At 41.9% G+C, this 493,868-nt stretch overlaps 12 protein-coding genes, 3 non-coding genes and 4 pseudogenes across 34 annotated transcripts; 9 read left to right on the top strand and 10 right to left on the bottom strand.

The window, feature by feature from the left end:
* Positions 1-8,768: 8,768 nt before the first annotated feature.
* GSS (glutathione synthetase) lies at positions 8,769-46,084 on the top strand. 4 transcript variants are annotated; one of them, XM_043883298.1, is made up of 13 exons: positions 8,769-8,787; positions 24,337-24,471; positions 29,100-29,245; positions 32,278-32,353; positions 32,653-32,792; positions 33,491-33,607; positions 37,638-37,718; positions 37,813-37,890; positions 39,429-39,495; positions 42,131-42,325; positions 42,800-42,881; positions 44,339-44,528; positions 45,541-46,084. In XM_043883298.1, the coding sequence occupies exons 2-13, from the start codon at positions 24,343-24,345 to the stop codon at positions 45,662-45,664; spliced, it is 1,425 nt and encodes a 474-aa protein (XP_043739233.1). In that variant the 5' UTR covers positions 8,769-8,787; positions 24,337-24,342; the 3' UTR covers positions 45,665-46,084. The 4 variants fall into 4 exon arrangements, with proteins under 4 accessions (XP_043739233.1, XP_043739231.1, XP_043739232.1 ...); XM_043883296.1 differs by lacking the exon at positions 8,769-8,787 and adding an exon at positions 21,034-21,116; XM_043883297.1 differs by lacking the exon at positions 8,769-8,787 and adding an exon at positions 23,443-23,461.
* Positions 46,085-46,701: 617 nt separating this feature from the next.
* On the bottom strand, positions 46,702-91,298 carry ACSS2 (acyl-CoA synthetase short chain family member 2). Of its 2 annotated transcripts, XM_043883293.1 has the most exons (19): positions 91,042-91,298; positions 83,082-83,277; positions 60,777-60,868; positions 60,451-60,554; positions 60,184-60,256; positions 59,829-59,904; positions 59,553-59,667; positions 58,734-58,772; positions 54,763-54,900; positions 53,601-53,771; positions 53,162-53,295; positions 52,835-52,967; positions 52,697-52,753; positions 52,426-52,506; positions 50,673-50,781; positions 49,091-49,159; positions 48,616-48,792; positions 47,716-47,790; positions 46,702-47,574 (listed from the first exon to the last, which is right to left on the bottom strand). In XM_043883293.1, the coding sequence occupies exons 1-19, from the start codon at positions 91,217-91,219 to the stop codon at positions 47,447-47,449; spliced, it is 2,145 nt and encodes a 714-aa protein (XP_043739228.1). In that variant the 5' UTR covers positions 91,220-91,298; the 3' UTR covers positions 46,702-47,446. The 2 variants fall into 2 exon arrangements, with proteins under 2 accessions (XP_043739228.1, XP_043739229.1); XM_043883294.1 differs by lacking the exon at positions 58,734-58,772.
* A 4,290-nt stretch (positions 91,299-95,588) lies between these two features.
* On the top strand, positions 95,589-119,418 carry GGT7 (gamma-glutamyltransferase 7). 5 transcript variants are annotated; one of them, XM_043884703.1, is made up of 15 exons: positions 95,589-95,807; positions 101,016-101,251; positions 101,627-101,778; positions 103,216-103,333; positions 104,204-104,271; positions 104,396-104,559; positions 105,118-105,314; positions 107,210-107,297; positions 108,831-108,958; positions 109,129-109,217; positions 111,488-111,637; positions 111,757-111,874; positions 112,633-112,770; positions 114,773-114,872; positions 118,678-119,418. In XM_043884703.1, exons 1-15 carry the CDS (start codon positions 95,639-95,641, stop codon positions 118,839-118,841), a joined length of 2,079 nt encoding a protein of 692 aa, XP_043740638.1. In that variant the 5' UTR covers positions 95,589-95,638; the 3' UTR covers positions 118,842-119,418. The 5 variants fall into 5 exon arrangements, with proteins under 5 accessions (XP_043740638.1, XP_043740637.1, XP_043740641.1 ...); XM_043884702.1 differs by having other exon boundaries at positions 103,216-103,345; XM_043884706.1 differs by having other exon boundaries at positions 104,486-104,559; positions 114,773-114,865; positions 118,678-119,410.
* An 11,152-nt stretch (positions 119,419-130,570) lies between these two features.
* NCOA6 (nuclear receptor coactivator 6) lies at positions 130,571-222,435 on the top strand. Of its 7 annotated transcripts, XM_043884760.1 has the most exons (16): positions 130,573-130,777; positions 147,151-147,228; positions 162,114-162,219; positions 165,499-165,780; positions 169,811-169,966; positions 181,422-181,544; positions 188,420-188,548; positions 189,281-190,102; positions 192,150-192,296; positions 194,823-195,939; positions 198,460-198,581; positions 201,833-204,790; positions 207,771-207,839; positions 210,126-210,162; positions 213,293-213,441; positions 221,869-222,435. In XM_043884760.1, the coding sequence occupies exons 4-16, from the start codon at positions 165,546-165,548 to the stop codon at positions 221,910-221,912; spliced, it is 6,108 nt and encodes a 2,035-aa protein (XP_043740695.1). In that variant the 5' UTR covers positions 130,573-130,777; positions 147,151-147,228; positions 162,114-162,219; positions 165,499-165,545; the 3' UTR covers positions 221,913-222,435. The 7 variants fall into 7 exon arrangements, with proteins under 7 accessions (XP_043740700.1, XP_043740699.1, XP_043740698.1 ...); XM_043884764.1 differs by lacking the exon at positions 147,151-147,228 and having other exon boundaries at positions 130,572-130,777; positions 192,186-192,296; XM_043884763.1 differs by lacking the exon at positions 147,151-147,228 and having other exon boundaries at positions 130,572-130,777; positions 192,183-192,296.
* Positions 143,680-145,874, top strand: LOC122682062 (40S ribosomal protein S29-like). Its single transcript, XM_043884771.1, has one exon. It carries the CDS (start codon positions 145,600-145,602, stop codon positions 145,768-145,770), a length of 171 nt encoding a protein of 56 aa, XP_043740706.1. The 5' UTR covers positions 143,680-145,599; the 3' UTR covers positions 145,771-145,874.
* Positions 156,486-157,323, bottom strand: LOC122682060 (40S ribosomal protein S3a-like). Its single transcript, XM_043884766.1, has one exon. It carries the CDS (start codon positions 157,318-157,320, stop codon positions 156,529-156,531), a length of 792 nt encoding a protein of 263 aa, XP_043740701.1. The 5' UTR covers positions 157,321-157,323; the 3' UTR covers positions 156,486-156,528.
* LOC122682063 lies at positions 175,164-175,910 on the bottom strand (annotated as a pseudogene).
* A 1,127-nt stretch (positions 222,436-223,562) lies between the features above and the next one.
* TP53INP2 (tumor protein p53 inducible nuclear protein 2) lies at positions 223,563-233,042 on the bottom strand. 3 transcript variants are annotated; one of them, XM_043884769.1, is made up of 5 exons: positions 232,813-233,041; positions 231,672-231,781; positions 228,149-228,330; positions 227,497-227,794; positions 223,563-226,974 (listed from the first exon to the last, which is right to left on the bottom strand). In XM_043884769.1, exons 3-5 carry the CDS (start codon positions 228,273-228,275, stop codon positions 226,725-226,727), a joined length of 675 nt encoding a protein of 224 aa, XP_043740704.1. In that variant the 5' UTR covers positions 228,276-228,330; positions 231,672-231,781; positions 232,813-233,041; the 3' UTR covers positions 223,563-226,724. The 3 variants fall into 3 exon arrangements, with proteins under 3 accessions (XP_043740704.1, XP_043740705.1, XP_043740703.1); XM_043884770.1 differs by lacking the exon at positions 231,672-231,781 and having other exon boundaries at positions 227,497-227,674; positions 232,813-233,042; XM_043884768.1 differs by lacking the exon at positions 231,672-231,781 and having other exon boundaries at positions 232,813-233,040.
* Positions 233,043-239,332: 6,290 nt separating this feature from the next.
* LOC122681109 lies at positions 239,333-241,637 on the bottom strand (annotated as a pseudogene).
* A 5,707-nt stretch (positions 241,638-247,344) lies between these two features.
* LOC122681053 lies at positions 247,345-248,059 on the top strand (annotated as a pseudogene).
* An 11,739-nt stretch (positions 248,060-259,798) lies between these two features.
* PIGU (phosphatidylinositol glycan anchor biosynthesis class U) lies at positions 259,799-356,729 on the top strand. The gene is made up of 12 exons (XM_043883600.1): positions 259,799-260,124; positions 263,079-263,143; positions 272,803-272,862; positions 273,722-273,784; positions 280,481-280,590; positions 282,832-282,932; positions 306,532-306,629; positions 327,744-327,898; positions 330,559-330,702; positions 334,322-334,446; positions 341,570-341,712; positions 356,303-356,729. Exons 1-12 carry the CDS (start codon positions 259,995-259,997, stop codon positions 356,414-356,416), a joined length of 1,308 nt encoding a protein of 435 aa, XP_043739535.1. The 5' UTR covers positions 259,799-259,994; the 3' UTR covers positions 356,417-356,729.
* A 211-nt stretch (positions 356,730-356,940) lies between these two features.
* On the bottom strand, positions 356,941-358,716 carry MAP1LC3A (microtubule associated protein 1 light chain 3 alpha). Its single transcript, XM_043883601.1, has 5 exons — positions 358,414-358,716; positions 358,048-358,103; positions 357,857-357,963; positions 357,385-357,554; positions 356,941-357,106 (listed from the first exon to the last, which is right to left on the bottom strand). The coding sequence occupies exons 1-4, from the start codon at positions 358,451-358,453 to the stop codon at positions 357,392-357,394; spliced, it is 366 nt and encodes a 121-aa protein (XP_043739536.1). The 5' UTR covers positions 358,454-358,716; the 3' UTR covers positions 356,941-357,106; positions 357,385-357,391.
* A 1,044-nt stretch (positions 358,717-359,760) lies between these two features.
* On the bottom strand, positions 359,761-359,844 carry LOC122682354 (annotated as a pseudogene).
* An 11,738-nt stretch (positions 359,845-371,582) lies between these two features.
* On the bottom strand, positions 371,583-389,125 carry DYNLRB1 (dynein light chain roadblock-type 1). Its single transcript, XM_043884924.1, has 4 exons — positions 388,993-389,125; positions 380,512-380,587; positions 375,244-375,411; positions 371,583-371,940 (listed from the first exon to the last, which is right to left on the bottom strand). The coding sequence occupies exons 1-4, from the start codon at positions 388,993-388,995 to the stop codon at positions 371,897-371,899; spliced, it is 291 nt and encodes a 96-aa protein (XP_043740859.1). The 5' UTR covers positions 388,996-389,125; the 3' UTR covers positions 371,583-371,896.
* On the top strand, positions 378,571-378,643 carry TRNAG-UCC. Its single transcript has one exon. It is a non-coding gene; the product is annotated as a tRNA-Gly (tRNA).
* Positions 389,126-393,038: 3,913 nt separating the features above from the next.
* ITCH (itchy E3 ubiquitin protein ligase) lies at positions 393,039-490,176 on the bottom strand. 4 transcript variants are annotated; one of them, XM_043884921.1, is made up of 25 exons: positions 490,018-490,176; positions 485,985-486,062; positions 460,250-460,340; positions 452,032-452,173; positions 449,306-449,430; positions 448,156-448,293; positions 445,510-445,555; positions 439,361-439,518; positions 438,461-438,650; positions 437,188-437,283; positions 434,449-434,623; positions 429,494-429,563; positions 421,807-421,891; positions 418,085-418,213; positions 415,541-415,613; positions 414,628-414,699; positions 411,673-411,761; positions 409,769-409,928; positions 409,369-409,502; positions 408,475-408,615; positions 404,196-404,316; positions 403,659-403,763; positions 401,501-401,597; positions 397,969-398,041; positions 393,039-395,658 (listed from the first exon to the last, which is right to left on the bottom strand). In XM_043884921.1, exons 3-25 carry the CDS (start codon positions 460,317-460,319, stop codon positions 395,559-395,561), a joined length of 2,589 nt encoding a protein of 862 aa, XP_043740856.1. In that variant the 5' UTR covers positions 460,320-460,340; positions 485,985-486,062; positions 490,018-490,176; the 3' UTR covers positions 393,039-395,558. The 4 variants fall into 4 exon arrangements, with proteins under 4 accessions (XP_043740856.1, XP_043740855.1, XP_043740858.1 ...); XM_043884920.1 differs by having other exon boundaries at positions 489,939-490,175; XM_043884922.1 differs by lacking the exons at positions 393,039-395,658; positions 397,969-398,041; positions 401,501-401,597 and adding an exon at positions 402,613-402,623 and having other exon boundaries at positions 403,655-403,763.
* LOC122682319 lies at positions 431,094-431,224 on the top strand. The gene has a single exon (XR_006337335.1). It is a non-coding gene; the product is annotated as a small nucleolar RNA SNORA18 (small nucleolar RNA).
* On the top strand, positions 442,958-443,064 carry LOC122682364. The gene has a single exon (XR_006337367.1). It is a non-coding gene; the product is annotated as a U6 spliceosomal RNA (small nuclear RNA).
* On the bottom strand, positions 486,069-491,765 carry LOC122681108 (uncharacterized protein C11orf96-like). The gene is made up of 3 exons (XM_043882824.1): positions 491,680-491,765; positions 488,184-489,877; positions 486,069-486,469 (listed from the first exon to the last, which is right to left on the bottom strand). Exons 1-2 carry the CDS (start codon positions 491,763-491,765, stop codon positions 489,268-489,270), a joined length of 696 nt encoding a protein of 231 aa, XP_043738759.1. The 3' UTR covers positions 486,069-486,469; positions 488,184-489,267.
* Positions 491,766-493,868: the final 2,103 nt, after the last annotated feature.

Below are 493,868 nucleotides of genomic sequence, written 5' to 3'. Positions count from 1 at the left end.
TGCACTCTGGGACTATTTGGTCCAACCTTCTCTGTACATCCAGAAAACTGAGGCCCAGGGAAAGGAAAGCACTCGTCAAGTCTCACCAAAAAGCAGTGGCCGAGACCAAGTCAAAAAGAGAAGCGGGAACTTCCCTGGGCGGGAGCGGAGGTCCAATGGTTAAGACTCCATGCTTTCAATGCAGGGGCCACGGGATTGATCCCTGGTTGGGAAACTAAGATCCCACATGTCACGCAGCATGGCCAAAAGATTAAAAAATATAAAGAAAGAAAAAAAGAGAAGCAGAGAGAGTGAGACATCCCTCTCCAAGCACCTGGATGTTGTCGTTTCCCCTTTCTGCTCCCCTCTATCCCCAGTTCTCCCAGGTCCCCTGGGGAAATCACACAAGAAGAAAAGCAGAACCACAGGTGAAAAGGAATAACCTAGCTGAAGAGGAAGAAAATAGAGGAAATGTAGACTAGTTAGGAGCCTCCTTCATCCTGGCATTGAAGATTCACAGGAAGCCAACTTCCCTCCTTAGCCCTCTCTTGCACCCTCTACTCTCATCAGGGGAGGAGGGTGCTGACACCCCAGCTGCCTTCAGCACTTTCGGGCTCTCCTTGTGTATCACCCCATTCAGGCCCTGGTGCTGCCACAGAATTTTAGAGTCAGAAAATCAAAGGATCCTGAAACCTCCGACACTGGACACAAAGAGGTCCAGAGCCAGGATTCTTGCCAGGTGTCTCGGGCTGAGCTCACAAAGAGAAATCTTCCATACCAACAAGCTACCAGCACCAAATATATAGACATATCTATAGTCTATAAAATACACAGAAATAATTTCAAAGATACTTTTTCAACTGTATATTGTTCAAAACAGGCAAAGCTAACTAATGATGATAAAAGTGAAAGAGTGGTCCTTTGAGGGAAAGTAAGGATGGGAGGAGGCACAGGAGAAGCTTCTGAAATGCAGGAAATGCTCTATAAACTGAGTTGGGCTGTGGCTACACAGGTGTGTTCTCTCTGAAACTAATCATGCTGTAAGCTTAAGATATATGCACTTTATGGTATGTGTGTTACACAAAAATTTAGTTTAAAATGCATTGCCAAGGACTCCCCTGGCAGCCCAGTGGTTAAGACTTTGCGGTTCCAAAGCAGAGAGTGTAGGTTGGATCCCTGGTTGGGGAACTGAGGTCCCACATGCCATACATGGCCAAAAAAAAAAAAAAAATGCATGGCCAACGTTGGCAATGTCTATCAAATTACAATCACCCAGACCCTGTTGGTAATTCATCCTGCAGATATTTCCCCATGTTACAAAATGATAAGGTGGACATTTAGATTGTTCTCTTTTTGCCATTACAGTCAGTGCTGTGGTGAATATTCTTGAACAGTCTGATGAATTTTCCCAAAATAAACACATCCTGTTCAAGAACCCAAAATTACCAGCACCCCCCCAAATTACCATCATCCCCCTCAAACCTCTTTCAGTTATCACTCCTTCACCTACTACTCTTCTAAATATCATAGATTGTTTTGAAATTTATATGTATTGCTTTCTTCTTTCTCTCCACATATTTGTGAGAATATCATCATTTTATTTTATTTTATTTTTGTAATTTGGCTGTATTTGGTCTTAGTTGCAGCACATGGGATCTTCAATCTTTGTTGAGGCACCTGTGATCTTTAGTGACATGCGAACTCTTGATTTTGGCATGTGGGATCTCATTCCCAGGCCAGGGTTCAAACCTGGAAACCCCTGCTTTGGAAGTGTGGAGTCTTAGCCACTGGACCACCAGGGAAGTCCCTTTTTCTTTTCTTTTTTGATAACCTGATATTTACTTAATTGGCAGAGTCACGTGGGATCTTAGTTCCCTGACCAGGGATCAGACCCGCGCCTCCTGCAGTGGAAGTCCGGAGTCTTAACAATTAGACTGCCAGAGAAGTTTGAGGACATCTTTCTGTTTTAATGCTCTTCAGAGAACTTAGACTGTTTCTTCCCTGCCTCTCTCTCCCACCCACACCCACACTCTAAAAAGCACAAGAGCTTGGTCTACATTTCCAGCACCTTGCAGAGTAGATGCACGTAATAGAAAGTCAATAAATACCAATGAAGTAAGCGAATGAAACAAGAATGAATGAACTTGATGAATAGTTTAGATTACAGAGTTGTAATTTCCATATGGGTCCAGAAGATAAGGAGCTGGGTTTGAGCAATTTATAAAAAGCCAAGAGGATAAGGAAAATGATGCTCCTGTTCAAAGATGCTCAGAAATCAGGGCCTTGTGCCTAAGGTCCAAACACTAGAATTGGTCCGGAGAACCAGAACCTCTAACAAGCCTCAGTTCAGTTCATTTCAGTTTAGTCGCTCAGTCATGTTCGACTCTTTACGACCCCATGAATCGCCAGGCCTCCCTGTCTATCACCAACTCCCGGAGTTTACTCAAACTCATGTCCTTCGAGTCAGTGATGCCATCCAGCCATCTCATCCTCTGTTGTCCCCTTCTCCTCCTGCCCCCAATCCCTCCCAGCATCAGGGTCTTTTCCAATGAGTCAACTCTTCACATGAGGTGGCCAAAGTACTGGAGTTTCAGCTTCAGCATCAGTCCTTCCAATGAACACCCAGGACTGATCTCCTTTAGGATGGACTGGTTGGATCTCCTTGCAGTCCAAGGAACTCTCAAGAGTCTTCTCCAACACCACAGTTCAAAAGCATCAATTTTTCGGCGCTCAGCTTTCTTCACAGTCCAGCTGTCACATCCATACATGACCACTGGAAAAACCGTAGCCTTGACTAGACGAACCTTTGTTGGCAAAGTAATGTCTCTGCTTTTTAATATTCTATCTAGGTTGGTCATAACTTTTCTTCCAAGGAGTAAGCGTCTTTTAATTTCATGGCTGCAGTCACCATCTGCAGTGATTTTGGAGCCAAAGAAATAAAGTCTGACACTGCTTCCACTGTTTCCCCATCTATTTCCCATGAAGTGATGGGACCAGATGCCATGATCTTAGTTTTCTGAATGTTGAACTTTAAGCCAACTTTTTCACTCTCCTCTTTCACAGCCTGTACCAAATATAACGTGGATCTGAATTCTAGAATTAACTGCTTGGTGTAGAAACCTGGGACTGAAAAATGAACCCAAAGAAATGGTTCTGGAACTGCCCTGTGTAAGTTCACTTCTACTATGCAGGGCACACCTTCCTGCTGAGATCAGCACACAGACAAATGTGACAAAGCAATGAGGAAACCTAAGATGCACCTGAAGTGAAGTGAAAGTCACTTAGTTGTGTCCAACTCTTTGTGACTCCATAAACTATACAGTCCATGGAATTCTCCAGGCCAGAATACTGGAGTGGGTGGCCTTTCCCTTCTCCAGGGGATCTTCCCAACCCAAGGATCAAACCCAGGTCTCCCGCACTGCAGACGGATTCTTTACCAGCTGAGCAACAAGGGAAGCCCAAGATGCTGAGAGATACAACAAATGCTACAATCTGCAAGGACTTAAGGTACCAACTTTAAACACCTGAGGAGTTGTCCTGGAGCAGAGGGAGTCTATGTGATTTGTGTGGAACAAATCAAGAGCAGAACAGGTTTCTCTGGTGGCTCAGATGGTAAAGAATCTGCCTGCAATGTGGGAGACCCAGGTTTGATCCCTGGGTCTAGAAGTTCCCCTGGAGAAGGAAATGGCAACCCACTCTAGTATTCTTACCTGGAGAATTTCATGGACAGAGGAGCCTGGTGGGCTACACCCCATGAGATCACAAAGAACTGGACACAACCGAGCAACTAACACTTTCATTCAGGAGCAGATCAATGGTGCAGTTACAAGGAAGCAGCGTTTGGAGACCACGCACGAAAGGACTTCCTCATGCTTGGAGCCAATCAGCAAAGAAAGAGGCTGCCTTAGAAGAAAGTGAGCCTGCCAAAAGCAAAGAAGAATCAAGCAGAGTTTGCACAGGGCTTGAGGCCTTGGACTGGACAACTTCTGAGGTTTGTTCCAATGTTAGGACTCTAGGGTTCCAGAATTTTAGACCCTCTGGAAGTTTTGTTTCTTAACAACCATCCTCTCATCCCAACTAACCCACCCACTGAGTAGCCAGCATAGACGACCTGAAGTTTTTTGTTCTGCCTCTCTTCCCAATGTTACAAGTACAGAGACAAGACATATATGCATCTTGGTTTAGAATCCTGGGGTGTTAGAACCCTGGGTCATTAGAACCCTGAAGTGCTAGAGTTCTGGGTCAAAAGACTTGAAGCAAATATGCCAAAATGTGCAATGGCTTGTTTTCTGTACTTTCCTGTATCTTTTCTGGGCTTCCTAGGTGGCACTAGGGGTAAAGAACCCACCCACCAGTGCAGGAGACATAAGAGACATGGCTTCAACCCATAGGTTGGGAAGATCCCTGGAGAAGGAAATGGCAACCCACTTCAGTATTCTTGGCTGGAGAATCCCCATGGATGGAGGAGCCTGGTGGGCTACAGTCTACGGAGACGCAAAGAGTCAGACACGACTGAAGCGACATACACAGCATGCACAAAGCTCCTAACAGCCCTGGGAAGGGCTGTCAGGGAGAGCTGGGCGTCAGGCTTTCTAGCCCATGTCCCTGGGCCCCCAGGCCCAGGTGGCCCTGGACAGGCCAGTCACTGCCCTCAAAAACTGATATGCTGCCTGCCTACCCCTATTTATGCCTAGGAACCTTGAACCTGGATAAGAGTGGGAGGGGAGAAGCAGGAGTCAGGAAAGAGAGTAAAGTGGCTGAAGGAAAGGTTGAAAGTCTTAGGTTGTAGGGGAGCTGGAGCTGAGCTGGGTCTAGGTGTCCCCAGTTCCTCTCCACCAAAGGCCTCAGATCAGCAATTGCCAAGAGTCCTGGGACCCACAGCTTAGTAGTGGCCAGACCTGGAGGCAAGACTATTTTGGGGAGAGTTTCATGAGAAATGAGCTGATGGAGCAAAGCCCAAAAAGGAAAGAAAAAAAAAAGTGCTGGCCTCTCCTCTTCTAGCCCAAAATACCAGTGGAATCTGAGTATTGAAGAAAGCAAGGGCAGGAAAGTAGGCAGAGAGGATGAATTTGGGACCCCATCCCAGCACCCAATAATATCTGCCACCAATGCCACCCAGTGCCTGGAAGCCCTTCTCTGGATAAAGACATTGAAGGACTCTGTTAAGGAGTGAGTTAGTTGCTCAGTTGTGTCTGACTCTTTGCAATCCCCATGGACTGTAGCCCACCAGGATCCTCTGTCCCTGATATTTCCCAGGCAAGAATACTGGAGTGGTTTGCCAATCCCTTCTCCAGGGGAACCTCCTGACCAGAGGTTGAACCCAGGTCTCCTGCACTAGCAGGCAGATTCTCTACTACTGAGCCACCTGGGAAGCCTTAAGGAAGGAGGTACACGTGAATTCAACTCAGTATGCATCTGACAGCTTCTCTTCTGTGTCCAGGAGGGGAACACAGCACTGGTTGTCCGGGAAAGGAGTGACACCGAAGAAGGAAGTCAGAATGGAGGAGTCTGAAGGATAAAAGATTGTAGCGCGTGCTGTGAAAGCACCACGCTGGGTAATGGTGGGGAGGGTAACGGGGGTGTAACTGTTCAGGTTGTTCAGGAAGGGCCTCTCTGAGGAGGTGACATGTAAGGCAAAACCTGAAGGATAAGAGGTGAGCCAGCCAGGCAAAGAGCCAGGAGACAAGATTCCAACCAGGAGGAACAGTAAATACAAAAGCCTCGAGGCAGAACATAGCTTGGTGTGTCTGAGGCCATCACAATGCTAGGGCCGCTGGGGAGGGAACTTGGAGAGCTTTATGAGGTGAGGTGAGACAGGTAGGCAGGGGTTGGATCACTGGGAGTCTTGGAGGACTTTATTCCAAGTGTGAAGGGACGGGGCAGGAGACTAAGTGTTGACGTTTAAACTATGATCACTCTGGCATATGGAGAAGGTATTGGAAAGGGGCGAGAGATGCCACGGGCAGGCCAGTGAGGAGGCTGTGGCCGCCCAGGGACAGAGGAGGGGCCTGGGCGGGGAGAGGTGCTGAAGACAGAGGACTAGGGATGGAGAGCATGAGCCCAGACTAAGGCCAGAGCAGCCACCCGGGCATAAAGGGAGCTGAGCCCGCACAGAGCAGTTGGGATTGGATCAGGAAGAGCTTCAGAAGCCAGCTTAGGATTCAGTGCTTTATCCCGCAGGAGTTGGGGAGTCATCAAAGGCATTTTTATTTTATATTTTTCATCAAAGAGCTCTGAGCAAGGGCATCTGACAGTGTGGCTAGATTTATGTGTTCACAAGATCCCCACGGCAGCTGGTGTGCAGGATTGGCTGCAGGGGCGAGACCAGGGCAGGAAGACTGACTTAGGAGGCGGCTGCCATAAGGGTCCAAATGTGAGGGGGTGAGGCCCAGAGAGGGGCCTCCACTCTGGCACCCCGGGGGTGGACGGTAGGGGGGGCCTGCTCGTCCAAGGCTTGTCCCCCCTCCTGGGGCCCTGGGCAGCTGCAGAGGGCCCGAGTGGGCTCTGGCTCTGATGCTTCAAGCAGAAAATAGGATGAGGGCAGCCAAAAGGCATCAAGGCTGTTTATCCGGTGGAGAGACGCCTCAGCATGGATTTATGGCCAAAAGGTTACTAGGGGGAGGGGCTGTGGGACCAGCTGTCCCCCATCCTCACAAAGGGCGAGCAAAGGAGGGGACCATGGCCTCCATGGCAGCAAGAGGGAGAGAGGTTAGACACATGAGGAAGACATCCGAACAGGCATCAGAGGCTGGAGGGGCCCTTCAGTGACCATGCAAACCCTCTCTCTCATTGGACAGCTCGGGAAATGGAGGCAAGGAGGAAGAAGCAAGTCCTTGGCCAAGGTCACAGAATGAGTGAAAAGTGAATGAAAGCTGCGGCTAGACCCAGAAGTACAACCTTTCCCTTTCAGTGGTTCCGACACTGGGTGGGAGTCTCCTGTATCCCTCAAGGGTCTTGGTCTTTCTGTGTTACCCTGTCTCTCTCGGCCCGCCGAGACTCTGTTTTTCTGTCTTGGCCTCTGACTCAGTCTCTGTGGAGCTGAACTAGGCTGCACCAACCTCCCACCCCCAGGGCCCCTCACTGGTAGAGTACCCCCCGGAGACAATGCTCGGGCCCAGTGCCCGGGCGGGAACAGGTGACAGCAGCTGTGGGTCTATCTATAGCTCCCTCGCCCTTCAATTGTTCCGACTTCAAACAATGGTTGGGCCCTGGATTAGAGACACCCCCCACCGGTCCTGCTGAAATGGATCCTGGGGGCAGGAGATGAGGCTCACAGGGGCCACTCTGATATCTTGTGTCTACTTCTGTCTGGCCTTCCATGTTCCTACCTATAGCTCTGAGCTCTCAGGCCTTGCCGCTCAGGGGCCGACTGAGTAAAGGGCCGGTGGACAAGGGCCAGGGTGTGTATGAACAGCAGACTGTAGATGGGCACGTGAGTGACACTTGACTTTCCCTCCTCCTACCTTGGTTGACAGATACTCATGGGCACGGGGATGCCAGTTCCATGAGGGCAGAGACCTAGGCTTTCTTGCTCTTCGCTGCAGCCCAGCCTGAGCCTGGCCATGGCAGTGCATCTTTGGCTTTGGCCCGTAGGAAGTGCAAGGGTGTGGTGCGTAGTGATGGGACGTAAGCATGAGCAGCAGTTTGGAGCAGTGATGAGGAATACCTTGTCTGACGTCAGACTGCCTGGGATTGAATCCTGGCTCTGATCAATTACCAGCAATGAAGTCTTGGAAAAATACTTGACCTCTTAATAATGGAGATTCAAAGTACCTACCACGTAGGATTCTGATGAGCACTATATGGGTCAGAACATCTGAAGTGTTTAGAACAGTGCCTGGCACATACTGGAGACTCACAATGTGGCATGTGGGTTTCCTCTCATAATATATTACTGTGATTTACATTACCGTTGCTATTTTCAGGATATTTTATTAAGTGAGAAAAGTGAGGAGCAGAGAGGACTAGGTGGCTAGAGGCCAGGAAAGGGAGAGGCTGGTACTTTCCCCTTGTGTATCCTTTAACACCTTTGAATTTTTTTTTATTGAAGTATAATTGCTTTGTAACATTGTGTTAGTTCCTGCAGTACAACAAAATCAATCCGCTACATGTATTCATCCATACACCCACTCTCTCCGACCTCCCTCCCACCTGCCCCCAACCCACCCCTCTAGGTCATCACAGAGCACCAAGCTGAGCCCCCTGTGCTATCCAGCAGCCTCCCACTAGATACCCATTTTACACATGGTGGTTGTACCTTTGAATTCTGAATCGTGTCTACCTGTTTCTTAGTGTTGGCTAAATGAATAAAGGTCACCTCCAAAATATCAGTCTTTGAAAAAGTGAGCCCCTACTCTGTGCCCACGGAAAGGGCCTGGGGGAAGGCTGGACCTCAGACTGTGGACTCAGTGTCCTCAGCCCTGGGTCTGGATCCCTGGGATGCCCCCTATCCTCCACCCAAAGGTGGACAAGGTGTATCCATGAGGAATCATCCCGGAGCACGTGGTAAGCCAGAAGGAAGGCTTCCCAGTTTCTAGGACAAGCAGCAGGGGTGGAGGGGGCAGTGGAAAAAGGCTCCTGCCCTCTTCCCTGGCCCCACCCCCCAACTCTTCAGCCCAGGCTATTCTTAGAACCCAGATAATGCCAGCAGTTGCTGTGGCTCATATCAGCTTCCAGAAACACCCGGCCCTGAGAGGCCCAGCACTGCCCCCCTCCCTGGCACGCTTGCCTCTCTGCCAGGTAGGGGCGTCCTGCTCGCTCTGTCTACCGCATCCTGCAGGCCACACAGATTCTGGCCATGGCCAATAGGTAAGAGGACTGGCTGGTGGGCCCCTCCAGGACTTTCCTTGCCAGGCACCTGGGTGGAAGTAGGAAGGGCTGAAGGACACTCTAGGGTGTCTTTCACACCCTGGAAGTCATCATCCACATAGTCTGATCCAACCCCAGCCTCCAAACTACGCTCAGTATATGAATGAGAGGGGTGGGGGCTCTGGACCTGGGTGAGCCTGGGGTAGGAGGAGAGAGGAAAGAGCAGCAAGAAGAAAGCCTGGGAGGGTCAGTGTATGGAGGAGGGGAGAAGGGAAAAAAAGAGGAACCATGGCAGAAACTGGTCTGATAGATATGGCTGCAGAGTCAGACTGTTTAGGACTTCCCTGGTGTCCCAGTGATTAAGACTCCACACTTCCAATGTAGGGGGTGTGGATTCAGTCCCTGGTCGGGGAACTAAGATTGCACATGCTGTGCAAAGTGGCCAAAAAAAAAAAAGTTCGCAGTCAGACTGTCCAGCTCTGCCACTTACTTGCTATGTGAGCTTAAGCAGGTAACTTTTTTTGCTGGAGCTTCAATTTCCATCATAAAACTAGCATAATCTTATTCCACTGGATTGTTATGCAGAGGCAAGGAAATAAGGTATGAAAAGGGCTTAGCCTGTGTCTGACATATACATACCCTTTGTAAATGTTTGAGGACAATATCACTGGCTCCATTCCAGCAGGCAATGATTCTTTTTCAGCTTTGCACCTGCGTGGACCAGGCTGAGCACGTGTTAGGACCACCTCTTCAAATCATTGCTCTACCATTCACAAGCTAAGTGACCCTGAGCTAGTAACTTAACCTCTCTGAGCCTCGGGGTCCTTCTCTGAAAAATGGATATACAAAGAGTACCTGCCTTATAATGTTGCTGAGAGATATAAATCAGTGGTCCCCGACCTTTTGGGCACCAGGGACTGGTTTCATGGAAGACAATTTTATTCCACAGACCTTGGAAGGTGGGGATGGTTTGGGGATGATTCTCACAAACAGCACGCAGCCTAGATCCCTCGGGTGCGCAGTTCACAGTTGAGTTCGCATTCCTGTGAGAGTCTAATGCCGCTGCTGATCTGACAAGGCAGAGCTCAGGAGGTAATGTGAGCAATGGGGAGTGACTGTAAATAGAGATGAAGCTTTGCTTGCTCACCCACCGCTCACCTCCTCCTGTGTAACTCAGTTTCTAACAGGCGATGGTCCCATATCGTGGGGTGCAGGGGGCTGGTGACCTCTGATACAAATGAACCAGAGTGCTTAGCCCATGGTAAGAGGTCAACAGTGTGAACACACCAGCCCTGCAGTGATGAGTATGTCAGGGTCATCTAGTGGGGAGGCCTTGGGTCTGCCACTCTTGGGATGGAATCTGAGATAGTGTCCAGGGCAATCAACATTCTAGAAGAGACATCCTTGAAGGCCTACCACAGAGGTCCCAGAATCTTGTAAGACCACAGCCACCCCAAAATCCTGTGCCACAGCCTAGACCCTCCCTGGGGTCTCAGGATCAGGCCAGGCTTGTCCCAGCCTATGTCAGCTTCCCATTTCCTTGAGTTCAACAAACAATCTCTGATGCCCCCCAAGTTGGGACTGGTTCTAGGCTTGCTCCTAAGGTCCAGGAGTCTGTTTTTGGAGTTGAGAATGAGGGAAATGTTATGCCCGATGTCTGAATCCCCGAGCGGGAAGAGAGAAGGCTTCCAAGACAATGCAACTCGCAAAAAAAGGGAAGTTTATTGCTGACTCGAGTCAGGGCTCACTGCCGCAACCAACGCAGTGGTGCAGGGTCAGAAAGCGCTGAGCCCGAGCTGTTACCCAGTTTATAAGGTGTGCATAAGCAGTTGGTAGCTGGCTTAAGTGGATTGGTTACATGTTTGCAAAGTAATCTTATTGGCTCAAACCTTCGCTGGCTTTTTTCAAACTTGCTCGTTCACAGGCTTTTCAGCTTTTCCCTGATAGGTTCCCTTTTCCTTACTGGGCACATATTGATTGGCTGGCTCCAGGTGGCCTGATAATCATGTTACCCTGGAAAACCAGGCCTACTCCTAATCTAGGCTGCCTGTCATGGCGCAGCCTCACAGGAAGAACTCTCAGAAGACCAATTAGAGATGGATGGACGGTGGGATGAGGTTGTGGTTATGCCTTTGTGATCATGGTCCATCAGCTTGGGGTCGTGGGGCGGGGGTGAAGGGCAGACAGAGGCTCAATGAGTTAGGCTTGGAAGCCAACCCGAACGGTCTACCCTGGGAATCGTGAGGTGTGCAGGGTGAACTCATGCTCTCTCACATCTCAGGGTATACTGCCCACCTCTCTGAGAATCTAGACTTTGCAAACTTAAGGTTGAGAGGTCCCCTTAGGGACAGCCTGCAGGGATTTTTTTTAGTAGGTTGAAAATGTTGTTATTAAAATGTCTTTATTTTCCTACCTAACACTTGGGGTCTTAAATTTCACTTTTCACCTGAAATTTTTGAGATAATTATATAGTCACAAGCATTTGTAAGAAATAATACAGGGACTTCCCTGGTGGTCCAGTGGCTAAGGGTCTGTGTTTCTAATGCAGGGGGCCCAGGTTCGATCCCTGGTCAGGGAACTAGATCCCTCATGCCGCAACTAAGAGTCACATGTCTCAAGTAAGACCCAGCACAGCCAAATAAGGAAATGGCAGCCCGCTCCAGTATTCTTGCCTAGAGAATCCTGTGGATGGAGGAGCCTGGTGGGCTGCTATTCATAGGGTCCCACAGAGTCAGACACGACTGAAACGACTTTGCATGCATGCATGCATTGGAGAAGGAAATGGCAACCCACTCCAGTGTTCTTGCCTGGAGAATTCCAGGGATGGAGGAGCCTGGTGGTCTGCCATCTATGGGGTTGCACAGAGTCAGAAGTGACTGAAGTGACTTAGCAGCAGCAGCAGCATGTTTCTCAAAACAAAAAAAATTTGAAAGAGTCAAAAAAGAGATAACAGAGAGAGAGAGATCGCCTGTATTGACACTGACACAATCCCCCAAGTTTATTCGGATTTTCCCTGTTTTACATCCTGTGTGTATGTGTGTGCATGTACATATATGTATTAAATTCTGTGCAACTCTCTCATCTGTGCAGATTCAAGGATCTACCACCACAGTCAAGATATTCAACAGTTCCGACAACACAAAGGTGCTCCCTTTTACAATCATATCTTCCTCCCTCCCATCCTTAACCCCTGGCAACCTCCTGTCACCCATTTCTAAAACAGTCAATTCAGAAATGTTATATAAATGAAATCATACAGTGGGTAATCTTTGATACTGGCTTTTTTCACTCCACATAATTCCCTGGAGCTTAACCCAAGCTGTTGCTTATATCAATGTGCATGCATGCTCACTTGCTTCAGTCATGTCTGACTCTGTGCAACTCAATGGACTGTAGCCCGCCAGGCTCCTCTGCCCATGGGATTCTCCAGGCAAGAATACTGGAGTGGGTTGCCTTCTGTTCTAAGGTAGATCTTTTATAAAAGTGAAGTGAAAATCTTTTACGGAGATATCCTTGGTTGTTCAGTGGCTAAGACTTCACACTCCCTATGCAGGGGGCCCAGGTTCGAACCCTGATCAGAGAACTAGATCCCACATGCTTCGACTAAGACCTGGTGCAGCCAAATAAATAAAAATATTTTTTTTAAAAGAAAGAAAGTTGTTTATGAAAGTCGAAGTAAATTCAACTTTCAAAAAGTGGGGGATACTTGTATTAGGTTTCAGTCACTCCCAGGTACATTAGACCCCCATCCTTAGAGACAAACGGGAATAGAGTGTCTAAGGAGTCCCTGCACCTCATTTAAACTTGCAGACTGTAAACTTGTTTGCTGCCCTTATCCTAGAGACCCTGCCAACTCCTCAGCTTCACCTCAGGCAGCCCCACCCTCCCACTCACTCCACTCCATACCCACCAGCTTCTGAGAGCTTATAAACAACACCAGTCTCCTTTCTGCCTCCTTGGGAATGTTGCCTCTGCCATTCCCTTATTCGGAACACTCCCACCCCAAACTAGGGCATGTCTGCCTCCTTGCTGTCCTTTAAGTCTCAGCTCAAATGTCACCTCCTCAAAGAGGCCTCCCTTGATTACACTAGGTCCCTTTTACAAATGTTATCTCTTCCCCCTTGGTATCATATATCTCAGTTTTTAAATTATGCTTACTGGTGCATGTGTGCTAAGTCACTGCAGTCATGTCCAATGTTTTGCAACCCCAGGGACTGTAGCCTGCCGGGCTCCTCTGTCCATGGGATTCTGTAGGCAAGAATACTGGAGTGGGTTGCCATTTCCACCACCAGGGGATCTTACCTACCCAGGGATTGAACCCACATCTCTTACATCTCCTGCATTGGCAGGCAGGTTCTTTACCACTAGCACCATCTGGGAAGCCCATATTTACATATACTGGTAGGTTGGCTTATTTACCACCAGTCTCTCCCACAAGAGTGGATCCCACTGTGCATCGCCAGCAGCCAGCAAAGAACTTGGCACGGAAGAGGTGCCCATGAGGACCTGCCCAATGGGTCATGTCCACTGGGTGGGAGGCATCTGCCTCTTAGGACCTATCTTCCCAGGGGCCTCTCGTTCTGGTCCCCACCGCCCTCTCCACTCCCAGCTGATACTGTGACTTGTGCTTCTCAACCACCCAAGCCTGGGCAAGCTTCTCCTTTCTTTGCTGTCCCAGGTTCAGCTGAGCCAGGCTAACAATACAGCACAATGTTTAGGAGTTCTGGAGTCAGACTGCATGAGTGTAAATCCTCAGTTACCCTATCCCTTTGATCCTCTGTTCCTCATCTATAAAGTAATAACAGTACTAACAGTACCTACTCCACAGGAGGGCTTCCCAGGTGGTGCAATGGTAAAGAATCCACCTGCCAAAGCAGAAGATGCAAGAGACATGGGTTCGATCCCTGGGTAGGAGGAGGAAATGGCAACCCACTCCAGTATTCTTGCCTGGAAAATTCCATGGACAGAAGAGCCTGGCGGGCTACAGTCCATGGGGTCTAAAAAAAGTCAGAAATGCCTGAGCACACAGCACACTCCACAGGAATTAAATGAGATATTATTTATAAAAAGAAAAAGGCACAATGCCCCACATATGTGTTCAATACACAATCCTTACTATTTTTCTTATTATCATTATCATCATTCCCAAACTTAGTGAATAAACAAGGAAAATACATACCACCTATACAGAGACCATGAGAAGGTCCTCAAGAAAGGGTCATTCCTAAGATCGTGGGACCCCACTGTCATCCTATACAATTCCCTTCAGGCTTCTCTCCACCTCCCTCCCTTCTTGGTGAGTTTGGGGAGATGGAAGGGCAGGACGATACCCTCTCTCTGATATAACAGTCCCATCACTGGTTTCAAGGTGACCACTGCCTTCCCCCACATATACAGAGTTGTCAGTCTCACTCAACGCTTCCTAGTTCCAGGGTCTCCCTACAAATAGTCAACAGTCTAGGCCCAGTCTAGGCCCACCACCCTCTAGCCACAGGCAGAGCCAAGGGTCACTTCCTCATCAAAGAGCTGAATTCACTCTACTTTCATGCTATCCACTCAATCGTGCAAATATTTACTGAAAAATAAATATTTTGCTATTAATCTGGGAAATCCTAGTAAGATACCATTTCACACCCACTTGGTGTTAGTGGTAAAGAACCTGCCTGCCAATGTAGGAGCCATAAGAGATGTGGGTTCGATCCTTGGGTTGGGAATGATCCCCTGGAGGAAGGCATGGCAACCCACTCCAATATTCTCGCCTGGAGAATCCCATAGACAGAGGAACCTGGTGGGCTACAGTCCATCGGGTCTCAAAGAGTCGGACATGACTGAAGCAACTTAGTATGCACACAGGCACACAGACTGACAAAATAAAAAAAGCCTGACAAGAGTGAGTCTTGGTGAGGATGCTGTATAAGGGCAATTCTAATACATCATTGGCAGGAATACATATTTGTAAAACCACTTAGGAGAGTAGTTTTGTATTATCTAGTAAAGCTGAATACGCCCATGACCTTCAACATACTGCACAAGGAGGCACATGTTAGACTTTTTACCATTTGTGATAGCAAATACCAGAGACAACTGGAAGGATCATTCATAGGACAAAAGGTAAATGAAATGTGGTATTTTTATGCAATGAAACCTGTAGAAGAGTGAAAACAAATGAACTGATTACTCTTACCAACATGGAAGACTCTCCCAACATAAGACTGAATGAGAAAAATCAAGTTGCATAAGAACACGTATGTTAAAGTCCAAAAAACAGGAAAAACAGATTAATTTATTTTTTACAAACACACACCTAGTAAAAGGACTAAAAATTCATAGGCCCAACCTCATACTATACACAAAAATTAACTAAAAATGAATCAAATGATTGAAGTATAAGAGCAAAAACTATAAATCTCACAGAAAAAGGCATAGGTGTAAAGTCTTCATGATTTTGTTATTAAACTTTTTAATAGTTTTATTTATTGATTTTTGGTTGTGCTGGGTCTTCATTGCTATGCGGGCTTTTCTGTAGTTGTGGAGAGCAGGTGCTACTCTCTAGTTGCAGTGTACAGGCTTCTCATTGCGGTAGCTTCTCTTGCTTCAGAAAACTGGCTCTGGGTCTTCATGATTTGAGATTAAGCAATGGTTTCACAGACATGACACCAAACATAAGCAACCAAAGAAGAAATAGATGAATTAGAGTTCATCAAAATTTAAAACATTTGTGCTCCAAAGGACACTATCAAGAAGCCAAAAAGGAAACTGTCAGAATGGGAGAAACTATTTACAAATCATATATCTGTTATAAGAGTATATATATATATACACACACACATATATAAGATATATTACATATATCATAAAAGAGTCTGGTATCCAGAATATATAAACAATTCTTAAAACAGCAATATTCTCTGCCCTTAAAATGGGTTAAAGGCTTTAACAGACATTTCTCCAAAGTAGATATACAAATGGCCAATAAGCACATGAAAACATGCTCAATACCCTTCTCCAGGGAATCTTCCTGACCCAGGGATTGAACCCAGGTTACCCACACTGCAGACAGAGTCTTTACCATCTGAGCCACCAGGGAAGCCCCAAGAATACTGGTGTGGGTAGCCATTCCCTTCTCCAGGGTATCTTCTCAGCCCAGGGGTTGAACCTGGATCTCCCACATTGCAGGCAGATTCTTTACTGTCTGAGCCACCAGGGAAACTGTTAGTTATTAGGGAAATATAAAGTGAAACCACAATGAGATACTACTTCATACCCATCAGGATTGTCATAATCGAACAGACAAGTGGTGGTGAGGATGTAAAAATTAAAACTCTCGTACATTGCTGGTGGGGATGTAAAATAGTGCAGCCACTTTAGAAACAGTTACCATGTGACCCAGCGAATCCACTTACATACCCAAGAGAACTGAAAATATACACAAAAACTGGTTCATAGCAGCACTATTTATAATAGCAAAAAGCAGAAACAACCCAAATTTCCACCAACTGGTGGATAATTCACCTGCCTGCTGCATTCACACAATGGAATACCATTCAGGCAAAAACAGAATGAAATGTTGATTCGTACTGCAACATGGATGAACCTTGAAAACATGATGATAAATGAAAGAAGCCATACACAAGGGGCCACGTACACGATTCCACTTACATCCAGTGTCCAGAATATGCAAATCCAAAGACAGAATGCAGACTAGTGATTGCCAAGGGCTGAAGAGAGGGAAGAATGGGGGCAGTCACTGATAATGAGTATAGGGTTCCTTTTAGGGGTGAACTTGTTCTGGAATTAGATAGTGATGATAGATGAAGTCTTATGAATACAATAAAAGTCACTAAACTGAAAAACTCAAAAAGGTTGAATTTTATGGTATATGAATTATATCTCAATAAAAAATGGCATAGAATAACAAACAACAAATCCAGGAGACTCTTAACTTTGCTGGGGGTGGGGTCGGGCAGTTTAAAGGGACACACAGGGGCCTTCAGCTACATTAGCAGTTTTTGAGTGGCAGGTATATGGGTGTCTGTTACACTAATCTTTACACTTTTCTCAATACTTTCAAAATAAACAAAATTTAAAAGCATTTACTGAGTGTCAACAATACCAGTTACCTGGCTGGTATTGTTGTTTAGTCACTAAGTCATGTCCGACTCTTTGTGACCCCATGGACTGTAGCCCGCCAGGCTCCTCTGTCAGTGGGATTCTCCAGGCAAGACTACTGGAGTGGGTTGCCATTTCTGTGGATCTTCCCAACCCAGGGATTGAACCCACGTCTCCTGCATTGCAGGCTGATTCTTTAACGCTGAGCCACCTGGGAAGCTCCCCTGGGTGGTATAATAATGGGTAAAATCGGATTTCACCCTGCCCTACAGAAAGTCCCATAAGGATAAGTAGTAACTGGAAAAAAGGGACTCTCAGAGAGTAAGTCATTGCTTCTTCCTGGGCTTCTGCTTCCTCTTGGATGAAATGAGAGCTGGACTAGAAGCTTGTGAGTAGAAAGTCTCTGAGGATCCTAGGTGCTGAGGAGTGTGTCTCCCCTTTATCAGCCTACAGCTTCAAGAATTCATCACACACCATGAGCACACGGGCCCTGGCATCAGTCCTGATGCCATTAATTATCACAAGTGGGCCTAAGGCAAAGCCCAGCTGAGTCTGTTTCTTCTCAGCAAAATGGGAACAGTGACTTCTCCCTCCTAGGATTCCTGGGGCGTGTAAATGAGATAACACATATAAAGTGTCTGGGATGGGCCTGGCACACAATAAATCCTCAACACGTGGAGGAGTTCTCCCTTTGATTCCCAAGGCATTTCCCGAGCAGCACTGAGGGGCCAGGCCTGTGCTAGGGGCTGGAAGACAGAGGAATTCTACTCTGAATGGCCAAGCAGTGGCCCCTAGCCAGGTAGGGAGACAGCCTCATAATTCCAGGTAAAGTGATGCCATTGCTAAAAAGAGACAGCAGCCACGTGCACAAATGCAGACCTTGGGACAACACAGATGTCCCAGCCAAGAGGCCCAGTCTAGGCTTGGCCAGAGGCCCTCATGGGGGAAAGGCAACATACAAATTCAAGAGATTGGCCGCCATTCACACAGCAGTGTAGCCATTCTTCTCTTTTTTTTAACCTCATTCAGACTCAATTGTTCCCACAAACCCTAAGAACAGAGTTTGCAATGGATTCAGAAGTCAGTTTTGCGAAGCCTGAGCTCATGGCACACCCCAAGGTGCATGTGTAGGGGCACAGTGGCGAAGAGTGTGAAGCTCCATGATCTTTGGCAAGTCAGGGCATCTCTTCAAGCCTCCAAGTCCCCAGCTATAAAACGGACATGATAACAGTACTCACCTCCAAGGGCTGTGGTGAAAGTGAGATAGCAACTGCAAAGCTAGCACCCAAGTACCCAGCCCTTTAACAAGCGGATCAAATAAAGATTAGCTACTATTAGGAAAAAAAAGATTCCATTTTGAAAGTGAAGGAAATGAGGGGATCCAGAGAGATGAAAAGCCTTGCCCATAGTCACACTGGTAATTTGTGAAGTCAGGATTTGAACTCGGGTAGGAGACATTGAAGGACTCAGGGCATCATCAACTCTGTCTGTTCCAAAATCTTCAGCAGGTTCCCTGTTGTCCACTAAAGGGAATCTATCCACGCCATGTGGTGAGAAACCAGCAAAGGCGTGAGGCCAGAAAGACCTCAGGCAAGTTCTCTAATCCTGTCTTCCTTTATCTGTGATACCTGAGTCAGCCCAGAGAGGTCTTTGAACTCCTCCCCATGGTCTGCAAAACGTTTACATCTAATGGAGGTTCTCAAAGGAGTCTATGGCCTCAAAAGTAACAAACCATAGACTCAACCTCACTTTGTGTGTTTCTTATCCATCTAAAGGAGATACAGTACCCACCTGGAAAGGCTGGGAGGGGATCAAATAAGACAGCTTATGAAAAGCACCTGAAACATCCCATGATTTCACCTAATGCTGGTTTCCCTCCCTCCCTCCCTCCCCAGTTTATTTCCATCTGTCGACAAATACTTAGTATCTACTATTCCAGGTGCTGAGGCTAAAGTGGTGAACAAGACAGATACTGCCTCTATTTTCATAGAGCTCACATTTGAGTGGAGGGAAACCCATAACACTAATAATTTCAGATACTAAGAAGTGCTATGCAGAAAATACACAGGAAAATGTGATACAAGCTGATCAGATGTGGATGTCACCTGAGGAGGAAACATCTGAACAAGAAGGAGCCGCTTATGCCAAGGTTTATGGGGAAAAGCAGAGGTTGGATAGCATCACTGACTCAACGGACATGAGTTGAGTCCCAGCCGGGAGCTGGTGATGGACAGGGAGGCCTGGCATGCTGCAGTCCATGGGGTCGCAAAGAGTCAGACACGACTTAACAACTGAACAGTAACAAGGGGAAAAAGCATCTGGGCAGAGGGAGCAAGAAAGGCAACACCTCGCTGAAAAGATCCATGGCCAAGAGCCCCTCACTCCCAGTCTCACCGCAAACTGGGGTTTCTTGAACAAGTCACATAACTTCTGAGGCTCAGATGCTACATCTACAAAATGGGAATGAAGATACTTTATCTGCTATAATGTGAAAGAACTCAACCAAAGAGGTGTTAAGGTCTGGGATAGTCCCCAAATCTCACCAATAGGCACCTGATACATATCATTCGGCACCCAACTTGAAAGAGGAGAACCTCTACTGAGAACGCTGGGTCACAATTTTTATTTTTAATTTCACGCTGCACTAGAAATAGATTCCTTTGTTCCTTGTTAACACAGGATTTTTCCTGGCACCTGGGTTTTATTATAGTAACTGCTGCTTCAGTCTCTCTCTTAGGTACAAAAGCAGGCAAAACAGTGAAATCACTGTTGTGACAACAAGCAGACCACCTCTCCCTTCCTTCCCACCAACAAAACTGGAAAGCTGTGTGTCCTGTAGATAGAGCATGTACATCCTTTATTTAAGGAGTTGGAACCATCCTGTCCCCTGGATTGGGCCACTGATTTATCATCAGTCATAGTTCTCTCTCCTAAATATCTCTTTCGTCTGTCCCCGTCTCTCCATCTTTTCAGGCCTGCCTCACTATCTCATACTTTAACTCCCTCTGAGCTCTCTCTCTGGCCTTGATCTCTGCACTTACAAACCATCAGCCATGGTGTTATCAGTATCTTATACACATCTCTCTCTTGCTTAGTATCTTTAGATAACTCATTGCACAAATGCTAAACTTCTTAACCTAGCATCCAAGGCTTCCTCTCCAAGAATGAGCTCCTAAGAGGATGCTCCAACCCCGCAGTGTCTACACCAGACTCCTCCTTGTCTCCAAAACAAAACTAGCCACATTCATTATTTGCCTTTGTTGTTTCTGCTCCAGCTACTTGGTACACTGTCCCCATTCCTGCCTCTCACCTCCACCCCTACTTCCTTCACTGCTTTCATATTCTTACCCATCCTTCAAGACCCTGGAAGGCTTCCCTCCTTTACCTATCTACCTTTAATAATTAGATGTAAAAAGAGGGGCTCTGTCTTTCTCATGGTTAATTCCCCAGAGCCTAGACAGATTAAATTCAGTTTAATTAAAATTCATATCAGGTGCTTCACATTGAGAAGAACCTATCACAACCCAGAAGGAAGGAAAAGTTAAAATAACTGGGGCGCTGCCAAAGGGTGAGGACGGATAGGGATCAAAAATCTGCATTAAAAAAACAAAACAAAACTGCAGAAGATTCTGGTGTAAGTGATATTGGACATTTTGTGAAGCACTGGATCACCTTCAAAGTTCCTAACTTTAAAACTGCAGGAAAAATGAGAAACTACTTTGCTTCTGCCATTAAGGCTTTTCCTGAAGCTGCCCCATGGCTGGAGAAATCGGGTGTTGTTTTCTGGAACCCAGTTAAGTAAAAAACAGAAGCCTGGGTTCCAACACTGGCTCAGCCTTCAATGTGCTGTGGGACCCTGCGGGGTCTCTGTCTCTCTCTGGCCTCTATGACCACACCTACCACCAACTGTGTGTCCCCAAGGTAGTGACTGGCCCATTTTGGCTACCGGGTTCCCCCATCTTGCACGAGAAATTGCCAGCTCTGACGCCCTATGTGCTCTACCCGCCCCTTTCCCAAAGTCCCGGCTGCCTGGGTCCAGCCACGGACTGCCCCCTCCCAGCCACCGTCCAACTCCGCGAGTACCGGCCTTCCCCGCCCTGCTCTTTAAGCCCCGCCGGGGAGGTCCGCGCAAGCGCATTGGGTCTCCTCGAGGCCCCGCCCCCTGAAGCTCGTTAAGGCGTCGGAGGCCAGAGTAAGGAGCGCGGCTGGACGACGGAAGAGTAGGTTGGGGCACAGTAACGGCGGCCCGCAAGGGTCACGTTTCTTCGGGAGGAAGGACACGAGGGAGGGGTCTGGTCAGCGATCGGAACCCCGGTGGCCGGGAGATGTTGCCGCTCACACACATGGCAGGGACCTGGAAACGGGTGTCCAGTGAGCGGGTGGGGCTGGTGCTTCTTGATTCCAGATTCCCCAGATCTGACTCCAGATCGGGCTGGTGTCGGGGACTCGATGCCGGTGAGGCTAGAGCCGGAGTTGTTGAGTTCTTTGTTTTTTTTTTTTTTTTTCTTTAAACACAACAACGAAGAAGGAAATGGCAACCCACTCCAGTGTTCTTGCTTGGAGAATCCCAGGGACTGGGGAGCCTGGTGGGCTGCCGTCTATGGGGTCGCACAGTGTCGGACACGACTGAAGTGACTTAGCAGACTTAGCAAACACAACAAAAGGAGAAACGATTAGAACCAAACTTTGCCCTGACTGAGAGCAAGCGGGCCCAGGAGATGGGGCAAGCCTGGGCAGGAGACCGTGTTGTTGGCCTCGGCCTCCCGCAAGAATTGACCTGGCCCTTGGCTTAAAGTCCGACCGGGTTTTCTTGTGGGCGTGTTAAGGCTTTTGGTGATCCGGCTCCAGATTGTCATTCATTCACCATTCATTCATTTAACATTCATCGAATTCAGTAGTAGGCGCTGGAGCTAGAGAAGTGATCAAGACCCCTATTCCTTACCGTACAGGGAAAATCAATGAGCTGCAGAAGGAAACCCGGGGCGGGGAATAGGGACAGCTTCTGAAACTTAAGTCGTGAACGCTGGTCGGGAGGGGTGGGGATTGTCCCAAAGAGACAAATGCCAAGGCCTGGAAGCTGGAAAGAAACTGGTGTGTCCTGAAGATACATTTCTCCGAACCTGTTCGGTGCTTAGCGGGTAGACGGCAGTAGTGGAAATTAGGCTGCTAACAGTGGAGGTGGAGAGAAATCAAGGAGTTCAGAGTACAAGATACTTCGAATCCACAGGATTTGGGCAGAAAGGGTGTAGGCAACAAGAATATACAAGGCTTGGGTGCCTGGGGAAAGGCTCCCCACTCCATTACTCTGGCCTGAGAATTCAGTCCGTGGGGTCCCAAAGAGTCAAATGTGACTGAGCGACTTTCACTTTGGGTGCCTGGGTGGGGTTCATCAAGAGCAGGAGCAGATTTATGGGCAGACAATACATTCTATTCTGGTTCTATGGAGACTGTCAGTAAGCAGTTGGATATTCTCCTTTGAAGGTCAGGAAAAGCACTATAGTAAAGTTACAGATTTGATGTCATCAGCAAAACAAAGTCACAAGAAGGGTTGAGACTGTAGAATGAGAAAGGGCCCAATCAGTACTTTTCAGAGTAATTATTTTTGTCTTATCTTTCTTTACATCCTCAGTCTGGGTCCTGCCATTAAATGCCAGTCAGTGTTTACCAGCTAAACAAGAGGCCAACAGCAGGCAGAGATGTTGGAATCCCAGAGCTCTGAAGAGATGGGGGCCACTGCAGGGTTCCATCCCAGAAGGCAATGGCACCCCACTCCAGTACTCTTTCCTGGAAAATCCCACGGACAGAGGAGCCTGGTAGACTGCAGTCCATGGGGTCACGAAGAGCCGGACATAACTGAGTGACTTCACTTTCACTTTTCACTTTCATGCGTTGGAGAAGGAAATGGCAACCCACTCCAGTGTTCTTGCCTGGAGAATTCCAGGGACAGCGGAGCCTGGTGGGCTGCCATCTATGGGGTCGCACAAGGTCAGACACGACTGAAGTGACTTGGCGGCAGCAGCAGCAGCATCAGGGTTCCATTGCTCTTAAAGTCAGAGTCACAGGTGCTAGTCTTGGCTTTGCCACTAGGCTGCTGCGTTACCTCTGACAAGTATTCTCACTGTAAAATGGGTACAGCCAGAAAAGAAGCTCCCGCATATAAAACTCTAAACACTGCTAAGGCTCTGCACACAAATTTTTTTTTCATTTAATCGACACAGTGTCCTTATTTATAAAAGAAGTAATTATTATGGCTTCAAACCCATCTGACTGACCCCAGAGTTTTGTTCTCTACTATGACTGCCCTTATCTGTGTCTCACCTGAGAAGACCCTTTTGAAATCTCATGCTCATTCTTTCAATACATTGTGCTGAGGCCCAGACTTTCATGATTGGTTTAGCACCATTTCTGTCATGGGGAGTGGGGGATGGAGCCGAATATGATGGAGGTCATTCTCCAGCTCTCTTCCTGTGACCACTGAGCTGAGCAGCCGTGTTCTGTCCATAATTTTTCTTCCAGATCTTCTTAAACCCCTGGGGCCTGCTGCAAAGTCAGAGAGTGTCAAAGTGTGAGTTGGTTCACCCGGTGTGTCTCTGGCAGCCAGTGGGACTCCTATTACACTGGGAACTTGGGTTTCAGTTATTCCTATCCTGCTAATTTGACTTCTCAGAAATGTTTTCTGTGTTTGGTTCTGCGATGATAGATGTCCATACAAGGAATGTCATCATTTCCTGCTAGTGGTTTTGCCTCTGGTTAGTATGAGGGAGGGCTTCACCTTATTTGTATTTAATAGTATTCCTCAGCGGGCTCCTTTCCCCTACTTTTGCATAATTTATTTGAAACCTGCCTACGTGGGTTGTTGGAGCTAGAAAGGGAATTAACAATATGTTGCAGTGGTTCCCATTCCAGGAATATTTATTTTAAAAAGAGAGCTTCAGCCCTTCCCTCTGCTCAGATCTCTTGAATCAGAATCTCTAGCAAGGCCTAGGATCTGTATTCTTTTCCTAACTCTGCAGAGTATTCAGCTGGTTTGGAAACCATGGTCTAGTTCAGACCCCTTATTTCACAGGTAGAGAACCTGCAGTTCTGGGAAGAGAAAGAACTTGTCCCAGTCATAGATGACATTAGCGCCTCTCTCTCCAATGAAAAGCATTGGGATGGGAGTTCAGAGACCTGGGTTCAAGTCCAGGTTTTGCTAGTCATTATCTTGGGCAAGTCACTTCACGTCTCTGACCCTCCACTTCCTTACTGGGAGAATAATGCCGTCATTGTATTAGGACTCAAAAGAGAGACTGTCAATGGAAATGCTTCGTCAGACTTTCCATTCTGTGCTCATGGAAGCTATTAAGAGCTGCCAGCCAGTGTTCTATTCCCTGTACCACACTCCAGTTGCTGGGCCCCAGGCCATCTGTCACTAAGCCCTCCTCTCTCCTTCTGTTGCAGGTTGGGATGGCCACCGGCTGGGGGAGCCTCTTGCAGGATGAACAGCAGCTGGAGGAGCTAGCAAGGCAGGCTGTGGACCGGGCCCTGGCTGAGGGTGTGTTGCTGAGGACCTCACAGGCACCCAGCTCCTCCGATGTAAGCCTCTGACCCCTCTTCTCAGCACTGACCACACAGCTTAGATCCTACAAGGCTTCTGCTAGGCTGGAGGCAGTTCCTTTGGACTTAAAGCCCACATGTCTTTTGCTTTATTTTTTTTCCAGTAGCTTAAATTTATCTCTATAAGAGATAAATTTATCTTATCTTAATTTATTTTAATTTTATCTCTTAAATTTATCTCTATAAAATTTATCTCTAAATTTATCTCTTAAATTTATCTCTGTAATATTGAAAAGCATCATGCTTTAAGTTGAGTAATCAACTTTAAGTCTAAAGAGCTTGAACTGTGACTTATGCAAGTTATTTAGCCTCTCTCAGCTCCAGTTTCTTCAAATATAAAAAAGAGATAATAATGGGGCCTACCTTATGGAGTTGGTAAGAGAAGTAGAAGATAATTCACATGAAGCACCTTGTCCAGTAAACTTACTTTTTAAGATCCCCTAATCATACTACCTTCCCTGTAATTGGTTTGTGGTATATCCTTCCAGGTTTTTCTCTGTGCATTTGTATACATATGTAAGTATATAAAGAAGGGCTTCCCAGGTGGCACTGGTGGTAAAGAACCCGCCTGCCAATGCAGGAGACACAGAAGATGCAGGTTCGATCCCTGGGTTGGGAAGATCCCCTGGAGGAGGGCATGGCAATCCCCTCTAGTATTCTTGCCTGGAGAATCCCATGGACAGTCAATAGTGTTGCAAAGAGTTGGACACAACTTAGGTGACTTAGCATGCACATGTATAAAGAAATATAGTTGACCATTAAACAACACAAGGATTAGGGTGTCAGCCCTCTGCACAGTTGAAGATCTATCTGCGTGTAACTTACAGTCGCCATTCCATATACGTGGTTCCTCTGTATCAGAGGTTCAGCATCCACAGATTCAACCAACCTTAGATCATATAGTATTGTAGTATTTACTGTGGAAAAAAATTATGTGTCAGTGGACTTGTGCAATTCAAACCCATTGTTGTTCACGGGTCGATTATATATAGTTTATAAGAAACTAGCTGGATCAAGTACATTATTCTATGACATATGTGTTTGTTTTTCATTTAACAATCTGCCTTAGAACTCTTTCCAACTCCATTCTGATGCATAGTATTCCAAGTGTGAATGGATCACAGTTTAACTTTATGGCTGCTGTTTTGGTGATTTCTCATGTTTTATGATTACATATAGCCCTACCGGAAACAATCACATGCATGCCTGTTTGGGCACCTGTATGAATGTTTCTCTAGGGTTGATACATAAAAGTGGAACTGCTTATTCTAAACCACATCTTAAAACAAACAAACAAAAAATCTCATCCCTTTAAAAAGAATTTTTTTTTGTGACCAGGTAAGACATTTTCATGGTTTGAAACTCAGAAGGTGCAAGAGTTTACAGTTCAGTCTTCCCTTCCACATTCCCTAACCACCCAGTTCTCCTGTTTTAAAGGCAACCTGTGTTTCAGCATTCTTGTTCATTCTTTGTTACCTTACTCTTAACAAGAAAATATGTATATATTCCTTTCTCCCATTTTTTTTTACACAAAGAAGTGTGTTAAGCTCTTCTATGACTTAACACATACCTTATGATTATCCCCATTAGTGTCTAAAAAGCTGCCACCATCTTTTTTTTTTTTTTTTTTTTTACCAAGCCACATCCCTTTTGTCTCTGTGTGCCCAGAACCTAGTTAAGGGCCTGGTGGAGAGTCCAAACTTAATAACTAGTTTGAGGCCCAAGTAAATGAGAATGACTGTCACCCAAGGCAGACTGATACTGTAAAAGTTCTACCTCTGGCTTTAGGATTATAATTCTCTTTGAATTAGTGTTTTCATTCCCATCAGATATATAGCCAGAAGTAGAATTGCTCGATCAAACAGTAGTTCTGTTTTTAGCTTTTTATACTTGGCTGAAACAATTTACATTCCCACCAACAGTGTTTGAGTGTTCCCTTTTCTCCACATCCTCTCCAAAATTTGTTATTTTCAGTCTTTGTGATGATAGCTATTTTGGCAGGTGTGAAGTGATATCTCATTGTAGTTTTGATTTGCATTTCTCTCATTAGCAATCTTGAGCATCTTTTCATGTACTTGTATGTCTTCTTTGGAGAAATGTCTATTCAGGTCTTCTGCCCATTTTTTGATTGGTTGTTTGGTTTTTGATAGTTAGCTGTATGAGCTGTTTGTAAATTTTAGATATTAACCCCTTGTCAGTCATATCATTTACAAATATTTTCTCCCTTTAGGTAGGTTGTCTTTTCATTTTGTCTTATGTCAAAAGTTTTCCACCTATGTTCCCTTCTAGGAGTTTTTTTGTCTTTTTTTAAAATAATTTTATTTATTTATGGCTGAGCTGGGTCTTCATTGGTACACAAGGGTTTTCTGTAGTTTCAGAGAGTATGGGCGACTCTTTGTTGCAGGCCCTAGAGCATGCAGATTTCAGTCGTTGTGGCACATGGGCTTAGTTGCTCAGCAGCATGTGGAATCTTCCTGGACCAGGGATCAAACCCATGTCTTCTGTGTTGGCAGGCAGATTCTTACCCACTGCACTACCTGAGAAGTTCTCTTCTAGGAGTTTTATGGTTTTAGGGCTTATCTTGAGGTCTTTAAACCATTTGAGTTTATTTTTGAATATAGTATGAGGGAATGTTCTAATCTCATTGTTTTACATTTGGCTATCCAGTTTTCCCAGTACCATTTATTGTAGACACCATCTTTACCCACTGTGTATTCCTCCTTCCTTTGTTGTAGATTAACTGATCATAGGTGCATGGGTTTATTTCTGGGCTCTCTATTTCTGTTCCATTGATCTATATGTCTGTTTGTGTGCCAGTACCACACTGTTTTAATTACTCTAGATTTGTAGTATAGTTTAAAGTCTGAGAGGATTATACCTCTAATTTTGTTCTTTTATTTTCAGGATTGCTTTGCAATTCAGGGTCTTTTATGGTTCCATATAAATTTTAAGATTATTAGTTCTAGTTCTGTGAAAACTATCATGGTTGTTTTGATAGGAATTACTTTAAATCTATAGGTTGGTTTGGATAGTATGGCCATTTTAATAATATTAATTCTTCCAATCTAAGAGGATGGGATATCTTTCCATTTCTTTGAATCATCTTCTGTTTCCTTCATTAATGTTTCTAGAATGTATATTCTGGGATGTTTCTTGAAGCATCTATTTGTAATGGAGGGGAAGAGAAGGAAACAACATTGATGTTCATACTAGAAGGCTAGCAATAAATTATGATATATGCAAAGAATTGAATACTATAGAACCACTGAAAATAATGAAAGTGTTCTATTGGAATGTATTTGGAAATGCCTCTGAAATATTTATAAAGCAAAGGACACAACAATGTACATATTATATGCTTTTGTGCATGTTAAAAAAAGAGAAAATATGTATGTATACACACACATTAGTCTAGAAGGATATGTGAGACACTGGTATATCATTTTTCATGGGGTGGCAAAGAATCGGACATGACTGAGCACACATGCATGATCATGAATGCATGATATATATACTCATGATTCCATGAGTATACCATGGGGAGGAGACCTGGGTCATTGGGAACAGGGTGAGAGTGAGACATACTTTTCACTATGTCTTTTTTAATTTATGTGTTTGTATTATCTATTCAAAATAATAATATTTTAAAAATAAATATATAAGTGCCAACTTCAAACACCATTAACTTATACTACCATAATGACAAACTGATATTAACTCAGAGGATAGACTCAGTGATGCTTCATAATATAATATAAGCACAAAGTCGTAATATAAGTCACAAAGTCATCTTCTCTTTCCCAAGTTCTAGTTCATTTATTGTTGGAAATCTCAGAATGTATTATCCCCTCCTAAAAATAGTATTCTAGGTGGTATTTGGGTTTCCTGACTCTGCCAAAGTCCAGAGAACTCAGAATGCAGCTGAATGAATCCCAGGCCTGGCAACCTGGGTCACCATCTCCAACACTGGGGGGAAACCACCCCTGGCTTCTCCTCTGGGGGCCAGAGTCCACTTCTTCTACAGCTGTACCTGTGGGACTCTCTCTCTTCCTCAACCAGAAGGCAAGGGCACTGGCTTGGATGTGAACCTGCTAGGAGAAGTGTGTGTATGTGTGTGTGTGGGTGGGTGGGTGCGGTGGTTGTTTAGAAACCATCGTGGTTCAAATCCCAGTTTCACTTAATAACCTTGCATAATTTCGGTCATGTTACTTAACCTCTCTGGGACTTAGTTCCCTTATCTGTTTAGTAGGTATAGATAATAAAAGTATCTTTCTCAAAACGTTAGATGATGAATCCATGTAAAGTATTTAAAACAGTACTGAGCATACAGTCAATGCTCCATAATTTTTTGGCTTATTTGTCTAGACTGTAATTTTTTACCTGTTTACATTTTTTAAAAATCAGAAGTAATTGGCCAAAAACAAGGTCTAGAAGTTCTCTTAATACCCACTCCTCATCCTGTTCTCCCTGCCTTCCCAGAGGTAACCAGTATTCTGCAGTTTGTGTGTTTTCAGTAATATGGGGCACACTTTCCATGGGGTTATGTTTGCAGGAAGACAACACACTCACAGGCGTTCTACCCATGCCCACTCTCTCTCCTTGATCAGGTGGTGAGCTATGCTCCTTTCACACTCTTCCCTTCCCGGGTCCCGAGTGCCCTGCTGGAGCAGGCCTATGCAGTGCAGGCGGACTTCAACCTGCTGGTGGATGCGGTCAGCCAGAACGCTGTCTTTCTGGAGCAGACTCTCTCCAGGTACGGGAGTGGTGGGGTGGGCAGGAGATGCTAGAGCTAAGGGACTGGAAGACTGGGACTCATGAGGTATTACCCGGGCAAGTGACTTTGTGGTGGGAGACAGGTACTCTCCAAGAGAAAGAAAAATTAATAGAATAGAGGTCAGAAGAGCTGGCTTCTAACCCTGGCTCTACCACTTACTTATATGGCCTCAAGCAAGTCCCCTTTCTTTCTCTGGGCCTCAATTTCTTCATCTGTAAAATGGGAAAGTGAAAGTTGCTTAGTCATTTCTGATTCTTTGTGACCCCATGGACTATATAGTCAATGGAATTCTCTGGGCCAGAACACTGGAGTGGATAGCCTATCCCTTCTCCAGCAGATCTTCCCGACCCAGGAATTGAACTGGGGTCTCCTGTGTTGCAGGCAGATTCTTTACCAACTGAGCTATAAGGGAGGTTGGCCTAAATCTAAGATCCATTCCAATGCTGACATTCTGTAATTCTCTGACCTGCGACCTGCCCCCTGCTCTGAAGACTGAAATTTCCATCTGGAATTAGAGGTCAGGGCTCCCCAGGTGGCGCTAGTGGTAAAGATCCTGCCTGCCAATGCAGGTAGACATAACAGACTCGTGTTTGATCCCTGGATTGGGAAGATCTCCTGGAGGAGGGCATGGCAACTCACTCCAGTATTTTTGCCTGGAGAGTCCCATGGACAGAGGAGCCTGGTGGGCTGCGGTCCATAGGGTCGCAGAGTCAGATGTAACTTAGCACGCACGCATGCAGCCTAGTTTTGGAGAAAACAGAGGGCAGGAGGGGTTATTGGGTTTAAAGTCAGATTTTTTACTCATCTTAAGTAGTGGCTCTTTCTTGTCACCTCAGGCCTCTCATTCTGGGTGAGATGGGGTGCATACTGGGCCACACCCAGTTCATGAGGATACAGAACCCCTGAAATGGCTCATTCCATCCACCCCTCTTTGTCTCTTCTCCCTTAACTTCTTTTTTCCCTTGAGGCCCTGGGGCAATGGACATTTCTTTATTTTAGAATGAAATTAGAATTAAATGTGTGTGTGTGTGTGTGTGTAGAGAGAGAGAATATACATATATACACGCACATAAATATAATTGCATGTCTGATTAATTTATCAAAAACATTTATTTTGTTAAACACAAATCTTTTTAAAATATGCAATTTGGTGTGACAGTGAATAGGAGAAGGGTTCATAATGGTAAGAAGTTTGGAAACCATTAAAGTGAAGTGAAATATAAGTTGCTCAGTCATGTCCAACTCCTTGCGACCACATGGGATAGTCCATGGAATTCTCCAGGCCAGAATACTGGAGAAGGTAGCCTTCCCCTTCTCCAAGGGATCTTTCCGACCCAGGGATTGAACCAAGGTCTCCTGCATTGCAGGCAGATTCTTTACCAGCTGAGCTTTACCAGGGAAGCCCCCGGAAACCATTGACTTGGGAGCTAAAAATCCACTGAATCATGAGTGTACAAACTTCTCCAGTACATTTTCCTCAGATCTTTCTTGGGATAGGCCCAGATTTTGTACCTGTGACTCTGGATTGTGGGGAAATATGAGCAGTCTGATTTATGACCGTTACCCTGAAGCTGCAGTTACATGTGAGACTTTCCCTGTAGCCCAACTCTGCAACCCCTGCCTTTGTTATTACCTTCTCCTCCGAAATACACACAAACCTCGGCTTATAAGGGAGAAAAGGCCAGGATCACAGCTGCAATAGCAGCCTAAGCCCTAAGGTCAAAGGGGAGCATCTCTTCAAAAAGGGGTAAACGTGTCTTAATTTTGCTAGAGGCAGAAGCCCAGCTGGTATCTCTCCTCCTTATGAGGGGCTGGGAGACCCCTGAGAGAGCCGATGGGGAGCAGAGGAACTTCAGGGCAGGCCTGAGCTCCATGGGCTCAGTGGGGACCCTGTAACAAGGTGAGCCTGAGAGTCAGGCTTGAGCAGATGCGCAGATTCTTGCCTGAATCTTGAGAGGCAACAAGTTACTTACCTGTGGGTGTCTCTTCCTAAGAAGAAAGAAAACCATACTGATGGGTTCTACCTCATGTCCCGTGTCACAGCAGCACACTTGTCCATGAGCATGAGCCAACACAGACATGTCAAACAGGAGAGAGGACACTAACCATCACACAAATAAAATGGAAAATTATAACTGTAGTCAGTGCTCTACAGGAAAGGTCCACAGTGCTGTGGGAGTGCATACCAGGGTATCTGACCCAGATACAGAAGGCTTCCTATGCGGACTCACTGAAGAAAAAAATGAGGATATTTAGCTAGAGTCAGAAAAATCTTTTGAGGCACCAGGCATAACCGCTGTCTTCTAATCTGAGGTTGCCAAGCAAGAGGTGGATAGGACTTGTCCTGGGAGATATCAGAATGTAGGGGAAGCTATAGAGAGTTAATGTTAGGTCACCTAGAAAGCTTACCAACTACAGAATGGTCATGGCATATGCTAGTTTTGAATTCTTGGGGCCAGGCTCTGTGTTCAGTTCTATACATGTAATATCTCATTTCCTCTTCACCACAACTCTTTGTTGAGCTTCCCGGGTAGCTCAGTGGTAAAGAATCCACCTGCCAATGCAGGAGATGTGAGTTCAATCCCTGGGGTGGAAGATTTCCTAGAGAAGGAAATGGCAACCCACTCCAGTATTCTTACCTAGAGAATCCCATGGACAGAGGACCCTGGGGGACTACAGTCCATGGGGACATAAAAGTTGGATATGACTCAGCGACTAAACAATAACTCCTCTATGTTGTAAATTTATATTTCTCTTCCTTTTTCAGATGACCAAACTGAAACATAGTGGTGAAGTGACTGTCTGAGGTTGCCTAGTAGTGAGTGGGAGAGCTGGGATTTGAACCCAGGTCATCTGGCTCTAGAGCGGGGTTCTAAACTACTGTTCTCTATGGGGTTGGTGTGGGTATTCAAGTTTGGGCCAGTAGACCTAGAGAGGATTCAGGAAACTGTGGAAATCCTTGGCCTTTAATGTCCCATGTAGCCTAGAAAATACGCTGCTTCCTCTTCCAGCACCATCAAAAGGGACAACTTTACTGCTCGTCTCTTTGACATCCACAAGCAAGTCCTAAAAGAAGGCATTGCCCAGGTAACCATTCTCCATTCCACCCTGGTCTGAGACCTGCCCTTCCCATTTCTTTCTCTTTTTACGAGAAAAATTTGGCCTAGTCACTGAGCTCATGGGAATCTGCTTCTCATTGGTCCCCATGGGGTTTATACATTAATGGCCAATCCTGGGATGACCAGAAGAATGATTCCACTGGGTTTGGGAGTGTTAGCTGGCCCCTGTAATCTCTGCATACAGTTCACGGTACCTGTCAGCTCTGTGGGTAGGCCCTCGGGGTCAGCCCCTGGGCAAATGTCCTAAGCCTTCAGTTTTTCCCCTAGACCGTGTTCCTGGGCTTGAATCGCTCAGACTACATGTTCCAGTGCAACCCAGACGGCTCCGCAGCCCTGAAACAGATTGAAATCAACACCATCTCTGCCAGCTTTGGGGGCCTAGCTTCCCGGACCCCAGCTGTGCATCGGTGAGTCCCTTGGGCAGTCCTGGGCATACGGGTGAGGTGTCAGCCTGATGAGCCTACAATCAAAGGTGGGGGCAGGGATCTCCGATGCTGACTGTACCCTCCTGGGCCTTGGGTCATGTGTTTCCACCTCATAACACAGTTTCCACTTGTAATTAGGTCTTGGTATGTCAGAGAGAGAAGGGACTTTGTGATTCATCTCATCCCGCCCCCTCTTTGTGTAAGTCACTGTTCCAGGCAGAAGGAACAGTGTTTGTGAGGGCCCTGAGGTAAGAAAGAGTCCTGAAAGGAGGTCAGAGGCCAAGGCAGAGAGGGAACAGGGGCTTCGCTTCTGAAGGCTGGCCCCTAGCAGCATCCATATCTAGCCAGTAGTAATGCTCTAGGTTTCTGAGATTGCACACAGTCTGTAGCAGGATTCCAGACAGCAGGTGGGGCTCAGGGAAAGGGGCTTCAGTTCACTGGGAGGCTGGTGTGGAGTGGAAACACAGGGTCTCAGGGCTCCTCTGGTGTGTACACCAGCCGCCAGGCTTCGGGCAGCCCAGCACATTCCAGCCTGAGGCGGATCCTCCGAGGGCATCGCGGTAGGATGTTTCTTAGTGCTCAGCTGATGCTCAAAGTGATCTTCCACTAAGTGTCTATGAGTCACAGGCTGAAGAGTCTTCAAGGCCCATCCAATTGCTAAGACATCTCTCTCTCAACAGACATGTTCTCAGTGTCCTGGGTAAGACCAAAGAAGCTGCCAAGATCCTCTCCAATAATCCCAGCAAGGGACTGGCCATGGGGATTGCCAAAGCCTGGGCGCTCTACGGCTCAGCCAAGTAAGGGAAAGAAAAAGTGGCAACAGAATCTTGCTTTAGATTCAGCATTCATGGATACAGTAACTTCTTTGCCTGACATCATTAGGAAATGAGGGAATTTTTCTTGAAATAGAAGCTTACACTTTGGCGTGTCAAAATTGTTTTAATGGAGTTTTACTGGAGTTTCTTCCTTCTTAAGTAAGAGGTGATATAATTTAATCTTTGATGATAATTTAGTCTTTTCTTGTTGGCTCCAGGTCATCATTATGACTGTCACTGATTGCATCTTGATGTAATGCAAAGATGCTGCTTAGAGCGAGCGGTGTGAGAGGCTGTTTGCCTGCGCTAATAACCCAGCTGTTAGGCTTTAAGCTCTTATTCATTCTCTTCATGGTTTTTCTGTCTGTCTCCCCACTAACAGCTCTTACTTCTTACTGCTGTCATTGGGCTTGAATTTTAGAATCCTCCACTCCCATTCCTATACCTCCTTTTTGATTTGTTATAGTTTGGGGAAGAAATTGATCTGTTATGTTTGAGGGCCTCTTTAATGAGTAAATGCATAAACTTTGATCTAGGAATTTTATAGTATCTGTTTTAACTGTTCAGAGGCATTTTTTGCTTCCTTCTTATTTCTCACCTGTGTTCCAGATGTGTAAAGATGCTAGGTAAGTGACTTCTGGATGAATGTGCAGGCACTGTACTGACAATTACTGCAGTGTTAACATAGCATTATCAGTTAACCCTTAATGAGCACCCACTAGTGCCACACTCTGTGCTAAGCACTTCATATACAGACAGGATCTCAGTGAATCCTCATTTCAAATACTCTGAGGTAGATACTGTTCATCTCCCCCACTTTAAAGATGAGGAAACTGAGGTTTAGAGACGTGAATAATGAATAATATGGAGAGAAAAGAATTGTGTGCTCAAAATTAGGCACTGGTAATTAGGAGGTGTGGGATCCCTGAGCCAAGAGTGGATTCCCTCATTTTGAGAGTCAAATAGGTACTTCTGCTGATCCAAATATGACCTTTGCTAAAGTCTGTTCTTTTCCTTGAACATCGGGTTCCTCACTTGTAAAGTGGAGGTAATAATAATAACACCTAAAAGGATGGTACTGAGAATGAAATGAAACCATAGATTTGGAAAATGCTTTAAAAACACTCATTGAGGGTCATTATGTAGTACTTTCAATAATATCAATAGTAATAATAACTACCATTTAAAGAGTTCTAGTTTTATTATACAGCAGAGCAAACTGAGGGCCCAGAGAGGCTGCAATGACTTACCCAGAGTCACCCAGCTAGGAAGTTTAGAATTCATATTTATCTGCCTCTAAAGCCTCAATAAGCTCAGATATGCAGATGACACCACCCTTATGGCGGAAAGTGAAAAAGAACTAAAGAGTCTCTTGATGAAAGTGAAAGAGGAGAATGAAAAAGTTGGCTTAAAGCTCAACATTCAGAAAACTAAGATCATGGCATCCAGTCCCATCACTTCATGGCAAATAGATGGGGAAACAGTGGAAACAGTGTCAGACTTTATTTTTTTGGGCTCCAAAATCACTGCAGATGGTGATTGCAGCCATGAAATTAAAAGACGCGTGCTCCTTGGAAGGAAAGTTATGACCAACCTAGACAGCATATTAAAAAGCAGAGACATTACTTTGCCAACAAAGGTCTGTCTAGTCAAGGCTATGGTTTTTCCAGTGGTCATGTATGGATGTGACAGCTGGACTATAAAGAAAGCTGAGCACCGAAGAATTGATGCTTTTGAACTGTGGTGTTGGAGAAGACTCTTGAGAGTCCCTTGGACTGCAAGGAGATCCAACCAGTCCATCCTAAAGGAGATCAGTCCTGGGTGTTCACTGGAGGGAGTGATGTTGAAGCTGAAACTCCAATACTTTGGTCACCTGATGCAGAGAGCTGACTCATTTGAAAAGACCCTGATGCTGGGAAAGACTGGGGGCAGGAGGAGAAGGGGACGACAGAGGATGAGATGGTTGGATGGCATCACCGACACAATGGACATGGGTTTGGGTGGACTCCGGGAGTTGGTGGTGGACAGGGAGGCCTGGCGTGCTGTAGTTCATGGGGTTGCAAAGAGTCGGACACAAATGAGTGACTGAACTGAACTGAACTGAACTGAAAGCCTGTGATCTCTCTGTTACAGTGTTCTTCTAAGAGGAATGGTCCCATAGGATAGACTGAAAAACTGAGGTGCAAGCATTTGTAGAGCAGATGAGTTTTTGTCAGTTATCTCATACTTTTTAAAAAGAATTGTAAAAAATTAAGCCTGAAAAATGAATTGTGATTTCAATTTATGCATTTATTCAAACACTTTCAAAATACAGTGTCTGTGGTTAGAATGAGTAGGGATAAGAAGAGATGATTCTTAATGTAAAGATTGGCAACTATGACCTAGTTATCTCTCTTACCTATAAATGGGGAAATCAGGGTCCAAGGAAAGAAACTGACTTACGCAAGGGTGTACCATAGGTCCCTGGCAGGACTGGGATTCAGGGTGCCCACTCCCAGTCAACAAGCTCCTGCCGCTTCACCTTCCTTAGCTGAACACTCTCCCAGTCCTGCTCCCAGCAGACTATCAGAACTAAAGGCAGGAAGAGGTAGAGTGTTTTCCGAGTCTGAGCCCAATTATTTGGCAGGGGGCAGGCTGACTTCATTAACCAGAGCATGCAGTTCCACTTTAACCTACAGCTTTCCTCCTCCGCCTCTTCTTGGAGGTGGGCCAGCCTGGGCTAAGTGCCACATTCCCACCCATGAGCAGAGCAGATCAGGCTACAAAGTTAAGAGCAAGGTCATTGGCTCTCAGGACTCTCTCCAGGCAAGATGGCTTCTGAAAGAACCTAGCTTGCCTCTCAGACACACAGCTCAAAGCCAAGACTCAGCTTAATATCAGGTCTGATGTCAAGAGATTTCAGGCTGACTAGGAGTGGGGTCATAGCAGGACCTGTATTTTAGCTAAGTGGAGAAGAGTTAGTCAAAGTGTAGCCCCAAGAGGTTTAGCTGAGGGAGAGAGAAGCAGAGACAGACAGACAAGAGGCCAAGTACAGTAGGTCAGAAATCCACACTTAGAATCCTAAGCCAAGTCTGCCCACTCTTTAAGAGTCTTAGCAAGAAGCCTTGGGCACAGTGCAGTATAGCTACAGCAAAAATGGAGTTTGGTACTGCTGAGCCTTGGCCCTAAGAGAGTCTGGCTGGGGACTGGACGTGTCTTTGACAACTGAAAATAGCTTGATTGGTAATCAAACAGACAGTTCTTTGGCAGTAGCATTTCCCTGAGTCCTTGAGCTCTTGCTCTTTCAAGAAACATGTGGATAAGCAGAAAGGAAGAGGCCAGGTAAGCCCCAGTGATCCTGTTAATACTGTGGGACCAAACATGGCCCCATGTGCCACACAGAAATGTTGGGAGGCCCCAGGAAATAAGGCCTTATTCATAATTTGCTCTTTAGAGTTTCTGTAGATTCTGCTGAGCTATTCTAGTGTTTTATTCAAGAACCACACATTGTTTTATTATATGTTTCACAATCTAGTAATAGGGTCTTGTTTTATTATATGTTTCATAATCTAATAATAGGGTCATTAAGCCCCAAACCCCATTATTCTTTTACAAAATACTCTTCTGAAGTTCCATGGACAAAGGAGCCTGGTGGGGTCACAAGAGAGTCAGACATGACTTAGCTACTAAACAACAACTCTCACCTCTTTACTCTTCCAGAAGATTTTAGAATCATTATGTTAAATTCTAAGAAAAAGTCCTCTTGGGTTTTTGAGATGCTTTTAAATCCAAATTTTAGTTTGCACAGAAAATTGACATTGTTACATCTGCCTACTCGAGAAGGAACAAAGAGATCTCCATTTTTTCACATTTTCTACTTTCAGGAAATAATGTGTTGTAGCCTCAGGTATCTGTGCCTGAGGCAGTCCTGAGATGAGAGAATGTCTGCTCTTTCAGGAAAGCTGTGTTCTCATTCTCAGTGCTGAAGGGGGTGGGATGGGGTCACCTGGGGCCACGTGTGTTCTTTCCCCAGTGCTCAGGTGCTACTGATTGCTCAAGAGAAGGAAAGGAACATATTTGACCAGCGTGCCATAGAGAATGAGCTACTGGCCAGGTAAGTAAAGGAGGGGAGACCTGCGTGTGTGGCCCCCGGAGAGCCAGTCAGAACAGAGCAGCCACTCTCTCTGACCCTTGCCCATCTTTCTCAGGAATATCCATGTAATCCGACGAAGGTTTGAAGATGTCTCTGAAAAGGGGTCTCTAGACCAAGACCGAAGACTATTTATGTAAGTGTCCAAGGAGCATTCCCAAGGATCCAGTAGAGGGCTGATTTGGGAAACTCATCCTGCCACCCTCTTCTCCTAAATGACCCTTTCTTCTGGGAGATGTGATGGCTTGCTTCCTTCTCTCTGAATTTTAGGGTGAACACTGAAAATATCCCACCTTCCCAGGCAGTTTTGGAGAAGCCAAGTTCTGTTTTTAGAGGGTTGTATCAGAGCTATTGACATTCTGGATAACCTTGGTTTCCATATGCCTCTGGGCTCCTCAAAGTTTTCTTGCCCTTTTTGGCTGGTCAAGTCAGACTTGGGCAATTGGGTTGGGCAGTCAAGGAGGAAGAGGAGTAGCCAGCTCATTCTTTGATTGGTTCTGGGAGTTGCTTCTCTGAGGTCTCAGGCAAGACTTCAAGGGGCCTGGATTTGTGCTCCAAGCCAGGCCCCATGCTTCGCTTTATGGGCCACCACCAGGTGACTTGACTTTATATTTTTAATTTTTTAAAGATTGACATTTATTTTATTGTTAGCTGAGCTGGGTCTTTTGTTGCTGCTCATAGGCTTTCTCTAGTTGCAGCAAGTGGGGGCTACCATTCATTGCTGTGCTCAGGCTTCTCACTGCAGTGGCTTCTCTTGGTGGAGCATGGGCTCCATGGTGTGTGTGTAAGATCTTCCCAGACCAGGGACTGAAGCCCTGTTCCCTGCATTGGCAGGCAGATTCTTAGACCACAAGAGAAGTCCACCAGGTGACTTTTGTATTAATATCACATATTTAGACCTGGAAATTTGTGATTCTTAAAATTAAGAACCTCTTGACATTTCACAATGCCACTATTTTCTTTTCTTTTTTCTTCTTCCTTTTTGGGGGGGCGGTGGGGGCGCATGCCATGCAGCTGGAGTGATTTTAGTTCCCTGACCAGGGATTGAACCCCAGGCCCTTGTCAGTGAGAATACCGAGTCCTAGCCACAGGGCTGCCAGAGAATTCACACTTAACTATTTTCAAAATGTGCTTTTATCTTAACAAAACAAAGTCATTAATTTACTTTCCAGATATATCGAACAATATCAAATAAAGAAAAGGGGAAGAAGTTCCAAAATACAGTCTATAGCTTAACTAGATTCATATTTGGCATCTGCCCACCTTCACCCCGCTACCATTTGAAAAAACCTCAGCCTGGTTTCAGCTACTTTAAGCAGTGTAAATACAAGTGTGTTTTGCTAGCATTATGATTCTGCTGCTTGGGAATTTTGAGCCCACTTTTTCAAAGTTTACCTAATTTGATTCCGGTCACCTTTTTTTTTTTCCTTGCGGCCTTCCTAGAATGACTCTAGATCTGGAAATATTGGCGAGCATTTCCCCTTCCAGTTTTTAGTGGAAGCACTGATGGTGTAGGTGTTTACTACATGCTTCCAATGAATCCCTGTTCAGGCTACCCCCATGGGCTGACTTTCAAAGAAGTCAAAGGTGTTTTGATGCACCCTGAAATAGACTGAACCACTGAACACATCAGTTTTAGTTTAACACAGCAGCTTTTTCCATCCTGTCTTCTAGGGACGGCCAGGAGATTGCTGTGGTTTACTTCCGGGATGGCTACATGCCAAGTCATTACAGTCTACAGGTTGGTGCTTTCCATTAGACCACTCTTTGCCTCCTGGGACCCACCATTGTTCCTCAGAGATTCAACACGTATCATAACAACCTGGGTTTTTCCCTGAGCCCTGGCTTCAGTTCTTCCTGAGGGAACTTCCTATCCTCCCACAAGCTTTTTGCTACCTCTCACTCCCTAAACACACACAAGGTCTGCTAGAATCTAAAGCCTCAGGAATCCACAATGCTTCAGCCATTCACCTTAGTTTCTAGGGTTATGCTGGTAAATGTGTAACCATAATCTCTCCGGGGAGGCACGCCCTTATTTATAGCATTTGCTGATTTCTATTATAACTACTCCCATCATGACCAATTTCAAAGCTACCCAACTTAACATCTCTGAACAGAATTGGGAAGAGATAGGCACAATCAGCTCTCATGAGTCAATACAAACCAGTTCCACTGCACCAGTGACCAGTTCCTTCTTGCCAGCTCTTTCTTCTCTTTTATCTGCATCCAAAAGGTTTTATCTGTTGTCCATTCATACTAACGACACTAATGATATCACCTTAGCTTGCTATCTTACCATGTAGTTTCAAAATTGCATTCCACATCTACTGTTTCATTTAATCCTTACACCGTATGAGGTGTATAATTATCCCCATTAAATAGATGGAGAAACTAAGGTTTGAGAGATGCCGGGGCTTATCTAAGGTCCCACAGGAAGCTCCTAGGCTTTCTGCCTCTCAGTCCAGTGTCATTCCTAACATATCATTCTCTTCCTCCTGCCCCTGATCCACAGCATGGAGAAGCTAATAGGAAGCCCTGCCTTCAGTTGGGAGAAGGTAAAGGAGAAAATAAGTTAGAAAATACCATGAGCAGTAGTCTGGGGGTCCTGAGGGTTTGACTCCACCTTTGGGTGACCGTGGGCAGGATCCTGCATCTTACTGGGCTCAGTTCCTGTAAACTGAGGGGACTATACCAGAAAACTGAGGGAGGTCCTTCTGGATCTATAATTCTTTGAGTGTAAGATCCTCTCTAAGGCCCATCCTGTACAGGGAGCAGCTCCACAGAGGTGGCAGCTCTTTAGAAGGTCCTTTCCTCTAGAAAGTGGTTAGAACTTGCTGACTAGAGAAGAGAGAAACTATCTATTGGGAAAAATGGATCCAGGTTCTAGGACAAGGGGCTTGAGGGAAAGGGCCAAAGAAAACTTTATTTAGATTTAACAGGAAGGAAATTAACGCACAAGGAGAACATTTTTAGGAACTGAGAAACTCAGGCCAGGTTTAGACATGGAGACAAATCCACTAGGCTTAGTGACTTGCTAGGAGACAGTGAGCAAGTTCCCTGCTCATCTCTGAGTTTTGCTTTCTCTCCTTTCCACAATGGGGTACTTTCTTGGGTTAATCTCTGACATGCAGGGTACCTTTAGCTCCACCCAGAACACTAGCTTAGTTGTTAGGTGTCTGCGGTTATTGATGAAGACCAGGCAGAGGTGCTGCAGGTAGGTGAACATCAGAGGAAGGACATCATGTGTGGGGGTGAGAGTGGGATGGGGTGGTGGTGTTGCTCCTTTGGCTTTGGCCCTGATCCTGCTGTGGGCAGTTTGTTGTGGTCTGGAGTCAAGGACAGACTGTCGCTCTGGTGCCCTAGAAGTGGGGCTAGAGTGGGGGAGTGGAGCATGGCCCTCTGCCATTTCCCTGCCTCTCACACCCTGAACTCCTGGCCCACCAGACTGTTCATCCTGCGATTATTCACCTGCAGACCTTTGCTCACATTACTTTGTTAACTTGAGTACCTCGTCCCTGTTGAGTCTCACCTGTCACTCTCCCTGTTTTCTCAGATTTCCCCTCATTAAACAACAATATATTTACTGAGCACCTGCAAAGCTTCAGGCATTGTGCTAAACACTGGGGATACAATAGGAAATGAGAGACAGACAAGAGTCCAGTTCTTATGGAGCTCACAGTGTGCTCAGGGGGATGGTCATCAGAAAGTAAACAAAAGTAGAAAAAGTTTTTTTTTTTTTTTCCTAGCTGGAGGAAACAACAGGGTGAAACAATAGAGAATTATGGAGAAATCACATTAAATATGGTGGTTTGAGAAGGTGACTTTGAGCCAAGACTTAAGGATGAAAAGGATTCAACCATCCATTAGAAAAGCCAAAATGACAAGAATCCCAGCAGAGGGAAATGCAGCAAATGCAGGTCCTGAGGTGGATATGACGTTTGTGTCTGAAAACTGACAGACCTGTGTGGCTGGAAAGTGGGAGTGGGGTGAAGGGACAGCCTGGAATGAAGTTGAAAAGGAGACAAGAAGTAGGTCCTTACAGGAGAAGAACAGCAGTTTGTATTTTATTTGTAGTACAATAGGAAGCTGAGCTCATAAACAAGTGTCTCCTCCCCTTTCAAACCTCCTCATCCACTGTTCACCCTTTCACCTTTTGTCATTTCCCCTTTTAGTTACAGTCATGTGTCATCGTGCTAGGCTGTGAGCTCCCCAAGGGCAAGAATCCTGCATGTTAGGAGGAGGCCACACCTGCCTCACAAGTGTGTTACACGGGCCCTGGGAGGTGATGCATGTGAGGATACCTGGCACCTGATGGATGCTCACTAAAGGTCAGCCAAAGTCAAAGTAGAATTCCATTTGGTGTCTTCACTCCGCAGAATTGGGAAGCACGCCTGCTCCTGGAGAGGTCATGTGCTGTCAAGTGCCCGGACATTGCCACCCAGCTGGCCGGGACCAAGAAGGTGCAGCAGGAGCTGAGCAGAGTGGGCGTGCTGGAGTCCTTGCTCCCCGGGCAGCCTGAGGCTGTGGCCCGCCTCCGTGCCACCTTTGCTGGCCTCTACTCACTAGACCTGGTGCGTGGACATCCCACTTCTCCCAGCTCAGGCCTCCTCAGTACTGGGGACCCGGAGCCCAGTGTGCCAGGCTGGAGCTGGCACTGGGCTGGACTTGAGTCAGTGATGCTCTGAGGTCCCCTGGAGCCCTGGGAAGTGGGGCTGGAATCCATTGTAAGCTCCCTCAGCAAAGGTGGAAATGGGGATGCTAACCAGGGAAGGGGGCTGAGGTAGACAGCAAGAACTGAGGAGTATCTATACCTGCTTTCGGGCCTCGGGCTACTCCTGAACTGTTGCCAGAGAAAGCTGGTACTCCCTGCTACAGAGGGGTTCACTGGGGTTGTCTCATCTAGCTAGTAGCATCCAGCCTAAGGGGCTTTATGGCCCTTCCTCTTCCTGCTCCTCCTCTGATGCCGCTCTGCACAACCAGCAGGACCTTGGCAGTGTGCTCTTTGGCCTAAGACTGCTACTGACTGCTCTCTTGCCTCCTACCAGGGTGAAGAAGGGGACCAGGCTATCACCAAGGCCATTGCTGCCCCTAGCAGCTTCGTGCTAAAGCCTCAGAGAGAGGGTGGAGGTAGGTGGTGCCCCCTTTGCAGGGCTGCTCAGTGAAGGGGATTGCAGGAGGTCACCAGTGCTGACCTGCACTTGCTGTGGCCACAGTTCCAGGCTCCAGGGGATACGGGAGGAACTGACACAGGTTCCCCACCTTGGACAGTGTCCCGGGAGATCCTGTGATCACGTGCTGTGGAGCACAGGAGAGTGTGAGGCAAACGTGGTGACCTCTACACTACAGAAACGCCCAAGTACCACGGGATGTGATTAACTAGCACTGGAGGGTGTGGGCAAGTGTAGTCTGAGGTGCCCGTGGGGGTGCAGGAGGGGGCATATCAGGAGGTTGGATACCTTCCTGCCTGGTTTGAACCCCTTGAGGGCAGGGGTCATATCTGACTCATGGATCCAGAGATGATTTTTTTTTTATCTTGGCCTTAAGGGTTGGGTAGGCATTTCACAGGTAGAAAAGGGGGAAGAGCATTCCATACAGAAGGAGCAACCTCAGGCTTAGGCTTCCACTGGTCCATGGAAGTGTGGCATGTTTGGAGGTTAACAAGTTAACTGCTGAGGCTGGAGTGCAGCGTGGGAGGTGGGAGAGGGAATGATTTGTTTTGGAAAAGATGGCTTGGGACCTGATTATAAAGGATGTTGAACATATGTAGGAAATTGAGCTTTATCCTATGGGTGGTGGGAAGCCATTAGCAAGTTTAAAGGAGGGGTTGGACACATGATGGATCCATGTTTCAGCCATGGTAGAGCATGTCCTGGAATGCGGGGATACATTGGTGGCCTAGAGACCATAGAGGAGGCTGGTATAGTTGTCCAGAAGAGCAATGCAGAAGGCTGGGCCAGAGCCTGTGACAGTGTGGAGTACAGACTGAAGAGACGTGTTCGAGTTAGTGAATGGAGAGGGAGGAGATCAGTGACTCGGGAACGCCTTTCACTTGACTGAGTGTAAGAGGGCCCAGGAGGAGCAGACCCAGGCAGAAGTAATGAGTTCTGTTCAGACATGCTGAGTTGGATTTGGTAGCCCCTGGGATATCTGTGATGTTTAGAGCAGGGAGCTTTAGCTAAAGATTTGGGAGTTAACAAGTTATAGACTATAGATGAAGCCTTGGAAGAGATCTCCCTGAAAAAGAGTGTGTACATGGAGGAGAGAACAAGGGTAGAGGAATGATTCCTTGGAAACCCCATCATTTAAGAGGGGCAGGAGCCAGTCAGGGAGGCTGAGAAGGAACAGCCATAGTCAGGTAAGAGGAGAACCAGGGCAGGATGATATGGTGGGAGGTGTGTTCACTTTTGTAAGAGCTCTCCTGTTGAAGGTGACATTTTTCTCCTTGGAGAACAAGTCTGCCCTGGGTTCACTGAGCTGGTGTCAGGAACTGATGCTCTTGACCTGCCCACATGGCCCTAGAAGTGGGAGTACAGTGTAGAGAAGGTGGGCAGAGGGTCCAGGATGACTGGTTAGTGAAATTGCAGGTAACAACCTATACGGGGAGGAGATGGTACAATCCCTGGAGCGGCTGAAGGACAGTGAGGAGAGAGCCTCCTACATCCTCATGGAGAAGATCGAACCCGAACCTTTTAAGAATTGTCTACTGCGACCCGGCAGCCCTGCCCGAGTGGTCCAGTGCATTTCAGAGCTGGGCATCTTCGGGGTCTATGTCAGGTGAGCCAAGCAACATGTTTCCTTATGTAGTAAATGAGGCCAAGGACCTAAGATCTGCCTACCTCACAAGGCTATCAAATGAAGTCCAGATGACAAGTGCTTTGCAACTATAAAGGAAATTCCAAGTGATATCAAGATGGCTAAAATATAACCCTGGATTAGGAGACCCCAGGGAAGAAAAGTTTAGGTCCAGTCCCAGGGCACCTGGGATGCTGGGGAAAGGTGGGATGGGCCAGCTAGAGGATAAACAGTGGCTTTGAAAAGCTGAGTGGTTCCTGGGCTTGGACTTGAGCACTAAAGAATCAGGAAGAAGACAACTGGGGAATTTGTAAGGAACGGTTTCTGGTCCCTAATGATCACTTCCTGCAAAATACTCCAAGATCAGAGCAAGGAAGGAATACCAGATCCTACCATGCTCCCCACCAGGGCCTGCCCTCTCTATAATCTTCCCCTACAACCATTCCACTTACAGCGTCCAGTGAAGTGAAGTCACTCAGTTGTGTCCAACTCTCTGCAACCCCATGGACTATAGCCTACCATGCTCCTCCATCCATGGGATTTTCCGGGCAAGAGTACTGGAGTGGGTTGCCATTTCCTTCTCCAACTTACAGCATCTCTGCCTGCCAATTCCTCTCCACCTCCTACCGCCATCTTGAGAGAGAGGTAGAGAAGGAAATATAGAGCTACAGAAGATGAAATGTGAGCCTGGCATCATGCTAAATGCTTTTATGGTTTTCTTTAATCCTTGTCACCATCTTACAAAGTGAGAGGTATTATCCCTGTTTTAAATTGAGGAAATTGATATTTAGAAAGGCTGAGTAACTTGCTTCAAAGACAGAGCTAATAATATCCACACTAGGATGCAATCCCAAATCTGATTCAGAAATCCTAGCACTTTCTCAAGTGTAGTCAGTCACCCATGTACTGTTCAGCTGAAACCAAGGAAGGTCTTGGGTTTGAGGGCTGAGTCCAGGTGATGGGAGTTGTGTGTCTCCTGCTCCCATTTCTGTAGGGAGGGAAAGACACTTGTGATGAACAAGCACGTGGGACATCTGCTTCGAACCAAAGCCATTGAGCATGCAGATGGTGGTGTGGCAGCTGGAGTGGCAGTCCTGGACAACCCATACCCTGTGTGAGAGCACAGCCAGGCCTGCCCGGACTTCACTCAAAAGACCTTCCATCCTTTGCACTGATTATTCCTCACCTGCCCTCCTGAGGGGCTGCCCTCCCCTTACCTTGGGAAGGCTGGTCTCTCAGGAAGGGCAAATGTTGGGTATCTTCCCCCCCCACCCCCTGCCCCCAGCTTTCCCTTCTGAGAACCAGAAAAGCTGTGTTTCCCCTAGATGCGATCTAGAGGGCCCTAAAACCTCAGGGTGTAGATACAGCTGAAAGGAAACTGATTTGAGGTCAGGGTCCATAACCTTGCCACTCTCCTGTTAGCCCCTTCTCAGCCTTTCCAGCAGGTTCTGGACTTGGGCTAGGACTGAGGGGTGGGAGGGAAAGGGTAGGGCCACAGCCTTTCCCCACCTCTGCCTTAAATAAAACTACTTTGCTGATTCTATGATTCCTTTGTTTGTACATTGAGGGGAGGAAGCTATAATCCTAATCAGCCCTCTTCAGATAGATTGGAGCAGGGGAAGGAACTCGGCTATAATCAGTCTCCCTAGCTCCAGATCCTATGGATAGGACCCTGAAATTTCAGTCCTTAGTCACTCACTAATGCTCCCACAGGATCACAGCGAAGAGAGATGGTCTCTAGCAGGGAGAGCAACCGTGGTCAAGCATTACAGTTATAATGTGGCTTTAGTTGCTTTCCTACTTAGCTCAGGAGCTTGTCAAAGGGCCTGGAAGCCCTGGTGAAAATGAAAATGTTAGTTGCTTAGTCATGTCTGACTCTTTGTGACCCCATGGACTGTCAGGCTCCTCTGTCCATGGGATTCTCCAGGCAAGAATACTGGAGTGGGTTGCCATTCCCTTCCCTAGGGGATCTTCCCGACCCAGGGATCAAACCTGGGTCTCTGGTATTGCCCTGCCTAGCACTGCCTAGACCCAAAATTCTGGAAGGAATATTGGGGTATTCCTGAGGAAAATCACTCCCCTTCCCATCCCCCACATAGAGCAGCCAGTAAGTATATACCGTGTAAGACACTGAGAAAGCAAGTTACCACCTTCATGAAGTCACAGACTTTATTCCTACAACCACAGGGCCTGAGTACAACTGGGGTAGGAAAAGAGAGCTTCATCTGAGAATGTCTCTCATGGGCAAGACTGTTCAGGGGAGGCTGGGAACAGAGGACAAGAAAAGCGAGCTCCCCCAGTCCTGGGAGCATAACACATGTACTCCTTCGAAGACACAAATGATCTGAAAGCTCTCTGGAAACTCAGCCTGCCTGCAGAGCCCCTGGAACAAATGGCAGACAGGCACTGCCATCTGGTACAAAAGGGAATTCAGACCCACAAGAGAAGCAACAAAGTGTTTTAAAAAATAATTATTTTTTCAGGACTCACAAACAGGCATTTCTCAGGGCAAGTGCACGCCCAAGATAAGTACTGGTGCTTCCTGAGAGAGATGACATAGGGTTAGAGTTGCTTCCCTGTTTCAGCCCATGCCCTCATTTGCCCACTGAACACTTAACTTGGGTTTGGGACATGACCTTCAGGTCCCTTCAGGGCTCCAAGGGTTCTTTGCAGTCTAGGGGCACAGCCTGAGGCTGACCTGGGCCCTCTGGCATCTGCCTGGTGGTTGCAGGAAGTTGCCGCCACCCTGAGGCAAAGATGGTCCTCAGTCCCAGACAGCTGGACAAGGGAAGTGCTGTGGGTCAGCACTGGCCCTCAGCACTCCCGGATGGGGGCAGGGAGGGGGCAAAACTTTGGAAAGCCAAGCAGGGGGTAATCCTGGGTTCCAGGCAGGGTCTTGTTCACTGGATGGTCATGCAGCGGTGGCTGAAGAGCTGGGTGATGATGGATGGGTCGACTACAGTGGACGTGTCCCCCAGGTCGTGGTCATTCTGAGCGATCTTCCGAAGCACCCGCCTCATGATTTTCCCTGGGGGTCCACACACTTCTGGTTACCTGGTGACAACACACTGACCCACTCTAGCCCTGCCAAAAGCTTCCATCCACGCATACTCACCACCAGTGGGCCTTGGCCCATCCAATCCCAATCCCTAGAGGCCTCTGAACATACCTGAGCGAGTTTTAGGCAATCCAGGTGCATTCTGGATGTAATCCGGTGTGGCAATGGGGCCAATCTTTTCTCTAACTGTAACCAACAAATCATTATGCATTTTTCCAGTACCCTTAGCCAGGCTGCCCAAAACCAAGGCAGAGATGGCTTTGTTCCCAACCTAATCATGCTCAGGCTCACTTTTTGTCTTTCTCTCTGTTTAACACATTGTCTCTTTACTCTCTCATTGTATATTAATTCACCTTCATGGAACTCAAGCTCTAGAATCAGCCTGCTAGAGTTGAAATTCACTTTACTTGCAGTGTGGCCTCAAACAAGTGATTTATTCCTAAATTCTCTGAGCCTCAATTTCTTCATCTTTAGAATGAGAGTAACAATAGGATCTGTTTCATGGAGGTGTGTGCACTCAGTTGTTCAGTTGTGTCAGGCTCTTTGTGACCCCATGGACTGTAGCCCGCCAGGCTCCTCTGTTCATGGAGTTGTCCAGGCAAGAATACTGGAGTGGGTTACCATTTCCTACTCCAGGGGGTCTTCCCGACCCAGGGATCAAACCCATGTCTTCTGCATCTCCTGCATTGGCAGGCAGATTCTTTACCACTGTGCCACCTGGGAAGCCTCATAGAGGTGACTAGAGATTAAATGTATTAATGCATTTAAAATGCTTAGTTCAAAAAAAATAAAATAAAAATAAAATGCTTAGTTCAGTGGCACAGAGAAAGAATTCTACAAATGTCAATCATTATTAACATGATGGAGACTGAGTGGGAAGAGGGCAGTCAGCCCCTGGGATCTGTTTGTGGTTTGAGAAACTAGCTCACTACATCCCCTCCCCAACAACTTGCTGTGGCGACTGGGCCATCAGGACAGACCTGGCGATCCCTGCCCAGGGAAGCTCCTTACTCTGCTTCTTGAGCTCTTCAGTGAGAGCTGGGCTGAAGATGTGGCCATCGCACAAAGTGACAAAACAGTAGAGGCATTCGCCCTTCACAGGATGAGGGTGGCCAACCACGGCTGCCTCTGCAACAGCCTTGTGTTCCACAAGTGCTGACTCCACCTCTGCCGTGCTCAGCAGGTGTCCTTGTCAAGGGAAAGGAAGTTGCCGTGAGAGAAGTCCCAGCCCCTGTTCCATCTGTCCCAGTAAGGCAGTCCCGGTCTGGTCAAATGGGGACGGCCTTTCATTCATTCCTCAAGGGACATCGTTGCCCCACCATCCTGGTTCCCCTCCTCCAGGTACTCTTCAGTGTTTATTACTCTTCAGCCCAGAACTGAACACTGCACTCCAGGTGTGGTCTGGTTCTCTTAGAAGGCTTTGGCTGGGAGTTGCTGGGTGAGCAGGGTTAATGATAAGGGAAGATGGTCCCTCCCTGGCCCTCACCAGATACATTCAGCATGTCATCAATCCTGCCGGTGATCCAGTAATAGCCATCCTCGTCCCGCCGGCAGCCTGGGAGGAGAAAATAAATACACCACAGTAGGATACTGCAGCGATCCGCATCACCAAACTGCTGTACCCACGGCAACAGCCTCCTAACAAGTCTTCCTGCTGTGCTAGCCAGGCTCCAAGACGGTCACACCCACCTCCATCTCCTGGTATTCACACCCCTGTGTATTCCTTTATCTCATTGTACTAGGGTTTGTCTAGTGAGCAATCGCATTTGGCAGAAATGATAGGATGTCATTTCTGAGATGAGATTATAGAAGACACTGTGGCGTCTATCTTGGTTGCATTCTCTCTGATTATTTGCTCTGGGGGCAGCCAGCTGCCACGTCATGAGCAGCCCTATGGAGAGGTCCATGTGGCAAGGAACTGAAGGTTCCTGCCAACAGCCACATAAGTGAGCTTAGAAGTGGGTCCTCCAAAGTAATTAGCCTCCAACTAATAAAAATAAATGGAAAAAAAAAAAAAAGAAGTGGGTCCTCCAGGCTCAGTCAGACCTTTAGATGACTACAGCCCCAACCACAGGTTGACTGCAACCCACAAGAAACTCTGAATGAGAACCACCAGCAAAGCCACTCACAGAATCCTGATCCTCAGAAACTATGAGATATTTGTTATTGTTTTTAGCTGCCAGGTTTGCAGTTAATTTGTTCCATGGCAATAGATAACTAATATACTGACCTAAAGTCTATTCTCCATAAAACAAGCAAAGTTATTTTCTAAATAATAAATAAATTCTAATCACTTCTCTGCTTAAAAAGCCTGATGGTCTCCCACCGTACACTGGACAAAATCCAAATTCCTCACCATGGCTCACAAGGCCCTGTCTCATCTCCCTGTCCAACATGATACAGCATTCTTGCTGCTGCTCACTACATTCCAGCTACACAAGCTTCAGTCTGTTCCTCAGACATTCCATGCTTAAGTCTCTCTGGTACAGAACATTTATTTTTACTCCAGATATTCCCATACCTGACTTCTCCTTTAGGTCTCTGGTGAAATATCACTTCAAAGAAACTTCTCATCACCCCATGTATGGTGGCCGTCCCTGCAGTATTTATTTGCTGAATTTACTGCCTGTCTCTCCTCACTAGAATGTAAACCCCATGAGAGCGGAGACCTTGCCCCCCTTATTCATGGTAACATCTCCTGTGCTTAGATAAGTAGTACGTGCTCAATTAATATTTATGGAAGAATGGATTGGTGGATGGACATATGGGCAAACATAGGCTCCAGACATGGGGACGCATGTGACATGGTAATACATACTGCCTTGTGCTGCCTCTCTTTCAGCCGAGCAGTGATGAAAACAAGAACATTTTCCCTCATACATCAAATCTCAGCACCATGCTGAGAGCCTTCCTGCAACACTCATTTCTGTTCTTATGGTCTTCTCTGTATCTCTGACTAGATATTACACATTGATACATAAGACACATCCCTAACCAACTCTTCTTGAAAATGAAAGGGGATGGTACATGTCAGTGGGAGGTGTGAGAAGGGGATAGCCAAGGCTCACCATCTCCTGTCACGTAGTACCCAGGGAACTTCTTAAAGTAGGTGGTCTCAAAGCGTTCATGGTTCCCATAGACCGTGCGCATGATCCCTGGCCAGGGCTGCTTGAACACCTGGAGGGTGAGGAAGTGGTAACCATCTGCTACAGTGTCTCACAGGAAGACAGTTATGTCTTTGCCAAACCTTAGGAGAAATAGCCTGAATGCTATTCCCAAGAAGTAGAACAAAGTATAGGCTTTGGAGACAGACAGTCCAGGCTTGGAATCCTAACTCTGCCACTTACTAACTGTGTGGCCTCAGGTAAGTAACTTTATGTCTCTGAGTTTCAGGATCCTATCTGTAAATCAGAGAAAATAATTTCTACCTCCCAAAGTTATTTTGAGGATTAAATTAATAGTATGTGGAAACTGCCTAGCAGATGCTCTGTTAGTAATAAGCATTTAATAAATTTGAGTCTCCTTTTTAAAAAAAAAATATTTTTATTTATTTGGCTCTGCTGGGTCTTAGTTGTGGCATGCGGGATGTAGCTCTCCAACTGGGGGTCGAACCCAGCCCCCTGCATTGGGAATGTGGAGTCTTAGCCACTGGACCACAGGGAAGTACCTTGAGTCTCCTTTTAGGTAATCCCTCAGGGATGCAGGTACAATTTGATGCAAATGAAAGCAGTTACATAAAAATGTCTGACCCACACATAAGTAAATAATTATTGCCCCAATCAGTAATGTCCTGTGGCAGCAGATTGGTGGGATGGACAGAACTCTATTCTAAGAGTCAGAGGACCTGGATTCAAGTCTTGCCCATGTTACTAACTTGCTCTTTTAAAAGTGTGTTAGTCACTCAGTTGTGTCCAATTCTTTGGGACCCCAAGAACTGTAGTCTGACAGGCTCCTCTGTCCATGGGATTCTCCAGGCAAGAACACTGAATTGGATAGTCATTCCCTTCTCCAGAGGATCTTCCCCACCCAGGGATCAAACCCAAGTCTCCTGCATTGCAGGCAGATTCTTCACCATCTGAGCCACCAGGGAAGCTTGCTCTTAGTAAAAACAAAGTGGGTTGGAGGGTGAGGGTGCTAATGATCTCCCTACAACTACTAAATGATCACAACAACAGCTTACATTTATCAAGCACCAACTCTTAGGTTCTGTGCTAAATAAACCCTTCACATGAATCATCTAATCAATCCAGCAACCATAGGAGACAAAGATACTGCTGCTATTGCTGTTTAGTTGCTAAGTTGTGTCCGACTCTTTTTTGTGATCCCAGGGACTACAGCCCACCAGGCTTCTCTGTCTATGGGATTTCCCAGGCAAGAGTACTGCAGTGAGTTGTCATTTCCTTCTCCAGACAAAGGTACTATTGTAACTCTTTTACAAATGAGAATATTTATGTTCAGAGGGGTTAGGTAACTTATCTAAAGTCACAGAAGAGGCAGAGCCAGGTTTGAACCCAGGCAGGTTGACTCGAGCCTATATGATTTTCCACTATGTCTTCCAGACCCAAAAAGGCACCATCAGGTATCTTTGAGCAGAGCCCTTAAGAGCTTTGTGGACCCAGAGGCCTAGAGGCAGGCAAAATATCCAGAAGGATTGCCCCGCTAGGGTCTCTCTGCAGAGAATACCCTCAACCATGGAGCTTTAGCCAAAAGCAGCTACCAGGAAAGATTAGGTTCTAAACTCTAAAGGAAAGCACACTGTGCCCTTTTGTGGACCATCCTCCCCTCTGCCTCATCAAAGACCCACAAGGGCCAGGATCTCACCAGATAGCCTTCAGCTTCACCTTCCAACTCTTCCCCAGACTCATTCAGGATTGCAGGAGCTACCCCGAAGAACGGGAAGGTCTAGAAGCAAAGAGGAGACAGGACCCACAGGGAGGAATGAGACAACTCTGACTCAACTCTCTACCTCTAGGGAGCCCCAGAGCCCCAAATTCCCCACACCTATCAGTCCAGTCCCCCACCCTCTACCTAGCCTGAATGCTCCAAGACTCTCCCCTGCCTAGCCCAGGACCAGCCAGAGAGCCTCACTCACAGCAGAACCAGGCTTCATGGGTATGGCACCAGGGAGGGGGGTCAGCATATGGCCACCCTGTGGAAGTCAGAGATCAGGGATCTGAGTCACTCTTCCCGCACTTTGCCTGAGCCCCAGCCTTCTGAACCCATTACTCACTGTCTCTGTCTGCCAGAAGGTGTCCACGATAGGGCAGCGCTGTGCACCTACCACCTGGTGGTACCACAGCCAGGCCTCGGGGTTGATAGGTTCGCCCACAGTTCCTAGCACCTGTAAGGACGCCCGGCTGTGCCTTGGGCAGGAGGAGAGTGGGGAGAAAGGGAGGCTCTGAGCACCACTAGGAACCAGGAAGACATGCACAGGCTCTTCTGCCTCCTCCCCTATTCCAAGCCAGGGTGTTAGAATAATGGGATGGAAAGGACTGTGCAAAGGCCAGCACCAGCTCTGAGGGACACTCAAGAGGCAGCAGCCAGAGAGGGGTCTCACTTGGTAACAGGCTCATCTCCAAACTTCATGAGCAGACGGATGGCTGTAGGTGCTGTGTAGAACTTGGTCACCTTGTACTTCTCCACGATATTCCATAGGCGGCTCACATCCGGGTATGTGGGAATCCCCTCAAACTGACCCCAATAATGGCTGGTCATTTTCAGTCCTTCTCAATAGTCCCTCCATTCCCCTACCATACCCTCAGGCTCAGTATTTTGCCTTTTCTGACAAATCCCTGTCTTCACACCCTTACCAGACAAGCCAAAAGATTTTCCCACTCAGCATATACAACCCTCTGAGAACTCTTTCTCAAGGAAACAGGTCATTGTATAAGTACCTCTGCCTTTAGGCAAGGTGGCTTTGGGAGGTCATCACCCAGGATCATCTTGTCCATCCCCTAAATAAACCAGGTAGCCATGGGTCCCAGCACCCTGCTTACCAAAACACTGGTGGCACCATTGGCCAGTGGCCCATAGGTGACATAGGAATGGCCAGTGATCCAGCCGATGTCTGCAGTGCACCAGAACACATCCTCCGCATGAAAGTCAAACACATACTTGAAGGTTGTAGCCACATAGAGCATGTAGCCCCCAACTGTGTGTACCACGCCCTGTGGAAAGAATAGGGCCTCAAGTTGGACTCACCCTCACTGACTACCAAATGTAGAGGAAAAGCCTCCCCAGGGATTCTGGCCCCGCCAGCACTGCTTTTACAGCATCCATCTTTCTTCCATCCTCCTTTCTCCACGTTCCCATCTCACACACCACATATACTTATATAGTCAGTCCATCATCCATACTCACACCTTAAGATGGTATTTCTGAACCACCCACATTACTTTCACACACATGAACCCTTTCGGTACACTCACATCTAATAGTGTCTCTGTTGTATGTTTGTGCACACACACTCAATTATACGTTGACAGAATGAGAGTGGGGGAAAAAGAATCTTCTTTGCTTGCTCCATTAATACCTCATCCCTACCAGGCTCCTCCATCCATGGGATTTTCCAGGCAAGAACACTGGAGTGGGTTGCCATTTCCTTCTCCAAGGAAAGACAGGCCCAAGTTGTGTCTCTAAATGTTCATTGAGGAATATGCCAAAGCATGTGGAGAGAATAATTTATGGATGCGGCAAGTGGAAGGTAGAGTGATATATCTTTTAAGTCAGAGTTCTAAGTGTTTCCAGTTCCCACACTGCTCTGGGAGGGATTAGATGTTGCCAGTGTGGCATGTGGAAGGGATTGAACTCTAAGAGCTGTAGTTAAGAAGGCCAAGAGGGATCCCTGTGCCCACTCTTGGCCTTGACTTTACAGGCAGCTCTTCTTCAACCAAACCACGTGGGTATGGGCAGGAAACAAAGATGTCAGCCACATGGACTTATCCTTTCCTCCTTTTCTGGGCACCCTGAGGCTCCCCACTTGAACTGTCTCACCCTGGGCTTCACCATCAGTGATTGAGGATTTATGTCAGTTTGATTTAGAAAAGGTAATGTGATATTTCTGAAACTCAGAGTTGTAAATTTCACGTTATTACATGCTTCCTCAGAAACTCACGTCTCACCCTTACACAGTGCATGTACGCACACACACACACTTGCCTTGGGTTTGCCTGTGGAGCCACTGGTGTACAGGATGAAGAGTGGGTCTTCAGCATCACACCATTCAGGCTCACACTCATCCCCTGCCTTCTGCATGAGTTCATGCCACCACAAGTCAACCCCCTCATTCCAGGAGATCTGCAGGGGGAAGAAAATAGGAATGGGCAAGGAGGAACTGTGAACAGCTCAGGTTGGGGGCAAAATTCATCCCTACCTAGCACCTGGAGGGGCCAGGGTGGGAGTGGCAGGTGGAGGTCCTGAGAGGGAGGAAGGGCCCAGTGAGGGTGAAATGGGGCAGGGAGAATAGAAACAGAACAAGAGGCTTCTTGGGTACTCCCAGCACCCTGCTCCAGAACTTCTCTCACCTAGCTTCATGCTGAGGCGAGCCCCCTCGGTTGGTCCCTTCTCGCTCTTCAATTCCTAGCTTAAATGTCACCTTCTTGGAAAGGCTTAACCTAAATAGCATCTGATAGGCTCCCAGACCCACCCTCACCCCTGCTACTATTCTTTTTTTTTTTTTTAATCAGCTTGTGAGATTAGTTTCCCAACCAGGAATTGAACATGGGCCCTTAGCAGTGAAAGTGCAGAGTCTTAACTCTGGATGGCCAAGGAATTCCCATCCCTGCTATAATTCTTGATCACACCACCTTATTTCTTTACCACATAGCACATATTTCCAGTTATTTTACTTAGCTGTTTTCTTGATTATCGTCTCCCCAGATAGTGACCTCTATGAGTACAGTGGCATGTCTTTCTTGCCCACACCTCTAAATCTCCAACACCTAGTAAAATGCCTAGCACTCAATAGGCACTCAGTAAAATTTTGTTGGATGAATGAATATGCATATACAGGCCTATATACACACATATGTACTTACACACATATGGGACTAGTGGCTCATCAGCAGTGATGCAGATACCACACAATTCAGAAATGCAGAATTAGTCAGAGCCTGCAGGTGAGGTGGGAACCTGACCCCAATAGTTAGTAGCAAAAGAAGACAACAGATGTTGGTCCAAGCATCTTTTTTCGCATGTCCGGACATCATCCACATCTGAAAGTTCCTACTCCAGCTCTGCCCCTGACCCTATACCAGTGGTACCAATGGGTTTCTCATAAAGACACTTCCTTGAGGTTCCATTCAGCAGGAAACTTTGCTTTAAGTTGGTGGAAAAGGATCAAGGTGGGTTTCTCCCAGTAGAAGGATGTCCCTCTAATACTGAAGTGCCTTTCAGATCTGTCATCCTGAAACTTTTCTAAACTCTCCTTGAAACTGTTTTACTTTCTGAATTATACCACCTGTTTGAAAAACCAGTTTTAAGTCTACTCTTTGCTGAGTGAAGTTGTATTCCCTGAGTTCATCCAAAGTTGCACTGGATTTCGATTCCTAGTTTTGCCACTTCCTAGATATATATGACCATGGGCAAGCCACTCTACCTCAAGTTACTCATTTTTAAAATAAGGATAGTCATTCTTGCCCTGATAGTCTCACAGGATTTTGGAAACATCAAAGGAAAACTATTACCTAGTAAACATCAAGCCTTGGATTGTCTGGGGGAGGAGCAGAGAAGACTGATGAATGTCAGGAAGGTGAAAAGTTAGTTCAGTTCCACTGAACTCCTCTGGGAGGTGAAATAAGAGTGAGATGATGGAAACTATTGTGGGTTTGATTTAACTGTCACAAAACTGTTTCATATTCATTACCTCCTTGTTCTATAGTCCCAGCTGGCAGGTAGACATGATAGTATAAGAGGAAACATCCTACTCCTCTCATTATATGGTTATATAGTAATTTATTGTGTGCATATTTGGTTTAAAAGCCCCAAAGTGTTAGGCACATACCTTGATAAATTATAAAATTACCATTCTCCTTTTTCTGAACTATCTGTCTCTTATTTGGAGAAATGGAAGTTTCTGGCACATAAGCATGACAAATCCAGGTCAAGAGAGACACCATTAAGAAGAAAAAGAACAGAGAGAAGGTCCCCACAAGCTAGAAAACACAAAAATACACACTTTTTTTAAATTGGAATAGCCATATGGGTTTACACATACATTGTCACATGAATAATTTTTTGCCCACCAGATGATCTACTTGAGATGAGGGCATTAATGTATTTAAGCAGAAGTGTGTCGATAGTGCTTTGAGCAAATGGAGCTAGTCTATGGTGATGGTGTGGATTGTCACAGAAAAGGCACTAGGTACATGTAAGGGCAAAGCACAGTTACATTGTGGCAATGAGGGGACTCTTGTGATCTTGTAAAACTGCTTCCTTTGTGGGTGTGGGTAAGGAGGGTGGGGTGGGTACTCCAGGTGTGGAGCTGATAACCAGCACCAGGAAGCAGGGTGAGAGCAATCAGTGGCACACATGTTGGTTGTGAATTAGGTGTATACCTATGAGGGCCCAGGGCTTGGAACCAGGAAAAGGTTTGAATTTTCTGAAATAAGAATCAAGGAGCTGGCCTTTGTTATTGGACCAGGAAAGCCTTAGGGAGGGCAGCTGCAAGGTGTGAGAGAGGAATATGAGGAAGCTTATAGGTAATATGGTTGAGGAAGGTCCCTGCCAACTGTAACAGGCCCTCCCTTGAGGACTGCTTAAAAATGAGAGGTTTGGAGCTCTGCCAAGATTTCCAGTTTTGACTACAGTTCTCAGGCCAACCAACCTGGGTTTTGTAAGCCGATTTTTATGGTCTTTGGGTTTTTGGTAACTGACTCTTTTTACCTCCAAGGAATAAAATTCCAGGAGCCTGTGGTCCAACAACCCCTGGTATTAAGAATTATAAGTGTTTATTTCTTTTCTAAACTCTCTTTTAGAAATGTCAGCCTGTCTGCTGTATTAGAAATAATAAAAGCTAACATTTATGGAGCAGTTACTATGTGTCAAACACCTTACCTATACTGACAAAACCCTGTCAGGTAGGTACAATTTTATCCTTATTTTAGAGACGGGGAAACTGAAGTAAAGGAGTTTAAGAAACTTGCACAAGTTCCCGTATAGCAGGTAACAGAGCCAAGATGTGAACCCAAGTGGTCTGACTCCAGAGCCTGTATTCTAACCACTAAGTTTGTTTCCTCTTTCAAGAGAAAAGTCTTAGGTCCCTGCCTGAGTTTTCAAATGAAAACGTTTTCCCCTGGGACTCAGATCTGTCTCCACCATGCTAATGAGAATAGAGAAAAGGTGTATTATATTTACCATTAGCCTAAGAGGTTGATCATAGCAGATTTAGAGTAAGACATCCTATGAGGATGGTAAAACTCAGAGGAATAGTGGTTTTTATGTTCTGTTTTAATAAGGAAAGAGGTTCCTTTAAAGCATTTACTATCATGTCTCCATTACTGATAAGGGAACTGAAGTCCAGAGAGAATGGGTGACTCATTTAAGGTTATATAGCTAAAAATTGGTCTCTGGACTCCAAACCCAGTCTCTCCCCTATACTAATCAGCTTTGAGTCCCCACTTAAGAATCTCTCTTCTTAGACTCACCTACAATATAACTTGTTCAATTTAGCACTTAATTATATCAGAGTTTATGTGTAGTTTGTAAATCCCAAAGTAGCTTATAAATATATTTAGGAAGCTTCTTCGCTGCCAACTTGATGGTGATTCCCAAGGTCAAAGTCTGCATCTCCTCTGCTTGTTCCTCCTCCTGTCTCTCCTGGTTCTGCCTCAGCTAAGTGCACAGTAAAAACTTTCTGACAGGTTGCTTGGTCCTCTCTCCCACAATGGTCCTGAGAAGCAGGAGTGAAATGGGATGTCTGTTGCTACCTCTCTGAGATCCATGCTCTATGCCAATTCAGAGCAATAAGCATTTGGTCTCATGACCCTTCAGAGTGACTTAGACTACCTACGGGCAGAGAGAAGGGGGTTGGGTCTGGCAGTCACTTCAATGGGGCGAACAGGCAAAGAGCAGTTGGATGAGCAAACAAGCATGCAGGAAAGCAGTGCCCAAGGCAACGCAGAGGTGGATACCTGGGGCCGGATGTGCTTGAGTTTCTCTTTCGGCTTACCCTGTTAAGAGCCCACGGAAAGGGTGATGAGCAGGGTCCAAGGATAGGGGAAGGGGAGGGAAGGGCCAGTGTGCCCCAAACCTCTGGCTGCTTCCTTTCCCTCTGGTTCCTCTCTCACTGGTCCTCCCAGCCTCCATTTTCCTGATCCTGTTCACAGCCTCTATACCTTCAGAACCCCAAATGCTGACAGGGGTCTCCAATGTTCCTAGACTAGACTGAAGTCTGTCTAGCTCTAAGACTACTGAAAGCCTCTCAAGTCACAGAATTTCAGAAACCCTCTGTCCTCTGGACCCTGGAGCTTTCATCCTTCATGCCCCTTACACCTGGAGGCCACCACTGGGCTTCTCCATCAGAAGCATGTATCCAAAGCTATCAAGGGCCACGTTTTGGGGGCAGATCCTGGTGTTTCCATGATGGGACCACACAAGTAGCCCACTCCAAACCAAAGCCCAGTATTTAAGATGACTACATATAGTCACCCAGGTCATCCCATTTCTAACCCAAGCCCAATCCCAAAAGGTCCCTTGTGCCCACCAGAATATTCCAACCAGCACAGGGGTCTTCCTCACAATCTCTTGTGCTAAGTTCCCAAAGCTCCCAACCTATATCCAAGGTCAAAGTCCCCTAGCTCCAGCCAGCCCTGCCAGGGAAGCCATTCCGAGGACTGCTCCTAGATCCTCAGCATTATGATAAGGAAACAAAGACGGACATCAGGAACTTCCTGGGGAGGAAGAGGGAGCCACTTGGAGCCCAGAGGAGGGCATAATGGTATCAGACTCACCTGCACATCCGGGCATGGCCTCTTAATTGGAGGAGACTGGCTGGGAGAGTCACCTGTGCCCAGCTCTGCCCGCCCCAGGTGCTTGACCACAATGCAGCATTTCACTGGGAAAGCCCTGGAGGAAAGAAAAGTCTGAAGTGGTGGGCCGGTTGGCTCAAAAGAGAATTTGGCGAGACCCACCCATGTCCTTCTAGGGTAGGAGGGACAAAGGAGACCTGGCACTGGGGAAATGCCCAGTCAACTCAGGGCAGTAGCCAGCAGACCACACACACTTACTTCTCCTGACACTTCTCCAGGGCCTCGTCAGCCAGCTCCTTCAGGTTCACAAGCTTTTCCCCCCTGTAGAAGGCATCTTTGGGGAGCAACAGATATTCCAAGCCTTAGGAAGGCACCACACTTCTACCCCTCTATCCCTAGCAGGTACAATGTTCCGTCCTTCCTGGGTAGGCCTCTTGTCTCTGGATCTTCCAGGTGATTTGAGCTAACAGAGGGTAGGCTGAGGTGGAACCGGGAGATAAAGAGTAGGCTGCCCCTACCCTTTACGCTGAGCAGTCTCAAATACCAACTAGTTAGTTGAAGACCAAGACTTTGAGTGTGGGGATTTTGGGGGAGGGGTGAGAGAATTAGTCACCTGTAGTGATGAGAAGGCTGCAATTGGCATCCAAGATCCGTTCACAAAGAGACTCTGAAGAGAACCCCGCAAACTAGAAAAGGGAAGAAAGACTGAGAAAGAGGGCAACCCAGGGATTGAGTGAACAAGAAAAGGAATAAGGAACCTATGACACAAACATTCTAAGTGCCTTAGTCTGGTTTTTAAGGTCCTCCATCATCCAGGCTCAACCTACTCCTCCTGAGCCCTAACCCCCACCAGGCCCCTTTCTCCAGCCCCAGTTCCTACCACAATCGAGTGGAGAGCCCCAAGGCGGGCACATGCCAGCATAGCCACCACGAGCTCTGGGATCATGGGCATGTAGATGGCCACTCGGTCACCCTTGCAAATGCCTGCAGGTAAAGGACACAGATCATGGACCATGGTGGATCCCACCTGCTGCTACATGTTCTTTCTCATCTAGTTATCTACCACCCGCCCACCTCCCCCGCCCCCAGGTGACCCTATCTGTTCCTCTGTTAGCAGACTCCTTCTGTTCCTTGTCAGTTTCCCCCAAGTCCTCAGATACCCCCTGGCTGGGCTCTCCAGTCCTCTCCCTACATCCCCACACTCACCCTGTTTTCGGAGAACATTGCTGAACCGACACACTTGGACCAGAAGCTCTCGGTATGTGATCTGGGTGGTTTCCTCTGGCTCATTGCCCTCCCTGAGATGTATCAGAAAGAGCCAGTCATTAGGGAGTATGACTTCTTCCCCCAAACAAACAAACAAACAAAAATAGGAACAGTCATAAAATCCATTCAGTAACACCAAGGCCTGGGAATATTCTGTGAGGGTGAGCCATCTGCCCCCACACCTTGAACTGACTGGTCAGAAACACTGGCCTCACAAGATAGACTTTATACACAAGCTGTGTGTCACTGGAAAAGGCACTGCCATTTCTGAACCTCATTTGATAAAATGGGATCATGGTCTTCTCTCTTCCATTCGAGGCATGTATTAAGGAGAAATGGTATCACGAATGTGATTCCCTGAAAGTGATGTCAACATTGCATTGGTGTTATTCAAAGTGGGATCTCTAGATTACCAGCACCCAAGTCACCTAGGAAACTTGTTAAAATGTAGATTCCTGAGCCCAAACTCAGAATCACAATCAAAAGGTCCAAGAATCTGCTTCTTTACTACAAGTTGGTATAAAGAATCAATAGGTAAATCTGATGCACCTTTAAAGTTGAGAATCACCACCCTCTATCAACTTCTTGCTGTCTACCTCCTCAGCCTTGCCTCCTTCTCCTTTCTAGGTTTCAGCCTGGTTTCCTTCAGTCATTTCTGCATCGATTCATTTGCTTATTCAACTACTATCTGCTATATATATGAATAGAAATAAGGCACAGAGACTAAGATAAGCAAGATCCCTGACAACATGAAGCTTATATTCCAATAATAGTACAGGAAATATACAAGTAAAAATATAACAGATAATTTCTGATTATGATAAGCATTATGAAAGATATAAAGAATGACATAATAATGACTGAGAAATTTTTAAAAAGACATCTTAAGGAACTTTCAGACTCTATACAAAGATTTAACAGTAACAATATTCCTTTCAGTATTATTTTTCAATTTTATGATTTTTAAATAAGTACTTCTACTGCACAATTGCACTCAGCTCACACACTAGCAAAGTAATGCTCAAAATTCTCCAAGCTAGGCTTCAACAGTACGTGGACCAAGAACTTCCAGATGTTCAGCTGGATTTACAAAAGGCAAAGGAACCAGAGATCAAATTGGAACATCTATTGGATCATAGAAAAAGCAAGAGAATTCCAGAAAAACATCTGTGGTTGTGTGGTTTAGTCGCTAAGTCATGTCCAACTGTTGTGACCCCAGGGACTATAGCCAGCCAGGCTTCTCTGTCCATGGGATTCTCCAGGCCAGAATACTGGAGTGGGTTGCCATTTCCTTCTCCAGGGGATCTTCCCGACCCAGGAATTGAATCCGGGTCTCCTGCATTGCAGGTAGATTCTTTACCTACTGAGATGAGGGAAGCTACTTCTGCTTTATTGACTATGCCAAAGCCTTTAACTGTGTAGATCACAACAAACTGCAAAAGATTCTTAAACAGATGGGAATACCAGACCAACTTACCTGCCTCCTGAAAAATCTGTATGCAGGTCAAGAAGCAACAGTTAGAACTGGACGTGGTACAATGGACTGGTTTCCAAATAAGGAAAGGAGTACATCAAGGCTGTTATATTGTCACCCTGCTTATTTAACTTATATGCAGAGTACATCATGCGAAATGCTAGACTGGATGAAACTCAAGCTGGAATCAATACTGCCGGGAGAAATATCAATAACTCCAGATACACAGATGACACCACCCTTAGGGCAGAAAGCGAAGAAGAATTAAAGAGCCACTTGAAGAAAGTGAAAGAGCAGAATGAAAAAGCTGGCTTAAAACTCAACATTCAGAAAACTAAGATCATGGCATCTGGTCCCATCACTTCATGGAAACTGATGGGGAAACAATGGAAACAGTGACAGATTTTATCTTTTGGGGCTCCAAAATCACTCCATATGGTGACTGCAGGCATGAAATTAAAAGACGCTTGCTCCTTGGAAGAAAAGCTATGACCCATCTAGACAGCATATTAAAAAGCAGAAACATTACTTTGCCGACAAAGGTCTATCTAGTCAAAGCTATTGCTTTTCCAGTAGTCATGTATGGATGTGAGAGTTGGACCATTAAGAAAGCTGACCACCAAAGAATTGATGCTTTTGAACTGTGGTGTTGGAGAAGACTCTTGAGAGTCCCTTGGACTGCAAGGAGACCAAACCAGTCAATCCTGAAGGAAATCAGTCCTGAATGTTCATTGGAAGGACTGATGCTGAAACTGAAACTCCAATATTTTGGCCACCTGATGTGAAAAACTGACTTATTAGAAAAGACCCTGATGCTGGGAAAGATCGAAGGAAGGAGGAGAAGGGGACAACAGAGGATGAGAAAGTTGGATGGCATCACTGACTCAATGGACATGAGTTTGAGCATACTCTGGGAGTTGGTGATGGACAGGGAAGCCTGGCATGCTACAGTCCATGGGGTCACAAAGAGTCAGACATAACTGAGCAACTGAACTGAACTGAACATAAAAAGACATGTAAATTTTTAAATGAACTTGAAAACTGAATTTTAATTCTGTTCAGAAGAGAAATAAATACTTTGCAGTCCCCAAACAAGCATAGAATGGGGAGGTGGGAAAGAACTGCTTTAAGCACAGGACAGGCCTGTTAGACAAACATATATACATGCTTCTATGTTTACATGCTCTCTCTTTTTTTCTATACAAATGGTGGCATACAATATAAATTTTTCTGTATCTTGTTTTTTATCGAATATAATATGCATTCAATAAACTGCACAAATCTTAAATATAGAGCTTGATCACCTTACTTAATTTTTAAATTTAATAATATATCTTGATATCATTTTCCATCAAGACTTAAAGTGCTATTTCATTTTCTTTGTCATATGCATAATGATCTTCCACTATTTGTGTGTGCCATAATTTATTTAACAAATAAATATTTCAATGAGTATCTTTATTAATATGTCATTTCTCACTTGAAAATATATCTGTAGGATGAATTACTAGAAGTGAAACTGTTGGGTCAAAAATATGGACATTTTAAATATTGGTAAATACTAGAGGATAAGTTCTTTAAGTAGGATGGTCAAGGAAGGCCTCTCTCTGGAGAGGTGATATTTGAGCTAATACCTGAGCAATGAGAGTAGGCAAATGTATGAGTTCTTGAGAAGAGTATCCTGGGCAAAGAGAACATCAAAAGTTGGAAAAATGATGAGGTAGTAAAGAGCTTGGCCTATTCAAAGAACAGAAGGGAAGCTAATATGGCTGGAGCAGAGTGAACAAGAAGGAGAGTAAGAATCAGAAGTAGGCAACAGCCAGATCACATAGGGCTTTGTAGGCATGGTAAGAAATTTGAATTTTATTCAAAGGAGATTCTTCCTGGCTTTGCTTATACACAAAGTGCCACTTCCACAATCTTAATCATGCCAATGCCCCTTCTCAGAATGCCTTCCCACCTCCTTTGGGCAGCACCACGTAGCCCTCCATAAAGATCACTGTGCTTCCTCTCCTTCCTTACCACCCAGAGAACTTATGAAGGAGGTAACTAAAACCCAGAGAGAGGTAGGAGCTTGATCAAGGTCACAATAATAAGCGGCAGAGCCAAGAATAGATCCTCTGGTCTTCTGACTTCAAGTCAGGACTGTTTCTCCTCATAGTGTGAAGGACAAGGACTAGCAGGGAAGCCAGGTCTTTGGCAATTTCACGGAAGATTATCAGCTTCTTTCCAGCTCCTGGCTCAATGAGTTAAGTCACTATCCTCTCATTGGCTTTGCCTTCCTAGGGCTAAGAGGAGAAAAGCACAGAGAGCTGTCTAAAGTGGGAAGGATCTGGGAGAGAGGAAGCTGGCAAATGGCCCTGAATGCCGGATGCAAAAAAAGTCACTTCCTTAATTGGCTCACTGACAAGTGGCCCACGGGGACATCTCTAGTTACAGCTAAATGCTGACGTACACCTCACACCCATGCACACGTGTCCCCATATGTATACTGACCTGTGTACCCCTGCATACGTAGAAACATGTATACTAATATAAAAAACACTGCAGACACAGAAACTGCTCATTTTCACACATAGAAACAAATAGCATTAATATATGGATATAGGACTCGAACATGGGCCCATCTGCAAGTATATGCACCACACACTTATGTATCTACCTATGTGCACCCTCCAGAAACTATCACGTTATTCTGTTTTATTTTCTTTTATTTGAAATTAGCTCATGTATTTTATTCACTTGTGTATTATCTATATCTTTCACTGGAATATAAACTCCACGATAACAATGACCTAGTCTGTCTTGTTCATTGCTACATCCCTAGCAATAAGATTTGATACCCAGAATAGAGCCTGGTACATAGAAGGTGCACAGGCACAGATAAGAACAAACCTATACAAGAATACAAGAACAGCTTACCTGAGCCCACTTCCAGTTACACACACACACACACACGAGTGTACATCTCTCTCCCTGGCTCTGTACTCAAGTTATACATTATTGATGTAGGCACCTTACTCCTTCCAGTGTCTTCTTTCTCTGACATACACAACTGGCTGGGGCCCCTGGCTTGTTGGGAGAGGGGAGGGAGCACACACGCACACACACACATGTGCATGGGGACACACACACCCAAAATGTAATATTACTCAGCCATAAGAAAAGAGTGATGGAGAAGGAAATGGCAACCCACTCCAGTATTCTTGCCTGGAAAAGTCCATGGACAGAGGAGTCTGGCGGGCTGCAGTCCATGGGGTTACATGACTGAGCATGTGTGCATGAGGGTGGAGGGAGGTGGGTTGGTAGCAATAAAGTGGTAGAACTAAAAAAAAAAGAAAAGAAAAGAGTGAAACCTTGCCATGTGTGATAATAGAGATGGACTTGAGGATATTATGTTAAATGAAGTAAATCAGAGAAAGACAGATACCCTATGATTTCACTTATATGTGGACTCTTAAAAACAAACATAATGAAACAGAAACAGATTCATAGATACAGAGAACAAACTGGTTGTTGCTGGGGGCAGAGGTGGGGTGGGGAATGGGTGAAACAGATGAAGGAGCTTAAGAGGTACAAAATTCCAGCTATAAAATAAATGTCTTGTGGATGTAATGTATAGCATAGAAAATATAGTAATAATACTACAACTTTGTATGGTGACAGATGGTAACTAGACTTATTTTGATGATCATTTTTGTAATGTATAAAAATATTGAATCATGAAGCTATACACCTAAAACCAATATTGTAAGCAAATTATACTTCAATTTAAAAAAGACTAGGTGAAATATCAGTATGTATTAAGTATATAAAATGAACAAGTGAGTGTCTATAATATAAATCTCTACATTTTATATATTCAGAATGTTTCATAATTTTTAAATTTGAATAATAAATAAATAAAATATTTTACTGTATCAAAAAAATAAAAAGAAAGACGCAAACAGCAGCATGTGCACAATGACACTTAGTTTTAGGGGGAAAAATAGGGAGGTGTGGGGACTGGAAAACTTGAGAATACATGCTCTGGAAAGAGGAGGCATCTAGCACTTAAACGTGATGCCTATTAACTTTTGCCCTCTGGGAATGAGGTCTCAATACTGCCCAATTTTCCAGTTTTTCAAGAGAGACTTGAAATCTGTTTCTGAATTTTAAGTGATGCAATTGACTTTAAACACTGTGGTCAAACAAAACTATTAATGAGAGATTTAGCTGTTGGGCTACAGATTGGGAACACTTGCAGCAGACCCAGCTTTTTTTTTTCCCCTTTTACCTGGAAGCCATACGGTATGGGACAGCTCAAAGTATATAATCTTTTTTTAAGGAAAACTTCTACAACTAGCTTATCCTTATACTCTCCATATTCACTATTATCCATTACTGATGCAAAATATATTCAGAATTAGACTACTTCCTTCACATCTACTACCATCATAGTCCAAAGTCACCATTTTAAGTATGTCAGATCATGTCATTCCTCTGATCAAAATGTTCAGATGTCATCCCATATCATTTTGAGTAAAAGTCCTCACACTGACCTACTACATGATGTATTCCCTCATTACATCTCTGTCCTCAAATACTCCCATTCTCTCTTCCTCTCCCCACCTCTCTGCTCCAGCCACATAGCCTCTTTACTGTTTGGCAACACCAATCACACTTAACCTCAGAACTTGTGCCTTCCACTTGAGTATTCTTCCCCCAGAGAGCTACATGACTTATTCCCTATCTTTTGAGTTATTGCTCAAATGTTGGCTTCTCAGTGAGGTCATCCTTGACCACGCCATATAAAAAAGCACTTGTCCACCCCCAGTTCCAGATACTCCAAGGTAACATCTTCCAGAAAGTCTTCTCTAATTCCTCTTTCTCCTCACCTACCTCAAAGCGGAAAATTCTTTCTTCCTTCCAAGCCCCTTTATCTCACTTTCCTTGTGGTCTATTGGTTCTACCTTGTATTACATTTATTGGGGCCTTACTGTCCTCATTATACCCTGGGCTCTTCAAGGGAAGGAACCGTGTCTTCTTCCTTTCTGTCTTCTCTAAGCACAGTTGGCACAGTAAATACTTAAGATTCATGGTCAAATCAGTGAAAAACGTATAGCTAACTAATGACAAGGGAAGACTGCAGCTCTTTCTCTTTGTATGAGGATAGTCATTGAACTGGAGATTTTAGTTTCCTAAACTAGCAGAAAAGTAAAGCACAAGATAGGAGGAAAGAGCTGAGCAAAAAAAAAAAAAAAACACACACACACACAAAAAACAGATGGGGAAAACTGGGTTCCTCACTAAAGCATCACAAGGCAGGATCTAATCTAGTGAGTTAGGTCTTCCAGAGGAGAAGTACCCAGATGAGAGGAGTCAAAACTGTTATAAAAGGAAGACTGGACTTATCTGTTTAGCCTGGAGGTGAGAATATAATGAGAAACCTGATAGTAAGTCTCAAATACCTGTATCTCTGTTGCTGCCACCCTAGTATGAGCCACCTTCATGTCTTGCCTGGATGACCACAGTGACCCCACACTGGCCTCCCACTACACTCCTGCCCCTTCCAATTTATACATAAACCAAAATGATATATTATAAACACAGACCAGGCTACAGTATCTTCTCCAACTCATTATGTGCCATTGTTCCATTCTGTTCACCAGACTCCAAACACATTAGCCTTCTGACTGAGAGAAAATGCCATGTTCTTTTACTATCTTTCCTGAACTCCTCGAATGGTTTGCTCTACCTCATGTTTCAGATCTCAGTTTAACTGTCACTTCCCTAGTGAAGCGTTCCATGACCAGCATCAGTCCTTCCTGATATTCTTCATCACAAAATTGTTCTTTTTTATAGCATTTTTCTCAAGTTGTAATTGTCTTATTTATTTACTGTTTTTTGGGGTTTTTTGCTAATTGTCTGTCTCACCTACTAGACTGTAAGCTTCCTGAAGGCAGAGACCAAGTTACTCTTGTTCACTACTGAATCCCCAACACCTTGCAAAGAACCTTGTATATAATAGGTGCTCAATAAATACTTTCTGAATGAATGAATGAACCTGAAGGATTATTATGGGAAAGAAACAAATTAGTATTTTGTAACTATAATTGGAAGAGCTAGGTCAATTGGGAGAGTGCAATATTCCTTTCCAAATGTCAGGCTTCCCTGGTGTCTCGGATGGCAAAGAATCTGTCTGCAATGAGGGAGACCCAGGTTCGATCCCTGAGTCAGGAAGATCTCCTGAGGAAGGGAATTGCTACCCACTCCATTCTTGCCTGGAGAATTCCATGGACAGAGTTGCCTGGCAGGCTATAGTCCATGGGGTTGCAAAGAGTCGAACACAATTGAGTGATTAACACTTTTTCTAAATGCCAGGGTTGTCCAGAAGCGTAGGATTGTGCAGGTTGGAACAGGGAAACCCTGTCATCTATTTGATCATTCTCGAGGGAGTGGGGTCCTTGGAATTTCATTTTATAAGCAACCCATGTGATTTGTGTTCAGTGAACTTTCAGATGACCTTTAAGACCCTTCCAGTTTTGAGATTCTTTGATTTGGGAAAATTAAGAAATAATGTGTTCTGTGATCCATGAAGCACTGCACAAATGTGAAGCACTTAGATATAAGTATACCCTCAATTCACTTTCCGATTCACCAAGGGAGCAGGGTGTGGGAGCAACATAGCTTGACCCATTAGCAGCTTAATGTTCCCTCTGGATACTCCTGGCTGAACAAGGAAAAGGGCTGGAGGAGGAGGTGGGAGGAGGCAAATACCAAAGACTGAATCATAAATCACTTAGAATGCCAGAGGAAGATAGGGCTTTTGATGTTCACCACTCTTATACACTGATGAGAGACCAAATGCACAGATGGGAAGTGATGGCCTGGAGGTTACCTAGCACTTAGCAGCACTATTGTTGTAAAGCAGAGCTATCCAATATGGTAGCCACAAGCCACATATAGCTACTGAACACTTAAAATGTTGTGGGGGAACTGAATTTTTAATTTAATCTATTTTAAATATTAACAGTCACCTGTGGCCAGCTCTAGAGTCTATATGCCTCAGGGCATTCTCCTGCTAAATGAACTGGCCTACAAAAGGGGAGTGATGCTTCCAAAACCCAGGATTAGCAGAAAGAAGAAAATCAAAGTGCAGGAGTCCTGAGAACTGTGGGGTTAAAGTCCACCAAGTGTGGATTTTAGTAAAACTATAATAACCCAAGAGAACTGAAAACATACACCCATACAAAAACTTGTACACAGAAATTCATAGCATTATCATTCATGATGTCAAAAAGTGAAAACAATCCAAGTATACATCAACTGAAGAATGGATAAATAAAATGTGGTATATCCATACAATGGAGTATTATTTTGTATAAAAAGGAATAAGGTACTGACACATGCTACAACATGGATGAACCTTGAAAAAGGTAAAAGGAACTAGACACAAAAGGTCACATATTGTATGATTTCATTCATATGAACTGTCCAGAAGAGCAAAATCATAGAGACAAAAAATAGATTAGTGATTGCCTAGGCCTGAGGCAAGGAAAGTTGGAAGAAAATGAAGAGTGATTGCTAATGAGTATGGGGTTTCTTTTTGGGGTGGTGAAAATGTTCTAAAATAGATTGTGATGATGTTTGTACAACTCTGAATATGCCAAAAATCACTGAGGTGTGCTTTAGATGGGCAAATTGTATGTTATGAATTATATCTCAAATTTAAAAAACTTATTGCAATTCTGACTGGAACTGCAAAAAGCACACAGAATAATTTGGAAGAAAGAGACATCTTTACAAATCTTTCTTTCCTGAAAGATTGTACCTTAGCACTATTCATTCATTCTTACTGTTTATTCATTCATACTGTCTGTATTTACCTAAAGACTTGGCATTCATTTATTTTATTTTTAGCATTATAGTCATAGTATACACCTGTTTCCCTCACTGGATTGTGAGCTTCTTAAAGGCAGACAGGATATCTTTTTATCTGTTTCCTCCTCAATGCCTAGCATAAAGTTTGACACATAGTAGGCACTTAATACATAACTGTGAAATGAGTGGATAAAAGAATGAATGAATAAACTTCTCTGCTTGCATGATCATCCAGATCTAGGCTGATCAGAGTGAGGAAACATAGAAGGAAAGAGGGGATTATAGAGGATACAAATGAAGACGACAGATGCTAAACAGGCAGGGGGAAATGGCAGACAGAGAGGAAAAGTTTAAAACTTGTGGAACGGGATTTGGAAACATATCTAGAAAAGTTTCTTGAGCCCCTACAATGGACTCAATCCTGGACTCTATGCCATGAAAGAGACTGGAAGAAACCCCTGAATATGAGGTTCAGGCTATGGGACACATGCTTTGCAATCTGAGCTATTAATACACCCTGTTCTCCTGCCAGCTATTTTTAGGCCATAAGCCAGAGACCTTGCGCCTGTTCCCCTTGGCCAAAGTGGCTTTGGTGCCAGTTGGTTTCTACACATCTTCTCTGTCAAGAAGGCAGGCCTGGGCTAGTATAGAAGGTAACCCGTCTCCCAACGCCTACATGCCTTCTTACAGGAGGAAAATCATACTCATCCCTATCATCCAGTTGTTCCTACCATGCTAGTCTCCCCTAAAATAAATGAATGAGGGAAGCCCTCTCAGCTCCTTTGTTACTACTGTATTTGGAATGCTGCCTTAGACAAGAATATGCCTAGATTAGAAAAAGCAAGTGGGAAGAACAGACAGGGACAACATACTACATGTACATCAAGTCTCTCAAGTATAACAGACACATGCAAAAATATTCATGTCAATAGTTCTTTGCTATTTAGGTAGATATCATAGCTTAAATCAGTAGTTTTTAAGGTATAGTACTCTATTCCTATGGGTACCTGTGCAGGAAAAGTTTTAAGAGAGTAAGTGTCCAGAGTTTCAACTTTTATATGTACTCTTTCCTAACAGAGATCTAAATTGGTTTTCCTTTCCCATGTTCTTTCTCCCACTTTACAAAAAAAATGCCACATCTCTCTTTTATCCCAAACTTTATTATGCCTATACAATGCTGAGATTTTAAAAAAAACCACAAAAAACAAAAACCTCTAGAGTGCCAAACAAAGGGACAATTTGAGAATGCATAAATTCAGAGGGAGAGCCCCAAGGAAGCAAATCAGAGAGCTTCTATAAGAAATCAATATTGAAAGGAGAAACATGTTGACAGAACTGTCTGTGCAAATTAGGTTATATGATGAACATTATCTATAAATTATATGAGCTAAATGTGCAGCTTCAAGATTTTGAAAAAGATATTTTATATATATATACAATAAAAACACATTGGAAATTAGATTCTTTGCAGTTAGTTAATCTTTTGATAAAATGTTTAAATCTGAACTTTAAAATGTATGAAGAGTTACATATCAAAATTCTTCTGGGTATTAGATCACTAACATAAATAATTACTTTTCAAAGATATCCTGCAACTGCCCACCACATCAAAAACATGTGAGGAAGTTTTAAAAATACAGTCAGAAGTCTTATCCTCTGAAAATTCTGATTCAATAGGCTGGGTGGAATCCAGGAATCTGGATTATTAACAATATCCTCAGGTAAATATTTGGGTCACCAGACATCGATTACTGTTTACCTCTAATTCAAATGTATGAATTTGCACAAAAGTACCCTTACTTCATACTTCATACAATTTTAAATTGGCAACTCTTTGGAAGTCCTTGCTGAAAAATTCATAACTTTTAAAAAAAACTCAATCATTGATACAAAATAAAAGATCAGCCAATTCAATTTAGACCCTTAAGCTGTATTTTGTAGCCTATAAGATTGAAATGATAGACTGTCAAGGCCATGAAAATCCAGAAAAGACTAAGGGACTATTCTAGATCGAAGGAGACTAAAAAGACACGACAACTACACGTCATGTGTGATTCTGAACTAGATCCTTCTGCCATTAAGGACATTATTAGGACAAGTGGCAAAACTTCCGTGGAGTCTGAAGATTAGATGATAATGGTGTATCAGTATTGATTTCCTGATGTTGATAGCTGTATTACAGTTATACAGGAGAAAGACTTTGTTGGAAATGCACACTATTCAAGGTCTGCATCTTACTCTCAAATGGTTCAAGCAGCCGGGCGCGGCGGCGCGCGCCTGTAGTCCCAGCTACTCTGGAGGCTGAGGCTGGAGGATCGCTTGAACTCAGGAGTTCTGGGCTGCAGTGCACTATGCCAATTGGGTGTCTGCACTAAGTTTGGCATCAATATGGTGACCTCCCAGGAGTGGGGTACCACCAGGTTGCCTAAGGAGGTATGAATCGGCCCAGGTTGGAAACGGAGCAGGTCAAAACTCCTGTGCTGATCAAATGGTTCAAGAAAAGAGCTATTTGTATTGTATGTGCAATTTTCCTTTTTTTCTTTAAGTGTTGATCCTGTTTTATTACCTGACTAGAAAATTAGACAATCCACCAGTCCAGGTGGCAATGGACGAGCTTAAACTTGCTCTTTATTGCCAGGTCCAGCCCCACCTTGGCCTTTCTCTTTCTTCCTCTTCACAGGGCCTCCTGATAAGGAAAACGGGAAAAAGACAAATGTCTTCCTGGGAGGCCTTGCAGACAATGAAGGATTCTATGTTCACTACCTGCTTACAGACTCTGATATGGTGCTGGCAGATCAGCACTCAGGCGAGGTGGATGGACTCAGCCAAGGCAAGCATGAAGACATCTCCAAAAAGCCCTTTACAGTCAGGCCCAGGTAATCCAGCTTTACCTTGCCCTTGAGCAAGCTCTGGATGCAGACTAGTCACTGCAGCAAGGTGTTGCTTTCAAATAGAGGTGTGCAGCAGCAGCTCTTAGCCAGAGGAAAGCTGACCCTCCAGGCTCCACGTGTGTTCAGAGGCCCAGATTTGCTGATTAGCTTCAGCTCTTGGTTGAAATGGGATCAACAGGGTCACATTTTGCTACAGACCCAGCACCAGGCCACTGGCCTGTCAGCTCCACATTCCTGCCTCTGCTCAAATACAGGCCCTGGTAACTGAGAAAGAGCTGTATTTGTAACTTTTCTATCAGTTTAAGAATGTTTCAAAACTTTAAAGATTAATAATACAGGCTAGAAACGGCTCATACATATATAGGGCCGCAAATGTTGAGTTCAAATTTTATTCTGTAGGTAAAGAAGAGTCAGAGAGTTTCTTAGACTAAAGGTTCTTTCCCAACTTCAAAACTTTTTACCTACTAAACTCCCAAGCCACAGAGGACTGGAAATGGATGATCTTCACCAGAGTGGCCACCCAACGATCAGCGCCTTCTGTTTGCCAAATTACGAAAGTAAGAGAGTAAGAGGCTATTCCTTACTTTCATATGCTTAAAATCTCTAATTAGAGAGATCTAAACCACCCACCATATCAGGCCAATATTGGGAAACAGCGACCAAGGGGAACAAGAAAATGCAGAAGTAGGAAATTAACAAAAAGGATGCAAAGAAATAACTTAAGCATGATTAATCATGAAACCCTTCCTAGAAATCGTGGATTCTGAGCCAAGTTTGAGAAAAGAGGCTACGCTCATCAGAGGAAAGAAGGATGTTTTGGAAAGGATAGAAAATTCATGTGTGGCTGCCAGTCCTGAATCCTTCTGCCTAATAATACCCTTAGACGTGTGTAATATGTGTGAATATGTATTAGCACCAATTCATAATAACACATCTTTTCAGTGTGTTTTCTTGTCTTTCATCTCAGATGATCCTTGTAGGAACTTTTTTAATCTGGCAGGACAAGATTTGCTATTCCCATTTGAAAGGTCAGGAAACTGAGGCTCAGAAGGGTTTCATCACTTGCCAAAGGTCATAAAGCAATGGTTAGCACCTCTGCCTGCAGATCCTTGAATAGGCTTTGGGGTGGGGGGTGGGGTTATTATTATTATTATTTTTTAAATATATACATGATCAAGAGAGTGATCTTTTCAAAGTGTAACTCTTGTTATGTCATATCTCTACTTAAAATTCTTTATTGGCTACCTAACACATGTCACAGCTGCAATTTTACAGCTGTGTATGAACACAAATTTCTGATCCTTCCTCAAAGCTTTTCCTCCTAGTTTCTTCTCCAACTCAACTAATGGAAATTATATTTTTTCAGTGCTCAGACAAAAAAAACAAAAAACCTTTATTTCTTGACTCCATTCTCTTATACCCCCACATCAAGTTCATCAGCAAATTCTATTGGTTCTCTCTGCCTTCAAAATATTGACAAATTCCAAAATCTGAGAAATTCCCTGATGCTTTCACTGTTGAGGGCCCGGGTTCAATCCCTGGTCTCAGGGAACTAAGATCCCATAAGCCTCACAGAATGGCAAAAAAAAAAAAACAAAAAAAAAACCCTTTCAAATTCTAACCACTTTTCACATCTTCTACTGTTATCTCCATTATCATATCTTATCTCAATTGCTGTCATGTCCCCTTACTGGTTCCCTTGCTATTGCCCTATGCTTCCCACCCACTCTTCTCAAGGTAGCATGCAGACTATGTGCCATGCTGTGCTAAGTCGATTCAGTTGTGTCCAACTCTTTGTGACCGTCTGGACTAGCCCACCAGGCTCCTCTGTCCGTGGGATTCTCCAGGCAAGAATACTGGAATGGGTTGCCATGCCCTCCTCCAAGGGATCTTCCCAACCCGGGAATCGAACCCACATCTTTTACAACTCCTGCATTGGCAGGTGGGTTCTTTACCACTAGCACCACCTGGGAAGCCCCATGCAGACTATAGATAGTAGATATTCAGTTTTAAAAAATTGTTTAGTGAATGGATGAATGAGCACATCTCAGCTAAGAAAAGGATTTTACTTCCTTGATGTTTGCCCTTTAATGTGTTTAGCCTTATAAATTATCATTATAAACTGTGGTCAACATTTCTTAAGCCAACCCTAAACCATCTAAGTAAACTGGCTAAATAAGTGACAGAGGGTCAAAAGAGCTAGATCTGTGAAAGAAGAAGCACAGAGTCTATAACAAAGAATATAAGTGTTCTCTCTAGAACAAGTTCGACTGCTATGTGATCTGGCCAAGTCACTTCCACTCCTGAGCCTTAAGTTCCTCATTTGTCAAGTGTTGCTGTGAACCATACCCAGGTTCAAAAAAACAAGGGAACAATTATACACATACAATGCAGACAAGACATAGTTTATTATTAGAATAAACAGAAAAGTCTTAGGCATTATGGGAGACTGAGTGGTAGAGTATGGCTGTCAATGGGTCTAATGTGATCTTAGCTATGCAAGGTCAGAGCAAAGAATGGTAATAATTCCCCGTCCAAGGCATACCATAGGTAGAGTACTTTATAAGTGATACTGGCCAACTAGAGAATGTATACAGGAAACCAACATGCACAATACAGTTGTTCCAGAAACTATACTATACAAGGAACTTGGGAATGTGGACTCAGGATTACCTCATCCATAAAACAAGGGCACTGACTAGATCAGGGGTTTCCAAACTGAGTTTTGCAAATCCCCAGAGGTTCCACACACATATCTCACAGGGACCACAATGACAAGGTAAAGAAGCCAACAGAATGTGGCTCTTGTCCTTCAATCTATGTTTCAACCTGATCAGCACTGCTCTTTCTTGTTTTAGGAATGAGGCTTTGGCATAATCATAAAAATAGCTAACATATTGTTTGCTAACCACTAAGCTCTTTATTTGCCAGGAGAAATATCAATAACCTCAGATATGCAGATGATACAACCTTTAAGGCAGAAAGCAAAGAGGAACTAAAGAGCCTCTTGATGAAAGAGAAAGAGGACAGTAAAAAAGCGGACTTAAAACTCAACAGTCAAAAAACTAAGATCATGGCATTTGGTCCCATCATTTCATGGCAAGTAGATGGGGAAACAATGGAAGGCATCTTCAAGGCATCTTTTAGATTTAGATTCCTACATTCAGCCTGGCAAAGGGATGTAATAACTGCCCTCAAATACCTGAAGAGATGTCTCATGGAAAAAAGAATGGGATTATTCTATGTGACCCCAGAACATAGGATTAAGACCATGGGAAGAGCATAAGTAGGGATAAAGTTATAGGGAGGGAATATATCTAAGAATTTTGTAACAGAGGTGCCTAACAATGTGATAGGTATTGTGTGAACTCTGTGGTCTTGGTAGTGTTCCAGAATCAGAATGATCACTTATGAGAACTGTTGGGAATGAAGATTCAGGGGCTACAACTCCTGTTTTGTACAGGAAGTGGACCTCAAAGGTCTGGGAGTCTCAAATTCTCATAATGGTTCAAAGTATTATTATCAAACACTAAGTATCATTACCAGTGACCCAACTCTTTCATACCAAATCCAGGAAAAGGCAGACAACTCTAAGCCTTCTGTATTTACTGTTGTAAATGTGAGGCTTCCCAAAGGCAAGAACCTGTGCCCTTACCTAACTACCAGCTCTCATCAAAGGCAAGAGACCAGTACTGGGTTCCTTCCCTTTCCCCAACTTTCCTCCTTGCTGCCTTGCCACTGCAGTTCCCTAGATTTGTGATAGAAATTCTGAAGACAAGTGACAGAAGTAACTTTAGCAAGTATCCTGTTTACCTTTGTTTATAGTGAGATTAAGAAGGCTCAGAAAAAGGGCACTATCTAAAGTCGTTCTCTTCATATCCTTAAATATTTACTCAATACACGTGTATAAGAAGTCAGCCCAGACACAAACACAGGTAGCTGATGTGGCTCAGGACACTGTGTCAGGCCTCAAGACAGTTTCCATTTATTACACACTTTTTGTTACATATGTTAGTTCATATAATATATTAATATATAACATATTCTATTTATTATTATTATACATGTTATTCAGATCCTACCTACTTCCAAAAAGTGACTAATGTCTTGGACAGCACAGCCTACTTGTTTCATTTTCACCACTTATTTCTCTTTAAGGCATCAACGGTCATAAAACTCAGGGAGAAGGAAGAGAAGAAAATTAACAATCCACCTTAAACATGAAATCCCCCTGCCCTCCTCCACAATCTGCCCATCTGATTCAAGTGGAGAAAGACTGTTCCAAGTAATAGTTATTTCTCCACATATCTCCCATTAGTTTAAAGTATTTGTGCTAAAGTGTTCATGTTACCAGGCAAGGGGAGTAGACACCTTTCTCAGCCTCTTCACCCCAAACCTTCTAAAATCCTCCTTTTCTTCACCATATCAACAGAAGACCAGCCTGCCTACTGAGTCACTGTAGAGCCACTACAGGTTGCAACAGAACTTCTAAGAACCACTTCCTCTTCATACAATCATAGAATCCTGAGACATCAGTGCAGGAAAGGACCTTGCAGATGATCAGTAATTCACCTCCCATCATTCCCACAAAGGAAAGGCCGAGAGACAGGAAGGGAATGGTCTGACGCCATCTTCCTTCTCAATGAGTGTTTTTCCTTAGCAAGTACAGTTGACCCTTGAACAACATAGGGGTTAATCTGCTTATAACTTACAGTTGCCTCTCCATATCCTTGATTCCTCCATATCTGCTGATTCAATCAACCACAGACCATGCAGTACTGTAGAATTTACTGTTGAAAAATATTTGCATTATAGGTGGACCCATGCAGTTCAAACTCACATTGTTCAAGGGTCAAATGGTATATTTTAATAAGTAAATACACTATTGTGAAACTAGTGAAGATATAGATAGAGGACAAAAAAGTCTTTCCATTCCAATATCACTGAAATGAACTCCAGGACATGGACCTAGATAATGAATAGAATCCTTGGACATTAATGCTAAGACAACACACTTTAGAGCTATGGTTTTCCATGTTACCTTGACAATCTTCTCCTTGTCAGACCATGGGCTCATCTCCACTTCCCAACCATCCCCATCTCCTCAAGTACACAAACTCACTCATACCCCACCAGGATCTGGAGAGCTCTAAATAGCATACTTTCGAATTCATATTCGGGAACATACAGGGATCCTGAAAGCAGAGCTTCTGCCCTGAGGTCACTCTTAAAGACACCTGCTTCTCAGAAGTTTCTAAGGAAGCATTGAAAAATAGCCAGAGCCTGTGGAAAGAGAATTCAGTTGAGACTGAGGGAGGAGATGGTTCAGAGATAATGATAGCCAGAGGCAATCCAAAGCAAAAAGTAGAAGGAATGGACTAAACAAAATTCTGGGGTCTTGAGAGATAGGGTTCCTCTCCTGGAATAACCTACAGACTGAGCAGCTTGTATAAATCACCAGAAAAACAACCACCAACCACTCTTTCTACCCTCTCCCCAGAAACCCTTTATTTAATCCTCCAATCTCCCACTGTTTGCCAGTATTCCTTTAACTAGCCAGGCCCCACTCCCAGAGCCACCTCTAATGTCCCTCACTGACTATCTCTCTGTGAATGACTATTCTAATAACTTTGTCACTGATTTCTTTCTCATACATATACACATAAATTCCCACTAACTCTCCTACCTGTCATGGTAGGGGGAAGAAAGTGCAAGAGGTTGAAATCATAGTCTTGTACAGAGGGTAAATTTAGCCTTTGGATCAGATGACTATGTGTCTTTGAAAGAGGTAAAGTGTTATAAAGACTGAGGGAACAATTGACTCTTCTCTCACTTTCTTTGCCTGTCTCTCCTGCATCTACACAACCAGTTACCTATATCGGTTTCTCTCCTCTAAATTACTGTAAAATTTTATTGTTCTATTTCATTCCCACAATCAATATCCCAGTTTAGGCATCTCTACCTTGAATAACAAAACTCTCAGCTCTCTGCCTTTATATTCTCACTTCCATATGAATCCAGATTAATCTTCTTAAGCCCAGCTGTGACATCACTCCCCTGCATAAAATCTTTTCATAGGTGTCCAAAAATAGTTAAGATGTCCCAGTCCTGGACCTCACCACTGTTGAATACAATCTTGATTCCCTTTTCTTTCACGCCTTACATCCAATTCAAGTCAGCAAATTCCACGGGCTCTTCACTCAAAATAGATGCAGATTTTGACCACTTCTAAGTACCTTTAATCACTATCATTGTTCACATGGATTTCTATAATAGCCTCATAAGTCTCCATGCTTCTAACCTTGCCCTTCGACAGTCTATTCTCAACATAAAGACAGGTTCTAAACATAAGTCAAATCACTGTCACTTCTATGCTCAAGATTGCCCAGTGGTTCCCCATTTCACTGTGAAAAAAAACCCAAATCTTTCAATCTATACAATCTAGTGTCCTGCTGACCTCATTCCCTATCACTCTGTTTTTCTAACTAATACTGCTTCAGCTACACTAACTTCCTAGCTAGTATTCAAATACACTAGGTAGCAGAACACTCCTGTCCCAGGGCCTCTACACTTACTCTTCCATGTACCTGGAATAGTTTCCTTTCCCAAACCAACTATATGCATGACACTCTGCATTTCCTTCATATTGCTGCTCAGATGTCTTCTTTATCAGAGAGTGCCACCGATATCAATCCCCATTTTTCACTGTTATTCCTTTTTCCTTAAACTGCTTTGTATTTTTCTACAGCACTTATCACTACCTGTCATATATTTATTGGTTTGTTTGTCTGTCTCCTTAAGCTGGAATATAACCTTCATGAGGGTAGAGAGTTTGTTTGTTCAGAATACTGCCTGGTACATAGTAAGTCCTTAATAAGTATTTAATGAGTAAATTGATCCCTGCATAAACTCTCTACATCTGTAAAGACAGTTGACTTAGATGGATTCTAATAAAACAATCACTTCAAATTCTAAAAATACTATTATTCCATGAATATTTACAATGTGTCAAGTCAAAAGTAAAAAGCCAAATTCTTCCTTAATACTGTTCTATTTTGGCTAATTGAAGTACTTTGTTTGTGGATTATTTCAGTATGTATATAAAATATGCCCTAAATGTGGTTTTCTAATGCCACTATGTTGCTGTTGTTCAGTTGCTAAGTTGTGTCCAACTCTTTGTGACCTCTTGGACTGCAGCACTCCAGATTTCCCTGTCCTTCACTGTTTCCAGGAGTATGCTCAGAAAAAAGAAAAGAAAGCCACTTTAGTTATCTAAATGTCTAGGCTGAAAAGAAAGTCATACTATGGCTCCATAAGAAGTGTATCAACTGGAGCAAATCACTGAAAAGATGTCACTTTAAAAACATTAATAAAAAGTACAGCAGAAAGAAGGTAGGCTCTAGGACCAAGGGGAAAAAGAGAACTTCATAGAATAAATTATATGATCATTTGAAAAATATTGACTATATGATAAAGGCAAATAGTATAAGAAAATTTTAGGCAATTTTTAACTTCTTTGAAAACAAAAATCTTTATATAAAAGGAAATACAATCATATATTACTCTAAAATAAGCATTGATTTTAAATTAACTAAAAAATAGAGGTATAATTATGTTGAGATTAAGAGAAAGAAGTTGAAGTAGTATATAAGAACTGAATTCTCATCTATCATAAAAGGAAGTCAATGATTTCTTTAAAAAAAAAAAGAAATTGCAGTGTAAGCATATTGTTTTAAAATATAGAGGTAAAAAAGGGAAGTAAACAAATATCTGGGATATTTGCACTTTACTTCCTTTTAACAAACGTGATTTATTTGTAGACTGAGACTTGAATAATAATGGCCCATGTGGTACCCATCTCCCACTCTTCTTACCCCTGCACCATAACACTCATAGGGCTGAGTACTCAATATCTTTAAAATTCTTATTGGTTGCCTGACCAATGTAAAAATGGAGTGAAAATGTCTTGTTACAGAGTTACAGAATTTTTCATGAGAAGTAAATGTAGAGATTATATATCGAGTGCTTCGTAAATCAGTGTTCCATGGAATACTGCTTCTTGTTATGTTAATCGCATGCTATAAAAAGTGTTTGGGGCTCAAATAAACTTTGGAAACCCCATGTTAAAATTAATCAGGTATCTTTACTGTAGGACTTCTTGGAGCCTTTACTGTATCAATAAACAATGGAAATCCCGGAAAGGTAATTTATCATACAGTGCTTCTCAGTCTTTTTTTTTTCATGAATCAAGAAGCTCCTGCTTGGGGGAAAAAAAAAAGTTCCTAATACGTCTAGTAATTAGTGGTTTCAAAAGCATTCTTGGGAAAACACTGATCTAATCTACTCCTTTCATTTTACTTATGTGGAATGACAGACTCTGTTCAAGTACAGATGGTAGGGGAACTAGAAAGAAGGGCCTCAGGATTCTGCAGCAATATCCATTGACTAAACAGTTCTGGCCTGTGCCTTTTCAGTCTTTCATCATGCACTTGATTTCAAACCAGGGAACAAATTCAGACAAAAGTATCTCCTATCCAGATCTTTAAAGGTTTTCTGATCTCTGAGGAACCTAAGAGGTGGGCCCAAGTGTCAGCTGGAGCTCAAGCATAAAGTATCATGGCAGGAGCTAAACAAAGTCTCAACAGGCATAATGGACCGTGAATTTCAGTGGCAAAGTGACCCCAACCTGAGCAATGGTAATGTGATAACAAACCACTCACATTTGTACAGTGTTTTCTAATGAATAAATAAATGCTTTCACAACATCATATTTGATTCTCCTAACAATCCAGTTATAAGGCAAGGGTGGAATTTAATATTGCCCCCATTTTATGGACAAGGAAATTGAGTCTCAGAGAGTTAAATGCCTTGCCTATGGTTACATAGCAAGTGGATGGCAGAGTTAGAGTGAGAAACTGAACTTCCTGTCTCTCAGGTTAGGGTTTTTCTTAATATATCACACAAACTGGGCAACGTTTTACTGACTACAAATTTAATTCATTCATGAAATATCAATATGCTCCTATTGGCTTATTTAAAAAAGAAACAGATTAATTCTCAAAGTGCTTATGGTTGGTAGCAGAAACACCCCAGTACCTGGAACTTCAAGGTCCTATTTCAGGTTCAGTTTAGTAACACGTCTAAGCTATGTTGCTAGGAAGAGGGGGTTTTAGTTTCAGTGGAGTCAGCATGGCTGAGTGTTAAAAACAAGGAATCAGACAGACTTGGGTTTGAACCCTGGCTCCACCAGTTACTCACTCTATGACCTTATTCACTATGAAGCAGAGATGCATGCTTCATTTCTTCAACTATAAAATTGGGCTAAGAATACCTAATTTGCAAAGCTGTTGAGAGGCTAGTATAAGAAATTAGAAGGATAGTATAATGTCATGGTTAAGAGTATAAACTCTGGAACTGTGCTACCAGGATGTGAATATCAGTCTTTCTTACTAGCTGTATAACCTCAAATAAGTCATCTATTTACATCTCAGAATTTCATTTTCACATATGTAAAATGAGGAAAATAAATAATATATTTTTAGTTGTTGTGAGCATCAAATAGGATAACATGTGTGAAGCACTTGAGCACAGTATCTGGCATATAGCTCAATCAAAGGTAATGACGATAACAGTGGTGGTGGCAGCAAAAAATCCAAAATCCACTTTTCTCCCAAAGCAAGAATAAGGAAGAAAACAACATAGTCCTTTTTGCTTCCATTTACCCCCTCACATTGTTCCTCTCCGACTACAAGTTGAAAACACTAGACTAGAAGTCAGGATACTTGATTTTGAATGTCAGTTCTGTCACATGCTAGTTACATGATTTTAGGGAAGTCATTTAACTTGAGGTATTTTTCTTCACCTGAGACATTAAGTTAATGACACTTTGCTTATTCTTCTGGGTTGTTGTAGGCATCAAATGCATGGATTTTTAAGGTACTTTGTGAACTATAAAATACTATATAAATGTCAGGGTGACTTTTTATCTGCCACAGGCTATAAGATAGGTGTTTTTACCAGTAAAAAGCAACTTTATCGCCAAGTTTTTTCTCATGGACAATTCGATCCAGTACGTTGTAGCAGATGTTGGTAGTTGCTCCTTTCATCCATTCAATGAAGATTTTCCCTTTAGTCACATCAAAGTTGTACTGAAGGAATGGACCAGGACATGGGGTCTTCCAGTAAAATTCCTTGGCAATGTCTCCCCAAAACTCTACAACAGAAAAGGAAACCCAGACATCATTTAGCTTCTGAGGCACATTTATCCTCAGATGGCTTACCATTCTATACATAGAGCCAAGTCACAATTTCTCTGCCCTGTACTCCAGGACCTATCACCTTCTACCTCTTCTACCTCTCAAATCTTAACACCCACCGCACTCTTAAACCATCTTTACTCCCATGGGCTGAATCTTGACTCAAGTTTCTTCCCTCCCATCTCAAAATATCCACTCCATTTTTCACCATCTATTCAAACTGTAACCAGTGCCTATCACAATGCCTAGTACATTGTAGTTAATCAGTAACTTTTCCAATGAATTAATTAGTGAAAGGAAGAAATCCTTTACCCACAGAGCCTTCCATGACAAGGAAAAATTTGTTCATTCACTCTCAGCAATTACTTAATGAGCATCTCTTTCTCCTACTATTTGCCTAAGTGTTACTTGCTAAGTACCAGATGTGGCTTTTAAACTCCTTAAATGCATTATCTCATTTAGTTCTTACTACAACCATAGGAGGTAGGGTTTTTCATTCTTATTTTATTGGTTTGAAAATCAAGGCTCAGAGAAACTAAATAATTTGCCCAAGGTGGGTCAGTGGGTAAAGAATCTGCGTGCAAAGCAGGAGACCCAAGTTCAATCCCTGAATCAGGAACATCCCCTGGCGGAGGGCATGGCAACCCACTCCTGTACTCTTGATTGGGGAATCCCATGGAGAGAGGAACCTGGCGGACTACAGGCCATGGTGTTGCAAAGAGTCAGACATGACTTAGTGATATCTACTTATACATTTACTAAGTCAAGATTTGAACTGCCCCGAGGAAGACATTGTTACTAAAGTCTGAAAGATGAATAGGAGTTTTTCTCCACTCTCCCACCAGGAAAAACAATACTATGGGACAGAAAAGAACCATGGGTATATGTTAAAAGGAACTCCCTCAGGCTGAAGCACTGAGAATAAGAGAAAGAGTAGCAGAAATTAAGGGATAAACTGGGCAGATAACATGCAATCCTTCTAAGCATACAGAATTTGAGCAATTTGAGCCTAAGAGCAATAGGCTTCCCTGATGGCTCAGATGGTGAAGAATCTGCCTGCAATGCAGGAGACCCAGGTTTGATCCCTGGGTCAGGAAGATCCCTTGGAGAAGGAAACAGCAACCCACTCCAGTATTCTTGCCTGGAAAATCCCATGCACAGAGGAGCCTGGCGGGCTACAGGTCATGGCATTGCAAAGAGTCAGACACGACTGAGCAACTAACAGTTTCAGTTTCTAAGAGCAATGGAAAGTCATTGTAGGATTTTAGCCAGAGAAGACTTACAATGTTGAAATATTTGCCTGGTTACTCTGGAGAAAAGGTACTCAACAGGTTAAACATGCTGTGGCAGAACACCTAGGATAATCTAAGTACTGGATCACAAGCTAGAGAAGAGAGAGAGAGACACTTAGAACCATAACAGTGGAAGGAACTTTAGAGGTTATCAGCCTCTCATTTTACTGATAAATCAAATTTATAGAGGTAAAGTGACTTGCTCAAGCTGGATGATTTAGTTTATACAATCTGATTAAAGAGATAATGATGCTGAGCAGGGCCCTGTGGGACTCCTGGGCACAGAGGCCTTTTTGTCCCCCATTTCTTATAGGCAAGAATCCAGCCTCCATGACCTTCTCTCAGTTCCAAATGGCATCACAGTTGCTAATCAAAGGAGGAACAGCAGTAAAACAGCAAGATTAAAGGACCAGAGAGGCTCATCAAGATTAGGACACTGGACCACCTAAGACCCTCCACACATCCAATCTTGTCAGGAACCCCACTCTTTTGAACTTTGCAGAAGAAAGAATACAAGACTGTTATTGCCTTGATCCTTATCACATACTCCTGCCTGACTATATAACCTTTCCCTTCTCACCAGGGAGGAGGCATAATTCTTGAGGCACTAGCCTATTGTGTTCCTCCCCCTCTGCCTGGCAAAGTAATAAAACTACTCTTTCCTTCTTCTCCATAACTCTGTCTCCATATTTCTGTTTGGCATTGGTGCACAGAGAGACAAGATTTTGGCAACAATAAGACTAATACGTAAAATATTTTTGAATATACAAGACAGAATATACTGAAAGCTAAATTATGGTATACAACTTGCCACCAGATTTCCTGGTGGCTCAGGCAGTAAAGAGTCTGCCTGTAATGCAGGAGACTGAGGTTCGATCCCTGGGTTGGGAAGATTCCCCTGGAAAAGGAAATGGCAACCCACTCCAGTATTCTAGCCTGGAAAATCCCATGGATGGAGGAGCCCAGCAGGCTGTAGTCCATTGAGTCACAAAGAGTTGGACACAATTGAGTGATTTCACTTTCTTTTCTTTCTATACAACTTGCAATGAATTAAAGAAATCCAAATCAAATCAACCCCAAGGTGCCATTATATGCCTCTAAGACCAGCAAAGACTAAGAAAATATTGAACTCAGTGCCCAAGTGACCCTAGAAAACCGATCTATTATATGATAACAACATTGTAAGAAATTAGCACAATGTTACTGAACAGCAGGGCAATGCATGACAAGAGTCATAAAATGTTTTACATTCTTTCAACTGCTAACTTTGGGGAAACACACCCTAAGAAAATAATACCAAAGGGGAAAAAGTGATTACTCAAGAGATGTTTATACTAACACCATTTATAACAGTAAGACTATAAATGGCCCTTAAGCTCAACAATGAAAAAACTGATGAAAACTGGCAGAGATGAAATCTAGCTAGCAGAGATGAAAGCTGAAGAGATGAAATCTCTTTAATCACTGGCAGTGACACAACAGAATATTAAATGGCCATTAATGAGAGAACAAATGGGAACTGGCATTTTAATGAATGCCATTAATGTCCAAGGATTGAGCTAATCTCATTCAATCTTTATATGGCCCTCTGATGATCTTGATTTTAACACATGAGAAAACTGAAGCTCAGGACACATAGGAAACTCTCCCAAGAATCACACAGCACTAACCCTAACCTGAATACAAAATAAGACCTAACTCTAAAGTCCATGTTGTTACAGCTACATTTAATATGTGTATACTCAAAAAAGTACATTTTAAGTGACAATAGTAGGCACAGACTATGTAAAACCATATATGAACCACATTTATGTCCATCAACAAGAAACGAAGAAATCTTTTTATAATTACTTAGTTTTGTTTTCTTTTCTGGCCCGCCAGGCCACAGGCAGCATGATTCCATGACCAGGGATTGAACTCGTGGCCCCTACAGTGGAAGCAAGGAGTCTTAACCACTGGAATGTCAGGGAATGCATAATCATTTAGTTCTTGCTTTTATTTTTTTATGGTGGAGCTATTGAATTCTGGATGGTTCTTTGGCACACATTCTAAGTACTGAAGTTTAGAAAAGATAAAAATGGACTGGCATGATCAGGGAATGCTCTGTGGAACTGGTGAGGTTTGACTAGGTAGAGAGGAACAGAAGGAAATGGGCAAAGCCACGGTGATGAGAAAGGGACTTTTGTGTATACAGTATATCAACAAGAATGGTCTGTTGTAGAATGAGGGGCATGCAGTAGGGAGTATCAGAAGATAAGAATAGAAAGGTGAGGTAGGCTAGTTATCCAGAGATTCTGAAAGAAAGGCAGAATTTTAACTTTAAACTGTAGGAAATAGGGAACTATTGAAAGTTTTTGAAGTGACATATGAAAGCATTATTTCCATATCACTCTAATAGTGTTTAGATAATTCTAAATCTACCAGAAATAATGGAGATGAGTGAGACTAGGGGAGAGAGAACCAGTTAGAAGGCTGCTCCCTTGAATTATAAGGGTCTATGGAAATGGAAGAAAAGGTAACCTAAGAGATATTTTGAAAGAGTATTTGACAAAATTTTGTAAAAGGCAGACTGTGGATCAGGGAAGAGGACTAGCATAGCTACTGGGAGTATAGATTCTGCAACCAAAACTATGTTGGTTCAAATCTCAGCTCCACCTGTGACATTGTTCAATTTAGTTAACCTCTCTAAGTGTCAGTTTCCTTCTCTGAAAACTGGGGATAATAGTCCCTACATCAAACAAACAGAATTTGTGCTCAGTAAGCAGTTAGCAACCTATAAATAAATAAGATATACAGATGGATAAGATTTGGGATAGTGCCACTGGCAGGGATTAGAACATTAGGGAGAAGAGCAGATTTGGAAGGGAAAATTGGTAAATCTGACTCACAGTAATGTTAAATATGGTATAACATCAAGGCATGTGAATAAAATACTCTACAGACCTATGAAATTTGAGACTAGAGCATAAGTGAGATCCTGGATACAAAGCTAAGTATACACAAAAAGAGTTACTGTGACAGTAATAGCTCATCATTGGGGAGAAGGTATTTGCAAATCATATATCAGATAAAGGGTTAGCATTCAAAATACATAAAGAACTCATACAACTGAACAACAAAATAACAAGCAGCCCAATTGAAAAGTGAGCAGAGGTGCTGAATAGACATTTTTCCAAAGACATACTGAGAGCAAACAAATACATGAAAAGATGTTCAATATTACTTGTTATTAGGAAAATGCAAATCAAAGCCACAATGGTATATCACCTCACACATGTCTGAATGGCTATTATCAAAAAGGCAAGAAACAAGTGTTGAAAAGGATGTGGAGAGATGGAGCCTTCATACATTGTTGGTGGGAATGCATACTGTTGCAGCCACTTTGGAGTATAGCAATTTCTCAAAAATTAAGAACAGAACTATTGTATGATCTGGCAATTCCACTTCTGAGTATTTTTCTCAAGAAAACAGAAACACTATTTTGAAAAGATATATGCACTCCTATGTTTATTATGTTTACAGTGAATAGCCAAGACATGGAAGTAACCTAAGTGTCCACTGATAAATGAATGATAAAGAAGATGTGATATATAGAGATATGTATTTATATATATGGATATACAAATATTAAAGTCAAAAAAGTGTCAGTTGCCAAGTGTCCAACTCTTTGTGACCCTATGGACTGTAGCCCACCAGACTCTTCTGTCCAAGAGATTCTCCAGGCAAGAATACTGGAGTGGGTTGCCATACCCTTCTCCAAAGGATCTTCCTGACTCAGATATTGAACCTGGGTCTCCTGCATTGCAGGCAGACTCTTTATTGTCTGAGCCATTAGGGAAGTAATATGAATATTACAGACAAGTAAAATGAATATTACTCAACCATAAAAAGAATGAAAACTTACCATTTCAGACAGAGTCAAAGACAAATACCATATGCTTTCACTCATATGTGCAATGTAAAAAACAAATGAACAACCAAATTAAACAAAACAAACACATAAAGAGAACAGATTACTGGTTATCTGAGGTGAAGTGGGGAGGGTAAAATGAGTAAAGAGGGTAACTGTATGGTGATGGGTGGAAACTAAATTTTTGGTGGTGATCACACCATAGTGTACACAGAAGTAGAAATACAATATTGTATACAGGGAGCTTAAACAATGTTACCTCAATTTAAAAAAATGAAAACATGGGAAACATGAACTCATGACAGGAAAAAATATAGAGAGGGAAGTGAAGTGAAAAGAGGCCTGAGGTAGGAGGGGAGGGATAAATTAGAAGTTTGGGATTAACACATACACACTACTGGGCTTCCCAGGTAGCTCTAGTGGTAAAGAACCCGCCTGCCAATACAGTAGATACAAGAGATGCAGGTTCAATCCCTGGGTCAGGAAGATCTCCTGCAGGAGGAAATGGCAACCCATTCCAGTATTCTTGCCTGAAGAACCCCATGGACAGAGGAATCTGGCAGGCTACAGTCAATAGGGTTGCAAAGAGTCAGACACAACTGAAGCAACTTAGCACGTGCACACACACACACACACACACACACTTATATATATATAATAGATAACCAACAAGAACCTACTGTATAGCACAGGGGACTATATTCTGTTCTGTAATAACCTATAAGGGAAAAGAGTCTGAATAAGGACATATATGTAAATAATTGAACTACTTTGAACTGTATACCTGAAACAAACACATTATAAATCAACTATCCTTCAATTTAAAAAAGAAAGAAAGAAAAAGAAACAAGCTGGGGTTATCTAATCTGAAAGTGAACTCTGATTAGGAAGTGAGTCTATAGATAAGATCACCTAAGAGCCAACTAGGAAGTCTCCATTGGAAAAATGAAGATATGATATTGCTTTAGAGCCAGTATATGAATTGGCCTTTATATTTTATTCCTAGAGAATCCCAACAAAAATACAGTGTTACCCCAAGAAGTCAGAATCCTGGTATAGTTGGTGGATACAGGTGTGTGCTGTAGGTGTGTTTTACGAAACTTCCATGTGATTGTGTTTTTATTTAAAGATATTGGCTCATCTCACTATTAAAGGAAGCCTACTATGAAATCTTTTGTAAAGAGTAGGAACTTGACAAGGAAAGAATTACCAACCACAAGAGTCAATTAAAAGATTAAGTGTAATATTTGTCTAAGGGGTGGTCTACGTAGACAAACTTAGTCAACAAACATCTATGCTGCTGCTGCTGCTAAGTTGCTTCAGTCGTGTCTGACTCTGTGCGACCCCATAGATGGCAGCCCACCAGGCTCCGCCATCCCTGGGAATCTCCAGGCAACAAATATCTATAAGAACACCTAAAAAAAAAAGAGGTCTGAGCACTCAAACTTGGACATTGCCTGCAGCAATCAACGGCTCTACACCTGATTTAATCTTATCTTGCTTACTCAATAGTTGCTTCATCCACATTGCTCTTATGGTTATCAAACCAACTGCTATTTAGTGAACGCTGCTGTGCACCAGGCACTCTGTAATGCACACTTCACTTACTACTCATATTAGCCCTCAAACAAATCTGCGAGGCAGGTATTATTACCTCTATTTTATAGATTAAAGAAAAGGAATTTCAGACAGGTTTTTAAATCTCAAGACCAAAGAGCAAATGAGTGGCAGAGCCAAGATCTAAATCCAGAGTGTTCATGCATGTCCCACTGCCAGCATCATGCCGCCTTCCAATTCAGCTACATCTGTGACCCCTTACCCAGCTTGAGGCTCAAAGACATGGCATTACCTGTCAGAATTTCGGAGTTATTACAATCCCGGCCCTATTTCTTTTTTAAAGACAATATATTAGTGACTTGTTCACCTTTATGCGGTAGTCTCCATCGGGGTTTCTGAAATACTAAAAGTAGATCTCCATTACTAAGTTGGGGATGCCAGGATGGGACTCGAGTGCCCCTCAGCAGTGGAGACTAACTCACAGGCGAAAGGTGTCAGGAGGCACGGGCTGAGCTGGGCTGAAAAGTGGTAAAGAAAGTTCTCTTCGTGGGCCGCCTCCCTTCAAGGCGCTCCTGGACCCTAAGAACCCGACTCTTCATATGAGGAACTCTCTTCTCGGGACATTTTCACTCTTTCAGACGTTCACAGAACCTGCGAAACCCCCAAGTCGCAAAGGAACACCCCAACTCCTAGGAGACGTTCATTTCCTACAGAACGACATTTTCTGCTTCACCTCAGAGAATCCCCTTCTCGCGGAACCCTTTTCCATCTCCTTAAAGAACCGCTATTCTTCCCTCACAGAACGTCTATCTCCTTACCGACTCCCCAATTTCCCAAGGGAACCTCCATCTCCTCACGGAACCTCCATTTCCCGACGGAACACCCTCGATTCCTCCCTCTCCTGTGAACCCCCACTTCTGTCCTAGCTGACGTCCCTCAGGGCCGCCCGGGCCCTGCCTCACCTCTCGGCTCCTCCAAGGAGCGCCGGTGCAACTCGCGGTAGCGCTGCAGCGAGGGGACGTGCGCCGAACGGCAGACCTCGGGCGGCGGAGACCAGCTCCGCACCCGACTCCGAGCTCCAGCCTCCTCCCGGGCCCGGCTCCCGCTGCCGCTCCGGCTCCGTTCTTCGGGAAGTCCCATCACCTCAAGTTCGAAACACAGTAGCCGCCTTGGCGGTAGCAGCCGGCGCCCAGGCGCGGAAAACAGGCCGACCGAGGGGCGGGGCCTTAAGAAGGGGCGGGGCCGGGTGGCGGGGCGGGGCTTAGGCAGGTGCAGGGGGAGAGGCCCAGTGGGGCGGAGCCGTGCCTGGTGGTGTTGGGACCAGGGCTAGCAAAGAAACCCATAGGCCAAAGTCGAGCATTGCTTGGGGCATGGGGCGGAGCTTACTTGCGGAAGGGGTGGAGCCGCAGCGGGAAAGCAGAAGGGGAGGGGCCAGGCGTGACAGGCGAGAGGGTGGGCCCATGGAGTGACCGCGAGTAGCGAGGCTGGATGTGACAGGAGAGGAGGCAGGACCGTGGAGTGACCAGGGTGGGGTGGGGTCTTGGAGTTACAGATGCAGAGTTGAATTAGGGCGGGGCATGATCGGGAAAGAGCTGGGCTAACGAACGAACGGAGTTTGGTCAGGCCCATTGAGGAGCCGCCCCGCGATCTGATTGCACAAGCCTGTCACCCCACCGCGTAGAAAAGCCAGGTGGAGTAGGGTCCTTTCCGGGTGACACACTTTCGCTCTGGGAACTAACCCCCACCCTGAGGAAACTCAGATTTTCTTCCACTCCTGAGGAGAGTTCTTTACTTTCCCTGCCTCCACAAATTTCCATCCAGACTTAAATGCAAAGATTCGTTAAGACTAGGAGGCACCTTAAGTCTTTGCTAATAAACCCATTTCATTGCATAAATTGTAGACTTAGGGAAAGGGAGGACTTTGTACAAGGTCCTAGAAAAAACAAAGACCATAACTTGGGCCAGACCTAGGTCTCCTGCCTCCATAAGTTTTTACCGCCTCATCTGGTTGAAGCTAAGCCTTGTGAAATAAAGTCTAGGCAAATAGAAGGAATCAGTCACACCCTTCTTTCCTTCCCAGTCTCTTATTTCATCAAGAGACACCTGGGCTCAAATACCTCCAGCTTCCCTCTATCCCTTCCACTCCAGAAAGGAGGGACCAGCCAGGACCCTCCATCTCTCTGCACTAACCACCAAGAAGGGCCCACTCCCACCCATCGGTTCACAGAACAGCCATCAAGTCAGGAAGGATCCTTAAGTATCTAACTCCAAGAGTGATTCTGAGGCCCGGAAGCAGGCAGCCCCCACTTCCTGAAGCCTACACAGAACCCCATCTGGCCCAGCCTCCCTTCCCACCTGCTCTCTTGTTCTTTGTCCAACTAATCTTAAACCCAGAACATCCTAAATTCAGTTCAGTTCAGTTCAGTCACTCAGTCGTGTCCAACTCTTTGTGACCCCATGGACTGCAGCATGCCAGACCTCCCTGTCCATCACCAACTCCTGGAGCTTGATCAAGCTCATGTTCATTGAGTCGGTAATGCCATCCAACCATCTCATCCTCTGTTGTCCCCTTCTCCTTCTGCCTTCAGTCTTTCCCAGCATCAGGGTCTTTTCCAAGTAGCAAGTTCTTTGCATCAGGTGGCCAAAGTATTGGAGTTTCAACTTCAGCATCAGTCCTTCCAATGAATATTCAGGACTGATTTCCTTTAGGATTGACTGGTTTGATCTCCTTGCAGTCCGAGGGACTCTCCAGAGTCTTCTCCAATACCACAGTTCAAAAGCATCAATTCTTCGGCGCTCAGTTTTCTTTATAGTCCAACTCTCCTAAACTGGGTTGGGGGGGAACCTCCCCATGGTCAGATCTTGATCCAGAGCCTACCTAAGCCTAAGGGAATGGTCTCAAGGCTCCCTGAAGGGGTAAAGAACACATAGAATAGACACAGAGCCCACTAAGAAGACAGACACTTCACCGAGGGGGTATTAACTGAGAGGACTCAGCATCATGAAGGGCCTGAGGAAATGCACATCACTGAGTGAACACACACTTCATTCAGTGAGGACAGACCCTACTCAGGGCATCAGACTTCACTGAAGCATAATAAGCCATTTAGACCTCACTGAGGAGATAGGACCACTCTGTGGAGAAAAAGGCACATGTGAGGGCACACGGTTCAGTTCAGTTCAGTCACTCAGTCATGTCCAACTCTTTGCAACCCTATGAACTGCAGCACACCAGGCTTCCTTGTCCATCACCAATTCCCAGAGCTTGCTCAAACTCATGTCCATTGAGTCGGTGATGCCATCTAACCACCTCATCTTCTGTCGACCCCTTCTCCTCCTGCCTTCAGTCTTTCCCAGCATCAGAGTCTTTTCCAATGAGTCAGTTCTTCCCATCAGGTGGCCAAAGTATTGGAACTTCAGCGTCAGCATCAGTCCTTCCAATGAATATTGAGGACTGATTTCCTTTAGGATGGGCTGGTTTGACCTCCTTGCAGTTCAAGGGACTCTCAAGAGTCTTCTCCAACTCCACAGTTCAAAAGCATCAATCCTTCGGTGTTCAGTTTTCTTTATGGTCCAACTCTCACATCCATACATGACTCCTGGAAAAATCATAGCTTTGACTAGATGGATCTTTGTCGGCAAAGTAATGTTTCTGCTTTTTAATATGCTGTCTTGGTCATAGCTTTTCTTCCAAGGAGCAAGCATCTTTTAATTTCATGGCTGTAGTCACCATCTGCAGTGATTTTGGAGCCCAAGAAAATAAAGTCTATCACTCTTTCCATTGTTTCCCCATCTATTTGCCATGAAGTGATGGCAAATAGTTCTAGTCCAAGGGCACATGGTGCTAGTATAAACAGTCCTCTTCCAGTCCCACACACAAAATTCTGGGCAGCCCTCTACCTCTTGCCCTTCGCAGCTCTTCTCTTAAGCTCCAGAGCGGTTTCCCAACACACTGCTGCCCTCTCCTGTCTACAGGTGGCATAGCAGATGCTGTACCCCAAACGGATTTCATGTGGTTAAAGTCATCTCTAAATCTGGAGCCTGGGGTTGGGGGAGGAGGGGATATGTGGCCAGGGCTTAACCAGCCCCCTCCCCCTGCCAGGGATTGTGGAAAAGAGAGACCAAGAAAAGAAGCTGATATTCCCTTCATGTCCAGGGAAGGGTAACAAGAATATGATTCTCATCTGTCTGTGAGTACTGGAAGACAGGCAGATAGACTGTTAAATGGAAATTTGGACAAGAGGCCTAATAACAGAGGGAACCAACATCCCATCCTTGGAGACAGGGTAGTAGAGCAAGCTCTGGTGTAGTTGGAATTTGTCAGAGTGGGAAGTGTTTGGGTCATGTTGGACAAGATGAGAATCCACGAGATTAAGGAAATGCTGATAAAGATTATGGCATTTACTGTACTAAGTAGGTGTCAAGCCATATTTTAAAAACTTTCCAAATGCGATTTAATCTTCACAAGCAAAGATGGCTACTATTATTCTCTCCATTTTACAGATGAAGAAACCCATACTGAATGAAATTGGGTATTTTGCCCAAGATTACACAGTTTGTAAGCAGTCACAGACAGAGTAGGAGAACGCATAGATCCATTCCCTACCCTCTCCCACCGCAGCCCATTCCTGCCATATCATCACCACCACCATTTTTTCTTTCTCTAAGTGTCCTTTCCAAAACCACATAAAAAACTCTTTAAATAATGGTAAACACTCAGGTTCCAGAGATCCCATTCCAGCCAACTAAATCATGATCGCTAGAATGCCATCCAGAGACCCGCTTTTAAAATCCTAACATAAGCTCAACACTTGTTAATAGGTCAGGGGTCCCAGAAGGGATTGTGATTAAAAGAGGAGTCGGCGAAATGTTGAGGCGGGGTGATCCAGGGAAGGATCCGACGACCCAGGAGAGACGTTCAAGGAGCGGTCTCAAAATGAAGCAGGTTGAGGATGAAGTAGGGGGCTGGGACTAGGGGCGGAGGTGGTGATGAAGGCGGAGTCTGAAGTCGAAAGAGGGCTCTGGGGTCGGAGGAAGTATGAGATAGGAGAATAAGGATCTTGGAGTCCAAGAAGGGGCCTGAGGTTCGAGGAGTTTGGCATTAGAGGCAGCATCTGGGGTCGACGAGAGGTTTGCGGTCAGTAAACTGGACAGCGAGCCGATGAGGGAGCCTGGAGTCTGAGGAGGTTTCTAGCTCAAACTGGAAGGAAGAAGGGGTTTGGTCCCTGGCCTGCGTGAGGTGCCCCGAGCCACTCAGGTCGCGCTTACTGCGTGCTCTTCCCCTCCTGACCCCCCACTGCGCGATCCGGTTCGTCCTCCAGGCTCTGCATCCACATCCTCAGCCCGACCTACGCGGCCGGTGCCGGCTGATAATGCTAAGCAGGAGGGGGTATGTCAAATCCCGACACCTCCAGGGTCAGGGTTTGAGGCGCCCCCTCCCGGCAGTCCAGGAGCTCAGGCCCCGCCCTCCTCCCCCCCCCCCGCCCGGTCCCCACCCCCGCCCGGCCCCCGCCTCAGCACTTCCGGCAGGCGCTGCGCTGCTGGGGGGCGCGGGCGAGGATGGCGGCGGAGAACGAGGCCAGTCAGGAGAGCGCCCTGGGCGCCTACTCGCCGGTGGACTACATGAGCATCACCAGCTTCCCGAGGCTGCCGGAGGATGAGCCGGCGCCCGCGGTCCCTCTGAGGGGCCGCAAGGACGAGGATGCCTTCCTGGGAGACCCGGATACCGGTGAGGCCCGCTGGCCCCATCCCTGCCCCCTGGGACGTCTCTGGTCCTCCTTCATCTGCGCGGAGCATCACCTCCAGCTCCAGCTCCCTAATTCATTCCCTTCTTCCTGGACCTCGCCCTTCTCCTCCCCAGTCTCTGTTAATTTTCTGGTGGGGTTGGGGATGCATCTCTCTGCCTTGGAGGCTTAGGATGCGACAAGGGAGAAGGATGCCGGGGACTGCAGTAGGAGGGGTTGGGGTTACCCCTTGGGAAGAACCAACTAATAAGGAAGGAATGTTGGAGGGCAGTTCCTAAGGAACAGTTGTGATCACCCAGCAGACTAGATTTTTCTCTAGTCACAGAAAACAGGATAGGATAAATCAAGTCAGAGACTGCAGCAGGATGGATAGAGGCTAGGTCTTGAGAAGAACTTCCCCACAGCCAGGGATTGTGGGAAGGAAAGACATGAGAAGAAACTGAGAATCTCTTTATGTCCAGGGAGAGGTAACGAGAATATAACTCTCAGCCGTCTGTGAATGATGAGTATTGGGAGACAGGGTGATGGACCATGTGACCTCTCAAAGTCCTTGGGGACCAGAGCACCTTCACTGCCCTGTGGATACCTCACCCTGCCCAGAGCAGTGGATCAGGCCAGAATGTTAGTAAGGTATCCTGCCCCCTAGCAAGCAGGCTCCAGAATTTTACTGTGTTATCTTCAGCACTCTACAGGAACTGCAAGAGGTGGGAATAGGGAGGGATGAGACAGGACCTAGGGGAGACCTGGAGCTGAAAGCTCTCTGAGCAGTTTTTCCCTAATGCTCTCTGTTCCTGTCCATGTGGCTCAGCTCTGTCCTCCCCTCCATTTTTCATCCTCCACCCCCCACCATCCCTCATTCCCTCAACGTCACTTCCTGGCATTAGAGCATCCTTCTGCTTCACTCTCTCTTCCTCTCAGTGCCTGTACTTGAGCCCTGTCCCTTACCAGCCTGGCAGATTCTGCTTCTCTGGCCCAGCCCTTTCTAGTCTGGCCCTTCAGTAGCTACTCCTAGGCTGACAACCGCCAATTCTTCCCCTCTCCACAACTCTCCAGTCACCTGGCTCTGACTTTCAGCCCCTGTCAACCTGACTCGATTATAGCCTACGTGAAGGGGATTTGAGGGGACCATGGAGAGGCTTATGGCCATCACATGTCAAAGCTGCAGATTAAAACTTCTTTTCTAGAGAGAGTAGCCCTGGAATCAGGAGGAAGTGAGAGAGAAGTGGGAGGATATGCCCTGGTGGATACCAGGACTGAAACCAGTTTCTTTATACAGGAGTCAAGAATACCACTTCTGGTCCCAACACTGCCCCGACTCACTGTGTGTCTATGGGCACACATACCCTGACCTGGGCCTTAGTTTCTTCTTCCAGCTCAAAACTGGGAATGCCTATCTCCCAATCTAGAGACTGGAAACCCCTGATATGTTTTATCCTTCTTTCCTATGAATGTCTTAGCATTTGTCAAAACTGGTGATTATTTATTTGGGTTACTTTTTATTACAAGCCCTATGAGGATGGGATCATGGCTGTCTTGTTCACCATCCTTTATGCACCATCCAGCACAGTGCTAATATCTCAGCAAAAATTGTTGAAGAAATAAATGAATGCAAAGAGAAGATCTCAAGATGAAAGAATGGCAGGGGAGGGAGTTCTCAAACTTCAGGGAGTTCCTTGAGGAGTTAATACAGGTTCTGCCCACAACCGTACAAAAGTCCCGCAAAGACCGTGGTCACTGGAGTTTCTGGGAACCTGCTCTTTAGGCCAAGTTGTGTGCTAAGGTTCTAAGGACCTTGCTATCCTACCTGTGTAGCCATGTCTCCCGTCACTATTTTCCAAGCCCCAAGGCTCCTCTAAATCAGCGGGACCACCCTACTGGTTAACATGTCCTCCTGTGTTCTGAATCTGCTGGTTCCACTGGCTGGCACTGCCCTATCCTCTTATGCAGGACTTTGGTTGTGCCTAGCTAGTCTCTAGCATACTGTTTCCCAGAACCAAGTGTCAGGTACCCCGCAGTAGGCTCTGTGGGTAACCAAGCTAGATGGTGACCACTCCAAGATTGGGGAGAACTTTCTTTGCTCTTTTCTGAGTTCCAGGCCCATGTGTTCTTCTCTTTCCCAGACATCTGCCTCTAGATGTCCTCCAAGTCCTTCACCTTCAGCATGTTCCATGCTGTTCTTGTCATCTCTTCCCCATACACCTCTTCTTCCCCCAATGTCACTCTCAATTAATGACACTGCCATTCATCCTGTCCCAAGGTAGAAGCCCTGGAGCCACCCATGGTTCTCTCCCTTCCTCTCATTTCTAGATGGTGACCAGATGCTTTCTGTCCCCCTCCTAAGTATCTTCCAAATTCCATCTCACCATCCCTGGCATCACCACTGTAGACTAAGCTGCCATCCTCTTTGATCTGTATTACCCATAGGCTTCTAGCTATTCTTCCTGCCTCATTCCCTCTTCCCCACCCCTCCCAACTCAATCCATCCACCACCCCCCATTTCTGATCATGTCACTGCCTATTTAAAAAATCTTTAGTGATTCTCCCCTCAAGGGAGTAAGCAAGCCAGGTATGATCCCAGTCTCCGCTAAGCTCTCTCTCCTGAGTTCTAGCAAATAAACTATTTAGGATTCATTTCTTATGTGCTGCACTGTGCTAAGTCACTTCAGTCATGTCCGACTCTTTGTGACCCATGGACTATAACTTGCCAGGCTCCTCTGTCCATGGGATTCTCCAGGCAAGAACACTGGAGTGGGTTGCCATTCCTTCCTCCAGAGGATCTTCCCAGCCCAGGGATTGCATCCCTTAGACCTTCTGCATTGGCAGGCGGGTTCTTTACCACCAGCGCCACCTGGGAAGCCCCTTGTCTCTCACAAACCCAGCTAAAACTGAGAATGTTACTGGGTAGCATAACTGAAAAGTTCAGGATATAGGGCTTCAGGCATAGTTGCAATGAAGTACTTGAAAAAGAATTGGCTTTTCTCCTTCTTTTGCTTTGCCTTCATTTCTGTGGGCTTCATCTTCAGAAAGCCTCTCATCTTGTGGGGGTAAGATGCCCCCAGCAGTAATAGGCTTACATCTTACCATCTTAGCAACCTAGACAGAAAGAAAGTCTTTGTCTTTCCCAGTATTCTAGCAAGCAACCAAAAAAAAAAAAAAAAAACCCAGAGTCTGAGTATCATTGGTGCCGTTGCTGGTCACATGCATCTGAATCAAGCATGTACTGAGGGCCCTGTTCTGATTGGCTAGACCTAGGTTATATTCTCACTCTGGTCAGGAGGAGGGAATGAGGAATGAGAGAGGGAAATTGGTGTTCTCTAAAAGAAAATTGAATGAGGAATGGTGTCAAAGCAAATAAAACTTAGATGCCTACTAAGCCAACTGCCTTTCAGATAACTCCTGCTGTTGACCCACAAATTCAGAATAGCCAAAAGTTAAACTCATTCTTCTTCTGAAAGACTTGTTTCTTCTGGTCCCAAAATAGCCTTTTCCTGGTGTCTTGCTGTTGTCCTTACACAACAGTAAAATCAATGGTATTTTCTCCCCACCACTTAACACAGTTAGCACCCAGTAAATATTTTTATTGAATAAATGGAAAATGATATTCACTTGTATATTTATATTATATATTCATATGTAATATACATTATATTACATATTTATATTATATATTCATATATTATATATTCATAATAAATAATAATGATAATGATTGATTTATGGTAAATAATTCATTTACCATAATAAATGATTGGTAGAATAAGAAGACTTGAATATATCTAATTATGATGGGGCCATAGCACCTTTATCTTCTGACTCCTCATATATGATTGGACAAACAGATTTAAGGACAAGTTCCTGGAAATATAAACCTGAATTAGCATATAAGGTTCATTTTTGAGGATAGCACTGGCTCCTGATGCCACGTGGAGCAATGGAAAAGAGGTTTTCAAGTTATGGAGACTCTTGATTCTGATATCTGTTTATTTTTTACTCTAAGCAGGCAGTATCACCTTCTTCAGCCCCAGTTTACTCTTCGGTATAATGGAGAGAGTGGACTGTCAAGAAGTTATGGGAGCGGAGGGAACGTATATAAAGTTCCTAGTATAATTAGCATCAATAAATATAAGTTCAAAACCCTTACCTTCATTTGAAACCTCTAGGAGACAAGGAGAGTTCTGGATCCACCGTGGGAATTTAACACGTCTGTTGAGTGAATTCCAGTTTTATTTACAGACTCTGGTGTTGGTGCTGAGGGTTGGAAGCAAACATAACCAACTGAGTTGTTGCTGTTGTTTAGTTGCCAAGTTGTGTCCGACTCTCTGTGACTCCATGGACTGTAGCCCATAAGGCTCCTCTGTCCTTGGTATTTTCCAGGCAAGAATACTGGAATGGGTTGCCATTTCCTCCTCCAGGAGATCTTCCGGACCTGGGAGGGACTAAACCCGAATCTCTTGCATCTCCTGCATTGGCAGGTGGATTCTTTACCACTGTGCCACCTGGGAAGCCTGCACACACACACACGCACACATTCTTTTCCATCATGGTTTATCACTGAATATTGAATATAGTTCTCTATGCTATACAGTAGGACCTTGTCATCCTTTTTTTTCTTCAGAGTACCTGCCACAACTTGTAATGATATACTCCTTTGTTTATTTGTTTACTGTCTTCTTTCCACTGGTCTTCAAAACCCAGAAGGGCAGAAACTGTCTGTTCCTTTCCCCCAGCATCTAGCATGGGACCGGACAAACAGCAGACCCTCCATATTTGTTGAACGAATGGATGGATGGATGGATCAGGGAAACAAGGTTGGAAGCCAGGGCCTGTCCACTAGGTTTATGGAGCTGCCTCGTGGCCTACCTAGAAGGCTGGGCCCCAGCTAGGGCAGGATCTGGTTTCCCGGGAGAGTCCAACCCCCGCCTCTCCAGGAAGTATTCTCAGCGCTGAGTCCTGGGTCCCAGGCAGTTTGGTCTAGGGACGGGAGGGAATCCAGCCACCCTGCTCACTCCCCTCCCCCGCTCCGCCCTCCCTGGAGTGCCTCGTAGAGACGCTGAAAGGTGGGTAGTGCGGTCTGGTGGCGTCTGTTTGACCCGGGCGGAGAGAGGGGAGGGGGACGCAGAACAGCCCCGCCTACAGGGCGGGTAGGGCCAGGTGAGAGGAGCCCAGACAGACCCCCGGCCCGCCGCCCGCAGATCCGGACTCCTTCCTGAAGTCTGCGCGGCTGCAGCGGCTACCTTCGTCGTCGTCGGAGATGGGCAGCCAGGACGGGTCGCCGCTGCGAGAGACGCGCAAAGATCCGTTCTCCGCGGCGGCGTCTGAGTGCTCCTGCCGCCAGGATGGGCTCACGGTGATCGTCACGGCCTGTCTCACCTTTGCCACCGGGGTCACTGTGGCGCTTATCATGCAGATCTACTTCGGGGACCCCCAGGTGAGGGGTGGGGGAGGGATCGGAGAGGGAGCGGAGAGAACCAGGGGAGGAGGGGTGAGAAAGCTCTGGAGGAGACCGTGGGAACCGAGGACGGGCTTGAGTGATGGAAGGGGGTCAGCAAATGGAAAGGGGAGAGGACGGTGACTTGGGGGGGGAGGAAGGTCTCAAGGGAGGGGCTCCCGGGCGTGAGGGGGTAGAGCTCACACAAAGGAACGGATCGGGTCGGAGGCAGACTCGTAGGCAAAAGTCGGGGATAAAAGGGCAGGTCTCGCATCCCCAACGTCTGTTGGAGGTCCTGAAGTTAGTGGAGGTCCCTTAGGGAGGTGGGGGGAGGGGGGGCTCCTACTGTCTCACCTAGTTCCCTGTCCCTTCCAGATCTTTCACCAGGGCGCTGTGGTGACTGATGCCGCCCGCTGCACCTCTCTGGGCATCGAGGTGCTCAGTAAACAGGGGTCCTCTGTGGACGCGGCTGTCGCAGCGGCGCTGTGTTTGGGGATCGTGGCTCCGCACAGTTCTGGTCTGGGCGGGTAAGAAGCTCCCAGCTGTGAGGGTTGTGGTGCCCCAGGGCTACTTCTGTCTCTTGGTTTATCATCCTCAGTGTGTGGGAGGTCTAGTTTGAGCAGAGGGTAGACGGCCCCAAATCCTTTCGTTTGCTCTTTCTACACCCAGTCTTACCCCGTTGTCTTTTCATGGAGTCAGAGGAGGTGTTTCTCTTTAACTGGGAAAATGACTTCATAAGGGAGTATGCTGTCATTAATTAAGGCTGTGATCCTTAAACTTTTAGGATTTACAAATCCTTAAATCCCCGTGAGTCTGATGAAAGCAACCAATCCTCTATCCTCCAAAAATACACCCCCCGGTGGGTGCATGCATGCTCATTCACTTCAGTCCTGTTCCACTCTTTGCGACCCTATGGACTATAGCCCTCCAGGCTCCTCTGTCCATGGGGATTCTCCAGACAAGAATACTGGAGTGGGTTGCCATGCCCTCCTCCAGTGATCTTCCTGACCCAGGGATGGAACCCACGTCTCTTAATCTCCTGCATTGGCAGGTGGGTTCTTTATCACTAGCGCCACCTGGGAAACCCCTACCTCAGGGTAAAACCTCCTAAAACAAAGATGATAAACTGGCCACCCACTGGCCACACCCAGCACACAGCCTGGTTTGGTTTGCACCCTTAAATTTTTAAAAATTTATTTGCTAATATTAAAAAATTGAGAATTTTCATAAAAATCTAGATCTCTAATATTTCTTGGACAGTCTGGAGACATGATAACACTGGGCCTACATTCTCACCTGGTTGCAATTATCTGGAGCTGAATAGAAGCTGCTTCCCATGATGGGGCCGTAGTTGTAGTTGGCCATAGTTCCTACCACTCCCTTTTGTTTATCTGTCCTGCTTTCTCTATTACATGAGTTGGCTGCAAACCAGTTATCTCAGATGTAACCCCCATCTCAGATGGAAACAAACCATAGACAAGGGACAGGCTGACTAAGTCCATATCATGGCTCCTGCAAGACCAGCCCTCCAGGCCCTAACTTTTGTGTACAGTCTGTGCTTACATAATTCAGTCCTGGGAGAGGGAGCAAGGCCATACCGCAGAGGCAGGTGCAGGAAGCTGGCAGGGGTCCAGCTTGGTGGGGAAGGGGAGGAATGAGGGAGGGGGAGTAGAAGGTCCTGCTCTCCCAGTCTCTGGGGTTTTCCTAATCAGGGATTAAAGTCTCCAGTAACAGGCTGGAAGAGGTCCATGGACTCTGGGTTCCCAAACCCCTTGATTTCACCCCCCATCTTGGGGGAGTAGCTCAGGCTCTGAATCCCTGCTGGAGAGGGAGCTCAGACCCCTGACTCCAGATGACAAACTGAGACTACAGCCATCACCGTGGGGGAGGTTGAGGAATGGCAGGTTAATGGTTCAGAGGAGTGGCATCTTATCATCACCCTCCCCCTTCTGTGTCTATCCTAGTGGGGGAGTGATGCTGGTACATGACATTCGACGAAATAAGAGCCACCTAATTGATTTCCGGGAGTCTGCACCTGGGGCTCTCAGGGAAGAGGCCCTGCAGAGATCCTGGGAGACCAAGGTGGGGACCCTGGTGAGAAGCGGGGGGGGTGTCTCCCTTTACTACCCTTCTGCTAACCCCAGCATTACTTTGCTGAATATTTACTATGGAGACAAGGAAAAGAGTTAAGTAGGATGATCTCAGGCCATGAGGGAGATAGGCAGCCCCCCCAAATAAAATAATGCACCAAAAAATCTGAGTGATTGATAACAGGTAGTACAATAACACCTGACTTCTCTGGCAACCTTGCCTATCTGGCACATAATAAGGAAGAAGAAAGGCCACTGGGTAGTCTGAGATGTCACAAAATAGCTGCATTATCACTCACACATCTCATTCTGAGGCTGTTGTTGGTGACTTTCCCAGTCCCTGACATATTGGAAGATTATAGAGGAACTGCTGGAAGTAAACCCACTATCTACTGAGTGCAAAGGAGGAAATAGACTAACTCGGAGAAATAGATATTTAGTGCAGTAGCAAAAGCCCAACACACCCCTGAATTATCATGGTTCAGAGTAATGGTGGTGTGATAATGAAAAGGTTAAATGAAGGTCCCTTGTCCACTGTTCTAAAAGACAAGATTAGGTATAATCCAATATAGACTGGTTTCCATCTAAATTGTTGTCTTGGCCCTTAAAAGGGTTTGCTTAACTTATAAATCTCTTGGTTATAATAGAGAAAGGAGGCCTTTCTGCATTTACTGATAGGAAATCAGGGAGATGGGAGGAATGCATGCTGGGGACAGATTGTCCCTCCTTTGGGATACTTGGCCTGTGTCTCTCCCCTGTGCCAGCCCCCCATCCCTGGCTTGGGGCTCTGCGGAGTTCAGCCCAGCACCCCCCCTTCCAGTGACCTGGTCTCCTCTCTCCCTCACCTGCCCGCCTTGCCCAGCCTGGGCTCTTGGTGGGGGTTCCCGGAATGGTGAAGGGGCTACATGAAGCTCACCAGCTGTATGGCAGGTAAGGATTATCCTCCTGGGGACCAGGGACCCCTGCCTGCACTCCTCCTTGGGTGGCCTTCTCCTCCCTTCCTGGATTCTCCCCTTCCCAACTTCCCCCTCCTAATATCCCCTTCGGTTGCCAGGACTCTCTTTCCCAGGAACCCCCCTCCCCCCCAGGACCCCTCTTCCTTCCCCCAGGACCTCCTCCACCCCCTGCTCTCCGGCTCCCCCAGGCTGCCATGGTCCCAAGTCCTGGCCTTTGCAGCAGCTGTGGCCCAAGATGGCTTCAACGTGACCCATGATCTAGGTCAGTGGGGCCTGGGGGTGGAGGGAAAGGCATGAGGTTGATGGAGAGGGGAGAGGAAACCTCTGTGATTTGGGTCTGAAGCCAGGAAGTGTCTCTCTTCTGATTGGCTCCTCAGACCCCCCTACCCACACCACTGGTACCTTCACTCTGTGTGTGTGTGTGTGTGTGTATTCAGTGGCTTCAGTCGTGTCGGACTCTTTGCAGCCCCATGGACTGTAGCCCACCAGTTCTCCTCTGTCCATGGGATTCTCCAGGCAAAAATACTGGAGTGGGTTGCCATTCCCTTCTCCAGGGGATCTTCCTGACCCAGGGATCCAACCCGTGCCTCTTGCCTGTCCTGCATTGGCAGGCAGATTCCTTGCCACTGGGCAACATCTTCTCTGAGAGGGAGTCTCAAATTTGGGGATCTGGGAAGGGTTCATATGCAACCCACCTCCTCGGTAATAGGCTCCTGGAGGGGCCTGCGGTCTTAGGGCTGACCTCTCAGCCCTCATCCACCCTACCTGTTGCACGTGTAGTCCCAATGCCCCCAGCCTAGCCGCGCGTCCCTGCCCGCAGCCCAAGCCCTGGCCGAACAGCCGCCACCCAATGCGTCTGACCGCTTCCGTGAGACGTTCCTGCCGATGGGCCACCCACCACTACCTGGCTCTTTGCTGCGACGGCCTGACCTGGCGGCCGTGCTGGAGGTGCTTGGCACCTACGGCCCCGCCGCCTTCTACGCAGGTGGCAACCTCACCCTGGAGATGGTGGCCGAGGTAAGTGCCTTGTAGCACTTCCCCAACCCCTGCCCCGCCTCAGAGGACCCTACTTTAGAGAAGTCCTCTTCCCCCTTGCTTCCCGCTTTCTTTCTACATGTGTTTACTGGGGATTCCATGCACTTGAAATTCTAGAATAGGCACAACTAACCTCAGAATCAGATCAGTGGGTTGGGGATTGGAGGAGTTGACTGGGATGAGACACAAAGAACCTCCTAGGGTGATGAGAATATTTTGTCTTGATTGAGAGGGGATCTTTGAGCTCCCCAGTGTTGGGACCAACCTCTAACAGTGGGCTGTCCTGGCCCTCCCAGGCTTACTGGGGACCCAGGATCAGCCTCAGCTTCACTGAGCCCACAGCCCCACCCTGCTCCCTGGGTTTTCTAGGGAGAGACACAGTCATCACTGGTGACTCTCAGGATTAGGGAAGATTGACACAAGGGCTTACCAACCTACTCCAAAGAGTCTTAATCTGAGGCTGTAATGGGTTTTGGGAACTATTGTTGATGGTTCAAAACCACCGATGGAAAATTATGTTCGAGATAAGGATTCATGGGCCAACTGAGTGATTCTCTCATTTGTGCATTGGGAGTGGGAATTAAACAGGCCCATCATTAATTCTACACTCATGGAGCATCTGCTCTGTGCCAGCCTCAGTGCTGGGCACTGGCGTTATGGATGTGGTGATAGACACCCATCTCAAATGCATTTCCCTGGAAAGCCCAGCAGAGTACTGGCTTTAGATCTCCTGGGTCCAAGGGCTCCATCTACACTTGGTCGGTCTCTCTCTTTTTCCGTCTCACAGCTCTATTTTCCTTTATTTGAAGTCACTCTCTGTCAGATCCTTTCCACACCTGCTCTTCACCAGCCATCCTTCCAGCAAGCCATCCCAAAGAAAGAGCCTTCTCACTACAGTAGTTCTAGCAAAACCTCAAAGCTAGGTCTCATTGGCCCATCATGGGTCTATTCCCAAACCAATCACAGTGGCATGGAAAAGAAATGCCCTGATTAGCCTGGGTCGAATATCTTCTCCTGATGGTGGAGAAAGGAATGAACAAGGTTCTAACAAAAGACCATCAGAGCTTTCCCACAGTTGAGTTTATTAACTTACCAGACAAAGCCAAGAAATTCAATGTGTAGGTCACTGAGGGTAGTTTAGAAGCCAGAGGTTTCAAGTTCTAAAAAAGTACTAAAAAAAAAAAAAAAAAAAAGAAAGAAAGAAAAGAGGAGGGGATTCCTAGTGGTTATGCTAATTTAGGATTAAAAAACAGCATGTTGGATAGAATGAGGCCATAGGTTTGTACAAGATTGGATCATTGGTCAGTGGAGTGCTCAGTTATGTCCAATAAGGACTGTTCCTTCCAGGGTCATCCATAGTTCCTGATTTTGGAGTGACTTTAGTTGATTGTAGTGAAATGCAAAATTCAGTTTTGATATCTCCTAGGCAAGTGCTGCTGCCAAGTGGAAAATCTTTCTTCTACATAGGCAGGGGGCAGTATGTGCAAAGACATAATCATGAGTTCAGCACCTGCAGGTCACTCTGGTTGCTGTACAGAGCTCATTGGGGAGCAACAGGACATGAAGTGGGAGAGGTAGGCAGGGGCCAGGTCACAAAGGGCCTTGGATGCCAGACTAAGGAGGTCATTCATAGATCGTATCTAGCACAACACCTGGCACATACTGGGTGCTTATCGTTAGTGCTTTTTCCCTTTCCTTTTTCTTCGCGTACCCACAGCTGATGGGGTTCCCTAAAGCTCATGATGGGAATTGCAGAAGGCACAAAAATTGTAAACATTTGATCTGTGTGTGATGCAAACATATACCTTAAGCTAAACTGCATGCTTCCAGTGTGGTGTGTGACTCATGGTGGTGGGGGGTCATTCTCTCCTCTCCAGGCTCAGCACGCAGGGGGCGTCATAACTGAGGAGGACTTCAGCAACTACAGTGCCCTCTTGGAGAAGCCTGTGTGTGGCGTGTACAGAGGTGACCTCTCCCCCAGCTCCCAGGGTCCCCACTGAGGAGAAGCCTCCCAGTCCATGGCCACATCCTTTTGGCCTAGTGGCTCCTCCCCATTTCACAAGAGAGAAACTGAGGCAATGAGCTGCCTAAGCAGCCAACCATTGAAGCAAGCCAGAGCCAGCCTACCTTCTGAAGTAGTCATGGGGTCAGTTACCCAAATATTTAGGAGATGGAGAGGGAGGTCTGGTCAAAGGCTGAAGCCTAGGGTTTGGGGTTCTGGCCATAGGTTTTCTTGATCTGGGTTCTGTGTTGTTGTCTCAGCCCCCTCCCCAGCCCCTCTCTCACTGCCTGTACTTCCTAAGATGAGTCCTTAAGACCAGTATCCATCTTAGCTTCATGTTAGAACAAACTCTTCGAGACAGTCAGAGGCCCACCTCCTCACTGTGCTAAAAGAAAACTGAGGCACTGGAGAGGAAAGGAACTAAATCTACCAAACTCAAAACCAATGAGGAACCCAAAAAGTCAAGCTTACGACATGGGTGAACTCCATGTTTGTTGAACCCAAAGTGGTGGGCTCCTGGGTTCCTCAGAAGGCCCTTAGGCCTTCTGTCCTCAGGAGGCCCAGATCACCTCAAGCTCCAGCAGAGGCTGCTTCTGTGTTCAGGTTTCCAGGCCTCAATCTCTTAGGCCTGATTCTTCTTCCAGAAGGGGTGGAATATTGAGCAGAGGATGAGCATAGCCTTGGAGCCAGAAGACCTGGTTTTGGGTACCAGCTGTGCCATTTACCTTAAACAAGCCACTTCCCACTTTGAGCCTTGTTTCTTTGCTTAAAAGGGAGATAATAATAATGCTTGCCTCTCAGGATACCATGAGGAATTGATGAGGTGATGCTGGAAGTTGCCCTGAACAGAATGGGCACTTGAACGTGTCATATTTGATTTCCATTTGCCCTCCCCAGACTAGGTTCTCTTGGCAATGCCAGTACCTTGAGTACTCTGGGCCCTCCTTACCTCTTATAACCTTGGACCAGCTACCTCATTTTACAGTTTCCTCACCTGTAAAATGGGGATAACAGTACCCATTATAAGGATTAAATGAGTTAATTAGTGTTATTTGTCAGGTATTATTATTCCTTTGATATCCAAACATCTAATAACAGAGACCTCAAATTGGAAGAGAAATTTGCTATTTCCAAGAAGTTTCAAGAGTGGGACCAGCAGGGGCCCTGAGGGAGGAGCTGAAAGGAGACATATGGTAGACCAGAAATCTGGACATCTGAATACCTGTCCCTGCTCTGTCAATGGATGGCAGTGTGGCTCTGGGCAAATCACTGTTTTCCTGAGCCTCCGTTTCCTCTTAAGGAAGAGGAAACAAAAGACAAATATTCTGGCCCAGCCCTTGACTCACCATGTGAACTTGGATGCACCCCTTTGCCTCTCAATGTAGTTTCCCTATCTGATGAGGAGGTTCAGGGCAGTGGTCTCAAGCCTGTGTGATGGTGGGAGGTGGAGATGCCTTGACCCCTCCCCTGGCATCGCTCGTTTCCTGTCCTTTCAGGCCACCTGGTTCTCAGTCCCCGACCCCCACACACGGGCCCTGCCCTCATCAGTGCTCTCAACATCCTCGAGGGCTTCAATCTCACCAGCCTGGTATCCCGGGAGCAGGCTCTTCACTGGGTGGCAGAGGTAAGGCTGACCCCTTCGCTCCACCTGGGTCTGGAGACACAAGAGTGGGGGGATGGGGTGCTGCCATAAGGCCTGACTAAATCACCTCCAAGTTTCCTCACACAGGAAGATCCTGGTGTGGGTGCTGGGAGGGGCTTGGCAGCCTCTTCACACCCCTGCTCTGTTTACAGACCCTGAAGATTGCATTAGCCCTGGCCAGCAGACTGGGAGATCCCATCTACGATTCTACCATCACTGAGAGCATGGATGACATGCTTAGGTGGGTCCCCAGGAGCAGGACCCTGAGCACTACAGAGGTGGTGGCAGGTGTGGGGAAAGAACCAGGTGAAGCAGCTGGTGGAGCAGTGAAGCCTGCAGTCCCAAGTCAATGTCAGCTCAACCCCAGTTCACAGTGTGACACTAGTCACCTCACTGTGTGCCTCAGTTTCCCCATCTGTACAGCAAGGTGGTCTACTTCATACAGCTCTCAAATTTTTTTGACCCCAGTGAGTGAAAGTCACTCAGTTGTGTCCGACTCTTTGCGACCCCATGGGCTGTAGCCCATGAGGCCCCTCTGTCTATGGAATTCTCCAGGCCAGAATACTGGAGTGGGCAGCTGTTCCCTTCTTCAGTGGATCCTCCCAATCCAGGGATGGAACCTAGGTCTTACGCATTGCAGGAGGATTCTTTACCATCTGAGCCACCAGGGAAGCCCTTTGACCCCAGAGGGCACCTATATGGACCCAGCTGTTCCCTCTTTGGAGTGGAAAAAGAAAGTAATGAAAAAGACCCCCCAAGCAAATACTGGAGGTGGTGGGGGTTTTGATTAAAATGTACCTACATTAGCAATGTAACGTAGTAAGATTGTGGGCTCTATTTGGACAGCCCCAGTACAAATCCCAGTCTTAACCATCCACTAGCTATGCAGCCTTTGGCAAGTCATTTAAACTCTCTAAGTCTCAGTTTCTACAAAGGCCTGACAACAGTGGTGCCAACTTTGGGACTTCTCTGGTGGTCCAATGGTTAAGATTCCACTCTTCCAATGCAGGAGGTACAGGTTCAGTCCCTGGTTGAGGAACTAAGATTCCAAATGTAAATAAGTAAAAATATAGAAATTTTTAATTAAAAAATTTTTTTAAAGTGGTGCCAACCTTATGAGGTCATGGTGAGGAATAAACAAGATCATACATGTAAAGTGCTTAGATAGTTGTCTGGCATGTAATAAATATTCAACAGATATCATTGTTGTTATCAATTGATAATAGGGGTAAGATTGATTACTATTTAACTGCTACTATAACGAACTTAAAGGCTAAAGGGAAAATCAGAAGCCAAAAATATAGTTCATGTCAATTTATACCAGTACTCAAACAACCCTCTATGAATTAAGTTGGAAATGATGAGGCTAAATAAACAGCTAATAATTAAATAGCAGAGACAGCAGCAGCCAAAAATTATAACCAGTTCAAGGCCACAAAACCAAGCCTCCTCCTGCTACCCCCCCTCAAACCACTTGAAACAAAACCCTCCATACCTTCTCTGTGTGCCTACCAGCCCTCATGGTTGAAAACTGAATGAATGTCTTTAGTAATCCTTGGTAACTTGTTTTTCTCTAATCAGAATAACTAACTAACCATTATCATGTAAGAAACCTTCTGTTGAACTTTAAAATGTGAAGAATTGCATGTTCTCAAGATCAATGCAAATTTAACCCTAAAATACACACACACACACACACACACACACACACACACATATACCTATATTAAATTAATTGAACTGATTTATCCAGTAAATAGTTATTAATGTGCCAGGTTCTTGTGTGCCTTGGGGAAAAATTCTAATAGCAAGTAAAGATCTCTGTATACAAAACCTTCCTCTGACTGAACTCTTAATAAAACTTTAGTTTTGGACTACAAACACTAAGTTAAATGAATTCAGTTTGTTCATTCAAAACAAATCTTTTCTGATCATCCCTTATGTTCCAGGTACTTTAATAGAAAGGATCAAATGAGTTGTTGAGTAACTAAAAGATTTGATTTAAACATGAAATAAACTAAACATTGACTGTAGGAGAAAACCTGTGCTGTGCAAAGTCGATTGAATCGTGTCCGACTCTTTGCGACCTTATGGGCTGTAGCTCACCAGGCTCCTCTGTCCGTGGGATTCTCCAGGCAAGAATACTGGAGTGGGTTGCCACGCCCTCCTCCAGGGAATCTTCCTAACCCAGGGATCGAACCCACGTCTTATACATCTCTTGCGTTGGCAGGCGGGTTCTTTACCACTAGTGCCACCTGGGAAGAAGGAGCTTTTCTTCTTTTTTTCCAGAAAAACCTGAACAACATTTAAATCAATTCATTCAATAACTATTTCTGCTATATGCCAGGAATAAACGAACTTCTGCTCTCATAGACCTAACAGTTCAGTAGTGGGGCGGGGCTGGGGGAAGCAGGTTTTAATCAAATAATTGCACAGAGACTCCACAAAGTGTGGTAGGTGGGGGTAACAAGTGCCCAGTGTGTGTTCATCTCTTACTTCTTATCTTTTCAGCAAAGTGGAGGCTGCCTACTTCCGGGGCCAGATCAATGACTCCCAGACAGCCCCTGTCCCGCTCCTGCCCATCTATGAGCTCAACGGGGCTCCCACGGCTGCCCAGGTGTTGATCATGGGCCCTGATGACTTCATCGTGGCCATGGTCAGGTATGCCGGCTCAGACTCAGAACCTGGCACAAAGGATCATTGGGACCAGGAAGGAGGTGGGGGTTGGGTAAGAGTGAGGGCAGGCTCAGAGCTCACCTGGCCCTGACCTTGGTCCCCAGCTCCCTGAACCGACCCTTTGGCAGCGGCCTCATCACCCCCTCGGGGATCCTGCTCAACAGCCAGATGCTGGACTTCTCTTGGCCCAACAGGACTGCTAACCACCCTGCACCCAGCCTGGTAGGGCCTCGCTTCCCTTCTTCCCTGGGGACCCTGAGATCTAGGTAGAAGGTGCAGTGGCATGACTGCCCCTCCCTCCCCACTTCTTCTAGGAAATTATATTATCAAGAAAAACAGCTAAACAAGGTATCCACTTCCTCCCCAGCCCAAGTGGCTTGGAGCCTGGTGGATCCAAAGAAACCTCATCCCATTCTGCCACCGTCTCACTGTGTGACCCAGGGAAAATCTTGTCCCCTCTCTGGGCCTCAGTTTCTTCACCTACTGTACAGTGAGGATATTGGCCACCTTGGGATGCTTTGGATACTTTGCAGAATTAGCACTATGACTGTGTGATGCTGAGCACTGAAGGGGCACTGAAGAGGGACCCAAAGAGAAAAGAGATATGAATTATTGTCTGTTGTGAGAGCGGTGCTCTTAGCATCCTGCGGGCTGGGTCCCAGCAGGATAAAGACAGATAGAGATGCCCAGGGTGGGGATGAATCTGTTCCTTCTCACAGTCCTCTTTCTGGGCTTGATCCCTCTCCCGCCACCCATGGTAGCCCCCTAGCAGCCCATAGTTCAGGGAATCCATTATCTACCTCAGTTATCCAAGGACCCTGCCCATTTCACAGACAGCAAACTGTGGCCTGGGAATGGGCAGTCCCCATGAAAACTGGGGCTGTGGAAGGTTCAGGAGAGGGAGAGATTTTGGAAGAGTGGTGGAGTAATCCTTTCCTGTCCCGTTCCACCTCTTATTCCCCTGTGATCTCTGACAACAGGAGAACTCGGTGCAGCCAGGGAAGCGGCCACTGTCTTTCCTGCTGCCCACTGTGGTCCGGCCAGCAGAAGGACTCTGTGGGACCTACCTTGCCCTGGGGGCCAATGGAGCTGCCCGGGGCCTCAGCGGCCTGACCCAGGTGAGGTTCCCCCAGGTAGGCCTTTCATGGCTAGGAGTCAAGCTGTGACCGGGGCTGTGGATGCCCCTCATGTCTGAATTGTCCTCATCTCTTGTTTATTTATTTTGGGGGGCTTCCCCAGTGGCTCAGCAGTAAAGAATCCGCCTGCAATGCAGGAGATGCGGGTTCGATCCCTGGGTCGGGAAGATCCCCTGGAGGAGGGACTGGCTACTCACTTCAGTATTCTTGCTGCAAGAATCCCATGGACAGAAGGGCCTGGCAGGCTATAGTCTATGGGGTCGCAAAGAGTTGGACACAACTGAAGCAACTAAGCACATTTATTTTTGGCTGTAATCGCTTCTCAGCCTTTTGGCTAAGATCAAGTGTATTTTTGGCTCTGCTGGGTCCTTGCTGCTGTGTACAGGATTTCCTTAGTTGCAGCAAGCAGGGGCCACTCTTCCCTGTGGTGCGTGGGCCTCTCACTGCAGTGGCCTCCCTTGGTGTGGAGCATGGGCTTTAGGCACGGGCTTCAGTAGTTGCAGCTCTCCAGCTGCAGAACACGTGCTCAATAGCTGTGGCACACTGCCTTAGTTGCATGCGGAATCTCCTCAACCAGGGATTGAACCAGTGTCCCTTGTGTTGGCAGATGGATTCTCAGCTACTGGACCACCAGGAAAGTTCCTGTCTTCATCTCTTAACACACAGCAAACATGGGCTGAGGTTGCTTTGTGGCAGTCCCCTCCTGAGCGCTGGGGACATGAACTAAGTCACTCTTAGTAAAAATGGAGCCCTGAAGCTTCATGTCATCCCAGGTTTCAGGGAAATCGCAGGGTCAGTAGAATTGAGAGATCAGAGAGCATCTGGGCTGCCTGGGTTCTGTCAACATCAAGTCCCATTGTGCTCCTATTCAATATCCGAATAACAAGCAGCCCTCTTCAGGGTCTGATTTTGAAAGGGAGGGCCTGCTCCCTTCTAAAACATCTCACTACAGTTCCATGAATGTCTTGAGCATCTGTTTGATGTGCCAGACTTGTACTTTGGCAGATGATGAGTTAACAAACCTGGGCTTTGGAATCAGACCCCTCTGGGCCCCAGCTTAAGTGCTGCCAATTTCCAACTGTGTGGTGTTGGGGAATTCACTTAACCTCTCTGAATCTCAGTCTCCTCATCTGTAAAATGGAGATAATAACCAATAGCTAACATTCATGGAGCTTTTACCAAGTGACAGGCAGTGTTACATGTGTTAACCTTATAACCTTCCCAACTTTGGGAGGAATCTTTACTTCTATTTCATAGATGAGGAAACTGAGACCCAGAGAAGTTCAATCTAGTAAGAATGGGAGGCAAGTAGGGGAAGAAGGTAGGATGAATTGAGAGCGTAGCACTGACATACATACATACATATATATATGTATGTACTACTCTATGTAAAACACTGGGAGGGCTCAGCTTGGTGCTCTGTGATGACCTAGAGGGGTGGGATGGGGCGAAGGAGGCTCAAGAGGGATGGGATATATATATACTTACAGCTGATTGACGCTGTTGTACAGCAGAAACTGACACAGCATCGTAAAGCAATCATCCTCCAATCTAAGTAAATAAAAAGGATGGGCAGGCAATTTGGTTGCAGAGCCTACTCACACTTCCAACCCCAAAGCTGTAAGTATCTGCACGTAGTGTATCCTAGTGTACAGTCCCGTCTGTTAGCCCCCTCCTGGCCGAGAAGAAGGGAGGAGAGCCTCAGCTTGTATTAGAGGAGACTGGTGCTAATGGTGCCTCTTCCCTAGCTCTTCCCAAACTCTGGAATGAATCCCTTTTCTTCTCTGGCCCTGGGTTTCCCCTCTGCGAAATAGAGACGGTCATCACAGGCCTCCCTGTCTTCTGGGGCTGTTCAGAAACTCAGATGACACCCCTGGTGTAAATGGTTCAAATACTAAGGAGTCTGGACCAGGGGTGAGGGCTGTGGAGGCCTGAACCTACACCTCTGGGACAGCCCTGACTTCTGCCTCTTGGCTGCCTACAGGTACTGCTGAACGTCCTGACCTTGAACCGGAACCTGAGTGACAGCCTGGCCCGTGGTCGCCTGCACCCGGACCTGCAGACCAACCTCCTGCAGGTGGACAGTGAGTGAAGAGCAAAGGTCCCCATGGGGTGGGCACAGGGCAGGGTGGAGAAAGGGGCTCCTCCCAAGGGTGCCCCTTCCCTGACCGGCACCAGCTCCCTGCCAGTGAAAGTCAGGTTTCTTTCGACCAACTCCTACCAGAATAGTAAAAGGTCTGGGAATTGAAATCTATCCTGCCGTTTCCTGTCTGTGGCCATGCAAAATGCAGGTCTCCACTCTGAGCCTTAGTTTTCTCATTCGTAAAATAAGATATAGTTGTTCATTTTGCAAACTGTTCATTCAACAGTTGTACTGAATACCTACTGTGTGCCAGGTATTATCCTAGGTGCTGGGGGCACTGCATTTACAGGCTTACAGGAAAATAAATAAAGAAACATGAAAAAGTGAAATAAATTCTCCACAGAGCATTAAAACAGGATGATATATATGACTGACTCCATGACTGGGGAAACTTTCTCTTTGGTGACATTTAAGCTGAGATCTGAAGAGTGGGAAAGAGGCTACCAGGAGAAGAACTGTGGCAGGAATGTAGGCCAAGGGAACAAACGCAAAGAACTCATTGCAGGAATAGACTTGGTGGTGCAGGAGTAGAAAGGAAACCAGGGTGAGTGAGGGTGAGATAAGATCAGAGAAGCAGGCAGGGGCCAGATCAAAGACCTTAGAGATTATGGTGAGGAGACAGACTTTCCTCTAAGAAGGATGGGTGCTTAATTTTGGACCCCACTTAATCTCATAACTGGGGAAGTATGTGCACCTTTGAGAAGTTTTTATTAGAACAATGTATTATGTTAGTCCAAAAGGGATACAGAATTGAATGAGACATGGTCCTTGCTTGTTCAATCTCTCCATTCTAATAGATAAAAAAACTGATCCTCACAGAGGTTATTAGTTAGTCAAAGGTAAACCAATAAATGGCAGAACTGATATCAGATACATGCCAAAACAGTTTTTTTACTGCATGACTCTTGATATCTCCTGGACAGAAGCATGTTAGAAGCCACAGACCCTCAGTAGTTACACCCTGTAGTTGGCCAATGTCCCTTGGATCCCAGCTGATGGGTAATGAGGTCAATTCCTTGAAAATGAATATTGCTTAACTACTATCTTCTGGTCTCTATCAAATGTAAGGCTCTGTGCTAAGTTACTGTGGGGATGAGGGGTGCTCATCCCAGCCTTCCCTGGAAGGACACACAAGTCTGAGGATATGGAAAGTAGAGGCTTGGTGAAGGGAAAGTTCCTGCACCTGAGGGCTCTGGAAGGCTTTATGGAAGAGGTAACAACTAGCTGGGCCTTGATGTATGAGCCGAAATTTGGCATGTGGAGGTAAAGAACATTCTGGACCAGGGGGAGGGGGTATACCTTGGACAAAGACAGAAAAAAATGGTTCAGAGAGCAGCCAAGAGGCCAGCTGAACTAGAGACATGGTTTCCCAAACTTCAGAATTTATCCAGTACCTTCATGACTTTTGCCACATTTGCACACCATTTAAAGCATTATTTACATAATGCTTTGTGTGTCTACAAATGGACTTCCCTTTTCACCTAAGTGTATTTTAAAAGTAAATCTTATAACCACAAATGGGAAAATGGCATCATTTGCCACAAACAGATGGTAAACGGCTACAAAAATAATCAAATTTTTTAGGTTTTAGTTAGATGTTTTTGCCCACAGATGGTTCTGAGATCTGCTTGCTCTTAAAGAAAAAGATTAGAAATGTTAGAGACTACACTGGGATGTAGTCCTTTCTATTATCAAAAGGACTGAAAGTGAACCCCAAAGGGAATATATTTCCAACTTGGTGATGTAATGTTATCCAATGTGTGTCTTTATCTCAAGAAGTACCCCAAAATCATCCCATTTGGGGAAATAAGAAGATCAGATTTTTGTTGAGCAGTGGGAGGTGAAGATACATGGCATACCACGAAGGTTCATGTTAAGAAGTATGGACTTTATCTAGTTGAGCAGGGGGCGAATATGACTTGATTTGTTTTACGTAGGGAAGGTAGATTGAAAGGAGAAGAACTTAAGTCAGAGAAACACAAGAAAGCAGCTGGGATAATGGTCCACGCAAGAGATGATGAAGACCTGAAATTATGCAGGAGAGTGAGATTGATTTGTTCATTTATCCATTAAATTTTAAACATTTACTGTGTCCTCACTCTGTCCTAGGCAATGGGGATCAATAGTGAGCAAGATGGCATTCTTGCCTTCAGAAAACTTATTTTCTAGTGAAGGGAGACCCAGTAAATACATAAACAAGATGCAGGTGGCAGTAAGTACTTTGAAAGAAAATAAAACAAGGTAAAGATGACAGGGGCTGCTGTTTTAGATAGTGGTCAGGAAAGTTCTTGAAAACTAGAAGGAAGTATGAGAGCTAGTTCTGTGATTATTTAGTAGGAGAGCATTGTAGGCAGAGAGAATAGCAGAGGCAAAAGCCCTGAAGTAGGAGCATGTTTGACTTACTTGAGGGATGGCAAGGAGGCCAACTTTCCTGGTAGCTCAGACAGTGAAGAATCTGCCTGAAATGCTGGGGACCCAGGTTCAATCTCTGGGTCAGGAAGATCCCCTAGAGAAGGGAATAGCTACCCACTCCAGTATTCTTGCCTAGAGAATTCCATGGACCCATGAGCCTAGCGGGCTACAGTCCTTGGGGTTGCAAAGAGTAGGACACGACTGAGTGACTAACACTTATTTACTTAAGGAGGCTAGAGAAGGGTTTTAAGCAAGGAAGATAGTAAAAGGAAGTGAGAAGAGGAATTTAAAGAGATGCGAGTTTCCTGATAATGTTGGGCCTTAGAGACTTTGGTGAGGATTTTGGATTTCGTTCTAAGAATCATCAAAATTGTTGGAAGGTTTTGAGCAGGGGAAGTGACATGGTCTGACTAATGGCTGCTATGTGAATAGGCTGTAGGGAAGCAGGACTGAAGTACAAAGACCAGTTAGTGGACTGTTTGTTAATGCTGGCAAGTAATGATGGCAGCTTGGCCTAGGCAGATGGGATGAAGACCCCCAAAGCCAAGCCCTTTTTCCAATATTAAGAATGATGACACATTATTGATCACTTACTATATTCAAGGCTCTGAGTTTTGTGCTTTGTGTGTATTATTTGCTTGAGTGTCTGTAATAACTTTATGTGGTAAGTTCTCAGATAATACCCATTTTGTACATGAGGAAACTGAGGCTCAGAGAGGTAACACAATTTGCCCAAGGTCACACAGCTCGTTAGAGCCAGTGCTCTAAACCAGTGGTCCCCAACCTTTTTGGCACCAGGGACCAGTTTCGTAGAAGACAATTTTCCCATGGATTAGAGTGCTTGGGAGATGATTTGGGGATGATTCGAGCACATTACATTTACTGTGCACTTTATTTCTAAAGCTTCCCTGAGAGCTCAGTTGGTAAAGAATCCGCCTGCAATGCAGGAGACTGTGGTTCGATTCCTGAGTTGGGAAGATCTCCTGGAGAAAGGAAAGGCTACCCACTCCAGTATACTTGGGCTTCCCTTGTGGCTCAGCTGGTAAAGAATTCTCCTGCAATGCAGGAGACCTGGGTTCACTCCCTGGGTTGGAAAGATCTCCTGGAGAAGGGAAAGGCTACCTACTCCAGTATTCTGGCCTGGAGAATTCCATGGACTGTATAGTTCATGGGATTGCAAAGAGTTGGACACGTCTGAGCACCTTTCACTTTCACTTTATTTCTAATCTAATCCCACGGCTGATCTGACAAGGAGGTGCCAGTCCACGGCCCAGAGGTTGGGGACCCCTGCTCTAAACTCTCTGAATGTGTGTATGTTGGGGAATGGTTTTCAGGTGAGTTCACAGAGGAAGAGATTGAGTTCCTGGAAGCCAGGGGTCACCACGTGGAGAAGGTAGATGTCTTATCCTGGGTCCATGGCAGCCGGAGAACCAATAACTTCATCATCGGTGTGAAGGACCCTCGGAGCCCAGATGCAGCCGGAGCTACCATCCTGTAGAGCAGCAGCGGGGGCAGGAGTCTCTGCTCCCTGCCATTGCATGTTCCTAGAGTCCCTCCTTCTCCCAGGTTTGGTCTCAGAGGGACCCCAGGGATGCCCCAGATCAGGGGCCAGAGGGGATGCTTAGCAAACCCTATCCCAGAGTAACGGGAAAATTCTCCATCTGGAGGCCTGTGGTGGTGGCAGTGGTGGTGTCAGTGTCCACAGGACCTTGAGGAGTCAGACTGTCTGTCTGTCTCCTTTCCCTCAGCCATGCAGGCCCTGAGCTTAGGGATGTGCTTGCAAACCCTTTTCAAGAGTCCTCACCACCCCAACATTGCCAGTTGGGCCTGACCTGGCCTTGTCTTCCAGCTCCTTTCTCCTGTCCCCAGCCTCATTTCTGAAATGACTAGGATTTTTTTTTAATGGACCATCCTAGGGAAGCGAGTGGGGGAGGGCTCTTTTCCTCCTCCCATCAGGTTGAGGTGGGGGCCTTACATCTGGGGGGCCCCAGGGTGTGGGGTGGGGGGGGGGGGTGGGGACCAGCTCAGGGGCTTCCATTTGCAAAAGGGAATTAAAGAAAGAATATTGCTTAACCATGGCTCTGACTTGATTTATGTTTCATTGTGCTGGGAGGGGAATGAGAGAGGACACCTTGGCTCACCTTATCCCAGTAGCCCTGACTCCAGGGCAAGCTGGAATGAATTTTGTGGAGGTCATAACAGTATTCACCATCTATCCAAGACTGCTTCCCAGGTGGAGCTAATCTTTATAAAAAACCCGCCTGCTACTGCAGGAGATTAAGAGACGTGAGTTCAATCCCTGGGTCAGGAAGATCCCCTGGAGAAGGGCATGGCAACCCACTCCAGTTTTCTTGCCTGGAGAATCCCATGGACAGAGGAACCTGGTGGGCTATAGTCCATGGGTTCGCAAAGAGTCAGACACGAGACTTAACACGTAGCAGGCATCCAAGACTAAAACTAATAAAAATAATTAATAACAATAATTATAATGATAGAATCTGTTGAACACTTACTGTGTACCAGGCTGTATGCTAAATGCTTTATGTGGATAACATTAATTACATTATAAATCTTCATTACAGACTTCATGAGGTTGGTACTGATATTATTCCCATTTTACAGATGGCAAAAAGAAGTTAAGGAACTAGTTTAATGTTCCTCCTGTATTAAATGGAAGAATTGGGATTCAGTCTTAGAATATTGAACTCCTAATCTATGCTCTTAACCATTTGAACATCTACTAGGTAAACTGTTTGTTATAAAGCATACTTTACGTAGTATATATCAGATAATAAATACATTTTACAGATTATATCATTCATGCACGAATGTTATCTACCCATTATGTTACAGGTACTTTGTTAAGCACTGGAGATTCAGGATTGAAAAAAAAAAACAGACAATTTTTTGTGTGTGGATTTTCAGTCTATAGGAGAAGTCAAACGTTAAATAAATAAGGACCCAGATAATTAGGGTAATTCCATCATGATACGGTCTATGAGGAAAGCTATGAGGAAGTACAACAGGAAAGGTAATTTTGTTTTGTTTTGGAGTGGGATCAGCTTCTTCCAGATAATGAGATGAGCAAGATTGACAGAAAATATTAGATGAGAGGTATGGGAATGTCATTTTAGGCAAAGAGACCGGTAAATGCAAACATCCCATGGTGAAAAGGTGAAAGAACACCGGTGTACTCTTCCTAGAGCAGGGGTCAGTCAACAGACTTTCTGCAAAGGGCCAGATATGAATATTTCAGTCTTTCAAGCCATCTGTTCCTTATAGTAAGTACTCATCTTTGCTGTTATTGTGCAAAAGCAGGCATAGACAATAGGTAAACAGATGGCTGTGGCTATAGTCAATAAAACTTTATTTTAGAAAAACAGGGCCCAATTTGGCCTAAGGACAATAGTTTGTCAACCTTTATTCTAGAACATACTGAGAGAATGAAAGTATGTGATGAAACTGTTACGGTCAGCACAACATTCTTATGAGGCTGATACTAATTTCTCCATTTTATGGATGCGGAAATTGTGGTTCAGAGACATGAAATAACTTGTCCAAGCTCACCCAGCTATCAGCTATCATGATCCATGATATAAAAGCAGTTTGTTTGACTCCAAAGATCATGTCCCTCTCTTCTTTGAAAAAAACTTTTTTACTTTATGTGACTACAGATGTAACAGTCATTCAAATATCAAACATTTCATAAACATATAATATAAATGATCCATGCCCTCAAAATCTCAACTTTTCAAAAATCTCACTGTTCTTCACATATTCCTCCAACCCCTCCAAAAATCTCACATATTCCTCCAACTACTTTTTTCTGTAACTATCACATACATCATTGTTCTATTTATTTATTTTTAAAATAATGCTTTATTTATTTGGCTGAGGTGGGTCTTAGTTGTGGAGTGTAGGATCTAGTTCCCTGATGAGGGAGCAAACTGGGCCCCCTGCATTGGGAGCTTGGAGTCTTAACCACTGGACCAACAGGGAAGTCCCTCATTGTTCTTTTTAAAAGTAAAAATGGGATTATATTAGTCACAGTGTTTAAACATCTTTTTTTTTTTTCACTTACCTTTATAACATGGACATTTTTTCATGTCAATATCAAGATACATAGATTTTCCTGATAATTTATAATGATTCATCATAGTTCATTAAACATTTTAACTGGTTTCCTATTGATGGATATTTGGGTGGTTTCCAATGAAGCTTTGACTATCCTTGCCCTGATATCTTTAAGTGCTTGAGTAACACCTGTGGTCATACCAACTCTTCTATGCTGATGTTACAGGACCTTCCATGCAGCAGGTTTTTGGAGGTTACATGGGTATCTTGGGGTCATTTTATTTCTTAAATACACAAATAATGATAGGACAGCTTTGAATAAAAGATTTGTCAAATGGAACAATTCTTATTTATCAAAGCAAGATTCTGATATCTTGGAAAGTCTGTTTTCTCACTCAGTATATGAAATATCATATTTTATTTCATGAATATTTTCTTAAGTGTCTACTCTGTGCAATATACTGCCTGATGCACTGGGAACACTGATGAGGAAGACAGACAAGGTCCTTGTTTGCCTGGACATTACTTTCTCAATTATTTTTACTTTATTCAGGTTTTACTCTCTTGATCTACCATCAGTTCAGTTCAGTCTCTCAGTCGTGTCCGACTCTTTGCAACCCCATGAACCACAGCATGCCAAGCCTCCCTATCCATCACCAACTCCTGGAGTCTACCCAAACCCATGTCCATTGAGTTGGTGATGCCATCCAACCATCTCATCCTCTGTCATCCCCTTCTCCTCTGCCCTCAATCTTTCCCAGCATCAGGGTCCTTTCAAATGAGTCAGCTCTTCGCATCAGGTGGCCAAAATATTGGAGTTTCAGCTTCAGCATCAGTCCTTCCAATGAACACCTAGGACTGATCTCCTTTAGGATAGACTGGTTGGATCTCCTTGCAGTTCAAGGGACTCTCAAAAGTCTTCTCCAACACTACAGTTCAAAATAAAAAGCATAAATTTACCTCATACTGAGAAGCTAACTTTAGCTGACTATGAAATAAAGAAAAAATAAACTTGGAAATTTAAAGAATTTTTATGATATTCTCTCCACTCCAACCTAAAATAACTCCAGGATATACCCATTTGCTTCTTAAGTTGGGTATTTTAGGTATTTCTTTCATATCTTAGTTAAGATATGAAGCTTACTGACTTCAAAACTTACTATATGACAAAGTTACAGGAATCAAAACACTGTGCTACTGGCAGGAGGATGAATATATCAATGGAATAGAATTGAGAGTTCAGAAATAAACCCATCTACCTATGATCAATCTATCTTGACTTTTCATAAGGATGTCGAGATCATTCATTGGAAAAAGAATAGTCTCAACAAACTATGCTGAAACAACTAAATATTGACTTACAAAAGAATGAAGTTTGACCCTTAACTCACATCATATACATAAAATAACTCATAATGGATCAAAGACCTAAATGTAAGACTTAAAACTATAAAACTCTTAGAAAGAAACACTGAAATAAATTCTCATGATTTTGGATCTATGACAAACAAAAGCACAAACAACAGAAGAAAAAAGTAGATAAACTGCATCAAAATTAAAAAGTTTTGGCATCAAAGGACACTATTAAGAGAGTGAAAAGACAACCCCCCAAGTGAAAAAATGTTTGCAACCAAATACCTGATAAGGGATACTTCCCTGGTGGTTCAGTAGCTAAGACTCTGTGCTCCCAATGCAGAGGGCTTGGGTTTGGTCCCTGGTCAGGGAATTAGCAGCTTCCCTGATAGCTCAGTTGGTAAAGAATCCGCCTGCAACGCAGGAGACCCCAGTTCGATCCCTGGGTTGGGAAGATTCCCTGGAGAAAGGAAAGGCTACTCACTCCAGTACCTTGGCCCGGAGAATCCCATGGACTGTATAGTCCATGGAGTCTCAAAGAGTTGAACACGACTGAGCACTTTTCACCTCGCAGGGAACTAGATCCCACATGCCATAACTAAGACCTGGTTCAGTTCACTTCAGTTCAGTCACTCAGTCATGTCCGACTCTTTGCAACCCCATGGACTGCAGTATACCAGGCTTCCCTGTTTATCACCAACTCCCAGAGCTTACTCAAACTCATGTCCATAGAGTTGGTAATGTCACCCAACCATCTTATCCTCTGTCGTCCCCTTCTCCTCTTGCCTTCAATCTTCCAGCATCAGAGTCTTTTCCAATGAGTCAGTTCTATGCATCAGGTGGCCAAAGTATTGGAGTTTCAGTTTCAGCATCAGTCCTGCCAATGAATTTTCAGGACTGATTTCCTTTAGGATTGACTGGTTTGACCTCCTTGCAGTCCAAGGAATTCTCAAGAGTCTTCTCCAACACCACAGTTCAAAAGTATCAATTCTTTGGTGGTTAGCTTTCTTTATGGCCCAACTCTCACATCCATACATTTCTACTGGAAAAACAATAGCTTTGACTAGACAGACCTTTGTCAGCAAAGTAATGTCTGCTTTTTAATATGCTGTATAGGTCTGTCATAGCTTTCCTTCCAAGGAGCAAGCGTCTTTTCATTTCATGGCTGCAGTCACCATCTGCAGTGATTTTGGAGCCCAAGGAAAGTCTGTCACTGTTTCCATTGTTTTTCCATCTATTTGCCACGAAGTGATGGGACCGGATGCCATGATCTTCATTTTTTGAACATTGAGTTTTAAGCCAGCTTTTTCACTCTCCACTTTCATTTTCATCAAGAGGCTCTTTAGTTCCTCTTCACTTTTTGCCATAAGGGTGATGTCATCTGCATATCTGAGGTAACTGATATTTCTCCTGGACTGAGCAATCATAGTCCTAGGTATAAATCTAGCAAAAATTATACATGTGTTTACTCAAATACACAGGCAAGAAGGTTCATAGTAGTACTTTTAAAAGTTGACCTACAGTGAAAACTGAAATGCTCATCATCAGTAGAATGGATAAACTGTGACAAATCAAAATAAGAAACTATATGTAGCAATGAAATGGAACCAACTACAACTACCTGCAACAATATAAAAGAATCTCAAAACACAAAATCGAGCAAAAGAAGGCAGACTCAAAAGAGCACATTTTATATGCTTCCATTTACATAAAATTTAATACCTGATAAACCTAATCTATGTCAAAAGTCAGAATACTATTTACCCTCAGAGGTGTGGAAAAGGAGAACGAAGGAGCTTTTGTGGGGCTCGAATAGTCTGTTTCTTGATTTGGATGTTGGTGGGACATCCAGTCCCATCACTTCATGACAAATAGATGGGGAAACAGTGGAAACAGTGGCAGACTTTATTTTTTGGGGCTCCAAAATCACTGCAGATGGTGACTGCACCCATGAAATGAAAAGATGCTTACTCCTTGAAAGGAAAGTTATGACCAATCTAGACAGCATATTAAAAAGCAGAGATATTACTTTGCCAACAAAGGTCCGTCTAATCAAAGCTATGGTTTTTCCAGTAGTCATGTATGGATGTGAGAGTTAGACTATAAAGAAAGCTGAGCACTGAATAATCGGTGCTTTTGAATTGTGGTGTTGGAGAAGATTCTTGAGAGTCCCTTGGACAGCAAGGAGATCCAACCAGTCCATCCTCAAGGAGATCAGTCCTGAGTGTTCATTGGAAGAACTGATGTTGAAGCTGAAACTCCAATACTTTGGCCACCTGATGCATAGAACTGACTCATTGGAAAAGAACCTGATGCTGGGAAAGATTGAAGGCAGGGGAACAAGAGGACGACAGAGGATGAGGTAGTTGGATGGCATCACCAACTCAATGGACAAGAGCTTGGGTAAACTCCAGGAGTTGGTGAGGGATAGGGAGGGCTGGCGTGCCACAGTCCATGGGGTTGCAAAGAGTCGGACACGATTGAGCGACTGAACTGAACTGGACATGTGTGTTCATTTTGTGGAAAATCATCAGGCTTTACACTTATGAGTTGTGTATTTTCATGTCTTTATGTTATGTGCTAATAAAATGTTTAAAATTTTCAGAATATTTTTGAAATCAGGTTTTATAAGTCCTAGAATATTTTTCCTTTTTTTTTTTTTGGTCTCTTCTTGATACTCTTTCATTTTTTTCAATTGTGTATTCTATTTTTCAGAATTTTTATTCCTCTTCAAGACACTTTATTTCCTATTGTCTGAAAACTGATTTTGTAATAATAAGGCACGTTACTGCCATCTACTGGTAAATTACCACAATAAAGGTATACATTACAATGTGTACCAGTGAGTGGCATCCACTTACATGTGATGTCCTCCAGTAAGACACAACTCGCCTAACGAAATGTGATAACCTTGCCATTTGGCACCATCGTGATGAACCCCACAGACAGTAGCATGTTGATGCTCTCTAGTAGGTTTTAGTCTTCAATTTTTTTTTCTGTTTGATGTTGTTCTTAAAGACATGGTTCTAGTGTTCATTATCAGTCTTACCACTGCAAAGCTTAAGCCCATCGGACAAACATGAAAACAGATGTTCAAAAATTGCCGATCAAAGTCAGTCAGAAAGAGAAAAACAAATATCATACGTTAACGCATATATATGTGGTGGTTGTGGTTTGGTTGCTAAGTCGTGTCTGACCCTTGAGACTCCATGGACTGTAGCCTGCCGGGCTCCTCTGTCCACGGAATTCTTCAGGCAAGAATACAGGAGTGGGTTGCCATTTCCTTCTCCAGGATACCTTTCTGACTCAGTAATTGAATCCAAGTCTCCTGCATTGCAGGCAGATTCTTGACCAACTGAGCTACGAGGGAAGCCCTAACACATATATATGGAGTCTAGTAAAATGGTACTGATGAACTTATTTGCAGGGCAGAAACAGAGATGCAGACGTAAAGAACAGACTTGTGGTCACAGAGTGGGAAGGAGAGAATGGGCCAAATTGAGAGATTAGCACTGACACATATATACTACAATGTGTAAAATAGATACCTGGTGGGAAACTGCATAACAAAGGGAGCTCAGCTCCTGGCTCTGTGATGACCTTGATGGGTGGGATGGTGGGGTGGGAGGGAGGCTCCAAAGGAGGGCACATATGTATACTCATAGCTGATTCATGTAGCTGTACAGCAGAAGCTAACACAACATTGTAAAGCAACTATCCTCCAATTAAAAAAAAAAGCCAAATTGTTCACATCAAAGAATAATTGATTTGCTTTCGCTTTATCAATTGGACTTCCTTGGTGGATCAAACAGTAAAGAATCTGTCTGCAGTGCAGGAGACCCAGGTTTGATCGCTGGGTCAGGAAGATCCCCTGGAAAAGGAAATGGCAATCCACTTCAGCATTCTTGGCTGGGAGAATTCCATGGACAGATGGGCCTGGCAGCCAACATACAGTCCATGGGTCACAAAGAATCAGACATGACTGAGCATCTAACACTTTCTCTTTATCTAAATCTGAATCCAGAACAGTCTTGGATGTCTCAGGACTGCTTTTCTTGCTCAAAGCATTCTGTGAAACAGCCTGATAACCTCTTCAGCAGCCTCAGATAGTCTGTTGCTTATTGAGGCTATCATAAGTGCTAGTCACTCACTCTTCTAAACATTTTGTATCTACTAATTCATTTTGAAGTGCAGTGGAAGTGAAGTGATGCTTTTGAACTCTGGTGTTGGAGAAGACTCTTGAGAGTCCCTTGGACTGCAAGGAGATCCAACCAGTTCATCCTAAAGGAAATCAGTCCTGAATATTCATTGGAAGGACTGATGCTGAAGCTGAAACTCCAATACTTTGGCCACCTGATGTGAAGAACTGACCCATTCGAAAAGACCCTGATGCTGGGTAAGATTGAAGGCAAGAGGAGAAGGGGACGACAGAGGATGAGATGGTTGGATGGCACCACCAACCCTATGGACATGAGTTTGAGTAAGCTACAGCGGTTGGTGATGGACAGGGAAGCCTGGTGTGCTGCAGTTCATGGGGTCGCAAAGAGTCGGACATGACTGAGCAAGTGAACTGGACTGAACTGAAAGTCGCTCAGTTGTGTCTGACTCTTTGTGAGCCCGTGGACTGTAGCCCACCAGGCTCCTCTGTCTGTGGGGTTCTCCAGGCAAGAATACTGGAGCGGGTAGCCATTCCGTTCTCCAGGGGATCTTCCCCACCCAGGGACTGAACCTGGGTCTCCTGCATTGCAGGCAGATTCTTTACCGTCTGATCCTGTAAGGTACCCTTATTATGTACACCTTACAGATGAGGCGATTGTAGCACAAAAAAGTTAAGTTATGTTGAAACAGTGACTGACTTTATTGTTCTGGGCTCCAGAATCACTGCAGATGGTGATTGCAGCCATGAAATTAAAAGACGCTTACCCCTTGGAAGGAAAGTTATGACCAAACTAGACAGCATATTAAAAAGCAGAGAATTACTTTGTCAACAAAAGTCCGTCTAGTCAAGGCTATGGTTTTTCCAGTGGTCATGTATGGATGTGAGAGTTGGACTATAAAGAGGGCTGAGCACAGAAGAATTGATGCTTTTGAACTGTGGTGTTGGAAAAGACTCTTGAGAGTCCCTTGGACTGCAAGGAGAACCAACCAATCTATCCTAAAGGAGATCAGTCCTGGGTGTTCATTGGAAGGACTGACATTGAGGCTAAAACTCTAATACTTTGACCACCTGATGCGAAGAGCTGACTCATCTGAAAAGACCCTGATGCTGGGAAAGATTGAGGGCAGGAGGAGAAGGGGACGACAGAGGATGAAATGATTGGATGGCATCACCGACTCAATGGACATGGGTTTGGGTGGACTCTGGGAGTTGGTGACGGACAGGGAGTCCTGGCATGCTGCGGTTCATGGGGTCGCAAAGAGTTGGACATGACTGAGCGACTGAACTGAACTGAACAGGCTGTGATACTACAAAAATAGAGCTTATAGTCTTTTGGGAGCAAAAACCATGTAAGGATTTAAAAACAAAGGGAAAAAATACTTCGGACCCTGTGGGACAAGTCATTTTTCTCCTTTTGGTCCAAGTTGTATCATCCTTAAGAAAAGAACTCCAGATTTGCCTGAAGTCACACAGCTAACAGGGGCTTCCCTTGTAGCTCAGTCGGTGAAGAATCTGCCTGCAATGCAGGAGACCCGGGTTTGATTCCTGGGTCAGAAAGATCCCCTGGAGAAAGAAATGGCAACCCACTCCAGTATTCTTGCTGGGAAATCGCATGGACAGAGGAGCCTGAAAGACTACAAAGAGCTGGACACGACTGAGCCACTAACAGATTCAGCTTTCTTTTTCAGGATCCTTATAGGAGGAATCATATAGTAGCTGATCTTTTGTGACTGCCTTATTTCACTTAGCATAATGTCTTCAATGTCTGCAATGTTATAGCTTGTGCCAAAATTTCCTTCCTATTTAAGGCTAATGTTCCATTGTATAGATATGCTGCATTCTGCTTATCCATTCATCTGACAGATATACAGCCTGCTTCTTCCTTTTGGCTATGGTGAATAATGCTGCTATGAACACGAGACTACAAATATCTGTTTAAGTCCCTGCTTCTACTTTCTTGGGATAAATATCCAGAAGTAGTATTTCTGGATCAGATGGTAATTCTATATTTAACTTTTTGAAGCTAAAGTGATAACTGTGGTGGTAAACAGGAATGTAGGTAAAAATGTATTAGGTGTACACTTAAGATGTTTGCATTTTCCTGTATGTAAATCATACTTCATTTTCTAAAAGAAGAAAAAGTTTAAAATTGTTTTCCAGGCTATTATAAACCCTTTTGGTGTTAATTTCTTGGGCTCAAGTGTATGAGGTGCCCCCTTTTGGCTGCCTGTGGTTCTCTTTATTTTTCTCTGCCCTTTAGGGTTCACCACCATTCTCAGGATTCAGACACAACAAATATTTACTGAGCATATGCTCTGTGCCAGGCCCTGTGCTATGTGCTGAGAAAACAGCGGTAAACAAGATGGATAAACTCTCCCTCCTAATGGGGTCCACAGCCTCGTGAAGACAGGTGATAAACAACCTAGCGAGTCCTATTGAGGGCAAGCAAGAGAACTTGCCTAAGCAATCTGCAGAGAAGGTGTCCTTGGGTTAGTGATGTTTGAGCAGGGATCTGAAGGCTGACAAATTATCTAATGAGGAGGGGGAGCACACCAGATGGCCCAATCAGCATGTGCAAGGATCCTAAGAAGGAAGGAAGTACAGTATGTGAAGATCAATGTACTTACAGTCCAGAGAGAGTTAAAGAGTGCTAGGAGATAAGCCTGGTGATGTGGGAAGGGCAAGAATGGGACATCTATTTGGCCTTTATCATAAGAGCAATATGAACCATCAAATAGTTTTAAATAGAGGAGAGACATCATCATATTTCTGACTTAGAAATATTGCTCTGACAGCAGGGTGGAGAATAGGTTGGAGGGGAGCCAGGGAGAATGTGGACCCACCTTAGAAGGCTACTGCACCAGTCCAAGCACATAGTGTGTGCTCAATAAATATATTGGTGGAATGAAAAGACTCTGATTTTTGTTAGATGAGACCAGTATGCCTGAGCTGTATAATCGGCTAACAATCCCCTGCTTATCTATCCAACATGATGCTTGTAATAGACCCTTAATTCCCATTTCATAGATGAGGAAGTTGAAGTTGAGGCAAACGAAAATTACACAGCTATCAAGAGTGAAAGTCAGATCTGAATCCAGGCCTTTAGGACAAGCATCAAGCCCAGTGCTCCGCAGGCCTCCCTACATTTGGGAAGAAGGGGAAAGGGCCGCACTACCTTATACCCACTGAGTCTGCCTAGGGTCACAGTGATGGGACTTACAGGCAAACATCAGTAATAAAGGCTAAAGATGATCTTTATCATGATTAGCATTATTAGATACTATGTGTCAGGCACGGTGCCAAGGGCCATGCTATCCCTCATTTCCTCTTTGCAAAGACTATTATTATATCCATATCTCAGGGGCATAAATTGAGGCTTGGAGAGTTGACTTGCCCGAGGACACTCAGCTTAGAGGGTTCCCATACGGCTGTGCAGTGACTCCAAGATGGGGGCGGCAGCCACTGGCAATATTACAGCGCCAGGAGACAAACAATCTCATATCCCGGCTCCGAGCTCTGCACCCAACCGAGCTGGTGCGCGCTCGGCCCCGCGCTCTCGGAGACGTTTGGTCACGTGGCCAAGGCCCCGCCCCCGCCCTACCCCGCCCTCTCCCGCGCTCCCACCCTCTCTCCCTCCCTCCCCCTCCCTCCCCGGCCCGGTCCGGCCCATCCCCCTCCCCGCCGGCTCCCTGAGGCCCAGCCGGGTCGGGCTGCGGGCGGCCGGGCGCCGACGGCCGGATAGACGGGCGCACGCGAGGACGGACCGACAGACACACGGAGGGCCGCGGGCACGCACGGCCCGGGCCGGTGCTCCGAGGCCCGCCCGGGAGGGCTGGGGCCGCGCTCAGGTGAGCTGACGGCGACGCGGGCCCGTAAGGGGTGGGCCCGCCGGGCGTCCGCGGTGCCGGCCCGGCTGGCGCCGCGGGAAGGAGGCGCCGCCCGGGCCCCGCGCGGGAAAATGGCGCCGGCGGACCGTGGAGCACGGCCCCTGTGCGGTCCCGGCCCGTAGCCGCCCCGCCCGCCCGCCGCGCTCGTGTCCCCGTCGCCATGTTGGGGAGCGGGCCCGGGGCCTGCGGGCGCGGGCGCTGGGGACTGCTGGGGGCCCGGCAGGGTTGGGGAGGGTGCGGGACTCGGTGTCCGGGAGCTGAGGGAGTGCTGAGCCGGCCGGGGTCTGCACGGGGTGGCGCTCCAGGCCCGAGGAACTGGCGGGAGTCGGACGTGGGGTCGTGGCCCGGGTCGCCGAGAAGGGTCGCTGGGTCCAAATGGAATCTGGATCAGGATCCGTGGGGCTTGGGGAGCAGGAACTGGAGCTGGGTTAGGCCGTGGTTCATGGTCAGGACCCCAGGCCGGCAGGGCGCGGAGGGACGTGGGATTTGAGCCCAGGCTGTCAGGGCTGGGACAGTTCTTTCCGGGGGGCGGGGGTGGTGGTGAAAGGGTTGATTGAAAATGAGGGCCCTTTCGGTACAGAGGCGAATATCAATTTGGTCTAGTCGTTAGAGTTGCGGGGCCAGTCCGTGTAACTCCCAAGGGACTGAGGACATACGTGCCCCCAGGATCCTGCACTCCGTATTGGCAAGAGCAACAGAAAAAGTAAGGCTTTGATCAAGAATAGAAGGGGGATTGAGGTTTGGGTGCAGGAGCTGGCCAGCAAAAGAATGCAGAGTAGAACTGGTTGGCAAGAAGAGAGAGAACCTCCATCAACTTAGGGAGTTTGTGTGTGTGTCTTTAAAAGGAGGGACCCGGCTGTTTGTGGGCGGTGACCCAAGGTGTCTTCCCAGGAAGGGGACAGCCCACTGTTTTTTAAGAGCAGTGTCACCTGGGGAGGTCATCAGAAAGGCGTTTTTGAACCCGTGAGAATGGTAAAGGATTGAATGTGTAAAAACTGCAAAGGCCCTTAGATCATGTAATGATTTCAGATTATGTAGTGATTTTAGCTGAGACACAGAAAGGTAAAGTTGACTTCTAAAGATCTAACCAGTAAATGGCAAAAATAGTACTAGAACTCAGGCCTGTTGCCTCCTTATTCAACACAGCTGCTTTAGAGGAATTGGTCAGGTGGGCAAAAAGTATTAAAAAGTCAAGCATGAATAAAAAAAAAAAAGTCAAGCATGGCAGCATATATCAAAGAACTACTAAGTAAATTATTTTTGTATTGAGTTTGTCAGTACAAAAATTGAGGGGGATAGGAGAAAAGTATAGATAGCTAGCTGATAATTTCTAGTGTACTTCTGTTTGTGCAAAGAAGTTATCTTCAGGATCTTTTTGAGTTCTGTCTTTATATAGAGTCGTAAGAGATGCTCCTTCTCTTCTAGGTGTTTACTATACAGCAAAGGGACACAAAAAGCCTAAAAGGTAACAGTGAACAGTGGATCTCTATCATGACTGTAATTGAAGTTCAATCATGATAGAAGAGTTCAAAGTCCCCATGGGCTATGAGAGAATTCTCAGTTACCTTATAGTTGTCCCAGGGCCCCCATATAATCAAAAAGGACTTTCAACAAAAAGGTTATGAAGATGTTCATAGCAATGATATTTTTAATATACGTTCAGTATCCTTATTCAGCAACATGATTCGTTTGTTTTTGGTCTTTCTTATGCAGGAAAGCCTAATCTTGTTTGTACCATGGGCTCCTTTGTTGCTCAGTCACTAAGTCGTGTCCAACTCTTTGCCACCCAATGGACTGCAGCATTCCAGGCTTCCCTGTCCTTCACTATCTCCCAGAGTTTGCTCAGATTCATGTACAGTGTGTCAGTGATGCCATCCAACCGCCTCATCCACTGTCACCCTCTTCTCCTGCCCTCAATCTTTCCCAGCATCAGGGTCTTTTCCAGTGAGTTGGCTCTTCGCGTCAGGTGGCCAAAGGATTGGAGCTTCAACATCAGTCTTTCCAATGAATATTCAGGATTGATTTCCTTTAGGATTGACTGATTTAATCTCCTTGCACTCAAAGAGACTCTGAAGAGTCTTCTCCAATACCACAGTTGGAAAGCTTCAGTTTTCGATGATCAGTCTTCCTTTTGGTCCAACTCTTTCTGTACATGACTACTGGGAAAACTATAGTTTTGACTAGATGAACCTTTGTCAGCAGTCTAGCAAACCTTTTGGACCCCTTTCAGAATAATATTTTTAATTGCATAATACAAAATACCTGGGGTTATAGAGAAACCTACTGTATTGAAATGCAATTGCTACAATATACAAATTGTGATGTAGTAATATAGATATACTTCTTTAGCAGCAAATTAAGAAATTAGATCTAGTGGTGGTTCTGATAATTACATCAAATGAACAAATAATTCTTTAAGATATCTGCAATAACTATAATATGATATAAAGATATCTGTGATTATAGTAGCAGAATCACAGATCTGCTAATACAAGAATGGCTTACTGCCTATGTTCATATTTGACTTAAATGGCAACTTTCAGTTAGAAGTTAGTGAAAATAAAGTAATTTTTTTCCTATCCAAGTTCATAGCCCCTCCACTCCTTCCCCGGGAATTCTGTCTGTGAACTCCCATCTGTGAACCCCAGGTTAAGGAACCACAAAGGATGTCTTCCATTCAACAGACATTTACTGTTCACTGAGACATCTGTTTATATCAGCCATTATGCTAGGCTGTGAGGAGTCACAGGTCTTTAAGGCAGGATAGGGTCTTTTCACTTTGGATATTCAGTCCCATGAGAGAAGTGAACATGTAAACAATGACAGTTAAGGATGTTAAATGCCAAAGGAGAGCTGTCAGGTTGTTAGGACACAGGTAGGCATGTCTGCTGTAGGATCAGGGAAGGCTTTGGAAATAAGTGAGACTTGAGGTGTGTCCTGAAAGGTAAAGGAGTTTGCCAGATGCAGAAGAGAGAAGAGCTTTCAGGTAAGGACATATATTTTCAGGGAATGTAATTTAACGTGTCTGCAGCATTGTGTGTGTGTGTGTCTGTGTCTGTGTCTGTGAAAGTTGGAGATGAGACTGGGAAGGTTGTTTGGAACCTGGGTTGAAGGACCTTGCTAAGGAATTTGGACTGAATTCTTGGCTTTTAGAGAGGCATTCAAGGCTTTCAAGGAGTGGAGTTATGATGAGATTTAATTTTTAGAAGATAAATTAATGTGTTTTGGAGGGAGGGTGTATTGGAGAGCAGAAAAGAAGTAATGAGGGAATGAGGGCCTGAACCAAGGCAGAAGCTGGGCACGTTGGATAGAGTTAGAATTTTCAAGTGTTGATATGATTACGTTGTGAGTGATGAGTGAGAAGGGGAATTTTTTAGATTTCTAGTTTGGGGTGGCAGTCAAAGAGGTTTAAAAAAGGAGTGAAAGGAAAATGAATGAGAATTGCTGCAGATAATAAGGGAAAAGATTTTTTTGTTGTAGAATAATAGACTTTTGGAAGCCAGTACAGAGCTGTCAAGTGTGATGTCGTTTATTGCTTAAGAAAATCGTGTGTCAACAGACTGGGAAAGTATTCCTAGAGTAGGGAAATCATAACTATCAATGTCAGGTCTTGGCAGACTGTGACCCATGCATCAAATCTGTTCCACCACCTGTTTATGTAAATAAAGTTTTATTGCAACACTGGTACACTCATTTACATATTGCTTTTGTCTGCTTTCATACTACCAATGGCAGGTTAAATAGTTGTGACAGAGAATATACAGCTCACAAAATTGAAAATATTTACTTTCTGGCCCTTTACCAAAGATATTTGCTAGTTCCTGATCTGTGTGTCTGAATGTTGGACATTAAATTTCTGATTTACCATCCAGTTCCTATGTGATGAAGAATAACCATCTTGGCACTGTCTTTCTGGCTGGATTCCCCATGCTTTGTGTATCTGCAGCATGACATAGATCCCTAAATATTTTATATTGGTCAGTGGTGCCATGGTTTACTGTTTTGGGGTCCACTGTGTGACAACTGGTTCTTGCCAGGTTTTCACGGTTTAGACCTTCCCGGGGCCTGTTTTGTCATTTTTTTCTATTGGGTTGTCTTTTTCAAAAGATTTCTTCATATTTTTTGATTATTAATCCTTTTGTTAACCATATGTATTACAGATATCATTTCCTGGTTTGTTGCTAATGTGTTTACATCTCTTTAAGTTGTTAAAAAGTTTTGAATTTTAATCAAGTTTATCTTTTTCTCTCCCAAGATTTTGAAGCTATTCTTTATATTATCTTTTTGCCTTTTTTGTTTAGATCTCTTACCTGGATTTGACATGTGTGTGTGGTGTGAGGTAGAGTCATTTCGTTTTTTCTGATGTACAATTAATTATCCCAGTATCATTTATTGAATGGTACTCTGTCTTCATATTGCGAGCTCTTTTTGGTAAAATCTATTGAAGGCCCTGTTTCCAGCGCCATTGTTTGTGAATTGTGTACCTTGGACACGTTGCATAACCTCCTTGTGCCTTGGTTTTCTCATCTTTAAAATAAGGAAAATAGAGTTGTTGTGAGGATTAAGTAAGCTAATTCTTAAAACATGTAGAACAGAGTGGCATCTAGAAAATGCTCAATAATGTTAGCTATTATTTATTATTTAGCATTATTGTTCATTTAGGATTCCTAGGCAAGAGTGGAAGCTCAATATGCTCAACTCAGTTGTAGACTTTATTCAGTTTTCAGATCGAAAGAGAATGGCTGAGAGCTAAGTGTTGCAGGAGGTGCTTCCAGGTGGCTGCTTAATTTTAGCTGCTGCCTTAGACTATCTGCTGGAGTGGAACTCCTCCCTGTAGTTCTTTGCAGTTTTCACTACTCTCTTGTTTTGTTCATTTACTTTATCCCCCTACAGGCATTTGATTTTCTAGTTCTGACTTTACCAAAGTGTTATATATTACCTCGCCTGAACTAATAAGGGACATATCGAGATATTGTCAGGATGGCCAGAAACTGACAGATGAATTTGGGGGCAGGTAAAAACTGAATTCCATTTCTAAGATTGAGCCATTCTTAGTCATAATGAATAAATTGATCATTGAAGTTAAAAGATGAGATGAAATTCAAATCATTGAATATTTAGGCATCTACTATGTGCTGGATGCTATATTAGAAATTACCACATTGGTAATAGAAAAGAAAACTAGCTGACCAGCTTTATGAAATACTACAGAAGAGATCTTTTTACTTGTGATAGGGAGCTGTTTTCCAAGAGAGCATTTATTTGGATGACAGAGAGGAAATATGGGCATTTATTCATTTGTCAACAAATTGAACCCTATCATGTACACTGGGCTAGAACTCTGCAGAATACAAGGATAAATCTAGCCAGGATTTGTGTCATGTGGAGCGTATATATAATGTGTTATGGAGCTGGGCTGTCAGAGGATGATACCTGAAAGAGAAGGCCTTTTAAGCAGGATTGCCAAAAATGTTTAGGATCTTTCGACTTGAAGATGAGACAGTATTTTTCCAGGCTGCGGGAAAGCATGAATGTAGAGATGGGTGTTTAAGAGATAGTAAAGAGTCTAGTTTGGTTGGAGAACAATATTGTCACAGGACTGTTATTAAAGTTGAGGCTGGAAGTGGAGATTGAACAACAGTAATAATAGTAGTAGTAGCTCTCATTTTTCACTTGCATACCGTTTGCCAGATAATGTGCCGGGCATTTTACAAGCAGCATTTCATTTAATCCTCACAATAACCCTGTGAGATAGGCACTTATTTTTAATCCCCTTTTTGTAGATAAGGAAACTGAGAAATAGAACTAACAATTGATAGAGAATGAGTCTAAGCAGTCCAATTCCAAAGCCTGTGTTCTTAGTCTCTGCATATTATTCATGGAAGGCTTTGAATCCTCTTCAGTTCGAGGCTGAGAAATTTAGAATTGATTAAGTAATGGGAAGTCATCAAAAGTTCTTGGCTGTACAGTGACATAATGAAATCTGTACATTCGGAAAGTAAGCCTGGTCATGAAATACAGAAGCAGCAAGGTGAGAAAGGAGAGATATGGAGGTAGTGTCCTCTCTCCTTCCTTACCAAATTGGTTGTTCCTTTAAGGGCTGGGACTATATCTCTCCTCTCCTTCAGCTCTTGTGTCTACTTACTATGTGTCTGTCGCATTTATTTATTTTTAAAAATTTATAATCTTTTTCTTGTTCTAAAAAGGACTTAAGGTGGCTGCCTAGGAGCTCAGTAAACAATTGCTGAGTGAATTAATAAATGACTATAGGTATATATAGATGTGTACATAAAGGGAATATTCTGGTTTTGTTGGAGGGAGTAAATGCAGCTTTATAATTTGGTGATAAGCTTTATTTTATATAGAGAGTCTACAAAGAGAAAGGCCAGAACTGCTTCTTTTTTAACTTGTGAAGAATTGTATGTTCTATTTCAGTTAGAATATTACACTCAGTTAACGTTAGCTATGTCAGTTAAAAACCCAAACTCATAGAAACAAAAGAGTAGAATGGGGGTTGTCAGTAGCCGGGAGATGGGGGACATGGGGATATTTGATCAAAGGGTATAAACTTATAAGGTGAATGAGTTCTAGGAGTCTGACGTACAGCATGGTGACTATAATCAATAGTACTGTGTTATATATTTGAAAGTTGCTAGGAGAATAGATCTTAAATGTTCTTACCATACACATAAAAAATGGTAATTATGTGAGGTGATGGATATGTTAACTAACCTTATTATAATAGTCATTTCTCAATATATATGTGTATCCATCTCATTGTACACCTTAAACCTATACAATATTGTATATCAATTATATCTCAATGAACCTGGGAGAAAAACTATGTCAGTCTTAATAATATTAATGATCACCAAATTCAGAGGGTATTCATCTTTTAAATAGATATTTAGGTTTGTATTTAGCATTAATCAGCTGCAAGTCCCCCCATACACAAAGAGGCAACAAAAATTGCCAATAATCAGCTCCTTTACTGACTTTTGAACTGTGGTGTTGCAGAAGACTCTTGAGAGTCCCTTGGACTGCAAGGAGATCCAACCAGTCCATCCTAAAGGAGATCAGTCCTGGGTGTTCATTGGAAGGACTGATGCTGAAGCTGAAACTCCAATACTTTGGCCACCTCATGCAGAGTTGACTCATTGTAAAAGACCCTGATGCTGGGAGGGACTGGGTGCAGGAGGAGAAGGGGACGACAGAGGATGAGATGGCTGGATGGCATCACCGACTTGATGGACATGAGTTTGAATAAACTCCGGGAGTTGGTGATAGACAGGAAGGCCTGGCGTGCTGTGATTCATGGGGTCGCAGAGTCAGACACGGCTGAGTGACTGAACTGAACTTACTGACTTTGAACCTGTTGAATATTAGTTCCATAGTGCTATTTATGTACATTTTCTTAAGACCAGACTGCAGTCTCTCTCAGGAAGAAATAACTAGTTGCAGATTTGTGAATCAGATGCCTGTTTTGGATTTTACTGAGGGAAATTAGTCAAAAGATTAAGTCCCTTGCAATAAATTTAAATGTTACTTGGAAGTAAGGCTGTGTTCTTTCTATCAGATACAGACTTAAAAATTCAAACATTTTGGAGAAATTCAAAGACACAGGTTAACTGCCAAATACCAGTAAAAGTAGGAAGATATTAAGTAAACCAGCATTTGACTAGATCAATTACAAATCAATAACATTCTTTTCCATTGTGGATATTAGCTATCAGTAGAATGTACATGTACATGCATGCACATATCTAAGTGTAATATATATTGATAAAATTAATATAAGTACATTTGGATCTAGGAACGTTCCTAGAGAAAATGAATCTTCATCTGAGAGTTGTGTGTAACTCTTCAGTATATTTGGGGATAACTCATTCAGAAGTTTTACAATCAGAATGATTATGTATTGAGAAAAAGTTAATTATGAAAGTCAGTATATGTTGACTACCTACCACTGTTGAGGTCTGTATACAGTTGATTAGTTAGCTTCTGCCTTTTAGGAAACAAATTCATCTGGGGAAGTGATGTGAACATAAATAAAAGAGGGGAAAGTGTGTTTTAAGTGAAATAGTAAGTGCTGTGGGAACTCAGGAGAGATTACTTCTACTTGAAGAATCAGGGACCGCTTCATAGAAAAGGTTGTGTATTTGTTTCCTAGGGCTGCCATAACAGACTGCCACAGACTGGGTGACTTAAAACAACAAAAATTTATTCTCTCACGGTTCTTTAGGCTAGAACCTGAATGCAAGGTGTCGATGGGGCCGTGCTCCCTTTGAGACTTTGAGTAGAATTCTTTCCCTTGCCTCTTCCTGCTGCTGCTGCTGCCTCTTCCTAGCTTCCATCAATTCTTGACATTTCTTGCTTTGTGGCTACATCACTCCAGTTTCTGTCTCTGTTGTCACATAGCATTCTACCTTTGTGCCTCTGTATCCTCTGTATTTCTCTCTTATAAGGGCACTAGTCCTATTGGATTGGGGGTCTACCTCATCTTAACTAATTGCATCTGTAGTGATTACAGATCAGGTTACATTCTGTGGTACTGAGGGTTAGGATTTTAAGTATATTTGGGGAGATGAGATTGAACTTAAAACAGGTGACCTGATACGGAAGTATTAAATTAAAATTTACTAATTAAATGGAAGAGTAAAACTGGAACGAACTGAGTTAAGGAAAGAAGAACTAAGGAAATGATGGACATAGTAGATTGTAAGGAATATTTAGGAAATGAGATAAAGAAGTCTGGTTTGCTGGTGTATTGAGGAGTTGTGAGAAGATGAAGGCAGAGTAAATGCATTGAGGTCCTAGGTACCAGATCTCAGATATTTGAGTGCTGCTGAGTGGGTAGTGTGTGGGAGCAGGATAGCCTTGCAGCGTTTTGAAACGGTGGATAACTAATTCAGACTTTGGATAATTAATTCAAGCTTTAGGGAGATTCTGTGATCAGGTGAACTTGATAAGGATAAGATTCTGTGATCAGGATAAACAAATGGTTAGTGACTTAACACACCCAGCCTCCCTCATTTGCCTATGCCAGTAACTTTTCACCAGGACAGTCCAGAAATTCCCCATAGACAGAAAACACCACCACAGCACACGAGGATTTTACTAGCCTCTTGGTCAGTCGTCTGTGGGCATTGAGACACATCTGCTTTTTTAGGGTCTCTATTCTATTCAAAAGCCTCTCTTTGGATTTATAATCATGTTGTTCTTCATTTTTCCTTCAAAATCACCGATTTTCCATCCTGTTTTTTACCTCTTGATTTTTCTCTGAACCATTTTCAGTTTCTTTCCATGTCTTTTAAAAACATCTGACTAATGGAAAGAATTGAGGAAGATTCTGTACTATCCAAGCCAGTGATACTCTTTTCTGTATCCTTTCAATGATAGTTTTGATGACTTTTGTCCACAATAGGACTTTATTTAAATTATGACTGTTCATTCAAATTGTGGTCAACAGCCGAGCTCAGGTGTGTTTCCTTCTTTGTGCCCAGGCATTTCTTCCTGGTTCTGTATTTGCATCTCACATATTTTCTCTAAGAGCATGTGTCTTCATGACATTTAAAAAAATTACATTTGAATATTACAAACAAACATAACTTCCTAGTCATCATATGCATACGGTCTTTTCATATAGTTTTTTATAGTTTTCTTTCATTTGGCATTATATTGATACACTTTTCTACATGTCAACATAGTCATCATTTTTAATGAATCCACAATAAAGTTTAAATACTCTTTGGTTATTTGGCATTTGGATGGTTTCCAGTTTGTTTTTATTTTTGATTTACAATTCTAAATGATACTACTCTTAACAGCTTTTTATCCCCCCGCCCCATTTTTTTCTTAGACTATATTCCCTAAAATAATTCAGTTCTGTCTAAGGATATCACTTTTTCACTATGTTGTTAGATTATTCATTAGAAAACTACCAGTTTATACAGTTTTACTATAGTTAACAGTAGATTTTAGAGTGTTTTTCTTCTAGTGTAATAGTGATTGAGGCCTCCCTAATGACACAGTGCGTAAAGAATCCACCTGCAATGCAGGAGACACAGATTTGGTCCCTATGTGAGGAAGATCCTCTGGAGGAGGGCATGGCAGCCCACTCCAGTATTCTTGCCTGGAGAATCCCATGGACTGAGGAGCCTGACAGGCTACAGTCCAAAGAGTTGGACAAGACTGAGCATCTAAGCAGGCTCACACACGTAATAGTGATATATCACAGTTTTGTGGGATTTTTGGTATTTTAAATGTTTTATTATGAAAAAAAAAATTCAAACACTCCAAAAAGATCCTTCCAGAAATAGTTCAATGAACAATTCAGTATGTTGCCATACACTTACTAATATACTTCTTAGGTTAAACCTTTTTAAAATAAAGACATCATAATAGTATGCCTTTAAATACTTTAGCATGCGTCTCTTACAAATAAGAACATTTTCCTACATTGTTGCAACACCATTATCACAGGGAACAAAATTATCAATAATTCCTGAATGTTTCAGACATTAAGTTTGTATTTGTTTCTCCAGTTGTTTCTATAATGACTTTTACAACTGACTTATTCGAAGTAGAATCAAATTAAGAACTATGCATTGTATTTGTATTTGTTATTTTTGTAGTCTTTTTTTTTTTAATATGAAGCGATTCCCATTTCTTATCTGCTCCCTCACCTCCCCCTACCCCCTCAAGGCATTGATTTGTTGAGACCTGAGCATTTTTCTTGTTTGTCCCACATCCTGGATATGCCTGATTGTTTTCTTTGTGGCATTTAACTTGTTCCTTGTATTTTCCTTAACTGGAAGGTTTAAGACTTGATTAGATTGTAGCCTAACATTTTGACAAAAATATTTAATACATTTTTTTACATCGCATTATATCACGAGGTGCATAAGTGTCTGGTTTTCCCCTGTTGATGTTAACTTTGATCATAGGGTTAAGATTGTGACTGCCAGATCTCTCCTGTGAAGTTGCATTTTTGTGTGTGTGTGTGACTAGAAAATATGTTTTTTATGAGTATTTTTTAGTCTTGAACTAGTTTTTCATTCATTTGACCGTTTGTTCAGTGTAGATTTGATATTTTCCTTTTAAGCTTATACTGTGCATTTAAAAATTTTATATAGTGTAATAAAGAATGATGCATTATAAAAGATAAATTTCAAATTTCAAGGTATAGCTTAAATCAAGTATAATTTAACCAAGAAAAACCTTACAGATTGCAGATATACATACAGTAGGGGGCATTTCTTTGACAGAATCCTGTGATGTTTGCTTTTTACAAAAGCATTGTAAGCAGGCAAAACTAAGAGGCGTAAAGCTCTTGAATAAAACAATTTCTTTTTCTTTTTGAAAGGAGTTAAGTCCTGAATTCATAAGTTGTTTTACAAACCCAACCCCAAAACTCTCAGAATTTATTTTTGCTTCTTGTCCTCTTCAGTATTTCATTTGGCTGTCTTTATCAACTTTGCCAGTTCTTTATCAACTTTAAATAGGTATTTTGTGTATTTGGGGTCTTAATCCCTTTTTTGACATGTGGTACAAATATATTATCCCAGTCTCTCAGTTGGCTTTTGACTTTGCGGTTTGTTCTACATATAGATTACTTTAATTATCTAATCATGCCTGTCAGTCTTTTTCTTTATAATTTCTAGGTTCGTGTCTTGGTCACCACCATTCCACCGAAGTTAATAATTCTAATCTTTTTTCTATATTTTTGTCTTGTTAAGTTTTAATTTTGTTTTTCTCGTTTTTGCAACTTGGGCAGAAATTTCTTTGTTGTTTAATATAAATGAGCCTATTTATTATGCTACTGAATTTCTTCTCTTGATCAAAAACTTCTTTCTTCACTGTTTAGGGATATAATTATTTTAAACAATCTCTCTTGATTTTGAAGAAATGCTTTTCTGGTTTTTCTAAGTCAATTTGGATGCTCTACCTGTGTTTGAAAGTAATAGTGTATTCATCTAATAACAATTCTGTCTGCAGGTTTGCCAGGTATATTCTGGGTCATCAATTATGATGAAATGGGGTAGCTACAGAACTCGAAAGCTGATCTAAGGAGTTAAGTGTTTGATTTTTAAAAGAAAGTGACAATTATAAGAGTATAAAGCAAAAAAAAAAAAAGGCTGACGAAACTGTCTTTGAATACACTTGACTCTCCTTTCCGTGGGTTCCTCATCTGCAGATTCAACCAGCCGGAGATTGAAAACATTCTCCCCCCAAATTCCAGAAAGTTCTAAAAAGCAAGACTTGAATTTCTCAAGACTGGAAACTATTTACCTTGTATTTACAACTGTTTTGACAACTGTTCACATATCAGTTACATTGTATTAGGTATTATAGGTAATCTAAAGATGATTCCTAGTATATGGATCGGATGTGTTGTTGTATGCAAATACTACATCATTTTATGTGAGGGACTTGAGCATCTGCAGATGTTGGTTTTGAGGGGGTGGTCCTGGAGTCAATCCCTCGTGGATACTGAGGATGACTGTATGCTAAGACAGTGGAGAAAAAGAAACACTGGCAGACTCTTAGAATGATGGTCTAAGGACTTTTTGTAATTTAGAGCCCAGATTTCATGATTTAACAGTTTCTTGTTAGAAACTTAATAGAGAAAGAAAGCCATTGTTCTCTAAAGTTGTTTTCCAACACTTTCTTAAGTCAGGGCAACATTCATTATCATTATATAACATACTTTGCTGCTCCTTTTAAAATGAAGTATTTCTTTTGAAAGAAGTGTCATACATGAAATGAAAGACTTCCCTCCTACTGAGAAGCTTTGGACAAATTATTTACTTGGGCCTTAATTTTTTTGTCTGTTCAATGAGGGTATTGGACCTGGGGCCCTCTGATATTGCTCAGAATCTCATCAAGTTATGTTTAGGGATTTTTAAAAAAAATTATTAGTTCCTACGTTGTAAGATTTGGTCAACATTTCAGTGTCATTTGTATATTACAGCATGGATTAAAAGACTAGAATTTTTTTATTTTTTTTTTTGGCCTTGCGGCAGGCAGGATCTTAGTTTCCCAACCAGGGATCAGATTCATGTCCCCTGCTTTGGGAGTGTGGGAGCTTAACCACTGGACCACCAGGGAAATTTCCTCTTGCACTGTTTTTTGACTGAAGCTTTATTCTGAATGAAAGAACGTGGTGGTTCACAATTAGAACATGATGTGTAGTGTAGTTTTTTTCTAAACTTTACTTTATCCTCTTACTGTGGTATCTAACAAGATGGGAAAACTCTCACTGAGTCTCTGACTTACTCTGCTGATTATGCTCAATTAAAATTATAACTACAGTTGACCTTTGAACAACATGGTCTGACTGTGCCAATCCACTTATATGCAGATTTTTTTCAGTTAATACATACTGCAGTACTACACATCCATACTTGGTAGAATCCATGAATGTAAAACCACAAGTATGGAGGGCTGACGGTAAACTTATACTCAGATTTTTGAATGCTCCTGGGATCAGACCACCTAACTCCTGAGCTGTTCAAGGGTCAACTGTATGTATCTGTGTTAGTTTAGGGATTTCAAATTTTGTATTTCACACATTTTTCCCACAAATATTTATTTTATTATGAGGCTTCATAAATTATACATATGTTGCATCTGTTCTTTTATGAATATGAAATATAAGACAAATGAAAAGAGAGACTTGGAGGTAAAGATTGTATTTCACAAATTTATCTTTTGTTTCTTATACTATTAATAAAATGTCAGGATTGAAATTTATATTTAATGTTAATATTCCCTAATCTCTTAAATTATCTATTATGCCTACAAAGAGCAAACCAGGATTTTTACAGTAGTGAAATGCCAGTCTCCTCAACAGGCATTTTGTTAATCTTTTCAGGGCACTAAGTTTCTGTGACTTGACTGGAGGTTTACATAAATTTTCCCTTGGGATCCCTGGACTTAGGAACAGGAAACATATAAGAGTTTTATAAGAATCTTATGAAATGATGTAGGGAGGATAGAATTGGATCTTACACTAGTTGTGCCATGGCAGATTGTCTTTGACAGTTTATATTTAACTGGGTATTAATACAGTTTTAAAAATGCCTTATATTGAAACATTGAAAGCTATGTAGTTTAAAGGCTAACTTAACATTTAAAGCAGTATAAGTGTAATATCCAGACCTAGGCATTCATGAAAATCTTATTTAAATTATCCATTCCATATTTTTTTTTGTTTCTTATATAGTAACTTCAGGAGCAGGAATCTATTTAGTAGAGAACCTGATGCATAGTAGGTGATTGGTAAAGGGAGGTTGAACAAATGCATCCATTGAAAGTATTCAAATTATAATAAATTAGAAATTATGAAAAAAGAAATTATGAGGGACTTCTTTACACATATATTTTCCATTTAAAAAACTATGTTGTGTTCTTTAAGTCTGAAATGATTTCAAAATGTAAAGTTTAACTCATGCAAAAAAGTGGTGATGTTGGTGGTAGTGAGGATATTGTTTATATTATTTGCATCTAGACCACAAACCTAGGAGATTTGTATTTTATACAAGCTGAAGAATATACTTGTGTTTGGAGAAGGAAATGGCAACCCACTCCAGTACTCTTGCCTAGAAAATCCCACCGATAGAGGAGCCTGGTAGTCTACATTCCATGGGGTTGCAAAGAGTTGGACAGGACTGAGCGACTTCACTTTCACTTTCATGAGGCAGATGACCGAGGAATTCTAGGATTCTTACTTTACAAATACTTAAAACAGCCTTTTACCTCGTTGCAACCGAGAAAGCAACATGGGTCACCAGCAGCTCTACTGGAGCCATCCAAGAAAATTCAGCCAGGGTTCTCGCTCTTGCCGGGTCTGCTCAAACCGGCACGGTCTGATCCGGAAATACGGCCTCAATATGTGCCGCCAGTGTTTCCACCAGTATGCGAAGGACATCGGCTTCATTAAGTTGGACTAACTGAACTTCCTTAGATGGCTCATCCAGCACATCACCCCTAGGCGGAAATAATACTAGCTCTTTGTATATAAAATAAAAGTTGTCAAAACTTCAAAAAAAAAAAATACTTAAAACATATGAGTAGCGAGAGTATTTGTTAAAGTGAAACCATGTGTTTGTTGTTGTGTGTGCATGTTTAGTCATGTCTGACTCTGTGATCCCATGGACTATAACCTGCCAGATTTCTCTGTCCATAGAATTTTCCATGTTAGAATACTGGAGTGGGTTGCCATTTCCTACTCTAGGGGGATAAATAGTCCTTGAGTTTTCTTAAACACCTAGAAGGAACCTGTAATCCTCTTTAGTTCTAGCTTAGTGATCCATCCTCTCATTTTATAATTTATGAATCGTAGGGCTTCCCAGGTGGCACAGTGGTAAAGAATTCACTTGCCAATGCAGGAGGTGCAGGAGACACGGGTTCTGTCCCTGGGTCAGGAAGATCCCCTAGAAAAGGACATGGCAACCCACTCCAGTATTCTTGCCTGGGAGATTCCATGGACAGAGGAGCCTGGCCCTGGGGTCACAAGGATTCAGATGTGATTGAGCACACACAGGCACAGAGAGATTGCACCCTGCCCCAATTCATAGAACTTTATGGGAAGGTCACAACTAGAACTTGGAGCACACTCATCCTGCCATGCTCACCCTAGCTCTTTTTTCATTCTGTCACCCTCTGTTTCACAGTTGTGAACCCAGGACATCTGTGTTTTCCATTTGTTTACTTGTTTGTTTTTTGCAGTTGTCATTTGTAATAATTTTTTTTCAGAGAATAAGTAGGAGAGTAAATGTTAAATTTAAAAGTTTAATATTATTACCTTATTTACAGTTTTATAACAGAACGAGTAGGAAAATAACTTGAAGGACTAAGTCAGTAGCTAACTACGTATGTGACCTAGGGCAAATCTTGTAGCCTCTGTGAGACTGTATCTGCTACTTTCTTAGAATCCTTCGGGGCTTCTGCCCAGAAGAAATATTTCTGTTTTTTTTTTTTTTCTTCAGTATTTGTCACTGAAAGTATAACACAATGCAAAGTGTACAAGTCGTAACGATAGTGAATTATAAAATGAACATACTTGTATAACCATTGCTGTTGTATTTTGAAAAAGCTTCCTTGGTGATTATAATAAGCTTTCCTTTAAAAGAAATCACTGGACTTGGGGCTGTAGGTAATGTCATGTTTTTTACAACTCTTTCTAGAGTGAAATTAGCAGAAACGGGGTAGAGAGAAGGAATTTGTCCAGTCACAAAAATGTACTTTGAATAGGTTTATTTTGATTATATTAAGTCTTGTCTTTCTGATGTTTCTTTTCTTCCTCTTTGCCCTTTTTCCTTTCTGTCTAGGTCCTGGATGGAATGGAGAGGGCTCCTACTCAACCTCTAACTATCTTTTCTGAAAGTGGTCAGAGAGTTCTTAAACAGGTCTGTTGATTCTGTAGTATACAAATGCAAGTTTGAGTTATAAAATATTTGGTTTCAACCTAAACAAAGGATTGAATTAAGAAGTAGCCTTTTTAAAAAAGAAGCCATTTTGATCTCAGTGTCCACAGGGTATTTACTTTAGCAAGCTGCATTTGGCATGTGAATTGGACCCAAAGTAACTCAATTAAAAAGATCTGTTTAATAGAAAAGCAGTTGTCATGTCTTTATCAGTTATGTTGGTTATATATAATATGGCAGAATTCTTTGTTGGTTTCTGGAAAATAACAGGAAAAGATGAAAAAGTGAGTATCTTAGTTGTCTGTGATTCTGGTGGAGAATGGAGGCATGGAAAAATCCAAGAAGGAAAATAATTATTTGGCTCTCTTGGTGATATTCTCAGAATTCATAACACTGGGGAAAACAATCACAGCTACCTTTACCTTGCAAATCTCTCATTCAGGGAAGGGCAAGTACATACAGGCTTTGGTTTTTTTTTTCTTTCTGTTTTTCTTTCTTTTACCTCACTCTGTATCACCATGAATGAACTTTATCATTATTCAGACAGATAAAAACTCAAGCTTAGTGATTTTCCAAACTTGTCTTTACTCTGGAATCTCCAGCAGAACTTTGCAAAGTACTGATGTCTTTGTTCTACCTCCCAACCACCACTGCACCCCAGGTTGTAATTTAATTGGCCTGGGGGTATGGCCTAGGAATTTTTAAAAGATCCCAACAGGATTCTGAAGTGCCGACAAGTTTAGGAACCACTGTTCTAGCTAGTTAAAGCAGATCTGGCCACTATGCAACTTGTGACTTTTTTGTGTAAATATTTGGGTAAATATATGAATAAAGGACAAATATTTTTATTTGAAAATCCTGTTCTTTAAACCTAAATTCTTACCAGAATGTAAGCTTCATAAAAGCAGGTACCATGTATATATTTTCTTCCCCATTATATCATTAACATTTAAAGCAATAACCTGCATGTATGCTTAAGTATTTGTTAAGTGGGTGAATGAACCTATCATTCTTTAGTGAACTGAGTATGCTTTTACCTAGTACACAAGTGGTCTGAGATACAGGGTGGTGGTGGTGGTGGTGAAGAGTCCAGCCTCTGTGACTGACTGACTAGCTCTAGTCACAGCTCTGTCACTTAGAAGCTGTCGGACGTTAAGCAAGTTGTATGGTATATCTTGGGCTTCTCTGGTGGCTCAGTGGTAAAGAATCTGCCTGTTAATGTAGGAGATGCCGTTTTGATCCCTGGGTTGGGAAGATCCCCCGAAGAAGGAAGTGGTAACCCACTTCAGTATTCTTGCCTGGGAAATTCCACGGACAGAGGAGCCTGGTGGGCTGTAGTCCATGGGGATGCAAAAGAGTCGGATACAACTGAGCAACTAAACAACAAAACTGGTATATCTCACTTGTTAAGAAACTGCCAGTTTATTTATTTATTTTAAAATATTTCTTTATTTCTTTTGCTGCACTGGGTCTTAGTTGTAGCACGTGGGATCTTTAGTTGCAGCTTGTGAACTCTTAGCTGTGGCATGTGGGATCTAGTTCTCTGACCAGGGATCAAGAATTCCCAGCAGGGATCTGCATTGGGAGCACAGAGTCTTAGCCACTGGACTACCAGGGCCAAACAGTTTAAAAAGATGTGAATGTTCAGCAGAATTTCCAAGGAGGGTGCATTAGTTATCTGTTGTTGCATAACAAATTACCACAAATTTAGCCGCTTGAAACATATATTTATTAGGGCACAGTTCCCAGAAGTCAGGAGTTTGGACACAGTTTAGGTGGGCCCTCTGTATCAGGGTCTCGCAGGCAGCAGTCAGGGTGTCAGCCAGGGATGGAGTCATCTCAGTGATTGACTGAAGAAGGATTTCCTTTAAGCTTACTTGGTTGTTGGCAGGATTTACTTCGTCAAGGGGTGTTGGATTTTTAAGGCCTTGGTTTCTTATTGGCTATTGGCTGGAGACAGTTGTCAGTTCCTTACCTTGTAGCCCCTCCAGCGTGGCAAGCTGAAAAGGCGGTAGAGTCTCCTAGGGAGATGGAAGTCTCATTCTTTTGTAACCTAATCATGGAAATGCCACTGTATACATTTGGCTATAAGTAAGTCACTAGGCTAGCCCACGTTCAGGGGGAGGAAGAGGGGCAGGGGTGATTATACCAGGGCATGAATACCAGGAGGCTGGGATAATTGGTGGCCATCTTAAATGTCTGTCTACCACAAGAGACATGGCTTAGTGCCAGGCTGGGACTCAGTGGGGTATTAAAGGGAGTAGGGGTAGTGAGGAATAGTTTGTGAAATTTTCTTTACCTTCCCCGTATCAGACTATATCTTTCTTCCTTCTGTCTTTAACATTAGCTCCTCTCCCCTTCAAGAACGGAGACATAATACAAAGATCATTCTCACAGTGAGATTTTAATCTTGAGTGGGTGGTGTGTGTGTATGTTTTAAGATTCAACTAAGGCTTCTCCCTGTATCATTTAGTGTTTATATATGCATGTATTTTTTTAAAAACATTTTGTCATGGAACTTGAGACAGATACAAAAGTAGAATGCTATCCTGAACCCCCATGTACCTTTCACCCACCTTCAACAATTTATTTTTTACTAATCTTACATGTATTATTTATACATAGCAAGATGTGCAGTTTGAGTTTCGATAGATGTGTATATCCCCACAATAAAGATATAGAACATTTTCACTCGAAAGGTGCCTCATCCTTGTGTAATCAGTCCCCACCCCAATCCGAGACAAGTACCCATCTGATGCCTATTGCTGTAGGTTGGTTTTGCCTACTAGAACGCCATAGAAATATTCTTTTGATCACCATGAAGTTTTTGATATTCATTCATGTTGTTGCATGTATCAGCGGTTCAGAATTCTTCAGCTTTGGCACTGTGGACATTTTGAAAAGGATGATTCTTTGTCTTGGAGATTGTCCCGTGCATGTGGGGTTATTCAGTAGCATCCCTGACTGCTATCCACTAGAAGCCATTAGCACTTCCCTCTCCAGTGGTAACAGTCAGAAATGTGTCCAGACTTTGCCAGATGTCCAGTGGAGAACAAAATCCCCTCCCTACTCTACTTGAAAATCATTTCAGTATTATTATTTGTCAGTATTCTACTATAGGAATATACTTCAGTTTATCCACTTACTAACTGATAGACCTGTCCTGAAGTAAGAAGGCAGAAAAATAGCCTTTTACCTGGGTATGGTATGTGCTAAGTCACTTCAGTCATGTCCGACTCTTTGCGACCCTTTATATGGTAGCCCTTCATGCTCCTCTGTCCATGGGATTCTCCGGGCAGGAATACTAGAGTGGATTGCCATACCCTCCCCCAGGGGCTATTCCCAGCCCAGGGATCAAACCTGCATCTCATGTCTACCTGCATTGGCAGGTGGGTTCTTTACCACTTGTGCTACCTGGGAAACAAAGTCTCTCAGTCGTGTCCGACTCTTCACGACTCCAGGGACTGTAGCCTGCCAGGCTCCTGTGTCTATGGACTTTTCCAGGCCAGAATACTGGAGTGGGTAGCCATGCCCTTCTTCAGGGGATCTTCCCAACCCAGGGATCGAACCCAGGTCTCCCACATGGCAGGCGGATTCTTTACCAGCTGAGCTACCAGGGAAGCCCTGGAAGCCCGTACAAAGGGAAGTTATTTGGTGGTTTAAAATAGTGAAGTACTGTTACTTGCTACAGCACCTTGGAGAAATAAAACTAAGTGAAAGAAGCCAGTCACAGAAGACCACTTATTGTATGGTTCTTATGGTATGCTGCTGCTGCTAAGTCGCTTCAGTCGTGTTTGACTCTGTGCCACCCCATAGACGGCAGCCCACCAGGCTCTGCCATCCCTGGGATTCTCCAGGCAAGAACACTGGAGTGGGTTGCCATTTCCTTCTCCAATGCATGAAAGTGAAAAGTGAAAGCGAGTGAAGTCGCTTCGCGACCCCATGGACTGCAGCCTACCAGGCTCTCCGTCCATGGGATTTTCCAGGCAAGAGTACTGGAGTGGGTTGTCATTGTCTTCTCCACTTATTGTATGAGGTATCTCGAATAGACCAATGTTCCTTGACCTAGCCTAAAACTCTTTATCCTTTAATGGGGAGGGGCAGGTAACCCATTAAATTAATGACAGAGCATATTAGAAAAATTGTTCATAGTACTCAAATAAAGATCATGGTGACTGATAGTAATTTTTACTTTGTACCTTATCTTCCTTTTGAATAATTTTTAAAAAAATAACATTAATCATATTTATAATATGATGAGCACAATAGAGAATAGAAATGCTATGGACCTAACAGAAGCAGAAGATATTAAGAAGAGGTGGCAAAAATACACAGAAGAGCTATATAAAAAAGATCTTCACGACCCGGATAATCACGATGATGTGATCACTCACCTAGAGCCAGACATCATGGAATGTGAAGTCAGGTGGGCCTTAGGAAGCATCACTACGCACAAAACTAGTGGAGGTGATGGAATTCCAGTTGAGCTATTTCAAATCCTGAAAGATGATGTTGTGAAAGTGCTGCACTCAGTATGCCAGCAAATTTGGAAAACTCACCAGTGGCCACAGGACTGGAAAAGGTCAGTTTTCATTCCAATCCCAAAGAAAGGCAATGCCAAAGAATGTTCAAACTACCACACAATTGCACTCATCCCACACTAGCAAAGTAATACTCAAAATTCTCCAAGCCAGACTTGAACTTCAGCTGTTGAAGTTCAGGTGAACTGTGAACTTCCAGATGTCCAAGCTGGTTTTAGAAAAGGCAGAGGAACCAGAGATCAAATTGCCAACATCCGCTGGATCATCGAAAAAGCAAGAGAGTTCCAGAAAAACATCTACTTCTGTTTTATTGACTATGCCAAAGCCTTTGACTATGTGTATCACAACAAACTCTGGAAAATTATTCAAGAGATGAGAATACCAGACCACCTGACCTGCTTCCTGAGAAGTCTGTATGCAGGTCAAGAAGCAACAGTTAGAACTGGACATGGAACAACAGACTGGTTCCAAATCAGGAAAGGAGTATGTCAAGGCTGTATATGTCACCCTGCTTATTTAACTTATATGCAGACTACATCATGCAAAATGCCGGACTGGATGAAGCACAAGCTGGAATCAAGATTGCTGGGAGAAATATCAGTAACCTCAGATATGCAGATAACACCACGCTTATGGCAGAAAGCAAAGAAGAACTAAAGAGCCTCTTGATCAAAGTGAAAGAGACGAGTGAAAAAGTTGGTTTAAAGCTCAACATTCAGAAAACTAAGATCATGGCATGTGGTCCGATCACTTCATGGCAAATAGATGGGGCAACAGTGGAAACAGTGGCTGACTATTTTGGGGGGCTCCAAAATCACTGCAAATGGTGACTACAGCCATGAAATTAAAAGACGCTTGCTCCTTGGAAGGAAAGTTATGACCAACCTAGACAGCATATTAAAAAGCAGAGACATAACTTGACCAACAAAGGTCTATCTAGTCAAAGCTATGTTTTTTCCAGTGGTCATGTATGGATGTAAGAATTGGACTATAAAGAAAGCTGAGTGCCGAAGAATTGATGCTTTTGAACTGTGGTGTTGGAGAAGACTCTTGAGAGTCCATTGGACAGCAAGGAGATCCAACCAGTCCATCCTATATGAAATCAGTCCTGAATAGTCATTGGAAGGACTGATGCTGAAGCTGAAACTCCAATACTTTGGCCACCTGATGCAAAGACATGACTCATTGAAAAAGATTCTGATGCTGGGAAAGATTGAAGGCAGGAGGAGAAGGGGATGACAAAGGATGAGGTGGTTGGATGGAATCACCGACTCATTGGACATGAGTTTGGGTAAACTCCAGGAGTTGGTGATGGATGGAGACCTGGCTTGCTGCAGTCCATGGTGTCGCAAAGAGTTGGACACGACTGAGTGACTGAACTGAACTGATATTTATAATAACTATTTAGACTTAGTCTTATGTTTGTGTTTATGTTTGAGGAGGGCATGGCAACCCACTCTAGTATTTTTACCTGGGGAATCCCAATGGACAGAGGAGCCTGGAGGGCTGCGGTCTATGGGGTTGCAAAGAGTCAGACATGACTGAGCGACTAAGCACAGCACAGCAGTCTTATGTTTAACTGATTGCATTTTTCCTTCCTATTCTCAAGGTCTTTGTTTTTGGTTAATTATATTCAGACAATGTAGTTTTTATGTACTTTTTAATAAAAAGTACATGATTGGTATACATCTGAAAGTATCATGTTGATTTCACACTGAATGACAACTTGGTGGGGAAGGGAGCAGAATTATTAGGTCACCTTGTTTTTTCCATTCTTAATTCTTTAATATATTGCCATATCTTCCAGTCTTGCAAACCAAAAATCTGTGGCCAGACCAAATTTTGGTCTCCTGTGTATGACTTCTTTTTTCTTTATTGGTTGATTGTGGGGCATTTTCTTTATCCTTAAAATCTGAAAGTTTCACTAGAATAAATCCAGTCACTCTCTTTTTAGTAATTTTGCTGGTCTTTTGTGAGCTCTTTTGATCTGGAGATGCAGAACATTCTTTGACCCAGGAAAGTTTACATTTCCTTTTAGAAAATCTTTGATGATTATTTCTGTCCGTTTGTTTCCAAGATAGCAAATTAGTTGAAGTTTATTTCTCTCTTCTCTTCTTATCAGTCCTCTCTCATACTTTTCATTATTTGTCCTTTCCTACTCTATTCTGAAAGAAATTTTGAATTTGTTGTCCCTGTGTTTCTAATAAAGTATTCTGCTCTTTACTTTTCTAGTAAAGATTTGAATTCTGCTTTGGTATATTTGTAATTTTTACCTTTCTTTTCCCCCTGTCACATTTATTCCTGCATCTCAACTAGCTTCTTTCATTTCTGCCTGTGAACTTTGAGCTCTTATTTCAATGTGCTTTATCAAGTTTGTTAAGAGCAATGTAGTTGATTTCTAAAATTTAACCGATTGCTCCTTATATTTTCATTTTCTGGATTACAGAGGCAGAGTTTCTCTTCTTTTATGTTGCAGAAAGTTTTCCTGTCTCTCCCCTCAATTCTTCCTTGAGTAAGGAGAGGGGTATACAGGTCTAGCGTGTGCCAGATAGGGTAAACTGGTTGCTTCATTGGCTGCTTGGTAACTATTTAAGGTGTTAAACTAAAGGACTAATTGATTCACATAGTTTCTGAATACTTTCGAGTGTCCAGCAGTCATTTATGTGTTTCCTGCTGGATTGAGTAGAGGAAATTCCTTCCTTTGGCCTGGTAATTTTACTTTGAAAAAGATGATTTTTTGTTATTGTTGATAATTTGAAGTCTAGGCTACAAAAAAATGATTTCCAGTATGTAATGCTCAGGGCTTTTGCTATCTCAGCCCTTCCTGCATTTGCCTTCAGATCTCAGGGTGAATGTACTACTTTGTATGTTACAGAATCTGAAGTACAGAAGGAAGGTTGTAGGTATATAATACTAATAGCACTGACTGTTTTAAGTGAATCTCTTACAGAAGGGTAATGTAACTTAGCATTGCCATTGCTGCCTCTGGAGAAAGCTGTTTAGGAACAGGTAGTTGGAGGAAGTTAGAAATTTGTTGCTATCCTCCTGGCTCCCATTTGTGCCTGCTCTTCGGCAGAAAAGTCATTTTTTAGTCCAGCTGCTGTTTGAGCAGCAGCCCTAGTTGCCAGTGCTGTTAATAACTTTGAGTCTCAGTGTGTCCTTAAGTATATCAATGAAAAATTAGGGTAGAGGTGATGGTAGAGATGAACCAGGCATTGTTTGGTAGCCTCCATTTTAGCTCCCAGCTTACTGTTAATTTTTTGAAAGAAGGAAGATGAGAGAAGAGTGGAGAATAGGCACTAGTGGAAGAAGGAAGAGTTTTAAATATCTTGTACCAAATTAGTTGCAATTTCTAAGGGAAATGTGATAACATTGAAATCAAATAGTCAAGATTTAAAATACTCTTGGTTAGTCTTTGTTTTAAAGCTTATTTTGTTTGATACAAGTCTTGTTACCCCAGCTTTCTTTTTATTTTCATGCAATACCTTATTTCATACCCTCATGTTCGGTCTTTGTTTTTTTTTTAGATCTGATATGAGTCTCTTGAAGGCATTGTGTATCTGGGTCTTGTTTTTGTATCTATTTAGCTACTCTGTGTCTTTTGAGTGGAGCATTTAGCCATTCAGGTTTGAAGTTATTGATGGTATGTACTTACTGCCATTTGTTTATTTTATTCTGATTGTTTTGTAATTCTTTTGTGTTCCTTCTTTTTTTCTCTCTCTCTTCCCTTGTGATTTGATGACTATCTTTAGTGTTATGTTTGGATTCCTTTCTATTTTGCATGTTTGTATTATAGATTTTTGCTTTGTGATTACCATGAGATTCATATATAACTCTGTGGGTGTGTAAATTAAGTTCAAACACATTCTAACAACTCTGCATTCTTACTCCCTCCCCAACCACGTTTAATGTTTTGACATTATATTTTACCTCTTCTTGTTTTGTATATCCCTTAACTACTTACTATGGATAGAAATGATTTACTACTTTTACCTTTTAACCTTCCCACTAGTTTTATATGTGGTTGATCTGCCTTTACTGTATGCTTTCCTTTACAGTATGCTTTCCTTTACAAATAAGTTTTTTTTGTTTTGTTTTGTTTTGTTTTTACCATGCCACGCAGCTTTCAGGATCTTAGTTCGCCAACGAGAGGTCAGATCTGTTCCCCCTCCAGTGGAAGCGCAGAATCCTAACCACTGGATTGCCAGGGAATTCCTCATAATTCTGATATTTCTAGTTGTGGTCTTTTCTTTTTAGAGAAATCCTTATAACATTTCTTGTAAAGCCAGTTTAGTGACACTGAACTTTTAGCTTTTGCTTATCTGCACAACTCTTCATCTCTACTTCAAATCTGAATGATAGCCTTGCTGGGTAAGCTATTTTGGGTTGTAGGTTTCTTCCTTTCATCTCTTTGATTATATCATGCCACTTGCTTCTGGTCTGTAAAGTTTCTGCTGAAAACAGCTCGTGGTCCTGTGAGAATTCCTTTGTATGTAACCATTTGCATTTTCTCTTGCTGCCTTTTTTTTTTTCTTCTTTTTTGTTCATGCTGTGTGGCTTGTGGGATCTCAGGTTCACAAGCAGGGATTGAACCCCAACAAAGGCAGTGAAAGAGCTGAATCCTAACCACTAGACAACCGGGAACTGCCAAGTCTTGCTGCTTTTAAGATTCTGTCTTTTTTTTTTTTTTTTTTTTACCACAAATAAGATCTTTTATTTGTCACCATTAAGAGTCTGCATTTTAAACCGATTCTTGGACTGGTGGCTCGTATCCATCAGCTCGTTCAACTTTAGCACCTGTCTCGTCCCCAGTAGCTTTTCTAGAACTACTACCTTCACCATGTAGCTCCATGAGTTTTCCCAATTCAAATTTGGGGTTCTTCAGCATTTTTACTTTTCTAATGAAGACATCATGGAGTGGATAAACAGATTGGCAAGCCTTTTCTATGTTCTTTCCAATGCTATCTGGAATCAGTTTATTGACCACCTCTTTCAAATTGTTTGTGTGCACCTCTCGGGTCATGATCTCCATCATCTTGCAGATCTGGCACACCTGCTGATGCTGGGCATAAGAGGTCTTCCGGATCTGATTGTTGCACTTTTTAGTAAAACCCACACAGAACAGACGAAGCAAGTAACCATCGGTAGTCTTGACATCAACGTGAGCTTCAATCATGGTCTGCCATTTTTTGACCATGGAGCACATTTTGTCACGGGTAAGATCCATACTGTGAAAATTAGTCAGGCAGTTTTTGCCCTGAACATCCTCAGTAATTAGCTTGAATTTTCTAAATGCTACTTCATCATTCTGCAGATCAGCAAGACTCACTTCAAAAACATGACCTTTGAGGCCATCAGATGCGATTTTGGTTCCTTGAGTTCTCGTGACCAGTGTTTTCCCAATATTCCTTATATTGAACATAGCTGGTGCTTTCACATCATACCAATCTTTTTTAGAAAATGGGTCAACCACTTTCTTCTTGGCTCTCTTTTTGCCTCCTTTCGTAAGGCGCTTGTTCTTGCCGACCGCCATGGTGCCGCTCAAAGAGCCAAAAAGGCTCTCTTTGTCTTTAACTTTTGCCGTTTTAATTATAGTATATCTTGGTGTGGACCTCTTTGGGTTCATCTTGTTTGGGACTCTGTACTAAGTCCTAGATGTGGATGTCTGTGTCCTTTCCCAGGTTAGGGAAGTTTTCAACTCTAATTTTTCAAATAAATTCTCTACCCTTTTCTGTCTTCTCCTGTTTGGGCCTCTAAACTGCTAATGTTACTATGCTTGCAGTTTTCCAAGAGATTTCTTAAGCTATTCTCGTTTTCATAAGTTCTTTTTTCTGTTCAGCTTGTGTGATTTCCATTACTCTGACTTCCAGTTTGCTGATCTGTTCCTCTGTATTATCTAATCCACTGTTGATTACATCTAGTGTATTTTTAATTTCAGTTATTGTGTCCTTCAGCTCTGTTTGGTTCTTCTTTGTATTTTCTCACTCTTAAATTTCTCACTTTGTTCATTCATTCTTCCAAGTTTGTTGAGCATCTTATGATCATTACCCTGTACTCTTTTGTCAGGTGGATTGTTTATTGCCACTTATGGTTTTGTTTTGTTCCTTTGTTTGAAACATACTCCTCTATCTCCTTGTTTTGCCTAAATCTCTGTTTATTGCTATTGGTTTGACCAAAAGGTTCATTCAGGTTTTTCCACTGTTATGGAAAAATCTGAACAAACTTTTTGGCCAACCCAATATGTAATAGGTAGGCCAGTTATTGAACATTTCCCAATTTTGGAGAAGTAGTCTTATACAGGAGACGTCCTATGGGGCCCAGCTGCATGCTACTCTTGGTCACTTAGTGCTATATATTCTGTGGACTGTGTGGGTCATTTTGTTGTTGGGGGGCCGTGTACTGCGGACATGCTGGTAGGCAAGGCTGGCTGCCAGCCTAGTTGGATGCCAGGTCCTGCCTCATGAATGGCTGCCAACCCACTAGTGGTGGGCCTAGGTCCTGGCACAACTGGCTACAGGGTCCCAGGGGTCTCAGGGTGGGTGTTGGCCCATGGTTGGGAGGGGCCAGATCCCTCAGAGGCTGAGGCTGGTGCTGGCCTGCTAGTGGGTGGGTAAAGCCCCCAGGACTAATAGGCTAGAGGAAGTACTCCAAAATGTCTCTTGCCAGCACCAGTATCCTCATGGTAGAACAAGGTCACTCATTTGGCTGCTGCCAATATCTGTGTCCCCAGGTAGTGTCCCAGTTGATACATTCCTCTCCAGAAGGCTCTGCAAGATTAGCAAGTGTTTCTGACCCAGGCTCCTTTCAAGTTACTGCCTCTGTACTGGGAGACCATGTGAGATTTGACATGCACCCTTTAAGAGCAGAGTCTTTTTCTTACAGCCTTCTAGCTGTCCTGTACACAAGCCCTGCTGACTTTCAAAGCTAGATGTTCTGGGGACTCATCTTCCCAGTGCAGAATCCCTGGACTGGGGATCCCAGTGTGGGGAAAACACTGGTCACGAGAACTCAAGGAACCCCATACTCCTTGGGGAAAACCCCTGCAACTGTGATTATCCTCTGCTTTGTGGGTTCCTTACCTGGAGATGTGGGTTTTGACTATACCATGTCTAACTTTTTTAGCCAAATGTTTAATTCACTTTATTTTCTCCTGATATAGGTGTTCTTGGCTGTGTGAATTTTCTTCTCAACTGGTTTGGCTGTATTCTTTAGGTTCCAATATGTAGTATTCTCCTTATTTCTAAAAGATTTGCTGTTTTGATATCTTTTTTAACCCAGATCCATAGGTTTTGTTGTTGTTTTAAGGTGGAAGGCCATCATCTTATTTTAAATTTATAATTTTGGTGCATTGTCACCAGGGTAATTTGACTCTCCTGTTGTTACTTTTGGATTTATTGAGATTTTCTTTATGGCCTTTCTTAAAGGTTAATTTTTATTGATTGGAAACGTAAACATTGACTTTTTCTTGATAAAAATAGTTAAGTGATACTTATTTCTCTAATAATTATTTATTAATACCTAGTTCATATATCCATCTAAAATTTGTTAAGGTTTATCTGTTTTTGGCTGCACTGGATCTTCATTGCTGCATGTGGGCTTTCTCTAGTTGTGGCGAGCAGGGGCTGCTCTCTAGTTGTGGTATGTGGGCTTCTCATTGCAGGGGCTTCTCTTGTGGAGCACAGGCTGTAGGCACACAGGCTTCAGTAGTTGCAGCATGTAGGCTGAGTAGTTGTGGTGCATGAGCTTAGTTGCTCCTCAGCATGTGGGATCCTCCTGCATCAGGGATCAAACCCATGTCCCCTGCATTAGCAGGCAGGTTCATAACCACTGGACCACCAGTAAAGCCCTATCTAAAATTTTGAGATTGTAGGACTTCCCTGGTACAGTGGATAAGAATCTGCCAGTGCGGGGGACACAGGTTCGATCTCTGTTCCAGGAAGATTCCACATGCTGCAGAGCAACTATGTCCATGAGCCACAGCTGCTGAGCCTGTGTGCTGCAACTACTGAAGCCCATGTGCCTAGAGCCTCTGCTCCACAAGAGAGGCTACTGCACTGAGAAGTCCACACACTGCAACTAGAGAGTAGCCCCTGCTCTCCACCTGCACGCAGCAATGAAGACCCAGCACATCCAAAAATTTTTAAAAACAAAAATAAAACAAAATTTGAGATTATAAAATCTGTATTTGGCAATAATGTAAACTTCAGCAGCCCAGTTAAAGACATTGTAGACACATTTTCTTAAGAGGGAAATTTTTTCTGATGCATACCAAAATTATGCAGTTTCCATACATAAATTTATTAGGTACAATAAAGAATGCTTTAAAACTTGAACTGAAAATTTAATGAAAAATAAAATGTATAGCTAGTATCAATAAAATAGCAAAAAAGTATAGGTCTTGTATTTAGTATATGTACAAAGTAATGGGCTTCCCTGGTAGTTCAGCTGGTGAAAAATCCTCCCACTATACAGGAGACCCTGGTTCAATTCCTGGGTCAGAAAGATCCCCTGGAAAAGGGATAGGCTACCCATTCCAGTATTCTTGGGCTTCCCTGGTGGCTCAGATGGTAAGAATCCGCCTGCAATGTGGGAGACCTGGGTTTGGTCCCTGTTGGGAAGATCCCCTGGAGAAGGGAACACCTACCCAGTCCAGTATTCTTGCCTGGTGAATTCCAAGGACAGAGGAGCCTGGCAGGTGACAGTCTGTAGAGTCTCAAAGAGTCGGACACAGCTGAGCAACTTTCATTTCACATATATGTGTATGTATATATATTCTTTTTCCTTACAGGTTATTAGGCAATATTGAGTGTAGTTCCCTGTGCTGTACAGTAGGTTTCTGTTGGTTTTCTGTTTTATATATAGTAGTGTGTATATGGTAATGCCAACCTCCTAATTTGTCACTCCCCCCTTCCCCTTTGGTAACCATACGTTTGTTTTCTGTGTCTATGAGTCTTTTTCTGTTTTATAAATAAATTGATTTGTATCTTTTTTTTTTTTTTTAAAGATTCTGCATGTCCTGTGATATTTGTCTTTGTCTGACTTCAGATACTCTCTAGGTCCATCAGTGTAACTGCAAATGGCATTATTTCATTCTTTTTTATAGCTGAGTAGTATATTCCATTTGTGTGCATGTATATCTGTATATACACACACCCCACATCTTCTTTATCCTGTCAGTTGATATGTAGGTTGCTTCCATGTCTTGGCTGTTGTAAATAGTGCTACAGTGAGTATTGGGTTACATGTATCTTTTTGAATTATAGTTTTGTTCAGTATATGCCCAGAAGTGGGAATGTAGATAACTAGTTTAAAGGAACCTCCATACTGTTCCCCATAGTGGCTGTACCAATTTATACTCCCACCAACAGTGTAGAAGGATTTATTTTTCTCCACACCCTCTCCAGCATTTGTTATTTATAGACTCTTGATGATAGACATTCTGACCAGAGTGAGGTGATACCTCATTGTAGTTTTGATTTGCATTTCTCTAATAATTAATTAGTGATGTTGAACATTTTTTCATGTGCTTGTTGGCCATCTGTATGTCTTCTTTGGAGAAATATCTAGATCTTCTGTCCATTTTTTGATTAGGTGGTTTGTTTTTTTTTGAACTGAGTTTATGAGTCAATTTTATATTTTGGAAATTAATCCCCTGTTGGTCACTTCATTTGCAAATATTTTCTCTATTCTGTATGTTGTCTTTGGTTTATGGTTTCCTGTGCTGTGCAAAAGCTTTTAAATTTAATTTGGTTCTTCCATTTATTTTTATTTCTGTCACTCTAGGAGATGAATCCAAAAAGATATTGCTGCAATTTATGTCAGAGAGTGTTCTAATTTGACCAATTTAAAAAATGAATGTATAGGGAGGTTTCTGAGGCTTAGGATCCCAGTTTCATAATTCTGGCATACATCCCTGAGTTTTGCTTCTATATTCTTTAAATTGCTTGTTGATGGAGTTATTCTTTACATTTGCAGCTCCATGGACTAACAGCCCACTGGGCTCCTTTGTCCATGGAATTCTCCAGGCAAGAATACTGGAGTGAGTAGCCATTCCCATCTCACCCAGGGACCGAACCTGGGTCTCCTGCATTATAGGCAGATACTTTACCATCTGAGCCACTGGGGAAGCCCAGTGAGTGCTCTAAGATCTCCGGGTTGGGGGTGGGGGGGGGACTATTCTTTGCATATTTCATGAAAACCCTATTTTATCGTTATCTGAACATGTCTGAGTTGACTTGATAAATTGTTATGTTTGTGTTCAGATGGAAGGATGGGTCACCTCTGTAATTTCTGTATAATACTTTACCTTTCTTTTGTTGTTGTTAGGATATTTATTTGACTGCTACCTTAAAATACAGGCCGTTAAAATGCCAGCTTGTTTGGACTTAGAAGATGACCTGGACAAATGATAAAAATTAAGAAAGACATTTTGGTGAGTGAAAACTTACGTGAGAGTAAATATGGCTCAACTTAATTGCTACTAGTGGAAAGACTCTACCAAAGTTATATAGCGAAATTCTCTTAAGTTTAAATGCCTTCTGTTTCTCTGAGGTTAAGACCTTGATGTTGCTCTTTTTTTTATTCTCTCTGTGAATCCACAGACCTCCCAAGAGGCACATCATAACACTTAAATGCATTTTAAATACCTGGTCTCTTCCAGCATTCCACCAAACCCAGCATAACTCACTGAGGCCTAGTGTTCTACCAGGCTTCCCCAGGTGGCTCAGACAGTAAAGAATCTGCCTGCAGTTCAGGAGACCCAGGTTTGATCCCTGGGTAGGGAAGATCCTCTGGAGAAGAGAATGGCTACTCACTCCAGTATTCTTGCCTGGAAAAATCCCATGAACAGAGGAGCCTGATGGATTACAGTCCATGGGGTTGCAAAGAATCAAACACGAGTGAGCAACTTAACACTAATGTTCTACCAGTCAGTTTTGTAAGTTATTCTTGGATTTAACTCAATCCAGGTTAGACTTAGACTAATTAGACTTAATTAGAAACTGATTAGACTTAATTAGAAATTGAAAACTGATGGCTTGTGGGCCATATGCAGCTACAGTGTGTTTCATTTGGCCCATAGGGTATTTTCCAGAAATATAAATCTGTTCTTAAATTTGGAGATTTTACTCAGCGTATGGATTTTGTGCTTAGTTGCTCAGTTGTGTCCCACTCTGCAACCCCATGGACTGTAGCCTGTCACGCTCCTCTGTTCATGGGGATTCTTTAGGCAAGAATCTGGAGTGGGTTGCCATGCCCTCCTCCAGGAGATTTTCCCAACCCAGGGATCGTACCCAGGTCTCCCACATTGGAGGCGGATCCTTTACCGTCTGAGCCACGTCTTTTCTTCAAATTCAGAATGTTAGTCCTGTGCCTGCGCAACTCCTTCCATCCCTCCAGAAAGAAAATAATAAAATGGAGCAAAGTAGCGAGTGCCTAGCATAGATGGGTATTTGAGTTTCCCGTTGCTCAAACCATTCATACAGTATATACAAATACATTTGATATTCAGCATTCTTCCCTTATTTATTTTACACACCTGAAGCCTGTAGGTATATGAATTTGTGGTTTCTGAGGTGTATAGTAGTGTCTTATCTCTTTACTCAAATGGCAGATAATCTGAATAGTCTGTGATAATCTTTTAACGATTATTCACATATAAATCTGAATATGTATAAATACATATATTTATATCTGAAAAGACTGTTGCTGCTAAGTCGCTTCAGTCGTGTCCAACTCTGTGCAACCCCATAGACGGCAGCCCACCAGGCTCCGTCATCCCTGGGATTCTCCAGGCAAGAACACTGGAGTGGGTTGCCGTTTCCTTCTCCAATGCATGAAAGTGAAAAGTGAAAGTGAAGTCGCTCAGTCGTGTCCGACTCTTCGAGACCCCATGGACTGCAGCCTACCAGGCTCCTCCGTCCATGGGATTTTCCAGGCAAAAGTACTGGAGTGGGTTGCCATTGCCTTCCCCGGAAAAGACTTATCAGTAGCTAAATATATGTAATATATGTGATAGGTAAATTTATATTTTTATAAATGTGTATGTTCAAATATATATATGTCTAAAACCTACTGTGATTTGGAAGATATTCATAAATAAGCTGTTTCACATTCCCAATGTGGTGGAGTTTTACTGTGAAACAACACTGTGTTTCTGGTATGCTTGCTTTTCCTTTTTTAAAAAAATTTTTTTAACTCTTTATTATGATCAGTTTCAAATATATGTATAGTACAGATAAAAATACAATGAACACCCATGTACCCATTATCTATAATTAGCCCCTATTAACATTTTATTGGGTGGCTCAGTGGTAAAAGTATCCGCCTTCAAACTCAAGTTTGATCCCTGGGTCAGGAAGATGCCCTGGAGAAGGAAATAGCAACCCACTTCCATATTCTTGCCTGGGAAATCCCATGGACTGTAAGATACTCTGCTCAAATGTAAATTTTTTTCATATTTATTTACAACAGAGAAATTTCCCCCCTTAAGGTTGCTTAGATTAGTTTTTGAAACGCCTTTGCTCTTGAAGTTTACTGACTATTTAAAACAGAATCATTAATTTTTAAAAGTTGATACTTTTTTCTTATTTGTGCAGGAAGTATAATCATAGTATGGCATATGTAGCTTTCCTTTTTCCTGAAGACTTATAGCATATTTGGAAAACAGGAAAATTTACCAGCAATCTTGCCAACCTAGTACAATCACTATTTGTATTTTAGTTGATTTATTTTCAGTCCTTTTTTCTTAATCATCTTAAAAAGAAAAACTCATAGTTGTAATTATGCTTTATGTAAGGAATTTTTTTTTAATTAGAAGACTTGTGCGAGGTTCTTACTTCCTTGCCATTCTTGCTTAACACACATTAATAAAAATTGATGTTTATTCATTCACTTTTGGGTTAAGAATGTGATCATCAGTCCCAGAGATAATGGAGGAAATGGCCATGTGGTGTGTGGTCTTTAATATTTGTATTCTTTGGTAGGCAACATAACTGAAAATAGCAGAAGATTTGAGTTCTCTAAACCTAAAAGTTAAAAAGTAATTTGGTTCTGTCCTAGACATAGTTCTTTGCCTCTGTAAACATGTGGTAACCACTTGCTTTCCTTTTGCAAAAGTATTTCTTTTTTCTTTTCTTTCTTTCAAAACTTTTTCTTTCTTTTTTTGTTTCTGAATCATTATTTTTAGCTATGCCACTATCAATAACCCTTTAAAAGTTATTTTAAATGGTCCTTGTGAAAGACTTTAGAATTTTAGGTAGTCCTGCAGATGGTGTTAGTGAGGTCAGGTTGTCCTTTGCAGGTTGAAGAGGAGGACTTTAGAAACCTTGGTTGCTCGGAAGCATTTGTTGGGACAGGAGTAAGAAGAGTCTTGGGGTTAGCCTGAGTCTTGCTCTCTGGGGATCAACCAAAGGCTTACGTGAATTAACTCTTAGAAGATACCTATTTTAGTTTTTTGTGATCTCTTGTTCCTTTCTGCCTATATTCTAGGCCAACAAAAGGAATTTTAGTTAAAACTGGTAAATTTTTATTTCTAGTATCTATAAAAACTTATAGAATATCTTAATTAAAATAGTTTATCCTCACTGTAATTTTTAATTTACTTTATGGTATTTTGTTATTACTTGTCAAATAAATTAGTTTTCATAGAACTATATATTGTTGATTGTGTAAGTATGTGTTGTAATACTTTGTGTATCTTCTGTTTTGAAAGGTTTTTTTATTGTCCACTTGACATATGCTTCTGGAATAATATTCACCATGGTTTTGGATGACCTTACAAACTTAGAAGACATCTATACTTCCTTGTGTTCATCAACAGTAGAAGACTCAGAGATGGATTTTGACTCTGGACTAGAAGATGATGACTCAAAAAGTGATAGTATTTTGGAGGATTCCACAATCTTTGTGGCCTTCAAAGGAAATATAGATGATAAAGACTTCAAATGGAAATTGGACACAATATTGGAGAATGTGCCCAATTTGTTACACATGGGTAATTTGCTTTAATTGTTTTTCCTTTTGTTACTGTTTTTGAATTGCCCTTCTGTAGTTATCTTGAGTTTTACAAAGTACAACTGTGCTATATTAGGTTGAAAGGCTGATTTTAATTGCAAAGTTGGAATTTTAGAATTTTTTAAATAGAAATGCTGTTGTATTTGTTTAAGTACATGGAGTGACTGAATATAAAGCATTGCTTAGCATTGTAATCCTTAAATTATCTGTTCTAATGGATAGGAGAGGGCTTCCCAGGTGACTCAGTAGTAAAGAATCCAGCTGCAATGCGGGAGGCGCAAGAGACACAGGTTCAATCCCTGGGTCAGCAAGATCCATCCCCTGGAGGAGTAAATGGCATTCCATTTCAGTATTCTTGCCTGGGAATTCTTCCCATGGACAGAGGAGCCTGGCAAGCTACAGTCGATGGGGTCACAGAAGAGTTGGACATGACTGAATGACTAAACAACAGCAACAAAAATGGATGGGAGTAATTCTCCAGACCCAAATTTATTTATTGTTTGTAGCTCTCTGGTCTTTAATTTCCTTTCCTATAAAATGACTGGCTCTTTGAGGCCACTTAAAGCTTACAAAAATCTTTTACTCTATGGCTTTTTTGGCTTTACTTAAAATGGATTTGAAATTTGTTCTCTTAAATTTTAGATCAGAGGTTAACTGATAGCCTGCTGGATCCAGTGTGCAGCCATGTGTTACATACAGCTCACTTTAGTTTTTCTGATTTTTTTTTGTTTGCTTATTTGTTTTTTAGTGTTTGAATTTTATTGCCAATGCTTCAAGAAATATATATTTTATATTAAAATTCAGATTTTGGATTTGTCTTTATACAGGAAAGGTCTAATAATATTAAACTCTCCTATCCCAGGTGGTGCTAAGTAGCAGCTGCCGCTGAAGACATACCTTCCCCTCACCATAGTCCCATCTGGTCTCTTCACACATTTAGATAACCTATAGTGGTCTTACAGGAATTTGTGCCTATCAACTTCGGTTTCTGCGTTCTCCATCTTTTCTGGTTAGCGCAGTTATTTAATCCCTTCAGATGTAGTGCAAAGCCTAGATTTTATCCTTTTATCACAAATCTTAAGCACTAACCAACTTTTTTAGGTTTTGAAGTCTTATTCTTTAGAATTAATGTCAGGAGGAGAGCTTTTTTTTCCCCCCAATTGTTCTTTTTAAAAAAAAAAGACGATGTTGTTTAAGGCTTCTTTCTAGTTATGGATTATTTAATACATTATTAGAGAATTTTATGGTGAAAGTTGTAATTGTCACCATAATCATGTTATAATGCATCATATTTTAAGGGCTAGCTGGGTCTGATTATTCATTGTTCTTAATTATCCACATTTTTTCTTGTTTTTAAATAGCTGAATTAGTTTATTAATGGCTTTTAAATACATTAGCAAACTCAGACTTACGGTTATCAGTTATATTCTTGATCCAAAAAGTATTTTAAGTTCAGTTCAGTCACTCAGTCGTGTCTGACTCTTTGTGACCCCATGAGTCACAGCACGCCAGGCCTCCTTGTCCATCACCAACTCCCGGAGTTTATTCAGACTCATGTTCGTTGAGTCGGTGATGCCATCCAGTCATCTCATCCTCTGTCGTCCCCTTCTCCACCTGCCCCCAGTCCCTCCCAGCATCAGGGTCTTTTCCAGTGAGTCAGCTCCTCGCATGAGGTGGCCAAAGTATTGGAGCTTCAACCTCAGCATCAGTCCTTCCAGTGAACACCCAGGACTGATATCCTTTAGGATGGACTGGTTGGATCTCCTTGCAATCCAAGGGATTCTCAAGAGTCTTCTCTAATACCACAGTTCAAAAGCATCAATTCTTCAGTGTTCAGCTTTCTTCACAGTCCAACTCTCACATCCATACATGACCACCGGAAAAACCCTAGCCTTGACTAGACGGATCTTTGTTGGCAAAGTAATGTCTCTGCTTTTTAATATGCTATCCAGGTTAGTCATAACTTTCCTTCCAAGGAGCAAGCGTCTTTTAATTTCATGGCTGCAATCACCATCTGCAGTGATTTTGGAGCCCAGAAAAATAGTCTGACAGTTTCCACTGTTTCCCCATCTATTTCCCATGAAGTGATGGGACCAGATGCCATGATCTTAGTTTTCTGAATGTTGAGCTTTAAGCCAACTTTTTCCACTCCCCTTATTTTAAGTTAGATGTTCTCAAATATGAAAGTTAAGGGGGAAAAAAATTTTATAAAATATAGCGGTGTTATAATTAAAATTTTTTCTGTAGGCTTATCACAAGTAGATAACATCAAAAGCAAGTTTAATGTTTGTCTGGGCCACATAGGTATAAGATTCCAGTACTGTTCAGACTGAGAAGAAGCCCTGCAGCATCTGTCCTCTGTGGTAGCAGAATCTCAGGCTCCTTGCCTTTTGCTATTTAGATGTATAAGTGTCATGGAAAGGAAAATGGCCTGAAAATCAGAGCTGGATTTTAATGCCATTTTAGTGATAGGTAGCCACTGGATTCTGGGTAAATCTCTTAGATTTTCTGGGTTTCAGTTTCCTCCCCTATAAAGTACATTTGGACTAAATCATGCATAATCCTTCCTAAATTTCCTTGATTATCTCACTGCTCTTAGCCAGTGGTCTCTTTTTTTCCATATTAGGACAAGTGGACTCCATGTCTGGATAAACTGATAATGTATAATGGTTTTGAAGGTAGAAGGGGCTTTTAGGTAACATGTAGACACTTTCCCCATCCATGTAAATTTCTTATTTTGAGAACATATATGCCTAAATGACCATTTTCTCGATACTTGAATGTATAATTGAATAGAAGATACAAAAGATTTGACGTAGCTGAGTTTATAACAGAAGGGAAAAATATTTTGTGTGGGGTTGTTGGGGAAAAAGATGTTCTTTTATTATTATCTAACTGGACCTGGGATTTGCTTTCCATCTGTAAACTATAATTACAAACAACATTACCTCCTCAATTAGTTTAACTTTTGCAATCATAATTTAAAAATATCTTCGAAGTTTACATTGACTTTTCAGGTTTGCTGAAATGTAATGTTTTCTTATCCTAACTGAAATATAGTTGTGAGATTTATGTTGCTTTTCTCCTCAGTTTGGTGTGCTTCAGTGGAAATTCTGCTCTTGTTTAAACTAGAAAAAGATTAAAAATCAGAGATGTAAAGAATCAAGACATAACCAATAAAAAATAACTTCATAGAAGGAAAAAATTTGAATAATAAAAGTTAAGAAAAAGAAAAAAAAAAAAAGAATCAAGACTTAAGCCTTCCTTAAACTGAAGCATTTACAGGACATTGGAAGAAATGTTTGCTTCCTACATCTATGAATATCTTCCACAGAGATGCTCAGTGAAAATTTAAATATGAGTACTAAAAGTACAACTTTTTCATTTGAAGAAGTATAATTGCTTGACATTTTATAAGTGAATCTACTATCTTCCTTTTCAGTGCTCTTTCTTTAAACAAGTTTTTAGTGAATTGTAGCTGCATATTCCCTAATATCCTACTGTTGGCATATCTGCCAGTTGAATTTCTATAGAATTTCACTTAAAATTTGAAACTTAAATTTTCTTAGCTTCTCAGTTCACATACATTAAACTGAGTCTAGAAGTAGACCTTATTCTAGTAATTTAAACTTATCTCTCCCTTCTGTCATAGGATCCTTATTCCATCTTACTGCTTTCCATCTATTAAGTGCCTATGGTTTGTCAGGTGCTATGCTAGATTTTTGGCATTTAATTATATCATTTAGCACTCACAGTCTCATGAAGTAGTTTTTTCGTAGTTTTAGAGAAGAGAAAGATAAGTTTCAGAAATGTTAAATAGCTTGTTCATGAGTTCCCGGGTGCTAAGTGGTAAAGCTGGGATTAAATTTAAGGTCTAATACCAAAGCTTAAGCTCTCTCAGCTACTCCATACTGGTATTCTGCCTTGTTCTTTTACTTCCTTGTTGTTCATTCCATGTCTTCTGATGGCTAAAACATTACTAATACTATTCTCTTCCTTTCACGACCAAGAATCCAGCAAGCTAAAGGTACAGAAGGTGGAGCCCTGGAACAGCGTGCGAGTGACATTCAATATCCCCCGGGAAGCAGCGGAGCGGCTCCGGATCCTGGCTCAAAGCAACAACCAGCAGCTTCGGGATCTGGGAATTCTCTCCGTTCAGATTGAAGGTACATGTCTGGTTCCAGATTATAGGAATACTAGAATATAGTATGATTTATAGCATGTGCTGCTTTGTCTGTTCCTCTTAAGTTGAATTCACAATGCCAAGTAACTCACAGAAAGCTAATCAAAATGATCACATGGATCATAGCCTTGTCATGGTGAAGGGGTTTGCATAACTCGATGAAGCTATGACAAAATGTGGTCCACTGGAAAAGGGAATGGCAAACCACTCCAGTGTTTTTGCCTTAAGAACCCCATGAACAGTATGAAAAGGCAAAAAATATGACACCAGAAGATGAGCTTCCCAGGTCGGTAGGTGTCCAATATGCTACTGGGGGAAAAGCAGAGAAATAGCTCCAGAAAGAGAGCTGGGCCAAAGCGGAAACAGTGCTCGGTTGTGTATGTGTCTGGTGGTGAAAGTAAAGTCTGATGCTGTAAAGAACAATATTGCATAGGAACCTGGAATGTTAGGTCCATGAATCAAAGCAAATTGGATATGGTCAAGCAGGAGATGGCAAGAGTGAATATCAACATTTTAGGAATCAGTGAAGTAAAATAGACAGGAATGGGCAAATTTAATTCACATGATCATTGTATCTACTACTGTGGGCAAGCATCCCTTAGAAGAAATGGAGTAGCGCTCATAGTCAATAAGAGTCTGAAATGCAGTACTTGGGTGCAGTCTCAAAAACAACAGGATGATCTCCATTCATTTCCAAGCAAACCATTCAACATCACAGTAATCCAAGTCTATTCCCAAATCACTAATGCTGAAGAAGCTGAAGTTGACTGATTCTATGAAGACCTACAAGACCTTCTAGAACTAACACCAAAAAAAGATGTCCTTTTCATCTTAGAAGAGTAAAATGCAAAAGTAGGAAGTCAGGAGATACCTAGGATAACAGGCAAGTTTGGCCTTGGAGTACAAAATGAAACAAGGCAAAGGCTAACAGAGCTTTGTCAAGAGAACACACTGGTCACAGCAAACACCCTCTTCCAACAACACAAGAGATGACTTTACACATGGACATCACCAGGTATCAGATTGATTATATTCTTTACAGCCAAAGATGGAGAAGCTCTATATAGTCAGCAAAAACAAGACCTGGAGCTGACTGTGCTTCAGATTATCAGCTCCTTATTGCAAAATTCAGGTTTAAATTGAAGAAAGTAGGGAAAACCACTAGGCCATTCAGTTATGACCTAAATCAAATCCCTTATGATGATACAGTGGAGGTGATGAATAGATTAAGGGATTAGATCTGGTAGACAGAGTGCCTGAAGAACTATGGACAGAGGTCGTGACATTGTATACAGGAGGCGGTAACCAAAACCATCCCAAAGAAAAAGAAATGCAAGAAGGCAAAGTAGTTGTTTGAGGCAGCCTTACAGATAGCTGAGAAAAGAAGAGAAGCAAAAGGCAAAGAAGAAAGGAAAAGTATGTCCAGATGAATGCAGAGTTCCAGAGAATAGGAAGGAGAGATAAGAATACCTTCATATTTGAACAATGTACAGAAATAGAAGAAAACAATAGAATGGGGAAGACTAGAGATCCCTTCAAGAAAGTTGGAGATACCAAAGGAACATTTCATGTAAAGATGGGCAGAATAAAGGACTGAAATGGTAAGGACCTAACAGAAGCAGAAGAGGTGACAAGTATACACAGAAGACCTGTACAAAAAGGCCTTAATGTCCCAGATAACCACAGTGGTGTGATCACTCACCTAGAACCAGACATCCCAGAGTGTGAAGTCAAGCGGGCCTTAGGAAGCATTGCTACAAACAAAGCTAATGGAGGTGATGAAATTCCAGCTGAGCTATTTCAAATCTTAAAAGATGAAGCTGTTAAAGTGCTGTACTCAATATGTCAGCAAATTTGGAAAACTCAGCAGTGGCCACAGGACTGGAAAAGGTCAGTTTTCATTTCAGTCCCAAAGAAGGGCAATGCCAAAGAATGTTCAAACTACCATACAGTTGCACTCATTTCACATGATAGCAAGGTAATGCTCAAAATCCTTCAAACTAGGCTTCAGAAGTACATGAACCGAGAACTTGCAGATGTACAAGCTTGACTTAGAAAACGCAGGGCAACTAGAGATCAAATTGCCAACATGTGTTGGGTCATAGAGAAAGTAAGGGAATTCCAGAAGAGCATCTACTTCTGCTTCATTGACTACTTTAAAGCTTTTGACTGTGTGGATAACAACAAACTGTGGAAAATTCTTAAAAAGATGGGAATATACCATACCACCTTACCTGCCTCCTAAGAAACCTATATGCAGGTCAAGAAGCAACAGTCAGAACTGGACATGGAACAACGGACTGGTTCAAAATTGAAAAAGGAGTTCGTCAAGGCTGTATATTGTCACCCTGCTTATATAACTTATATGGAGAGTACATCATGCAAAATGCCAAGCTGAATGAAGCTCGAACTGAAATCAAGATTGACGGGAGAAATGTCAACAACCTAAGATATGCAGATGATACCACTCTAATGTCGGAAAGCTAAGAGGAGGAAGTAAAGAGCCTCTTGATGTAGGTGAAAGAGAAGAGTGAAAAAGCTGGCTTAAAACTCAACACTCAAAAAACTAAGATCATGGCATCCCGTCCCATCACTTTATGGCAAATAGATGGGGGAAAGGTGGAAACAGTGACAGATTGTATTTTCTTTGGCTCCAAAATCACCGTGGATGGTGACTGCAGCTATGAAATTAAGACACTTGCTCCTTGGAAGGAAAGCTATGACAGACTTAGACAGCATATTAAAAGAGACATCACTTTGCCAACAAAGGTCCGTCTAGTCAAAGCTATAGTTTTTCCAGTAGTCATGTATGGATGTGAGAGTTGGATCATAAAGAAGACTGAGTGCTGAAGAATTGATGCTTTCAAACTGTGGTGCTGGAGAAGACTCTTTGAGAGTCCCTTGGATAGCAAGGAGATCAAACCAGTCAATCCTAAAGGACATCAGTCCTGAATATTCATTGGAAGGACTGACGCTGAAGCTAAAGCTCTAATACTCTGGCCACCTGATGTGAAGACCCAACTCGTTGGAAAAGATCCTGATGCTGAGAAAGATTGAAGGCAAAAGGAGAAGATGGGGCGGAGGATAAGATGGTTGGATGGCATCGTGACTCAGTGGACATGAGTTTGAGCAAAGTCAGATAGTGAAGGACAGCAAAGCCCGGTGTGCTGCAGTTCATGGGGTCACAAAGAGTCAGACTGACAGCGACTGAACAAGTTACTCATGTCGCCTGCGCTTCACATTGTAGCACTTTAGTATGAAAAGGAGTTGAGGCTCTGGTTGGGTCCTGATGCTTCAGCATCCATGGCCTCAGACTCCATTCCCTTGAACTGATTTTGGCTATCAGTCTGTCCAACTTTGGTTTTACTGGCACCCTAACCAAGGACTGATTTGTCTTTTAAACAGTATCTAATTTCAGGCCTTCCCTAGCAGTCCAGTGGTAAAGACTGCCTCCAATGCAGAGGGTGTGAGTTTGATCCATGGTCAGAAAGCTAAGACCCCATATACCTCGAGGCCAAAAACCAAAACTTAAAGTAGAAACAATATTGTAACAAATTCAATAAAGACTTTAAAAATGGTCCACATCAGAAAAAAGAAAAACCTTAAAAAAATACCTAATTTCATCTGCTTCCTTTCACCCAATATGCCTGATTTAGTATTTATTTTTTATTTATCTAACAGAGGCCCTGAACAGTCCTTTTGTAGCAGTATTCATTTGCAGGTATTTTTGTCAGCATGATCTTTTAAAAATGAAAATATGGTACACCACACACCTTAAAACCCTGCTATGACTGGCCATTATTTGCAGAATAATGTCCAAACTCTGTATTGTGACCTCAGGCTTTGCATAGTCTGACCTTTACATTTCTCATCTAGCCTTATCTTGTCCAGCTCTCCTCCCTCCTCCTTGGCTGTCTGTTCTATCCTCTTCAGCATTCTTTTGATTCCTTGAATATACATTTCTTCTTCCTGCCTGAGGTCCTTTGCATTGATGTCTCCTCTGTATAGATATTGTTCCCTACCATTCCTCTTTCCGTTAGTTATATACCCAGCCTTCAAGTATCAGCTTAGATCTTAGGGATGTGTTTTCTGAACTCCTTGACTGAATCAGTCTTTTTTCATATGCTTTTGCAAAAGTCTGGTTTTCCCCCGCTCTGATCATTTCTTACACTTTGACTAGAGCAGTTATTTTGGTGATTGTTTTGTTCTCCCATGGACTCCAAGCTCCAGTAGGGGCAGGAACCATATCTTGTTTTGCTCACTGTTGTATCTTGACTTGACTGTACATGTTAAGTTCTTTAATAAACATATGCTGAATGAAAGTAAAGGAAGAACATATATAATAGCACTAGTTTGGTTCAGCTCTTGGAATATATAATAAGCAAAATATGGGCTTTGCCTTTATGAACTCAGAAGGAGCTCAAGACCTTAATGAGGGAGATAAACCTGAGAGATATAACTACCAAGTATGAAGAAGCACAGAGGAGCTTCTGTCTTTTGGTGCCCAATGAACTAAAACCTTCTTTCCCCTTCCTGCATTGATGCAAACAAGGTAGCAACCAGTGAGTGATTCCAGCCTTCTCTTGCCCTTGTCAGCCAAGCCCTTCTGACCCTGTGCTTGCATGGGACCTGAAGTTCCACAAAACCTCAGTAACTGAAAGGTCAACATTTTATGTTTAAGAGTGGGACACATTTTGTGCAGTTAAGATTATAGGTTATGGTGCCCCAGAAGGAGCAATAACAACAAACAGATTGTTTAGAGATAGATTGAGAAATGAGGTGAATTCCATAATTTGCTAAATAAGAGAATAGTGGCTTAAACAATAACCAGTTTGTTTCAATTGTCCAAAAGGATTCAAAAAAGTAAAATTAATTCACTGCTATCTATTAAATATAGGATGAACTTTTGGGAAGAGTAGAAGTCAAACAGCTATTGTTAATAATACCATATAGGTTGTTTATGTTTTATAAGCACATCAACATACTTTTTTTTTAATAAGAAACATATACGCAGTTTCTTAAAAACCCTAAACATTTTATAGTCTGTGTTACCTATTTGCTTGAATTAAAAGGGCTTTGTGGTAGTGTTTTCCAGTGGAGAAAGGAAACACCAAATTTCTTCTCTTTTTTTTTAAACCACAAATAAGATCTTTTGTCTGTCACCATTAAAAGTCTGCATTTTAAACAGGTTCTTGGACTGTTGGCTTGTATCCATTAGCTTATTCAGCTTTAGCACCTGTCTCATCCCCAGCAACTTTTCAAGAACTACTGCCTTCACCATGTAGCTCCGTGAGTTTTCCTACTTCAAACTTGGGCTTTCTTCAGCATTTTTACTTTTCTAACGAAGACATCATGGAGTGGAAAAATAGGTTGGAAGGCTTTTTCTCTGTCTTTTCCAGTGCTTTCTGGAATCAGTTTATTGACATCCTTTTTCAAGTCATTTGTCTGCACCTCTCAGGTCATGATTTCCATCGTCTTCTTGTGAATCTGGTGCACCTGCTGGTGCTGGGCATAAGAGGTCTTCCGAATCTGATTGTTGCGTTTTTTAGTAAAACACACACGAGAACAAATGAATCACATTGATATCAACAAGCTTCAATCATGGTCTGCCACTTTTTGACCATCGAGCACATTTTGTCACAGGTAAGATCCATACCATGGAAATCTCAGGCAGGTTTTGCCCTGAACATCCTCTGTAATTAGCTTCGATTGTCCAAAGGCACCTTCGTCATTCTGCGGACCAGCAAGATTAATTTCAAAAACACAACCCTTGAGGCCATCAGATGCGATTTTGTTTCCTTGAGTTCTTATAGTCAGTGCTTTCCTACTATTCCTTGTATTGAACATAGCTGGTGCTTTCACATCATACCAATCTTTCTTAGAAAATGGGTCAACCACTTTCTTCTTGGCTCCCTTTCTGCCTCCTTTCGTAAGGCGCTTATTCTTACCAACCGTCTTGGTGACGTTCAGAAAGCCAAAAGGGCAGACGCATAGCTTGCTCGAGAACTTAGGTGAGCAGGGCAGGATGTGCTGTCTGTATGACCCCAAGTTTCTTCTCTTAATCATCCCTACTTCCTACAAGTCTTCAAAAGAGTAAGACTCCCATTTATTACTGTAGCCATAAATTAAAATGCAATACCAGCATGGAAGCAAAATAGATAAGATATAAGAAATTAAATAAAGGAAAAAAATAAAATAAAATAAAAATAAAAAAAATTAAAAAAAGAAATTATGAAATTCTCATGTGGCAGTGATTATCATACTACAGAAAAGTTTTTTTTAACTTTTAGAGTACACCTGTGTCCCAGGCGATCTCCTTTTCTCTTTCCACATTCACTGGGAGTTCAGGCAAGAGTGAAAGTGGTGTCAGCAACTGTTGCTTTTGTGAAACTAATGATGGGCTGATGCCTTTTAGGTTATAAGAGAAGGTATTGCCACTATTGTGGTGTCTGCTGCAGGGCTGAAGGGACAAGTTGTCCCCCCAAAGACACACAGTCTTTTCTCCATTGAAGAACACTCCCTGTACCCTTCTTTTGAGTTTTGGCCAGGGAGTTGAGACATTTCTTTTGAGGACATTTTGTGACTCCTCTGTAAATTCATTCTGATTTAAAGTTGGAGTCTGTAAAGGGTCAAAGAGTAAAAATTTTTGGCTCTGTGGGCCAGAAGATCTCTGTCAAGGCAACTCAGCTCTGCTGCTATAGTGCAAAAAAATGGTCAAGGCGATATGTAAATGAGTGAATGTGGCTGTGTTCCAGTAACACTTATTTATCTGAACAGGCAACAGGCTTGATTTGGCCCATGGGTCATAGTTTGCCAACCCCAGTCAGCAAGTTGGAGAGCCAATAGTATTCTCTTCTTTGTCTGTTTCCTTGACAACAACTAACTTATGTGCAGCTTGCAAATTGGAAAATAACAGTAGTATAGTGTGGAAATTGTGTTTATTCATACATTATTTTTTTTCCTGGGCAAAGGGAGTTAGAATAGTAGGAATAGAAGGTTAATTGTCCGTAAGCCTTTTGATCTGTTGCTACATGGGTGGGAGTCCTTTCAGCTTTTTTTCAGGAAATTGAGAATGAGAAGTGACACTCAGGTACCTTCCCCAGAAATACGCCCTCAGCATCGCATGGCTCTCAGCTTGTGAACTTTACTTCCTCCCATGCACACCTGGAAGGCAGCCGCACCGACTCAAAGCCCCACTGTATCTGCATTCTCTCCCAGCTTTAACCAGACATTTCCAATCTAGTGTTCCGGTGTGTTGCCTACACCAATTTTTGTTTTCATTAGAGCACTAGTTACAAAGCCGCATGGGTTTTGAGTTTTTGCCTCAACAGTGTTTCTCCCATGAAACCTATTATTTTCAGTGTGAGATTTTTATAGACTGTGAGATTTTCTTGGAATGCAATTATCATATGGAAAAGTGCCTATGATTCTTTGTAAGATTATGATAAGATGACTTTTCATCATATAGTCAGTAAATAGCTAATGAGTGCCTATTATGTACACCAGACACTGTTCGGTGTCTAAAGGATATAATTAAGGTGGCCATAAAATTTATCATTTAAATTAGGAAATGAAAATAAATGGAGTTACTATGAATAACTATTAATAACTATCCTGGGACAACAGATATAAAGGGGAGTGTGTGTACGTGCTCAGTCTTGTCTGACTTTTTGCGACGCCATGGACTGTAGGCTCCTCTGTCCATGGGATTTTCCAGGCAAGAATACTAGAGTGGGTTGCCATTTCCTACTCCAGAGGATCTTCCCGACCGAGGGATCGAGCCTGTGTCTCTTGCATTCCTGCATCAACAGCCAGATTCTTTACCACAAGTGCTACCTCAGAAGCCCATAAAGGGGAGGCAGACAAGAAAATAAGTGAATGAATAACTACATGGGATGTGCTCTGAAGAAGTAACAAGATGTTTTGATAAGGGTGACCTGACCTTGGAAAAAATGATTGGAGAAGACTTTTGGGGCTTGTGACACAAGATTACACTGAAAATTGAGAAGTTGGTTTATGTGAAGAGTGCAGGAGAACTGTTCTAGTCAGAGAGAACAACATGTACAAAGGACTTAAGGAAAGTGGGTTTGTGTACCTTAGAAAGTAAGAAATGCCACTGAACCTGAGTCCTTGTTATTGAAGGAGAAAGTAGTGTGAATTGGGATTAGAAAGACTGGCAAGGACTACATCTGAGCTATTAGTAATAGCCAGAAGCCACTTTTTTTTTTCCATTTATTTTTATTAGTTGGAGGCTAATTACTTTACAATATTGTAGTGGTTTTTGCCATACATTGACATGAATCAGCCATGGATTTACATGTATTCCCCATCCCGATCCCCCCTCCCACCTCCCTCTCCTCCTGATCCCTCTGTGTCTTCCCAGTGTACCAGCCCCGAGCACTTGTCTCATGCATCCAACCTGGGCTGGTGATCTGTTTCACCCTTGATAATATACATGTTTCGATGCTGTTCTCTTAAACATCCCACCCTCGCCTTCTCCCACAGAGTCCAAAAGTCTGTTCTGTACATCTGTGTCTCTTTCTGTTTTGCATATAGGGTTATCAATACCATCTTTCTAAATTCCATATATATGTGTTAGTATACTGTATTGGTCTTTATCTTTCTGGCTTACTTCACTCTGTATAATGGGCTCCAGTTTCATCCATCTCATTAGAACTGATTCAAGTGAATTCTTTTTAATGGCTGAGTAATATTCCATGGTGTATATGTACCACAGCTTCCTTATCCATTCTTCTGCTGATGGGCATCTAGGTTGCTTCCATGTCCTGGCTATTATAAACAGTGCTGCAATGAACATTGGGGTGCACGTGTCTCTTTCAGATCTGGTTTCCTCGGTGTGTATGCCTAGAAGTGGTATTGCTGGGTCATATGGCAGTTCTATTTCCAGTTTTTTAAGAAACCTCCACACTGTTCTCCATAGCGGCTGTACTAGTTTGCATTCCCACCAACAGTGTAGGAGGGTTCCCTTTTCTCCACACCCTCTCCGGCATTTATTGCTTGTAGACTTTTGGATAGCAGCCATCCTGACTGGCGTGTAATGGTACCTCATTGTGGTTTTGATTTGCATTTCTCTGATAATGAGTGATGTTGAGCATCTTTTCGTGTGTTTGTTAGCCATCTGTATGTCTTCTTTGGAGAAATGTCTGTTTAGTTCTTTGGCCCATTTTTTGATTGGGTCATTTATTTTTCTGCAATTGAGCTGCAGGAGTTGCTTGTATATTTTTGAGATTAATCCTTTGTCTGTTGCTTCGTTTGCTATTATTTTCTCCCAATCTGAGGGCTGTCTTTTCACCTTGCTTATAGTTTGCTTTGTTGTGCAAAAGCTTTTAAGTTTAATTAGGTCCCATTTGTTCATTTTTGCTTTTATTTCCAATATTCTGGGAGGTGGGTCATAGAGGATCCTGCTGTGATTCATGTCGGAGAGTGTTTTGCCTATGTTCTCCTCTAGGAGTTTTATAGTTTCTGGTCTTACATTTATGTCTTTAATCCATTTTGAGTTTATTTTTGTGTATGGTGTTAGAAGGTGTTCTAGTTTCATTCTTTTACAAGTGGTTGACCAGTTTTCCCAGCACCACTTGTTAAAGAGGTTGTCTTTTTTTCCATTGTATATTCTTGCCTCCTTTGTTGAAGATAAGGTGTCCGTAGGTTCGTGGATTTCTCTCTGGGCTTTCTATTCTGTTCCATTGATCTCTATTTCTGTCTTTGTGCCAGTACCATACTGTCTTGATGACTGTGGCTTTGTAGTATAGTCTGAAGCCAGGCAGGTTGATTCCTCCAGTTCCATTCTTCTTTCTCAAGATTACTTTGGCTATTCGAGGTTTTTTGTATTTCCATACAAATTGTGAAATTGTTTGTTCTAGTTCTGTGAAAAATACCGTTGGTAGCTTGATAGGGATTGCATTGAATCTATAGATTGCTTTGGGTAGTATAGTCATTTTGACAATATTGATTCTTCCAATCCATGAACACAGTATATTTCTCCATCTGTTGCCGCAAGCCACTTTTATGATCTGTTGTCCATTTCAAAAACAAAAGTCCTTCCACCTAGAACATCTTCGCAAATTTAATATGTTAATAGTTCTTTCCCTTTGGTGGAAACCCTCAAGATCTGTATTATTTTTCTCCTTTATTCTTAACTCCCATAGGCAATTTAGAACATTGTATATAGCCCTTGGGGATTGGTCACTTATTGTTAGGATATTTGTTCCCTGTTACCAAGCTATCTGCCTGGTTACAATAGTTAATATTTTATCTATTTATCTAGTTGACCTATATCGTGACAAGACAGGAAACTGCTGTGCCTTCATTGGCTTCATTCTTTGTCATCTTGCCCTAAAACGGTAGGAGCATGGTGAATGCAGCCTTTCAAATCCTCGACCACAGGCTAGCTATACTTTTTTCTGTCCACAGGGTGGTGCTGTCTACCAGAGGAAGAATAGTCAAAATTTGGGATTAAGCTCAGGAAGCATCTCAAAACTTGTTTCAGAGATCTTTTTATTAAGTGAGGTTTAAATTGCCCCTAACTTTAGTAGTTAACTCCAGCAGGAAAGGAAAAGCATGTGATGTTAAAGGAGCACAAAGGGCTCACAGGGAGTCTGCTCCTTAAAATGAATGGTGGTTACGTGAGGTTTGTGTTGCAATTATTCTTTGAACTGAATTTGTTTCATGCATTCTTCTAGATACATGATATTTACTAAAAAATAAATTTCATCATGTCATTCTAATTAAAATAAATAAATAGCCTTTAACTTTAGAGTCTACTCAATTGGAACACTTCTAGTGACATTTATCTACCAGGCTATTGTGAGGTTCAAATGAGATAGTTTTTTAAGCATTAAAATCCCTATACAAATGTTGCTCTTATCAGATCTCAGAGGTAGATTAGTAGCAGCGTATCTACTCTTCACTGCATGAGTTTCTCCTCTGCATATCTGTTTATATTGCAGTTGTTGAACGGAAAATGGTATTTTACTTACAAATACCACAGTGTCCTCATGACATTGTATGTTCCTCCTGCATTAGACCTACTCATATTTCTAATTTCTGATCATAAATTCTCAAAAAGTAATCTAGGATTTGAGACTTTCTGAGAATATTTTCTTCCTACACACATATGAGTTGGTTGAAAATAAGTATTCAGCCTTCCAAGCTCTCTGCTGATGCCATACATCATTAATGATTGTCCATCTGCTGTGTTGTGATAATTAGTTATGTTCTTCTTGTGCTTCATGTAAATAAACTTGCTCAGGTGAGGTTGAAAAGAGACCTGTATAGTACTGAACTCACCCTTTTTGTGGTGGTAAACTTAGCATAATTCTTCAAAAACACATAAAACTAAAGCTCTTGTATATCTGTTTTTCAACAAAATTTACATCTTATTCTGATGATTTCCTTTTAAACCTGACTATCATTTTCAGGGGAAGGTGCTATCAACCTGGCTTTGGCTCAGAACCGGAGCCAAGATGTGAGAATGAATGGACCCATGGGAGCTGGAAATTCAGTTAGGATGGAAGCGGGATTTCCCATGGCAGGCGGTCCAGGTGAGATCTCCCACTCAGTTGTATGACATTTGACTAGTTTCCTTTTTTTGGCTTTATTTGCTAATGTATAATCATTTGAGTTCTGCAAGATAGGTGGGGGTTCCTGACACATTTCTGTTGATTTGTTCAGGAAAACAAGACATGAATCTAGACTCTTAGGAGACTAGAATCACAGAGCATGGAGCATATATAGTTTTTGAGATGTTTGGGGCTCATACTTAAAGGTAGATGAGTCCTGAGCCATTCAGGAAACATTTACTGAGTTCTCATTGTATGATAGGACCTATGCTAAGTGTTGCAAGTAGAACTGAATAAAACATCTTCTATCCTCAGGGTGTTTATAGCATAACATAGCCTTCTATGTTATGAAAGAGAAAGAGTCACCTTTCTCTGTGACTGAGAATCTGGGAGTTTGTGCATGCTTAGGTGGAATCTGTAGAAGTATGTGGGAGAGTATGTGTTTTTATGTATTTAGAATTTGAGAGAGTTACAGATTATTTGCTACCTTTGTAGCAGTCCTGAAATTTCTTCTTTAGAGATTGAACCCACGTTCTGTGAGTCAGAGAAAGTTAGAATTGAGTTGGTACTCTCATTTTAAGCTGGAGAAACTGTGGAGTTCACAGAAAGGAAGCAGTTTGCCCAAGGTCAAGTAGCAGTGGGCAAATCTGACTCCCCAGGTCAGTGCTATTTTCACTGCACTAGCAGCTTTCAGGCTTTTTCTGCTATAGGAACTTTTATTCAAATAAGCCAGAAAAGCACAGCTGCTGTGGTTGAAGGAGAGTCTTAGTATGTGCAATTATACCCGATCATTGACTTCCAACCTACCACAGTAGCTCTTGAAGAAATGCAGCAGAATAGAGAAGCTCAGTTTGTAAAGCCATTTTTTTCTGAACTGTAGCTGAAGACTTGGCCATGGAGAATTGGAACTAGATTTTTATCCTGGCACTGCCACTTCATGTTTACCTCAAGCGAGCCACTACCTCTCCATGCAACAGTTTCTGCACTGAGATAATAGTCCCTATAATCTTTTGAGCTCTTGCTTGAAGATGGATGAGCCTTGAGCAATGTAGCAGACCTTCACTGAGTTCCTGTTGTATGTCAGGACCTGTATTGTTGGGCTGTTTTGGAGTACTGTATGGTAAATGGAAAATACCCAACCTGGAACCTATAGTAGGGAGTTAAATAAATTTAGTTCTCCACAGAAGTCTGAGCATTTGGTGTTAAGGCAGCTTGATGAGAGATTATAGGTGACACTGTTGCCTCTATTGAAGAGCCAGAAGAGTGGGCAGAGTATAGCCAAGTTGTATATAGTTAGTGGAAGAAAGACCAGACCTAGGATGAGACTCAGGAAATCTGGGTTCTAGTCTCAACTTCTGGTCAGATGTCTTAATAGTTACTGGCCGTAGTTACCTGTAAACATGTTTATGTCCAAGAAACAATGTTTCAGATCCCTTCCAACCTTAAAATGTTAAGACTCCATTAAGCCAATATCAGCACACTAATTGCAAGCTCTCCTAGTATCTGGCAAACAGCAGGCATCTTTACTAAGTATCTCTGAAAACTGAGTGTAAATTTTAGTGATGCATGTAGTTCATTATCAACATAGGAAACTTAAAAGTTTTAGGTTGAAATTAGATTGGTGTTTAATGAAGGACACTGTGATAAAAATATACAATATAAAGTTTCAAGAATAAAAAATTAGTAATGATTTGTAATTACAGTAACATTTTAACACCTAAGTATCTTTTTTTACTGCCAAGCATACTTAAAATAAGAATGTTTTTTCTCTGTTGTCTGTTGGGACAGTGGATGCAAACAAAATTTAATATTTAGTTAAACTAAACAAATTTTTCTAGGGAAAGAGACCTTAACTACCCTCTAAAACTATAATAAATAATTTTAGAATTGTGTATCTAGAATGTCTTTCTTAGACTAAATTATTCTTAACACTACTTTATTCTCTGCATTGGCAATAGAAACTTGACTGATAAGCAGGAGTCTTTTGAAATGAAAACCAAATCCATAGCCAATTTTTTTTCATAGCTTCATAGAATTCCAAGATTAATGAGGTACCACAGTAGTCATTTAGTCATGTGTCACTGCTGATGTTTTGAACTGATAATTCTTCCCCGTGGGGAGCTGTCCTGTGCCTTGTAGGATGTTCAGCAGCATCCCTGGCCTCTGCTATCAGGTGCCAGTAGCACCACCACACCTTCCTCCCAGTTATGCCAACAGCTGCAGGTCTGCAGACCTTTCCAGATATCCCTTAGGGGACAGAATTGCCCCCAGTTGTGAAGCATGACTCTAGTCAAGATTCCCACATCGTGCTAGAATGTATTCTACAGTATCACCACTGAACATGTTAGCCAGCATGTGCTTAAACGTTTCTGGGGATAGGAAGCTGATTGTAGACTAAGAAAACCTATTTCTTTTCATTTCCCAAGAACTTTCTTACTATCCAGTTACCATCTTTGGAAAGTGGGGTGGGGTTCCAAAGAAACAAATCCATTTTTAACAGGTAAACATTTGCCTAACTGCGCTGTCTCCACTATAGAACATCTGAAAATGTCGGATAAAATAGAACATTTAATGCACAGATGAGCTTGTAAGACAATAAGGGAAAATCCCCAGGGCAAGAACAAAGAAGAACATTTAAATAGCAGTGAACATATGAGGGGAGAAGGAAATGGAAACCCACTCCAGTATTCTTGCCTGGAGAATCCCAGGAACAGAGGAGCCTGGTGGGCTGCCGTCTATGGGGTCACACAGAGTCAGACACGACTGACGCGACGCAGCAGCAGCAGCAGCAGCAGCAGAACACATGAGGAGATGCTGCAGGAGCCAAGGGATTTGAGTTTTAATGGCCAGGAGGGATAAAATAGGAAGCCTTGCCTTGGGTCAACATAAAGAAGGAAGTTAGAATTCAGAATCCTTCATGAAACCAGTATTTTCAGTAAAAGGTAGATAAGAAAAAGTTTCACTCTCTGGCGCAGGAGGCCTAAGGCAAAACTTTTCTCTCTTGGCCTGGGCTCTAGTTGAGTGGGGGAAAAGGTGATTATAGAATTGTCTTCTCTATCCTCATACATGTTGGACATGTGTCATTGAAATGACCCAGGAACAGCAAGGCTAAGTTATTAAATGATTCTGAAGTGGTAATAAACCATTGAAGCTCTCGCCCCAAACCATTGCAGATTTTTCATACTTACTGCCTCTTATAAACGAGCTCATTCTCTGAATTTATAAAATTTAAGATTAGACCCTCTTTCCAGAATTCTAGATAATAGGAATATCAGCATGTTTAATGAAAATTCTAGGAAGAGAACAAGACACTATCAAAACACAAAGAGAATTTAGGGGAAAAACAGAACCTACAGAAATTTTAAAATTACTGAAGTAAGTAACTTATTCAGCCAATTAGAGACAGCTGAATTGGAAGGTGAATTTGAAGAAATTACCCAGAATGCAACAGACAATAAGTAAATAGAAGGAAATATGAAAGAGATCAAGAGAAGTGAAGGATAAAATGAAAAAGCTTAATGTATGTCCCTGAAAAGAGTTCCAGAAGAAAATAAAGAAATTGAGGAGGGACAGTAGTGAGAGAATGGCTGAAATTTTTCCAAAATTGATGAAAGACACAAGTCCTCAGATTCAGAAGTCCAATAATTCTGAGCCCTACAAAAAAAATAATAAATTCACATCTAGACACAAAATTGTAAAACTGCAGAGCAGAAAAACAGGGAGAATGTTAAAAGCAATTCAAAATAAAGCACCAGTGATTTACAAAGGGAAGATTATCAGACCCACAGCTAATTTCTCAGTGGCAACATTGACGCCATGAAACATGAGGATAATATTTTCAAAGTGATGAGAAAATTAACAGCCTAGAATTTTAAACAAAAGCTATAGTATCAAGAGTAGTGTGAATTAAAGACCTTTTTAAAGAGACTAAGAGAATTTACCATTAACAGACCCTTGCTAATTGAACTGCTCAAGGATGTACTTCAGGAAGAAGAAAATTGAACCTAAGATGGAAGAAATAAGAGCTAAGAAGGAATGGTGAGCTAAATAATTGGTAAACATTGGGTAAATGTAAATAAACATTAACTTACTTAGTAATAATGATGATCATACATGGCCTTTAGATATGTCTGCTGACATTTTTAAAATATCACTAAAATAATAGAAATAGAAGGTATAATTTCTAAACCAGTAGTGGAGGGGTTAAAAGGAAGGACATGATGAAAAAAAGTCCAATAAAATTCAGAAGTAGGAAAACACAGAAAAAACAGGGTAAAAAACAGTGATATCATAAAATGATAAAATATACCAGTAATTAACAGTAAATGCAATAAGTGTAAATCTATGGCTGATTCATATCAATGTATGACAAAACCCACTGAAATGTTGTGAAGTAATTAGCCTCCAACTAATAAAAAAATTAAAAAAAAAAAAAAAAAAAACAGTAAATGCAAGTGGATTATAAGCACTGATAAAAAGAAAGTAATTAATCAGATTGAGTAATTCAGATTTAGCTATGTACTCTTAGAGGAACCATATAAAACATAAGGTCTCTGTTCATAGTCAAAAGGATAGAAGAAAATAGAGAATCCAGGTGAATATTAACCAAGAAAAAGACTGTTTTTATCAGATAAAGAGCATTACTGGAGATAAAAGGGATGACTGTAAAATATAAGAGGAAAAATCCAGGAAGATAACTAAACTTTTGTGTTTTTAATAAACTAGCTTTAAATATGTAAAGTAAAAATGGCCCGGATTCATGTAGATAGCAAATCTTAAGGAAGATTTTTACACACCTCTGATAGTAATTGGTGGATCAAACAAAAATTAGTAAGGATAAAGAAAGCTCAAACAATATAATTAAAATAGTTTGAGATAATGGAGATACTTAGAAACTGTACTAATAATTCAAGAATTCTTAATCTTCTCACAAATGACATTTGTATAAACTGATTATGTTATTCCAAAAGCAGGTTTTAGTAAATACCAAATACAGGTATCACACAGATCATTTTCTCTGACCATAGTACAGTTAAGTCAGCAGCCAAAAAGAAGAAAAAATTAAAATATCCCATATTTTTAGAAGTTTTAAAATGTATTCTAAATAACCAGTGATTTTTTTAAAAAAAGCATTCACGATGGACATTAGAAAATATTTAGAAGGAAATAATGAGAATAGTTCCCCAGTGGCTCAGCAGGTTTAGAATCTGCCTGCAATGCAGGAGATTGCAGGTTCGATCCCTGGGTCGGGAAGATCGCCTAGAGGAAGAAATGGCAACCCACTCCAGTATTCTTGCCTGGAAAATTTCACGGACAGAGGAGCCTGGCAGGCTACAGTCCATGGGGTCACAAAGAGTCAGATAAAACTGAGCACATAACATGGCAATGAAAATAGTACATATCAAAACTTGTGAGATGTAGACAAGAAAATTTGACCCCTCAGATATTTAGAGCAGTCTGAAATATCTAATCTGAGATATCTAGAGCTATCTGAAAATTAAAAGACCCAAGTGTCTGATATAAGAATGAGAAAAAGAACAGCAAAGTAGTAATTTAGGAAGGAAATAATAAAGGTAAGAGCAGAAATAAGTGAAGTATGAATTAAAAAACCCAATGGAACAGAGCAGTAAAACCAAAAGATGTTTCTCTGAAAAGACAACTAAAATTGTTGATCCTAGTAAGACAAAAAAGAGAGAGGCATGAGCAGTGTAAAGAATGAAGAAAAGTGTACACTTTAAAGGGTGTATTTTATTATGGTATGTGAATTATATCTCAGTTTTTAGAAAGAATGGGAAAAAACAATATTCCATGAATAACTTTATGCTAATAAATGTGAAAGCATTGGCAAATTAACAAGTTTCTTGAAAGTATAATTTAACTGAAACTGACTTAGTAAGATATATCAAATGAAAAATCTACAACTACTTAAGAAATAAAATCTGTCTCCCTGTGAATCAACTAGTATAACCACAGGCTCAGATGATTTTACAGGTGAATTTTACTAAACACTCAAAGAACAGATACACATATTCTTTCAGAGCATAGAAAAAGAGGAAAGATCCTTTCCAATTCACTTCGAAATTGTTTTCATCGTGATGCTAAAATTAGGACGAGAGCAGAGGATAATTATAAGTTGTTCTCACTTATAAAGGTAGATACTATTAATAAATCCTAGAAAATCTAATAGTATCAGAAATTAGCAAGATGTGAATCAAGAGGAGTTCTCAAACCTCTAGTCAAAGTATAAATTTGGTATAACCGCTTTTGAGTGCAGTTTACCAATATCTAGTAAAATTGAAGATGCTTATCCTTTAAAATTTAGGGATTTTAAGTATGTAGTCTAAAGAGACTCTTATGTGTCTATGGAATACAGGGCAAATACATGCCATTGCAAAATTCTAACGATGAAAAGTTAGTGTTCATCAGCAGGCGAATGGATGTATTGACTCCATAAAATGGGGCACTATTATAGTCAGGATGGGTGAATCTCAAAAAAATACTATTAAGTGAAAAGGGGAATTGAAGAATACATATAGAATGGTATCACTTATACAACAATTAAAAACATTCAAAAAATGTATTGCAGTTTATATATGTAGAAAAGATAAAAACTTGGAACTGTTAACCCCAGATGTAAGATAAGGAGGGAATGGAATGAGATTGGGAAGGAGTAGGAGGCTTCTTATATATATTTGCATATATATATGAAGCAGGCAGGGTAGAATGTTTACATTTAAATAAGGTAGATGGTGGTATAAAAATTTTCTATACCTTTTTACATCTTTGAACTATTTCATTAAAAACAAGCATTGTGTCAATTCCAGTACTCTATTCTAGAGATTTTTTTTTTTCTCTAGGATTAATAAGGATGACCAGCCCTGCCACTGTTATGATACCCCAGGGTGGAAACGTGTCATCTTCCATGATGGCACCAGGCCCCAATTCAGAACTGCAGCCCAGGACTCCGCGCCCTGCTTCTCAGTCAGGTATTGACCTCCGACCTTTGAGAACTGAAGAGGCTGCACTGCCTGCACAGAGCATCATAGAATTCAGCTCTCTCTCTGATGCCAGATTTCTAACTGCCCAGCTTAAATGCTGTTTTCTATATAAAATCTGCCCTAGTTTCTTCAAGCTGGAAGTCATTATTTCCTTTTCAAAATTTCTTCTCAGAGTTTCTCGCTATTCTTATCAGTTATGCCCCAACATTCCTAAAAATGTCTTCCGTGGCCTACTTAATCCTGCTCCTCCATAACTGAGAATTCTGTAGTGAAGTAAATTTGGTTAATGTGTCCTACTAGATCCTCCCTCCCAGAGATCCAAAAGTAACATGTTGGAAGCACTGAAAGTCCTATAGTGAAGAAACCTGTCTAAGGCTGTTAGGTCCAGTGTCTCCCAAACCTGATTGACTTTATTTTTTGTTTTGTTTTCTTCTAATACTAATGAACATAGTTCCTCAGAATATGCTTTGGAGAATACTGCTCTGCATAGTTTGTCTGGGTCTTATATCCACTTGAGAATCATACGCTCTTTATAGACAAGATTCAGTCTTTCTCTCATCTCGGTAGTTGTTTTGCATTATAGTAAATGCTCACAAACATTTCATTAAATGATACTAGAAGATTTTACTCTGTTTTTTCAGAATTGCCAAGACTCTAGGATTGCTCTAGAATCTAGGTTGCAGTAAGTTAATTATTGCTTTGTTGACTATCTTTAAACAGATGCAATGGATCCACTCCTCTCTGGGCTCCATATACAGCAACAAAGTCATCCCTCAGGATCTTTAGCGCCCCCGCACCACCCAGTGCAGCCTGTCCCTGTGAACAGACAAATAAACCCAGCCAGTTTTCCCCAGCTGCAGCAGCAGCAGCAGCAGGCAAGACCCCCACAGCAACATCAGCAGCAACAGCCACAGGGAATCCGACCCCAGTTTACTGCCCCAACTCAGGTGCCTGTTCCTCCAGGCTGGAACCAGCTGCCTTCCGGAGCCCTTCAGCCTCCTCCAGCCCAGAGTTCTCTGGGCACAATGACTGCAAATCAAGGGTGGAAGAAGGCTCCCTTGCCTGGCCCAATGCAACAGCAGCTCCAGGCAAGACCATCCTTAGCCACGGTACAGACACCTTCCCACCCTCCCCCTCCATATCCCTTTGGCAGCCAGCAAGCTTCACAAGCCCATACAAACTTTCCTCAGATGAGCAACCCAGGCCAGTTCACAGCTCCTCAGATGAAGAGTTTGCAGGGAGGGCCCTCTAGGGTCCCGACCCCCCTGCAGCAGCCCCACCTCACCAACAAGTCTCCTGCCTCCTCACCCTCCTCCTTCCAGCAGGGATCCCCTGCTTCCTCCCCAACGGTTAACCAAACTCAGCAGCAGATGGGACCAAGGCCACCTCAAAATAACCCACTTCCCCAGGGATTTCAGCAGCCCGTCAGCTCTCCGGGTCGGAATCCTATGGTTCAACAGGGAAACGTGCCACCTAACTTCATGGTGATGCAGCAGCAACCACCAAATCAGGGGCCACAGAGTTTACATCCAGGCCTAGGAGGTGAGGAACACTGGAGCTATTTGTGTTGGTAACTTGACTGGAGCTAGATCTTAGTAGCACTTCAATTTTTAGAGTTAATGGAGGGAGTGAAACGAGGATGTAACTGTTTGATTTTGTGAATATAGTGATGACACTTGATGTGACTTAGTTAACTTGATACATTATGCAGCATCTTACTGGTTATGTTTAAGCTAGTCCTCTGGATAAAAACGCAGGTAAAATTCAATGTAGCTATATGTTCATTTTGTTTTTCAAAATATTTTTGCCTGATCTTGTACTATTAAATTAAGGCGTCCGGAAGAATCATGGTTTTATTAACAAGTTAAGCTGCTCCACTGTTGAAAAAATTAAGGTTATGCAGTAGAGCAAAATTGAAAAGATAAGTGTAGGGTTTTGTTGGGGAAATGGCCCTGTGGTTTTCAATTTTGATAATCCTAGTTAGCAAAAATATTATTAGCATGGTATTTGTTAAATTTGCTTAAAGTATTAAAGGGGAGTAAGTTCAGAAATCATTGACTTTTACAGTTTTATAATGCCAATGCCTGCTCCTTAGAGAGGGAATTCCACCAGTTATACCTAAAGGAGATTTATTTATTTATTTTGTAAGGTGCCTCTTGTATGAAGAAAAAGCAATGGAGCTTAATGTGTGAGAGGTAAAACGATTACAGTAAAACTTATCCATCTCCATGTTTATTATTTATTCTTATTAATCATTGATCTAGTGCACATGAATGTGCTTGGAGCTTTTCAGTAAGGTATAGAGAGTGTAATACTGTCACCTGATAAACATACCCCCCACCAAAAGACACCCATTGCCTATCCAGAAAAAAAAAAACCCTTGCATCTTTAATGCAACATAGCAAAGGCATGTTCCCATGATTTCTGGTAAAATTAAATCGCTCATCAGTCTTTTCACTCTCTTGTAATTATTTTTACTGACATGCAGGCTGTAATATTTGAATCATAAGAAGTTTTGAGAAAATGCAAGAATGTTTTGGCTCCAAACTTCACTGTTCTGGGCATCTAGCCTTGGATCAGTGGGGGCTGGGTAGTCCCTCCTGCAAATGTGATTACTGATATAATTACAATGGAAGCATGCAAATGGGGACTTGTCACTGCTAAAGAAAGGACAAATGCATATTTGTCTTCAGAGCGTTTTTCAGGACATTGAAAATTTGGCCCTTAAATAAATGGACTAATTGAAGTGAGCTTAGGTCTTGATGCTTTCATAGAGCAAATGATGTGCTCACCTAGGTGATCTGGCCACATCCAGGCCTATGTTATAAACAGTGAATGGGTTCTGAGATTCTTCTTATTACAGATTTGTTTTCTGAAACTAAACCTTCCTATAAAAGAAAGTATTGCTTTAGTAAGATTCCATTAGAGCACAGTTTTTGGTACCATCGCTGTCAGAATTTCAGCAAACCCTTTTGAGGGGAAGGTGTAATGATAAATTTAATATAACCTCACTTTGATGCTCCTATAAATTGTTTCTGATCTCTTGTCTCTTCCAAAGAGACCAGCACAATACAGGGGAGAAATTTTTCCACAAAGAAAATTGTCATCTATTCCCTCAATGGAAAAAAAAAAAAAAACACCTACCTATGCTTAATATCAGGACCCAGGTCTTTGTTTTATAGTATTTCTGATCAGTTTGTTTGAATATGAGAGAATTTAGTGTATTCCTTTGGTACCTATGTTAAAGTATGTAAAGGTTTGGGGTCCGTTGTTTTACAGAAAAGTGAGCCCTAAACCTTTCTGTGACGTGGCCTCAGATCACATTTAGGGAGCAGATTGCCATCTTTTCCTTGGCATGTTCAAAGTGTAAATTTTTTAGTATTTCTTTTTCATTTTGACAATGCTCATGTAAGAGATTGTGTTGATTTTTTTAACCATCTTTCCCAACCTTGTTAAAGATCCTACCAGTGTGACAGAGAGAGCTAAGCCAGTGGAGACTTCATGCAGCTCATCCTTCCTTATTCATTCCACATCTAAGCAAGAGTATAAATTTGCTAGGTAACTGCCTTACTCGTTGTTTTCTATTAAGGAATGCCTAAACGCCTCCCACCTGGCTTCTCAGCAGGACAGGCCAATCCGAACTTTATGCAAGGTCAGGTGCCTTCGACCACAGCAACTACCCCTGGGAATTCAGGAGCCCCTCAGCTGCAAGCGAATCAAAATGTCCAGCATGCAGGTTTGTTTTCTATGACTTATTCAGCCAGCATTTATTGAACATGGTGTGGTAGGTAGACAACAGGATATACAGAGAAATATAAACCTTGATCCTTCCCCTTCGTTTCAGACCTACAAATATTCTTTCAGGGCAATAACTGTTATATTGAAAGTAGGTAAAATGTCTTGAAAAATCTGGAAACACCTAAAGAAAGGAGATAAACCTACAGGTAGAGCTGGAGTCAGCATTTTTTTTTCCTGAAAAGAACCAGATAGTAAATATTTTAGGCGTCACAGGTTATATGTTCTCTGTTGCAGCTACCTAACTTTGCCGTTGTAGCACCAGAGTAGCCATAGACTCATTCATAAATGAATGAGCATGGCAATGTTCCACACTGCCTGTATGCTAATGCAAAGCTATATTCCTGAGCTCTGAGTGAATTCATGTCTGTTTAAAAGCTGGCAGTGGGCCTCGTTTGATCCGTGGATCATAGGTTGCTGATCCCTCAGTTAGTAAAAGGACAAAAGGTATTTCTGGCTAAGAAGATGGTAGGTACAAAGGCATGGAGGTACATGGCATTTTGAACAACTGCAACATTTAAAATCTTTATAATTCATGTTAACATTGTATATGTTGAGTGTCTGAATTCTGGTTTACAAGGTGGTGTTTGAAGACCAGGTTTTATCAGTACAGGTGTAATGCCAGTAGTGTATTGTATATAAGAAGAAATTTAGGAGGGCATATTGTGTACAGCAGAATGGCTAGAAAGTATTTGTAAGCAATATTGTATTAGCCCAGGCTGCATGTATCTGATTGCTGTTAGGTAGCACATGATTAATCCTCTTACCCTTTCTCATAGGGAGTTTGGATTGAGGTAGCACAAATACCTTCTGAGCTCCCATGCCCATTTGGAGTTAGTTTAGTTCCACTGTTAACTCTAAATCACTAAGGAAGGAGAACAATTCGAAACTTAAAAAAGTTCAACCTACCTCTTGAAGGGCTGAAGAAGTGTAGGGCAAACCATGACTTTCCCCATCTGCTAGTGCAAAACTATAATTCCTGAGCTATGTAAATTCACGTTCTATAGGAAGTTTTAAAACAGTAATAAAATCATTCATAATTCCTCCACATAAGCACAGCTGTTTTTTATTTTTATATGGTGCCTTCCACATGCACTTACTGTTTTGATTCCTCCATTTATCCCATCTAAGATAGCTCTACTCTTGTCTGTCGTTTCCTGTTCTCTTACTCTATTTCTCTTGTTAGCTTTTACTTCTTCCTGTGAAAATACTTAATCTGTTTGTTATTTTACTCTTGCCAACTAGACTCCAAGGGGTAAGGGATTTGGTCTGTCTTGCTTGTTGATGTTACCTCAGTACCAGAAGTGCCTTGCACATATTAGGTACTCAATAGATGACTGTCGATTGAATGAATATATACTGGAATATTTAGTGTATATAGTATATACAGTGGTCATGGAATTCAGTTTAAGGCCCGTCTGGAAGATCTTAGGATTCAGGAAAAATCTAGATTGTATGAACAAAGGACAGTTTGTCCCCTGCCTCCTGGCTGGAGCATGGACTGGCTTGATAGCTTCATTGTGGCTATCACTTTTTAGTCCCCATTTAAAAATGAAAAGGGTAGGGAGGAGATAAAATAAGCTAGAAGGTTATTCTGCAGAAAGGAAGAGAGACTATAAGCAGATATAGGAAAATCCCAAAGACCTAACAGTAAGTATACACTGTGGCAAGCCAGGAAGTGTTCTTTGTCTGAATTGGAAATAATGAAGAAGGCTAAAACATGCCCCATGTGGTCTACTAGAGACTGCCACAGGAGAGGGTCACTGAAGCTTTATCATCCTTTGCTGACTGTCCTCTGCTTGCAGCTTCTTAATTGTCTGTCAGTTGACTTCCACTAAAGTCTCAGCTTCCAGATCAAGATTAAATAATTTTTACCACATTGGGGTGGGGGAGACCTATCTTTAGGAGGTATTAGCTGTTCTTTTCTTTAAAGTGAAGCATCCAGATAACACATCCATAACCTTGGAGAGTCTTTATTATAGTTTCCTAAGGAGCATTGTTAAATGTCTTCTCAGCTTTGCTGAGATTTTCTTAAGAGGCTGCAGCACATTTTTTGTTTCCTGATTCATCTAAAGGAAAACTTACTTCATTACCCATAGCACTTTTCATTAATTTTCTTCATTTTAAGATAGTTACAAGTTATTTTTAAATAATGAGATGCTGCCTTTCTTTGTTTAGTCTAAGAGAAAGAAAACTATATTGATCTTCAAAATGTTATCAAGTTACCAAATAGGAATAAAGAAATGGTTTCTCTTTCTCTATTGTATGGTCACTGAGAATGTATGCCACAGTCACAGCCTCATACTATAGAAAACTCACAGAAATATGTTAAACATAGCATATCTGTTTATGTTGATCACTGGATATGGGTGAGGGGTGTTTTTCTAATTAAGGTAATTTGAGAATCTTAATACCAACAAGATAATAGTATTTCTTGCTGAAACTGTGCATTTTTTTTTTTTTTAAGGTGGTCAAGGAGCTGGTCCTCCTCAAAACCAGATGCAGGTGTCCCACGGGCCACCAAATATGATGCAGCCCAGCCTCATGGGAATTCATGGCAACATGAACAACCAACAGGCTGGTAGTTCTGGGGTTCCTCAGGTGAACCTGGGCAACATGCAAGGCCAGCCCCAACAGGGCCCACCATCTCAACTGATGAGCATGCACCAGCAGATCGTGCCCTCCCAGGGCCAGATGGTCCAGCAACAAGGAACCTTGAACCCTCAGAACCCCATGATCCTTTCAAGGGCCCAGCTTATGCCGCAGGGTCAGATGATGGTGAATCCTCAGAGCCAAAATCTTGGGCCCTCGCCCCAAAGGATGACCCCACCCAAGCAGATGCTTCCCCAGCAGGGCCCCCAAATGATGGCGCCACATAACCAGATGATGGGGCCTCAGGGGCAAGTTTTGCTCCAACAGAATCCAATGATAGAGCAGATCATGACCAATCAGATGCAGGGGAATAAGCAACAGTTTAACACTCAGAACCAATCTAATGTCATGCCGGGACCAGCACAGATAATGAGGGGACCAACGCCAAACTTGCAAGGAAACATGGTGCAGTTTACAGGACCGATGTCAGGACAGATGCTGCCGCAGCAAGGGCCTGTGAACAACAGTCCATCTCAGGTTATGGGGATGCAGGGGCAGGTCTTGCGGCCACCAGGGCCAAGCCCCCACATGGCCCAGCAGCATGGTGATCCTGCTACGACAGCAAATAATGATGTCAGCTTGTCTCAGATGATGCCAGATGTTAGCATGCAGCAAAGCAACATGGTCCCCCCCCACGTGCAGGCCATGCAAGGGAACAGTGCCTCGGGAAACCACTTCTCGGGCCATGGGATGCCCTTCAATGCACCTTTCAATGGAGCACCCAATGGAAATCAAATGTCCTGTGGTCAGAATCCAGGCTTCCCGGTCAATAAGGATGTCACGCTGACAAGCCCGTTGTTGGTCAACTTGTTGCAGAGTGATATCTCTGCAGGCCATTTTGGGGTAAACAATAAGCAAAACAATACCAACGCAAATAAACCGAAGAAGAAGAAGCCCCCTCGGAAGAAGAAAAATAGTCAGCAGGACCTAAAGTAGGTTGTGATAGTCTTGTCTGAAATCTTACTCGTTTATTTCTATGTGAACAACTTTTTTTGATGGAAATTTTTGAGCATGTATAAGAACAGTATAATGAAATTCCCCATGCTTCAGATTTTCAGCTCATAATCTTGTCTTGCATTCATTCATGTTCTTCCCATTACCTCTTGATTATTTTAAAGCAATTTTACTTTAAATATTTCAGTGTGTACCTCTAAAAGATAAGGACAGGTTTTTGTTTTCTGTTTTTTATGACCACACAATACGATTAGCACACCTGGAAAAAACTAATGCTTCCTTCGTATTCTCACATATCCAGACAGTGTCCAGATTTCCCTGATTATCTCAAAATAATTTTTTTTTTTTTACAATTTGTTCAAATAAGGAGCCAAACAGGGTTCATATATTGCAGTCAATTGATATATGTCTCTTAAGTCTGTAGTCTCAGAGGGGATTGTGCCATTCAGAGCCTGAGAAGTAGCCAGTGCTATCACACTACAACTCTGCAAAGCATGTCAGGCTTGTAATGACTGCTGGGGAACCAGAGAGGCTATATGTGTTTTAGGAATGAAAACTACTTATGGAGACTCCCTTCTCTCTCTCAAATAGAAATGGTTTTTTGTGCAAATGCCTTTCTTTTAAAGGCTCTTTATCATCCTTAGCAGCTTAAAACCTAAAAGATGATTAGACCTTTTCAATCACCTTTTGGTACAGGTGAGTCTTTTGCAAGATCACAGTGGGAAGGGCAATTAATTTATATTTCGTTTCCTAATCTAAGTGTTAAGTCATATTTTTGGCTTTGATAAAATGATTCCCAAAGGAACATTGATTAAACTGGATTTTCTGTCTTTAATCACAAAACTGAAATCCAGAGACATTTATTACCAGAAAATAATGACTGCGGAGTATAAAAGCGGGTTAATTCAAGTAAATTACTAGAATTATAGAAGAGAATAGGGGAGCTTTAGTTAATCAAACATAAATGTTCAAAATAAAACCATCTATTGGATTAGCCAAAAAGTTTGTTCACATTTGTCCATAACACCTGGAAAAAAACTGGATGAACTTTTCGGCCAACCCAATACCTTTCTCTCAGTCTTCTCACAATATGCCTTTGGTTGTACTATAAAACTTACCATATTCACTTTCTTCTTGAATCTTATAAATCAGAATTCAATAATTGTATATTAGCAACCTGTATTTTTCCTGAATTCAGAATTAGTAAACTCTTTGGTTATCTGATTTTTCCAGTAGCTCTTCTTAAGTTAAATTCTTTACTGTCAATCTGTATGGGAGTAACATTTCTGTCGCAATATTTATTCCTTTCAGTAATCTAGGAGTAACACTGTAAGGTACTTCAGTTGCCATTAGTATGGATTTTTGCTATCTGTACCAGCACTTAGGGAGTTGCTTACTTGTTACGGCTACAGATTGTGGAAAGGGCCTTATACCACATCAAGGCTCCTAGGAATGGAGACAGTAAGTTAAAAGGAAGAGCGCATGCTCCCAGCTTTACCACTAGCTTACCATGGAATCTTCAGCCTGTTTTCTTACACCTCTGTGGGCCTTTGTTTTGTCATCCAGTAACATGAGGTGGCTGGACCTGAGATATTTTTTTAGCAGTATAATTCTTTGAAAGTAAAGAATACTACAGGAATCCTTACTTATAATTGAAGCAAGAGAGAAGTCATTAAAGGAGCAAATCAATACAGGAATCTAGATGTGCTTAGGACCTGCTTCAGGTTCTAAATTCCCATGTGCTAGAGCTTTTAAAATGGGTTTAAGGTAAGGTTTATGAAACTACAGAGTACAACGAGATAAAATACTGTCTAAAAGTGGGTGACTAATACCAGGGCGAAAACGAAATGAGAGCTGTGAGCCCTGGGTCTTTGGGAATGTGGGTGTTTCTTCATTTTTTTTCCTTCTCTAATAAAATTGTAAGGTACACTTAGGTGAAAATGAAAGCATCCCAAAGCTGATGGGGATGTCTGTTAAATAGACATTCTGCAACAAAATTAACTAGCTTTGTTCTAGTATTCTCCAGCTTTCTTTGTTCTCTGAATACCATTTCATTAGCCAGTCTACAATTTCTTGCAAGCTGTTATGAATTGTTGGAGCCACCATTGCAATATTCACAAAAAAAGAAGTCTGGATTCCCTGGTTCAATTTGATAGCTACCCCAAAGATAGTGTGGTTTCTTAGGAACAGTACAATACTGATAACCCAAAATCAGCTGTTAAAACATTGGATGGATAATTAAATGAAAATCATTATATCAGAAATTTGTAGAAAGCACCTCAAGTAAATAGCCATTTATTAAATTAAGTGGATTTTAACATTTAATGAAATTGGCAGATTTTTTATGCCAAATATTGAATGTTTTATCAGACTACAGAGAGATAAATAATTCTAAGAATGATAATGCAGATGGATTTATTCAGACATAGGGGAGGGGTTAAGCAATTTTCATGTATAAACTGTACAACTTACTCGCAAACGTGTAATTTATTTTTTAGCACCCCAGATACCCGCCCAGCTGGTCTGGAGGAGGCTGATCAACAGCCATTGCCTGGAGAACAAGGAATTAACTTGGACAGCTCAGGCCCTAAACTGCCAGAATTTTCAAACCGACCACCAGGTGATAAAATGTTAGCTAAAGTTTATATACTTGTCATCATTTATTTACAGCATTATAAGGCTTTTTTTCAAGGAAACAGTAGTATTTTATTTTGTTTACTAACTAGACTACTTTAGTGATTTAGTGTGTCTAGTATTTGGAAACTTTGCCTTGTTAGTAAGTAAAAAGTTTCAAATATAACCTCTGAAAGTGTGTGTATGTGCATGTGTATGTATATATATTTGTGTGTGTGTGTATTTTGCTCAAATTATTCTTTGTTATTTTAGGTCCTCATAAAAATCAAACTAAAGTTAGTCAGTGCCTCTTTATTCTTGTCAATATCAAGGTTCTAGTTGGCATCAAAATGGAATAAGATTAAATGAAATGAAGCGTTCACTCTAATCCTGCTTGCTGCCTTTCCTGAACCTTTTCTACTGGGACTTTCTCAAAGCAGAGAACTACCAGGGTTTAAAATAAGATTTTTTAATAGAGTTTTTATTATGAATCTTTAAACATTAAAAAATATGTAAAGAGTAATGAAAGAGACACTTATGTACTTCCTACCCGGTTAATAATAAAAAGACCAGTATTGTTGAAGCCCTCTGTGTTGTATCCCCCTCTGATTATAAAATAATACCATCCTCTAAAATGTTGGAAGGGAAAAAGTCTCCTAAAACTAATTCATTCTAACCTAGCTATTATAGAACCAAGGCCAGCTGCCACAATGTCTCCAAACCTGGTTACAATTAGCCCCAGCAGTAATTTGTAACTTTATTCCCCTATGAGGAAGACACACAAACCTATCACATTTAGGCCACACTTCCCTGTGTATACGAAGGATTATGTTTTGTTCCTTCCTTTCTAATTATTCCACCTCCTTTTTGGCATATAAATGGAAGTGATTTTGTAAGTTATTTTAGGGATAAACTTCAGTATCCTTAATTTATGTATTTTAAAAGTGAATCCAAAAAAAAAGTAAATTCATTATGATGTCAATACTGTGTGTTACCGATTGCAGATTATTTGGGCACGCCACATTTCCCATCGGTGCATTGCAGCAGCACAGTTGAGGCTGGGAGGTCAGCAGTCTTTGGTGGGTATGTCCAGAGGCGTTACGAGCAGGAAGGCACCTTCTTCCCTCAGACTCATCTGAATTCTATAAATCCCAGAGGTTCTCACACACGTTATTGCTTCCTTTCTACAGTTTGCCAACTGGAAGCCTATAGGCTGAATTTGGCCTGCAATATATTTGAATTGTCATGCAGAATATGAAAGCAAACAGAAACCTGATTTTAGATGTCTTTAGGTAGAGCATCAGCTCTGCAGTTTGGCTCTGTCCACAGAGCTACTACTGTCTTACAGCAACCCACTTCTCTTATTTACCAGTCTGGCCCCTAAAGGCATATGAATTTTCATCTTTTGATTAATAAATTTGGTTTTTGATTATGTTATATGCTCTGTGTGTGTCCTGGCTGTGCCTCTCCACCATTCTGTCACCACGGCCCCAGTCTATCTTCTTACCATTAGTGCTCTTTGGACTGCTGCCTCCAGCTTCTGAAACCTTTATAGCAGTCATGCCCTTAACTGTTACTTTCAAGAGGCTGCTGTATTGTCTATGCTGCTCTCTTTGGTATTTATGTTGTTTGGTGCCCTAATTTTAAAGACGAAGGCATTTGTGTCATAGCCTTGACATCAACGGGCTATGTAATTTCTATAGAAATTACAATTTTCTTCACATGGGAACCTGAGTTAAACCTATAGAAATGCCATATGTTGTTGGCGTTATAAATGTAAAGAAGTCAGTTGGGCCTAAAACAAAAAAGGATTTTAAAAAAAACAAAACAGCTTTAAAAGTGGATTCTGGGGACTTCCCTGGTGGTCCAGTGGCTAAGACTGGACCCAGTGCAGGGGGCCCAGGTTTGTTCCCTGGTCAGGTAACTAGATCTCACATGCCACAACTAAGACCCAGCGCAGCCAAATTAGTAAATAATTTAAAAAAAAAAAAATTGTACTCATTGGGGTCATGTCTGTCATTGGCCAGAAAACATTGATTAGCTATTAAACACAGGGTGTGAACCTATGGATCAATAGCATTTGATAGCTGCTCTGTGAAAATCTGGAGCTGGCACTTCTTCTGACCGCCAGAGCCCGCTGTCCTTATGCCTGTGCCTTCATAAAACTTTCCTAATATGTTTTTCATGTAACAATGAAATAAATCTAGTTTGTAAAATTGTATCCCAGCTATATCTCCACTTTTTCCCACTGAACCACCTTTATTCTTGGTCCTTTCTGCTGATTATGTAAGGTTTTGGTTCTAAAATGCCAAATAAAATCATCACAAAAGGAAGAATCATTTGAGATGTTGCCTTCTAGAAATGTAAAAGGCATTGTCCTCAGAATTCTTTTCCCAAAATTATTTTTTATTCCTGAGGGCTATGCTTCTTGCTCACTTCTTTTCCACTTATGGATTCAAAGACAGTATTTCTCCAAATACAGTTTGACATGTAAAAAAGTACATGGAAATTAGCATTTGTAAAAAGAACTTCAGTGCCCTCATTTTCTTTTCAGTGTGTGTATCAGCTTCTATTTAGCTCCTACTATTTATTAAACTGACTTATGTTGGAGGGACAGTTTAATTCACTGGGTTTCCCAAAGAAGCAAGCCGGAGGGTGCAGCGTGGTGTGTGAAGCCAATGGATTGGAGTGATTTTAAATCCTTCTTTCTTAAGGAATTGAACCCTAGAACTTTATATTTTACTTCTGTTGAAAGAATAAAAAGGCTATCTTCGATGCTGGTGTTTTCAACAAAACCAAGTCTTTAATCTGTGCTAAAAGAAAAAAAGTGTATCTTAAATACTTCATTCACAAATCCAGTGAAATGTTTACTGTGCCTGCATGAGAGCCCAGTACTGGGTGGTCATCTGTGTGCTGTTGATGGAGTTGTCCTCATTTCATCTGAACGTGAGGCTGGCATAGACTTGGCCAGTTTCAGTGCATAGCACAGTGCCTGTTAGAGTCCTAGTACAGTGATGCCTCATGCAAACGCTGAAGACTGAGGAGCTCCAGGTTCTCGATGCTTTGCTTTTTGCTTCCTGAAGCAGCGTGCCTCTTTGCTTACGCCAGAGAAGGAGGGGCCGCCCCTTACCCCCCTGGGACCGGGCATGCCTGAGCTGTTTGTGCCACCTAGATGAGTATTGCTTGGCCATCCCCTAAAGGTCGCAAAGCTTTTCTTGCTGAAAATCTAACTTCCCTGATTTTGGGGGCTCGTTTTAGGTTATCCTTCTCAACCAGTTGAACAGAGGCCACTTCAGCAGCTGCCTCCTCAGCTCGTGCAGCATGTGGCACCCCCAGCACAGCCGCCACCGCAGCCGCCGCCGCCACCTCCCAGTCAGCCACAGTCGCAGCAGCAGCAGCAGCAGCAGCAGCAGCAGCAGATGATGATGATGCTCATGATGCAGCAGGACCCCAAATCCGTTAGGCTTCCGGTCTCCCAGAATGTCCACCCGCCCAGGGGCCCACTGAACCCAGACTCCCAGAGAATGCCCATGCAGCCGAGTGGCAGCGTGCCTGTCATGGTCAGTCTGCAAGGCCCTGCCTCGGTGCCGCCGTCACCTGACAAGCAAAGAATGCCAATGCCTGTGAATACTCCTCTGGGAAGCGCTTCAAGGAAAATGATGTACCAGGAGAACCCCCAGAACCCTGCCAGCTCACCACTGGGGGAGATGTCCTCGCTCCCAGAAGCAAGTGGCAGTGAAGGACCGTCTGTCTCAGGAGGCCCAAATAACATGCCTTCACATTTAGTGGTCTCCCAGAATCAGTTAATGATGACAGGGCCAAAACCTGGACCATCACCGCTTTCAGCAACTCAAGGTGCAACTCCCCAGCAACCTCCTGTAAATTCCCTGCCCAGCTCTCATGGCCACCACTTTCCAAACGTGGCTGCTCCCACCCAAACGTCTAGGCCTAAAACACCCAACAGAGCCAGCCCCAGACCCTATTATCCTCAGACACCCAACAACCGCCCTCCCAGCACGGAACCTTCAGAAATCAGTCTGTCACCAGAAAGACTCAATGCCTCCATAGCAGGACTCTTCCCCCCACAGATTAATATTCCTTTACCTCCCAGGCCAAATTTAAACAGGGGCTTTGATCAACAGGGCCTAAATCCGACAACTTTGAAGGCCATCGGGCAAGCACCTTCAAACCTTACCATGAATAATCCTTCCAATTTTGCTGCCCCACAGACTCACAAATTAGATTCTGTGGTGGTGAATTCTGGAAAGCAGTCTAATTCTGGAGCACCAAAACGGGCGAGTCCAAGCAACAGCCGCAGGTCTAGTCCTGGGTCAAGTAGGAAAACCACCCCAAGTCCTGGGAGACAGAATTCAAAAGCCCCTAAACTTACACTTGCCTCTCAAACAAATGCAACATTGTTGCAAAATGTAGAGTTGCCAAGAAATGTATTGGTTAGTCCTACTCCTTTGGCCAATCCGCCTGTACCTGGGAGCTTCCCTAACAACAGTGGGCTGAATCCTCAGAATCCTACCATGCCTGTGGCCACAATAGGGGGTGTTCTGGAGGATAACAAGGAGAGCTTGAATATGCCACAGGACAGTGATTGCCAGAATTCCCAGGTTAGGAAGGAGCAGGTAAACATTGAGCTAAAAGCAGTCCCTCCCCAAGAAGTGAAAATGGTTGTCCCTGAAGATCAATCCAAAAAGGATGGGCAGCCTTTGGATCCTAACAAACCTCCCAGTGTCGAAGAGAACAAAAATTTGGTGTCTCCTGCTATGAGGGAAGCACCAACATCGCTAAGTCAACTACTTGACAACTCTGGAGCTCCTAATGTGACCATTAAACCCCCCGGGCTTACAGATCTGGAAGTAACACCTCCAGGAGTGTCTGGAGAGGACCCGAAAAAAGCATCTGTCATTCCCTCCCTGCAGGATCCGTCTTCTAAAGAACCCTCCAGTTCCCTAAATTTACCTCACAGTAACGAGCCGTGTTCAACCCTTGTGCATCCAGAATTGAGTGAGGTCAGTTCTAATGTCACCCCGAGCATCCCTCAGGTAATGTCAAGACCGGTCAGCTCTTCCTCCATTTCCACTCCTTTGCCCCCAAATCAGATAACTGTTTTCGTGACTTCCAATCCCATCACAACTTCAGCGAACACATCAGCAGCTCTGCCAACTCACCTGCAGTCTGCGTTAATGTCAACAGTTGTCACAATGCCCAATGTGGGTAACAAGGTTATGGTTTCTGAGGGACAGTCAGCTGCTCAGTCAAATGCCCGGCCTCAGTTCATTACGCCCGTCTTTATCAATTCATCCTCAATAATTCAGGTTATGAAAGGATCACAGCCAAGCACAATTCCTGCAGCCCCACTGACAACCAACTCTGGCTTGATGCCTCCCTCCGTTGCAGTCGTTGGCCCTTTACACATACCTCAGAATATAAAATTTTCTTCTGCTCCTGTGCTGCCTAATGCCCCCACCAGTAGTCCTGCTGCAAACATACAGACAGGTCGACCCTTGGTCCTTAACTCACGAGCCGCCCCTGTTCAGCTTCCTTCCCCGCCTTGTACAACTTCTCCAGTTGTTCCTCCTCACCCCCCTGTCCAGCAAGTCAAAGAACTGAATCCAGATGAGACTAGCCCTCAGGTGAGCACCTCAGCAGATCAAAGCACTCTGCCCTCTTCACAGACAGCCACAGTGGTTTCTCCCCTTTTGACCAATAGTCCAGGATCCTCTGTCAACCGGCGAAGCCCAGTCTCGTCTAGTAAGGGCAAAGGTAAAGTGGACAAAATCGGCCAGATTTTGCTGACCAAGGCATGTAAAAAAGTTACAGGCTCCCTCGAGAAAGGGGAAGAGCAGTATGGTGCCGATGGAGAGACTGAAGGCCAGGGGCTAGAGACCCCGGCTCCAGGGCTCTTGGGAACGGAGCAGTTATGCTCAGAGCTGGACAGTAAAACCCCAACTCCCCCAGCGCCCACTCTGCTCAAAATGACCTCTAGCCCTGTGGGCCCGGGCTCCGCCTCAGCAGGACCCAGCTTACCTGGCAGTACGCTCCCCACCAATGTACGCTCAATAGTAACTGCTCTGGTACCCTCTGAACTCATCTCCGCGGCGCCGACCACAAAAAGCAATCATGTTGGCATAGCATCTGAGCCACTTGCAGGTGGCCTAGTGGAGGAGAAGGTGGGATCTCATCCAGAGCTTCTGCCCAGCATAGGTATGTACTTGATACCTGGCATCATCTCGTGTCAATTTTTGATGACCTATCCCACCAGAGAAAGCATGGCTTCTTTTCTACTTGGAGGAAGAAGAGTGGGCTAAATGGCTATAGTGGTAGTTTCATTTATTTGAAGTACATTGGGAAATATACTTCCTATTAAATTCCCATGTTGTTTACATTACTAATATGGTTCTCCCTCAACTCCTAGAATAATGGTATGCCTTACATTTTTACAAAATTTTTCATTTTACAAAGAAGCATTTTTACATACGTTACCTCATCTTCATACCAACCTTGTCAGGTAACCCTAATCTCGTCCTACAGGTGGGAAGCTCCGAGTTCAGTTATTCAAAGTCTGTATGTGAGCATCCAATTTAACCTTGTCTCTTAAGGGTGAACCGCAGCTCCTGCAGGTTCTTACGGTGGTAAAGACTTGCTTTCAACTGTTCAGAGCAGGTTTCTCATAACCCCTTCCTCATTGTACTCTCTCCCAGGGATTTTTTCCTTCTGACTGGCTAGGGGAGAGCTTTCCAGAAAACCAGGTTTCATGGTAATAGAATGGAAGGAGGTATCACAGTGCCAACCAACATTTACCAGCTGTTTGGTCTTAGGCAGGTTACTTTACTCCAAACTTGAGTTTCCTCCTTTGTCATATAGGGACAGTAGTAATTGTAAGAATTCAATGAGATACTGTATGTAACATGATTAGCATGTTACAGGGTTGCAGGGCTAGAATATAGTAATCATTCAATAGTAAGTATTCTTATTACCAGTTTCTTTTTGACGCAGTCTCTTTGAAAATTAGACCATCCCATTGATGTATTTCTAGTTCAGATTATTTCCTATGTACTGGTAAGGTGGGCTACTTCATAGGAAACATAGATGTCCTTACATTTCCCTTCCTTCTTTTGGCATCCCCCTCACCACCACTCCACGCCACCTCCCCACCTCTACACACACACATAATGTTCCTCCTTCTGTGAGGTTTAAGTGCTACAGAGCTCTGTTCCCCACAGTAGAATCAGTCAAAAACTGCCAAAGCTCAAAGGACCTTTGCTATATTCTAGGCCAGCCAAGAGCGCCTGTCTTGTTTATGTGGCTAAAATGCTTGGAGGGGCTGGAGGAGGGACAGAAAGAACACAAGCTTCAGGACAGGATCATAGTTCAAGTTCTAGCTCCACTGATACCAGTCATGGTTGGATAAATCCCTTAACCTCTTATAACCTCTTATAAGATGGACTTCACCTGTAAACTGAGATTGTGTAGATAATTCCTACCTCCCAGAATTGATACGAAGATTCATTGAGGGGCTTAGCATACAGGCCAGCATGCTGCCTCCCACAGAACCCAGGAAAGGCTAATTCTCCTTCTCTCTACCTGTTCACTTCAATACCAGAGATGCAGGGAGGGATAAAGGCCTTTAAGGAGTTCTCTGTCCTTGGAGGAGAAAGACTTCATAGGGCTGGATACTATATTAATAGATTTCTGGTTCTAGTTCTGTTGGTGTAGGTGAGCCCTAAGAATTTTTCAAACCTTCTAAAATTTTTAAAAGAATTAAAAATATGTGACATAAACATGTTTTCCACTATTAAATGTTTCCATTCTACTTCCTTTCGGGTAACTTTCCCCTCTGGTACCAAGAGAATAATGATTTAGAAAATATTTTATCAGGGTCCTATATAATCCTAGAGAAATAAATGAGTGTTAGGGAGATGAACCAGTAGTTGGAGAGAAACTTCTCAAATTTAGATAAGATAATTTCCAGTCTTTTTCAAAGGCTTTTGTGATTTTATCTTAAGAGTGTGAGAAACCAATACTGGAGTAAGAAATAAAAGTTATAGTTTTAAGCTGTATTATATAAGCATCCAAAATAAATTCTTAACACAAATGCATCATTGACTAAGCAGAGAGAGAAATCTGCAAGAGTCACATTTGCACAAGAAGATAAAACTTATTGTTGTAGAGTTTATCTAGGATGTTTGATTATCAAGGTGGGAGGACTTAACCTTGAGTGACGGTGGCATATCTATGCCCTCAATCTTTACTGTATGATCCAAGAAGTTTCCATTCTAGAGTACATTGTGTATTCTGTTCCACTCCTCTTCAGGGGCCCAAGTTCTCTTTGTCCTTCAAAGCCTGATTCTGATGTTGCTGCCTCTAGGGTACCTTCAGATTTCTCAGTTTAGAATTGATCTCCCTTGCTTTGGGCTCCCATAGCACTTTGTACTTTATGAATCTACTTCATTTTAACATCACAGTTCACTCCCGAGTGCCAGTTGTATATATTTCTTTAATATTAGACTGAGTTTCTGATGGGCAAGAAGAATGTAATTTGGTCTCTAAGGGTGCCTAGCACAGAGCCTTGCCCCTAGAAAGTTCTTGGTAACTGTTGGTTAGATAAGTAGATAACATCAAATTGATTTGCTTCCTTAAATATGAATTGAATACCTGCTTTATGCCCATCATACTTGCCAGGTGCTATAGAAAAGTACAAGATAAATTATATGATTCAATTCAGTTCTCAAGGAATGTAGTCTTTAGAGAATTGAAGCAGTTTTTTTTTAGTGCTAAGGTTGGATGGTATAATTGTCCCTCTGAAAGAGGTTTGGGTTGCCTGCCAAAGTATGCTTTGGGGTGTTTTAGAATACTGGACAGAACTTGACCCCAAGAAGCAAAAATTATGAGTGCTATTATCTTATGGCCATATCCTTCCTTGATCTTTGTACATACAAAAAAGAAAAACAGACTCTCCTCATGGCAGTCTTTGTTACTGAGAGTTAAAGTAATAATTTTTAAAGTCAGTTTTGAAATGTACTGTACTTTCAAAGTTAACTTCAAGTACTGCTTTCTAAGAGTATATGTATCTCAGCAGTTACTTAGCTCTTGATTCGGTGCTTTCTACTTTGTTCAGAAAAGAAAGTTAAAGATCTGTTTCTTTCTTTCTTTCTTTTTTTTTTTTTTTTACTTCTTGCCTTAGCTCCTTCACAGAGTTTAGTCCCAAAGGAAACTCCAGCCACAGCACTGCAGGGGTCTGTTCCCAGACCAGGTAAGGCCCATCTTGGAAAACTTTCTCGAGTGGAATTGATCGCATGTGAAGGAACCACTACTGTTCTCAGTGTGCCAGGAAATGGCTGAAACTATCTTACTTACTTTAGGGCAGACTTTGGTTGAGTGGCAGCTTATGCAGTACTATCTGAGGTTATTTTTCCCTTGAGCAACTTGCTCTCTGACGCATTCCTGGTGTCAGCCAGGGAACTCAAGAAGGGCATCTCAGTGCCCATTGTCTGTCTGCCACCCAGCTGTGGGTGGTTTCCATTGCACAGTTTGCCCTGTTCCATGACCCTGCCCCCGTACTTGGCCCCTGACTGACTGGCACATGGTAACTCACTAGGATGGCAGGCATTATTGCATTAAGATAGTAATTGCACTATGATATCAGGAGTACAGCCTTGTTCCGAAAACCTAGGCTGCAGTGAGGTAGCCACTCCTCCAGAGTCACAGTCATTTCAGTCATCTCTGGATGGCATTAAGTTTCTTCCCATGACCAAGATATTGTAAATAGCTCTACGGATGGTGTTTCTGGAAGGTGGCGTCCATGGTAATCTGACAGATAACTACTATGAGATGCTGGGTCAGCTCTGAATGCATGAGAATCTTGATGGCAATAATAGCACACTGCCTTCATAGATTAGAGTGCCAGAGCAGATAAAGAGCATAGATTTGTTACAGTTTAGTCCTGCCTGGCTCTTTGCATTGTAGGTTATCGTAGGTATGCCCCACAAAAAAGTATGACTGCTTTCCACAAGGAGGTTAGAATCTCACTGACAGTACAGTTCATACACTTGACAGAATTTTTTTTTAATGTTTAATTTTGAGTCTGAGTTAGTAAAAGTAAGGTAAAAATTGGGAATTCCCTGGTAGTCCAGTGGTTAGGACTCCACACTCTCACTGCCGAGAGCCCAGTTCAGTCCCTGGTCAGGGAATTAAAATGCCACAAGCCACACAAAATAGTCAAATAAATAAATGAATAAAATAAGTTTTTTTTTAAGTAAGGTAAAAGTTGTGATTATTTTAAAACCTGCCTTAGGGTGCTATGTCCTATATGATGGATAGGACTTTCTATTGTACATTCTTTGGGTAAAACCAGACCTCTGGAAAAAGTGGTTGAGGAAAAAAACATTTTAACCACCCAGATTTTTTTGCTCCCAACTACCCACATGATACCTGAGAAGGATAGGAATGGAGCAAGTTAGATAGTTAAACTCATTTTTCATGAGAAAGGGAGCAACTAGAAAGGGGAAGAGAATTCTATCTCCTGAACCACCTTTTTTCTCCACAAGATGGATCTTTTTAACTTTGAAGTGGGTAAAGTGGTTATCCCTGTTTTTTCAGGTGAAGCATTGAGGACAGAGAGGTCAAAAAGTTTGCCCAAGGTCTCATGGCTAACAGGCAGTGAGGTCAAAATAACCAAGGCACTCTGACTTCATTGCTTTCAAGGAGGTTACTCTGTAATAAGTAGGGTAGGTTAGACACGTACACTGAGTCTGAGGTGCTGAATTCCCTGAAAGTGGGGGATGGGGAAAAGACTATTGGAGACCAAAGGACTGTTGGAGACCAGGTGCACCAGGGATGGTCTTTTGGAAAAGATGAGACTACCTACCTAAAGGTGGGTAATAGAGGAAGAGGATGTTTTCCTGCTGGTGCTAAGAAAGAAGCGCCTGGCAAATCCATAGGATGCTCATTTAAGCAAAACCCAGCTAGACAAATTACTGAAGTTTTCCATTTTTAGAGGGCATTGCTGAGAGGTTGAGGAAGAGAGGGACATAATGGGGTTGTAGGTGATACCTTAGAGTAGAGCAGTCTGCCCTCTAAAAGTCAGTGGGGAAATCCTTTGGAGAAGAATACATCCTTAATGGATATTTAAGACATATTTGAAGATTACTGTTTAACAAATATGTCAGGAGGGGAGAGATATTCTAAGAATGAAAACAGTCTCTTTTTACATGAGAGAAAGAGGATTATTTTACTAACCTAGTTAGCTAGATGAAATATGAAGCAGGCAGTGTGAATTTAGTTCTGTTGATCCAGACAGGATTATTTCACAATATGGAGTAGAAGTGAAAATAGAATGAGTTAGTGTCTTCTGCCCCAGTCAAGTTGTGTCCATGCCAGCTCTGTCTCTGCACTGCATCGGGGTGAGGATCCTGCCACGCTTGGAGACACGGCAGCCTAAACAGGGCATTTAGAATTCTCACAGATACCTAGCCTCTCCCAGTGGACATATACACGAGAAGCTCCTACATCTCATTTCTGTCCTTTGTATTTTTAACAGAACTCGAGGCAAATGCTGCCGTAGTCTCTGGACAAAGGTAAGATGATCATTTCTGCAGACTTAGCATGAATATGGCATAAGCCTCTTTGAAAGGTATCAGCTTTCTCAGCCTTTCAGCCTCTCCTCACCTTGGCTTTTTCCTTCACTCTTTGTACCAGTTTTTTTCCTGCTGAAGTAGGGAGCTGTCGTGAGTAACAACCTCTCAGAGGTAAAATTTCTTTGAATAAAACTTGGTGGCCAGGTTTCTGCCTTTTGTGGTTGTTTTGAAACTGAATCATAACATTTTTCAGCACTCAGCATAGTGAGTAAATAGTAAGTGTTCAGTATATAGGAATTGTTGCTGTCATTGGTCATTAATAGTATTCCTTGCAATACCTTCTAAGTGTAGCTGTTTGATCCTCAAGTGAGAGAAAGGCAGATGGGGTCTGACCACAAAACTCATGCTTTTTCTTTTATACTGTGCTGTCCTATATAACCTAACAAGATGAAATACAACTGTGGCTTCGACCTCACTAGCCCCATGGAGAGGAGTATTATTGTATTAAAAAAAAGTCATTCCTTTTTTAGTGTAGGAATGTACTAGACAACATTTTAAAGAATTTATCATGCTCTGTATCAACTTAGATTGTAAAACAGCTTCACAGTCATTTTCTCATTTAATCATCATAGCTGCCCTGTGAGGTGGTAATAATAGCCAACATTTATTTGAGTGCTGTACCATGTCATATGCTGGGCTAAAAGCTCCCTAGATGTATTATCGCATTTAATTTTCACAGTATCTATTAGGAAAGGAAATTCTGTCTTACATATAAGGAACCTAAAGTTCAGAGAGGTTAACTAAATCACCCAGAACCACAGGTTTAGTAAATGGTGAAGCTGAGATTCAAACTCAGGCTTTCTGACTGCAGAGCTCTCACACTTAATGTATTGCAGCAGACAAGATGGGAATTTATAGATCAAGAATCTGAAGCATAAAACTAAATATCATGGCCAGTAAATGCATAGGTAAGACTCAACCCCTGTTCTTCTGACTCCAGATTCATTGCTGTTCCTACAGCGGCACTCTGCCTGTCTAGTTTCATTTGGATTGGGCTTATGTTTGAATTCATTTGCACTTTTCAAAGTATACACCAACTGTATGGCTAAGGAAGAGATAATCAGACCAAAGATACCTTATAGGTGTTTTCCCCGAGTCACCTGACCATTGACCCTATAAACACCAGGACAGTATTGCTGAGGCTTTTGTTTTACCAGGAGAAAGAGGCAACTCCATTAGGAATCTTCTTCCTTAGAGGCTTTGACCGTTTTCTGGACTCCTAGTCAGAAAGCCATTCTTACACACCATTTCTAAAAGGATATGTAAATCCCCCTGACTTGCAGTGCTAGCCCAGCCTCCTGTTTGACTTGCCTTGGCTTGCCGGGCAGTTGTTAAAAGTAAAGCTAGGATAATGAACTCTGTGGCTGGATTGCCAGGCAAAGGGTCCTCTGGCAGGACTAAGCAGTGGAGGGCTATGGATAGTTGACAGACCCAGTTAAGAAGCTTACATTGTAGTGGAAGACACAAGACACTAAAAACATGCTGTACGGCCCGGTGGGTGCTCTAGGATGCCAGACACAGACTCTGAACCCAAAATCAGAAGGGGCAGCTCCTCTTGGGGAGTGAGGTCATGGAAGACTTCCCAGAAGAGGCATCCCTTTGACTGGTTTTTTGTTTTGTTTCTGTTGCATTCCTTTTGTTTCAGTTCCATGTCTTATAAGTAAATGTAATCAAGTTCTTTTTTTTCCTAATGACTTTAACATGAATTTTTTTGAACTATGAAAGTAGTGAGAGTTCACTGAAAATAAATTGAAATTCAGATCAGAGAATTACAAAGAAAAATGTTATCCATTAGCCAGTATTCCTACAATTCAGCAGTATTCACTGTGTATATTTTAGTTCTTCTAGTCTTCTTCACAAAGTATGTGCAGATAGAGTTAAAACTCTCCAAGGATGGTATATATTAATATATATTATAGTATTGTACACATCTAATATGTAGTATTATATCCATATATAAATCCTATATGTTGTATATGCACATATAAATATATCACACCCATTCATATGTGTTACATATATACTCAATATATGTTATAATGAAAATGAGATTATACTGTTCATAGTGGTGATGGCTTTTTTTCCCCTATTTAATGTATTATGAACAGTTTTTATTATTAACCTTCTACAGCATGATTTTTATAGCTCCTTTAGATGTGCCATGATTTAGTTAACTAATCTGCTATCATTATTAAGCTTCTCGGTCTTCTGTCTTCATCAATATGAATAAAATGCTTTGGCATCCTTGTGTGTAATCAGAGCTCTGTAAAAAGATTTGTTTCCGTAGACACCTAGAAACAGAATTGCTGAGCCAGAGGATTACACCAGGGTGTCTCAGCCTCAGCGTTACTGACTGGATCAGATAATTCTGTGTGGAGTGTGGGGGAGGGTGCTGCTTTATGCATTAGAGAATATTTAGTGGCATCCCTCAGTCGTAACAATCAGAAATGTCTCCAGACATTGCCAACTGTCCCTACGAGGCAAAACTGCCCCCTGTTGAGAATCATTGGGTTCTGCAGTTTACATTCCATCACGAGTTTTTGTCCCTGTATCCTCAGTAATACTGAATGTTACTATTTTTTAATCTTCATGTACTAAAAAAGGGGGATTGGAGCAATCTATATACCCAGCAGTGTATTGTAAATATATTCTCCTATCGATTCTCCAGTGTGACTTGTAATATGCAATTATCTATCTAACTCATAGTAAATGTCAGTGTATGTTATTCATTTCCTAGATTTTAGGTGCTATTAACTTTTGAAGGGAAGTATCCTAATCCTAGTAAAATGGGTGAGGAAGTTTGATATTTGTTCCAAGTTCTTAATGTCTTTTACCTGTTTTTCCACAATCTCGCCAGTATTACGCTTAAATTTATTTTATTTTTACTAATATAACAAGCTGGACTCACTTTTAAATTGTCAGTAACATTAGAGTGTAACTGTGATTATTATCCCAGACTGCTCAGAATGATTATGTAGTTCTTAATCTCCTGTGAATGAAACTGTTAATCTTTATTTTTTGTGTGACTTGATTCCCTCACCTCCTTGGACTTTGTGCTTCCCTCTGTCAGCAGTGAGCCCAAAGAGATAATTGAAAAGTCCAAAACTCCAAGCCGAAGAAATTCGCGAACTGAAGAACCAGCTGTGGCTTCTGAAAGTGTGGAAAACGGACATCGAAAGCGATCCTCCCGGCCTGCTTCAGCCTCCAGCTCTACTAAAGGTTAGCAGTGGGCTGTGGATGCTGTTTCTGGGTCAAATGGAAGAACAGGGTTCTTAACACAGCATCAGCGGCCTTTGCCCTTCATCTTCGCTTGTATCCCTTACATTTTCAAGTTGCTTTGACTTCTGCTGCTTAGTAGGTCCTTTATTTGTTAGTTCATTTAATTGTGTGTTTGCAGTGTATTTACCAGAGCAGCAAGCACACAACAGGGCAGATGGATCCATGATCGTCACTTCAGACAGGTCCTCAGTGTGGCTCCTTTGTGTTTCTTATGTTTCTGTGGTCAGCTTGTTTTCCTTCTGTCTACTCTTTCTAAACCTCTGGCTCCTAGTTTATGTCCTCTCTTTCAGCAGAGACTCTTTCACCTCTTCACAGAGAACCCTCACTACCAGGACATAGATCTACCAGTGTCCTCCTTTGCTCATGCTCTGATAGAGTACTGTCCCTCCTTCAGTCCAAAGCCAGTGCCTTCACTTGTGCCTTTGATCCCATCTTCTCTGAGCTTCTCAAGAACCTGACACAATCAGTTTTCTCTTCTCTGTTGACTGCTGTCTCTCCATTAAATGAACTCTGCTCTTGGCTTCTCTGACCCAGAACTCTCAATGGTCTTCTGACTATTCCTTCTCAGATCCTGTCCCCATGCATTAGATGTTGGCCTACTCAAACTTTAATCCTGAGTCACCTTTTCTCTTCAACTTATATTTTCTCTCCAGGTGAGCTTATTCATGCCTCCCTTCTTTAGTTACAACCTTTCACAGATGACTCATACATTTGTTTTTTAGTCCTGACCTCTAGAGATCTTAGACAGTTGCACATACATTCTTAACAGGACCACAAACTCAGCATGTCTGAAAACAGATGTGATTTTTCACCCCTGATGCCAGGTCCTTTGCTGTTGGTCCCCTGCTCCCATCTTTCTGTCTATTAGGCATGTCCTGCTTGACACCTCTTTCACCCTCACATATATCTCAGAAAGCTACTGATTTTCTCTCGGATGACTCAAGTTCATCTACTTTTCCCTATCTTTACTGCTACCCTAACTTTAAACCTTTTAATGGTTTACCATTATAACTGGGATTAAAGTCTAAAAGCGTCAGCAGGAACCACAGGTCCTGTCTGGTCTGGCCCCTGTCAACCTCTCCCGGCTCATTTGACTTCCCTTAGCAACTTGGACATGCCATCCTCTCATCACAGCATGGGTATATGTGATGCCTATTGTGGGGAGTATTCTCTCTTTCTTCCTCTTTTTTCCTCATTAACTTCTCACTCTTTCTGCTTATCTTAACTCAGTTGTCCTTGCTATGTGGAACCATAGCACCATGCTCTTCTTCTTCATAACACCACAGTTGTAATTTATGTCAATTTATGTGGTAAGTAGTTAATATACATATTCTATTAGGGCAGGAGATGTCTGGTTTTGCTCACCACAGTATGCCTGGTGCCTACGTGGTGCCTAAGTGCAAGAAGTATCCAATCAGTAATTACTATGTTAATAACCATCTATCAACTATATGTTAAGTACTTTACTGCATGCCAGGCTCTGGGGATGTAACAGTGAAAAAAGAGTCTTTATCACATCAATTATAAGCTATCAAGAAAGATTTTGCTATGATGCTTTTATGATAGCAACGTTATATAGTACTGTAGAGGTATTTATTGGGTTGGCCAAAAAGTTTGTTTGTTTTTTCCCATAAGAAAACTCTAGTAGTGCTTATTTGTTTTTAACTTCATTTAAAACAATTTTCTTGTATTGTATTGTGACAGCTATCATTATCAGTGTGTATTTTTTTAAAAAGTATCAAAATTGGTGATTTTTTTGTGTAGCCGTTTTAGTATTGAAGATGGAAGAAAATAGGGACCATTTTCTACATACTATACTTTATTATTTCAAGAGAGGTAAAAGCACAACTGAAGTGCAAAAAAAAGATTTGAGTGGTGTACAGAGAAGCTACTATGGCTGATCAAACATGTAAAAAGTGGTTTGCAAAATTTTGTGTTGGAGATTTCTCGCTGGATGATGATCCATGGCTGGGTAGACCCATTGAAATTGATAGCGATCGAATGGAGACATTAATTGAGAACAGTCAGTGTTATACCACGCAGGAGATAGCTGACATACTCAAAATATCCAGATCAAGTGTTGAAAATCATTTGCACCAGCTTGTTTATGTTAGTCACTTTGATGTTTGGATCCCACATAAGCAAAAAAAACCTCCTTGACCATATTTCTGCATATGATTTTCTATTTAAATGTAATGAATGTGTTCCATTTTTAAAACAAATTGTGATGGGCAATGAAAAGTGGAAACTGTACAATAATGTGGAACAGAAGAGATCATAGGGCAAGTGACGTGAACCGCCACCAACCACATCAAAGGCAGGTCTTCATCCAAAGTAAGTGATGTTGTATATGGTGGAATTGGAGGAGAGTCCTCTATTAGGAGCTCTTTTCAAAAAACCAAACAATTAATTCCAACAAATACAACTCCTGGTTAGACCAACTGAAAGCAGCACTTGACGAAAAGTCTCTGGAATTAGTCAACAAAAACACATAATTTTCCATTAGGTTAACACAAGACCCCATGTTTCTTTGATGACCAGGCAAAAACTGTTACAGCTTGGCTGGGAAATTCTGACTCATCCTCTGTATTCACCAGACATTGCACCTTCAGATTTCTATTTATTTTGGTCTTTACAAAATTCTCTTAATGGAAAAAAGTTCCTTTCCCTGGAAGACTATAAAAGGTACCTGGGAGAGTTCTTTGCTCAAAAAAATAAAAGGTTTTGGGAAGATGGAATTATGAAGTTGCCTGAAAAAAGGCGGAAGATAGTGGAACGAAACAGTGAGTATGTTGGTGAAAATGAAAAATATGTTTTTTATTTTTACTTAAAAACCAAAGGAACTTTTTGGTCAACCCAATACCTGGGATGCTTTGTTCTGTCAAGTCAATGTAGGCTTTCTGGAGAAAATTATGTTTAAGCTGAGACTGAGAACAAAGAAGCATCATCCAAGTAAAAGATAAAGCATGTGCAAATGCCCAGAGCTGAGGGAGGGTATCATCTTCTCAGGAAGTGTACTGAGCTTAAGTAGCTCAAGTTAGACAAGAGCTGGGATCTTGGCCAAGTGCCTGATATCAGCTGGGCTGCTGCAAAACAGCAACACACCATTAGGATACCAGCCTGAAGACCAGGGCAGATTGCGATGCTCCAACACCAGACGCTAACCGAGAGCTCAGTTGTTTCTGGGTCACGTTTCTGGGTCGGAATGCAAATGCCTCACAAGAGTTCCTAGAGGAGGCCACAAATCTGCAGATCAAGTACAGGCAAAGCAGAGATGTAGACATCACCTTACCTCAGCCTGCCAGATAGGGGAGAGGTTGGGAGCGGCCTTCTTTCCTCTCCAGACATACCATGTATACCACAGTCAGGGTCCTATGGGTATCCCCACTTTGGATGCAGAAGTGGAACCAACAACTTCCTTCTCCCTCCCTGAGAATCATCTCCTAGGCAAAAACTTGTTTGGAAGGAAGCATAACGTGGAAGATTGCTGGAGTTCTGTGAGGAAATCTGCTTCCCCTCAATTCTGTATTTTCCCAAAGGATCAGGGTCTTCCAGGCTGTAGAATATGGTATGTAGCTATCTTTAAAGCAGGAAAATAAGTGTTGACCTTTAGAGATGTCACACAACCAGATTTTTGGAAATCTGGACTGAGCCCAGAGCCTCAGGATACTAAAGATGCCATTTACAGTGCACCAGAAAGAACTAATCTGGCAGCTGGGACAGTTAAAGAGATGCCCAAATTAGAGCCACTCTGTAGATAACTGCTAGCCAAGAAAAGATGGAAAGCTGGAGCCTGTTTTAGAAGTGGGTTGGGGTGTACAAGCCTGTATACTTAAACTGAACATTGTCCCAAGGTGATGGTAGTCATGTTGGAATGCCTGTCCCATCCATGCTTTGAGGCTTAGCAACTGGCTTAGAAGAGGTCATAATGACTCACAGGCTTTGTGATATTACGTGGAGCGACGCTGCGTAATTATCTCCTGAGAGAATGGCAGGGTTCTGGCCAGACCCCAGGAATCACAATCATGTCTAGATCTCCACATCAGCTTTAAGCCCTCAGGCTATCTATCCTTAACTCTTCTAGGGCAAGTTATTTTTTAAAATCAGAAATGAATGCTATAGCTCTTGATTTTTAAGTGTTAGAGCTCTTGGATCCAAATTAAAGAATTAATATGCATATTATTTGGCCTTCTATGTTGTATCCAAAAATGAACCAGTGTCATAAAATATCAAGCTGGCTTCTAAGCTGTATGTGTCCCAAACTTGTAGACATATATAGTGCTGGGTACCTGAAACATCTTCCTGCAGCATCAGTACTTCTTCAAGTTTTGAAAGGAAGAAAGGGTTTTGCCTTTTTGTACTCTTTAAGATTTTGGTCATATATGCCCAAATAAAATCAGAAACAGTCTGTGTTTTTTCATGAGAATTTTGAAAGCTGAGAAATATTATGAGCAGTTTATAATGAGAAGTATTGGTACATTCTGTATTATTGAAAAACCAGTAACCTTCATCATGCTTCTGCTTTGAGAACAGAGTTTGCTTACCTCATGCTAACCAAGGCCCATTGGACTACCAGATTGGAGCCGGTAGGATGGATGATTTCTGAGCAAGTCCAGGGAGGCCCTCATGGTCGATGGGTCACTCTCTCCAATCTGTTGTTTGATTTTGGTTGGTTGGGTTCCCCCCACCACCACCAACCCCCAGCACCCTGCCACTTTTGTTTGTCTGGCCACACGTCATGCCATGTGGAATCTTAGTTACCTGACCAGGGATTGAACCCCTCCCCCCTGTGCCAGAAGTGCAGGTTGTTAGCCACCTGACCTCCAGGGGAGTCCCCCGTCCTGCCACTTCTCATTACAGACAACGGAAATTGGCTCCCACCAATCAGTGAACTTTTTAAAATTGCACTTGATCAGATGTGTTTATAGATATGCAAATGAGTAGTTCTGCTTCCTGACATGATGAATTCTCCATTCACACAGAAATGATTTTTCTGGTTTCCCTTGTCATTCTTTATTTAGTCTTATGTCTGTAGTAGCTTTGTGTTATATTTTCAACTGGGAAAAAGCATCAGTAGTTAAAAAGATGAAGTTTGGTGTACTAGTTTGAAACCTGGAAAAATATCCTAATAAGAGGGAAGTTTAGAGCAAGCTGTAATCAGCAGTAGCTGTGGGTGTCCCTGGTGTGCCCTTAGATGCCTCTGACAGCAAAGTGGGGTGATAACTGTGTCCTGTCCACAGCTAGTGACTGGAAAAGCAGCAATCTAAAAAGCCCAGAGTATACAGATACACTGGAATCAGTGGCTCAGGTGGTCACAAAGAGTTGGACAAGACCGAGTGAACTGATACAGATACACTTAAAATGTAGGTGTTATTATAGAATAAGCATAATTAGATACATCTTATGGAAGGAAAGGGCTTCCATGGTGCCTTAGCTGGTAAAGAATCTGCCTGCAATGTGGAAGACCAAGGAAAACCCTGAACAGGAACTGCACTCTTGTAGTCATTTAGAAACAAGCCATACAAATTTTGAAAGGAAATTTCCAGAATTTTTTCACAATTAAGTGGAAATCTTGGCTAGAAGAAGAATAGTAAAAAGCGTAATGAAGTGAGCAAGGTCAAGATTAATTTATAAAACTCCTTAGAAGGTAAAGCTCACATACTAGAAGATTTAATAGAACCTTGAACTATATAGATTTGGCCAAATTTGCTTAAGGTCAAAAAATGAGGCAGTCATCTAAAAATTACTTAAAAAAAAAAAATTACTTTAAAAATGCCCTTTCAAATTACAAATTTAAATGTTTCCCAAGGACATACATAGATACCACCTGAAAGACTGTTACTGACCCTCACTTTTACTATATAGTTGATTGTAAAATATGAATATCAGTGAAGTAATTATACTGTTAGTCTTTGGACTATTTTTATATCTGTGAAGACATTAATTTGTAAAATCCTTGAAGGTTGGGAGTCCCCTGGTGGCTTAGTGGTTAGGATTCTGGGCTTTCACTGCCATGGCCCAGTTTAATCCCTGGTTGAGGAACTAAGATCCTGTCAAGCAGCGCAGTGCAGCCAAAAACAAAAAGATCTTTGATGCTTAAAAGGAAAAAAAAAAAAACTGAGAGTTTTTCAATAATGTATGTAATTTTTTTTTCCAATATGGTGTTTATAGTAGGGGCTTGGGGTAGGATTATGCATAATCAGATAAGCTAGGTGGCCATAAGGAGCAGGCCTTACATATTAAATACATCCTGAATATACCTTCACCTACTACATTACTTCCCCAGAATTCCTTACCTTAAAAACTTAGCTTCTAGATTTTCTTATTGTGTACAACGGAATGGTAAAGGTGGTAATATTTTAGAGGGAGTATAAAATTGAACCATAAAAATAACTTTCCAAGTTTATAGAAACATCAAACATAACTTTGCTCTGTGACCAGATTGGCTGGATTTATCCAGAGAAGGTGATAGAGACTTCAAGATCAGGTTTTCTTTTTCATGGAAGTATAAACGTACACCCTACACCACCACTGCCACCTCTCACTCTAGTATCTAAAAGACTTTTATTTTTTTTTTTTGCAGTTTCTAGCATAGATAACTTGTTTACTCATGGCCCCACTCATTGATTCATCCTCAGAAGCAGAGGCAGCCTGCCAGATCCCTGGGTGCTTTGGAGCACTGACAGATGGGAACAAGCAAGGAGGGAATGGAGAGGGGAGCCTAAGGTTGTTTATTCCCCCACTGCTAACCATGCTTCCCAGCCACATGTGTTGCTTAGACACACCACTTCATCATTCATATCATAACAAAGGAGAAGCTCCTAAAGTTGACCTAAGTAACAGATATTTTTCTAAGGATGAACACTTAGTCAAGAGAAAACCCTGTATCTTTTCACTGCAAATGACAAATCTACAATGAAAGTGAAGGTTGAGAGGTGGATGTAAAGAGTTGATTGATCATGGGGAGTTGTGTGCTGTGTGGGACTCGGTTTATTTACATGGAATTAAAATAACACCATTATCAACATCATATCAGATTTTCTATCCTCCAGTTAGCAAAAGACTAATGAGTAAATGAGAGAAAGTAATTCTACCACCTGGCACAAGCATCACGATCTCCCCACAAGAAGCAAGGTGTATTGAAACTTCTACCAACAGAAGCCTGAAGTCACCACACAGGCCACCTTTTAGAAAATCATCTAGGTTTCACTCCTTAGCAGTTACTTAGCTAAAATTTTACTTAGTGAAATTTCTGCTTTTTTCATCTACCTTTTAAGTCTGGGTTCTCAAAATTTGATATAATACAAAAAAGAAAATAAAAATTGCTTAGAATACTGAACCTAATAATGTGCAACATCAGAAAATTCAGCCTAGTTTCTAGAAAGGGGTAAGTTGGATTCATCCGACACATTTATGTTAACAATAGTACTTTTTTTGTCCTTATTGGGAAGTAAAAATATTTTTTCATTTTAAATCAAAAATATCTATTATGGAGCAGCATGAAGAATGAGGGTGAATTTTTAATATTAATAAGAGATTTTAAAGAAATGTTTACAGTTGGGGAGCTTTAGGCTATTCACTGTTTGCTGTAGAAGACTTATGTTGAAAAGTTTTTGAGAAAGATGGTTTAAATATGGGAGAAGATTAAGTTGGTTGATTGAAGACATAATACTAAAGGAGTTAAAACACACTCCTTCCCTCCCTTTTATGTCAGTGTTACCCTGTCAGTGTTATAAACCTCTCAGTTCTTACCTCTTCCATGAAGCCTTCAGGCTCACCTGGGCTTAGAGCAGGCTGTGGCGTGCTCCGAACTGCTGTTAGGCCATAGTAGACACTTGCTGACCAAGATCATGCTCATGTTATTTAGAGACTTTGACTATGGCATGGCTAAGAGTTCTTCAGTGCAAAAAAATGGCTTGGCCCCAGAAGGGATCCAGAGGCTGTTTTGTTTTGTTTTGCACTCTGGCACAATATATTCACTTGCTTGTAGCATCACTCATTGATTTCTGACTAAAAGTATTGTCAGTCTATCCATCCTTTTGTTGAGTGATGGAAACATGTGATGGAGATGGTGGGGTTAATTGCCCCGCTAAAGAGTCTGTCCCCACCTTGGCACTTTTTCCATGTATGTTTGCTTCACCTCCTACTACCTGTATAACATTTCCCCAATTGCCAGCCAGGCCCTAGTCTTATCAGGCCGAGAAGCCTGAGACCCTCTTCACACTAAGCGGGCCTTTTGAGGCCCGTAGACTGACTCAGAATCCAGTAGGCCTCCTCTCAGGTCAGCCCTGGTTCTTGTGGACTGCCTGTAAGTCACTGCGGTAAAAAGTTGCCTCAGCTGAACATGTCCTTCCTTTCTCCCCACAGACGTAACCAGTGCGGTGCAATCCAAGCGAAGAAAATCCAAGTAAACAAGCTGGACGACGACTTGATATTTGTAAATGTGTGTGAATTTTACAAAAAGCAATTTTGAGCTGTGACTTTTTAAAAATCCATTTCTGTACAGTTAGTTATTTTAATAACGTGGTCCTTTTCCTAGTCCCTGCAGCCTGTTTCGTAAAGTGCAATGGGGAAAGCAGAGTTGTTGAACCATTTTGGTGTTGCAAGATGAAGTTCAAGGTTTCTAAAATGTTGCCGTGTATTGAGAGGAGCTAACGCGATTATGTTATTAGTTTTCACATTTCCTAAGCAGCCTAGAGTACAGGGTGAGCATTTTTAGATCTCTAATGATGTATTGTGCCGTGAAAGTACTGTGTGTGGATAGCAGTAGTAGGGCAACAGGAAATCTTCTCATTTGGAAATGTTGTAAATAATTTTATTATATAGTGTTTTGGATGTATTTGTTGTAGAAATGGACCAGTGAATAGAGAGAATCTAAGGGTTTGTACAATGTGAAATACTGAATGTGTTAAATAAATGTCTTTTGTCCTAGAACATAAACGTATGTTATTGGTAAGGGATTATTGGGTAAGCAGGCTCTTTCCTTGGACCGTAAGTGAATAGGAACAGCTTTCTTTGTGAATTAGAATTCCATCTTGTCCTCGTTGCACTTGAGATGCCCACCTGGGAAGTTTTGGAAAATGAACATACTTGTGCACTCAGCTCATTCCTTGGCTTTGGAAAATTAGCTCTTTTTAGCACTGTACCAGGCACTTTGATATTGGTCAGATTTCTTTTGGTTGAAAATAACAGAATCAGCTTAGGATCAAAGTCACCCAGGATCATCTAGAAATGAGAAGCAATCAGCAAATCAGACGGCACTTTTCTCAACCTCTTTCGTCTACTTCTCCATGCACATGATAGCTCCAAAACAAGCATGTATACACTTCCTCCATTCAAGAGAGAAGCCCAGACCTACCAGCAAGATTTTTTGTTACAGCATCAAGAATCTAGCCCAGTTTAGGTCAGGTTTCTAACTTCAGTCCATATCTGTGGTTAGATGGAGCAGCTCCCAAATAAAAGTGGTCATTTTGCATTATACAGTTCAGAGACACCCACTGTGTTCCACTCTTTGGCTACTCTGTTTCTAATTGGCATCACCGTGGCTTGGGGTGACTTATGAACATGCCTAGGTTTCTTCCTTTCCTGGCTCTGTCCTTACATTAAAAATTGTGGTCTCTAAACCAGCTGCTTCTGCCCCTCTCCTACCATCAGCATTCAGGGGACATCAGTGCTTGAGGTCTTGTCTTTATCTTGGTCTGGGCCCCAACCTTCTGCTATGTCTCCTATAGCCAGACATACACTACTCCATCCCTTCCCCTTCAGTAGCTCCATAACCCAGTGCCTGAGACCCAAAGAATGAATTGGTGATTCTCATGTTCTTATTCTCATTTTTTAAAATGTGTCTTGCATTATAAGGATTCTCTAAAAGTAGTTATTTCTGAGTCACACCACATTGTCTGGCTCTGTCACCAGCAAGCTCATCTACCCTCTTCCTTCCCTGTATGACACACACAACCAGAACCAAACCCAGCCTTACAATAACACACAATGTCAATACTGTGTTTGAGGTTGCAAAGTGCTTCTCCAACTTTAGCTCTACTCAGGAAGAAAGCATAATGTGCTTTAAATAGATTTTTATTTGTTTTTCTTTATATTAACTTTTTCTCCCATAGAGGAATAACATTACAATCTAACAATCAGAATCCTGTTACACACATCCACAGGCATGCCACATGACCAGGCTGAGGTGGTTGTGTCCTCGAGTCTGTCAACATGTCACAACATGGTCAACCAGAGTCTCCTCTTTTCAGCCGGTCTCAACACAAAACACTCAAGAGGGATACACTCATCTTACTGGTTCCACCTGGAACCAGGGGGGCAGGGCAAGAGGAAAGATACAAGGGGCCGTGTTAAGTCTGCCTTCAGTCCCCTCACAGAAAGCCACATGGATCTGAGGAGTCATCCAGGAGCTCTGGTGGGGTCCTCATTGCACCTGACATTATGTGTCAGAGCAGACTACCAGGGTTCCAGACAGGGGTCAGGGAGCAAGCATACTCCAAAACAGCAGCACACTGCATTCATACACACGTGGTACCCTGATGGGGCCAGACTGGCAAGAGCTGGAAATGACACCCAGCTTGAAGAAAGCTGTATTGGGGGAATTACTCAGATGTATTGGGGAATTAGTGGAAGTTGTCCTTTAATGTAACTGGGACACACTCTAGAAACAGGTCCCTCTCACGTACTGAGTTTTGGCAAAGCGCTGGTAGTGCTGACATTAAGTAATACAGTCTGGAACAGACTTCTCCAGGGTCTCTGAAAACATCCATAAGGACAGACTCTCTAACCTCCTCCTGTCTGAGGTTGCATAGGACTTTGTGAGTTCTGGTTCCCTCATGTATTCAAGTTCCGTGGTTTAAAAAAAAATCCTGAAGCATGCTCAAGGTGAAAGGCACATACACAGTCAGTACAGTATGACGAGGTCTGATGCTTCAGGAGTCAGACTAACAGGAGACCAACTAGTGTTGGTTCTTATAGATCTATACACAATTAAAATATTGCCACACTCAAATGCTACAGAAATCTATAGGAAAAGTAAAAACCAGCTAGGTGATGATATTGGAGGGTTCTAGAACTACAGGAGCCTTCAGAATTATGGGTAAGGTAGGGACCTTCCAAAACTGGAGCCAAATGCTCTTAACTCACTTTTCCCCCACAGAGGGTTGTGAACAGCACTGCCCAGAACTGAGCCTAGGCTCCAGCCGGCAGCAAAAGAGTAGGCAAGAAGCACTGGAGGGAGTTTCAGCTCTTGGAAGTGCTGAAGACCCTAAGCTGGCTGTGATGTAACCAAGGAGTAGCTGGAAGAATCAAAGAGACTAGGTTGTAACTGAAGGAGAACCTTGGGGAGAGGAGCAAGGCTGTCAACTACTGGAGCCCTAGTGGACCAGTATGGGGACTTAGAACTGCCTTTATATTGTAAATGTGGCCTATTCCCTTGGGTAAGAGACCCCAACAGGGCTTTCTCTGTCCCCATCCCAACATCTGTAGGGCTACCCCCTCCCTTATCCGTACACCCCGCCATGAGGCCTAGGGTTAGCAAGTCAGGGAGGACAGCTGCCTTTGCCCTCATGGAACTGCAGAGGTTTCTCTAAACTTCAGCTTGGCCATGAGGCCTAGAAACCTAGAACTGGAGTGAGGGGGAAGACCTATGTTAGTATGTAACAGGAAATATTAAAAGTTTCTAGGAAGAAAGAGCACACACTAGAAAAGGACAGTTAGAAAAAGGAAAGGAGAAGCAACTTGGGGCATCCCAAGAGGCTATTGCTGGTGTCTGAGCCCAAAATTCAATCCTGCCGTGAGAAGGAGAAAGCTGACTGCCCTATCCCCTGTGTCTCATCAGGTATCCAGGTTCCCTCTCCCAGGTACTTACCGGAGGAGAAGGGAAGAGGAAACCATAGGGTACCTATTTCTCCCCAGCAGACTAGAAATGGAGAGAGCCCAGGGAAAGAAAATGAAGAGAGCCCTCCCTAAAGGTCCTGAACCTGGGTAGGGACTATGGGGATTGGGGCAGTGGGGCTCCTGACCTCCTACCATTAGCCATCCTGGCAGAGTGTGAAATACCAGGCCAGAGGCAAGATAAAGGCTGAGCTGCCATTTTTGGGATGGCTTCACCCCACAGCTTGTCCTCCCCAGCATTACCATTCTGCATTCTTATTCTGGGGTGTGTCCTTCCCCTGCCTAGAATCCCCCCAGCCTGCATCTCTCCTAAACTAGTTCTAGCACCTTGGGCATATGAACAGATATCTAGGATGGCAGGGCTTTGCCCAGCCTTTACTGCTAAGTTGACATGTTGCAGGTAAGGGCAGCAAGGTACTAACTAAGCCCTTCAGACACAGGGATCTGCAGAGGGTTTGATTTCGGGAAGAGATTTGGGAGGTGAATTAGAGAAAAGGGATGAGGGCGTAGACTCCGGGCTCCAGCTTGAGAGCAAGACTTGGCCTCTCTGAGCAAGCACAGTGCGAGCCCCTATTGTGCCCTGCTCCCTACAGCATCTCAACCTGTCTGACCTGACTACCTTTCCAATAGGTTTCCTCTTTTCCTCGATTCCCTCCACTTTCTCCCACTAACTCACATCTCACAGTCCCTTCCCACATACCTTACCTGTCCATGCCTGAGCAACTCTAAGGAGCCCAGCCTCCAGAGGAGAGGGAAGACTAAAGGCTTCCCTCTAGTCTCACTGGGAGAATCACTGAGTAATTAATAAGGGGCAGGAGTGAATGCAGGTCCAAACATTAGATAGAGCGAGGCTTGTAAAGTGGAAGCTGAAGGTAGGAAATGAGCCAGATAGGAGACTGGAAGAAGACACTCTCAGAAACAGGAGTGGGCCGGAAATAGAGGGCTGGAGGGATGGGGATGGAAAGTGTCAAAGCAAAGATCCAGAAGGGGAACCAGAGAAGGAAAGACCGACTGTCAGTGGGGGAGATGGAGGATTAGATGCCAGAAGGGGCCAGAAGGTGAGAGGTTGAACGGAGCGGGGCTGGGGGTTGGGGGAGGGGGTTACTGAGCAGGGTGAGGGGTGTGTTCAGAGGCAGATTAGAGGATCACAGAAAGGAAAGTAGGAGTGGGAGAGAGAGGCGATCAGCCCACCTCACACACTTAAGAAGGGAGGCTGTGGTGTCCAGCCCGAGGTGGGCTGCAGGCGCCCCCTCGATCTGGCTGCAGCGGAGGGGCTGGATGGGGTCGGGAGTCAGTGAGGGGTTTGCAGCACAGCCGGTGAAAGCTCAGTAGTTGAACTGGCGCTGGCAGGGCTGGTAGACAAAGCTGCCCTGGTGCTTGGGCCGGCGCGGACGGCTCTCGCGGGCGCGGTTCTGCCGCTGCACCACCTTGGCACTCAGCGCGTGGCGCTCGGCCCGCTGCCGGGCCCGCTGCAGTCGCCGCGCCTGGCCCGCCTTCTCCAGCAGCGCAGCCCGCGCGGGCAGAGGGGCGGCGTGGTGCAGGGCCCGGGGCTCGCGGCGAGCAGGCGCCAGCTCCCTGCGCGGAGAGACAGAGAGTCAGTCAGGGCTGGACAAATCGAGGGGAGTGCTGGCACCTCCCACTTGTCCCCGCACCCTCCTCAAGGTTTGGTCTTTGCTCAGAGCGGGGCGCCCAGTGCCATTCTCTTGGGTACCAGCCCTTCCTCCAAGCCACCCCGGAGATGCCTCCTCCGTCCTAGACTCTAAAACGGGTAAATGTGGCCCCGTGAAGGCTCAGCTTCAACTTCCGATTCGACCCTACCCCCACACCTCCTTAGCGCTGCGGCCTTGCCCTTGCAACCTCTCGAGACCCCAAGCCTCAGCTCCAGTCTTTCTCAAGCCCCGCCCCAGCCACGAAGCCACGCCTCTCCCAATCTCAAAGGCTCCTTTGCCTTCAGGCTGAGCTACATCCTGGCCCATCGGCCCCGCCCTTTGCCTTGAACACCCGCCTCTAACGGCTCCTCCCAGGCAGTGCCAGGGGGTTCCTGGGCTCCACGACACTCCTCTCTAGGCCTCCAGGCTCCGCCCCCGGCCCGCTCACCCGTCGCTAGAGTCTCGGTCGGGCAGGGCAGCATCGTCGTCCTCTGGATGCGGGGAGGGAGGGCCAGGCTCCAGCACTATGGTGCTGCCGGTCACATAAACGGACATGCTGGGGTGCTCGATGAGGAGGTCCTCCAGGGGGCTGCTCTGGAGGCGGGCAGGCCCGAGTCCAGGCCCCTCTGCAGTAAAACAGGCCGGAGGGGTAACAAACCAGCTTTCATCCATCAAGGAGGGTGCGGGCGGAGGGCGGCCTGCCGGAGCAGCGGCGGCCCCGGGTCTGGGTGGAGCTGTGAAGCTGTCTATGGGTTACGGAAGGAGGGGGCGCAGTGGGGAGACACATACACACACACACACACAGAGGACACAATGGACAGGGAGAAAAAGGGCATCGTTAGTCAGCCCCACAGGCCCCCCAACCACACCCACGGGGCACCCACAAGTCTCGACCTGCTGCCCTAGGGCACGTGAGGTGTGGACTGCAACACCTCTGCCAGGAGAGCCCCAGTTTGCATGGGACGGCCTCCAATGCTACTGCCTCAGCCCCAGTTTGCCTTGGGAACTCCCCAGCCCCTTAGCTGCTCCCTGCTCAATGGCTGGACTATGTGCCCTAATGAAAACTTCACAGGCTCAGGAGTCAATCCTGGCAGACTCACCGGGCAGGTCAATGATGAGCCAGCCATCCACTTCATCCTCCTCGGAGACGAAGGCTTGGGGGCAGTCGGGGTCCTCGGCAGCAGGCGGTGGGGGACTGAAGAAGAGGCTGGTGAGGCGCTGAAGCATGGTGGGGGAGCAGAGAGGCCTGGGGGAAGGGGATGGTCTATGGCAGTGCAGAAACCTGTGAGGTAGAGAGGAGTCAGAGGTACCAGGGACTGCTCTCCCCCCAACTTCCCCAGCACCCAGAACATTGATAAGAGTACAACGGAAATGTGTGGGAAAGCTTTGCCCTTTGCGTGTGTGTGTGTGTGTGTGTGTGTGTGTATACACATTTGTATGTGTGTGTTGTTTGTTCACTTTCTGCTAAGTCAGCCTGCCTTCAGGCTTTTCTGTTTTCTGTATGACCTTAGAAGTTATTTAATGTATCTGTGCTTTAGTTTTCTCATCTGTCAAATGGCAAGAATAATAGTATCCTCCTCTCAGACCTTAAAGGAATTAAATGAGCTAATAACAGTATCCTCTTCTGGGCTCTCATGAGAATTAAATGAGCTAAACACAAAGTGCTCAGAACAGTACCTGGATACAGACTAGGCATTTGATAAACTAATCAACTAGTTTATTATTAATAATTGTTAATATTATTGCATGCTCTAGGACTGATATATAAGACTGTATCAGGGAAGGTCCTCAAAGGACTGGACATCCAACCTGGACCTTGAAGGGTAAAAACAGTTCTCCAGGCAAGGAAGAAACTGCCCAATATCATGATTATTTATCATCATCATCATCATCATATAGCTAATATTCATGTGCCAAGTACCGTATTAAGCCTTTAACCTATATTACCTCATGTAATCTTCACAATAACTCTAGGAAATGGATATAATTATTAGCCCTCTTTTACTAGTGAAGAAATTGAGGCTCAGAGACAAGATGACTTGCCTAAAATCTCACAGCTAGTAAGACACAGAGGAAGGATTCTAATCCACGCAGATTCCAGATCACTATACTCCATTGCCTTTGCTGGGTATCAGTCTGGGTTAGGCATTTTTAATTTAGTGGCCTGGGACCATGGTCCATGTGTATTTTTCTGAACAGAAGGATGTTGGTTTTCATCATGATTTCCTAAACAGCAGTCCTTGACCCCAGAGATTAAGAACCACTACTTGAGAGGACTTCTCTGGTGGCCCAGTGGCTAAGAGTCCGCCCTCCCTACTCAGAGGCCCAGGTTCCATCCCTGGTCAGGGATCTAGATCCCACATGCTGCAACTAAGAGTTCACATGCCACAACTAAAGATCCCACATGTTGCAATGAAGATTGAAGACCCTGAGCCCTGCAACTAAGACCTGGTTCAGCCAAATAAAATTAAAAAAGAAAAAAAAAAAAAGAACCACTACTTGAGCCTGTGTGCCTTGAAAAGGGCTCACTAGCAGAAATCCCACAGAACAGCTACCATCTCACCATGTGATTGCATAAACCTCAATTGTGTCTGTCAGATGAAGGTCCTATTCCCACAGGCCCTCCACCCTCATCCCCACTATTCCCTAGCTCCTGCTCAAGGATAGCATCCCTGGTTAGGGAGGAAGATCAGGTTGCCTGATCTTCACGGAGACAGCAGGTCAGTGGGAGGTGATGATGGAGGGAGAGAGCTATCAGACCCCAAGAGCCCTTAAGGATGAGGACTGAGGGTTGGACCAGGACTCAAGTCCTCAATCAGTCCTTCCCTGGGTGAAGATGAGAAGGGAGACCCCCTTCTCCAGGAATGGAAACACCAAGCCTACTTCAGGACTAGACCTGGGTTAGGGACTGCTGGCCAGGCCCCCTAGATGTCCCTAAAGCTTGACTCTCCTGAAGATAGCCAACAGTTTTGCTACTCAGCCACTTGTCACCTTCCTCTAAGGATGTTTCCACACTTCCTATAAAGCTCCCTGGGGATACAGCCACACTTCCATTCCCTGGAGGCATTCTACTTTTATTGCAAACCCACCTGGGGTATTTCTATGGTTGTTGCACGTCTTCCAATCCCTGGGTATATTTTTCACACTTGTCACAGAATCACCTAAGGTCTACACCCTGAGAGTATGTATACATTTTCAGACCCCACAGTGGGCTCCAGAAGGAAGTGGTGCCTGGGTGTTGGCCTCCCTGGTGGTAGATTTTCAGGGATTATGAAAGGTTGGGTCAGCCTCAATCAGTGCCCGCCCAGCACAAGCCACATATCCCAGCCCATTTGTAGCCACAGGGAGTTAGTGACTCAGTTACCAAAAATTCAGAGAGTTTGACTCCTCCTGAAGGAAGCGAAAGACTGGGGCCTTGATGAGGCACACCCTCTTTCCAAGGACCTACTGCTTCATCAAGAAAATGCAAAGAAAGTGAACAGGTGTTTCAGAAACCATGATATTCACCCAGCCCATTTTATAAGCTGAGGATCAGAGGACATAAAGCTGTCCAAAGACACACAGCTAGATGGCGGCAGAACAGGCATAGCACTAGGTCACTGAGCCTTGGGTCTGAAGTGTACATAGTCAGGAGCCCCTCAGTAAACAATCCCCCAAAATATAACGATGCAGAGGAGACGGGGCAAGTCAGACAGGAGTCAGATTTTGATCAAGTCCCTGCCCCTCTCAGGGGGCCCTCTGTCCAGCTATAAAAGGGTCTGAGCTTCCTGGCACCGAGATTCATCCTGCATTTACCAAAGCACCCACTGTGTACCAGAGTCTGCTCCAGGTCTCTTCAAGTTACAAACGGACTGAGGTAAGGAAGGCTTAGGGTTGGGAAAGCTCCCCGCCTGAGGTCACACAGCAAGTCAGTGACAGAGCCAGAAGCGACAACCTCACCAGCCAGCCAGTGCCCGCCCCCTCTCATGACCACAGAGGGAGGCTCCCAGAATTTTTCTTTCCCAGCCCTGCCAACTTCCTGGTTCTCACATTCCCAGTTCTGCTCCTGGGAGAACCATTCCCTTTAATAACTGCAACAGCTGTGCCCGGAATAACACTTGAGCCCCAAGCCACCTCTACCACAGCCCATCTGTGAGCAGAGTCTAGGCTGAGATAGGACTCTTGGTCCAACCCATAGGCCCATCTACTTGGAAAGTCAAAGAGGATCCCCTTCTCCTGCTCGGTCTCTGGTGCTTCTCTGTGAGCAGAGAGGGGAGCACACACTTTGTAATCACCAGCACTAGTCCAGGTCAATCCTTTCTAGCTGACAGCTCTGGGGGTGCAAGGTGAAAGTGATAGTTGCTCAGTTGTGTCCAACTCTTTGTGACTCCATGGACTAGCCTCCCAGGCTTCCCTGTCCATGGAAATCTCCAGACAAGAATACTGCAGTGGGTTGTCATTTCCTTCTCCAGGGGATCTTCCCGACCCCAGGGATCAAACTCTGGTCTCCTGCATTGCAGACAGATTCTTTACCATCTGAGCCACCAGGGTGGGAGGTGAAGGACAGCCAAATAGAGGGAACTGTCATCTCCACCCCATCCCAACATTGGCCCGGGAGACACCCTGATGCAGCCATTGACTCACCTTTCTGTGGCCAAAACAGCTGGGAGGCAGTGATTTTACTGGGCTCCAGAACTCTGAGGTACAGAATGAGGGTCGGGGCCTCAAAAGGGGACCCAGTCTCCAGAGACCTCCTGGAAAAAGATCCAGGAGTGAGGAAATCTGGGAGCATTATCAAATTTGGATGGGGCTTAGCCCAAGTGGTTGGATGGCATTACCGACTCAATGGACATGAGTTTGAGTTGGTGATGGACAGGGAGGCCTGTGTGCTGCAGTCCATGGGGTTGCAGAGTCCCACACGACTGAACGACTGAACTGAACTAACCCAAGTAGAGTCTTAGGTGCAAGGAGGATGTGTAACTTGTTACTTGTAATAAGCTTCTACTAGGTATGTGCCAGTGGCTAATGGATCCGCCACTCACTAGGGAGGCCTGACTGTAACTGGCTGCACGACCTCGAGTAAGCCACCTCCCCTCTCAGGGACTCAGTTTCTCCTTCCATGAAATGGGCTCTAAGACCCTTCGTTCGGGGGCTGGGAACGACGTCAGCTAACGTCAGCTAAGGCGCTGCACACATGTCAGGGATTAGGAGAATGTTATTATGTTAGCCCCAGGGGCACAGAGCCTGGAGCCAGAGGGAGGAGATTGCACCACCACCTGGCGCTGCCCCAGCGATCTACAGCTCAAGCTTCAGGGGCTCCAGAACTTCTGACAACCCCTTCCCCCTATCTAGTCCCAGCTGTGCCTTCGGAACCTCTCTCAAGTCTCTTCGAACCTCTCTCAGGTCTAAGGAGAAAGCAGAAGATCAGAGGTTTGACCTCAGCTCCTGGGTTAGCCCAGGAAACAGGAGGGCCCTCTGGTCCCGCTGCCTTCAGCGTCCCTCACTCATGGGCCCAGTTCCGACCCAGCGCCCAACGGGTCACCGGAGGACAAGCGACCCGAGTCGGGAGGGGGTGGGGGTGGGCGGTGCCGGCCTTGGTGACGTCTCAATGTCATATGCAAATAGGGAGACGTCACCGTCTACCGGGCGGGGGGCAGCCAATCCGGAGCCCAGAATGCAGCCCCGGCAGCCGCCGGCGGAGACTGACAAAGACCCGGGAACTGGGGGCGCGGGGCGTGTCCCGAGGCTCCAGGAGCCCCCTTGGCCAAAGCCGGTCGGAACTCACCTGGGGACTGGGGGCGGTGCGGCGGAACCAGGTGGCGCTGAGGTAGTTGTGAGGTGGAGCGTCCCGGGGTCGGCGGCGGATCACAGGCCCGGTAGCATCGCGGGGGCTGAGTTGGGAACGCGTCGGACGCTCAGACTGACTGCGCTCGCCCGCGAAGCTTTGAGTCTACAGCCGCCGCCGCAGGACTCACTGCACAAATTGGAACGTTCAAACAGCTGATTGTGACGTCACAAAGGGGCCCGCCCGCCTCGCGTCACCGCCCGGCCAAGCGGCGGCCAATCCCAGACTGCGGATTCCCCCTCCCCGCCTCCTCCGCGGTTAGCCGGCTAGTGGCTCCCTCGCGGGGATCCCAGACTCCCAGGCTAGGGAAGAGGAGGCCTGGAGAAACAACTGCTGGAAGCTTGGACCGCCCTGCCTCTGGGCGACCCACGGACCTCTCTCAGAGGGGGATTCCCACTAGTTCCTACGAGATCCCCATCTTGCTGCACTCCCTCCGCATCTGTCAGCGCCCTCACCTTTCCCGCCGCCTCTCTTGTCGTTTCACCTGCATCTTACATTCAAGTCCCTCAGTCTGTACACTTTCCTCAACTCCACACCACGCTCGTGCACTGCAGCCTCCCCACCACCCGGCTCTCGGCTCTGCCTTTTCTATCTCCCTTTCTTACCGTACACGCTCGCTGCTCTCCCACTCCTTTTTTTCCTCGGCTGGGCAAGCTTAACAGGTGGGGGACAACCCTCTTCCCTGGTTCCAGGGGATCGCAGGAAGTATAGAAGAGTTGGTTAGGCTGACAGGGAAATATTGCCGGTAGAACTTGGAGAGGAATTGCTTTGGGCTAAATAAACATTGACCTAGAGAGTACTCTACACTGGAACGTTTACACATATTGTGCGTGTGTGTGTTCAGTCGTGTCTGACTCTTTGTGACCCCATGGGCTGTGGCCTGTCAGGTTCCTCTGTCCATAGGATTTCCCAGGCAAGAATACTGGAGTGGGTTACCATTTCCTTCTTCAGGGGATCTTCCGGATGGAACTTGCCTCTCCTGCATTGGCAGGCTCATTCTTTACCACTGGCTACCTGGGAAGCCCTTACACACCTTATTTAATCCATATTGCTACTGGGGCTGGACAGAAAAGTGAGAGACAGGGATTGATTGATTATTAACCCCGATGTACACACAGGGAAACTGAGATAGATCTCATGGCAACCCACTCGTGTTTTCTTGCCTGGAGAATTCCATGGACAGAGGAGCCTAGCGAGCTATAGTCAGTGGGGTTGCAGAGAGTGGGACCCAGCTGGGTGACTAAACAACACCACCACCACACAGGGAAGCAGATCTCATGGTTATATATAGATTCATATTCAGTAACACATTCAACAACAACTATTGCCACTGCCAGACCATTAGCTGACATTTTTGAGCACTTACTGAGTGCCAGGCATTGTGCCATACTGCTATATATGTGTTTTTAATCTTCACAACAACCGAAAAGGTATGTGTTATCCCCATTTTCCAGTTGAGGAATCAGGGTCACACAGTTATAGTAAATGGCAAAGCCAGAATTTGAACACATAGTTCCTGGCTCCAACACTCTCCACTCTCTACAAGCACCAGATAATCAAAGCCCGAGGGTGCTTCAGCCTCCCCCAGGAGACCTGGGCTTCATCCTTTCCCCAAACTTGCTGTGTGACCTCAAGCAAGTCATGTCATCTCTCTGGGCCTCAATTTTCATATCTGTCGAAATATCCAAGTTACCTTTTAGAGATTCTTTCAAAGTCATCACCCTCAGGATTCTTCCAGTCCCATATTCTAGGCCCCCAGCATTCCCAGTGGCCTGAGAAGTGGCTGGAAAGACCACAAGTACACATCCTCAGCATCTCCAGAGGTTGTGCATCCTCTCTCAGTAGAGCAGGGCTGGTGGGGATGAATCTGGGCACTGCCCATCTGTCTCACCAGGAGGGGGGGGTTGTGGGGGAAGGGAACTAGGCCAGAGCTTCTGCTCTGCTGATAAAATCCTGTCCCAGCCTAATCTGAAACCCCAGAGGGACTTCTCAATCCTAGCAACTAGGAGAAGGAACCAGGAAACAATACCCATTGGCTTGGGGAAGAGGGGTAGGAGTGAGGAAGCAGTGTTTTGGCCTTTGGAGTGGTATCCCCAAACCATCCTCATTCTTTGCAACCCTGAGCTTCTGCCCATCACATCTGCTTCCTGCTAACCTCATACCCTCTCTTCACCTTTTGCTGACTTAAACTGGATAATCCCTAATACGCCTCTCTTGTCACATCATTTGCCTGCGCTAAAACCTCCTGTGGCTCCCACAGTACCATGCCCCTTAATACGGCATTTGTGGCCTTCCATGATCCAGCCCCAGGGCTCTCACTTTATTCCTCTTCCTCACTTACATCTACCTTGTGCTACGCTCCGACTCCTATTGTCTCTTCACTCTCCCACATCCATACTTTTGCTCAAGCTTTCTCCTGGAATTCCCTGTTCAGGCCTTTCTGAATTCAGAGTTTTTCTGTCTTCAAGATTCTACTCACTCCTTCTTCCTCTAGGTCACCTTTCCTGTCCCCACCCAGGTGTCCAGAACTACCTTGATGGACAGTACAATCATTTATTTGTTCAATAAACAGTAAGTGATGATGACTAATTGTGTATATGTGTTTTCCCAAGTAGATTGTGGGCCTCCCAAGGGCAGGATCTTTGTCTATATACTTCATTCAGCCTGTGCTGGGCCTAGTATAGAGTAGACTCAACCAAAGGTTCAACAGTTAAAGGCTGGAGAATGGGGGCTAGATTAGGAATTTGGGATTAAAATATACATGCTACTATATATAAGACAACCAACAAGAACCTACTGTATAGCACAGGGAACTATACTCAATATCTTGTAAAAACTTACAATGGGAGAGAATGTAAAAAATAATATAGATGTGTATGTATAACTGAATAACTTTGCTGTATACCTGAAACTAACACAACATTGTAAATAAACTATATTTCAATTAAAAAAAATTTAAAAGCTCAGCTCAAGAGAAATGATTGGCATGAGAAGACTCCTATACCTGGACCCTTAACCCTGGTACAGGAAGCATTCTATTCGGCACAGGATTATGGTCCCCCAAACCCAGGGAATGGGTTTCTTGTCATATACTTTGGTCCCCTAAATGACCTGGATTCTGTTCCCAATTTTATAAACCCTGTGTACAGACAGACAGGCCAGATCTCAGCCTTACATTTCTCATGAGTCAAAGATACCATGAAAGTGGGGTGGCTGAGCCTAGCAGAATCCCCTCCTGAAACCCCTAGGACCCATCCCTCAGAGAGGTACTGTTAGGGCTAGAGAAGACCTCAGAGCTAAGCTCATCCCCAAACTTTCATTTTATAGGTGGAGAAACTAAGGCACCCTGAGACACAGAGATTAAGTTACTTGTTTAGAATTCTAAAGCAACAGAATCATCTACTGACCTTGGTTGGCACTGGAGTGGGCTTAGTATTCTGGGACCCTGGCCTGGCCTGGGCACTATGCTGAAAGTAATCCTGGAATCTCATTTCCATCAGACATAAGATGCCACTCCTGTACACACACATACACACGGGCATCTATGTGTATGCATGAAGGCATCCATGTACAAACATACATGTACACATGAGCTCACATTTGCAGAGTTAACAGATGTTCATGCCCTTCTAATCCTTGCCCAGATGTAAGCAACTGCCGAATGTTTCCTTTTTGGCTGCAGGGCACATGGGATTTGATCTTGGTTTTCCAACCAGAGATCAAACTCATGTCCCCTGCATTGGCAGCACAGAGTCTTAACCCCTGGACCACCAGGAAGTCCCAAAAGTAGCCCAGTTTTACGGGCTCCAGGGTTGGAGGTCAAGAGGCCTCTCTTCTATCTGGGCCTAGGGCTTGTCTTTTACTGAACTCTGGGGGCTCCCTAATGGCTTGGGTTTCCCCCACTTCAAAGGGCAGAGATGTGTCAGTCTGGCTGTATCCCTCATAGGATCTTGCACGTACTCAAAGTTATGAGCCCACTGAAGAACTAGCTCACCACTGCCCTCTCTCCTCTTCCCCTCTGAGATAGAGGGCAAGGCTGAGACAAGCCTGGTGGGCAGTTTGGAATCTGATGAAACCAGCAGGTCCTGATCACTCTAGAAACACAACCCCCCACCCTGAACTAGCCCTAGATTTACAGAGTTAAACTATATTAATGACGACACTCTTAGGACCTCTATGTGCCAGGTATTATTCTAAATCCTTGCTTATGTGTATGCTAAATTGCTTCAGTTGTGTCTGACTATTTGTGACCCTATGGACTGTAACCCTGCAGGTTCCTCTGTCCATGGGATTCTCCAGGCAAGCATACTGGAGTGGGTTGCCATGCCCTCCTCCAGGTGATCTTCTCGACCCAGGGATGGAACCCATGTCTCTTATGTCCCCTGCATTGGCAAGTGGGTTCTTTACCACTAGCGCCACCTGGGAAGCCCATTCTAGATCCTTACCTGTGTTGCTAACTCCTTTAATCTCCACAACAACCCCCTAATATAGATAAAATTTATTCTTCTCATTTTACTGGTGAAAAAACTGAGACAAAGAGGGAAACAAATTTAATTGGTAAAGCCAGCTAAGGCAAACATAATCCCCATATTCCCCCAAAAGACTGACCTATAACCTTAATCAAGGGGCACGTCCCTAGAACCTATACTCAAAAAACTTTGTTGTTCAACCAAGAGATGTTTGAATTGGATCTAACTGTGGTGTGTGTATGTGTGTGTACACCATGAAAAAAACCTTGGCCTGATTGTCAGTAAATCCAGATTTCAATCCTGGTTCTATCCTAGGTTCATTGTCCAAGTCACTTTCTTTTTCTGGGCCTCAGTTTTCTCATCTGCAAAATGGCTGTCTCCATATTCTATGTGCTTATATGTTCGATAATAAATAGCATACAACTATAAAGGCTGTGTGTGAAAAAATGTACAGTATTTTTTTAAAAAGTCATTTTCTTGAGCAGCAGACCCTCTTATGTTGGCCTTGAAGGAGCAAACTTCCGTGTTGTGAAGATGGCCACATGCAAGGACCCAAGAGGGACTTCCGGAACCTGAGGGTGGTCCCTGCCCAAAAGACTAAGAAAATGGAAATCTTAGTATTACAGCAGCAAGACAATGAATTCTGCCCATAACCTGAGGGAGCCTAGGGCCATACTTTCCCTATTTGGGTCTCCAGATGAGAACACGGGCTTGATTTCAGTCTTGTGAGTCCCTGACCAGAGAACCCAGGTGAGCTATCCCTGGTCTGATTTCCAGAACTCTGAGCTAACAGCGGGTGTTGTCTTAAGGACCTACTGACTGTATAGCACAGGGAATTCTTTTCAAAATTACGTAACAACCTAAATAGGAAAATAATTTGAAGAAGAACAGATGCATGTATATGTATATCTCTGAATCACTCTGCTGTACACCTGCAACTAATACAACATTGTTAATCAGCTATACTCCAATATAAAATTTTTTATTTAATAAAAAAAATTGTATTCACCCAGGAGGGAAAAAGACAAATGGGTATTGTCTTGAGTCCCTTAATCTATGGAAGTTTGTTAGACAGTAATAGTGTGTTGAACACTAATAGTGTGTTGAACACTATTTCAACACTACATGTGTGTTGAAAAGTTTTTTGCATGAAAATTAAGAAACAGCTTGAGTTATTCATCTTACTCTAGTACATTTTGTCTTAGTGCAAATACTTTCTTTTGCTGAAGTCACATAGTTGAAATCAAGTAATTTGCATATGTGGGATGCAAATCAAGCCAAAGGCACTTCCTCCAATAAGTTCTCCAAGCTCTCTTTGAAAAGAATTAACCTCTCATTCCTCAGAGCCTCCAAAACAAACACATTGTCTGCCTGTCTCTTAGAGCACTGTACGCTTTGAATTCACCACATACTCAGGAATGCCTAGTTTCTTTCCGGGAGATATCTAACCTTTTCTATACTGGAGAATCTCTTTCAGTGTAACATGCTAAGTTGCATCAGTCGTGTCCGACTCTTTGCTACCCTATGGGCTGAAGCCCGCCAGTCTCCTTTATCCATAGCATTTTCCAGGCAAGAATACTGGAGTGGGTTCCCATGCCCTTCTCCCCCCGCCCCCCTTAATTTGTCCACACTTTATTCTCTTTTTTCGTTTGTTTTACAAGATCATTTTGCCTTGTTTTGGAGATTAAATTACAGTGCAGTGCACAAGTCATAAATGTAGGGTTCAATAAATTTTGACAGATGCATACATTCATGTAACTCACTGTAAGATAGGTCCCTTACAAGTCTACATTTCCTTTTTTTTAAGTTTCACATATTTATTACTGAGCCTCATAGACTGCTAGTGAAGAAACAGGAAACATCAGGAGCCAAGCATTCCATCTCCCCCATAAGCTATTCAGACAGTAGTGATGTTCTCACTGTGACTTGGTTGGTTAACATACAAGTGATCTTAACACACAGCATGTGTGCCACTTTATATAGGAGGTTTCTTACACACCCAGCTTGGTTCTTCTCCAGTGTCTTCTCTTGGAGTTGTACCTGATTTTATTACCAGTTTTCATTCGAATCCATTGAGGAATGGGACAATTCTGCTTTTGTTTCTTGGCTTGGAATCACTTGATCCTGAAAGTCTTGTGAGAAGACCCATGCCCTTCTCTAGGGCATCTTCCCAACACAGAGATCAAATCCATGTCTCTTATGTCTCCTGCATTGGCAGGCAGGTCCTTTACCACTAGTGCCACCTGGGAAGCCCCTTCAATGTAAACAGAAACATGATCAAAGACTTTAAAATGCAGGGAGATAGGGCTGTGAAAGTCACTCAGTCGTGCCTGACCCTTTGTGACCCCATGGACTATACGGTCCATGGAATTCTCCAGGCCAGAATACTGGAGTGGGTAGCCTTTCCCTTCTCCAGGGGATCTTCCCAAGCCAGGAATCAAACCCAGTTCTCCCACATTATAGGGGGATTCTTTACCAGCTGAGCCACAAGGGAAGCCCAAGAGGCTAGGATAATGATTAGAACAAGGAAGTAGGGGGATCCGGGGGGAAAAAAAGAGATCCACAGAAGCCTTCCTGGAAAAGAGGACATCTGAGGTGGACTTTGAAGGATGAGTAGAAGTTGACCTTGGGGTTGAATGGCCAGGAATATGATTCAAATCAGGAACCCTCTAGGACTCCCCCAGTCGTCCAGTGGTTAAGACTCTACGCTCTCAATGCAGAGGGATCAGGTTTGATCCTTGGTCAGGGAACTAGATCCCACATGCTGCAACAAAAGATCCTGCATGCCTCAAGGAAGACAGAAGATCCTGTATGCTGCAACTTAAGATATGGCACTGCCAAATAAATAAATATTAAAAATATATATATATCAGGAGCCCTACACCCCTGTCTTGGCTCTGCTTCTGCCTTGCTTTGGGTGATTCTCTATCCTTCAATGGGCCTCTGTTTCTGTCTGCACAATAGGGGCATGACGGGGAATTCCTTTGGGGCTTCCCCAGTGGCTCAGTGGTAAAGAATCCGCTTGTAATGCAGGAGCTGCAGGAGATATGGGTTCGATCCCTGGGTCGAAAAGATTCCTCTGGATGAGGGCATGGCAACCCAGTCCAGTATGCTTGCCTGAAGAATCCCTTGGACAGAGGAGCCCGGCAGGTTACAGTCCATAGGGTCGCAAACAGTCAGACATGACTGAAGCCACTTGGCACACACACACGGGAAATTCCTTTGCCTGCTCACTTTTTTTCTGCCTGTTGCTTTCTAAGGAGAGTTTTGTCTTCTCTGACCACTTTCCAGGCGTTTCAGGTAGAGAACTGGGATAACAGGGAGACAGAAACAGGACAGAGAAGTGATAGGAAAGAAGGAAGGAAAGAAAAAAGTAAGACTTGTGGAAAAGGGCCGAGGGGGACAGTTTCTGATGGGAAATGACAGATTTGGTAAGTGAGCAACACGGAGAGGCAGCAGTGGGGCTTGAGAACTGGTGAGAACAAAGGAGATTCTCAAGAGTGTTGACAAGGGGTGGAGACCCTTTGATGTCTTTTGAGAGTTACAGATAAATATTAGAGTCATTTTTAAATTGCTCTTGGGAGCTGGACTATTGTTCTTGAATTTACTACATTTTTATCCATTTCTGAATAGGTTAAAATGGACATGATTTGAAATCTCAGAGAACAAAAGGGTAAAGGTTTCCTTCCCATTTTTGCCTTTAGGACCCTCCAATCAACTTCTAGTCCCTAGGGGGGACTGCTGTTACCAGCTTCTTGTGTGAACTGTCAGAAATAATCTCTGCATGTACAAGCATGCATATGTAGGTTGATCCCCCTGTTTTGAACACAAATGATAGCGTACTATGCACACTTTTCTGAAATTTGCTTTTTTTTTAAACTTAACAATACAAGTTGGAGGACCGTCCCTAGCAGTATATACAGAGCTGCCTAATTCTTTGTTAACAGCCACATAGTATTTCATTGTCTCATATTAAGGATGGATTGAAGTTTATTCAGATAGTCCCCATATTTAAACCTTTAGTTTGTTTGCAACAATTTGCGCTTCATACTGCAGTTCTTGAACATGATGTTAAAGGTGCTAAGCCTGAGCCACTTGGAACCCTTGGATTTATTTGGATACTGGGAGCTTTTGGACTCAGTGATGTTTTTGACAGATTCTGATCCATCCTCTGGATCAAGCTCTTCCTACTGCCTTTTCCCTCAGTTCTGCCCACCCTGTTGTTGGGGCCCAGAGTGGCAGCTTCAGCCCTTCACCATGGCCTGCTCTCTGAAGTCCTTGGAACTCTTCCTGCATCTTAAAAATCCTCCAGGCCGACTCTCTTGATTCCAGCCAAGAGCCTCCTGCTCGGAGCTGTGGGCAGAAAAGGCAGAGATAGAGGCCCTGTGCATGTGCGTGGTCATTCAGTCATGACTGACACTCTACAACGCTTTGAACTGTAGCCTACCAGCCTCCTCTGTCCCTGTGATTTCCCAGGGAAGAATACTGGAGTGGGTTGTCATTTCCTCCTGCTCAGGGATCGAACCCCACATCTCTTGTGTCTCCTGTTTTGGCAAGTGGGTTCTTTACCACTGAGCCCAACACCTGGGAAGCCCAGAGGCTCTGAGTAGAGTGTAAATACTTATTGATCTATTCCTAGACTTTCCTGGGGCCTCCCTGCTTATTCTTCATTGTTAGTTGGTTTTCTGTTTCTTCATTGCTAGTTGGTAGGACTTTGCCCTACCTTTCTGCCAGAGGAATTCACTGGGTCTACTCTAAGATCCTGGGGCAGGACCTTACCTATGAACCTTAAAAAAAAAAGTACCTTCTTGAAGGAGAAGAAATCCTTCTACCTGTAATAGAATTGCATGGAATGGTTATTTAGAGATCATCTAGTGCCATAAATTTACAAATATGGGAACTGAAGTCTGGATGAGAGGGTAGGACTAGCCCAGGGAACAGACTATGTGAGCAAGAGGGACAGAACAGGAACTTGAGGCTCCTACCTCCAGGTCTAACCTCTTAACCCTCTCCTCCTAGAGTTCAGACTCAGTTCATCTTTATTCTCTCAAAATGTAGGACTTCCCTGGGGGTCCAGTGGTTGGGAATCTGCCTGCCAATGCAGGGAACATGGGTTCTATCCCTGGTCCAGGAAGATCCCACATGCCACAAGGCAGCTAAGCCTGTGGGCCACACTATTGAAGCCTGCATACCCTAGAGCCTATGCTCTGCAACAAGAGAAGCCACTGCAGTGAGAAACCCACACACTGCAACTAGATAACCCCTACTCGCTGCAGCTAGAGAAAGCCTGTGCACAGCAACAAAGACCCAGCACAGCCAAAAATAAATAAAAATAAATGTTATAAAAATATATCATGCTTTACAGAAGAAACCAGAAGCAAAACAGTACATACCATAGGATTCCATTATAATAATATCTAAAACAGGCAAAAGTAATACATACTGACAGGAAGCAGATCCATAGCTTCCTGGGGATGGGCAGAAGGACTGACTACAAAGGGGAGTGAGGGAACTTTCTAGAAAGGTAGAAGTGTTCTCTTTTGATTGTGGGATGGTAGGGTATATATATTTGTCAAAATTGATTATACCTCAAAAAAGTGATTTAAAAGAAAAAAAGGCAACATTGAAATATATTTACTCAATTTAGTTAAGAAAATACAATGTGACCACTGACCCACATACACAGTCAACTTGCACCAGCTCCTCTGAGTTTAGCCATTCATAACTTCCAGGTCAGATGTTTACATCTCTGAGATGAAGCAGTCACAGATTTTGGTCAGAACATCATTTCATTTAGACTTTTGTTCACTGTGTCATGACCACTGTTCCTGACTTGGGTGGGATTACAAAGCTGGTGACTAATACCTCTTTGGTGTCTATCCAGGTGCTGTGTTGACTTGCCAGATTGGATTTTTCTTACCGGGACTATCAAAGCTTTTTAATTTGTGCCCTTTAAAAGAGAAAAAAAAAAACCAAACATTTGTACCAGTAATAATAAACATGGCTGACATTGCTTGCTCACTTTCTCTGTTCCAGGAGATGTTCTAAAGGTTTTGCATGTAACATCTCAATATAGCTTCACTACTGTCCTTTGAAGAAGCCCCTTTTGTGGTCCCCATCTTGCAGGTTTGGGAACTCAGGCATGGGGACTTTGAGTTATCTGCCCGAGGTTTGACAGAAAATTCCCCCCTATAGTGGAGCCTGGCAGGCTGCAGTCCACAGGGTCACACAGCCAGACATGACTAAAGCAACTTAGCATGCATGCACAAATGACAGATGGATATGAACCCTATCAGCCTGACTCCAGAGTCCATATAGCTCTTAAGTGCTATATGGTAACGCTATACAGCATTACCTGTAAAATGACCTAAGAGTGACAACAAAACCCTTTTGCCTCAGGATCCCTTCCTCACTACTGCCAGATATTCCACCATTGACTGGGTCCTCCCTCACAGTTAAGCATTGCCTTTTTTTTTTTTTTTAATCTTTTGGCTATGCCTTGTGCCATGTGGGATCTTATTCCCCTGACCAGGGATCAAACTTGTGCGCCCTGCATTGGCAGCCTGGAGTCTTAACCATTGAAACACCAGGGAAGTTCCCAAGCCTTGCCCTCTCCAGATGACTCCTAAAATGCAACTAGTCAAGAGAAAGGGAGCACTCAATCCCTACCCATTTAGTCAAATGGGTTTTCCAGACGCCTTCTATCCAGTGAGCATTCTGAGAAAAACACAGATTGGGAGGTGGGGAGAAGGGTGATGGGGCATTGAAGGGGACACCAGAGAGGTAAGATCCTAGAGCCAGGTGTCCCAAGTTTCCTGGGCTGACCCTGCTCAACCTCATATCAATGAGACCCTGTGAAAATAGGACCCTACAGACAGTCAGCTCTGAAAACCAGAGACTCCCAGACACTGGAGATAGGGAGCCATGTAGGTAAGAGGTGACAGGAGAAGCTCTCTAGAATGATGCTGGGTGTAACCTGGGTGCCCCAATCTGAGCCAGGGTGTCCTTGGGGAAGGCAGGTGGGACAAATGGCATGAGGTGAATCCTTCTCTCAGAAAGGAGAGGGTCAGCCTCACTCCTTTGCCTGGGTGTAGTTGCATTCTATTCACCTGAAGTCTATTTTTAAAAAATATTTATTTACTTGTCTCTTTATTCCAGTATGTGAGTTTAGTTGCCCCACAGCATGTGGGATTTTAGTTCCGCTATCAGGGATCAAACCTGTGTCGCCTGCACTGGCAGACAGATTCCTAGCCAATAGATCACCAGGAAAATCTCCTGAAGTCTATTTTTAAAAATTAAAATGTATTTAAGGACTTCCCTGGTAATCCATTGGTTAAGACTCCATGTTTCCACTGCAGAAGGTGCAGGTTCTGTCCCTAGTCAGGAAACTAGGGTCCCACATGCCACATGGTGAAGTCAGAAAATTAAAAAAAATTTTTTTAATTAAAATGATGCAACAATAAAGTATTATATAAAATCCAAGCAGACTTTGTAATTTTAAAAAAATTATAAAAAACAACATAAAGTCAGGGCCATCCTTGACCTCCCCTCGTCCCATCCCAGAGACCTTCCACTACTGCTCTTGATTTGGAGTTTTCCTTGTTTCTACACAACACATGTATGTACACACAGGAAGTGTATTATTTCAAAGGGTTTGTTTTGCTTCTAGTTTTAGAAGAACTATACTTTAAAACATTTTATGAACTGACAATTTTACAGGGACAGAGATCAAAATTCCAAAGGTTCAATAGGGAAAACAGTGAAAAGTGGGTGTCCCTCTCTTCTCTGTTCCCAATTGTCGCTTTATTACCCTAAAGGCAACCACCAATTCTAGCTTCTTGTAATTCCTTCCAGAGATAGTCTAGCATTTAAAACTCAATGTGTATATACGTGTATGTATTTTCCACACAAAGAAAGACTTCTCCACCTTGTTTTTCTTCATTTTATGGTATATTTTTCAGACTTTTTTTTAATCAGTATGGAAAATAGCCTCCTTCTTTTTCACACATACATGGTATCCCATTATATTTATGCACAATATTTATCCAGTCCCCTATGGAAAGAAAAGTTGTTTCTAATATTTTATTACAAACAATGCTGCAATTAAATATTTTATCCATTATTTTGCATATTTATTTGTAAGATGAATACTTATTAGTGGGGATTAGTCAGCTGAGATTATTTTAAAAGTTTAAACAGCATTTTAAAAGTTGATAGAAACTGCCAAATAGCCTTCAAGATGTACCAATTTATACTGCTTATGAGTTTGTTTGTTTCTTGTTAGTATGTCATATGATATACTCTGTTCTGCAGACTCACGTTTTTCACTCAGTAATATGACACTGGAGTTCTACTTATGTCAATATGCATAGATCTTCCTCATTAAAAACAAAGACCATCTCACAATTTCCCACTGCTATGGCTGTGGAAAATTTATTTAGTTGAAAGCATATTGATGGACATTTGGTTGGGTTTCAATTTTTTACTTCCACAAACAATGCTGCAGTAACTTTTCTTGTATTAATATGAATAGAATAGAATCAGAGAAGTAAATTGCAAGATTGATAGTTACACATACTTAAAATTTCAATAGACACTGTCAAGTTGTTCTTCCAAAATGTTCCACTAACAGTGCATGAGAACTTTGTATGTGCTCACTCAGTTGTGTCTGACTCTTTGTGACCCCCTTGGACTGTAGCCCACCAGGCTCCTCTGACCGTGGAATTTTCCAAGCAAAAATACTGGAGTGGGTTGCCATTTCCTACTCCAGGGGATCTTCCTGACCCAGGGATCAAACCCACGTCTCTGGCGTCTCCTGAATTGGTAGGTAGATTCTTTACCACTGCGCCACCTGCTCTTGAAGCTGCCTGTGTGCTTTCTCCTGGAACAAAGCTCAAAGTACTGGTTATCACTGGGATCATCCAGACCCTGAGCCCTACTCTGCAGAATCTGAATGGGTAAGCCAACTGTTGGGAAGAATAAACACAGAAAAGGGGCAGGGCTGTCCCCTACTAGCCAGAAAGTCACCCAGGTACCACAACGCTCTCCAAAGGAAAGATTACTTTGGGAGTGGGAGAAACTGAGCTCCCCATCAATAGGGGTGTTTGAACGGAAGTTTGGTGTCAACAAATGCCCTGAGCTTCTGCTCTGTGTGAAGTCTCTTAGATGGGTGTCTTGAGCCGGAGATGAGTCAGACCCTGTCTCTGCCCTCTCAGGGCTTGATACTCATGGAGAAAATAGACAAGTAAACAGACAGTGACAATTCTGTCTACTAACTATTGAGTTGGACTTCCTTTTCTGATAATATCTGGAACTTCCTGCTACACAGCACATGGAACTGCTGGAGAGAAAAACAATAAACATCCTTTTAAATGCACAAATGGACCTGCAACCATTTGGGTTTTAACAGATATTTGGGGGAGATGAAGGCTCTGACTTATACAAAGTTAAGGGTTGTAACTGAGATCCTTGATAAACCTAGGACACTTAAAGGGCTGTACCAACAGTGAAAGTGCAGACTAGGGGAAAACAAGCAAATGTCTGAGTACAGAAGACAAAAGAAGACAAAAAAAAATATATGTCCTTAGCAAAGAAGACGAAAGGGATATAGGTCCAAACAAACTGGTCTTTGGATGGGGCAAAGAAACTATCTTTAAGAATTTGAAATTGCATGCTTGCCCTTGAAGAAAATGAGGTGATGAGTGTGGGGTTCATACTTACATTACCTGCATATCTAGGAAACTCCTAGGCTGAGAAATTAACAATTAAGGAGATCTACTGCAAAAGTACCTCTCAGATTCCTAGCAGAAACTAATGCAAATCTTCTCCAGATCTCCTCCATGGACCCCCTTCCTCTCCCAACCATTGCAGGTTACACAGAATTCCTATATATAGAGCCCTTCCAAACAGCTAATAATCTACAAGGAAACAACTGCTAAAATATACAAGGAAACAATCCATCACGAGTAAGGTTCAGTTGACATAGCAATATCGGTGCAGGAAGATGGTGGCCACCTTAGCAGCTGCTCGGGGAGGGGCGCCAGCATGTCTGGGAGCCTGAGGCCATTGCCTCTGACTGGGAAAACCAGGAAGTCTCCACAGGGATCCCTATCATAGCCATGCAATTTGATGGGGACATGATTCTAGAAGCCAGCTCCAGAACAACCACGGAGTCATAAACCGCCAATCGAGTGACTGACAAGCTGACTCCTACCCATGGTGGTATTTTCTGTTGCCACTCAGGCTCAGCAGCTGATACTCAGGCAGAAGCTGATGCAGTCACTTATCAGCTTGGTTTGCACAGCGTTGAGCTGACTGAACCTCCACTGGTACACATGGCAGCCAACCTCCTTAAGGAGATGTGTTACTGATACCGAGAAGACCTGATGGCAGGAATCATCATTGAGGGCTGGGACTCCCAAGAAGGGGGACAGGTGTCCTTGGTACCCATGGAGGGTATGATGGTAAGGTAGGCCTTCACCACTGGGGACTCTGGGAGCTCTTATATCTATGGCTATGTTGAGGCTACCTACCAGGAAGGCATGACCAAGAAAGAATGTCTGCAATCCACTGCCAATACTCTATCTTTGGCCATGAAACAGAACGGTTCCAGCGGCAGCATGATCTGCCTGGCAGCTATTGCAGAATCAGGGGCAGAATGGCAGGTTCTGGGAGACGAGATTGTCCAATTCACCATTGCCACTTTATCACCTCTCTGAATCCTGGGGTTCTATTATACAATAGGAGACACCCCATACTGCTGCAAAATTCAATAAACAGCTTGTCACTGAGGGGAAAAAAAAGATTCAGTAGACAAAATGCACAGAAGAATAAGACTTCCATGTACTTCAGATAACAGAATTATCAGATAGTGATCATTGAGTGCAGGTTAGAGGCAGCTGCTAAGTGCTTTGGAAGCATATTGAAAGAACAGATTCCTTGATGAAACCAAAGTCTTCACAGAGAAGGAGACTAAGAATAAGTCTTGAAGGATAAGTGGGACTTTGCCAAATGAAACCAGGTGCTGTTGGGATGTACAAAGTATAACGTACCAAGGGCATGATCACTGATAGCTTATTTTTTCTGATGCAAATAGGGCAGAAATGTGAGGGATGAGGCAAGGGAGGTAGGTAGGGGGATAGATCATGTTGGCCCTTATAAGCAGTCTTACAAGGGGACTTTGGTTTCTTTTTAATATTTATTTATTTTTATTTGGCTGTGCTGGATCTTAGCTGTGGCATGTGGGATCTAGTTCCTTGAAAGAAAGTTAGTCGCTCAGTCGTGTCTGACTCTTTGTGACCCCATGGACTATAACCCATCAGGCTCCTCTATGCATGGAATTTTCCAGGCAAGAATACTAGAGTGGGTTGCCATTTCCTTCTCCAGGGATCTTCCTGACCCAGAGACTGAATCCAGGTCTCCTGAGTTGAGGCAGATTCTTTACCGTTCCAATCACCAGGGAAACCCTAGTTCCTTGACCAGGGATCAAACCCAGGCCCCCTGAATTGGGAGAACAGAGTCTTAGCCACTAGACCATCAGGGAAGTTCCATGGCTTTGGTTCTAGATTTAAGCGTAGAATAGATTTAAATGTAAAATAGATTTAAGTGTAAAAGAAAACCAGTGAAGGATTGTTAAGTGAGGGGTTAGTGATATTCACTTGTCCCTTCATTCATTCAATTAATGTCAGGCATGAAGAATGCCTGGAGACTGGTGGGTGGCAGCAGGTGACCAGTCAAGAGAGAATAGCAGCTACATGTATAGGTGAGAAATGCTGGTGGCTTAGATTAGAGTGGTGGCAGTGAAGATAGAGAGGAGTAGGTAGATTTGACTGATATTTAGGTCAAAGCTTGAAAGTGTATAAGGGATGGGAAAGTGCGAGGTATCAAGGCTGATTCCTAGGTTTCTGGCTGAGATACTGAAAGATTAATGCTGCGCTTCACAGAGATAAGGAATTAAGAAGAGTGAGTTGTTGGAAAGAAGATCATGAGCTCAGTTTTAGATACTTGGAGTTTAAGGTGACTTTGGGATATCCAGATGGCAATGTCTAGGAGGTAGTTTGATACAAAATGTCTGAATGTCAACAAGAGAAATCTAGGCTGGAAATAAAGATCTGAGAGTTATCAACATGCAATTGGTAATTGAAGTCAGGGAAGAATAGGAGAGTTCTTTGGGAGGCTGAATTCCATCTTCTGTTGTATTGGTTAAGATATAATTGGTATCTTATTTGGTTGATACCTATCTATATCTATACCTACCTATATCTATTTTACACTTAAATCTATTCTACACTTAAATCTAGAACCAATCTAGAACTTATCTGTTGTTTTGATCTCAAGTGTTTTGATTGTTTTGAACTCAAGCTAGATTAAATTACAAAAAGGAAATTGGTGAAATGTCCATCAATAATTGCTGCAGGGACTTCCCTCATGGCTCAGCAGCTAAGAATCTGCCTGCCAGTGCAGGCAACATAGGTTAGATCCCTGATCCAGGAAGATCCCACATACCATGGGGCTACACATGTCCATGCACCACAACTACTGAGCCTGCCCATTCTAGAACCTTCAAGCTCCAACTACTAAAGCCCATGTGCCTAGAGCCTGTGTTCCACAAAAAGAGAAGCCACCACAGTGAGAAACCCACAGGCCCCAAGGAAGAGTAGCCCCTGTTTGCTGCACTTGGAGAAAGCCCATGCAGTAATGAAGACCCAGAGCAGCCAAAAGTAAATACATATTAAAAAAAAAAAATAATTGCTGCAGGCAAGGCTTGATTCAGTGGCTCAAATAATGGAACTTAGATCCAGTCTTTTCTAATTTTTCCAAAGCACTTCCTAGGAATTAGCTTAATTCTTGACAGGCCCTCTCCTTCCCCATGTGATACTGTTGGGGAAGTTCTCTGCCAGGACACCACGGTTACCTTGCGTACATTCATTCACATAGAGCACACTGGCAAAAATTTGAACAGCTTATCTAAGTCTTGGCAGAATGCTTAGTGATCCTTCCAGAACATGAGAGAGTGGAAGGCTTGTAAGGTTATGAGAGCATCTTCCACTTGCCTCCCTATTTCCCATGGGAGGCTGCCCTGAGACAGTTTTCTTATTGCTTCCCAGGTTCTGATGAGCTGTGGGACTTTCTTCCCTACTCTACTCAGAATGGAGTTGCAGAATATAAAACCTGCTAATTGCGCTCCAGAATTGGCTCCTCAGCAATAGGGTACCCTACATTCACGTTGCAATTGTTCAGCCTCTTTTGTTTCAGTGTCATCCTTTTTGGTGTGTGGAGCAAGGGTCATGGAAACCTGGCTTATTCTTCTTGCTGACTATGTAAGTAACAAACATTCAACTGAAAACTGGGTTCGTTGTATCTTGACCAGTCAGATAGAATCAGTCAGGCCTTAGTCGTGGCCTTACCTTATTTTATCTTAGGCTACCAGCTGCTCCTGGGTCTGGGTGCTTCTAAGCTCAAACTCTGCAGAAAAGAAAAGGCCATTGCCCAAATGACTCAATCCAAGATTCCAGAACTGAGTCTTGTTGACTCTGACTGACCTGACTTGGGTCATGTACTCATGCCTGCACCAATTACTGTGGCTAGGGATGTGGGATGTATTGGTTAGTTAAAGCCATTTAGGTCCCATTCTTGAAAATGGGGGTGAGGTCAATCTTACTCAGATCACATGGCTGAAAATTCAGGGTCTTGTTTGGAAAAGGGAAAGAAAGAATGAATTCTAGAAAGCAGTAAACAAAGCCCACTATACCCATCTTCTTTCCCAGAGCAGCAGTGTGTACTTGGGGGGAGGGCATGAAGGGTCTGGATGCATAATTGGGGGAGGGATGGCTCCTTTAAGGAGGGAGAAAGGTTCAGAGAGAAGAGGCTGGGGGAAGCAAAGTCAATTTAAGCCTTTGGAGGCCTAGTTTATAACTTGGTCTTCCTAACAGGATGACTTTTGCAATGGTGGGCATTTGTGGTAGGGGACAGGAAGGAAATTGAGAAGTCTTGAGGTACCAGGTACAAGAAATTTGTCCTCAGGGCACTATGTAAGACCAGATCTCTGGTTCCTTTTGGGCCTTTATAATACTTGGCTCCAAGGGTTGAGGAGGGAACAGGTATGGATTTCCCAAGGGGCTTCACTAGAGACCCAGCCCAGGAACAAGAGGCAGCTAGTATAGGAGACCGATGTTGAGAACCCTGATTTCTGGGCCCAGTATCACCACTGACTCGGTGTGCAATAGTTTGGAGAGTCATGAATTTCCTTGCCTGGCTGGTTACCATGTCACATAATGGCAGCTACTCATCAGGCAGCCAGGGAGGGGAAAAGCTTTCAGTTGAGTTTGCTATATATGTGTGTGTGTGTGTGTGTGTGTGTGTGTGTAGGGGCTATTTGTTGTGCTTGTGGACTTCTCTGTTGCAATGCACACGCTCTAGAGCTAGAGGGCTCAGTAGTTGCCGCATACAGGCATAGCTGCCCCTTGGCATGTGGGATCTTAGTTCTCTGACCAGGGATCAAACCCACATCCCCTGCATTGGAAGGTGGATTCTTAACCACTGGACCACTAGGGAAGTCCTCCTTCAGTTTCAGTTGTGTTTATAGATTTAGAGATTTTATCTACCACCAGGGAAGTCCCTACAAAGGCCATTTAACTCTTACCTGTTCCTCTAGTCATTTCACTCCTACACTGGCCTCCCTCATTGCAAGCACATTGTAACCTTAGTCCCCTTTTCTCCATACACACAACTCACCATTGCCAGTTCTTTACAGCAAGAACTCCTTCTGATCCTTTAGGTCTCAGCTTAAATATCACCTCCTCAGACAGGCTTTCCTTAACGACCCAGTTCAGTCTATAGTATGTCCTCTGCTTTTCATCATCGATCCAGATCTGTTGCCCTCATTAATCTAATTATAACCTCTAATTATTTTATTTGTCTTAATGCTCCTATTCTTTATGACTTCCTGCTAGACTAAAAACTCCAGCATGGGAGGGACAGAGCCTGTTTCTCAGCAGCATTATTAGTGGATTTGTTGTTGTTGTTTAATCACTCAGTCATGTCTGACTCTGTGACCCCATGGACTGAAGCCTGCCAGGCTTCTTTGTCCCATGAGACTTCCCAGGCAAGGATACTGGAATGGGTTGCCATTTCCTGCTCCAGGGGATCTTCCTGACCCAGGGATCAAACCCAATCTCCTGTAAGTCTCCTGCATTGCAGGCAGATTCTTTACTGCTGAGCCACTGGGGAAACCCTTATAGGTGGATATTTGCTCCTTTTCCCCCCTATCCAGCATCCAATCACCATTTGTGTTGTTGTTGAAGAAAAGTTATGACAAACCTGGGCAGCATATTAAAAAGCAGAGACATACTTTGCCAACAAAGGTCCATCTAGTCAAAGCTATGGTTTTTCCAGTAATCACATATGGATGTGAGAGCTGGACTATAAAGAAAGCTGAGTGCCAAAGAATTGATGCTTTTGAACTGTGGTGTTGGAGAAGACTCTTGAGAGTCCCTTGGACAGCAAGGAGATCCAACCAGTCCATCCTAAAGGAAATTAGTTGTGAATATTCACTGGAAGGACTGATGCTGAAGCTGAAACTCCAATACTTAGGCCACCTGATTGGAAGAACTGACTCATTGAAAAAGACCCCAATGCTGGGAAAGATTGAAGGCAGGAGGTGAAGGGGACAACAGAGGATGAGATGGTTGGATGGCATCACCAACTCAATGGACATGAGTTTGAGTAAACTCCGGGAGGTGGCAGTGGACAGGGAGGAGTTATGTCCGACTCTTTGTGACCCCATGGACTGCAGCACATCCTGTCCTTCACTATTTCCCACAGTTTGCTCAAACTCACGTCCAGTGAGTCAGTGATGCCATCCAACTATCTCATGCTCTGTTGCCCCCTTTTCCTTCTGCCCTCAATCTTTCCCAGTGTCAGGGTCTTTTCCAATGAATCAGCTCTTTGCATCAGGTAGCCAAAGTATTATAGCTTTAGTTTCAGCATCAGTCCTTCCAGTGAATATTCAGGGTTAGTTTTCCATTGGGATAGACTGGTTTGATCTCCTTGCTGTCCAAGGGACTCTCAAGAGTCTTCTCCAGCACCACAGTTCAAAAGCATCAATTCTTCAGTGCTCAGCCTTCTTTATGGTCCAACTCTCACATCTGCACACGACCACAGGAAAAACCATAGATTTGATTATAGGTTACCTTTGTTAGCAATCACCTTTTACCTTCACCCAAAAGATTTCACTGAATTGCCTTCAGGACGTACTGTCCTAAGGCACATATAATCAAGTCATGATCTGTATTCCCACAGATTCTTTTCTCTTGCTGCCCTACACACAGCCAAGATGTAGGTACAGGACCTAATCTCAGTTAATCCCCCACTCTGTCCAAGAACTTTGGCCTTCTTTTTTTTTTTTTTTTTGGCTGCCCTGGGTCTTTGTTGCATTGGCTCTTCATTGAGACTCTCAGGCTCAGTAGCTGTGGCATGTGGGATCTTAGTTTCTGAGCCAGGGATCGAACTCGAGTCTTCTGCATTAGAAGGCAGATTCTTACTGGGGAGGTCCCAGAATTGTGAATCTTGAATGGCACAATGCAAGGTCATTAAAAACTGGTTGAAGTTCACTCATTTCAGTGGTGGTACCTGGTAGTCTTGACAGCTACCCAGGCTCTGTGTTGCTGCCTACTTGAGTCCTGATATTCCAAGTCTGGTTCTCTAGGCTTCTCTTTGGTCCTGTTGCGCTCTCTCACAGCCTCCTAGTTAATTTCCTTTAGGTTAAAGATGGTCAGAGTCAGTTTGCTATTGGGAGTACAAAAAAATATGGACCTGATAGATTGTAATTCCATAGCCTAGTGCAGGATCTGGCAATGGTGAGTATTTAGTAAGTGTTAAAGAAAAAGCTACCTAGGTATACAGATTAAGGCTGATGACTCAGAGCCTCAGTTCCTTCTTCTCTAGGCAACCCACACATCATCTAGGATCTCAGGAAAGAAATCACCTTGTTTGTTCCTTTATTATTTCCCTCCTTTCAATTCTCTACCCTTCCTTCTCAGCTACAGCAACAATACAACCCAACCTAATTCAACCCAAATTCCTCTCATTTTCTCAGGCATAGCAGCTTAACCACAACATCTGAATCATGGTTCTGACACTTATTAGCTGTGTGACCCCAAACAAACTACGAAATCTCTTCTTGTCTTAGTTTCCTCATCCACATGTGGTGATTGGGATATTACAGAACCTGTAGTGTATGTGTGTGTGTATGTATTTGTTTAAATACCACGTGTTAGATACCACGTGGCTCGGTGGAAAAAAGAATCTACCTGCCAAGCAGGAGACACGAATTTCATCCCTGAGTCAGGAAGATCCCCTGGAGAAGAGAATGGCAACCTTCTGGAATACTTCAGTATTCTCGCCTGGAAAATCCCTTGGACAGAGGAACCTGGCTGGCTACAGTCCTTAGGGGTTGCAAAGAGTCAAACATGACTGAGCACACATGCACATATTGTAAATGACATGCAAATCACTTAAAATAATACTTAGCACACGATAAGCACTAAATGTGCTGTGCTAAGTCATTTCAATCATGCCTGACTTTTTTCGACCCTATGGACTGAAGCCTGCTGGGCTCCTCTGTCCATGGGATTTTCCAGGCAAGAATACTGGAGTGGGTTGCCATGTCCTCCTCCAGGGGATCTTCCTGACCCAGGGATTGAACCTACGACTCTTATGTCTCCTGCATCAGCAGGTAAGTTTTTCACCACTAGCGTCACCTGGGAAGCCAAAGCACTAGATGCTTGCTATTGTTACTATTTTCATCTTTTTTTTACATAAAGTACTGGAAACCTATGCCTTCAGGGTAATGTTTTCTAATGTATGGCTTCTGAACCACCAGAATCAGGATAATCTGGAGAGATTAATATTGCAGGTCCCTGGGTTCCACCCCAGACCTAGTGAATCACAGTTTCTAGGGCAGAAATAAGAAATTTACGTTAAAAAAAATACATCTCCCAAGTGATTTTGATGCTTTGTCAGTTTAAGATATTGAGACATAATACACATGATATAAAATTCACCCAATTAATGTACTAGTTCAGTGGTTTTTGGTACATTCAGAGTTGTACCACCATTCCCACAGACTAATTTTAGAACATTTCATCACTCTAAAAAGAAATCCTGGGACTTCCCTGGTGGTTCAGTGGCTAAGACTCCATGCTCCCAACACAGGGGTCCTGGGTTTGATTTACTAGTTGGGGAACTAGATTCCACACGCTGCAACTAGGAGTTTGCATGCTGCAACTAAGGATCTTGCATGCCACAACTAAGACCAGGCACATCTATATAAATAAACAATAAAAAGAAAGAAATCCTGTACCATAAGCAGTCATTTCCCATTCCTCACCCTTCCAACCACCCCAGCCCTAGGCAAGTACTTTTCATCTCTATAGATCTGCCTCTACAGGGTTGTTGTTCAGTCCCTAAGTCGTGTCTGACTCTTTGCAACCCTATGGACTGTAGCACGCCAGGCTTCCCTGTCCTTCACTATCTCCCGGAGTTTGCTCAGGTTCATGTCCACTGAGCCAGTGATGCTATCTAACCATCCCATTCTCTGCTGCCTCCTTCTCCTATTGCCTTCAATTTTTCCCAGTGTCAGGGTCTTATCCAGAGCTGGCTCTTCTTATCAGGTGGCCAAAGTTTTGGAGCTTCAGCATCAGTTCTTCTGATGAATATTCAGGGTTGATTTTCTCTAGGATTGACTAGTTTGATCTCCTTACAGTCCAAGGGACTCTCAAGAGTCTTCTCCAGCACTTCAGCTCAAAAGTATCAATTCTTCTGTGCTCAGCTTTATGATCCAGCTCTCACATGGATCCAGCTCGTACATGACTACTAGAAAGACCATAACTTTGACAATACGGACGTTTATTGGCAATGTGATGTCTCTGCTTTTTAATAGGGGTGTCTGGGTTTGTCATAGCTTTCCTTCCAAGGAGCAAGCATCTTTTAGTTTCACGGCTGCAGTCACTGCCTCTACAGAGAGATTCACATAAATATCTGATCTTTTGTGACTGGCTTGTTTCACTTAGCATAATATTTTGGTTTTTGTTTGCTTATTTTTTATATTAGTTTATGTATCTGGCTGCACTTAGTTGGGGCACTCAGGTTCGTTGCAGCATGGGGGATCTTTGGTTTTGGCTTGTCGGTTCTAGCTCCCTGACCGGGCACCCTGCTTTGGGAGCACGAAGTCTTAGCCACTGGACCATGAGGGAAGTCCCTAGCATAATGTTTTTAAGTTTCATTCATATTGTAGCATGTAACAGTACTTCATTATTATTATTATTATTTTCTCAATTATAGTCCATTGTATAGATTAGTGATCTTGTTTTTCTATCCATGGGAAAACAAAATTTCAGGGTTGATAATTGGGTTGTTTCCACTTTTGGGCTATTATATGTAATAGCTATGAATAAACTATGAATATTTGTGCACAAGTTTCTGTGTGGACATACATTTAATTTCTCTTGGACATATAGCTAGGGGTTGAATTGATGGGTCATATAGCTAAGCTATTTAAAAATCCTAAAATATGATGCTGTTAAATTGTTGCACTCAATATTTCAGCAAATTTGGAAAACTCAGCAGTGGCCACTGGAAAAGGACTGGAAAAGTTGTTTTCATTCCAGTCCCAAAGAAAGGCAATGCCAAAGAATGTTCAAACTATCATACAATTATGCTCATTTCACATACTAGCAATGTAGTGATCAAAATACTTCAAGCTAGGCTTCAGCAGTATGTGAACTGAGAACTTCCAGATGTACAAGATGGATTTAGAAAAGGCAGAGGAATGAGAGATCAAATTGCCAACATTCGTTAGATCATAGGAAAGCAAGAGAATTCCAGAAAAAAGTCTACTTCTGCTTCTTTGACTACACTAAAGCCTTTGACTGTGGATTACAAACTTCCGAGGTGGCGTTAGTGATAAAAAAAAAAAACCCGCCTGCCAATGCAGGAAACATAACAGATCTGGGTCTGATCCTTGGGTCGGGAAGATCCTCTGGAGGAGGAAATGGCAATCCACTCTAGTATGCCTGCCTGGAGAATTCTGACAATATTCCTGCCTGGAGAATGGACAGTCCATATGTCCAATGGACATGTCCGTGAAGAGTCGGACACGACTGAAGCAAATTAGCATGCATGCGGAAAATTCTTAAAGGGATGGGAATACCAGATCACCTTAATTGTCTCCTGATAAACCTTTATGCAGGTAAAGAAACAACAATCAGAACTGGACATGGAACAACAGACTGGTTCAAAATTGAGAAAGCAATATGTCAAGGCTGTATATCACCACCCTGCTTCTCTAACTTATATTCAGAATACATCTATGAAATGCTGAGCTGGATGAATCACAAGCTGGAATCAAAATTGCTGGGAGAGATATCAACCACCTCAGGTATGCAGAATGACACCACTCTAATGGCAGAAAGTGAAGAAGAACTAAAGAGCCTCTTGATGCGGGTGAAAGAAGAGAGTGAAAAAGCTGGCTTAAACTCAGCATTCAGAAAACTAAGATCATGGCATCTGGACCCATCATTTCATGGCAAATAGATGTGGGGAAAGGTGAAATAACAATAGATTTTGTTTTCTTGGGATCCAAAATCACTGTGGATGGTGAATGTAGTCATCAAATTAAAAAACGCTTGCTCCTTGAAAGAAAAGCTATGACAAACTTAGATAGTGTATTAAAAAGCAGAGACTTCACTTTGACATCTAAGGTTTCATGTAGTCAAAGCTATGGTTTTTCCAGTAGTCATGTAAGGATGAGACATCTGGACAATAAAAAAGGTTGAGTACTGAAGAATTAATGCCTTCGAACTGTGGTGCTGGAGAAGACTCTTGAGAGTCCCTTGGACTGCAAGGAGATCAAACTAGTCCATCCTAAAGGAAATCAACCCTGAATATTTATCGGAAGGACTGATGACGAAGCTTAAGCTCCAATACTTTGGCCACCTGATGTGAACAGTGGACTCATTGGAAAAGACCCTGATGCTGGGAAAGACTGAGGGCAGGAGGAGATGTCAGGGTGGCATCATTGACCCAATGGACATGAGTTGGAGTAAACTCCCAGAGAAAACAAAGACAGGCATGCTTCAGTCCATGGGGTAACAGAGTTGGAGGGAATTTAGGGACTGAACAACAACAAACTGTAGAATAAATAAATGAACACACACTTAATACTCTTTAAAAACATAAAACTGTGGAAAATTCTTCAAGAGATGGGAATACCAGACCACCTTACCTGCCTCCTGAGAAATCTGTATGCAGGTTGAGAAGCAACAGCTAGAATTGGACATGTAACAACAGACTGGTTTCAAATCAGGACAGGAGTATGTCAAGGCTGTATATTGTCACCCTGCTTGTTTAACTTCTATGCAGAGTACATCATTTGAAATGCCAGGCTGGATGAAGCACAAGCTGGAATCAAGATTGCTGGGAGAAATAGCAATAACCTCAGATATGAGATGATACCACTCTTATGGCAGAAAGTGAAGAACTAAAGAGCCTCTTGATGAAAGTGAAAGAGAGTGAAAAAACTGGCTTAAAACTTAACATTCAGAAAACTAAGATCATGGCACCCGGTCCCATCACTTCATGGCAAATAAATGGGGAAACAATGGAAACAGTGACTGACTTTATTTTGGGGGGCTCTAGAATCACTACAGGTGGTGACTGCAGCCATGAAATTAAGATGCTTGCTCCCTGGAAGAAATGTTATGATCAACCTAGACAGCATATTAAAAAGCAGAGACAGTACTTTGCCAACAAAGGTCCATCTAGTCAAAGCTATGGTTTTTCCAGCAGTCATGTATGGATGTGAGAGTTGGACTATAAAGAAAGCTGAGTGCCAAAGAATTGATGCTTTTGAACTGTGGTGTTGGAGAAGGCTCTTGAGGGTTCCTTGGACTGCAAGGAGATCCAACCAGTCCATCCTAAAGGAAACAGTCCTGAATGTTCATTGGAAGGACTGATGCTGAAGCTTAAACTCCAATACTTTGGCCACCTGATGCGAAGAACTGACTCATTGGAAAAGACCCTAATGCTGGGAAGACTGAAGGCAGGAGGAGAAGGGGACGACAGAGGATGAGATGGTTGGATGGCATCACCGACTCAATGGACATGAGTTTGAGTAAACTCCTGGAGTCGGGGATGGTCAGGGAGGCCTGGCTTGCTGGAGTCCATGGAGTCGCAAAGAGTCTGACACGACTAAGCGACTGAACTTACTGAAAAGCATAAAAAAGAAAAATTTAAGCATTAAAAACATAGACATGAGTGAAACAAACGTCTTTTAAATCTCGTTCACAATCCTAGGAGGACAATTGCCTTCATTTGTCTTCTTCCAGGAGCATTTCGTTCCCTGGGCGCTTTACAGTTCACCTGCTACCGTCTGAGACGTCGCCCAACCCTTTGAGGCGAGCTTGCGACGCCCTGCTTGCCGTCGTCCCGCCCCCATTTCGCCGCACGGCTTCCTGGGAGTGGTAGTCCCCAGTCTGGCCGCTCCGGCGATAGTAGCGAGGTGCGCCGGTCCGCGGAACTACAGGGGGCGGTGCGCAGGTCCAGGCTCTTTCGACTCGCCTTTCCCTCCCCGCCTGCGCGCCCGCCCCAGCTATCATGGCGGCTCCCTTGGCCCTGGTGCTGGTGGTGGCCGTGACCGTGCGGGCGGCCTTGTTCCGCTCCAGTCTGGCCGAGTTCATCTCGGAGCGGGTGGAGGTGGTGTCCCCACTGAGCTCTTGGAAGAGAGGTGAGGCCACCGACTCGAGTAGGCGGTCACGTACCGCCTGTGCGCTCCTGGCCTCTGTGAATGGAAGGCGGGGGCATTGGTCGCAAGCTCAAGATTCTGAGGGAACTGACCCACTCAAGCGTACTTAGAGAAGGCGGGAGAGCGGGGCTGTTGGGAGGAGGGAGCGTGGGGCAGTGGTGAGGTTGGAGCCCTACAGGCCGGTCACCTGCGGGGTGGAGATCTGAGGGGGTGTGTCCCACACGGGTTTTGAGCTGAGAGGCGTGATCTGAGGAAGGGTCAGGATGAGGGAAGTGCCTGCTGGCTGGAGTGGGATTTGGCGGGAGATTCGCACATGATGTTCCCTGGGGTGTGGGGTGGTGTGTGAGGGGAGCCCCAGTGCGGGGGCCAATCCTGCCTAAGCGAGGGAAGGGTGTGAGTGAGTGTGCTTAGAAACCTATTCTCCGTCTGGGACTTGCAGTGCAGTTTTTCCTACTGTGTCTTCTTAGGCCTTGCAGTTCTTCATCAAACATTGTTTTATACTAAAGGGACAGAATTTGGGCCAAAGGATCTACAGGCTAATGGGAGAGTAGATAATTATAATCATTTGTGGAAAGTGTACTTCCTGTGTACATCCAGTTCCTTCCTTGGAGTTTTGATCTTGAAGAAAGCGTCCCCTCCTTTTCCAGTTTCTTAAGGCTATGGAATTTGAGCTAACTCTTGAAGGATGCAGAGTTTGGAAAGGGAGATTAGAGAAAGGGAAATTCCAGGTAGAAGATAAACAGGATCAAGAAATGTTGAAAGACCTGAACGTATCCGAAGTAGGGGAGTAATGGGATGGGGGTGAGGTTAGGGCCAGAGTTTGAAGATTTTCTAAAAAACTTTCTTCCTAAAGTATAATAAACTTAGAGCTCCAGGAATTTGTTACAAACTGTCTACATCCATGTAGCCAGCACCTAGATCAACAAACAGAACAGCACCACAGAAGTCCCCTTTCATGTTCTCAAACATTAAATGCTAGAGTTTTAATATTATCCCATAGCTTCCGTGGTGACTCAGATGGTAAGGAATCCACCTGCAATGCAGGAGACCCAGATTCGATCCCTGGTTCAGGAAGATCCCCTGGAAAAGGGAATGGCAATGCACTCCATTATTCTTGCCTGGAAAATCCCATGGACTGAGGAGCCTGGCAAGCTACCGTCTATGGGGTAACAATAGTCAGACATGACTTAGCGACTGAATCACCACTACTACCCTTTACCCATCTTCTTCTCCTGCTAATATCCTACATAATCGTAGTACAGTGACCTAAACCAGAAAATTAACAGTGATACAATACCATTAACTAACCTACAGGATTTTTACCAGTTGTTCCACAATGTCCTTTCTCTGGTCCAAGATCCCATCATGATCCCATATTGCATTGGGATCTATCCTTAGATAGATATTGCATTGTTGTCTATCCTTAGTCTCCCTATCTGGGATGCTTCCTCCTTCATGTTGTTGTTTAGTCACTCAGTTGTGTCTGACTCTTTGTGACCCCATGGACTGTAGCAGGCCAGGCTTCCCTGTCCTTCACCAACTCCTGGAGCTTGCTCAAACTCATGTCCATTGAGTCAGTGATGCCATCCAATCATCTTGTCCTCTGTCATCCCCTTCTCCTCCTGCCTTCAGTCTTTCCCAGCACCAGAGTCTTTTCCAGTGAGTTGGCCAGTTATTTTGTCTCTCAGTTTAGGTTTTCTTCATGTTTCCTCATGATGAGATTGAAGTTATGGTTTTTTTGGTAAGAACCACATTTTTGGCATAAACACCACAGAAGTTTTTTTATCTCCATCATGATAAATCATATCAGGAGGAACTTGATATTGATAATGTTAACTGGTCAGCATATTACTGGTGATATTAAGGTAGGTCACTTGAGAAAGATAGTGAATGCCAGGTTTATCCACATAAGTTTTTATTTTTCTCCTTGCAAATACTGTTTCCAGTCATATTTTCACCCACTAATTTTTAGTATCCATTATTGATACTTGGCTTTCATGATTATTACTGTGGGATCTGCCAAGTGGTGAGTATCTATTTTCATCTTTCCTCTAGATTTGACACTTAAATTCTCTATAAGGAAGAGTTTTCTCTTTTACCTATTTATTTATTCAATTATTAATAGCAAAGTGTGATTTCTAACTATAAAGTGCTTTTCTCTATCCACCCATACATATATGTATATACTTCTTAATTCATTTACATAAATATCCATTATTGAAACTTGGGGTTATTTTTAATATTTTAGTACTCTGAGCATGATAAGGAACATATTTCTTTGGACACTTGTCCAGTTATTTCCCCAGATAAACTATCCTAAGAACAATTGTTGCTGGATCAAGAGGCACACACTTAAAAATACATGTTGCTTGTAGAAAAGTTAATAATACATGTCACTCAAACAGTCAGCATGTGAGAGTGACTGCCCATTTTCCTATCTTGAGGAAACATTTCTCACAGCTTCTAATTTGTTATTTTGCTGTTTTTGCAATGGAGCAGAATATGTAGAAGTGAAACACTTGTTATTATATATTTATTTGGCAGGGGCTTGCAGAATCTTAGTTTTCTGCCCAGGGATTGAACCTGGGCCTCTGGCAGGAAAGTGCCAAGTCCATACCACCAGACTACCAGGGAATTTGCAAACAAAACCCTTTCTAGCATGGGTGGAAGTTAGAAGAAGATTGAAGGAATGTTAAGGTTTAATATAAAATTTTTTCATAATGAGTGTTGCCCCACAATGAAGAGTTGTTAAGTAGGGAAGAAGGTTCACCATCGTCTGAAATCAAGACTTAAAATCACTTGCTGGGAATGAGGTAAAAGGGGGTTAGACAAATTGGGAAGCCCTTCTTGTTCTTGGGAGTATCTAGCACTTTGGTTTATGGCCAATCTGTATATGTCTCTAAAGTAAGAGTGAACTTGGATGTCTTACTTTTCAGTGGTTGAAGGCCTCTCACTGTTGGACTTGGGAGTGTCTCCTTATTCTGGAGCAGTATTTCATGAAGTAAGTGTTTTTGCTTTCTTTTCTGGGTACTAAGAGTAGTTTATAGTCACAGATGCCAAACCTAACCTCTGTTTTGTACAAACATTTAAAAAGATCTATTTTTGAAAATCATATTTAGAAACAGCCCTTTTTTAGATGTCTTCTGCTTAAGAAGAGGGTTTCACAATTGCAGTGGAAATGATCCAGATTTAGATTATAATTTGGGCAAGCAGATGAGACTTCTGTGGAAGTTACCATTTTTGTTGGCAGATAAGTTGCAAACAGTTTGTAGTTCATGAATAGGTTATATGCTGATTGGCATGTAATTTGTTCTTTGGAACTTGCTTTCCCGTGAAAACTGTGTCAGCAGTGTTGGTTTCTTAGAAAGCCCACCAAAGCCATTTAACTCATAAAGTTAGTTCTTAAGAATAGTAAAATCACTCTTAGGTCACCATCATCTTTTATTTGGGTTACTAGAACAGCTTCCTGACAAGTCCTTCTGCATTCAGTCTTGCTCCTTTTTGTTTTATTCTGTAGTCAGAGCCATCTTCCTGAAATGTGAATCTGATTTTGTCACTGTCCTGCTTGGCACTGATTTCAGGATAAAATCTAAGCACCTTAGGATGCATACAAAGCCCTATGGGTCCTACTCACTCCATCAACTACATGTCTTGCCACTTCTTCTCCCCCCACCCCCTTTTTTTTTTTTAATTTTATGTTTTCGTCTCTGGGTCTTCATTGTTGCATGGGCTTTCTGTCTTGGTGAGCCGGGGCTACATTTGGTTGTAGCTCTCAGGGCTTTTCATTGTGATGGCTTCTTTTGCTGTGGAGCATGGGCTGTAGGCCTGAGGGCTTCAGTTGTTATAGCACTTGGGCTCAGTAGTTGTGGCTCCTGGGCTCTAGAGCACAGGGCCAATAGTTGTGGCGCACAGGCTTAGTTGCTCTGTGGCATGTGGGTCTTCCAGGACCAGGGATTGAACCCATGTCCCCTGCATTGGCATGCAAATTCCTTACCATTGAGCCGCCAGGAAAGCCCCCGCCCTTTTTTATTGGCTTGATCATTTTGACATCTTCTAATTTGGCAATTTAGTCCTTAATTTTTACAACTATCTCCCTCATACGTACTTTGAGAACAGTTTTTTGGTTCTCCTATCTAGTCTTTTTAAAGCATTCAACTTGGTTCTCATGGAGATAACAACTCTTTTGTATTCATACTTCATTATCTTTGTATTACTGTCTAATTGAACCTCAGTAACAAGAACTGCTAGCAGAAGCAGGTTAGGAAAAATTTGAGACTCTTTGAAAGTGAAAGTGAAGCCATTCAGTTGTGTCCGACTGTTTGCGACCCCATGGACTGTAGCCTACCAGACTCCTCTGTCCATGGGATTTCCCAGGCAAGAATACTGTAGTGGGTTGCCATTTCCTTCTCCAGGGGATCTTCCCGACCCAGGGATCGAACCCCGGTCTCCCACATTGTAGGCAGACACTTTTACCATCTGAGCCACCAGGGAAGTGTCTATGAGACTCTTTATGAGCACACCACTCAGAAACTGGGAGCAGAAGTGTATGGGCTTACACAAGCAAAGCCTAGCAGCCAGGAGAGCTGAGTGTGCTGTGTGCTTTGGGCAGTATGTTTTCTAGACAGAATAGGAGCCCCTGACAGAGTTCTGACGTGGTTTTATTATGCTCTAGTGCCATGTTCTCTCTTACCTATGTCTTTGCTCATGCTGTTGTCTTTTTATAGAGGGCCGTTCTTCTCTGTTTTTGTGGTTGACCATGCTGTTCAGATACTAGCTTAGGTTTTGCCTCCTCCAGGAAGCCATCCTTCATCACCTTAGACTAAGTTAGATGTTTCTTCTGTATCTTTCAAAGCATCTTGTGCTTATCCTTTTCATAACTTATATCATACTCTTAAAACTGCCTCTGTACTTGTTTTACCCATTATGATATGTGTTGCTTAGAACGTGTTCTGGCACCTTTTGGTCACTTATTCCTAGTGCCTTGCTCTGTATCTGCATATGTATTCCAACCTTCTTTCCTTCTCTCTTTCCTTTAACAAAGAGTTATTAAGTACACACCAAATGCCAGCTACCCTGCTAGATGCTAGGGGTATAAAATAAGACACAGTCCTTGGCATTATTATACTCATATTTCTGAGAGAAACAGTAAGTTAGTAAAAAGAGCAAAGAATATTGCCAAGGATAAAGAAAATAATCTCATCATGCTGAAGGGGTCAGTTTATCAAGAAGATATAACAGTCCTGATGCTTATGCACCTAATAGAGTTTCAAAGTCCATGAAGATGGGTAGAAATGCAAGGAGAAATAGACAGATCTCCAATTATAGTCTGAGATTTCAGTATCACTCTGTAAATGATTGATAGAACAAGCAGACAGTCAACAAGGATATAGAAAACTTGAACAATACACCAACGATTTTGACCTCATTGACATTTACTGGACATTCCATCCAGTAACAGCAAAACACATAATCCCTTCAAGTGTGTATTTGCAAGATAGATCATATTCTGAGTAATAAAACAGGCTCTAAATTTAAAAGGATTGACATCATACAAAGTATATTCTCTGACCACAATGGAATCAAGTGAAAAATTAATACCAGAAAGATACCTGGAAAATCCCCAAGTATTTGCAAGCTAAGTAACGTATTCTTTAATAAACCATGATCAAAGAAGAAATCAGAAGAGAAATTAATATTTTGAATGCATGAAAATGAAAACGCAGCCTATCAAAATATGTGGGCAATTTATGATGTAAAATGCCTGTACTGAAAAAGAAGAAAGGTCTCAAATCATTGACCTCAGTTTCTACCTTAAGAAACTAGAAAAAGAAGATAACTCAAAAGTAAGCAGAATAAAAGGAATAATAACGATCTGAGTGGAAACAAATGAAACAGAAAGTATGGAAAGTCACACAAATATAGTTGGTTCTTTGGGATGAACAGTAAAATAGGTGAACATTTGGGAATGGTAGATATGTTCACCATCTTGATTGTGGTAATGCTTTCATTGGTGTATACATAGGTCAGAACATGTCAAGTTGTATATGTTTTTTATACCAACTATACCTCCATAAAGCTAAATTTTTTAAAATGTGATTTCCCTTAAATGGTAACTATATATAGAAAAATAAAGCTGAGTAAAAGGATAAAGAATGGTGGTCATATATATGACTATTTTAGTGTGTTCAGGAAAGGCACTTGAGGAAGTGAGATTTGAATGAGAGATCTAAAGGAATCAAGCAAGCCATATGATGGCCCTGATTTGGGAGAGAGTTTGGCATTTGTGAGTGGCAGAGAGATGGTCGGTGTTGCTAAGGCAGAATGAGCAAAGGAGAATAATAGAGATAAGTTATAAGAATTAGGGGCCTGATGATACAGGACTTTTTGTAGACATGGTTAGGAGTTTGGATTTTCTTTCTATCTCTATATTTCCCTATCTGTCTCTGTATCTTTTCTTTTCTACTTTTATTGAGATGTAATTGACATACAACACTGTGTAAGTTTTATACAGCATAATGATTTAGCTTTTATACATCATGAAATCATGACCACAGATACAACATTAATGAAATAGAAATTTTTTTCCCTTGTGATGCAAACTCTTAGGATTTACTCTCTTAACAACTTTCGTTTATAACTACAGAGGTGCTACTTATATCATTTATTGTACATTACATCCTTAGAAAGAACTTATTTATCTTATAACTGAAAATTTGTACCTTTTGACTATCTTTATCCAGTTTTCCCTCCTAGTCTGATCTCTTTTTTGTTTCTTTTTGAAGTATATTTTACCTGCAACACTGTGTTAGTTCCTAGTATATAACATAGTGGCTCCATATTTGTATACATTTTTAAGTGCTCACCATAAGTCTAGTTGTCATTTGTCAACATACAAGGATATTCAGTTCAGTTCAGTCACTTAGTCATGTCTGATTCTTTGCGACCCCATGGACTGCAGCACGCCAGGCTTCCCTGTCCATCACCAACTCCCGGAGCTTGCTCAAGCTTATGTCCTATTGAGTCGGTGATGCTGTCCAACCATCTCATCCTCTGTCATCCCTTTCTCCTCCTGCCTTCGATCTTTCCCAGCATCAGGGTCTTTTCCAGTGAGTCAGTTCTTCACATCAGGTGGTCAAAGTATAGGAGCTTCAGCTTCAGCATCAGTCCTTCCAATAAATATTCAGGACTAATTTCCTTTAGAATTGACTGGTTTGATCTCCAAGGTACTCTCGGGAGTCTTCTCCAACACCACATTACATGATTACTAGTCATGTTCCCCATGCTATACATTTCAGACCTGTGACTCATTTATTTTTCAACTGAAAGTTTGTGCTTCTTAATCTCCCTCACCTATTTCTCTCCTCCATTACCCCTCCTCTTTATCTATCTTTTAATATAATTGTTTTATTTAATTTTTTGTTTGTTTGTTTTTAATATCCAGAGTTTGTAAGACGAGGGCCTGAGCTTCCTCCTGTATAAGACAAATTGGGATACTTCTTGTCTAATTTGGTTTCTGGGAAGACTTCATTCAAGTTCTTAATGGTTACTGATAAAATGGAACTGTGTTCTTCATCTTCTCCAGCTGTCTCCTATTCCTTAATTCTGGCCTCTGAGAGAGACAGAACTCAGCACAGTAGTTGAATCTTTTTCTTTAGCCTCCAACTGGATGGTATATTTATGCTGTGACATGGGAACCTGCAAGGAATTAAACTTCTTTCCAAAGTCATCTGCCAAGCCAGCCTTCACATTGGCCTTGTAGTAAGCCCAGTCAGAGTAGGTGGAGTCTCAGGTAGAGTAGCCAACCTGGAGGTAAGGGTCTCAATCCGGGATTTCAGGGAGGTAGCAGTGGCCTTTGGTCTTGGGGTATGATCTCCCCAAGAGCTACCCAGTTAACAGCTTCCATTGTAGACTTTCTCTGGGGGAAGCCATGTCATGATCAACCTTAAGGAAGCCTTTGTGTTGAGGAAATGAATCTTGTTGTCAACACCCAAATGAGTAAGCTTGGGAGCAGATATTTAAGCTCTTTTAGATACTGCAGCCGTAGCTGACAGCTTGGCTGCAATCTCACGAGAGACTCTGTGCCAGAACCACCCGTTAAGCCATTCCTGGATTCCTGACTCTCAGGCACTGTGTGAGATAATAAATGTGTACTGTTTTAAGCTATTAAGTTTTTGGATAATTTGTTACACAGAAATAGATAACTGAGATACCTAGAGAGTGAATTTACATAAAGAGGAATTTGAGGACATGGAGCTGTCCAGTACATCAAGGTTGGGAAGGGAAAGAGATACTAGCAAATAGAGCTGAAAGGGTGAAAAATCAAGATAATGTAGTTCACGGAAGCTAAATGCTTTAAGGAAAGAGTAAAAACTATGTCAGAACTTACTAGGTAGCTCAGTGGTATAGAATCTGCCTGCCAAGCAGGAGACTTGGGTTTGGTCCTTGGGTTGGGAATGATTCCCTGGAGAAGGAAATGGCAAACCACTCCAGTGTTCTTTCCTGCAAAATCCCATGGACAGAGGAGCCTACTGGGCTATAGTCCATGGAGTCGGAAAGAGTTGACATGACTTAGCTACTAAACAACAACAAAAACGATGTCAAATGCTATTTCAAAGTTGAGAAAATTTAGACTAAAAATTGATGATTAATTTGCCAAAATTGAGATCTTTGGCAGCAGTAATTTCAGTGGAGTATAGGGACAAGCGACTTGATGACATACATTGAGGGAAAGATATGGAAAGACAGAGTAGAGACAACCTTTTTGAGGAGTTTCACTCTAAAGCAGGGCAGAGAAATGATATGGTAGCTGGATAGAGATGTCTAGTGAAGATTTTTAAAATATGGACATCTGCATATTTGAATGCTGATGGGAAGAATTCTGTGGATAAGAAGTTGAGAATGTAAGAAAGAAGATCAAATGAGCAATGTCTTTGAGGAGGTCGGAAGGAATGGGATCCAGTTGACAGGTGGAGGATTTGGTTTTAGATAGGAAGAATGGAACTTCATCCATTGTTAATACAAGAAAAGTAGAGAGTATAAATATAGATAGAGGAAAGTGATCAAGTGGGTAGTGGGAAAATAAGGTGGTTCTCATGTAATTGCTTCTCTTTTCTCAGTGAAATAAGAAATGACCTTGTTGGCTATAAGTGAGAACTGGGGAGGGGAGTTGGAATATGCAGTTAAACTAACTACTATGTACTTGTTAGTTCATTAAGGAAACAAGCCCCCATGTTGATAGACTTTTTGAGAACAGTTTGTTCTGTTCTATTTAGTGCCATTCTAAACTATGTGAAGCATCAAAACATTTCAAAAGTAGGCCATTGGTAATATAAATTTCAGGTTGCTACCTCTTACAGACAAAGATAAATGCAAAAAAGAATCCATTAGTAGATAGTTGTAAAAGTTTAATTCTTTTAGAACTTGGAAAGGCAAAGCTGAGGCCCCTATTTTCAAAAGGAGGTAAAAAGTTGATCTCAGGTAGCTAACATATTGAGGTTTACTGTGTGCTAGGCACTATGCTGAGTACTTTGTGAATACTACCAGTTAATTGTCCCAAGAACCATGTGAAATAGGTCACTATATGTGTTTTATAGCTGAGGAAACTAATGCTCAGAGGGCAAAACAATCTGCCCAGAGTGGAAGCTGGTAGAACATTTTAAGACAAAAAACTTTGTTAGAGGCAAAGAGAATTATTTTTAATAATAAATCAACACCCAGATGATATAGTAATTCTACACTTAAATTCATCTAACTACATAGCTTCAAAATCTATAAGAGTGACATGACTAAAAGAAGAAATAGACAAATCCACAGTCATAGAGGGAGATTTTAACACATATGTCTTAGTCACTGATATAACAAACAGACCAGAAAGTCAATAAGGACATAGCCTATTTGAACAAATGCTTAACAACCAACCTAGATGTCATCCATAAAGTATCACACCAAAAAATGTTAATATGCATATTCTTTTCAATGGTGTGTGGAACACTTACCAAAATTGACCATATGATGGACCACAAAGCAAGTCACAACACATTTTAAATGATTGAAATCATTGAAAATACATAGTATTTTCTATGACTATAATAGTAAATATATTTCAAAAATATAAAAAGAAAACTTTAAAATAATTGTAAATTAAACACTATACACTTTAGTCTCAAAAAAAAAAATCTCAGTGGAAATTCGAGTATTTTAAATTGAAGGTGATAAAACAACATATCAAAATTTGTATGATACAGCTAAAGCCATAGTCAGAGGAAAGTTTATTGCTTTAAATGAATATGTGTTGACCCTTGAACAACATAGGTTGAACTGCATAGGTAGGTTCACTTATATGCAGATTTTTTTCCTAATAAATATACTGCAGTACTGCACAATCTGAGGTTGGTTAAATTTGAGAACCATGGGTATGGAGGGCCAACTGTAAAGTTACACTCAGACTTGTTACTGCATGGGAGCCAGTACCACTAACCCCCATGTTGTTGGAGGGTTGACCACGTTAGGAAGGAAGAAAATCTAAGATCAGTGATCTGGGTATCATTAGAAAAAGATAAAGCGATTATCCCCATAAAAGTTTGAAGAAAGAATTGTGTATTGTGAAGTTTAGAGATTAGTGAAGTTCAGTTCAGTCGCTCAGTCATGTCCAACTCTTTGTGACCCCATGAACCGCAGCACGCCAGGCCTCCCTGTCTATCACCAACTCCCGGAGTTTACCCAAACTCATGTCCATTGAGTCGGTGATGCCATCCAACCATCTCACCCTCTGTCGTCCCCTTTTCCTCCTGCCCTCAATCTTTCCCAGCATAAGGGTCTTTTCAAATGAGTCAGCTCTTTGCATCAGGTGGCCAAAGTATCGGAGTTTCAGCTTCAACATCAGTCCCTCCAATGAACACCCAGGACTGATCTCCCTTAGGATGGACTGGTTGGATCTCCTTGCAGTCCAAGGGACTCTCAAGAGTCTTCTCCAACACCACAGTTCAAAAGCATCAATTCTTTGGCACTCAGCTTTCTTTATAGTCCAACTCTCACATCCATACATGACTACTGGAAAAACCATAGCTTTGACTAGATGGACCTTTGTTGGCAAAGTAATGTCTCTGCTTTTTAATATGCTGTCTAGGTTGGTCATAGCTTTTCTTCCAAGGAGCAAGCGTCTTTTAATTTCACGGCTGCAGTCACCATCTGCAGTGATTTGGAGCCAAACAAAGAAAGTCAGCCTCTGTTTCCACTGTTTCCCCATCTATTTGCCATGAAGTGATGGGACCAGATGCCATGATCTTAGTTTTCTGAATGTTGAGCTTTAAGCCAACTTTCCACTCTCCTCTTTCACTTTCATCAAGAGGCTCTTTAGTTCTTCTTTGCTTTCTGCCATAAGAGTGGTGTTATCTGCATATCTCAGGTTATTGATATTTCTCCCGGCAGCCTTGATTCCAGCTTGTGCTTCATCCAGCCCAGCGTTTCTCATGATATACTCTGCATCTAAGTTAAATAAGCAGGGTGACAATATACAGCCTTGACATACTCTTTTTCCTATTTGGAGCCAGTCTATTGTTCCATGTCCAGTTCTAACTGTTGCTTCCTGACCTGCATACAGGTTTCTCAAGAGACACGTCAGGTGGTCTGGTATTCCCATCTCTTTCAGAATTTTCCACAGATTAGTGAAGTAGAAAAGTGTAATAATCATTAAAGACCAAAGTTGGTGGTTTCAAGACTAATAAAATTAAGAAATCTCTGGCAAAATTTGTTAAGATAAAAAAAGGTGCAAATTACCAATATTGTGAATGAAAAAGGGCAGAGCACTATAGGCACTAACAAAATACTATGAACAACTTTATGCCAGAAAAGTTGAAAATTTATATGAAATGGACAAATTCTTAGAAAACCACAACTTACTTAAATTGGCAAAGGAAAAAAAAAAAGGAAATCTGAATAGCATTTTCTCTGTGAAAGAAATTGAATCTGTAATTTAAAATCTCTCAAAGAAAACCCAGATTGAGATGGTGAGTTAATTTTTCCAACTGTTTGAAGAGGAAATGACACTAATCACATAGAACATCTCAGAGAACAGAAGGGAAAGCATTTTCCATCTTATTGTATGAGTTCAGTAATCCTGCTCTGTTATAGAGTGTCCCTTGGCTGTTATATAGTATGTCTTAAAACTAAAATTTATCTCATACCTTTATTGTGTAAACAGTTTTTCAACAGGTATTTAACACGTATTATTTGTTGCTCAGTCATGTCCGACTCTGCAACCATGGACTGTAGCCCACCAGGCTCCTCTGTCTTTGGAATTCCTCAGGCAAGAATACTGGAGTGGGTAGCCTTTCCCTTCTCCAGGGGATCTTCCCCACCTAGAGATAGAACTGGGTCTTGTGCATTGCAGGGAGATTCTTTACCATCAGAGCCACTAGGGAAGCCTATTTAAAACATACTAGATTTTGTTTATTCTCTTTAGTCAATTCAGCAGATAGTCAGTTCCAGTGGCACAAGATGATTCAAGTGATACTAAATAATTCTCCCTTATATGTATGTTGGCAAACTAGCGTAGAACATTATTCAAAGAAGAGATTTTTCTTGACAGAATAGCCTCTTTCCTATCCCCTACTCTGGAAACTGGCAATAGTAAGATTTAATTTGTTTGTTTTTCTCCTGCAGACTCCATTAATAATATACCTCTTTCATTTTCTGATTGACTATGCTGAATTGGTATTTATGGTAAGTAACCTTATACATAAAATCAATATGTATGTGTTTTTAAAATCCTTTATCCTCTTGTTTTTAAGAAAAAAAAAGTCTATTTTAGGAGCTCAGAAATTTCTCAGAACATAAAAGCAAAAAGCTATTTTAAATGTGAATTCACAGGACTGTGATAGTATAATGGATGTGTGAGGAGTTGTCTCTGACATCTGCCCATTTCTAATTCATTCTACTTTAAAAATTTCATTTCTGGACTTTGTAGTCTTGAATTTCTAGCTTCAAGATTCTATGATTATCTTTAATTGTGGCGCCAGTGGAGAGGGCATCCTGAATTTTGTAAGCATTCTGCCAAGGGATTCTGTGAAGAGGACATAGGCCAGATGAGACTTTCAGGGCGAGAACCTTAAAATTAAGACAATGGGGCTGTGTTTTGAGTGCAGTGGTTTGAAACACTTGCCTGATCTAGAGTTGAAAATCTGGGTCAAGTAAGAGGTCCACTGAGGTCTTCCTTTATAATTATAATGGCTGTGGCTTATTGAGGACATACTGTGTGCTAAGCACTTGACCTGGGTAGCCCTGCAAAGCAATGGGTGTTATTTTCCTTTTATAGAAAACTGAAATACCTTGCAATTACAGAACAGATATGGGATGCCAAACTGATGTAAGCCTCAGTGGGTCCTAGTCCTCAGAGTTTTCTGGTTCAGATCTCCCTGAAAAGGCTTTATCTTTGTGGTCAAAGTGAAGGTTGACTTTCTTCCTGATTATAAGAATTCAGTACTAGATAGTCTATTGCCGTCCAAAATCTACCGACTCTGGTGGCATTCTATTACTCCTACACTTAGTATGTTCATTTCCTCATTTCTCTTTCTTCTGACAGATCACTGATGCACTCACTGCCATTGCTCTGTATTTTGCAATCCAGGACTTCAATAAAGTTGTGGTGAGTAGTCAGTGGGTGGGACAAAGGTCATGTACTGAAAGATCAACTGCCTTAAAATCCTAAGAAGTGGGAGTAAAGCTTCTGGCTTGTTCAACCATCTCTGGAATGGCCAAACCCAAACCAACAAGATGGCTTTACTAATTACTTACAGAAAGGTCAGCTTAATCTTTGTGGCTTAATATTTACTTACCTATCCAAGTTCAGACTTTCTGGAGCAAATGGAGTTGAATTGCTGTTACATTAATTAAGACCCTTAAAAATCCTCCATTGCTTTCACCAGTTTTTCTTTCTAAAGGGAAATGAATATAGCTTTTAACTCACTGTCTTATGCCTGTCTAAGGTAAAAGTGTATTCTCAATATAGTTTCTGTTACTCTGCAGAGAACAATCTTAATTGGAAAATTTGACATGTATTAAATGCCTGTTAAGAGCCATATGTAATAGCCCAGGGGAATTGTGTATTGGGTTCATTCTCATTTTCCTAGGTTCTGAGAGAGTTAACAGATTAACCATGTGTACTATTCATGTAGTTATTTTAAAAATTGGCTGCAGTCCTCATTGATTGGCTGGGAGCCACTGAGAGGATTTAGACTGTAGTGAGTGAAGGCTGCATCCCATTGGTATTGTCTGTTTATAGTTCATTTTCACTTCTGTTATCAAGCAATAGAATCAGATTTAGCTGTTTGCATTTCTGTGCACTGGTCATCAATAACATAAACTTGTTGAATTCTGGAATTTAAGACCTTAAAGAGATTTTTAAAATATCTAAACTAAAATATCTTAAATATTTTTAAAATATCTAAACTAAAATTTCTTATTTGGAGTCCATTGTCAGGTTTAATGGGTCTACAGACATCCTTGAAATGTGAAAAATTGTGTGTGTGTGTGTGCTATGCCTTTTTTTCCAAGAAGAAAGTCTGTATTTGTTACCAGCGCTCAAGGAGTCCTTGATTTCCCCCCTTAAAGAATTAAGAAATACATTCTAGAAACTAAATATCACTAAGACCAGGGAATATACATCTTAAACTAATGGAACATTTGTGACAATGTGGATGAACCTTGAGGACATTTTGCTAAGTAAAATAAATCAGAGAAACACAAATACTGTGCAATGTCATTTATATGTGGAATCTAAAAAAGTCGAATTCGTAGGATAGAGCATATTGGTGGTTGCCAGCGGCTGGGGATGGGGGAAATGTAGAGATGTTGGTCAAAGGGTACAAATTTCCAGATACAAGATAATTATGTTCCAGAGGTCTACTATGCAGCATAGTAACTTTAGTTAACAATATCGTATTGTTAGTTGAAAGTTGCTAAGAGAATAGACTTTAAATGTACTCTCATTCCCTCCACCCACACACATAATTATGTAAGGTGGTGGATGTGCTAACTAACCTTATTGTAATAATCATTTTGCAATATGTATGTATAGCCTTAAGCTTATACCATCATGTATACCTTAAGTTTATACAATGCTATGTGTCAATTATATTTCAAGAAAGCTGGAAGAGAACAGAAAAAATTTGGGGGCTAATGTAGAGTGCTTTAGGGCTTCCCAGGTGGCTCAGTGGTAAAGAATTCACCTGCCAATGCAGGAGACTCAGGTTCTGTCATTCCCAAAGACTTGGGAAGATCCTTTGGACGAGGAAATAGCAGCCCACTCCGGTATTCTTGCCTGGAAAATTCCATGAACAGAGAAGCCTGGAGGACTATACTCCATGAGGTCTCAAAGAGTCGGACACAACAGCACACACACAGAATGCTTTAACAGGATTCCCTGGAAGGCCAGTGGTGAGATAACTGGGCATGAGATTTCTAAGCAGAGGAATTCAGAGATAAAATAGCAGTAGTTATTTTCTTCTCCCAAGATAGATTGTGTATGTAAACTCAATCTTTGTTCTTTGAAGTTACATGCTAAAATATTTAGGGGTGAAGGGCCATGATATCTATGACTTAATTTAAAATGGTTTTGGAAAAAAATGCATCTGGTGTGTGTTTTTGTCTGTGTGTATAGAGATAAAATGTGGAAGTGTTAACAGTTGGTGGATCTAGATGTTTTATTGAATTGTTCTTTCAACTTTTCTATAGTTTGAAAGCTTTTAGTGTAAAACACTGGAGGAAAAAATAGAAAATAGATCCATGTCTATACTCACCAGTGTGTGTGTGTGTTTGTATGTATATGGGATATATGTGATATCTAAGGGAGGGTTGGTAGCTTTCACCTAAGAACACAATCAACCATATCTGTGTTCTTAGATGAAACAGATGTTCATCTGTGTCCTTTAATAAATCAACCAGTTTCATTAAAATACTGAAATGTGTTTTAATGAAAGCTGATTAAAGATGCTAACATCATATGTATTCCTTTTTTTTTTCCTAATCAATTGTCATATACTCCAATTAAAACAATTTTTAATGGGAGGAGAAGCTTATAGGGAAATAATGAAACTAAATTTCAGTGAGTTTCCTAACAAAGTCAGGCTTTAGTGTCAGTAGGGGCTTCCCAGGTGGCTCAGTGGTAAAGAATCTGCCTGCCATTGTAGTGTCAGTAAAAGAGATACTTTAAATTTAGAGGGCCAATAATTTTAATTCAGTTCTTAGTTATTTCTGACTTTATATGGAAACATATAGATTTTTTTTTCTTTGTGTGATTTAAAGAGGGAGAGAGAAAATTAAATGAGTTATTGTCAATACTGTGGTTTTTAGCACACCAAGACAGAGTGTGCTATCTGGTATCACCAAGACTGATTTAAAAATTTGGAATAGTTTTGTTTCTACATCCTCAGATTTCAGCCTACTAGGACACTAGGTTTCTTGGTCAGAATAAGTCTTCATTTGTAGTGTGTCAAAATTTAACTCATCCTATTGAATAAATGACAGATTTTGATGATACTAACATACTACTGTTGATTCCAAATCTTTCCCACTTTGTCAGAATGGGCCCATATCATATAGTCTGATAGTATTCTAGTCTTGCTGGAATTTGAGACTTTTTATCCCTGGTAATGAAGCTGTAGTAGTAGTAGTGTTAGTCGCTCAGTTGGGTCCAACTCTTTGCCACCCCGTGGACTGTAACCTACCAGGCTCCTCTAGAGTGGTAGCCATTCCCTTCTCCAGGGCCTCTTCCTGACTCTGGGCTCGAACCCAGATCTCCTGCATTGCAGGCAGATTCTTTAATGTCTTAGCCACCGGGGAAGCCCATCTGCACCCAAATGCATCCTGGAAGACTAGGGTGCAGAGAGGGAAGACTGCATCCCCACCCTCATCTCCAGCTTCAGCATGTGGAATATGGGTGCTGATTGATTGTGACCAGTTGGTTCACATGACATTTTACATCTGCCTCGATTGACAAAAACAAAGTTGGTCTAGTCTGTCCTCTGCTGAGATTGTGCTCATTTGGAATTCAGAATTTATGTTAGAAAGCTTCAGGTGGTTTGATAGGGAGTGATAAAAACCTCCATCCTCTGATATGCTTAGATGGTTGTGAATTTGGAGGGTAGGTTCCTGAATTTGAAAGGTGTTGAGGCTAACAGTTGAAAATATAGTGAGGGTGGACAATTCATTCCCTACCCTCCACCCTAGGTTTTGGGGATGCAAAAGTGTGTAGACACAGCTTCAGTGATTAGAAAAATCTCTTTATTTGGAATAAGGGAATTATGTCCTTGAAAAAACCAATTTTCCAAGGGACGAGGAAATGGCTGCATGGAGTAGTGGGTAAAAGGGAAGGAAAACTCCACCCTGAAAAATATTAATTCAGAAAAATATAATTTTTATTTATATAAAAATTCAGAATATTTAATTCTGCTGAAATATATAGAAAAGCTGATTCATGATTACTAAGGTAACACATCCAGGTAATTAATTTTTAGGTCACTTTTAATCTCTCCTGTGATAGCTGTATATCTCATTGTTGTGGCTGTTCAATATATCTAGAAATATATTGATACTTATCTTTGGATTTTAAATTGTACTCCTTAACCCCATTTATTTTTATACTTCTAATATTTTCTTGTGTGTTTAGTTTTCCTCATATTCTTAGCCACTGTTCTGTCTCTAACCGGAATGCATGGGGATGTTTTAAAGGAATTTTGTCTGTGCATCAGGGCTGAGTCAATATTGAGCCTCTGAGGCCAGGCATAATGGCAGCTGTGCTGGTGAGTTTGGGGAGACGAAAAGAGAGCCAGCAGAGTGTCTGGGGACTGGTGACCTGACTACCCTTCTCTAGTGGAGACTCTCCTTGCGTAAAATCTTTCTGTTTTAAAGTATTTTGGAAGGTTGGGGTTACACGGAAGTATTCTTTCCTTTTTGGCACTTGTCACCTTTGCCCAGGGCCTCCACATCCCCGTTTAACTGCCTCCTCTCTTTAACTGTCCTGCTGGCTGGCTTCCAGCCTGGGGAGTGGGCCTGCATTCCCACCTGTCTCTCCGGCTGCTCCTGGGTGAACTCCCTGTTTCCTTTTAATAGTCTGTCTTTGTGGCTCTCTTGCCTTCCAGGTGGCCTTCTTTTTGCAGCTGAACTCCAGAACCCCAGCTAGTGGGGCCTCCGTCCTTCCACCCCTGCTGCAGTTGTCTTCATGAAATGCTTTGTTTGCTGAGCCAGCCCCCTTCTCTGATAAAAGCACTAGTTTATATTTTGCCCTTTTCATTAAATAACCCCATCTGTGAATGGCAGCATAAATCCTACTGATGATAATTCCCACCGCTTAACTTGGACTCCCAGAGATGATCAAAGGGAGGCTTTTGAAGTTTGTTCAGGTTTTTTGATTAAGCCTCAGCTTAAACCTGTGCAGGAAATCTGGGGTTACCTATGTTCCTGTGATGATCCTGAGATTTTCTTTTGAACTGAAAGATGGCTCTTTAAATTTTTTTTTAATTTTTAATTTTTATTTTTTTAATTTTAAAATTTAAATATACAATACATGAAAAAACATGTAAAAAATAGTACGTACTCGGAACCTATTTCAGCTTAAAATGTAAAATGTTTCGCATGTAGTTGACTCTCTGATACTTTCATCGCCTACTTCCCTTCTCACCAGTTACCACTGTTCTGATTTTGGTGTTTATGATTTCCACACATGGCCCTAACTTTTTCTGCATTTGTAAATATCCCTAAATAGTATGTAGTATTATTTTGCATGCTTTTAACTTTATGCAAATAGTGTAATGCAGTATATATTCTGTTGCCATCTGTGTTTTCATCCTTAAATCTTTAATCACACACTACTTTGGCTTCTCTGAATTACTGTTTTATAATAGGCTACAGAATTGATTTTATACTAAGATCCTTAAATCAGCAGAGGTACCTATTTGGGGTTCAAAGGCTTTTTTCTTTTTCTTTTTAATATCTATTTACTTATTTGCCTGCACCAGGTCTTAGTTGCGGCATGTGGGATCTCGTTCCCTGGCCAGGGATTGAACTCAGGCCCTCTGCATTGGGAGCTCAGAACCTTAGCCACTGGACCACCAAGGAAGTCCCTCAGAGGCTTTTTCTATCTGTAGTTTGACCCATGTTTGCTAATAGGGTTACCTAACTTTTTTTCATTCTAGAACACACCCATGAACTTGTTGGGACACACACAAGGGAAGGCGAGAGCTTTCCACCTCCATCTCACTGCCTCTTTACTATCCAGCTGCCCAGCCACACCCAACCCTTCTCTTCATCATGGTCATTTCCCACTTCCTCTGTGGAAGTCAAAAACATCACGGGATTTTGCTGGTGGTCCAGTGGCTAAGACGCTGAGCTCACAATGCAGGGGGTGTGAGTTCAGTCCCTGGTTGGGGAACTAGTTCCCACATACCACAACTAAGAGTTCGCATGCTGCAATGAAAATCAAAGAGCACTAATGCCAGCCCAAAGATAAAAACAACTTCAAATAGGAGAGCACAGAAGAAAACCCAGGACACCATGACATTCGGAGGGGTCATTCCATTTCGCATGAAAATATTTCACTTTGATGAAACTTTGAAATCCTTGGGTGACTAATTATATCTTTTGAAAATGACTAAAAATTGGAGAAGGAAATGGCAACCCACTCCAGTATTCTTGCCTGGAAAAGTCCATGGACAGAGGAGCCTGGCAGGCTGCAGTCCGTGGAATTACATGACTGAGCATGTGTGCAGAAGGGTGGAGGGAGGTGGGTTGGTAGCAATAAAGTGGTAGAACTTAAAAAAAAAAAAAAGAAAAGAAAATGACTAAAAATTGACTTGCCATTCATTCAGTCAGCCATTCAATAGTTATTGTTTGCTCACTGTGCCAGGTATTGGCAAATAAACATGGTCCCTGCCTTCATGGAACTTACAGTCACTGAAGGAGAAAGATGTTAGTCAGTCACATAAATAAATAAAGTTCTAACCGTAAACACTGTTAAGAGATTTTTACAGTTAGGGCGGTGGAGAGTGTGCCTTCCTGAGGAAGTGATGATTTAACTGGGAGCTCAAAGACTGTGTGGGAGTTAACTGGGAAAAGAGAAGAGGTCGTTCCAGGCTAAATACAGAGGCCTGGGAACAGGAGAAGGGTGGCGTGTTCATGGTGCTTGAACCCAGAAAGTGAGAGGTGTGGGGAGTGGGTGTGAGCTGAGCCTGGAGAAGTAGGGCCAGGCCAGGCAAGCCACGTGGGCCATGGAAGGACTTTTGTCTTCAATCTAAAATCAGTGGGAAGTTACTACTTGTTTCATGTTTTGTCCTTTTTTTTTTTTCAGTTTAAAAAACAGAAACTCCTTCTAGAACTAGACCAGTATGCCCCCGATGTGGCTGAACTCATCCGAACCCCTATGGAAATGCGTTACATCCCTCTGAAAGTGGCCATGTTGTAAGTATCCTCTGACCAAACAAGGGCTCAGTGCCAGCAAATGCAAGGAAAATCTGATGAGACTTTCTCATGTTGTTTGTTGTATTTTTGGAGATTTGGAGTCTTAGTCATCAAGTGTTTGCTATAGTTCTGTTGCACAGCTGGGGTTCTGGCCAGGAAAAGAGACAGAGCCATTCTGTCTCTGTTGGGACAAAGCCTCACACAGGCACACGCACAATCAACCCTTCACAGATGCTTTTTCACTCGATGCTGATCTGGGTTCCAGCCTCCATGTAACCAGTATTTCTAAAAACAATAATAACAAAAATTTTTTCAGTTGTAATATATGGATTGGACAAAATTCTTGTCTTCATGCAGCTGTTATTCCAAGCAACTCCTATGTCTCATGTAGAATTTACTCCCCCATTTGTAGTTCAGAAAACTGAACTGAAGTGCCAAACAGACCCATCCCAGCTGGCTAACGAGCATGGAAGAGTAGAGCTTACTGAACTGAGGTTCTATGAAAGAATTCTCTAGTGGTACCAGTGCTGCCTGTAACTTTTAATTCTTTCAGGTTATTCCTGTTTATGTTGCTGAGATAGCAAATGGGAATAATCATTCAGTCAACTGATAGTAAATGTTAATAATGTACTTGTTCCTAAGGATACACAGTAAACAAGGCAGACCAGTTTCCTCATGGAAAGACATGACCTTAGAATGTCAGATTTAGAAGGGGTCTTATGAGGACAGTTTATTCAGCCCTCTGCCTTGTGAGTGACTCTCCTATTCAGTATTCCAGATAGGTGGCTGTGTAGCTGCTTCTTGAGCATCACCTGTTGTTTAGAAATGGCATTTTCCCCCCTCCCACCAAGCACATTTGAGGTATCAGTTCATATCTATGTATTTCAGAAATACTGGTGGGAACTACCTAATAGAAACGGAGGTTTGGCAGCATTATGAATGCCTTATGGACTCAGGGGGTGGTTTTGTAATAGTAGCAGTCATTTCTTTAAAGGTTGTGTAACAAGTCTATCTATAATTGCTAGAAAAAAATTAACAATTTCTGGGCTGTTGGCTTTAGAACTGATAATCTTACAGCTCTGAGAGGTATTGGATTTAAGGTCTTTATTTGTGAATAATAATTATAATCTCTTCCTGAGACACTGGCATGTTTCTTCTATCTGATAATCAGAATTATGTAACTGTTCTCCCTTTTCACTGTGTCTGCCAGGAAACTCCTCAGAGCCAGATTTAAAGCTGATTATTACAATGCTGTAGAAGACCTATTTGTTCTTCTTTCCCTGATCTTGGCGTTTTCCTTTTATTTATGTTTTCCCTGGTCTTAATTCTTTATTTTTATTTTAATTTTGCTCTCACTTTTTATCATCTGTTCTCATTTGAGCTACTTCAGATCTTTTGTGGAAACAGGATAAACATAAACAAAAATACAGTTATGTCTGTTAAGATTTCCCTGTTCATTGTTACAAATTCATTTTTTTCAGTTCATTACTTCCCACCTCAGGAAAAGACTGTTTCAGATTAGTTCCTTGCCAGTGGAAGTTCAAGCTGTCCTGTGAAGTTCAGTGGCCACTGGCTTGTGTGCGACTCTCCTATTCTCCTATTGTTGAATTCAGCGGACAGTTATTTGTCCTTGGGGTCTGGCTTGGTGAATGTAGCTTGACTGCCAAGAGGACTAAACTTAAGCCACTCTCACCTCTTGAATGGGGGTAACCTGTATTACAGTTTAGGAACCTGATTGAGGAAAAAATAGTTTTCCTGTTTTTCAGAGATAACTGTAGCCATTCCTAAAATATATGGCTCTGTGGGAATTAGTAGAATTTTTATAATTTTTGAAGCCTGAAGTAATAGAAAATGTAGGCTTTAGAGCCGGAAAGATCTGATTTTGAATATATTTGTTAGCTTGTAAAACCTTAAGCTTGTTACTTAACTACTGAGTTTTGGTTTTCTCATCTGCAAAATGGGAATAATGTTATTGCTGTTTTCTAGAATCTCTGTGATGATGAAATATGATGGTTTTCCCATATAACATAGCAAAGAATAAGCAGTAAATGTTCAGTGCCTTTTATTCACTGGCCGCAACCCCACTCCATCCTCTTTTACTTAGGAGAACTCATTTCTAAGATGTTGCCTTCCCTTGAGTGTGCTTTTAGTAAACCTCAAGAACTTTCTGTCTGTGGTGGCCAGGACTCCCTTGTCCTTTGACCAGAATTACTAATGTCAGATATGTGTGTTTTTCTCCAGCTATCTTTTAAATCCCTACACGATCTTGTCTTGTGTTGCCAAGTCTACCTGCGCCATCAACAACACCCTCATTGCTTTCTTCATTTTGGCCACAATGAAAGGTAAGGCCCCAAAGGAAAGAACAAACCTCAGTTCCTGATTTGTGCAGGGTTTTTTGTAACACTTATGCTGTGGATTAAAAGCAAAAAACAGCATTCAAAAAGATTTTTTAAAACTACACAAGTAGTATAATATTATTATAGAAATTTCAGATAAGCCAAGAGGAAAAATTAAAACATCCTGGTTCTACCACTCAGAGAGTCACTGTTAGCATAGTTTGAACAAAAACAAAAAAATTCTAGAAGGCTTACAATGAGAACAGCGGCACTGTGCATCCTTCTTCCTACCCCTAGTTCAAGGTCTTTGAAGGAGCTAATTTTTTTTTTTGCTAGTATCTATTTCCATGTTTGTAAATAAGACCTAGTGTTGCTGTTTGATGAATTATGAATTTTAGACATTATCTGTTGTTGAGTCTCATTATGGGAGATAACAATTTAGCTCTTTGATACCTGTTCTTTTATGGTGCTCCCTACAGTGGAAAAGTGGAATCTTAACCACTGGACTGCCAGGGAAGTCCCTCATAGCTTTGATTAAATCAGTAGTTAGTACCTGTATTTTATGACAGTATAGGTGTTATTCACTACTGGGAAAAGTAGTAACTATGGTTATTTTTTCTGTCTTGTACAACCTTTTTATTTTTTTTTAATTGTGGAGTTTTTGCCTGTTTTTGTTGTGCTTAATCCTTTTGTACGAATCACTGTTTTTTCCCCCAGTTGCTCTGCTAGATCTTTCAAGTGCCTAATAATACAGACATGCCTCAGAGATATTGTGGGTTTGGTTCCAGATCACAGCAATAAAGCAAATATTGCAATCAAGTGAGTCAGGAATTTTTTGGTTTCCTAGTACCTATAAAAGTTATGTCTACATTATACCATATTCTGTTAAGTATGCAATAGCATTATATCTAAAACAATGTACATAGCTTAATTTAAACATAGTTTATTGATTAAAAAAAAAATTAGCCCCACACAAGAGAATCAGCTTGTCCTTTGAAGCCAGGCATTGACTTCTCATCTCTAGCTGTGAAGTCTAGATGGCATCTTCTTCTGAAAGAAGACTGCTTCCTCTACATTGAGAATCTATTGTTTGTGGGGTTTTTTTAATTGTTTTTATTTATTTAGTTAGTTGTAGTATGCAGGGTCATCCATCTTCGTTGCAGCGTGTGAACTCTTCAATTGTGGCGTGTGAGGTCTTTTTTTTTTTTTTTATATGGTTAAAAGTTTATTTCTTTAGTCACTGAATTTTCCAGCTACAGTTGGTTTTCATTTGTCAACACGTGTTGATGTTGACAATAAATGTGACAATATAGACTGCTCCATTCAGATAATAGAACATTAGTGACGACCTACCAAAAGCTTCACACAGTGGTACATTATCTGCCAGACTGTTAAATTACTGTTGCTCTCAATAAGCTCACATCCAGAAAGAACACTACAATATAGATGCTCATTAAAAATGTGTTGAATAATTGCTCCTGTGTATGCTTGCATGAGTGAGAAAAATCAACAAAATATGTTACAGGTCACAGGAATACTATGTTTTGAGGATGAATGACTTTTTACTGAAAAATGCTTTTAATTTATATTTAATTTAAATACATTTAATTTTTATAAAGCAAGTACCTGTGACTCAATGTCTATATGTATTTTTTTTTTTAAATTTTTTATTAGTTGGAGGCTAATTACTTCACAACATTTCAGTGGGTTTTGTCATACATTGATATGAATCAGCCATAGATTTACACGTATTCCCCATCCCGATCCCCCCTCCCACCTCTCTCTCCACCCGATTCCTCTGGGTCTTCCCAGTGCACCAGGCCCAAGCACTTGTCTCATGCATCCCACCTGGGCTGGTGATCTGTTTCACCATAGATAGTATACATGCTGTTCTTTTGAAATTTCCCACCCTCACATTCTCCCACATAGTTCAATAGTCTGTTCTGTATTTCTGTGTCTCTTTTTCTGTTTTGCATATAGGGTTATCGTTACCATCTTTCTAAATTCCATATATATGCGTTAGTATGCTGTAATGTTCTTTATCTTTCTGGCTTACTTCACTCTGTATAAGGGGCTCCAGTTTCATCCATCTCATTAGGACTGGTTCAAATGAATTCTTTTTAACGGCTGAGTAATATTCCATGGTGTATATGTACCACAGCTTCCTTATCCATTCATCTGCTGATGGGCATCTAGGTTGCTTCCATGTCCTGGCTATTATAAACAGTGCTGCAATGAACATTGGGGTGCACGTGTCTCTTTCAGATCTGGTTTCCTCAGTGTGTATGCCCAGAAGTGGTATTGCTGGGTCATATGGCAGTTCTATTTCCAGTTTTTTAAGAAATCTCCACACTGTTTTCCATAGCGGCTGTACTAGTTTGCATTCCCACCAACAGTGTAAGAGGGTTCCCTTTTCTCCACACCCTCTCCAGCATTTATTGCTTGTAGACTTTTGGATAGCAGCCATCCTGACTGGCGTGTAATGGTACCTCATTGTGGTTTTGATTTGCATTTCTCTAATAATGAGTGATGTTGAGCATCTTTTCATGTGTTTGTTAGCCATCTGTATGTCTTCTTTGGAGAAATGTCTGTTTAGTTCTTTGGCCCATTTTTTGATTGGGTCATTTATTTTTCTGGAATTGAGCTTCAGGAGTTGCTTGTATATTTTTGAGATTAATCCTTTGTCTGTTTCTTCATTTGCTATTATTTTCTCCCAATCTGAGGGCTGTCTTTTCACCTTACTTATAGTTTCCTTTGTTGTGCAAAAGCTTTTAAGTTTAATTAGGTCCCATTTGTTTAGTTTTGCTTTTATTTCCAATATTCTGGGAGGTGGGTCATAGAGGATCCTGCTGTGATTCATGTCGGAGAGTGTTTTGCCTATGTTCTCCTCTAGGAGTTTTATAGTTTCTGGTCTTACATTTAGATCTTTAATCCATTTTGAGTTTATTTTTGTGTATGGTGTTAGAAAGTGTTCTAGTTTCATTCTTTTACAAGTGGTTGACCAGTTTTCCCAGCACCACTTGTTAAAGAGGTTGTCTTTTTTCCATTGTATGTCCTTGCCTCCTTTGTCAAAGATAAGGTGTCCATAGGTTCGTGGATTTATCTCTGGGCTTTCTATTCTGTTCCATTGATCTATATTTCTGTCTTTGTGCCAGTACCATACTGTCTTGATGACTGTGGCTTTGTAGTATAGTCTGAAGTCAGGCAGGTTGATTCCTCCAGTTCCATTCTTCTTTCTCAGGATTACTTTGGCTATTCGAGGTTTTTTGTATTTCCATACAAATTGTGAAATTATTTGTTCTAGTTCTGTGAAAAATACCATTGGTAGCTTGATAGGGATTGCATTGAATCTATAGATTGCTTTGGGTAGAATAGCCATTTTGACAATATTGATTCTTCCAATCCATGAACACGGTATGTTTCTCCATCTGTTTGTGTCCTCTTTGATTTCTTTCATCAGTGTTTTATAGTTTTCTATGTATAGGTCTTTTGTTTCTTTAGGTAGATATACTCCTAAGTATTTTATTCTTTTTGTTGCAATGGTGAATGGTATTGTTTCCTTAATTTCTCATTCTGTTTTTTCATTGTTAGTATATAGGAATGCAAGGGATTTCTGTGTGTTAATTTTATATCCTGCAACTTTACTATATTCATTGATTAGCTCTAGTAATTTTCTGGTAGAGTCTTTAGGGTTTTCTATGTAGAGGATCATGTCATCTGCAAACAGTGAGAGTTTCACTTCTTCTTTTCCTATCTGGATTCCTTTTACTTCTTTTTCTGCTCTGATTGCTGTGGCCAAAACTTCCAACACTATGTTGAATAGTAGTGGTGAGAGTGGGCACCCTTGTCTTGTTCCTGATTTCAGGGGAAATGCTTTCAATTTTTCACCATTGAGGGTGATGCTTGCTGTGGGTTTGTCATATATAGCTTTTATTATGTTGAGGTATGTTCCTTCTATTCCTGCTTTTTGGAGAGTTTTAATCATAAATGAGTGTTGAATTTTGTCAAAGGCTTTCTCTGCATCTATTGAGATAATCATATGGTTTTTATCTTTCAATTTGTTAATGTGGTGTATTACATTGATTGATTTGCGGATATTAAAGAATCCTTGCATTCCTGGGATAAAGCCCACTTGGTCGTGGTGTATGATTTTTTTAATATGTTGTTGGATTCTGTTTGCTAGAATTTTGTTAAGGATTTTTGCATCTATGTTCATCAGTGATATTGGTCTGTAGTTTTCTTTTTTTGTGGCATCTTTGTCTGGTTTTGGAATAAGGGTGATGGTGGCCTCATAGAATGAGTTTGGAAGCTTACCTTCATCTGCAATTTTCTGGAAGAGTTTGAGTAAGATAGGTGTTAGCTCTTCTCTAAATTTTTGGTAGAATTCAGCTGTGAAGCCATCTGGTCCTGGGCTTTTGTTTGCTGGAAGATTTTTGATTACAGTTTCGATTTCCTTGCTTGTGATGGGTCTGTTAAGATCTTCTATTTCTTCCTGGTTCAGTTTTGGAAGGTTATACTTTTCTAAGAATTTGTCCATTTCATCCAAGTTGTCCATTTTATTGGCATAGAGCTGCTGGTAGTAGTCTCTTATGATCCTTTGGATTTCAGTGTTGTCTGTTGTGATCTCTCCATTTTCATTTCTAATTTTGTTAATTTGGTTCTTCTCTCTTTGCTTCTTAATGAGTCTTGCTAATGGTTTGTCAATTTTGTTTATTTTTTCAAAAAACCAGCTTTTAGCTTTGTTGATTTTTGCTATGGTCTCTTTAGTTTCTTTTGCATTTATTTCTGCCCTAATTTTTAGGATTTCTTTCCTTCTGCTAACCCTGGGGTTCTTCATTTCTTCCTTCTCTAATTGCTTTAGGTGTAGAGTTAGGTTATTTATTTGGTTTTTTTCTTGTTTCTTGATATAAGCCTGTAATGCTATGAACTTTCCCGTAAGCACTGCTTTTACAGTGTCCCATAGGTTTTGGGTTGTTGTGTTTTCATTTTCATTCATTTCTATACATATTTTGATTTCTTTTTTGATTTCTTCTATGATTTGTTGGTTATTCAGAAGCGTGTTATTTAGCCTCCATATGTTTGAATTTTTAACAATTTTTTTCCTGTAATTGAGATCTAATCTTACTGCACTGTGGTCAGAAAAGATGACTGGAATGATTTCAATTTTTTTGAATTTTCCAAGACCAGATTTATGGCCCAGGATGTGATCTATTCTGGAGAAGGTTCTGTGTGCACTTGAGAAAAAGGTGAAGTTGATTGTTTTGGGGTGAAATGTCCTATAGATATCAATTAGGTCTAGCTGGTCCATTGTGTCATTTAAGGTTTGTGTTTCCTTGTTAATTTTCTGTTTAGTTGATCTATCCATAGTTGTGAGTGGGGTATTAAAGTCTCCCACTATTATTGTGTTACTATTAATTTCCTCTTTCATACTCGTTAGTGTTTGCCGTACATATTGCGGTGCTCCTATGTTGGGTGCATATATATTTATAATTGTTATATCTTCTTCTTGGATTGATCCTTTGATCATTATGTAGTGTCCTTCTTTGTCTCTTTTCACATCCTTTGCGTGTGAGGTCTTAACAGCATGTGGGATCTTAGTTCCTGACCAGGGATCAAACCCAGGCCCCCTGCTTTGATCTAATTTGCATGTTTTATTTTCTGTTGATTTTTCCTATCATTTTTACTTCCTCTTTTTCTGGAATACTTCCTTGTTTTTATCTTTTGACTCTTATATGGAATTTTTAATTTTTATTTTATACTTTTAAGTTCTTTGTTGGTCTCCAGTTGTTTCTCTGAGGCATCATTCTTATTTTGTCACACAGTGTTCTCTCTAAGCTGAGTTTTCTTGGTTTTGTTTTTGTTTTTAGTTTCCGTTTGTTCTAAGCATGATCCCTTTGTCTTCCTGGACTCCCCCTTTCCCCCCACCCATGGCTGCCTATTTTTTTTTCTGTTTATCTTGAGCTCTATCTTTCATGTGGAGAGATTTTCTCTTATTTATAGTTATCCTTAGCTGTCTGCTTATTATTTAAGAATATTATACTAACTTGTTGATTTGAGACTGTGTACATGGACAAGATTTGTTGATGGATCATTCTCATTGTAGCAAGGTCAGACAGCTGGCTGACTTTTTTGTTGGAGGGATCCCTAAATGTCATCATTTATAGGTTTTCTTTTCCTCTGAATGTATTTAGTTTTTCCACAGAGGAATCTTCCAGTTCCCTGCATAAGGGTAACAGGGTTGGAGTTGCAGTGGGGTAGGGGGTTCATGTGATCAACTGCAAGAGCAGTTGCAGAGGAGTTGGCTGGTTGGAATGCATGGATTTTTTTTTTTAATTGAAGGATAATTGCTTTACAGTGTTGTTTCTACTGTACAATAACATGTATCAGCTGTGTGTGTGCTCAGTCACTCAGTCATGTCCAACTCTTTGCAGCCCCATGGACTGTAGCCAGCCAGGCTCCTCTGTCCTTGGGATACGCCAGCAAGAATACTAGAGTGGGTTGCCGTTTCCTACTCGAGGGATGATTCAGCTATAAGTATGCATATATCCCCTACCTCTTGAGCCTCCTACCCCCCCCTCGAGGTCATCACAGAGCACGAAGCTGAGCTCCCTGTGTCATAGAGAAGCTTCCCACTAGCTCTGTTTTATACGTGGTATTGCATATATGTCAGTGCTTCTCTCTCAGTTTGTCCCACCCTCTCCTTCCCCTCTGTGTGCATAAGTCTATTCTCCGTGTTATTCCTGCCTTGTGAAATAGGTTCATCAGTACCAGTTTTCTCAATTCCATATGTATGTGTTAATAGACAGTATTTGGTTTTCTCTTTCTGACTTATATTTTTATGTAATCTCATTACTACTCTTCAGTCCACACTTCTCTTTAGCCTTTTACTGTGTTTAATATCCCTCGGCCTGTGCCTCTTTAGTTAATTTTCTCCAGAACTATAATCTCTGGGGGTGGAGTAAAATGAAAGATGAGGGTGTGTAGAGGTAGTCAACTGACTGACTGCACATAGTTGAGATGAGACCTGGGGTTCTGGCTGGTCTGTACAAAACCTTTCAGTTTGATTTTCATCTCTGTAACTTACCCCACCTTCCATAGTATCTGATACCTTCAAGGTGCTGGATTTCTCAGAAGTGGTATGGGGTGAGTTGGCCTGATTTTTATTGTTATTTCTCTCTGCAGGCCATTAAGTTGTAATCTCTTTCATATTGCTCATTTATCCCTCTTCCTCCTCCTTTAAAAAAAATAGTTTTTGTTAATGCATCTTAATATTGTTTTATTTATTTTTTAAAATATTTGTTTGACTGCATCAGGTTTTAGTTGCGGCATGTGGGATATTTTTTGCTTCATGTGGGCTCTTTTGTTGCCGCACCCAGGTTCTCTAGTTGTGGTGCGAGGGCTCAGGAGCATGCAGGCTCAGTAGTTGTGGCCCACAGGCTTAATTGCTCTGCCACATGTGGGATCTTAGTTCCCTGACCAGGATGGAACCCAAATCTCCTGCATTGCAAGGCAGATTCCTAACTACTGGACTACCAGGGAAGTCCCCTCTTCTTCCTGCTTTTAATGTTTCCACTATTGTATTAAAATTTATTTTACTATAACCTCTTCTCCTATTTTTTCTGATTTAAGACAATTTTTAGTGCTTTATTGTCATTTCAATGAGGTTTTTGGAGGGAAAAATGATAGACATGTGATTTGTTGTTGTTGGGCAGTCCCTAAGTCTTGTCCGACTCTTTGTGACCTCATAGACTGCAGCTCGCCAGGCTTCCCTGTCCTTCACTGTCTCGCAGAGTTTACTCAAACTCATGTCCATTGAGTCGGTGATGCCATCCAGCCATCTCATCCTCTGTTGATTAGCATTAGAGATATATATTTCCAGATTTTCGCCCCATTTTCCTTTTAGACTTTTAAATATATCAATTAACTGTTGCCTCAAAAATGTTATTTGACAAAGCACTCCAAAACTCAGCGGCTTAAAAAAACAAAACAAAACAAAACTCAGCGACTTAAAACAACAGTACACATTTACTTCACTCGTACGTCTGTAAGTCAGCTAGGTGTCAGCTGATCTAGGTTGGATGTGGCTAGACAGTCTGTTGCTTTCATCGGGGCTCATTCATGCATCAACAGCTGGCTGTAGTCGGCTAATCTAGGCTGGGCTCTTCTCCGCATGTCTGTCATCCTCATGGACCAGGGGACTAATTTAAGCATATTCTTCTCATGCTGATGGCAGAGACACAACTGTGAGGCTTGAGCTTTTGAAGTTTCTGGTTGTATTACATGATGCAAACGTAACACATGTCTGAGGTCAGGGGAGATAGTTCTGCATCCTCAGTGGGAGCACACTGCAAAGTTATATGGCAAAGAGCCTGCACATAGGGAGGGGTAAAGAATTGGCACCAAAAATACAGCCTGCTGCAAATGTCGATAAACATTTAGTCTGTCATTTTTCATGGCTACTTACTGTTCCATTATATTGACCAATAAATAGAAATTCTTTAACCAACTTCTACTATTAAAGATTTAGTTAATAGTTTTCAGTTTTCAGCTGTTTAAATAATGTTACAGTTAATTTTCCTTCTTTTTTTTATTTTTAAATTTTTTTTGGCTTCATCACCAGGCATAGTTCCCCAACCAGGGATCAAACCCTGCCCCCAGCAGTGAAAGTGCTGAGTCTTAACCACTGGACCACCAGGGAATTGCCATACAGTTAATTCTGTAATGTAATTTCTAGCAGTAATTTTCACACCCATGTTCAATTATTTTCTTACACAGAAGTAGAGTCCTAGAAATAGAACTGTTGTGTCACAGGCTATATGCCTTCTTTAGGATTTCTGAAATTTATCACTAAATTGCCTTCAAGAGTTTTACCAACTTATACTGCTATAAGAAGTGTCTGAGAGCCCTTGTTTCCCTACATTATTACTGAATAGTTTACACACTTAGGGAACAAAGACTCACAAGTTACACATAGAGCCTTTTACTTAGAGTTTACTTACCTTGTCTAGGGTAGCAGATAGAGAGGACTTGGGTCTTTTTAAGACATTGCTTCTCTTGGAGTGGTTGTGGTGGTCTATCTGTAGGTCGTTTAGTTTAACTTACTGTCAGATTACTTGAAATGACTCTTTGCTGTCTGTGAATACCTCCTACCTTAGTTCCTGTTTCCAGAGTGTCTATCTCAGGTAGATTCATTTATCAAGGTGCCTGGTGTCCATTAAAGTAAGAACTGTTTGCTGCCACCTGGCAGAAGGGATTGAACTGGCCTTTGGAAATGTCACCTTTAAAATAGCTGAAGAATTTCCCTGGCAGTCCATTGCTTAAGACTTCTCACTTCTAATGCAGGGGGTAAAAGTTCTACACCTGGTCAGGGAAATAAGATTTCACATGCCACACAGTATGCCCAAAACATTTAAAAAATAATAATAAAATAGTCAAGCACAAAGCTAGAAAGACTGAAGACATGCCCTCTGAGGTGTGTACAATAGGAGTCTCACACAAAAATGTAAAGTATATAATTTGAAGAACATCTTTCATAAGACTTCATAGGTCAATGAAAAGATTTTGTTTGAGGGGGAAAAATCATATTAAAAAGTTATATATAACTCTTTGACAGCCACACTGTTTTTGATTACACAGAAAAAAATTTTTATTATGTCACTTCAGATTTCTGTCAAGTGAATTTTATAAACTTTTTTGTGATATTGTATGCACAGTTTTGTTTTACTTTTATTATTTGTCTCATATGAATCATGTATGACATTGGTCACATATTTATTAGTTTCTTTAAATCTAAATTTAATTTTTTTAAGTTTTAGGAGTAGTTAAAGTACTTGGTAAAAATAAAAGAAGTTCAAACATATGAAATGAGAAGTAAAAGTCTTTTATCATCCCACCCTACCCCACCTTCTCTTCCATTCTTCAGGTGTACTTGTCATGGGGTCCCAGGCCTTCCCTTTTGCTGGACACCTAAGTTATTTTCCATTGTTGGCAGCTATAAATAGAGACTGTCACAAGTAACATTTCTAATCTGTTAAAATATTTCCAGAATTCTATTTTAGTTAGGTCTCCGAACTACTCTAACTCTTAGGGTATATTAGTAATCTCTATTAATAGTATGTACAAAGTTAGTTCAGTTATAAAATTTGCAACTCTTACTTCTACATTTCACATTTGTACAACATAATTAGATATTTAATGAAATTAATGACAGAATAATTCATTAAAGATGAAAACAGTTGGGAGAATTCACAAAAGAAGGGATATAAATGACTAAAATGATGAAGAAATACTCAACTCCATAGATAACTAATCAGTTCAGTTCAGTTCACTCAATCATGTCTGACTCTTTGTGATCCCATGGACTGCAGCACACCAGGCTTCCCTGTCCATCACCAACTCCCAAAGCTTACTCAAAATCATATCCATTGAGTCAATGATGCCATGCAACCATCTCATTCTCTGTCATCCCCTTCTCCTCCCACCTTCAGTCCTTCCCAGCATCAGGGTCTTTTTCCAGTGAGTCAGTCCTTTGCATCAGGTGGCCAAAGTATTGGAGCTTCCACTTCAGCATCAGTCCTTCCAATGAATATTCAGGACTGATTTCCTTTAGGATGGACTGGTTGGTTCTCCTTGCAGTCCAAGGGACTCTCAAGAGTCTTCTCCAACACCACAGTTCAAAAGCATCAGTTCTTTGGCGCTTAGCTTTCTTTATGGTCCAACTCTCACATCCATACATGACTACTGGAAAAACCATAGCTTTGACTAGATAGACCTCTGTTGGCAAAGTAATGTCTCTGCTTTTTAATATGCTGTCTAGGTTGGTCATAGCTTTTCTCCCAAGATGCCAGCATCTTTTAATTTCATGGCTGCATTCACCATCTGCAGTGATATTGTGATACTGTTCAATATCACAGTAATTCAAGTCTATGCCCCAGCCAGTAATGCTGAAGAAGCTGAAGTTGAACGGTTCTGTGAACACCTACAAGACCTTGTAGAACTAATACCCAAAAAAGATGTCCTTTTCATTATAGGGAACTGTAACGCAAAGATAGGAAGTCAAGAGATACTTGGAGTAACAGGCAAATTTGGCCTTGGAGTACAGAATGAACCAGGGCAAAGGCTTACAGAGTTTTGCCAAGAAAACACACTGGTCATAGCAAACACCCTCTTCCACAAACACAAGAGAAGACTTTATACATGGACATCACCAGATGGTCAAAACCAAAATCAGATTGCTTATATTCTTTGCAGCCAAAGATGGAGAAGCTCTATACAGTCAGCAAAACAAGACTGGGAGCTGACTGTGGCTCAGATCATGAACTCCTTATTGCCATATTCAGACTTAAATTGAAGAAAATTGGGAAAACCATTGGACCATTCAGGTATGACCTAAATCAAATCCCTTAATGATTATACAGTGGAAATGGCAAATAGATTCAAGGGATTATATCTGATAGAGTGCCTGAAGAACTATGAACGGAGGTTAGTGACCTTGTACAGGAGGCAGGGATCAGGACCATCCCCAAGGAAAAGAAGTGCAAAAAGGCAAAATGGTTGTCTGAGGAGGCCTTACAAATAGCTGAGAAAAGAAGCTAAAAGCAAAGGAGAAAAGGAAAGATATACCCATTTGAATGCAGAGTTCCAAAGAATAGCAAGGAAAGATAAGAAAGCCTTCCTCAGTGATCAATGCAAAGACATAGAGATAAACAATAGAATGGGAAAGACCAGAGGTCTCTTCAAAAAATTAGAGATACCAAGGGAATATTTCATGCAAAGATGGACACAATAAAGGACAGAAGTGGTAAGGACCTAACAGAAGCAGAAGATATTAAGAAGAGGTGGCAAGAATACACAGAAGAACTATACAAAAAGGATCTTCATGACCCAGATAACCACGATGGTGTGATCACTCACCTAGAGCCAGACATCCTGGAGTGCGAAGTCAAGTGGGCCTTAGCAAGCATCACTACGAACAAAGCTAGTGGAGGTGATGGAATTCCAGTTGAGCTATTTCAAATCCTCAAAGATGATGCTGTGAAAGTGCTGCACTCAATATGCCAGCAAATTTGGGAAACTCAGCAGTAGCCACAGGACTGGAAGAGGTCAGTTTTCATTCCAATCCCAAAGAAAGGCAATGCCAAAGAATGTTCAAACTAGCGCACAACTGAACTCATCTCACAGTCTAGCAAAGTAATGCTCAAAATCCTCCAAGCCAGGCTTCAATAATACGTGAACCATGAACTTAAGATGGTCAAGCTGGATTTAGAAAAGGCAGAGGAACCAGAGATCAAATTGCCAACATCCGTTGGATCATCAAAAAAGAGAGTTCCAGAAAAACATCTACTTCTGTTTTACTGACTACGCCGAAGCCTTTGACTGTGTGGATCACAACAAACTGTGGAAAATTCTTCAAGAGATGGGAATACCAGCCCACCTGACCTGCCTCCTGGGAGATCTATATGCAGGTCAAGAAGCAACAGTTAGGACTGGACATGGAACAACAGAATGGTTCCAAATCGGGAAAGGAGTATGTCAAGGCTGTATATTGTCACCCTGCTTATTTAACTTCTACGCAGAGTACATCATGCTGGGGTGGATGAAGCACAAGCTGGAATCAAAATTGCCGGGAGAAATATCGATAACCTCAGATATTAGTTATTAGATAACTAATATAGCAAACCAAATTGAAAACACGGAGAAGTGGCTTTTTTATTCCCTTTCAAATCGGCAAAGATTTTAGAAGATAATTCTCAGTGCTGGCAAAGTGCTGTCAAATTGGCATTTTCCCACATCGCAAGTTGACTTATAAATTAGTACAACCCTCTTGGAAAGCAATTTGGCAGTAAAATGTTTGTACTTTTATGAATTTTAGTTTTGATAACCTAATTCTAAAATAATGCAGAATTACAGACCGGGCTTTATGATACAAAGTCATTAATTAAGGATTGTTTATAATAGAAAAATTGGAAACTACTTCAAAATAGAGGAATGACTGAGTAAAACATAAGTTTGTCCATGTAATTAAACAAAATACAATTTACCCATGCACGTGATATTTAATAAATAATTCTAAATTAAGTGAGAGTACATTTATTTTTTACAACTGAGTACAAAATTATATATTTTAATAAAATATAATCTCAACTATGTGAAAACAACAGCACAAATAGAAAATAGATTCCAAAAGAGTAATATGTGTTTCTAGTAGAGTAAGTTCATGAGTAATTTTTGTTTCTTCCTCATATCTGTTTTTTTCCAAAGCTTCCTCAATGAGCACATACTTTAAAATAAATTAACTTAATTGATAAGGGACCGTGGAAGTTAACTTAGTACCTCTCTTCCCAGACTTTGATGGAGCAGCTGCCCCCCAGAAGGGAGTGGCCTCATTTGCTTTGTCCCCTTGAGTCCTTCTCCTTGCTCTCCGTTTACTTCCTGTGTGTCGGGCCAGGGTTGTCTGGGACACGCCAAGAGCCACAGGCCAGGACAAGGTCCAGGCCAATGTATTGTGATGTCCTTGTTGGGGTGTTGGCTTAGAATCTCAGGTCTGTAGGCAGGGTTGATGTTAGTTTAGTGAAGCGTTTTTGGTTTCAGTTCAGAGGTTGGAGCTTTGGTGAAGGAGTACTCTGCGTATCAGTGAGCTAGTTAAAATACTCCATCCCTCTGAAGTTGTCTTCATTAGGTTTTCACAAGGAAAACAAACAGATGTTAATAGGTATCCTGCCTGTTCACTGTGGGTGTTTGTCAGCAGTGAGATGCTCCAGACTGGAAATTCTTGAGGTTTGCCGCCTAAGGACCCTTCCAACTGTCCTTATTCCAGCAAAAGAGGCCTGGATGACAGCACTTGCTTCCCAAGGGAAAAGAAAGATCAGTACTACCAGAGGTAGTCCAGAGTAAGAGCTCAGGCTCCTCTGATGTCAGATAGATGTTAATGAAAAAATGTTGCCTTCAGAATCAGTAAATAAAGGGTGTTGCAGCCCTCAAGCCATCACATTACAGCTGCCCTGAAAGTGAACCTGGGAGGACCTCAGGCTAGAAACAGGATGACCCCATTTAGTGGTCAGTGCTGCAGCCAGTCTCCCCCTTTTCCCCCCTTACCCCCAGACACTGCACCCTGAGGAGGCTCAGGATGAGAATGTATCGACCCAGGTAGCTGAGGTGCATATCAAAGGAATGATGTCAGTAAAACTCTTGCACGTGCTTTTTTAAAGAAAAGTGCTAAATTCCTTAACTTGAGATATCTAGTTTTCTTTCCTTAACAGTAGACTTTTGATGTTCAAATTACCTGGTCTTTGTTTCAAAAACTACTATAGGGCACATGTATATGCATGGCTGAGTCCCTTCACTCTTCACCTGAAACTGTCACAACATTGTTAATCAGCTGTACCCCAATACAAAATAAAGTTTAAAACAAAAAACGAAAAAGCTGCTATATATCCTGGGTCTTCCCTTACTTCTTCGGAAGCAGCCTCTGAGAGCTATCTGAGATGGTTTGTCTCAAGCTTAAGTCCTCAGTCTTGTCCACCAAATAAAACATAAATCTCAACTTTTTAGGTTGTGCATTTTTTTTCAGTCGAGACAGACCTGGTGGCTAATTGTAGCTCCAGCCGTTCCTGACAATATCACCTTAAGCAAGTGACTTAACTGTTTGGGGCCTCAGTTTCCTTGTCTATAACATGGGAACTGAAACAATCTCTACTGCATAAAGGGAACATAAAGAATGAATGAGATGGTAATGTGAAACAGTGTAGTGTAGGGGCAGGTACTGGATGCTCAGTAAATGGCGGTGCTGATTGTTACTCTTAATAGTATCTTCCTATTTAAAAGACCCCTCAGGATAGACAAGGTCTCCCTGAGTCTTCTGGAAAGGACTTGGGAGAAGGTTGAAATGAGAGGTTCTCTTCCTGGAGCCCTGGAAGAACATGGCAGAGTGGTGATCCTGAGCCCTGATGAACCCGTCACTTCCATATGTGGTTCCTCTGGGTAACCTTTTCACAGGCCCAAGGACCCTAGGATGAATCAGCCTGGGATTTTGTCAGATCAACCCAACTTGGAAACCTGTTTGTTTTAGTTACCAGTGCTGAGGCCTCAGGCAGATCACACAGCCTCTAGAGCTTCAGTTTGATCACACAGATAAGATCAGCCTCATGGATTAGTGGAGGAATAAACAAGAAACAAAAACCCAGTCAAATAGTTGCTCTGTTTGTTGTGATGTTAATGATACAGTCATGGACTGAGGTCTAGAAGGTAGCATAGTGACGCAGTTAAAGACTAGGGGCTCTGTAATGCGACTGTCTTGGTTGATATTCTGTTACTGTTCACCAGTTTGGGAACCCTTGGCGGATAACATCTCTGTCCTTCAGTTGATCTGTCTGTAAAATCGGGATAAAAATAGTATCCGCTTCATGGAATTATTGGAAGGACTAAAGGACTTAATAGGTTTAAAGTGCTTATAGTCGAGGCTGGAACAGAATATATGCTCAGTGAATTATCGTCGTCATCATTACTGATACGCATGGACCACTCTGAGAAAGCCTGCACTGTTGAAAGAATACTGGGTGAGGAGGCTGGAACACTGGGCCAGGCCCCAGCCCCTCCTCCTGCCCAGTCATCTTGCTTGCTGTTCAGGCCCTAGTGCAACTTTCTCTTCTGAGTGTCCTGTGGGACCTCAGTCCTTTTGACCACATTCCAGTCTGTCCCACTGCCTATTCTAGTACAGGTCGCTGTCTGTGTCCGAGGCTCTGCTCATTCTCCTTGAATTCCACATCTTGAACCAGCCCCCACAGCCCCACCTCATCGACATTCCTGCATTGTCCTATAGCTCTGCCCCCTACCCAGGCCCAGATCCCTTCAAAGTACAGTCTCTGGAGGCAGAGTGTTAGCCCAGGTCTTGCCAAGGCTTGTTTTGGCCTTCACGCTGAAACAAATACAGGCTTGGAAAACATAGTCAAAGCTCGATTGGCTAGATAATGAAATTTCCTGTAGCCAGTGCACATATACAGTTGACTAATTTACTTTAATATTCTTACAATAAGGCCAAAGACTAGGGCTGGTACAGAGAACCTAGTGTCTGAGTATCTGGGCCATTCTAGCAGATAAATGGTAGCAATTATATCTTTTTTTTTTTTTTTTTTTTTTGGTAAAATTCAGTCTTCTTGGTATAGTTTCTCCTGGTTAGACAAGCAGGATGCCCTAGCTCTTGCCCAAATGAGGCTGCCACTTTGTTATTATTTGAGATACCATGCCCAGGCTTGTAGACATGTTCTTGAATGATTGTGCAAGCTAAGCCTTTCTTGATTTGACCCCTACCTACTTGCTTGCTGAGACTATTTTTGGCCACACTGCGTGGCATGTGGGGTCTTAGTTCTCGGACTAGGGATTGAACTCCCACCCCTTGCATTGGAAGCACGGTCTTAAGCACTGGACCACCATGGAAGTCCCTTGCTGAGACTTCTTAGATTATAACTTTTTGTTGAAGTACAACATATATACAGAAAAGAGCACAGATCATTAGTGTACAGTTCAATGAATTTTCACAAGATGATGAGTAACCAACACATTAAGAAACAGGATGTTACCGACATTTACAAAAGTCCCTTTTGCACCGTCTTCCAGCCACTCCTTCCAACTCTGTTTTTGCCATGTTGAGCTAATTACAGTCCTCATCCCTCCACCCCCACCACAGCTTTCTTCCCCTCGCCCTCCTGCCTGTGCAACTGCTGTTCCCTTGGACTGCCAGGCCTCACCTACTCATTGTTCAAAACTCAGGTGTCATCTTCTCCTGATGGGTTCTGAATACTTCCATCGTACTTTCCTCCCATATTTTGTCATTGTTTACTGGGAGCTCCCTGAGGACAGAAACTATCTGAGTCATCAGTCTTCCGCACTCAGCACAGGCTTGGCATAGAACCGGCACTCCAGAAATGTTTGCATATTGTATTGTTGTTGTTCTATCTCTGAGTTGTGTCTAACTCTTTGTGACTCCATGGACTGCAGCATACCAGCCTTCCCTGTCCTTCACTATCTCTCGGAGTTTGCTCAAACTCATGTCCGTTGAGTCAGTGATGTCATCCAACCTTCTCACCTTCTGCAGCCCTCTTCTCCTGCTCTCAATCTTTCCCAGCATCAGGGTCTTTTCCAGTGAGTTGGCTCTTTGCATCAGGTAGCCAAAGGATTGGAGCTTCAGCATCAGTCCTTCCAACGAATATTCAGGGTTGATTTCCTTTAGGATTGATTGGTTTGATCTCCTTGCAGTCCAAGGGACTCTGAAGAGTGTCTAAAATATTTGAAAACACCTTTTATTTTTATCTTTCCTGACCCTGTCCCAAGCACATTCCATCCTCCTGCCTTCCTAATTCACTTTTCTTGCCTCTTCTAGTTTTTTTAAAAAAAACCATGTCAGCCCTGTCTGAGTCTCTTGTGTGCCTCTACACTCCCCCCTCACTGTTGCTCAGACTGTGCGTGTGCGCCATCCACACATGCCCTAGCCTCCCACACACCAGGCCTCTGACTATTGCAGGACCACATTTCTGCCCCCAGACCAGAGGCCTCAGTCTTCTAATAGTTTGCTCCACATCCTCTGTGCTGGCTGCCTGCCACAGGTCCTCAACTGCTATTCTGCAGGGTCTGTTTTATTTAAAAGTCAGAGTCTATGGTAAGCGGCTTATGGCTTAGATGGTAAAGAATCTGCCTGAAATGCAGGAGACCTGGGTTCGATCCCTGGGTTGGGAGGATCCCCTGGAGAAGGGAATGGCAACCCACTCCAGTATTCTTGCCTGGAGAATTCTGTGGACAGAAGAGCCTGGAGGGCTACAGTCCATGGGATCTCAAAGAGTCGGACATGACCGAATGACTAACACTACGTGTTTCATTACTCTGTATTTTATACTTCGTAAGTTTTCCTTTCTCAAGAACATTGGTCTTGATTAGACTTAAGGTGATCATTTCACAATATGTAGAAATATCAAATCATTATGTTGTACATCTAAAACTTATGTAATGTTATATGTCAATTATATCTCAATTAAAAAAAAAAAGAAAATTGATTTTCTCCTAAGATTGTTAAAAGAGTTTTCAGGGGAACTCCCTGGTAGTCCAGTGGTTAGGACTTTGCACTTTCACTTCGGCGGACGTGGGTTTGATCCCTGGTCCAGGAGCTAAAATCCCACAAGCTGCACAGTGCAGCCAAATAAAAATAAGATAATTACAAAAATAAAAAGGATTTCACATGTATCCCTGAATGATATTCATTCATTCACCATGTAGGCGAGGTATTGTGCTAAGATGCTAGAGATTCTAAGTTAAGAGAGGTTTATTGCCTTTGATTAACTCAGACACATGAGAAAGAAATATTAGCAAATTATTAGAAGAGTGTCAGTACTGAATGAGAGTGTTGAATGAGTAAGAAAATGGGCACTGGAATCAGCCGAGTGATCCCGTTACTTAACTTGATACACACACATCTTCATTTCTGTACCTTGATTTATTCACTTGAAGAGCTTTGACCTACAGAGGATAGGTGCCTAGCCCTTAGTAAGTGATGGGTAAATGGTAGCTATACTTGACTATCATTAGCATCTCTGCTTAGGCCTCATAGAGGAAGTAACATTTCAGCTGGTCACTAAAGGATGGGTCTCTACTAGAAGGAGGACAGGGAAGAACAGCTAAGAAATAGCCTGAGAACAGACACAGAAGAATGAAAGGGAATGATGTTTTTAGACATTGGAGAATGATCCAGTGTAGCAGAAGAACAGAGGATGTGTAGGAGATGGTAAGAGATGAAGCTCAGGAAATAAGACCCAGCTAGTGAAAGGTCTTTTTAAAAATTAATTAATTAATTATTTGGCTGCGCCAGGACTTAGTTGCGGTGCACAGGATCTTCAATCTTCGTAGCTACATGTGGGATCTTTACTTGCAGCATGGAAACTCTTAGTTGGGGCATGTGGGATCTAGTTCTCTGACCAGGGATCGAACCCTGGCCCCCTGCTTTGGGAGTGCGGAGTCTTAGCCACTGGACCGCCAGGGAAGTTCTCAGTGAAGGGTCATGTTTGCTGCTAGAATTTGGACATCATCTGATAGATGAAATAGAACCCTGAGAAGTCTTTTAAGAGGGGCTTGTCACAATCTAAACTGTCTTTTAGAAGTTTCCTTCCAGTACTTCTGTGAGGATGGATTGGATGGGAGGGAGGTGGGGAGACCACTGAGAAGAAGAACCTGCTAAAAACTGGTGAGAGAAGTTGAGAGGGCGAATTGCAGTGATGAATATTCCAGAGGTGGGTCAGGGGGGCGTGGTGACTGGTGGAAGGATTGTGAGAGCAGGAGGGTTGAAGAAGAGCTGCAATGTCCAGAGAGCTGCTGATGCCACATACTGGTAGAGGGACTAGCAGAAGGAACAGACTTTTCCTTCCTAATTATTTCATTCAAGGAGAAAGACTGCTTCTTCCTGATCTTGGAAGCAAGTATTCTAAAACTCACAAATCCATTTTTTAGCTGGGAGCAGTTTCTTCTCTCTTGGGCCTTATAGTTAGCTGCTCCAGACAAATAATTACTAATCTTGGGTGCTTAGGGCAGAAGGTGGCTTTGTTTCTTTCACTCCCTGGAGTCTCTTGGGGGAGAGAGGGGTGAAAGCCATGTGTTTGTTTTCACCACATTTGTAAGAATGAATGGAGTTGAAACATTACCCCTCCTCTGTTAACAGACACATGGGCCTCTTCTCACTCCCACAGCCATTAATCTCTATAGAAAACAGTGTTAAATTTAAAAGTTCTTGGGACTTCCTTGGTGCTCCAGTGGTTAAAAATACACCTTCCAGTGCAGGGGACACAGGTTCTATCCCTGGTCAGGGAACTAAGATCCCATATGCTGAGGGGCAGCTAAGCCCATGCACCACAACTGCTGAGCTGATAATGCTCTGCAGCTAGAGAGAAGACTGTTTGCCGCAATGAAAGATCCTGCATGCTGCAACTAAGACCTGACACAGCTAAATGGTTTTTTTTTTTTTCCCCCAAAAAAGTTCATTCCGGCTTTTCCCCTCTCTTTGCTGGTTTCCCACAAAATACCATTCACCTTTTTGCACTGGTCAAGGAATTCTGAGTCCCCCCTAGCTGTTGGACTCCAGAATAGCACCTTGCCCACCACCACCATCTCCCTATCTTAGAATTGACCTGGTTCTGGTTCTAGCTGTGTGGGGGCCTCTGCTGGTAACATAGCTTGGCGGGGCACAATCTGTCCCTGCTCAGTCATATTTACAAGTATCGTGGATACAGGCCGTCACGCTGGCATTAGTCAACAATAGCCCATTCTATAGAGTTCTCTCCTTGGTCTTTTACTTCCAGCTTCCTCCTTTCTCTGCCTTCTTTCCACTTTCTTTCAACGAGGAATTGTTTTCAGCTGGTGAGTTGTTGGCTTGAAGTGTGGAGCGCCCAAAGTTACTTTCTCCATCACTCTCTGGTGAAGTAGTCGCTTTCATAACCCTCCCTCTTCCAAGGTGGCTCTTAGATGTTCCAAGTATAGATCTTCCTTGATTTATAATGAAGTTATGTCCCAGTAAACCCATCACAGGTGAACCTAAGTCAAAGCTACATTGAGTGCACCTCACCTGCTGAACATTATAGCTTAGTTTAACCTAGCCTACCTTAAATGTGCTCAGAACACCTACATGAGCCTACAGTTGGGTGGACAAAATCATCCAACACAAAGCCTATTTTATAATAAAATGTTGAATATTCATGCAATTTATTGAATCTGTGCTGAAAGTGAAAAGCGGAATAGTTGAATGGATGCAAGTGTGTTGATTGTTTAACCTCGCAATTGAGTGGTTGACTGGGAGCTGCGGCTGCTGCTGCCCACCATCACTAGTCTGGGGGAAAAGAAAATTCAAAATTAGAAGTATGGTTTCTGCTGAATGCTCATCACTTTTGTACCATAATTAAAAAAAAAAACGCAAGTCAAACCACTGTGCATAGACCACATTAGTGGGCAGAAAAGTCCTATGGAACAGCTCCTTCTGTTTATTTCTGGAGCTGAGTTGGGAGAGGGTAAAATTTTCTGGACTGAGTGGAGTGAATAGTTCCTTCTTTTATGAAACACCTTTGAGAGGATGTCTGTTTTTTTTTCAGTAAAAGTTGACCCCACACTAGTAAGAGTGACTATGAACACTATTATTTGATGAAATATTATCATTATAGATACCAGCCTTGGACCATCAATTGATCTCTACTGATTTCTGGGCCACTCTGGAATCTCTGTGGTAAACTAGGTATCTATCTCTAGCTTTGATTTTAGGGTACTCCTTTATCTTAAACCATCTGAAAGGGCATAGCTACTTGGTTTTTAAAAATATTTATCAGTTTTTTCTTACATCCATCTAGTTTTTTTAAACTGAAGTATAATTGATTTACAATGTTGTAGTTTGCATCTGCTAATCTCAAACTCCTAACTTAACCCTCTGTCATCCCCTTTCCCTCTTTGGTAACAGTAAATTTATTTTCTATGTCTATGAGTCTTTCTGTTTCATAAATAAGTTCATTTGTGTCATATTTTAGATTCCACATATAAATGATATCATATGGTGTTTGTCTTTCTAACTTCACTTAGTATGATAATCTCTTGGTCCATCCATGTTGCTGCAGATGGCATTATTTCATTCTTTTTTATGGCTGAGTAGTATTCCATTGAGTGTATATACCACATCTTCTTTATTTTTTATCTGCTGGTGGACATTTAGGTTGTTTCCATGTCTTGTAAATAGTGCTGCCATAAATATTGGAGTGCATGTATCTTTTTGAACTAGAGTTTTCTCCAGATATACACCCAGACGTGGGATTTTTGGATTATATTGCAACTCTACTTTTTAGTTTTTTAAGGAACCTCCATACTGTTTTCCATAGTGGCTGCACCAACTTACATTTTCACCAACAGTGTAGGAGGGTTCCCTTTTTTCCACACCCTCTCCAGCAGTTATTATTTGTAGACTTTTTAATGATGGTCCTTCTGACCAGTGTGAGGTGGTATACCTCATTGTAGTTTTGATTTGCATTTCTCTAATAATTAGTGATGTTGAACATCTTTTCATGTGTTTCTTGGTCATTTGTATGTCTCCTTTGGAGAAATAAATATCTGTTTAAGTCTTCTGCTCATTTTTTGACTTGGGTTTTTTTGTTTTGTTATTAAATTGTGTGAGCTGTTTATATATTTTAGAAATTAATCCCTTGTCAGTTGTATCATTTAGAAATATTTTCTCCCAGTCTAAGAAGGTGAGGGTGGGATGTTTCAAAAGAACAGCATGTATACTATCTATGGTGAAACAGATCACCAGCCCAGGTGGGATGCATGAGACAAGTGCTCGGGCCTGGTGCACTGGGAAGACCCAGAGGAATCGGGTGGAGAGGGAGGTGGGAGGGGGGATCGGGATGGGGAATAAGTGTAAATCTATGGCTGATTCATATCAATGTATGACAAAACCCACTGAAATGTTGTGAAGTAATTAGCCTCCAACTAATAAAAAAATTAAAAAAAAAAAAAAAAGAAATATTTTCTCCCAGTCTATAGGTTGTCTTTTTGTTTTGTTTGTGATTTCCTTTGCTGTACAAAAGCTTATAAATTTGATTAGGTCCTATTTGTTTATTTTTGCTTTCATTTCTATTGCCTTGGGAGACAAGATACCAGTTTTTTTCTGAAGACAAAAACAAAGGATCCTTATAGGAAGTTTAGAAAATACAGAGAAGCAAAAATGAAAAATCACCATAATCCAACCACCCAGAGGAAAACACTGTGAAATTTGTGGCCTAGCCATTTAGGTTTTTTAAAAATATATTTATGTTTTGTTTTTTTTTTTAAAGAGGTTATAGCATGTATCTCTTATGATCTTCAATTAATAGAATGTTATAAGTATCTCTCCATGTTGTTGAAAATTCTTTATAACATCATATTTAGTAATTCCATAGCGGCCCATTTTATGTAGAGAATAGGGACATTATTAATAAAGATAAATAGATATTAATTTGAAAAAATAAAAAGCATATGACCAAAAGAGAGTACAAAAGGAAAGGATATTATAAAAATAGTGATGGAGTGTTGCAACAATCATAAGTATAGGTTACAGGGACTTCCCTGGTGATTCAGTGGTTAGGGCTCTGTGCTTCCACTGAGGGGGTCCAGGTTTGATCCCTGGTTGGGGAACAAAGGTCCTGCATGCTGCCCAATGCAAGCCCCCAAAAAAGTATAGGTTTCACAGCTCTGAATCTCATAAGCAATAATTGTAAGCTTAATAAACTGTTTAGTTAAACAGGACATGGGTGTTAACAGACTAGATCTTTTTATTCATCTTTGGGCTGAAGTTTTGTGAAATCTTTCTGGGTCTGAAAATTTTACAAGAAATATACCAGTGGTGTTGCCAAAGGTAAGTGGTTTTGACTTTCTTGGTTTCCTTTCATTAGAAATTAAGCCGAGAAGTTCTCACTCTTGTGAGTTTGCATACATCCTAGGCACCAGGAGACATTTGACAGATTATTTGACAGCAGTTATGGGAAGTTTCTTGTTGGGGGGACTGGCTGAATTGAATCCTAATTGATGTGCCTGGATTAGACCATGTATTTCTTTCTTTTTACAGGTAGTGCCTTCCTCAGTGCTATCTTTCTTGCCTTAGCAACGTACCAGTCTCTGTACCCACTCACCTTGTTTGTCCCAGGACTCCTCTATCTCCTCCAGGTAAGCACTTGCTGGTCAGAAGCCAACACTCAGGTGACATTTAATACACAGCATGGTCCTTGCTTAGGGGAAAGAATGGCATGGCACAATAAAGTCTGTGGGACTGGGTCCCCAGTTCATATTTGCTTGCTTCTCCTTGAAAATACAAAGAAACTTGACTAACTTTAAACCAAGTGAAGCCCTGGGTAGCCATTCCCTTCTCCAGGGGATCTTCCTGACCCAGGGATCGAACCCAGGTCTCCTGCATTGCAGGCAGATTCTTTTTTTTTTTTTTTTAACTTTTCTTTTTTTTTTCTTTTTCATTTATTTTTATTAGTTGGAGGCTAATTACTTCACAACATTGCAGTGGGTTTTGTCATACATTGACATGAATCAGCCATGGAGTTACATGTGTTCCCCATCCCGATCCCCCCTCCCACCTCCCACCTCCCTCTCCACCCGATTCCTCTAGGTCTTCCCAGTGCACCAGGCCCGAGCATTTGTCTCATGCATCCCACCTGGGCTGGTGATCTCTTTCCCTATAGATAATATACATGCTGTTCTCTCGAAACATCCCACCCTCGCCTTCTCCCACAGAGTCCAAAAGTCTGTTCTGTACATCTGTGTCTCTTTTTCTGTTTTGCATATAGGGTTATCATTACCATCTTTCTAAATTCCATATATATGTGTTAGTATGCTGTAATGATCTTTATCTTTCTGGCTTACTTCACTCTGTATAATGGGCTCCAGTTTCATCCATCTCATTAGGACTGGTTCAAATGAATTATTTTTAATGGCTTAGTAATATTCCATGGTGTATATGTACCACAGCTTCTTTATCCATTCATCTGCTGATGGGCATCTAGGTTGCTTCCATGTCCTGGCTATTGTAAACAGTGCTGCGATGAACATTGGGGTGCACGTGTCTCTTTCAGATCTGGTTTCCTCAGTGTATATGCCCAGAAGTGGGATTGCTGGGTCATATGGCAGTTCTATTTCCAGTTTTTTAAGAAATCTCCACACTGTTCTCCATAGTGGCTATACTAGTTTGCATTCCCACCAACAGTGTAAGAGGGTTCCCTTTTCTCCACACCCTCTCCAGCATTTATTGCTTGTAGACTTTTGGATAGCAGCCATCCTGACTGGCGTGTAATGGTACCTCATTGTGGTTTTGATTTGCATTTCTCTGATAATGAGTGATGTTGAGCATCTTTTCGTGTGTTTGTTAGCCATCTGTATGTCTTCTTTGGAGAAATGTCTGTTTAGTTCTTTGGCCCATTTTTTGATTGGGTCATTTATTTTTCTGGAATTGAGCTTCAGGAGTTGCTTGTATATTTTTGAGATTAATCCTTTGTCTGTTTCTTCATTTGCTATTATTTTCTCCCAATCTGAGGGCTGTCTTTTCACCTTACTTATAGTTTCCTTTGTTGTGCAAAAGCTTTTAAGTTTAATTAGGTCCCATTTGTTCATTTTTGCTTTTATTTCCAATATTCTGGGAGGTGGGTCATAGAGGATCCTGCTGTGACTCATGTCGGAGAGTGTTTTGCCTATGTTCTCCTCTAGGAGTTTTATAGTTTCTGGTCTTACATTTAGATCTTTAATCCATTTTGAGTTTATTTTTGTGTATGGTGTTAGAAAGTGTTCTAGTTTCATTCTTTTACAAGTGGTTGACCAGTTTTCCCAGCACCACTTGTTAAAGAGGTTGTCTTTTTTCCATTGTATGTCCTTGCCTCCTTTGTCAAAGATAAGGTGTCCATAGGTTCGTGGATTTATCTCTGGGCTTTCTATTCTGTTCCATTGATCTATATTTCTGTCTTTGTGCCAGTACCATACTGTCTTGATGACTGTGGCTTTGTAGTATAGTCTGAAGTCAGGCAGGTTGATTCCTCCAGTTCCATTCTTCTTTCTCAGGATTACTTTGGCTATTCGAGGTTTTTTGTATTTCCATACAAATTGTGAAATTATTTGTTCTAGTTCTGTGAAAAATACCATTGGTAGCTTGATAGGGATTGCATTGAATCTATAGATTGCTTTGGGTAGAATAGCCATTTTGACAACATTGATTCTTCCAGTCCATGAACAGGGTATGTTTCTCCGTCTGTTTGTGTCCTCTTTGATTTCTTTCATCAGTGTTTTATAGTTTTCTATGTATAGGTCTTTTGTTTCTTTAGGTAGATATACTCCTAAGTATTTTATTCTTTTTGTTGCAATGGTGAATGATATTGTTTCCTTAATTTCTCTTTCTGTTTTTTCATTGTTAGTGTATAGGAATGCAAGGGATTTCTGTGTGTTAATTTTATATCCTGCAACTTTACTATATTCATTGATTAGCTCTAATAATTTTCTGGTAGAGTCTTTTGCAGGCAGATTCTTTATCTGAGTCACCAAGGAACCCCCAATGATCATTATGATCTAAATCATTGCAAATGTATCAGTGCATATCATTTTTATGTTTGTAATTGGGATTCTTGCACTCTTTTTTTTTTTGCCTAATATTCACAGATCCTTCTCTGAGCCCATTTCTTTAACTGTATTTTGTATAACAACACTGCCTTTGTAAGGTTCTTGCATGAATTTAATGTTGTGGGTGTACCTGATGCAATGCCTGGACCATAGTGGGAGAGCAGTAGTTTAGTTGAAGAATGCAAACTCCTAATATTTACTGAGAACTTACTACATGTTGGTTACTATGCTGAACACTCTCCAGGCATCATCTCATTTCAACCACAGAAGAACTTTAACAGGTAGGTCATATTATAAGCTGTATATTCATCTACTAGTAATGATATTAGACACATGCATTGCAGCTAGAATGTATGGCAGTTTAATCACTTGCCTGAGGTCACATGGCCAGCAAGTGACTGCTAAGATGTCAGCTTGGGCAGAGTCTGCTGTCTAAGCATCTGTCTTTTCTACTCAAATAAGAATATACACATCTCCTCAAGAGCAAGTAGCTGCTTATAGGTCCTGCATGGTTCCAAATCCATTCTTAGAAGGAAGCATTTCATGAAAGGGTATGGAGGGCAATGCCACGATTCAAACCAAGGAATGTCTGCTTTCAGAACCCATGTTCTTAATTATAAAATTTCTGTTCAACTATTGCTGAAACTGAGTATGTACCTCCATTTATTGAAATAGGCCATGTGTGCTTGTCATTTTTAAGTGACTTCATCATGTATCTTTTGGCTGATGTGTACAGTGGCACATGGCTAGCTTAGTCTTTCTCCTATTTGGGGAATTTGAGAGCTGCCTTAGTTGTCACTAATGTAAGTAGTATAGACATTTAATTTCCTTAAGGTGTGTTCTTCCAGCTAAATCTTTGGCACCAAAAGTGTGAGAAATTTTATAGTTTTTTTATGCAAGACAACAGTGCTCACCAGAAATCTGGAGCCAATCTGTGGGGCCACCATCAGCGTCTAAAGTGAACCACTTCCTCCCAGGCCACCAGCACTGGCTTTTCAAATTCGATTTATGATTGCTAGTTTAATAGCTATATCATCATACTGTGAAGTTATTTTGCTTTGACTTGCTTTCTAGATTCTTGTAGAAAGCAGACATCTTCCTACATAACAGTATGTTGGTATTTCCTTTCTTGCTTCATATTTACAGTTTATTCTTTAGAAAGTCTGAGCACCACGAAGAATGCATGCAACCAGAATTTCTGTACAACTATTTATCAAATTAATACTATAAAAATATATTTACTCAGACACATGAACTGACCAAAAAATTTTAAGTGGCTTGTTAGGCCAAATACTAAATACTATGTTATGTAAAATAGCTCTTATTTAAAACTCAAGGAAATTCTGTTTTGACAACAATGGACAGTGCGGCTAAGTCATGAAATCTAGCTACTCAAGCAGTCACTTTGTTCAGCCCCTCCCTCCACCAGTACGGACTGAGCATCCGGAGTCAGTATGCTAGGCACTCTGGGAGAGCCTGCAGAATAAAGGTTGCCGAGCAGGAAGTCCTGTAGGAGGACAGCTCTGGTAGTAGCCTGGGTTGGATTGGAGTGAGGAGGAGCTGAAGTTGGGAAGGATTTGGCCATCGTACTAGGTTGAGTCAGAGGGCTTGACTAGGGGTCCAGATCAGTGTCAAGGGAAATGGAGAGATGAGGGACTAGATGCAGAATTCTAGGAGGTAGAAATGGCTGTGTGGCAGCTGTATATATGTGGTGAACAGGACTGGAAAGAGTGAGATAAACTACAGGACCCATTTATGTAGAAATTATACATACTATATTTATGTGTTTTTATCTAAGTATATGAAGTGGCCTTGAAAGGGAGCAGGACCTTGTGAGGCACAGTAGTACATTTGGAAAATCAATCCAGTGACATCTGGGAAATAAATCCACTTGTTTAAATATGAGGGAGGGAACAGAAGAAATTATCTTTAGGTGTGAGTTTCACAGAGATCTGTAGGCTCCAAGGAGAGACCCTAGAACTAATGGGTGGGAACCATAAGCAGCCCAGGATAAGGCAGGTCCAGGACAGCCTGGGATGCCTCAAGTGAGTTGAGTTCCTATGGATCAGTGTGTTTAGGCTACATAATGAATGGCCCCATAGTGGAGAGCTGTAGCAAAGCTGTAAGCATCATGTGGGTAGCTAGACCTCATGGTCTTAAAAATCCCTTTCATCCCCCTAATTGAATTGGACTTGATAACCACAGGAAAGTGATCCATCTGCTCTTGAGGTTATATTTTTCTAGAGTTTTTAAAGCCCTCCATAGACACATATATCCATCTAGGAGAGATTATGTCATTTATATGAGAGCACAGGCTCGACTGGTACATCTTAATGGATGGAGAGCAAAATAGTATTGAAGACTAATGGGGAACTTCCTTTGGTGGTCCAGTGGTTAGGACTTTACACTCCCAATGCAGGGGACCTGGGTTCAGTCCCTTGTCAGGGAACTAGATTCCACACACTGCAGCTAAGACCCACACAGCCAAATAAATAAAAATAATATTAATTATTATTTATTTTTAATTGGAGGATAATTGCTTTGCAATGTTGTATTGGTTTCTGCCATATATCGACATGAATCAGCCCTAGGTGTACACATGTCTCCTCCCTCTTGAACCTCCCTCCCATCTCCCACCCCATCCCACTCCCTCTTGGTTGTCACAGAGCAAGGGTTTGAGCTCCCTGCATCATACAGCAAATTCCCACTGGCTGTTTTACATTTGGTAATGTATATGTTACCATATACGGGCTCTTGGTTCATCCACCTCACTAGAACTGACTCAAATCTATTCACTTTTATGGCTGGGTAATATATACCATTGTATATCTGTACCACAACTTCTTTATCCATTCATTTGATGATGGGCATCTAGGTTGCTTTCATGTCTTGGCTATTGTAAATAGTACTACAATGAACATTGGGGTACATGTGTCTTTTAGAATGGTTTTCTCAGGGTATATGCCCAGTACTGGGATTGCTGGGTCATAGGATAGTTTTATTTCTAGTTTCTTTAAAGAACTCTCCATACTGTTCTCCATAGTGACTCTATCAGTTTACATTCCCACCAGCAGTGCAAGAGGATTCCCTTTTCTCCACATCCTCTCCAGCATTTATTGTTTGTAGATGTTTTGATGATGACCGTTCTGACCGGTGTGAGGTCATGGTCATCATTGTTGTTTTGATTTGCATTACTCTAATAGTGAGCAGTGTTGAGCATTTTTTCATGTGTTTATTAGCCATCTGTACATCTTCTTTGGGGAAATGTCTGTTTAGGTCTTCTGCCCAGTTTTTGATTGAGTTGTTTGTTTTAATAATAATTTTTAAAACGTGACTAAATGTATTATATTCTGAGTATCAAGAGAATAATTACTGCAAGTAATTGTAAAACACTGAGTAAAAGCCTCCGTGTATAGTGATGCTCAGAAAAGGGGGGAAGAGAAAAAAATGCATGTGCCATCATTAAAGATGGCTCTTTTATCAAATTTTTACTCTGAAAAGCAATACTTAGAAGAAAAAAACTAAGCAGTTACCCTTTCTTTTTAAAATGAGCTATAATTCTTCCCTAGTTAATGAAGAAAAGTTCTTTACAGAAAACTGCCAGCTTATAACTGCAGAAGGAAGGCTAGAATGGGTAATCATCAGTGAAATGATTAAATCTAGCAAAGATCATCATTGGATGCTAAAATCATTAGGTGAAAGATTTTTTGGAGCTCAGAGTATTTGCATTTTCTTGGTGCCAAAATAGTAGCCCCTCCTACCTCTGAATTATTGGCTAAAAGCAAAGGGAAAATTGAATCTTTACAAAGGAGTGCTGTGGCAGTCACCACCTTAACCAGGTAGTCCAGCTCACTTATGGTGAAACGGCTTGACATGATGTGCTTCATGATGTGATCAATTCAGAGCACACAGCGTCAGCTCCAGGGTATTTTTACCCAGACTGTTAACTTTCATTAAGCCTTTAAATATGACTTCTGATTTTTAGAAAGTATAAGATCAGAAGCACAGGTTAAACGATACTATCATTTAAACAATGGAAGGAAATAATCAACCAACCAAAATATAGGACAATCAAAATATAGAGATATAGACAGCTGATCTGCATCTCTTCAAAAAGTCAATGTCATAAAAAAGAAAAAGTGAAGGGACTGTTCTAGATGAAAGAGACAGTAATTGACTGAAATGGGTGAGTCTTGATTGAACTCTGGTTTGGAAAAAACAGTTATAAAGGATGTTTGGAGGATATTCAGAATATTTTTGAAGATAGATTAGATATTAGATGATTATAGGAAATTGTTGACTTCTTGGATTGAGAAGAGTATTATAGTATATAGGAGCATGTCCTTATTTTTAGAAGCTATATGCAGGAATGTTTGGGGGAGAAATGTCATGTGTAGAAAATTCATACACACAGAAAAGTTTATATATAGCAGGGTATTAATATTTAATCTAGATGACAGCCATGTTGTTGATTATTTTATTATTTTTTCAACTTTTCTGTGTGAGAATTTTATAATGCAAAGGAGAGACATTAGAATACAGGCTCTGAAATTGGCTTGGCTTGGCTTCTGATAAGCTCTGTGACCCTGGGAAGTGACTACTTAACTTCTGTGTGTCTGTTTCGTCATCTGTAAAATGGGATAATACAGTAGTAGCTACTGCAAAGGGTTAATACATGTCTAGTATGTAGAACAGAGTATGACATGAGTTCAATAGATATTAGTTATGGCTATTAGTATTTAAATGTCCTTAGAAAGGACATGGTCACCAGTGTGGAGATACGTGAGGTGATGGGGGAAGAGAGGGCTTCCCTGGTAGCTCAGGAATCTGCCTGCAATGCGGATTTGATTCCTGGTTTGATTCCTGGGTCAGGAAGATCCCCTGGGGAAGGGATAGGCTACCCACTCCAGTATTCTTGGGCTTCCCTGGTGGCTCAGACAGTAAAGAATCCACCTGCAGAAATGTTGTGAAGCAATTAGCCTCCAACTAATAAAAAAATTAAAAAAAAAAAAAGAATCCACCTGCAATGAGGGAGACCTGGGTTTGATCCCTGGGATGGGAGGATCCCCTGGAGGAGTGGGCAACCCACTCCAGTATTCTTGTCTGGAGAATCCCCCTGGACAGAGGAGCATGGCAGTCTGTGGGGTCACAAAGAGTCAGACATGACTGAGCGACTAAGCACAGCACAGGGAGAAGAGAAAATAATTCATTTTTTAGAGTCAAAGGAACTGTAAGCGTTAGTTTGAAATTACCCCTTTGACACTGCAAATCTGCCTCCATCCTGCTGATCGTATTTCTAGAGGGTACAAGAGGCAGGTGGCGGACATGCTCATGTCTGATCAGTGCCAGAGGCAAAGCTGTTTTTCTCTTTCCTACATGAGATGCAGAGAGGCTTCATGATCAAAGGCAGGGGATGCTGCAGCTGGCTCCCCATTGAATCACTTCTGAGAATGGTAGTTTGAGCCCATCTGGTCCCTTCCCCCAACTTTACTCTTCTCTGACCTTGGCTTAGGGCCTAGTTTCCAAATTAGAGAAAAGCTTAAAATGTTATGCTCTGATTGCATGCAGAAGAAAACAGCCCTGGAGCACCCAGGACCAAGAGGCTGCAGTGAAGGATGGGCCAAAGTGCACAGGACCTCAAGGCTGAAGCTGTGAAGCTGACAGAGGGAGGTTCCTGGTGCAGTCAGGGAAGTTTCTATTCCCTTCCTTCCTTTAGCTTGGGCTTCCTTAGAGCGTTTGAGGTCCTTATTTTCTTTGAAAGGGTATAACAGAAACCAGGGGGAAATAACCTTCTGAGTGTTCTTATGGTTTTCGCTTTAATCTGATCTGACCCCTGGAGGCGGAAATGGCAGCCCCACTCCAGTATTCTTGCCTGAAAAATCCCATGGACAGAGGAGCCTGGCGGGCTACAGTTCATGGAGACTCAGAGCTGGACACGAATGAGTCACTGAGCATGCACTCATGCAATCTGACCTCTCTTGTCTTTGAACTGAAAAATTAACCCTGTGATTTCTATATTTCTGGAGCTTGGAGCAGGTCACATGGCACTGGCTTGTACTAAAGAAGCCAAAGCCAGCCGGGTCTTTCTTGATAACAGGGCACTTCCCCAGGCTTTCTGCAGGGCCTTGTTTAGAATTTTCACCTCTTACTCCTTTTTTCCCAGCCAGTTTCTGTTCATTCTCCTGCTTCCAGGAGGGTGACCAAGGCAGAGGTGGCAGTGCTGTTAGCTTCCTTTCTTTTTGGAACAGGTGAAAATGAGAGTAAGGGGTTGATCATGCATTTGCAATAAACTTTTTGCCGGTTTTATTGCCTCTAATATACCTAATCATGTAAAATATATCTCCTGGGTCTCAGCCTGAGATTCCAAGAGCTTAGATATAAAGACTTTTGTTAGATTTCAGTTCTCTTTGAGAGTTTTGTTTTTTCTGATAACTGACTTTTTCCTTTTTTCACCATGTCCTAGAAAGAAAATAGTTTCTGTGTAGAAAATTGCCTTTCTCCCTAGTACTTTAGAGAGTTGATGGGGAGGGCAAAATTATACATTTCTCCCCTTCCTTATTATAGTTTGGCTTTTCCTGAAGCAATCTGAGAATTCTCTTACTTCTCTAAATATTTTCACATGTTAACAACGATGTGACTTCTGGGATATAGTGACACACTGGTTTAATTTTTCAGGTTGAAGGTACACATAGCCCATGGACCACATCTGTCCCACAGATGTGTTTTATGTAACCTTAGTGTTTAATTATATTATTCATTGCCAGTATTTTTAAAATTCATGTTAAAAATGTATATTTCTGACTCCTTTTGAAAAATTGGAAGATCTGGCATTTAGTTTATCTCCTTAGTTTTCCACAGTCCATATGCTTCATCTCTATTACACTTCACTCATTTGTTACACACGTCTGGTTTCTCTAGGTATTTGAGTATGTGTGTTTATATTCACTGAAAGATCTAGAAACAATGACCAACCCAGTATCAGTGATTATCCTTGGCTCTCAGATTGTAATCTTACTATTTTTAGCCCCTGAAAGAAACTAGGGTTTCTTAGAGAAATGGTTGACTAGGTTGAGGGCAGGAAGTGTGCAGGATGATCCTGGAACATTGTGTTATCAGAAAACAAGGAAACTGCCAAAGACTCCTGTGGAATCTAAAAAAATAGTACAAATGGATGCATATGCAAAACAGAAACAGACCCACAGATAATAGAAGAGAAACTTGTGGTTACTAAAGGGGAAGCGGGAAGTGGGGAGGGACAAATTAAGGGCATGAGATTAACAGATACGAACTACTGTATTTAAAATAGATAATCAACAAAGATATACTGTATAGCACAGGGAATTATACTTCGTATCTTATAATAACCTATAATGGAATATAACCTGCGAAATACTGAATCACTATGATGTACACCTAAAACTAGCACAATATTGTAAATCAATGTACTTAAATTTAAAAATTTGATACAGCTGTTTTTTTAATGAGCAAGTATAAAGTATAAAAGAATGCACATGTAGATGGAAAGCTGTTAAGAAATGGAAGGAAGTGAGTACTATAAAAACCAGGAAAAGTGGTTACTTTGCAAGGAAGAGGGGATTCTGGTTGGGACAGGGCACAGAGAGAGACTTGGGGAGTGACATGAAGTCTCTGTCTCTGTCGACCTCATGAATGTTTGCTTGATAATCATTCATTCACTAAAACCATTTTACATTGGTTTTACATATTTTGTATTTTACTTTTACAGTGAAAGGTCTTAAAAACTTGATCAGAATGTTTAGATCACCACCCTTCCAACCCTTCCTACTTACGTACTTTTCACTTTAAGGTAGCATTTGCTACTGAGCAAAAAGATAGGTGGGTAAAAGGAATGCTCATTTGTTCACTGAGAAATTTGTAGTGTGGACCTCTAGGTTAAGTTTGGCTGGAGTATTTATAAATAACAAGCCATCAAAGGGTTGCCTGAGTTTCTTTTTTCAAAAATTTCAGGTATGCCTTGCTTTAATGTAACAGAAGTAGCTCTAAAAGATTGCTTAATCTTTAATCAAGGCAAGTTTTTATAAATAGACTCAGTAAATATTCCACATTATATTTTCAGAGCTCTGTTCCCTAAAGCAAACCTGATTCTAAGACCAAGTCTTAAAAATTATACCTAAAATTTAGTACACATAATCACAGATTTGCCAGAGGCAAGGAGGGGATCATTTCCTACTCTTAACAACAGTAGCGCTTTAGGTCCAATAAAGCCCTGAAAACGTGGTAGCAAGCAAAAACTGGGAGGCTCTCATGGGATTCACCAAGTTAGAAAAGCTTCATATCTTGGGTATATGCTTCGGAGGTCTACAAAGAGAGCCACTTTGAACAGTCTACCTGATTCAGTTCTTCATGGCATTCTCACTTCCCAGCGTATTTCTTTTTAAATATCATTTAGCAGGTAGGAAAGGTGTTCGTTTGTTTTGTTTTTTTTCTTTCATGGGTTGTGGTTTCTTCCCTCCCTCCCTTTCTTCCTTTTAGGCTAGATGGCAGTACTTTTCAGGAAGAAGAGAAGATCAAAATTATCAAAGGCAGGTAGAAGTCTAGAAGGGAACTCAGAACCTAGGTGGCTTACTCTTTAAATGTGTCTATGTATGTCTTCTCTTGGTTGAATTATTTTCTATCCCCAGAAATGTACTGTTTTCTTAAAACTTTTTTCTTTTGGTGCAGCATTGTCAATAGAACCTTTTGTGATGATGAATATATCGTATATCTGTATATTGTCAGTACAGTAGTCAGGAGCCTCATGTGGCAATTGAACACCTGCAGTATGCTAGTGAGACTGAGAAACTGAATTTTTAATTTTAATTAATTTCCATTAATTTAAATTTAAATAATCACATGTGACTAGGGGACAGCACAGTTTTAAGGTAAGAGTAACCCAGTGGTTAGGACTCTGAGTTCCTGTTGCAGGGGACACAGGGATTTGATACCTGGCAGGGGTTGAGGACTAATACTCTGCATTAAAAAAAAGAAAAGAGTAGAGCTACGTATGTGCAAGCTTAGAGAGCAGCCATAGGGTTGATCCGTTTCCTTTCCTCTCATATTTGTTAACACTAATGTTATCTCTGTTCTCTCGACTGACTTCCCATTCTCCTTAAAGTCATTACCATGGAGTTATGTATGATGTCTTTATAACTTGTCTTAAAACACTTCCGCATAGGCCATCTGACATTATACATATGCCAGTTAGTTTCAGCCTCAACTTTAGGGACAGTGAGTTACTTTGAAGAAGCATCCATGCGCTGCGGTACTCAACTAGCTTAGGCCGTGCTCCACAAGTGGCTGCCATCTGTGCTTCCATAGCTTGAGCTACACCTTTGCTGATTACGGCACAGTTAATGTCAGAAGCAGATTGGATTTTTGTTGGTGAGATTAGTTGAATATCAGAAGTAGGCACTCATAGGTGAAATCGAAGTATTCAAAAGAAGTGGAATGGACTAAAACATTTTAGATACTTCCTATATTTGCATGAGGAAGAAATAAGAATGTAGGAAAATCTGTAACTTCTTCTGTTGGAGATGGTGCCTGAGGCTTAGTTCCTAACTGATCCTGTGTCTAGCTTTCTCTTAGGAGATTTCTGGTTACCTAATGCGACCCTTGACGTACTCCTTTCCCGATTTGGAACCATTCTGTTGTTCCATGTCCAGTTCTAACTGTTGCTTCCTGACCTGCATACAGGTTTCTTAAGAGGCAGGTCAGGTGGTCTGGTATTCCCATCTCTTTCAGAATTTTCCACAGTTTATTGTGATCCACACAGTCAAAGGCTTTGGTGTAGTCAATAAAGCAGAAATAGATGTTTTTCTGGAACTCTCTTGCTTTTTCGATGATCCAGTGAATGTTGGCAATTTGATCTCTGGTTCCTCTGCCTTTTCTAAAACCAGCTTGAACATCTGGAAGTTCATGGTTCACGTATTGCTGAAGCCTGGCTTGGAGAATTTTGAGCATTACTTTACTAGCGTGTGAGATGAGTGCAACTGTGCAGTAGTTTGAGCATTCTTTGGGATTGCCTTTCTTAGGGATTGGAATGAAAACGGACCTTTTTCAGTCCTGTGGCCACTGCTGAATTTTCCAAATTTTCTGGCATATTGAGTGCAGCACTTTCACAGCATCATCTTTCAGGATTTGAAATAGCTCAACTGGAATTCCATTACATCCACTAGCTTTGTTCGTAGTAATGCTTTCTAAGCTGGAAGAGGCACAAGCTGTAATCAGGATTGCCAGGAGAAATATCAATAACCTCAGATATGCAGATGACACCACCCTTATGGCAGAAAGTGAAGGTGAACTAAAAAGCCTCTTGATGAAAGTGAAAGAGGAGAGTGAAAAAGCTGGCTTAAAGCTTAACATTCAGAAAACTAAGATCATGGCATCTGGTCCCATCACTTCATGGGAAATAGATGGGGAGACAGTGGAAACAGTGTCAGACTTTATTTTTTTGGGCTCCAAAATCACTGCAGATAGTGACTGCAGCCATGAAATTAAAAGGCGCTTACTCCTTGGAAGGAAAGTTATGACCAACCTAGACAGCATATTGAAAAGCAGAGACATTACTTTGTCAACAAAGGTCCATTTGGTCAAGGCTGTGGTTTTTCCAGTGGTTGTGTATGGATGTGAGAGTTGGACTATAAAGAAAGCTGAGCGCCGAAAAATTGATGCTTTTGAACTATGGTGTTGGAGAAGACTCTTGAGAGTCCCTTGGACTGCAAGGAGATCCAACCAGTCCATCCTAAAGGAGATCAGTCCTGGGTGTTCACTGGAAGAACTGATGCTGAAGCTGAAACTCCAGTACTTTGGCCACCTCATGCGAAGAGTTGACTCATTGGAAGAAGCCCTGATGCTGGGAGGGACTGGGGGCAGGAGAAGGGGACGACAGAAGATGAGTTGGTTGGATGGTGTCACCAGCTCGATGGACATGGGTTTGAGTAAACTCCGGGAGTTGGTGATGGACAAGGAGGCCTGGCGTGCTGCGATTCATGGGGTCCCAAAGAGTCAGGCACGACTGAGCGACTGAACTGAACTGAACTGACTGAATGCGACCCTAAGGGCACCAGAACCTTGTCTCTGGGATATTGTCACTTCTGCCTTGAGTGAACCTTCCTTGCAAATGGTGATTGGAACAACTGATAGGGGAGAGAGCTGGGACTTGATTAGCCTTCTACAGTAGTTTGTGTGAACTGTTGTGTGCTTGCTTGCTAATGGATATTTGTTTAATAAATGTTGCTAAGTGTGCCAGAATCTAGGCTGAAACTTGCTTTCTTTGTGGTGAGATCCTAGAGGAGGAGCTAACCCTTACACACCTGAAACTTTTCAAGGCAGCTCTCAAGAACCTATGAGTAATAACCAAAATGGCCACTGAATTGCATGCTTGAAGTAGTTAAATGTGTAGCACCATATGTTTAAGGTATACAGTACAGAGATTGAATTGCATACATCATGAAATGATTACCATAATACGTTCAGTAAACATCATCATCTCATACAGATACAAAAGAAAAAAAATTTTTCCCTTGTGATGAGAACTTTTAGGATTTACTCCCTTAACAACTTATACAACATCCAGCAGTGTTAATTATATTTATCAAGTTGTACATTACATCCCTAGGACTTATTATCTTATCTTATAACTGGAAGTTTGTACCTTTTGATTATCTTCATCCAGTTCTCCCTTCCCTATTCCCCACTCTGGTGACCACAAATCTGATCTCTTTTGCTATGAGTTTGTTTTTTTTGTTTGTTTTTGAAGTACAATTAACCTACAACACTATGTTAGTCTCTGGCCCACAGCATAGTGACTCGATATTTCTATACATTACAAAATGATTACCATGGCTGTTTGTATGTTAGTTGTATACCCTGTTAACTTCACTGAATTATCTTATTGTTTGTTATTTTTATCATGACTAGTTGTTGCATGTATCTAGATACTGATCTTAGTTATTTAAGCTGTTTGTGATACACTATCAATAGCTTTCCTTATTTTAACTAACCTTAAATTTTTGTAACAAACCCAGCCTAGTCATAATACAACGTTATGGTAATCGTTTTCATGTGTTGCTGAATTAGACAGTATTTCACTTAGCATTTTTGCTTTTGTGTTGGTAGTTAATTTTAGTAGCAAGGTTATATTTGCTGTGAAAGTGTTAATGTAAGATTACACCTGCCTCTTGAATGTTGGTAGAATTTTCCCGTAAAACTGGCTTGACCTGCTCTTTTTTTTCTAATGGGAAAACATTTCATTGCTAATTCATTTTCTTAAATGGTTATAGGACCATTCAAATATTAAATTTCTTCTTGAATTGTTTTTTTTTCCCCCAATTTTTTATTTCATGCTTTTAGGAAGTTTGTAAGGCAGTGTAATAAAGACCCTTTATTTTTTAATTCTCTAGTTACCATTTGTATAACTCTTTGTAGATGTATAGATTTCTTTTCCTTTTGTTTTTTTTCCCCTGATCTGTTTGCAGGGAAGTTACAAACAAGAAATATCAGTCCTAAATACTCAGTCACTAACTAACTCTTAAGAACTAGAGCATTCTTCTATGTAATTATAGTACTATCAGCACACCCAAGATTAGCTTTCAAAGACTAATATTATCTAATGTATACATTCAAATGCCCTAGTTTATTCATGAGTTACAGCATTTTGGGGAAGTGGGGTTCAAGGTCTAGTCAAGGGTCATTGTCATTTCCTTTATCTCTACCTTTTTTTTTTTTTTAAATAACACCAGCATTAAAAAAAAAAAAATAACACCAGCATTTTAAGTGAACCATTTGAATTACTTATATTTCCATAGACTGTGTCTATTTTGCCTGTTTTTAAATACATTGGCATATTTCTAAGAGCTGACTTTTGGCTTCTTGAGTCCTTAGATATTTCCACTTTGGCTTCAGACAAATGCAGGAAAGTGGATATCACAATATATCAAGTTACATGAATTTTTTGGTTTTCCAGTATATAATAAAAGTTATGTTTATGCTATCTGTAGTCTATTAAAAGTACAATAGCATTATATCTAAAAACATGTACATACCTTAATTTAAAAATATTTCATTGAGATTTCCCTGGCAGTCCAGTGGTTAAGATTGCATGCTTCCATTGCAGAGGGCCCAAGTTTGATCCCTGGTCAGGAAACTAAGATCCCACAGGCTGCGGCATGGGCCAAAAAAAGAAATCTTTATTGCTAAAATATGCAAACCATCATCTGAGCCTTCAGTGAATCAGTCTTTTTCCTGTGTAAGGTGTTGATGGCTGCAGACTGATCAGGGTTATAGTTGCTGAAGCTGGAGGTGAATTGACAGTTTCTTAAAACGAGACAACGAATGAAGTTTGCCAGCAAACACCAGTTAACTAGGACTTTCAGAAGCAGTTACTCTGTAGCATGCAATGTTGTTTGATAACGTTTTATCCACAGTAGAACTTCTTTCAAAATAGGAGTCAGTTCTCTCAAACCTTGCTACTGCTTTATCAACTAAGTTTATATAGCATTCTAAGTCTTTATTGTCATTTTAGTACGCTTCACGGCATCTTCACCAGGAGTAGATTCAGTCTCAAGAAACCATTTTCTTTGCTCATCCATGAGAAACAACTCCTCATCTGATCAAGTTTTATCATGAGATTGCAGCAGTTCAGTCCCATCTTCAGGCTCCGCTTCTAGTTGTCTTGCTGTTTCTACCACCTCTGCAGTTACTTTCTCTACTGAAGACCTGAAGGCCTCTAAGTCCTCTATGAGGGTTGGAGTCAGCTTCTTCCAGACTTCTATCAATTTTGATATTTTGACCTCCCCATGAATCTTGAATATTCTTACTGATCTAGAATCCTTTCCAGGTGGTTTTCAATTCACTTTGCCCAGATCCAAAAGAGAAGTCACTATCTGTGGCAGCTATAGACTTCCAATTTTTTTTTTTTTTTAAGTAATTTTATTTACTTATTTTGATTTTTGGCTTTGCTGGGTCTTCATTGCTTTGTGGATTTTTCTCTAGTTGCAGCTAGCAGATCTCTCTCTAATTGCGGTGCTCAGGCTTCTTTTTTGCGGTGACTTATCTTCTCCTCTCTTCACCTAGAGCCTGCAGAGCACAGGCTCTAGGTGCATAGGCTTCAGTAGTTGCAGCTCCTGGGCTCTAGAGTACAGGCTCAGTGGTTGTGGCACATGGGATTAGTTGTTTCATGGCATGTGGCATCTTCCTGTACCAGGGATTGAACCCATGTGTCTCCTGCATTGGCAGGCAGATTCTTTGCCACTGAGTCACCAGGGAAGCCCCCGAAATGTATTTCTTATATAATAAGATTTGAAAGTTGAAATGACTCCTTGATCCATGGGATGCAAAATGGATATGTGGTGAAAGTGAAAGTCACTCAGTCATGTCCAGCTCTTTGCAACCCCATGGACTATACGGTCCAAGGAATTCTCCAGGACAGAATACAGGAGTGGGTGGGTAGCCATTCCCTTCTCCAGGGGATCTTCCCAACCCAGGTCTCCTGCATTGCAGGCAGATTCTTTACCAGCTGAGCCACCAGGGAAGCCCAAGGATCATGGAGTGAGTGGCCTATCCCTTCTCCAGTGGATCTTCCCGACCCAGGAATCGAACCGGGATCTCCTGCATTGCAAGTGGATTCTTTATCAACTACCAGGAAAGCCCCATGCATGTGTGTTAAGCAGGCTTGAAAAGAACATTAATCTCATTGTTCATCTCTATCAGAGCTGTTGGATGACCAGGTGCATTGTCAATGAGCAGTAATGTTTTGAAAGGAAACCTTTTTTTTTTTTTCTGAGCAGTAGGTCTCAACAATAGACTTAAAATATTCAGTAAACCATATTGTAAAGAGATGTGCTGTCATCCAGTCTTTGTGTTTCCATTTGTAGAAAGAGTGTTTGCAAAGTCAATTTAGAATCATTTTTAAGGGCCCTAGGATTTGAGGAATGGTAGATGAACATTGGCTTCAACTTAAGTCACCAGCTGCATTAGCCCCTTATAAGAGAACTGGCCTGATCTTTGAAGCTTTGGAGCTAGGCATTGACTTCTCCTCTCTAACTGTGAATGTCCTAGATGGCGTCTTCCTGCAGTGTAAGTCTGTTTCGTCTACATTAAAAATCTGTTGTTCAGTGTAGCCACCTTCATTAATTCTCTTAGGTAGATCTTCTGGATGACTTGTTGGAGCTTCTACATCAACACTTGTGGCTTCACCTTGCACTTCTGTTACAGAGATGGACTTCTCTCCTTAAACTTCATGAGCCAATCTCTGCTAGCTTCAAACTTTTCTTCTACAGGTTTGTCTCCTCTCTTAGCCTTCATAGGATTAAAGAGAGTTGGGCCTTGCTCTGGTTGATGCTTTGGCTTAAGGCATTGTTGTGGCTGGTCTGCACATCAGCAGTAAGGCTGTTTTGCATTCTTATCATTTATGAATTCACTGGAGTAGTGCTTTTCATTCCTTTCAAGAACTTTACCTTTGAATACACAGCTCGGCTAACTGTTCGGTGCAAGAGGCCTAGCTTCACCCTATCCCAGCTTTTGATGTGCCTTCCTTAATTATTTGTACCTTTTGATTGTGGCTCAGCTGGTAAAGAATCCGCCTGCAGTGCTGGAGACCTGGGATCGATCCCTGGGTTGGGACGATTCCATGGAGAAGGGAAAGGCTACCCACTTCAGTATTCTGGCCTAGAGAATTCCATGGACTGTACAGTCCATGGATCGCAAAGAGTCGGACACAACTGAGCGACTTTCACTTTTGATTTTAAGTAAGAAATGTGCAATACTTTCTTTGACTTGAACACTTAGAGGCCGTCGTAGGGTTATTAGTTGGCTTAATTTTGGTATTATTTATGTCTCGGGAATAGGGAGGCCTGAGAAGAGGGAGAGAAATGGGAACAGTTGGTGAGCAGAGCAATCAGAATACACATAACATTTATGTGAGCGGAGCAATCAGAATACACACAACAGTTATAAGTTAAGTTCGCTTCTTGTGTGGGTGTGTTCACCTAGACGTTACAATAGTAACATCAAAGACCCCTGATCACAGGTCTCCATAACAAACATAATAATGATGAAAAAGTTTGAAATGTTGCAAGAATTGCTGAATGTGACACAGAGACACAAATGCTTTTGGATAAATAGTGCCCATAGGGTTGCCACAGACCTTTAGTTTGTGATAAATAGTGTCTGTGAAATCTATGAAGTGAAGTACGCCAAAGCGCAATAAAAAAAAATGAAGTAAAAAAAAAAATTAAGTATGCCTGTGTCATAACTTTGTTTTCTGTTTCCACAGATTCTACTCTTACCTTTATTATTTCTTTCCTTCTTTTGAAGTTTATTCTGTTCTTTTTCTAAAATCTTAAAATGGATGTTTATTTATTTTCAGCCTTGTATTCAAATATAAGTTTATATGGGGATTTCCCTGGTGGTCCAGTGGCTAGGGCTTCATGCTTCCACTGCAGGGGGGCACAGGTTCAATCCCTGGTCAGAGAACTGAGATCTCATAAGCCACACTGTGCAACCACACACACAAAAAAAGTACTTCCCTCAGAGTACTGTTTTACCTACCTAAGATATTTCATAACCATTAATTTCTAATGTCAAAGCTTTCTATTATCATTCCTTCTTTGACTCCTGAGTTATTTACAAAAGTGTTTAAAATTTTCCTAATGTGTTTTTAGATTATCTTTTTATTAATGATTTTGACCAATTACATTATGGTCAGAGAATGGGGTCTGTATGGTACAGATTCTTTATTTAAAGTTTGTAGATATTGCTTTGTGGCCTGATTAAGGTATGTGGTCTTTGTTTTTTTAAAGTCGTGTCAGGTCTTAGTTGCGGTGTGTGGGCCGTTGGTTGTGTCGTGCAGGGTCTCTCACAGCACATGGACTCTAGTTGTGACTGACAGGCTCCGTAGTTGCAGTGGTTGGGCTTAGATGCTCTGTGGCATGTGGAAGCTTAGCTCCCTGACCAGGGATTGAATACGCATCCCCTGCATTGCAAGGTGGATTCTTTTTTTTTTTTAATCTTTATTGAATTTGTTACAATATTGCTTCTGTTTTATGTTTTGCTTTTTTGTCCACAAGGCATGTGGGATCTTAGTTCCCTGATGAGGGTTCTAACCTGCACCCCCTGCATTGGAAGGCAAAGTCTTAACCACTGGACCACCAGGGAAGTCCCTGCAAGGTGGATTCTTAACCACTGGACCACCAGGGAAGTCCCTGTGGTCAGTTTTTACTAATCCCCCAAAATGTTTTATGGAGAAGGCAGTAGCAACCCACTCCAGTACTCTTGCCTGGAAAATCCCGTGGGCGGAGGAGACTGGTAGGCTGCAGTCCATGGGGTCGCTAAGAGTTGGACACGACTGAGCGACTTCACTTTCACTTTTCACTTTCATGCATTGGAGAAGGAAATGGCAACCCACTCCAGTGTTCTTGCCTGGAGAATCCCAGGGACTGGGGAGCCTGGTGGGCTGCCATCTATGGGGTTGCACAGAGTTGGACGCAACTGAAGTGACTTAGCAGCAGCAGCAGCAAAATGTTTTAAATGAACGTGAATTCTCCAAGCATACTGTTTTATATAAATGTATTTTTTAAATACCTCTTTGTTTGGATCTTTAATATCCATCAGCAATATTTTATAGTTTATTTATTACATATGTTATAGTGTGCATACCTTGTACTTACATTTGTTAATTTTATTTTTAAGTATTTTTTCTCTTTTACACTATAATGAATGGAATTGTCTGCTTAATTTCAATTTTGAATTGCTCATTAAAGTATATAGAAATGCAGCTGATCTGGGTATATTAATCTGTTAGTATGGGATGTTACATTAATTGATTTTTCAGGTGTTAAATCAACTGTGGTGGACATAATCTTAATGTGGCCTCCATGATCTCTACATACTAATGTTAATAACAGCCCCTTTGAGTATGATCAAAACCAGTGACTTGCTTCTGATAAATAGAATACTGTAAATATGACTCAATGTATGGAATTATAAATATGTTTGTTTTGTAAGATCTTATGTGAACAAGTTCATGAAGTGTGCTGTTCATATTTCTATTTCATTATGATTTTTGTCTATTAGATCTACCAGTTATGCACTGATGGTGGATTTGTGTATTTTTCCTCTGTAACTCTGTCCATGTTTGTTCTATATATTTTGAGATTGTGTTATTAGGTACATACAAGTTTCGAACTGTAATATCTTTCTGATGACACTTTTATCATAATAGAACATCTTTATCTCTACAATACTTTTTATGTTAAAGTCTATTTTATCTGGTAACAATAACCAAACTAATTTTCTTTTGGTTAGTGTTTACCTAAGCTCAGAAGGTAAAGAATCTGCCTGCAAGTTGGGAAACCTGGGTTCAATCCCAGGTTCAGGAAGATACCCTGGAGAAGGGAATGGCTACCCACTCCAGTATTCTTGCCTGGAGAATTCCATGGACAGAGGAACCTGGCAGACTACAGTCCATGGGGTTGTAAAGAGTCAGACATGACTGAGTGACTAACATTTTCACTTTACCTAGCATATCTTTTCAGTCCTTAGATTTTTCACCTATTCTGTATCCTGTGTTTTTTTGCTGGAAGGATCTTAAAGTTGACTCACAACTGCTCTTTGTCTTTGAGATCCTTAAGTGTACCATTCTGCCTTCTCTCCTAGCGGCAGTACATACCTGTGAAAGTGAAGAGCAAAGCCTTTTGGATCTTCTCTTGGGAGTATGCCATGATGTATGTGGGAAGTCTAGTGGTAGTCGTTTGCCTCTCCTTCTTCCTTCTCAGTTCCTGGGATTTCATCCCTGCAGTCTATGGCTTCATGTAAGTAATGTCCCCATTAGAAAACTCTGGAAGCTGATTTAGTTTTCACAGCTCCATCTGGTATCAGAGGGAGAACAAGCAGAGGCCACATCTAGAGCAGTGGTCCTCACATTGGTGTGCACCAGAATCACTGCAGGGCTTGAACACCCAGGTTGCTGGGCCCCACCTCCATAGGTTCTGATGAAGTAAGTCTGGGGTAAGTGAAAGGTTGTTGCTGAGCCGTGAAAGACCTCGGGATTCTTGGCCTCCAGAGGAGAGGAATTCAATCCGGGCCAGTGATGAGGCTTGATCGCTCAGAGCTTTTGTGTAATAAAGTTTTATTGAAGTATAAAAGAGATAGAGAAAGCTTCTGACATAGACGTCAGAAGGGGGCAGAAAGAGTGCCCCCCTGCTAGCCTTTAGCAGTATGTTATATACCTAGCAGCAAGCTGTTAATTAGAGAAAGGAGATATCTCAAAACTCAGAGTGGCACCAGGCCCCTCACCCACAACATCCATTTTGAGAAAGCATTGGCAGCAGGTGAGTCATCCTGGGCCATAGAATGATTGGCATGCATCTTGAAGAAAGGCAGGTTTCCAAGTAAATATATAGATTCATTAACATAGATTAGGAGAACAATTTTATGAGTAAAACATACTGGTTTGTCAAGTCGGTTCTGAGTGTTAGACAGAGCCAACTTGAAGACAGAGTCTAGGGTAAATACATAGGTCATTAACATAGCTTAAGAAAAACATTTCCATAAGAAAAATGCATTGGTTAGCTCAAGGTTTGAGAAAAGTTAAGTTCAGGTGGAACCAGGTATCGTCATGGCAACACAGAATTTTAAGAGAAACTTCCTTTTAATTTTGTATAGAGAAGGGAAAAAAAGCTGACACTTGTAGTTTGTTTTCTCCTGCCGCTTAAGAGAAAAATAAAAGCATGTCTGACATTTGCAGCCTATTTCCTCTGTTTGGAGACCCCTGGCCTTCCTGCCTGTTACCCTCTCATTAGGACCCCAGAATTTGCATATCTATATATATAAATTTTCAAGTGGTACGATGCTGCCAATCTGAGGAACACACTTCAAGAACCACTTGTTTGAACTAAGTCAATTAAAGAACACTCTCTGGGAATACCCAAAGCGCTTATCAGCCTCGAACTAGAAGGTTTTGATTCAGTCCCAAACAGGAATGGATGTATTTATTCCTCTATTGCAAAAGGGTCTCCAACAGTTTTAAAATAAAGCCACCTTCTATATGTCAGGGGACTTCCCTGGTGGCTCAGATGGTAAAGAATCCACCTGCAAAGTAGGAGACCTAGGTTTGATCCCTGGATCGGGAAGATCCCCTGGAGAAGAAGAATACCACTCCAATATTCTTGCCTGGAGAATTCCATGGACAGAGGAGGGGTGGGCTGCAGTCCATGGGGTCACAGAGAGTTGGACATGACTGAGTGACTTAACACTTTCCATATGTCAAACTCATGGAGAAGATCAAAATGGGTTTGCAAGATGAATTCTGCAGATGTTTCCAAATATCCTCTCTGTGGTCTGCTGAGGAGGATACAAGCTCAGGCCTGAAGGAACTCACAGCCCAGAGGGACATGGACACTTAACCCCACCAGGGTGGGAAGGGCATCTGTGGCTGGCATCCCTTTGGGATTCTGGGCTGCTTATTTATGTTAAATCCTGGCTGAGCCTGATATAGTGACTTAATAACCTTCAGCTTCTCATGCTCTGCCTCCTATAAGAGTTTGTAATGCCTGACGAAAAACTTTTCCTAGTTTTCTGCTGGTGCACAGATTGTGTTCTTTACCTCATTTCACAGAAAAGGAAATATAGTTACAACAAGAAGCAAAGACTTGCCTGGGTGGAGGCCTTCTTCAGTGAAATCTGATCATGAACCATGGTCTTGTCTGAAAGCTGACCATGAACCATGGCCTCTATCTTCCTTTCCATGCTTCCCTTGTGCTTTTAAAACTGAATTGACATCTGTTTCAACCCCATATGTATATTTTTAATGTTATGTAAGATTTTTAGAACAGCCAGAATTGTAACCAATTTTATCTGATATCACCAGACAAAAAGTTTTCCAGTTAAACCCCATTTCTCCAGCAAGGTCTGGGATCATTGCTAGAACCTGGCAGTGGTTCCTTGGATCCCTGGAAGTCTCACTTCTGTGTGAGGCACTCAGTCTTCTGGCTCCTGCTGTATGCATCTGGAGAAAGAATGGGCAGTAACAGGATCTTTGAGCTTTTCCCCTAGACAAATCCTTAGAATGCTCAAAATAGGTTACAGGAACCTATTTCAAACCCATTCCTCTTTTGCGACAGTGCTAGGTATCCCCTGGTTTTGAGCATACATATCTGGGGTAGGAAAAGAAGGGGCTGGTCTTTTGATTTCGAGCATCAATCCCTGCCTTGTTTCAGATCTCTGATGCATGCCAGAATTTGGCTCAGGTGATCCTTTTTATGGGTTATTTTTATCTGGGTCTCTGCCCCTGTTTTTGTTAATTACCTATATCCGGGGTGCCCAGAGAGCCCCTCACATCCTGATCTCCGTGGAGACAGAGTCTTCCTTGACTGCCCAACAGTGACCCAAACCTTCAGGAGAAAAGCAGGTCAAAGCAGGTTGTTTCTAACTTGGCTCTGTTTTTTCTCTCCCTTTGTTTTCTTCATTCCAGACTTTCTGTTCCAGATCTCACCCCGAACATTGGCCTCTTCTGGTACTTTTTTGCAGAGATGTTTGAGCACTTCAGCCTCTTCTTTGTGTGTGTGTTTCAGATCAACGTCTTCTTCTACACCATCCCCTTAGCTATAAAGCTGAAGTAAGTGGTTGGACCTACTGGGTTTTTGTCCCCAGAGTCATTGGTAGCTTTATAGATGTCCTTCTCACTTGGAGCATCTGCTATTGGGTTTGAGGCATTTATGCCCAGGGAACCTCACCCTGAGTTGCTTCAGTGACTGTACACTGCAGGAGGGTGACACACGAGGTGCCAGCTATAGGGGCAGTGCTTTGGAGCCCCATATGCCCCCTGGCCTCACTTTGGGGTACTTGAACCCACATTGCTGCTGAGCCCAGTCACTGATTTGTGTGTTTGTGTGTGTATATATCACAATTTATTTTATTTTTTCATTTTAAAAAAAATATAGTTTAATTGAAAGATACTTGCTTTATGATATTGTGTTAGTTTCTGCCATACATCAGCATGAATCAGCCATAGATATATATATGTGCCCTCACTATTGAACCTCTCTCCCACCTCCCCAGTCACTGTTTTAGACAAGAGCAGGGTTGAGGTGGGGATGATATCCCTGGAAAAAGAGGATCTTGCTGGGAGCCCTCTAGCTGCGTCCCAGTGATAGTTTGCCCAAAGGGACTCAGGAGGTGTTAGTTGGGGGGCTGGTCACCTGAAGCTCTGACCAACTTCCCTCAAATGGATTGCCTGTGCATACTCTTCTGCAGAGTAAGAGAGCTAACATGTGTTGTCCATCCCACCTTTTTGAGTTATATTCGTGCCTAACCCTTCCAGCAACTCTTGGAGGTAGGCGTTATGTTACTGTCACTTCCGTTTGCTAATCGAGGAAATTGCTATTCAGAGAGGTGAAATGATTTTCCCAGAGTCACACAGCCAGTTAGCAGTGGAGCTGGGGTTACCAGGTTTGTTTGGCTCCAGAATTTATGCTCAGACTTCTACACCTTGCCAAGCTCCTGAGAGAGATCACATACAGTATTAAATAGCTCCCGGAAATGGTTCTGTTATCCTAGCTTCAGAGAGGGGCAAACAGGCACCAATCAGCATAGATACAGCTGGGTGGTCCAGGGAAGTAGAAGGGCTGGATTTAGATTTCAAGAGCTTGAGTTCTTTCCTCTGACCTTCCATTCATTCTCCATGGCCAGTGAACCAAGGCACACAGGTCCCTTTCTGTAAAGCTCAGAGCTGATGTTCCCTTCTTATGACATAGCCTTGGCCTGGCATCTGACAGAAAAAGCCTTCTTTCTTGGCCTGGCAGGCTCCAGAATTCTGGCAGCCTTACTCAGCCAGGCTCTCCAGCTGTCTGTGGTCCATATGTCCTACCCCTGTTCTGGTCAGGCCTGGGTCTAGGCTGAAAGAAGCAGGGAACCCGACGCACCTTTCCTCAAGTCTGTGTAGCCTGTTCTCCAGCACCTTCTATTGTTGGCATATGAAAGGCCACGGATAGGCCACAGATAGCTCCTGGGGACCACCACCATCTTGTGACACCCTCCCCGTACCCCCACCAAGGGCCACAGAGCTGTGGGAATAGAAGGTGTGAAGATACCTGACCTCCCTCTCGGCTGCCCTCCTGTGTCTGGATACAGAGTTCCACTCCAGCCCCTGCAGTGCCAGCTTTGCGAGAACAGGGCCACCAGTCACCGCTCCCCAGGGGCTCTTGCAGGAGGTTCTGGTGTCTGTATTTGTTTTTATATATTTACTTATTTATTATTTTTGGCTCTCCTGGGTCTCTGTTGCTGTACAGGCTTTGTTTTTTTTTTTTTAGGCTTTTCTTTACTTGTGGCGAGCAGGGCCTACACCCCAGTTGCAATGTGCTGGCTTGTCATTGCAGTGGCCTCTCTTGTTGCGGAGCACAGGCTCTAGGCACACGGGCTTCAGTAGTTGTGGCTAGCAGGCCCAGTAGTTGCGGCTCTCTGGCTTTAGAGTGTGGACTCAGTAGTTGGGTCGCACGGGCTTAGGTGCTCCACAGCATGTGGAATCATTTTAGACAAGGGATTGAACCCCTGTCCCCTGTGTTGGCAGGTGGATTCTTTACCACTGAGCCACCAGGGAAATCCTCAATGTTGTGTGGGGTTTTTTTTTTAAGAAAAAAAAAAAAAAACTTTTTATTTGGTATTGGAGTAGAGCCAATTAACAACTTTGCAATAGTTTCAGGTGAACAGCAAAGGGACTCAGCCATACATTCACCATGTTTTTTGGTACCACCTTGTCGCTAGCCTTTTCCTGGGAATGGTGCAGCTGTTACCAGCTACCTAGAAAGCCCAAACCAATGACTCGGATGAGCCTTAGGAAAATGCTCACTGAGATAGTCAGACCCTTGCTAGAGATTACAGGACTGTGTGAGTTTGCAGTCAGAAACTTTGACTCAGAAACTTTTTAGCTGAGTTTCTGAGTCATTTGCCTCCTAGTAGTATTTGGGTGTGTACAAATTTGTCTCCACATCTCAGATTTACATCCATTGAGTGACCTGACCTTTGACCTACAAGGCAAGGATGCCATTAACCTGAAGACACCCTCCTGAGCTGGGCGTTAACCTGAAGACACCCTTCTGGGTCCTGTGCAGAAGCAGGCCATATGCACATTGTTCAGACCTGAGGAGGGTGCACATCTGGCTTCTTCCTGGCAGATTCTCTTCTGTACTCAGTCAGCTCTTGGAGGAGCACTGGAGGCTGAGTTCTGTCTCAGCTTTCCTGATCAGAGCTGTGGTCCTGCTGGGCACTCGGGAGAATAGCACTGGCGGTGCTTAGGTGCTCTGAAGACAAGCCACTCCATGACTTTCGAACTCTCTTATGTTCTCTGAACCTGATTTCCTCATCCACAAAGTACAGCGACAGCGTTGCCTCCTTCCAGATGGGAGGTAGTGAGGAGCATGTGTAAGGATGCAGGAAAAGATGCCTGGCGCAGAACTGAAACAAGTGGAGGCTCAGGAAATGGCAGCCAGTCTTACTAGTTTAAGGTGACTAGAACTCCAGTTCCAGCCCCTCCCTCCCCCATTAAAGTTCGTTTTTATTTATTTGACCGCATTAGGTCTTAGTTGCGGCATGCAAACTCTTAGTTGTGGCTTGTGGGATCTAGTTTCCTGACCAGAGGTCAAACCCAGGCCCCCCACATTGGGAGCACAGAGCCTTCGAACTGGATCACCAGAAAAGCCCCCAGTTCCAGCCCTTAAGAGCAGAAAGCCACATGCAGCTATTTCAGGAAAGGAGCTCATCACAGCTAGAGATCTGTAGTCCCCACTGACCTTGTCGTCAGAGAAAACAAGCATCGGCCAAGAGGTACTTCCTGCCTGGGTCCAATGTCAGGGGCCTCTGGCAAGGGTGCTGCCTAATTACTCTGACAAGCAGTCATTTAAACCTAGTGATAGAGGCCACTGACTTCATTTGTTTTCCTCCTCTGGGCTCCTGGGGGAAGGCCCAGAGCTGCAGGGGGTGGGGGTTGATGGGAAGTGTCTCTGTGGGCTGTCTCTAGTGTGGGCTGGGTTCTTCTCACTACCTGTGGGCATCTTTGGGTCCCTGCAGTTTTTTGCCCTCCTGCTGGGCCTGGCCCTGTGTTTTGTGGGTGGTGGAGCCTGCCCTACGTAAAGTCCCCTAGAGAGTGTATTTGGGTTTCAGGGCTGGGGTGAGGAGACTCTGGGGTGGGCCTGGTCCCTGACTGACCTCCCCACCTCTCTCTCTGCCCTGTCTTGCCCCAGGGAGCACCCTATCTTCTTCATGTTCATCCAGATTGCCATCATCGCCATCTTCAAGTCCTACCCGACGGTGGGGGACGTGGCCCTCTACATGGCCTTCTTCCCCGTGTGGAACCATCTCTACAGATGTGAGTACCCCCACCTTGCACCCTCTGGCACAGGTTTGTGTCACCTCGCCCTGGATGAAAACAGCCGGTGGGGGTGGTTAGGAATGAACAGGCATTTTTTTGGGTACCTGCTGTGCCAGCAGTAACATGAAGCACAATATCTGCCCCTCGGTGCTACACACAAGTGGTAATAATAAAAAAATTACCAGCATTTATTGAGCGCTGACTGTGTACCTGGTCACTGTGGTTCTAAGAATGTTACGTGCATCAGCTCATTTTATCTTCACACTAGACTTTGAGGAAAAGTATCCCCGTTTGCAGATGAGAAAACTAAGGTACAGAAAGATAGAGTTGCTTGTTCAAGGGCACAAGACTGGCAAGTAGAAGGGCTGGCATTGGCATCCAAATGCAGGAGCCTCCAGCCAGCACTGCCCAGTAGGGCTTTCTGTGATGATACACATGCCCTGTATCTGCCCAGTCCAATAGAGTAGCCACGAGTGTGACTGGGGAGCTGAATTTTTAATCTAATTTAAAGAAGCCACACATGGCTAGTGGCTGTCATGCTGGACACTGTGGCTCTGAACCATTCATTGGCTTTGAAACATTTTCCCCGTGCTGTACCATACACGACAAATGGGCAACCATAGACTTCCTGCCTACTTTGAAGACCCATTCAAGCTCTTCCTCTGAAGTCAGCCTAGTGCTGATCTAGTTGTTCTTTCTAGCATTTCCTGCTGTTGCCCTCAGTCAGGCTCTGTGTCCTCTGGGTTCTTTGCACTGTTTGTGGGCTCCCTAAGAGTAGCCTCATGACTCACTCACCTCTGTGTCCCCAGCATCCAGGATTACACCTGATGACACACAGAACAGCATAACAAATGTTCAAATGTTTGTGGATGGTTTTTTTTTTAATAGTTTGTATTGGAGTTTAGTTGATTTATAATGTTGTGTTAGTTTCAGGTATGTAGCAAAGTGGATCAATTATATATATACATACATACACTCCTTTTTTGGATTCTTTTCCCATACAGGCTATTAGAGAGCTCCCTGTGCTATACAATAGGTCTTTATTAGTTATCTATTTTATATATGGTAGTGTTGTGTATATGTCAGTCCCAATCTCTGTGGATGGGATTTTTGGACTTCCCTAATAAAGAAGCAGTGCCAGTGGCCCAGCACCATCTGATTCTCTGAAACGGGAAGGGAGCTGCAGAACTTTCCTTGCACAGCAAGGTGTCAATAAACCTGGGGAGGACAGGCTTCAGAAGAAATGTCTTTGTTGTTGTTTTGGGGCTGCTGAGTATCAACCGGGAAGTGAAACTGACCAGCTGCTAGAAAGAAACCTGTCTATAGGAGTGGGCCTCTGAGCAAAGGTAAACAGGTGAGTGGGCAGGACAAGTAGGGCTGCTCCTCCAGGTGGGGCAGTGACCAGTCGAGCAGATCGGAAGCAGGAAGTAGCATCTTCTGCTCGTGGCATCCTCATTGAGCAGATAAGAATCACCCAGTAGAGGGCTCTCAGAGTCAGCCTGGGGCCCCTTGGCAAGTCCCAAAGGCACAGGACATGTGAACATACCCCAGTTTGTGATGGGGTGAGCCTGGGGAACGTTGGTCCTCTTTCCCCTAAGATGGAGTTGCTCTGGCAATCTCTCCCACAGAGGGTGTCTCCCTCAGGTGAGATCTTTCATCCCATATTGCTAAACAAGAGTCTGGAGCCAGACAGTTGTGAGTCTGAATTCTGGCTTTCCCATTACTAGCAAGTAGTTTAACCTTTCTGAGTCTCCCGTTTTTCCATCTGTCAGAGTATCTTTCAGGGGTGTTTGAGGTCTGAGAAAGAATAAATGTAAATAGCCCCACTGTTATTATTAGTAGTATTAATTACACAGGGAGGTCTCCTGCATAGTTTCATGATCAAAGCTTCAGGCTTGATAACCAGAGTCACTCAGAGTCATTGAAATAAACATATTTTTCAAAACTTGAACTATTTTATGCCCTCTGGGGTGATGAGGCACAAAAAATAAGGATGGGGTTTCCGGAAACCTGGATGAGCTAATAAATGCTGTTGCTGGCTCACTGGGCAAGTTGAGCTTGTCTGAAGGGCCCACAGACAGCGTTGGCTGCCAGGAGCAGCTCCTGCAGCAGAGAACGCTCAGACTTGGCGTGTCTGTTTGGGGCAAGACAGCTATGAGTCATTCTGTTTGTCCAGGGCATCTTCAGCCTGGTCGTGTGGACGTGCGAGTGGAGACTTTGTGAGGTCTTTACACCTAGGCTGAATATACTCAGACTTCTCATGTGTTTAAGAATTCAGTTTAGACGAGAGTTACCAGTGTCAGCATGCCTGCTCGCACATTCACCGTTTTGTTTTCGTGTTCTGCTCAGTGGGGAGGAGAGGCACATGGGCTCTCCCCCCAGTGCAGTCCCAGCATCTGGGACTCTGCGGAGCTTGGGGCCAGGATGAGTCAGACAGACGCACAAGCGCGGTGTTAGGGAACAGCCTGCTGGCAGGGCCTGTGCCAGCCTGCAGTGGTCAAGCTCAAAGAGCCAGTTACCAAAGGGCTGGATTTTGTGTGTGTGTGTGTGTGTGTGTGTCCTTCATTTTTCCTTTTTTTGTATTAACTATTATATACAGATAAAGGAATATTGATTTTAAAATATGCAGTCATTATTAAAAAAATACAATAAATTTCCATGTGCCCAGCACCTAGTTTAAGAAAAGAAACAGCACCATGACCTTTAAAGTCCCTAAATCCCTTCTGTGCCCCTCCCGATGGGACTGGATTCTTCCAGTAGAATTTTATTTCTCAATGCCTGAGACTCAGAGAGGGAAAGTAACTTGCATGAAGTTTCAGTCTGTCAGCAATGGAGCCAGAGATCCGAGGAAGTCACCCAGGGAACTTGGTGGGAAATCTGATTCCATCTGGCCCAGCACAGCGGATGAAGGGTCACCTGGTCACCTCTGACATCTCCGAAACGTTGTGGTGCTGGAACAGGCCGTCCTGTGCCCCAGGTCCCTGGCTCCATCTGCTCTGGCGTATAGCTGGAATCCTCAGGCCAGTCAGCCAGCAAGAGTGAGTAGCAGCTCCGCAGTCCTGCAAAGGTCACCACAGGCCAGAAGCCAGTTGGATGTGGTGACAGTTCCTCAGGACACAAGGAAAGCATCGTCACAGCTTTTTGTGATTGCCCCTAGGAGGTGCGTGTGACCCTGTCTCAGTCTCTGCACTTGGTCACCTCCTTGTCACCGGCTCTAAAATACAGAGTGACTGGAGACACGGAGCAAAGACCCACCTGGACTGCCAGACCACAGGAGTTTTATTTTAGGAATACTGTGTATTCTTTTCAGCAAAATAATTACCCGGAAATCAGAAAGAACCACTGAAGGACTTCCCTAGTGATCCACAAGCTAAGAATCCAGCTTCCAGTGCAAGGGACAGAGGTTTGATCCTTGGTATGAGAACTAGGATCCATATACCTCAGGCCTACTGAGCCCAAGCACCTCAACTAGAGAGAAACCTATTTGCTGCAGTGAAGACCCAATGCAGAAAAATGAATAATTTTTTTAAAAAATTTTAAAAAAACCTCTGAAAATATTAGGAGTGTTTTGTTTTTTAAAGAAAGAACCATTGAGAAAAGTATGTAAATAGTGAAGAAGTGGAGGAATGGTAAATAGACGTGTCCTGGGCTTCCCTTGTGGCTCAGCTGGTAAAGAATCCGCCTGCAAGGCTGGACACCTGGGTTCAATCCCTGTGTTGGGAAGATCCCCTGGAGAAGGGAAAGGCTTCCCACTCCAGTATTCTGGCCTGGAGAATTCTATGGACTGTATAGTCCATGGGATCACAAAGAGTCAGACACAGCTGAGTGACCGTCACTCACTTCATCTCTTTTCTTGAGGTTGTAACTTTGTTTAATAATAACTCTCAGTGTACACATCTTTCTCCCCAGACTTCTGTTTCTGGGAGCAAGACTGAGGCCTCTGAGAGTTCTCAGAGAGGCTTGAGTCAAGGCTTTCACCTCTCAGCTGTGAAAACCCAGAAGTGTGGAAATTTCAGATCAGAAGAGAGCACCTTGCAAGCCCTCCAAGCCAGTGTTTCCAAATCATGGGATTTCAGGGACCATTAGCATTTCAAAAAAATCCTGGTGACAAGAGTTCCCAACTTTTTATTTTACTGAAGGCACGAAAACAGTCAACTATTGGCCATTTGTCCCGATTTTATAAAAGAAAGGACTTTCTAACAACAGCAGCCAGCAGCAAGACACCTGTGATTACTCAATAAAGAATGAAGCTTAAGTTGAAAACCTTCAGCTCTAACAAGATCTCTGAACTACCTTGGCCTGGTTATTCTCACTGTGACACTGACCAGTGAAGTCTCTGCTGCAGACCAGCATGGGCCTCTTATTGGGCAAAGGTCTGCCACTGTGACCCAGTGGTTCACAGCTTTGGCTGCATATTGGAATCACCAGGGATGCTTTTAGAAACCAATATGGATGCCTGGGCCCCACCCCTATGGACTGATTCATGTAGTGTGGGTGGGGCTCCCCAGGTGAGTTCATTTTACAACCGGAATTGAGAACCTTGACTGTAATCCAGTCCCCTTTCCAACGCCTGAACCCCCAGTATAGCATTTCAGCCAAGTCGTTGTACAGCTGAGATAAGAGGCCTTAAGGTTCAGGAGTTTCCCCATCTCTTAAATATCTCTGAACTCTGACTTTGGAGAAGGGATTTCCTGAAGGTCAGGATCAGAGAGGGGAGGGGAACCTCTATTGACTGAGTGCCTGCTGAGAATCAGACCTAAGCTTTTATTAATTGCTCAGTTTTTTTTTTAAGGTAGTCTTCTAATTAATTAATTTTAAATGATATTATTTTATTTAAAAATACAATAAAATAAAGAAACAAATATATATATATATATATATATATATATTAGTATATATAATCCTACTGTCAGACATCCCCTGTTGAATTAAGAAGAGGGAAAAAAAGTCACAATGGTAGGTCAGTGGCCCCCAACCTTTTTGGCGCTAGGGACTGGTTTCATGGAAGACAAGTTTTCCATAGATGGGGTGGGGAGAGATGGTTTGGTTTATATAATATAATATAGAATATATATTATAAATATATATATATTCTATATGTAATATAGAATATATAAATTACATATTATATAAATATATGTTATATATAATTTCCATAGATGGGGTGGGGAGAGATGGTTTGGGTTATATAATATAGAATATATATATTATAAATATATATAATATATAAATATATATAGAATATATAAAATATATATTTTATATGTAATATAGAATATATAAATTATGTATTATATAAATATGTTATATATAATTATATATTGTATATAATAATGCATTACATTATTGTGCACTTCATTTCTATTATATCAGCTCCACCTCAGCTTATCAGGCATTAGATCCCAGAGTCTGGAGACCCCTGTGTTAGGCAGAAAAACGCCCCCTCCTTGCTCCCGACAAATGTCACCTCATCATCCCCAGAACCTGTGACTAGATCACCTTACATGACAGATGGCCTTCAGATGGGGAGAGTATCCTAAATTATCCAGGTGGGCCCAGTGTAATCACAAGTGCCCTTAAGAGCATAAGTAGAGGCAGGAGGGTTCATGGGCAGTCTCTACGTACCACTCAGCTTTGCTGTGAATCTAAAACTGCTCTAAAAACTAAAGTCTGTTAAATGTGCTCACTTCGGCAGCACATATATTAAAAACTAAAGTCCGTTAAAAAAAAAAGTGGAAGAGGGAGGCAGAAGAGGAGGCCATAATGATACGACATGAGAAGGACTCAATCCGACATTGCTGGTTGAAGATGGGAGTCCTGAGCCAGAAGTGCCGGCAGCCTCCCGGTGCTGCAAAGGCCAGCAAGTGGATTCTCCCCTAGAGCCACCAGAGCCTGTGGACTTCCGTCCTTCCAGACTGTAAGACAATGCATTATATTGTTTAAGCCACTAAGTTTGTGATCATTTGTTACCATGGCAATAGAAAACACACAGTAATACATCCTTGCTAGCTTTTCCACAACTTGTTTAATTCATGGAACACTCCATGAAGTAGGCATTTTAGCCCTATTTTAGAGATGGGGAAGCTGAAATTCTGAGAAACTTGCTGGAAGAGCAAGAATTTTTTTTTTAAGTTATTTATTTGGCTTCATCAGGTCTCACTGTCGCTTGCCAGATCTTCATGCAGTGCATGGGGGGCTTCTAAAAGTAGTGCGAGGGCTTGGTTGCTCTGTGGCATGTGGGATCCTAGTTCCCTAGCCGTGGAGTGAATCCGAATTCCCTGTATTGCAGGGCATATTCTTAACCACTGGACCACCAGGAAAGTCCCTAGGAATTTTAACCAAGGTCTCTCTGAGGTCTGTGCCCCACTATCAGGCTGCCTTTCCCCCAGTGGAACTCTGCCTGCCGGCCTGCCCACAGACCACTCTGTGTAGCCGGTCCTCCCAGGGGCTTCGGGGGAGCTTCTCCCTGGTGAGATTCTGCGTTCCCTCAGGGAGTGGGGGAATCATGGTAAAGAGGGAGGGTAGAAAAAAGAGATCATCTAAGGAAGAGTGAGGGACATTTGAAAAGCAAGGCAGGAGACCTAAGATATGGACTGCGGAGAATGGAAAATGTGTTTCCTAAGACCTGAGCTGTGGCACCCTAGAGACACTGAGGAGTTCGTGCTGCCATTCGTGTCTATGATCCACAGAGGTCAGAAAGCACCCTGCTTGGGGCCAGAAGAGGAGTTACTCATGGACACCCTGGGATTGGGGGTTTAAGGGCAGTGTCTTGCTGAAGTTCCCCCGCCCCTTGCAGTGCCCAGAGGCATTCACGGCATTACTGACTGTAGCCAGCTGAGCCCAGAGTCGGAGGTAGAGTCCAAGTCTAGTACCTCCCACCAGCTTTGGGTGGAAGGAGCCATTGCCAAGGGTCTGAGGTTGCGTCTTGTGTGCGCATCTGAGTGTGTGTGTGTTGGGGTGGGGAAGCAGAGGCGTTCTGACTTTGAGCTCCACCAAGCTTTTCCTGGGCCTCTCTGTGCTGCGGGGCCATCACCGCAAGGGACCCAGAGAGAGTCAGCACCAGGCTAACAGTAACCATGTGTCTTTGTAGTCCTGCTAATGGTGACCATCTTCTTTGCAGTTCTGCGAAACATATTTGTCCTCGCCTGCATCATCATCATCTGCTCCCTGCTCTTCCCTGTCCTGTGGCATCTCTGGATTTATGCAGGAAGTGCCAACTCCAACTTCTTTTATGCCATCACACTGACCTTCAACATTGGGCAGGTAAGAGTCAAGGACAGCCCAGTGACAGGGATTCATTTAGCAGCCTCAAACTTTCCACCTGGGCCCTGGGTTCTGCCAGCAGGTGTTTGGACGTGAATGAGGGGCACTTCTTCCCCTCAAGTAGCTTGAGGGTCTGTAGAGAAGGTAGGGCAGTAAGAGCGGTGGGGGAAACTGAACTTGGCTAACGTATATTGCATTGAATTCTCGCAGCAAGCCTGTGAGACTGTGATCCCTACTTTACAAATGGGAACCAAGGCTCACAGAGGTTGTCGATTGCCCAGGGTCATTGGAGGAGCCAAGAACCAAGTTTGGGGAAGGCTTGGTGTATTGCTGATCCTGCTCACAGCACCAGTTGTCTCGCTGTATCTCACTGTGTGCACTATTCGTTGAACCCAGGGTAGGCAAGGCACAAGCTAAGAGGCTGGAAGAGGATGCAAGGAGCTGTAGGAACTGCAGACACATTTATTCTCTTCTGGCTGGTGCAGAAGATGCAGCAGCAGCCATAACATCACATAACCCAGTGGCTTTCCAGGTGGAGCTTATATGTACTTACAGAACAGAAGTAGCCTATGGCCACACGAGTACCTCGTGATGCACATGAGCAGGGCTCTAAGTGATCTCAGCTGTTACATCATTATTTACAAAACGTGGGGCAAGAGCGAGAGACCGTGAGGTGAGAGAGCCTGACCACAGCATCTTGGCTAGTTTGCTTCTTCCCCTACACTCTGCTTTCCATGACTTCCTGGACTGCGGCCCCCAGAGTGAGAGCAGTTTGTGAGAGTGGGGAGGGGAGACTTTGTGGACTTTGGAGCAGCGGGAGCAAAGGCAGAGTCCTTAGGAGAGAAGTAATTTAGCCAGAGAGGAGGCCGAGAGGCATCCCAGAATGAGAAAGACCAGCATGGAACTCCGACCTTCCTCCAAGCTGGGGACAGCCTCTCCCTTGGGGCCATGGAGCGGTGGTTCTCTGCATCAGAATCATTGCAGGAAGCTTGTTAAAAAATGCAGATTCCTTGTTAAGGTGTTTTTAAGTCCTGTGGTTATGTTACAGCTGTCACAGTTACATAGCTTTGATTTTTTTTTAAAGCAGATTCCCTGATCCCAACTCCCAGAGGTATTGATTGGATTTTTTTTTTTTTAATCTTTATTTGGCGGCACTGAGATCTTTAGTTGTGGCACTCGGGATCTAGTTCCCTGATCAGGGATCAAACCTAGGCCCCTTGCATTGGAGTCTTAGCCACCGGACCTCGAGGGAAGTCCTTGGATTTTGTATTTTTAACAAGTTCTCCAACGATTCTGTTGCAGGTTGTCTAGCACACTTCTCTGAGGGCCCCTCGTTCACCATGCTGTGTTCCCCCAGGTCAGCTGTTTCCTAATTGTCAAGGTCTTACGAGAATCACTTGTGCTGTTCACCATTTCAATTGCCATTGGCACAGCCTCGCATTTCCTGTGCATAATGGACTAATGGGAAGCACAGCTCGCTAGAGAGACCAGTGATGCCAGTGAATAATCCCCACGGAGACTTTTTGCCTCCAAGGTTAGCTTCTGGGAAAGAAGAAGGGAGTTAGGGCTCTTGCAATGAGTGATGGGTCTGGTATTTCCTGCATGGACGTTTTTGGACAACTTATGTCCAGCCTGGCTATTTATCTTAGCTTGTGCACAGCAGGAAGAGAGATGGAGAGCTCTGTAGACTGGATGGGAGCAAGCCAGGGGATCTGTTCTGCCTGTCACACAGACAGGTTACTGGTGGTGGATACTCAGCACCTCCTGCCTCTGTCCATGCAAGCAGAAATCTGCAGGCTGCAAACTTCTTAAAGTACCTTGAAGAAATCCAAAAAGTTGTTCTGGCTCATCTGTCTTGCTAAAATCCCCTTCCTTTTCCTTTGAAAGTGATGACTGGCATGGGGCCTGCCCTGGGCCTCTGGGGGGCTTGGCATCCACTGAAATAGTCCACAGCTTGTTGTCAGGTCGTCAGGTCACTGTGGGTCAGGAATACAGTTGCAGTGGTTATGAAGTATCCATGGAACTTTCCAGATAACAGCTTTCTGTCCTGTGGCTGTCTTAATGAGAAAACGATGTCTGAAAATGTTATGGGAAATGTCTACAAGTCGTCAGGTGCCACAAAGCCAGGAGAAACTGAATTGTTGGAAAAAGGAGAAAGTGGTTAGAGGTAGGAACCAAGGCCAATTGGTTGGAGAGTGTTCGAGGCTGAGCTATGGAGAAACACTAGATTGATCTCTTGGCATTGAACTTTATCTTAAAAAAAAAAACCTCTTTAAAATGCATTTTTAATCATATGAGTGAATTCATTACTGCTGGGGAAAAGACGACAAAATAGAAGCATGTGAGATGTAAAGTAAAGCCTGCATCTCTTCTTGCCCTGTGGCAGATGTGATTGTTAGAATCAGTTTGATGTGTGTCTGCAGGCTTCCTCTGTGTGTTAACATACAGCTGTAAGTCCACATGCAAACATAAAGACATCCCACGCTGAGTACTGTTCTTTAACTGGCTGTTTTTCCACTTAATAATTTTACCTTGAGATCACTTTTTTTTTTTTTTTTTTAAACGGCTCTGTGATACCCATTCTGTGGCAGGATGTCCTATGATTTCTGTGACTGGTAGGCCACCACTGATGGACATTGACGTTGCTTCTGTTGATTTGGTGTTATAAATGGAAGAACCCTGCGTATTTCCTCACATACTCTTGCGCACACATGCCAGTATTTTCTAGGATAGATTCCAGGTGATGGGATTTACTGGGTCAGAGGGCGTAAGCATTGTATGTTTTGGCAGATTTTGCCAAGTTGCCCTTTAGACAGATCATGCCAGCCTCCAGGCCTCCTGGCAGTGGGCCAGGTGTCTGGAAGCTGGCTGTTTGTTCAGGCATCCAGCACGCCTGTTTCGTCGACCTCCTTGGTCTGGGATCTGTGCTCTGAGCCAGAGACAGGTCTGTTGGGTCAAATGCTTCCTGGGACTGCTGGCTTCGGGCTTTGTTGTTGCTGCCATTGCCGGATCACTCAAGGGGCGTGTCAGAGGGGGCACTTACTCACCAAAGCACCTTAGAGTCACATTCTTGTCCCAGAGCACAAACTGAGCTATGAGAGCGCTCGTTGTGAGGGTCTGCTTCCCCTGCCCTCCAGCCTGTTGGGAGCTGCAAAGTGCAAATGGACATTTAGAAGTTCATAGTAGTTAAATGTCAGCTCCCCAGAGAGAGCTTCTGTGAGGTTTCCCTGCCCCACAGTCTCTGTCTTGGCATTCTGTGTGTTTTCTTCATAGCACTTACCCAGTTTATAACTCTGCATAATTTACCTGCTTCTCCCTCTGCCTCCCCCGCCAGCCTGTGAGCTTCACAAAGGCAGAAATCCACCTCCTACCCACTGCAGGGTCCCCGGCCACCCCGTCAGTGCTTGGCACAGGGCAGTTGTTTAGCAGATATTTGTGGAATGACTGAATGAACCAAAGAGAGCCAGGGAGAATATCATGTGATTAATGGCCAAATGTGCAGAGTATAACCACTGTAGGAATCCAAAGAGAGCAACTTTCCTGTTGAGTGGTCAGGGAAAGCCTTAGGGGACAAGAGTAGGGGCTGGGCCTTCCAGACTCAGAAGGAAGGGGAGGTGGGCAGAGTGGGGGCCAGGTCACCCCCACTGGCTAAGGTCAAGGGGTGGCAGCTCTGTCCCGCTCCTGCCAGATCCTGGTCTCAATGGCCAATGAAGCCCCTTCATGTCATCCATAGCCCTAGCCAGTGCAGCCTCCGTCTGACCTACAGTTAGTGCTTCTGGTGAGCTCTGTGGCATTCGGAGGGTGTCCCTCAGCCTGCTCTTCCCAGCTCTTCTACCTGCAGCAGTGCCTGATAGTCACCTGGTCTTTATTCTCCCCTCTCTGGGCAAGACAGAGCAAAGCTGTCCTAGGAACCACATGAGTATGGATTTTCAGCAGGTGTCCGGCCCATCATTGCTGAGTCTGGAGCTGAATGTAGAGTGCATCTCAGCCTGAAGATTTTAAATCCTGCTCTGTTTGAGTTGGTCAGTTCCATGTTTCATAATAGAACAAATCATCAGTAATTATTTATGATACTGGCAGGTAAACTAGTGACTTAGGCCCCATCCTTTCCTCAGGGCCATGAAGTATTTTTTAGCCTGTGGCACAGATCATTTGCTGATCATTATTGTGCCTGAGAGTCAGTAACCAGGAAATGACAACAGGAAACCATCCATAGGTACACAAGAGGTGTGTCTGTGTCTTACACGTACACGTGTCAGAGAAGAAGGAGAGATTAGATGGATAGATTGACTGAGGTCCCCCCACTCTGCCACTGTATGACCTTCAGCAAGTGACCTCCCAGTTGCAGGTGATGACCTCACCTCTGGTGGGGCAGGGTGAGAGGATTTGTATGGTGACACATGTTGACATGGGAGCCAGGATGAGCAAGGTGCTCTTCAAATACCCAGAACAAATTCCTAAGGAAGCACTCAGACCTAGAGACCAAGGGAAAGAGAGCAATCTGCTTTCTCTCTTTTTTTTTAAAAACCCTTTTTTTCTGCAGTTCAGAGACCAGCAGAAGGATAATGTTGTCATCTAGGATTTGTTGTTTAGTCGCTTTAGCTGTGTTCGACTCTTTTGCGACCCCACAGACTAGCCCAGCAGGCTTCTCTACCCATGGGATTTCCCAGGCAAGAGTGGAGTGGATTGCCGTTTCCTTCTGCACGGGATCTTCCTGACCCAGGGATCAAACCCGAGTCTTCTGCATTGGCAGGTGGATTCTTTACCGCTGAGCCAGATTACATGTAAACAAAAAGGAATGTTTAAATATAGCTGTTTTAAGAGGAAGGTAAGGTGTCCCACTTGCCCTAATTCGACTTAAAAACAGGTAACATAAGGAAATCTTCCCCTAGAGTTATGATTAATAGTGGCTCATGTTGAAAGAGCTCTTATTGGGGAGCAAGCCCAAGTGATCCCTTTAATCTTCTGGATCACATGCTTGTCCAGCCTCCTGGACCTTTCCCTGTGTGTTGACATGACCTCGTCTGCTCATGGAGGAGTTTTATTTGTGTGTGTGTTTTATTGTTGGCAGCATGATGAAAGTATGACTTTTTTTTTCTTTTTAATGAAACATCTCCATGATCTTTCCTTTTTCACACATGTGGAAGCTCATTCAGTCCTGTGTGTCCTTCTGGGGAAGGGAATCTGCCTTCCCCAGTGAGAAAAAGTGTGGGGATGGGTTGTGCAGATCGCTAGTGGTCCAGTGATGTGGCGCCTGCGTTTGTGGACAGACGGGGGACTGTCGGGTTCTTTCTTGTGGTTGTATGTGGCCCTGGCTGGAAGATCTGCTCCTCCTGACATGAGGTGCCAGTGACCCAGGCTGGAGCCCTCGTCCTTGTCCAGCTATATGTGCATGGGTGCTCTCTTTCCTCAGCTGGTGGCATTTTGTCAACGTCTTAGCTCATTCTTTTGTCCCTCCCATCCTCAGACTTAACACTCAGCATCCCAAACTTGTCTTCCATAGGCCCTTTCCCCTTCCCTCTCTTACCCACACAACCAGAGTGACAGAAAAAGCCCGGACTGAGTACAGGGGGGTCAAGGCCAACAGGAACTCCACAGTGCCTCCCAGCCCCCTCCCTGCCCAGCTCACTGGCCCTGGGCAAGTCACATAACTTCGTGCCTAGTTGGTTGATTTGTAAATATTAACTAGGTGCCAGGCACTCTGCTAGGGGTATGTGAGACACAGCCCTGCTTCCCAGAAGCTCTGCTGTCTGTGGGAGAGAAAGAAAAGGAAATGGGCGGGGCCAGGGCCGGGTGACTGTGCTGTGAATAGGGTAGACGGGGCCTGGGGAGCTCAGAGCTGGTGGTTAAGGACGCTTCTTCTGGGAGGATGCCTCTAAGTGGAGTCCTGCAGGATGTGCTAGGTTCAAACCAGGTTCTGGGCGGTGAGGCCTGGGGTGAGAGCCTGTGAGGGAGCTGGTGTGGAATGCAGTTCTGTAGGACCAGCACATGCCACCTGATAGGGAATGAGGCCATTTCAAGACAGCCGTGGTCAGAGCCACAAGTCATGCTGAGGGCCAGGCTGAGCTGTTGGTCTGAAGTGAAGATAACTGAGACCAGACTCATGCTCTGAAAACCTCCCTTTGCCAGGAAGGGAAGAGATCAGGGGTGTGAACTGGAATCTGGAGCACAGGGAGCTGGCTGTTGAGACCTGGAGAGAGCAGCTGGTAGCCTCAGTGTCCCCAGCCTGGAAGGGGGTCATGAGTGGAGAATATGGAAGTGAGTGGGGAAACCTTGGATGAATTGGAAAGTGCCACCTAAATGATAACTGCCTTCCTAACCAGCTATGATCTACCTTTGTGACCTTCACAACCCTGAGGCTGAGATCCAGTGATTTCCCTACTGTTTTGCATCTTTAGAACTTTAGAGGGTGGGGCCGTTTCCCCACCATCTCCTCCCATGCCTGTCCATTCAGGCCTGAGTTGGCGGGTCACACCTCAGCCCCATGCAGCTCCACAAGTCGGCCCTCGGCTCCTCTTACTCCCCGTTTCCTAGATCCCAGGCAGCAAGGGTGGGGGCTGAGGCCTTGTGATTGCTGGCGATGACAGCCACGGGAGTTCCCCTAGTCGTGGCTGTCCGGTGTTGGCATCCCCAACACAAGTGAGACCTGGGGAACCGGGACATGCTCGGGGTGACAGCATCTGCCTCTCCAGGACACTGCAGCCCAGGGCTGTTGGCCTGGCTGCCATCCTGAGCCCCATGGCTTCTAGACACGCTGCCTTAATTGCTGACTCTGATGTCTCATGCTCGTTTTGTCTTTTCTCAAGAAACTGTCTCCTTGGCTCAGTGACACAGTTGTGAACTGGGAGCACAGCTCTGGGCCTAGTGGATATGACACGTGAGCACAGGGCCACAGCAGGACCCAGCATGTGTAGGTGCAGACCCCTGAGAAGGGTTGTGAGGGCCAGGATGGACTAGAGTTTGAGCCTCAGACCGGCAGGATAGACACTGCAGCCCCAACGTGTCACTTACTCCCCCGTGATCCCGGGCAAGACCCTTAACCTCTGAGTCTGCTCATCTCTGAGGCTTATAAGCCCTGCCCCAGGGTATTGTGACAGTTCCTGAGTGTGTGTGTATTAGTTGCTCAGTCGTGTCCGATTCTTGCAACCCCATGGGATTGAAAGGATCCTCTGCCCATGGGATTTCCCAGCAAGGATACTGGAGTGGGTTGCCATTTCCTCTTCCAGGGGATCTTCCTGACCCAGGAATTAAACCCGCATCCCCTGTGTCTCCTGCATTGCATGCAGGTCCTCTACCTGCTGAGCCACTGATGTGCTTATTGTTAGAGGACCCGGCCCAGGGCAGATACTCGGGTATTGGTTTCCTGGTCTCTCCTCACTCCCACCCTGTAGTGGAGCGTGTTCTGACCATTTCATACCACTTCTGATCTACCCACTCTGTCCTCAGCCACCTTTTATAAGCTGCCCCATTAAATCTTCATCTTCTGGGAATTCCCTGCTGGTCCGGTGGTTAGGACTCGGTGCATTCACTGCCAGGGCCTGGATTCGATCCCTGGTCAGGAAACTAATATCCTACAAGCCACTCAGCACGACTGTCTGTCTGTCTGTATCTTCGTCATGACCCAGAGCTGCCAGTGAGAGGAATGTGGTCTGACTGAACCCTCACAGGGGCAGTGCCAAGGGATCGGGATCAACAAACCGCTCCCAGGATGCCAGCCGCATGCTGGGTCTGGGGTCCCAGAGCTGGAGCAGATGCCACCCTGTTTGGGGGGGGAGGCAATGGGAAGTGACTTCACTTCAGGGGTCGAGTAACTGAGCTTGGGGGTTGGGGGAAGACTCTGGGGGTGGGAGATGGAGACATTGCCTCTCCAGGGATGAGAAGGAGCCCTTTGGGGGAAAGATCATCCCAGCCCAGGGGCGGGGTGTGCGCAGGAGGCACCAAGGTGTGGCCCTAGCTGTGTTCAGGGCTTCGGGGACATGCAGGTGTAGCGCGGGGAGAGGGGGGCACTGGAGGCTTCTGAGCGGGCAAGTGAGGGGCTCTCGTGGGGGGTGTGTGTGTGTGTATGAGAGAGAGTCTGAGTGAGTGTGTGTGTGTGTGTGACCCCTCAGGGGCCAGGAGGATGAGGGAGGCCTTTGAGCTGAGTTGGAATTCTGAGGGAAATTGGTGGCACCTGGTGGTTGATGGCAAATGAGGCCAAGGGGCTCAGCTGTGGTCACTGAGGGCGGCTTTAACAGGCTGCTCCATTAGAGCAGAGCGGCTCCAGCAGCGTGGGTCAGCGTGTGGTGTCTGATCCCCGATGGTCTGGGTTCGGAGCCTGCCTCTGACACTTGCTGCTTGTACGACTTTGGCCAAGTTACTTGAAGAACCTTTTGTTTCTTTGTTCTAAGATGGGATAATTAAAATGTACCTACCATGAAGGTTTATTGCAAGAAGTAACTGTTTTAACACATGTGAAGTACTTAAATTAATGCCTGAGTAGTATCAGCGTTTTTATTAAGAAGAATAAAATATTGCAATGGACAGCGTTATCAGCACTAGGTGTTTTTCTCCTCGCTCAGACACTGACCTCTGCAGTTCTAACCACTAACTACCTTAGAAAGCCTTCAGTTCCTACATGGTGTAATTCTCACTTTCAGGTAATGAACTGGAAATTCTGCAGCTCGGTTTTTGGGGGTTTTTGTGGCCGTGCTGCTCGGCTTGTGGGATCTCAGTTCCCCTGACCAGGGGGTTGAACCCAGGCCACCACTAGGTCACCAGGGAACTACCCACAACCAGGTTTTCATATGCCATAAAAACATTTTTCACTTTTGTTTTCAAATTAAAGCCATTAAAAGATTAAAAAAAAAAAAAGAATGGGTTGCTCTTCAGGTCTTTGGCAGCCCAGAGGGACAGAGCAGGGACCAGGGGGGCCACCGTTTTAAGGAATAAACTAGAGTTTATCGTTCATTTTACATACGTGGACAGTGCCGCGTAGGGAGGTGGGGAGTGACTCACACAGGGTCACACAGCCACCGACTTGGCCAGGCTCCTCTCCCAACTTGCCCTGCTCAGATGGGGCAAAGGGGTGCTGCAGATACGGTGTTGGCTGAATCCCAGGGCCTCAGGGAAATCCCTTCTCCTCAGCCCACATGGAAAGCCTTGAGGTCAGACGAGGCTTTCTCAGCCAGCCTATGACAGCTGGGGGCTTCCCTCAGAGAGCTCAGAGCCTCCGGGCCAGTGTGTCCCCGACATGCCCTCACCCTGGGGGCAGGGCAGGGCACCCACTCAGGACTAGTGACCTTCGATTCCAAAAAACCAAGCCAACACGCAGGACTCTGTCCCTCACACCACCCTCCCCTGATGCTTTATTATGAAAAGTTTCACACATACAAGCAAAGTTGAAAGATTTAACCTTGAACACCTGTATACCTACCACCTGGACTTCACCATTACCATTTTCCTATACTTGGGTGATCACAAATGATCCATTTCTCAATCCATCTATTTCTGTAATGTATTCAAAGTGAAATACAGACATCAGTACATTTCCTGCCAAGTATTTCAGCATGTGTGTCATTAACCAGAGCTCAAAACTTATTTGTATTTTTCTTATGTGAAATTTACATACAATGAAAAACACAAATCTTTTTAAAAATTTTTATTGACATATAGTTGATTTACAATATTGTGTTAATTTCTGCTGTACAGCAAAGTGATTCCGTTATATACATTTTTTTCCCCTTGGCTGCTATGTGGCATGCAGAATCTTAGTTCCCTGACCAGGGATCGAACCCGTGCCCCTGCAGTGGAAGCGTGGAGTCTCAGCTGCTGGACCACCAAAGAAGTCCCTGTCTTTGTTCTTTTCCATTGTGGTTTATCACAGGATATTGAATGTAGTTCCCTGTGCTGTGTAGTAGGACCTTGTCATTCCATTCTATATATAACAGTTTGCTTCTGCTAGCCCCAAACTCCCACTCAGCCCCTCCCCCACCACCCTCTTGCCAGCTGCAAGTCTGTTCTCTATGTGTGTGTCTGTTTCTGTTTTGTAGAGAAGTCCATGTGTGTCATATTTTAGATTCCACATATAAATGATATATGATACTTGTCTTTTTCTTCTGACTTACTTCATTTAGTATAATGATCTCTAGTTCCATCCATGTTGCTACAAATGGGCATTACTTGGTTCTTTATTTTTTTTGGCCAAGTAGTACTCTGTTTATGTGTGTGTTCTGTACCTGTTCATCTATCCATGGACATTAAGGTTGTTTCCACGTTTCAGCTATTGGGAATAGTGCTGCTGTGGATATGTATCTTTTTTGAATTATAGGTTTTTTTCTGGATATATGCCCAGGAGCAGAATTGCTGGATCATATGGCAGCTCTGTTTTTAAGTTTTCTGAGGAAGCTCTATATTGTTTTCCATAGTGTCTGCACCAACTTCCATTTCCACCAACAGTATAGGAGGGTTCTCTTCTCCACACCCTCTCCAGAACATTTGTTATTTGTGGACTTTTTAATGGTGGCCATTCTGACCAGTGTGAGGTGATATCTCATAGTAGTTTTGATTTCCTTTTCTCTAATAATTAGCGACGTTGAGCATCTTTCCATGTGCCTGTTGGCCATCTGTATGTCGTCTTTGGAGAAATGTCTGTTTAGTCCTTCTGCTCATTTTTCAGTTGGGTTGCTGTATAAGCTGTATATTTTGGAAATTAAGCCCTTGTCAGTCACATCATTGGCAAATATTTTCTCCCATTCTGTAGGTTGTCTCTACATTTTGTTTATGGTTTCCTTTGCTGTACAGAAACCTATAAGCTTGATTAGGTCCCATTTGTTTGTTTTTGCTTTTATTTCTATTTCCTTGGGAGACTGACCTAAGAAAACATTGGCACAATTTATGTCAGAGAATGTTGCCTGTGTTCCAGTTTTATGGTGTCATGTCTTATGTTTAAGTCTTTAAGCTATTTTGAGTTTATTTTTGTGTATGGTGGGAGGATGTGTTCTTACTGCTGATTTCATGCAGCTGTCCTGCTTTCCCAACACCCCTGCTGAAGAGATTGTCTTTTCCCCGTTGATTATTCTCACCTCCTTTGTTGAAAATTAATTGGAGGTGTGTGGATTTACTTCTAGGCTTTCTATTCTATGATCCATATCTTCTTTTGTGATAGTATCATGACATTTTGATTATTGTAACTTTCATAGTATTATCTGAAGTCAGTTCATAGTATTATCTGAAGGATGGTTATGCCTCCTGCTTTGTTCTTTTTCCTCAGAATTGCTTTGGCAGTTCTGGGTCTTTCGTGGTTCCATATAAATTCTAGGATTATTTGTTCTAGTTCTGTGAAAAATGTCATGGGTAATTTGATAGGGATCACATTATATCTGTAGATCGTTTTGGGTAGCATGCCATTTTAACAATATTAATTCTTCCAATCCAAGAGCATGAGATACTTTTCCATTTCGTCGAGTCATCTTCAGTTTCCTTTATTAATGGAAAAACACAAATCTTCACATACATTTCCTGAAGCCTTCTTTCAGTCAGCAAGATATTTTTGAGGCTCATTTATGTTGTTGCATATAACAATAATACATTGCTTTTTAAAATATTTAAATTTTGGAATAAATTTATAGTACAGAGAATTTCCATATGCCCCCTACCCAGTTTCCCATGTTAACATCTTATATTACCACAGTGCGTACATGCTCGATCGCTTCAGTCATGTCCAGCTCTTTGCAACCCCATGGACTGTAGCCCACCAGACTCCTCTGTCTGTGGGGATTCTCCAGGCAAGAATACTGAAGTGGGTTGCCATGCCCTCCTCCGGGGGATCTTCCCCACCCAGGGATCAAACCCATGACTCTTATGTCTCCTGCATTAGCAGGCAGGTTCTTTACTACTGAGCCACTGGGGAAGCCCCATTACCATGGTATGTTTGTCCAAACCAAGAAACTGACCCTGGTAACTGTTAGTCTGTTGACTAACCAAACCCCAGATCTGATGTGGATTTCACCAGCTTTCCCTGTAATGTCGTCTTTTTCTCCCAGGATCAAGCCCCCAGTACCACACTACATGCAGTTGTCACATCTCCCCTGTGTCCTCTGCTCCCACTCTCTTTGCTAATTTCTCGTGACACAGACAGCCTTGAGGTATCATGGCCAGGTATCCCGGAAGAGTGTCCCCTCTGGGTTTGTCTGATGCTTTTCTTATCATGAGGCCACATTTAAGGTTTTTGGAAAGCTCAGGCAGTATACACTAGCCACACTTCATGCTGTTTACCCTTCATCGTTTGGTTAAGATAGTATTTGCCAGGCTTCTCCAGTGCAGAGTTGCTATTTTCTCTTTTCCCTGTTCTTTGGAAGTGAGTCACAAAGTCTACCCTAAGCTCGGGGGCAGGGGGTGACAAGTGAGTAAGAATTAAATTCCTCCTCCTAAGGGGAGAGTCTCTACATATATTATTTGGAATTCTCTTGAAAGGATTCCAAAAAGAATTCTCCATTTATTTATTTATTCAGTCATTTATTGACTGTTTTAAATTGGATTTTAATTTTTATCACCATAACTTGAATATATAATTTACAAAGTTTAGGCTTATAAGGAGAAAGAATAGCTCCTTATTTGCTCTGGTACTTCTGATTACTACTCTTTCTTGATTTTCTTCCAGTTTATATTAAGTTGAATCATATGAAATTGTTAATACTCAACCACTTTTGATCTGCATAAATGGCAGTTTCATATGGTTCAAACTAATAACCTAGTATTTTGACTTCCTGTCTGGCCAGTTGATTATGTGTGACATTGGACTTTTGTTATGAACTGTGACTCTCTGCACCTGCCGTCACCTGACCTGGCTCAGGGATCAGTCCCCACCGGCTCCAGGCGCCCCTTCCCCAGGCACTTGGACCTGGGTGAGAAAGTGACTGCGGGGGTGAGGACTGCCTTTGCCGTGGTAACTGTGCCCCACGGGCAGTTATGGGACAAGGCCTCAGGGCCTCTGCTCTGACAGCCTCAGTGGCAGGGTTCTGGGCCTTTTGCACGCTGGGGCCCAGGTGTATCACCTTGCAGGGTGATGACCACCAGCCCAGCTCTCCCAGTACAGCCTTAGGCCAACTACTGAATTCTTGGTGCCTCAGTTTCCTCATCTGTAAGATGGGTTCCATCAGCCTTCCAGATGAGTTCCTGCGGTGACAGAATGGCAGGTCATGGTCCTGAGGCCGTTGATGTTGTGGGTTCCGAGGGCCTCCTCCAGACCCCTCTGTGCTCTTTCTTGCCCACATGTGAGGGAGGCTTTCCAGGACAGGGGCCTGGGGGGTCAGAGGCTGAGACCCCCAGGCTCTACCGCCCACCTCTGACTTGCCTTTAGGCCCTAGCCAGGTGTTCCTCTAGCTCTGGGTTTACACCTCCCCATCTGTGCTGAGGTTGCTGGTGCGGATAGTCTGAAAGGCTTTTAAGTGCCTGAGAACTGGTGGTGTCTGCAGAGGGGGAGCCCCTCTCCCCACATCTGTCCTGTTTCAGGCACCAGAGGTCCTGGGAGTTTGGGATGAATGGAATTGTAAGACTGCAGGTCCAAGGTTCGGGGGCCTTGGCAAATCCCTGTTCACTTCAGGGCTGGTGGACTGCGCTGCTAGGGCCCTGTCAGTTCTGGGGCCCGGAGAGGACAGACAGACCAAGCCAGGCACAGACACCGTGATGGCAGAATCGCTCTGGACCCTGCCCAGGCCAGGGGAGGAGCCACGGTCATCAGGAAGTCACACCGATGAAGGTAGAACTGCAATTTGGATGGGTCTGTGGTACCATAGAAGTTAATGGTTTCAAGACCCAATCTGGGGTGTGAGGGAGGCTTCCCTGAAGAAGTGATCCTTTCTGAGCCTGAAGGGAAAGCAGGTGTTGACGAGATGAAAGGGAAAGAGAACATTTCAGACGGAGGAAACAGCAAAGATCCGGCACTGGGAGGGAAGAGGCCAGTGTGGCTGGAGCTGAGTGAGGTGGAACACGGGAGAGGCTGAAGCAGACACACCAGGTGCAAGGCTTGGGAGCCCCAGAGTGTTTGATCTTCACCCGAAGAGCCGTGGAGCACCTTTACAAGGCCTTAAGCTGGGAAGCAGCATGACCAGATTTGTGTTTTGAAAAGCAACCTCTGCTGCTAGGGTGGGGCAGGAGGAGACTACTGCTGTTTGTATGACAGTGGCTTTGTCCAGGGTGATATCTGTGGGGACAGACAGAAACAGAAGCAACAGGCTTGGGGGCTTGGTGTGGGGAAGAGATGAGTCTGCTGATTCTGTGGCCTGAATACCTGAATGGAAGATGGGGGATATAGGTTCCCAGTGGGAGAAGCAGGTTTGACAGGGGATACGGCTGGGGTGAAAGGCCCAGTGGGCACCCAGGTGAGATAGAGGGGCACCAGTGTAGAGCTGAGGCCAGGGCTTGGGGTGGAAGATCATGGTGGAGGAGGTAGAGCAACTTCTGAGGGGCCAGTGAGACCCTGTGGGGTCAAGCATATGCCCTGAGGTGGGGGGTTCCTTGGGCAGCGTCTCCCCAACACCAGCCTGGCCTCTCAGCAACTCAAGGTTCAGGGGCAGGTATCATGAAGCTTCTCACAACCTCTCTCTCCCCCCAGATCCTGCTCATCTCCGATTATTTCTATGCCTTCCTGCGGCGCGAGTACTACCTCACACACGGCCTCTACCTGACCGCCAAGGACGGCACGGAGGCCATGCTTGTGCTCAAGTAGGCCTGGCTGGGCACAAGGCTGCACAGACTTTCGGGGTGAAAAGGGCCAGCAGCTGGGCCAAGCCCTCTAACCAGAGTTGCCAGTAGGCAAGTCCAAGGGCAGATGAGGTTTGAGTCCAGGGTGACTACTGGTACCAGTGAGGAGCCAAGGCCAGCAGCAAGGTCCATGGGGGGAGTCACCAGGAGCATCTCCCCTTGGATCGCCACTTTGTGGCTCTACATACCAAGGAGCCCTCCCTCCCAAGCAGGAAAGGGGATGAAGCAGGTGAGCAGGGTTTGTTAGGTTGTGGCTACTTAATAAATGTTTTTTGTTATGAAAACGTCTACCCTGGATCCACACTGCGCTCTTGGAAGGGGTGGGCGTGACCCATAATACTGCAGCGGGGCACTACACACAGGTGTGGGTCTCCTGAGATCTCTGAGTCCACAGAACACAGGTCTGTGTGCCGCCCGCCAAAAATAGTGTGGGGCGGTCCTCTCCCCACCCCCAGCCCTCCCCAGTCCCCAAGCAGCTGGAGGCAGAGGGCCAGGCAGGCCTGAGCAATCTTTATTCTGCAGAGGGACAGTGACCACAGATCCATACACCACATCAAGACCAGGTGAGCCCAGGGCCAGTCCTTTAGGGGTGGGCAGGTCCAGGAGGGGCAGCGCCTCAGGTCGGGGAGGGGCAGATGGGCAGACAGGCAGGGGCCTAAAAAAAAGACAAACCACACAGAGCAGGGGTGCTGGGGGCTGCTCCCCACTCTCCCCAATCCCAGCCAGCACCCAGAAGAGCAACCCCCTAACATAACTGGGCCAGGATCCACCCAGGGGCAGAGGAGGTGCAGTTGGTACCCCCTGGCTAGGAGGTGGCACCTCTGCCCCACCCACCAGGGGCAGAGGCAGAGGCAGCTCAGTTCAGTTGCGAGGAGCTCCCTGGGCAGAGCCTGACAGGCCCCCCTCCCCCATGCCCAAGCCAACCCCCCCTACTGCTGGCTCAGAAGCCGAAGGTTTCCTGGGAGGCGTAGACCATGTAGAGGAAGCCATCCTCGTCCTTCTCCTGCTCGTAGATGTCCGCGATGGGCGTGGACACGCTCACCATGCTGTGCTGGTTCACCAGCAGGAAGAAGGCCTGAGTGGGGTTGAGCTGCAGGCGGCGCCTGAGGGGGGCGGGAGGCAAGCACACAGTGAGGGGCCTGGCTGTTGGGGAGCGCAGCCGACCCCCTCCCCAAAATGACCCTGATCCTCCATTTCACACCCATCCCAGGCCCTTCTAGAGGCGCTTACCTCTGACTGGACACTGACCCCAGCCTTGACCTTGACCTTTCCCAACCTCCCCAGAACAGGGACCCAGCTCCCGGTCCCATGCCCCACCTCCACCCCTTCCTTCGCTGAAAGACCCAGCGCCCTGCCTGATCCCCGCAGAACCCAAGTCCCCCTCTGACAGCTGCTGCCCGCTCACCGGATGATCTTGACCAACTCGCTCATGTTGACATGGTCCGGGACCAGAAACTTGGTCTTGTCCAGGACCGGCAGCTGCTTCTCACCCTTGTAGCGCTCGATGATCACCTGGGAGCGGGGTGGGGTGGGGGACGCGTGAGCCCGAGTTCGGGCCTGGGTCGGGCCGGGATGGGAGGGGGCGGCGGGACTCACCGGGATTTTGCTGGGGTGCTGCTCGCGGATCTGCTGCACCTCTTTACAGCGGTCGGCTACGGACAGCAGGCGGGGATGAGGCCGGGCCGAGGTTCCGCCCCGCGGGTACCCGAGGGGCGGCCCCGACCCCGCCCCGCCTCCTCGAAGCTCCCGCCCCCGGGGCCGTCGGGCCCCACAGCCCAGGCACAACACAGAGATGGGAGGCAGAGGCCCCGGCCCAGGCCCTAGCAGGCTTCCCAGCCCGGGGGTCCAGCCCGAGCCTGACGTCACGGAGCTGACGTCACCTGCGGCAGTCGGGTCGGTCGGCCCACACCCCCAACCCCCACGCCCCTACCCCGCGCTCGCAGATCGCCCGCTGGGCCTCACCAAAGCTTCGCCGCTGCTTGAAAGGCCGGTCTGAGGGCATCGCGCCGGCCCGGCGGGGCGCGCAGGCCGGACCTCCGGGGCGCGCGACGCAGGGATGTGGCTGCGGTCCGGGGGCTCCGGGGGCTCCGCGCCTCGCGCACAAGGGCTCCGGGGCTAGCGCTGAGCCCGGCGGCGGCGGCTCGGGGAGGTAACTCGCCCGGGTGACGTCAGGTCACAACATTCCTTAAAGGGGAGGCCGGCGCGCCTCTCCCATTGGGCCGACGCAAAATCCACCCGCCCGGACCCGTGACGTCACGGCGCAGAGAGCCTGTATTCCCGGCCCCGCGCCGCGAAGGGGCGGGGCTCCCAGGGCGCGTCACAGTCCCGTGACGTCACGGCCTGCGCAGGGGCGGGAGCGAAGGGGCGCCGTCTCTCTAAGGCCGGGTCTGAGGGGAGGCTGTAGTTCCTGTGAGGCCAAGGCGGCTGGGGGAGCAGACTCGGAGCTCCGCCGGCGGGAGGGGCGGGGCCGGGCTGCGGCACAGCATCCTCCTGTCCCCACTGTCATTGTGTCATCTGACGGCGCTCACAGCCTGTTCCGTTCCGGGGACGGTAGGAGGCACTGGGGATGACAGCCCTAAAACAAACGTCCTTGCCTTTGTGGAGTTCTTGGTTAAGAGAAAGATAAAGGTGGTGGTCGGGGTGGGGGATTAACACATGAAGACACTTGGAGCAAGACATTAAAAAGGAATGTGAAAGTTTTACGTGGAATTTCTAGAATTGAAAAACAGCTAATGAAAGTCAAGTTCTCAAAGGATGAGGCAAGACAGCCTATTAGATACAGCAGAAGAGAAAATCACTGAACTGGATGAAAGATCAGAAGCAATGAGCCAGAAAACAAGCCAGATGGAACATATAAAAGAGAAAGGGACCAGGAATGGTAAAGTGAGGAGAACTCGGGTCCAATCAGTGTTCCAGAAGGAGAGAAGAGAATGTGGGAGAGGCAATTCCTGAACAACTTCCAAAATTGATTAAAGATGAGGATCCTCACCTAAAATCTGGAACAGAATAAATAAAAGTAAATCTCATCTAAACACTTTGTAGTGAATTTGCAGAACGTTAAAGGGAAGAAATTAGAAAAATGGCAAGTAACTATCAGCATGGAAGTCCATCTAAACAAGCACCTGCTATAGAACATGAATGGTGACAGTTTGTGGAGTGCAGAGCAAGGATCAGGACATGATAACAGGTAGGACTGGAGAGGGTAATTGGAATTTAAGTGTTCTGAGAAGCTTCATTTATTTGAGAAGAGGAGGATAAAGATAATTAGTAATTACCTGGCTTTGTAAAGTCAAGTATGTATCTCCAAACACTTCAGAAGGTAAATAGTATTTCCAAACACTAAAAGAATAGAAAGTAACGAACTATAGAAATGATCCCTGAAAGTATAGTCTTAAGACTAAAGACATTATTAGTGATGAAGAGGGTCAACACAAAATGATGGAAAGAATAATTTTCTAAGGAGATAGAACAATTCCAAACTTGTGTGTTAGAGTTTAAAAAAATAAAAGGCTTAAAGAATATGAAGCAAAAGTGACAGGATACAAGGAGATATGGCCATATCCTTCATCACAGTGGGAGATTTAAGACCTCGTTCAGTAACTGATAGACCAGTCAAAAAAAAAAAAAGGATACAGAAGATTTTAATACTATTAATGATTCTAATCAATGGACCCTGGTAGAAACTTGAACCCAATATATTACTTTCAGGCATACAAGAATCATTTATCTTAAAAAATGATCTTATTACTAGGCCCCAAGACAAATCTCAATAGATATCAAATAATCAATTTCATACAGACCATGTTCTCTGACCACAAACAAGAGCAGAGTAAACTCTAGGTCTTCAGATATTTAAAACACTTATGGAAAACTCTTTACTTCAAGATGAAATCATATGGAAATGAAAACTACTTGGGTCAAACTAAAAATGAGAATACATATAAAAACTCCAGGTTGAGGGTACAGGGAACTAAAGCAGAATTTAAAAGATCTTTATTAGTGATATTAGGTAAGAAGAAATATGGAAAATTTATGAGCAGAGTGTCAAAAGAATTTTAGAATGCAGTAAGTGTAAACCCAAAGTGGAAGATAATGAAGAGCAGAAATTGAAGAAATAGAAAACAGAAGCACTAATATGGGCCACAAAACAAAGCTGGATCTTTCAAAAGACCAATAAAATAAACAATGTGCAAAAGGGCTTCCCCTGTAGTTCAGACAGTAAAGAATCCACCTGCAATGCAGGAAACCCAGGTTTGATCCCTGGATTGGGATGATCCCCTGGAGAAGGGAATGGCAACCCACTCCAGTATTCTTGTCTAGAAAATTCCATGGACAGACCATGGGGTCGAAAAGAGTTGGACATGACTGAGCGACTAACACATAATGTACAAAAGGGATATAACTATAGATATAGCAGAAATGACAAAATAAGATTATAAACTTTATACCAATACATTAAAAACTTAGATGAAATGGACAAGTTTCTAGAAAAAAGATAGTCTGCCAGACCAATTTACACTTGATCTTAGCCAAAAGGCCGAGAAGCGATGCCAGACCAATTTAAAAAGAAGTAGTAGACAAACCAGGTAGCCATATACAAAAAATGAGTCCAGATGGTTTTCTAGTTGAGTTTTCCCTACATAAAAATAAAAAAACTCAAACCTGTGTCAAATATTATACTTAATGGTAAAACACCATGCTCTGTGGTAAATGTTAAGCATTATTCTCTTTAGAGCCAGGAACAAAATTTTGAATTATATCATTGAACAAAATGCATTATTGCGTGGAGGGCCCAGCCAGAGCACCAAGACAAGAAAGGAGCAAAACTATCATCCACAGCCGGAAAACCCAAAGGAATCTACAAATAATGAAACATTGCTAACTAATACAGTCTAACAACATACAATACTAAGTTTTAGGGTAGTACAGGAAAATGAGAACTCTTTACACTGCTGATGAAAGTGTGAGTCATTTCTGTGTCACTGGAGAGCAATTTGACAAAATCTACCAACACTGAAGATGCTCATATCCTGCAATCCAGATGTACATATGAGCCCAAAGAAATACAGTTAGGTATGTTTGTTGGAACATTTTCCTAATAGCCAAAAAAAGGGGGGGAGGCACCTAATGTCTAATCATTAAATATCTTGTGTAACAGAACAACAACAGAACAACAGCGGAACAACAGAATATTCCTGTAGTGAAAGAGGGAGAGACAGGGTCAGCCAACTAGATATTTTCAACTTTGCAAGCCGTATGGTCTCTGGAAACCAAGCGGTTCTGTTGGAGTGCAGAAACAGGCCTAAACAATCTGAATGGGCATGACTGTGCCCCAATAATATTTTATTTGCTAAAACAAACAAATTTGGCCTGGGGGCTTTAGTTTGCTAGAGCTGATCTAGAGCTGTGTGTCAAAGTGCACACATCCCACATACACAAAGTTGCAGGAGGTTGTGATGAGAACCATTAAGAGCAACTGGAAGAATTAGGTCGGCCATGGCCTTGAGGAAGTGGCTACACCTTTCTTTTGTCAGGCTAAGCCTTTGGGGATAACCCATCGCCAAATCCCACGGTCTCTGCTCCATCTTCCTCCAGCAGCAGGGCTGACACCCCCTCCACCAGTCCCCTGGTTACTCTTCCTCACTGCTTATCTCTTGCATTGTCCCTGAATCCAAAGGCCTGGCCTGTTTTATGTCTCTAGATGGAAGTCTAGCAGACATCTCAAACTTGACCTACTCAAAATGAACCCATGATCTTTCCACAAAATGGACTCTAACTGTAATCTTCCCTGACTCCATCTGTCATCTTTGACTCCTTTCTTTCCCATACCCCCAAATACTATCCATGCTCACATCCTCTTAGTTCTATATTCAAAGTAGCTCCAGAATCTTACTGCTTCTACTTCCACTCCTGCCTTTCAAGTCAGAGCCACCATCACCTCTTGCCTGTCTTCTTCCATTGTTTCTTCCCTGGTCTCCTTGCTTTGGCCTTACCCACTTGAGACTGGTCTCACTACAATGAGAAGAGTCATCGTGGGCACACAGGTGTTGGATCAGGTTATTCCTACACCCCAATCGTTTAAAGTCAAAGGCTGAACAGTTAGCCTGTGAGGCCTTGCTTCTCTAGGTTTATCTACCTCACTCTTGTCCTCTTGGCTTCAACTGCACTGGTGGCCTTGCTATCACGATTCTGGGAATCCCAGACACACATGTGCCCTAGGGCATTTCTGCACTTACTGGTCTCTTTGCCTGGAGCATTCTTCCCTAAAACTTTGTGACACATTCATTTCTAAGGTCTGCTCAAAGGAAGCCTTCATGATCTTATTGAATATCGCAGCTCCCACCTCAGTCACTCTGTCCTCCCTCCCAATACTTTGCTTAATTTTCCCCAGATCAGTTATCACCTTCTAATATATGTTTTTCTAACAGTTTTATGATGAAAAATTTCAAGCAAACAGAACACCTGAAATAATTGTTCAGTGACCTCCCATATACTCACCAGGTACATTCTACATCTAACACTTAGTTCATTACTCTCTGTCAATCCATCCATATTTCTTTTTTCTTTTTTTTAATCTTTTTGATGTATTTCAGTAAGTTGCAATTCAACATCCATTGATGATAAAAATCTCAACACAGTGGGTACAGAGGGACCATACCTCAGTGTAATAAAGGTCATATATGATTAGCTCTTAGCTAACATCATACTCAAAGCTGAAAACTTTTCCTCCAAAATCAGGAACAAGACAAGCACATTCCCACTCTCACTGTATTTATTCAACATAGTATTGGAAGTCCTAGCCAGAGTGATTATGCAAGAAAAATAAATGAAAGCTATTCAAATCACAAAGAAAAAAGTAAAATTGTCACTCTTTGCAGATGACATGGTATTATACATAGAAAATACTAAAGATGCCACCAAAAAACGTTAGAACTAATAAACAAACTCAGTAAAGTTGCATGATACAAAATCAATATACATAAATCTGTTGCATTTCTATATACGAAAATGAATTATCAGAAAGAGAAATTAAGAATAAGAATACAGTCCCATTTAAATTTGCATCAAAAAGAATGAATTACATTGGCATAAATTTAAGGAGGTGAAAGACCTGTAACCTGAAAATTAGAAGACACTGATGAAAGAAATTGAAGACCCAAATAAATGGAAAGATACTCTGTGCTTATTAAGACTAGAAGAATTAATACTGTTAAAATGTTTATACTATCCAAAGCAATCTACAGAGTCAATGAAAGCCCTATTAAAATTACCATGGCCTTTTTCACAGAAATAGAACAAAAGACTATGAATAGCCAAAGAAATTTGAAAAAGAAAAAGAAAATTGGAGGCATCACACTCCTTGATTTCAAACGACATTACAAAGCTATAGTAAAATAGTATCACATAGATCAATGGAACAAAATAGAGAGCCCAGAAATAAGCCAATGCATATCTAGTCAACTTACCTACAAAGAAACCAAGAATACACAATGGGGAAAGGACAGTCTTCCTGGGGGAACTGGACAGCCATGTGCACAAGAATGATACTAGACACTAGACTCCATACAAAAAAATCACAAAAATCAACTCAGAATAAAGACTGGACTGTAATTCCTGAAACTGTAAAACTCCTAGAAGACAAAATAGATGGTAAGGTCCTTGACATCAGTCTTGGTGATGATTTTTTTTTGGCTATGCTGCATGGCATGTGGGATCTTAGCTCCCCTACCAGGGACTGAATCCATGCCCTCTGCATTGGAAACATGGAGTCTAACCCATCAGACAGCCAAAGAAGTCCCCGTGGTGATGATTTTTTAGAACTGACACCAAAAGCAAAGTCGACAGAAGCAAAAATAAACAACTGGGACTATATCAAACTTAAAAGCTCTGTACATCAACAAAATGAAAAGAAACCTACCAGATAGGAGAAAATGTATACAATAAATTTTAGGGGTTTTGGATATAAAGGGTTTCTATCCAGAATATATACATAATTCATATGACTCAACAATAACAAGCAATCCAATTGAAAAACGGGCAGAGGACCTGAGTAGACATTTTTTTCCAAGAAAGGCATACAGATGGCCAACACATACATGATAAGGTGCTCGTATCACTAATCATCAGGGAAATGCAAATAAAAACCATGGAGATGGCAGCTCATAACTGTTAGAATGGCTATTCTCAAGACAAGAAATAACAAGTGTTGGTGAGGATGTGGAAAAAAGAGAATCCTTGTGCACTGTTGGGAGAGTAAATTGGTCCCAACAACTATGGAAAACACCGTGAAGGCTCCTCAAAAAACAAAAAGTAGAACTATCATATGATCCAGCAATTCCACTTCTGAGTATTTTTCCAAAGAAAACAGAATCACTATCTTGAAAAGATAAAAGTACCCCTTACATTCACTGCAGGCTTCCCAGGTGGCTCAGTGGTAAAGAATCTGCTTGCCAAGTAGGAGACACGGGTTCAATCTCTGGATTGGGAAAATCCCCTGGAGAAGGAAATGGCAACCCACTCCATTATTCTTGCCTGGGAAATCCCATGGACAGAGGATCCTGGTGGGCTACAGTCCCTGGGGTCGCCCCAGAGTTGGACACGACTGAACGACTAAACAGCAATGCTCACTGCAGCATTATTTACAACAGCCAAGACATGGATACAACCTAAGTGTCCATCAATAGATGAACAGATAAAGAAAATATGGCATATATATATATACACACACACACAATGGAAAATATTCCATTATTCAGTCATAAAAAAGGAAGGAAATCTTGTCATTTTCGACAACATGGATGGACCATAATTTCACTTCTCTGTGAAATCTAAAAGCAAGAAATGGTCTTCCCTGGTGCTCCAGTGGTTAAGAAGCCACCTAGCACTGCAGGGAATGCACGTTCAATCCCTGGTAGGGGAACTAAGATCCCACTTGCCGAGGAGCAACTAAGCCCATGAGCCGCAACTACTGCGCCCACACACCACAACTAGAGAGCTTGTGCACCACAAGGAAACATTCCTCGTGACACAAGGAAGATACTGCATGCCACAGCTAAGACCTGAAGCAGCCAAATAAACATTTTTTTTTTAATGAAAAGCAAGGAAATAGAATTCCCTGGCAGTCCAGTGGCAAGGACTCTGCGCTCTCACTGCTAAGGGCCCAGTTTTGATCCCTGGTCAGGAAACTAAAATCCTGTAAGCCATGAGGTGTGGACGAAAAAAAACACCAAGTAAATAAAACAAAAAGACAGATTCACAGATACTGAGAACAGAGCAGATAGGTGGTAGCCAGAGGTTGGAGATGGTTAAAATAAACATATAAAAGTCATGGGGATATAATGTACAGCATGGTGACTACTGAAGGCAGGAGAAGGGGGCAGCAGAGAATGAGATGGTTGGATGGCATCACTGACTAGATGGACATCAAGCACTGACTCAAGCAGACTCCTGAAGATAGTGAAGGACAGGGAAGCCTGGTGTGCTATAGTTCAGCAAAGAGTAAGACACGACTGAGTGACTGAACCACAATGGTGACTATGGTTAATAATACTGTATACTTGAAATTTCTTAAAAGAGTAGAACTTAAAGTTCCCATAACAAGAAAAAAAATTCTGTAACTATGTATGGTGATAGATGTTAACTAGACTGTGCTGATCATTCACAATGTACAGATATTGAATCATGGTGTACACCTGGAACTAACACAGTGTCCCATTTTAGATTCTATCAATGATATATGAGAGTTCCAATTGCTCTGCTTGCTTGTTGATATCTGGTGTTTAGCCATGATGATGGTCATGTAGTGAGAGCTCGTTGTGGGCTTAAATTTAATATGCTATATAATTTTACAAATTATTTTCTCTTTCCCACTAACATGTAAGCCCCTTAAGGGCAGCATTTCCTCCATATTTGGCCCCTGCCCGCCTCCTGGCTGCTAAACAGAATATAGCACATGGCACGTGCTTAGTAAACACCTGCTGGATGAGGACCTCTCCTCTGAGCACCCACTATCTGAGGGGCGCTCTCCCAGCCATACGAGCAGAGCCTGAGTCTGGGCTGAGCACTGATGCTGGGCACTAAGGGCTCAAAGAAGACTGGGGAGGAAACAGTGTCAGCTCCGGGCAGTGCCTCTTCTGTGCTGTTGGAGGGTTTCTGCCTGGGACTCGTGGGCCTGAGGAACGGCAGAGCTGGCCTTGGCTGTCCTGTGAGGGTGGAACAACCCCTGGTCTGGTTGGTCACCAGTTACCTTGTGACCCAGCAGGCTCCTTCTCTGAGCCTCTGTTTGCTTCTTTACTCAAGAGCAGACAGATCTGGGTCTAAAGTAGTTTTATCACTTACAGCATAACTTGGAACAAAATCTTTTTTTTCTTTTTCCCCTCTTTTTGGGACATCATAACAACTTAATCTTGCAACTCTTCTGTTGCATTTATTCCCTTCATATTTTTTTTTTTATCTTTCAAAAGTTCTTTGTATGATATTTTTGTTTTAGCCTCCTATACTCTTAACCAGGGCATGAAGGACTATGCCAGAGGTTCTCAACCTTAGCTGTATGTCACAAAAACCCAAGGAGCTTTTACAAACTGAGCTTACTCAGGGATTATGATTAAATTGGCCTAGGGTGGGGCCCAAGCATAGCTTGGTTTTTGTTTTTCAATTGGCTGTCTCATCTTCACTAGAAATAAGCTCTTGCCACTGTCTCCTTTATGTCTAGACTGGGACCTAGTATATAGCAAGCATTCACTAGTAACTGAATGAACAAAGCACTCTTTTGCGAAGGGAGTTTGCAAAATAAAAACAAATTTTAGGTAGTCTGCTGTTTTTGTTCATGATATTTTTCCTAAATATATATGAAAACCTATTACCTGAAAGCCAAAAAACAATCTTGTATGTCAAAACAGTGCTTAAGCCCAGAGAACTAAAAACTATGAAATTCCCTATTCCATCTCACCTTTAGGCAAGTCTTCAACAACATATATCTTGTGAACGAGGATGTTAAAGTGTATTTTCATCTCAGTTTCTGCTGAGACCCCCAAGGCAATACTCACCATATGCCAGGAGGGGAACAGGACGAATGCAGGACTGCAAAGCAGCCCCAAGTGAATTCACACTTCCTCCTGATCTTTAGTCCACAAAAGAGCTAGAAATCCAAGGACAATTTCTAGAAGCTGTGGAATTTGCTGGAGTCTCACCATGGGTGGAGGGAGGTGGGAGGGTGATTCTGCTTCACCTTGAATCAACAGAGGGGGAGTGTGCAGAGAGGACCCTGAGAACCAGGAGTCAAAAGGAAAGTTACAGGGGGCCAGCGAGAGAGAATGCATTATCCAAGTAAGGGAAAGGAAGGTTGGGCCTGCATGATGGAAGGTAACCGGGGTGCGGGGACAAGAGCCAGAGTTTTGAAAACTGAGTAAAACGCACCAGAAGCACAAGCATCAGCTTTGAACACACACCAGGCTCGGAGAGGAAGAAGCCAATATTTATCACAATACTGATAAAGTATGAACTTTCCTCATCTCACTCCCCTCTTTGCAAATAAGACAGTTCAAGGTGGAGAAACAGGCCACAGTCAAGCACTTACTGTTCCCTCCGCTGCCAGGGGCAAGGCTGGCAGCGCACCCGGCCTGAGGAAGGGGCAGCTTCTATCTCAAACACCTTTTAGCCATTTTGTTACACTGGACTGGACGCGTCATCTATTGATGGGGGAAGCCCGGGACTTGCCCTACATTCCATCCAGGGGCAGGGGAAGAGCAGGCCCCAAGGAATAAAGTTAAAGACACGGGAGACCCAAGTAAAAGTGCCCTTTGATCCAGCTGAGCTTGTTTAACATAATGGTAGGGCCAGTACTTTGAATGTGTTTGTGTTATTTTCTTTCTCAATTGAATATGATTCATCAGTTTAAGTTCACTGACCCTGGATTTCCTTGACCGATTTGATGTACCTGCCAATTTAATGATTTCTACCTATCGAATGACTTCTATCAAATCTTCAGATTTAATGATTTGATCTTTGCTGCAATGATCAAATTCATGAGATCTCCATTTCTTCGTCCTTTTTTGGGTAATTCATGAGAACTTGGATTTGGTGCAGAAAGATGATTTAGGATTCTCAATGAAAAAATGCACAAAAAGAACAGTTGGGTTTGAGAGACAAATATATGAAAAGGGAGAAAACCTGTAATTCCTGGAGTGTTTTTAGGACTCATTTCTGGGGAAAAGGCAATACCAGCTCACAGAGAAACATCCGAATTCCAGAACAGCAGCAGGGGCTGAGGAAAGATAAATGGTGAAGGGAGGCGACCACTTACCTGAACTGCAGGCCCCCTGCTTGGGGAGCCCAGCGACAGCATGGAGGGTGAAGATCACACCTGGAGGCAATCAGACAGGGGTTGCCTCTGATGAGTAGAGGTGGAGACGGCCTGGGCAGCAGCAGGAGAGAACTTTTTGGGTGGAAGTGATCTCGAAGGGCTGGGGGGACAGGGGTTGGATTGACAGGTGTAAGCCTTTGTTACTTCAGTGGTAAACGTGAGGTCTCTCCATTTCATTGTATGCAAATCTTACCGACTCTCCAAAAAGGGCAAACACACTAGTTAATGATACACACGTGTAAGTGTTTAGGAGCGTGTACTGCCTGCAACTGTACTTCGAAATCTGGAGAAGGCAATGGTAACCCACTCCAGTACTCTTGCCTGGAAAATCCCATGGACGGAGGAGCCTGGTAGGCTGCAGTCCATGGGGTCGCGAAAAGTCAGACATGACTGAGCGACTTCACTTTCACTTTTCACTTTCATGCATTGGAGAAGGAAATGGCAACCCACTCCAGTGTTCTTGCCTGGAGAATCCCAGGGACAGCGGAGCCTGGTGGGCTGCCGTCTATGGGGTCGCACAGAGTCGGACACGACTGAGGCGACTTGGCAGCAGCAGCAGTGCTTCAAAATCTATCTAAAAACTGAACAGATGGATGGATGGAGGGAGGAATGGCTGGTTATGTGATAACACAGCAAAATGTTACTTATAGCAATTATAGAATTAAATGGAGGATATAAAATTATTTCAACTTCTCTGTTTAAGAATTTTCAGGACTTCCTTCATGGTCCAGTGGTTAAAAGAGTCTGTGTTCCCACTGCAGGAGGTGTGGGTTCAATCCCTGGTTGGGGAACTAAGATCCTGCATGCCATTTCATGCAGTCAAAAAAAAAAAAGATTCCCCGCCCCCCCCCCCCCCCCATAATGCTGAGAATAGAAACGCCCTGTTATTTGGGCAAATATAGTTCTGAAACCCAGAAGCCATGCCCTTCCTCCAGTGTCAGTTTCTGACCTTAGCAGTTATTTTATTCCCGTCCACTTACTACTTCTAAGTACAGAAAACACTAGGGTATTCGCATGTGTTATAGCATTATTTAGTGGAATGAATCCAAGGCAAGCTTCCTTGGTGTGAGGTTCCACTGCCCAGGCGATTAGGAGGTGGAGCATCTTTATGTTCATAGACCATCTGGTTTTCCACAAAGCCAGAGGGAGCCCAAACTTTCCTCAGGGCCTAGAGGGAAGTTTTATGATGGAGAATTTTAAGGCAAACAAGAGGGAGTGGTCGGGGAACTAAATGCAGGGAGGAGGGCCAGGTCCCCAAACCATTTCCAAACTCTTGCCCTGGAGCCAGACCTCCTATAGTCGTGTAATAGAAACCTGACCTCTCCTCTGGGGTAATTGGTTAATCAGACCATCTTCCCCTGCTACTCTTTTTGAACAAACTCAAGATAGAAGGACAAGGGAACCTTAGATTTGAATCCAAGTCTCAGTAGCCTCTGAGAACAAAAAGAAGACAATGGTGGTCACATCGCACTTCCTTTCAAGCCCTGAATCTCTGAGATAATTACTGACCAGTGTCTGTGATCACCGCCTCCCGGTCCACAGCGACTGCCCAGAGGATCAGGTGTGCTTGAAGATTTGGGGGAAAGTATTTAAAAGGATTATTTCTATATTAAGACAAACAGATTATGAAGTGCAAAGTTCCTATGATCTTCCATTAAAACAGATTTTGAAGACATTTTGCTGAGCCCTTATAAACTACACCTCTAGGCTCCCAAGGGTATACTCCCCTGGGAGTGTACTGTGAAGGAAATTTCACCGGAAAATTTAGAAAAGCGTTTTTGTTGGATGGACACACTCACACTGGAGATGGAGGTTACTGCTGGGGAAGGGAGCAGGACAAGGAGGGGGAGAGCTGAGGTCTGCTTTATAGTTTAAATCTTTAAACCTCTGTCAGTGTTAGTCGTCTTAGTCGTGCTCTTTGTGACCCCATGGGCTGTAGCCCGCCAGGCTCCTTTGAAGATGGAATTCTCCAGGCAAGAATACTGGAGTGGGTTGCCATTCCCTTCTCCCAGGAGATCTTCCCCACCTAGGGATCCAACCCAAGTCTCCTGCATTGCAGGGGGAGTTTTTACCATCTGAGCCACCAGGGAAGCCCTTTTCCACTGTAACAAGAAACAAAAGACAAAAACAAACCCTAACACAAAATAAATACACGTAGTTTCTGGAGGGAAAAACCCCAGAGTGCTGGGGTTGGCCTACGGCTTGGCTTCATTGAGTGGTGAACGCACCACCTCAACCCGCCCCCATTGCACCCCATTCCACGCCTTAAGGGAAGGCGGATGCTTACTCAGGGTGAACACATGGGTGAACCAGACCATTTAGGATTTCTGGGGAAGGCAGTATGGAAACAGCAGAGCTGCTGGAGTCAGAGGCCTGTGCTCCGTCCATGAGATCTCAGGCAAGAACCCAACTTCCTCATCGTTAAGACGCTGTACCACCCCGTCCGCAGCGAACTACAAAGGTGATATGAGCCACACCTGGCACTCAACAAATTTCACTCTCCTTTCCCTAGTGAAGTGCAGTCAGAAAAAAATCTTTCAAAACACGGCTAGGGATGAGGAATGATAAAAGGGATGGGAGGGACGAGAGGCCCAGAAGCCAGGACACCAGTTATAAACCGTGTCCAGCTCAGCAAGCGTGGCCACAGGTGCTGAAGGAGCACAGAGCACCCCCAGGCTGCAGGCGGCGCAGGCTCAGCCTCCGGACCACGTGATCACACAGGAAGCGAGACCTTTTCAACCCAGTGTTTAAAGACACACAGCCAGCCGGGTAAGCATTCTGGTTATTTTTAGTTAAAGAAAAACAGCCTTTTCCAAGGGCGACAAAGTCAGAAGGAAACAGGGTGTGGGCTTCTCACAAGCTCTTGCTCCAAAATCTGGACGTGATTTTCCTCCTGGAAAATCAGGGGCAGCTGGCCAGGAATGACGTTGGTGGGGTGGGAGGGGCTGCAGCCCACCCGGGTCACAGACTGGTCTGGGAGGGCTCGAACGTGCCTTCCACGTGCCCGTCAGTGGACATGATTTAACGCTATTATTCTTGAGGGGCATTAAATTAAGGAATGACGCAGGGAGCCAAGAAAGCGGCTTATTCAGTTGGATTCTGAATCACAATCAGGAAATAGTCTTTATCTGCAAGAGAGGAAACAAGAAAAAAAAGAATCACTAACTGTAAAATGGGAGAAAAACACACCACAAAGCCAGTAAATCATTCAATCACCAACTGTAAAACGCTGGTGGGGTGGAGAGGGATAAAAGGCATCAATGCTCAGGCTGACTTCCCATGGCTGGGGAAACAAGATGAACCCGCATGTTTCCTGTACAGGCTTCTGCACATACGCTATAGGGAAGCAGGCTCCTAACCCTACCCAGCAGTGGTGCTCGGCAGAGCATCCTCATTTCTCATCTTCCCAGTACCAACAGGGAGGTAGGGTTATCGAGTTTTTTGGGTTGGGAAACTCGGGTTCAGAGTTTAAATGAACTGCCTGTATTGGTTCTCCGACTACAGACTGTTGGAATAACCTGCAGGGCTGTTTAAAACAATACAGATGGCCCCACCCAGAGGACTTGGACTCACTGGGTGTGGGGTGGAGCCTAAAAATTTGCATTTTAAGAAGCTCCAGGTGATGCTGACGCTGCAGGTTCTGGGAGAACCACTTGTTTAAGGTGGCCAGGATAGTTAGTATCCAAGATGGAATTCTAACCTCAACCCTGCTAGTCTTGGGTTAATGTCAATTCTGTCACAAGTTCAGTTGCTGACCTTCCAGAACCTTCTGGACTAGAAAATTTCAAAGGCACCAGGTCAAAGGGGGCCAAAGCACCTGAGTTCCAACTCTGGGGATCAAGCCAGTCAGAAGGAATGTCCGTTATGAAATCATAGCAAGTCCAAGTCCTCTGGGGTGAGCCTGACTGCCTCTCATCTTACAGAAGAGGAAATGGGAAAAGCAGGGTGTTTAAACTTTGCCCACTTAATAATCACACTCAAACATTTACCAAGGCTTTCCCATGCTGGCTCTGGGTTGATCCCTTCTCAAACAGCATCTCAGTGAATCCTCAACTCTATGAGGCAGGGACCAGTGTTTTCTTATTTTTACTAATGAGAACACTAAGGCTCAGAGAATTAAATGACTTGGCCAAGCCAAGGCTAATATGCCAGGTAGGAGAGCTGAGTTTGACTCAGGTGCTGGGCGCCTCTGGGCTGCCTCTTGCTGAACACATGATAAACCTTGGCCATGTCTGCTTTGTGTCTATTCAGATTCAAGCCTAAACCTTGCTTCTTCCCTTGACGATGGACATCTCAGAAGGAGCAGCTATTATATGACCAAGTCTCATGGCTAAGCAATCTGTGTAAGTGAAAAATCACTAATAAAAATAGAAATAACAAGCTACAGGCAAAACTAATGAAAAGATACTATTAGCAATAACCATGTCTTTTCTTCCAAACAACCAGGCTCCACATTCAATAACAGCACTCCAGTGCTTTGTGGGAAATAGTGTGTTAAGGCTTGATTGCCCTGTGTTAACTCAGGTGTTCCAAGCAGACATTCTTAGAAGCCTTAAGCCAAGAAATGCTGTCCAGGGAGAGTCTGGCAATTTGGAGACATCATCTGTCCTTGTTTCACACTGCGAGCTCCCAGGGGGACACGAGGTCTGCTCCGATCTGGAGGGTTGGCAGCCTAACTTTTAGGGGAGTGGAGGTTTGTCTGTAACCATGCCGCATGAAGTCTTGAGAGGGATTTGAGTTTAAATCTGATCTCAAGCTTTTCTGCCGACCTCGTGCCAATATATTCAACCAGATGAGGCACCTCCAGATATGCCAGATGAGGACCGTCCCCTTACCAGACATTTTACAGAGATGGAAACAGGTTCGCTGGTGCTCTGTAATTTGCTTAAGGTCGGACTCATAAGATGTGAAGCTGGAAAACAGCTGGGGTGCGCGCTACAGTCTATTTTCTGACAGAATCAGAGACCTCATCATTGGTTGGTTGGCCTGAGACCCATTAGACAATGATTACGTTGATAAACTATGTATGTCTTTGGAATAAATGACTCTGAAGTTATTCTGTTTTCAATTGTGACCGACTTGCTCTGTCCCCAGCCCTCTAGGGAGTGTCCCCAGGAAACCGAGTGACCCTGTGACTGGCTCTATGGGTCTCTCCTTCACATCCTTCCAAGCAGCTCCACTGGGCCCAGACAGGCCTGGGAACAGGAGCAGTGCTGCTCTGCTGCAAGGAGGGGCTGACCCCTCTCAAATTACCTCAGAATTCTGCAGCCAGCCAACCGCCTGTGTCGCAAGCCCAGGGCCAGTCACTATCCCAGCCTTGCCCCTGCCTGCCTTCGTCCAGGCCCCCAATCACAATCCTATTACTGACTGCCTTGAAAAAACCTCCGCTCACTAAGTCCAGAGGGCTGAGTTTGGCGTCTGAGGCCCCTTCTAAATTGGACCACACACATCGCCTCCCCTCCTTCCTACTCACATCCCGCTGCTCTAGACAGGCTGCACTGCAGCCACCTCCATCCCGCCGGGCACACTCACCTCAGGGCTCAGCCACAAAGGGGACGGTGAGAGAGGATAACTGCAAACAGTGCTGGAGGATCTGTCCACCACACCAGGCCGTGCATGTGAGTGAAGTGGGGCAGGGCAGGTGGCCCTGCTGACCCCTCCTGTGGGCCCAGTGCTTAGGGGCGCCTCCCAGGGTGAGCATCTCGTCACCCTGAGAATAGATGCTAAGACTGGTACTGTGTGTACCACACAGTCCCCAAGTACTTCATGTGGAAACAAAGCAATCCCTTCCCGTGATGGAGGAAAGACTGTCTGCATGGGGACCAGAGAAACAGGACTGTATTTAAGAAGTGGGCAAATTAATATTTTTTGTTTTTTTTTTTAGGATAAAATGAGTGCATGGTGGTTTTGCCTTACAATTTGGTTTAGAATCACTGAACTCTTTTTTCTTCAGGCACAGCTTTTCCAACTCCACCACCCCCAATCCCACCCCACTTGCTTCCTCTTAACTTGTGCCCTCAGAGTCAGCTCAAATGTTCCCCCCTCTGGGAAGCCTTTGCTGACTGCCACAAGCAGGCCTAATCACACCCTCCTCCATGTTCCAAGTGCTCCTTGAATTCCCCCAAATCATGACTGAGCAATTCACACACACACACACACACACGTCGATGTCTATCTCCCCCATGACACCATAATTCCCTACTACGGCCCAGAACCCAGGACAGGGTCTGCCTAGAGTCACTGTGAATGAGGACTCGCTGGGGATGCCAGCTGGCACAGGCCAGGCAATGAGACACTCAAATCTGTACCTTCTGCTCTTCAGGCCTTTCTCTGGAACCCATGGGCACGCCCATTCCCAAAGCCTTCCCGACAGCTACAGGGCACGCACAGTGAGGGTCTGCTCTCAAGTGGGGGTGGGGAAGACCCCTTACCTGGTGCAACCATAATTTCATTTTTCTTGGAGCGAATTCGAAGGAAGGTGAGGTCATTCTGGGGGTCAATTTCGCGCACGGTGCTCCGGGCCTTCAAGATGAAGTTGTGCATGAGGTTGGCGTACTGTGTGGTGGTGGGATTGTCCATGGTACTCTTGATGGGAATGCCTGAGGGGAGAGCAGAGACTGAGCAGAAGCCTGGGAGTGCCTTTCTGCCCTGCTCCCAGCCCCACACCCAGAATTCCAGAGCCTAGACTGGCAGTTAACAGTCATCACCCACTGTTCACTGAGGACTTGACAGCCAAGTGCTGAGCACTTGAAGGATGTTAGCTCCAGTCCCCAGAACTGCTCTAAGGATGGCGTCACCATCTTTACTTGTCAACCAGGCAACCAAACTCTGAGCAATGAGGTGGCCTGCTGAGGTCTCACAGCAGATAAACACAAGCAGTGGGGCCAGGATTGAAATGAAGGCCTGCTGGCTTCACTGCTGGGCTTCCTTCACAGGGCCACATACTGACTGGTTTCCAGCAACAGAAGGATAGACTATCACTCATAACACTGAGAATACGAACAAAGAGAATAGTTCCTACAAATCTGTAAATGCTGAGAAGTACAAGAAGGAAGGGTCAGATAGATGGTTCTGTGCCAAGACAGAACCATCACTAGTGTTTTGCTCTAGTTCCTAACAAGGAAGGCTTAGGGCTCAGGCATAAACACACTGTCTACACACGTGACTGTGCCCCCAAGTTAAATAAAGCCTGTTTCTCTGTCTGCACACACCCTTGTAAACAGCGTTGCTACTGCTTTCAAAGAGCCCACAAGTGGCCTATTCCAGGGTTAATCATTCCCCTATTGCTGGGGACTCAGGCTGCATTTTTACTTAATCACCTCGTAGTGAACAACATCCTGCGCCAAGCCTTTTCTGTTTTGAGGACTGCTTCCTTGCGATGAACTATTAAACGGCCCCCCTTCACTGGACGGTGCCTGTTGTCATGGAGGTGAGGAATGGGGCTTAGCTTGAGACACCTCAGGCCACGACTAGGTCATCAGGTGCCTATGAATCCCTGTAACACATCAGCTAGAGGCTCCGTCGATGAGGCCCCGAGTGCTCAGTCCACAGGCTCTTGGGACAGGTGTGGCCCAAGTCGCTCCCCACACATCAGTGGCTGGATTTCAGCTCTAGGACCCCGCCTTCTGGCCTATAACTGACCAGCCAAAGGATCAGCCAAAGACAGTCACCTGCAGACCTACCCATGGGTGGCAAGAAGCTGACCAAACCTTGTCTTATTATGGCGTAGTGAGTGTGGGCAGAAGTGGGCATGGGAGCAAGAGAGGCAGTGAGTCAGAGGCTGCTCTGAGCCAAGTGGAGTTATGAGGATAGGTTGCAGTGATCACTTGACTCTAAAGGAGAAGATGACCAGGTCACCAGGGCAGATGTTGTATCCTGGGTGGCAACCAGGTACCCACCAGGGCCCCAAGAGGCCTCATTCAGTGGTGGAACCTTCCTCGAAACAGCAGTATAAGCAGCTGGGGAGATGACCAGTAGGAACTCTGAAATCAAGGACCTGGGCTTCTCCTCTGGCTCTGCCACTTCCTGGCTACGCGGCCTAACACAAGTGATCTAACCTAAGCCTCCATTTCTTCATCTGTAAAATAATGCCTGTGCTTCACCGTGCTGCTGGGAGGATTAAATGTGTCTTAATTCATCTGAGAATATTGAGCAAAAGCATGCACAGAGTAAGTGTTGATTTATTATTGACATAACCCATGTTATAAACCCCACCCCCAGGTAACCTGAGGGGCCAATCTTGAGGCCTGGCAAAGTCTGGGGGTGCAGGGGTGGGTGGGGTCAAACCTCTTGACTTTCTTTTTGTACTCCATCAGGCCACCTTCTCTCAGGTCCCTCTGCCTGGAACTTTCTTTCCCTTCCCTACTCTCCCCTGACTCCCACTGTCCCTCATGCCTCCCTCTACCCCTGGACATGGTCAGCACCCCCGTTCTACAGTCCCAGCACCATGCCACTGTCCTGCAAGGCAGTTACTCAAGTCTGAGATCATGCCTGCACGGGAGTGATCGTGACGCCCGTCCCCAGCAGACTGGATGCTCCCGAAGGGTCAGAGGCAGATCTGATGTGCTCACCAGTGTCTTTAGGGAGACTGCATCAAATATTTATGGCTGTTGTTAAAAAATGAGTAGACACAGGTGTGCTTTTAGTGGTTCAAATATACTGTCAAGAGTGTGATCACATGTCTACCAAGTGAGAAGGTGTGTAAGGGAGAAAAGAAATGAACGTCTTGTTGGCTCACTGTAAGAATGAAAGAAAACATGGAGCTGGCAGGGTGGGGACGGAGGGCAGGGACCAACATTGGGGATAATTTCAAACAAGCACAAGAGAGAATTCCAGATTCACAGGATGCCAGAGCTGGGGAACACCTCAAAGACAGCCGAGTGAGTAGGCGGCCTACTGCAGGCCGTGGCCTCCACAAACGGGGGCTGAGCGCCTGCAGTGGTGGCTGGTCACCTCAAAGCCATGATTTCGAATCTGGGGGTCAGATCTGTCAGGTTGTATAGCCAGGTCTGCCCACCAACCCTCCCCCTGCCCCCCATCAATCAACAATTAAAACACATTAATAAAACTTAACAGGTATTTATTGAGAACCAACTTTGTGTCAGCATTACTGCGGGTACTGGGGATACAGAAATGATCACAAGAGATAAAGCTCTGCTCTCAGGGACTTACACATTTTAGACTTTTATTTTGCCCTTTGTGGGTAGCAGCAGATGGCAGGAGGTCTGGAGGGTACAAACAGGATGTTCCTTACATTCCATTCTTGGTTAAGTCTGCTTAAAGGTACATTTTTATTATGAAACATCATTTAAATCTGGCCAAGGGTGAGACATCACCAGGCAGTGGCAGGTGGTTGGTAAGTGATTGGGACAACAGCATGTCCTCATTTCAGGGGTGGGGAGCAATCCCTCCAGGCTGAGCTGGTCAGGGAGGACATCCTGCTGGAAGAGGCAGCTGAACTGAATCACGGAGGTGGAAAGCCCCAGAGGAGTATCAGAGATCCCTAATATAATCACCCTGACTGAGCACCTCTAATGCAAGCCTTCAGAGGGGCTAAGGGCCCCCCAGAGCAGTGAGTTCTGACCACCTCCATCTGTGGCTGGGTGATCTGGGGCGGGTCAACCTGACTGCTCTCAGTTTCCATTCTGTCATCTGAAAAATGGGCAAATATCCCTGCTTTGCAGAAATGTGTGACATGTAAATGAGAATCTCAAGTGGGAGATCTATGAATGGACCACAAATTAAAAAACACACGGAATTTCCTGGTGGTCCAGTGGTTAGGACGCTGTACTTCCACTGCAGAGAGCACAGGTTTGATCCCTGGTCAGGGAACTAAGATCCTGCATGCTATGTGGCTCGGCCATCAAATAAACAAACAGGCAAATAAATAGATGGATAAATAAATAAACACAAACACAAGAATTTTTGATATTCATGTGGCATTTACTATACATCAGGCACTGTTCTAAAAGCTTCCCTTAGAAAAAGATAGTGTGACTGTCCACATTTTACAGATGAGGAAATAAACTGAGAGGTTAAGTGACTTGTCTAAGATCACATAGTTGATAAGAAAGTAGAGTCAGGATTCACACCCAGGCAGTCTGGTTCCACATTCCATATTCTTAGCTACTGTGCCATACTGCCACATTAGTATACAAAAAGTAAGTGCTCATCAGTTTAAAAAAGGTAAGAAGTTGGGGCTATATTTTCCTAATGAAAAAGCTCAACTTTGGGGGCAGTTTTAACACAACAATGAAGGCTTGTGGTCTGGAATACTGGTGGAAGTCTAGGGGGTCCCAGCTGGGGAGTCAGCCCCTGAGGCTGTTTCTCCCCAGCTGGGGTCAAAAATGTCTATTTACAGAAGAGTCTCATACCAAGTCTTCTGGGCCTTGGAGCAAGGAGCTCCTTGGAGCAAGGACCAAGGAGGCGGCTTGAGGTAGCTAAGTTCTGAAGAGGGGAAGGGAAAGCCCTGGCCACCCAGCTGATTAGTGGTGGGCCTGAGATGCCTCCCACAGTGTCCTCAGGCTCCCCACCCCGCTGCCTCTTTTGAATGCAGTGACCACACGGTTTAATCAGAGCCTGACAAAGCTGGGGCGCACATTCTACCTAGCTATGGGCTGGCCAGGGTCTGCCGACTTGGAAAACAACATTCTAACTGAGGACATGCCACCTTCAATTTGTCACCCTTGGTGACTTTCATTCTGCTCTATTTAAGCAGGCACTGTTGAGAATTCTGCCGCTCCAAAATAAGGCCCAGAATGACAATGCATACACACAGAGGCTCTCAAGGAGCCTCAAACAAAGCCAAGCTGACTGAATGCATTGGGTTAGAGAATGGGGTAGGGGGGCCCAGTTGGGTGACCCTGGACATGGCCTGGGACTCAGTCCAGCAGCCACTCTCTGGTCCTTCGTGGAACCCTGTGGGAGAGAGAGCACAAGTGCACTCAGCCAGATTTGGGATGAAATCTTGGCTCTATAATGGCAGGCAAATCAAATTTCTAGACTCACTTTTCTCCACTGCAAAATGGAGACAATAGAGCCGCTTCAAGGTATGACAGAAACGATCTGTCTGTGAAGCACCAGCCCGTGGCCTGGCAGAGAACAGGTGTGTGATAATATCGGTCTCCTTCTTTATCACGTCTATTGTGGTGTGAGAAAAATTAGCATCTGTACCCTTTTACAGTTGTTGAAATAATGTCCCAGAAGAGGAAAGAAAACTATAGGCCCAAAGCAGTTGACAGCAGTATTAGATAGCAAGAAGAGAAGTAGAAACAACATAAAGGGAGAATGGAGAATAAACACTGTACTGCAAGTTAAAAAGTGTGCTCATGTAAACCATAGAGCAAAATCAAAACAAAACCCCAAACAAAAACTCATGAGTAAACAGATGCAAGACAGTAACAACTATAATTATGACCAAGAGAAAAGGCACTGGACAAGGGCTGACTGAAGAAGTACGGCACGCTGAGAAGTATGACGTGTCAGGGCAGTGGGGCAGGGAGGATTTTTCCTTTTTTTAAATTTAGAATTCTAGTAATAGTGCTAGGAAACTGGAGGTGATTAAAAAAAAAAGCAAAAACAAAAGGATGAGAACTAGATTAGGTACATGAGAGCTTTAGCAAAAAGCAAGTGTTATGCTGTGTTGGGCTCTCTTCTAAAGGCCGGCCTGCACTCAGCTCATGGCTGGAAGGAGGGTGTACCTTCTGTGTTTACCACGATGATTCCCTGCACGCCCTTCTGGCTCTGGAGTCGCTTCAGGGTCTCCTCCACCTCCGCCTGCCAGAGAGAATAAGACCAAGGTTAGAGCGGTCAGGAAGCCTGGATCAGCTCCCTTGTACTCCCGGCAGATGAATCACACTTCCCAACAAACACCTAGGCACGTGGCACCACCTCCTTCAAGGTCGCCGGGACTACCTAGGACAGCCCTGAGGCCAGCACCAGCATCTAAACCATCACATTCCCAGTGTGGGGTGGGGCTGCCCCCTCTGCCCACCAGGGGCTCTCTGCCCCTCACCTAGTAGGGAGCAGAACTCAAATACCATTCCCAGGAGTATAGGCATATCCATGACTCAGCTAGGGGACAAACCAGAGGAAACTAATGATTTTAAAAATTCCAAATGGAGGTGTCTAACAGGAAGGAGATACACTGTCATTTGTGGCCCAAAGACCACATTCCAAAAGAAGCAAAATGATCCCATGAGGATGGACTCAGTGACTAATAAGCTGGCACCTGGGACAGTGTGACACAGCACACAGCCAGAGGAAAGGCAGAGGAAGGGGCTCATGAACCCTGCATCGTCAGGAGCGGGTCTGGGTGGGCTACTCTGGCACATGTGATTTGTAAACAGAGTGGACAATCAGACTGTGAGTCCTCACCTCGCCAGGCAAGGCCTTCTCTGTTATTACTCCCATCTCTTCTACCCTTCCCTCCACTCTCCACCTGCATGTCCGTATCTCCCTGCCTCCACAGCTTTTTACCAAACAAGGCCTCTTCGCTGAAATACAACAAATTCTTCAGGATCGTCTTAGATATCACATCCTCCATGAAGCCTTTACGGATTCCAACTCAGTGGCCTTTGGCCATTTCCAATGGACTCCCTGAACTTTTGACTGTATCTCTCTGGGAATCAGTAAGTGCTGTTTGACTTAAAGTCTCTCTAATGGTCTGCAGAGCAGGGGCTCAACGAACAGCTGTTAAACTGAACTAGGCCTAACTCCCCCTGCGGATGGAAACTGGTCTTCAAATGCGTTTGTTCTCAGGAGGTCCCTTCTAGACCCATCCAGAATCTAGTCAGAAGCTCCTCAGAGGCTGAGGGTCAGACTCTTGGACACAGAGGCTCTGTTCACCAAAAGAGAGTGGTACCCCGCCCTCACAGGCTGATGAGGTGGCCCAGAGGAGGAGCTTCTCAACAGAGGATGGAGACAGCACAAAGAAAGATTGTTTTTCTAGTAGGCCCAAGCCTCACAATCCAGTCACTGCCACCCACTCTCCACTGATGTGTGAATACTCTCAAATGCTGGAGGGAAGGGCAAACAAGTTCCTCCCACAAAATGGCAAACAGCCTGATGCCTCTGTAATCTGGAGCCTTGGTAAAAGGACATGGCTAGCTACGTGGACTGAAAGTACAATGCAGTAGGTTATGCATGGATGAGATCTTAATTCATTCATCAGACTTTCACTGAGCTCTGACCACACACTATTCTGGAGAGGAGCAATAAAGTATTATATGATAGTGGTCAATACTACATAGCACTCAACCAGACCTGGTAACCCTCTTGGAAATTCATCCTAAGGAAACGATCCAAGAGAATTAAAAGGAGAGTACGGCAAAATGTTTGCTGCAGTGACATCTTCAATAACAAAAAGCAGGAAGAGCCAAAACTGCCCAATATTTAGGGAAATGTCAAGGGGATTATAACACATTAACAACGGTGACCAGAATATTTATAACACCTTAAAAAGAAAGTGCTTGGGAAATGGCATCCACATGAAAAGAAGAAGAGGGCTAGAAGGATCATGAACGAAATAAAAAGCCACACCGAGAGTAGGGAACTATAGATAAGGTTTTCTTTTGTTTTTTTTAAACAGCCTCTTTTACTCTATTATTTTTATTTAGAAACATTTTTAAACCCATCTCTCTGTGTATCCAAGAGATTAGAGATCTCTGACTTGGGACTATGGAGCTCTGGCAGTCTCAACATTGTAAGAATAAGAATACCCTGGTGGCTCAGATGGTAAAGAGTCTGTCTACAATGCAGGAGACCCGGGTTTGATCCCTGGGTTGGGAAGATCCCCTGGAGAAGGAAATGGCAATCCACTCCAGTACTATTGCCTGGAAAATCCCATGGACAGAGGAGCCTGGTAGGCTACAGTCCATGGGGCTGCAAAGAGTTGGACATGACTGAGTGTAGAAAGAAAGACAAAAGAATAAGTAGGATGTAGTTTAGGACAATTCAATCAACATGCAATCAAACTAGGGATGGGGAAAGCTAAAGATGCCAGAATTGAAGTCCAAAATAACCCTAGGGGTTGGAAAGTGAGGCTTAAATGAAAAAGATGAAATTTTGTAAGATGGTTCTTCATTCAATAACTGTATGGGAATCTTCTATGTGTCAGATGTTGTTTTAGGCCCAGGGATGCTGTACTGGACAAAATACAACGAAAACCCTGCTCTCATGAAGCTGATTTTGGGGGTGGGGTGGGGGGAGGGAATCAGACATTAAGCAAAAGCATAAATAAAATACAAAAGTCAGATTCAGTAGGGATGAGGGATCTGGAAAGCAAGGGGCTGATGGCAATTTTAAACAAGGTGGTCAGAGAAGGCCTCGCTGAGGTGATAGTTGAATAGAGATCTGAAAGGAAACAAAGGAGCTAACCAGGTGGATTTCTAGGGAGAGTGTTCCAGAAAAAATGCAAAGGGGCCAGTATGGCTGAGGACAGTGATTGGCAGGCAGCCAGATGAGACGGAGGCAGGATCAGACTAGATTTCAGAGGTATCATAGACCAGAGTGATGACTTTGGTTTTTAAAGGCAGGAGGGTGTGAGGAGCCACTAGCAGGTTTCGAGGTGAGCAATGACAAGATCTTTTTCATAAGGATGCCCTGGCTGCTGTGTGGAGAATGGACTGCAGGGGGCAAGCACAGCCTGCCTGAGCCCGGCCTGGCCTGGTGAGTGCTGCTCCTTCTGAAAGCAGGCAACCTCCTCTCCCTCACTCACCACTAGATGTAACTAACTCCCAAGTCTCTGGACTCCGCTCATGAGCCTCTGTGGGAGGCCTGCTCTGGACACCTGACCATCTTCTAGGTACCCAAGGCACCCTGACTCCACAGCACTTATCAGCAATGAGTATAACTGTCTGTTCTGCTTATCTCCTCCTCCAGACCCAAGGTAACCTGGGAGCAGGAACCCAGACTTTGTAATCCCAGTACCTGGTACAGTATAGGCTCAATAGATACTTAAGGACCAAATAAAAACCATTTCCACAACTGTGTCTTACAAAAATCAACCTTTTAAAGTACAGTACCCTGGGCTTATAGTACCCAACACGATGAGTGGGGGTTTAGATGATCCTTAATTTAATGAGAACCAACCACTGAGATCTAGCTGCTTAAAAGGTAAACATGCTTACCAAGAAAGGCAGGACCCACAAGTATACTCAGTATCTGCTATAGGTCAGATACTAGGATGAATGTCTTCAGACACGTCTCATCTGAACCTTCCATGGTTAGCATGAGCTCCATTTTACAAGGAGGAAACCAAGGTTCAGAAAGGAGAAGCGTTTTGCCCAAGGACACACAGCAGGTCAAGAGAAGGGTTGAATACACCACTGACCACAAATGAAGATGTCCCCATCCTCACGAGTTCAGATTTTGGTATAAGAGACTTTCAAAGACAAGTGGCAATATTCTTTCAGGGTACAGGGTACAGGTGGGCGGCGTGGGCAGGGGGATGCTTCTTGGATGAGTGTGGGCAGGAACACCCAAGGATGTAATCCTTAAGACAAGAACTAAATGATGAGAAAGAAAACTACTCCAGGAAGCAGCATGAAAGCTAACACAGTGAAATGGGAAGGAGTTTGGCATGTTCGAGGAACAGAGAGAATCAGTAATGGAAGGTTTTTGATTCTCTGCTAATCTGACAGGCAAAACCCAAATAAGAGAAAGTCAACCTTTCTTTAATTTTTAAGAATTATCAGCGAGGGGACCTCCCTGATGGTCCAGTGGTTAAGAATCTGCCTTGCAAGGCAGAGGATGTGGGTTTGATCCTCAGTCAGGAAACTAAGATCCCACATGCCATGGAACCATGACTATTGTGCCCCCTGGCCTCAATTAGAGAATCTGTGCCCTGCAACGAAGTTCCCACATGCCAAACTAAGACCCAACACAGCCAAATAAATAAACATATGTTTAAAAAAAAAAAAGAATTATCAGTGAGGCTGTCAGAAAAAAAACAAAAACAAAACTTATCAGTGAAGTTAAGCTGGAATTTGACTGTTGGCATCTCTCCTTTTTCAAGTCTTTTGCTTTTTCTACTAATTTTATTGATTTTAAAAAACTCTTTAAGTTAGAAATTTTAGACTTCTGCCCATCATATAAATTACACTCTCCCACTTTTCTAATTTAAGTTTACAGTGTTTTTCAATAATCAGAGGTTCCGAATTTTTATGTAATCAAATTTAATAAAAACTTTTTCCTGGAAGACTAGAGAATAGCTTCTCCAACCACAGCTAGTAGGGTGGGGTTAGGCCTGGGGGAGTGGAGGTCATAAGGTCTACAGGAGACAGTAGGCACCTGCCTTTACGAGAAACTGCTTAAAACAATTGTCAGGTTCAGCCCTGAAGGAGCCAAGAAAGAAAACAAATGATGCCACAAAGACAGGAGCATCATCACAGCAACATCAGCAGATGCAAGAGGAGTCCTAACCAGGCATCCAAGTCATTCCACCTCTGCCTCTAAAGTCTGTTATCCCTGCAGCGCTAGCTGACTGGTACCAGATATATCTAAGTGGATATGTAACCCCTTGGGTTCGGCTCACATCTCGAAATTCCTGCCCTGCTCCTAGAAAGAGCCCGGCTGGGATCCTCAGCACCCCGAGTCTTTATTTCTATTAACATGGGTGTCTGCACCAGAGAAGGGACCAGGCTCCTGGGTTCTCTAATTCCTAGGTGCATGCTGCTGACAGACCAAAAAACACTCCAAACAAATAAAAAAACAAGTAGCAGTAAAACTCCAGGATTATTCACTGGTTTGGCACGGGAGGGATAACCACTGAAGCAAATGATTCACAAAGAAACTGTGACCAACGTGACGACCAAGCATAAAAAAAGTTTTAATTTCTATTAAACAAAAACGAATTACAAGGAGGGGACAACATCTGCATCAAATATAACAGACCAAAGAGTAATTTCAAAACATCACACAGGATGATTAAGAAAAACAGCAAGTCTCTAAAAATTAAGTGGGCAAAAAGGATAAGAGGAGAAAATATACCTCAAGGAAACCACAAACACAAGAAAAATGTTCAACGTTCCCTGTAAATAAAGACATGAAAATTATAGCAATGCCGAGGTTATGTTTTTGAACGCTGGCAGTTATTACGGCAAAACTGGTACAAAGGCAATAAGACCTTTTGGGAAAGCTACAGGACTACATTATTATGAGAATCGTATGTGCTGATCCCTTTGCTTCTTTGAGAATTTCTCCTAAGGAAATAATCTAATAAATGTGAAAAAAAAAGAAAAACAAACTACACATTCAGAGACATTCATCACAGCGTTATCTCTATTGCTGAAGAACTAGACGCAACCCAAATGTATACTGGGGGAATGTTTTGGCAAATTATGATAAAAATATTTCATCGATTATTATGTAGTCACTAAAAATGATTCATTACAAAGAGAGATAGCAACAAAGTTATATGTCTTTGGGTATTAAAACAAACAAACAAAAAACTAGCAGGTACATTTTGAATGTGAATACATGAACAAAGAGGAAGGAGAATGTACAAAGATGAAAATATTTGTGTGGTGGAGTAAAACTGGATGCTAATTATAGCTGATTTTTGTATCACCAGTGTAAAGGGCAATTTGTCATTTTCTACCAAAATGTTCATGGGGTCGCAAAGAGTCGGACACAACTGAGCGACTAACACACACACACACGCCCCCCAAGATGTCAAAATGTGCACGCCAGAAGTATCACTATTACATAACACTACATAAACACGAGCATGAGTGGGGAAAAAAAAATAACAGTACTGCAGCATTGTCTGGAGTGAAAAACTGTAAACCATCTAAATGGATATAATGCAACGGGATAGGAAAACAGTCCTATAAAGAATAAAATAGATTTGTATATATCAACATGAAAAAATATCTGGTATTTTTTAGTGAACAAAGTTAAAGAATGAGATTATACATATAACCTAAAGTAAGCTTGTGTGTGTGCTTGCTCAGTCATGTCCGATTCTTTGAGACCCCATGGACTGTAAGCCCGCCAGGCTCCTCTGTCCATGGAATTGCCATTTGCTACTCCAGGGGATCCTCCCAACGCAGGAATCGAATCCTTGTCTCTTACACTGGCAGGCGGATTCTTTACCACTGTGTCACCTTAATAAGTATAAATACATAAGTTCCAATTTCATGTAATAAACATGTTATATACAAATGTGCTTATGCACTAAACAAATCTGGAAGAAGATGTATCCAACTGTCAACAGTGATCAGCAGAGGGGAGTGAGACGGGGACTACACACACTTTTCTAAGTTACATATTTCGGTAATGCTTAAATTTGTTAAAACATGCATCTAAAGTATGTTTTGCTTTTATGAATATAAATACACATGGTATAGGCTGCAGGAAGCTCTGATTCGTGTAAGAAAAAGGGGTCTCATATATATATATATATATATATATATATATATGAAAAGCTATGACAAACCTAGACAAAGCTATGATATAGCTAGAAAACCTAGACATTGCTAGAAAAGCTGACAAACCTAGACAGCATATTAAAAAGCAGAGACATTACTTTGCCAACAAAGGTCCATCTACTCAAAGCTATGGTTTTTCCAGTAGTCATGTATGGATGTGAGAGTTGGACTATAAAGAAAGCTGAGCGCCGAAAAATTGATGCTTTTGAACTGTGGTGCTGGAGAAGACTCTTGAGAGTCCCTTGGACTGCAAGGAGATCTAATCAGTCAATCCTGAAGGAAATCAGTCCTGAATATTCATTGGGAGGACTGATACTGAAGCTGAAACTCCACAATACTTTGGCCACCTAAAGCAAAGAACTGACTCATTGGAAAAGACCCTGATGCTGGGAAAGATTGAAGGCAGGAGAACGGGACGACAGAGGATGAGATGGTTGGATAGCATCACCAACTCAATGGACATGAGTTTGAGCAAGCTCCAGGAGTTGGTGATGGACAGGGAAGCCTGGTGTGCTACAGTCCATGGGGTCACAAAGAGTCGGACACGACTGAGCAACTGAACTGATATATACATATAGATATAATAAAAGAAACTAACAATGTTTGTTTCTGAAGGAGACTGAGGTTGGGGGTCACAGTTGGCTGGGAGATCTATTTTTCACTTAGATCTTTTCAGATTTTCTTTTTAACTGTGTATAAGATTTATCTGTTAAAAGTTAATTTTTCTTTTACAGTTTAAAAAGTGATGTGAAAGATTAAGTTACTTCTGCTATACTATAAACTAGCTAACTATATAAAGTACACTGCTAAACTATGTAGAGGAAAAACTGAAGAGAAAAAGACTAATAGCAGTAATATACCTAATCATACCTAATATACCTAACTCCAGATCATGGCATTGTTTCTTCTTCCTTTTCCATTTTTCTTATAGTCTTTAAATACTTATATAAGATTTTTAAAAACCATTCACAGGCTTTAGATGTGGGAACGGTTTTAAACCTGATTTAACCTTGAAAAGGTCTTCTCAAGTTATTTTAAAGTTGGGAGGATTAAAAACACAAGGAAACAAACCTGTAAAGTCGTAAAGAACCCACAGTTCCAGCCAGCAGGGCAGGAACCCCAAGGGTGGATCCCGCTCGTTTCTGACTCATGCATCATGTCCCAGCGGCTCGAAAGAATGACGGGGACACAAAGACAGCAATCAAGCTTCTAGGGTTCAAATCCACCTCCGCCATTTGCTGGGGGCAAGACACTGAGCTTCACTGGGTTTTAGATTCCAAGTATGTAAAACGGGGATAATGGGTGTACCTACTTATCTACGTAGGTACACCTACATGTAGATATGTAGGCATGGGGAGGCGTTTAGCAGAGCCAGATACGAATTAAGCTTCCTGTAAATGTAATCATTATAGTTATAGTCGCGCAACAAGGTCCAGGATGCTAGGATGCAAGGGTTTGTGGGCAGGTCTACCCACCTCCGTCCGCCCCTAGCCGAGGCCTAAACAACTGCTTCCGGTCAAGGGACTGCCGGATCCGGTGGCCCCGCCTCAGTTCCCTCTGAGTCGGGAGGCCCGCGCCGCCCCAGTTCCGCCCTCCAGACAGCTCGGGCCCGACCCCGCCCAGCCCCGCGGATGCCCAGCCAGGCGCTCAGAGCCGTCCCCGGAGGATAGAAGGCCAGGCTCATGGTGGTGGAAAGTCGTGCTCGGCCACCTCCCGGCCGCCTGCCACAAGCTCCCGGCGGACACTCACCATCTCGGACCGATCCGGTAGCTCCGTGTCGCCAGCCCTCAGCCCAGTCTTGCAGCCTTTCTGCGCCTGCGCACAACTCCCTGTCAAGGCGGACAGCCTCGGTAGCCTATCAGAAACCAGCGTAGGACGGCGGGGCGGGCGGGTAGGCGGACCTTAGTCAGCTCCCTCAGGGCTCGAGGGGAATTTGCCTTGTGCAGTCAGAAAGTGAACGGCAAGAGAGCAAAGGAGCACTTCAGCTCTGGAAAATTCCTAACTCCCATTGTGCCGAAAAGATGCTGGTTCGCGTTGTTGGAAGAGGCTTTCAACCCTCAACCGAAGTCTTGAGCTGGCTCTGGGTGGAGGGTGATGAGCGACTCTGAAGGCGAGGACTGGGTGCTGAGGCCTTTGCTCTCAGGTTGAGGCAAAAACAAGGCGCGAAGCCCAAATGCTTTAAAAACGCGAGAAAACCTGGAGTTCGGGCTGGAGCCAAGCGTCCTTGGGGGTCGCCAGAGCGACTCACTTGGGAATATTCCATGCAGGCTCTGAGAAGTGGTCAAGGCTAGTCTGGCAGTCTGCATACTTTGAATCCCTGTGTTCCCTTGGAGAAGCCACTTCACATTTCTGTGCTCCCTCACCTTCTAGACCCCTGTGTTGTTCAGTCTTCCACAAAACTGTGTTCTCTAGCAGGAAATGATTTACTAATTAGTGAACCTCGTGCCAACAGCCTGGGCTGACACCCTCCCTTACTCCAGTAGACTCAATTTAGTTTCTTCTAGTCACTGGAGTTTGCTGGATTACAACACAGATGATCTAGTTCCCAAATTTCTTTCCACCGTAGCCTCAGTTGGGAGGACTTCTCTTTCCATGGGCGTCCGCAGGTTAACAGGGCTGAACAGTGACTTTACAATGAGTAAACCTGGCAAACACCATGTTAACCAGAGGGTCCAGGTTAACATAGCTGGAAACAGGACATATTCATACATGCCCTTTGATACCATGCACCAAGGGCACGCCACCTCCGGTTTTGTTTTTTTCCACAAAAATCCATGGCCTTAACTATGAGAAAACATTAAACTTGAGGGGCATTCTACAATGTGTCCGGGAAACACTCTTCAAAAAATATGAAAGTCATGAAACACTAGGAAAGAATGAGGAACTGTCACAGATTGGTCGAGACTGAGAAAATCACTGGTGAAAAAACTGGTGACAGTTGTATAAAGGTTTAAAAAGTTTAGTATAAAAGTTGAGTGTTATTTTATTGATGGTCAAGTTTTTATAATTGTACCAAGTTATATGGGATGTTAACATTGGGGAAAGCCTGGGTGAAGAGTTGTGCAGGAGTTCTCTGTACTGTTTTTGCAACAGTTCTGTAAATCTAAAATCATTTCAAAGTAAAGTTTTTTTTAAAAAGGATTGGACACAAATGATTATTGAATGCGGGAAACATTTGAAAAGTGTTTAGCAAGGGGAAGAAGGATAGGGTGACTGGACCCCAAGATAAGCACAGGAGTATCATGACCATCTTACATATGGTAAACCAGACTGAGGGGGGTGAATGAATTGAACAAGATCATAATCATAAAGGCAAAAAAAAAAAAAAGAGTATGGCCTATAGTTCATGTGACTGGCTGGAGCCAGAGTAAGAATTAAGGAGGCGTTGGAAGGAGTTGGAAGGAGTTAAGGCTTTGAGTGATAGGCTTGTGAGTTTTGGAATTAATATTCTGTGGAATGGAGGAACCACTGTGGAGAACTATTTGAGACTGAAGTTTTCCACAGATCATTCTGAGGCAGCACAAACGAACGGAGAGAATGAAAGTAATGACAAGTTGCTACAGTCAGTGAGGGTAGGGATGAAGGATGTTGTGGGCTGTGGCAATGGGGGCAGCTCTGAAAGAAATGATTCTCAAGTTTTGGAGGTGGACTTAACAGGATCTGAAGACCAATTAGATGGAACAGCTGAACTAGTTATGGAAGACTCCCAGAGTTGCTGTTAAGTAGAAGTACAGCAAATGTTGAAGCACACAGTCTTTGGAGTCAGACAGTCCTGGATTCCAATTTGTACTCTTGCCGTGTAACAGCTAAGGACACTTGTAGTTTCTCAATCATGTTGAACCTATTTTCTGTAAAACAGAGATGATCATTCATCTGTGAAAGTGACCAGGAACACTAAATGACAGTGCATGTCACTATATCTGGGATATAGTAATAAATGCTGAGAGTTGTCCCAGAGTAAGTGAATAGAGGTGTGATATTGGTTGCTAGGATAAAGAAGACAAACAAGAGGTCTGAATTAGAAATGAGGAAAGTAACAGCGTGGCTGTTTTCACTTATCTGCAGAAGTGACTAAAAAGTTTCAAGGTCCTTTTTGTGAGTTGCTTTGAGGAAACCCTGATGCTCACAGCACCTTTGCACAATGGGAACTTGTTCATGGGGGACCAATACTGTCCTTCCTGGGTCTCCACTTAAGACCTGAAAGATTCCCATGGATCCTCCCCCTAAATGTCCTGACCACAAAGAAGCTTTACAGACACATGGAAACTGACCAATGAAATGAGCTGGGAGTGACAGCAGTTTGTTTTAGAGTTCTACAACATGAGATCCTCTTGCTTTAAGTCCAGAGACTAGCAGCCAGTCAGCCACAGCCGAGTCCCAGTTTGATGCTTTGAAGAGTTTGGGGCTGGAAAGTCAACTGTTCAGTAAAAATAAGTAGTTATTTTCCCAGGGAGGATTTCCTCATGCTGGGGGAAACACGTCTTCCCTCCTTTCCTTAGCAACAGTGAAACTAGAGCTTCCTAGCTGCTTATATAGGACAGATTAAAAACGCTAAGATCTACTTTGAAGGATCTCCAAGAAACCTGTCTCCCAGTCACTGCTAGATCACCATATTAAAATAAATTTAAAAAGCACAAAACAAAACCCACTTCCCTTAGCGTCTTTCCACTGGGTCAGTTTTAAATAACAGCATGATCACTTGGTTTCCTAATAAGAAAAATTGTTGTTAACTAGCTGGTGATTCTCTATTGAGCACCTATGGCTGAAATCCTGTCTTAGGGCACCCTTAGTTGTGCCAGAAAAGGAGACATCTTCATCTTGGTTCTCTTCAACACAGGCACCAAATCCAGTCTCACCCCAGTCTTTCTAGTTTTTCTCCCATCTACTCCAAGCACAGACAGGCAGTAACTTGCCCACTTACAAAAGCAGAGGGGGAGAAATCTATACATCCTGGTCACATAAAAGGCTTCCCTGCAAGTGGGGAAAACCTTATTCAAGACTAATAGCAAAGTGTGCAAATGAAGGACCAAAAAGTTTAATTGTAAACAGTCTTACATCTTTTAAGGAAATGCAAGGGAAGGAGCCCCCTGCAGGACCTTTATAACAGCACTTGACTCCCTATGGTATTTGTAGAGTTACCTGAGTATTTGAAATTACAATTTAAGAAAACAAAGGAACTCCAATACAATAATATACAATCCAGTGCTGCTATTCCATTTTTGGTTAACAAAAGCATAGCATAAATACAAATAATTCTGAAAGCAACTAAAAAAAAAAAAATGAGGGGGGCTGGAGATGCCAACAGTATTAAATAGAAGTAGTTAACCTAAAGGAATTTAAAAGGATGGAGTTACATCCAAAACAAGGAGGGATATAAAAACAGAAGTCTTAATTCCACAAGTCATCCCTAGTAACATTTCAGTTATTAACCAGATAAATAAAAAATTGGCAGAGTGGGCCTGATTGACATAGTTGATTTAGGATGAACCTCTGGCTGGTGAGTCATGTTTCACTAAAATTTCTGATGAAATGACACTGGTATGTCAATCTCTTGATGAAAAATTAGTACCCGAACTTTTAAATAGAGTTATTGTAAGTCTTATGAAATTAAAATTCTCCTGCACTCTGATTTAAGATCATAAAAGCCAGAGCAGGAATTCATTATTATGAGCTGCTGGACCAGTTTTAAATCAATCTATTTGATAAAACAAGTAAGGTCCTTCCCTCCTCACCCAGGCTACGTGAAACGCTGCTTTCCCCAACCTCCCAAAAGAGCAGAAGAATAAGGCAATTGCTCATTTTACTTTGTTTTTATTTCAACATAACATGCAGTAAAAAAATTAACAGGATTTATTAGCATTTACAATGCTTACAAAGAAAAAGGACTCTAAAAGCAATTTAGTTCAGATTTAAGAAATCGCTCTAATTAAACACTTACAATAAATCTATTTCCAAATGATCAGTTTGGACCAAAATTTAAGATAGTATTTGGTAGATATTTATGTCTGCTGTCTATCTGCAATATTTGTAATTAACCTCTGATTCTTGGGATATCCAGCCCCCATCTTCCTAACACAGCAGTAAAGACATACACATGGCCATTTAAATTAAAGGGAGAAATAGAGCAAGGGAGACCCCAGGCTGCAAAAATATATACAAGCATTTACCTTTTCCAGAACTAAACATTTCTTCCATAAAAATATTAAATAGCCAAGCCCTATAGAACTAGGGCCGGGACTACTTCATATATAACTATTCTGTATTTTAAAAATATAGGGCAGAAAGCCTTTTGGATGATATTTATACATTTTCGCACAATATTTCTAGGTCCCTAAATGAATCATCAAGCATTATGTAGAACAAAAAAGTCTACTTTCTTACATTATCTCTTAATTTAATCTCATAAATCTCTAGTAAATATTGTAGGTAACTACATTTCAATATGAGCATTCACCTCAATAGGAAGTCTTTATAGAAGGTTTAATCTCCATAGCCACATATTACCAAAGTTCAGACATATAATGAATGGGTAGTTGGCAGACATTCGCTCTGTAAGACAAAGCAATAGTTTTTTGCCCCCTACCAACAAAAAGGCAGAGTCACTTTGAAAACTAGGGCTTTTAGAGACCATAGTACATTTCCTAGAGTATGTAGAATAAAATCAAAATAAAGATAGGACTGAGAGGAGCCCAATCTCTCCCTTTACACTAACGACTTTTGGATGAGGCAACCCTTTCACTGACATGTCTGCTTTATGATGGCAGTGTTTTAGAAAACAGATACACAAGTTTAAAAGTGTTTTTGTCATTGTTTCAAGATGTAAAAGGAAGAGTAGTTAGGGGAAAAAAAAAGCCCATTTCCTTTCCAAATAGAACAGGGGTTTGCTATTTGCTTATTTTTGGCTCAATGCCCCTTTTTCATGCTATGCTACTGAAACCTGCCGAAGTCCCTATTTCATGAGATATTAGGTTATGAGTTCAGTTATGACAGGCACTCAGCTGGCTTAGGCTTCCTCACGCTGTCCTCTGACAGCAGTCATCTTGCTAAGTCTAAGCAGGCTAAGTTAAAAAAAATTTAAACACAGAGAAGGTCAAAGTGCATTAATCAGTTACTAACAGGGCAATCTAATATTAAACAGTCATGGGAAAAAGCTGTTAAAATTGTTAGAGCTGAACAGAAAATCCAAATCAGGACAAGAGAGAGTGGAAGTAACTACTGTAACATTTGTCAGAGAAATTGTCAATTTGTTAAGTTATAATTCACACAGACAATACATTTCTGTGGTTACTAGAAATGTACTGCTGTAAATGTATTACTTGCTTTTTTAGCCAGTACCACAGCTCTTCCTCCCTAATGAAAATGTGATTTTATAGATATTTCATTGACCTCTACTTCGATTAGAAAGCACTCTAATTTGAACTCCTTAGCAGTAGTTAAATGTAACTGGAGTTGTTGGATTATGATAAAATTTAAAGATGGAATTGATACACAGGAACATAAAAAAACTGTTGATGGTCTTCAATAAATTCACCCAAATTAATTCCAAAAATTGGCTAACTTTTTTTTTTCTCTCTACAGTGAAGGCATCATAGTGTCAATATTGTTTGTGAAGTTTAGTATTTGCGAGGCAATTAAAACAATCAAACTTCCAAATGAAGAGTGTTAAGTCATTTGCAGACCAGGACCAACTTCTCTCTGAATTCAAATTAACAAAACTACTTTGTGGAGAGATACAAGAGTCTAGCATCTCTTTTCTAGGGATAACATCAAATGATGCATGGATTTCATGCTCTGGAAAGGAAAAACAACAGTCAGGCCAGGCTGAAAGAAGAGGGAGAGCACAAGCCGGAAATTTGCTCATAACCCCAGAAGCTGGGCTGTTTTAAACAAATACCTCTTTCCATGAGGCTTAATAGGTAGATTTTACATATTTTAGTTACCAAGTGACCTCCCTGCATATTTTCAGAATCTCTAAAAGAAAAAAAACCTAACTGAGACTTCTGAGACACATACACAAATTTTTTGTTAAGGAAAGAATCTAGTGGAATAAGACAGGGCAGATTTCATTGCTGTGTTAATCTCATGGTAAGTAAGGTTTATGACCAAGTCATTTGCAGATCTGATTTCTGAAAACACTGAGAAGAAACCCAGAATCACTGGGAGATAAATCTCAATGATAACATTAATTTACTTACACTCAAGGTAACTCTCTAAACAGTCACAGTCCAATTTTACAAGTGTGCAATAGGCAAAGAAGGAAAAGGACAAACGCTGCAAATAAGTTCTTGTCCTTTGGTGGTGCAGGCTCTCAGAATTCACTCTTGTCCAAAGCCTTCTGTTTCTTCAATAGCAAATAACAGCTTTTCCTTCAGTTGCTCATAGCTCTTGTAGGGCGGCAGGTCCAGGCGGTTAAAACTAAAAGTAAGAATTGTTACCTTGAGAAAAGGGTATATACTAACAATGGTTTCAAAGCCAGGCAAAATTAGGTTGAAATCTCAGTTCTGTCACTGGGCCCTTGGGCACCTGTTTTTTTGTGTTTTTTTTTTTTTTTTAACTTTTCTGTTTTTTTCTTTGGTAAAATGAGAGTTAATAGTATTTACCTCTCAGGATACAATGAAGAAGTAAGCATATATAGCACAGTACCAGATGCTCAATAGGTACTCAGTAAAATGCTAGTCCTCTTAAACTTTCCCATTTACTCTATTATCAAACGTGGCCAGCAAACGTTTGCTGTTTGGGCTAGATGGTAAATATTGATACTTTAGGCTTTGTGGGTCATAGGTCTCTTATCAAAAGGTTTTAAATATACCCCATTAACAATAAAAATATTTTCTGCTCTCATATCTAATATGCTGGTCCTACTGCCTTTCTCTTATTCTTAACTGTGAGTTTTTAAAGATACCTTCTAATTTGGGGGCATATTAAGGACACTTTCACAAGGTAACAGGTAGTGAATCTGCCCTAAAGCCTTGGCCTTCTACTATAGTTTTAGGATAAGGTGCAGGTAGATACTTGGAGGGCTTCCCAGGTGGCTCAGTCACAAAGAAGCTGCCTGCCAATGCAGGAGACACAAAAGACATAGGTTCGATCCCTGGGTGGATTGGGAAGATACCCTGGAGGCAACCCACTCTAGTATTCTTGCTGGGAAAATTTCATGGACAAAAGAGGCTGGAAGGCTACAGTCAGTCCATGGGATCACAAAGTGTCAGCCATGATTGAGCACTCACTCAACAGATATTTGGTAACAGAAGAAATCATGTATCCACAAAGGGAAAATAAATTTACAGTTATAAACATGAACAAATAAAAACATGCAACTTGAAAAAGTAATGAGACTGGTTTTCATGCATGACTGAGATAAGCTGTTCACAATAATGTAATGGCACAGTGTGTTCCAAGTTTAAAAAAAGGGACAAAAGATCAAATCAAAATATATGTGTACAAGGTGAGTATAAGAAAATTAACTGTATCTCGGTATACTAGCAATGATTAATCTTAAGTGAAATTAAGAGAACAATTCCATTTATAATCATTTCTAAAAGAATAAAATACTTAGGAATAAATTTTTCAGAAGAAAAGCAGGACTTATGTAATGAAAGCTACAAAACACTGTTGGAATACATCAGACAACTAAATAAAGGGAAAGACACCTGATATTCATGAGTCAGAAGACAATACTGTTAGGATGGCAATACTCCCCCCAAACTAATCAATCAATTTGTATCAAAATCCCAGCTGATCTCTTTGCAGAACTGGACAAGCTGATCCTACAATTCATATGGAAATCCAAAGGACCCAGAAGAGCAGAAACAATCTTGAAAAAGTTGGAGAATGCATATCTAATATCAAAACTTACTGAAAAGATATAGTAATCAAGACAATGTTACTGTCATTGTGGACAAATATTATAGATCAATGGAAAAGAACTGAGAATTCAGAAATAAACCCATGTATTTATGGTCAACTGATTCTTCAACAAACATGACAAGCTGTTTTAAAAAGTCGTATTAATGAAAATACAAAAGAGCACACAAGATAATAAAAAGGGCAGATAGGAAAAACACACAAATGTCTGGCAAGGTCTATATATGACCGCTGAAATGTCTCACAAAATAAAGTGCAAATATTGTTGGCATTATATTGAATTCGAACATTTTTGTATTTGAGTTAAGATTTGGGTTTTTAGTTTTGTACGTTTTTGGAAATGTGGTTAAACTACATTTATAATAAGAAAACATTTTTTCTGTCACTATGCTAAGAGTATCTCTCTCTATAGCTACCTAGATTTGATTCCTTCCTCTGCCTACAGAGAAATGTTAAAGTGTTTTCTAAATATCACATTAAAAAAAAAAATGCAGTGGTGAGAAAAGGGATTAACTGTAAATCGGTTAACAGGGATTGTTTTGGGGTGACAGAAACCTAAAACTGGATTGTAGTGATGGTTACTTATTTGAAAATCTACTAAATATTACTAGATATGGGTAAGTTTTTTGTTACATAAATTATATGTCACTAAAGCTGTTAAAAATAATTCAATACCATGGGGAAAATATTTCATTTCTAATTTGTAATATGCTATAGTATATACAAGATAAATGAGAAAAGGCTATTTTCTACACTTTAAAAAATTTTTATTTTGGAGTATAGTTGATTAACATTGTTGTTAGTTTCAGGTGAATAATAAAGAATTTCATTTATACATAAACACTCTCTGATTTTACTTACCAGGTATGACTTCTAGGCAACCAATTTTCTTTCCCGACTTTTTCAATGCAGAACTTCTGTGGCCCATTGCTCCCTAAAATATAGTGAAATCATCAACAGTTTGATAGTGTAATGGTTCTCAAATTGCTATCCCCAATTCAGCTGTATCAGCATCGCCAGGGAACTTAACGAATCACAAATACACAGGCCCCAACTGAATTGAAACAAAAACTCTAGGGGTGAGGCTCAGCAACAATATTTTAACAAGCTTCCAGATGATTCTGATGAGTGCTCAAGTTTGAGAATCATATTGTTAATTCATGTTAAGGAGGAGAAAACACAGTTTCATCTATATCCCTTAGCTAGAACAACAGAATGCTGTAATTAATAATATCTCACATAAGAATAGAATGCATAAAAAATTTAATTTCAATTTTAAACAGGGAAACTAAAACTCACTGTCTTATAAAACTTGATTTAAATAGAAAACTGTGAAAACTTTAGAAAATGTAAACTACCTAGTGAATTCAATAGGTCCTGTAGGGTGTACCCTCACACAGTTTTTACCCAATTCTTGTCTCTCATTTATCTTCAGTCAACTGTTAAGGTTATTAACTTTTAGTACTCGTTTTCTAAAAACATCACTACTGCCCCCTAAGCAGCATTTTTTGGTGGTCACAAGGATTGGAAGTACTACTGGACTTTTGAATAAGACAGTGCCAGGCACATTTAATGTTCTGCCATGTGTAAAATAAGTCAAGCCAAAGAATTTTCTCATGTTCCACCTGACTAAACACAATACAAATATAAATTGGTAATACTTTTGCATCTACTAATAGTGAAGTGCTTTCTTAAGTAGTTATGTGAAAAGCCCAGTAACATAAGATACAGTCATTATGAAACAGGATAGCTAAAATAATTAAGTTTGAAATTACTAGTTTATGTACTGCACATTCTCTCAATATATTATAGCATTTTTAGCCACAGAGATGACAAGTTTAATAGCGCTAATTAGTATGTAACAGTAGAGTCTGGATTACTTTTAATAGACTGAATCAAATATCAAAATAGAGAAACATGAAATGAAGGATTTTCAGTGAATTCATTGATAAAGGCTATTTGACAAATAATATCAGTTACCCTGGATGTTTATGGACTTGTAACACATCATGTTGTAAACATAAACTGTAATTTAGGCTGTCTGTTGTTTTCAACCTTACTGACACTGCCCCTAAACCAAACAACCTTCATATAGACTCCTGCACGTTTATTCCTATTTTTCAACCTACTTCAACTTTAAAAAGGTCTGAGGCCTTTTAAATATCAGAGCCTTGGCTTATACTGGAATTCCAAGATTAGCCATTATACTTTAAGTTCTACCTGATTTTTCCTCTACTTTAATCAGCTATATTTTGGCAGGTATATTATCCTTAATTCATTTAGGCTATTTCCCTCTTTCTCTTACACTTATTTAAGTCTATTATTTTTTACCTTTTCTATCTGTTCTTTCATATTTCAGTAATTCTTATATAGAAAGAGCTTCTGATCTTCTCTTAGATCAGCTCATTTAAACAGGAACAACTTTTTGTGTCTTCTAATAGTTTCTCCCAGATATACATGTGTGAAATATAATTTCTTCATAAATCACTTAAAAACTTCTTGATATTACAGTTAGTGTTATGTTTATGTATTTTCTGGAGGTTGTAGATACATTTCATATCTACCAACTTCATTATATAATACTAAAGACATAAATATGTTACAAAAATGGGATATTAGACCTGATAAGGTCAAGATCCACCAGATTTAATTATTATATACATTACTCTTACAACTTTCTTTTCCTATACTGGGTGGAAGGAAGGTTAAACTAATTGTCCTCTAAAATTTGATGAATCACAATTTTACTGTCTTCCAAAAGTATCCTTCTGTATTGCTTCAGATTACTCCACCCAATCCTAATATTATTTCTAAGAGCAGACCTAGTTCTTATTTTTTTAATAATCAAATTCCCAGTTTTTATTGAGAAACTTGTAGCAATTTTTTCTTCATTTTAGTCACTATTCCTTAACCTCTCCAAACCCCAACATGGTCTCTCTTTTTCAAACTAGAGAGCATTCTCAAAGGTGCCCCTCTCCAAAAATGTACTTAGAAATTATCCTTTTTGAAAAAAAAAAAAAAAAAAAAAAAGAAATTATCCTTTTGAGACTTCTTTCTCTGAAGCACTAGATAAAAACTTCCCCTCTATATTGCTTCAGAGAGACTAAAATATTTTTCTTTTTTACTCCCTGGCCTCTCCTCTGCCTCTAGGATAGTCCTATCTCAACCCTAAATACAGATGTTTTTTAAGCATCAGGTCTCTATTCTTTGTATTCTATTTCTGCACAAGCCCATCCATTCTCACAGCTTCAAATGTCACTGCTTCACTGCTCTTATGAGTCTACTTTCTCTAACTCTTACCTCTAAACTCAACACCTGTAAAACTGTCCTCTCATTGAAATTTTCTACTTGGTTGTCTGACAGTCACCTTACACTTAGCAGATTCCTTACACTTCACAACTTCTCCATGTTGCATAAAATGTAAGCATTCTTCCTTTACATTTAATCTTCTAATCAAGTCTTATTTCTACTTTTGGAACTCCTCTTATTTCTACCTTTTCCATCCCTATTTTCTCTCTTAAGATCAGTTTCTTATCATAGCTCTAATGGCTTCTTCCTATTTCCAAGCTTTTCTATTTGCATGCTATACTATCAAGTCTTCCTCAAATGCAGCTTCAGCAAGTTCTACTGTCTTCAAAAAGCTCCCAGAGCTTCCAAAACCCAAAGTAATGTCCAAATTCTTTCAGTCTGGTTTTTAAAATCTTGAACTGGTTCAACACACTACCCAAAATCGTCTACTTGATCTACTTACTTTTTTACCTTTTGGCCGTACCACAGGGCATGTGGGATCCTAGTCCCCTGAACAGGGATCGTACCTGCATCCCTTGTGTCAGCAGCGCTGAGTCTTCACCACTGGATTGCCAGGGAAGTCACCTACTTGATTCTTTAATTTTGACTCTCTTTTTCCAGCAGACTTAAGGATTCCAACTTCTATCCTCCCATGCTACTTGCATATTGTTAGTGTTAAATAAAGACCTGAATTTACTTACTATTTAATCACAAAATATTCTTACAGTCATTCACGTCTAAACAACATGCAATTTAATCAGTGACTATTATGTGACAGGCACTAGAAATAAAAAGATGGAAGATATGGATCTATATCTCAAGCAGCTCCAGGTATAACAGGGAAGAGTGGTAAACAAGTCATTAAAATATAATACAAACAATAGTGCCTGGCTCACAGGAGACACTGAAATGTTTGCCAAAGGACTGAAAAAATGTGGAGTCTAGCCTAAGAATTAAACATTTTTGAGATAAGGATTACAAAGTGATTTAAAAGTTGACACAAATCCAGGTTAACTATATCTAATTAAGAAAATAGATATACTTTGTTATTTCTGATATTCTGTATACACATTAAGGTAACAGCAGTGTCATCCTGTAGACATACCCATTAGGTCAGCAAATCCTCCAACTGGCAGTCGGCAGGTCCCAGTAACAAACTGCAAAAGTCGCATTCTCTTCTCATTATCGATTTCTTTAACAAACTGTTGAAAGCACATTTAAAGAGATACAGAGGTCATATGTGACATTTAGAATACTAAACAAGAAAGGAAAAAAGATCATTTCACATCTTAGTTGAACTCCCAGGGTGACATGCACCAGAAAATGCACCTATTACTACCATGGATGGTAGAGCTTCTCCATGCTTGTCAAAAGCCCCACTGATCAGCCCCCTCCACCAATACCAACCCTGGTACCACAACCCTATAGGTAAACAGAAAAAGAAGAGTGCCCTACGCGTGCAGCCTCAAGATCAGCTCTTCTAGGGCACCCTCCTTTTACCCCTAGACCTGCCTGTCCAACAGACATACATGTGATTACCAAGGACGCAGAGTTTGAGTTAGAACAGACTTTTTGGTTTTGGACGCAGAGTTTGAGTTAGAACAGACTTTTTGGTTTTGGACGCAGAGTTTGAGTTAGAACAGACTTTTTGGTTTTATGAACAAATGAAATTAAGCTCACAAATTCTGACCTGGATATATCCCAGGAATGTTCTCTCAATGTTCTTTATGTTTTGGTGTAACTATGTGTTGCCAGAATTATGTGGCTTTTAACTCCTACAACCCTGACTCAAAACATTAAGTTTCTATAGAATGCTTTCTAGCCTGCAGCACAAGAATTTTGGCTCAGCCAAATTTTTGGAAAGATTTTTTATCTTACTGTACTAACTTATAGAAGCTTGGTCATTTCAGCTTATGGTTTTTTTTTAATGATTTTTTTAAAATTTACTTTTAATTGAAGGGTAATTACAATATTGTGTTGGTTTCTGCCATACATCAACATGGATCATCCAAAAGTATACAAACGTCCCTTCCCTTCTTATGAGTTTCTTTACATAAAAAGCAGGCATTAAGAAAAAAAATTTTTTACTGTGGTTACATATATATAAAATAAAAATTTACCATTTTAAGTATACAATTCAATGACATTAAACAGATTCACACTGTTGTGTAACCATCACCACCATTTCCAGAATTTTAGTTTACCAAACAAAAACTCATTTCTTTAAACTTACCTCCTTGCTTCTGCATTCTTTCTCCCCTGTACTTGGTAACCTCTATTCTACTTTCTGTCTCTATAAATTTGTTTATTCTAGATACTTCATATAAGTGGAATCATACAATATTTGTCCTTTTGTGGCTGGCTTATTTCACTTAGCATAATATCCTTAAGGTTCATCCATGCTATAGCCTGTGTTAGAATTTCCTTTAAGGTTGGACAATACTGCATCGTATGTACGTACCACATTTTGTTTATCCAATCATTTGTTGATGGACATTTTAAGTTGCTTCTACCTTTTGGCTAATATGGATAATGCTGATTATGAACATAGTTATATGATAAGTATCTGAGTTCCTACCTTAAATTCTTTTGGGTATGACCAAAAGAATGTATTGTTGAACCATAAGATAATTCTATATTTAACATTTTGAGGACCTACCAAACTGTTTTCCACAGTGGTATACAATTTTATATTGTCACCAGCAATGTAGGAGGAATTCCAATTTCTCCACATCCTTACCAAGGATGAATATTTTTCATTTTTTTAAAATAACACCTTAAATGGGTGTTATTAAACACCTTAATGGGTGTACATCTCACTTTAGTTTTGATTTGCACTTTTCTAATGATTAGTGAGCAATTTTTCAGGTGCTTGTAGCAGAAATTTTTGAGGAGGCACCATTATGATTCCAAACCAAGGGCCTCTAAGTTCTAAACATTAAATAATTCTTAATGAGATATTAATAATGAAAATCATAGTTCAGACAATTCTATACAATCCTCAAAAGCATTTAGATCAAATGCAGGGGAATATTATTACCTGGCGTTATCTTATTCTCTGGGCAAAGGTGCAAGGTGTACGTTGCTTACTTGGCACTAGTCAAAAGAATGCTGTATTCTGTATTCACTTATTACAATGCATAGAATGGAATGAGGACCCTGAACATACTGGTACATTTTGTTCCATGACTCATTTCCATATGTGGTAAGCATTTTCTACAAAGTTATGGTTTATCTTCCAAAAGAAAGAAACTGAGACAAACCTGCCAAAACCACATGATCTGTTTACTTGTCCTAGTATAATGACGGTAGATGGCATGTCTTTGCCAATCATTCAAATCAATCTCTTGCATCCCACATAAAAGAACCTTTAGGGATAAAAAAGACAAATAGTTTCTTTAGGTAAATGTACAACCAATATAAAAAATGCTAGACATAGATAAGACTAATATTAAACGATTTTCAAAAATTAATCAGGAGGCTTTAGCTAAAAATGTGTGTGTCAAAAATTTCATCAAAATTTTAGCTATATTACTTATAAAAGTTGAGTTTCCATGTTTGGTATCATATATACACATATTCAGGTGAACAGTTACTCATTGGGCAGAGGTTCTAATACCTTTGGCAAAATTTTATATTTTTGGATAAATTATAGACTTTTAACCACTGGGGATTCTTCAGAAACATACTGCCAGAAAAAAAAATATTACTGCCATTGGAAAAATAGTGAAGTGAGCTGAAAACAGACACCTGAAAGCATTATTTACCAGCATGCTTCAGAGGAAAGGAGAACTCAGTACCTCTAATTCCTTTGCATCAAAGTACTGTAAATACTGCTGGGGAAGAATTTCATTAAAGCCCTCAAAGAAAGCTTGCGTCTGTTCTTCAACACCACGAGACAATCTCCATTCAGCTACCATTCTGGTAAATAATTATAAAAAAAGACTATGAGGAAGTTTAGATTTTACCTTAAATTCTGAGTACAAAAATAATTTTTACAAACTTTATTATGAAAAGTGTCAAATACACATAAGTAAAATAAATGAACCCTATGTATAGATATCTCAGCTTCAAGACAATACCAATCTTATTTCAATTATGCCTCTATCCATACCCTAGACAGCGTGTAATTTTCATCTTAAACAAGTATTTCAGTATATATTTCTATTAGGTCTCTTTTTTAAAAACGTAACTATATTTCTATCATCACACAAAAAAGGTAACAATAATTCCTTTACATCAAATATTCAATGCTCAACTTCTACTGACTGATTCAAATTTTTTGACATACTGACTGTATCTGATTCAATTTTCTTCTAATTTTCATCTACAAAGATACATATCAATGTGAACAGTCAAAATCACATCAAATAAACTTTCTGCTTTGTTACAGAATGATTTTAATGAGCAAACAAACACATATTTTAGGCATTTGATTACTTGATGACAATTTCAGACAACAAAAGTTCTAAAGTTTATTAAACTGAAATTTTGGAAAAGAGCAGTGTTGGTTGTATTGGACTAACCTCCCTGGTGATTATAATTACAAACACTGGGCAAGTTATAGATATTACATGTCTGAAGGCATCAGAGAGAAACCAAAGGCAGGCAGAAACTGGTGGGGACAAGATCCTTGAAGGAGGCTGGCACACTGGAACAGAGCCACGTTTACTACACTTTTCCTCTGAGGGCACTGACCAGTTTACAAAGAGCATAGGGAAATGAAACTCAAATTAAAAGCAACAGTATCAGTGGGCTGAGGAGACATAAGGTTGACAGCTTAAAGCTGCCAAAGCAGCTACAGAAAAATCCCTGAAAGAAAAAAGACAGAGGGAATTCTGAAATCTGCACTTCAAATCCTTAACTGACTCCTAAATACACATGTGAAAATGATGAGATGCCAGGGAACCCTGTCCAGTGAACAACTGGAGAGTCAAAGACCCAAGCAGAAATTCTGGCAGTCACCTAGTACAGTGGAGACAGAATTTAAGTTTAATTCTCACAAGCTGCATGGAAAATACCTGGGCTTTCCACTGTAAGGACTACGGAACCATGTTCTAAGGAATAAAGAATATGTTTTAGGATTAAAAGCAAAACGGAAATAGAGTAGCTCTAGCAAGCATCCACAAAAATGAATGTGGTCTGTCCTTAACTTTTTGTCAAAACAAAGTTTTGACAAATATGCTTCAAAGAAAAAAAAAAAGAATTCAGAGTCTCTGCCATGTATTAGCCACAATGAAAAAATGAATACAAGTGCAAAGACACTGAAAAATGTGACTCATAAGAGAAAAAAGTCCATAAATAATACTGGGAAGGGACTTCCCTGGTGGCCCAGTGGCTAAGACCCTGCACTTCCAATGCAGGGGACCCAGGTTCACTCCCTGGTCAGGGAACTAGATCCCACATGTCACAACTAAGACCCGGTGCAGCCAAATAAAATTTAAAAAAAAAAAAATAATAATAATACTGGGAAAACTGATAGCCCAATGTTGAAGTTAGTAAATACTTTTAAAAAACTATTAAAATGTATTAAACAATTTAGAGGACAAGATGGGTAAACTGTATGAACAGATGAAGATTCTCAACACAGAAACTCTTGAAGAACCAAAAGGAAATTTAAGAATATCTGAAATGAAAATTTAATTGGACGAGTTTAAGAGCGCTGTATTCAAAGACAGATCAATCAAAATGGCCCAAACTGAATCACAGAGAAAATGAAAAAATACAAACACCATCTGGGATAATATCAAAGGTTAAATGTACATGTAACTAAAGTTTCTGGAGTATGAAAGAAGGAACCAAAGCAAAAGGAACACCTATAGAGAGAAAGCACAAACATTTTCTGTAACTGAATGGCATCAATCACAAGAAGCTTACAAAATGCCAGAAAGGACAAATATAAAAGCAATTACAATTAGATATATCAGAGTAAAAATGCTTAGAAAACAAAATCTTTTAAAAACCAGAGAAGAAAGCATACACTTCATCCAGAAAATAAAAACAATGGCTCACATCATCAAAAACAGAAGCCAATAATGGAATAACAGCATTGGAAAAAAGTGCTAAAAAACAAACCAAAAAAACCACCAAAAAACTACAAACCTAGAATTCTAAATCGAGTGAAAATATCCTTCAAATACTGAAGGTGACATACATGTATTTTTGGATAAAAGCTGAGATAATTCACTGCCAACAAGCACACATTAACAGAAATGGTGAAGGAAATTTTTAAAGCTGAAGGGAAATGATCCCAGGTGAAAAAAATGTATCTGTAGAAAGAAATGAAAACTAGAAATGGTAATGTGGTAATTTCTTTTAAAATATATTGATTTCTTAAAGCAAGAAAATAGTATTACAGGGTTATAAACATCAGAAATATAATGATAAAAACAGCACAAATGGCTGAAGTGAGATAAAATTATACTATTATAAGTCCCTTATATTAGTATATTAGTTAAAAATTACAATGTTACATATATGAATGTAGCAGTATAAAATTAATTAAAAGTGGTAAGTTAAGGATGTATATTTTCATTAGAGCAATCATTAAGAAATTAAAGAGGTATAGGGAGGAAAAACACCAAAGATATACAAGAAGAAAACTAGAAATCAGTAATACAAAGGAGGGCAGGAAAGGAGGAACAAAAGAAATTGGGAAAAAGAAGAAACAAATAGCAAGGTGGCAGACTTAAGTCCAATCATGTCAGTAACAACGTTCAAAGTAAATGTACTAAATACAATTAAAAATAAAGATTATCAGACTGGATAAAAATAGTAAGACCTAAGAATATTCTGCTTATAAGAAACATACTTTAAACAGAAAGACAAAGGATTGAAAATAAAGCATAGAGGAAGATATGCCATGCAAATATTAATCACAAGAAAGCTGGAGAGGATATATTAGTATTTGAAAAGTAGAAAAACAGGCAAGAGATCCAGAAGCTGGAATTCAAGCAGCAGCAGTTATTATGTGAAATCTCACCCATATCAACTGGTGCCGAGAATATGTGAGTGAACTAATAACTTGAGACTAAAAGTATGAAAGCACAGCATAAGAGAATACACTAAGAAAATCATTTTACTTAAAAATTTTACCTGATCTTTCAATATTCCCCACAAAAACATCTGCATATAAAATTGAGATTGTTTTCAATGCCATGATGTTAGACGGCATAGTAGGTACAGAATTGGTATTTAAAAGGGTGATCCAACACTGCTTCTACCCTTCAAACTTCCACTTCTGGAGAAAAACTGAAAGGCCTATCTGTTCAAAATTCTTTTCTATTACTTTATAAATCCATTCAAAATTCTTTTCTATTATTTTATAAATCTCCATATTTCTGGTTACACTGAAATATACCAGAAAGGGGAGATGAAACTCATTAACATCCACTAGATTAATCTCTGTAAGGCTTACAGTTTGAATTAACCTTCATGGTAGTCCCTCCACCCTGCTGCCTCCACAAGGATCCATCCTACCTTTCACGTGCTTTGCTGTCAGACTTGTCACAAAGAAATTTATACTGTCTATTGAACTTAGTCCTTAATTTCTTGTCACCTGGCCTCTATATCTACCATTGGGCCATAGTTCTGTTATAAGGGTCATCATAACTTACTAGCCACCACATTGTCTAAAGATTCACTTTCCTTGGCTTCTGAAGTACAGGACATGGCCACGGGGCTATTAATCCTGAGCTTCCTGACAGCACCACACACTACGGCAACCCTAATCACAATTTGTGGCCTGTGCTTCCCATCCTATGTACTGCTTCCAATAGCTTTTGCTCTATTTCTACATAACTGAATCCTTCCCAAACATCAAGTCTCAAATTAAATATGATCAGATTCCAGTTCCATGATTATAACTAGATAAAGCGATGTCTCCTATAGTATTTGTTCCTCTCAATGTACTTACAAGATAGGAAGTGGTGAATTGTGTCCTTAATAACATACAATCAGGTCTCATAATAATTAGTATAAAGGCAAATAATACTTTTTGAAATAAGCAATTTATCAACGTGCTATATATAGTCCAACAGAAAGGTTAAAAACTATGCCAAAAAGAGCATTCTCTCTTACCTGATATATTCCTCTTTATTTTCTTCTGTTACAAGAATATTGCCACCATTGGGTTTCAAATCATGACTCTTGATTTCACCTAAAATTTCTTTATCAACGGAGAAATACATTTCCAAACCACACTCCTCAATATTGTTTTCTCTGCCCAAATGAAAGTAACACTGTTACACTAATTCAATCATTTAAGGTTCTTTTTAAAACTAAAGGACTATGTTCTTCAGTAATTAATGTTTTAGTCACTAAGTCTTGTCCAACTTTTTTGTGACATCATGGACTACAGCCTGCCAGTCTCCTCTATCCATGGGATTCTCCAGGCAAGAATACTGGAGTGGGGTGCCAATTCATTCTCCAGGGGATGTTCCCAACTCAGGGGTCGAATCCTTGTCTTCCTGCATAGGCAGGTGGATTCTTTACCACTGAGCCACCTGGGAAGCAATATATTCTTCAATAACTATTGTTAAACTGTAGCATCAGAATAACAAAGCTGGAACATGATGCTCTAATAGTCATATTTTGCCTAAGATTTTTGTGTATATTTCTATAAAAATAATCATACTGAATAATGAGACAGATTTAACATAAATCATGTAAATTCAGTAAACCAATTACATGCTTACAGTCTGAATACATTACCCACATTATAATGAAAGCATACAGACTAGAGACTTCCCTGGTGGTCCAGTGGCTAAGACTTCAATGCAGGGGGCCCAGGTTCAATCCCTGGTCCAGGGAACTAGATCCCACATGCTGCAACTAAAAGATCCCACATGCCCCAAAGGAGATCAAAGATCCCATATGCCACAACTGAGACCCAGCAAAGTCAAAGAAATAAATTTTTTTTTTAAAAGAAAACATACAGATTATATTTTGATAATTAAAAGGAAACAAACTTACTTAACCCAGATGAGAGAATTGTAAAATTCTGGATCAATCGATTCTAAATCCTTCAGTCCAACTGGTTTATTCAAGATACGCTTATAGAATGGCAAAGAAAAACCTGTGTCTATGAATTTCCCATGGAACAGAGCCTATGCAAGAAGAAAACAATCCATAATTTTATAATAGTCACTGTATTTTCAGAATGTTAAGATGAGTTCTTCAGTTAAAAGACAAATAAAACCAGCTCCCCATCATACAATCTATTACGCAATACTTCTGGGAAAAGGGAAGATATAACAACCCAATCTTAAGACATGTCTTAGTGATGAGAAAATTTCAAACGAGAAAGTTAAAGGCACAATGCTTTAGTATAGCTGAACTAGCAAAGTAAACACAGCTCTCCACTTGCACTTACCATAGCAATAAACCTGCCAATAAAACGAAAATATTTCAGGTGATCTGGATTGATGTAAGAAGCGGGGTTTATCTGCAAGCAGTAGTTATCCTTCCCTGCATATTCAAACAGGCAATACATTGGGTTCAACACCTCATGTGACAAAAGAAAGAACCATTCTCTGAAACCAAAAGAAAATTTAGGGTGAAAAATCTTGTAAGTAATCATACCAATAAATCAAAAAGCAGTGTTATAAAGCTCTCAGGAATCTATACTCCTCAGGTGGTGATATTTCTCTAGTCTCACAATGATTTTTACAGCTTCTGTACAAACCACCATCTATTTTACAAAGATATTTACACACTACTTATTTCAAAGACTCTAAGACATCGTTGACTTTAAAGACATTATTTGATAAGCCACTAAAAATATTTTCCAACTGTAATACACATCTCAGTTTCAGAGATGTTAAAATATGAAAATTTTAGTCTTAGAATCAGTGAAATACTAAACATAGTGAAGTTTAAACTTCACTGCTGACCCATGTGGTTAGATTCGCTGAAACAAGTCTAACATTATTCCATCCATGTCCAAGCCCCTCAGTGATGCTCATTAAGTGCTACTGCTCTCTTAAATATGAAAAAACTTCCAATTTCAGAGAGGCAATAAAACACTTAATTTGAGCTACTCATTCATTAGAAAAATACACTGAGAAGCTCTAATTCAAATGCTGTGAAAGTATCAACCAACACTAATGTAAGATTATAGTTACTATGTAACAGGGGTGAGGATCTGGCAGAACAGTAGGCAGAGTGAATCTGGGGCAGTTTATCAATGCATGCCCGAGATTTCTTTTTCTTTTGATTTATGGCCTCTGGTGGTAATCCTGCTTATACTTAATACTACTGATTAATTTTCTAGCTAGGAATGAATGATTATCCTCCTCCTGAATTCTCTTTACTTTGTACAAAATTAAATGTTTCTACTCATATTTTTATTTACCTATGATTACTTCATACATTTTGAAATATGAAGTTTGAAACAAAACCTAAGTAAAAACCACTAAAATGCAGTGACCAGTTAGTGACGCCACAAAGACTCAGGGTCTGAAGTAGGATATTAATAAACTATATTTCTACACTTTACAGCAATCCCAGAGAAGCAGTTATGATCACTCTTATTATACAGATGAAGGTAGTTGCCCCAAGTCATACTAATAAGTACAGAAAAAGGATTCAAATGCAATCTTGACTTTGAAATCCTTGCTTTTTGTAAGGCCACTGATATGCAAATTTTTAACCGTGTATGATATATCATTATGGAATAAGCAAAGCAACTTGCTGCTTGAGTCTGTCTTCCAGAGTTTGATTAGAAGCTTCAACATTAAGAAAGGAGAATTTAAAATTTTAAGTCCTGTTTTATATAGCCTTCTATACTCTAAAAACAGATATATATTTATTAAACTCAGTTGGGAACTGAATGACTACTATTTCTATCAGCAGTCTGTGTTGGGGAAAGTGACCTGAACACTCTAGGGCCTTGTATGTTCTATGGAACAGATATGATGCAGTCTAATGAACACTGGCTTCTAGTTCGATAATGTGAAACTTGCATCCAGGCTCTACAACTTAGTTATGTGTCTCTGGTGAGTCTCTATACCTCATTATTACCTGTAAAATTCTCTCACAGAATTATCCTGATGAATAAATGAGTGATGTGGGTGAAATCAACTAGCAGTACCTTAGAGAGAGAAGTGTTGAATTAATGGTTTTTGAAGTTTTATAACTGCAACATTTAATAAAGGTACAAAAACTTGCTACATTTCATTTTCCTGAAATAGAAAATTGAGAAAATACTTGCAAGCAAAGTGTAATGATACCTTTGGAGGAAAGGAACTAAGTTCTGAGTATTCATATTATCACTACCTTGCTACACCTCCATAATCTAAACCTTCTTCTCCTGGAAAAATCACCCACAAACGTCTTCGCAGATCTTGAGGACTGAAGCTCATTATCTACCAAAAAAAAAAAAGAATTGGTAAAAGTAGAAACACCTTAATCACTTACTTCCGGGTTAGAAATCTCCTTCATTTTAAGTAACTTAAATTCCTCAGGACATAGAATGGTGTTTGTAGTTTGGTCAATTCCACACATACAGAAAATACATTAAAGTTTCATAATATTTTATAAATTACACATATCTATATTTCTGTATACTTTATATATAATTTTCTTTTAAATGATCCTACCACTGACAAAATTCCTTCTCTCACTTGCTTAGAGCAGAGTAACTGTGACCACGATCAGAGGTTAGGTCCTTATTTGGTTTGGGCAGGTTTCAGTTTGTTTTATACCCAAAAGGTACACATAATAGCTAATTGGCTAACTTGGAAAAGAAAAACAGCGGCTGTGAGAGAACAGTTACCTTGGAAACACATTCTCAGTGGAAAACTGGAAAAACTGCTCAAAGTTTGTATTCTACTACAGTAGTTAATATGATCACCTTCACATTTTTAGGACAGTGACATTACTGAGCGACAGTGGAGAGGTCAGTCAGGCTCTTCTTTTTTAAAAGTATTTAAATACTTGCCCAAAATTGGGCATGTAGATTATAAATATTACTCTTAGAAAAAAAAAAATGACACAGAGAGAAGAAAGTCCATACAATGATTCTATTTTATGAAGGGACAAGAATGAACAATCAAATTTAAATATCTAGAGAGGCCCAGGAAGTGACCTGCTTATTCTAGGGATCTCTCAGTTCCTATACTTTCATGAATTCATATCCCACATGAAACAAATAATTTGATGCTTATGACAAATGTTCTACAAATACTATAGGCTACAAATATATCAATGGAAATAAGTTAAAATTATCTTTTTTGTTCATTTCTTGGTCCTTCTGGTTATTCTTTGTCCCTGTGGCTGCTCCCCAAACTGTAGGATAGTCCCTGATCTCTTTTGCTGTTCCCCTGTAAAAAATATCTTTAAATACCCTTTAACAAACGTCTAATATGAAGGAGGGCTTTGCAGAGGGTGCTAGTGGTAAAGAACCCGACTGCCAACACAGGAGATGTAAGAGACACGGGTTCAACCCCTGGGTAGGGAATATGCCCTTGAGGAGGGCATGGAAACCCACACTAGTATTCTTGCCTGGAGAATCCCAAGGACAGAGAAGCCTGGCAGGGTCGCAAAGAGTCAGACATGACTGAAGTGACTTAGCACACCCAGCACACAATATGAAGGAAAAAAAGAAATGTTTCTCCTGCCATTTCCCCCATAAGCAGTTTTGCTATGTCAAAAAACACACTACCTTAAACAACTTTATCCAAACATTATGAAGAAAATCTGATGTTATTTTTGTTATATGTCACTCTTCCAAAGCAATCCCATTTTTAAGTTTTTATTTCACATTTATTGGATGGGTGTACAGTCTAGGGTAAGAATTTTTAAAAACTGTTTTAGCATCACCTGATCTGTCATTCTGCAAAAGTCTCCAGGTGTCAAATGCTAAAGGGACATTTACTCATATCTGCATCTTTTCAGCACTGCTATCATCAAGTCACGTTCCAAGAAACTGGCTCACCAGGAATTGACCACTCAGTGACTACATACTGGTTACGAACATGAAAAGAACAGAGAGGCAACAATGGGACAGAGAATGGCCTTGGAGCTTTCCTTACATCAGACTAAGGGAATGACTCATAATTCCCTAAAGTGGCCTTAGTCAAGCTCTGTTCCTAAAAAACTGTCTGCTCCTACTTAGCAGGTATTTCCCTTCAATGTTAATAACAGGTTCCATTAGTAAAGAATGTAACTACTTCTGAAAGTAAGCAGACAGCCATTGTCAACTATCTCAATCTTTTTTCTGTTTGCATGCAGCTTGGCACTTTGTGAAGCTGTAGCTACCAAATTATCATAAAAGTTTGATAATAAAGAATCACATTCACATCTGTCCATAAAATAAGAATGAACTGGAAGTTTTCAAACTGAGATATTTTTCCCACTGGTTATTTTCATACAACAATCACTTAATGTTTGTGTGCGTATTCAGTTGCTTCAGTCATGTCCAACTCTTTGCAACCCTATGGACTGTAGCCTGCCAGGCTGCTCCGTCCATGGGATTCTCCAGGCAAGGATACTCAAGTGGGTTGCCATGCCCTCCTCCAGGAGATCTTTCCAACCCAGGATTCGAACCCACGTCTCCTGCGACTCCTGTGACTCCTGTATTGCAGGTGGATTCTTTACTGGTTGAACTACCAGGGAAGCCCAATCACTTAATACTTAGCTGCATTTGGTTGGTAAACAAAGTTGTAAAATAAACCAAGTAGTAAATTAACTCAGGTTCTAAAGACAACTAAAACATTTGAGACTACTCCTAAGAACATTATTTTTAGATACTGTCATCAGTGACCAGTTACACTTTTTACTACATAAAAAAACTCTTAAAATTATAAGAATAAACATGATTATAAAAATGCAAGTAATACAGAAGTATAAATATAAATTCTCCCTCTTTCTCTATCTGGAGCCAACAATGTTCATATGAACTTTGTTCATATGGAACTTTGGCAGATGTTTATCTACCAAAAGCCTATTTTCTTACTTAAATATCAATTTCAAATCAAATACCGAGCTTAGAAATGGAAACATGAAACTAGTATTAAATTACTATGACATTTCAAAAGCATAGAACATACACAAAACATACACACACAAAGCTATCTGCATTTTCCTAAATTTTAAGTACTAAGGAATCTGATGATGAAATTAGACTTAAAAAATTCAAGGATTTCATCAAAGTGTTTAGATTAAACTGCCAGCACCAAAGGTTTTGGGTTAGAAGCCAGGGGGCAAACCATTGAGTGAATAAAACAGTACCTGCTGAAAGGAATCCTCAAACAATGTTTTTCTTGTCACTGTAATCTTTATGTGCTGTGGCATGGCCAGTTGCTGAAATATAAGAATGTCTTAAGTCAACTCTCACCATTAAAATGGCCTATCAAAAAACCAAAAGAATAAAGTTTTACTTACTTTTTTTCATTTACAGTAACAAGTAACTATGAATATGAATTTTTATTTAATAATGTTTAACCATACATTTGTGGGTATTCATGCTAATTATAGATCATCTGATATATAAAAAACAGAAGAAAGCAAGATGTTGTACACACCAGTGATTACTTTATGAGTCAAATTTTCACTTCAATTTTCAAAAAGCTAATTCAAATTTTTTTGGTTTACATGGGACCAATTAATTATAAGTTTGAAATTTAAAAATATTCATCACAGTCACACTTGGACTAGTGCATTAATTTTATTGAGAACCCATAAAGAAACCACTAATTCACTAAACATTTATATTAAAAATAATTGATAATGTCTGTTAAAAATACTCTGAATATAATCACATATGTGTACTAATGTATCTATCAAAATGACACATACATATGGATCTATCAAAGTCATATCAAATGCTAGATATGAAAGGAGCTGGTTACAATTTATATACCAGAAAAAGTTTTAACTCATTTGAAGATTTTTCCAACTTGAAAATAATGAGTACCGAAATGAGTAGCAATGCTTCCTTATTCAAATGGTTTCAAATTTATTCTTCTGGACAAGAGAAGCCATAAATTACCTAAGTGATAAATCTATTTCTTGAATCTAAAAATAGAAAAATTCCAACCCTTCCATATTTTACCTGTTTATCTATACGTTAATTAATTCTACAATCACTGATTGTGTAAGCAACATAATAAAAGGAGTACGGAAATACAGTACTGGTACTAACCTGACACCAGAAACGGAAATACTGAACCTTTGCCTTGAAGTCCCGTACATAGGCTATCTGGGGTCCATTGTCTCTGAGGAACAATGTTAATATGACATAAATCTGCTTGTAAGATAAAATACTGAAGGAAAACACAACATCACACTCCCTAAGTACTTAGTAGTTAAATACAAAAATGTCCCAGTACAACATACTCCTAAAACCACCTTAAAAATGAAATACTCCCCATGACCACTTTTAAGTAAGAAAACAGAAATACATTTTGATCTTTTTAAAGCTGCTGTTTCTGAGATTCTCTCTTATATTCAGCCAAATATAACAGGGCTAGGTAAAGGAGGTTTTGTCTGAGAAGGGCATCTACTCCCAAATTCACTCTCCTTTCTCCTTAATACAATCTTGAGATTTACTTGGGCAGATTGCTACTTAGGATAAAAACAACACTTCCCAGTGTGGCTGTGTGACTTAACTATGGCTAGTAATCTTAAGTGGAAGTGCTATTGAATAGGACTTCCAGGAAGGAAGGCTCTTTTAAAGAGAGCTGGGATAGCTGGAAAGGGATTTTCTTCCCCCTTTCCAATTTGTTCTTCCTCCATATCCCAGCTCAGAGTGGGACTATGACAGCTAAGCTTCAGGCAGCTATCACAAACTATTAGGTGACTCTCACACAGATGATGGCCTAGCATGGTAGGACAGAAATAAAGAAGCTCAGATCACTGATGATACCATGGGCTTCCAAACTAGGCCTGGACTTCACACCACAAGATTATTTGCTTTTTCCCTGAGCTACTATTGACTTCATTTTCTAAATGTTCAATGTAGAAATACAATTGATTTTATATATTGACTTTGTATCTGGCAACACTTAAATTCACTTGCTAGTTCTAGTTTTTTCCCCTATCCCCTAGATTCCATATGATTTTTATACAGACAATTGTATTACCTGGGATCTGTGTGAAAAAAGAGTTTTACTTCTTTCCTTTCAATCTTATTTCTTTCCCATCTCACAGGACTACCAACACAATGTTGAATTTGGAAGTAGTGACAGAAGAAATACTTGTCCTATTCCTGATGTAAGAGGTATTTTGCCATTAATCTTATACAGATACTATTTATCAGATAAGAAAGTTTCTAAGGCAGCTGAAAGTTTATAGTAAACTAGCACTGTATTTTGTATACTCTGTACACTGCTTTTTCTCCTTTAATCTAGTAATGTGCTGAATTAAATTGGTTTAATATACAAAATTCAATCAATCTTGCACGGGGAGGAGGGACTCCACATGATGATGGTGTAATATCCCTCCTATATCTTGCTGGACTTAATTTGCCATTATTTTGGTAAAGATGCTTACATCTATGTTCATAAAAATATTACTCAATAATTTTCGTATACTGTTTTTGGCTGATTTGGGTATCATACAATGAGATACCACTTCATACTAACGAGGATGGCATTATACACATCATGTACAGATGTGAGAGCTGGACCATAAAGAAGGCTGAGCAGCAAAGAATTGATGCTTTCAAATCGTGCTGGAGAAGACTCTTGAGAGTCCCTTGGAGAGCAAAGAGGTCAAACCAATCAATCCTAAAGAAAATCAACCCTAAATATTCACTGGAAGGGTTGATGCTGAAGCTCCAATACTTCAGCCACCTGACATTAAGAGCCGATTCACTGGAAAAGACCCTGATGCTAGGAAAGATTGAAGGCAAAGAAGGTGGCAGAGGACGAGATGATTAGACAGCATCACGGATTCAATGGACATGGATGTGAGCAAACTCCAGGAGATGGTGAAGGACAGGGAAGCCTGGCATGCTGTAGCCTATGGGGTCACAGAGTTGTACACGACCTAGCAACTGAACACCACCACCACACATATACATACACACACACACACACACACACACACACACAGAGTAACAACTGTTGGCACTGATGTGGAAAACCTGGAACCCCATGTGCTCTACCGGTAAGAACATTAGAACAATATGCCCACTGTGGAAAAGTCTGGCAATGCCTCAAAAAAACACAGAATTATCATTTGATTCAACAATTCTGAGTATACACACAAAAGAACTGAAAGCAAGGACTTAAAGAGATATTTGTACATTCATGTTCACAGCATCATTCACAATAGCCAAAAGGTGGAAGTAATTCAAATGTCCATGAGCCACATGTATACACGAAGTATGGTAACACATAAAATGGATTGTTATTCAGTCTTAAACAGGAATGAAATTCTGATAAAAGCTAAAACATGGATGAACCTTGGAAACACATTAAACAAACATAGTTACTTTTCAAAAATGAAAAAGAAAAATAAAGGAGCCTTCAAGTTAAAAGGTGATAGAAATGAAAGAAAGTGGGTATCAGAAATCAGGGATTAATTGGTGAGCAGTACTGTAATGATAATTTCTGAACACTCTCATTTAGTGCTGCGTTAACAGATAAAAATAGTAAGAACTGCACTTTTCAGTAATTGATATCTTTACATAAAAATCTTAGGAATCAGTTTTACTTTTAATCAAAACATTTAGAAAACTTACAAGGCAGATTTTCCGGTGCGGGGATCTATATAGGTGGTTGTTCTTCTATTGTGGTCCACAAAATACGGAATTCCATCTACCGTGAATCTCATTTCCCAGCCTTCAGGTAAGGGCTTTTCATTTAATTGACTACATAAAACATAGAAAAATATATAAACAAATAAAAAATGTTTAAGAGTTCCTTGTTTGCCAAGTACAGAAACTAAACATACCCATAAATGCAGTAGATATCTTCTAGAAAACCAGTTAGTCTAGCATTTTCCAGCAGTTTACTAAAATCCTACAAGCACGTTAAACACATGAACAGATCTATCAACCAGTCTTCTCCCATCTACTCTGCCTGGATTACCTACCTGCCTAAACATCTCATGGTAACCAAGCTCCGCCAATTCTGCCTTATAACTCTTCATGTTCATTCATCACAGCTTTCAATCCCTAGTACCATCCTTGTTGTTGTTCTGTTCTTTAGTTGGTAAGTTGTGTCTGACTTTGCAACCCCATGGACTGTAGCACGCCAGGCTTCTCTGTCTTTTACTGTCTCCCAGAGGTTGCTAACTCATATCCATTGGGTCGGTGATGCTATCTAACCATCTCATCCTTTGCCGCCTTCAGTCCTTCTAATGAATATTTAGGGTTGATTTCCTTACTCTGGCTCTATTTATCTTTTAAACTTTCAAAATAGCCACTTTTCCTGCTAAACCTCAAAGGTTTTCCTGCTTTGAGTCTTGCTCTGGTCCTTGACTCATTTCATATTGCTGACAGAATACCAAAACAGAGATCTGAACAAATCTATTCTCTTCTAAAGTGGTATCACTATTCATCACTAACCAAATACAAGATCTAAACTCCCCCATTTGGCCCTCACTTTGCCCCTGTGCAGCACCCTCTATGCTCCATTTCAGTTTTACCTCTGCATTCTATCTCCAAGTCCCTTCCATAAACCCTGTGTAGTAGACTCAACATTTCACAAGACATTGTGCCAAACTTCCAAGTCAAGACTTTCCCCTTGTCCAGAATCTCTACTATTCCTGTTAAGGCAACTCAAATCTTTCTAAGGGAGTATGCCTACCCACTTACTCAATACCTGTCTTAAGATCTTGCTTATGCTCTTTAAACGTCAATGTTTCAAGTTTTATCCATATTTTCCAATTCATTTTTGTCTATTCTCCAGTTTCAATTTTCTCATCTGGTGGGTTTGGTGAGATGACGAAACAATGGAAATGTTCAAGTTCACATCAGAAAGGAGGAAAAGGAGGGGTTGGTGGCACTTAATCTCACTGTTTTAGAGAGCCACTATTGCTGACAGGAGTGTCACTTTCCTCAAGTTTACTTCAGAAGAACAAAAGGCTTAGAATTACCGCCTAGAACAATATTTTGTGAACCATGTCAAAAAGTTAACATTTAACTATATTCACAGAACTACATGCAAATGTCAGACAAATAGACTATCTAAAACTTTTAAGAACTCTTCCCATTTGTTGTAATCATATTTGCAAGACAGTATCAGTAACAAGTTGTCTTGAAAACAAATTGGATAGAACTGGCTCATTAGTTTACTTGTAAAAATATGGTTCTTATTTCCACTCTGAAACTTTAAAAGGTTCAAGGGGGAACAAAAAATGATAGCAAATTAGAGAAAGGTGATGTGGTCTAATCTATCCTTAGTGATAGAATTTTAAAATTAAAAATGTTACCTACGAAATTCTTATTACTTTTTAAGAAACTGAAAGTACGTATTTTCAAAGTTGAAAGCTCAGTATTCTGTCTGTTTAGGCTGCTCTCTGTTGCTGCACATGGGCTTTCTCTAGCTGTGTTGAGTGGGAGCTATTCTCCAGTTGCGGTCTAAAGGCTTCTCGTTCCGGTGGCTTCTGTTACTGTGGAACATGGGCTCTAAGCACATGGGTTTCAGCAGTTGTGGTGCACGAACTTAGCTGCTCTGCAGCATGTGGGATCTTCCCAGACCAGGGATTGAACCCATGTCCCCTGTACTGGCAGATGGATTCTATCCACTGGACCACCAGGGAAGTCCCAAAAATATTTAAAGTTAAATACTATAACTCTATAAAATGTGATCTGCTGGTACCCAGAAATAGATTTTAAATTTAAGGCATACCTTTAAAATAGAGGTTCTTAAAACTCTGACCTATGTGAGACATGAAGATTTAATCACACCCAAATAGAGATCAGACCTCTGCCCTCAGCTACTGGGAAAAGATCTCTACGCCTCTGGAATATCCTGCCTGTCAGGAGTATCTCTGTTTGAAGATACTTTGAAGCCCCTTTGAAGCTTAGGGTCTTCAAACATCAGACCACCAATCAGGTGGTTTATGAAGGAGGCTTTGGGAATATATGCCATTATCAGCTCTGACCTCTGGAATAAACTAGACACTAAAAGGTATTAGCCCATCTTTGGGGAAGAGCTGGAAACTAAAGGTTAGCTTTGCAGGCAGTACATGATGGAGCCCCAATAAAAACTCTGGATACTAGAAAGGTGCGATTCCCTGGTTGGTAATATTCAACACGTATTATATTCCACATCAATTCTGGGTTATCTGGAACCCTTCCCAGGCTCTGCCCTAAACATCTCTTCCTTCTATTGTTCTAATTTATATCCTTTACTAGTAACAAATGTGGCTGTGAGCATAAAAAGTTTCTATGAGTTCAAGTCTCTCTAGTGAGATATTAAACCTGAAAGTCATTGGGGAGATGCCCTAAATTTGTAGTCAGTCTCAAGTGAAAGTACCCCTGGAGACCTCCCATCTTGTTGCTAATGTCTTGCATGCTAAGTCACTTCGGTCATGTCCAATTGCTTGTGACCCCACAGACTGCAGCCCACCAGGGTCCTCTGTCCATGGGATTCTCCAGGCAAGAATACTAGAGTGGGTTGCTGTGCCCTCCTCCAGAGGATCTTCCCAACCCAGGGATAGAACCAGTGTCTCCTACGTCTCCTGTATTTTAGGTGGACTCTTTACCACTAGCACAACCTGGGAAGCCCCACCAACTGGTGTGGCCTATATAAATATTTCTTTTAAAAACATAAGATTTTAAAGCAACATAAAATGATATAAAATCTTATGTTTCTATGTACAAGACAAATTTCTGTTGTTCAAGTCACTCCATATGTAGTACTGTTAAAGCAGCTCTAGCGAACGAATACATGCGGTATCACAATGTCACAGACAATTTTATATACATAGCAAATATTAAAAAGACAAGCTTGTAATAATGTATCCCTTCAGTGACATATTAACCAGCAAGTTCTTGTAATGATGTATGTAAACAGTATTTTGAAATTTCTGCAACAACTGCAGAAAAACATCTGTGATTTCTACTGGTGGCAAAGTCCTAGGATTGTTAATTCTACTATAGTTGTGACCTACAATCATAATGGAAAGAACACTCAAATTTCAGGTAAAGGTTTGGACCTTGGTCCTTCACACACGAACATGTCTTTACCCCCTTCTAAGTCACATACTCCCCGAATTCTACCGAGAGATCTCAGCTTGCAAAACCCCGCTTTAGAATTAGTAAGCTGGTCTTATAACAAACAGGTAATTTTGGGGGAAAAAAATGTAATAGTATATTTTTTTCTCTTTCTAAAATATGTGGGTGATTAAGACCTTTGAGGAAAGAATATGTAATTGATCTTTTTCATAAATGAGTTGGAAATACGGTATAATCTTTAAGAGGTTATCTGTATACTAACAACTACAAGTTCTTACCCTTGATTTCTGGGGTCTTCCCATTGTGTAATACGAGTGTTGTGGTTGACAAAATATACTCTACCGTTGCTGTCCGTTCTCTTCTCTTTAAAACAGAAGAAAAAAAAAAGGTAAAGCATTAGAGTTGGCATAGTCTTCTTCCTCAAATTAAGATGAGCTGATATTGCCATTTTTCACTGCACTGTTGATTTTGTAGTTTTTAAATCATAACTTTTAAAGTTTTAATTTATTCTTTCACTACTAAATCTACATACTTACTCAAGTTATAAAAATATCATTTTATCCTAGAAACTAAACAGCTATAATTCACAATATCCTGCCCACAGAATCTTTCTGTTCAACCTAACCAACAACAGCAAGAATAACTAACTGCTTTAAATTTGCATGAAGTGAAGTCGCTCAGTCGTTTCCAACTCTTTGCAACCCCATGGACTGTAGCCTACCAGAATCCTCCATCCATGGGATTCTCCAGGCAAGAATACTGGAATGGGTTGCCATTTCCTTCCCCTAACAGTCCCACAGAGTAGGTAGTTTTCATTTATCTTAAAGATAAGGATTTTCAGATAGGCTAAGTGATCTGCCCCTAATCTCAGAATTAAGTAGTAGCTAGACTCTAGCTAGCTGATGTAGGATGGAAACTGACATCTCCATTCAGAGATTTTTTTTTCATATTGCACCATCTCATTTCCGAAAATATAATGGGGGTATGTAACTTAACTGTTTCTTTGTTATGTGCTGAGTCACTGAGTCATGTCTGACTCTGTGACCCCATGGACTATATAGCCCGCCAAGCTCCTCTGTCCATAGGATTCTCCAGGCAAAAATACTTAAGAGGGTAGCCATTCCCTTCTCCAGGGGATCTTCCTGACCCAGGGATCAAACCTGGGTCTTCTGCATTGCAGGTGAATTCTTTACCATCTGAGTCACCAGGAAAACCTGTTTCTTTGCTATATGCTAGGTATTACTCAACTAGAGAAGACATTATTCCAAAATACATCCTGTTTAATACAACCAGTTTCCTATCCTAAATATCTATAGTAACTTTTTACACCAGAGTTGGGCAGCAGGGCTCAACTCTTTAATTTACTGTATCTGTATCTGAAGCAGTGTGTTTCCCCACCTGCATTTTGTTTTAGGATTCTCCTAGTTCTCTTATACCCATTCTACACAATTGTTTGCTTCTCTGAGCTTTCTCATTAAGTTTAGAAGATGTGTAGATGTAATTTTCTTTTAATAACCAAGTAGCTTTGAAATTTTAATATTAACATTAGTTCTGCTGTTTTGAATTATTGTTTCCTCTGCTCCATTACAAATTAATTATTCAAAAGATAGGTCTCTTCCAGTGTCTAAATCTTTTAAATTTGGCCAAGATGTCTCAAAATGAACACTTAAGAATTCATTATTATAAAATGGATTCCCACTTTTTAAAAAGCATGGTTACCTTAAAATTAGCAATTAAAAAAATTAAGCTTAACTCCATTAAGCTTAATTATTTTTATTCCTATGGTTTGAAAGTTCATGTCTATTTTCCAAACAACACTTATGTAAATCTTTTGGACTTTTCTTTAAGCAAGATATTGCAGAATGAGTGTTAGGCCAAATTATACAGCCTTGTCAAGGTAGTGTTTGGTATCTTTCAACTTCTCTCCAGCACTGAATCCATGATCTCAAGTAGCAGTGATGATACTGGGGTAGGAGGTGGAAGGTGGGGGTAAGGCTGGTGCTGGGAAAGAAGGAGCATATTGGTGAGTATCACGAATCTGCTCCTGACAGCTCTGCTACTTTCTCTACCAGCTGAGCCTAAAATGGAAACAAAACTTCTGGAATATATAAAATATAGGAAACGGACTCTGCATCTTGTGACACACCTTAAATACAGAAAACGGACTCTGCATCTTGTGACACACCTTAAATACAGAAAACGGACTCTGCATCTTGTGACACACCCTAGATAGTATCAACGGCTTTGCTGGCCATGGCACCTCGAGTGTGGAAACATGGAACCAACTTTAAGAACTGTCTGAGGCAAAAAGAAGCATCCACAGCACTACAGCTAGCTACATAATAAATTAAAAAGTAAGTTAATGTTCCAGATAGTTTAAATTTAAATTTTTAAATACACTTACAGAATTTATAAATTTCTTGTACACCAACAATCTTAAGTAACTTTTGTAATCTAAAATTAACATCATAAGTGCCTAGCTGAGTATATATTTATCTATTAACTGCCATATAAGTTCAGATTTCAGGGCCAGAGAGTCTCTCAAAAACCTAACATGAACAGAGTCACTGCCTGGCTTCTTCAAGGGGTCTGAGGTCTGAGAACCCTGGTGAGTTACTGACCTCAGCTAAGGACACCCTCATCTTACCCATGGTCAATGTTTATTAAATGGTGGCATGAAGCTAGGGATGGCATGGAGATTTCCCTTTTTTTTCTTTTCAGATATACAGATTTAAGGCTTTGGAGTAGTTTTGTCTTATTCCAAAACTTTTTTGGCGTGCTTTTGTTTTTATCATTTTTAAATGTCTTATCCAAACAGTTTCTCTTTTCAATGAAAAATCTGAATAATACTTTTTGACATTTTAAATATTTACTTTGTGCACTTAGATTACAGCTCACACATTTTGTAGTTCTGTGACTTTACTAGGTAGGCTTTCTAAATAAAAACTTAAAAACATTTCAAAACAAAAACAAAACTCCATCAAAAGCTAACATGAGATAAGATAAAGTAGATAGAAAACTTAAAAGAATAAGAAAACCATACACATCACTAGTCAAGTAGTTTTTAAAGCAAAGTGTATTCCTAACGTAAGTTATTCTTCTGTTGTTACAAAACTCTATAGGTCTTTGATAATGGTCTTTTGGTTAGCAATAAACTTAAACGTAGCTTAAATAGACTGTACAGTTGTATGAAATCGTAAAAGTATTGTATGAACAATGAGTGAGGTTTCAAACTCCTGTAATTGTAGTTGAATAGTCATTGTATTTTCTTGTGAACCATGTTTAATGGTTGTACCTCAAACCAGAAAACAAAATGAAGTGCTTTGGTAGGTTAACAAAATGGTTTTACCCAGGAAAAAAAAAAGACAAAAACTTATTTCTATGTTTGTTCTAAGTATATAGTGCTGATACCAGCATTTCTTGGAAGAGGCTGTGAAGACCAAAACTTCAAAGATGGAACCTCAAACTTGCAAACTGAAGGCTCATGTGCTTAATGAGATGTACTGTGATTACAGAGGTGATTTCTTACTTTGTTGAAAAATCACATGATAAACAATCCTGAAATTACTGAACACCAAACCTGAATACACATCAAACCATTTCCTGACCTGATGAATAAGGCACTGAACAACAGAAGCATCTTGATGTTCTATGTATTCTTTCATAGCAACTCTGAAAATGAGAAGACAGCTTTGTACTTGATGGGTAAACCAGCTATAAAAAGCCCTATTAGACTATATCGCTGAACCAAAAGCATTCTTTGTTCTCCAGCCTCTATAGTTTGCATGTGTTATAAATTCTTCACTGTCATCTTCTAAGATAGTCATGTCTAGTCCAAGCATACAAAAGTCTGAAAGGGTTAGGAAGTGGGATTTAAAAATACATGGCATCACAAAACTAATGCTGACAATTTCAGAACATCAACACAGGCTATAAACTGGGATTTTATTTCCTGGATCAACGCTGAGGGTCTATCAGGTGCTTCTCATTTAATACCAGAGCCATCCCTGGCTCCACAAATAAAGCATATGCCCCAAGGGCAGAATTCAGTTCACAAAGAAAGCAGTGCTCAGTCTAAATAATAGGATGATCATGAACTCATTTAAGGGGGAAGGGCTGCACCTCAACTTCAGGAGCGTGAAACCTAAACATAAACAGAATGTAAAATAACCAAAGAAAAATTCTGATAACATACATAAGGAGAGATTGGGTCTCTAGAGGCAGTATTTTAGGGAAGTATTGTTGGCTAAAATAAAAATGAGAAAGATCCTGATGATATAATGATAAACACAGAAACAAGGACTAGCTCTGCAGGAAAGGCTTTTCAAATAAAGGCAACACAAACTGCAATTCATGCTTCTGTGAGCAAGAAACAATTTTTCTTAACAGCTACCCTAGAGAAGATGCAAACTAGTTTGTGCTTCTAACAAAACCCAGTCAAGATTTTTCTGCAATAAAATCAAGAGGATTAATATACGACCTACAGATGTTTCAGTCCATCAGCTTCTCTTCTGTAACATGAATGTAAAACAACTCCTGAAATAAAGCTGAGAAGACCATTCATGTCAGGGAATTCAACCAAACAGCTCTAGTTTGGTATGTCTAAGAACAACATTTTTTTCTAAAGTACTTCATACCAATCACACACTGTCCATTATAAGGTCCCACAGAGCCAAAAGATCCCTTACCAAACTGCCAGACACTAGTGAATAAAGACCTTCACCACTTTCATATGCCTTCCTTTTGTTTTATAAGCTAGTAACAATAATAGTTATAACTATGAACTATTACATTTTTTATCTCTGATTCACAGGAATGTTAAGGATAAATAACTTCAAGGGCAATTGTTGTTCAGTTGCTCAGTCGTGTCTGACTCTCTGCGACCCCATGGACTGCAGCACGCCAGGCTTCCCTGTCTTTTACTATCTCCCAGAGTCTGCTCAAACTTGTTCATTGAGTCAATGATGACATCCAGTCATCTCATCCTCTATCGACCCCCTTCTCCTCCTGCCCTCAATCTTTCTCAGCATCAGGGTCTTTTCCGATGAGTCAGCTCTTCACAACAGGTGGCCAAAGTACTGGAGCTTCAGCAAAGTCCTTCCAACAAATATTCAGGGTTGATATCTTTTAGGACTGATTTGATCTCCTTGCTGTCCAAGGGACTCTCAAGAGTCTTCTCTAGCACCAGTTTGAAAGCATCAATTCTTTGGCACTCAGCCTTCTTTATGGTCCAACTCTCACATCCATACATGACTCCTGGAAAAACCATAGTTTTGACTACATGGACCTTTGTCAGCAAAATGACGTCTCTGCTTTTTAACAGCTGTCTAGGTTGGTCATAGCTTTTCTTCCAAGGAGCAAATATCTTTTAATTTCATGGCTGCAGTCACCATCCGTAGTGATTTTGGAGACCAAGAAAATAAAGTCTGTCACTGTTTCCATTTTTTCCCCATCTACTTGCCAGGTGCCACGATCTTAGTTTTCTGAATGTTGAGTTTAAAACCAGCTTTTTCACTCACTCTTTCACTTTCATCAAGAGGCTCTTCAGTTTCTCTCCCTTTCGGCCATTAGGGTAGTGTCATCTGTATATCTGAGGTTATTGGTATTTCTCCTGGCAATCTTGATTCCAGCTTGAGCTTCATCCAGCCTGGCATTTCACATGATGTACTCCAAATATAAGTTAAACAGGCAGGGTGACAGTATACAGTCTTTACAAATTCCTTTCCCAATTTTCAACCAGTTTGTTGTTTCATGTCCAGTTCTAACTGTTGCTTCTTGACCTGCATACACGTTTCTCAGGAGATAGGTGAGGTGGTCTGCTATCTCTTGAAGAAATTTCCAGTTTGTTGCGATCCACACAGTCAAAGGCTTTATTTAGTGTAGTCAGTGAAGCAGAAGTAAATGTTTTTCTGGAATTTCTTGCTTTTTCTATGATCCAATGGATGTTGGCAATTTGATCTCTGGTTCCTCTGCCTTTTCTAAATTCAGCTTGTACCTCTGGAAGTTCTTGGTTCACATGCTGTTGAAGGCTAGCTTGAAGGATTTTGAGCATGACCTTCTCCCATCCAAGTACTAACCAGGCCCGACCCTGCTTAGCTTCCGAGATCAGACGAGATCAGGCGCGTTCAGGGTGGTATGGCCGTAGACAAGCATGACCTTCTTGCATGCAAAAGGAATGCAATGGTGTGGTACTTCGAACATTCTTTGGTATTGTCCTTCTTTGGGATTGGAACAAAAACTGACCTTTTCCAGTCCAGTGGCCACTGCTGAGTTTTCCAAATTTGCTGATACAGTGAGTACAGCACTTTAACAGCATCATCTTTTAGGATTTGAAATAGCTCAGCTAGAATTCCATCAGGTCCACTAGCTCTGTTTGTAGTAATGCCTCCTAAGGCCCACTTGACTTCACAGTCTAGGATGTCCAGCTTTAGGTGTATGGTCACACCATCATGGTTATCCGGGTCATTAAGAGCTTCTTTGCACAGTTCTTCTGTGTATTCTGTGGTAAGTGAAAGTCGCTCAGTTTGACTCTTAGCGACCCCATGGACTATACAGTTCCATAGGATTCTCTAGGCCAGAATACTGGAGTAGGTAGCCTTTCCCTTCTCCAGGGGATCTTCCCAACCCAGGGAATCTTCCCAACCCAGGGATTGAACCCAGGTCTCTCGCATTGCAGGTGGATTCTTTACCAGCTGAGCCACAACTGAAAGGCAGGCTTAATCAGCCAATTTCATTTTTTGCCCAGATTCATGTGACCTTGACATCAATTTTTTCCCCCTCCATTCCTAAAACAATGCTAGAGCAACCTATCTAACTGATGTTTCCCAATAAGACTACCTAGAACTATTACTTTCTGAAATATCTGCAGCTCTTGAAGATAAAACTTCAACTGGTTCCATAAATGGTTTTACTCTGTTTTCCACTTTCTACTGATACATAGTCTTTCTCTTCCATGCAGAACTGTTTCTATATTGTCATGTTTATTCTAGAAACTTACTACAGCTCTATGACTTATATAACACATATAAAATAATCTGGTAGGGCAGGCTCATCTTAAAGTCTATTAACAAAGTTTTAATAACTAAGGTACTTGACAATAGAGCTTACCCAAGTACTCACGGTGTAGGACACAAAGTCAGTACCCTACCATGTTCCCCCTTCCACTGCTCTTTCAGATAACATCAACTCTATCAACCTCTGAACTGTGTTTTAAAAGCACAAATATGATCAAAATCATCTTTAAAGCTTTCTATTTTGAAATAAGTATTGTATCATGAAGCAAAAAGTGTTCAAAGAATCTCATATACCCTTCAATCAGTTTACCCCAATGATGACATCTTATGTAGTTATGGCAGAGTATCAAAATCAGGAAACTTACAGATACATTGCTGTTGACTATAAACTTAACTCAATCTTTACTAATTTTTAAAGTTTGAATTCATTTCTGTAATATATAGTTCAATACACTTTCATTCCATGTACAAATCAGTGTAATCACCACCATAGTCAAGGGACAGAACTGTTCCACCACTACGTAAGAACCACTCATGTTAACTCCTATATTTGGAACCACCTACCAGTCAGTGGCTATCTCCTGGCAGCTACTAATCTATTTCTCATCTCTATAGTTTTGTCATTTTAAGAATGTTATATAAATTGAATCATATTAGAACATAATCTCTTGAAATGAATATTTTTCACTAAGCATAATGCTCTGGAGGTCCATCCAGATTTTCCTAAGTATCATAATCCAGTCCTTCTTATGCTGAGTGGGCAAAATACTTTTAAATTTTAGAAGAGTAACTTAGAACATCTGGGGAATTTAATGCCTATTTTGGCACTCCAAATTAAACCAAGACACCCAAAAATCTCAGATATTCACTCAAGCAAGAGCAAGGTTTATCATCCATAAATATGTAATTGTTAAAATGACTGAATTTAATTTAAAAAATACACGTGACTTACCCCATCCAGGTGGCAGGGGACCCAGGGGATCAAATTCTTTATTTTGTGATGTAGCAAACAAATCTTGATTCTAAAAAGAACCATCCCCAAAATGGTTAAATAACTAACAGATAATTGGAAAGCAAGCTTATGAATTCTGATAAGCCTTTTCCTGGCCATGTGCAACATAACATACTCTTATACAGTCCACATCTTAGAGAAGTATGAATGAAAGTCAAGAACGAAAGTCAATGCATTCTCATGAGAAAACAAAAAAATCTGTCAATATTTGAAACTATCTGATATTCAAGTATTACAAGTAATTTTACACCCAAATTGACCATTGTTCCCCTTACTTAGCTTTAAATCAGTAAGTTAGAGAAATATATAAACCCTACAAAAGTCACTTAAGAGTAACAGTACTCAGTCATCAGCTGGCTGAGAAAAATCTTGTATTTCTAACCCTAAAATCGTGAGAAGAGAGTTGGAGGAACATGAAGAATAGGCTATCAGATGAGCAAAAGGAAAGAATTCCAGTGTGGAAGGCGCTGATAAGCCTAGAACTGTAGAGATTTCAAAAATTTATTTGAAATTATCACACTGGTGGAGAGAGAGGTCTAGCTAGATAAAAGGAAAATAGGAGGCAACCACTGGAAAAAGAGAAGCAAAAGTCATACTGAGTGTGTAGGATGAAGGGTTAATGAGTGTGTTTTAGTTTAAAAATGTAATAAAGTGGGGGATACTTCGTGGTCTCTCAGTAAGATGCGGTTAAACCCTTTCGTCTGTAAGATAAGGCAAATAAATAATAGACTAATTGCTTTAAAAATTATGGGAAAAAATACACAAGTAAACAAGTAAAATAAGTATTTTACACAAGTAAAATAAGATAGTGTACCCCATGTAACCAGCAACAAGATTCAACAGTAACCAAAACTGCCAACATTTATTTTTCTTCCATATTCTTTGCTGAGCAAACAAAGAGGGGGAAAAAACAGTCATCATTTCACTATTTTAGTACGCCTAAAATTGTGAACATTTTCTTATACAATCACAGTATCATTATTACACCTACCAAAGACTCTATGTTAATTTTATCATCTAATACACAATCCCTAATTAAATGTGTCTGGTTACTTACTAGATCGAATCAGAATCCAAAATTATCATACTGCATATTGGTTTAGTCTCTTAAGTCTAAATTTATAACAGTTTCCTCCACTGTTGGTCTTCTTCGCCCCATATCATTGATTTATTATGGAAACTGAGTTAGCTGACTAAAAAGTTTTAAAAGCATATGACAGATACTCCATTTCTCATTTAAAAGCTCAAAGAAGTTAGACCAGTCAAGGATTGGCCCTGCTCCTGAAAGACACAGTAACGAAAAAATAGGGAATAGGGAAGCCAAGGAGACACACTATACAAGGTTTGAACCTGTTAACAGTTTGGAGCAGTTTAGCATATGACAAACTGCTCTGATAATTTTTCTAAGACCTAAGCCTATCCCACTGACTTTCCCTGGACAGATAAGCTAAGGACAAGCACAATGAAGCCATGGGCCAGAGCCATTACACAATGATCCATCATCAACCATATCCACTCTGAGGTTAAAAATGCTGAGTGTGTTGAGGTCTATCCCGATGGGGCTTTTTCTATAAACCTACGTCGTTGGAAACGCCTCATAGAGTAACTATGTAGTTTCCTTTACTCATAGAACTACCTGTTAGATCTGTGGGAAAGAACTACAAGACATAGCTGCCTATTAAACTATGAAAAACCTAACAATTTTTTTTTATCTTAGGTATTGGCATATCCCAACGATCTCTGTCAAGTTCTAGGGTGTGATAACATAGGAATTAATATGATTTGAACTTGATAAGCTTTTAGAGAACTAGACATCCCATCTCCTGACCCTAAACAGGATCCTATAGTGAACTGCTTGAGGAAATTGGATCTTAAAGATTACAGGTGGCAAACTTTGAAGTGCACTCCACTGAAGATCAGAGAAGCCCAACTAAAACAGCTATGGCATCACAGCTGTGGATTGAGCAGAACTTTTTGTAGGGCTGCCTTGAAGATGACAACTTTGGAGGAACTATGGTGACTGGCAGTGGAAAGAATCAGGACATGTGAAAATCCTTAAAAATTTATTGACTTAAATAACTTTGCCTATGTTATGAATAAAAAGAAACCTCTGTGCAGAAAAAAAAAAAAAATGCTGAGTGTATGAGCATCTGCTGCCCTATAACCAGGGTCAGAACAAAGGCCACTTCACCTACCGAATAAACAGATTTTCTCAACACCACCTCACCACTTTTTAAGTAGCTAGTATTAAGAATGTTCAATTCAGTTCATAACTAGAGTAGTTATATATATAATATATATATATATATAAATTCTTTATAATTTAGAACCACTCTATAACAAGAGTGAAGAGTAGGAATGTGGACAGGAGAAAAGGAAAAATGGTTCATGAATAAAAGGTGCAATTCAAGAAAAGTTTGTTAGAGTATCAAATTGGTTAAGTTACAATGAAGCAATACACAATGTGGGTGCTTTAGGAATTTTCTGTCTTTAAAAAGAGGGTTTTAAAAGATCATATGCTAGATACAGAAGGCCAACAGGCACATGAAAAATGCTCAACACCACTAATCAAAACCACAGTGAGAGATCACCTCACACCCATCAGAATGCTTATTATCACAAATGTCACAAATAACAAATGTGGCAAGGATGTACAGAAAAAGGGAATCCTGTATATTACTGGTGGAAATGTAAACTGGTGCAGCTACTTTGGAATACAGTATGGAGATTCCCCAGAAGATTAAAAATAGGAAGTTCTCTGGTGGTCCAGTGGTTAAGATTTCATACTTCCACTACAGAGGGCCTGGGTTTAATCCCTGATTGGGGAACTAAGTGCGTGGCATGGCCAGAAAAAACCTAAAAACAACAAAAAAACTAAAAAGAGACCTACCATATGACAGAACAACTCAACTCATGGATATATATACCTGAATTCAAAAAAATATATGCACCCCAATGTTCACAGCAGCATTATTTATAATAGCCAAGAAAGATATAGAAGCAACATTAAGTGTTCCACAACAGATGAATAACTAAAGAATATATAGTATATATACACAATGGAATACTATTCAGCACCCCCCAAAAAATGGTATTCTGCCATCTGCAACAAAGTGGATGAACCTGGACGGTATCATGTTTAGCGAAGTAAGTCAGAGAAAGACAAATACTGTATGTTATCACCTATATATGGAATCTAAAACTATAAAACTATAAAAAGTAAAACAAATGAATACTCAAAATAGAAACAGATTCATAGGGAGAACAAACTAACGGTTACCAGTGGGAAGAGGGAAGCAAAACAGAGGTGGATTAAAAGGTAAAAAACTACTACATGTGAAATAAATAAGCTTCAAGAACATATTATATAGCACAGGAAATAGAGTCAATACAGTAACTTTAAATGTTACATAATCTATAAAAATTTGAATAACTACATTGTATACCTGAAACTAATAAAATATTGTAATCCAACCATACTTCAATAAAAATAAAAGATCATGTATTCTAAAATGCACATCTGCATTTGTGGATAGAAATGCAGGGAGAGAAAAAAGAGAAAAGATAAAAAAAAAAAAGATGAAAACTGACATTTCTATGCATTTAATATGTGCCAAAAAAACCTGGAACTTTATCTTATAGAATTCTCCAAAAAAAAAAAAAAAAAAAAACCTGAGGTAATTTTATCTATGGATCTACTGTATAGATAAAGTAAATGAGTCTTGATGAGGTTAAGGAACTTACTCAAAGTCATAAAGAGAAAGTAACTGTGGAACCAGGATTCGAACCTAGATGTGTCTGACTCCAAAGCCCCTATTCTTTCCACTGGACACCCATGTAGAAACTAGCTTTAAAGGCGGCAAGCCAGCTAAGCATTCAAACCTAAAAGAAATTTCACCAGGTATACTGCAGATGATTATAATTTAGAAAGAAAGGAAGATGTAAAACAGCACTGGAAAAAAAAAAAAAACTGTAAGGTAGACAAGACAAAAATTAATTTCACTTCTAAAACCACCAGGAAGGGGAAAACATTGACAGCTGCCTGCAGAAGTTGGCAGGAAAAATTGTTACATGAAAGAAAGTTATCTTAGTCATAACCAGGTGGTGAAGTGAAAGCTGCTGAGCAAGGTGCAAATTTATCTACATCAGTGAGTGGTAACTATTATGATGACAAAGTCCAAGAAACAGAAATACGGAGAAAAGGCAAAAAGGTAATGCCTAATGAGAATAAGAATTTATTTTGATGGATTCTAACAGAGATGATACTGATGGCAGTAGAAGGGAAGAGACGGCAATGGAGAGGGTTGGCTTCTCTTGAACTCTTGGTGAGTTGGTTTATGTAAATTTAAACCATTTCCAGAAAGGAGACATTTTGATACCAAAGATAATATGGTTTCAAAGTCATAATAATATATTTAACATAATTCTATAAGGAATCAAACTTCTTTAGTCTTCTCAAGCACTAAATAAAGTATTGTGTAAATTTTACCTTTACATGTTACAAAATGATTCAATTCTATCATGAGTTTCACTTGAGTTAGGTGCTGTTAGACCCAAACAGTCTAATGTTCTGCTAAGCTAGGCAGTATTAAATTCAGAACTGTTTGAATTCTTTTTACACTGCTTGGATTTTATTATTCTTTTGTAAACAAATTTTAAGTTGTCAGAACTGTCTTTAACAAAGCAAGGGAAGTTGAACTTTAGGAAATTTTAAAAAGAATAAATTACCTACACAGACTATGGGAAACAAGGTAGAAAAATAGTAATATCATCAACGGCAACAACTGGGTTGCCATCCTATTTGTACTTTCTTTTTAGTGCTTTACATTTTATATGTAAGAAAAGGTTAACAGTAAACACTCATTAAGGTTATAAAGCCAAATACATATGCTCACCCCGTAAATGAACCTCTGGTTAAATTGCTGCATAGCTCCCTGAAGTTGACTACGCTGGAGCTGCCATTGTTCATAGTTCCGGACGGATTCCAATGTTGGCCTCTGCCACGTTGTTGTTCTTGTGAAATGGTCAACATAATAAATACGTCCCATGTTGTCAACCCGCCGTTCCCAGCTATATCAGGATAAAAACAACTGAATTCAACAAATATTTGTGAAACAGTTAAGAATTAAGTAGGACTTCATTTTAGCCCTGGTACAGATTTGGTAAGATTTTACCTTGCACAACTACTTCTCAGTTACCTGAAGTCTTTTATATATATGTACTTTACAGTTTTTAAAAACTTAAATTTACTTATTATTTTTTGGTTGCACTAGGTCTTTGTTGCTGTGTAGGTTTTCTGTAGGTGCAGAGTGGGGGCTATTCTCCAGTTGCAATGTGTGGGTTTCTCCTGTTCTGAAGCATGGGCTCTAGGGCATGTGAGCTCAGCAGAGCTCAGAGTTGCAACATGCAGGCTCAGTAGCTGCGGCTTGTAGGGTTCTAGAGCATGGGCTCAGGAGTTGTAGTACATGAGCTTAACTGCTCCAAAGCATGTGGAATCTTCCTGGACCAGGGATCGAATCCATATACCCAGCATTGCAGACTCTTATCCACTGTATCACCAGGGAGGACCTTTTATATATTTTTTTAATGGTCTATAAGCGAACTTAAAAGGAATGTATATAAAAATCTCTTTTTTAAAAGTTAAGACGTATCAGTCAGGTTTCTGAAACATATATCTTAACTGATTAAGTCTCAAGTCAGTAAGACAAAAGCTCTCATTTTCTTTGAAATGTTCTTTTCACTGGTGCAATCCTAATAGGAACAGAAACACATGTGAGAGCCAGAGAGTGCAAGTGCTTTCATAGATGTCAGGAAAAGCACTTTTTCACAAGAATAGAACTATTTTATTTATCATTTGAAATGGATGCATAACATTCAAGTATACACTGATAAAGTAACTTGATGTCTACCTGGCTGGTCGTTTGGGGTTATGTCTATTAGTTTAATATTATCCAGAATTGGTTCCAGGACATTCCTTGGATACTTAAGTCCCTCATATAAAATGGCAAGGCATTTGCAGATAGCCAGGCACATCCTCCCATACACCTTAAATCTTTTCTAGGTTACTAACAATACCTAGTACAATGTAAATGCTAAACAGTTGTCAATACAACATAAATGTTACGTAAACAGTTGCCAAGGCATGGCAAATTCAAGTTTTGTCTTTTGGGACACCCTGAAATTTTCCCCCCTATTTTGATCTGTGCATGCAGGCCAACTGTGATAAAATAATAAATATCTTTTATGTATCGAAAAATTTTTTCTTCCTTTGCACTACTTCTTTAGGATACATTTCCTGGAGAGGGTTACTAAGGGTATGGGTATTACTACAGTTATATATACTTTCTGTGAGAGCTGTAACTACTTTATACTACCACCAGCAACATTAAGAGGCAAAGTTCCCCTAAAATCTCGCCAAAACTGGATATTATATGTTAATTTAACAAGCAAAACTGTACCTTTTAGGTGTGTATTTAAGATTATTAGCAAGACTAAATATTTTCATGTATTTACTCCTGGCTTCCCTCAAATAAAAATATTTTCTGCCATCCAATTATTTTATATAATATGTTAAATGATTAACACCATGTATTAATATATCCCATTTTAATATTTCTCCAAATATCTTAAAATGAGTTTGCTATTATATATTAGCTTTTATAAGAACTTTACCATAAATATGATAGAGTCTATAATTCTTATCCAGTTTAAAAAAAAAACTAATCCTATTGTACAGTAGAAACTAACAACATTGTAAAGGAATTATCTTCCCATGAAAAAATATTCTATGATAAACCATAATGGAAAAGAATATTAAAAATAACATATATATGTATAACAGAATCACTATGCTGTACAACAGGGGCTTCCCAAGTGGCTTAGTGATAAAGAATCTGCCTGCAATGAAGGAGATCCAGGGTGGGGAAGATCCCCTGGAGGAGGAAATGGCAACCCACTCGTATTCTTGCCTGGAAAATCCAGTGGACAGCAGAGCTTGGCAGGCTACAGTCCATAGGGTCACAAAGGGTCAGACATGACTGAAGTGACTGAGCAGCATGCTGTACAATAGGAATTAACAGCACTGTAAATCAACCATACGTCAATAAAAATAAATAAGGGGGGAAAAAACCTACTCTTAAAACCCTGCAGTTTGAGCCAGGTAAAAGTTCACAAAGTAAACTTAGGGAATCTTTCTTTAGGTCAGAAATGAGTGAAAATAAACATATTTCATCATAGTAAATCAATTCCCAAAATCTCTTTTCAGTCTGCACCCATCATAAAGCAAAGTAGATAGAAACAAGACAGACAGAAGAGGAAAAGTAGGAAGACAGGGAAACTGTATAGATGTAATCTATGCTGTGTGAGTGCTAAGTCGCTTCAGTCATGTCCAATTGTTTGTGATGCTATAGACTGTAGCCTGCCAGTTCCTCTGTCCAGGGGATTCTTCAGGCAAGAAAACTGGAGTGGGTTGCCATGCCCTTCTCCAGGTGATCTCCCTGACCTGGGGCTCAAACCCATGTCTCTTATGTCTCCTGCACTGGCAGGAGGGTTCTTTACCACTAGCGCCACCTGGGAAGCCTCACAGATGTAATCTATAGTTCTGAATACTTTTTTCCCCCAATTCAGACACTTACCCAGGAGGTAGAGGTTCTGGTCTATCCCACGTTGTTCTTTTTTCAATATGATCTACATAGTAAACTCGCCCATGCTGGTCCACTCTCTGCTCCCAACTTAAACACAAAATTAAAAATGCTGATAAGCTACATGTATGAGTTGCCTGGTTTTTTAATGCCAGAGTTGAGACAAATAAGCATTTCAGTATATAAAGCAGATACCAAAGGAATTTAGGAATAAAGTCAAGAAATGTTATCCTGAAGGTAACAGTGGATGAGATTTCTCCTGCTTAAGTATCTGCTCTAGGAGATGTCTTCTACTTCTAAAGAGGGTGAGGCAATGCACTCAGGTGACAAAATCTGTTTCAATCTGATCAGAGTACACAAAGAACTTGAGTGGAAAAGAAAACTGCAATTATTGTTACAAAATCTGAAGAAAGACCGAGAGCTGTTAAATGAAGGGCAAAGGACAGTTTGGGTTCTAGAAAAGTTGAAATCAAAGAATAAGACTTTATCAGATGTGCCCCTGCAGTCTTAAGGACAAAGGCAACCTGAGTATTCTAGTTTCCTTGGTAGGTTTACCCCCAAAGTAAAAAAGACAGGAATAAACCAACAGAGTTTAGAAGAACCAGTTACTTCTAAGAGAACCCATCCAGATTCTCTTCGCTAATCCCTGACACAAAGAATTTCCTAATCTGGCTTTCAAAACTGAAAATGGCCTAACTACCCACATAAATAATATAGTCTCTTTAGCAATTAAAATCCTCATCATGGGTTTCTTAATTTATCACCTAGTTAATTTTGATTAGCATTCTGAACTCTGGATTAATTTAACTGCCACAATGTATCTGTGTATAACTTTACTACAGCATTATTAATTTTAAAAATAATAAGTAGAGATTTACATGAGATTGAGTTGCATTTTTTTCAGTTTCCTAAATTCAACTCTTCCATGACTTTACAATGGCAAAGAAACAAAATTTAAGTGATATTTTCCCTTCAAAGCAAAGGCAACCTGAATTAGGCAACTATTTTATTACTTGGCCTTGGTAAGTTCCTAAGGCTCAGAATCCTTCTTTAAAAAAAATTTTTTTTTTCTTCTAGTTGGCTTTAAAATGAGGGAGTAATTTCAAATATGACAAGCTATTTTGTTCAGTTTGACTCTAGACTTCTCAACACACATGCAGAACCAGTGATATTTTTTAAAAGAATGGAATTCAGTACTACTTTCCTTATTAGTAAGTTTATGCAGAAGCCTAAAGAAAACAAATGTTAACCAAAAACAATTACTCACCCAGGTGGGAGGGGAGCTTGAGGTATAGGATTTAATGGTCTAGGGCCTGCACCTCCAGATATAGTAAGAGGAATTATTAATCCAGATGTTGCTCCTTCAGATGTACTTGAATTTGTATTTGTTGGTGGCAGAGAGCCTGTACTAGAGCCATCACTTTCAGAAGTGGTAGATGGTGAGCCATTGACAGACGCTTTAAGATTTGAGGAAAACAGAAAAACAATTTTTAGAAATTTAAAATCAGGACAAAATTTTAAATAAAGAGGTAGACGATAGATGTTTCTATTTTTAACATCTAACTATAGATGTTTCCATTTTTACTACATGAAATGCTGACTTGCATGATTTTTGCTTTAAAAATCCAAGTAGCATTTACCATTGTTAGGTTATTTGCCAATTACTGATTATCTTTTTTAAAAGGATATAATAAGAATAAGCAAACAGATCCTTGACTCTATGAAATGCTTATGTCAACACAGGTACAAACACAGAGAGAAAGGTGCAATCTTATCTGTACTGCCTATACGTTTATAGCACATGTGTGATTTCTGCCCCCCTCCTGCTTTTGGGCACACTTATGATCTCAGTTTCCTAAACCCAGGTGACAATAGTGAAAGCCCCGAATCCTAACTACTAGGCCACCAGGGAACTCACAGCACACACATGATTTTCATTCTCAGTAGAGCATCTGCCTCAACCCTGGCGGAAAAACTTAGGGAACAGGCCACATCTTAATTAACTATAGAAAGATTATTCTTGGCCAAAAACTTAAATGCAAAAATTCAGCTTGAAAATCAACCTACCAGTGTCTCTTAACACTTGCCTGAGGATCAATTCCCAAATAGAATTTTATAATCAACAGTACTGAGATCTACATCCCTACTGTATGCCTAGAATACACACCTGGTCTACGTGGGGTAGGTGGAGGTGGTCGTGAAGGTCTTGGAGGCCTAGAAGGTTTAAAACCGCCATTTGAGAGTGATGGAGAATTATTCCCATTGATCCTCCTATTTTCACCAGACCCTGCATCCTCAGGGTCATCTGATCCACTTGCGTTCGCTCTGGGTAAAAAGGCAGGGAAGGGAATAAGAATGCTCTTTAAATTTAACAGAAAACCAACAGGAAGACCACAACTTTTAGGAGCTTGAGAAAAGCTTCCTAATTTCTGGCCAGCCCTACCAAATATATAAACAGCTCTTAAGGCAGATGTACATACAGCTTCTCAGAACACATCTAGAAATAGAGTAAGGAGTTACTCAAGGGTACAGAAATAGTTGGGACTATTCAGAACTGTAAGGTATGCTGGTTCAGATTTCAAATAACTCTTCAGAGGCCCCGCATAAACAGAAACAGAGTCAAATTCTCAAAATTCCAAATGACTTAGAAAGGGCACTATTTTATCACAACCACAGATAACTTTGTCGTCATTTTCTTGGTTTTCATTATTTCTTTAATATTTAGGTCTGGTAACAAGGCTGACTGTTCCACAGCAGGAGAAGGAAGTACACTTACTTCCGAGGGCTATGTGCTCTCCTTCTACCCCAGAAAAGGGTAAAATGTTCCAAGGAGAGAGGTGTCCACAGACTTTTTTTTAAAGGAACTATCATTTCTTCAGAGCAATGACTTCAGTTGGAGAGAAAGAAAGGTGGGGGAACACTAACAGGAATGTCATATACAAAGTTACCACTGTTAGTTAAGTATAGCCAATTCCTTTTCCCAGGGGAATCATTGATTACAAGGCATGATTTAGCTAGTTTGGAGATGATTCAGCTAAAGCTCTGATAACCTACTACCTGGTAACTGGATTGCACTAATTCATACCCTGGACCTCGTGGCAATCCTGAATAAAATTTAATAGATTCAAGAAACCAAAACAGAGGCAGTACCATGTATTAAACCATCTTCACATTATGGTCCCCAGAAATCAAAGTTATGATATTTGGACCAGAGGCAAGCACAATTCACAGAAGCCTGTTAGAAACACACAATCTTAGACTCCACTCCTGATGCATTATATCAGAGAGAGTGTTTTAACAAGATCTCCAGATGATCTGTGTGAACAGTAGGGCATGACACACACTGCTGTGGGCGTTTCTCAAATGCTTATTCTGAATAAATGGAAAAGCTCAGTAACAGGCAGTCAGCACCAATCAGGAAGGTTGCAGGAAGACCAAGCAACCTCAGAACATGAACAGAATGCAGCAAGAATCAGCTCTGACACTGCTTCCCTTCCCCTAGGTGATGAGTCTTAAACTCCTTTTGAGTTGTACACCTTCTTGAGACTCTGAGTATTGCCTCTCTATACTACTTTAAGATGGGAATGGGTGAATTTAATTCAGATGACCATTGTATCTACTAACATGGGCAAGAATCCCTTAGAAGAAATGAAGGAGCCCTCATAGTCAACAAGAGTTCAAAATGCAGTACCTGAGTACAAGCTCTGAAACGACAGAACAATCTTGGTTCATTTTCAAGACAAACCATTCAATAACACAGTAATCCAAGTCTATGCCCCAACCACTAGTGACAAAGAAGTTGAACAGTTCTATGAAGACCTACAAGACTTTACAGAACTAATACCAAAAAAAGACATCCTTTTTATCATAGGGTAGTGGAATGCAAAAGTAGGAACTTAAGAGATACCTGGAGTAACAAGCAAATTTGGCCTTAGAGTACAAAATGAAGCAAGGCAAAGGCTAACAGCATTTTGCCAAGATAATGCACGAGTCAGAGCAAACAACCTCTTCCAACAACGCAAGAGATGACTCTACCCGTGGACATCACCAGATGGTCAATACCAAAATCAGGCTGATTATATTCTTTGCAGCCACAGATGGAGAAGCTCTATACAGTCAGCAAAACAAGACTGTGGCTCAGATCATGAACGCCTTACTGCAAAATTCAGACTTAAATTGAAGAAAATAGGGAAAACCACTAGACCATTCAAGTATGACCTAAATCAACTCCCTTATGATTATACACTGGAAATGACAAATAGATTCATGGGAGTAAATCTGATAGAGTACCTGAAGAACTATGGACAGAGGTTTGTGACATTGTACAGGAAGCAGTGATCAAGACCATCTCACCAAGAAAAAGAAATGCAAAAAGGCAAAATGCTTGTCTGAGGAGGCCTTACAAATAGTTGAGAAAAGAAGAGAAGCTAAAGGCAAAGGAGAAAAGGAAAGATACACCCATCTGAATGCAGAGTTCCAAAGAAGAGCAAGGAGAGATAAGAAAGACTTCCTCAGTGATCAATGCAAAGAAACAGAGGAAAATAATAGAATGGGAAAGACTAGAGAACTTTTCAAGAAAATTAGAGATACCAAGGGAATATTTCAAGCAAAAATGGGCACAATAAAGGACAGAAGTGGTATGGATCTAACAGAAGCACAAGCCAGAAGTACACAAAAAAGTCTTAATGATCAGGAAAACCAAGAGGGTGTGATAGATCACCTAGAGACAGACATCCTGGAATGTGAAGTCAAGTGGGCCTTAGGAAGCATCACTATGAACAAAGCTGGTGGACGTGACGGAATCCCAGCTGAGCTATTTGAAACTAAAAGATGATGCGTTAAAGTGCTGCACACACTATATCAGCAAATTTGGAAAGCTCAGCAGTGGCCACAGGACTGGAAAAGGTCAGTTTTCCTTCCAATCCCAAAGACGGGAAACACCAAAGACTGTTCAAACTACTGCACAACTGCATTCATTTCACACGCTAGCAAGGTAATGCTCAAAATCCTTCATTCTAGGTTTTAACGATACATGAACCAAGAACTTCCAGATATACAAGCTGGATTTAGAAAAGGCAGAGGAACCAGAGATCAAATTGCCAGCATCCACTGGATCATGGAAAAAGCAAGGGAATTCCAGAAAAACATCCAATTCTGCTTCACTGACTATGCTAAAGTCTCTGACTGTGTGGATCACAACAAACTGGAAAATTCCTAACGAGATGGGAATACAGGACCACCTTACCTGCCTCCTGAGAAATCTGTATGGAGGTCAAGAAGCATCAATTTGAACTGGACGTGGAACAATAGACTGGTTCAAAATTGGAAAAGGAGTACATCAAGGCTGTATATTGTCACCCTGCTTATTTAACTTATATACAGAGTACATCAAGTGAAATGCTGGGCTGGATGAAGCACAGGCTGGAATCAAGATTGCTGGGAGAAATATCAATAACATCAGATATGCAGATGACACCACCCTTATGGCAGAAAGTGAAGAGGAACTAAAGGGCCCCTTGAAGAAGGTGGAAGAGGAGAGTGAAAAAGTTGGGTTAAAACAACATTCAAAAAACTAAGATCATGGCGTCTGGTCCCATCACTTCATGGCAAATAGATGGGGAAACAGCAGAAACAGTGACAGACTTTATTTTCTTGGTCTCCAAAATCACTATAGATGATGACTGCAGCCATGAAATTAAAAGACGTTTGCTCCCTGGAAGAAAAGCTATGACCAACATAGACAGCATATTAAAAGGCAGAGACAGTGCTCGCTTCGGCAGCACATATACTAAAATTGGAACGATACAGAGAAGATTAGCATGGCCCCTGCGCAAGGATGACACGCAAATTCGTGAAGCGTTCCATATTTTTAGCCGTTAAAAAGAATTCATTTGAATCAGTTCTAATGAGATGGATGAAACTGGAGCCCATTATACAGAGTGAAGCCAGAAAGATAAAGAACATTATAGCATACTAACACATATATCTGGAATTTAGAAAGATGGTAACGATAACCCTATATGCAAAACAGAAAAAGAGACACAGAAGTACAGAACAGACTTTTGAACTCTGTGGGAGAAGGTGAGGGTGGGATGTTTTGAAAGAACAGCATGTATATTATCTATGGTGAAACAGATCACCAGCCCAGGTGGGATGCATGAGACAAGTGCTCTGGCCTGGTGCACTGGGAAGACCCAGAGGAATCGGGTGGAGAGGGAGGTGGGAGGGGGGATCGGGATGGGGAATATGTGTAAATCTATGGCTGATTTATATCAATGTATGACAAAACCCACTGAAATGTTGTGAAGTAATTAGCCTCCAACTAATAAAAAAAATAAAAATAAAAAAAATAAATAAAAAAAATAAATAAAGGGCAGAGACATTACTTTGGTGACAAAGTTCTGTCATAGTCAAAGCTATGGTTTTTCTAGTAGTCATGTATGGATGTGAGAATTTCACCATAAAGAAGGTTGAGCACCAAATAATTGAGGCTTTCAAACTGTGGTGCTGGAGAAGACTCTTGAGAGTCCCTTGGACTGACAGGAGAGCCAGTCAGTCAATCCCAAAGGAAATCAACCCTGATATTCATTGGAAGGACTGATGCTGAAGCTGAAACTGCAATACTTTGGCCACCTGATGTGAAGAGCTGACTTACTGGAAAAAGACTCTAATGCTGGAAAGACTGAGGGCAGGAGAAGGGGACAATGAGATGGCTGAATGGCATCAGCAACTCAATGGACATGAGCTTGAGCAAACTCTGAGAGATAGTGAAGGACAGAGAAGCCTGGCATGCTGCAGTCCATGGGGTCGCAAAGAGTTGAACACAACTGAGTGACTGAACAACAACAATATACTATACAAAGCTGTTAGTGTGAACTTATCACCATTATATTTGCAAAGCAATTAGTTACAAATTAAGTGCTACCATGGCTTTGCTCTCTGCCTCAGTCTTACAAGCTTGTTTCTCTCTCCATACATATTTACCTGATCTATTTGTATATGTAAGTTTAGATGTTTATGAACAAGATAAAGAACCCTGAGAACCCAGATGCTAATACAATAAGGTCATAATATACAAATCAATGATTAACAGTCAAGAAGGCACTTCGAAAAACAAAATCTTGAACACTAAGCATCAGTCACCTTGGTAATTCATAAAAGTGACAGAAGACAACACTGAGAAATATAAAATATCCAGACATGCTATGGGGGAAAGGAGACCAACAGGACTATGTTGATGATACATGCAGTGCTTGATTTAAACAAAAAAGCAAAAGAACCTAAAGCTGTTTAGTGAACTTCTTAAATGTCTGGCAGGGGAGGGAGGTTTTTGCCTTTTTCACTGGATACATGCCCAAGTGATGAAGACTGCAAACAAAGGCAAAGGGTTCACTGCCATGATTCCTGTATAGCAACATTTAAACAGCATGTGACAGTTTATAAAATGTTTTTCAAACCCATCATCTAAGAGGTATGCTCTCTGGAAAATGCTAATGCAAAGGAATTCATGCTTAACACAAAGACATGCTCAAAGATCAGTCTGGCAATCTCATAAACCCAGAAGACATTGTTCCTCAGGTTATTTGTGACAATGATTCACTTAGGAAAACATAAAGCATTAATTAAACAAATGGCATGAAGACAGGGCTCTAGGAACGCCTTTGCAAGAAATTTGAGTCGAGTAGTTTCATAAAGTATTTTAAGAAAGATTCACAAAAATGAAATACAGTGGCATAACAGAACCTTTCAATGCACTACAAAATTATATCACATTCTAATATAAAAGTATGGGCTTATTACGCAAAAGAGGACCAAAGAACACTGAACTATTAAAACATCTTTATGAGGGACATTTCATGACTTCAAAAAAAACTTAAAAAAAAAATAAAAGACTAAAAGAAACACAAAAACATAGATGTCTTCCAGTCTACAGAGATAGTTATTAATTTTTAAAACCTTGTCTATCTTTAATCACAGTGAGAAAATTAGAGCCCAGCTTTCCTGGAAAAGGAAACAGTCCAACAAAGACCTTAGGATTCTAAACTTCCAATAACTACCAATAAACTGCCAATATATTCACTTTCTATAAGCTGAAGAACTATTAGTGTTTGGGTACCTCTGGCCTACACTACAGAACTGCAGTCATATAAGCTAAGGCTCTTGAATTTTCCAGGAATACTTTCTTTCTTACCTAAGAGCTCTGAAACTTGACACATTTTTATATCAATTTGAACTTGAAGTTCTGATGAAAATGAAATTGACTCCTTCTCCCTGTTTCTCTCTGCGTTCTGTGACATGTAATAAGTGAACTCTTACCTTGTTTCATCCCTGGGTCTGGAGCCATCATCATTCTGTGAAGCACCTTTAACAACATTAAGAGTTAGACAGAAAATGAATTTCAAGAAGTCGTATGCACCTTTTACCTAAAGATGCTTTGTAAACAAAACCTTTCATTTTATCTTTCTAGTAACAAACTGGGTTTGATCCCTGGGTTGGGAAGATAATCCTGGAGGAAGGCATGGCAACCCATTCCAGTATTCTTGCCAGGAAAATCCCATGGACAGAGGAGCCTGGCAGGCTACAGTCCATGATGTCGTGAAGCATCAGAGATGACTGAAGAGACTGAGAATGCATGTAGTAAAAACATGCTGGAATGGAGTTAAAGTCCAACATGATATTTAAAAGGAAAATAAAATAAATGTTCACATGACAGAGAAGTTTTATCAAAATTGTGCAAATGATTATTTTTTGTCTGTGTGCAAATGATTATTTTGTATAAGAGATGGTAATGAGTCAAGGTATATTATTACTCATGTGCTACTTCTGCCTTGTTTCAAATGTCTTATTTATTTACTTACTTATTTAGCTAGTCAGCTACACCAGGTCTTAATTGCAGTACACAGGAATTTTGAAGATTTTTGTTGTGGCATACAGCATCTCTACTTGTGGCATACCAACTCTCAGTTGTGGCTTTGCTGCCGTGTGGTATGTGGGATCTAGTTCCCTGACCAAGGATCGAACCCGGGGCCTCCTCTACTGGGAGTGCAGCGTATTAGCTACTGAGCCACCAGGGAAGTCCCCATTTGCTTGATTCTAACTCAAATGTATTTTAGTCATCTTTTGTATTCCAACTACCTCCCCCTATAAGTGCTGATTATCAGCAGGATAATGATAAGATTTTGAAAACAGAAAAATCAGTAATATCTTTCTTATGCAAAGGCCCTGAAAATAGCTTTGAGAATAGGAAAAGAACAAATGGGTCTCAAAGTGGTCAAAACAAATGCTACAACACTCATACTTTCTTCAAGTTTTATTCATGAAATATCCTTAGGATTCAGTAAGGAACTGTGATAAGAGAGCGAAAGTACTATAGGTAGGCACACAGACTGCAGCAAAAGTAGTACACAGAGAAATTTAAAAAACTATAAAATGCAAAAAGAACAAGTTTAACAGCCTAGGTCCACTGAGTTAAAGAACAACAGTTCCTGAATACAGTCCCTACTTTCAAAGAGTGAAGTTATCACTATACTACTCCAAAGCATAATTGATGGATTATGTCATTAAAAAGATGCTGAGTCACCACTATATTATTAATATATCATACTCAGCAAGGTGGGCAAGTGTCTCAAGGTTTTATTTTAAAAAATGGTACAGGTGGATAGGTAAAATGTGAAACATCTATGCAATTTAAAACTATGCAGTAATAAAAGCAACAGACTATTGAAACATGCTACAGCACTGATAAACCTGAAATGACATTATCTAGGCTAAGTGAAAGAAGCCTGACACAAAGACTACCTATTGTTATGATGCATTTATATGAATGTGTCAACTCTGAACCAGTACAACCAATTCAGAAATTTCTTTCTACCCCCATTAACCCCAAAGAACCAATCTGGAAGATATAACCAGGACTACCTTGAAGGTTCTGCTATTAAAAAAAGGTCATGAATTAGAAAGGAAGTAGGAAGTCTTCCAAGGTAGAAACAGAAGTATAACAGCACCTGGTAACTGCAAAAATGCTTCATAATGCAGTTTCTAGGTAAACAGAAAGATCTCTGTCAGACTAATCAAGGAAACCATTAATCTGCACTTTGTCTCAAAAATCTGTGTTCCAGGTGAAAATACACTTATTAGAAAATAAGGGATGAAAATATCTAAAGGAAATCCACTGAGAAGTGGTTTTATTAAGCATGCTAGCTGTGCAGGGACTAAGTCAGGTGCCAAACTTCTTTTAACTATATCTCATATTTATTCCCTTTAACACCAGTAAACCATAAACTGTAAAATACATCAACATAAAACAAGTTGGTTTTGTCATTATTATAACTCAAAGACAGCTCAGTAAATGTAGCCTACAAAAATGGAAAAGGAATAGCAAACGGTGCCAGCTTGTACTGGCTTGTCTGGTACAGTACTAAGGATTCTGAGTCAAATTTAAACTAAATCAGACCCTGCTACAGACAGTAAACTATGTCTGCCACTGGCACTGGAGAAGGTGTAGCATCAAATGTGCCATGTTAACTGCCACTGCTGGCCTACAGAATGGCTACTTTATAAATCAATTTATCACTCTCAGAGACAACAGTGATTTGGCTTTTATTTGGCTAGCTTTTTAACTCTTAGTTCCTAATAGAAACAATATACTAAAAGTTTAAAATGAAAAATGTCTCTTTATAAAATGGAAATAAAATAATTTCTTTATGTGAAAAAGAATGGCAATAATTACAACATACTTAAGAAGAAAAGACCCTATATATTTCCCTGGTGGTCCAGTGGCTAAGACTCTGTGCTCCCAATGCAGGGAGCCTGGGTTCAATCGCTAGTTAGGGGAACTAGATCCCACATGCCACAACTAAAGATCCTGCATGCCACAATGAAGATCGAAGATCCTGTGTGCTGCAGCTGGTACTCAGCACAGCCAAATAAATAAAAATGAATTTTTTTTAAGTGATTACTTACTTTCTGAACATGCAGTTTCACCATTGGCAACAACCTCAGACTCTAGTTGCAGCCCATCAAGACAGACTGACAAATCTCCTATTGTCTCCGTTGGTTCTTTGTCACCTACAAGCTGTAAAGTCACAACTACTTCCTCAACTGGAAGAGAATAAAATTATAGAAAATGGTCACTTTTTTTTAAAAAAGTCATAAATGTTAAAAACATAACTGTCAGAAAATTTACATTTGTATGTATACATATTGTTTTAATACACTTCACCCAAGGTTTCAGGCCTTTTCATGCCAAAAACATTTAAAAAATAGAACAAAATTTCCTAGTGCTTAATACAATGTAAGATATTAAATGGGGCTTCCCAGGTAGCTCAGTGAGTGGTAAAGTATCCACCTGTCAATACAGGAGATGTGATTTTGATCCCTGCATCGGGAAGATCCCCTGGAAAAGGAAATGGCAACTCACTCCAGTATTCTTTCCTGGGAAATCCCATGGAGAGAGGAGCCAGGCAGGCTATAGTCCATGAGATCACAAGAGAGTTGGACACAGCTTAGTAACTAAACAACAAACAAAAACACTAACTAGCTCAATCATCTCACTTATTATATTCATTCTCTTCTTCAAAATGAGCCATCAGGACAACTAAGATTACTCAGCAAGGTATGTCTGAATTATATGGAGTGAAAACAAAATTTAAGAATGAATTTTTGTCTTATAAATCCTAAATGAAAAATAAAATTCTTAGAAGTATGCTTTAGATACTCAAGGGATTAGAAGTCTGTTTTAAAATCATAATATATTAATTAAAATAAGCATGTTTCAAGTTTTCATGTATCTGTAGATATCAAAAGAGAGATATACACATATAAATAAAACCATCTAAAATAAAATCATCTCTGCTCTATTTCTTTTCCATAATTGAGTATAGCCTTCAATAAATACCTATATACTAAATATTTATTTAAAATACTGGATCCAAAATGAATGGCCAAACGATATTAAGAATGCATTAAATAGTTCAAGCTTTATCTCTCTACTAATGTTACAATCATGTAAACTTAAAAACAAACAGTAAATAGTCATTTTCTCCACATTTAACACATGAAATTTCTTGCAAAATAACAAAAGCTGAGCTTATTCTTATTTTCACATACATACGTTTCATATTGTTTGACTTTAATGTTTCATAGATATCCAATCCAGCAGTTCCCAACAAAACATCAGATTTCAGTGTCTGGTGACTCCACACACGAAAATGTAATTTACTCACAGGGGTGACAATACTACAAGTGAAAAAAAAAAGGTGGAAAAAGTATTTCTTTTACTATCACAATGGAATTCTAAATAAATTACAATTAAAATCTCACTGCATATCTTACAGTTTACAACCAATATTGCCTGTATTCTATAATCTTATGAAAAACATATCTGAATGCTACAGGTTTGCACGGTCATCTTCACACACTGCTGACCTATATACAGGGACGATTACATGTATGTATTATCAACAAAAGTGTTCATCATGCTACAAACTTTTGAAAAATAATTTTACTTTAGTAGTACAAAAAGCTGAAGCTCCAATACTTTGGCCACCTGGTGTGAAGAACTGACTCATCAGAAAAGACCCTGATGCTGGGAAAGATTGAAGGCAGGAGAAGGGGACAGCAGAGCATGAGATGGTTGGATGGCATCACTGATGCAATGGACTTGAGTTTGAGCAAGCTCTGAGAGTTGGTGATAGACAGGGAGGCCTGGCGTGCTGCAGTTCATAGGGTCACAAAGAGTCAGACACAACTGAGAGACTGAAAAGAACTGAATACAAAAAAGTGATTTGTACAAAAAATTAAATTCTTATTTTATGTCAGGTAGTGTGTTGAGCTTAGAATTATTTCATTTAACCTTCAGAGTAACCCTGAGGTGAAAATACCACTTTCATCTTCACATACAGAAGCTGATATTCAGAGAGAATAAGCAAATTGCCGAATATCACACAGCCAGTTGGTGACGGACTGTAATCTGAACAAAAATCTGTCATTAAAATTTGTATTAAGAATGTTCTCAGTCAGCTACTTAAGGATTTCAGGATTATATTACCCCATGTTTCACACTGCTAGAGGCAAAGTGTTCAGGACAAGTGTCAAATAAGGCCATACCTTGCTAGATGCCAATACAGAATAGAAATTTGAGTTTGCAATAAACTGTATAAAAACCATCTCAATTAGAAAAGCAGAACACTATATAACCTATGATAGTCCTATGGTTCAAGGCTATAAGACTTTTCTGACAAGGGACAGGACTCGTGTCCCCTGCAGTGGAAGTGCAGAGTCCTAACCACTAGACCACCAAGGAATTCCCAGTGGCAGATACTGTAACCAAACAAAGAAACTTTCACCTAATCATTGCCCCTTTTTGGTACAATGTATTCATTCTCTTTCAAAACTTTCAGATGTTACTTTCAGGAGAACATATATTAAATATTAAGAGAACATTTCTCTGTTAGTCATCTTTTGTTACTCACACAGTTTAATCTAGATCAAATATCTAATGGGGCGCTAATTAAAAATGAAGTCTAAGAAACATTAATGTTGAAATAAATACAGATGAGAAACATTAGAATGATACTTCTGAAAATAGGTCTCAGAATGATCTTTGGAAGATTCTTAAGTTCCATTTATTTGTTCAAAATCATTATTAAGTACAACAAAGATGCCCTAGAACTTCAAAAATCCATGTTAAAGATTAATGTAGGTATATCCAATTTGTTTTGTCATTTATTAGAAATATTGTTCACAGAGGCATGTATCATGTGAAGAGAAGAGCTTATCATTTCAGATGTCTCATCTCACCATTTAAAAATAAAACATTTTTAGTCACAGGTTTGTTTTTCTAAGAGAAAAAAAATGAAGAATTTCAAATGTTAGGGAATGACAGCAATTTGTCTACATTTGATAAAATAACAACTGGTTATATTTTGAACTATGCTTTAATATATAACATACTGTATTATTTTAAAAATATAACATACTGTATTATTTTAAAATCTATTTGTTGATAAATCATACATTTTCTTCCATTTTAGGAGAAGAAGTTTAAAAATTAACCTATAATTCCCTTCAACCAATTATGCTTTTCTTACCAACATTTAGGGCTTTGTCAATTAGTGCTGAAACTGAGCTATACCCACCTCTATGAATTTAAATGACAGATAAAAACTCCAATGCACAGACATATGCACAGGAATGTATACTGCACTAACAGCACAACATGAGAAATCAACTGAATAGGGAACTAGTAAAATTAATAACAGTCCATCCATATTAAAGAGTATTATGTAGTTATATTAGAGATGTTAAGACCTGTACATACTCAGAAAAAAAAGATGTATGTTTAATATAAAAATAGAGTGATAGAACAAAATGTATAATTTTTTTAAAGAAAAAAAAAGTGGTAGGTTTTTTGTGGACACTGTAATTTTAAAAAACACAAAATTTAAATTTTAAATTTTAAAAAACAGGAAATTAAATTTTGTCTAAAATGAAAATTTAAAATAAAAATTAAATAAGAAAAAATGAAGTGAGTTCCTGATATCCCTCTATTTCCAACCTAAATTAAGGAAAGAGCTGCTAACATTTCTGGGCCCATAACCCTGGGATCTTTCAGCTGCTATTTAGTGGCAGCAGAGATACCATCAACAACTAAATGAGAATGCAATGAAAAGGAGAAACTGGGAAAACAAATAATTAAAGAGAAATGAGACTAAAAGAACAAGGGGAGTAAAATTAAGAGGGGGGGAAGAACAAAAAAAAAGTGAAAAACTTTCTAAAAGCTTCATTTCTGCTGACCTATTAAACAAAATATACCACAGAAAATACTTTCAAACCTACACTGTAAGAGGCTGCTTCCACTTGGGACTGTTCGTATTGTTGCATTTTTCTGTCTTCTTTGACTGTCCATCTACTGTGACTTCCACATAAGGACTTGGCCCAAACCAATTCTTTTTATTTTCTTTAAGCTTTGCTGAAATGACTAAATAAAAGAGAAAATATTTCAGTATTCGAGATGTTAGTCCATCCTTCAAATCAATTTAATTTCATAAAGATTAAACAGAGCATTATTTTTACTTGAGAAGCAGTTTGCTCTAAAATATTCACAAATTTTATTCACTTATGACCTGTGTATTTCTTATCATCTTATTAAAAACTATAGGACTTCCTCACACCATCCACCCAAATTCCCATCAGTAGTATCACCAGTCCCAGAAATCTTGAGGTCAATTAAAAAGTACATTGACAAACTTGATAAATAAATATGTGAATGCTTACCATCTATCAGATATTATTGCTCTAAACTCTGGACAGAACAGTTTATAATTAGAGATAAATCCTTGTGATGAAAAACAGCCTAAGGTGGCAGAATATGACTTGGTAGTAAAGAAGTTTTCCAAGGATACAGTACTTTTAAGCAACCATCTAAATGACAAGGTCAAGATCAAAGGTAGGAAGAAGGCAACGTTAAGAAAGAGGTACAAAAGCTTTGATCTAAGAAAAGTAGAGCAAACAGAGAAAAATGGTAAATAAGGTGAGATCACATTTAGCTATGCAAGCTAAGACAAGGAATTTGGATTTTATTCTAAGCATGCTAGAAAGCCACTGAAGGCAGAGTTACAAACTAAGATTATGTCTAACATCTCATATATCTCTCATTACCTTAGCAAGAGCTTCTTACATCCTGAGCCTGAGTTAGTCACCACTGCCATAAAACATAAAGCAGCCTTGTCCCAGCCTTGTGTGGAAGGAAGGCACCAAGAGTAGATTTGAATTTAGAACACCCCACAGCTCCCACAGGAGACAACTCACTGATCCCCTATAAACGGGATGACCACAACCAAGGAACTATTTTACTACCTGGATATCTACTCTAACAGCTAAGTTCAGAGATGCCAGTGCCTATCAAGACTAACAGGCCCTTGCGAGTTGCTAGGAAAGTTTATATAGGAGCTACCCAAGAAGTGCAATATACAGTCCAACACATAGACAATCGGGGTACTCTAGCAGGCACAGTCCTAAGTGGTGGCCCTGAACCTCCCGACTTCACTTTGATCTAATATTTTACTTCTGTCCTTTTACGCTTAAGAGGCTGCTAGAGCCATCTAAGAGACAGTAGATTAGACTAGGGTGGTGAACATGGATATGGGGAGGAATAAATATTTTCTAATGAGAATCAATAGGATTAGATCACATTAGTGAGCTACGGAAAAGCAGCAAGGATATCTCCTGTGTTCCTGGCATAAGCAACTGGATAGAAGGTGGTATCACTGAATAAGATGCAAAAGATCTAGGAAAGAACAAGTTTGAGGAGGGTGGCATGGGCAGGAAATCAAGTGTATTATAATGAATGTATAAATCTGAGATGCTCGTGAGACATCAAAGTGGAAACATTAAACAAAATGTCTTTTTCAGAACAGAAAACGCTCAAATGGGGGTCAAACCTATCTCTGACTAATATGTACTATAAAGCCCTACTACTTAATACAAAACCTAATTTAATCACAGGATTGCCCCAGAAAAATCCCTATTTTTAATACATTTGTGGTCTGAGAAAAGGTAAAACGGCCCATACAATCATGCATAAGTTCATTTTGTTTCAGGGGCTCTTGTGATCCTCTTAAACTGATTAAGCCTAGAACAAAGAGCAACGCAGCTATCCTGAGTGGCTTTTTAGGATTCAAACTTTTGAAAGCTGTTTACCACGTAATCCCACTCAACCCCACTAGAGCCATTTTAGGAAACTTTAAATGGGAAAATAAAAAGAGTAAGGGAAACGAACACCAACTGTTAGTGTTTTACTGTGTCTGGCACCTAAATATTATCATTTTGACTCTCACGACTATTCTGCAAGACAGGTACTATCTTAATTTTTACACATAAAAAAAGAACAAGATCAACAGAATTTAAAAGTTTTATCCAATGGTCACAGCAAAGCTTGGACAGGAGAATTATGTTAAGTGTTCAAATCTCAAAGTTTAGATTGCACAAAACTTCCATTACAGTCCTAACATTGTAAAATAGATCAATGTACTACTTCCTAAAATTTAAATTCCCAAGGTAAATTAAAAGACTATGAATTATAAACTAGAAGAAAATGAATCAGAAAAATGTCAGTATCAACTGTCACCTGGGCTACACCTAAAGGCCTCTAACAACTATTTTTACTTTCACTTCTCCAGTCCAATTCCTCATGGCTACTAGAATTGTTCCTAGAACAGATGTGACCATGTCAATACTTTTCAATGATTCTCTAACGCCTGAAAAATGAAGTTTAAATTCTTCTGGGGCATTTAACATTGCTTACAATGAACTTTTATAGCTCCTTTCCTGTACAAAATCCCACACAGGCCCCTGGTGTTCTAACCACTCTTACCTGTTTGCTGTCCCTCACAAGGACCATGTACTTTGACGGCTCATATGTGCTACTCCCCTCCACTCATAATGATCCTTTTTCCTTTTCATCCAACACAATTCTACTTCCTGAGGTGTCTTTAATCCCTTCTCTTTGAAGGGTTCTTTAAATCTAACAAGTCAGAATTCTTCTATGCTTGCACAGCATTTTCTTATTTATATACGGCTCCTATTGCTTTTCATTCAGTCTTAGTTCTTAGTAGGTTTATTAGTTTTTACTTATTTATGCAATCCCCTTCATGGCAAGGTTATAGCAAGTGTGTATATTTAGTAACTTCCTCTCCAATATGAAATAAAAGTTTTGACAATTTAAATGTAAAATAAAAATAAGTAAGTAAATGTAAAGAAAGTAAAAGTGAATCCTTGGCTTACTCAACTTATTTTGGGAATCAGAAGGCTGTAAGGAACAAGGTAAAACAAATAAGGGTACTGAGATCAAGTTATGATTAGCAATATGATGAACTGATAAGAGATAAAACCAGTTATGCAAGGATTACCCTCTGTGGTCAGAAGTCATGAGAGGCCACAAGAGGCCTCTTTAGCAGAACTATGGCTTGTCTGGGCAGAACTGGATATAAACTCTTGACTTTAAATTTAAAGTATGAAGGACCCTCCTGGTCTCTAAGCATTGGGAGCTAAATATATGGTATTCTAGTAAATCTGGAAAAATACAGTAATGTTTAATTTCAATTTGTAAGAACTGAAATAAGATGGTTTCTCTTCCTCAAATGATGAGCTCTGAGTAAGGAATAAGACTAAGAAATTTCTAGGAAATACCAAAGTACTTATTCTGCCCATGTAAGTATAATACTAGCATACAGCAAGCATCAAAACACAGATAAGCTCAGTATAATAGCTGAAGTTAGGTGCAGAACATAATTAAACAGGAAATGGCTAAAGATAGGGAAGGATGTAAGAAAACAGACTTATGTCCAAGGTAAAGGAACCAGGCCACAGAATTAGAGATAAAGAATAAAGAATGATCAGGAAATCAACTTATTCTGGGAATTGGAAGGCTATAAGGAACAAGGTTAAAACAAGGGTGCTGAGATCAAGTTATGATTAGCAATACGATGAACTCTCAAAAACATTTGAGAGTAAGTAGGTATTTCTGATTTCCTGCTATAATTTTTGTAACTATCTGATAAATTACAAAAGGATCTGCCCAACACAAGGATCAATACAGGTACATTCAATACCCAACAAAAGTGTTAAGAGATCACTTCAATGCCAACAGCAGTTCCCAAGGGGATGCCTCATATAGTACCTTGATCAATGAAAGTGTAACACAAAAGACCACCTTTCTACTCCAGTTCAAATTGGAATAGCAAAATGGCTATTCATGTTATTTCTATAAATTAAGAGTCAAATCATAGAAAGTGTGACTAACGAACTGGCATGATTTTAAAGTTTAAGGTGTAAAAGCGTAAGGATTAGACATCAGGAAATAATTACAATTAAGTTTAGTGAACAATCATCATCTCATATAGATACAAAATTAAAGAAATAGAAAAGGAGTTTTTTTCCTTGTGAGAACTCAATCACTTGTGATGAGGTATACTTTATGTAAATTCTGAAAAAGAAAAGCAAGGCTGCCTTTCCCTTAATGTTCCTATAAAGAATTATGTGAAATTCAAACACATCAAGTTCTCTAAACAATCTATTTATCAACATAGTATCAATTTATGAATTAATTTTTTAAAACTCTTGCTACAACTTATACAAGTTTTTATTAAAACTTATAAGGTGTCATTTCTCTGAAATAAATTTTCTACTTGCCCTCATCTGGTAAGGAAAAGCAATTAGCAAATGTATATACTGTAAACAAATTATGTATGTACGCATGTAATGCATGCATGACAGAAAGAGTTAAAGACATAAATTTGAGCAGAACCACAGAGTAACATTTTAACTTTTGACACTAAATTTCCCCATCAGTCTTTCACAGCAACTTTCTAAAACACCAATCCAGTTTACTGCTCTTTGTTAAAAACTCTGGTTACTTCCCATCTCCCTTGGCAATGATCTTTTTTTTTTTTGGCAACCTTGACTCAAGCGAAGGAGATGACCCATTTCCATGAATTCTCACAGGTCCCTGCTCTGCAGCAGTGGCTTTTACGGATGAGGGAAGCCTTGGCATTTCCCTCCTTCACGCCATTTGCTCTGTCATGTTCATTCCTGAAAGATCCTTTTATACCTTTCTATTTTTTAAATAGTAGCAATGTTTCAAGCACCACTTTCTTTCACAGCTGCAAGCACCACTTTCTTTCACAGCTGCTGCTACTGCTAAGTCACTTCAGTCGTGTCCGACTCTGTGCGACCCCATAAACGGCAGCCCACCAGGCTCTCCCATCCCTGGGATTCTCCAGGCAAGAATACTGGAGTGGGTTGCCATTTCCTCCTCCAATGCATGAAAGTGAAAAATGAAAGTGAAGTCGCTCAGTCGTGACCGACTTAGCGACCCCATGGACTGCAGCCTATCAGGCTCCTCCGTCCATGGGATTTTCCAGGCAAGAGTACTGCACATAGAAGCAACTCTAGTCAAACACTACCCCTTTTTCCTGACCAAAGTCATTATCTCTTGCCACTACCATATACCATGACATATATTTTACACTTGCATATTTAAGCCTTTCTTGAATTTTAGAAGTGTTGAGGCAGCTTACCAAAATAAAATAAAAAACAAAAAATTCAAATACTGTAGCTAATCCATTAACACAGAATAAAAAATACAATGTCAATTAAAGTGACTTGTGGGAAAGAACTTTGTTCTGAGGTTTCTAGCACAAAAAGCAAAGTAAATAGCGAATTACAAAGGACACTTGATTCTAGTCAACTTGGCACTCTACTGTTTATTATCTGACATTCTCCGTATCTGCCATATCTAATGATGTCTTTGCTAAATATATAACTTTTATCCATAATTCAAGGTGCCTGTTTTTGTTAAAAATGCTTTTGCCCTATACTTGTACATTCTCAGAATTTTTAGACTCAACATTGAAAGCTTATAAATGGCTAAAATTATGTCTTCTTGAGGTGCATTTAGGCATTAAGTGTTTTTCTTCCCGTGACAGTCACAATAGCAAATAAGATAGCTAGCTTATGCAAAGAAAAGTCGAAAGGAATATAACTTAAATCTGGTTGCTCCGATGGTAAAGAGCCTGCCCGCAATGCAGGAGACCCAGCCAGGTTCAATCCCTGGGGTCAGGAAGATCCCCTGGAGAAGAGAATGACTACCCACTCCAGTATTCTTGCCTGGAGAATTCCATAAATAAAGGAGCCTGGTGGGCTACAGTCCATGGGATCACAAAGAGTCGGACACAACTGAGTGACTAACACTTTCATTTTTTCTTTCCTCACGTTACTATTTTAAATTGCTGACTTTTTAAAAATAAAAAGCCTGTATATTGCTTACATAACTTGAAAAGCTGACACTATTAAATTCTCTAAATCAAAAATTTTAACTTAAGCTGTCCAGTAAAGAAAGTCTTAAGAAGCCTGGAAAAAAAAAAAAAAAAATTAGAGTGCAAAAAAAAAAAAAAAAAAAAAAATTAGAGTGCAAAAAAAAAAAAAAATTAGAGTGCAAAAAAAAAAAAAATTAGAGTGCAAAAAAAAAAAAAAAAAGAAGCCTGGCCCAATGTAAAACAGCTACTCAGACTAGACTGAAAGATGGAGAGAAAGTGAAAGTGTTAGTTGCTCAGTCATGTCTGATTCTTTGCGATCCCATGGACTGCAGCCCTCCAGACTCTTCTGTCCATGAAATTCTCCAGGCAAGAATACTAGAGTGGGTAGCCATTCCCTTCTCCAAAAGATTTTCCTGACCCAGGGATTGAACCTGGGTCCCCTGCAATGCAGGCAGATTCTTTACCATCTGAACCATCAGGGATGGGGAAGGGAGAAACAACTAGAATCTGGCTTTGGCAAAGAAATATTAGAATCTTTCATTGAAAATCAGACATCACTAAGAAAAGAGACTGGAGTCAGTGAAAGAATTCCCAAGAATAAATTCTAGCATGCTTTCAACTTAAGAAGGTGTTACTTTTATATAACTCAAATACTTTTAGGTTTCTAGAAAGATAAGAAAAATACAGTTTATAACTTTATATTCATAATCTAGAGGTGGAAGTAAGCCAGGTACAGTGTTAACAGAAACTAACATAAGCAATAAATACCATTAAATTAAAAGGAGAGAGACTAAGTTTCCATTGTGTGATAGACACATGCTTGTCTAAAGAAAATCGAGTGCCTCACTTTGGCTAGTACAAATGGTTTCTATAAAAAGACGCTACAAAGAAATCATATGGAATCTGACTGTGAAAGGTCTTAGCCCAGTTTTAAAGAAATTCACTAACATAGCCAAGGTGAAGCACTGACGGTTTTTGAGCAGGTACAAATCAGGTGGTATTTTAAGAAACATTAATCTGAAAGTGATCCACTTGGTTAGTATGGTTAGAGGAAAAAAACAGGTATTAGGAAAGTAATAAGAGCAACCAAAAAATTTTAATAGGCATTTCTCAAAAAAAGATATACAAATGGCTAGTAATAAGCACATGAAAAAAATGCTCATCATTAACTGTCAAGAGAAATGAACTCAAACCCTTGAGATATTATGTCACATCCATAACAATTCTCTAACCAAAAACATAAGCATTGCAAGGATGCTTACAAAACTGTAACCCTCATACATGATTGGTGGGAATACAAATTGGTCTGGATGCTTTGAAAATTAATTTGGAATTCCTCACAATGCTAAATGTGGATATTACATGACCCAGTCACTCTACTCCCAGGAACACACTCAAGAAAACTGAAAACATACAACTTCACACAGTTATACACAAATGTTCATAGCATTATTCATAATAGCCAAAAAGTGGAACCAACCCAAACACCCATCAATTGATAAATGGATCAAGTATTTCCACAAATGGTATAGTATTTGGCAATAAAAAGAAATTAAATACTAATGCATGCTACAACAGGGATGAATCCTGAAAACAATATAAGTAAGACAAGTCAAGAGACAAAGGCCACACATTTTATGATTCTATTTGTATGAGACCAATGTAGGCAAAGCTATAGAGAGAAAAATAATTAAGCTAGGGCTGAAGGTGGCTGGGGAATTTGGGGCAGGGGTTTCTTTCCGGAGTGGTGAAAATGTTCTAAAATTGACTGGTGATGGTTGCACAACTCTGAGAATGTATTAACAATCACTGACCTCTAAATGAGTAAACTGAATAGTATGTGAACTGGCTTTCAACAAAGCTAAAAAAATCCAAATCAAAACAAAAAACAGTAGCAACTGCCCAAGCATGTTTAATAAACAAACCCAAATCCTATACCATACCCAATAACAACCTGAAATTAAAATGTTATCTTTACATATCTAAACATTATGTTCATTTATTCATTCAGCAAATACTAATTCAACACCTGATATGTAACAGCCACTAAAGGTTTTCTTCTCAGAAGATTTTTTTATTGATGGTGAAAGTGAAGTGAAAGTCGCTCAGTCGTGTCCGACTCTTTGCGACCCCATGGACTATACAGCCCATGGAAATTCTCCAGGCCAGAATACTGGGGTGGGCGGGGGCGCCGCAAAGAGAATGAGGGAAGTAATGCAGTAGATCTTTTTAAGACTTACCAGTAATCTGAAGTTGTGATTTCATGGTCAAACTACCCATTGAACCAAGCTGTGATCCACTGTCAGACATATCACCAACAGGAAGGCAAACCTGAACAGGGCAAAGGAAACACTGTAAACATCAAAAATTCCCACTTGAAAAATATGTAAGTAATGCTAACCAGGCCATTTCCACGTCCCACTGAAGACCACAAAATAACCAGTGGCCTTCACGCTGCTAAAATTCTAGTATCCATGCTGCACTAAACTATCAGCAAAATCTGAAATGGTTGAATTTCTTTCTTCCATGGTTTACTTTCTTCTTTTAGTTTCCAAGACACATTCTCGAGGTTTATGTCCTACCTTACTGATTATTCCTTCTCAGTCTTCTTTGATGATTCCTTCTGGTCTCTCTACCCTCTTAATACTGGAATGTCCTAGGGCTCAGTTATTGGTTCCCTCTTCTCTCATATCTTCATATTCATTTCCTCAAGGATATCATCCAGTGTTATGGCTTTAAATATCATCTATATACCAACAAGTCCCAACTTTATATTTCTATCCCGGATTTCACTCCTGAATTATAAACAGCAACTTCATTTGGGTATCCAAAAGACATTTTAAACTAACACATCAAAAACGGAACCCCTGATGTCCTCTGTAAACTATCTCAGTCAAAGGCAATTTCATCCTTTCAGATGCTCAAGCTAAAAACTATGGAGTTATTCTTGACTCCTTTGTTCATATGTCCCTTCCCACCTGCTGACAAATTCTAATGTCTCTATCTGCAAAACACACCTAGAATCCAGCCATTTCTCACCACTTCTATCATCAATCTGTTCATAGCCACCTGACAGCTATCTTCTTCCTAAATTATGACCCTCTCCTAGATTAACCTAAAGTGACTGTACAGTCCATGGAATTCTCCAGGCCAGAATACTGGAGTGGATAGCCTTTCCCTTCTCCAGATGGTCTTCCCAACCCAGGGATCAAACCCAGGTCTCCCGCACTGCAGGCAGATTCTTTACCAGCTGGAGTCACAAGGGAAACCCAGAAGGTCTCCTTTTTCCATCCTTGTCCAGCCTCAGTACCTATTCTTAACACAACCTGGATGATTTTAAGATGTTAAAAAGTTCTTCGAATCCTCCCATTTTACTCAAGAGTGAAAGACCCTGTATGACACATGCTTCCACTGCTCCCTACCTCCTGATCTTATTCCCCCTCTACTTTCTGCCCCTACTCAGGCACCTACCTATTATTTTTCAAACATGCCAGCACATTCTTGCCTTAAGACCTTTGTTCTACTAGTTTTCTTTACAATATTAACAGTCTGTTCCACCTATCCTGATCATTTTTTTTTTTCTTCTACACACAATGTGATTTTTTGACATACTAAGTAATTGACTTGGTTATTATGTTTATTGGTTTTGACTCTCTGGGCTAGAATATAAACTCCATGTGAGCAGGAATCATTTTTTTGGTTCACTGATAAAACCCAGAATCTCAAAACAGTGCCTGACACATTGCAAACACTTAAACATCTGATCTGTGAAATGAACAAAGATGGCTCCTGAATTATACTAAAATGAACAGCCCTAACAGTCCATAGTCTCAGAAGAGTTAATCCTCATGTGGTGGCTCCTGAATTATACTAAAATGAACAGCCCTAACAGTCCATAGTCTCAGAAGAGTTAATCCTCATGTGGTAAGGACATGATCTCTGTAACAGAGATTTTATAACAAAATCAGGACACTTGGGCTTGATTCCTGGCTACAACACTTAGTGTATGATACTATTTGAGTTATGTAACCTCTCTAGGTCTCAGTTTCCTGTCAGAGATATGGGGATAACACCATCTCTACCTCACAAGGTTGTTGAAAGACTGAATGATTATGTATGTGGGGGGAAAATGCTATGAATGTTTATTATTCATACTGTTAGAATTTAACTACATGTGTTTTTAAAATAAAGTGTTCTTAGGCTTTTGGGGACTTGATAAAATATCAGGAATATTTTGAGTGGGTCAAAGATTAAAGTAAAATTTACTTAAGTACTCGCTATCTGCCAGGTCCTATGTAAGAAATACATAAATACAATAAGGCAAACAAAGCAACCTGAAACTGTAAACATGTCTACAGTATTCATACAAAATTAAGCTTCCATTCCCTGATGGTCCAGGGGTTAGGACCAATTGCAATGTAGGGGGCAAGAGTTTGATCCCTAGTCAGGGAACAGAATCCCATATGCTGAGGAGACAGGGAGGGATGGACAGACAGATATAGGGAGGAAGGAAAAAGAATATGTTCGAGGCTAAAATTCTGGCAGCCTTAACTCAAATGACTAGCTCATTCCCTTGGCTTGGTCTGTTTATTTTTTTCCTTCACTTTCTATGTCTACTTAAATTGCACCATTTCGGATGTTTTATACAACTTACTAAAAGGGCCATTTTATTTTAAATACAGAAGGCATACATCATAAATAAAGCCATTAGTAGTCACCCAGAATATAAAGGCACTGAGGTGTACCATAAAAGTCAACAGAGCATTGCACAGGATATTCTTCTGATTCAAACTGCTTGTTACAGAAAGAGTCCTCAAAGACATCATTACCACATTATGTATAGTTATTACCATCTCCTCAATACCAAGAAGACTGTCTGTCACAGAATTATGACATCAAGATAAGGAAATTAGAGGCAGTGAGAAAAGCTCAGCATCTGGATGCTGATTTATTTTATGCATTTATGATAAAGTATTATTCTAGTTGCTGATCTATAGCAACAGTTTATTGCTGGAAAAATACCCTCTTAAATAGTATAGATTATTCTAAATTAACATTATAAAGTTGCAAAGAAAATAAATTCAAAATTATAATAAAATGTATTTTAAAAACACAATTTCATGTAAGGAAGACTAATGAAAGTACAGACTACAAATATTTTTAGAAACAGTGATTCTCTCCAGATAATTACAGAGAATCATTGTGATAAAACTGTGAGATGCTTTGCAAAAACATGCTGATAATTTTATAATGTATGTTGTTCTAGTTCACGTTAGTTCCATATAATCAAAATTATTTATTTCAAATCTCTAAGAATAAAAAAAACACACCACTTGTATAATAGTAAAGAAAAATTATAGAAACCTTAGTATTAACTGGCAACCAGTTAAATAATCACAAATTCATACCACAGAAAACTATCCAACAATTAGAACAACATACTAGTAACTGAAATGGAAAGATTTCAAGGACATTTAAGTTACAGAATACATATAATGTAATATTTTTGCAAATAAAAACAAAATGCATATCCCTATGAAAGTGAAAGGAAACTGAAGTCGCTCAGTCGTGTCCAACTCTTTGTGACCCCATGGACTGTAGCCTACCAGGATCCTCCCTCCATGGGATTCTCCAGGCAAGAATACTGGAGTGGGTTGCCATTTCCTTCTCCAGGGGATCTTCCCAACTCAGGGATCGAACCCGAGTCTCCTGCATTGCAGGCAGACGCGTTAACCTCTGAGCAACCAGGGAAGCCTATCCTCCCTATAGGTAAATATAAATAAAGGCAGAAAAAGTATCCATCCCAAACTGGTAATAGTGGCTACCCTCCTGTGTACTAAAGAAGGAAGTCATGGGGAACTTGTGGTTTTATATGTATAATTTGAGTTTAAAAAGAAAATATATACCATACTTGTACAATTTGAAAGATACCTCAAGACTAAGTAGACAGAGAATCTACACTTCAAAAACCATCTTCTCCCCTGAGCTCCAGACTCCTAGATCTAACCTTTACAACTGTCTGCATTATTAAAATGACTAAGGTGAAACTCTGCCTGGCTCAATAGCAGTACCATTCACCCAGTTGCTCAAGCCAAAGCCATGAGCATTAAATCTTTCCCTCTAGTTGTAAAGATTTTATCTGCAAAATATACCGTACTATAATCCTTAAAGAGATGGGAATACCAGACCATCTGATCTGTCTCTTGAGAAACCTGTATGCAGGTCAGGAAGCAACAGTTAGAACTGGACATGGAACAACAGACTGGTTCCAAATAAGGGAAGGAGCACGTCAAGGCTGTATATTGTCACCCTGCTTACTTAACTTATATGCAGAGTACATCATGAGAAATGCTGGGCTGGAAGAAGCACAAGCTGGAATCAAGATTGCCAGGAGAAACATCAATAACCTCAGATACACAGACGATACCACCCTTATGGCAGAAAGTGAGAAGGAACTAAAAAGCCTCTTGATGAAAGTGAAAGAGGAGAGTGAAAGTGTTGGCTTAAAGCTCAACATTCAGAAAACTAAGATCATGGCATCTGGTCCCATCACTTCCTCGGAAATAGATGGGGAAACAGTGGAAACAGTGTCAGGTTTTATTTTGGGGGGCTCCAAAATCACTGCAGATGGTGACTGCAGCCATGAAATTAAAAGACACTTACTCCTTGGAAAGTTATGGCCAACCTAGATAGCATATTTAAAAGCAGAGACACACACACAAAAAATAAATAAAAATAAATAAATAAAAGCAGAGACACTACTTTGCCAACAAAGATCCGTCTAGTCAAGGCTATGGTTTTTCCAGTAGTCATGTATGGATGTGAGAGTTGGATGGTGAAGAAAGCTGAGTGCCGAAGAATTGATGCTTTTGAACTGTAGTGTTGGAGAAGACTTGAGAGTCCCTTGGACTGCAAGGAGATCCAACCAGTCCATCATAAAGGAGATCAGTCCTGGGTGTTCATTGGAAGGACTGATGTTGAAGCTGACGATACTTTGGCCACCTGATGCAAAGAACTGACTCATTGGAAAAGACTCTAATGCTGGGAAGGATTGGGGGCAGGAGAAGAAGGGGACGACAGAGGATGAGATGGCTGGATGGCATCACTGACTCGATGGACAGGGGTTTGGGTAGACTCCGGGAGTTGGTGATGGACAGGGAGGCCTGGCATACTGCGATTCATGGGGTCGCAGAGTCAGACACGACTGAACTGATATACCCTAAAATACATGCTTACTTTTCTTTTAACTACATTAGCCCAAGCCACACCCAGCCCTTCCCTGTCAATAAACTGTTACAAGTGACTAAATAAGGCTCCCTGCCTCTGCATTTGCTCCTTCTCCCTCTCAGCCATTTCCCATCAAAGTTAGGGTACTCTTTTAAATATCAGAATTAGATCTTGCTCTAGTCTGCTTAAATACCCAATAATTGCCTATCTCACCAAAAATAGAATCCAAATTCCTCACTCTGGCTTAAAGAAACTCCACTTCATTCTGTACATGACCTACTTTCTTGAGTTCTCCTCATAACATTCTCCTCCTTAGCCACTGTAAATCTGGATTCTATTTCTCAAACACACTAAAGTCATTCTGGACTTACAGGCTTACACTAGCTGTTCCCTCTGCTAAGAATGTTTTTCCCACTTATCTCTGAATAGCTAACATCTTGCATTCAGCCCTCAAGTTATACTCAGGTCTTCCCTGACTAACCAGTATAATGTAGCCATATTATTACTTTCTACCACATCACTGAAATTTTTCTGACTTTTTAATTTTATTAATTTCTACAAAGGTAGGCAACCTTGTCTGCTTTGCTAATCAGTACCTGAAATACTCTACAGTTTTAATCAACTAATGTCCACAATTTATATTAAGGGTCACTCTTTATGAACCTTATACGGTCCTAAGGATGTTGACAAATGCATAACTGCCATGTATTCACTACTATAATATCACAGAGAATCATCTTACAACTCTAAAAATCCTGTGCTTCCCCTATTTATTCTTCTTCCCTCAATAAGAACCTCTGGCAACCTCTTATCTTCTTACTGTCTCTACAGTTTTGCTTCTCCCAGAATGTTAGATAGTGGACTCACACAATTTAAGAGCCTCAGCCTGGCTTCTTGGTACTACGATTAAAGTTTCCTCTGTATCTTTTCAGAGCTTGACAGTTTTTTAAAATTTGCTGAATAAACATTTCACATGTGTTTATTCCACTGTGTATCCATGCACCTGTTGAAGGATGTTAGATGCTTCCAGCTTCTGGCAATTATAAAGACTATCATGCAGGTTCTTTGTGGATGTAAGTCTTCTACTCAACTGGGTAAAGAGGACTACAATTACAGGATGATAAGGGTAAACCTATGTTTTAGCTCTGTAAGCAACTGCCTAAATCATCTTCCAAAGTGGCTGCACCATTTTGCATTCCTATTAGAACTGAAGGAAAATTTCTACTGCTCCATATCCTCACAAGCATTTGATACTGTCAGAATTTAGTATTTCTGGAATTTAGCCAATCTAATAGGTGTACAATGATGTTTCACTAGTGGCTTAGTTTTTAATTCCCATGTGACATGATGTTGAGCATCTTTTCATATGTTTGACTATTTACCATCTATGTACACTGTTTCATGAGGTATCTGTTCAGATATTTTACTCATTATTTGTTTTCTTACTGTTGTATTTTAAGAGTTATTTGTGTATTTTAAATATAAGTCCTTTACATGTTTTGCAAACATTTTCTCACAGCCTATGGCTTCTCTCGGAGAAGGCAATGGCACCCCACTCCAGTATTCTTGCCTGGAAAATCTCATGGACGGAGGAGCCTGGTAGGCTGCAGTCCATGGGGTCACACAGAGTCGGACACGACTGAAGTGACTTAGCAGTAGCAGCAGCATGGCTTCTCTTTCCATTTTCTTAACAGTGTAAAGGTGCTGGTCGCTAATACCCACATGTCTTAAGTTGAGTGCAGTGGGTGGGTTCCCCACACCAACAAACAATTCTCCAATGCCAACTGGGTGTCCTACAGTTTACTAAAAATCAGACAGGAAATAAATATGACAGTTTTATATATTAAAAAATTTTTTCACCAAAAAATCTATTAGAAATAAAATACACTAAAGTTGCAGGGTATAAAAAAAAAAAATCAATATATAAAAGTCTATTCTATACACCAACAACAAATCATCAGAAAGCAATTAAGAAAAACAATCCCATGTACATGGGATCCCACTGCAACAAAAAGAATATCTAGGAATAAATTTAACCAGGTAGGTGAAAGATCATCTTTCACTGAAAACTAAAGATATTGTTGAAAGAAACTGAACACAACACAAAGAAATGTAAAGGTATTTGGGCTCATGGATTAGAAGAATTTAACATTTTTAAATGTCCATATCACCTAAAGCACCTAAAGCAATCTACAGAGTCAATGCAATCCCTATCAAAATCCCAATGACATTTTTCACAGAAACAGAAGAACAAAAACATACTAAAATTTTTATCGAACGACAAAAGGTCCCAAATAGCCAAAGCAATCCTGAGGGGAATAGAGGGAAACAAAGCTGAAGTATCATTCACTCTGATTTCAAATTATATTACAAAGTCACAGTAATCAAAAAAGCATGGTATCATCAAAGTGACACACAAATCAATGGAACAGAATTGAGAGTTCAGAAATAAACACACACATATACGGACAATTAATACACAACACAAGAGAAAAGAACATACAATGGAGAATAGTCTCTTCAATAAATGATGTTGGAAAAACTGGTCATGCAAAAGAATGAAACTAGACCACCAGCTTACACCATACACAAAGTCAACTCAAAATGGATTAAGGACTTGAATGTAATACCTGAAATCATAAAATCTTAGCTGTCAACAACACTAATTATTAGGGAAATGCAAATCAAAACCACAAATGAGATACCACCTCACACCATTAGAGTAAGTATTATCAAAAAGGCAAGAAATAACAAGTGTTAGAGAGGATGTTGAGAAAAGGGAATCCTTGCACAGTTTGTGGGAGTGCAAATTACTGTAGCCACTATTGAAAACAGTATGGAGAGTTCTCAAAAATTAAGAATATGATCCAGCTATTCCACTTCTAGGTATTTATCCAAAAAATTAAAAAACATCTATTTTGAAAAGATATATGCAGATCGATGTTCAATCCAGCATTACATACAAGAGTCAAGATATGTAAACAACCTAAGTTGCCATCTGTGAATGACTGGATAAAAAAGATGTAGTATATATTTATTTATTTATTTATTTATTTTTAGTGATAAAGGATGACTTTTATTTTTAATTAATGAGGGAACAAATAGATGGTGCAACTAGTTCAAAAGAGAATCTTAAAAGCAGACAAGTTTATAGGTATCAATACCTGAAAAGAAAAAAGAAAGTGAAGTCGCTCAGTCATGTCCAACTCCTTGTGACCCCATGGACTGTAGCCTACCAGGCTCCGCGGTCCATGGGATTTTCCAGGCAAGAATAGTGGAGTGGGCTGCCATTTCCTTCTCCAGCTGCCATTTCCTTCTCCAAAAAAAGATGTAGTATATATTTAAAACAAGGGAATACTACTCAGCTTAAAAACAATTTTTTTTTTTAAAAGAGAGGAAATTAAAAAAAAAAAAAATAAAGCGGAAATTTTGCCATTTGCAACCACATGGATAGACCTGAAGGGTATTATGCTAGTGAAGTAAGACAGAAAAAGGCAAATACTGTATGATTTCTTTCATATGTGTGTAGGGGGTGGGAGGGTGAGTAGACAAACCAAACAAAAATAAACACACAGAACAGAATAGTGGTTAGCAGAAATTAAGTGCAGGAAGGGCAAAATGCATAAAGGAAGTCAAGTGCATGGTGATGAATGGAAACTAAACTCTTGGTAGTTAGCATGTTGCAGTGTATACAGAAGTCAAAATATTTTGTACGCTTGAATCTTAAACATTATAAACCTATTTTATATCAATCTATCAGTGAGAAGGTTGTCTGTCAAACTACTAATCTAACAGAACAGACTTCAGAGACCATACAAGACAAAGAAAACAGGACTATACAAAATTAGTCTGAAACAATCAAATGACAATCACAGCAGGCAGCAACAAGAAACCATGAAATGGGAGAAGAATCTGGTTATTTCCAGAGCCAACACATTATAACATTCAAAATGTTTCATTTTCATACCAGCAAACTGAATTCAACAGCACATTAAAAAGATTAATACATCATGACCAAATAGGATTGATTAATCCCTGGGACGCAAAATGGGGTCAACATACAAAAATAAATAAATCAGTGTGACCAACAAGGACCTACTCTATAGCACAGGAAACTCTACTCAATATTCTGTGATAATCCATATGAGATAAGAATCTAAAAAAGAATGAAAATATATGTAACTGAATCATTTGCCATATACCTGAAACTAACAACACTGTAAATCATCTATACTCCAATAAAATTAAAATATTTTTTAAAAAATATAGAAAATCAATGTATTACACCACATTACTATAAAGGATAAAAACTACATGAACATCACAACTAATGTAGAAGAGCATTTGACAAAATTCAATACTGTTTCATAAAAAAGCTGTCAGATTAGGAACAGAAGGAAATTACCTCAACAAAATAAAATATGTTTTACATATGAAAAGGCCAACAGCTAACATCACACTCAACACTGAAAATCTGAAATCTTTTCTTCTAATACTAGGACAAGACAGGATGCCCACTCTCACCATTTCTAGTCAACACAGTACTAGAAGTCCTAGCCAAAGCAATTAAGGCATTAAAAAAAAAAAAAGAAAAAATTGGAAAGAAAGAAGGAAAATTATCTGTCCCCAGATGACATCATTTTATTAAAAGAACAAACAACCAACCAAAAAACCACTCTATAACAGTTCCAAACAGGAGATTCCCTGGTGGTCCATGCTTCCAATGCAGAGGGCACAGGTTCAATCCCTGGTTGGGGAACTAAGATCCCACATGCTGCATGGTGCAGCCAATAATAACCAAAAAAAGAGAGATTAAAAGTGTTTGCAAGGATGTGGAGAAACTGGATCCCTTGTACACAGTTGGTGAATCTCTTATATTGAATAGAGGCAAAAATAATCAACAAAATACAAGCAAATTGAATTTAGTAATATTCCATGACCAAGTGGAATTTATACCAAAAGTACAAGCTTGGATAAATAACCAGAAATCAATCAATGTAATACATATTACATACACATATTAGAACAGAGCACAAAAACAACATCATCTCAACGCAGAAAAGGCATTTGACACAATTCACCCTTTCATGGTAAAAACACTCAAGAAACCAGAAATAAAAGAGAATTTCCGCGACCTGAAAAGGGGCATCTAATAAACAAAACAAAACAAAGAAAACTATAGCTTCAATTCCGTTCAGTTGCTCAGTCATGTCCAACTCTTTGCAACCCCATGGACTGCAGCACAGCAGGCCTCCCTGTCCATCACCATCTCCCGGAGCTTACTCATACTCATGTCCATTGAGTCAGTGATGCCATCCAACCACCTCATCCTCTGTTGTCCCCTATCTCCTCCCGCCTTCAATCCTTCCCAGCATCAGGGTCTTTTCCAATGAGTCAGTTCTTTGCATCAGGTGGCCAAAGTACTGGAGTTCCAGCTCCAGCATCAGTCCTTCCAATGGATATTCAGGACTGATTTCCTTTAAGATGGACTGGTTGGATCTCCTTGCAGTCCAAGGGACTCTCAAGAGTCGTCTCCAACACCACAGTTCAAAAGCATCAATTCTTCAGTGCTCAGCTTTCTTTATGGTCCAACTCTCACATCCATACGTGACTACTGGAAAAACCATAGCTTTGACTAGACAGACCTTTGTTGGCAAAGTAATGTCTCTGCTTACACTCTACTTAATGGTAAAAGATTGAATGCTCTCCCCCTAAAATCAAGAACAAGAAAAGAATGCCACCCCTCAACATTTTTATTCAAAGGTTCTAGCCAGTGTAACTTGGCAAGAAAATCAAACAAAAGGCATATGGACTGCAGAGAAAGAAGTAAAACTACCTTTATTTGAACATGATCTGATCTTGTGTTCAGAAAAATAAAATAACTTAAAAATTATTAAACAAGAGGAAACCACGGCCCAGGTTCAAAAAAATTTCCAAATACACTATGGGTAGATTGTGAATGACTATGTGGTCAGTCACCTAGTTAACAAAGAACAATATATAATATTAAGTAAGCACTATCACATGCATTTTAGTTATTAGATGGAAGAAAGCTTTCAATCTGCTGCTCTTCAAAGGTTTTCTGTAAAGGGCCAGAAAGTAAACATTTTAGACTTGGGGGCCATATGATCTCTGTAACAATTGCTCAACTGCCATTGTACTGTGACAGTGTGACAGAGAATACATAAAATGAATGGGGCTATCCCAATAAAACTTTATTTATGAAAAAAAAAAAAAAGGCAGAGGGCCAGATTCCTCCCACGGGTCATAGTTTGCTAGCACATGGTCTCGAGCATTAAAGTGAAAAACATGTAACATCCTACATACATCACACTCATGGCATAAAACTGGGAAGTATGGAAGAGGCAAAAAAATTCTTAAGACATTAGAATAAAACAGTTGGACATGGGTGGGATATCTTCTAATTAAACTTTACTTTACATCTTCTTCATTATGCCCATTACTATTCCCTTCATTTGGCTCTTCCTGTACTATCATACTCATTTCAGTATTTCTCCTTGTCTTACCCCAACCTGTCCATGTAGTGTTATCAAAGGATTTCTAAGGTGAACTTTCTACACACCTCTGATGATCTGCCATGAACCTGCTTTGCCTATTATCTTACTTCACATGCCATTCTCCCATACATATCCTAGGCTCCAATCACACAAAATTATTCATCATTCTCCAAAATGCCATCTGTTTAATTTTATCCTGTTCCGTTAAAACTTCACCCCACTATCTCCCTAAATTTCTGGTCATCTGGTCTTCTCTTAACCTTCAATATTCTGCTCAAGCATCTCACCTGGTAGCCTTCTTTAAACTCGAAAGCAGAAACAATTCTTCTAGTCTACTCTATAGCATGCATTCCAAAAGATACTATAACATGGTAATTAAGTGTGCAGGCTTTGGAGTCAAATAAATCTAGATCCACATCTCTACACATCCACATGCACTGTTTACTGTGTAAACTTAAGCAAATTACTGAATTACTTTCTTCATCCATAAAACAGGAATAACTTAATTGTAGTTTTGGTTTAAAGACTGAGATAATACCTATAAAGTGCTGCTGTTGTTTAGTCACTAAGTCATGTCCATATAAAATCTGTACAAGTGTTTATAGCAGCTCTATTCACAGTTGCAAAATATGTGAAACGAAGTGCTCTCCCTCCATGTGCATGCGTGCTCAGTCACTTCAGCAGTGTCTGACTTTATGACCCCATGGACCGTAGCCTCCCAGGCTCCTCTGTCCATTGAATATTCCTAGCAAGAACACTGTAGTGGGTTACCATATCCTGCTCCAAGGGATCTTCCGGACCCAGGGGTTGAATCCACATCTCCTGCATTGTAGGCAGATGCTTTACCCCTGAACCACCAGGGAAGCCAATCTCCTTCCACAGGTAAATCAATAAACTGTAGTACATTTACACGGGAATACCACTCAGCGATCAATTTTTTTTAACAAAATGCAACAGGATTTCCCTAGGGGCACAGTGAATGAGAGTCCACCTGCCAAGCAGGCAACATGGGCTCAATTCCTGGTACGGGAAGATTCCACATGTTTCAGAGCAACTAATTCTGATAGCTTCAAATACTGAGCCCGCATGCTGCAACTACTGAAGCCTGCACACCTAGAGCCTGTGCTCCCCAACAAGAGAAGCCACCACAATGAGAAGCTCACACACAATGAAGAGTAGCTCCATTTACCACAACTAGAGAACGCCTATTCCAGCAACAAATACGAGCACAGCCAAAAGTAAATAATTTTTTAAAAATACAACAACTCAGAGGAATCTCAAAGGCATCATACTGAGTGAAATCCCTTCTCAAGAAGTTTAATATGTACTATTCTATTTATGTGACAGTCTCCAAAAAGACAAAACACAGAAATGGAGAACAAATTTGTGGCTGCCAGAGGTTAAGAACTGAGGGTGAGTTTGACTAAAAAATACAGCACAAGGGAGGTTTTTGGTGTGATGAAATTGTTCTGTATCCTGATTGTGGTATTAGTTACAAGAATCAATAAATGTGTTAAAATTCATACAACTGTACACCCAAAAATATTCACTGGAAGGACTGATGTTGAAGCTGAAACTTCAATACTTTTGGCCAGCTGATGCGAAGAACTGACTCACTGGAAAAGACCCTGATGCTGGGAAAGACTGAAGGCGGGAGCAGAAGGGGACAACAGAGGATGAGATGGTTGGATGGCATCACCGACTCAATGGACATGATTTTGAGTAAACTCCGGGAGTTGGTGACAGACAGGGAGGCCTGGCATGCTGCAGTCCATGGAGTCGCAAAGAGTCGGACACGACTGGGCGACCGAACTGAACACCCAAAAAAAAGCCAATCACTGTATGATAAATTTTTTAAACACTTAAAACATTAATTAAAAATTTTAAAGGCTACCACTGAGTTGAACAGTGTCTCCCCTCAAATTTATGTCCATGTGGAAACCAGAATTTGACTTTACTTGGTCTTAAAGGATCTTCACAAATATAATCAAGATAAAGTTATAATGGATCAAGCTAAAGATGAAGACACAAATTGGAGAGAGATATACACAAGACAAGGAATGCCAGGAATCAGAGGCATAGAGCTGATTATTCCTGAGAAGTTCCAACTTTAGTTATACCTTATTTTGCCTTTTAGACACCTAGAACAAGGGGAAAAAATGAAGCTGTGCTGTTTTAAAACTGCCCAGTTTGTGGCAATTTATTACAGCAATCCTAAGAAACTAACATAGCCTATGATTTCTATTTATGTGACATTCTGGAAAAGGCAAAACCATTGGGACAGAAAAATGAGTGCTTCCTAAGGAATGGGTCTGGGAGACCAAAAAATGCTCTTAATCTAGTTTCTACAACAACAAAACCCTGACATTAGATTTATGTATCTTGGGGAGATCTCTCCAGGACTCATTCTCCCTTTCTAGGATCTCTCTTCTACCTCTGTATCTCACTGTTAGATTAATCTATCTGTTTTAATGTCTCTTTCGTTTTACAATCTATTCTTCTTTCACCTCCTCCAAAGATTATTTCTAAAGCCAATTTCAACTTTGCCTCCATTTACAGCTTTAAAATTCACAGAAATGGAGATAGATGACTATGAATTTCCTATGGAAAACTGACTTTTCACATGATTTTTTAAAACTCTTTCATAATCAAATACACTGTAGAGCCTGTATCTTCACCTGGTAAACCACTGTGATTTGAGTCAATGAAGATAGCAATTTGAATCTAAAATCTAGTACAATATTAAAATAATCCATTACTTATTAGTCTTGTCAGGTACAAAGAAACTTAAAACAGGGCCAATTCTTAACACTTTATCATTTATTTTGAGTAATGTTTACTATCACATTAGAAAAATGTGACTGAATGTCTAATGTAAAAAGAAGGTGCTAAAACATTGCCAGCAATAAAAACTAACCTTAGCATCTTCATGAAAGGAAGTGGGGAAAAAATTGTGGAAAGACACACATTTCACAAGATTATTTCAGTAACATCTTATCCCATAAGAAACAAACAGAGAAACTACATTTCTAGCCTTATTTTAAAATATGTATCCTATTTATAAATAAATCATTAAATAACCAGGGCATTATGAAATTTGCTTGGGTTTCTTTTCAGAAATAACACATCCAACATAATCAGTTATTTTTATAGGCCATGTCTAATTTATCTTACAAAACTTGATAATTTTATATAGGCCTGTAATTTCTTAAAAGAAGCCACCAAAAAGACATTTCAGAAAACACACAAAACCAGTAAGAAGAAAAACTGCTTGCTGAAGCAGAAAGTACAGAGTTCAAAGAGCTAAAATACACAGTGGTATTCAGAGAACTAAAACCAAATGAAGCTAAACTCTCAGCCTTACTAAAATACAAAAGCATACATGGTAACTAAATACTGAGTAGTTTCCCATGGATAGGGCCATTCAGCCATGCTCCCAAACCCCTACTCAAGTGAAAGAGCTACATATCAAAAGCCCTGTTTTTAAAAATCTGTCCTCATTATGGACTCCAGCCTCAACCCAGTTGGAAGCGGAAACATGGAGGTTTGAAGTAGTTCTGGTGTATGCAACCAGTAGCCACATTACCCAGCTGAGCTGAAAACTAATTCCTGTTCATGGGGGTCACAGCAGCAAAGACTATAACAGCAATGTTTAGATCTCATTCTCCACTAATGATAGCAAAGGAGCTAACTTTGGCGTATGGGTTGACAAAGATACTGACAGAGGGATTAAGAGTTCTTTGGGTTGGGGTAGAAAGTAAATGCTAATTCCCATAACTTAATTTCTCAACAAAAGGAGAGAAACTAACTCAGATCCACTTCCAATGGGGAAAAACTGCTTTCCTATTTACCGGAGAAAGTTACCTTAATAGGGAAGCAGGATGGAGACCACCCCGTACCCCCACAACAGTGACACTTTGGCTCTGAACATCATGTAATGATCTCAGATAATCCAAAGTTCTTCCCCATCTTCCAGCCAAATCGGAATCCAGGAGTGAATTCTAAAGCATAGGCATAAAAAAGACAATTATCTTACTCAAAGAGAAACATAAGAAGGTACAATTTTCAAGGTTCAACAGTATAAAAGAGTTGAAGGAAACTGGCACCAGAACTGTAACTTTTAACATTCATTTGCTGGTTTGAACTTTGCACCTAGTATTACAGAAGGCAATTTTTCTCCCAGTTCTCCCAAACAGCTTTCTGATAAACATCTTAATGTTAACTATTATAAGCTGTGTCCTGGCTGTGACTACTTACTGCTAGAGTTTAAAGGAGTTAACATGCCACAATAAATATAACTACTGTTGTACTACTCTAAATATTGCTCTCTTCTGCAAAAAGTCTTGTGTGAAACTATACAACTTAATTAAATACAAAGCTGAATTTCCTGGTGTCCAAGAACTCTTGTTTCTGACTCTCTCTTAAACCCGTAAATTCTCCTCAAAATAAGACTGGATAACCACCATCCCATCCTTCCAGCAAACCTTTCTCAGATCATTTTTACACGCTGTTTAAGAATTATCAGTCTTCTCTGGTAGTCCAGTGATTAAGAATCCACCTGCCAATACAAGGGACACAGATTTGGTCCCTGTTCCAGAAAGATGCCACATGCCCCTGAGCAAACTACTGAAGCCCATGGGCCTAGAACCTGTGCTTCACAGCATGAGAAGCCACAGCAATGAGAAGTCTGCACACTGCAACTGAAGAGTAGCTCCTCCTCATGGCAACTAGAGAAAGCCTGGGAGCAGCAACAAAGACAGAGGGAAGCCAAAAATCAACATTTTTTTAAAAAGAGAATTATTAAGGAAACCAGATGTCAATAATGAACTAACAAGTGATGTCTGTGTACACTACATAAACAAATTTATGCATTTATATTAAAAGAACTAAAAAGCATAGTTTTAAACATTGTATTAAAAATCCAGGGAAAAAATTCAGAATCATTTATTTCCAAGAGTCGTAAACATTGGGGGCAGAGTGAGTGAAGTTGCTCAGTTGTGTTCGACTCTTTGCGACCCCGTGGACTATAGCCTATCAGGCTCCTCCAGCCATGGGATTCTCCAGGCAAGAATACTGGAGTGGGTTGCCATTTGGAACAAATAACCATTTATCCATTAGGAAACAAATAGGATTAGGAAAGCAGAGTCAATTCTACACTCCAGTTTGGGCCTGCAAATTTTCACCTTAATATTCTATTCCAACACTACCTCCTCTCAAAAAAATCTATGAACAATAAATTCTGGAGAGGGTGTGGAGAAAACGGAACTCTTTGCACTGTTGGTGGGAACGTAAACTGACACAGCCACTATTGAGAACAGTATGGAGGTTCCTTAAACTAAAAATAGAGCTACCATACGACTCAGCAATCCCACTACTGGGCATATACCCTGAGAAAACCATAATTCAAAAAGACACATGTGCCCCAATGTTCACTGCAGCACTATTTATAATAGCCAGAACATGGAAGCAATCTAAATCTCCATCGAAAGACAGATGGATAAAGAAGATGTGGTATATAAATATATGGTTTAATAGTAGCCTTTAGGAATAAAATTAGGTCATTTGTAGTAATGTGGATCAACCTAGAGTCTGTCATACAGAGTGAAGTCAGAAAGAGAAAAATAAATATTGTATATTAACGTATATATGTGGAATCTAGGAAAATGGTACGTATGAACTTATATGCAGGGCAGGAATAGAGACTAGACATGTGGACATGGGGGAAAGGGGAGGGTGGGGCGAACTGAGAGAGTAGCACTGACATATACACACTACCATGCATAAAACAGATAGCTAGTGGGAAGTTGCATAGCACAGGGAGCTCAGTTTCATGTTCTGTGATGACCCAAGAAGTGAGATGGGGGGATAGGAAGGAGGCTCAGGAGGGAAGGGATATATGTGTGTGTGTGTATATATATATATAGCTAATTCACTTTGTTGTATAGCAGAAACTAACACAATATTGCAAAGCAATTATACTCCAATTTTAAAAAAATTTAAAAAAACCACCTCCTCTACTTTGAGTCCCAAAGGAATTGAATAAAATACCATTTCAAAGAAAGCAAAATACCGCACACATCTTATTTGTTCTTACAGATAAATGCATGGAAATCCAGCAAAGTTAAATGGAGTGTCCAATCAGGCAAAGATTTCTTAGCTGTGACACCAAAAGTACCATCCACAAAAGATAAAATTGAGAAATTAAGCCTTATTAAAATTAGTAACTTTTAAAAAGACACCATTAAGAAAATGAAAAAACAAGCAAAAGGCTGGGAGAATATATCTCTAAGATGTAACACTTATCTGATAAAGGGCTTATATCCAGAATTCACAGAGAACTCTTATAACTCAACAATAGACAGACAACCTAATCAAAATGAATGGTCCAAGGTCAGCACAGAAGATGCAGCCAAAAACTGAGATCTCTACCCTTGCTCAATGTTAATTTCATGATTTAAAACCACAGTTCCATAAGTGAGCCTCCCCCAAAAAAGAACAGAACAGAACAAGGAAACAAATAGGGGAAAAAAAAAAAAATCTGTGACTGCATACCTGAACTTACTCAGTTTGGTCCATTTCAAAATTATTTATATATTGAGTCTAGGACCACTCTCAAATCCCTCTTGAACAACAACAAAAAACCCTAATAAATAGCACAAAAAAGAAAATAAAAATCATCACACAAAAATCAAGTAATCACTGAAATGATTAAAACAGACTTTTTCCTTTTCAGAATTACAAAAGGTAAAATATTTGTCTGGATACCTCAGGCTGATTCATATTTTCTTAGGCAAGCAGTAGCAACAGCAATTCCTGTAAGAGTCAAATTTCTTTTAATAAGATATTAAAAGATATTTTCCTTCTCCAAAATAAAATCTGGATGACGCAGGGACTTCTTTGCCTAAAGCTTAATCCTTTATAAATGTTTACCCCACCAAGTAAATGGTTAAAAGAAAATACAGAATTATAAAACCAAAGAAAATGTAATGAAAATCCTGCCCCAACCACCCTTTACCTTTCCAGAAAGCACTACTTTTAATATTTTATCAAACATTCATTTACTGAAGGACTATATATTAGAGAATGGTTCTAACTGCTTTGTCAACAGGAAAGGAGGAGGAATAGTACGAGACCCAGTAGATGTGGCCAGTAGCCTACAAGATAATTAAGACACTAAAAAATCAAACAACCCAATTTTAAAAAGGGCTAAGAAACTGAATAGACATTTCACCAAAGAAGATATACAAATAGCATAGGAAAAGAAAGTACCACTAATTACTAGAGAAATGCAAACCAAAACCTCAATGAGATTCTACTTCTCTCATCATTAGAATGACTATTCTTAAAAAAAAAAAAAAAGAAATGTTGGCATGGGTGTAGAAAATTGGAACTCTTGAGAACTGCTGGTGAGAATGTACAAAGGCAGAGTGGCTGGGGAAAACACTATGGCGGATACTAAAAAAATTAACATGGAATTACTAACAATAAGGTCCTACTATATAGCACAGGGAACCATATTCAATATCCTGGGATAAACCATGTTGCTGTTGTTGAGTTGTTAACTCGTGTCTGACTCTCTGTGACCCTGTGGACTGTAGCCTGCCAGGCTCCTCTGTCCATGGGATTTCCCAGGCAAGAAAACTGGAGTGGAATGCCACTTCCTTCTCTAGGGTATCATCTTGAACCAGAGATCAAACCTGAGTCTCTTGCATGGCAGCCAGATTCTTTACCACTGAGCCTCCTGGGAAGCACTGGGATAAACCATAATGGAAAAAACATAAAAAAGAATGTACACAAGTGCATAACTGAGTCATTTTGCTGTACATCAGAAATTAACATTTGTAAATCAATAATACTTCAATAAAAAAATAAATTTAAAAAAACCGGCCATGGATCCACCTGATCCACCAGTTCCACTTCTGAGAATATACCTAAGGAACTGAAAGGAGGGACTTGAACAGATATTTATACAGCCACATTCATAGCATCATTATTCACAACAGCCAAAAGGTAATTCAAAAGGCCACAGACAGATGAACGGATAAACAAAATGTGACTATACACAAAAAATGGGATGTTATTCAGCTTTTTAGAAAGGAATTCTGAAACATGCTACAACATGAACTTTAAAGACACTGTGCTAAGTTAAAAAGCCAGACACAAAGGACAAATATTGTATGATTCCATTGATATGAAGTAGCAAGAATAGTCAAATTCTATAGAGACAAAAATTAACACAGTGATTACCAGGGAGGGGAATGGTATTATTGTTTAATAACACGTACAGAGTATCACTTTGGAATGATAAATTCTGGAGATGCATAGTTATAATAGGTATGCAGCATGGGAATATATTTAATATCACTGAATTAAACACTTAAAAATGGTTGAAGTTGTAAATTTTGTGCATATTTTACTAACATGCATATTTTATCACGACAAAAAATATTCAGGACAAATAAGTCTATCATTTTCTTTGCCCCTTATAAATGAAAATATCAATTTAAACAGTAAAATCAACAGAGCAGACTGAACATCTATGCTACATCTCCATACTCTCCCAAAACTCCAACAAGAAGAAAAAAAGGAAAAAAGTTTAAATCCTGAAGGGCAAAGAGAAAGGGAGAGTAGATGACTGCACATCAATGTCAGCAACATTCTGGACAATAAAAAGCAACAGTAGCCAGGTTCTATACATTTCAATACATACATTAACAGTTTTTCATTAAGACCTATAGTAATTATCTTTCTTTCCAGAAATTCAAGGGTAAAAGATAATCTAGGATTTCCCTTTTACTAGCTTTCCACAGAAGCAAATGCAGCTAATCCCTCTCCGATATTCCTTTCCTTCCAAAGCAGACCCATAATTAAATGAACCACCTAAAAATCTCTTTAAATTTTCAGAACGAATGAACTTCAAAATCTAGGTTAGACCATGCTTCAAAAGTTCAAAAAACAAATTCTCTTTGCATTAAATGAGACTCGGATTTAGCTCAATTTGATCCTTTTGCTGCATTTCTACGATGGCTGCAACTCTGTCTACTTTTCATAGGCTCAGTTCAGTGTTCTTATTCATTGATGAGGGAAAAGTTGTTATTTCTCAAATATTCTGAATATTCAGGCTCTAACACACTATTGATTTACTTATTAAAAAGACTACTTACAATAACTACATTTTGCATTTTAGTCAAGATTAAGAAGTTAACTTTCCTGTGTATGTCAAGAAAAGTTTCATGAGAAAAGTGTAAACAGAACCAAGGCCTACTGAAAATTAAATCCTGAAAATCACTTTCTCAGGCTATACAAAATGAACATATTTCACCTTTCTGCATTTATCAGTTTCTTTAAACATTCTGAATCATAAATTAATTATTGTGTCACGTTTCTGCAACAAAATTCTACGTCTTTTCCACGAGAAAACCTTTTGTCACTGTTTCCAAACCTTGGTAAATAAAAAAATTCCATGTTTAAAGTCTACAGAAGAGGTTAATCAAGATGACCAAAATTGCTAAACTAGAAATATAATAAGCAGTTGAACTACTTTGATTTTACATTTTCTATTCTTTTAAAGCTGGGAAATTATGACTATATACATGACCCATCATTAAAGAGCGTGCCAGGGCTGAGAGTAATGAAGATCCTTATCAAAACGCAGGGGTAGCCTCTTCAGTATTATCTTCACATATCCCAATTATTACAAAAGAATGAATATGGGAAGAGCTTTCAAAATCTGCCTCCGTACTGCAGCGTCCCACTGTCACAGGGTGACCCAAATACAAGCTTTTGTCTGTCACTTTTCATTCTCACTACAACCTCCCTAGCCTGGTCTCCCTGCCTCCAGACCCTACCAACCCTAATAAATACTACAGACTTCAATATTAACAAAATAAACTTCATAAAATACCACTTCATCCTACCAGTCAATAGGACTTAAGTTTATCCTAAAAACAAGAAGACTGCTGAAGGGCAGCAGAGTACACTACCCCATAATATGCCACTTTGGCATAAGAATTATTCTGAGCTAAAGACAATCAAAACTCAGCTGCAAAAGTGATTTACCCCTCTCCCTCCCACAACTGCCTACATTTACACCGGAAAAGAGGCCTGTACCAAGAAGAGAATTATTACCAGAAAATATCTTTTTACCTAAGAAACTTAAGCAGGGACTTTACTGGTGGTCCAGTGGCTAACGCTCCACACTCCCAATGCAGGGGGCCTGGGTTTGATCCCTGGTCAGGAAACTAGATCCCATATGCTGTAACTAAGAGTTCCCATGCTACAACTACAAGGTTCTGAATGCAGCAACCAAGACTCAGCAGAGCCAAATAAATGATTGTAGAAAGAAAGAAAGAGAAGAAACTTAACTAAGCAACAGGGCAACCTTTATTTTCCAAACATCTCCTCTCCTCTTCCCTTTGTATCACCAGCCCCTACCCCTTTTTCTTATAAGGCTCAGGATGTTTATATAAGCCCTATATGGCTGCCTTTTGGGTCTCAGTTTTATGAGGCTCCCATAATGTATTTAGGAAATTTGTTTTTCTCTTGTTAATCTGTCTTATAGCAATTATTAGACCAGTCAAAGAACCTGAAAGGGAAGAAGAGAAATTATTTTACCCCTACATTGGTCTCTTAATTTTTCTAAACTTTCTATTCTTACTGGGACCACACAAGCCCTCTTCAGATTAATTTAAATTCACTGCACTTTCTTTCACCATCTTAAGTTCATTCCTGCCATTTTCCCATTCTGAATCCCAGTTTTAAATAACTTCCCTCCTCCTCTTTGCCTTAATTTTTCTGTTCACGCCTCATTCAGCCCTAGATAGCAGTAAGGTATCACTTGAACTTTAAAAATCTCTATGTGAGTAAGGACTCTTCCCAGAGGGCAGTGAACATGGGTTATGCTGCAAAAAGTCAAGCTCCAGATCAGAGGTTACAGAACAGCAGCCCACAAGACAAAGTGTGTCCACGGTGGTAAATCTGTCTGGCTCATGGCATTTTTATGAATTCATTACATTGCCAACATTTAAAAATAAAAATTTCTCACAAAATCTGAAATTCCAGCTTCTCTTCATAAAAAAGATGTTCAGGTCACACTTAATCTATATGCTTCCTGCCCTACCCCCTGCCAGATCGATAGTGAGCCAACAGTGAATTACATATTTTAAAATGATAAATCTCACCTCAATTTTTTAAAAAAAGTAAACCAAAGCTGCCTAATAGCTGCCCCACTGGAGTAGCATGAATTCCCTAAATCACTTAAGTCCCAATCTGCTCTACCATTACTATTTAAATCGAGCCCTTGTAGGCATCTGACTTTACAGTGCTCCCCTTATATAAATTTACTGAATGAATTAATAAATTAAGATGATAATTTTAAGACAGACAAGGTTGGTGATGATGATAATGTGATAATGATAACAACACTGGCAATTAACATTTCCTGCTTTATTGTGAACCAACTATTGTTCAAGCAAAAATATATTATCTCATTTAATCCACACAACAACCCTATGGATATACACTGTTATTATTCTTGATTTATAAATGAGAAAACTAAGGCACAGAGAAGTAAAGCAACTCAGCCAAGGTCACATTACCAGTACTCAAGGTACAGTGAGAATCCAAAATCAGACAGTCTAACTCCAGGGAACACTGTTAATCCCTACAATATGATTCCTTTAGACTACCATCCTTTCTTCTGTGACCAACTGAATTAACTGCCTGGAATGAAGACTCAAAGAGACGAAATTTTAGAGCCTATTCTTTCTTTCACAAATGACTAAGAAGCAAACCACAGTTCACCTAAATTCAGATGGCATTTTTGAATTTTTTTCCTCACCTTAAATGAAAACTTTCTCTGTAACTGAAATATTAGGGAATCCAATCAAACTATATATTTGTTATCAGACTATTTCTGGAGTAAGGTAAGCTCAATAATGAGATGACTCCTTAGTTCAAAACTACAAAGTGATGATACAGCACAAAACTCTTCTCTTTCTTGGGGTAGAAGGATATATCTATGAGAGTAAACAGTGTGCAGACATGAAAAAAATTAAGTTTCTTGAGGGCAGGGACTGCTTTTTTCCACGAGTCCCTGCAGTTGGCATATATTCAGTTATAATAAAGGAACCAAGAAATCCAAACATCTTCAACTGAAATGCAATGAAATCCTTATTATAGCATTTATCATCTTGCTTTTTTACAATAATTACTAGTGAACAGTTTTATCTTCCTCACAACAACATAAAATCCTTGAGATAGAGTATCCCTTGGGAACTAGCATAACAGGGCTCAATATACGCTTGCTTAATATTACAAGCTCAACATTTCTACACTTAGGTTTCCTGCAAGTCTCTCAACCAATGAGTAAAGCAGAAAGAGAATTCCTTGGTGGGTCTAGTGGTTAGGACTCCGAGCTTCCACCGCAGGGGGGAATAAAGATTCTACAACCTGCATGGCCCAGCTAAAAATAAAAAATAAAGTAGAATTTAAAATGGCTTCTCATTTATAAAGCAATGGATGCTTGAAGTCCTATTATGTTATAAGATATTTCTGAGACCAGTACCACATTGTATCAACAAAGCCCCGAAAAACTGGTGAGCTGGCATAAGCAGCACAAAGAATAATCAAAGAGCTGGAAGAAGAAAGCACCATGTTCATACCTTCAGTAGAAAGTTATGCAGTCCAGGGATTTAAGCAAATTGCTGAAGATCACAGAAATTAAGTAACAAGCAATATCAAGGCCAGAACACATATTTCCTGAATGCTGGCCCAGTTTTCTTTCCACAAAGAACTACTCTGTGAGCTCAGGATGAAATGGATACTTTTAAAAATATTTTAAAGATATTTGGTATGGAGGATGATCTTCCCCAGTACATAACTTTTTGTGAGGTATTACATCATTACTAAAGATATGAAATTTGCCTTGTTCCAATGATTGCAGATAACGCCATCTTTCCCCCTGTTGTTCTACATACTTTTTTCATTTTCATGTCTTTCCTTTCATTATCCTCTGAGAATTCTTCCTCTCACCACCTCTGATTTATCTACTTTTCCTCTTATCCACTTCCTTTCTCTAGTATCTCACAAAGCACCCTACCATCTCCTTTTCTCTTCGTAATTATTAAAAAAAACAAAAAAACAAAAAAAAACCCCACAGATTAACCACACATTTGATTATAGCATTGATCTGGGATACCATAATAAGCAAGCCATAGCCTTGGTCTCTTGGCATTTATAAGGCAATTTGTTAACAAAAATATAAACTAAACACAAATGGTCACACAATTTTACTATGATTTTTACAATGGGGACAAGAAGCTTAAGTTCGGATGGGACCATTATATGAAGAGATGTGGTAATAACAGTCGCAAGGTTAAGGTTAAGCAAATGAAAGGGATCCTCTTTCCTATACAGCTTTCTCACCAACCAATTCATGTGCTCTACTTCATTCACTCCCTATTCTCTTACTGCTTGACTTTTCCTGTGCTCTGCTTTTTCTCTTAACCAGCAGACTTCCTTTTCTTCCTCCTGGTCTTTTTTTCTCTCCTGATCTTTTAAGATGAATCTGTCCTGTCCTGTCCTGTTTTCCTTTTCAATATTATTGCCAACTCCTCCCACCTTATAGATCTGGATAATGCCTTAAGATGGGAATTCACTTTTTTCTAAAGATTTAATATGTATTATTTTATTTGATCCTCACAGCAATGCCAGGGAGGCAGGCAGAACTCAACATAACTATTTTACAGATATGTAAACTGAGTCTTGCCAAGATTAAATACTTTGCCAACAATCAAGTTTGTCACTAGCAAAATCAAATCAGAACCCAGACCTTTTCTTTCCAAGTCCTCTATTCTTTTTCCTTTGAACTATACTGTTTTCTTTTTAATTCCTACATATTTTAACCATATAGGCGCACATGTATGGACAAGTATAGAGATAAATGTTTCTAAAATAGCACAAGTCAGAAAAGTGTATGACTGTATAGGGAAGCTAGAAAAACAGAAAAGTCAAAGGACCCAAATTAAGAATACAATGTAGCTCACAGGCTAATCCTTGTAGAGGCAGCTTTGGGTTTCAGACCCAAATGGAAACTATGTCTTCAACCAAGTGATGTAGCCAGCATCAACACTGGTCTCTCCCCATAATTTCCACAGCTGTTAACAGGACCAGAACTCACCCTCAGCCTCATTTCTGAGCCCCACTCTCTCTCAAAGGCATGCCACCATACCTGAAGTTTTCACCGTTTGAAGTCACTTCTTTGGATTAAGGCGCTGTCTCCAGAAGGCCACGGTTAAATGCATGTTACCTGAGAAAGAAGGAGGGTCCATTAACACATTACTCCTATGGTTAAATACATCAGATCAGCAATGACCTTTGGAATAGGACAGCACCATGTCCTTTAAATAAAAAGTTTCATAGGATAGATAATTTTTGATGGAGCAGGCAGGATAAAAAGGTTAAATTGGGAAGAAAATGACTCACGTATACAATAGGGTAACTCCCCACCTGCATATATCTACATGGCAAAATGAGGATGGCCATATAAATACATACTATACCTTTTGAGGTCACAGTAAGGACTATCCCTGCAACTTGGAAGCTCCTAGGGATACGAAAAGAAAAAAGTACTCCAAGGATCTGAGTATAGTCAATTCTGTAAAGAAGCAAAGAGCTGAGCTGGCAGCAGTCCTCCAAGGACAGTACACTGCTAGACTGAAAGAGGACAGAAAAAAGGAACAGCTTCTGGTTAACTACTTCTAGTTGTGAGGCTAGTTTCCAGCCCAACATTTTTAGCAGAGGGCTGACCTCTCAGTGAGAGAATGTTGCAATTCAATTCTTCAACCCCACTTGCTAATTTATATTGACTCAAAGCCAGTATCCTTTACAGCCACAAAAATCAACATGCCTTTACTGAGTACATATTATAAGCCCAAAATTTAGCTAGGTGCTATAAATACAGGGTGGGGGGTGGTCTTTAATACACTTTTGCCTTAACTTAACACATACTATAGGGTAACTCCCCACCTGCGTATAGCTACATGGCAAAATGAGGATGGCCATATAAATACATTCTCTACCTTTTGAGGTCACAGTAAGGACTATCCCCGCAACATGGAAGAAACCAATCCCCTAAACCCAAAACAGAGAAGGGTGAGGAACAAGAAAAGGTGGCGGAGGGTGGCTATTTTTCTGTGACTATAAACACAAATTTCCTAAGCCAGAATGAATACAACTCACTTCTAGGCCAAAGTTCCTTGTTAAACTCTTAACTAAACAGTCAAGAGGCACAGGCTAGAAAGACTTTTTTCTTTTGGTCTAATACCAAAAGCTCTTTAGTAGTACACATTCATCTTGGTACACTGGAGAACAGACTAAGAGTTACAAAATTTAGTTCTACTTTTAGTTCTGATTCTTTGTTTAAAAAAAAAAAAAACAGAAAAGGTTGGACTAGTCCAAGAATAGCATATACCTGGCACATATGAGATACTAACCACTAGATAACTAGTGTCCACAGGAGTCATCACTAATCAATCATAACTCACTTTCCCAGAGAACCCTTATGATTTAAATCCTTCTCAACACAGGGCTTCTGGCAGCTACTTCAAGTGGAAGTTGGCCCATAAAACAAAATATATCTGCTACTGTGGACTAGATAATCTCTACAATCTCTTCCAACTCTTTCTTTTAATATGTATTATTTATTTATTTGGCTGTGCTGGGTCTCAGATGCAGTATGTAGGATCTTTAGTTGCAGTATGTGGGATCCAGTTCTCAGACCTGGGATCGAACACAGGACCCTTGCATTAAGAGCATAGTCTTGGCCACTGGACCACCAGGGGAGTCCCCCAATTCTAAAACCAAGTTTCTGAGGGTGGGAGAAACAACACTTCCCAACAAGCTCATAAATCAACAGCATTGATAGCCATAAATTTCAGTCTAATCTCTAAATTCTACAAATTGCACCTGATCAAGGATGCTAACAACAAATTCTGATACTATTAACATATATAACCTAGCAATATTATTCTGATTTGCTAATTGGTTCTTTTGAGAAAAGGAACCTTTTACCCAGACTGGCACTAAAGAAATCCTCATACAAAAATAGGACAATATTGCACTAGTAAAGAACTAAATTTAATCCCTTGATCATGCCCACAGCCTCTCAATGAGGACAAGCCTTTCCCTTCTCACCTAAACCACTGCAACAGCCACTCTTCCATCCTTTCACTCTTGTCACAAAGCAATCTTCCTAAAGCAAACATATACTCAATATCATTTTCCTGTTTAAAAATCTGCATCTATTGCTAACAACATAAAACAAGGGTTTTTTTGTTTTTTTTTTTTTTTGCTTCACATCCATAATGCTCTCCTTCCCCCATCCCACTCCCTGCTCCCTTTTATCTTCCACAATCCTGTGTTTACTAACAGTATTGAGGTGTTTCCTGTCTGCCCGGTCCTTCCCTTTCTCCATCACAATAAAACTTCAGGTAAGACCCAACAGTGAACTTCAGTGAAGACTCAACTTCAGCTTCAAGCAGATTCTTCCTCCTCAAACCAATCAGACACAACTGATTACTTCCTCTTCCATCTCAAAGCTTTTGGCTTATACAAAGTATTGTCTCAATGGTTTCCAAAACCATCAGAATTGCCTGAGGCAAGTTTTAATCCTCAAGGCTAACCCAAACATATTAAATCAATCTCAGGAAATAAGGCTCTGAAATTTCTACTTTTAAAAAAGCTGCCCTGATTATTCTAATAACCAAATTGGGGGGCTACTGGTTTGTCTCTTCCAGTTGGTGTAAAGATGTTTCTTTAAGGAATGGAAAAATGATTTACTCTAGAATACACTGAGGAAGTATCCTGCACTTGTTTATTTCATATCATATCCTTGTTGACTTGACTCATATGCTGAAGATGAAGGAATTCCTTTTGGATTCACACCCAAAAAACTTACATCCACTGTTCAAAACAGCAGGTGAATTTCCACCTTCATTTCTAAATGTTAAAAATGAAGTAACTGTATCCTGAGTAAACCTATGAACACACGATGAAGACTCTCACTAGACCTGCTCTGAGAACTTTATTTCGGCCGAGAAACAAGTCCTCAACCCATTTTGAGGGTGGAAATACACTGCCTCTAGTACTTCCCTAAGATCTAATTATATTAGGAATACATGCAAGATTTCAACTAAGTACAGTGATAGATGGTTGGCTCAAGTGCCTCGCTAATTTTCAGAAAAAAATTCCCTGCAATTTCTCTCCCTTCCCCAGCCCTCACTCCCCAAAAATATACTGAAGCTGTAGAATAACAGCGGAAAATCTAACAAGATACAAATATAAGCAAGAAAACAAGGTGAGTTGTTACTGGAGAATCGTGGATTTCGGGTAGTTTGCAAATCCACCAGGTTACATCGCTAACTTGAGGCCCAGCGTCTACCTGGGGCGCAGAGATCCTGTGTTTCGCTCTACGGCGCAGCCCGAAGCAAAGTCTAAGAACTTGATTTCCCCACTTAGTCCCCACTAAGTCCTGTCCTCATCACGACTACTTTTTTCTTCTCTCCGCTAAAGAAAAGGGCACTTTCAGAAGGAAGGGCAGTGACAGCTCCACGTCTGCAAAACTCGGCGCCGGGAGGCGCCGGCGGGGACGCTGCGGCGGCGGCGGGCGCGGAGGAGGACGCCGGGGCCGGGACCACCACGCTGGGGGACAATAGACCGAGAGAGGGGAGCGGAAGAGAGAAGAGAGGCAGCCGCTGTACTTGGCCCCTCTCGCTAGTGGGGGCTCCAAAAAGTCTCGGGAAGGGCAGCGGGTGGCAGGTGGGCCCGGCCGCCGCCCCTCGCAGGGCCACGTCGCCCGCCCCGGCCGCTGCCGCGGGGCCCCTCGCGTAGGCCGGGCCGCGGGAGCGTAGCCCCCCGGGCGGGGCCGACGGGCTCTGGGCTAGACCCCGGGGGCGCCCGCTGGGGCCCAGTTCTCCCAGAACTTGGCGCCCGCGAAGCGAGAGGCTCCGAACGTCTGAGCCCAACAGTGGCCGCTCGGGGCTTCCAGACGACCCACCCCCGCCACCCCTCCACCCGGCCCCTACCACTAGCCCGAGCTCCCCGCGCCCCCCACGGACACCGGCTCTGAGGGAAGAGGAAGCAGCCGCGGCTCCGGGGTCCCGGCTGACGCGCCGCACTCCTCTACCTCTCGCTCTCCTCCAACATGTTCATCCAGGACTCTCCCTCTCCCCAAAATTGCCTCCAGTCCGCCCGCGGGTTTTTACCGGGACTCGGGGCGGCGGCTACTCTTCAGTCCCTCGACTAAGATGGCAGCCGGTCCCGAGCCCTGACCACAGCTACTAGAACGAGTTGGCGGCCAACGCGCAGGCGCCTCCAGCTCCGGCGCTATCAGGACTACAAGCCCAGAAGCCCTTGCTCACTAACCAGTTGCCGGCAGGAAGAGCTAGCAGAGGCTGGTGAGCGCAGCTAAATCCGAGCTTGCATTTAGCTAGGTGGGAGGGACTCTTGGATTACTCCCAGTAACTCTAGGCTTTTTAAAAAACCCTGCTCGTCTCACACCAGAACCTCTCAAGAGTATATTAGCTACGGATCCAAAACTCTAGTGTGCATCAGAATCACCTGAAGGGCTTGTTAAAACATAGACTACTGGGTCCCACCCCCAGAGTTTCTAATTCAGCAGACCTGGGATAAGATCTAATTATTTTAATAATTTGCATTTCTAACAAGCTCTCTGATGTGCTACCTGTAAGAGATCACGCTTTGAGAACCACTGAACTGTAGCTTAGTCTTTAAGAAGCTACACTCAGGAGTTACATTGATTGGATTCAATTCCACCAAAATCACTGCAGATGATGACTGCAGCCATGAAATTAAAAGACGCTTACTCCTTGGAAGGAAAGTTATGGCCAATCTAGATAGCATATTAAAAAGCAGAGACATTACTTTGCCAACAAAGGTCCATCTGGTCAAAGCTATGGTTTTTCCAGTGGTCATTTATGGATGTGAGAGTTGGACTGTGAAGAAAGCTGAGCGCCAAAAAATTGATGCTTTTGAACTATGGTGTTGGAGAAGACTCTTGAGAGTTCCTTGGACTGCAAGGAGATCCAACAGTCCATCCTAAAGGAGATCAGTCCTGGGTGTTCATTGGAAGGACTGATGCTGAAGCTGAAACTCCAATACTTTGGCCACCTGATGTGAAGAGTTGACTCATTGGAAAAGACCCTGATGCTGGGAGGGATTGGGGGCAGGAGGAGAAGGGGACGACAGAGGATGAGATGGCTGGATGGCATCACCGACTCGATGCACATGAGTTTGAGTAAACTCCGGGAGTTGGTGATGGACAGGGAGGCCTGGCGTGCTGCGATTCATGGGGTCGCAAAGAGTCGGACACGACTGAGTCACTGAACTGAACTGAACCACCTTTTAACAGTGTGCGCTTAGGGATGATGAAAATAGCTTACATGTAAGTGGTGCCAACATGGCAGGTGTTCTTAGAGCTGATCAATAAGCTCCTTTAATCCTCACAACGAATCTATGAGGGAACTACCTTCATTTTCCTCACTTTACAGATGCACAAACCAAGTCACAAGCTGGATAAGAACCCAGGCAGTCTGGTTTCAGAGTCCAACCTCTTCCTTCATAGATTGTTTGTGAGAATTAATAGGCTGTGCAAGTAAACTCAGAGGCACAGCTAAGTGCTTAGTAATCAGTGACCTTTGCTATTGTTGTTTAGCATGTTTCCTCCTAATAAGAGTATTTTACCATTTAGAAAGTCACACTTTTCAAAGTACTTTCAAGTCCTCCATGTCAGTGTTTCCTGCAATGTACCTTAGGAAAGCATGCTAAAGATACAGATTCCTGTAACCCTACCCCATTTACATTATCTAGTACTGTGGTTCTCAAACTTCAGTGCCCATCAGAATCACCTGGAGGACTTAAACCATAGACCGCTGGGCTCCACCTTCAGAATTTCCAATTCAGTAGCTCCAAGGTCTGACCGCAGTACTTGCATTTTTGACCACAGACCACACTTGGACAATCACTGTGGTAGGGCAGTGTTTGTCACCTTTTTCAGAATTATCGTCTTGGTAAGGAACAATTTTACACTTTTTTTTTTTTTTGAGCCGTGCCACTCTGCATTTGGAATCAGTTCCCCCAATAGGGATCAAACCCATGCCCCCTACAGTGGACATGGAGTCTTAACTACTGGATCACCAGTGAAGTCCTACTAGACATTTTTTCCCTAAATTCCCTCATGAAATTTTAATGTCACAAATATACTTTTTGTCAATTTAAGTACCATGTATCTGAGCTTTTACCAAAAAAATTTTGAGTGGGGAGGAAATTCCCTGGCAATCCAGTGGTTAGGACTCTGTATACTCACAGCCAAGGGTACAGGTTCAATTCATGTTCTGGGAACTAAGATCCTTGCAAGCCGAGAAGGGCATGCAAACAAAACAAATTTTTTAAACATACGTGTATTTTAATGTCCTCTGCACCCCCACAATTTTTGTCCTGTTGAGAACACATGCTCTGCAGGATGTGGGTTTTTAACTAGTGCCCCAGGTGATTCTCAACACTAGACAGAACGCAGTGTACCTTTAAAGTATGAGGTATTTTTATGCCCGGGCTTCCCAGGTGGCTCAGTGGTAAAGAATCCACCAATGCAGGAGTTGTAGATTTGATCCCTGGGTCAGGAAGATCCCCTGGAAAATGAAATGGCAACCCACTCCAATATTTTTGCCTGGGAAATCCAGTGGACAGAGGAGCCTGGCAGGTTACAACCCATGGGGTTGGACACAACTTAGCAACTAAAATAAACATTTTTATGTCCATTATACAAAGAGGGAAATGAGTCTCAAGTAAATTAGATAAGTGGTCCAAGATCACTCAGCCAGGAACCAGGAATTAAACAGAAGTCCTCCGGCACCAGATTCTGTCTTCATATATGATTTTTCAACTATATAATGTTATGCAAAACTAATGTATAGTGTTTGAAGTCAGGATAGTGATTATCCTTGTCCTTAGTCACTCAGGTGTGTCTGACTCTTTGTGACCCCACGGACTGTAGCCGGCCAGGCTCCTCTGTCCACGGGACTCTCCAGACAAGAATATTGGAATGGGTTGCCATGCCCTCCTCCAGGGGATCTTCCCAACCCAGGGATCAAACCCAGGTCTCCCACGTTGAAGGCGGATTCTTTACTGTCTAAGCCACCAGGGAAGCCTAGTAGTTACCTTTAAGAGAAAGTAAAAACAGGAAGGAGACCCAAAAGGGGGTTTGGGGGGCTGGCAAAAATGTTCTGTGTCTTGATCTGAGTGCTGGTACATTGGCAGGTTCACTTTGTGAACATTCATCGAGCTGCATATTTATGATTTGTGTATTTTTCTGTGTATTATGTGTCAAGAAAAGTTTATGTAAAGCAAATATGTTTTAAATGTATATTCATTTTATTCCAAAAATGCATCACTTTCTACTACATACCAGCTTCGCAAACTTTAGAGTGCATCAGAATCAGCTGGAGGGCATATTGAAACCCAGATTGCCAAGTAACACCCCCAGAATCTCTTAAGAAGTTCTGGAATCAGGCCCAAGAATTTGCATTTCAAAGTCAGACACAGCTTAGTGACTGCACAACAACAATAAACAAGTGCCTAGGTGATGCTGATGCCTAGGGATCACATTTTTAGAACCACTATGCTGGGTGGACTATGCTATCCTAACGTTCTTGCTCATGCCAACAGGATGGATTAGCTCTGAACCTAGTGGAATTAATGTCAGGCTTCTTCAGAGACACATGGACCAAGGATTTAGTACTGTCAATATCTTACTTCAAGGGTTTTAGGGAAATCCCCTGAACCTCAGTGGCCAAATCTCTAAATGGGAGTAATAGATACTACCTCCTGAGATGTTGTGAAAATTCTAGGAAATTCAGGGCAGGTATTTAGTTGATAGGTTCTCCAAGGAGGGCGCAAGTTAGTGAGGGCAGAGAATCCCAGCCTGGACATTTGCTCATCTCCCATGCTGTGTGACTCTGGCTCCCAAGTTCCCTGGTTCAAAAGCCAGTCTAGTCTTGGCCTGGTCAGAATGCAGGCCTGGTGGCTAATAAAGCCTTGA

The sequence above is a fragment of the Cervus elaphus genome, chromosome 23, assembly GCF_910594005.1.
Source record: "Cervus elaphus chromosome 23, mCerEla1.1, whole genome shotgun sequence".
NCBI lineage: Eukaryota > Metazoa > Chordata > Mammalia > Artiodactyla > Cervidae > Cervus > Cervus elaphus.
The sequence above is the reverse complement of the archived record's forward strand: the minus strand, read 5'-3'. Positions and strand labels throughout refer to the sequence as shown.

What these genes read in the sequence shown, in the direction of transcription:
- GGT7 (XM_043884702.1), top strand. Translation starts at nt 95,639, where the DNA reads ATGGCGGCGGAGAACGAGGCCAGTCAGGAGAGCGCCCTGGGCGCCTAC. An exon ending in CCTGGGAGACCCGGATACCG is followed by an intron (nt 95,808 to 101,015) that starts GTGAGGCCCGCT and finishes CGCCGCCCGCAG; the next exon opens with ATCCGGACTCCTTCCTGAAG. An exon ending in AGACCAAGGTGGGGACCCTG is followed by an intron (nt 103,346 to 104,203) that starts GTGAGAAGCGGG and finishes CGCCTTGCCCAG; the next exon opens with CCTGGGCTCTTGGTGGGGGT.
- DYNLRB1 (XM_043884924.1), bottom strand. An exon ending in CATCGTGGTAAACACAGAAG is followed by an intron (nt 375,412 to 380,511) that starts GTACACCCTCCT and finishes CTCTCCCCTCAG; the next exon opens with GCATTCCCATCAAGAGTACC. An exon ending in TGAAATTATGGTTGCACCAG is followed by an intron (nt 371,941 to 375,243) that starts GTAAGGGGTCTT and finishes CCTCTCTTGCAG; the next exon opens with ATAAAGACTATTTCCTGATT.
- LOC122681108 (XM_043882824.1), bottom strand. Translation starts at nt 491,765, where the DNA reads ATGCAAGTACTGCGGTCAGACCTTGGAGCTACTGAATTGGAAATTCTG. An exon ending in CTATGGTTTAAGTCCTCCAG is followed by an intron (nt 489,878 to 491,679) that starts GTGATTCTGATG and finishes CTCTTCCCTCAG; the next exon opens with AGCCGGTGTCCGTGGGGGGC.
- ITCH (XM_043884921.1), bottom strand. Translation starts at nt 460,319, where the DNA reads ATGTCTGACAGTGGATCACAGCTTGGTTCAATGGGTAGTTTGACCATG. An exon ending in GATTATGGAGGTGTAGCAAG is followed by an intron (nt 409,929 to 411,672) that starts GTAGTGATAATA and finishes TTTTGGTTTCAG; the next exon opens with AGAATGGTTCTTTCTTTTGT. An exon ending in TTGGCAGGTTTATTGCTATG is followed by an intron (nt 409,503 to 409,768) that starts GTAAGTGCAAGT and finishes CTTCTTGCATAG; the next exon opens with GCTCTGTTCCATGGGAAATT.
- ACSS2 (XM_043883293.1), bottom strand. Translation starts at nt 91,219, where the DNA reads ATGGGACTTCCCGAAGAACGGAGCCGGAGCGGCAGCGGGAGCCGGGCC. An exon ending in GGGCTCTCCACTCGATTGTG is followed by an intron (nt 60,257 to 60,450) that starts GTAGGAACTGGG and finishes TCCCTTTTCTAG; the next exon opens with TTTGCGGGGTTCTCTTCAGA. An exon ending in CCATGAAGCCTGGTTCTGCT is followed by an intron (nt 52,507 to 52,696) that starts GTGAGTGAGGCT and finishes CTTTGCTTCTAG; the next exon opens with ACCTTCCCGTTCTTCGGGGT.
- PIGU (XM_043883600.1), top strand. Translation starts at nt 259,995, where the DNA reads ATGGCGGCTCCCTTGGCCCTGGTGCTGGTGGTGGCCGTGACCGTGCGG. An exon ending in GACTCCTCTATCTCCTCCAG is followed by an intron (nt 306,630 to 327,743) that starts GTAAGCACTTGC and finishes CTTCTCTCCTAG; the next exon opens with CGGCAGTACATACCTGTGAA. An exon ending in CCCTTAGCTATAAAGCTGAA is followed by an intron (nt 330,703 to 334,321) that starts GTAAGTGGTTGG and finishes GTCTTGCCCCAG; the next exon opens with GGAGCACCCTATCTTCTTCA.
- LOC122682062 (XM_043884771.1), top strand. Translation starts at nt 145,600, where the DNA reads ATGGGTCACCAGCAGCTCTACTGGAGCCATCCAAGAAAATTCAGCCAG.
- MAP1LC3A (XM_043883601.1), bottom strand. Translation starts at nt 358,453, where the DNA reads ATGCCCTCAGACCGGCCTTTCAAGCAGCGGCGAAGCTTTG. An exon ending in CAAGCAGCGGCGAAGCTTTG is followed by an intron (nt 358,104 to 358,413) that starts GTGAGGCCCAGC and finishes TGCTGTCCGTAG; the next exon opens with CCGACCGCTGTAAAGAGGTG. An exon ending in GAGTTGGTCAAGATCATCCG is followed by an intron (nt 357,555 to 357,856) that starts GTGAGCGGGCAG and finishes CGCCCCCCTCAG; the next exon opens with GCGCCGCCTGCAGCTCAACC.
- LOC122682060 (XM_043884766.1), bottom strand. Translation starts at nt 157,320, where the DNA reads ATGGCGGTCGGCAAGAACAAGCGCCTTACGAAAGGAGGCAAAAAGAGA.
- TP53INP2 (XM_043884769.1), bottom strand. Translation starts at nt 228,275, where the DNA reads ATGCTTCAGCGCCTCACCAGCCTCTTCTTCAGTCCCCCACCGCCTGCT. An exon ending in GCTCATCATTGACCTGCCCG is followed by an intron (nt 227,795 to 228,148) that starts GTGAGTCTGCCA and finishes CGTAACCCATAG; the next exon opens with ACAGCTTCACAGCTCCACCC. An exon ending in GACCGAGACTCTAGCGACGG is followed by an intron (nt 226,975 to 227,496) that starts GTGAGCGGGCCG and finishes CTCTCCGCGCAG; the next exon opens with GGAGCTGGCGCCTGCTCGCC.
- GSS (XM_043883298.1), top strand. Translation starts at nt 24,343, where the DNA reads ATGGCCACCGGCTGGGGGAGCCTCTTGCAGGATGAACAGCAGCTGGAG. An exon ending in GCGCTCTACGGCTCAGCCAA is followed by an intron (nt 33,608 to 37,637) that starts GTAAGGGAAAGA and finishes TTCTTTCCCCAG; the next exon opens with TGCTCAGGTGCTACTGATTG. An exon ending in ATCTTCGGGGTCTATGTCAG is followed by an intron (nt 44,529 to 45,540) that starts GTGAGCCAAGCA and finishes CCATTTCTGTAG; the next exon opens with GGAGGGAAAGACACTTGTGA.
- NCOA6 (XM_043884761.1), top strand. Translation starts at nt 165,546, where the DNA reads ATGGTTTTGGATGACCTTACAAACTTAGAAGACATCTATACTTCCTTG. An exon ending in TCTCTCCGTTCAGATTGAAG is followed by an intron (nt 169,967 to 181,421) that starts GTACATGTCTGG and finishes TATCATTTTCAG; the next exon opens with GGGAAGGTGCTATCAACCTG. An exon ending in GCGCCCTGCTTCTCAGTCAG is followed by an intron (nt 188,549 to 189,280) that starts GTATTGACCTCC and finishes ATCTTTAAACAG; the next exon opens with ATGCAATGGATCCACTCCTC.